Genomic DNA, 534,000 nt, shown 5'->3' with positions numbered 1-534,000 from the left:
CGTGACTTTACCGAAAGAACTAAGAATATGAATTACTGCAGTCACGAAAGCTTTAAATCAAAATGTCTATATTTATTTAAAGTTGCGCATTTTGATGTGACGTCACATTTCTCAACTCCCCCAACCTCCTTGCCCTCGTCACACATCGCCACAAATGTCTGAACCCCCCCCCCCCCCCCCCCAGGTGCGTGACGTCATTTATGGACGGCTCCTAATTCGATTTGTTTGTAAGTCCTACTTTTATCCCGTCAATTCCAGACATGTTGTACGGCGTGTACAACATATAGATGTAGATGCACTGGCCGAGCCAGTGGGGGTGGGGTGGCACGTGCCCCCCAATGAACCGATCGAAATCCCTAATTTTGATCGGATCACTGGGGTTTACTAGTAATACATCGGCATTTTGCGACCCTCACTGCCACTGTGTAGCATATTATGACGTGCCAGGGACTCTATGAGATGATAGGACAATAGTCTGAGTCCATAATTGGCAATAAGTAACGGCAAAGCAGTTAATAGTAACTCACAGAATTGTGCGCAGTTGCGTATACAGAGTACACGACTTCCCTGAAGGCATCGACACCTTCAGCGAGCGCGATGCCGATCACGCAACGCGGTTCGAATTCGACCCTCGATCGATGGCTGCGCCATCGCCGCACACGCGTAGAATAAAAAGCAAGGGACAAGTCCTTGCTTACTAATAACTCCTCTATCATTTTTCATTGCTGGAGGGGTTGCCCCCTCTACCCGAAAATCCTGGCTCCGCCATTGTGTAGATGCCACTGGCTCGTCACGTTCTGCATCTACATATATTCTTTACGTTCTGCAGATGTATATGCCACCACCGCCATCTATTGCGCGGTGGTTGAACTTACGACTCTCGGTCCGAACAGGCAACTGGACGTAGGGACAGGTTTGTTCGTATCTATGAAAGTTCGTAAGTCGAATGTTCGTAAGTAGAGGAGTCTCTGAAGAAGGCGAAGTTTCGGGAAATGGCCCTTCTTGAGAGCACATAACTAGAGAGATGGGGTGGATAATACGGTTTGGAGACTGCGGTTTACATCATGGAACCTGATGAGAATTCATTTTTAAATATTTTCCGTGAACCAGTGTTTAACGAGGAATATGAATAGTTACCTTTGAATAGCAGACAAACCGTTCGATAATTATCAAAAACATGTTGCTAAATATTTGTATAACGTAATTTCATAATAGGTTGCTTATACATTGCGTTATGAGTAGCATTTTGTAACTAATAACACTATGGCCTTAAAGGGAAAAATAACATTAGGCGGCGTTTCAGGCAATGGCCCTCACGCAGGAGTTTGTAACTGTCATCTGTGAATATTGCGTGTGGTCTGCTGGACAAATAGGCTAAAGCAAATAAACGCCATTGCACGGAGTGGCGAGGTGTTAACGCCATCGCCTAGTATACAGGAGGTCGTGGATTCAATCCCGACCCTGATGCCTGTACATTTGGAGTTGCATGTTCTCCCCGTGGTCGCGTGGATTTTCCTGCTGGTTCTTCGGGTTCTCCCTTCACATTTAAAATATGCGTTTGGAGTACTTGGCTGCTATACATTCCCACATGGTAAGCCACTTCATTAGACTATCATTTGTGTCCAGGTCGCTTCTGAAAAAATCAATATATAGCTCAGTGGGCCTTACCTGGTAAAGTGAAAAAAACTGTTTTAGTTAAGAATAGTGAATGCGTTTGGCCTGAACACATCATGAGCGAGACTGGTTATTGAATGGCAGCCAGAGGAGGGAAACGTATTCGAGAAGACGACCAGAGTTGAGTTGGAGAGCTGAAATCACTTCGCGTCCAGTGGCGAGATGGATTTTGCCAGCGCATGTTAACGAGGGATGGCGACCAGTATCGGGAAGCCATTATCAAGACAATGTTACGAAATAAACTTAATTTTTTCTTTTACTATGTAAGGCCCACTGAGCTTCATAGCTTTTTTCAGAAGCGACCTGGCCACAAATGATAGCTATATTAATTGATGATGATACCAGGTGCCTTAATTGCTTATGGATTATTGTAAAGTTGTAAAATATGAAAATGACACATCTATAGGACGATGTTTTGCTGGTATCAAGTTGATGAAAAATGATAGGTAAAGCTTATTTATTTCAGCACGATAATGACAATGATTTTGATGTCTAAGGTGGTGAAGAATGTGATTTTGAAAATTGTTCATTCATATTAACATGATATCATAGCCCACAATTACAGCAGACTGCAACACACACCATTAAGCATGTAATTGATAAGAGGGGACGCAACCCTGAGTTACCCATTCATTCACCAATTCGTTCGCCAATTCATTCATCCATCCATTACATTCCTAAATTCTTCGCACTTAAAGTACTCCACATCCTCCGCCCGCTCCACCCCCACGCCCCCTCCCCTCCCCTCCCTCTCCGCACCCCACAAGCCCAAACCGCCTCTCTCATTTCTCCCGGAGCCGCGCTTTACTGAGCGCTGCTATTACATTAGCCCAGATGCTGGGTCATCAATAATTCACGTTGATTAAGACACATTAATTTTGTTACACGTGCTGGCGCGCGACACTTGGAACCAATTACACGCCGCGAGAAAACGGGGGGGGGGGGTGGGAATGAGTAAAGGTGGTGGATAGTGGGAAGGAGGCAGCAGGGAGGGTGGGGGGGTTAATTTAAGTCCGGGTCGGCGACCCAGCACACCACATCAATAACAGTTATCGCTATTAGTCAGGTGCCACCTACTCCAGTCTACCAGGGCAAACCAGAACAATTTTAGTGAGAAATTAATAGACAAAATATTATAACATCGCGGGATTTAGGGGGGGGGAGTAATTATCGTGTGGGTATACTGGTCCCCGTCATAGGAATGTGGAACTTAACCGGAAGATTTAGTAGTTGGAGCATCGGTAATAAATCATTATCGTAATCACCATTGCGGAGTATCACTTTTAACAGAGATGATTTCGACTGACAAGAAAAGTAAGTGGGCTTGAGCAGGACACGTCGCTATCGAAGTGATGCTGGCCGTTGGTCGAGACGAGTCACGGAGTAGCAGCCAAGGGAGAGAACGCGGCGCGCCCCAAGAGAGCAGACGTGGAGATGGAGTGATGAAATCAGCTCGTGTGTGCAGGTTCCAGGTGGATCGTTATATCGGGGGACCAAGAGACGTGGCGAATTTTTGGGGAGGCATTCATCCAGCAGTGGACAGATAATGTGGCTTATGATAATGATGATGATGGTAAGCCAGCAAGGTCTAGCTATTGGGGACATGACTTTGTGACATATTTCTCAGCATCACCCGTTATTACATTATCACGCAAATTGAGTGAAATGTTAAAAAAATGTGCCACATTATATTTTCTAAATGTGCATTATTAAAACAGCATCTGCTGCTCAGTGTAGATGGATGGTTACAACTGCTTCATCGTTTACACGTCCGTGTGTGATGTTGATCGATTTCAAACACAACTTACAGCCCGTTGCATAACCTTCCTGAATAGATTTTCGTTTAGTCATTTTCTCTTTCCCTACTTTTTTCCTGCATTGCGCTGTCGGTGCCACGTCCTGCCCGTGAGATGAAGAGTCCATGCGAAACTCTCGCAGGGGAGTGCATTCGTTGTCTCGTGTTAACGAGAAGGGCCCGCGGAAAACAACATCAGAGAACTACATCTGAGATCCATCCACGTGAACTTATCTGCACTAGGGGGTACCGATGCATGTCCCACCCACCCTGCTTCATAGTCAATCCCATATATATTTTATTTTCAGAGCTGATATTTAGCAGGCACACTTTGCCATCCTTCAACAAAATGCACTGACCAGGGTGGTGAAGTATCGTCAAACGATATCCCTACGACCGCCACGGTGTGCGGAGGTATTCGTCTAGCAGTGGATTGACAAAGGGCTATAAGTTACTACGAATAAAAATACACATTTAATTAATCCTCCATCACACAAAACCTTTATCAAGTATCACCATTTCCTTTTAGATTAGGTAGCGACAGCAAGCTGGTATAGCGTGCAATCGCAAAATTCCACCCGGTCAAAACTGCCGCAGGGCAATAATTGGCACTCGCATTAGTATTACCATTATCAAGTGTGGATACGGCGGACGGGTGTGCGCCGTAGGAACGCATTTAGTTCGAGCGGTGCCCCGAGGCGAGGGTTCCACGCCGCTTACTCGGGGCACGCGTTCGGGGAGAGCGTGTCGCGCTATCAGACGGCTTGGCGCGGCGTGTCACGGCAGAACAAACAACTCATGTCGATCGCCCTAATTGTTTTGTGACTAATGGATGGCCGCGAGGCGAGCGGCGCTCTCCGAGTCGCTCTTTAATTGCGCTGCATTTTTAATGATGAGTGTGTGCGTGTGCGCGCGAGTGTATGCGCGCGCGCGCACGCTGACTCTCCCCGATGCCATCGCTCACTCACCACAGCCAGCCAGCCACTTACGAAGCCAGACAGCCGGGCCAGCCTCTGTCTCACTCGTAGTTTCATTCAGCGAGTGCGTAATCGCCGAGCCATGCGATAGCGGCCTCGATGGAAGGTTGTCTGCGCAGAGACCTTGCCCTGTCCGGAACCTGCTCAGCAAGGCCCCGCTAACGGCGTGGCAGTTTGAAGCCAGTTGGTGCTGGTGTTGCCCTCAATTCCTCCTGCCAGGCAGTCCTGGTACGGCTGTCTTGACCACTGTCGATGTCCTGATGGAAGACACTGACTGGCATGGGCCATCCTCTGTCTAAATTCTCTCACCGCCACCCTTTCTGTGGAGAGTGCACCACCTGCACACTCAACAGCTACGCCGATGCATCCATGTGGGAGGAAGAGTGAAGCTTGGTATGAGGTGGCATGAAGTCGTCTTGGCGTGTCTGCATACAGCGACCGTAGTACAAGAGGTTGTGAGCGGTGTCATTGTAAAGGTGTTCAGAATAAAAATCTGTATTTATACTGGAGGAATCCCATGAGCTATGAAGCTCTTTTTCACAGATGTTCACGCGGTGACAGGGTGGCTCAGAGGTCAGAGAGCTGAGCTGGCACCGCCAAGATCCAGGTATTGAATTCAGCTGTCAGTCGCCTGTGTTTAAAGTAGGATCTCAAGTGTAGCGAGTTGATGCTCTCATCCTAGGCACCAATGGCTAGACAGATATAAAACAAAATCCATCACGTAAAATGTGGTTTATCCGCTTAATCTGGACAAATTTCAGATCTCAGAATTCAAAACGTTGCTTTGACTTGTCACGGGACAAATAATGTTACTCTCTGCAGCAGCGTGGGTGGGGAAGTGCTGTCCACTACTGCGTGGACCAGAGGTCACTTGAAAGGAGAGAAGGTAGTTCCCTGATATCCACTTCCGTGGGTCGTTCTCCAACACGAAGGGTCGTACGGTTCTGCGAGAGTTCTGTTTACGCGTGAATATTCGGTGCAGGCACGAGAGGAGTCATCGCGGGAGATTCACCGCTCCCGCACTCACCACGTTCTTGGGGCACAAACGCGGAGCCACGAGACTCGATGGACGCTGCATTCACTGCGGCGCTGCCCCGCAGAGACAAGACGGCGTGTCACAGAGTGTCACTCCACTCGCGCGAGTGTCAGTGAACACGCGTGCGTGTTCACTGACACGCGTGGGTGCACACGTGCGTTGTCAAATACGAACATGCAGGCATGCACACACAGATAAATACAAAGATCCCCCGTATAGCCTTGGCAGGCGTTTGTGGTAAGTGCTGTTAGCGAGTAGCAGCACGGGACACTCGAGGGGGTGGGTTGCCAGAACCACGCTCGACCGCCTTTGTATCTCCAGTGTTAATGTGTACACACTGCAACAGCTACTCGTGTAAGCTTGAGCCGACCTAGGAGAGGCACATCACCGGTACAGATATTTGCTACTTATATTCGTCGTGAGCGGGTATTTGAACTTGGGGCGCCAAATTCGTAGTGCGCTAACCACTGCGCCATCGGCTTCTCATGATAAAAAAAAACCCTACACACACACAAAAAGACACCAACTCCGTTTCACTCTCTCTCACACATACGCACGTGCACGTAAACTGACTCAACATCGGCAGCATCCGCGCTCACTGGGGTGTGAGTCTTAAACACGCGGCTCTCATTAAATCTGCCGACAGAAAGATTTATCCTCGACTTGCAGGAGCAGGCGCGCGCGGTGGAACTCCGTGGATAACCGGAACGTTACAAGTCCACAATAACCCGGGGGGTGTTAACTAAAACAACTTGGGTTTAATTTAACGCACCGCTTGTGTCCTGCGGGCAAAATTACACAGCATCGCTGTGCACGCTGTAAATATGTTTTTGCGACAAAGACAAAGATTCCCCGTGAAGTCTTGACAGACTGTCAGGGCAAGTGCTCTGAGCGAGAAGCTCCTATGAAGGTCGGAACGGTACGCGAAGGGGGTGGGTGGCCAGTACCACCCCCGACCGCCTTTGTCCCCACCAGTGGCGATGTTTACACACCGCACCATATACTCATTTGGGACTGAGTCGACCTAGGGGAGAGAGGCACAGGACCGGTTCAGATCAATGCCTTGGGAGTATTTGGCTGCTCTAAATGTCCACGTGACAAGCCACTTCGTTGAGCTATCCATGTGTGACCCAGGTCGCGTCTGTAAAAGAGCTGTTTCGCTCAGCGGGCATTACCTGGTAAAATTACCCAAAAAAAGTATTTTTAGTTTTCATAATCATCACTGGTGTTGGTCGTGAACGGGAATCGAACTCGGGTGGCCGGGTTCGTAGCGCAGCTAAACGAGGTAGTCGCGTCTCTCGCCTCGATCTATTCCCCCCACCGATTCTAGGATCACCAGCTGTGAAATGTCGATGGCGTTGGTTGCGCTACCCACGAACTGCATTCCATTCCCGGCCACGACTGACATCGGTTGCGATTCATGATTCGGTCCCGGGCTTCCCCGATGTTGATTCATGCCTGGTACGAAGTGCAAACATCAGGACTTTGAAGACAAAGGCGGCCTGGCGTTGTGATTGCTACCCCCCCCCCCCCCACCTCCAGTGCTACTATGCGTCGCTGGTGCGCCGGGCCGACCTTTACAGATGCCTGCTGACACCACTCGTAATTACCAGCGAAACGTCGTATTAAAAAAAAAATTGTAAATGCTGTGGATTCACTCTTCAACACACCGGTGGGCGAAAGTAGTGAACTATTTGTCTTTTATATTCTTGGTTCTTTCGGTAAAGTTACGTAGAAGGGAAACAATAACATAATATAAATATAAAACAATAAAATTCTCACGACGTTTCGACTGCAACACAAGCAATCATCATCAGGTGTATAAACTACAGCAAGATTTTTTTTATTTTCTTGCTGTGGTTTTCACACCTGATAATGATTGCTTGTGTTGCAGTCGAAACGTCGTGATAATTTTATTGTTTTATATTTTTTATATTTTTATTATGTTGTTTCCCTTCTACGTGGTGACTTTACCGAAAGAACCAAGAATATGAAACCCTGCAGTCACGAAAGCTTTAAATCAAAATTTATTTGTCTTTTGTAAACGTGAGACATTTTTTACTGTTTGGCCGTGTCGGTGGTGGAGGGTTACCACACATTTATAAACAACGCGATCTAACCCAAAAACCTTTATTATGAATTAGTATGACCACTCGTCCCAATAGTCCGTGTGGGCTTATACATGGAGGGTCTTAGCAGTGCAACGTGGTATTGTGCCACCGCCGGACCGCGCATACACTCTCGTGCGTTTACATCGCTGCGTTTCAAGCGAGCCGAGCGCAGTAGCAACAAAATACATTGTTGTACTGTACTATGACCCAACGTCTACGTTACCTGCCTTCACCCCCCCACTGACGAGCATAGAGAAGCATCGTCAAACAACCCCATCGCACTGCGTGGGGGGCTCTTAATCGGCAGTGGATTGACAAAAAGGCTGTAACATCTGCATCGCTACCTTTGAGGGTCTCTGTTATTCAACATCAGTTTACGAGCGTAAGCCCGAGGGTACATGTCTTGTCGGAAAATTGTCTTGTGTTTTTCATAATAAATCTGTTTATATCGCTTTAATAAGCAAATTTGCTTCACGTTACGCAAATAACACCTTGCCAATGTGTAACTTATTACTGGCAAAGTTGAATCGACCAGAAACAAACTAGCTTAGCATAAAATACGTTTCCTTCATATCGCCGTCTCTCCACGTGAAGAAATAACAATGCAGTATTTCTTACCCAGTTCGTAAATTCAGCAGCATTGATTCAGCACAAGCTAAACTCTGCCCGGATCGGTAGTTAGAGTATGGGTCGTGGGTTCCATCCCGACTCTGACGCCTGCTGTATATTTGGAGCTTGCATGTTATCTCCGTGGTCACGTGGATTTTTTCTCTCCGGTTCATCCCGGTGTTTACCTCCACATTTAGAATCAACGTCACGCGTTTAGCGTATTCGGCTGCTATCAATTTCCACTTGATAAGCCACTTCGTTGAGCTATCATTTGTGGACAGGCCGCTTCCGAAAATGAGCTTTCATAACTCAGTGGGCCTTAACTGGTAAAATTTAACCTAGTTTAGATATAGTTGTATTTGGGAAATTCCCCACGGGGCAATCAAAGCCATCTCAGAAGTACTGTACTCTATAGGTTCTGTGATGTCCCTTGCTTAGAGGCCGGTTTGTGTGACACAGAGTGATGCACTGCTCCCTGTTTGACATTCCAATGTAAATTTCACGATCACGTGGTGTACATGTATACAACAACAAAAAAACCTCAACACACTCGTCAAGTGACGTTTCGGGCAGTGTGTCTTCTTCATGCAGCATCATCAAATAATGTAGAGCCCTCTGTCAGGACACTGCGAGTTGAAGGCCTCTCAACGCCGGGCGTCTCGTGGGGACTATTCGATCATACTTCACCACGCTGGTTAGTGCGGGTTGGTGAAGGCGGGGAGCACGGACGTGAGAGCAAAGAAGTGCAGAAAAACAATGGGCATTGTTCCACTGCTCTCTGCTACCCACCAGCTCTACGTCACAGGCACGTGTCGTGCATGGGAGGTCGCCCATCCAAGCGTTTTCCAGGCGCAACCCCCGGCTTAGCTTCCGATATCTGTTGTCCTGAGTTTGTTTTTCTCCCCGCACCTCCGATGAGCACGGTTGGCTACGTACGGTGCGAAAGAAGTTCGAAATGCATACATCTCACGAGATCTGACGCACGTATTCTGGGTGATTTGGGCAAAGGCAAATAAAATAAAAGATGCGAAACCCATAATCATCTAAATGAGCTCTTATTTGGAGCATAAACGCGGGAGCGTAGAGGTGCAGCACACAGATGCATGAGCACAACTTGAATATAATTGGGGGGCTATGGGCAAATAATTATACAAAAAATGCTATTCTCCAGAGAGGAGATAGTGGCTCTGTGTTTAATGATTGTATCCAAACACGTGCTGCTTAATATATTGCTTAATTAGATGAACATAAAGAGCAGAAGGTGCTGCTTTCGTGTGAAGAGAGACACACAAAATTTCAACCAATAAAGTCAAACTGGGCCCCCCTGGATTGTAAAGCCCGGTTATGAGAAAACGGGGAGCCATTGTACATTGATCCCAGCTTTCCTCCCCAAATCTTTTTACAGCCCTTCCTTAATCCACTGCTGCATGAAGTCCCAGGGTGTGTGTCTGATCTTGTGTGTGTGAACGTACGTCGCCGTGCTGGTCATCGCGCGTTGGTGAATGTCAGGTGGAGCCGGCGGCTTGGTTCAGCTATCACCCGCGTCACTTCACTTCACTGTGGCCGGGAATTGAACTCAGGGCCACCAACATAATCAAAAGCCACGATCAATCCCCTGCTGGATGAAGAACTCCGCATTTCGTGATCATTGGCCACGATTCTAACGATGCAACGATCCACCTGACACTTGCGAACGAGATTATTTAATCGATCCGTCTCTGCCGTTGACGTTCTTTCGGACGCGTCCCATTCCTTGGCTGCCAACTCCGTCGCTATTTTTGACCATCGGCAAACGATTCCCTCGAGCGAGGCGTTCTGCACGTGCTCCTCTTTCTGTCTCTCATTGCTACCGTATTCTCCGGATTATTAAAAAAAGGCACTATACATCCCTGGTGGAGTTTTTTTAAAGGAAAAAGTTGTGCGTATGTTTTATAATCTGGAACGTGTGTGTGTGATACCAGGTATTATTGTGTTATTTTATTTTATCAATTTATTATTTTATTATCATTCTACGTGACTTTACCGAAAGAACCAAAGAAGATCTATGAAGGCTATATGGGGGATATTTGTCTTTGATACCAGGTCACATTCTTGTCACCGGAAAATAAGTATGGGGCGCGTTCTACTTCCCGGAGCGTCTTACAATCCTGATAATGCGGTAAATCCAAGTAAATGCTGTCTTATACATAGACTCCCCTACCTCGCCATAGAAACGTGGAATTTCCACCACTGACTCAGGGCTGTTAGCAAGATGACCACAACGATGTTTGAGCAACGAATCACTGACTTTTTTGTATCCAACCGTTACTTGGCACAAGATATCTCTTGTTTGCCTTTCCAAATGCAGTAATATCACTGACCGTTCTATTTCAAGAGATAAACTCCAAGAGTTAATTTTATAATTTCACAGGTTGTGGCACATGCATGGGATGGGGGAGTCTCGTGTGTGCTGCGTCGAGTTTTCATTTTCGTTATTCTTTCTCTCCCTCTGTCTCTCTTCCGTGAGCTCTCCTGGCTGCAATAATATTTAATTAAGTAGTGTCCTGCCTCTATCGTTTTATTACTTGCTTAATTAGCTCGTGCCGTGGTTGGGAGCACGTGGGAACCCCCCCACCCCCCCGATCGTCGTATTAAGTGCGCGGCTCCATCACGTGCACGAGTGTCGTGCCTGCAGAATCATCCGTAATGTAGCTTGTGTTATAGCCCACTATGTCATCATCATCACCACCACCACCACCAGCTGTCTATTGTGTTTATTAAAATAGCCGTACACACGGTATTCCATTTTGAAGTACGCAGCCCTTTGTAGGCATGCTTTTAAATAATGTATTATTTGACGATTCAATTCGGCGCAGCACCAAGGCGGTAGCTGTCCGAACGGTTAAAGTTATTTTTATTTCTTTCAATTTCGATAGATTCTCTCATTAGTCTTGGCCAGTAGTAGCTCGTTTTGCACAGAACATCATTTTCAAAATCAATCAAGAAATAAAAAATAACTTTGACCGTTCGGATAGCTACCGCCTTTGTGCTGTGTGGAAGCGAATCATCAAATGATATTTACATGCATGCCTACAAAGGGCATGCATTTACATGCATGCCTACAAGCCCCTTTGTAGGCATGCATTTACATGCATGCCTACAAGGGCAGCATACTTAAATAGGGAATATCGTTGGTATGGCTATTTTAATATACACAATAGACAGGAAGGACAAGTTAAAAGGGCTCGCATGACGTATAATGTACGTTGCCTCAGTAAACCCCCCCCCCCCCCCCCCCCCACGTGGCGCAAGAGCGCAGAAGCGTGGTCACCACGTCTACGCCTCTATATAAGGAACGCAACAGCTGGACTTCTCCACAAATCTGGCTGTCGCCTGATGAAGCTAGTTGTAATTGCTGGCGAAACGTCGTACTCAGATTGTAAATGCTGTGGCTTGGCTCTCCAACACACCGGTTAGTGCTGTACTAGTGACGAATTGGCCACGTTCTGTTTACGTGACAACCCTTACTAGTTGGCTGTGTCGGGTGGTGGCGGGTTTTAACGACACATCTATATATTTACGCGATCTAATAAAAAAAACCCCTCTATTATGGATGACATTGGTCGTGAAAACCCCCTACTACGTGTTAAATCACCATCATAATTGTCGGCAGCAGCAGCCATTCCGTGATCACTCATCATCATCATCATCGTCGTGATCATCCTTTTCATCATCCGCAGGCCGAGGCGCGCATCTCCTTTGTGAATGGGAAAGGAAGACATGGCACGGTCGTGAGATCGCGGCCATGCAACCCACACTGTGGACCACGAAGTTCACCACTGTGGCCCGCGCAGCCACACACAAGGCGAGAAGAGAATCCATTCAATTCGTCATCATCATCATCAGCAGCAGCAGTAGGAGACATTATCGTCATCATCATCCATTGCATCATCATCAGCCATGGTTTGTCTGCTGCTGGATCAATGACTCCCCACGATGTCGCCATACATCAAGGTCCTGCAATCCCACGATCCATCGCACTAATGCACACGATCGCATCTCTTTGATGTTTCCATAACTTAATGTTTTCATTGTATTATAATAATACAAATTATCTTTCCGAGCCGACTTGAGCTGCAGGGAATTAATTATTTCATAATTTTACGTTGATTTTGTGTGCAACAGTTTCCACATCTCAAACGAGCGCACTTCATTTCATTCGTTTTCGTTTCGTCAATGGAGTGACGCAGGCCACCTTTGCAAACGAGACTGTCTATCCTGGTCCCTTTTGAGCTCTCAGCTGGTCACACAAAATTAACTCCAAACATGAATACTATGAGCAGGTTCTTTCATCGGCCATCATTATCATCATCGTTGCTTCTGGTCATGATGTGTCCTGCCCAAAACTCACTGACTTTTCTCAACAGCCAGGCTATGACCAACCCAGCAGTGGACTGACATAGGGATAGGGCTGTACCACTAATTATGTTCATGATAAGACCGATGGTCTATTCAATTTAATTAAATACTGTAGGTGTGATCAGACGCGGTTAACACTGACACCTGGCGGCTAAAGTGCAGAATAGCAAATTATGGAACCGTTGACATCTCACCTCTTACTTTAACACGCAGTCGGCTTTCGCGACCAATATCATCCATAATATCGGTATTTTTGGGTTAGATCGCGTAAATATATAACCTAACCTCTCATTGTACGTTGGACTTCTTTCGCACCGTACGTCGCCAACCGTGCTATTCGGAGGCGCTAAAGTGTTTCAGGAGCGATGCACGCCACGTAGAGGATGGGTGGGTGGGCCACGAAGAGATGGGAGCATACGCGAGACGCACAGCTCTGCAGAACAATGGGTTACAGTACCTGTGTGGTGCAGTACATCAAGTAGGTGTTAATGCAGAATTTGAGCTCTCACATATCGGGAGCAGGTCGAAGCCCTTTTCAAAAATGAACATAATAATTCAATATTCGTCAATAAAATGCTATAAAAAACTACAAATCATATATGTAATAGGTGACGTTTCGGGGGACGATCCTCTTTATCTCTCTGCTATGAAGGGCTGAAGGGCTTTGACCCAACGCGTCACCCATTTTATGTTTTGTTTGACTTGTAGGGTTATTGGCAACTGTGTTGTGATTGTGTTATTTCTGCTTGTGTGACTACTGTCAGTGCAGTATCTCAAATATGTTTCTACTGAATAATGAAAAAACAAATACCGATGCACGTAACGCAGAAGAATATCACGTACCATGACACGTGGATCATAAACAAGGACATTAAGAAAGAACATGGAGACAATAGCGAAGAATGTGCACATGCGATTGGAGAGGTGCTTGATTGCATATACAGGGTGCTTTAAAAAACATGATAACACTTCCGAGAATTTGCAACAATACCACAATAAATGTGCTGCCTCTAGGTTCTGGAGACCACCTGGAGAAGATTCCAGGCCACGTGTTGACAATGATGGCGAACAAGTGGAGACTCTTTGATTTTTTAAGCTATTAACCTACATTTGTTATGTTACAGTGAAGTATCCGTTCTTTATCAATTAAAATCGATAGTCCCATAGAAGTGTTAACATTTTTTGAAGCACCCTGTGCTACGAGAGACAGAGGCACTCAAGTTAAACACTCTACACATAATTTTGATTGCTTAGACAAGTGAATGAGATGGGCAGAATACAATGGCCGGTGGTAGAGGCTAACGACGGAGTCGAAGCCGAAGGCGAGAAACGCGCCCGAGAGGACGTCCAGGGCGGAGACGGAGCGGCTACAGGAGTCCACTTGCTACACCGCAGGACCACGAGAGCGATGGGTGACTACTTGAGCAAAGGCCTTCGTCCAGCAGTGGACCGATCATTGCTGATGGTGACTCTAAACAGTTAATGAAACTCTGCATCAGGGTGAAACAGAAATTGTGGACAGCGAAATATATTCTATCTGAGTGTAAACGGGACGTTAAACCCAGATTAGTGATTGCGCTCTTTAAAATACCGTAAGTTAAAATGATTAAACAACACCATTGTCAATCCACCGCCGTATTAAGGCCTTCTCATGCCGAGTGGGTCACCGAGGTGACTTGAGTAGACCACTCGGCTCGTCGGTGGCAGTCGGTGGGCAAGGGGGTGGGGAGGCGAGCCACACTTTCAAATTCCACTCGCCACTGACGTTAGCCGTAGCCAGGAACGTAACCAATGTTGCCAGGTTCACAGCGCAGTTGTGTGCTAAGCACCGAGCCACTGCTCACCCACGGTGTCAGGGGTAACCTCCAACCTGTAAACATTTATTTTGTGCCCAATCTAAAGGCTAATGTTTACCCAACGTCAATTAAACAGTAGCGAGCAATTCCGTTAGTTTATGATAATGTAACATGCGGCGAGATCCTTCTATCATCAGAATCAGCTATGATCTATCCACTGCTGTGTCGCCATCCCTCACGGTCGCGCGATGCTACGATCCATCCGGACCTGAACATGAAGGCCGGGACGGCACCCTTTCCTAGGGGTTGGCGTAGTCAGAACCACGCCCGGCCACCTTTGTCTCTCCAGTGCTGATGTTTACACTCGGCGTCAGGTGCTCATGTCAGGCTGAGTCGACCAAAAGACAAACATCCCCCGTGTAGCCTGAACAGACTGTAGGGGCAAGTGCTGTTAGCGAGCACCTATGAAGACCGGCATGGCACACGAGCGGGTGGGTGACCAGCACCACGCCCGGCCGCCTTTGTCTCTCTAGTGACAACGTTTTTAAACATCGCACCAGGTACTCATTTAAGGGTGAGTCGACCTAGGGGAGGCCCAGGACCGGTTTTAGATCATCGTCACTCATGTTGGCCGTGAGCTGGAATGGAACTCGACCACACACTCACACAACAACACGATCCACCAAGACATTGATTGGCCAAACATCTTGGAGCAATACCTTTCTCAAAATGGGTCTGGAGACTCCCAGATGTGATACTTGTCCGCACTGGATAAGTCGACCTCCGTTTGGCCTTGACACGTGAATAAAAACAAGTCCATCAGCTTACAGAATTGGCTTTCAAGACAAGTAATATAAAGCACCATTATGGCAAACAAACGCTGGACTGGTGTCAACATTCAAAGTCTCATCATTAAACAGCCTTGTTAGACACATGCCGTTGGGTGGCAATATGTTATTGGCAAGAGCACTCAATTGAAGCTTTGGGGCCCCCTTTCAACGCACAGAGCAGTAGGTCACGAACTTGCACCTGGGCGGTGGAGATGCACAAATGTTGACGCAACTCCTTTATCCGTGGGCGTCAACGTGGTGCCATGCCCTGGCTCAATAAGCTTCGACTAATCTCCATCTGTTCCATCTGGGTGCACGTGATGGTGGTGCCTTCCCCTCCCCCACCTCGCACGCGTGCGTTACCTCCAGGTGCTCCGATTTCCCCTCCCACGTTCAACGGAACACAATGCACGCACGTTTGTATGCATGTTCGGTGAACTTTGTTCGCACCGTACGTAGCCAAGTGCGATTTTTACGAGGTAGTAGATATGCGCCTCCGTGTGTCGCAGATTTGCGCAGTGATCGCGTGATGCGGCTGCATCCAGTTGTCGTATGAACACTAAACACGATGCCTGCATGATGCTCTCCCTTGTGTTAATCATTATAAGTCGCCTTCCCCCCCCCCCCTGAATAGGAGAGGCACACTAATCCCATCCTGCAACTTGCTGGCGTCTTGCATTCAGGAAAATCACGACTCAAACGTTTAGTCACCAATTCTCGAGTTGCCGGCAAATCGTTCGAGTTACTCATTGCCCGTTTATCGACTCGGCGTAATCATCCCCCCCCCCCCCCCGTTTGCTGCTGATATTGGACAGGTTTGTAAGACAGCGAAGATCGCCGATTAATGAGTGATCGAGTGACGCACGCGAATGAGAGGAGCGGGGCTCAAAGGGCGACGTCAACTCTACGATGGAGAGGAGAGGGGGGGGGGTACTGATGTCTCGCGGGGGGGGGGGGGAGTCGCAGATTCCTCTCCGCTCGGGATTTAGAGACAACAACGGAACCTGGAAGGAGACGGTGATGGCATCGACGGATCTGCAAGCGACGGATCTGCAAGCGAGCAGCAACGGGCTGCCAGACCCGGAGAGAGGGGAAGGAGGGTTGAAAGTAAGGAGCCTTCGCTGTATTTAATATTGCGTGTTTGTCATCGTTATCGTCATCATCATCATTGGCGTCGTCATCAGTGGCCACGGTATATCCACTGCTAGATGAAGGAATGTTTCCAAATCCGTCGCTATCTCTCACAGTCACGCGATGCAACGATCCGATCTCACATCTGCACGCGAGATTATTTCATCGCTCCATCTCTTGCATGAATGTGCGTGTGTTGAACTTCCTTCGCATCGTACGTAGCCAACCGTGATAATCGGATGTTCTAATTGTGTGGTGAACGTCCTTTCGGCGGGAGTTGGTCAAATTTCGACAAATCGGGACTTGAGTGAGAATCTCCTGAAATGTCAACTACCTCGCCTGGTATGTAGGAGGTCGTGGGTTCGATCCCGACCTTGACGCCTTCTGTAATTTGGATCTTGCGTGTCTCTCTCGCCGTGGTCGCGTGGATTTATCTCCGATTCCTCGGGGTTTTCCCTCCACATTTAGAATCAACGTCACGCGTTTAGATTATTTGGCTGCTAGCAATTTCCACGTGATAAGCCACTTCGTTGAGCTATCGTTTGTGGCCAGGTCGCTACTGAAAAAAAGCAGTTACATAGCTCAGTGGGTCTTACCTGGTCAGGTAAAAAAAAATAAACATAGTTTCGTTTTTAGTTTAGTTTGGTAACCACAAGAGAAATGCTGCTGCTGCTACTTGTTGTTTTAATTGCATCGCCAATGTCTGCATGGGTCGCAGCAACACTCGTACGTGAACGGAGGATGGCCAGTCGCGGGAGACTCGGGGAGTCCGCTGGAGTCGCCAGCCGAAGAGGACGTGAGTCATCATTGTCCCGCGGTGTTGTTCGTCGTTGTTATTCTCACCACGTGCCAGGGACGCCCATCAATGCTTTACTCGTCTGTCCAGGAGAGCCACGTCGAGTCTTATGACTCTTTTGTTTTTCCAGGCGGGTCCTGTCGCTACACTTGGGTGTTTATTTATTTATTTGTAAATTTACGATGAGTCGTGTTTGTTATGCGCGCGGGAGGTGGAAACCGGAGCACTCGGAGAAAATCCACGCATTGTGCGAGGGGGCCAACACTCTACCGCCGTACAGATTAAACCAGATGGCGATTAGTCCATTAGCCGTACCGCCTTCTCCTGGCGAGTCAGGGTGCGGTACCTCCTCAACGCCCACGGGAAGGGTGTTTCACCCCGTTTGTGCGCGGTGATTCACCAACCCCCGCTGCCTCCACGGTGCTGGAATACAGACAGCCACGTGCAGCGTCGTCACCACCACGAGATGGAATCGAACCGCCGAGCAACTTGATTGCAACTCCAGCGTGATTACCAAATACACCACGGCAGTATCCCTCGTATCAAATGCAAATTTACTATCAATAAATGGGATTTTGATTAATGTGATGGCGATGATGATGATGATGGAGGTGTGTCGCTCAGCGTCCCTGCAGGGTATGCGAGACCGTAGCACGCAGCCAACAGAGCAGCTTTGACATGATCTACAAGATTGAGGACGTCCCGCCGTGGTACCTTTGTCTCCTCCTGGGCTTCCAGGTGAGTGTGTGGCCGGTCTCAGTTCTTCTAGAACACATGGATTCAACAACGTACAGCATGCGGGTTGATTGACAATTCCAGCATTCACCCATTCACTCCAGTCACTCGCTCGCCAGCGGGGAGTGGATTTCTTGCTACTCTTCTATCGCTACTGCCATTGTTACTGTTCCCCTGAACCTCAGTTGTTGATTCCTCCACCCATGTTAAGGAGTCCGTCTACTACACCGCCTGCTTCGACTTATCCACACTCTGTTCAACCACCACACTGCAGGTCACAACACCACTCACCCATTCACTCACTCACCCACCCACTTACCACACTGCAGGTCACAACACCACTCACCCATGTACCCACTCATCCCTGACGGCAGTTGTCTCTGTGCTGCAATGTCGCTGTTGATTTCTTTTCTGATTTGGCAAATGGGCATGATGCAGGCACACATACAACTTGCAAGACAGCGGCATTGAATGCAATCACATGTCAGCGATAGTTGATTGGTTAAATTATGTCGTGCTGGAGTCACTTCTTCGGCTGGGGGTATCCAGGGCTATCAGTACCACCCGAATGTTTATCTAGACTGGGGGAATCCGATGAGCTATGAAGCTCTTTTTTCACAGATGTCCAGTAGGAAGGAAACAAAATAGTAAAGGTGCAGCCTTGCAATTGCTTAGCTCATCCCCTTGCTGGGAGAAGGTCCTCCGCTGTAACGAGTCCAAGAGACCCGATCTAGAGGGAAATCGTCCTGCTGTTCCAATGCTGGCCAGAAGTCTTGGAAGAGGTGAGGGTCATCCAGAATGACGACGATCACGACGATAAACGACGACGATAAACGACGACGATAAACGACGACGATGATGACGACGACGATCACATCTCTGCACGACAGCACTACCTCACCTGCTTCAGCGGAACCATCGCGGTTCCCTTCCTCCTGGCCGAAGCCATGTGCGTGGGCAAGGATCAGGTGGCCATCAGCCAGCTCATCGGCACCATCTTCACCGTGGTGGGCATCACCACGCTCCTGCAGACCACCTTCGGGTGCAGGTGGGCGCACAAGTGTTTTTTTTTCCAGCCAGCACCATGAGAAATCCTCCGTTCAGTTCCCGTCATATTATCGGTGGGGTTTAAATTCACGCGGATCTGTCCGGGTCCTTGACCCACAAAATATTCACGCACCCTGCACACCACATCTCGTGGCTGTCATTATATCCATCATTGTCGCCATCATCATCATCATCACTGTTACCATCAACATGGTCATCGCATCCGCATGCACCCGATAAATCATGCAATTATCACACATGTGCCCGTATACAGTATTCTAAGAGACAGCTAACCCATGTCTTCAAAAAGTAACCCCAACCCCAACCCTAACTCTAACCCCGACCCCGTGTTGCTCCAAGGCTGCCCTTGTTTCAGGCGAGCGCCTTTGCCTTCCTCGTGCCAGCCCGTGCCATCCTCGCCCTGGACAAGTGGAAGTGCCCGGACGCATGTGCGTTTCACTGGGTGCACCCACGCACCCACGCCGACTCATTCAGTGTTAAGGCAAAATCCCCTGTGGGTCAGGTGCAGCTCGCGGGTTCGCTCCATACAGCCTGCAGCCGCATGTCTGCATGGACGTTGAACTTCTGTCGCACCGCACGTAGCCAACCGTGCTAATCGTGGCCTACCATTTGGAAATGGCTCGCAAATGATATTTACTCATCGATGCAACCATCTAAGGTGCGGTGATGCGGCCCGGCGTTAGCGAGTTCGCCGCACGTCACAGAGCGTCACGGTTCAAATCCAGCGGCCACCCCGATTATAACCGCGGATGAATGAACCATGACGATGCTACCCCGCCGTCTGCTTCACAGTGGCCAATAAAGATCTCCCCCTGACGTCATTCAGCGGCGTCACGTTTCACATTTTCCAAATTCGAAAACGTAACCGCAAATGAACTCAATTGGGGTTACGCACACAGCAGCAGCAGAAATCATCGCCACCCTACCGGCAGACTGATGCCCCAGGTCGCTCTTGCAAATGACACTCCCTATCTCTCGTGCATTTTCGCTTGGTTAAACAAAATAAACTTGAACTCGGCAGAACTGATTGACCAACGAAGGGGAATTTTCTCAACCGGACAAGAGCGTGCTTTTCGTTGTCTGAGCGTGCTCCGTGACCCCTCTGCATTGGGGGTCCTGGTTGGCTCCCAGGTAGGGAGACGGTTCCCCAGCCCGGCGTTATCGAGCAGGAGGAATGACTCCGCTCGTTCCCAGCCAAAGTCCAGTCGTGCCATTTGAGTGAATTCACCGCATTGCAAAATAAACGTGCCGCTCATTTCCCCTTGGAACTCGTTCGCCGTGCCCTATAAGTGTTTATCTGAAAACATATGGAACACATGCACATTGTCATCCTTGTTTTCCTGTTCACCATTAGGGGTTTGGTTTTACCTTTTGGAAGGGGGGATTTGGTGGATGGACGGAAGCCACGGTGAGGGGTGGCGGTATCACCATCACCATTGGTCACGTGGACAGCGTCAGGTGCTGTTAGCGAGCTTGTGTTAGGGCGCCATGGTGGCTATGATATGTTAATCTACCTCGCTTGGTGTACAGGAGGTCGTGGGTTCGATCACAACCCTGACACCTGCTGCTGCTGTATATTTGGAGTCTCTCTCTCTCTCTGTGGTGGCCTGGATTTTTCTCCGGGTCCTCCGGTTTTTCCCTCCATAAATTTGCACGCGAGAAAGCCACTTCGCAGGGCGATCATTCGTGGCCAGGTCGCTTCTCAAAAAGAGCGACATAGCTCGTAGGGCCTTACCTGGTGAAATGAAACAATAAATAGACATAATTTCGTTTCAGTAGTTTAAGGCCGGTAAGCCCAACTTAGCCTTCACAATTCACCCGCGTCTCCTGATGGTAGGTGCGCCGTGCATTGCCGTGTGCCGTTTGCAGCGACGATCTACCCCAACGGGACGAACGGGATTCTGGATACGTCGGAGACGTGGCACCCACGCATCAGAGAGGTGACGAGAGGCGCACAGCAACAGCATCAACAACAACAACAACAGTCGCCGTTCGTCACTGACTGGCGGAAACGTTACCACGGCGCCTGTGCCAAGCTAGGTGCACCTAGAGACCACGTGACAGGAGGTCACGGAACAGACCTAGGTGTAATGGGTCGACTGAACGAGATGACTGGCAGATACACGACCTTTTGTCCACAGTGCGTCAACTTGCTGTGTTTCAGCCGCCCGGCGCTCCGCTCGTTGTGGTGAGCGTCGCTCCTCTACCCTGTTATTGGAGCGCGACTGCCCACACTGCCCAGCAACGTCCTTCACGAGAGACACATACACACGGGTACAGATATATATGTAACATGAGTTCTACCTCTTCTCACTCCTTCCCCCCCCCCTCATCCAACCAACCACCACAACCGCCACCGTCCACACAACCACCACAACCACCACCGTCACGGCAATCGTCGCCACTCAGATCCAGGGCTCCATCATCGTGTCGTGCCTCGTGGAGGTGTTCATCGGGTTCGCTGGGCTGCCCGGGGCCATGCTGAGCTACATCGGTCCGCTCACCGTCACGCCGACCGTCTCGCTCATCGGCCTCTCCGTCTTCCAAGCGGCGGGAGACCGCGCCGGGCGGCACTGGGGCATCTCGGCCATGTGGGCGCAGTGCACGGGACGATGGGGTGGTGGGGGGGGGATACACAGAGCAGGAGGGAGAGAGACTCGGCACGAATTCTCACCACACTCGCCAGTCAGACCGGATCCCTTGCCACCTAACTCGATCCAATACGAACCAAGCAGATGCTCGGCGTACGTCTAATCATACTCGACCGCCAGAAGCTAGCCCTAACCGTAAACACAATAGCCAAGCATATCCTAAACACAACTCTCACTTTACTAGTCAGCCAGACCATATCCTTTACCACACAAGCAAGCACGACTCGATAGGCAGACCCTTCCCGGTAACCATCACTACGCTAACCAACCAGTCCTGACCATATTCAGAGCCGTTACCTTGACCACGCTATCCAGTAACTCTCTCTCTCTATCCACGGCCCCCTTTTCATTGAATTGCCGCTGGTGAATATGCATGTTAAACTTCTTCTTTCGCGCCGTGCGTAGCCCAACCGCGCTAAACGGAGGTGCGCTCATCACGTTTCATGTTTCACCTTCGGCCACAGCTTGCAGCAGCAGCGGCGTGGCGCACTCGCCGGGGCTTAACTTGGGCTGTGCTACAAGTCACGTGCCACCTACTTGATAAGTCAACCAATATCTCTGAATGTACATATAGTCTGTGCTCTCCGATTGCCTTCGTGAGAAGTAGTGGGGCTATGACCTTGCCCAAGCCTGGCACAGGCTGAGACGCAATTGAGAAGCAGAATCTGTATTTATACTGGAGGAATCTGATGAGCTATAAAGCTCCTTTTCACAGATGTCCAGTACCAACACCAGTTTATACATCGATGTCTGAGATATCTGTCCCCACACCCCCCCCCCGCCACACCTGTGCCGAGCCGTCGTCTCACCTGCAGGGCCATCCTGCTCATCATCCTCTTCTCGCAGTACCTGCGCAACACCTCCGTACCCGTGCCCGTGTATCGCCGCGGTCAGGGATGCTCCTCCAAACGCTTCCAAATCTTCAAGATGTTTCCCGTGAGTTGTGGAGCTTCCCTCCTTCCGCTGTTGCAGCTGGATTACGGTGGATTAGTTGATCATACTTCACCGTGCTGGTCAGTGTAAGGGGGTGGAGGGGGTGAGATGCAGGAGCGATTTGGAAATCACTCACAAGTACTCGATTTCAGCTGGCACAGTCCGGAACGCAGCTGCGGGGAATATCCGGAGGTTATTTCGGAGGCCACATCCATCTCGCTATGTTGTCCCTTCATGACAGTGATTTTGTCCTCGTAAGACTATTATATACATGCGTACCTTGTACTCAAGTGGTAGTGCCTTACCCCAACAAATCCCACTTCAAGCCAGCCGCGCGGTGATGCTTGGTCGTGGCAGGGAATTGAACTCGCGTGGCTGGGCTCATTGCGCAGTGCACTAACCACTGCGCCCCACCAGTGCTCAACTGTTGGCACACGGTGGTTAACTGGCTGTAAATAAATGAAATCCATTCCCTCCAGAATCACCCTTCCCCCCACCCATGTGATTCATTGAATTGCCGCTAGCCAGGGTCATGACTCAAATAAAAAAAGTATATCATTGTATTAACAATCGTGGTGAATATATATGGGACTATTATCAAAGCATGTTTATATGCAAGTTTTACCAGAATCATGTGTGGTTATTGCAGGCTTGATGCATTTGCAATAGGTGTCTTATTTGGCGTTTGAACATCTTAACGCCTCCTGGATGATTGCCGGAAAGGGCAAAGCCCAATTCTGTTTGCATCGCCAACCGTGGTGAATGCAACCGGCCTCTTGCGGCTGCAGGGAATCGCCACCACGTGTAGCGATGTCCCCCCCCACACACCCCGCTCCCTCGCCCCGTGCGTAGATCATCATGGCCATCGTGCTGTCCTGGCTCATCTGCCACGTGCTCACGCTCAGCGGAGTCTTCCCGGAGCGGGAAGGGGAGTACGGATTCCACGCACGCACGGACGCGCGCGGAGACATCATGAGCAGGGCGCCCTGGTTCAGGATCGCCTACCCATGTGCGTCCCCACACACCCACACGTAACAAAGACAAAGACCCCGCATATAGCCTCTTAGCAGACTGCTGGGCCAAGTGCTGTGCATGGGAGGATGGTGTGGTAAGCGCGGCACAACCGGCCGCATTTTGTCTCCCATGTGCCGACGTTTACACACACAACACCAGGTACTCGTTTAAGGCTGAGTCGACCTAGGTGGGAGGACCAGGGGAGGGGGGGGTGTGATGTTAGCCGCGAAGGGGGATGGAATGTGGGTCAAAGTAGATTCGTAGCGCAGTGCAAAATCTACTGCGCTACCGCTCACAGATTAACCCCCACCTCCCCCAACACGCACACACACACGCGCGCACACACGCACACGCGCGCACACACGCACACACACACGCACACACGGGCACACACGCACGCGCACACACACACGCGCACACACACACGTGCACACACACACACGGGCACACACACACACGCGCACACACGCGCACACGCACACACGCGCGCACACACACGCGCACACACACACACGCGCACACACACGCACACACACACGCGCGCACACGCGCACACACACACGCCCACACACACATGCACGAACACACGCGCACGGATCTCCCGCGGTGCGCGCAGGCCAGTGGGGGTTGCCCGTGGTGACGGTGGCCGGCGTGGTGGGGATGTTCAGCGCGGTGCTGGCGGGCATCATCGAGTCCATCGGTGACTACTACGCGTGCGCGCGTCTCTGCGGGGCTCCGGCCCCACCGGTGCACGCGATCAACAGGTACGGCGAGCACGGGAACCCCGTGGGTGGTGGCTCTGCTGCGGAATACTGCAGGGTGCTTAAAAAAAAAGACATGTTGAACATTTCTGAGAAATTTTCAACAATGCCACGAAGAAATGTGCCTCCTCCCGGCTCTGTGGACCACTGGGAAAAGGTCCCAGGCACGCGTTGACAATGATGGCGAACAAGTGGAGAGACTCTTTGACTTTTTGACGCTATTAACATTACATTTGTTGTCAAGTTACAGTGTATTCGTTATTTTTTTCATTAAAAACGATAGTCGCATGTACAAAGTGTTAACATTTTTTTAAGCACGCTGAAAGAGACGGCTGTCGTGTTGTGGATGATGTTGACAGGATCATCCTCTCATCGGAGAACTAAAATTAATCTATTAAACATATATAAACTTTTTTTTTATTTCACCAGATAAGACCCACTTGAGTTATGTAGCTGTTTTTTTTTCCAGAAGCAACCTGGCCATCAAATGATAGCTCAACCAAGTGGTTTAACGTCACGGGGAAATTTAGAGCGGCAGCCAAATCCTCTAAACGCGTGGGGATGTTGTTTTGCACACCACACGGCACCTAGCCTGGCACAACGGCTTGTCGTGTCTTGCTGCTGTGAGTGGGCATTTGACACATCGACGTGTGTGTGTGTGTGCCTGCGGTCTGGGCAGAGGGATCTTCATGGAAGGATTGTCGTGCATCATCGCCGGATTATTCGGGACTGGGAACGGATCCACGTCTTCTAGTCCAAATATTGGCGTCCTGGGAATCACCAAGGTAGGACCAGGATCCACTATAGACCCTCAACCTGAACTCTAATCCAAAACGCTGAACTCAAGCCCAAAATACAACACCCCGACTCACACCCTAAACCCTAACCTTGAATCAATCCATAAACTCTAACCCTGAACCTTAACTCTGAACTCAATCTCTGAACTCTAAACCTGAACTCAATCTCTGAACTCTAACCCTGAACTCTAACCCTGAACAATAATCTTCAACCATAACCCTGAACTCGAAACACTCAGCTTAATTCCTAACTCTCAACCCTAATCCTAAACTCTACCTCTAACCCCTAAGCGTAGCCAAACCCAAGCTCTTACCCTAATCCCACTCAGCCTCACTTAATCCTAACCCAGGCCTCTACCTCGAGCCCTAACTCTCGACCCGAGCCTCCCTCCCAGCTTCGAACATCAACTCCGATCTTAACTCTGCCCGTCAGAGGGCGTGAGCGGCCCGTGCGCGAATTTACCACATTCAAGAGAGGTCTGGTCCATGCGACATCGCAAAACTAGGAGGTCATTTGAGGACGTTGGCCCGGACAAAAAAAAAACAACTTGATGATAGCCCACAGATCTCAACGTCTAGAAAGTGAAAAAAAAAAGTATTTGGTGGTGCTGCTGCTTCTGCGTTCGCCGTGGTGCACAAGCACAGTTAACAACGCAAATACACATTCGTCGATAACACTGTGGCCTCAACAGATATAACATATGGCGTTTCAGGCAATAGATCTTCATGCGCTATGAAGAAAGGCCATTGCCCCGAAACGTTGCCTATTCTATGCGTTTCCTTTGAAGGCAGCAGCGTTATTGGCGAACGTGTTGAGTTTTTATTTCCCGTCCATAATGTAGACGTTTGTTCAGAGTAGGCAGATTTAAGTGGAGGAAAAAAGAGTGAATGTTTCGTGAATGTTTTGTCTTCATTGTGCAGCTGTTCGTGGGGAGACGAAGGAAGGAAACAAAGACCATGTGCAATGAAACGTGGACTGCAAAGTGTTCAAGCGAAGTCCATCGTAGTCGGTCGTGGTCCATCCACTGCTGGATTAAGACTTTCCCCAAGCCACAACCACCTTTGATGACCTTACAATGGAATGATCCCATGGAGCTGGCATGGGTTATCATATATATAAATAAACAATTCTAAGTGAGTTATCAAGTATTCCGAGGTCACATCTCGTGCGTTGACGCAGTTCATTTAAACATCCGATCAATTGTCTTGACTGCTGGGCATCACTTCAAAAGTACACTCATTTGTCACATTCACTCAGTGGGAGGGGAGTACAAACGCGGGGTGGAACATGTCACCATCCATATTTTTTTGTAAAACCCAATTTATTTAAACGTTCTTAAAAGCCTGGCCTCGTGTGCACATCATCACAAACAGTCAAGCGACAATTCACGTGATGCTTGCTCTCCGCCCCCCTCCTCCTCTAAGGATCGGTCTTAGACAGCTGGACTCGAACATTCCAACGAGACGGGAATCTTCTGCTGGCATTTTTGAGACCTGGTTCGTGCGAAGGATGCTGAGAATGTAGCGGCAGAATCGGGTGAATGACCTGGAAGTTCAGAATATAACAAACAGGACAGTGGCCTTTTGTGCGGCCCCTGACAATACACAAATGGGATAAAAAGAAGCCCATCATCATCGTGCTGCTGTCAAACCCCCAATGGTTTCAAATGTGTGGCGGCCCTCTGATGACGTTTTATCGGGGAAAGTGCCCCCACCGTCCCCCTCGCCCTCCCCTCTGAAAATGAGTGAAGGACCACGGCCCCTACACCGTACTCCAACTGTGCCCGTGGCTACGAGAAAGCGAACGGAGCGGACACGTTGTCTCACTCCACATTGCTCCGCCGTGGCCCCGTCGTTGTCTGCAGGTGGGCAGCCGGCGCGTCGTTCAGTACGGGGCGGGCATCATGCTGCTGCTGGGCACCGTGGGCAAATTCACGGCGCTCTTCGCCTCGCTGCCCGACCCCATCCTCGGCGCCCTCTTCTGCACCCTCTTTGGTAAGGGACGAGCGGAGGGGGTTCATGATGGCAGCATCTGAGATGCTGAGTCGGTGTCGTTGAGAGTCCAAGGTTCGAATTCGCATTCCCGCATTCTCTGCAGCAGATATGTGCGTCACGTGGCAGCCACACGCTGACACTTGATCAAGCTCAAGAGCTGGAATTTGTTTGCCGTATTCAGCCAAACAGTGAATTCATTCTAACAGGTTAGTCTGGGTCCATTCATTGTTCACTGGGCTGACACCAACAACTCACGACACTTGAGAGCCCAGTTTATTCAATGGCAGAGGAAACCAAGATTTAAAACCCTCAGGGGGCGCCGCCTCAGATTCTCTGACCCCAGAGAACACTCGAGGCATCTCGAGTCGGCCCCTGAACCCTAAATGTTTATCAATGACGCAGACAAGAACACGGTACTGCTTTCTGTTCAGCGTAGACCAGACGCATCCATTCTCACGTGGCAATCACAACAGTGCCCCACCACGTTAACCCGGTGCACGGTCGGTTGCGCAGGGCCTGGGTTGATCTGGCTCCCGTCCTTAATTGACCTGGCCGTCTGGACACATTATCCGCACTCGGGGCATCGTCGCCTCGTTTGATCTCGCGTGCAACGGTCGAGAAGTGTGCAAAGAAGCATGGCGAGGTGTCCGCTGGTAATGGCACGAAAACCAAACTATGAACAACGATTTATTTCACCAGGTAAGCCCCACCGAGCTATATAGCTCTTATTCAGAAATGGCCTGGCCACAAATGATAGCTCAACGAAGTGGCTTGTCATGTCCAGCGGGTTAGCGAGTTACAACAACAAGCTCAGGTCACTAAACCAGTAGTGCATTAACCTAACCACTCGTCGACCTCCCACCTCAATTACACACACCTTGCACCAACACCAATTACACACACCTTACACTAACACCAATTACACACACCTTGCACCAACACCAATTACACACACCTTACACCAACACCAATTACACACACCTTGCACCAACACCAATTACACACACCTTACACTAACACCAATTACACACACCTTGCACCAACACACGGCCCACAGTCCATTATCATCATCGTCGTCCAGGCCCTCATCCTCAGTGACAATATTTTGCATACACCGATTTTAGCAGCGGGGCATCAGCGTTACTGGCGCGCACCTTCGGCTTTTGTTGAGAGCCGCACGCCTGCGTTTCCCTCCTGGATCCCTACGAGAAAAGGGGAGCCCCCCCCCCATCCCCTCTGCCCCCCCTCCTCTCCTCCTCTCCGTATACCTGCGCAGGTGTGGAGATTTACACACGCATATCAGGGGTCACCTGGTTGACCCCTTGCCATGGCATCCTCGCTGATGCACCGCGGCACAACGATTACACAATGCGTGTGTCAGTAGTGTGGGGGGAGGGTAGTGGTTAGCGCACCGCACTACGAATCAGGAGACCCAAGTTCGATTCCCGCCCGTGGCCATCGTCAGTGGCGAATATCTGAACAGTGCCTGGACCTCCCCTAGGTCGACCCAGCCTCAAATGAATACTTGGACAGTGCGTACAAATTCAGCACCGGCGAAATGACGGCGGCCGGGCGTAGAGCTCACCGCCTCGTGCGCCTCAAGCGGCCTTCGAAGGTGCTCACCAACAGCACGTGCCCCATCATAGGCGTCATAGCCTTATCACCATTCTCTCACCATCAAACATCAGCGCCGTTTTCATCACCACAATCATCATCGGTATTATGATCGCGCCAAGCGGACACATTCGGCCGATCACCAGTCTCGTAACTCCTACAGCGGGAGAAACACCCAGGACCGGCGGCCTGTGAGACTGCTTTGTGTCACAACAACAAACCCCCACCACCACCACCACTCATCACGTTAAGGCATACATTCAGCAACGACCGTTCAAAGGCAAAAACACGCGAAAACACGACTCGCTCGTGCGCTGCATAGGTCTGCGCTAACTCAGATTCGGTGATTTATTGGTTGTACTTGTGGCTTGGAGGGGGGTTTTGTCGGGGTTGTGATGCCACTTGGCTGGATTTGTTTGAGTGAGCACGGAAACTGTCCCTTGGGGCCCTTAAGAGGTGACTTAGTGACCCAAAGCAGCTCCAACGCTGGGCGTACAGGCCGTAGAGGAATGCGTGGAGGGCAACAGAGAGGGCATTGTGAAGTTGTGCCATGTGTAGATGTGCCTCAACACGTTGTGTGAACTCCGTCGTGTGTATATGTGTGTACGCAGCCGTGTGTGGGTGCAATGTGTGTTGTTGATGGGGAGCGGTGGTGTAGTGGTTAGCGCACTGCGCTACGAACCCGGTGACCCGATTCACATTCCCACTCACGGCCAACATCGGTGACGAATATCTGAACCGAACCTGGCCGACCATAGGTCGACTCAGCCTTAAATGAGTACCCGGTACGGTGTGTAAATATCAGCACTGGGGAGACAAAAGCGGTCGGGCGTCGTTCTGGCCAACTAACTCGTGTGCCGAGCCGGCATTCACAAGTGCTACTCGCTAACAGCACTTGCCCCAACACTCTGTTAAAACCATACGGGTCATCTTCATCTCTGTGTATATGTGGGGAGCAGTAGTGCAGTGGTGGTGGATTTAACGGTGGGGTGGTGGTGGACTTAGCCGTGGGGTTGGTGGTGGTGGACTTAGCCGTGGGGTTGGTGGTGGTGGACTTAGCCGTGGGGTTGGTGGTGGTGGACTTAGCCGTGGGGTTGGTGGTGGTGGACTTAGCCGTGGGGTTGGTGGTGGTGGACTTAGCCGTGGGGTTGGTGGTGGTGGACTTAGCCGTGGGGTTGGTGGTGGTGGACTTAGCCGTGGGGTTGGTGGTGGTGGACTTAGCCGTGGGGTTGGTGGTGGTGGACTTAGCCGTGGGGTTGGTGGTGGTGGATTTAACCGTGTGGTGGTGGACTTAGCCGTGGGGTGGTGGTGGTGGACTTAGCCGTGGGGTTGGTGGACTCAGCCGTGGGGTGGTGGTGGTGGACTTAGCCGTGGGGTTGGTGGACTTAGCCGTGGGGTGGTGGTGGTGGACTTACCCGTGGGGTTGGGTGGTGGACTTAGCCGGGGGTGGTGGTGGTGGACTTAGCCGTGGGGTTGGTGGTGGTGGACTTAGCCGTGGGCTTGGTGGTGGTGGACTTAGCCGTGGGGTGGTGGTGGACTCCGCCGTGGGGTTGGTGGTGGTGGTGGACTTAGCCGTGGGCTTATTGGTGGTGGACTTAGCCGTGGGGTGGTCGTGGTATCCGCCGTGGGGTGGTGGACTTACCCGTGGGGTTGGTGGTGGTGGATTTAACCGTGGGCTTGGTGGTGGTGGACTTAGCCGTGGGGTGGTGGTGGACTTACCCGTGGGGTTGGTGGTGGTGGATTTAACCGTGGGCTTGGTGGTGGTGGACTTAGCAGTGGGGTGGTGGTGGTGGTGGACATACCCGTGGAGTTGGTGGTGGTGGATTTAACCGTGGGCTTGGTGGTGGTGGACTTAGCCGTGGGGTGGTGGTGGACTTAGCCGTGGGGTGGTGGTGGACTTTCCCGTGGGGTTGGTGGTGGTGGATTTAACCGTGGGCTTGGTGGTGGTGGACTTAGTCGTGGGGTGGTGGTGGACTTAGCCGTGGGGTGGTGGACTTAACCGTGGGCTTGGTGGTGGTGGACTTAGCCGTGGGGGTGGTGGACTTAGCCGTGGGGTGGTGGACTTAGCCGTGGGGTGGTGGTGGTGGACTTAGCCGTGGGGTTGGTGGTGGTGGACTTAGCCGTGGGGTGGTGGTGAACTTAGCCGTGGGGTTGGTGGTGGTGGACTTAGCCGTGGGGTTGGTGGTGGTGGACTTAGCCGTGGGGTTGGTGGTGGTGGACTTAGCCGTGGGTTTGATGGTGGTTGATTTAACCATGTGGTGGTGGACTTAGCCGTGGCGTGGTGGTGGACTTAGCTGTGGGGTGGTGGTGGACTTAGCCGTGGGGTGGTGGACTTAGCCATGGGGTGGTGGTGGTGGACTTAGCTGTGGGGTGGTGGTGGACTTAGCCGTGGGGTGGTGGACTTAGCCGTGGGGTGGTGGTGGTGGTTGACTTAGCCGTGGGGTTGGTGGTGGTGGACTTAGCCGTGGGGTGGTGGTGGACTTAGCCGTGGGGTGGTGGTGGACTTACCCGTGCGGTTGGTGGTGGTGGATTTAACTGTGGGCTTGGTGGTGGTGGACTTAGCCGTGGGGTGGGGGTGGTGGACTTACCCGTGGGGTGGTGGTGGTGGACTTACCCGTGGGATTGGTGGTGGTGAATTTAACCGTGGGCTTTGTGGTGGTGGACTTAGCCGTGGGGTGGTGGTGGACTTAGCCGTGGGGTGGTGGACTTAGCCCTGGGGTGGTGGTGGACTTAGCCGTGGGGTGGTGGACTTAACCGTGGGCTTGGTGGTGGTGGACTTAGCCGTGGGGGTGGTGGACTTAGCCGTGGGGTGGTGGACTTAGCCGTGGGGTGGTGGTGGACTTAGCCGTGGGGTTGGTGGTGGTGGACTTAGCCGTGGGGTGGTGGTGGACTTAGCCGTGGGGTTGGTGGTGGTGGACTTAGCCGTGGGGTTGGTGGTGGTGGACTTAGCCGTGGGGTTGGTGGTGGTGGACTTAGCCGTGGGGTTGATGGTGGTTGATTTAACCATGTGGTGGTGGACTTAGCCGTGGGGTGGTGGTGGACTTAGCTGTGGGGTGGTGGTGGACTTAGCCGTGGGGTGGTGGACTTAGCCGTGGGGTGGTGGTGGTGGACTTACCCGTGGGGTTGGTGGTGGTGGACTTAGCCGTGGGGTGGTGGTGGACTTAGCCGTGGGGTGGTGGACTTAGCCGTGGGGTGGTGGTGGTGGTGGTTGACTTAGCCGTGGGGTTGGTGGTGGTGGTCTTAGCCGTGGGGTGGTGGTGGACTTAGCCGTGGGGTGGTGGTGGACTTACCCGTGGGGTTGGTGGTGGTGGATTTAACCGTGGGCTTGGTGGTGGTGGACTTAGCCGTGGGGTGGTGGTGGACTTACCCGTGGGGTGGTGGTGGTGGACTTACCCGTGGGGTTGGTGGTCGTGAATTTAACCGTGGGCTTGGTGGTGGTGGACTTAGCCGTGGGGTGGTGGTGGACTTAGCCGTGGGGTGGTGGACTTAGCCCTGGGGTGGTGGTGGACTTGCCCGTGGAGTTGGTGGTGGTGGAATTAACCGTGGGTTTTGTGGTGGTGGACTTAGCCGTGGGGTTGCTTTGTTGCGTGCGCACCGCGGCGCCCGGTGGAAGCGTCGAGCGAATTGCCCCCCCACCTCGCACTCGCACGGCGAGAGAGGCAGAGACCATCCATCATGCGAGTGACATTTCGCACGGCACGCAATACCCGGGACGTGTTTTGAGGATGGCCGTGAAACTTGACAGTTTTGTTTCCTTTAATTGCGTCCGCGCTCGTTTTGTTCTCCGTTCTTTCTTTTTTTTTCTTTCAAATATTTCAGCTGCTGGCACAACTGCAGGCGTTCCATTCATTGGAACAAAGACGCACGCGCACCCGTGCCGCAACTCCTGCGTTTGACACCCGCGCATTGATGTTTTGCTGATTTGACATCCAAACCTGGCCAAACACTCAGTCTCCTGAAATGCGCCCCCCTCTCCCCAGCCAACACCTTCACGTCGTCACCCCCAGATCCCTCTGAGACTCCAGGTTTCCAAGTCACCCTGTAGTTGTGGTTATTATTATTAGTTTTAAAGTGAGTGTAAATCGCTTTAATACAACGGAGCTGATAGGTCAAATAAAAATGAACACGTTCGTTAAAACAAAAACAAAACGTATCCCCGTGTGCAGCATATTAATTATATCCCTGCGCGTGGTAATATGTTTCAGGAGCTAAGTGGCAATGTCGCGGTGTGCTAGCCACGACGAGAGGGCTTCATGAGAGAGCTGTATGTATGTTGAACTTCTTTCGCACCGTACGTAGATAACCGTGCTCACCGGAGGTGCGGGGAGTTCATGCACATTTGCTCGTCCTCCTCCGTTAAAATGAGCGCAGACTACGGCACAGTGGTTTACTGCGAGGTCGATAGTTTTGGTTTTATGGCCACTAGCACACAACTGTGTGCTTGTCGTTCGGGGACACAAAAGTTTGCGCCCTTCAACTTTAGTCAAATGAACTAATTTAGGATATAACCCAGAGAATGGGCTTGATGACGGCATAAGGGATTGGTGCCAGAAAGATGTGGCCACTGCGTGAGAATATTGGCACATGACAGGAGAAAGTGGAAATAAATAACGAAATGTGCAGTGGACACCTCCGGATGATCTGCCCCATGGACTATCGTAATGACTTTGATGATAAAGTCACACACCTCACGTGACCCCGTGACCCTGTGAACCCCCCCCCCTCCCCACCAGGCATGATCACGGCCGTGGGGCTGTCCAACCTGCAGTTCGTGGACATGAACTCCTCCCGCAACCTCTTCGTGCTGGGCTTCTCCATGTTCTTCGGGCTCACGCTGCCCAGCTACGTGGAGCAGCACGCGGTGCAGAGCGGTGAGTCCACATCCCAGCCGTGACGCACGCTCGCCCACAAAGACAAATATTCCCCCTTTCCCCCACACCCCCACTCACCGCCCTCGTAGAGCCTTAACAGACTGTTGGGGCAAGTGCTGATAGCGGGTAGCACCTGTGAAGGTCGGCACGGCACACGAGGGGGGTGGGTGGCCAACACCAGTCCCGACCGCCTTTGTCTCCCCAGTGGCGATATATACACACCACACTAGGGGATGAGTCGACCTCGGGGAGGCCCAGGGCCGCTTCAGATAGTCGTCAATGGTATTGGCCGTGAGCGGGTGTGTGTGCTTGTCCCAACAGTCTGTTAAGGCTTTACAGAGGATATTTGTCTTTGTGTGCGCACGTGGCCAGATGTTGTTGGACATATGCGGCATCCGTTGGCATTTAACTATGAGACCGCACCTCACCGATGAGCCTCAGTGAAATTGAAACCAGGCCGAGGACCACCTTCCTTAAAACACGCCACGGTTACACTTAAGTCATGACCCATGCGTCCGAACCTGGTCACCCACCCACCTGCTCGAGACGGCGAGAACACGCGTGCAGCAAAGACGAATGCCGATGTTTACCTACGTGGGGCCCATCCCCTACCCCCTACCCCCGCCCCACCCGCACAGGTGTGGTGGAGCTGGACCAGGTGCTCACGGTGCTGCTCACCACGGAGATGTTCGTGGGAGGCTGCGTCGCATTCGTCCTGGACAACACGATCCCAGGTGCGCGGTCAGGTGTGTTGGACACACGCGCGCGTGCATTCTCCGTTGCGTGCGTCTATCCATGTGTGTATACAACGGCAAAGGTCAACGATCCCCCGTCTAGCATTCACTCATTTGTTGCGTGAATATACAAACGAATTAAATAATACATGAACAAAAGTAATCAATGAATGAACAACGTATGTATATTGAACTCCTTTCGCACCGTAAATAGCACACCGTGCTAATTGGAGGTGCGGGGAAGGACATCAAACGAAACATAAAACGCAGTTCTAGAGAAATGAGTTCTCAATCTAGATGATTTAACGGTGCATATCTCCAGTTGCTTCCTAATATCAGAAGGAAGAGCGTTCCAGACGGCCGTAGAAGTGCATCTGAAAGCGCGCGACGTGGTGACCGTCTTCGTTCAAAGGCCAGCCAAAACCCACCACTGCGGCTGCGAGGATGACCGGAGATCACGTGACGGTTTATGCTTCTCCTTGTGAACGAACAAGCGAGCGAGCGTGCGAGCCAGCGAACGAACACGATGAATGGGACGGCAAACTCGTAAATGAATGAATCTCTCCTGCCGCCCCTCCCAAGGCACGCAGGAGGAGCGTGGCCTGTTGCAGTGGAAGGCCGGGGCCCACGCGGCGAGTGGCTCCAGCTCCGAGATCGACGCCTACGACTTCCCCGTCGGCATGGCCGCGGTGCGCCGTGTGCGTGCACTGCGCTACCTCCCCGTGTGTCCCACCTTTGTGGGCTTCTCCGCGATGTGCGCATCGCGAGCCCGGCCCGGCGCCACGGTAGAAGCTACGGACCACGCTCAGCCTGAGATGCAGCAGCAGCAGCCTCAGCAACAGCAGCAGACAGCCAGATCCTCAGCACAGGGGTCTTTCGCATCGTCTCGCGCCGCTGTCAGATCTTCTCTCGCCAGCACGAAGGTGTAGCGAGGGCAGCGGGTAGCCTCATGCGATGAAGACATGGATGAGTAACTTAACGAATAAACGGACATACGAGGTTCCGGTGCATTACCAACAAAAAATATTAAAATTATAATGATGTGACACTTTCGAACCAGCAGTCCCAGATGCCCGTCGAGTGAATAATTTCCAGCAGCCGTTGAGGAGTGTTCGGTGAAAAATTGACAGCCCACTCAAGGCTCAGTGTCCGGTAAGCAGCAGACCGTTGATGAAAGTATGCCGGTTAAGTGATTGAAAAAGGAGAATGATTCAGTTCATTGTGCCGTCCTGCATGGGGAGATGATAGGTAAAAGGCTGTCTAAAGCAATGATACTAACATTGCTTGTCTTCAAATATATAATATATTTATACTATTTGGTGATGCTGCATTGGCAGTGGTGCAACAATTGGATTCACACCGGGATATTTGTGCTCATGGTGCGATTCTGCCTCTCATGCTCTCACAATCAACTGCCAATGTTAATTCTAGCAATAATACAATTTGTGTAATTTAGAAGCTGTTGCGAAATTATAAAGTTGCCGCGTGTTGAATGCCGAAGAACAGACTGTTTGCTTGGCAGGACCGGGGGATGTGTTAAATTCTGTGTGCCCATCGATATGGTAGTAGTATTATTATTGTTGTGTGTGTCTATAATATGTCACGAATAAACATTATACCTCAAGCCATTTGTAATGGCATTCATACGGCAAAGCTTACAGAATTCGAGTAGACAAGTTACTTATTTTTGTGTATGTAGACTTTCACGACCAATGTTAGGGGCCGTCCATAAATGACGTCACGCACCTAGAGGGGGGGGGGTCAGACATTTGTGACGATGTGTGACGAGGGGGGGGGGGTTGAGAAATGTGACGTCACATAAAAATGTGCAACTTTAAATAAATATAGACAACACGTTCTACTTAATTAGACAGACTTTTTAATAAATGTTTTCTCCTACAACATCAGAGTTCAGCGCCACATTAAATACGCACTACAATGACAATAGTTTAAAGCGATTTGAAGCATGTTTCATTTTTTATTGGGGGGGGGGGCAGAGCTTTGTGACGTCATATTTAAGGGGGAGTCTGACTTTTTGTGACGCCGTGTGACGAGGGGGGGGGTCAAAAATCGTCCAAAATCGCGTGACGTCATTTATGGACGGCCCCATATGCAATTCTCAGCCCTTTGCCAAATGGGGTCTGGAGGTTGTTTTGACCATACTTCACCACGCTGGTCATTGTGGGTTGATGAGAGGCGCAGGGGAGAGGTGGCTACGTACAGTGCGAAAGAAGTTCAACAAACATACATACGCACGACACCACCACTCACTCGCCTTCACAGATTAAGATGGCGTCACAAGGGGCGAGATGTGTGACGTCACGATGACGTCACATTGGAAGTCGAGCTCGTGCATGTGGTGTGACGTCATCGCCTCAGCGGAAAAGGCTTTCCTCTTTTCCAACACTTTTCCTTTTATCGCCGTCTTTCGGGCAACCTTTTGATCACGTTGGCTGATTTTCAATAGGGCGGAGTCCCTAAAACTGCGCACGTTATTTCTATCCGTTCATCTTCACGAGAATTACCGTGAACCCCATGTTCAGGACAGACAAAAAACAAAAAGACGCGGAGGGACAGAGGTAACGCGGCTCCTTGCCATTCAACCCGAGTTGAAACGCATTACAACAACAACACGGCGTGGCTTATCACCGGAGCCTGAAGACACAATTGTTAATCTCTTCAGCAAAGAGTTCCGCACAGGTTGTGGCGATGGCATGCGAGTGGCATTGTCCCTTTCGCATGAGACTCGGTGGACAAATTTGGCCCCGTCCGGTCCACGCGAGCGATAGAAGCGAGGATTGTGAGCCGTGACCCCCCCGGGTGTGCCAGGCAAACGCGGGGCCTGGTGCCATAACCCGGATGGCAGGAGCGGTGTTTATTCGCACGCAGAGGACATCAGCAGCTGCTTTTTTTTTATCAGGCATTGACTCCTAGTGAACCCGGCGAAGATGAGGTGGAGGAGGTGGGATGGTGGTGGTTGCTGGCTTTCAATAGGGGCCTTTGTGGAAACTGCCTTCCCTCTGCGTTGATGTCGAAACTGCAGGCGTGGTATTTCCAACTGTCTCTCAATGTGGCCTTTTGAGCGCCATTGAGTAGTATGCTTTTTAAATGTATGAAGAGTATACTGCTTTGTACGATAGCTGTTTCGTCGAAATGATGCAGACTTCAGAACAAGCCCCACGGTGTATCAAGTGCGGTCTCTAACGATTATTCAACCAGTCTCAGTCGGGCTTCTCTCCAAGCTGCAGAGAAAGGCAATTGGCCAAACTATCGACTAATTAGATACAGAATTTACATTGAGGGTGTGAGGGTTATTGACGAATGTGTTGACTTTTTTGTTAGTTTTTTTTTGCAAAATGATGAAAAAACCCCCTAAAATCCCGTCGACTTGGGAGCAGCGTGGGACGGAGGGGTCTGGGTACGGGCTGCGGTGGCTCCGTCGAATCGGTCCTGAGTTGTTGTTGATTTGTTGTTGAGAAATATTTCACCGACGCCAAACTGCCAACGAGGTGAATTTTTTTTTCAAATTTTGGCTCTTGCAAGAAGAGGCCTGAACCCAGTACAATGGCAGGGTAGGGATGCATTTCAGATGTCAACATTTATTGGAATTTATGAGGACAAAGTCAAGTATTTTTAGGATTTCTGGATCGTATCCAAATTAGTATGAAATTCACATCAATGTATTCACGCTGCTGCTGATGCCACGTGTCATCGCGAGACTTTCAGATTTTTCATTTCATTGGAAAATCGAGAGGACATTCCTCCTTGTCTATGCTGCCCGCCTTCGCCAACCTGTCCAGATCAGCGTGGTGAAGTATGGACAAATAACTTCCACAAGTGGATTGACAACAGGGCTGTGTGTATGCAAGCTATAATCATGCCACTTGAGCAGGAAGCTGGCTTGGTGGCGCTGTGAGCATTCGTAGCGAAACGCAAAGACCGTGCTGTATGATGTCTGTGTGTGTTTTGTGAGCGTGTGTGTTATTTTGCGTGGGGAGCGGTGGCGCAGTGGTTAGCATGCTGTGCTGCGAACCTGGCGACCCGAGTTCCGATTAACCGCTCACGGTCAACACCAGTCATAGCGATTATCTAAATCGGTCGTGTGGCCTCCCCTAAGTCGACTCAGTATCAAATGAGTACCTTGTGCGGTTGTGTAAACTTTGCCACTAGGAATAGAAATGAGTTCGGGCGTGGTATGTATGTCGAACTTCTTTCTAAACAAAATTGTTTCACATTCCTGTATTGTTTGCCTATGATTTATTACATTTTCATAAACCCAGCAAGTGCCAAAGTAAATAACCAGCCCTTCAAGACCTGGAAAAACCCAGGGTGTAGCGTAAGATGGATTACAATATTTAATAATGTGCAGCCATTTGCCAAATCCACTGCCACATGAAGGCCTTTCCATGTAGTTTGGTTATGGGGAGTTTTTGAACCATACTTCATCACGCTGGTCACTGTGCATTGGCCTAGAATTGGTTCACGTATCACTCACCACTGACATTAAACGTGGGTTAGAATTGTACTCCGGTCGCTGTATTCATAACGCCCGTCGCTAACCACCGCGCCACCGCTCTCCCAAAAAAGGCAATACAATTTCGAGCTGAAATACAGGATTGACTTTCCGTCACGAAACTAAACATGAGAAAAATTCGTCTGTTGTATGTATGTTGACCTTCTTTCGCGCCGTACGTAACCAACCGTGCTAATCGGAGGTGCGGTTGGAAAGGCCAACAAATTAAACACAAAAAGTAGTTCTAAAGAAATGAGTTTTCAATCTAGGTGATTTAAAAGTGCGTATCTCCAGTGGCTTCCGAATATATTGGAAGGAAGAGCATTCCAGACGGCCACAGAGGCTCATCTGAAAGCTCGCGATGCAGTGGCCGTCTTTGATGGTGAGCCAAAATCAGCTGCGAGGATGACCAAAGTTCTCCTGCTTCATGCTCCGTGACGAGCATATTTGACCACTCAGCCCAAAAGCTCACGAGCAGTAAATGTCTTGAATTGTGTAGTGGGCGGGAAGGCGATACTTTATTTTGTTTGTTATACACATCACCTTTCGTGTTGTCACTTAACTAACTGTCTAGACTCTAGACGAATGGGTTGTGTGTATTGCGCGCGTTGTTTGTGTAAGAATGTTTAAACTCGCTCCGGCTTGCGGCGGCTCTGGCGGCTAGACTCACCGCATGCGCAGCTCCTAGGGGGTGCAACCGACACGAACCCGAACCTACGACATCACACCTACGACTTGCGTGCTTTGCTACGTACGGTGCGAAATACGTTCAACATACAGTACATACATCATCCTAACCCTCACTGTTGACTCAACCCTGCCACTGATTAAAACTCTACATTAACCCTAACCCTCACACGAGCACTCAATATAATAACCTGAATGGAAATCTCACTTTGCCACTAATTACAACTCAAACCCTAACCTTTAACCTCACCTAATCCTAACTGTAATCTTCAACACCACACTACCACCAATAATAAGCCTAATACTAAACTTTATCCTTACAGAACCCTAATCACAACCTTTAATTTCACACAACCCTAGACCTAACTTTCAACCCCACCCAACCACTAATCACAAGCATAAGCTTCAACCTCACCCTCCCCCAACTCTAACACGGTGATATCCTTACCCCTAACAATACCTGTCACCCTACCCAGAACCCTAGGGCCAGTGGCGTAGCTATCAATTGTACAGGCCGTACAAACGCATAGAATACCACAGGTCTGAATTGGGCCCCAATTTATTCCTTGTACCAGGGTCCATTCCCTTCACACTACACCAGTGCCTGACCCCCAGTCCTACCCCAAGTCCCAGTCCTAACTCTAACCCAGACTCGCCGCTTTAATCCTCATCCTTGCCATGAAACGCAAACCTTGGGTTTGCCAAATTTTCCGCCGTAGACCAAACCCACGTATACGTCTCAGTAAACTGTGCAAAAAAACTGTGATAAAGTTCAGCAAAATGCCACCAGATCTCGGCACTTTTCAGTTACTTTCACCCGAACACAGGCGTCAATTTCCCAGGTTGTCTGGGCCAAACCCAGACAAGTGGTAACCCCGACATTAACGCCGACGAAATGCTAAATGTTGCAATGAATGCAGTTTAACGGGTAGGCTTTCGCGAGCAATATTATCCATACTAAAGTTTTTTTTTGTGTTAGAGCGGATAAATATAAATGTGTCGATAAACCTGCCTCTACCTGACACAGCCAATTAGTAAAGTTTGTCACGTAAACAACGTGCCAATTAATTAGTCCAACACCGGAGTGTTAGAGAGTAAACCCCCAGTACTCGAATTGTAAATGTTATAGTGGGTTTACTCTCCACCACACTGGTGTGCTGTACTAGTAACGACTTGCCATGTTTTGTTTACGTCAAAAACCTCACTGGTTGGCTGTGTCGGGTGGAGGTGGGTTTAATGACACGTTTATATTTACGCGATCTAACCAACAAAAATAACTCTAAGTATGAATGCTGTTCTTGTCTAACGATTGTGTATGGTCCAGTGCCGATACCGTCCAGTGAATATGGCTCGTGGAACTTCCATTTGCATTTTCATTCAACTTTACAGTGATATTGCAACAACAATGATGTCGACAAATAATAGAATTTCCGTTGTATTTATCCAGGAGAGTCTCAGTGAGTCTCTGCACTGTTATGCAGGAGGGTCCTGCGTTGTGACGATTGGCCAATTTCATTTTGTAGAGTGTCTTGCTTCTTGTGGTAGGCAATCAGAGGGCTTGGACAAACCCCACCACACACACGAGGAGATAACTCTCGAAGGGTAGGTGCACGGGCGCAATTTCTGTGCTGCCATCTTCATGAACACATCTCAGTGTGAGCCACCAACCCTTGTCTTCAACATGCTGGATCACACCTGTGGCCCACCGCACCCAGATTAATTAGCGACATCCAAAAATGACAGCACCCAGATAATACTGTGCACATTTTCACGGTTGCACTATGTAGCTCTCTGATGGGTTTTCGGGTTGTTACCGCATGTTGTTGTTTTTTGGAACGATGTCCGGTGTTTTGCTGCACGTGCTGGGAGCTTATTCAGGAACGGAACTAATGCAGTTCCTGAAGAAGCTCCCAGCACGTGGAACGAAACGTCGGACATCGCGCCGAACAACACGACACGGTAACAACCCTAAACCCATCGGAGCACCAAGGTGCTTTTCATCATCAAAGGTGACGTCTAACGCAAACATCAAAAATTACCTTTATTATTTTTCATACAGAAATGATACCGTGTTTACATGTATACCGCATTTCAAAGATAATGACCTTAATATAACTTACCAATACATTCATTCGGAATATGTTTATATGGCTCAGATAATACAAAAAACAGTGACGTGTTTAGAAGTATAACTGTGTCTACAATGGTGACTGTGATGTAGGCGGTAATCTACATCCGAATATGCACAGGGGATCTGCCAGAGGTTATTTTTTGTAACAGTGTAAAAACAGCTTCGGGCCATGAGCCCAGACCAGATGCTTCACTTTGTCGGTACCACCTGGGTGAGGTGGCATGACAGCAGTGGTTCCGATTCTTTTTTGCTGTGGCCAATCACAGTAAATTGCGCGATAACTATTTGAAATGAGTGCATGTGGTTATCGAGTAATTCATTCTGTATCGGCCGTAGTAATGAATCGGTGTGGCTAACGATGTGCTTGCTACCTTAGGAGGTACCGATTTCTGCTCTAGCCCATCGGCTACTTAGCTCCGAATTCAATGAAATAAAAGGCTTGCAACCGGACGTACATGCGGAACTTGTGAAAGTGTTTGCATCGCAAAATCAATGCTTTGTCAACATCGGATAAATTGCTGCGTTGCTTCCTCAGTGGCGACGAAAAATGTTTTTTTGTAATAAAAAAAATAACTGGCTCAGCCTTAAATTTTGATTTAAAGCTTTCGTGACTGCAGGGATTCATATTTTTGGTTCTTTCGTGACTTTACCGAAAGAACCAAGATTATGGCTCAGCCTTGCTCCTATTAACGTAGCTCAGTCAGGAGGCTAAAGGGACAGTTCCACCTGCGACTGTGGAGCAAACCAAACCGTGGCTCGCAAGGTCACCTTTCTGATCGCCCATCGAGGCCCTTGAGTGGTGGCACCAGATCAGTGTTCTTTACAAATTTTCAGACGGGGGTCACTTTGGCCAATAATACATCGACAGTGTGAACCCATTGGGGGGTTTTACAGCAGCACGATGATATTGGGGGGGGGGTGGTGGCGTTTTCACGTGTTGTGTATTTGTCGGGGGGCCGCACGTCAGGGGCCGCACGAAAGACCACCAGTGGCCTCAAGTGGCCCGCGGGGCCTTGTAATGAAGAACGCCGCTCCACCAGAGGGATTCACAGCCAATGCCGGTGAACGGCCGTGGATTGATACATTTTGTTGCCTTTCGAAAATTCAGTTGATGTATCTCTGCGGTACCCCACGACATGTGGAGGAGAAGGTTTGATGCCGATCTGCAATTGCCAACGCTCTCTTTAGCGGGACGTGAGACTGCCTTCAATCGCGGTCGATTTCCTCAGCAAAGATTCATTCCAAATTTGACACGTGTTGATTTTCATTACGGTTCAAGTGGCGCCTTTCTAAGCTAATTAATGAGTTTGTTTTTGCATAGCGACGCAATGGCAATGTGTCGTAGCATAGTACACCAGTATTGTAGACAACTACTTTGAGTATATATCGACACACACAAACACGAACTGACAGCGGTGATAGTCTTTGTATGGTCGTGCGGATTCAATTGCCACATTTCTCTAAACCGAGCTCGCAAACTTACAAGAACAATCGCAATGTGTAAATGTAATGATGTGTTCAAAATACTTTGGTTAACTGCACTTTATTTAGTCCGTACATTGTTGACAAAGTGTCAGCGAATCGTAGCTTAGTGTGTATCGTAGAGTATTTTAAATTTCATTTTAAAATATGAAATATATATTTTCCAATATGTATAGGTGACAAAAATATATATTTGAGGAACGTGTTAAAAGAGTGATTTGACATTATCCAGTAAACATTCCAACGTTGGGTCGACGTTGGCATGTGATTGTAACCATTCGGCCCAGCGTTTGCTCAGCGTTCCATGTTTACTCAATATCTGTTCCATTGCAAAGGCCAGGTATTTTTTTTATAATCACACCAGCAGCGGCAGCACCAGCAGAAGTTCAGTGGAATCATATTTACGAATGATGTTGTTCAGCTGCAAGTACATTCAACTATAGGGACGTTCACTCGGCATGGAGTAGATGACTGCGTCTGCGAGCAACAGTGGTGTCCGGATCGCCACACGTTGGGGCTTGCACATTTTGCCCGAAGGTCCGAAGGCAACAATGTCTTTAAATATATCTGACCATTTCTGCTGACATTTTATTTTCGCCGATGACTGCGTCGTGGCCGGTATGGGAACCGATAATGTTTTTGTCTTTCCTTCCGATATTCGGAAGCCACTGGAGCAAGGCACTTTTAAACCGTCTACATAAAAAATGTATTTCTTTAGAACTGCTTGTTGTGTTTAGTTTGTTTTCTCTCCGCCACACCACCGATTGGCACGGTTGGCTACATACGGTGCGAAAGAAGTTCAACTCGCATACGAATACACGTACGTGCCTATACAGAACATGTGAAGCGCTGGTGCAATGGTTAGCGTACTGCGATCTAAAACCGGCAAACAGAGTTCAACTCCCGGCCAAGGTTAACCTCAGTCGTGAGTGATGTCTGAACCGCTCCTTCACTAACCCGGACTGGCCAGAGTGATGATGTCTGGCCAAAAAATCTTCATAACCAACACAGCATGGTAGAGGGGGGGGGGGGGGGGGCTTAATTTATCAGTAGATTAACTGAGGTATTTACGTGATTTCATTTATTGGCAGTGGCGGAGAAGTTAGAAAAGTTTATTAAACACGAATGCTGCTTCAGCTTTGTTTGACCTCATGGAATACCCCCACCGTGATGTATGGCATATGCCTAATATGCAACCGAAAAAAAAATAACGACGTTATTGTGACTTTTACAATGACCGGAAAAGTGCATCAGCCTTCATTTTTATCGTTACTTAGACGTATCCTTCATAATCCATTTTCCCGTTGGGCTGCGCTGATATTGTAAGGGTCAAAGGTTGCAGCCCTGGAATCGCTCGCCACTGCTGGATGGGTATTTTGTGGCCTACTCCCCGAAAGCTGGTGAGACGTCTCGGCCGAGGTCGGGAGCACTCCACACTCTACCCCACCACACGTCATGGTGTGCCTATCATCGTGGACTAACGAGTATACAATTGGCACGTATATATCTCAAATGAAAGTACAGCGTTGTGGAATTCAATTAGCATAATATTATTCACCGTGATTTGGCCATTGATTGCTGCTGGGTGGACAGTAGCGGTAAGAAACTTTCCCCAACATTTCCACTGCCGCGCTGGGAGTTGGAATCGTTACGAGGGGAGCGCCGTGCAGCCTTGCTGGACGTGACGAACGCCAGCAGCTCCGCTTGGCCACCGCCGGCGTGCGCAGGTCGCGCCCCGCAGCCGTTGCAAACACAAACATCGTCGGCCTCCTCTTTTCGCCGCCTTCGTAAATCTTCATGTTTTTTTCCTTCTGACAAGAGGTCCAAGATCTGCATCCGCCCACCCCACCCAACACCCCTCTCTGGACCCCCCCACACGCCCCCCCCCCCAATGCCCTGCCCCCTGCCACACGCCAAGATGCATCTTTTACTTTCATCCCCAATGAAAACAACGAGGATGGATGGGGAAGTTGAGGCACTGCAGAGCGATCGCGGTGTCCATCTCTCAAAGCCAACCGACGGGAACCGAAGACAACGGAGCCACGTCCTGATCTCGATGAACCGCATGAACCGCCCGCGCGTTGTCCGACGCTTCGCTGCACGCGCTGGGAGACTTTTTCAGGACGCGGTGCTGACCGAACAGCACGCGGCACAGCGCGATTGGGCAGCCGCACGGCACAGTGGCGACAACCTTCGCACGCACGTCACGAGAACGTTCGGCAAGATGCGAACCTGGATGATGAAGCTGATCGGCCTCAAAATGTATTGCCCACGCTCACTACAATGCCGCTTCACTCCTCAGTGATACGCGGCTAAGCTCGCTGTAAGTGATGTTAATTTGCGCCTAACACCGCGCAGGAGAGCGACAATTATAAAGCGTAGAGGTGGTCACGTGTTGAACCCAGGTTCTCAGCAGCGCCGGCTCCGAGCGCGAAACGCTGAGTCGGCACTGTTGAGACCCTAGGTTCGAATACAGATTTCGGCTGCCCGTGTTTAAACCACGTTAGCAAGGATCATCGCGGTTACTAATAACCGCACAAACAAAAAAGCCCTATTATATTTTATCCGTGTGTTTTGTCCACTTACTTCAGCTAAATTCCACCTCTAACATTTCAAACAAATACGGGGTCTATCTGCCAAGAAACAAACATTCCACTGCAGTGGTGAGTGCGGCAAGGCGAATCACCCCGTGGGTGGAGAAGAAGCCACTGGAATGGATCGCAGGAGGAGTTCTGTGTTATCTCCTTGAACTGGACGTTCTCTTGACACGCACGGGGTGATATGCACTGCTCCCCGTGAGAGTCCCCAACAGATGCTCCCTGCCGCGGCACTGACAAGGGGAAGGAATTAGCCACTAAAACACATAAGCACACAAGACGTGAAGGCGTTGGGAGAAATGTGCGCGAGTGCGGCACGGAGTGTGCGACACAGGCGAGCGAAGCCACGGGGCAACACGCGAAGACGTTTGAGGCATCTGTCAGAATTTCATTTCAACGGCTCATGTCAGACACAGAGCTCACCTCTCGTGACAGAAATCACGCGGCAGCAACCACGCAGCGCCTTTAGGATCGGGGGATTGTGTGTAGGGGGGGGGGGTGATCGAACGAGGCAAACGCCATCAAAGGCCAGCAGTCCAGGCCGCCACGTGCTATGCGCAGCCTTTTAGCGGTGCGCAGAGGCGAGCCGAAGGACGGGAGGGACGTCGTTCAGGCAGCCTCTGCGCGCCTCCGATTTGTGCGGTTGGCTACGGACGTTTCGAAAGGCGTTCACCGTACACACGTGGGTGCTACGGGAGAAGCGATTGTGCGGTTGAGCTATTGTCGCAAAGAGCACAGCCTGAATGGCTATTGGGGGATCTTTGTCTTTGCTTGCCGTGCGGTGGAGAGGGAAAGAGTGCTCTTAGCATCGAGAGAGAGAGGGAGAAAATTGCAAATGATGATGATAATAACAATGCTATGTATTTACCTATCTACGAATGTATCACCAAGTTTCAATGCTCCGTTTTTAAGAGGGTCCTACACTGGGATGGTTGGCCATTTCCATGGACTGCTGTTTGGCTTTGTGTGGGAGGGAACTGAAGTTCTGCGAGAATAGCCCACCTTGCATATGAGAGGGATGACACTCAAAGCTCTGAAAAAGGTGGATTCACAAACCTGCTCGCTGTACTGCTACCGCCTGACCAAACTGACAGCCCAATGGGTTTGGGAGTTTCACGAATCTGTGTGATCCTCCAGCCCTTGCCTCTGACCCCGTCGGTTCACAGGCACGAGAGGGAGAATGTCTGGGAACACGGAAGAACGGGAGATGCAAGAGGACCCCGGTTTAGTGGCTGCAAGGGCAGTCGTGTAGCATGGTGGGCATCGGCCCCGGTCAAGGGGATGAAATGGGGGCCCCTTCTAAAGTATCCCGTTTCCCCCCCCTCCCCCACAGCCCCACTTTGTAACCCGGTGCCTGGGCCACACCCGGTGCAGTTGCACCACCGGCACACTCCGGAGCCACGCCACCGCGCGAGAGAGCACGCGGAAATGTTTTGGGGCAAGCCCGAGGGTAAGCGGACGCAAATGGTTGGGCAGAAGCAATCTGGGAGGTTTTGAAAGCTCAGAGAGGTGGGGGAGGAGGGGTGGGTGGGTTGGGGGGGTACTCCGATGGGTTCAGACTCAGGAGCGAGGTTCCACCTCCGCCTCTGCCCGCCCCTAGCGTCGCATCTGTTGAGTGACTTGCCGCAGCCAGCGCATCTTGGGGTTCACGCACACGCGCTCCCCCGTCTTCTTCAGCATGGCGCTGTAGGCGGTCCGTCGGTCGGTCGGTCGGGGGGAGGAGAGCAGGAGGGTGAAGTTGGTGGGGGGGGGGAACAAAACAAAGAGACAGCAGGGAGTGAGTGAACGCGACGTCGTCACACGTTGCGCACGTGCAGCGCACTGTCAATGCACTGCCGGATGAGGGTCGGCGGTGTAACTTTGCCGCACTTCACTGCCCTGGCGCCCTCGACGTACACTGCATGGGAGGCGCCGCCTGGACAACGGATGGTCGGTGCGCGTTGGTGAACGCGTGCAGCATGGACGGGGGGAGCATAGACGTAACGCACAACAGCACGTCGTTCTGTACAGGCCTACAACGTAGCCCCGCAACAGCCTATATGACACTTTGTATGCACGGTGGTCGAACATCCAAGCAATGGACATCTGTGCAAAAAGGAGCTGTATAGCTCATCGGATTCTTCCAGTATGAAGAAATGTTTAGATTCTGAATGTCCGGGGAGCTTTAGTTTTGTTTTTGTCATTTACACGTTAACAGCAGTAAATCTGCAATGAGTGACCGCTGTGTGATTGTGCTGGATTTCCACTGGCACTGGATGCCGTGGAAGCATCCAACCGGCCGACCGGGACAGAGAGAGGAGGCGGGAGGGGCTTGAGCTGCGGTGCCGTGCCACGAACTCACTGGCGGCTCGGCGTGACCCCCTGACCTATGACCTCGAGAGTAAGCGACCCGACCGTTCCTTTTGTGGCCAGGGTCAGCGTGAAACTCCACCGGGGGTTACACATTTGTTCGTGAGAGATATTTCTCCTGTCTGTCTGCTCTACAGCTTTAAGGAAGTGTGTATTTATTTAGGGGGAGAAGGGGGGGTGGAACACTTTCCTACTTAGGTTGAAAGTGAATAATAATTAAAAAAAATAACCGTTTCTGCCATGAATACAGGAGGTGTTAAGGTGTACAAACACCAAATAGACACCTATTACAAGGCATCGAGTCTGCATTAACTACACAGATTTGTGGTAAAACATGCCAACAAATATGCTTTGGTCGTGTAAGCATTGTCCTTGAAACTGATTGGCCTGCACCAGAGACAGCCTCTTTTGTGGCTTTGTCTCACCCTCACCAGTGCTAGATCAAAGGCTACCTGAAGGCAAACAGTACAGGGGCAATACAAACACCAAATAAGTAATAGCTCTGGTTAAATAGTTACATCTAATATCTTGATACTGGCAAAAGAGGCACGTGCATAAGGTTGCAAGTGTTTATGCATTAGCGGTGCCCGTCTGTCGGTCTGTAATGGAGTGGCACTATAGCTCATAAACAGAATACAATGTGAATGGAACCATGATGAACCTGCAATGCAGAAATTGGCTGAATTGATCAAAGGATCGTCGAAATATGTACAGACACGAACTAGAGAAAAAAAACACGATTACTTGCAAATATGTCAATGGTTTTGCTCTCATAGCTGCACATCAGCTGTTAAGGGAATACCTCCAAAGGCTCCTCACAGAATCCACGCACATACATGGCTTTTCCTGAATTTATTTAAATGTGAAAACACGTAGGACTATTGAGAATGTCAAGAGTTGAACACTGTTAACTCTACAAACGTGCACACATTGGATTTCCATTCGGAGTTGAGAGACAATACAATATACTCAAATTAAAGTTTTCCTGTAATGAACACGTAGGGTTTCGCGACCAATATTCATGGTACACGTATTGTTTTTTTTTGCATTAGATCGCGTAAATGTAAATGCGTGATACAACCTACCTCCACCCGACACAGCCAATCAGCAAGATTGCGTGACAATCAGTTACCACTTAAGCACGGCGATAGTGGGTTTGTCTCTCTCTCTCTCACGACATTACCCCGGAGAACCCAGAGTTGCCCATCAACTGCGACGTGTCGCCTCGTTTGCATCAAACCGGCCCAGTCGTCACTTCACGAGTGTACATGTGAAGGCACGAGGCACAGGCCCTGCGGCTCCGGCCATGCAACCCGAATGACGGACCACGCAGCACAACGACTGCGGCCTGCGCTCCTGCGATGGCGGAGGGACAGCAAAGACTACGCGAGATCTCTCGTGAGGCCCTCTTGTTCGTGACCAGCAGACCTCGACGCTGGCGTTTAACAACGTGTAGCTGCTGCTGCTGCCATCATGTGCACGCATAGAAGAGGATAGTCGTCGCTTACATGACTTGGATGGGGCAGTTGACCTGCTTGAAGATGTCAAGCTTCTTGATGGTGCTGGGCTGCACGTTGCGCGAGTGGCGACACGGGCAGCGTGACTGCATGGCGATGGTGATTCCTGCAGGAGAGAGAGAGAGTGGTGCATGCAGGGAGGAGAAACGGTCAGATAAACTAGACAGGATCGTGGTTAGAATCCCACGATTACTATTCCTACGAGATACAAACATTAGTCCCTGGGCTCATAATGATCGAGTGTCCTCATTCCAAGCTAAGAACGAGGGTACACGTGGACTACAGAACGTACGCAAGTCGGACACACATTGTGACCGTGAAGAAAAGTAAGCGGGCCTGGGCAGGACGCGTCGCTGGACGGGACGATGACCGAGTGACCGAGACGATCGGCCGAGTGACAGAGCGAGGCGAGAACACACGCAAGGGAATATTAAACTACAAACTTTTTGTTATTTTACTAGGTAAGGCACCACGGAGCTATATAACTCTTTTCAGAAGCGACCTGGCCACAAATGATGGCTCAACGAAGTGGCTTATCGTGTGGAAATTTAAAGGAGCCAAATGCTCTAGACACATCATTCTAGAAGCGGAGGACACGGAGAAAAATCCACGCAACCGCGGGCAGAGAGACACACACACTCCAACTATAAAGGTGTCAGGGTTGGGATCGAACCCACGACCTCCTGTATACCAGCAAAGTAGCTAACATCTCGCCCCCGTGGCGATTTTTTTACGTGTGTATATATGTTATTTTGCCCCTTATGTAGCCAACCGTGCTAATCGGAGGGAAATGTCTACCATGGACGAGATGAAGCGATTTAGTCCGCTCACGTGTAGGAGCTCGATTGATCGTAAAGTCACAGAACCTGACGGCAATAGGAGGCCTTCATCCAGCAGTGGATCAACCATGGCCGATTAAGCTTTTACATTGTTTCAAGTTGGTTCTGTATTGTTATCTATTTTTGTCCAGAAAGAAAGGAAAAAACGGTTCAGAGTAGATTAAGGGTCAGGGTTTTGTTTGTAAACGTAGCGATTGCGGACCACCGAAATCATCCAGATGCTACCACACATCCCTGTCTGAGAGCGCGATCTCTGGTATTTACCCATGGATCGTGATATTCTTTCGTACGGCTGATGATGTAGATGCAAAGCGACAACTACAATTTCACATTCAGGTGGTCGAGCCAAACGACCGCGTCAGGGGCAATAGCGGAGTGTACTATCGCTCTGATGATGTCTCCTTCGTATTTGTGTATCGGGGCATTGTGTCGTTATACGTTGTACCGTCTGTTCTGGACGACCACAGTCGCACACTGCTGGAGAGTTTTTAATTTTCCATTTATGCATCAGCTATCCGCATCTGCCACGGTTTGTGCAGTGGATGCGGCTTAGGGTGGACCATGAGCTTCGTGGATGGATCGTGATGCTGCACACAGACTGACCTGTCTGACCCCACAGCTAGAACCATGTCTCTAAACAGAACGAGAGTCTGCTGACTTGGACCGAGTACTCCCTCTTCAACGTAGCGTTCATCACCGTTGTCGTCGTCATTATCGACATCAACAATTCCTCCTCTTTATCATCAATATATTTATCCTGCTGCTCATTATATAAATCTCTAATCATTCCTCCTCCTCCAACACCACCACCATCACAGCCGTGACTCACCTCACATGCAGATGCACAGCTAACGGCACCACAGCAGCCTCCTGAGAAAGATCCAATTGTCTTAGAGGGCTCTCAAGTGATTTTAAACTTAACTCTTCCACTTAGAGACATATAGGTAGGATGTCTTCGCCGCTGTGAGCTGAGAATTTGCAATCTTGACCCCGACTTCGCACTCAGAGTCTCTTGTCTGAGCTCAAATTAAAACCGGGCTAAATGTTGATGGGTCGGTCAACTATCAACCTTAATCTATACTCGTGCGGGATCTCACTGATACCATTGTCTTTTGCGGTGGGGGGGGGGGGGGTAAGTACAGTACCAGGAGCTCCATCTATAGATACCCCACTGATTGCTAATGCCCCACTCACTTTATTTTCAAAGTGCGATTGAATCTTGTGAAAGCGATGGCCCCATATTTTAAAGAGGACCAGAAAATGAAGGTGGTGCCATGGGTGTAGATTCACTGTGACAAAAAATGAAGGTGGTACCATGGGTGTAGATTCACTGTGACAAAAGACAAAGATTCCCCGCACAGCCTCAACAGACTGTTGGGGCAAGTGCTGTTAACGAGCACCTATGAAAGCGTGCACGGCACACGAGAGAGTGGGTGGTCGGCACCACGTCAGACCGGCTTTATCTCCTCCGTGGCGATGTTTACACACTGCACCAAGTATTCATTTTAGGCTGAGTCAGCCTAGGGGAGGTCCAGGACCGGTTCAAATCATCGTCACTGGTGTTTCTGGCCGTGAGCGTGAATCGAAGTCGGGTCTCCGAGTTCATAGCGCAGCACGCTAACAGCTACGCTACCGCTCCCCACGCGCACACACACACACCGCGTCTATTCCAAGGACAATAGACATGAGCGTGCGCCACAACAACGGGAAGAAATAAACACGATTTACAAACGGTATCGCAAAAGCTGTGCCCCGGGTTCGATTGCAGATGCAATAACTGTGAGAACGGAGGCGAGTGTGGTTGTGACTACACGAGGCCCTGCTTAACAGTCGTCAATCGTAATCTAAGAGCGTAGAATCTGTCCTACTTATTCTGGTTTGGTGGTTGTAATCGGATCACCCTGCGTACCGATTAAATCCACACCACACCAAGGGCGGCAGTCGAACCTTCACCAACAACACCACAAAGCTAGGAATACACAAACCAGTGCCGATAGACTAAGCACATCATCACGAGCATTAGCGTCATCATTTGTTGTATTAGTTAACCAGTTGCGAACTCAATGAGACAGAGACTATTTCTCAAAGGGGACTCGGGTTACAGAGGCAGACACGCAGAGCAGTAGCGTCGATGTCGAGTGTGCAGGCGGTGCAACTGCGCGGGACACACGGACTGGAGGGACCAGGCATCTTACTAAGACGGTTGGACAGAGGGCCCCCATGTCATGTCTTGCACCAGGGCCCATGCCATACACCTGCGATTATCACGGTTAGCTACGTACGATGCGAAAGACGTTCAACATTCGTACATTCATACAAACAAAATATGGCAATGAAATATAGGCATTGTCAAAAACAATAAAGTGCACACATCAAATGTAGACATCACGAATGTTTTTTTTAAAGTATGACAAATAATCCATGTAATTATTTACAAAATACAAACATAGCAAAATCAGTGAGTCCTGGGAGGAACAGAGATAAATGATTGCATTCTAATTTTACAACAATCCGGTTTATAACAGGAAACTGTTTGGATTCGATTTTTAATTATTCAAATACTTTTATCAATTCACCTCTGGATGAATGCCTCCCTTATGCTATACATGTATCACGTGTGCCATGTAACACATGTCTCACATGTCACATGTATCAAATGTCACATGCTCCTTGATGCTGACCGTGGCCAGAAATCGAACTCGGGTAGCCAGGTTCACAGTGCAGTGCGCTAAACGTCTGCACCACCGCTCCGAACAGAAGACTTTGTAACATTATAACATGAATAAATTATGAAATGCTCGAGTCTGTATGGGTACCTTGGGAAAGGTCAAATGCTGCCAGGCAGCAGACAAGGAAGCCGATGAAAAGTAGCGCTCTCATCTTGCTTCCAAATCCTCGGGCAGCACGGACTTAGCTCAGGTGAAAAGCGGTGGTGGCGGTTGTGGTCTGCAGGAGAGGGCGCTTCGAATCACGGTCGCGCGGTGTCTCCTGTGTGAAGAACGCTGTCTCCTTGCTGGCTTTTATAACCAAACGGTTGTTTGCGGAAATGTCCACTTCACTGGCAGGAGAGACGGGAGGTAGTAAATTATTTGCCTGACGTTCAAACGCCTCGGCTGTTTCTAGTCCACCCCCCATCCATCCCCCCACCCCAGACCACCTCCCACTGCCCCCTCACCTCACCCCCACGCTGAGACAGATTTAACTTCCCACCCCCTGGGGTTCAGCAATCCCAGCGGGATGGCTGATACAGCCAAAGTAACTGGCACTGGGACTCGTACATCTAAGCCAACATAATAAAGCCCAGAAGTTTGGTTCCAACTTCAAACATGAGAACGGAGGAATAACACTCAGAATTTTTAATCAAATTAATCAATTTATTTATTGCGTGTGAATATTTTATCGTGCGCACTTATGTGCAATTGAAAACAGGTTCACAAACTAAGCACTGGCAAATTGCACATGGTTTGCGTGCGCCCGTGACCAAACCAGCCGGAACGAGCCTGATCTTGTCAGACCTCAAAGGCTAAGCAGGGGGCGAGCCTGGATATTGTTCGGATGGGCAACAACCGCGCGTGTCCGGTTGTCACAGGTGTAGCCACCTGTGCGTCACAGTGTGTGTCACAGGGTGTTTGTAGTGTGATAGTGGGGAGCGATAGTGTAGCGGTTAGCGCGCTGCTCTATGCACCTGGCGACTCGGGTTCGATTCCCGCTCACGGCCAACACCAGTGATGATTATCTGAACCGGTCCCGGGCCTCCCCTAGGTCGACTCAACTTCAAATGAGTACCTGGTGCGGTGTGTAAACATTGCCACTAGGGAGACAAAGACGGTCGGGCGTGGTGCTGGCCACCCACCCCCTCGCTAACAGCACTTGCCCCTACAGTCTGTTAAGGCTATACGGGGGATTTGTCTTTGTAGTGTGATAGGCTCGACCCTCCACGAGTCCGCTCGCCATCGAAACACCGCGCGTGTCGCGTGTGGAGCAACTTGCCACACTCGGACTCGTCAGCGGTACCAGGGTGTGCGTGAGGAACGGTCTCCAGCCCAGACACCGATAACCACTTGCCCGTTGCCGAACCCCCGCCGTTCGTCTTGCCGGCTTCGAGCTGCCCGCACCTCCAATTAGCGCGGTTCGCTACGTACGGCGTGAAAGAAGTTCCACATACGTACTGCCACGCCACCATTGTGAAAGACCCAACGCAGAAGATCCCTGGGTTTGACCTTCCACGAAGCGCATGGTCCACCCTCATCCGCATACCCACAAACCGTGGCAGATGCGGATACCTGATACACAAAGAGAAAACAAAAACTCTCCCGTGCGCGACTGTGGTCATCCGGAACAGACCGTGTAGCGTATAACGACGCAATATCCGATCCACAAATAATAAGAAGGGGACAACACGGCGATGCACAACTCCGCTGTTCCTGACGCGGTTATCACCTCCACGTGAGATTGTCGTTGTTGTTGCTCGGCGTCTACATCAGAACCGTGCGCCAGGGTCCGTGTGGGGCCAACGCCCCCTCTACACCTGGGACCAGGGTTGTGATCACAGCAGACCGTGTCATGGCCACCAATGATAGCTCAACCAAGTGGCTTAGCATGTGGACATTGATGGTAGGCCTCGGCAAGGTAAGGTAATTTACCCTTTTTACCGGGTAAAAGGGTAAAGGTAAAGGGTCAAGGTGCTGACATGCCAAGGGGTAAGGTAAAGGGTAGGGTAAAGGTAGCGCAAAGTATTACCCGGTAAATACGGTGCCTTGTTTACCGCTAAAAGCTCTGTGGCGCAGTCCGTGGCCTCCATTTAATAAGTAATATTTTAAAAAAAACTTTTTTAAAAGCACGCTGTTACGAAATGTACTAGTAATGGCAGAACTCCACGACTCCAAGAGGTGGCCCCGAAGTTTGCCACAACGTCAGGGGCCGTGGCCAATTACAGCCATCGTCAGTTAACAGTGGACAATTAGACCCAAGCCGAAACATAACATATACAAAAGAATGTTTAAAAATATTTTTTTAATGATAGAATATAGTTTTGTCATCAGTATGACATAAGTATACCAAGTGTGCAGTCGATACCACCTTGGGAAGTGGGTTAAAAATGAGTTACAAGATTGAGGATACAACAACGACAACAGAGTGAGTTTAAAGAAAGCGTGTAAAATTAGAATCATCGAGAGTATTCTACATGAATAAAGCGCTCTACCTAGCATTTACCTGTTATAAACCTTTTTCACGTGTAGTATCCTAGTAATTACCCTGTAATCGGGTAACCTTTTACCTTAACTGCTGAAGGGTAAAAGGCATGGTAGAGTGATTGTATTGTGGTAAGGTAAAAGGTAGGGTAAAGGTAGGCTCGTTGTTTTTACCTTTTACCTTACCTTGCCGAGGCCTAATTGATGGCAGTTAAATACTTTAAACGCGGGATGTTGATTCTAAATGTGGAGGGGAAAAAACGGATGGCCGGGAGAAAAATCCACGCGACCACGGGGAGAAAATGCAAACTCCAACTATAGAGAGCAGGCGTCAGGGTCGGGATCGAACCCACGACCTGCTGCATACCAGGCGAGGTAGTTGACATCTCGCCACCGGATGATGACCGCTTGTCGCCGTACGTTGTCCAAACAGTGGCGCCTGCCCGGGTACGACGGTGGGCCCTAGTCCCTCCCTCCGCGCTGCTGATGGAGCGGCTGTCGCCTGGCTCGGCAACACGAGCACACGGTACTCATGACGGTCACAATCACATGCGGCTTTAGGACTGTGCTACGTTATGGGCAGGTAGAGGGCAGTCCAACAAAGTCCATTATTGTACTGTGCTTCTATGCTCCTACGTTTATGCTTCTTGCCGTCACCAAACCGTATTGACCAACGTGGGGAAGTATGGTCAAATAAAGCAGCACGTGACCTGCACGGTGTGGGGAAGCCCTCATCCAGGAGTGGACGTACATACAGGCCTGTGCATGTTTGTAAGCACGTACGTATGAGGCATGTACTCCAGCAATTAGCACGAGGCAACATTGGCCCAGTTGGCCGTGTTGTTAATCGCGTCGTTTAACACATTGTACACGCGCCTTGCACACGCAACGACGAGAGCAACCCCGTTCGCCACTTGCAAGGAACATTCATGGAGCGTGACGCTCAGATATCGATGAGCATTTTTGTACACGGACGGGTGCACGGTGAATGGCGGATGGGATTGGTGAAATTTCACGTCGCCTCTTTCGGTTGATATCGAGAATTTACCCCCTGCTCTACCCCCCCCCACGCCCCTCTCACACCTTCCACGTCCCTGCACGCAGCACGTCTTGTATAGCTGGTGGTGATTTTTTGTTTATAGGTAACCGTGGCGATCAACCCTCTCGCGAGGTGCTCTTCCAAACGGCTGGATACGATCTTGAAAATCCGGTCCCTGGCACCCAACCAGTTCTCGAGTCCTCGGTTCGAGATGCAGCGTGGGATATAATATCGATCGCAGGCCCCAGTCACATCCCAGGGCGTCTCGATATTCTTTCCAAATGGACGTCATCCAAGTCTCCTGTTAGAAACCGGGGTGAGACATTTTTTTCTGAATCCTCACAGAACGGCGCTTGCCTGTTGCAGAACGGCCCGCAGAAGCAGACATGACAGAACAGCTTTCTGAGATATGTTTTGGTGGCCTTTCCCCCACACATTAGCAGGGGGGGGGGGGGTGGTTGGGAGGTAAGTTTTAACACACCGGACTACAGATAAATGCTCAATGCATAGCGGTCAATTTATTAATGGAGATAAATCGAATTAAAATTTACTTAACGTTACGTTTGTTTTTTGTGCAGTCATTCGTGTCCGGGCCGAGTCCATCAGCTCACCACAGCAGAGCATCCAGCGTTACCAGAGGCGGCTGAAACTCAAGGTCGTAACCAGAATTATGTTTCTGACTTCTGAGTCACTCCGCCACCGACTCTCGCAAACATTTGGACAAGTTGCCCATCTGTCGTTCATTTGAGCTGTGTTGAGATAATTTCCCAATAACCGTTCGACCTTCTTGGAATGCGTAAGATAAGCATAATTCAGTACAATACCAGCAATCTCTGCATAACTTAAGGATTTGTTCATATTTATTGATGGGAAACATTCTGAATGTAGCCATCCTCTCAAAGGAGCAATGATGAAGTGTAAAGACATATTTACATATCATTTTTATCTGGAGGGACTGATGTATAATGGCGATCTATCTTCTGCTGATTGATATTGCTACTTATATTATTCTCCGCAATGGGACAAATATTTAATGCGTGCGTAACTTCGGGGAGGTTCTCGCGATGCACAGGGGCCTCGGACTGACGATTGTTCTGTTGGAAGCAGCAGCAGCAGCACAGCAATAATAATAATAACTCTAGCAGCAGCAGCAGCAGCACAACAACAATAATAACTCTAGCGGGTCCCGCGCGCTCGCATGGCCCCAGTCCAACTTCACGGCATCAAAACAAGGCAGAGTCGCCGACTGCAGAGGGTCTGCCGTTACTCACTCCTTCCCGCGAATCTCAAAATCTGCACAGCCATACACATTTCTCTCGGTTTACGGGAAAGAGGGTTTCTTTATTTATTTCAGATATTTATTTAACAAAACACTTCCAACCCTCTCCAGACTTTGTGAGATTCATCCCTTTGCCAAAGTTCCCGGTGTCAACCGACGGGCACGAAAACCCACAACGCTCGCGATCGCGGAAACACAGCCCCGTGCTCGTGTCGGCTTGATTTTTAAACGTCGAACACGGTCGCAAGCCCCTTGTCAAACCACTGCTGGATTGAAGCCCCCGCCCACCTCCCCTCTCTCCCACAGTATGCCAGTCATGGGAGTTGTTTTTCTTGCTGTTTAACTCAAGATTTTAAACTCATTTCTTTAGCATTGCTTTTGGTGTGTAGTTTAGTTGTCCTGCTACCGCACCTCCGATTATTTATCACGGTTGGCAACGTACGGTGTGACAGAAGTTCAACGTACATACATCTTCTTCAGAAAAAAATATAGAAAGCAATGCAGAACCAAGTTTAAAACAATGCAAAAGCTTCATCGTCCATGGTTAATCCACTGCTGGATGAAGGCCTCCCAAACCTGTCAGGTTCTGTGACTTAACGCTCCATCGAGCGCCTGCACACGAACGGACTCAATCGCTCCATCACCGCCACGGTGAACATTCCCCTCCGATGAGCACGGTTGGCTGCGTAGGGTGCGAAAGAAGTTCGACATACATAATACGTGACATTTGTTTTTAAAGTGTGGGAGGGGGGGGGGGCATACAAAACTCACGGTGGGGGGGGGGGCATAGTGGATGGCAAACAGAATCCTCGACAATAACTCTTTACAAGGGGGGGCTGAGCACGAGGGTGAGGGTGGGGGGCGCTCAGCCCACCCCAGCCCCCACCCAAACCGCCCCGCTGAAGCTAAACGACTGTTGACCATACTTCACCACACTGGTCAATGCGGAGTGTGTTCGGATGTCATTGCCGTGGCAGCAGCGCACTGGCGACTGGGTGCGATGTGTGTGTGTGATGTGTGTGATGTGTGTGTGTGATGTGTGTGTGTGATGTGTGTGTGTGATGTGTGTGTGTGATGTGTGTGTGTGATGTGTGTGATGTGTGTGTGTGATGTGTGTGTGATGTGTGTGTGATGTGTGTGATGTGTGTGATGTGTGTGTGTGATGTGTGTGATGTGTGTGATGCGTGTGTGTGTGATGTGTGTGTGTGATGTGTGTGATGTGTGTGTGTGATGTGTGTGATGTGTGTGTGATGTGTGTGTGTGTGATGTGTGTGTGTGATGTGTGTGATGTGTGTGATGTGTGTGTGTGATGTATGTGTGATGTGTGTGTGTGATGTGTGTGTGATGTGTGTGTGTGTGATGTGTGTGTGTGATGTGTGTGTGTGATGTGTGTGTGTGATGTGTGTGTGATGTGTGTGTGATGTGTGTGTGTGTGTGATGTGTGTGATGTGTGTGTGTGTGATGTGTGTGATGTGTGTGTGTGATGTGTGTGTGATGTGTGTGTGATGTGTGTGTGTGATGTGTGTGTGATGTGTGTGTGTGTGATGTGTGTGTGTGATGTGTGTGCGATGTGTGTGTGTGATGTGTGTGTGTGATGTGTGTGTGTGATGTGTGTGTGATGTGTGTGTGATGTGTGTGATGTGTGTGTGATGTGTGTGATGTGTGTGTGTGTGATGTGTGTGTGTGATGTGTGTGTGTGTGATGTGTGTGTGTGTGATGTGTGTGCGATGTGTGTGTGTGTGTGATGTGTGTGTGATGTGTGTGATGTGTGTGTGTGATGTGTGTGTGTGATGTGTGTGTGTGTGTGATGTATGTGTGATGTGTGTGTGATGTGTGTGCGATGTGTGTGTGTGTGATGTGTGTGTGTGATGTGATGTGTGATGTGTGTGTGTGATGTGTGTGATGTGTGTGTGTGAGTGTGATGTGATATGTGTGTGTGTGATGTGTGTGTGTGTGCGATGTGTGTGATGTGTGTGTGATGTGCGTGTGTGTGATGTGTGTGTGATGTGTGTGTGATGTGTGTGCGATGTGTGTGTGATGTGTGCGTGTGTGTGATGTGTGTGTGCGATGTGTGTGATGTGTGTGATGTGTGTGTGTGATGTGTGTGATGTGTGTGTGTGATGTGTGCGTGTGTGTGATGTGTGTGTGTGATGTGTGTGCGATGTGTGTGATGTGTGTGTGATGTGTGTGTGTGTGATTTGTGTGTGTGATGTGTGTGATGTGTGTGTGTGCGATGTGTGATGTGTGTGTGTGCGATGTGTGATGTGTGTGTGTGATGTGTGTGTGCGATGTGCGTGTGTGTGATGTGTGTGTGTGTGCGATGTGTGATGGGTGTGCGATATGTGTGTGCGATGTGTGTGTGCGATGTGCGTGTGTGTACGATGTGTGTGTGATATGTGTGTGTGTGATGTGTGTGTGTGTGATGTGTGTGTGTGCGATGTGCGTGTGTGTGCGATGTGCGTGTGTGTGCGATGTGTGTGTGTGCGATGTGAGTGTGTGTGATGTGTGTGTGTGATGTGTGTGTGCGATGTGCGTGTGTGTGCGATGTGTGTGTGTGTGATGTGTGTGCGTGCGATGTGTGTGTGTACGATGTGTGTGTGATGTGTGTCTGTGTGTGTCATGTGTGTGTGTGCGATGTGTGTGTGTGTGATGTGTGTGTGCGATGTGTGTGCGATGTGCGTGTGTGTGATGTGTGTGTGTGTGTGCGATGTGTGATGGGTGTGCGATATGTGTGTGCGATGTGTGTGTGCGATGTGCGTGTGTGTACGATGTGTGTGTGATATGTGTGTGTGTGTGATGTGTGTGTGTGATGTGTGTGTGTGCGATGTGCGTGTGTGTGCGTGTGTGTGCGATGTGTGTGTGTGCGATGTGTGTGTGTGTGATGTGTGTGTGATGTGTGTGTGTGATGTGTGTGTGATGTGTGTGTGATGTGTGTGTGTGATGTGTGTGATGTGTGTGTGTGTGATGTGTGTGATGTGTGTGTGTGTGATGTGTGTGTGTGTGATGTGTGTGTGTGATGTGTGTGTGTGATGTGTGTGTGTGTGATGTGTGTGCGATGTGTGTGTGTGTGATGTGTGTGTGATGTGTGTGATGTGTGTGTGTGATGTGTGTGTGTGATGTGTGTGTGTGTGATGTATGTGTGATGTGTGTGTGTGATGTGTGTGTGTGTGCGATGTGTGTGTGTGATGTGTGTGTGTGATGTGATGTGTGATGTGTGTGTGTGTGATGTGTGTGATGTGTGTGTGTGAGTGTGATGCGTGATGAGATGTGTGTGTGATGTGTGTGTGTGTGATGTGTGTGTGTGTGCGATGTGTGTGATGTGTGTGTGATGTGCTTGTGTGTGATGTGTGTGTGATGTATGTGTGATGTGTGTGCGATGTGTGTGTGATGTGTGCGTGTGTGTGATGTGTGTGTGTGTGCGATGTGTGTGATGTGTGTGTGTGATGTGTGTGATGTGTGTGTGTGATGTGTGCGTGTGTGTGATGTGTGTGTGATGTGTGTGCGATGTGTGTGATGTGTGTGTGTGATTTGTGTGTGTGATGTGTGTGATGTGTGTGTGTGCGATGTGTGATGTGTGTGTGTGCGATGTGTGATGTGTGTGTGTGATGTGTGTGTGCGATGTGCGTGTGTGTGATGTGTGTGTGCGATGTGTGATGGGTGTGCGATATGTGTGTGCGATGTGTGTGTGCGATGTGCGTGTGTGTACGATGTGTGTGTGACATGTGTGTGTGTGTGTGATGTGTGTGTGTGATGTGTGTGTGTGCGATGTGCGTGTGTGTGCGATGTGCGTGTGTGTGCGATGTGTGTGTGTGTGTGCGATGTGTGTGTGTGTGCGATGTGCGTGTGCGTGCGATGTGTGTGTGTGTACGATGTGTGTGTGATGTGTGTGTGTGCGATGTGTGTGTGTGTGTGATGTGTGTGTGCGATGTGTGTGTGATGTGTGTGTGATGTGTATGTGCGATGTGTGTGTGTGCGATGTGTGTGTGTGATGTGTGTGCGTGCGATGTGTGTGTGTGCGATGTGTGTGTGTGATGTGTGTCTGTGTGTGATGTGTGTGTGCGATGTGTGTGTGTGTGATGTGTGTGTGTGGTGTGTGTGTGCGATGTGTGTGTGTGTGTGCGATGCGTGTGTGTGTGCGATGTGTGCGTGTGTGCGATGTGTGTGTGTGATGTGTGTCTGTGTGTGATGTGTGTGTGTGCGATATGTGTGTGTGATGTGTGTGTGTGTGATGTGTGTGTGCGATGTGTGTATGTGTGCGATGCGTGTGTGTGTGCGATGTGTGTGTGCGATGTGTGTGTGATGTGTGTGTGTGCGATGTGTGTGTGTGTGCGATGCGTGTGTGCGATGTGCGTGTGTGCGATGTGTGGTGTCATGTGTGTGTGTGTGCGCGTGTAAGTGAAAGATGGGAGGGGAGAAGTCGTGGAGCGGTGAGCGCTATGCTGCGCTATGAATCCAGCTCACGGGTAACACCAGTGACTATTATCTGAACCGGTCCTCGGCCTCCCCTAGGTCGACTCAGCCTCAAATGAGTACCTGGTGTGGTGTAAACATCGCCACTAGGGAGACAAAGGCGGCCTTCATAGGTGCTCGCTAACCGCCCTTGCCCCAACAGGCTATACGAGGGATATTTGTCTTGTGCGTGAAATAACTGTGGCTGTGAGTGCAAGGCATCGCCTCCCTCGTCCACACAAACCAGGGTGAGGGTGCGAGTCGCACTCTGGGATCAGAAGAACGCTGCCTGCGTAGTTCGGCATCGACAGCAATACATCATCGGCCGGAAATGGACGATAAACACCCAAAGACAAATATCTCCCGGAGAGCCTTTACAGACTGCTAGCGAGCGGCTGTGAAGGCCGGAACGACATCCGGGGAGGGTGGCCAGCCACACGCGCGGCCGCCTTTGTCTCCCCAGTGGCAATGTCTACACACCGCTACACCAGGTGCTTCTTTGCGACTGAATCGACTTAGGGGAAACCCGGGAACGATTCAGGTAATCGTCACTGGTGTTGGCCGCGATCGGAAACTGAACTCGGGTCGCCAGATTCATAGCGCAGCGCTAACCACTGCGCCACCGCTCCCCACGGACCGAACACACACTCACAAAACGCACACAGAACACACACACCTTGGCTCCCAAAGTCCAAAATGCTACACATTCCCACCACCACAGCGAAATGTAAAATGAAACCACACAGGGACGTAAATTGTTAACACGTGCGCCCACAGTAAGGAAGGCTGGGTGTGCACATTTCACGCTAACTTTTTTTGCTTTAATGACTTATTTAATCGTTAATTTTCACGACACAAACATATGGAAACGAGTTTGTTGTTACATAATGGGCACATTTGTTTCTGATACTTTCACCATTGAACGTCGCGTAGATATTCGCAGTCGCGGAAATACAAAAAAGAAACATGATTTTAAAATGTAATGTCATTACGAACAAGATCATACACTTTTGATTTAAAGCTTTCGTGACTGCAGTGATTCATATTCTTGGTTCTTTCGGTAAAGTCACGTTGACTTTGTTTTATATATATGTATTATTATTTTATTGTTTCCCTTCAACGTGACTTTACCGTGCGCATAGAAGCCCATAGACGCGCACGAGGCGATGAACGCCAGTTTGGGGGTCATGTGGCACCCACACACACCTCATCGTGCAATCCCAGTCCCGCCTGAATGTATTCCGATTTAAACAAAAAAAATCACGAATGTGTATGGATTCCGTGATGCTTTTGCAACACGCGTTTTTCATTTGCATGATTGTAAATCGTATATATTTGTATTGCTCTGTTTAAGCCACCCGAGCGTTGTCGCAACAGTTTGATCAATTTGATAATATAGCTTTAAGACCGTAGGTTCCTAATGGCAACACAAGTTCAAAAGAGTTTCGTTCATATTTGGAACATCTTCACATGAGTTATCGTGCCTCTTGTAATGGGTAGACCGTGGAACGCAAGGACACATCTAATACATAAACGCTCTCCACCTTAGCTGGAAGGCGTTAACAACACGATACGGACTAAAACGATGTCTATCTCAGCTCTGCAGACAGATGTTAATTACTACAGCAGACTAACACACACATACACCCGCACAAATTAGCAAATGATCACTAAACACAAAGGGCATGCACATGCATGATTAGCATCAGAATCAGACGCTTATCCGCGTCTTCGGAATTAACGTTGGTCTTAAAACATTTCGGGTTTCAGGATCTTTAAGGCCAATTTCAGATTGTATCTTTAAACAGTCAGACTTTTAGATGTTTCGATCATTCACATCGTGTGAGAACGCAACGTGTGGTCGTGCAAACAAAAGTGGCGTCGCGTGATAGCCACGCGACACCAGTGTTGGCATGAAATAAAACCACCCAAAAAAACAAAGACAAAGATCCCCCGTATACCCTCGGCAGACTATTGGGGCAAAATGCGTGAGCGAGCACCTATGAAGGCCGGCACGGGACACGAGAGGGTGGGTGGCAAACACTACGCCCGGCCGCCTTTGTCTCTCTATCGGCGATGTTTACACATCGCACCAGGTGCTCATTTGAGGCTGAGTCGACATAGGGGAGGCGCGGGGCCGGATCAAACGATCGTCACTGGGTGTTGGCCGTGAGTGGGAATCGAACCCGGGTCGCCTGGTTCGTAGCGCAGCGCGCTCTTCGCTACACCGCCGCTCCACACAAATCAAAACGACACGCACACACCAGAGGTGACCCAACGCAAGCGGCCATAAGTGCCGACGGCATCATACTTTAAAAAAATATATATTGTTTTTAATTCTGTCGTGCAATCACTTCGAGAAAGTGTTTGTGCTTAGTCCACATATCTGTTTCAATCACAGAGTTTGCGTCGTGCTTTGGATGACTTTGTGCGAAGCTCTGAGTGGTATTCCCCTCGTATTTTGCGGCTGGGGTTTCTCTGGGATCTTCGGTTTCCTCCCAGTATGAAGCCAAACTCTCATTCATGATGAAGCTGGTCAATACGATCCGAATGCTGGATCCTTCTGAAAAAAGAAATAGTCTTGAGCCTCAGTATGATTGTTCACCATCAGTCGCGATGAATCTACCGCTGACTGAAAGACTTTGCAGGATAAATATATGACATTCCTATTATTATTGACTCATTTACGATCGTTTTTGTGGTCGCGAGCATCGCGCGTGCTCGTCTTGCACAGCCAGGCGAGAGACGCTCCATCGGCAGCGTACAACCCGGCCAAGAGGGGCCCACACGTCCACAGCGCTCCATGACCACACGGCCTGCTGTGATCGCGACCCTGGCCCCCCAGTCTTGGAGGGGGGTTTGGCCCCCACGCGGAGGCCGGGCGCGCGCTGCGGAAGCTTGCCGGGCAGGCCCCCCCCCCCCCCCCCGGCGTGGCAGCTCGAAGCCGGGGAAGGCCAGCGGAGGTGGGACGGCGATCAGAGCAGGTGGCTCACGATGTCTTCATTTCATTCACTCGCTCGCGCGTTCATTCTCGACCCGTCGGTGCGGTCGGTGGCGTTCTCAACGACGACGTCTCGCACAACCGCAGAGCGAACGCAGATGCTGCCCGCCGGCTGTTATACTCGCAATGTGGAGATCATTGTAATGGAGACTTTATTCAGGCTGCGATCGCGAATATTAAACAGTGACCTCTCCGTGTTATTTGGGTCTTTCGGTAAAGTCACGTAGATAGAACAAGAAGGTACCGATTGCCCAGCCTCCTCGCGATGCGTTGTGCGTTCGCGAGTCACATATGGTTGTGATTTGACAACAACGATTGCAGGCTTTCAATAAGACATGCATCTCTTTGTAAACACAGACCATCTCTACGTAAACACACACTATGCGTACGTAAATAAGAATAATAATGTGCAGCCCTTTGTCAATCCAACGCTGAATGAAAGCCTCCGCACGCTGTTCTGGTCATGGGGGTTGTTCGACCATACTTCACCATTCCAGGGCGATACTGATGTCGGCTGTGGCTGCGAATCGATCTCGGGTCGCGGGGTCACAGTGCAGTGTGCACTTCTCCAACATTCTCATAGCACTCCAATCTGTCGTTCACGTGCAGTCAGTCGCTTCCTTATCACTCTTCTATCGCTACTGCCACCGTTACTGCTCCCACGGACGTTGGACGTTGATTCTTCCACACACTGCAAGTCGTCACCCTCAACGTCTCTGTCTGCGTCTTCCCTCGCACTCCGTCACTGCGGAATTCTCTACAAACGCTGCCTTTAACCCCCCACGCGCCTACAATAATAACCTTGCTCAATTCAATAAACGTGTTTAAATCCTGACTTAAAGTTTGCGTGACTGCAGGAATTCATATTATTTGGGGTCTTTCGGTAAAGTCACGTAGATTGGTTCAAAGCAAATAACAAAATAACCAAAAATTATGACGTTTCGATCGCAACACAAGCGGTCGTCATCAGGAAAAGGGGCTGTTGTTGTTGGCTATGCGTGGTGAATGAATGTATGACAACATTCATAGTGGTGCTGTTGTTGTTGACTATGCGTGGTGAATGAATGTATGACGTTTATGGTGGTGCTGTTGTTGTTGACTATGCGTGGTGAATGAATGAATGACGTTTATGGTGGTGCTGTTGTTGCTGACTATGCGTGGTGAATGAATGACTGACAACGTTTATGGTGGTGCTGTTGTTGTTGACTATGCGTGGTGAATGAATGACAACATTCATGGTGGTGCTGTTGTTGTTGACTATACGTGGTGAATGAATGACTGACATGGATCATAGTGGTGCTGTTGTTACTGACTAAACCTGGAGAATTGATGACTGACAACGTTTATGGTGATGCTGTTGTTGCTGACTATACCTGGTGAATGAATGACAAGATCATAGTGGTGCTGTTGTTGCTGACTATGTTGGTGAATGAATGACTGACAACGTTTATAGTGGTGCTGTTGTTGCTGACTATACCTGTTTGATTTAGTGTGCTCCCCCGCCTCTCTCTGTGTCCCCTGATGTGTCTGTGTTAATTCTGTACCTGATGATGATTGCTTGTGTTGCAATCGAAACGTCGTATGCTATTATATAATTTTATTTTTTTATTATTTCTACGTGACTTTACCGAAAAAAACAAAGAGTAATTCCTGCAGTTACGAAAGCACCTAATCAAGTTCGAATCAACTTTCCGGGGAGGTATGAAGTGTGTGTCTTTGTGTTGTCTCTGCTGGTGTATCTGCCTTTGTGTCTTGACTTGGGTCTGTATCACTTTGTTGTCTCTGCCTGTGTATGTGACCACGCGTGTGCACCCACACCTTCCTTTGATATGTGCTCTCCTCATGCTAATTTGTGTCCCATTGTCTCTGAGTCCCAGCTCCGCCGTTTCTGTCTATATAAGGCTTCGGCACATAGATGCACTGTCTGCGTGTCTCTCTGTGTGCGTGTCTCTCACCATATGTCTCTTTGCGATCTGTGTTCTATCACTTCTCTTAAATTTCACACTTAACTTACAATTTAGCAATCTTTGAAATAGCGTAATCAACCAGACCATGCGTTAATTGTGTTTTAACCGACCGTCTGTGTTGCTTTATATAGTTTAATAATTTTTGCTAAACTCTGTTTGATTTAGTGTGCTCCTCCGCCTCTCTCTGTGTCCCCTGATGTGTCTGTGTTAATTCCGTACCTGATGATGATTGCTTGTGTTGCAATCGAAACGTCGTATGCTATTATATAATTTTATTTTTAATTATTTCTACGTGACTTTACCGAAAAAACCAAAGAGTAACGTTCATAGTGGTGCTGATGTTGCTGACTATGCCTGGTGAATGAATGACTGACAACATTCATGGTGGTACTGTTGTTGAGTATGCGTGGTGAATGACTGACAACGTTTATGGTGATGCTGTTGTTGCTGACTATACCTGGTGAATGAATGACAAGATCATAGTGGTGCTGTTGTTGTTGACTATGTTGGTGAATGAATGACTGACATCGATCATAGTGGTGCTGTTGTTGTTGACTATGCGTGGTGAATGAATGACTGACAACGTTTATGGTGGTGCTGTTGTTGTTGACTATACAGTGAGGGAAAAAAGTATTTGATCCCCTGCTGATTTTGTACGTTTACCCACTGACAAATAAATGATCAGTCTATAATTTTAATGGTAAGTTTATTTGAACAGTGAGAGATGCATGCCAAAATTTGTATAAATTGATTTGCATTTTAATGAGGGAAATAAGTATTTGACCCCCTCTCAATCAGAAAGATTTCTGGCTCCCAGGTGTCTTTTATATAGGTAAGGTAACTAGCTGAGATTAGGAGCACACTCTTAAAGGGAGTGCTCCTAATCTCAGCTTGTTGCCTGTATAAAACACACCTGTCCACAGAAGCAATCAATCAATCAGATTCCAAACTCTCCACCATGGCCAAGACCAAAGAGCTCTCCAAGGATGTCAGGGACAAGATTGTAGACCTACACAAGGCTGGAATGGGCTACAAGACCATTGCCAAGCAGCTTGGTGAGAAGGTGACAACAGTTGGTGCGATTATTCGCAAATGAAAGAAAAACAAAAGAACTGTCAATCTCCCTCGGCCTGAAGCTCCATGCAAGATCTCACCTCGTGGAGTTGCAATGATCATGAGAACGGTGAGGAATCAGCCCGTAACTACACGGGAGGATCTTGTCAATGATCTCCAGGCAGCTGGGACCATAGTCACCAAGAAAACAATTGGTAACACACTACGCCGTGAAGGACTGAAATCCTGCAGCGCCGGCAAGGTCCTCCTGCTCAAGAAAGCACATATACATGCCCGTCTGAAGTTTGCCAATGAACATCTGAATGATTCAGAGGACAACTGGGTGAAAGTGTTGTGGTCAGATGAGACCAAAATAGAGCTCTTTGGCATCAACTCAACTCGCCGTGTTTGGAGGAGGAGGAATGCTGCCTATGACCCCAAGAACACCATCCCCACCGTCAAACATGGAGGTGGAAACATTATGCTTTAGGGGTGTTTTTCTGCTAAGGGGACAGGACAACTTCACCACATCAAAGGGACGATGGACGGGGCCATGTACCGTCATATCTTGGGTGAGAACTTCCTTCCCTTAGCCAGGGAATTGAAAATGGGTCGTGAATGGGTATTCCAGCATGACAATGACCCAAAACACATGGCCAAGGCAACAAAGGAGTGGCTCAAGAAGAAGCACATTAAGGTCCTGGAGTGGCCTAGCTAGTCTCCAGACCTTAATCCCATAGAAAATCTGTGGAGGGAGCTGAAGGTTCGAGTTGACAAACGTCAGCCTCGAAACCTTAATGACTTGGAGAAGATCTGCAAAGAGGAGTGGGACAAAATCACTCCTGAGATGTGTGCAAACCTGGTGGCCAACTACAAGAAACGTCTGACCTCTGTGATTGCCAACAAGGGTTTTTCCACCAAGTACTAAGTCATCTTTTGCAGAGGGGTCAAATACTTATTTCCCTCATTAAAATGCAAATCAATTTATAAGATTTTTGACATGCGTTTTTCTGGATTTTTTTGTTGTTATTCTGTCTCTCACTGTTCAAATAAACCTAACATTAAAATTATATAATTTCTTTGTCAGTGGGCAAACGTACAAAATCAGCAGGGGATCGAATACGTTTTTTCCCTCACTGTACGTGGTGAATGAATGACTGACAACGTTCATGGTGGTGCTGTTGTTGCTGGCCGCTTGGCGTGTTAGATCCTTGGGCCTGGGCTCAGCAAATGTAAACAAAAAAATGTCGATCACCAATGCGCTATGTTTATGCTTTTTGTTTCGGAACATTACTGTCTGGAGGATAATAAATGTACACATCACTTTAATCCAGATAATAACATGTTTTTATTGCAATGCTGGCAAGCGCACTGTGGTCACACAAAATACAATCTGAAATTGATTTTATACTTTTTTTACATTAAGGGAAAACGGGTGTTTTTTAAAATCTGTTTTTATTGGGTGGGAAAACAAAAGATGTACTTTGAGATTATTCTCAATTGCCGAGCATTTGATTTGTTAAGCGAGATTTTATTTATAAAACATTTTAAGTTAAAAAAACAAACAACTGTGATGGATGATGCGTCCTGTCGCAAGCGTTATCATTCCAAAACTTTTCATCTGAACCCTAACTTGGCAGACTGGTGGAAAAAAACCCCTCATCTGTGGATAGGGTAACAGCTAATTGCCCTGACTGGAACACTAACAAGTATACAAGAGTATGAATGGAACGCGTCTAAGGAGGCGTCTGCCAAGGATCGTGAGAAATCGTGACGGCTTGAGGGGACCTTCATCCAGCAGTAGACTGATCATAGCTGATGACGTGTATCACTAACCCCTCCTGGTTACTGATGAAGTGCAATCTATCATATATCAATAAACCAGCATTGCTCAGCGAAAACGCTGTAGGCAAGGGGTGGTGGATACAAAAAAAAAGCCTCTGTGTAATCTGAAAACTGCCGTGTTATCGAACGTGCGTCCTTCGCTTATCATGCAAGCCAGGCGGCCACAGCACCTCCACGTAGCAGACAACGATTGTTTTCAGCGTTCCCGCAGCTTCGGCCGAGTCTGGATTGCAAATCCAGTGTGCTGTCCGTCGCACCATGGAAGCGTCCATTACCTGGCGCGCCAGCTGAAACAACGGAGGGCAAGTTTGTGGAAACCTCCCACCCCTCACTGCCTCTTTCCACCCAGCAGTTTAAATTGGTACAACAGAGTAAGTGGATCAGCTGGTCCCGTGTGGTGAAGTGTGGGTACTAAACTAAAACTAAACTTTATTTTTAATTTCACCAGGTTAAACCCACTGAGCTACGTAGCTCTTTTTCAGAAGCCAGCTGGCCGCAAATGATAATTCAACAAAGTGGCTTATCATGTGGAAATGTACAGCAGCCAATTACTCTGAGCGCATGTTTCTCAATGTGAAGTAAAACCCAGGAGGACCCCGGAGAAAAATGCACGTGACCACGGGGAGAAATAGAGAGAAAGAGAACACGCGAACTCAAAAAATATACAGCAGCAGGCGTCAGGGGTCGGGTTCGCACCCAATGACCTCCTGTATACCAGGCGAGGGAGTTAACATCTCGCCTGCATAGCACGCGAGGTGGCCAGCATGGAAGGGCAGGCCGGTATCAACTCGAGCCACCGCAGGTCCGTCAGCCTGCGGTGGCTCTAGGAAGCAATCGCAGGGCCGCACCTCCATCTCCACGTCAGATCCCAGTCCAAAAGACATCAAAGTGAGCCCCCCCCTCACCCCCCCTCGACTCAAACAGTGGCGCCACCCATCGCTTAACCCGAGACCGTTTTTGACCTGTGCCGTGACCCGGAGCGGTGGTTTGGGAGTCCTCTATAAACACAAATGTTTCAGAATCTTTGTTAATCCCGGAGGATGAATCCGATTAGCTATGGAGCTCTATTTCACAGACGTCCAGTCGGGGCACGGGATCAGCGAGCAACAATAACAAACAACAATAAAAAACAACAACAATAACAAACAACAACAATAACAAACAACAATAACAAACAACAATAACAAACAACAACAATAACAAACAACAATAACAAACAACAATAACAAACAACAATAACAAACAACAATAACAAACAACAACAACAAACAACAATAACAAACAACAATAAAAAACAACAACAATAACAAACAACAACAATAACAAACAACAATAACAAACAACAATAACAAACAACAACAACAAACAACAATAACAAACAACAACAACAACAAACAACAATAACAAACAACCATAACAAACAAGACAAAGACACGAGAGGAGTTGCTAGATAAAGACGTAGGTATGCAAGCCACTAAAATATGTAAATATAGATACAGTGATTCAGCACAGATTGCGTAAGTAAATGCATTCCTCCCGACTTTTTGAACATTTAAATGCAAGCTTGGGCAAGGCAGCAAAACAACAACAACAGTCCAGCACCACAACAATACATAGACGGGTCAGGGTAACAGTCACAAGTCACATTTGCCAACACGGATTGTGACTTTCAGCCTTGTAAAGGCGCTCCCCCTGGGTATGGACAAACACGGAAGGGGGGTGACGGTGACGGACACGGCAGTTAGAAGTCATGTTTCCTGTTTTGCCAGGTTGCGTTCCAAAAGCGCAATAATCATTATCAGCGGTGTTTCACGATGTGAAGACATTTTGAATTGGTACTCTCACAGGGAGAAAGGCCCTGGCTTAACGATGTTTGAGTAATAATAATATAATCCTCCCGATCCATGCTATCAGCACACCTTTCACAGGCCATGCGAACAGTTTCGATTTAAAGCTTTTGTGACTGCAATGATTCAGCGCTGTCCTACCAGACAGTCTCGTCCCTTCACCTGATGAAGGCCGCTTGTGTTGTGGCAGAAACGTCGTGAGAATATTATTGTGTTATTTTATTTTATCAATTTATTATTTTATTCTCATTCTACGTGACTTTACCGAAATAACCAAAGAAGATGCGAACAGTGTTTGTCGCCTGTCAATCAAGCTCACATTTCTAACTATCAGATCTGGAACGCATCAACATGAGGGAAAACTCAAATGTAATATGATGGGGGGAGGTGGGGGGGGATATGGTGATCATGCCAATATCATCAACTCGAGGGTTTCAGAGTGGCACAGTGGTAACACGTGTGCCTTGCGGTAAGAAGTTTAGAGTTTGATTTCTGACTCGAGTGCCTATCTGTGTGTGGAGTTTGTACTTTCTCCCCCTGTTCTGCATGGGTTTCCTCTGCGTTCTCGGGTTTTCTCCCATCGCTACGTATGTCTGTCTGTTGAACTTCTTTCGCACAGGAGGTAGCCTCGCGTGCTCATCGGTGGTATAATTGGTATTGACCAAATAGCATCCCAATGGTGAAAAGTACTCTACCTATAAATCACTCAACCGGGATCGCAGCAGCAGGAGCAGCAATATCGCCCCCTCCTGCGAAAACGTGGCAGGACCCTCCTGAAAAGGTGTCCTGAGACTCAGTGAGGCTGTACTACGTAAACCATTGCAATGATAATAACTCACAACACTTGAGGACCCTGTTTAATCACGCGTGGATGAAACCTACACTCGAAGCCAGGATCGCACCCAATGACGGCTGGGCAACAGTGCCGAATGAAGCGAGTGCAGGGCCTGTAGCATATGTTATAAAGGGGCCCTAAATACACAAAAAAACCCCACAAATATTAAGACACCAATGTTTAACTTGCATCGTAATCATATATATATTTTTTATTTGCTATACAGCCAAATAATACTAACCTTAAACACTCAGTCGGTCATAAAAGTTGAAGGCAGTATAGTACTATAGTAATTGAGCAAGTGCAGAATCACTGAACCAGAATTGATAGGCCCTTGAAAGTGCGGGGCCCATAGTATTTGTAGCTACCCTTGCTATGAGGATAATCCGGCGCCGCCTGGCGATCTGGCATCTGAACCTGTGAGCCACCCGGCCACCTCTGATTTTATCTTTTTATTTCGCAAGCCAATGCGAAGATGGAAAACAAAACTCTCCGTCACTCGCCAACTCGTTCCGAGAGTCGAACCCCAAGCAGAGAGAGAGGCCGACAGCGCCGATGAATCTTCACGCACACAATCGAGGTGACCAAGGATATCCGCACTTTCTGTTTTTTTTTTACAAAATAGGAGACAGCCAAGTTTACAATTCAATTCCGTTTTCTCTCTCAAACACAAATACGGGAAAGACGTGGCGGGGCGGGCGCGGGGGGGTTGGCCGCTCACACCTGGACGGCTGGCTTTCCGATCTGGCTCCCTGACCAATTCCTTCGCCACTCGCGTCGCGCCCCTCCCCCTCCGCTCCCTGCGTGGGGGCGCCAAAGGAAATGGAGAGTGTGGGGGAGGAGGAGGAGGGAAGGAGCGAGCGAGAGATGTCGGGGTTTTTTGAGGTCCCCAGTTGACGGCTTGTGATGTTGTTGCCCTCCTAACATCGAACGTAATTTTTAAATTCCCCCCCCCCCTTGTTTACAACCCCGAGCACGCACGAGTCGGGGCCGAGTGAACACAGCAACTGGCTGCTGTAGATTAAGTCGGACACCGCGCACGTGACTCACAGATGCCGACACATGTGACAGCGCTCTCCATTTCGTCTTTACCGTGAATTATTTTTCATTTATGCTCTTGCAAACATGTTGTCGTTCAACGAAGAAAATCTTTCTCCCGGTTCGGTGATTTAAAATTTACTGCTCCTGGTATGTTCTGGACCTGCACGCGGTCAATTTTGTACGCTCAGAAATATAACAGAAATATAACTGAAATATCTCCTCGACTGTAATTTTCTATTGGCTTTTAATTTATTGAATGTATTTCACACGCACCATGATACGTTCCTTTTGCTATCCGTTGCGCACTGTTGCGATTGGCTCTGCTCGGTTGGTGTTCGTTGCTGAGAAGTCGTGACGGGCTTCTGTTTGACATTCCCTGTTTGCTCCGTGCCCCCTGTACCGATCCCTTTCCGTTGTAAATGTGCACCAGGCCAAGGCGATATTGCCACGTAAAATCAAGATCCATAATAAAGATCCACAAATCTGGCTGTCCGCCTGATGATGCTAGTTGTAATCACTGGCGAAACGTCGTGCTCAGATTGTAAATGTTGTGGGTTTGCTATCCAACACACGGGTGGTGCTGTACTAGTGACGCATTGGCACGTTCTGTTTACGTGACAAACCTTACTAATTGGCTGTGTCGGGTGGCGGCGGGTTTAACGACACATTTATATTTACGCGATCTAACCCAAAAACCCATATATTGTAAAGATCCATTGATTGATTCCAACCGCGCTGCTCTCCGTGGGACGTTCTAGACACCAGTTTCAACTTCATCACATTTTAGGGAACGGGCCCGGGGGGGGGGGGGGCTGATGTCACCCAGAACTACTTCTGAGGGCCCCTTTAGAAGCCTCATGCGGGCGTAAATTTGCTCACGCGGGCAAATGTTTACGTTCGCAGTCCACGCACACGCGACGCAGCTGTTGCACACTCGCAGTGGCTTTGTCCGGCCGGCGCTCTGCCCATCGTGGCAAGAGTCGCTCCATCTCCGCAGTCCGAGTAGTGTCTAAACTTAACCCCCCCGCCCCCCCAAACTCCCGTCACCCCTCACTGCCTCTTAACGCCCAGAAGTTTAAATGGGTACAGCACAATTATTGACTTAAAGATTTCGTGACTACAGGAATTCATGTTCATATTCTTTACGTAGTAGCTACGTGACTTTACCGAAAGACCCAAAGAATATGGGTGCAGCACGGTTATTTGATCAGCAGGCCCCGTGTGGTGAAGTGTGGCTACTAAACTAAAACTCAGCTTTTTATTTTATTTGACCAGCAAAGGCCCACTGAGCTACGGCGGAGATGGGAATTGCCGATTGTGTGAGACAATATCCATGCACGTGGCTGGCGGAAGCAAGCGCTCAGCATTGACACAAATGGCTTTCCAAATAAACGAGAGGACCGACTGAACTCTGATTCTGTTTGGAAAATGTCGCAATTGGACCATTAAATCTTCAACGTGCACTCTTTGGTCGGTGCTTATGGATGACACTGTTCAGATTTCACTTTTACGAATGATTCTTAGCTGTTGTTTCGCCCGCTTTCCGTAGAGTCACCTTGAGATGCTGCATAAATTATAATTGTATCATATTATAATTGTGTAGAGCTCTAGGGTGTAAACTTCTAGGATGTGTGGTGGGGTTTGTCTTAGTTTACAAAAAATAATTTAAGTGATTGGCGGCCAAACTCATACCAATGTCGCAGAACCCTCCGTAAATAAAAATTATATCGTGAGACTCAATGAAGCTTTCCTGCATATATGAAATGACATTGTTATTATTTGACATATGTGTTCTAGAATTTACATTATTATTATTTACCATTTCGTATGCCATTGCACGGGCTAGCAGTAGAATTATCAGCACGCATATGCAAACCATCAACTTGATTTTAACATTGTTACAAATCTCTATACAATATTTAGTGAAACAGATTGGGAATCCTTACCAGTGCATACACACAAGACAGCCTTGCTTACAAATGTGCCTGATTTAAGGGGGGAATCATCTTTTTGAACCTACCCATATCCTGGAGACACACAGAATATTATTCTATTAAACATATTTTTAGAGTTTTGTTCATCTTAGGTTTGTATAAACTATTATTGTGACCTCCCAGATAGCGAGAACATATGTTTACATACACATATTAGCAGACTTCGTGTATTTCACTGTTATTTTATAAATGTTGTCACGTATATGGAACGGGCGTACGAAATTGTGTAAATTAATGAACCGATATCAGATGGCCTATAAGTTAGTTTACTGCTATAGACAAACAATCTTACAATTTACGTTGTATTTGCATTAACAATGCATCATAATCGCATAGACATCAAATGTATCAACATGCACGAGTGAAAATGTCAACGGATATTTCTTTATTAATGAAATGGATGGAAATTTGGCGAATTTATGTGTGGAGATTTGTTGAAATGTGTTCTACCCAAAGGCAGAATAATCCATCATTTTTCGATAGCAAAATAAATCCCCTGGCTTTAGTCAATTCCCTCTCCATCTCTGTACGCATGTATGTTGAACGTTCTTTCGCACCGTACATAGCCACCCGTACAAATCGGAGGTGCTGTGGAAGGACAACGAACTAGCCACAAAGAGCATTTCTAGAATATATTTTAGCTGAACTGAAAGCAAAATAACAATAAAAAGTATCAACACTATGAAGAACACAATTGCCAATAGAACCCTCGAAATTGCTCGCTCCAAGGAAGGGCCATCCACAAGAGGGAGATCTCGAGTGAATTTCGCCTGTTTTTCCCACGCTGGAAAGACATCTTGGAAGAGGTGAGAATTACCACGCTTTACCCCACCACACAGACGTGCCAATCACCCAGAGCAGTGTTCATAACCAATTTTCAGAGGGGGGGGGGGGGCACTTTTGACCATGATGAGACATCATCAGTGTGAGGGCCTCCACGCACTTGAAACCATTGTTGGGTTTGACGGCAGCACGATGACGATGATGATGATGGGAGGGGGGGTGTTTTCGAAAGCGATGCTAGCGAGCCATGCTTACGTTGTGTATTAGTCTTCGTTGTGTATTAGTCTTCGCCGCCACGTGGCGCTGTTCTCATCCCGCCCCATCGACACTTCTCCTGCACGGTATCCATGCCCCGTCTTAACCTCCTCTTCAATGGTTTTTGAGGTTTCGTTCCACGCGTTTAGGATCGCTGCTTTATAAGCTCGCGCAGTAAGGGTTTCGCTGTGCATCTCTCCGATATGTCCTCGGGTTGTGTCGCGTGTTATTGGTCATGATGCCCGACGTTTCGCTCCGACACCACGTGGTTCAATCCGAAAACACGCCCGAGAGAGATCCTTTATCAGCTGTCCAAGCAGCATCACGTAGACAGCGCTGCGTACTCCTCGTGGGCAAGCTCACTGGGTATCTCTCTGTTATAAAGAAGGGCCATTGCCTGAAACGTCGTCTATCATGTTATTATGTTTTTTTAATGTTAGGGCAGTATTGCTAATGACTTTGTTTAGACTTTGTTCACGGAGTTGTACGGTTTCACTTTGTAAAAAGTTACTCCTCGACGCTGCACATCGCCTGCTTTGACACATGGTTCAGACAAATGGGCATTGACAAATAACACGGAAAACCGCAATATACAATACACGATGCAACATTCTTATTATTCTGGCCCAATTTATTTTAAAGATAAAGTTGAGGATTCATCTTGTATCTGATGCGTGTCTTTTCAGTGCTTAAACTTCAGCCAGAATGCCTTTCCGAGAATGATTACAACATCAATATTATTTTAAAATTATAATTTTGCTTCTAAGCATGTTTATACAATGATAGGGAAGTAGGAAAGTAGGTTACAATATTGTTGGATATGGATAAAAGTAACTTATTATTAACTTATTCTCATCTGCATAAATAACGCGAGTGGCATAATTCTGACGTTGGTGGTGGCTATGCACGTGACCTCGAATCCAGAAGTGGAGGGGGTGAGGGTTGGTGGCTCGCATACAGAAGAACTCCCTTCCCGTGGACATTCATGAGGAGCCATACCCTTGCTTGCCAAGGAGAAGCGGTACAGCAAAGTGCGGACTGTCATCTCTGCCCCTTCTATGTGGGATAGAGTGTTTCCCCCTCGTACGTGTGGGTTTTCGCTGGGTGTTCCGGTTTCTTCCCACATATATGAACGCTCAGTAATTGGCTTAAAATATCTTGATAGAGAAATGCAGAGCTTGGAAAATTGTTGGCGCCGGCTAACCGCCTGGTTGGCTTCTCGCTTGCAGCCGTGAGGTGCAATTTGCCTGAAACACTTAATCTTCATGAAAGTAATATATTAACCAATATTACACCGATACTCCATGCTCCAAGTCAGCCGAGCAGCGTTCCAGAAAATATCGACTTAGAAATGAATCCGTGGGTGAGTGACATATTTATAACTTAATTGATACTGAGCACAGATTTCTGGTGCGTCTTACTTTGCAGGGCATATTATGAACAAAATATTACGGTAACAGTGGAGGCTAAATATATGAACCCGTAAGTGTCAAGATCAAATCTTACAACCAGCAGCATGTGTGTAGAATTATGACACGTTTCCTGTTACGTTTCCTCTGGGTCTTCTTGTGCGTTCCAAGTTATTAAATATTTATCTAAAATAATATTATTGACATTCTTGGCCGGATAACGTTTTTTCAACAATGAGCAATTCAGCTTTCCCGTAATCGCCCACGCAACTAGACCCTCTATAGGCTACTACAGAAGTCGTGCTCATTATGCACAAAGCGCTTGCCACAAATGAACCACAATACCTTGCTGACCTCGTCATGGAGCAGAAACCATCACGCGACCTCCGGTCATTATCGCAGCAGCAGCAGCAGCGGCTTTTGGCTGGGCCATTGAACAAAGACGGTGGCCGCATCGCGTGGCGCTTTCAGATGCGCTTCTGCGGTCGTCTGGAACGCTCTCCCTTCCGATATTATGAAGCTACTGGGAGTTATGCACTTTTAAATCTAAATTCAAAACTACTTTCTTGAAAACTGATTTTTGTGTTTAGTTTGTTGTCCTTCCCTCGCATCTCCGATTAGCACGGTTGGCTACGCATGGTCCGAAAGAAGTTTAACCTTCACACAGAGGTGTGATGAGAAGTCTCTTGCATCCACTTGTATGCATGCGAATTAGCGCATTAAATGTTGTACGGTCAATGTACCTTGAATGGGGCGAGCGGTGGGCGCGGTGGTGTAGCGCCATGCATTAGGATCCCCGCCCATCAGACGTTCGATCCCTGGTCACAGCTCAGTGGATTGGCAAAGGCTTGAAAACCTTTTGCAGCCTCAATGAATACGCCCGATCTCGTCCGATCTCAGAAGCGAGCAGAGTGGAGCCTGGTTGGCAATGCACACGGATTGGGAGACTCGTTGCCTGGGAATACCAGGTGTTATAGGCTTTGGCTTCAAGGTGGCAGGCCACGAGTAGTATCGCCATGCATTCTCGAATCTGTGCGGAGGTGTGGGTGGGTTTTCTTTGGGCTTCTTCGGTTTCCGGCCCACATGAAGCAACTAATTCATGGGATTGGCCAAACATCGTCAAGCAACTGTACTCTCCTGAAAAATAGGCCTTGAGGCTCAGTAAAGCTTTCCTCGGTAAAGGATATACCTATTAATGTTGTGTGACGATGGTAGACCTGTTACCAGCACGCTATCTGGCATTGACCATACCCATCCAGAACCGCGTCCGAGAGCGCATCCGCTGTGGAGATGCGGCCATGGAATCGTCTCGCACGGGGGTGGCGTTGTCTGGATTGTTACATCGCGACGTGGTGAGAGATGGCGTTGGTAGCCGCTTGGGGAGACCTTCATCCAGCAGTGGATCGACCGAGCCTGAGGCTGATGATCTCATCTCCAGATAATAGATTCGTGAATCCAATAGCTAGAATTCAGCGAATCTCGTGGGGTTGTCACTCGTGGTGAGTGCTGAGAGTGGCCAACAAGATTATGGGCGGAACTCATGACGGAGAAAGTAGGAAAGGAGAATGTTTGAGAGAAGGAGGCTGAGCCGACGGGGAAGATAACTCCGCCTGTTTCCATCAAAGCCAGGAACGGATTCGTGGACCTTCCCAATAAGCACACACATCTGGTACGTGTGTTCGTCTCACACCTTACGTTCACAGTGATTGTAATTGTATTCGCCGCTCTTTATATACAAGAAAGATAGTGGTTGTGGTGTATGTGGTAGTGATGGTGGTGCCTGTCACAGCAGAGGTTTGACAGCAGAGGTCTCACTCCGAATCAGTCGGGCGGCATTATCTTTTCATCGGCTGCGAAATGCTGTGTGGAGCTACCCGGTCTGTCGCTCCACACGACGCTTTGGGTCTTCTCGGCCAAAGTCATGCTCTCCCTTCTCTATGCTTGTAAAATGTGGACCCCTCTAATGGAACATCTGCGCCGGTTATAAACATTCAGGCTGGCATGCCTACGATCCATCTTGGGTGTAACCAGGCTGGATTGTGTGAGGAGCTCACAAATCCTTGAAAGATCTGAACACATTCCCATCAGTGAGCTCCTCCGGCGGGCAATGCTGCGTTGGCTGGGTCATGTAGCCCGCATGCCCAGCCACCGCAGTGCCCAGCCACCACCGCAGTGCCCAGCCACCACCGCATGCCCAGCTACCACCGCATGCCCAGCCACCGCATGCCCAGCCACCACCGCATGCCCAGCAGCTTCTATTTGGCTGCATAGAGGGGGCTAAACGGGCACGACACGGGCTGAAGAAGAGATGGAGTGATGTGGTACAGGAGAATGTGGAGCTGATTGGACTTCAAGAAAGACTGGTACCAGCGGTGTCAAGATCGGCCTCTATGGAGGAGGCTGGTGAAGGACGCAGTCGCCCTCCAACAACAACGGAGGGCAAAGGAGCGACGTTCACAACAACGAGCAGAGCGCCGGGCGGATAAAATGCAGCAAGTTGGCACAGTAGCGGGTACATCTACCGGTCATCTCAGTCAGCCAACCCATGGCACCTGGGTTTGTCCCGAGACCTCCTCCTGTCAGCGAGCCTTCAACACTTCACGTGGCCTCAAAGTGCACGTGGCCTGGCACAGGCGCCGTGGTGACGTCACAGTCGCTTAGTGGCGAATGGCGGGTTGTTGGTATTGGTGCTAGCGAAGGAATATCGGTGAGTAGTTAGAGGTGGCGGGGATGGCGGTGGTGGTTGTGAACTGTAGAAAAACAAAGGCTGCATAACTGCTTTCAGATGTGAGCTGGGTTCACGTCGTTAAACACTTGAATGTGATTAATTGGACGCTTTGCGTCTGAGAACATTCCGTGTTAGCCAGCGTCAGTGCAATGCAGCTGGGGCCTCTTAGGCATAGAGTGAGTCGCCTGCGGGCTGCGTTATGTGACCACTAATCCTCAACTGTGTGCATAATTTTAGTCCGCTCACGCGTGTACCTTCCGTGAACTCGTGTGCTCCGTCACGATGTCTTACACATCGCATGTTTATACATTATGTCCCAACTCATGTGTGCACACACATAAACAAGCATAGGCGTCGAGCTCAGGGCTTTCCAAACCGCAGTCCTCGCGATGCACCACGATTCCGTTCTTTCTGCCTTTTCCAATTAACTCCTCCCATTAACTCGATCGCAAGCTGCACGCACCCGATGATTTTTAAACACGTCCCACGTGACGTGCCGAGCAATTGTCGGTGTCTGTGGCTCGTGCACACGCGTGCGCGCATACCGAGATCTCGAACTTAATTTGAGTCGGCTTTATTTACGCAGACAGCGTTAATTTCTTAGCGCATCGCGTGGGTCGTGTTTCATCATCATCGGGTGCGTGCAGCGTGGAACGAATGAAGTTTTATTTCAATGGGGAGGAGTAAATACAGAGAGACGGAGCGTGGTAGATCCTGATTTAAAAAAAAAAAACGCCGCGGTGGAATGACGTCGTGGATTCGATCCTCTGCTTATCTTCACTACATTCACGACCGCTTGAGATCCTTTTTCAAGCGGGGCCATTGCAAGATCAACCAAAGAGGGCAGTGGTGAAGTGAGAAAAGAAATGTCGCCGAGTGCCGACAACACCACGCGACACTGGCTCCCACGTGCGGGAGACGGTGACAGCTCGCGAGCAGTGCAGGTGACGGCGAGCGGCGTGGACCTCGTGCTCGGACGTGGATGGTCGAGCCGCAAGGGGTGCGATCGGCGAACTTTACCTGAAGCCAAATCCGCGATTTTTGGGGTGTGGTGGGGGAGGAAACCAGCGCTGGGCATGGGTTTTCTGGCGTATTCTTGGCGGTGGAGACAGAGACGGGCTGCGCAACGTTGGATTATGAAAGCTACATTCTTAATATGAGAATTGGAACAAATTTTCAGAAGAAGGAAAAAAAGCCAAACACATCAATGGTGTTGTATGTATTTTACTAATAAGTACGATGTAAGATTACTAAGGCAAAAACGATGTAATATTAAGCACTTAAATGCTGAGATGGCTGCTTGGAAGGGCTTCATCCAGCAGTGGATCGATCATGGCTGAAGAACATTCGATTGCATATTAAATCAACTCCAGATATTCTGAACTTCCAGAGTAGAACCCTGCCTTTCGACCTCAGCGCCTGGAGCGATGCCTGCTTCTGAAACTCCGGACGTACTGCACATACAATGTGATTGTGAAGCGTGGCACGTGATAAGCACACAAGCGATAGAGCAGCAGCAACAACAACTACAGCAAAAACTCGCGGAATAAACCCAAGATAGTACCGGGCATGAAGCTCTCCTACTCCCTTTCCAACTTCCACTTAATTGATCGTTCCAAATGCAGAGCGATGGGCTTCGGGGAGAGGAGGGGGGAGGGGAACATACAACTTGTAACCGGCTGATTGTAATTCATCTGTGGGACTTCTCCCACCCACACAAGCGCGAGGTGGTTGCCGTACAGACACCACCGTGCCAAGCACTCATTCTTAGGTGTGGCAAAAGAGAATTATTCAGGGCCCCAGTAAACGGAGGACAAAGGCGCCGTGGACATTCTAGGACACGGCGATTGCGGGTGAGGTGGTCACCAAGGGAGGCACCGCCTAACACTTGGTAGGGTGGCTGTGATGGTGATGGTAGCATGTGATAATCTGGTGGTATCTGGCGATGGCCCGTGGTGTTTATGGTGTGGTATTGTTGGTTGATGTGCTATGGTCATGGTGAATGGTCAATGGGAGTCGGTTATGGTATGTGTGTGTTGGTGGGGAGGCGGGGGGGGGGGGATGTGGCTTTGATGGCGAGTGGTTATTGGGTGTTGGTGTTGGTGAGAATTGTGGAGAACTGGCTGGCTGACGGGCCCAGTGTTCACTTCCCCACTGCCGCCAGAGGCCCCGAGAGGGGACACTTCACTTTATGGTTCTTCTTCTTCACCACCGTGTAGACGCATTTCTTCGTGTCTAGGATCGGCTCACAACTCGCAGGGAAGCCCATTACGGGCCGGAACGCACTGAGGGAAGAAACCCAGACAGGCGGTTAGGTGCGGCGTGATCAAGAAATGGGATTACAAAAATCGATTTCTTAATATTATCTGTGCGGAGATTTTGAGTGTTGCACCCTCGTAGAGGTAGTCGTGGCAATGGTCTGGGTGCTGCTCTCGCGGATTGCTGCTTGACTGGCTGTGACAGCCGCCCATGGGGAGAGTCGCGCATGGCAGGAAAGAGACGGCGAGAGGAGTGCGCAAGGCCGAGCGCGGCCCTCTCAAGAGGAGGGGGTGGGGGAGTGTTTGATGATGTCGGGACGTTGCAAAAAGCTTCCCGAGTTACATTTGGGAATTCGCCACTCGTCCCGGTACGCAGGACACGCACGGGGACGGTTTAGGGTTAACTGCCTGAAACCCAGAGTGTGTCCGTCACAAATGGTTACTCGGTACACACGCCGATGACACTGGGGATGCACTCCGACGCTCCTTCTTCTTCCACGCGTCTGTTCCACTCACGTGGGGGTGTCCGCTGTCCTTGCCAATCTTCTCCACGCTGCCCTGGGCCATCTCTCTTTCCGCTCCTCGGCCCACCGTGGTCCGATAGCACAACACCGCCCCCCACCCCCACTCCCCCCCCCCCCCACCTCTTCTTCTGCCTTCCTCTTCATTTCTGTACTTCCACTCGCATCACTTGCACCTTGTGACCCACATAATTGTCCCGTCGTCTCTCAACATGACCGAACCACACCGGCCTTTTTTCTCTCTCTCATCTTCTCTGTGATGTCTACCACCTTGATTCTTCCTTGAACTTCTTCATTTCTCACCCTGCCCTTCCTTGTTAAACCCAACATCCACGGCACGCCGATGCTATGGTCGCCAATATGCCCAACTGGGGATGAGGACCCTAGAAACTAAACAAATGTAGATTGCGCACAATTTTTGCCAGTACCTCCAGACAGTGCCGGATTAAGCTAGTGCGGGGCCTGTAGCATATGTTATAAAGGAACCCTAAATAAATAAAGCACATAAATATTAAAACGCACTTTTTTACTTGCACAGTAAAGTAATTGTATTTTTTCATTTGCTATACACCCAGATTATACGACAAATCGCTAACCTTAAACACCCAGTCGTTCATAAAAGTTGAAGGCAGTATAGTACTATAGTAATAGAGCAAATGCAGAATCACTGAACCGGAATTTATAGCTTGAAAGCATTTAGCGCAGGGCCCTTGAAAATGCGGGGCCCGTAGCATTTGCTACTTTTGCCACGATGATAATCCGGTACTGCCTCCAACGTGTTCTGTTCTGACATTGCCTGTTCCTTCCGTAGGCATCAATCACGTTGGCGTCGCTCTCCTCTGTTCTGTGCTAATGCACACTCCGCAAAATCGCCAGGTAGCTGGCTACACGGCGATTTGTCTGCGTACCAAATAGAGGTGAATCGATCGAGTAAATACAGGGCTGCCCCCTTCACCCCCTTACTCACACTTGGCAGCAGCGCACCATGCCGCTGGAGCAGGAACACGCCATGCAGTCGCTGGTTCGCCACCTCTCGCCGTCCTTGCGGAGTGCGTCAAACTCGTCCAAGCAGCCACTCGACACGAGTACCGGGACTGCCAATATCGGAAGGAAGAGCGTTCCAGACGGTCGCAGAAGCGCATCAGAAAGCGCGCGATGCGGTGACCATCTTTGTTCGATGGTTAGCAAAAAGCCGCTGCGAGGATGACCCGAGTTTGCGTGATGATGGTTTATTATCCTTGACGATATTAGCAAGGTATTGTGGTTCATTTGTGGCAAGCACTTTGTGTGTAATGAGTGCGACCTTGTAATGTATTCGTTCGGTAATCAGAAGTCAACGCAGCTTCCCAAAGGCCCACAAACTGAAAGCGACCCGAAATTGACCAGAGTATTACTGTTAGAGTCGAGAATAGTTGATACGTTCCTTGAGTTGAGAAGTGGTGAGAAAAACGATGATAATAATACTCATAATAATGGTCGTCATCAGTTTTGTGAAAAATGTACTATTTACTGGCAGTGGTGTTAATGGATTAAGTGGCAGTGATGATGACGACGATGAGCCTGGAATGATGACGATGAACTGGCAGTGGTGCTCAGCCAGTCCGTGGCTGTGCCGTGAACTCACCCAGGCCATGCGTATCGACGTAAGTCTCGGCACGTCGATGGAAGCAACCGCCACTGGACAGCGCCACGAGGACGCTCGCGACCAAGGCCTGAAGAGCGACTCTCTGCGCGTGCGGTGCGCGCGTGTGGGTGCGTGCGTGAGCGTATGTGGGGAGCGGTGGCACAGTGGTTAGCGCACCGCGCTGTACAGAATCAGAAGATGTATTTACGCTGGAGGAGTCCTATGAGCTATGAAGCTCTTTTTTCACATGTGCCCAGTAGGGACATCTGTGGAAAAAAAATAACCCAGCAATCCGAGTTCGATTCCCGCTCGCGACCAATAACAGTGGCGAATATCTGAACCCGTCCTGGGCCTTCCCTAGGTTGACTCAGCTTTAAATGCGCCGTAGAAACATTGCCACTCGGAAGACAGGCGGGCGGATGAGTGCTGGCCACCCACACCCCCTCGTGTGCCGTTCTGGCCTTGGTAGGTGCTCGATAACAGAACTTGCCTCGACAATCTTTGCATGTTTGTGTTGAGCGTGTGCCCATGTTTGTGTTTAATTGTGCTCGCGCGTATACATATGCGCATCGGTGTGCCTGTGTGCGCGCGCTCGTGTGTGCAGGTGCAGTACGTGTGCGCGTGTGTTCGGGTTTGTGCACGTGTGCGTCAGTGAGCCAGTGGTTCTGCATATGGGTGCGTGTGTGTGTGTGACGGAGCGTGCAAGCGCGCTACCCTACGAACCCGGCGACCCGAGTTCGATTCCCGCTCGCGGCCAACACCAGTGACGATTATGTAAACCGGTCATGGGCCTCTTCTATGTCGACTGAGCCTAAAATGAGTACCTGGTGCGGTGTATAAACATCGCCACGATGGAGACAAAGGCGGACGGGCGTGGTGTTGGCCACCCACCCCCTCGCGTGCCGTGCCGGCCCTCATAGGTGCTCGATAACAGCACTTGCTCCTACAGTCTGTTAAGACTGCACGGGGGATCTTTGTCTTTATCTTGCGTGTCCACACGTGCGCGTGCATACACGTGTTTGCGCGCACGTGTCCGCGGGTATGCGGGTACGCGTTCATTGGTCGTTTGTGTATCGTTTGTACGCGTGCCGGGTGCTTGGGTTGCGAGTGGTGAAAGTCGTTGTCATAGTGGTGGTTTGCGAACTACTTCAAGACGACGGACACCCAAGTTGGATTCCCGTCCGCGACGAACAAGCCCGTTATCCACTGCTAACTGCGCCTGGGTTGGGACTCCTCTAGATCGACTCGGCAATAAAGTAAACACGGGCACCGGAGAGACAAAAGCGGTCGGGCACGTGTTTACGTATTTATCCTGGAAAAATCCGATGAGCTATAAAGCTCTTCTCTCACGTGTCCTGTAGGGGCAGCTCAGAACGTTACATCTACCAACGGAGTGCGTGTTCTGTGTGTGCTCCCGTGCCCGGCCGCCTTTGTCTCCCTAGTCCTGATGTTTTACTCAGCGCACCATGTACTCTAGAGTCGTCAGCTGGTTAAACAAAACAATGAACTTGCACTGGGCTCCTCCACAGCGCGCCACGGCTCCCCCGTATATTGTGTACAGTGTGACTCGGTGGAGGAATGTGCCCCACGGACTAATGCACTCTTACCGTCACGGCCATGGCTTCGTGTCGTCTTGGCGAGACGCGTCTTCGTCAGAGCCGCGCGCGGAGTGTGGAGGCGTCGCGCGGACGGACAAGGCCCCTCGACCACCACGATAATCACCACCAACCCCCCCTACCATCACCAAAACCACCCCTCCCCACCTTCACCCTCCCCACCACCTTCCACCACCCCCACGAGTCCCCCTCTCCATCACCACTTCGCCCACCACCACCACCACCCCGGTCTCCTTTCCAACATCAACCCACATAACCAGCGTTGTGAATTATGGTCACAACAACTCAAATGGCCGACGCGGCGTGGGAGGGACTTGTTGAATACCGACAAGGACACGGCACTTATAAGAGAGGTCGCCGGCTCGATCTCCCTGTGCGGCAGCTGGAACAATGGCATATTTTAAAAAAAATATCTGCTGTTAACCCAGCAGCATTAATTAGGTTCAGTCTACCGGTATCTCGTTCGTGGTGGGGTAAAGTGTAAGTGCTTCCCACCTCTTCCGAGATCTCGTCTGGTCAGCGTGGAAGAGTAGGCCAAATAACAGTACCTATCGTATTATTTGGGTCTTTCGGTAAAGCCACGTAGATAGAAATATAATAAAAATAATAACGATATTGTTATTTTTATTCTATCAATGTGACTTTACCGAAAGACCCAAAGAACATGAATTCCTGCAGTCACGAAAGCTTTAAGTCAAGATTTAGTACCTATAGTAGTTAAAAATAATCTTCCGGCAGCAGTGGCATGAGCGTACATGTTCATGCTGCACTTTTATCCCTACCCATGACAATATAGCGCACGGACGACTCACACGCAATGTGTCATCATTGGTAGTGCGAGAATGTGTGGCCACCAGGCACAGGCAGGTTGCCATAAACAGGGCGGTCCATAGCGGGGTGCAGAGCCTGGGGCAAATCGACAGTACTTATATACATAACAAATAAAAAAAAACCTTGAAAACTAATTTCTTTAGAACCGATTTTTGTGATTAGTTTGTTGTCCTTCCCCCGCACCTCTGATTGGCACCGTTACCTAAGTACGGTGCGAAAGAAGTTCAACATATACAAACAAGCCCAAATGTGTGGGCTACCTAAAACGGGAAGTATTGCATCTGACACCGTGACGTCGAAGCGTGGGGCTTCCCCCAAAGCGCGGGGTCCGGGGCAGTCGCCCCGAATCGCCGTAGCCTGGGGGGGAGGGGGGGCTTCTGGCCATAGGACTGCGTGACTCGTGGTGAGAAGCAGAAGGCAGTGCGGCCAGATGAAGGTGATCCCCACGACCTGTACGGCGTGGGGTGACCCTTGTCCGGCAGTGAACGGATATAAACGACACACGAACCACTTTGCTGGTGATACTTTAATAGCCGAGGATAAACGCTTATATATCCTCTTAAAAACCCAACATTGGAAAGCATACGTTAACATGCATACATGTTGACTAAGAACGGATAAATGAATATCACGTGGTTAAATATCTTGAAGGCAGCAAAATTGTTGTGGAACCCAACTATTACAAGGATGAACAAACTCCACTCCTTACCTTTCCCCTTTTACCAGTCTTCTATGTTAAAAATACAAATGAAGTCATTACACACTGCACGTGCCTGATGATTGGTGAAACACGTCCCGTGCAAACGATAGCGATGATTAATCTAATGTGCGCTCTCTATCACTTGGGACATACAAGATATCGATATTTATTTAAATCATTGTTTAGCAATCTTCCGGAGAGTTCAGAATGTGATGACTTATATTGTATTTGAACGGAGACAATTGGTAAACTTGGAATTTACAAACCCTGAAAGGGCATATGACGGGAGTTTGGGAAGACCCTGCATTTTACTTGGCAAACACGGTTGTCCTAAAATGCATTAAACATAAATTGTGTCTTGACGAGATACTGCTTGCGAGGCCTTCATCCAGCAGTGGATCGATCATGGCTGTTGCTCCTAATGGCTGGAGAACATCCGATAGCATTTCAACTCAACTTCAGATATTCTGACCTTCAAGAGTAGAACCCTACCTTTCGACCACAGCACCTGGAGCGGTGCCTACTTCTGAAATTCCTAACGTACTGCACATGCAATGTGATTGTGATTCTTGGCAAACGATAAACACACAAGCGATAGAGTAGCAACAACAACAACAACAGAACTAGCGGAATAAACCTATGATATAATCTAGCATGAACCTCTCCTACTCCTCATCCTCCGTTTCCAACTTCCACTTAATGAATCATTCTGAATTCAGAGCGATGGGCTTCGGTAGGGTAGGGCTGCATACAGCTTGTAAACGGCTAATCATTTGTGAGACTGCTCCCAACCATACAAGCAGGAGGTGGTTGTCGTACAGACACCACCGTGCCAAGCAATTATCGTCAGATCTTGCTGTTTAAGGGCCCCAGTAAACGGAGGACAAAGGCGCCGTGGACATTCTAGGACACGGCGATTGCGGGTGAGGTGGTCACCAAGGGAGGCACCGCCTAACACTTGGTAGGGTGGCTGTGATGGTGATGGTAGCATGTGATAATCTGGTGGTATCTGGCGATGGTGCGTGGTGTTGATGGTGTGGTATTGTTGGTTGATGTGCTATGGTCATGGTGAATGGTCAATGGGAGTCGGTTATGGTATGTGTGTGTTGGTGGGGAGGGGGGGACAGGTGGGTGTGTGGTTTTGATGGCGAGTGGTTATTGGGTGTTGGTGTTGGTGAGGATTGTGGAGGGCTGGCTGGCTGACGGGCCCAGTGTTCACCCCACTGCCGCCTGAGGCCCCGAGAGGGGACACTTCACTTTATGGTTCTTCTTCTTCACCACCGTGTAGACGCATTTCTTCGTGTCTAGGATCGGCTCACAACTCGCAGGGAAGCCCATTACGGGCCGGAACGCACTGAGGGAAGAAACCCAGACAGGCGGTTAGGTGCGGCGTGATCAAGAAATGGGATTACAAAAATCGATTTCTTAATATTATCTGTGCGGAGATTTTGAGTGTTACACCCTCGTATGTGCAGTGGGTATTATCTTAGTATTCAAGTTTCTTTCCTCTCACCTGCCCTAAACTCATTAATAGAATATGATGAAAAGCATTATGAGTAATAAATAAGAGATTTCCTCGGACGTGAAATTCACACAATATCCATTATTTTGTATGCACTGAAAATGGCCCCATTGTTAAGTTGGTGTATTTCCATTTGCCAGCTGCACAGTATTATGTTGACAGGCATGATTCTGCGATGAGACTCATAGAGTTGAAACCAGTCAAGATTGCGTGCCTGGAAAACATTAGTCTGGAAGGACAATAGCCAGATGGATTTAAAAAATGAACATATACAAACGTGGACAAAAGAGTTGGAATAATTTGACAAATGTGTTTGATCACAGAGGCCTAGTGACACAACACAAGCTACGAAGACAATATCGACGCGAGGATTTCACTGGCTGCAAGAGCCTTTTGAAAGCTCTCAACATTACGGTCAGCTTGAGATATTTGCAATACGCTGGCGGGCCAGTGGTATGGCCTCGACGCGCACGGGCAGTTTGGCAACATTGTGTGCGGTGATTCACCAACCCTCGTAGCCACCACCGGCCGAGACTCACATGCTGCAGCAGGTCACAGTCTCGCTGGAGCAGGAACATCTCATGCAGTCGCTGGTCTGCCACTCGTCACCCTCCTTGCGGGGTTTGTCATGCTCGTCCAAACAGCCGCTGGAAACGAGCACCGGGACTGTGTGGTGCCACGTTGAGGGGCGGGGTATTCACGGGACCACCACCAAAAGAACAACAACAATCACGATTACGTTGCGCCCGTAAAGGTGACTGGACCTCTCGGAGGGCCTTTTTCTTATTAGCCTACAGGGGGCTGCCTGATGGCAGCTGGCCCTGTGTGGTGCAAGATGACCACAGCTACATCTGATTGCGAGTTTTGGATTCGTCTGCCAGTAGGAGGTGCGATGCTGCGGTTGGTTTTCTGGTTAAGATATTCAAGGAGTCGTTTTATTTTCGCATTAAAATTTGAACCATTACACCCGGCAACACATGACGTATACAAATACAGAAGCCTTTGGCGATTGCCAGAGCGGTGAATTTAAAAAGGTGGTAAAGGTCAAACTCGCAGCCTCCGCAAATTGCTTGCTCACACCACTTGTGGCCGAAGACCCACTGGATGGAAGCTCGACAGAGGCCTTCTTACTCTGCAGAGCTCCGTGGACACTTGTTTGTGTGCGAAACCATTCTGTCGGAACCCGCAGATACTCAAGGTAACAGAGACGTGGACGTCGTTGTTGTAACCCACGTTATCGAGAAGGCACATTCTAGAACAAGATGTTCCTTCAAATGGTAGTCATCACCCCCTTGGCATCTATCAATCATCTCGAGGAGTGATCTTTTGGTGGATGCAGGCAACCGGTTTGTTGAGCACCTGGGCGAGATGCAGAGGTCAAATCTAGTTGGCTTCGGTTAAAGGTCCCTTCTGATTGCCGAGCGCTCTAAAGTTCACAGTCGGTGTCATTTTCTGCGCTCGATCTCAAGTGAGCTCTGTCATCATAATAGTGCATTGTTCCTGTCACCGCGCCTCTCATGTGGTACATCTCGAGGCGTCAGAGCAAACATGAGTGTTTTAGATAATTGCTCAGTAAGGAACAGATGGTCAAGATAAAATAGAAGGTTTAAAAACGATTAAAAATAAACACATTTTTTTTTCCAGGTAAGGCCCACTGAGCGATATGGCTCCTACTGAGAAGCAACCTGACCACAAATGATAGCTCAACGAAGTGGCTTATCACGTGGAAATTTAGAGCAGCCCAATACTCTAAAAGCAAACTCCAAATATACAGGAGTCAGGGTTAGAATCGAATCCACGACCTCCTGTATACCAGGCGAGGTAGTTAACATCTCGCGACCGTGGCGAGAGTAAGCATAAACAAAAAGCCAACTGCGCTCCAGCATTCTGCCAATTTTTCCACTTCGTTCCGAGTTATTAATTTCCCGTTGGGAAATACTGTCTTTCGTTGGGGCTCTAATATATATCCGGATACGTTGTTCAACAACGTTGATGATCCAGGCATCGTGGGACACGCCTGTGATGCAGAGATGATGGAGGGATAGCAGTGATGATGATGATGAAGTGGCAATGATGATTGTAAGTGATGATGTGCCATTTCATTGAGGGACTTTTGCTGTGTGGTGTTATTTCGATGTGGTCTGGGGCTGTCTTGTTATTTTTGCCGCCTTGCTCAATATTGATGAATCGGACTTATATTAGTTACACACTATTTATCATATTTAGCTTACCATTTTCTATATTTTGCAACTTTTTTGTTGGATGTTGTAAACTTGCTCTCCCGACCATACTGGACATCTGTGAAAAAAAGCTTCATAGCTCATCAGGATTCCCCCTGCAGCCTAAATAAAGACTGACGATGATAATCATCTGGTAATGATGCTGGTGTGCGTTAGGGACGAGTCCTGCGAGCTCACCTCCGTCTTGAGTTTCAATGTGAGCAACGGGTTCTCGTGCTGTGCAAAAGCCGCTGCACAGCGCCACAAGGCTGCTCACGACCACGGCCACAATAGCCACTCTCTGGGTGTGTGTGTGAGCGCGTGTGCATCCACGTGTGTGTGTACACAAATGTTTGCGTGTGCACGCGCACGTGTGTGTACACAAATGTTTGCGTGTGTGCACACAAATGTTTGCGTGTGTGTGCACGCGCACGTGTGTATGTATACGTATGTGTACGAATGAATGCGTGCGTACGTGTGTGTCAGCCCAGTGTTTGCGTGTGTGCGTGTGTGCATGTGAGAGTGTGTGTGTTTACGTATGCGCGTGTGGTTGTGCCAGGGGAGAAGAGCAGATGGTTAAGGTCAGTCAGTGTCGCAATAGTTCATTAACTGTGCCAAGAACCAGGCAACATAGGTTGGATTCCCGATACGGCGTACAAAACCATTACCTACTGCTAATCGCGCATGGCGTGGGACTCCTCGAGATCGAATGAACACTGGCACTGGAGTGACAAAAGCGGGCAGGCTTTGCGTGGTCCTAGCTAAGACCACTTCACCGCGTGATGGTGACATTAATCAAATAGGTGCTCGCTAACTGGATTACCCAAAGCTATGTCAATATGGGTAAAACAATGGACGTGTGCGTGCGTGGAAAAACACACACACTTTGACTTTTAAAAATTGAAGCCACATACCGATGCCCCGAATAGCGTTGAACACGAGGGCGTGGTGTACCCAAGCCACCTTTGTCGCCCCAGTGCCGATGTTTACATTACACATCGGGTCACTTATTTACGACCGAATCAGACCACAGGGGTCATATTCCGACTGGTCACTCGCCGAGTGATGTTCGCATTGGCACGGAACGGCACTTTTGGGTCACTGGATTCAAGAGAGCGCAGCGCGCTCACCGCTACCCCGCCGCTGGCCTCGCGTATCAAACCGAGAGCCCCTTCGACAACAACAACACTCAACCAAGACGTTAGACCTTAGAAGACCCGTTAGCGGATAAGACTGCTTATAGTTCGCTGTGCTTTTTCAGGCTGCAACTGTGCCTCCCGTGTGTATTGTTCACGCCGTCGATGCGGTTATTTTAGTTTTTGCTTTTGAAGAACGTGACCGCCCGCGCTGCTCCACAACAATAACAATGAAAAGAAATTCGACAAACAAATCCTTACCATCGCGGCCATGGTGTCTTGTCGTCTCGAAGAAGGGAAGGAGAGTAAGTGGTTCGTGAGTGGCGCACTCACTCAAAGAGGTGCGCTTTTATAGGCGTGAGCGGGCGAGGCGCAAACGCCACCACTATCCAACCCTCCTCCCTCGTCGAGATCACCACACTCCACGTCCCACACATTCCGCACAGCCAGGTCTCCTTTTTTTTATTGATGGCGATGGTGGTGATGGTCGGCGGGGATAAAAGGGGGAGTGGTGGGGGAGGGCGTGTGGGTTGACGATCGAGGTGGCGGTGAGGATGGCGAGAAAAGCGTCAAGCGTGTGATGTGACATCAATTTGACCGATGATGATGATGGCGATGAACAATGTTTGGTGGTTGATGCTGCTGCTGCGTTGGCAGTGATGCACATGAACAATAACGCAACGCATTCTTCAACAACAGTGCCTTAACACATACATAATCGTTTCGGGTAATGGCCCTTCTTCGCAGCATAGTTTACATGTTTTGTTTGGCTTCTCACGAGTCCCCATGGTCTTAAGTGCTGCCTCCAACCCTTATAAACAACTCCATATCTCTGGCTTCTCTGTGGATGTGCTATGAAGGGCCATTGACCAAAAGTTGCCTATTATATAAGACGAGATGATGATTATTGATGATGCGATGGTGATACCAATTACACGGCTGATGATTAATTGATCAATTATTTTGATGATAAGCATGACTTGACAGTTGGATGTAAAGTAAGGATATTAATTTGCAGTGATGACAATGATTAAGTGATATACGTTTTCTAGCAATGACCTCATTTTAAAAAAACGCACAAATAACAGGAAATAAAACATACGTGCTTATATTGTAAATAGTGCATAAGGGGACGTCCATAAATGACGTCACGCGATTTTGGACGATTTTTGACCCCCCCCCTCGTCACACGGCGTCACAAATGTCTTACCCCCCCCCCCCTAGGTGCGTGACGTCATTTATGGACGGCCCCTAAGAACGCGCAGACCTTTGATAACCCACTGCTGGGTCAAGGTCTCCCCACGCCTCAACAGATGTAGGGCCCTTTGCCATTACCAACGGACAATGACCAGTGTGGTGAAGTATGGCCAGACAACCCACACGGACCAACACGGACCAACACGGACTGGGGAAGGGGCGGGTCGTCTTCGTTCAGAAGCGGCTTCACAAAAGTAGCTGTGCATTATTACGTAATTTTTACATTTCATATAGTGGACGGAACAAAACCAATAGTTTGAAAAAAAAACCCCACCAAAGATGCAACAACAACAAACCCCAAGACAATAGAAGCTTAAATTCACTTTAATTGAAGGATGATTTTGATTACAAATCATAACATCGTGACAAATCATCATCAGCAAAAAAAAACAAACGCAACGCATATCCTGCAGTCGCAAGTATTATCAAAGATGCCACGTGTACTCCGTATAACGTTTGTTACGCATGGCTCTGACACCATTCTGCCCGGTCAGACATCTCGCAGACGTCCGCCACGGAGTGGGACGTTTTAAACTTGCCGCTTGTGCGCATGCGCTGCGACCCGCTCCTTCCCTCCCTCCCTCTCGCCGTAAGGAATTTTCCGTCTGAACTTTCCACCAAGAAAAAAAAAATTGTCTGGCCGGATAACTTTTCTTCGTTTTTGTAAAAAAAAAAAGGGGGGTTGGTTTGAACAAAAACAAAAGCAATGTACAAACACAAAACAACAATAAACTATATTTTTTGCCGTTCCGGTCGTTGGAGCATGTTGATAGAACAGGTTTTTTGTTTTACACTTTTTAAAATGTAATTATGTAACGTTGTTCGAGTGTTTAATATTGATACCCACAATTCATGATGATTGGAAACACAGAGCCTTTGCTGTGTGCCATGATATAGTGGTGGACCTATGAATCTTGGGGCAAAACTGGCCAATGCCTTACCCAATGGGCCCTATTATTACATCCATCTCGTTGGGCGATGTTTATATATAACGTTTAAGTAAATCATGGAATCACACAACTTAGCATTGCAATTGAATGATGTAAAACAATCGTTCTCTCTAAACAAGACAAAACATCCAGAAATTACAGATTTCAACGTTGATACGATTGAAAATTCTCCACATCGGATGATACACTATATTCATCAACATTCGAATGGTTAATCCACAAAAATTCCACACAATCTCTCAGTCTTTTATTATTGCATTGCTACATCGGGGTGTTTGGCCAATTCATTTATTGAGCGTTTGGCTTCACGTGGGAGGGAAATCGGAGGACCCGGGAGAACATCCCTGCACGCCGAGGAGATAGGTGACACTCCACTTCCATGTCCTGATCACAAGTTCGCAGCACGGTACGCCTACAACACGTGGCAAGACCGCCACGAACTAAGTACCGAGCCAGGCTTAACCCATCCCTCCTCCCTCATCAGAGGCGTCAAAAGGGCGGCATGCAGACCAGGGCCAAACAACAACAACAAGAAACAACTTTCGCCATCTGGAGTCAACGTTATTAAATGAGCAGAGTACAATGAGAACATTTCTGAATAATACTAGAGCTCCCTCAAGTGGGAGGAAGGCCCCACTTTGCCAGCCAGCAATTGCAAGGCTGAACTTTACAACAAAATTAAAACCTGAATCCACATCAGAGCGCATACTTTCAAGCACAGCAGCAGCAGCTGAACTCGGTAGCATAACCTACCGCTACAACGGAACCTGTCCGAAGCTATGCGAAGCATCGTGCGGTAAAGAGAAGTGTGGGGGTTGATTGCAACCACCACCTACGCCTGGCAGAAGATGGGCAGTCATATCAATAGCATCTACATTCTACATGACACCCGCTTGACACAATTGAGCATTCGTGCCGTTGATCGGTCTTTTGTATCAACGTGGCTTTACGTCGGTAATTTGTGATTTGTGATGTCAATGTATTTTGCCCATCTCTGCCGAGTGGACTGGGTGGGGGGAGCGCAAGCGGCGGCGGCGGGGTGTCAATGATTAGCTGAGCATGTGTCACTGTGCCACGTTGTGGCTGGGGTCGTGAGCGAACCCGTGGTGGCACCAACTCTGGGGCTGACTACGAGAGAGACATGTGCTGGACGAAACACTTCTCGCTCGGGTTGTTCTTCTTCACCAGGTTGTATTTGCACTGGTCCACGTCCAAATCCAGCCTGCAGTCATCCGGGAACATCACCGGCTTGCTTATGCTGTTCGCACGTAGGGGATGGGGGGGGGTAAGGAAGCACGTTACGTTGACATCCACTGTCTGAACCAGCGGTCACTTTTAAGGCGTCTCAAATCTCAGACTTATCTCCGTGATATCCGCTTCCGTGGGCAGCTATATAACGCAAAAATGTTGCATTAAATCAAGGCCGTAGCCATGGAGTCAACATTGGGGGGTGGGGGACAAAATCTTCCAGGGTGTCTGGGGGTCCCAACCCAGAAAAATATCTAAATTTGAAAACTAATTTCCTGCCTAAAATATATTTAATAAAATTCACTAACACATGGGAAAGACTTTTTTTTTACAACAATGTCTAATAGAGTATTGTATTACATTGCTCTGTTCTTACTTTTTTACCATTTCTTGTTTCATTGTATGTAATGGCAGAGATTAGGGATTAATAAAGTACAACTATAACCACAATCATATAAACAGAAATCTATGCATTGATTTATATGAAGACAAGTCCAGATGTTGTGGCCAAGGTTTAGCAAATTGTTGCTTTTATTTACATCGCATAGCAATTTTTTTTATAGCAATATATTGGGGGGGGGGGAGACATTTTGAGCATATTTGACTATTGGGGGGGGATATGTCCCCCTCAATATATATTATTGTTACGGCCTTTCATTAAATGCGTAATTTCAGCCAGAAGAGTCCGGACATTTCCAGGAAATTGTTTTTGCACACCACTTCCATATCGCCTTAATTTGGTTTAAAACTGCTCGTACGATCATAGGAATATAGGGCACACTATAGGGCACACTAATATAGGATGATTATAGGTAGGCATATATATAGGTCGTTCTTTCGTGGAAGTATCCTACATCCTGGCAGCGTTCTGGAAAATATCGAGTGCGAAATTAAGCACTGGTTTAACCATTTCTGCAAGGGTTCCAATTGGTAATTTCGTCTCAAGACCAAACAATTAAAGAATATAAAAAACATTGCTCTATTGCGTTATCGTTCAAAATCAATTCAAAACATGCACCCCTTCGCTCATCCACGGCTGGGTGAAGGTCTGTCCGTACCGTGTCGGTCATGGGCGGTCGTTTGCCCATACTTCACCCCGATGGTCAGTGCAGGTTTGTGAGGGGGGGTAAATCAGGGCAGGTTCAGATAATAATCACTCGTCACTGATGTCAGCGGTGTACGGGAGTCGAACCGAGGTCGCCGTGTTCACGGTGCAACGCGGCTAAGCGCGGCGCCACCTCTCACCCCGTATAGCTTCGTTATAACGCTAACGTCATCGCTGCTTTGACAATGACCATACTTCACAACGCTGCTCAGTGCGATGTTGATGAAGGCAGGAAGAATCGACGCTGGAGCATAATGCACCGCTATACTACGTTGGGTTTTTTGTCTGCTGCACTGCCCTCTGCTGCCCGCAGCGCAGCCTCTGCAGAAGCAAGGTTGGTCGCTCATCTCGGCACCGGCCAGGAGCGCACAGCCGCGGGCGGGAGACGCGCGCAGGGAGCACGAATCTCAATTATAAACTTTCGTTTTATTTACAAAAAAAAATACCCGGTGTAAGGTCCAATGAGCTACATAGCTCTTTTTTTAACAGAAGCGACCTGGCTGTCATAAATGGGAGCTCAAGGAAGTGGCTCATCATCGCGTAAATGTAAAGCAAGCAGACAAATATTATAAACGCGCGGTGGGAGCACAGAGATCGTTCACACAGCGCGCCCATTGCAGCGGCTACAATCAAGGGGTGACATCGCATGGGATATTTGGCAGGGTCGCTCAACTCCCAATTCCCACCTGCCAACCACGCCTGATAGCCGGTGGGGGGGGGGGGGGGGGATGAGTGGGTGAGTAAGTCGGTGAATGAGTGAGTGGAAGAATAGGTGAGCCAGTGTGTGCCCGGGTGAGTGAGTGACAGAGTGGGTCGATAAGTGGGTGAGTGACTGAGTGGGTGAGTGACTGAGTTGGGTGGGTGAGTGACAGAGTGGGTCGATAAGTGGGTGGGTGAGTGACTGAGTGGGTGAGTGGGTGAGTGACTGAGTGGGTGGGTGAGTGACTGAGTGGGTGAGTGAGTGACTGAGTGGATGAGTGGGTGGGTGAGTGACTGAGTGGGTGAGTGGATGAGTGACTGAGTTGGGTGAGTGCGTGACTGAGTTGGGTGGGTGAGTGACAGAGTGGGTCGATAAGTGGGTGGGTGAGTGACTGAGTGGGTGAGTGGGTGAGTGACTGAGTGGGTGGGTGAGTGACTGAGTGGGTGAGTGAGTGACTGAGTGGATGAGTGGGTGGGTGAGTGACTGAGTGGGTGAGTGGATGAGTGACTGAGTTGGGTGGGTGAGTGACTGAGATGGGTGGGTGAGTGACTGAGTGGGTGGGTGAGCAATCCGTAAACCGTGGTAGTAGCGATACAACGGTGATAAGGGCGTGACATCTTGCGAGTGGAGTGAATCGGTGTGTGCTGGATCATCGATCGGCCTTACCAGAATGCTGAATGTAAAAACAAAACGATGCTAAAGGTGAAGGTGCAGCACTGCAATGGCTTTCTGGGGTCACTGCCGGTGGAAAAGCTTCCACGCGAGGGCGCTGTTGAGAGCCCTTCTACTCGAGATGGTCCTCGTGAGTACCCACACCGTACAACCCACACCGCACGCGACCTGGAGGCGCCTGGGCGAGTGTCTGGAGTCGTGATACGCGGAGTGCGCGGGGATCGTCAATCAGCCCGTCCGCTTTACTTTATCTGGCGCAGCGAGGGAAGAACTGGATTGCTACCCCCATCCCAGACAGGATCGCATCTGCTGTCCGCGTGTGGCGAGTGAGTGTGGTGCGTGCGTGAGTGAGTGAGTGGAGCCTCGTACGACAAGCAGCATTGGATGCCGTCGGACGTGCAGTCGCAACTTTCGCACTGGGAGCTCGACCATTTGAGCCCCAATTTGCGGAATCGGCCCTCGTGAAAGCAGCCAACGGTAGCCAGGCCTGGGGAAAGCGCGCACGTGGGCCAGAGTCAGTGACGCGCAGCCAACAGCGCATTAACCCACCACACCCTCCTTCTCCCAGAAACATACTTACATATGCTTGAGAATTGTTATTTGAGCTCAGTAATAGTAATAACGATTGACAGCCCTTTGCCAATCTACTGCTGAATAAAGGGCCCAATTTGACGCCGTGTCGGTCATAGATGGCGAATTGTTTGACCATACTTCACCACGCTAGCCATTAAGTTTGTTTAGGAAAAGATCGCAGGATTGATTCAAGGGCGGTGAGACAGTAATCCAGCAGTGGATTGACAAGGGAGCTGAAATGTACAATAATTAATAACTATATTACTTTAAATTTTCATTTAAAGCTTTCGTGACTGCAGGGATTCATATTCTTGGTTCTTTCGGTAAAGTCACGTAGAAGGGAAACAATCAAATATATATAAAACAATAACATTCTCACGACGTTTCGACTGCAACACAAGCAATCATCATCAGGTGTGAAACACACAGCAATAAAATTTGAAAAAGTGGCATTTTTTTAAACGTTAGCACCACGGAGAGCGATTTGGCAGTTATTCAGATGGACGAGTCCATCTATGTTCGGAAAAGAAGAGGGGGGAGACGAAAATAATGGATGCGGTCTGAAAGCCACCGTAAACGTGATCAATTAAGACCCGAAATGGCTTATCAAATCTTTCCAATGATTGCTAAGCCAGAATCCATCTTCTAGGTTGAAATTGTCTCTGTGTTTGTATATGTGGATAGCCTCATGAACGAATCTCTCATGGTAGCCAGATGGCTTGCAGATAACCTCTGTCTTGAAGAAGTCAATGTCATGTTAGCCTACTGAATTATAATAGGACCAACACCTCGGCCGTGGCAGATCACTGTTATGATTAATTAGGCTCACATGACATTGACTTCTCCAAGACAGAGGTTGTGCGTGCGTGCGTGTGTGCTCACTGACCCACCTGATATGGGTGACTTGATGGATATGGTTGGCCCGTAGTTATGGCAGTTGTCTTTGTCTATGCAGAGTACCACGGCTGCTCCCAGCAGGAGCAGCAGGAGTGTTGACAAAGTCCTCTGGGGGGACGCGGAGTGGGAGTTTGGAGAGACGCGGTCGCGGTCACATGCGGCGAGGTGGGAGGACAATCGTTTTGGAATGAAGTTTCACGTCTTAGCGATTTATCCACGCAGCTGATTCTTTTTAGAACATCCCGGCGGTTTAACCAGCAAATAAAAATGGCTCGTTTCACTCGCGCCTCGCAGCAAAAACAAAACAAAAACCCGCCTACGTTCGTTTCCCGACTCGGGCGCCTTTCCAAGTGGAGTCGGTCTGCTCGCTCCCCTGAACCGCATTGCCTTTCCTCCGAGTTCCCCGCTTTCCTCCCATAGCAACAAGAACAAAAGCACAAGACTGCAACCGGTATTGGCCCAACAACCCAATGCTGAAACATTCCCTGGGAACAACTCAGCAACATCGCCCCCTTAACTGCAAAAAAATGTAGCAGGACCGTCCTGAACAAGAGTCTTAAGGCCCCGTGAGACTTTCCTCGGTAAACGAGCGGAAACGAAACGGGACATTTCATTTGGGCCTAATTTGCGTTACATTTTTATTTTATTTTATACCTACGGTGACTTTACCGAAAGAACCAAAAAGTATGGATTACTGCAGTCACGAAAGCTTAAAATCAAGATTTACATTTTTAGATTTTTTTTTTTGCTACTGCCGCAGAGTGATATTTGTATTGTATGTGTCTGGCCGGGCCTCTTATATACATAACCTCTATATCTGTATCCCGATCACACTCGTCCACACATTACGGTATATACAAATTTAAGGTGCACATCAAACGCAAGCTCCAGCTGTGAAATAGGGAAATTCAAATCCGCTGGCAGGCGTTGCTTTGACGGAATCGTGATCGAGAAAAGGTGCGCGATACAAGTCTATGCACATCTGGATGAGATGCGTGTGCTCTTAAGAAGGCGCATGCCTCGAAACGTCGCCTATTGTCCATGTCTTCACCAATCCGCATTAACCCGCCTGGTGAAGTATGGTCCAATAATCAATAATCACCCCACTCCCCCGACACGCGGAGGCGCCTTCGTCCATCCTCATCCAGCAGTGGATCGACAAAAGGGCCGTACATATACAAAACCATATACTTATATATTATTTTAGTAAGCACCCACCTACCATTGTAAAGGATATTTTCACCAGCGTACGGATTTAAATTGTACACAATTACGTATATTCATTAACTCGGTATACGAAATGCGAAATTTGCATCCAACACACACATGTATCTATGATACCCATATGCAAAGACAAAGATCCGACTTAGCGAGTTGTACCTATCAAGACCGGCAAGGCACACGAGGGGCTGGGTGGCCAGCACCACTCCCGACCCCCTTTGTATCCCCAGTGGCCCAGACCCGGTTCAAATAATCGTCGCTGGTGTTCGCCGTGAGTGGTAATCGAACTGGGGTCGACGGGTTCGGAGCGCAGCGAAGCGCTAACCGCTGGACTACCGCTACCCGCATGCACGCCCATACAACACACACAGACACGGACTCACAGGACTAACCATGTTGCGAAAGGTTTCGTTGGATCTGCAGAAAGAAGTGACCGAGTGTGGATCCGGGATCCTATTTATATCCTACAGGTGAGGTCACGGATCAGTTTCACGAGTATTATTATTTATTTATTATTGTGTGTGTTTGTGTGTGCGTGCCCGTGTGTCAAGCGCTCATGGGATTAACGTTGCATCGCCACGTCTGCATATTGACGACGATCGCCAGCCGCTGACATCACAAAGGCGCCGTAAAAATTCCGTTACGTGTCGCACAACAAAGACAAAGCCCCCCCCCCGCTCCTCCCCCGTATAGCCTCAAACAGACTGTCGGGGGCAAGTGCTGTTCGCTATCAGCAGCGATGAAGGGCGGCACGGCGCACGAGGGGGTGGGTGGCCAGCACCACGCCCGTTGCACGACACGCCAAGGCACACACGCACACGGATGTTCGAGACGCCTGGTGACGTCGTCCACTGAATCCGGCTCGCGATGATAAAGTTGCGAGTTCCACTCCTGGCCGGTGTCGTCGACTCAGACCATCATCCCACCGGGGTCGTTTCAACGAGTACCACTTTGTGGGAATGTGACAGGGGCCTTTGACTTTGGTTGAATCTGACCAGATGGAACCTCGGTTAAGAGCCGCGTGGTTCACTCTCAATGGGAATGTTGCGAGTTCTACTCCTGGCCGGGGTGGTCGACTCAGTCCATAATTCCACCGGGGTCGTTAAAATACGTACCACTTTGTGGGAATATAACAGGGTCTCGACGACGGTTTAATCTGAGCAGACGGCACAGTGGTTCAGCGCGTTCGGCTCGCATTGGGAGTTCCAACCTCAACCCGGCAGACAAAAAAAAACTCACCACAGTATACCTCATGGGTCAATAAAATCGGGTAACAAGGTCTACAATTGGGATGACATTAATAGTATACACCTGGTGAAGGCGATTTGATCAGGAAAAGCGGCATGTTGATCACTACCGAAAACTCACAGTAGGGGGAGCACTTTCCAACAGTATCTAAGATCAGATTGCTGCGTGTCAGTCGACCAAATATGTTTAATTCTGAGAACGGGAAAGCTGCCAAATTTAGCACAAACCCAGTCAGTAAGAGCAGCAGTGGTGAAGTGGTTAGCGTGTTGTGCTACGAAACTGGTGGCCCGAGTTGTGATTCTTGCTCATGGCCACTGGCGGATTATCCGAACCTGATCGATCTTGGGCCTCCCCTAGGTCGACTCAGCCTACCTGGTGCGCTGTATAAACATCGCCACGAGGGAGACCGAGGCAGCCGGGCGTGGTGCTGGTCACCCACCCCCTAGAGTGCCGTTCCGGCCTTCATACGAGCGCCCTAACAGCCCTTGCCGCAACAGTCTGTTAAGTCTATACGGGGTATATTTGTCTTTGTTGTGCGTTCAGTGAGCGGGCGGAGACGATCAGCTCGCCACGGTTGGGGACGGGTGGCTGAAACCCGGATTCAAACCCAGGCTTTCATTGATGCCGGCTCAGGATCCGAGAGACACCTGGTCACCTCGACCGTCATAGCGCCTTGTTGCAGTTTATTTTGTTGAATCAGGCGAGAAATCAAAATAGAAGGTTACGATAACTTGCAGCAATGTAACTGCATTATAATTATTGTTAACCCTGGGCTAGTATCACGCAACTTTCGTGAACACGGATCCAATGACTTAATGCGGTGTTTCTGAAATGCGAAAATCAACATGTTTGTTGAATTTCATTCTTCACTGTGACTGTTGATTGATGACGGCCCAAGCAGGTCCGGGAGTCTGACGCAACGCCACCAGCCCGTCTCCTAACCCGCTCTGCCCCCCTCTCTGCTGCATGAAATGGTGGCGACCATCCGCTTAATCCCCCCTCCTGCATCGGCGTCGTGGAGTGAGGCTATAGGCTCGCCGTGTTTGCAGTGGAACTTCCCATTCGGTGCAGTGGGGAGGAATGTTCGAGGCTGTCTCGACGTCATGATATTAAACCGATTCATGGTGATTATAATTATAACAAAAATATATATAATACAAAATATATTATTGTCACGTGTTTATCTATGAACACCACAGTGGAGTACTCATTTTCAGGAGGGTTCCGCTAAGGTGGGTTTTTATTTTTAGATGTTATTAGCCAATTCATTAGCGTTAATATGAAACTAAAACCATTTAAAAAAATGTTTTACCAGGTAAGGCCGACTGAGCTATATAGCTCTTTTTCAGACTTCGTTAAGATGATAGCTTAACGAAGTGGCTTATCATGTGGAAATGTATGGCAGCCAAAGACTCTAAACGCGTGATGTTGATTCTAAATGTTGAGGGGAAAACAAAATGGTAGATTAATAACAAATGGTAGATTCTAACCCAGATCACGTACAATATTTACGCGATCTAACCCCAAAAAAAACAGTTTTCGATATTGATCGAGGAAGCCTGCGTGTTAAACTAAACGGACGATTACTCGACACTTTCTGTACTGCCCTCACCTGGCCGGCCAGATTATGGCACCTCTTGGACAACCAGGGGAGTTTCACAACAATTGGTGTGACCCACCGACGCCTCGCTGTCTCAATTACTAGCCACGCACGTGCATAGCCACCACCGCCACCGCCACCACCGCCGCCCATTCGCTTGAAGCCCCTTCTATGGCAAGTTCACGCTTGAGAAGAAAGGCGTTTGATCAAGTCCACGCGACTTCCAACTTGTTTCTCGGCTGTCCGGGGATATACCCACGGCCGACAGATTCAGCGACACGACGAGTCACTCAGACCGTGGGCTGACGTCTAACCGCACCTGGGCACGGAACATTCTCCCCGAGAGGTCAACAGGTGAGCATCCGCTCGCCCGCGCTACGTGCCAGACCGCACGATGCGACAGCCGGATGGTTGAGGCGCGCCACATGCGTATCGTTTACATGAACGGGAGAAAAAAAAACACGGGAACAAAAACATGAAAATGCGTAAAAAGGCAAAGAGAGGTGCGTGTAATCACACGTCACGAAAGACACCCAAAGGCAAAGATCTCCCGGACAGCGTTGAACAGACTATTAAGATAACAATTGCTGCGAGCGAGCACCTATTAAGACCTTCACAGCATAAGAGGGGGTGGGTGGCCACAGCGGCGCGATCGGCCGTGTTTGTCTATCCACTGTTGTTGATGTTGTTTACACTCCGCACCAAGTAGTCGTTTCGAGTCTGAATCGACCTCGGGTAGGTCCGGGACCCGTTCAAATGTTCGCCCACTGTTATCGGTCGCGAGCGGTAATCGAACCCGGTTCGCCTGTTTTCGTAGCGCAGCGCACTAACCCTGCACTGCAACCACGGGCACACTCAATCCGCACACAAAATCTCAAATAAATTAGGATGAGCTCTGTCTCGGTCACTGGCGACACAGGTACACACACGCACGCGCACAAAGGCATGGAAATAGATGGGATCACTGATAGATCACGGAGGCGTGCAGCAGATTATCATCACGGCGATGTTTTGGGTAACGTTAAGTACACACGCGCAGGCGTTGAATAAACAGGGCGAGTTCCTTTACGTCCTGAGCGCGATTCGCACGCAGCGGGTGATTTCAGTGCCGGGTCTGCTACGAACGTCACGCGCAGACACACTGGAGGGGAAACATCACGCGGTGCTGGACGCGTCCGTGGGTGGGTGCCAGAATACATTGTTATGCGATGGGGGGGGGGGCGACAGTTTTCCTAGCAAGGGTACTGAGTTAGATCTTCATTAATTGATGAATGGAAAAAAAACAAAGATCAAAAATGGTCGATCACATTCAGTTAAAGAAAAGTCTATGCATTCGTCAGCAACAACAGGGGGAAAATAAAAAACTTTGATCCACCACCTGCCACTGCTTGATTAATTTAAAATATATATATATGTAAACAGTTTATCTTATTTTACAAGGTTAGGCCCACTGAACTATATAGCTCTTTTTTCAGGAGCGACCGGGTCACAAATGTTAGCCACACAAATAGTGTGGCTAACATTTGTGTGGCAATCCATTCGTTCGGCGCTTTTGCGTGATAGAATAGAGTCCGTGAACCATAGGAAAGATTGCGCATGCCTCATGTAGCCAACGAGAAGCAATGCCACAATGAACAACCGATGGAAAGCGCATGGGGTCGAGCTGTTACAGGTTAGAGCGTGGGGTCGAGCATGGGATGGAGCTGTTACGGGTTAAAGCGTGGGTTAGAGCGTGGGATCTAAGAGCATGGGATGAATTCAAATCGCTCTATTATTTCCACGACTCCTTGTATGGGCAAGTACACGCCCAAGCTCAGCGTATTTGGGCACGACGCAGCTACTTTATAGAGCCTTATTTCGGCCTTCATATTTCACGCGCAGCGCCCTGCTCGTACCCCCCCCCCCCCCCTCGAACCTCGCGCCCAGCCCTTGCTACGGCACCGACTCGTGCTGATTCTCGCCGTTGTCACACACACAGCGAGGACAGATCGTCCCTCGCACGTGTGACGTGGCTGTCGAAGGTGCTCACCAGTCACATACTTTCCTTTAAAGCCTCGTGAGGCTGCAAGTGTGTGGGCCGTGTGGGAGGGGGACCTCTGTTTGACCTACTTAGGCTCATACAACAAGCCACGTGTGTTTTTGGAGGTGTCTCTCAACAGCAGCAATTGTATGCACGTATGTTGACTTTATCTTGTACCGTACCTAGCCAACCGCGCTCATCTGAGGTGCGGGCGGAGGACAACAAACTAAACACACAAAAATCAGTTCTGAAGAATTGAGGTTTCAATCGACGTTTTAAAGTGCGTAGCTCCAGTGGCTTCCTAATATCGAGGCTCGATATTAGGAAGCCATTGCGTTGGACCCTCCAATTCACACACAGTATTGTACACGTGTGCCACTTGTCAATCCACTGCTGGATGAGGTCATTCTCGTGGAGGATACAGATAATTATTCTACCACGCGTCATGTCACCTTTGGGTGGCTTTGTCAATTGAATTGTTTTCTTATAATTTCAAACTGTATATTTTTTTGGCCTCCGTTTGTAAGAGCTTGGATGACCGCATCGATTATTTCTGAGTCGAATGTTTTTTTCAGAGCCTACAAAGGCCAGTCACGATGGTAATTCAAATTAATTCGTCTTCTCCAGAATTTAACGAATGTCCCAACCCCGCTTGCTCCCGTGGTTGGTGAGCCTCGAATTGTTATTCATATTGCCACACATTTTCTCCGCCACCAATCCGTATGCGTGAGTTAAGTGGAGAATGAGGGTGCAATTATCCCGAGTGAGGTTTATTGCCCTCTTTAAATTGACGAATTATTGAGACGTCGTTCCACCGTTGCAGTGCGATATTTAATTTATGTCTAAATATTTATTATCGCCTCGCCCTCGTGGGCCGTATATATCGACGACGACATCATCATTATAATTGCTACCGTAGGTCTCTGGTTTCGTTCTGCTCACAATGAGTCATGACTTGACTCTACACGACGAACATTACGATATATGAAACACATATTTACGTATTTATTTAGTATATCGCGTCATTCGTGCAAATTTCATCTGAAGAAGAATAAAAAAACCGCTGTAGAATTCGTAACGCGAACAGATTTTCGTTTCAGAGGCGTGGGAAACCACAGCAAAAGCTGCCAGAACCGGCGCCACGAATTGCCCGAGCTCTGTGGTTCTACGGAGCGGCGATGTTTGACCACCTCCATTGATGAGCGGTAAGTACACGCGTTGCAAGAGACCCAAATACCCGGAGCACACCCCACGCGTTCATGGGGGGCGGCGGGGTGCTGAGCCCGGGGGTGGCGTTGGGTCGCGCTCAATCCCCATACACAACCAAGGTAATCTATTTGCTGACACTGCGATTAACTGGCTCAACAACCTCATTGTAGCATAATTAGAGCCGCCGTTCCTCGCTATCGACAACGGCCATACAAGGGGACGGCAACCTGCGGCTCTTTAAGGACCGCGTCGTGACGCCGTTATTCACGTGGGCATTGCGGCTCTTGAAATTATCGAGTTTTGTACGAAATTGCCGAGCCCTGGGGCCATGCGAACGAGACCCGCAAATGCCGTGGCGTGTCAGGAGATGGCGACGTTACACGGGCAAGGGGAGAGCGTCACGCAACTTTGTGTCACCCAGCAACCGTCGCTGAACTCCAGCCTGGGCCAGCCGCCACTCGAGCGAGCGGCTGTCACCGATGGCATGACTGACGGGCTAATGGACACGTGAAGTTTATTATACAAAAGGATTATCCGCCCACTCGCTCGTGTGCTCGAGGGCTTTAGGCCGAGCGTCGGTCCAATCGGCCGGGCCGCGAGACGCTTCCGTGATTGCACAGAGACCCGAAGACTGCACACACACAGACAGACGCGCGGAGCGATCTCAAGAGCAAACACCGGACCAAGTACCCTGGGGGCGCGGGTCAACCGGCGGGCGCAGGGTTCAAGCGCAAGACGAATGACCACGTCGCTCGCTTTAACACGGCTCGTGTCTCGGAATTGTAACGTGCATAACAATAACAGTCGTTATTATCTATTTAGCCAGAAGAGCCTCACTGAATCTCGAGTCTCCGCGCTTTTTTATTTTTTTATCACGGGGGCCATTCTACGTTTGGATTTTTTTGAGAATTCCATGATGATGACGACGACGACGAGATTTGCTTATTTGTGGAGGAAACTGAAGCAGCCAGAGACGAACCCAACCCACGTGCGGGGTCTTATCGCCGAAGTGTTCCGCGTCGCCGTGGTCACGAATCCACTTGGCTGTCTTACATACAGGCTGCTTAAATAAAATATTAACACTTCGGAGAATTTGCAACAATACCGCGAGAAATGTGCTGCTTCCTCCAGGCCCTGGAGACTACCTGGAGAAGATTCCAGGCCACGCGTTGACAACGATGGCGAACACGTGGGAGACTCTTCGACTTTTTGAAGCTACTAACACACATTTGTTATCACGTTACAGTGTAGTATTTTCCGTTCTTTTTCCATTAAAAACGATAGTCCCATATAAAAGTGTTTAAAAAATTGAAGCACTCTGTATATTGACTTAATACCGCGTGACACATAGATTGTGTTTAGTTTATTGTCATTCCCGCGCACCTCCGATGAGCACTGTTGGATACGTACGGCGCAAAAGGAGTTCAGCAAATATTTAAATGTAACACGTCGGAAGTGGCGACCAACATCATCCACAAGAGAGGCGTTGTTGTTGTTGGTTCGGCTGTACAATTATCGTTGTTGTCATCAACGTTCTATATCTCCTCCCACACCACCACCCACCCCTCCGCCAAACTCTTCATACGATACATATTTAAAAAAAAAGGTTTGCTGGCTGGCTGCGCATTTATCTATCGCTCTCCTATCGCCTGCAATTGTCATGTCCCATGGACGGTCACGAGGACGGACGGTGACGTGCAAAAGGTCGTGCAGGTTGGTTCCAGTTAACGAGCAAAGCGCAGTATCTGGTGGTGGTGGCGCTGCTGCTGCTGCTGCGTTGACAGTGGGGCAACATACTCAACACATTCGTCAACAACACTTAGTGGCCTTAAAAGGATAAAACAGCTAACAAAAACAGGCGACGCTTCGGCAAATGGCCCTTCTCCGTAGCGCATACGTGCCGAGGAATAGCTACGTATTTTGAACTTCTTTCGTACCGTACGTAGCCAACCGTGCTAATCGGGAGGTGCGAGGGCAGGACAACAAACCAAGTAAGTTGAACGACGCACACGAGCAGTGCAAGCACGTGTACATACAATGTTGTCTTTTACCTTCCCCCCAACATTTCGAGTTCATCCGTCAATTTCTCCGAGTGTCCCCTTTTGTCTGGCCCCCAACTCAAATCCACCTTTTGTGTGGGTGTGTGTGTTTGTGTGCGGTACGGATTGTCCGTGTCCGGATCGGAGCTTAATGCGTCGCCGTCTTGAAGACGGAAAGCGAAGTGCGTCTTCAAGACGCCGTTTGCTTGAGAAGTCACGGGTCGTTAAATTAGGCCCCTGGCGATCCGCATTCGTTTAGTTTTCAATTTTAAAATCCCGAGTTGTTATCATTTACGATTAACGTCAGTCCGAATACATCTGCCGCCTACCCAAACCCTTCATTAACAGAACAGGGTAAAGCCGTAGAGCTAGCGCCTGCCTTCGCGATGACAGCATTTGTGCTGTGAAGAATTGCCCGAAGACCTATAATGTGTTTTATTATTATTATTTTGCTCAAGGCCGAAAGCAGTCCAGAGATTGCTTGCTGACAACGAATACTGTTTGATAATACAGATCCCGAAAGGCAATAGACCGATGGACTACAATCATATATCATTATATCTATGTGCAACGAATGAAGTTCTGCTCATGATAATATTCGCTTCGATATTAGACGCATCAAGGTATGGATACAGATGAGATCGGCTCGCGTGCAAAGAGGTGGGTGCGACCGTGAGAGATTGCTACTTCATCCAGCAGGGGATTGATCATGGCTGATGATTCATGGTTATTTCAACACGAGACAATTGATGTTTCATACACGTCTCTGTGTGTTCTTTTGGTGATGACACTGCCTTGTTCGCGGTGCACAAACACTAATAAGAAAAAGAAAAACCTTGACACATTCGTGAATGGCATGAAAGTTAAATTAATATATAGATAGGAGGGGGCGATAATCTATCTGCTCTAAAATATGGCCATTTCGCAAAATATCGTCTATTATGTTTTACCGTTTTGAGCAGTGATATTAGTGAATGTGAATGAGATTTAGGTATTTCTGTCCGGAAAACTCGCTTCGACGTGGAGAGGCAAGCCAGGATTGGAAGTAATTGGGCAAGACCACGTTTTTAAATATTCCAGTCGAGTGCTTGTGAGCACACACACCAAGTGTACACACACACTACGTGTTCACACACACCACGAGGACAGAGACACCACGTGTACACATACACCACGTGTACATACACACCACGAGAACACAGATACTACGTGTACACACACACATAGCACGTGTGTACACACACACACTGAGATCTCCATATTAATTGAAATCGGCTGTGTTAACGCAGACAGCGCTAATTGGTTAACGCCAGCTATCTTAACCCACGTTCATCAAAGCTTCCACATTTAAATACAATACCATGTGGGTTGTTCCGCGCCGCACGCGCCTATTGATTGCTCAATGCATTCCACGTGGCGTAGAAAGCGCCGATTCCAATTGCTGAAATATGGGGCTGGTGTGCGTGTGTACATGTTTGTCCCACGTTAGCGACGCTCACAACAACGAGCAGAGCGCCCGGTGAATAAAATACGGGAAGTTGACACAGTGGGGAACAGGTGGTGCATCTGCCAGCCATCTCAGTCAGTTAATACATGGGACCTGGATCTGTCCCGGACCTCTTGCCAGCAGCTAGCCTTCGGTACTTCACGTGGCCGCTGGGTGCACCTAGCCTGGCACAAGCGACGCGGTGAAGTCACCGCCATTTAGTGGCGAGCGGCGGTTGATGTTGCTGTCCCACGTGATGTCGAGAGCGCCTATTCAAATATATAGTATCCGAAGAGTTTGATATGTAATCCTTGTTTGTTTATACAATAGTGTACTTCAGTACTAAATGTTCTAATTGTACTATGATCAGTCTAAAAATAGTCTTCCCCGAGCTAAGTGGCACTGCAGGAAATTGAATATTTTACCGTGATTTGACGTTGATATACTGTGTGCCATATCCTCAATTTCCCGAGAGCTTTTTTGTTTCTGTTTGCTTTATCGCTGTACTTTGCATTGATGTTACCATGTCGGTGACCCAGGTAGGTCCACCTTTTTACAAACGAGACTCCGATCCTGGAACATTGAGTTCTCACCTGGTTAAATTCGTTTACCAATCATCAGGCACGAACGGTGTCTCACGATTTAATTTGTGGGTTATTTATATGATAATCAACGTACATAATGCAACCGTATTATGAAAGTCCATTGTTCTTGTACCTCCTGTCGATTATGTTTACTAAAAAAAGCCGTACCAACATTAATCCCGATTGAAGTATATATAGGCAGCATTTAAACAGTATTATTTGATTAATCGCTTCCAAGCAGGACTAAGCCTGTAGCTATCCGAACGGTTACAATTATTTGTATTTCTCTCAATTACGATAGATTATCTAATTAGTATTGTGCAGTAGTAACTAGTATTGCACAAAACATCTACATTATCGAAAACAATTGAGTGTTCTTGTTGGCACGCGTGTTCTGCTGATCAGCACGAGACTAAACGAACATCAAATAAATGTTAAATATTCCCAAATACAACTGTCGGCAGTGGCAAACCACGCGTGCCAATAAGGACACTCTGTGGATTTTGATAATCGATTTGATGGCGTCATCAAATTTCTCCCTCTATTTAAGGAACGAAACAGGAGGATTTCTCCACAAATCTGGCTGTCGCCTGATGAAGCTGGTTGTAATTACTGGCGAAACGTCGTACTCAGATTGTAAATTTTGTGGCTTTGCTCTACAACACACCGGTGTGCTGTACTAGTGACGAATTGGCACGTTCTGTTTACGTGACAAACCTTACTAATTGGCTGTGTCGGGTGGTGGCGGTTTAACGACACATTTATATATTTACGCGATCTAACTAAAAAAAACCTGTTATGGATGATATTGTTTGCGAAAGCCTACCACGTATTAAACTAATCCCTAGCGAGCAACTCGAACGTTAACACAAGGAAAATACTCCACATCACCCGTGCAATAGAATTGCAGCTTTGCGTTTTTTATTGATGTTGATGATGCTTTTCTTAATTGTTCAAACAACAGTTCAGCCCCAAAAGAGAAGAAAACAACAATATTTGAGTGTGTGGTCAAGCAGCGTCTAAAAGAGAGGCATTAGCGGGAATATATCACGCAATAGTCCACGGGCTCTAGACCAGTTGTTTGACTTGTTGGTGACCTAATAGTTTCAATTTCCTTACGTGACGAATAACAGCGAATTACGTGATAACCATTTGCACTGAGTGGGGTAATCAACTAATTGATTATCATTCGCCAAGTGAATTAATCATCGATACTGTTAAGTTTTAGCAGCCTGAGGTGGTATCCCGTATCCGCTTCGGCCTGTGGACTATAACATGTCCCTATTGTTGTAACACAAACTTAATCCCCAAAATGTATCTATGTGTAGCTGTAAGCGCAAATGGGTGCCACGGCCAAAAAGAATAACAACGCGGTGAGCGTCGTTACTCTGGAGATGCTTTATCGAGCGTATTTCTTGAAGACATTTTTTTGGTCGTCCCGCGTGTTACTTCGATGTCGGGTAGGTCATGCCCCGGTAGGGACACGATATCGAGTGGTCGGCAATCTTCACCACCTTGTATACGCACAACTTCGTGTCCAGAAACAGCTCGCAGTCGCTGTCGTACATCACTGGAATCGAGAGTCTGTGGCAGGTGGGGGAGTGGGGTTGGGTAACATCAGAGGTGTCACTTTTTAAACTGGAACAGAATAACACCGGGTGATCGCAGCAGCATTTTTGTTAACAAGCCTGACACGCTCGCTAATGAGGTCCACGGTTTGCTCTGATTGAACAAATATTGCTGGATAACATTGGTATGGAAAGCCAATAAGCCGATGGGCTATAACAGATGTGTGCTCCTATACGTTATTTACCCACAATGCTCCACAACAAGTTATTAACCCGTAATGTAGTACAGGAATCGCCCATGTCCTGTATCGCTTCGTTATAGGGATGCGGGTTTACTCCAGCGCTGTCCTCTAGACAGTCTGGTCCCTTCACCAGATGAAGGCCACTTGTGTTGTGACCGAAACGTCGTGAATTTTTTGTTTTTGTTTTTTACGTGACTTTACCGAATAGAACCAAAGAGTATGCGGGTTTACGTTTACATGGCGCACGCTAAGATGCCTCCTCAAGTGAAAGCGCCTTGCATCACGTGTCGCCTCCACCATCCCAATGCCCTGCTGCAGTTCTAGCCGATGGGACCCCAGTGGCAGCTGTCTCTATGCGATGTCTGTCTGCTGAACTTCTTTCGCAGGTGCTGTGACGTGGTATTGATGCTGGTATCACCGTGACGTGATTTTGATTTCGCAATCGCAAGAAAATCAAACGGAGCAGAATTCCAGTCCGTCAGCCTATCCGATTTTCACCGAGAGAGAGAGAATGACATATGTTCGTATCATCGTGTACCCACAATGCTCCACGGATACCCACAAATCATGTTGCGAAATATGTTACTTGTTTGTTGATCGGGGATCCAGGTCGTATATGGAGCACTCCTGCCCAAAAAAAACATTGGCTAATAGAGAAGCATTTGTTTAATAAGCCTGACTGCAAACTAATTATTTTATGATACTCTATTGTTCGATTGATGCTCAATCAACAACAATAATTGAAAAGTAAAATTGTCTATATTTATATATAAAACAATATATAATTTAGAACAATAATGAAGAATGTATGTACTGTGAAGATGGGCCATTGCCTGAAACGTCGCCTATTATGTATACACATTTTACCGTTTTGTAAGGCCACACAATGTTATTGACCAATGTGTTGAGCATGGTGGTTGTTGTTTATTCAGTGCTTCTGGTGAATCCTGGGCGACTGGCTGAATGTGAAGACTCCTCTTGTTTTTCTTTATCCGGGCTCTCTGTGTTCAAACGCTTAAACTGACCCTGCTGATGAGACCCATAGGGGTCAAAACCGGTCCAGAGTTTTGCCACTTAAACAAATGCCGCTTGATAACATTGGTGTGGAAAGCCAATAGGCCGGTGGACTAACATGACATTTATATGTCTACGTGAATACACAGAACGCGAAACTCTGCACCCTCTATTTGCTTTGACCTATGGCAACACGTGAAGCGAGTTTGTGTAAAACAGCATTACATTGGTTGAAAAACAGACTTAACAACAACAACAACACGTAAAATGTGGTGGTAACTTCTCGGCTTACTTGAGAGTACAGGTCGGGATGTAGTTGGCTCCACAAATGCACGTTTCACATTTGGCGTTGCGCCAAGACGCTCCTATTGGCACGAGTCCCGTGGGCGAGCTGCATCCCCTCGAGATGATCTGTACTGCAGGCTCTGTGGGAGTCGCCGGTGGGTCGGGGTGAGCGTGGGGGGAGGGTCGGAAAGAGGGTTGGAAAGACGCAGGTCTCAACTCCACGAGTCGGTCTTCGAAACGATGAAGCAATTCTGCGATCTAAACGTTCAGCTCTTGAGGCGGTGGTGGTTGGTGGTGGTGGTGGTCTGGACAAGGCTGAGAAGCACTGTGCATGCAGTGTGGTGATCGCATGGCAGTTGTTTGTCATGCAAGGCAAAAAAACACGTTGGATCCAGAAACGCCACGGATTTCCCTTGTGAAATAGCCGGGCACCCGATTAAACAGGACCATGCATTTAACAAATTAAACTCAAACTCAACAAAATTCCTGATTTTTTGGAGTTAGATCGTGTCGGTATATAGTTATAACCATGTTCATAGTAAAACAAGTGAGATTTTAACCTTAAACACACCGGTGTGCTGTACTAAAAACGAATTGGCATGTTCTGTTTACGTGACAAACCTTACTAATTGCCTGTGTCGGGTGGTGGCGGGTTGAACGACACATTTAAATTTATGCGATCTAACACAAAAAAAACTGATTTATTAATGATACTTGTCGCGAAAGTCTACGTATTAATCTGTAATCCTCACCGTCTAACTCAAGATAAACTGAATCGTGAATTATAATACGTCGTGAAAGTCGACATTTTAAAAGACTGTTCATCCTTTCAAACATTTACAGGACCCTAACTCCAGCGAAGTTCCAGTTCAAGCGTGTCAATTTATGAAGCTCTAATCTGGCATCTGGTACTGTAGTTATCGCCATGGAGTGTGTAAAATGATGTAAATCTCTCGAATGGCCAGGCGTTGGCAACCTGCAGCTCCGGAGCGGCGTGTGGCTCGTTAAGGACCGCTTCGTGACGCTGGTTATTAGGGACCACCACCGTCACGTATTCACCGCTTGCATCACAGCTCTTGAAATATTTGCGGGGTTTTTTTTTTACCAAATTCGAAAAATGTGGACGTTTTTGTGATTTTGTTTTGCCGGCCCCTGGCACCGGGGGAAGACGTAAAAATGTTAATCTACGTTTTTTTGTTGAACTCTAAAATCATCCGTCACTATTAAATTCTTACGAATGGTAGCAATACGTTCAGGAGCTAAATGCCAACGTCGTTGTCTGCTGCTGGCCACGACGAGAGGGCTTCAGCAGAGAGAGAGAGAGTTCGTGTGGTGCTGCTGTTCCTCCTCCTCCTCCGTTGAAGGGGCGCAGACCACAGTGGGTTCGCTGTGCGCTCCGTGGTGTGGGTCGCATGGCCACAGTCGTATGGCCATTGCGGCTTTGCCTTTAAATTTCCCACGAACGAAGGAGTTGCGCGCGTCGGGCTGTTGGTGTGCTGACGCGTGTCTTTGAGGAGGAGGAGGGGGAGGAGGAATGCCAAATCCGCCACGGAACCACGAGTTGAAAGCAGCTGCCCATGAATTGATCTGGGCCCCGCATGTGTGATGCCATATTTTAGATAATGAAACAAATAGACAAATACACACATTACACTATTCATTTTGGGGAACGCCATGTGTAGCTGATGCTATGTGTAAAATATACTTTTTAATAGATATGGCAGGCGTATTGTCGGCTTATTCCTTGTGTAACTTATAATTTCCACAACGACGCTAATGAGTATGTTATAATCAATTTCTAGCAAGCTCGGTTAATTCGAAACCCGAATAAAGGTGCACGCGGATGATCAAAAGTTCACCGTCGGTGCCATGGTGATGTCACTCTGCGTATGTGCGTAAGTGGAGGAGGCTCGTGAAGGACGCTTCTGGGCAGTTGGAGGTAGTCGCCCGCCAACAACAACAGAGGGCGGAGGAGCGACGCTCACAACAACGAGCGGAGCGCCGGGCGGCTAAGATGCAGCAAGTTGCCACAGTAGGGGGCACAGGTGGTGCATCTACCGGTCATCTCAGTCAGCTATCCCATCGCACTTGGGTCTGTCTGGTGACCTCCTGTCAGCGAGCCTTCAATACTTCACGTGGCCTCAAAGTGCACATAGCTTGGCACAGGCGCCGTGATGACGTCGCCGTCACTTAGTGGCGAATGGCGGCTATCGTTATGTGTGTCTATGTATGCTGATCTTCTTTCGCACCGTACGTAACCAACCGTGATAATCGGAGCTGTGTGTGTGTGTGCGCGCGCAATGTCTCACGTAGAACGGCCGCGTGGTACATCGGCACCAATCCACAGACCAGCAGCGCGATCAGCAGAAGTTTCTGTGTAAAAAAAAAACAAACAGAGGCAAACAATGAGTTGTGGTTATTACACAATGAGTTGTGGTTATTACACAATGAGTTGTGGTTATTACACAATGAGTTGTGGTTATTACACAATGAGTTGTGGTTATTACACAATGAGTTGTGGTTATTACACAATGAGTTGTGGTTATTACACAATGATTTGTGGTTGTTACACAATGAGTTTTGGTTGTTACACAATGAGTTGTGGTTATTACACGTCTACATTCGAAACGGCGGACGTTGAGCCAGTGATAAATGTCTCGACCCCCTGTGTAGTTCACATAGACCGTTGGGGATCAGTGCTGTTTAAAACAAAAAGCGAACTATTAATGCCGGGAAAGGCGCGCACGGGGAAGGATGTGTACCCAGCACCACGCCCGGTCGCCCTTCTGTTTTTTTCCCGGTGCTGATGTTTATCGGCTGCGCCATGCACTATTTTAAGGCTGAGTCGACCTAGGGGAGGCCCAAAACCGGTTTAGTTATCACTCGCCACTGATGTTAGCCGTGGCTGGCAAGTGAACGTCGGTCAACGGCTCTTAAAAGTAAACGTGAAAAGACCCCGCACAAACCCATCGAAGCCAGCCAGACTCGTTGGCAACAGTCATTCGCTGTGAACGTGACCCTGTTCTTCGCGCTGCAAATAACGTTTTATTAATTGTAAGTCAAACGCGATTGATGATGTTTAAAACCTACTGACTGTTCGCTCAACCCAATAACTAAATCTGTACAAGGTACGGCAAAACCCAGACATCACGCGTGACTCGAGTTTCATCGCAGTCACCTTCCATCGCCACCTCTTAAAGTGTTGACGTATTGTCTGGCGATGCTGCTGCTTGCGTTGGCAGTGGTTCATAAGCACGATAATCAACAACAACACAGCTCAATATATTCGTCAATAACACTATGGACATCAAACACATTTTTACGGGCGACGTTTCGGGAAATTGTCCTTCATGGCACAAGTGTGTAAGTAAGGCTGGTAAAGTGGTGACTCATCAAATGAGCATTTAATATCTCAACAAAAAGCAATAATTCCGAATGTATGTATGTTATAAAAAACGACTGTTCGAAATTGAGGGGGCGCGAGGTTATATGCCGCTGTTACGTCTACTTCATTACGAGACAAACCCGCAATGCAGGCGAGTTAGATCCCGTAATGAACACGAGTTATATATCCTGTGATGACCATGAGTTAGATCCCGTAATGAACACGAGTTATATATCCTGTGATGACCATGAGTTAAATCCTGTAATGAACACGAGTTATATATCCTGTGATGACATGAGTTAGATCCTGTAATGAACACGAGTTATATATCCTGTGATGACCATGAGTTAGATCCCTTAATGAACACGAGTTATATATCCTGTGATGACCATGAGTTAGATCCCGTAATGAACACGAGTTATATATCTAGTGATGACCATGAGTTAGATCCTGTAATGAACACGAGTTATAAATCTTGTGATGACCATGAGTTAGATCCTGTAATGAACACGAGTTATATATCTTGTGATGACCATGAGTTAGATCCTGTAATGAACACAAGTTATAAATCCTGTGATGACCATGAGTTAGATCTGTAATGAACACGAGTTATATATCTTGTGATGACCATGAGTTAGATCTGTAATGAACACGAGTTATATATCTTGTGATGACTATGAGTTAGATCCTGTAATGAACACGAGTTATATATCTTGTGATGACCATGAGTTAGATCCCGTAATGAACACGAGTTATATATCCTGTGATGACCATGAGTTAGATCCTGTAATGAACACGAGTTATATATCTAGTGATGACCATGAGTTAGATCCTGTAATGAACACGAGTTATATATCTCTGTGATGACCATGAGTTAGATCCTGTAATGAACATGAGTTTTATATCTTGTGATGACCATGAATTAGATCCTGTAATGAACACGAGTTATATATCCTGTGATGACCATGAGTTATGTCTTGTGATGGCCACGAGTTATTCACGGTGGTCGCCCTTCTGAGCACCGCGCAGGCTCAAACCTGCTTAGCTTCCCACTGATTTGGTCATAGGCATTAAGAATAACGATTAACTGTATTACTATCAACATAAATAATAACACTATTAACAAGCGCACTGAGCGATGAACTCGGTTATCTTGCGTTCGATCCAATGGCAACTCATATCTTCTTAACCGGTCCTGGATACCCACATTCAGCAATCGTACCGACCAGCGTGGTGAAGTATGGTCAAACAGCCCCTATGACCGACAAGACGTCTGGAGATGGCTTTAGCTGCAATCGAATTTCGTAAGCGCCGTACACTCAATCTTGATTTGAAGCTTTCGTGATTGCAGGAATCCATACTCTTTGGTTCTTTCGGTAAAGTCACGTGGGTAGAAATCAAATGAAATCAATCACGACGTTTCGATCGCAACACAAGCGGTCATCATCATTGCAGCATTGCCTGATGACGACCGCTTGTGTTGCGATCGAAACGTCGTGATTTGTTTTATTTTATTTCTAACTACGTGACTTTACCGAAAGAAGCAAAGGGCACGCCGTACACTCACCACTGCGCCACGGCTCCCCACTCTAATAAATACATTTTCTTCCAAGACAAAACATCCCCCATATAGCCTGAACATACTTTTGGGGCAACTGCTGTTAGCGAGTAGCACCTATGAAGTCCTGCACGTTACACGAGCGGGCATAGGTGGCCAGCACAACGCGCGGCCGCCTTTGTCTCCCACAGTAGCTTTGTTTACACATCGCATCAGGTACTCATTTGAGGCTGAGTCGACCTAGGGGAGGCCGAGGGGTTCGCGGCCCACTCCCGTTCCCCGCCGTACACGCGTCATTCACCCGCTCTCACACAACACGCACACGGCAATGAAAACCGCAAAATAAAATCGCAGGCGTCCTGACCATGATGCGACGGTGGCTTGGTCAGGCTCTTGAACAAGGAGTCAGAATGACAACAAAGAGTAGTCGTGGACGAAGTCGGCTCAGCCCACCGTATTTATGCGCTCCTGAGACCTCATGCTGGAGGTCACGTCTCTGACCCGTGAACGCATTTCTTTTTGGCGAGATACTTTAGCTCAGCGCACGCTAATCGCCCCTCTCTTAAAAGCCCTACGCAAACAATTTAAGCAAACCCATTAATAAAGAGCGACCACGTGGCCTTTGCGTCGATGGTGACCCAGAGGGGAAAAAAAAATTGGCGAGTGAATGGGCGAATCGTTGCGTTCGTGGGCGGCTGGGTGGGTGAATTCGTGGGGGTGTGAGTCCTTCCGGGTGTGAGTCAGTCGGTGGGTAGGTGAGCGATTCGGTGCGTGGCCGGGTGAGTGGGTGAATGCCTGGAGGATAATGGGGGGGGGGGGGGGGGTGAGTGAATCGGTTGGTGCTTCACCAGGGGAGTGAGTCAGTTTGTCAAACCTGTCAACCCCTTATCAGTGCCCTACCTTAGTACAGACCAATTCAGACCATATTGGTCACCCCGTTCCATTATAAATCTTAACGTTCATCCTACAAAGTCTAATCACAATGGAAAACACAAATAAATAGACGAAAAAAATGCCCGTATTCCAACGGCTGTAGTCCGTATGGACCTGGAAACTAAATTTCCCTGTACAAGAATACGGGCTAAACCGTACGGGTCGACAGGTATTGTCTGTAGTTCGTCAGCGACTCAGGTTGTGAGAGTGTGAGTAGGTGAGCGAGTGAGTGAGTGAGGAAGTGAGCGAGTGAGTGAGTAGGTGAGCGAGTGAGTGAGTGATAAGGTGAGCGAGTGAGTGAGTAGGTGAGCGAGTGAGCGAGTGAGTAGGTGAGCGAGTGAGGAAGTGAGCGAGTGAGTAGGTGAGCGAGTCAGTGAGTAGGTGAGCGAGTGAGTGAGTGAGGAAGTGAGCGAGTGAGTAGGTGAGCGAGTGAGTGAGTAGGTCAGCGAGTGAGTGAGTAGGTGAGCGAGTGAGTAGGTGAGCGAGTGAGTGAGTGAGGAAGTGAGTGAGTGAGACAGCCGGTCAGTGAGTTGGTGAGTCAATGAGGCACTGGGGTGGTACGTCTAAGCGAGGTGGTGAGTTATTTCGGGGATCGGCGAGTAAGAAAGTGTGCAGGTAAGTTGGTGAGTGAGTGGATGTGTGGAAGAGCGAGCGAACACGTGCTGCTAGGTGTTTGTGGGTTAGTAAGTGAGCTAACCAATGAGTCAGTGAGCGGTTTGCGTGTAACTGAGTGGATGAGTGAGTGTTTGGGTTGGTGAGTCGTTGAGTGAGGCAGTGAATGTATGAGTGAGCGAGCTCGCAACTGGGTGAATGGGGTAAGTCGGTGAGTGGGTGAGTGCTTCAGTGATTTGGTAAGTCAATAAGTGAGTGTTCGGTGAGTGAACAAGCAAACGATCGAGCTTCCTAACAAGCTTTCCCGAGATGTTCCACAAAATCAAACAGACAAACATTGCCTATTCCCACATTAACCATTCCCATGTTTCATCACACAGTAGTCGTCTGTGTCATTTACACAAATGTATGGTGGTGCACGCCCGTGACCCTGCACTTTGGAGACAAGGGTTGGTTACTCGGGGTTTGCGACGATATCAGTTTTCACAACATAACGATTGTCTGCGAGATCTTGATGAATACGCGACTTTTTTAGGGGCGGAGGGGGGGTGAGATCGCTTGGGCGCAATGTCTAAATATGTGTCGTATAACCCTCCTCCACCCCACACAGCCAAAGAGAGATGTCAGGTGAATAAACACGCCAACGTGGGTCTTGAGCAATCCACGTGAAGCACTTACGTATTTGCCGTTTAACTTTTTTTCACACCGTACGTAGCCAACCGCGCTAATCTTAGGCACGTGAATCACCGTTTTTAATACGCACGGTCACAAGCGTTGGCAAGGACTGCTGCTTCGTGACGCGCTATCTATTAAAAAGCACCTGATATTCACTACGCAGTGCAATTACGGCTCTTGCAATGTTTCGAGGGGGGGGAGGGGGTTCTTTCCTAAACCGAATTGGAGAAAAATGCCTCCTTGTTGTTTTGGTTTCCGACTGCCTCTGACCGTGGAGGAGCCCCACCGCCGTGGAGACGGAGCCATGGAATCACTCGCGTGCCCCCCCCCGCCGAGATGGATCGCTGTTCTCCGCAAGTGCCGCGAGAGATCCATCCGAGTGTGTGGATGGATGTGCGACGACCGGTGGTGACGACGACGAGAGAGGGGGCTGCGTGTGGTGATGTTCAAGGCTTGAGCGCCGCTTGAACTCACCACTAACCTAATTTTCTAACATTTAAACTGCGGCTATCGCCCATTTACGGAAAACAATATCGCAGACGTTACGGGTTGTTGCCCTTGATCGGGATTACGTAGCGAGGTAGACAAGAGACGTTGGCTGCTCTTTGATAAACGAGATCACCGAGTGACGCACGTTCTCTCTAAATGAGCTCAAGGTTTTCCTCCATCAACTTTAGAAATATAGTTTTTGTTTGCTGTCCTTCCCCCGCACACTCGTGGCAGGAGTCACTCTCCTCCAGCAGTGGATTGAACACAGGAGCTGTGTGGGGAAACTCCACAGACCGGAGTCTGGAATCCATCGATGGGTTCCATGCCAACTGAATCCATCGATTGGTTTTGTGCCGACTGAATCCCTTGATGGGTTCTGTGCCAACTGAATCCATCGATGGGTTCCATGCCAACTGAATTCATCGATTGATTTTGTGCCGACTGAATCCATCGATGGGTTCCGTGCCAACTGAATCCATCGATTGATTTTGTGCCGACTGAATCCATCGATGGGTTCCGTGCCAACTGAATCCATCGATTGATTTTGTGCCGACTGAATCCCTTGATGGGTTCTGTGCCGACTGAATCCCTTGATGGGGTCCATGCCAACTGAATCCATCGATGGGTTCTATGCCGACTGAATCCATTGATGGGTTTGTGCCGAGTGAATCCATCGATGGGTTTTGTGCCAACTGAATCCATTGATTGGTTTTGTGTCGTCTTAATCTCATCGCAACGGTGGGGAATTTTCAGATGGATGAGGACTGCGACCTCCTTGGCGTGGTCGAAATTACTGCCTCGTTAAAAGATTACTATTCAGAATGTCAAACAAAGCAACACACTCGTCAATTGCACTGCCATGAAAGGAGATACGTATGCGCGTATAATGGGTGACGTTTCAGGCAATGACCCTTTATCTGTGCAATTTTATTGACGAATGCATTCAGTTGTTTTTGATATGTGTGCCTGCGGCCAAACCACCGCCAACGCTGCTGCGTTACCAAAGAGAATGTGTTTCATAACAACAACAACAATAATAATAATGACCATTTGTTCGTTCGGGAAAGCATGCGCATACGGGTTGCGGCGTGTTTCGTGATCTGAGTTCGGTTCCCAAGTGTGGCTCACAGCGGTGTCGAGTGATTTGTGAACCGGTCCCCTTAACCACCCAGCATTGACCAACCGCCCATGACCGACAAGGTCTGGGAAGGCCTTCACCCAGCAGTGGATTGACAGAACTCTGCAGAAAATTCCGTTTATTTAAATAAAGGTTATTTGGGAAATCTACAGCATTATACTCTTTGGTTCTTTCGGTAAAGTCACGTAGGTAGAACAATAATAGATCACGACGTTGCGATCGCAACACAAGCAATCGTCATCGGGTGGGACAACCACAGCATGAGATCTGCCGTGGCACGAGGTTATAGAGGCCTCGGCAGTAGGGGTGGGGGGCAGAAAGTGGACCCCGCAGCAGCACCCGTGTCACTGGAGTGAAGTGGACCACCCCCCAGCACTGTCGAGGCCGAGAAAACCTCGTGCCACGGCAGATCTCTCGACTATTTCAGCAGTTTTTTTTTCTTGCTGTGGTTGTTCAGGCTATATGGGGGATGTTTTGTCTTGGAAGAATATATTTATTAGAGTGGGGAGCCGTGGCGCAGTGGTGAGTGTACGGCGTGCCCTTTGCTTCTTTCGGTAAAGTCACGTAGTTAGAAATAAAATTAAACAAATCGCGACGTTTCGATCGCAACACAAGCGGTCGTCATCAGGCAATGATGAGGGTTGCTTGTGCTGCGATCGAAACGTCGTGATCTATTATTATTTTTCTACCTACGTGACCTTACCGAAAGAACCACAGAGTATGGATTCCTGCAGTCACGAAAGCTCCAAATCAAGATTCTACAGCATTATCTGTTGGCTGTCCATTGAAAACGGTAACGACGTTATTCAATGCAGGCAGTGAATAGCTGTGAAATCTAAATGAGCTACACGTGAAGGATTATATCTAATTGCGGTCACTAGTACTAATTGGCAACTATTCGTAATGTCAATCAAAAAACTGGTAGAGATCATAAAACATTTGAAACAATGTAATTCTCATCAGGCACCACAGTGTAACGTGGTGACTCGTGATCCTCTCTGTATCTGTAAGTGCTCTCAAGAAGGATCACGTCGCCCATTGGTTATGGACGCATTTCTTGCGGTGTTGTTTTTCCCTTCCAGTCACTGACAAGTCGGGTAAAGAGATCGAATTATTGTCACGCAAATAAACCGAGGTTCGTCGGAGACACTTCGCTCCCTTATTGTGCAACATTTGAAACCGTTCGCCTACCGAGGTCACTGCTAGTGTTACGTGACGTGATGATGTCCAAGCCGCGTCCTGCTTTTGTAACCGTCTGTAACGAGGTGGAATGCGTCATGCTTAGCGGACCCTTTGCTCACTGCAGCTCAAGCGCATTTATTCAACGGAATACCGAGTGCTTGACATCTCTAACCCGAAAAGTAATTTTTCAAGCGATATTTACTAGAATCAAAGCAATATTTGAGTTTGAAACACGGTCACAATATGGGGACCCGTGACTAAGTACTGGATGAGACATCCTTATGTCAATGTTACACTTGGAGTAACTTTTTTTTTCCGAAACGGAATTGTTTCGATCGCAATGATCATTATTGTCCGATGCGCACGTATCTCTCGCGAACGGTGCTTTAAAGACACGAGACACAGTCGCGCTCCTGTGACCATTCAACCCGGACCAGAGAGTTCAACCTGCTGCAGTCTGCGCTCCTTCGACGTTTAAAGGAACGGCAAAAACTACACGGACTCTCTCCGCAAGCCCTCTCCTTGCCAGCAGACCTCGACATTTAGTCACTAAACATATTGCAATACGCAAGAGTGTTTAGCTTGTTTCATTTATCACGCGAATGGTCCCGTCCAGGGAGTTGCCGGCTATTTTACGAGGGAGATCCGTGTTGTGGTGAGCAGAGCAGCAACTAAAAAGACAAAAGAGCGTCAACATCGTGGGGAACGAGTTACAGATTCCTGAAGGATTGGTGCGCAACGAACAAAGGAGGCATTTAACGGTCGTGAACGAAACGCGCGAATTGAATGGAAAAAAAAAGTGCAAACATCATCTGAGAGCAAGAGGCGCCAGGAAATGTCGGGTGCTTGTGCATGTAAGCTCCTTTTTTGTTTTAATAAGGACATGGAGAGCGGGAGTGAAGGGAGGGAACCAATCTGCCACGATTAATAGATTAACGTGCATTCCCGCTTACTGAGTTTATTTAGCTCACCACTCTCGTCACCGGCGGCCCAATCCATTCGGGATGAAAATCCGGTCCGTTGTTTCAGAAGCGGCACTGTGCCCGGAGTGGTCCCGTGTCGCCCTCTACTGTCCAGCGTAACCTCCACGCTCCACGTGTCGATCACCACTCAGAAATGTCAACGATTCTCATACAAAGGTGGCATTGCCGATTCGGCATCGTCACTCGGCGTGGTAGCGATGCCTCCGCTTGCTCGTAAACGCCAACTGTGGTCACGCTCGCAGACGCTTCCGAAACGCCGGCCAATGCATCGATCGGATGCTACGTAGAAGGTGGAGTGTGTCCCTGTGTGAGCTCACGAGAGCGTCCGTCACTGCGGAGCAAGGGATGTTTAGCTCCACGGGAAGAGAGGGAGCGGTGGTGCCAATAAGGCCTGACTGGGCTCGAGGTCCATAACCGTCACCGTTGTAAATTCTAAGGCATCCCTCCCTTTAATGGGGCATTTAGCGACCACCGACTTCCAGCTATATCTAAAAAACGACTCCGATAACTCCCACACAGCAAGCATGAATAAACAAACAACAACAACAACAACCATACAAACCAATGCTAGAGTTACGACCAATTAATGGCCACAATAGATGGGAGGGGTAGGTTGACGGTGGCGAATTGTGGTGAGGTACCGGCACGTGTGTGGCGGTGCTGAGGGCATCGATACGGAGTGTGGGGGGGGGGTGTGCTATGTGTGTTTCATTTATGAGAACATTTGACATTTAAAATGTGTAAATAAGCTACCACACGATGTCTTTGCGAAATCGTGTTTTTATATGGAGTGCTCATTGTGTAAATAAAGACCTTGCTAGGTTTAATCTCTCAGTCACATCAATCACAACCTGAGCAAAATAATAAAAAAATAGGTCCAGCAGCTATGTGATTACACTCCGGGTTTTTGTGTATATTTACAACAGCCACGTTTGCATTCTGGACTTTAGAAGCGACCCTAGCTTTTAACAATCGACAGTGCTTATGTGTCACTCAGAGCGGTCTTTAACGACGTTCCGGAAATTATTTTTGACACGCCACATGCATCTCGTCTGATATATTTGGTTGTAGCGCGTGTTGCAGGACGCTTCTTCGGCAACAGCAGAACACTCGGGGAGCCTTTGTTCAATTGTCAGGCAGTCGACATGGGATTGTCAGGGAGACCGCGTAGGATAGTCAGGCAGATCCGCGTGAGATCGTCAGGCAGACCACGTGGGGTCGTCAGACAGACCACGTGGGATCGTCAGACAGACCACGTGGGATCGTCAGGCAGACCACGTGGGATCGTCAGGCAGACCACGTGGGATCGTCAGACAGATCGCATGGCATCGACAGACAGACCAAGTGGGATCGACAGACAGTCCACGTGGGATTGTCAGGCAGTCACGTTGAATTGTCAGCTCATCTTAAACAATCAAACTCAAATGGATTTGATTGCTAACTGCTGAAATAACTGCTGCGCCACCGCTCACACCTCAAAGCACTTATTGCCACGTAAACAAAGACATGCCAATGCGTTACTAGTTGAGCACACAGTGTGACAACACTTCGCTGGTGATTACAACCAGCTTCATCAGGCGATGAGTGAAGTGACGTCGCTGATGCACGCTGCCCAAAGGCGACGTAGCAAGACGGGGAGGCTCGCGTGCGTGAATCGATAACGAAGCTCCTCTCCCCGAGAATCCTGCCAGCTGGTGTGACACGCGAGTCTCGACTCGCCCGTAGCCAGGAGGCCAACCGTGCCCCGCATGTCTAAGGGGGGTGGATGGTGGGGGGTCTGTCCGCAGTGAACACCGTTCAACTCTATTCGGGTACAACTGCACGTGCGTGACTTCGTCACCAGTTGTTGCTGTAGTTGCTGTTTGCCATCGTGGTCGACGGAGGGGACTGGTGGATCGAGGGAAGGCGGCGACTGCACTTAATGAAGGCGCACGTGCAGTCAACCCCCCTCCCCCACCCCCGATGGGGTTGAAATACAAAATGTAAGTTAAAGTGCTGAATTGACAAAATGTTCAAATGTTTCCGCTAAGTGTCGTTGAACTTGTCTTTCACTTTCCTGCTTCCTGCCCTTGCTCCATCGGCTTCCCCAGTGATCGGCGGCCCCGTCTCTTCTCCTTGTGCTGAAGACAAAGGTCCCCCGTGTAGCCTTAACAGACCGTTGCTGCAAGTGATGTTAGCGAGCTCCTATGAAGGTCGGAACGGCACACGAGGTGGTTGGGTGGCCAGCACCACGCCCGGCCGCCTTTGTCTCCCCACAGTGACGATGTTTACACACCGCGCACCAGGTACGCATTTGAGGCGGAGTCGACCTAGGGGAGGCCCAGGATCGGTTCAGGTAATGGTCACTGGTGGTTGTGGCCGTGAGCGGGAATCGAACTCGGGTCGCCGGTTTTGTAGCAAAGCGCGCCAGGCGCTACACGACCACTCCTCGCAGACACACACGGAGAGGTTTGATTAAATCATTTTTATTGTGTGTGATTCAATTACTTCTCGAGGTGCATATTTGTAAACTCGGTCCACAATATCGTGCGCAAAACTTTCAACCTCGCCAACATTGAGTGGTCACTGAAGCGAACAAAACTGCCGATATAAAATGTTACACCATCTTATATTTTGCTTTCAAATGCGGGTTACAGCATGGGCCATCGACTACATGTGATGATTGTATCCACATCTCCCATGAGCGATAAAATCACTCAAGACACTTCGAGGCGCAGGGAAAAGCGCGCTTGGAATTGTACATAACGAGGGACACGTGGATTCGATAAGTCAGAGACATCATCCTGATTTTAGAAACACTGACTCTACCTCTGTATGTGCTGCGACGAAGGACAGGCTGCCCGAAACGTCACCTGTTCCCCCGCACATCCGATTAGCACGGATGGCTTCTTCGCACGGTGCGAAAGACGTTCAACATACGTCCTATTATATAATTGGATTTATTTTTTGAAGGCAGCAGTGCTGTTGACGAATGCGTTGAGTGTTCGAGGAGTCTAAGCGAACTTGGTGGGCAGGAGACGTCGCGAGAAGAGATGACGCCAGGCGGTCGAGACTAGCGAGCACACCTGGGCGTACGTCGATAGCGCGATTATGATGACATCAACTCGCGTGCAGGTGCCACGTGTAGGTAGTGAGCACTCCAAATACGAGAAACCGTCACTTAACAATTACTCCAAAGACAAAGTGTTTATAGCAGGTTGTTGGAGCAAGCACCGTTAGCGAGCACCTATGAAGGCTGCGCGCACACACACACCCATCACCCCACCACCACTCAACCTTAACTCCTCCATCGCCATCGTCATCATCATCGCTCTCTCTCCCTTGATCTCGCGTGGCCTGGGTTCGCGCCGTGGCGGTCGGGACCCCCCCACACGTCGCGTTCCGCGCTATCCCACCATGTCGTGCGCGCACGTCTGGCTCGGGTCGTCCTTCTTCACCACCGAGTAGCGGCACGTGTCAACGTCCATCACCGCCTCGCAGTCGGCCGCAAAGTTCACCGCCCTGCCGCCGCTGCCGGTCGATGGGAGGAGATGTGGGCGCGGTGCGCGGATATCATTAGCATCGTCATCATCATCATTGTCATCCCCTGAGCACATTACCCCTATCATACAATCTCTGTATTGGCTTCCAATTAAATGTCGGGTTACAATTGAAAGTATTGCTGCGCCGGGTGCGGGCGATTGATCGGTCGGGGGCGGATATGCGACGTTGTTCGGAGCGACGTTGTGGGCGGCGTTACGTACATGCTGCAGCAGCTGATGTACGTCTCCCCGCACGTGCACAGCATGCAGCCACTTTCTCTCCACTGCTCGCCCGCGAGTCGCGACCCGCCGCTTTCGTCCTTGCACGGCCCCTCCTCCAGCACCGGGACTGCCGGGGGAACGATGACAAAAACAACAAAAAAAACAAGACGAACGAGCAACGGTCACCGGTAACATCGTCATCGTGGTCAACAGTAGAAGCAGCAGCTATGCTCTCTTCACTGCTGGATGAAGGCCCTCCCCACGCCGTCACTACCTTTTTTTTGCGTGTGCATGTTTGGTTCGTTGTCCTTCGCCCGCACCTCCGATTAGCACGCTTGGCTACGGACGGTGACAAAGAAGTTCAACATACATACGTATCTCGGCACGATGCCATCGACGATGCTACCTTCGCGCGAGCTGATTTCATTGCTCCATCTCCGCTTTCGGGCCGGGCGGCTGGGTGGCATCACCTTCTACGGCTGCCATCGCCGTTGTGCATACAAAGGACCCCGCCTGCCATTGTCTCTGATTCTTTCTTTGGCAATGCCGAGAAGCGGAGACACCTCCGACAATCTCATCGTTTGTCCGTTTAACGTGAAGTCAACGATCAGCGCCATACTTTTTCTTATATTTCACAATTGCCGCGACGACGCCACCGCCAGCCGCGTGTCGGCCCCACGGCTCTTCGATGCCTCCTCCCCCAATGTAGCGAAGTTTTGTAACTCGTTTGGGGCAGCCCGGTAGAGGGAGAGACGCAGCCTCGGGCAGCTCGTGCCGACGCGCAACATCTACGGGGTAAAACAACGCGTAGAGGGGGGGGGGGGGGCTGTGTGTCCGTGTGTTTTTTTTTTAATGTTGCTTCTTATATTCATGGGAGAGTGGCACTCGCCTCCATCCCGCATGACGATGTCCGAAAAGAGCTTCTGCTGGGTGCAGTAGCCGTGGGTGAGCGCTACCAGGGGGAGCAGCAGCAGCAGATGCGCCATGGCCTTCTGTGATACACAAAGACAAAGTTCCCCCGTGTAGCCCGCATAGACAAGTTGTGGCAAGTTACGTGAGCGAGCAGCACCTGTGAATGCTGGAACGGCGCACGACGAGACGGCGTGGCTGCCAAACCAGATCTTTCCGCCTTTGTCTCCCCGTGCGCTGATGTTTACACACAGCACCAGATAACGGAATAACGGCCCGATGCCTTCAGATATCGGAAGCTAAGTAGAGGTGAGTCTGTATAGTGTTTGCTTTGGAGGCCACACCTATCGCACAATATGCACGAGTGACTTGCGTGGATACGAGATGGGCAGACAAGGGGAGTGAAGCGACATTCATTGTTGTACTGCACTTCTTTGCTCACCGGTCTACGAACGCCACCTTCACCGACCCGCACTGACCAGCATTATAAACACGACACGCTGTGGTCTTCATCCAGCAATGGGTCCACAATGTGCTGTGAATGTAACTATTGAAATAAAACGCTTTGAACATTGAATGTGGCTTACATGGTCCATATCTTCGAGTGACAATTAACTGTAACTATTGCATGTTATACGGTCGAGGGTTGCTTAAGGTAGCATAAACTGATGATGTATTGTCCTTCCCCCGCACATCAGATTAGCACGGTTGGCTATGCACGGTGCGAAAGAAGTTCAACATACATGGACGATACATATTGTTTCAACGCAATCGTCATCTATCCATCATCGCTATCGTGAAGAAGTTTGTTAACCACGTGGTGAGAGGGAGCCCATCGAGGTGACAATCTATTGTGACGAGGGCATTGCGTGGCAGAGATAATCGAACGCGCGAGTAAATAAATCACGAGACATCTCGGCGGAGAATTAATGCAGAAACAACGCCGTTATGAAATACAATCTTGTCAGAGATTAAACACAAACGAGGTGCTTATTGGAAACACATTCATCACGCCTGTCACGCCGCCGCTCCACTGCTTTGCTGTACCTGCATGGTTCACGAATGGAACGCGCACCTCGACAAGCGCAGACTTGTGAATTAATAATACCACGTTTCATGCTGTCCAAAATTGGTTGTTTTCAACTCCTGGTGAAATAAAAGTGCGTTTACTTACTTTGCATTTCAGACCACCTCTAATTCATGAGTCAAACGCACATATGGCGCAGTTTGTTTTTGAACAACCGAACTGTATGAGCTCAATTGTTCGACGTTATCTCTTTAAGCTTTCGTTCTTTGAGTGACGCTGCAGATGCCACTCTTTCTCACCTCCAATTAGTGCGGTTGGCTACGCACGGCGTGAAAGAAGTTCAACGTACGTGCATGCTCTTGCAAAATTAGACGTAACCTGCTTTTCTCGAATTCTCACCTGGGTTAAACAAAATAAACGCGACTAACACCATCCCTCGACTCCTCTTTCCCCCCTCACCCCCATCACAACAGATGTAAGCCACGCAACCTTCCACCGTTGGCAATGTACGTGAGCAGGCCAGCAGACGATCTCACCATGGAGGCGACGTTTCGCACCTGGTCAAGGCGAGAGTCGATGTCCGTGTCGTCCAACCTCTCACTTTATACCGAAGGGCCTGCGGGCTGCCTGGCCACCTGCGACCCACTGCACACGTGTGTACACACCCGAACACCTGCACACGCTACCGTCATACAATTAAACCGCAGGTGTCAAATTATGAAATCAGCGTGCAGGTGAGCGCTATGATTAAGTATTCGGCTGACACGCTGTGACATTTATATTTGGCTGTTATTTCAAAATACATGTTAGATTTAGTGGTGGGGGGTGAGCGGTGGCGCAGTGTTTATGGCACTGCGCTACAAGCACTTTGGCGTGAGTTTGATTTCTGGCCACGGCTAGCACCAGTGGTGATTGTACAAGGGCACTGCAGCAGCCATGCTCCATCCACTGCTGTATGAAGGCTGCAACCCGAGCTGTCGCCGTCTCATACAGTCTTGTGCTGCAACAATCCACCCAGCGCCTGTGTACGAGCTGCTCTTTTTTAATCGCTCCATCTCCCACGGCTGTCGTTCCCTGCGCAGGCTCGGAAGGAAGAATCGAGCGTCACGCGCATCTCGCTACTCACTGCGTTCGCTTGTATCGCGAGCGACAAGAGATGGCATTCATCCACAACTCGACACACTTCTCAATGTCGTCGCCCGTATCTATTTACACGCCTTGACTTTAGTCAGCGAATGGCTTTTGGCATGTCACTTTTTTCGGCAAAGTCACGCAGAACGGAAACAACAAAATAATAAAAAAACATAAAACGACAAAATTCTCACGACGTTTCGACTGCAACACAAGCAATCATCATCAGGTGCGAAAACCACAGCAAGAAAATTCGAATTTTCTTGCTGTGCGAATTTTCTTGCTGTGGTTTTCGCACCTGATGATGATTGCTTGTGTTACAGTCGAAACGTCGTGAGAATTTTGTTGTTTTATGTTTTTATTATTTTGTTTCCCTTCTGCGTGACTTTACCAAAAGAACCAAGAATATGAATCCCTGCAGTCACGAAAGCTTTAAATCAAAATAAAAAATGTCACTTTTTATTACAATTATTTCGCACGGGGTTATTGTGAGGATTTTCTCTCGCTCACTTAATTTCATGAGATGTATTCACGCTGAGCGGATGCTTGATTGCTGCTGCTGTTGCTGTGCACTGCATCTCTGAGATCGTTGGCCAATAGAAATATAATTATTATTATTATGCAGGTACAGTATATGGCAGCCCCCGTGTCACACAGGTGGTGCATTGAGGTGCGTGGCCTGCACTGCGCGGCTGGCGGATTAACTGCGCGCGGGGGGGGGGGGGCTGTGTGGACCACGCTGGGCTGGGGGTGCGTGGGGGGGGGGCGAGTAAAGCCCCCGAGATGATCGCTAATAATGCCGAGCTGAGAACGCACTTTGTAGATCTCCGGCCGTTTGGGTGTCCACCGTGCATAGCCCCCAGGTGCTCCAGGCTCCTGCGGGGCGACGTTTTGTGGGACAGCAGAGGGTGGTGGCGGATGAAGTCCATCGCTGCACTCTCCCGCCGGACTCTTCACCCTCTCCACGTCAAAGCTGCCCGCATTCACCAGACGGCGCTGAGCAGCTCGGTGAAGTATGGTCAAGCAGACAACCCCCCTCATATCTGACACCACGTGGTGAGGCCTTCGTCCAGCGGTAGATTGATAGATGGGCTATACATGATCATTGTTGTTGTCGTAATTATGATGGACTATATGCATACATATATATATAAATATGAGTACATACAGCATGTATTGTAGTGGAGCGTTGTCACAGTGGTTCTCGCTGTGTGCCATAAAGCCGCCCACCTGAGTTCGATTCGCGACCATGGTTAACGTCAGTGGCGAGTGATATCCGAAGCGGTCCTGGGTGCCCCCTTACCAACCTGCATTGACCAACGTGGTGAAGTATGGTCATGCAACACCCAAAACTGACACGGTCTGGAGAGGTCGTCCACCATTGAATTGACAATGTGCGACACGTAATTAATATGAATGTAAAAACAATGTTATTAGCGTAATGCGTTGTGAACCTGGCGACCTGAATTCGATTGCAGGCCACGGCTAACATCAGTGGTGAGTAATATGTGAACAGGTTCTGGTTCCCACGCCCCCTCCGCCCTCAACCCGCAATTACCAGCGTGGTGAAGTATGGTCAAACAAAACAAAAATTGCAAAACCAAGGCAGGGCGTGGAGATGCTTCCATCAACAATTTGAATTACGATGCACTGTTAATAATCACTACTCGAAGGGGCTCTACATTATCATCATTGTTGAGTGTGATTTTAACAGCGGTGTAAGATTCATACGGGTTCATACAAACTGTCTTGTCGCGCCTAAGGGTGCTTGGGAGATGACAAACTCGGCACATTGGATGCGGTGGCATTGACGGGCGTGACGACGCGGTGGCATTGACGGGCGTGACAATGCGGTGGCATTGACAGGCATGACAATGCGGTGGCATTGACGGGCGTGACGATGCGGTGGCATTGACGGGCGTGACGACGCGGTGGCATTGACGGGCGTGACAATGCGGTGGCATTGACAGGCATGACAATGCGGTGGCATTGACGGGCGTGACGATGCGGTGGCATTGACGGGCGTGACAATGCGGTGGCATTGACGGGCGTGACAATGCGGTGGCATTGACAGGCGTGACAATGCGGTGGCATTGACGGGCGTGACGATGCGGTGGCATTGACGGGCGTGACAATGCGGTGGCATTGACGGGCGTGACAATGCGGTGGCATTGACGGGCGTGACAATGCGGTGGCATTGACGGGCGTGACGATGCGGTGGCATTAACGGGCGTGACGATGCGGTGGCATTGACGGGCGTGACAATGCGGTGGCATTGACGGGCGTGACAATGCGGTGGCATTGACGGGCGTGACGATCGGTGGCATTGATGGACGTGACGACGCGGTGGCATTGACGGGCGTGACGATCCGGTGGCATTGACGGGCGTGACGATGCGGTGGCATTGACGGGCAAGTCCGGGGATGCTGATAAGGGGGCGTCCATAAATGACGTCACGTGATTTTGGACGATTTTTGACCCTCCCTCCCTCTCGTCACACGGCGTCACAAAAAGTCAGCCCCCCCCCTCAAATATGACGTCACAAAGCTCTGCCCCCCCCCCAAATAAAACCTGCTTCAAATCGCTTTAAACTATTGTCATTGTATTGAGTATTTAATGTGGCGCTGCACTCTGATGTTGTAGGAGAAAACATGTATTAAAAAGTCTATTTAATTAAGTAGAACGTGTTGTCTATATTTATTTAAAGTTCGCGCGTTTTGATGTGACGTCACATTTCTCAACCCCCCCTCCCTCGTCACACATCGTCACACATGTCTGACCCCCCCCCCCAGGTGCGTGACGTCATTTATGGACGGCCCCTAACCGTGATGCCACCGCCAGCACCGTGGCAGCACCGGACGTGGCCAGCCGGGATAATCGGAAGTGCGGCCGGGGAAAGACAAGAAATTAAAAACAAAAAAACAATTATAAAGAAATGAGTTTTCCATCGGGATGATTTAAAAGCGCGTAGCTCCAATGGCTTCCTCATATTGGACGATAGAGCGTTCCAGACGGCCGCAGAAGCGCATAAGAAAGCGTGCGATGTGGTGACCACCACCTTTGTTTGATGGTTCGACAAAAGCCGCTGCTGCTGCGAAGATGACCGGCGATGCACTACAATTGCCCGTAACATCTGGAAATCCAGCGGCATTTGTTCAAACCAGCCCGACTCTGCTGGTGACGGGATGCTAGAGGATAGTCGAAATCCGCCCAGAGCTTTCGTGCTTGAACAAATTCAGTTTTTTTTTTTACAATATTGGCCTTAATTAGTGTGTGGAGACTCACCACCGAGTCGCGTCTCCACGTCCCTCGACTCCACGTTGGCGAGTTTGTGAGCATCGATGGCGATTCTAGATTTAAAGCTTTCGTGACTGCAAGGATCCATACTCTTTGGTTCTATTCGGTAAAGTCACGATATTGGCACGCAAAAAATAGAGATTGATTTAAAGATTGCCAGGGTCTCTGCTCCCACCACGCCCAGCGTGGTCCACAGGATGTCCCTGCCTGGGATGATGTTCATAAAACGCCTTCTTTGTCCTCCGTTACGTATCTTGCGCGCCAATATCACAATTTCCAACACCACCGCCACCACCGCTACTACCACCGCCGGCACCACCACAGCCACCGCCGCCACCACGTCCGCGACCACCACTACCACCATCGACAACAGCCGTCATGAGCCACTTAGTGGCGGTGACTTTACCACGGCGCTTGTGTGCACTTTAATGCCACGTGAAGTGTCGAATGCTCGCTTGGAGGAGGTCATGGTACGGACCCAGGTGCCATGACTAAGATGACTGGCAGATGCATAATCTGTGCCCCCTGCTGTGCCAACTTGCTGTGTTTTATCTGCCCGGCGCTCCGCTCGTTGTTGTGAGCCTCGCTCCTCTGCTACCATCACCACCACCAAAACCACCAAAACCACAACTGCCACCACCACCACCACGCACCCCGCAAGCTCTCTAAGCCGCGGGAAGAAGATTAGTCAGCAGAGCGGCTAAATCCACTCCCGTTAATTAGGCTTCGCCTCCCATAATCTGCGTCCCTGGACACTGTCCCGTGACAAATGAACGAGTCGCCGCTCCTGCGCTAAGGGCGCACCCTCACCCCCCCAAAACGCCTGCCTCGAAACGTCGCGTGTCGAGGCCGCCGGCGTTATTCGTGGGAGTAAATGCGTTGACGCGCGCGAAGGATGCGACTCGCGATTCCGCGAGTCCTCTGGGATCGTCAGCATGCCTCCGTCTCACGACTGCCTCCCGCTATTTTTCGCCATCTGCGCGCTGCTGTTCGCGCCTGCGAGTGAGTCTCACTATTGCCGCTCATCTTTCCGCGTCTTCTTTTTCTCCTTACTCCCTCCTCCGTCCTCCTCCTGCTTTGCAGCATCTTCATCCTCGCTTGCTGTGTGTGCCGTTGTTCGTCATACGTCTCCTCTCGTTAACTGTTTGACAGCCGAAGCCACGGGCTGCTTTTAAGTCATTGACCATTTGGTGGAGCATGCACTGACTCCTGGTGCGCTTATGAGACGTGTTAGAGCGTAGTGAAGTATGGTCAAACAACCCCTGTGACCCTCATCCGCTGGTATGTGAACAATAGTGAGGGGAGATGCGTCGGTTATTTATTTATTTCATTTAAAACAATCTACATATAATTATTTGAAATAGAAAATCGACAGTGGTTGTTCTTTGCACAAACTTTCACTCGCCACAGGAATGTGGACATTCCACCACTGGTTCAGGGCTGCTTGAGTGGGAACAAATTCGACTTTAAACTTGTGTGTTCTATGTTGAGCTTCTTTCACACCGTACGAAGCCAACCGTGCTAATCGGAGCGTCAATAGCCAGTTGTTCTCCAAAGCATGGCCGCGAGAGACGGCTACGGCTTTGGGAGGCGTTCATCCAGTAGTGGATCGATCATGGCTGACGATGAGTAGCCACCTGTGGGTTTCGTTCACTTTACATCGACTTGAGTCCCACAAACTTAAGCCTTCGAGTTACTGAAAACCTGACTTCGTATGTGGATGCCTTCATGAACTATTAATGAAATCTAGATTCAAACGTTTGCAGCCAGATATTTATCATTATTATTAAAAGTTCAACAATGTTGTCCCTAAATTTGAGGAGATATGAATTCGATGTTTTTGCATTGATTCTTGTTGTGCGCATAGACTCGGCCTATCGATAAGCCACCGTTATGACCCTTCGAGAACATCTGAAATTACACGAGGCCACGAACGTCTTTAATTTTTAGATTAAAAAAATAAATTCAGAATTTTTATTTCCACAGCTGTATCCTGATTTTGCTATCGGTTTCATGCCAGACGAGATGAATAATCGCAATGCAGCGCAGCTCTTCCTGTTCGAAAATTGTCCATGGAATTGGATATCACGAAACTACTTCTGAAATCCCTTTAAGTGATCTCTGACTAGAGGCAAGCAGCTTCCTACCACGGAGAGAAAATGTGCATAATCAAATGAAATGGCACGGTTGTTTTTGTGCAATCATGGGTGACAGGGCTGATACCATCAGCTCAACACACTTGAGAACCCGGTTTAATCATAAGGCAGCCCCTGGATTAGAACCGCGGATCTCAGCAGTGCCAGCTCAGCGCTCTGACATCTGACCTCTGAGCCACGTGGCCACCTCAACATAAGATTATTATATTGTTGTAGAAATGCTTCCATTCATCCGGAAACAGCCTGCATGGAACACTGTTCCAGGAATTATTTTAGCATAACGCTTCAATCATCTCAATCTGATGTTGATCACTTGATACTTATTTTGTACCTGCTACGATGATTGACAAATAGGGTACAATAATATAGGATTATTATCGAGAGGCCTACTTTGTATTCTAGCAGTGGCAGTGACCCGGAAGATATTGAGTAAGATGTGAATCCCTGATTGTGCCCCATTGGCATGGTTATGGTGGATGCCATTGTTGCGAGTTATTAATCTAATTAACTCAACGACTATTTTGTCCTCTACGCAGCGCAAGCGAACTTCGCTCCGTTCTTCCACGAGGGAGGGAACATGGCTTTCACGAGCATCTCGGAAGACACCGTCGTGGGTAAAAAGCGTCCCAGGGAGACCCCGGGAACAAGTGTCACTCGAGTGAAATGTCCATCCCGTACGAGATGATGGCTTGTCAGCAAACAACCGAAGGAGAAATGCAGTCTCGCGTTGTTCTCGAGGCAATGCCACGGACATCGTTACGTCAGTTGGTGAAGGGAGAGAGCAATCGGCGTGGGAGCAGAGTACCGTACAACTACCGATATTGGCTTCACCAATTTCACACTTGACTACAAGAATTTGATTTTTTAAAAAAAATTGAGAAAAAGGGGCTGAGCCATTAGCAAATTATTTCTCCTGACATAAAAAAAATATTGGTACAATATTGAACAAGATTTCAAAAAAACATATCTCTAGGGTATTCATTTTGTTCGGCATTTGACGCGTGTTTAAACTTTAACTGTGCCCCCAACAACGCAGTGCGCTAGCCACTCCATTGGCGCTCTCATAGAACGAGCCCTCGTATAGTTTGAACAGAATTTTGGGGCAAGCGCTGTTAGCGAGTGCCACCAATGAATGCCGGCAGGGCACACGAGGCGCTGGGTGGCCAGCACCACACCCGGCCCCGTTTGTCTCCCTCGTGGCGATGTTGACGAAACACACCGCACCAGGTACTTATTTGAGGCTGAGTCATGCCCACACACACACTTACACACACGCACAAAGATCCCCCGTATAGCCTTTACAGACTGTAGGGGCAAGTGCTGTTAGCGAGCAACTATGTAGGCCGGAACGGTACACGAAGGGGTGGGTGGCCAGCACCACGCCCGACCGCCTTTGTCTCCCTAGTGGCAATGTTTACAGACCGCACCAGGTACTCATTTGAGGCTGAGTCCACCTAGGGGAGGCCGAGGACCGGTTTTAGATAATCGTCACTGCTGTTGGCCGTGAGCGGGAATCGAACCCGGGTCGCCGGGTTCATAGCGCAGCGCGCTAACCGCTACACTACCGCACACACACGCGCGCACACGCACGTGCATCCAGGTACCCAGGTGTTCACGCTCAATGGCAGCGACCCAGAGGGAGCGCGGGTGACGTACGGCATGGAGGCGCCCCCGGGGCAGAAGGCGGTCTTCGCGGTGGAGCCGCGATCGGGCAACGTGACCTTGGTGGTACCGCTGGACCGTGAGGTGTGTGAGTGTGTGTCTGTGTGTGTCTGTGTGTGTGTTTGTGTGTGTCTGTGTGTCTGTGTGTGTGTGACTGTGAGTGTGTGTGTCTGTGTGTGAGTGTGTCTGTGTGTGAGTGTGTCTGTCTGTGTGTGTGTTTGTGAGTGTGTTTCTGTGTGTGTCTGTGTGTGTGTCTGTGTGTGTCTGTGTGTGTGTGAGTGTCTGTCTGTCTTTGTGTCTGTATGTGAGTGTGTCTGTCTGTGTGTGTCTGTGTGTCTGTGTGTGTCTGTCTGTGTGTCTGTCTGTGTGTGTCTGTGTGTATGTGTCTGTCTGAGTGTGTGTGTGTCTCTGTGTGTGTGTGTGTGAGTGTGTCTGTCTGTGTCTGTGTGTGTCTGTGACTCCGGCAAAACAACCCCCTACCTCCTCGCGGTGCCGGACGGGCAACTCTGTCGTGGACAGCGCTGTGGGGGGAGATCCAATTTTGATTGGCTCCTCCCCTCATGGCATATGTGTCCACCACAGGGGCTAAACGGGGGCTCTGGACGGGTGCGAGGGGCTGGTAACCCCTCCACCTTCAATTAATTACCACGAAACCACGAATTAAACTGAAATATGTAACAACTAAGCTTGTGCCGGAGGCCCCGGGGGGCCAGGCGTCTATGACGTCTCCTGGCCAAACCCCAATTGGCGGAGCCAGGAGATTGAATACCTACCCTCGGGGCTACTCCAGAAACAACGAAAAGCTACTACGGGTGGCCACGTGGAATGTTCGAACGCTCACTGCAGAGGAGAGGCTGCCACTCCTCTGTCGGGAGCTGGACCGGTACCGCCTGGATCTATGCGGCATTCAGGAGGTCCGGTGGACCGGCTCTGGCTCCTGCCACCATGAGGGGTGGACAGTCCTCTACTCGGGGCAGCAGACTGCCAAACAACAGGGTGTGGGTCTTCTTTTGAACAAAATAATGAAGGGGGCGTGGGAGCGTGGCGGTGAGGTGTGGGAAGCTGTAAGCCCCAGGCTACTTTGGGCTCGCCTTCCCATCAACCGGAGGCGAGGAATGGTGGTCGTGGTTAATTATGCCCCCACCGAAGATGAACATCCGTGGAGGGATGCAGGCAAAGCCGATGAGTCAGATGCCTTCTATGACCTCCTGTTACAGGTGCTGGCTAAAGTGGCCCCTCGGGATAGAGTCATCATGTTGGGTGACTTCAATGCCCGAGTTGGTCATGATACTGGCACCTGGTCTGGAGTGATTGGAGGACATGGGCCAGATCAGCTCAATAACAACGGTAGGAGGCTGCTAGATTTTTGTGCAGCCCATGGGCTTGTAATTACCAACACGCTGTTCCGGCATCGGCGCATCGACACAACATCATGGATGCATGCCGGGTCCAAGCAAGAGCATCTGCTGGACTACATAGTGACGGACCAGCGAATGCGAGCCCATGTCCTTGACACCAGGACCTACCGTGGAGCTGATCTGCCCTCTGACCATCGACTAGTCATCTGTAAGATGCGCCTGCCATTCTTCTACTCCGGTGGTGGGTGTACACCCAGGACCCCATTCCAACCTAAAGTGGCCTGGTCTCAGTTATCTGATGAAAGTTGCGAGAATTTCATCATCGCTTGCGGCTGGGATTGGCATCGTCCCCGACTCCTCCTGATGTCGAGGGTAAATGGGCGAGGTTTAGGACTGTGACTCATGCAGCTGCAATGGCTGCTTTGGGTACGCGGTCCAGACCTCCCCAGACACCCTGGATGACAGAGGAGTTGTTCAGGATGGTTGAGAAAAAGCGACAGGCCCACTATCATCGGCTACAGAATCCCACGTCAGAGAATGAGGAGGCTTACCGCAGCCTTCGCTCGGAGGTTCGGAGAGCCGTGAGGCGCTGCAAGGATGGGTGGTGGTCGCGGGTTGCTGAGGAGATAGAGTCTGCCTCAGTGGCCCGTGATCACAAATCTCTATTTAACTCCATCAAAAAAGTAACCTGCAGCGCCACACCTATTACCATCATTAGGGGAAAAAACGGTGATCCAATTTCCGACCCCCAGGAACAGGTTCGCAGATTTGCTGAGCATTTCTGTGAGGTCCTGGGGGAGGGAAAATCCCTCAGCCAGGAAAACACCGTGGCACAAAGTGAGGATGACCCTGCTGAGGCTGCGGTGCCTCAAATATTGGATGAAGTCACCCCCTGTGAGTGGCTGGCTGAGGTGCCATCTGCTGAGGAAGTATTGAAGGCGATCCGGAGTCTGAGACCAGGAAAGGCAGCGGGCAGAGATGATCTCCCAAGCGAAATGCTGAGGGAGGGTGGCGTTTGTGCACAGACTGCCCTATATGACATCATAACAACAGTCTGGACCACTGGACGGGTTCCGCAGGATTGGAAGGATGCCCTGGTGGTCCCCCTTTTTAAGAAGGGGGACCGCACAGACTGTAACAACTACAGGGGCATCTCACTCCTCAGTGTGCCAGGAAAGGTCCTGGCAAGGATTATTCAGCATCGCCTTGCCAGGCACGCTGAGGAGAGGCTTGCGGAGCCCCAATGCGGTTTCAGGAAAGGGCGGTCCTGCACAGATGCCATATTTTCTGTCCGTCTGCTACAGCAGAGGTGTAGGGAATTCCAACAAGACCTACATCTCTGCTTTATTGACCTGGTCAAGGCCTATGATACCATCAGTAGGCCTGGGCTCTGGGTCGTTCTTCGTGCTTTTGGAGTACCTGACCCTCTGCTCACGATCATTAAGGACCTTCATGATGGTGAGCGGGCCCGGGTAAAACTACGTGGCCGGGAGTCAGAGCCATTCCCTGTACACCTTGGGGTGCGACAGGGATGTCCTCTGGCTCCCACATTATTTAACATCTATTTTGACCACGTAGTTCGTGAAGCCTTCAATAGCTGTACCGGGGGAATCTCCATATGGTACAGATATAATGGGAGGCTAATCGATGCCCGGGTGCGGTCAAGGGATGGCTCCCTATTGCTCAACCACGTTATGTATGCTGATGACTTGGTAATAGCTGCTCAGTCAGAGGAGGAGTTGGAGACGCTGCTGCTGAGACTGGAGCGTGCCACTAAGGGGTGGGGCCTTACCATCAGCCCCACCAAAACTAAGCACCTGCCTGGGTATTTTGTACCATCGGACACTCCACCCCCACAACTCCCAATCGGTGATGGGGCAGTTGTGGAGAGAGTGGAGAGTTTCCCATACCTGGGCAGTGTGCTTATGACTGGCTCCAGTTTAACAGCAGAGGTCTCACTCCGAATCAGTCGAGCGGCAATATCTTTTCATCGGTTGCGTAACGCTGTGTGGAAGCTACCTGGTCTGTCGCTCCGCACTAAGCTTTAGGTCTTCTCGGCCACGGTCATTCCCTCCCTTCTCTACGCTTGCGAAACGTGGACCCCCCTAATGGAACATCTTCGCCGGTTAGAAACATTTAGGCTGGCCTGCCTACGATCCATCCTGGGTTTAACCAGACTGGATTGTGTGAGGAGCTCACAAATCCTTGAAAGATCTGGGCAGGGTCCCATCGGTGAGCTCCTCCGGCAGGCAAGGCTGCGATGGCTGGGTCATGTAGCCCGCATGCCCAGCCACCGCATACCGAAACAGCCTTTGTTTGGCCGGATTGAGGGGGCTAAGCGGGCGCGGCATGGGCTAGAGAAGAGATGGAGTGATGTGGTACAGGAGGACGTGGAGCTGAGTGGACTTTCCGATGACTGGTACCAGCGGTGTCAAGATTGGCCTCTGTGGAGGAGGCTCGTGAAGGATGCTACTGGGCAGTTGGAGGCAGTCGCCCTCCAACAACAACGGAGGGCGGAGGAGCGACGCTCACAACAGCGAGCGGAGCGCCGGGTGGCTAAAGCACAGCAGGTTGGCACAGTAGGGGGCACAGGTGGTGCATCAGCCAGTCATCTCAGTCAGTCGACCCGTGGCACCTGGGTCTGCCCCGTGACCACCTGCCAGCGGGCGTTCGACACTTCACGTGGCCTCAGGGTGCACATAGCCTGGCACAAGCGTCGTGGTGACGTCACCGCCACTTAGTGGCGAATGGCGGTTGTTGTGTGTGTGTGTGTGTCTGTCTTTGTGTCTCTGTGTGTGTCTTTGTGTCTGTCTGTCTTTGTGTCTGTGTGTCTTTGTGTGTTTGTCTTTGTGTCTGTGTGAGCGGTGGTGCAGCGGTTAGCGCGCTGCGCTATGCACCTGGCGATCCGGGTGCGATTCCCGCTCACGGCCAACACCCAGTGACGATTATTTGAATCGGTACTGGGCCTCCCCTAGGTCGACTCAGCCTCAAATGAGTACCTGGTGCGTTGTGTAAACATCGCCACTGGGGAGACAAAGGCGGTCGGGCATGGTGCTGGCCACCCACCCCCTCGTGTACCGTTCCGGCCTTCATAGGTGCTCGTTAACAGCACTTGCAACCTACAGTCTGTCACGGGAGGGATCGTTGTGTGCTCCTCTGTTCCCCTGCGCCCAGAGAGTGGACGAGCTGGACGTGATGGTGAGCATCTCTGACGGACTGAACACGGTAAGCCAGCGAGCGAGCGAGCGAAGTCCTCCTCCACGCGGATTCGTTCCCTTCCGTAGGCGCTCACCCGCGCCGCCTGGTACACTGGAGTGGTGATGCCTGTAGGGGGGTGGGAAGTTATACTGGCCTATGAGCGAATCGTATTTTAAGCGTCCCTACACGGGTGAGAGTGGTGCTGTTGACCGCGTGATATCACCCCCCATATTGTGTTCGCATTGGGTTTTCTGCGGCTGCTTCGGGCTACTGACAAACATCCCAAAGTCGGAGGCTCCTCAACAAGTAAAGCTGTTTTGAGACTCATTGAGGCACTTGTGGATAAACTGAACGACGACGATTACCATGGCATGCTCTGGCAGGTCGTGGAGAAGGCTCGCGTGTTCGTGACGGACGTCAATGATGAGCCACCTGTGTTTGATGGGATGCCCTACGTAGTCACTGTGCCTGAGGTGAGGTCCCCACCTGCTCGCCGAGATACGCTCCTAACCCACCTCTCTGCCGAACTGCCCATCCACCTACCCACCTGCCTATCTCACCACCTACCCACTGCCTACCTATCAACCTACCTACCCACCTGCCTACCTGCCCACCCGCCTACCCACCTGCCTATATGCCAACCTATCAACCCACCAAAGCAATTTGCTACCTACCCACATATCTTCATACCTACCCAAGTACCCACTTACCTGTCTGCCTGCCAAAATACTCCTCCCATCCATCTACTCACCCACCTACTTACACTACCCATCCATTCACAAACCACACACTTACACGCCCATATACCTGCCTACAATAAGCCACGTCTCTATTGCAAAACAACATTCGGCTCTTTGCCATGCTCTGGACAGCCAGTGCACAATTATAGCCGGAAAAGTCCAGAACGCTGCACCGGGAATGATTGCGTCATGACACATCTGTCTCGCCTTGCTCTGTCCTAATAGGATTAGAGCAATATAGGGTAAAACAATATCGGATTACCCGGATGCATTCTAGCTGCCGCTCCAAGGCCAGCCGAGCGGAGCTCCCTAAGACATGGAGCGAGCCGCCGGGCTCTGGGGCGCTGCGCGCACTCAACGGCAGGGGAAGAGGAGGGGGGAGCGACAGCTGAGCTTGAGAATCGTGAGAAATTGTCGGTGGGCTCGTGGACTCACGGGTTCCCTCTGCCGCCAGGACTGTCCGAGCGGGGCGAGCCTGCTGCGAGTCACGGCCACCGACAGAGACGCCGGCTCTGGGGGCAGCATCCTGTACCACCTGCAGGTGTGACTCCACCAACCCGTGCCTGGCACCGCCAGCCACCAGCCACATCCCCACTCACAGCCCCCCCCACTCCCTCCTGCCAATACTCCCCACCGCACAGCAGCAGTGCCAGCCGCATCCCAGCCACATCATTTACATGGGGAATAGAGTGTTCATTGAACGAGAGCGCCGTTGTTGTTATTCGCGTAAAACCAAATCACATCTCGGGCGTCACAATGGCGTGATGCTGACTACCTCGCCTGGTATACAGGAGGTCGTGGTAGATGTTGACTACCTCGCCTGGTATACAGGAGGTCGTAGTAGATGTTGACTACCTCGCCTGGTATACAGGAGGTCGTGGTAGATGTTGACTACCTCGCCTGGTATACAGGAGGTCGTGGTAGATGTTGACTACCTGGCCTGGTATACAGGAGGTCGTGGTAGATGTTAACTACCTCGCCTGGTATACAGGAGGTCGTGGTAGATGTTGACTACCTGGCCTGGTATACAGGAGGTCGTGGTAGATGTTGACTACCTCGGCTGGTATACAGGAGGTCGTGGTAGATGTTGACTACCTCGCCTGGTATACAGGAGGTCGTGGTAGATGTTGACTACCTGGCCTGGTATACAGGAGGTCGTGGTAGATGCTGACTACCTCGCCTGGTATACAGGATGTCGTGGTAGATGTTGACTATCTCGCCTGGTATACAGGAGGTCGTTGTAGATGTTAACTACCTCGCATGGTATACAGGAGGTCGTGGTAGATGTTGACTACCTGGCCTGGTATACAGGAGGTCGTGGTAGATGTTAACTACCTCGCCTGGTATACAGGAGGTCGTGGTAGATGTTGACTACCTGGCCTGGTATACAGGAGGTCGTGGTAGATGTTAACTACCTCGTCTGGTATACAGGAGGTCGTGGTAGATGTTAACTACCTCGCCTGGTATGCAGGAGGTCGTGGTAGAGGTTGACTACCTCGCCTGGTATACAGGAGGTCGTGGTAGATGTTGACTACCTCGCCTGGTATACAGGAGATCGTGGTAGATGTTAACTACCTCGTCTGGTATACAGGAGGTCGTGGTAGATGTTGACTACCTCGTCTGGTATACAGGAGGTCGTGGTAGATGTTGACTACCTCGCCTGGTATACAGTCGGTCGTGGTAGATGTTGACTACCTTGCCTGGTATACAGGAGGTCGTGGTAGATGTTAACTCCCTCGTCTGGCATACAGGAGGTCGTGGTAGATGTTGACTACCTCGCCTGGTATACAGGAGGTCGTGGTAGATGTTAACTACCTCGCCTGGTATACAGGAGGTCGTGGTAGATGTTGACTACCTGGCCTGGTATACAGAAGGTCGTGGTAGATGTTACTACGTTGTCTGGTATACAGGAGGTCGTGGTAGATGTTAACTACCTCGTCTGGTATACAGGAGGTCGTGGTAGATGTTAACTACCTCGTCTGGTATACAGGAGGTCGTGGTAGATGTTAACTACCTCGCCTGGTATGCAGGAGGTCGTGGTAGAGGTTGACTACCTCGCCTGGTATACAGGAGGTCGTGGTAGATGTTGACTACCTCGCCTGGTATACAGGAGATCGTGGTAGATGTTAACTACCTCGTCTGGTATACAGGAGGTCATGATAGATGTTGACTACCTCGTCTGGTATACAGGAGGTCGTGGTAGATGTTGACTACCTCGCCTGGTATACAGTCGGTCATGGTAGATGTTGACTACCTTGCCTGGTATACAGGAGGTCGTGGTAGATGTTAACTCCCTCGTCTGGCATACAGGAGGTCGTGGTAGATGTTGACTACCTCGCCTGGTATACAGGAGGTCGTGGTAGATGTTAACTACCTCGCCTGGTATACAGGAGGTCGTGGTAGATGTTGACTACCTGGCCTGGTATACAGGAGGTCGTGGTAGATGTTAACTACGTTGTCTGGTATACAGGAGGTCGTGGTAGATGTTAACTACCTCGTCTGGTATACAGGAGGTCGTGGTAGATGTTAACTACCTCGTCTGGTATACAGGAGGTCGTGGTAGATGTTAACTACCTCGCCTGGTATGCAGGAGGTCGTGGTAGAGGTTGACTACCTCGCCTGGTATACAGGAGGTCGTGGTAGATGTTGACTACCTCGCCTGGTATACAGGAGGTCGTGGTAGATGTTGACTACCTCGCCTGGTATACAGGAGGTCGTGGTAGATGTTAACTACCTCGCCTGGTATACAGGAGGTGGTGGAAGATGTTGACTACCTGGCCTGGTATACAGGAGGTCGTGGTAGATGTTAACTACCTCGTCTGGTATACAGGAGGTCGTGGTAGATGTTAACTACGTCGTCTGGTATACAGGAGGTTGTAGTAGATGTTAACTACCTCGTCTGGTATACAAGAGGTCGTGGTAGATGTTGACTACCTCGCCTGGTATACAGGAGGTCGTGGTAGATGTTGACTACCTCGCCTGGTATACAGGAGGTCGTGGTAGATGTTAAATACCTCGCCTGGTATACAGGTCGTGGTAGATGTTGACTACCTCGTCTGGTATACACGAGGTCGTGGTAGATGTTAACTACTTCATCTGGTATACAGGAGGTCGTAGTAGATGTTGACTACCTCGTCTGGTATATAGGAGGTCGTGGGAGATGTTAACCACCTCGTCTGGTATACAGGAGGTCGTGGTAGATGTTAACTACCTCGTCTGGTATACAGGAGGTCGTGGTAGATGTTGACTACCTCGTCTGGTATACAGGAGGTCGTGGTAGATGTTGACCACCTCGTATGGTATACAGGAGGTCGTGGTAGATGCTAGCTACCTCGTCTGGTATTCAGGAGGTCGTGGTAGATGTTAACTACCTCGTCTGGTATACAGGAGGTCGTGGTAGATGTTAACTACCTCGCCTGGTATACAGGAGGTCGTGGTAGATGTTGACTACCTGGCCTGGTATACAGGAGGTCGTGGTAGATGTTGACCACCTCGTATGGTATACAGGAGGTCGTGGTAGATGTTGACTACCTCGCTTGGTATACAGTCGGTCGTGGTAGATGTTGACTACCTGGCCTGGTATACAGGAGGTCGTGGTAGATGTTGACTACCTCGCCTGGTATACAGGAGGTCGTGGTAGATGTTGACTACCTCGCCTGGTATACAGGAGGTCGTGGTAGATGTTAACTACCTCGCCTGGTATACAGGAGGTGGTGGAAGATGTTGACTACCTGGCCTGGTATACAGGAGGTCGTGGTAGATGTTAACTACGTCGTCTGGTATACAGGAAGTTGTAGTAGATGTTAACTACCTCGTCTGGTATACAAGAGGTCGTGGTAGATGTTGACTACCTCGCCTGGTATACAGGAGGTCGTGGTAGATGTTGACTACCTCGCCTGGTATACAGGAGGTCGTGGTAGATGTTAAACACCTCGTCTGGTATACAGGAGGTCGTGGGAGATGTTAACCACCTCGTCTGGTATACAGGAGGTCGTGGTAGATGTTAACTACCTCGTCTGGTATACAGGAGGTCGTGGTAGATGTTGACTACCTCGTCTGGTATACAGGAGGTCGTGGTAGATGTTGACCACCTCGTATGGTATACAGGAGGTCGTGGTAGATGCTAGCTACCTCGTCTGGTATTCAGGAGGTCGTGGTAGATGTTAACTACCTCGTCTGGTATACAGGAGGTCGTGGGTTCGACCCAGACCCTGACGCCTGGATGTTGTATTTTGCGGTGTATCTCTCTCCCCGTGGTGGCGTGGATTTTTGTCCGGGTCCTCAGATTTTTGCCTCCACATTTTGAATCGACGTCACGCGTTTGGAGTGTCCTGCTGCTGTACAATTCCCAGTGATATAATTTGTGGCCAGGTCGAGCGGAATGTGGATCCTCGCCTCTGGGTAGGCTCTGGTTTCCTCCCATATGTAAACAAACAAAACACTCATTACTTGGACAACACATCCGGTTACAAAAGCAGGACGCGGCTTGGACATCATCACGTCACGTGACACCAGCAGTGACCTCCTCCGTAGGCGAACGGTTTCAACTGTTGCACAGTAAGGGAGCGAAGTGTCTCCGACGAACCTCGGTTTATTTGCGTGACAATAATTCGATCTCTTTACCCTACTTGTCAGTGACTGTGGAAGGGAAAAACAACACCGCAAGAAATGCGTCCATAACCAATAGGCGACGTGATCCTTCTTGAGAGCACTTACAGATACAGAGAGGATCGTGAGTCACCACGTTACACTGTGGTGCCTGATGAGAATTACATTGTTTCAAATGTTTTATGGTCCTACCAGTTTTTTTGATTGACATTACGAATAGTTACCAATTAGTACTAGTGACCGTAATTAGATATAATCCTTCACGTGTAGCTCATTTAGATTGCACAGCTATTCACTGCCTACATTGAATAACGTCGTTACCGTTTTCAATGGACAGCCAACAGATAATGCTGTAGAATCTTGATTTGGAGCTTTCGTGACTGCAGGAATCCATACTCTGTGGTTCTTTCGGTAAAGTCACGTGGGTAGAAAAATAATAATAGATCACGACGTTTCGATCGCAACACAAGCAACCGTCATCAGGTGAGACCAACACAGCAGGGGACATCCTGACGAAGGAGTGTTTCCCCCTTTCTCTGTGTAGGCAGCATTCCCCCCTGCTGTGTCGGTCTCACCTGATGACGGTTGCTTGTGTTGCGATCGAAACGTCGTGATCTATTATTATTTTTCTACCCACGTGACTTTACCGAAAGAACCACAGAGTATGAACACCTTCGTGATTTGTAGAGGACCGCGGGGGCTTTGGTGGCGAATTTGGCAGCGGCTCCTCTCCGTGCTGCCTTCGCCGCTCGTCTGTGGGGCTCCTGCTCCCGGCGCCTCCGAGAGCGGGCTCGACACGGCGTGTGTACGCACGCGACAACAACAACAACAACGACAACAACAACAACGACAACAACAACGACAACAAGTATCATCGTGATTATTAGACGACGACGACGACGCTGCGTCTCTCGCTGCCGTGACAGGGCGCGCGGGGGCTGTTCGCGGTGGACCGGCACAGCGGCGTCCTGCGCCTGAAGCCGAACGCGTCGCTCGACTACGAGAGGGAGCGCGCCCACGCCCTCACCATCGTGGCGCAGGTGAGGAAGGGGAAGCAGCGGTGGGGTGGGTGGGGTGGGGTGGGTGGGGTGGGTGGGGTGGGGTGGGGTGGTGTGGGTGGGTGGGTGGGGTGGTGTGGGTGGGGTGGGTGCGTTGGGTGGTGTGGGTGGGTGGGGTGGGGTGGGTGGGGTGGGTGGGTTTGGTGGGTGGGGTGGTGTGGGGTGGTGTGGGTGGGGTGGGTGGGTGGCTGGGTGGGGTGGTGTGGGGTGGTGTGGGTGGTGTGGATGGGTGGGTGGGGTGGTGTGGGTGGGTGGGGCTTGGGGTGGGGTGGGTGGTGTGGGTGGGGTCGGTGGTGTGGGTGGGGTCGGTGGTGTGGGTGGGGTCGGTGGTGTGGGTGGGTGGTGTGGGTGGTGTGGGTGGTGTGGGTGGGGCTTGGGGTGGGCGACCCGGACAATCGTTCAACTCGCGAGCTTCTTCACCTCCAAATCCGCCCGCGGTGGTCGGCGTTACGCGGGGCCCCAGCTTGGCCGTGATCGTCCTGGTTGACAGAAAGTTAGAAGTGTACCTCTGGTGGTTACCCCTTGCGTTGTCTTCTTTACTTCTCTCTCCCCCATGCGTGTGTCTCTCGCCACCTCTGCAGCCGCACACGCAAAAAAAGACAAAGATCCCCGTATAGCCTGTAACGGACTGTAGGGGCAAGTGCTGTTAGCGAGTAGCACCTATAAAGGCCGGCACGGCACACGAGGGAGTGGGTGGCCAACACCACGCCCGGCCGCCTTTGTCTCCCCAGTGGCGATGTTTACACATCGCACCAGGTACTAATTTGAGACTGAGTTGACCTAGGGGAGGCCCAGGACCGGTTCAGATAATCGTCACCGGTGTTGGCCGTGAGCGGGAATAGAACTCTGGTCGCCAGGTTCGTGACGCAGCGTAGCGCTCACCACAACACTTACCGCTCCCCAACGCATTGTGCCTCTCTCGCTCGCTCGCTCTCTCTCGCTCTCTCTCTCTCGCTCTCTCTCTCTCTCGCTCTCTCTCTCTCTCGCTCTCTCTCTCTCTCGCTCTCTCTCTCTCGCTCTCTCTCTCGCTCTCTCTCTCTCTCTCGCTCTCTCTCTCGCTCTCTCTCTCGCTCTCTCTCTCTCGCTCTCTCTCTCGCTCTCTCTCTCGCTCTCTCTCTCTCTCGCTCTCTCTCTCTCTCGCTCTCTCTCTCGCTCTCTCTCTCTCTCTCGCTCTCTCTCTCGCTCTCTCTCTCGCTCTCTCTCTCGCTCTCTCTCTCTCTCTCGCTCTCTCTCTCTCGCTCTCTCTCTCGCTCTCTCGCTCTCTCTCTCTCTCTCGCTCTCTCTCTCTCGCTCTCTCTCTCTCTCGCTCTCTCTCTCTCGCTCGCTCTCTCTCTCTCTCGCTCTCTCTCTCTCTCTGAGCCGCACGCACCCACGGGGAGCTCCCAACCACCAAGGATGCCACGAGCACAGTTGGCCACGTACGGTGTGAAAGAAGTTCGACATACACATGTGACATCAAGACACAAGAATGACCTGCACTGCAGTGTGCTTTTCATCAGCTCTGACCCTGCCATTACATTCGTGAACATCCGAGAACTCTGCTCCCGTGGTGGTGGACAGCAGAGTCCAGAGCAAGCTGTACCGTACCTCTATGCTCCCACATCTTTGCATCCCGCCTTCACCGACCGGCGCTGAGCAGCGTGGGTGAAGTACGGTCAATGGAACCCCTATCGACCCCGCACCTCGTGGCAGGAGGCACCCCCCCCCCCCGTCCAGCGGTGGATTACACACAGGGGTTGTGCGGGATAACTCCGCACCAACGGAGTCTGGAACGTCGCGGTGCTTGGGACGGCTGGGAAAACTTGAGCCGTACGCAGAACGTGAAACGCCGTTCCCGTCTCCTCCCCTCCCCTGCCCCCTCCGGTCAAAATCCCCGCAACGCGATTGTCTCCCGCGGCGATCACGACCCCCGACGCCAAAGCAAATCTCTCCCTCGCCCGTCTACCCGCCTCCGTCACCCCCATCCCGATCGCTTGCGCGGCGCAGGACGGCGGCGGGCAGCTGCGCGAGGCGTTCGCGGTGTTCTCGGCGTCGGCGCTCGTCACGGTGAGCGTGAGCGACGTGCAGGACACGCCGCCCGCCTTCGTCGGCGTGCCCTACCACGCCGTGGTGTACGAGGACACCCCCTCCGTGAGTAGCCGCGGTGTCACCACCACCGCCACCACCACCGCCTCCACCGCCACCACCACCGCCGCCACCACCACCACCGCCACCACCACCAAAACCACCACCACCGCCACCACCACCAAAACCACCACCACCGCCTCCACCGCCACCACCGCCGCCACCACCACCACCGCCACCACCGCCTCCACAGCCACGGCCGCCGCCACCACCACCACCACCGCCACCACCACCAAAACCACCACCAAAACCACCACCACCGCCTCCACCAACACAACCGTGCCATCATAACCAGCACCACAACCATCACCATCACAACCATCACCACCACAACCACTACCAAAAGACAAAGACAAAAATCCAACCCTTTATAGCCTTAACAGACTGTTGGGGCAAGTGCTGTTCGCCAGCACCTATTTTCTACTATTTTGTAAGGCCCACTGAGCTATTAGCCTCTTTGTCAGAAGCGACTGAGTCACAAATGATAGCTCAACGAAGCAGCCAAATACTCTAAACGCGTGACGTTGATACCAAATGTGGAGAGAAAAAACAGAGGACCCGGAGAAAAATCGACACCAACTCAGAGGAAAATCCACGCGACCATGGGGAGAACATGCATGTGGGTTCGAACATGTGGGTTCGATCCCGTCGGTGTGGAGATCGAACCCACGACCTCCTGTATACCAGGCGAGGTAGTTAACATCTACCACGACCTCCTGTATACCTAGCGAGGTAGTTAACATCTACCACGACCTCCTGTATACCAGACGAGGTAGTTAACATCTACCACGACCTCCTGTATACCAGACGAGGTAGTCAACATTTACCACGACCTCCTGTATACCAGGCGAGGTAGTTAACATCTACCACGACCTCCTGTATACCTAGCGAGGTAGTTAACATCTACCACGACCTCCTGTATACCAGACGAGGTAGTTAACATCTACCACGACCTCCTGTATACCAGACGAGGTAGTCAACATTTACCACGACCTCCTGTATACCAGGCGAGGTAGTTAACATCTACCAAGACCTCCTGTATACCAGGCGAGGTAGTTAACATCTACCACGACCTCCTGTATACCAGGCGAGGTAGTTAACATCTACCACGACCTCCTGTATACCAGACGAGGTAGTTAACATCTACCACGACCTCCTGTATACCAGGCCAGGTAGTTAACATCTACCACGACCTCCTGTATACCAGGCGAGGTAGTTAACATCTTCCACGACCTCCTGTATACCAGGCGAGGTAGTTAACATCTACCACGACCTCCTGTATACCAGACGAGGTAGTTAACATCTACCACGACCTCCTGTATACCAGACGAGGTAGTCAACATGTTCCACGACCTCCTGTATACCAAGCGAGGTAGTTAACATCTCGCCACCGCAGCAGCGGTCTCCGTAGCTCGGCCGTAGCTCGCGCACTCCGTCTCGGAGCCCTCGTGCCGTCCCGTCCGTCGCGCGCAGGGAGCGGACATCTTCACGGTGGTGGCGTACGACGGGGACCAGGCGATCCCCAACCCCATACGCTACTCCATCGTCAACGGTACCCAGGACAGCGGCACCGCTCTCTCAACAAAACAAAGCCAGGCTCGGGTCAAAAAATTAAATGAAGAGGCGCAGGCCTGCAACTTCTTGCTGGTGGCAGCGCCTTGACGAGAGGGAGCTCTCAAGATCCCTCGAGTCTAGAGAGGGTATTTGGCCTACTCTTTCATGCTGGTCAGATGACTTTGAAGAGGTGGGGGCTACCCACTGTTTACCCCACCACACGTGACCTGCATACACTCAAGCACATCAGACATCCAGACCATATTCAGTGGCAATTAAGCCCTGCATACACACAAACACACACACATCTGTGAATAATAATCACAATACTCCTCGCTGCAGGTAGCAATGGAATGTTCCTGATCAACGAAACTACCGGAGCCATCACCGTTCCTGACGTGACGAGATTAAACGAAGACTCGTATCAGCTCTTCGTTCAGGTATTTTATCCAGTACCGCCCCCTATCCCCTTGGCTCCAGTGCCTCTGCAGCGAGTGACTGCGCTGTGACGATGCTGCTTTGAACCCAAGTCATTGTGTACGCACACACACACATATATATAGATACGATGATGCTGTAACGCTATTGTGACGCTACCCGCTCGCCGCTCGGCCGTGCAGGCGGACGAGGTCGGGGCGTCGCCGCTGGGCCGCTCCAGCGCGCTAGCCGGCGTCGCGGTGACCGTGGTGGACGTGAACGACCACAGCCCCGTGTTCAGCGGCCCCGCGGGCCCGCAGCGCGCGTTCCGCACGAGCATCCGAGAGAACCCGCCGCTCGGAGAGGTCATCCGCGGACTCAACATCACCGTGTCCGACGGGGACAAGGTGGGCGCATGGCCTGGGGCAGGAAGCGAATCGATTTTTTGTTATCAGTCCGTCGATTAAATCGATTCCTTAATTCGATCCCCCCCGCCCCCCCATGCCCACGTGGCCTCGCCTCCTTACACGAACCACGGCGCCACCATTCCTCCACCATAATTACCGTATATTCCCGCATATAGCCCGCATACGCCTATAACCCGCAGACGCATATTCCCCGCGAAAATAGCGTTTTGTGTAAAGCAAATTTCAGAGCCCGCACCTCCATATACCCCGCATACATTTATATCTTTAACGTCGTTACCGCAGCTTAATTCCATCATATCAATATGAAGTTTACATTCCACTACCAAGTTAACATTAAAATCATCACGTGCACAAAGAAAACAAACTAACCGGAAACGAGTGAACTTAAAACAGTAAATAAGTAACAAAAGTAAATATCCAATAAATAAGTAACACGTAACTGGTAGATAAGTAAGTACAGTTTTAGCACTGGTAGATTGCACACTGTGCAGACAATAGTGGCACTACGGTAACGCCGTCGCCTCGCCCCCAACCCCCCACCTCTCTGTCCCCCCAGCTGTCCCGTCACCGGTAAACAAAGTGCGCCCACTTCAAACATTGTCGTTTAATTGTACAAACTATTCGAATAATTTGAAACGTGATAACATGTGCAATTTTAGTGTGAGTGGTTTATTCAACAGTGCTTTAGTCAAAAGTAAGTGTTGCATAGTGGATAGTCCTACCATGAATTTTTTTTACGAGTTATGACATGTCACACGTGTAAAATATTTTTGGGATAGCCCACACCTACATATACCCCGCAGGGTCTTGTTTTGTCTGTAAAAAGTGGTATACCCCGCGGGTTATATGCGGTAATCGCTCTTGCCATCCACTTAACCGTTTCCCATTTTGATGACGTACGTGAACGTCATCAGTTTTATATGAAATAAAATAATTGCATCAGTATCGAAGCTCCTGCAAGACCATATATGGGATAGCTTATAGCACAGTTTTGGCCAGCTATTGTAGAGTGTGGTCGTGTCACTACAGTTCTCTGCGGTGAGTACAATGTCTTCAAAACAATGGCGCTACTGAGCCACTTGCGCGCTCCGAGATTCGACGGTGAACGGCGCACCCACCCTGCTACACCTAGCAGTCGCCTAGGAACAAGACAGAATTAACCCGCCTTACTCTTCACAATGTAGCACGTTCTGGACAACGAGATCTCGCCGTGGGCTGTCGAGTTCTTTCCGGACGACCCCTCCACGATTGAGATCTTCCGCACTGGCACACGTGCTCACGCGCGCTTCCGTGTCGGCGTCGTCCGTGCGTGTGCCACCCCGCCGCGCATGCAGGGCGCCAACGCCAAGTTCCGTCTGCGCGTGCTGGGCGCCGGCGCCGCCCTCCGCGTCGTTCCGGGCACCGTCCTCAACGAGGCCCCTGTGGCGCTCGTGGTCACCAACTCAGCGGCATTCGACTACGAGCGGACGCGCAGCATCCGCTGCCAGGTACGGGTCCCGGGGTCAACGACAACAGTGGCAGGGTGGGGTTCAATGGGTCAGGGGTTCAATGGGTCGGGGGTCAAATTGGTCAGAGGTTCAATGGGTCAGGGGTTCCATGGGGGGGTTCAATGGGTCAGGGGTTCAATGGGTCAGGGGTTCAATGGGTCAGGGGTTCAATGTATCAGGGGTTGAATGGGTCAGGGGTTCAATGGATCAGGGGTTCAATGGGTCAGGGGTTAAATTCGTCAGAGGTTGAATCGGTCGGGGGTCAGAGACACCGAAACGGCGATAATGAAAATTCCTCCAAATATATGGAGACGAACAGCGCCAGATTTTAAAGTGCGTTGCGCTAATCGCTGCGCCACCACTCCCTCATCATCATTGTCATCACCAATCACCATTGTCTTCATCAAATATTAACATCTTATTATTTAACAACCCTTTGTCAATCCACTGCTGGCAACGAAGGCGAGCACCTAGGACCGGTTCAGGTATCACTCGCCGCTAATGCCAGCCATGGCCCGGGAGTCCTAAACCATTCAGGTCGCCGGGTTCGTAGCACGTTGCGCGAGGCTTTGCACCGCCGCTCCACCCGAGGACAAGCACGTGTCATTTCAATTTTAAAATCACCAACTGACCGGACAGATCGTGGCGGAGGAGATGGAGACGGTGGAGCGCCGCTCCTCGGCTGTGGAGATAAACATCGACCTTCTGGACATCAACGACAACGTCCCGAGCTTCTCGCAGGACCACTACGTGGCCAAGATCCGGGAGAACTCGCCCGGAGGGTCCATCGTCACCACAGTGCAGGCACGAGAGCTCGTAGCCCCCACTTCCCGACTTGCACACCTGTAGAACCTCTGAATGAAGGCCTTGTGCCAACATAAAGCCATCGTTATTTTCACAATGTTCGTCAAGCCATCGTGTATCCCCTGCCGAATGAATGTCTCCCCATGCTACCGCTGTAATTTATCAATATCATAATTATCATTGGTCAGTCTCTATCCATTGCTGGGTTAAGTCCTCCCATTGTCATCACCATAGGTCATAATCATCCATTGTCTATCACCGCCATAGCTCATCATCATAATAATTATTCTCAATAATTGTACCAACTACTGGATGAACGCATCCTCAGGTCATCACCATCGATCAGCATCATCATCATAAGCCATGGCCTATCCACTGCTGGATGAAAGCTTCCCCATCCTGTCAAGTACATTGCCAATGCAATCAAACTTCTGTTTGCAGTCCATCGACATTGGACAAGTGGGGTCGGTGGATTACACAGAAATGGAGCCATCACGTGAACGAGGTCACACCCTCAGGTCGATCATCTGTCTGCATAAGGCAGTATAGCAAGTAGGATTTCACCAGGCGTGTCCCGTGTAAGGTGGGATGGTTCAGTGTTTTCCCTTCCTGTCCGTGGGTTTTCTCCACACTGGGCACGATGGCGGTCGACTCACAACGCAATCTCTCTCTCACCTGTTCGCTCTCCCTGTGCTCCCCGGCCCTTCTACCCCACCGTGCAGGCTGTGGACCCAGACTCTGGCAAGTTCGGCAAGATACGATACACGCTGGTGGGCGAGGAGGCCGACATGTGAGTCGCGATGTATTCCGGCAACTTCCCTTGCCACGGAAAAAAAACGACGGCTCAGAATGCTTCTCTTGATTTGTTTTCATGGAGCGCTAAAGCTCATGGCACTTTACGTAGTTTAAAACCGGTAACACAAAGGGAGTGATTTAGATGGCAAGGGGCATGCAAGGGTCGAGGGATGAGTGACCTTAACAGAGGGCACGTGGGGGTCACGAAAAGTCGGGGGAGGGACGGGACAGAGTGGAGGGGTGAGGGGAGGGAAGCGGAAGGGAATGGACAATAAAGGGGACGCGTAGCTTCAGGGGATAGCTGCAAGTAAGCGCGACGTCTCGAGTGGCGTTACATTATTAGTATTATCATCACGATGCAACTCAATACATTTTGGACTTTTAATGCCCTGGGGGGAAATTTATAGGTTTCTTGGGAGCAGATTTGGCGAGCCATTGGACAAAGATGGTCACTGCATTGCTGATATTAAGATGTACTTCTGCGCCCGTCTGGAATGCTCTTCTTTCCGATATTATGAAGCCACTGGAGCTGTGTACTTTAAAATCATCTAAATTGGAAACTCATTTCCTGAGAACTGCTTTTTGTGTTTAGTTTGTTTTCCTACCCCCGCACGTCCAAGGAGGATGGTTGACTTTGTACGGTGCGAACTAAGTCCAACATACATACGCACACACATTCAAAGTCAAAACCAACCAGAAGCGAGGCGGCAAGCCAGGCTCTCTTGGTGAACGTTGCCCTGACCCCCCGCAAACCCCCGGGGGGGGGGGGGGGTTCGACGGTTCACCACGAGTTGCTGCTCCCATATATTCGGAGAAATGTTCATTAACGCCGTCTCAGTGTCTCTGACCCCTCACCCATTGAACCCCTGAACCATTGACCCCTGACCCATTGAACCCCTGACCCATCCATCTAAACCCTGAATCATTGAACCCCTGACCCATTGAACCCCTGACCCATTGAACCCCTGACCCTTTTAAACCCTGAACCATTGAACCCCTGACAAATTGAACCCCTGACCGATTTAACCCCTGACCCATTTAAACCCTGAACCATTGAACCCCTGACCCATTTAAACTCTGAACCATTGAACCCCTGACCCATTGAACCCCTGGCCCATTTAAACCCTGAACCATTGAACCCCTGACCCATTTAAACCCTGAACCATTGAACCCCTGACCCATTTAAACCCTGAACCATTGAACCCCTGACCCATAGAACCCCTGACAAAATGAACCCCTGACCAATTGAACCCCTGACCCATTGAACCCCTGACCCATTTAAACCCTGAACCATTGAACCCCTGACCCACTGAACCCCTCACCCCACCGAACCCCCGGGCAGGTTCCTGATCCACCCGAGCAAGGGCGTGCTCTACACGCAGCCGTGGGCCGAGTTGGACGCGGAGACGCGGACGCGCCACCACCTGGCGGTGCGCGCCGAGGACGGCGGCGGCCTGTTCGGCATCGCCGAGGTCCTCGTGGCGGTCACCGACGTCAACGAGCACCCGCCGGCGTTCAGCGACAGCGTGCTGCAGGAGGTGATGGTCATCGGCAAGGCGCTGCACATCCTGGTGAGCGACGCGGAGCGGTCGGGCGGCGCGGGTCGTCGCGACGAGAGAGTTGAGCTGTCGCAAAAACAAACATTGGCAGACTGACGCCCCACCAGGTCTCGCTGGTCCCTTGCGTATCTCACCCGCTTCAGCGACAAAAAAAAATATTTATTTTAACTCGAACCTCGAAACGAACGTCTCTTGGTGGCCGCGCGCAGGCGACGGACGGCGACGCGGAGGCGCCCAACAACGTGGTGCACTACTCGCTGGAGCGCGCCGAGCCGCTCGACGTCTTCGAGCTGGACACGGCGTCCGGCGAGCTGCGCCTGCGGCCGTCCATCCGCTCGCTGGCCGCGCTGCGCAACCTCACGCACCGGCGCGACTGCCGCTGGTCGCTGCTGGTGCAGGCGAAGGACGGCGGCACGCCGGCCTTCAGCAGCACCGCCGTGCTGCGCCTCGACATCACCGAGGAGGTGAGGGTTCGCGCGTGCGCGCGCGTGTGCGCGTGTGTGCGCGTGTGTGCGTGTGTGTGCGTGTGCAACGTTGAGCGCGTTGCCCTGGGGACCCGAGTTCGATTCCCGCTCACGGCCGACACCGGTGACGATTATCTGAATCGGTCCTGGGTCTCCCCTAGGTCGACTCAGCCTCAAATGAGCAATGTGTAAAGATCGCCACTGGGGAGACAAAGGCGGCCGGGCATGGTGCTAGTCACCCACCCCCTCGTGCTCGCAAACAGCACTTGCCCCAACAGCCTGTTAAGGCTACGCGTGAGATCTTCGTCCGTGCGTGTGCGATGGCACGGTACGCTGTCAGCTCGCTGTGCCACGGACGGACGCGGCGACCGTCCTTGATCGTGCTGCTCACTGTGGGTTGATGAAGGCAGGCAAAATAGCAGCGGTGCATAAGCACAGTTAACAACGCAAGCTCAAAACCATTCGTCAACAACAACACTGCCTTAAAATAAAAACAAATCTGCGATTTTTCAGGCAATGGCCATTCACCATAGCGCATTGCGTGCTTTGCGCGTGCAACACACACAAACGCACGTGTGTGTTGAACTTCTATCGCACCGTAAGTAACGAACCGTGCTAATCGGAGGTGCACACACACATACAAGATCGCGACCTTAATTTGCATCAGCACTCTCTACGTCAAGTGGGACGCTCAGCAATCATCGGGCGCGTGCAGCGTGCAAGGACCTCACGATGTGCTTTGAAGAAGATCTCATTGCCTGAAACTTCAATGATTTTATATCTTGATTTCATCTTTTAAAGCCACATTGTTGCTGACGAGTGTGTAAGGTCGCTTGAAGTTCGGTCAAATAACCCCGCATCCGTAACCAAACACAGCACAAGGCGGGGGAGGGGGGGGAAGGAGTGGGGGGGATGACGAGGGGAGGGGGATGAGGAGGCCCTCATCCAGCAGTGGAGTGACAAAACGCGTGCCGCTCACGTACAAAGTCCGGGACTCTGTAACCCGTGGCGCCGGGGACACCACGAACCCCTCGCAGATCAAGGAGCGGGTGCTCACGTACGTGCTGGGCCTAAAGCACCGGCCCTGGGCTCTCGTCGCCATCTGCATGGGCAGCGCCGCCTCGCTGGTGGCCCTGACGGCGCTCGTCTCCGGCGCCACGTACTGGCGCAGCGTCAAGCGCTCGCGCGTTCACCCGGCGGGGCGCAAGCGGGTGGTCGTCGTCAGGAGGAGGAGGATGAGCGGGCGGACGACCTCACGAGACAGCGCGCAGACACCGCCGCCGGGGCCACCCGCGCCGCCGCCGCTGTCGCCGCCGTAGGAGTCGCGACCGCCTCGCGTCCAACAGTTGGACGCGACCCTCCTCCGTACCTCCCTCCAGCCAGCAAACCTTTTTTTTCCTCTTCGTCTTCTTCTTCTTCTTCTAACACAGGATGAAATCTGCCCTGTTTGTCGCGACGCACTGCGTCTCGTCGAGGTTGTGCCGATTCGCTTCGGTTGGAGTGAAAATGTGGTCCTTGCACGCTGCACGCGCCTGATGATTGCTCGGCGTCCCACGTGACGCGGGAGAGTGCTGATGCGATTCGTGGTAGAGGATCTTGTGTGTGTGCGCGTGTTCCACGCGATGTACGGAGCTCGTATTCAAAGTGCGAGGCATTGTGTGTATTGATGTGTGTGTTCACGTCACAGAGCACTAACGCAAATTAACATAACAGGTGACGTTTCGGGCAATGGCCCTTCTTCACAGCGCACGGAGAGGCCAGAGAGACAGAGTAACTCTGCCTCTCTTTAAGGCCGTGTTATTGACGAATGTGTTGAGTTTTGCAGTCGTTAATTTTGTAGGTGCTTCTGTGGCAATGCAGAAGCATTACCACATGATTTGTTTCAAATTAAGATAGAGATCGTGGATGTGTGTGTGTGGGGAGCGGTCGTGTAGCGGTTAGCGCGCTGCGCTACGAACCCGGCGACTCGGGTTCGATTCCCGCTCACGGCCAACACCAGTGACGATTATATCTGAACCGGTCCTGGGCCTCCCCTAGGTCGACTCAGCCTCAAACGAGTTCCTTGTGTGGTGTAAAAACATCGCCACTGGGGATACAAAGGCTGCCGGGTGTGGTGCTTGCCACTCCCCCCACCCCCCCCTGATGTGCCGTGCCGGCCTCAATAGGTGCTCGCTAAAACACCACTTGCCCCAACAGTCTGTTCAAGGTTACACGTGGGATCTTTGTCAGGCAGAGAGATGGTGTGTGCATATGATCCTCATGGCGCTACCCCGAGGTACCCAAATAAGACAAAATGACCGAGGCAATTAAATATTTTATTTCTGGGACACTATTTTTTTCCAGGAGTGTACTTAACTCCTCGACTGGGGTACCAATCAATCCGAAGTCAGTGCCACACTCCGCGATGTCGAAACGCCAAACATCAGGATAAAAAAATCCGTTAGCGAAAAATTCAACTCTGAATCGTCCATCGTGTGCAGCTCGTCGAGATGAGTCGATTGCCAGCGTCGCCGACTATCAACAGACTAAAAGTGGTTACATCACGGACATTATGCGAGAGCCGGGGTCCTGTGGCACCCCGGGGTACCGCCATGAGGTTCACATCACGCGGTACGTGATTAGACATCACGCGGTACGTGATTAGACATCACGCGGTACGTGATTAGACATCACGCGGTACGTGATTAGACATCACGCGGTACGTGATTAGACATCACGCGGTACGTGATTAGACATCACGCGGTACGTGATTAGACATCACGCGGTACGTGATTAGACATCACGAGGTACGTGATTAGACATCACGCGGTACGTGATTAGACATCACGAGGTACGTGATTAGACATCACGAGGCGCGACTTAACATTTAGATTTGAACCGCGGTGAATTGGGAAACTCGGTGAGACGCGTGTACCGTGGTACACGGGACGTGGCAACCACGCACTTTATTAGTAGTATTCACGATGTTTGTCTTGCCTTCAATCACGAGACAATTAAACTCCAGGCAGCTTCCCCCAACGTCATACCCCCACAGATGGCGGCACAAATAACTGACACTGAGTTATACATCGTCAATTTCATTCGCCTACTCTACATCACTCTGAACAATGATTCTACCCCTTTGTAGCAATTGAATCCACCTACAACTTTCTGGGCAATATTTGTTCGTGGGTTATTACGTTTCCCCGGTGATATCCGTCCTCGTGCATGGGCTCGTAACGATCAATCGATCCACTGATATTGTTCGGTTGGTCGACTTTGATCAATTGCTCGTGTTTGATCAAACGATCGACTGATGTTGTTTTGTACGCGCGGGCGGCACGTGCGTAAGAATCTAGACGTTAGAACAGCGCGGCGTAGGTCAAACTAACATATAGAACGCCCTTCACAACAACAATGTCATTGAGCCCTTCGCGTGTAAACACAACGCTACGTCGATACAATTTGAACAATTTGAGACGCACAGCATCGCCGTGAGTATACGCAGCTCAACATACATGAAAGGGATAAGCGCATGATGATGAGCCCGAGCGATGACAATAGAAACTAAACGATACCGTATGGTGGTAGAGGCAAGACCAAGCCATACGGACAGAACACAAATGCCATAGTTGGGCTCAAGTGACTGCTATGTTATCGAGGGAAATCCCACGCGTTGTTGTTGTTGTGTAAATGCAGTTGTTTTTTAATCATGTAATTATTATGTAAATATGCACGTTTCACGTGTTGCTGAAACAAAGTTGTAGGGTGTTTTTTAATTAGAGTTATTATTGTTGTCATCATTTCTGGCGTTAATGAACGTGTTCACGTAATCTAGTTATAGTTTGTAAGATGGAACTTTAGAACCCATTTGATATTGTACTCGAACTGTACGGTACAAACAGTACACGATATACAGTAGGCACTGTATGCAATATACAGTGCATATATACTGTACGTAATCTACAGTATGTGCACTGTACATGATCTACAAGTGAGGGGTGTGCTGGAGAGATAAACACTTGATAATTCAAGCCGGGTCTATCCAGGTCGGCACACCACATCAAGAATACCCGTCATCTCACGCATAACTTGCGATACAGCGACTCTATATGCAAACATTCGACTTACGAACTTTCGCAGATACGAACAAATATGTCCGTATGGCCAGTTTCCTGTTCGGACCGAAAGTCGTAAGTTCAACCACCGTGCAATAGATGGTGGTGGTGGTGGCATCTACATCTGCAGAACGTGAAGAACCAGTGGCATCTATATTTGCAGAACATGAAGTTCAGTGGCATCTACATTTGCAGAACATGAAGAACCAGTGGCATCTACATCTACAGAACATGAAGAACTAGTGGCATCTACATCTTCAGAACATGAAGGATCCAGTCGAATCTACATCTGCAGAACGTCAAGAAGAAGTGGCATCTACATCTTCAGAACGTGAAGGATCCAGTCGAATCTACATCTGCAGAACCTGAAGAAGTGGCATCTACATCTTCAGAACGTGAAGGATCTAGTGGCATCTATATCTGCAGAACGTGAAGAAATGGTGGCATCGACATCTTCAGAACGTGAAGGATCTAGTGGCATCTACATATGCAGAACGTGAAGAACCAGTGGCATCTACATCTTCAGAACGTGAAGGATCCAGTGGCATCTACATCTGTGGAACGTGAAGAACTAGTGACATCTACAGGAGATTATACAACTTTTAAAGCCATCCCCTGTGTTTAGTGTACACGCCGTACAACATGTTTGGAATCTACGAGAGTGTAACCTAACTCGTTCGTAAGTAGAGGAGTCTCTGTATATAAAACTAACCCATGCTAACTAGCTTCATTGGAACACTTAACTCATCGTAGCTTCACTCAAACCACTTAATCCACGCGGGATTTGCGTTCTTGCAGCATCTCCCCACGAAGGACCGAATCTCACTCAGTCAACTTTGTTACCCACTCAATCCGCCAACTCTCAATTGAAGCCTATACTTTCTGCAAAACGCGATTTCTTGGCTATCAATTGGTGTTTTTCTTCTTCCGGGACACCCCTCAAATATATAAAAGACTAACGTATCGAGCAATGGCCCCTTTTGCAGAGCAGAGCTTTTTTCCCTGTAAGGAGGTTGTAAATGGTGGCAAGATTTTGATTTAAAGCTTTCGTGACTGCAGTAATTGATATTCTTAGCTCTTTCGGTAAAGTCACGTTGAAGGGAAACAATATTTTATTATTTTATATACATTTTATTGTTTCCCTTCAACGTGACTTTACCGAAAGAGCTAAGAATATGGTGGCAAGATGTTAACTACCTCACCTGGTATAGAGGGGTCGTGGGTTTGACCCCAATCCTGACAGCTGCTGTATATTTTGGAGTTTGCGTGTCCTCTCTCTCCGTGGTCGCGTGGATTTTTCTCCGGGTCCTCCGGTGTCTCCCTCCACATTTCGAATCGACATCGCGCGTTTGGAGAATCTGGCTGTTGCGCTAAATGTCCACGTGACGGTGACGAGCCACTTCCTCGAGCCATCATTTGTGATAGCCGGGTCGCTTCTGAAAAAGGGCCACGTAGCTCAGTGGGCCTTGGTAACATAACAAACAAAAAGAGAGTTTAGTTTTTAGTTTCGTGACGAATGTGGGAGTGTTTGCTTCTCAATTGGTGTTTTAACAAAGTCAGAAAACACTTTGATGGGGCTGCTCTGCCGGATGCAGCACGCTCTGCTGAACATTTTATGGAGCTGAAACCCCCCCCCCCCACACAAATTAATCTTCTGAACAAGGGCCATTACCCATAAACTGTTATCCTATATAAGCCCACGGCAGTGACCGCGTCCACGTTAATCGTTGTAATTGGTCCGCTTGTTTACTCGGGAACCCCCCACGGAGGTCTAAAGATGATTTATTATTTCAGGAGGATCCTTCAACGTTTTTTTTGTTTACGCAATAAGAGGCGTGCGGTGTTGCTGCTGCTGCTCCTCCTCCTGCTGTGTAGTCCACGTTGAGTCATTCGCAGGTACATCTTCAGCAATGGGGATGTTTGTCCAATCGCAGCGTCGCATTGTATGATATTTTCTTGAGCTTATCGCGTACGCAATCTTTAATAATCCACGGCTGGGTCGAAGGCCTCCCTTGCGTCGCGGTGTTGTCTTTTCAAGGTGGTTTAAGTTGTCGAGTCGACATCGACTCCCGGTTCATCCCAAACTATCGGCTTGAGTCGCACGGGAACTCACGCCGCTGCTGTCGGGGTCTACGGAAAAATAAATAAAAACAAATCAACATCGTGGCGTTTTGTACCTGAATGAAAACGAACTCCCATTTGTCCTCAATATAACGTTTCGCTGAGTGCAACATAGGGGCCGTCCATAAATTACGTCACGCACCTAGGGGGGGGGGGGGGGTCAGACATTTGTGACGATGTGTGACGAGGGGGGGGGGTTTGAGAAATGTGACGTCACATCAAAATGCGCAACTTTAAATAAATATAGACAACACGTTCTACTTAATTAAATAGACTTTTTAATAAATGTTTTCTCCTACATCAGAGTGCAGCGCCACATTAAATACGCACTATAATGACAACAGTTTAAAGCGATTTGAAGCATGTTTTATTTTCAAAATGGAAATATGGTTTTGGGGGGGGGCAAAGCTTTGTGACGTCATTTGAGGGGGGGGTCTGACTTTTTGTGACGCCGTGTGACGAGGGGGGGGGGGTCAAAAATCGTCCAAAATCGCGTGACGTCATTTATGGACGACCCCATAACAGCATGGCGCACACAGACCAGGGACATACAAAGAGCTATCGTGCAGCCGTAAAGATTGCCGCTGGGTGAGTGGTGTTAGCGAGCACCTATTAAGCAGTTCATGAATTCCGGCACGGCACGCGAAGAAAGTGGTGTGGCGCACACTACTCCCTGCCGCCTTTGTCTCCCCCATTGTGCTCATGTCCACTCACCATTGCCAGGTACGCGTGTAAGGGTGAATCAACCCAAAAGGAGACCCAGGATCGGCTCGGATATCACTCACCACCGATGTTAGCCGTGGCCGGGAATCGAACTTGGGTTGTGGCGTGAACCTACCTCTCCCACGCGCGCACCCACACACCCACACGCCAACATAAACACACAACGAAGACAAAGATCCCCCATATAGCCTTCACAGAGTGTAGAGACAAGCGCTTATGGACACACACGTGCCAATCTCACAGATGCCACGTTAAGCTATTCACCAGAGCGGCAGTGATTACTGTTTTAAATATATAATTGAAAAAAAAAACAGATTTTAAGCAGATGCAGGAGCCTGCGTCTTCCTGGAGCCACTTTGAAAAGAATGAACGATGATAAAATAGCGCAGAGGCGCAGTGGTTAGCGCACTGCACTGTGGACTCTTCAAACTGACTTTGTTCGGTTCTCGATCACGGCTAACATCAGTGGCGAGTGATATCTCAACCGGTCCTGGGATCCTTTCCCCACCGACGAGCATGGTGAAGTATGGTCAAACAACCCCCAAGACCGACACGGCGAGGGGAGGACTTCATTCAGCAGTAGATTGACAAAAAGAGCTGTGAATTAAATCATAATTTAAGAACAAAACATTGGACAAGTGTCATCACGATCGACACTTGGTCGTCTTTAATGTATCTTGATGTTTAGTTGATAATTTAACTATGTCGATAATATTTGTTGTGCAGTACTCTTACGCTATGAATATACATATATTACGACAATGTTACACCCCTCTTTGTCAATCCACTGCTGGATGAAGGCTTCTCAGCGCTGCGTCAGTCATCACGTGGTTGGACCATGCATCACCGCGCTTATCGGTGCGAATTGGTGATGGAGAGGGTCCGGCTCCGAATCGGATATCACTCACCAATGAGGTCTGCCGTGACCAGGAATCCAACTCGGGTCGCCGGCTTTCTATATACAGACCCAACAACCATAGCGTCACCCACCCGCCCCCTCGATTAACTCGTCAAAAACATACGGATTGGGCCAGGCATTCAAAACGGGAACCTTCTTAAAAATAAACTGAAAAAAAGTATTGTGACCTCAGTTGAGGCTTTCCTCCTGGGTAAACAAAACATAATCACAAAGAGGATTGGTGTTGCGTATAAGCCTCCTCATTCAGTATCCAGCAACTCCAATCACTAATGCAGCTGTTTGTTTTAAGAGCATTGCTCTGTATTCTGAAAGAGAGAACAGGCTGCGCTGGAGATTAGGGCTGGATCTGTGAGCGTTCGAGAATGTCTCCTGTAGAGAGCTGCCCCATGCAACGACGTGTTGTCCTACTATGCGCAGGATCAAAGTTGTGGGGGGGGGGGGGGTTACGTAAAAATACTTTTGTCGTCTTTTGTCTAAATGCATTTCACTCGAGCTCAACGGCGACTAGTCCTGAGATGAAAACATTCCCTTTGTGGACCTCTCGCAGAGGGCAGTCTCACATCACCCCGCGTTAAAATAACGATCCGCGGAAGGTGACATCACAGAACTACCACTGAATGTCCTATCGATTACTTATTAATCCTACTGGGTGGTGGTGGTGGATGTGTGGGTGGCCGGCACCCGGATTGGAACCCAGGCTCTGAGCGGTGTCGGCTAATTGCTGTGACCACCGAGCTAACTGAGTCTCACCATAATTTGGAATATTTGAATTGATAAACGGTGGTGACCACTTTTTCGCGTTCGTTTTTGCCACAGGAACGGAGCTGCCGAAATGTCGTCCGCGTCACGGCACTCCGTTCCGCATGCTGTGGACAAGTGTGAGAAAAAGTTACTGATATTAAATACCACGACGATTTGGGCAGATTTCAACCCGTGGCCCATGACACCGTGGCCCATGACAACATGGGCCACGCTGCTGCAGCGTACTCGACGTGTTACACAGAAGCTGTGTAAGCCTCACGGGCTTCGCATATAATCTTCACACCGGCGTCAAGATACGTTGGGTGGAGCGGTGGCGCATTGGTTAGCGCACTGGACCATGTGAGCTGAGTTCACTTCCCGGCCACGGCTAACATGCGTAGCGAGTGATATCTGAACCGATTCTGGGCCCCACCCACCTCCCATCCCACTTCACGAACCCGCGCTGACCAGAGTGGTGAAGTATGGCCAAACAACCCCCACGGCCTACACGGCGTTCTAGAGCCCTTCATCCAGCAGTTAATTGACAAAGGGCCGTTAACTAAACCCAAGTCGAGTACTGCCGGTGTGTTCACAAGCCAATTTTGAAGCACTTATATGGGACTATCCCTCGCTGTCTGCTGCCGTGCGAGTGCCGTGGCTCATCATGCGACAGGCTCGCACGTGTCAGCCTAGCAGATTTTATTGGCCAAGAGCCGCGACAAAGTTTGGCAATCGTGGCATTGTTCGCACCATTCACGACCGCAGCTCATCAGATTCTGTGTTTTTTTGCGACTGTTCAAACAGAATCCAACCCAAACAAAAAAACAAATCCACCGCCACTCGTTGCTCCATCATTTCCCACTGTCACTCGTACTCGGGGCTTAAGTTCAGCTGGAAGAGTCCAAAACACTGCTCCGGGAATGTCTGTTGCATCCTCAGCCACATCAATCTCCTCGTCTGATCTTGTCCTTAACCAACTCGCAGGATTAACATTCCTATGAACATATATATTCCTTGAAATATATTTTCCTATAAAAGTACAGGTTGCTTCAAAATTTGTTAACACTTATATGGGACTATCGTTTTTAATGGGAAAAGAACGGATCATACGCTGTAACATGAAAACACATGTATGTTAATGGCTTAAAAAAGTTAAAGAGTCTGCACTTGTTCGCCATCATTGTCAACAAATGCCCGGATTTTTCTCCAGGTGGTCTCCAGAGCCGGGAGGCACATTCCTCGTGCAAATTCTCGGAAGTGTGATCATTTTTTTGAAGCACCCCGTAGACTCTTATAAATACCGTGAGTTGGTTGAGGACAAAAGCAGGCGTGCCTTGCACTCCAGTGGTAGTGCCTCATGCCGGTGACCTCTCCTCCAAGCCAACTCGGCAACACAGCGTTCTGGGAAGCACCGAACGAGACACATTAAGCCTGTTGACCGCACTCGTTCCTCAGAGCTGGGCCGAATTCAGCGCCCTGCGCTCCATCGTTCACCGCGACAACCCCATGCGGGCACTCGGCGTGCTGGCGGGCCTCGCCGCCTTCCTCGTGGCTCTCACCGCCCTCATCTCCACCATCGCCTACTGCCGCAACAAGAAGTCCAACCGCGTCGCGCCGCAGCGACGACGCCTCGTCGTTGTCTCGGCTGCCGCGGGCGCAGCTGGCGGCCGCGTCCACGCGGGCGCGCGAGGCCGGCGCGGAGCGCGCCGCCGCCCCAATGGCGGCGGCGCGCTCGCCTGCCGGGCCGACTCGGGGCAACCGTCTCCCCCCCCCGTGCGTGACCCGTACCCGGACTCCAACGCAAATGCGGGAGCTGCGGGGACTCCCCGCGGAGGCGGCGTGGAGACCGTGTCTGCGCCGCCGAAGCCGCCGCTGCTGCCGGGAGTCTCCGCTCGCCCCTTAACGGTGACGGGGCGGTCGTTCCTGCCGGGGCATCCGTGCAGACACCGGGCCCTGGCCGGGTCCGCGGTCGTTGGGGGGCAGCCCCCTTCGTTTAGGTCGACGGGAGGGTCGCGTGGGGTCGGCTCCGAGGGGGCCAGAGTGAGCCCCCCACTCATGGCGGAGCTCAAACAACGTCTCGAGTTCAGGGCCCGGTACCATAAATGATTTGGCGAAGATTTGTTTGACGTGAACGTATAGAATAAATGCCATCCATTTTCAAGCTACCAATGGATGACGTCCTCCCCCCCCCCCCATGCCATGTCAGCATTAGGGTGTGTTTTATTGTGTGACCACGCTTCGTCAGCACTTAATGTCATACCGATGTAAGGTAACATCGTACACCAGCGGTAAATACACGAGTGGTGCATTCTACAGAAGAGTTTGTGCAGGGATTTGTAGACAGCAAAGGAATTGTGAAAAACAAAACAGCAGTGTCTGAAAGAATGCGTTGAGGTCCTCTTGTCTTCGGTCACCATAAACATTAATTTGAACAACTGTAACCGACTGACTGGCAGCCCGGGATAAAGACAACCGTGGACCGGTTTCATTCGTACTAAGACTCATCAGCACAGTATAGCCACCAATGCTCATTGCTGCAAAGTCTGCCTCTGAGAGCCATGTACCTGGCATGATCACTCCCACACGGTGAGGCAACATTAGCTTTGCTCATGCCAACAATAATCAATATCTGAAAATTACGAGAAATGCTCATCATCACAATAGTACAGGCTGGTGAACGATAATAGCACCCTAAAGAGCACATGGCCGTTGTGCACTCTTTAGAGGCTGTGAATTCATCGTCCTTAATAAGTGCCAAATCTGTCCGGTTAGTGTTGGTGGATAGTTGCTCAGCACAAGTCAGTCAGGCATACATGTCAGCAGTAGGAAATGATGCCCAGATGTACTGATGAGTGTCAACAGAGATGAAGCCGCGATCACAATCCACTTGTCCTGATGCTGTCTCACATACAAATGCCACAGAAGGCATGGCGTTCTGTGATGTTTATGTTTTGTTTTCTGCTGAAGATATAAATTCGATCATACATTACTGTCCTTGATTATCAAACATCCTGAAATGCACGTGATGAATTATGGTGATGAATAAAATTAACATTCCATGTCTGTTACAAATAAACTATCGTGAGTGGCGTGAGTACACGAGTGATGTAAATTCTAGTGATGTTCAACACAGCCGAGAAAGAGCTGACATTTGGCACATATATAGAGTGCTGCTGTTGAGTCTACATTAGTGACTTAAAGCTTTCGTGACTGCAGGAATTCATATTCTTTGGGGCTTTCAGTAAAGCCACATAGATAGAAAATTTGTATTTAAAAATAATAAAATAATAACAATATCACGACGTTTTGATCGCAACACAAGCAATCGTCATCAGATGAAAAAAAGGGGGAAAGCTGCTGAGGCACGCTGTTTATAAAGGTTTAGAGATGGGCAGGGCAACTAATGTTCATTGAGGAGAGGTCTCCGACACCGGCAGTAGGTCTACACCAATCAGAGAGCTGTTTATAAAGGTTTAAACAGCTCTCTGATTGGTGTAGACCTACTGCCGGTATCAGAGACCTCTCCTACATAAACATGAGCTGCCCCGCCCATCTCTAAACCTTTATAAACAGCTCTCTGATTGGTGTAGACCTACTGCCGGTGTCGGAGACCTCTCCTACATAAACACGAGCTGCCCCGCCCATCTCTAAACCTTTATAAACAGCTCTCTGATTGGTGTAGACCTACTGCCGGTATCAGAGATCTCTCCTACATTCACATGAGCTGCCCTGCCATCTCTAAACCTTTATAAACAACTTTGATTGGTGTAGACCTACTGCCGGTGTCGGAGACCTCTCCTACATAAACATGAGCTGCCCCGCCCATCTCTAAACCTTTATAAACAGCTCTCTGATTGGTGTAGACCTACTGCAGGTTACGGAGACCTCTCCTACATTAACATTAGTTGCCCCGCCCATCTCTAAACCTTTATAAACAGCTCTCTGATTGGTGTAGACCTACTGCCGGTGTCGGAGACCTCTCCTACATTAACATTAGCTGCCCCGCCCATCTCTAAACCTTTATAAACAGCCTGCCTCAGCAGCTTTCCCCCTTTTTTCACCTAATGACGATTGCTTGTGTTGCGATCAAAACGTCGTGATATTGTTATTATTTTTATTGTTTTAAAATAAATATTTTCTATCTACGTGGCTTTACCGAAAGACCCAAACAATATCTACATCAGTGGTTGTTCTGAACCTGGGGAGCATGCACCCCGTGGGGGTGCGAGATACCCTTTCTGGGGGTGCGAGACATGGCCAGATTTTTTTTAGAAGGCAAATCATCGATACGCAAATTAAGCACGGGTACGCAAGTACAACTTACTTTGTTTCATCAAACATGTGTCTTTATAAACATTACACATTTTTTAGCAATTGAGAACCAAAGGGGTGCAAGGCTGGAGTAAATGTCAAGAACCACTGATCTACACTACCAACTACAGTACAAACTATCCCTAGAACATAAACCGCATTCGGGTGAAGCAATGGTGGCGCAGTTGCTCAATAAACCCGGTGACCTGAGTTCGATACCCGCAGCCAAAGTTACCACCATCCGTGATATGTGAACCGATTCTTGGATTCCCCTCCCCCTCTCTCTATCCCCCGCTTCACCAACACTAAGTGCCCGGCAAATTAAAGTCTTGGTCAAACAACCCGTATTACCGACACAGCATGGGGAGTAAATATTCGCCCAGAGCTGGGGAGCACTGTGAAGTTAAACCCCGGCGCTGCAAAGGTTGTGCTGCTTGCATGGGTACCGTCTGGTGACAGCTGGCGGGCTTCCTGCAGCTTTTGGCTAATCAGGCATTAGCACGAATGTCATTACCTGCAGGAGAAGAGATATTATTAGGCCTAACGCACCAGTATGCAATGCGGCCTTAAGCCGATTAAGAGGTTACCGAATTGAGGGCGACTCAGCTGCGTCCTTGAGCGAGGGAGAGAGACGGAGGAGAAGGAGCGAGACACAGAGGCGCCGGAGGAAGACAGCGGGAGACACAGCGAGACCGAAGGAGACGTGACACGGAGGTGCACATTTTGAAACACTAAGACAAGGGCAACGAAGCAAAGTGTGAGACATGGAGGACGCCACGATGCCGCTGGTGCTGCTGATGCTGGGCGTCTTTGCTGGGCGCCTCGGGGGTTCTGCGGCGAACGACACCTGCTTGCTGGGATGCACCTGCACCAGCGAGGGCACCGACAGGTGTGGGGCGCACACGTTGCAGGCCATCACTCGCACCTGTAGGAGTCATTGACTTGCAGCGGGACCCAGAGACTCGCACGGACGCGGAGAGACGCGCGTCGACTTCAGCGGACACTTTTTCACTCGTATGGCCGGGGGAGGTTGACCGTCATTGTATGTACGCTTACTTGTACGTCGAACTTCTTTCGCACCGTACGTAGCCAACCACGCTAATCAGAGGTCGGTGGGAGACTTAGTGAACGGCTTTAAGACTAGCCTCACGGTGAATATCTGAAATGCTGCCCGCGAATGATCGGATGGTCGACTGTTTCATACGTAGACTGACATGGAGGTTCATAGACTCACATCGAGATAAATAGACTCACATCGGTATCAATGCACTCACACACACAACCATTGGCTGTAATAGATAACCACAGACTTACATTTATCCTTTTTTTGTGGGGAGTTAATCAGCAATGTTTATTGTGGAGCTCGGTGGGTGAGCAAGTGGATGGCTTCAGGAGTAGCCTCGTGGAAACAATCTGAAATAATGCTGGCGAATGATGTAAGCAGACAGTGGCGTTAAGGGCCATCAGGTTGGTGACTGCAGTCGAACTGTAGGCTGGAGATTCACAATTGTCCATCAGTATAGGAGATGGCTGCATCCTTCCATGCGATGTTCTAATGGAAGATGCGATCCAGACCGTTGCGGTGTAAGTTGAAACCAGGAGGTTGTTTTTATTACATTTGCTTCATGGCCTTCCGTTAAAATGTTTGGTATCTATTGGGTACAGCATTTTCATACATTCGACTTGTCATGCGTGAAGACATTTTATGTATATTCTTGGGTCTTTCGGTAAAATCACGAAGATAGGTTCAAAGAAAATAATAAAAAACATAACTGAAAACTACGACGTTTCGATCGCAATGCAAGCGGTCGTCTTCAGTGTGTTTCGCACTTTTATTAAAGTGCGAAACAGGAGACTTAAAGGCAAAGCCAAATCAAAGGGGCAGAGGTGAGTGGAGGATTTGAGTTAAAATTCGCATGCGAGTAGGACAACGAAGATAGCCACGGGTTAGGTAGCACCGCCTTACAACACGAACGTGAAGCGTAGAGGGCAGTCCACTGCCGTTCCAAGCACTGCCTCTTCCTCGGACCGTGCAGAGAGACGGAGAGAGAAAGAGAGAGATCAGTCCGAATATCGTGGATCATAGTCGAGGTCTCCATAACACACGGTTGGGGAAAGTGCTGTCAGCGAGTAGCGCGCCTACGAAGGCCGTCAGTGCGCACGAGAGGGTGGGTGACCAAGCACTATGCACCGCCACACACCGCACACCAGCACACTGGCATTGTCTTTCTCCCTGGGCAGGAGCATCCTCTGCATGGCGTTCAAGGACCGGCACATCCCAGCCTGGCTGCCAGCGGACGTAACCAAACTCCGCGTGGAGAACTCCCCTCTGGCCGAGATCCCGAATCAGGCCTTCTCCTCCGCCCCGGACCTGCACTCGCTGTGGCTCAACTTCAACAACATCACGCTCATCGAGGCCGGCGGCCTGGAGGGTCTGGGCCGGCTCAGCGAGCTACGGCTGCGCGGCAACCGCCTGCGCAGCCTGCCCTGGACCGCGTTCCGCCACACGCCGCGACTTCGTCTCCTGGACCTGCGTCTCAACCGCCTGGACGCGCTCCCAGAGCACGCGCTGAGCTTCCTCAGCGGCCTCGCGTATCTCGACCTCTCCTCCAACAAGCTGAGCGTGGCTTCCAGCGCCGTCTTTGCCGAGTGGCCCGTCAAAGCCGCGCTGGTGGCCGGGGTCGGTGGTAGCGCGGGCGTTGCCGGTGGCGGCGGCGGCGTCTCCGGCAGTGGTAGCGAGAGCGCCGTCAGCGGCAGCAGCGTCGTGCTGGCTCTGCACGACAACCCGTGGATGTGCGACTGTCGCCTGCGCGGGTTGGTGGAGTTCGTGCGTAAAGCGCAACCGCCCGTCATCCTCATGAACTCTTACATCACGTGCGCGGGCCCCGAGCTGCGCGCGGGACTTTTCTTCCACGACCTGCGCCTGAGTCCGTGCTCGAGGCCCTCGGTCTCCCTGGACAAGGGCAACGCGACCGTGGCCGTGGGCCGAGAGGTGTCGGTGCGATGCACGGCCACGGGCAGGCCACTGCCCACCGTGGCCTGGAGCTACCAGACGACAAACGCGCGCCGCCTGCAGGGTGGGTACACGTGTTGGGACGCCACGGTGGTCTGGAGATGTTACCTACCTTGCCTGGTATACAGGAGGTCGTGGGTTCGATCTCGATCCTGACGACGCCTACATATTTGGAGTTTTCGTGTCCCTCTCTTTCTCTCTCATCACCATCATCATCAGGGTGACGAAATCTTACCTACCTTGCCTGGTATACAGGAGATCGTGGGTTCGATCTCGATCATGACGACGCCTACATATTTGGAGTTTTCGTGTCCCTCTCTTTCTCTCTCATCACCATCATCAGGGTGACGAAATCTTACCTACCTTGCCTGGTATACAGGAGGTTGTGGGTTCGATACTGACCCTGACGACGCCTGTATATTTGTCGCCTGATGAAGCTAGTTGTACTTACTGGTGAAATGTCGTACTCAGATTGTAAATTGTGTGGCTTTGCTCTCCAACACACCGGTGTGCTGTACTAGTAACGAATTGGCATGTTCTGTTTACGTGACAAACCTTACTAATTGGCTGTGTCCGGTGGCGGCGGGTTTAACGACACATTTATATATTATATTTGGAGTTTGCATGTTCTCCCCGTGGTCACGTGGATTTTTCTCCGGGTCCTCCAGTTTTTTCCCTCCACATTTACGTTTAAAGTCAATGGTTATGCCACTTCGTTGAGCCATCATTTGTGGCCAGGTCGCTTCTGAAAAGAGCTATATAGCTCAGTGGGGCTTACCCGGTAAAACAAAAAATAGTTTAGTTTAATAGTTTGTGTGTATGTCACGTTGTGTACACACCTATATATGTGATATAAATAAGAGCCATTGCCCAAAACGTCGTTTATAATAGACTAGCCTTTTGCCCGTCCAAGGATAGGTGTATTGCAGTAAATCTGAAACTTGCAAGCGAAAAGCAGACCGCGACGTGATATTTATTGCATCAATGCGCGTGCAGTTTGTAAGGCCGCGGTGACACAGAATTATTTAATTTAAAGGTTATAATCCCTTGTTCATAATGACGTCCTTTTTACTTTGATGTCTCAATAGCGTGACGGAGATCACGTGTCGTGAGGGTTCTGCCTTTGTAGTGAGGGTTCTAAGTTGACGCCGAGGAGGGGGGAGGAGGCGCCTCGCCCCCCCAATGTGGAGTGACGTCAGCCGCTAATAATTATTAATGGCGGGGTGGGGGGGTGTCCATGTGGAGGACCCCACCTGTTCATGATTATTAATGAGGGGGGCTGTTCGATGTGGAGTGACGTCACCCGCTCATGATTATTAACGAGGGGCGGGTCCATGTGGAGGACGTAACCTGTTCATGATTATTAATGAGGGGGGCTGGTCGACGTGGAGTGACGTCACGCACGTTCCACACTGACATTCTTGAGTAAGGTAATAGGTTTCCCACTGTTTTTTTTTCTGGCAACAAAACAGCTGTGTTAAGATGTTAAAACACCAAACGTAAACCTTTTACAAGGAATCACGTCTGCATTAACCACAATGCTTGTGGTCACAATGCAAATGTAGTCGTACATATACATTTGCATTATTTAAGGACTGTGTTATTGGCCAATGTGATGAGTTTTTTGTTGTTTGTGGGTGTGCACCGCTGACGCTGCAGAATCACAGACATTGCGTTGAACGCGCAGCTATCTGTACGCGTGCAAAGCCCTTTTTGATCTGTCCACTGCTGGATGGATAAGGGCCTCCCCGGACTATGCCGGTTGGAGCAACAATATTAACTTACACTCACAGCACTCGCACGCACATTCTAAAGCACGTTGACAGCGAAGGTAATTCACGTTGTCCACGGACCAGGAATGTCGCATGGGCGGGCTTGATCGTAACTGGGAGCTAAACAATCCCGGGCCCCCTGGCAAACTGCGTGCGTGCGCCCGAGCGGTCACTCAATAGGGGCCCCCTATTGATCGCTGCTGCTGCTGATGATGATGAAACGGCGGTCGCCTGGCTCGGCAAGACGAGCACGCGCGACACTCACTCACCACCACCATCACAACAACACAAGGCCGTAATTATAATATATATTGGGGGGGGACACATCCCAATAGACAAACAAAAAGTCCATCCTATGTGTTGGTGAATTCTTTTTTTTATTTTAGGCATGAAATTCTTTTTCAAATTTAGATTTTTTTTTCTGGGGGGGACCCCCAGACTCCCTGGAAGATTTGGTCCCCCCCCCCAATGTTGACACCATGGCTACGGCCTTGCAACAACAATAACAATCATCGTCGTGTTGCTACCGCGATCACGGCGGGCAGTAGACTGCCACACACACATGGCGTGCACCAGACCCCCCCACACACCCTCGCCCGTGATATGCGCGGTGATTCCGCGCGGCCGATAGGGGGAGCTCGCGCGCGCTGTTTTGGTGACTTCGCTGGGGACGCTGAAACGTGGCGCGATCCCGTGGGCCCCTTCCCCACCACCACTACCTGTTGGCTGTTGCCCGGCTACGAAGGCGTTTGTCAGTTGCTGTTCTTAAAAAAAGATACCCACAACGCCCTCTCCTCCGCATCCATCCATCGTTCCCTGGCTCACTTCATCCGCCCGTCCTGTCCACGCGTCCGTCCGTGTCTTTTCCTCCATCGTCCACTCACCCACCCATCCGTCCTGTCCACGGGGCCCTTGTCCGCCCTCCACCATCCGTCAGTGTCTTTTTTATTATATCCGTTCATCTATCCCCGTTTTGCCCATCCGTCCATCCTCCGGTTTGCATGGTTGGCTACGTACGGCGCGAAAGAAGTTTGACATACAACATGCAGGGGTTTAAAGTCAAATTGGTTTCCACTCAAACAGCCCGGAACCAGTGGTGGAATTTCCACATTTCAGTGGCGAGTGAGAGTTTGTCCAAAGGACACCCACTGTTGATTTTCCATTTCACATAATAATAATTCGAAGGTTAACACCCGTCCTGTCTGTTCATCCGTCTCCCCTCCACCCGCGCATCTCTCCACGCATCTCCACATCCATTCCCGCCCGTCTCCCCGCAGCCTCCGTTGTGCAGGCGGACGAGGAGACGCTGCTGTCCACGCTGCGCGTCGCGCCCGTGCTCCCGTCGGACGCGGGTCTCTACGCGTGCTCCGCCTCCAGCTTCGCGGGCGACGCGCGGGCCGGCTTCTCCCTCGCCGTGGCCGTGGCCCCCCGCGAGGCCGGGCCGCCGGCCCCGCCGGCACCTCCGCCCGCGAGGAGGTCGCGTCCGGACCACCGCGGCCACCTCGGCCCCGCGGGCAGAACGCGCCTGGACCTGCGCGTGTCCAAGCAGGGCGCGCGCGCCGTCACCCTCGCCTGGACTTGCGTCAGAATCGGCGGCGGCGGCGGCTTCGACGACGGCGGCGACGAACGCGAGGACGTCTGGTTCTCTCTCCACTACGGCCCGGCGGACTCGACCACCAAGGAGCTGGTGTACATCGGGCCGGGCGTGAGCACGTACTCGTTGAGCGACCTGCGGCCCGTGACCAAGTACGAGGCGTGCGTGCTGGTGCGCGACGCGGCGCCGGCGTCGCGGCACGGCCAGTGCGTGACGTTCGTGACGGGCAGCGAGGAGTCGAGCGAGATGGAGCAGCGCGAGAAGCTCATCCACGTGGTGGTGGTCGTGAGCGCCATGCTGCTCATCGTGCCCGCGGGCATCTTCGCGTGCACGTGGGACGCGCGCGCTCCCGCCGCGTGCCGCTGCGCGCCACCCGGCTGCTCGTGCTGCGGCCGGAGGTCGCTCAGCACGGGGGTCAACCTCGCGCAGAGTCGCATGGGTGAGCGGAGGTCGGCAGAGGCGGGGGGGGCGGTGGGAAGGTGTCTGTGTTGCGAGATGTTGACTACCTCCCCTGGTATACAGGAGGTCGTGGGTTCGATCCCGACCCTGATGCTTCTATATTTGGAGTTTGCGTGCGTCTCTCCGGGTCCTCTGGTTTTTCCTTCCACATTTAGAATCAACGCGCATTTAGAGTAATTGACTGCTATACATTCCCACGTGATGATAAGCCACTTCGTTGAGCTATTTTTTGTGACCAGGTCGCTTCTGAAAAAAGAGCTGTATAGCTCAGTAACCAGGCGGTAACCCAGGCAGGTGGTAACCCAGGCAGGTGGTAACCCCACCCTTCTAGGTTTGACCGGAACAGTCCTGCAATTGGCATCTATGTTCACGTGGTCACGGTATTTGGTTTGTACCCAGATCTGGTGCGGGGTATTGCGTCGAATTGTACGACGTATGTATGTTAAACTTCTTTTGCACCGTATGTAGGCAAACGTGCTCATCGAAGGTGACGTGGGGTCCACGTGAATCACTCGGTGTTTGTGTGTGTGGTGCATCGGCCAGTCATCTCAGTCAGTCAACCCATGGCACCTGGGTCTGTGCTGTGACCTCCTGCCAGCCGGCGTTCGACACTTCACGTGGCCTTAACGTGCACACAGCCTGGCACAAGCGCCGTGGTGACGTCACTGCCACTTAGTGGCGAACGTCGGTTGCTGTTGTTGTCTCGTCCACGACAGGCGATGGTGGTGTGGGAAAGAGCGGCGGTCGCAAGATGAAGAAGGCACGCGGGGCCCGCTGGAGTCGGGACGAGGAGGAGGGTGTTGGAGGAAGAGGAGGTGGAGGAGTCGGAGGCACGGCGGTAGAAGCCAACCCGATCCCCTTCGACAGCCTGCAAGCGGCGAGCGACACGGAGCTCTGTCGCAAGGAACACGCCGAGCAGACGCTGGAAGGAGGCAGAACCAAGGTGAGCCGCAGGGCCAGTGCTGACCTCTACTGATAAGACTCATTCAAGGCTGAGTCGACCTAGGGGGAGGACATGTTCTCCGATACCACTTTCCACCGAATTAAAGTAGCCGTGGCCGGGAATCGAATTCGCATGGCACCAGGTTCGTAGCGCGGTGCGGCAGAGAGCGCCCCGCTTACACATCGTAGAGCAGAGGGCATTGCCAGGAATAATTACTCCGGCCTCGGCGGGGCGCCGTGCAGATGGAAAGGAGAGGGGCCATGGAGAACGAGAGAGACACAAGGGAAGATAACTCACCGTAGTTACAGTGAGGTAAAAAAGTATTTGATCCCCTGCTGATTTTGTACGTTTGCCCACTGACAAAGAAATGATCAGTCTATAATTTTAATGGTAGGTTTATTTGAACAGTGAGAGACAGAATAACAACAAAAAAATCCAGAAAAACGCATGTCAAAAATTTATTTGCATTTTAATGAGGGAAATAAGTATTTGACCCCCTCTCAATCAGAAAGATTTCTGGCTCCCAGGTGTCTTTTATACAGGTAACGAGCTGAGATTAGGAGCACACTCTTAAAGGGAGTGCTCCTAATCTCAGCTTGTTACCTGTATAAAAGACACCTGTCCACAGAAGCAATCAATCAGATTCCAAACTCTCCACCATGGCCAAGGCCAAAGAGCTCTCCAAGGATGTCAGGGACAAGATTGTAGACCTACACAAGGCTGGAATGGGCTACAAGACCATTGCCAAGCAGCTTGGTGAGAAGGTGACAACAGTTAGTGCGATTATTCGCAAATGGAAGAAACACAAAGAACTGTCAATCTCCCTCGGCCTGGGGCTCCATGCAAGATCTCACCTCGTGGAGTTGCAATTATCATGAGAACGTTGATGAATCAGCCCAGAACTACACGGGAAGATCTTGTCAATGATCTCAAGGCAGCTGGGACCATAGTCACCAAGAAAACAATTGGTAACACACTACGCCGTGAAGGACTGAAATCATGCAGCGCCCGCAAGGTCCCCCTGCTCAAGAAAGCACATATACATGCCCGTCTGAAGTTTCCAAATGAACATCTGAATGATTCAGAGGACAACTGGGTGAAAGTTTTGTGGTCAGATGAGACCAAAATGGAGCTCTTTGGCATCAACTCAACTCGCCGTGTTTGGAGGAGGAGGAATGCTGCCTATAACCCCAAGAACACCATCCCCACCGTCAAACATGGAGGTGGAAACATGCTTTGGGGGTGTTTTTCTGCTAAGGGGACAGGACAACTTCACCGCATCAAAAGGACGATGGACGGGGCCATGTACCGTCAAATCTTGGGTGAGAACCTCCTTCCCTCAGCCAGGGCATTGAAAATGGGTCGTGGATAGGTATTTCAGCATGACAATGACCCAAAACACACGGCCAAGGCAACAAAGGAGTGGCTCAAGAAGAAGCACATTAAGGTACTGGAGTGGCCTAGCCAGTCACCAGACCTTAATCCCATAGAAAATCTGTGGAGGGAGCTGAAGGTTCGAGTTGCCAAACGTCAGCCTCGAAACCTTAATGACTTGGAGAAGATCTGCAAAGAGGAGTGGGACAAAATCCCTCCTGAGATGTGTGCAAACCTGGTGGCCAACTACAAGAAACGTCTGACCTCTGTGATTGCCAACAAGGGTTTTACCACCAAGTACTAAGTCATGTTTTGCAGAGGGGGTCAAATACTTATTTCCCTCATTAAAATGCAAATCAATTTATAACATGTTTGACATGCATTTTTCTGGATTTTGTTGTTGTTATTCTGTCTCTCACTGTTCAAATAAACCTACCATTAAAATTATAGACTGATCATTTCTTTGTCAGTGGGCAAACGTACAAAATCAGCAGGGGATCAAATACTTTTTTTTCCCTCACTGTACATCCACCTCATAGCTACCACCTTGCAGCCCAGCGGCTTTGGGAGTTTCGCAAAACTTCCGTGATCCACCAAACCTTGGCCGCAAGCGCTGCGTCATGCCCAGTAAAGGAATGTTAAAACTCGACGATAATCTCTGCTGCGTCGGTTTTTCGCGGTTGCGCTGCACGGGTTTGTTACCGCGCGCCGTTCGGCATGATGCCCGACGTCTCGCTCCGCGTGATGGGAGCTTTGTCAGGAACTGAAGAAGCTCCCAGCACTAATCTTGATTTGAAGCTTTCGTGACTGCAGGAATACATACTCTCTGGTTCTTTCGGTAAAGTCACGTAGATAGAAGAACACGACGTTTCGGTCGCGACACAAGCGTCCGTCATCAGGTGACGTTTCGGTCGCGACACAAGCGTCCGTCACCACCTGATCACGGACGTGGTGTTCTTTTATAATATTTTCTATCTACGTGACTTTACCGAAAGAACCAGAGAGTAAGCTCCCAGCAGGTTGAGCGGAAACGTCGGGTGACAAGCCGAAAAGCACGTTGGTACAACCTGCTATGCTCATTGTGATTATCGTCACCTGTACCGCTACTTTTTCACTCCCATCTATAGCGAGGAGCCGTGGACCGTAATGCTGGTGTGTCAAGTATTCGCGACGCAATCCGTGTTTGAATTCGCCAACGCGAGATTTATTTTTACTCGGGACAGACGCCGCGCGGTGCCACGATTTTGCGAGGCCGCGCGTCCCGAACGTTTGGAGCGGTGGGACGAGAGAGGCGGCGGCGTCGGTGAGCGTCGGCGTCAATGTCTCTCTCTCCCCGCTCTGGGCGGGTGCTCACGATACCGTCTTGATGCTAGTGGCTTCTTGCAGAGTGAACTCTTGATAGTTCTGACAGCGGAGAAGCGACGCCATGGCTTTACGGAAGCTGCGGGCAAACAAACACGTAAACGCGCGCACGTGTAGATTCGCACAGCGTGTTGTCACATCATCATCATTATCGTCATCATTGATAGTCATGATTTGTCCACATTTGGATGGAGGCCATTGGCTGTAACTACATTATCAGCTCGGGGGGTACGTCGATCTTTCAGGTGGGGGCCCCAAAATTTGATTTGTCTCTCAAGGTGGTTGTCGAGGGAGCCTCAACTCGTAGCTTTGGCCACCAGCGGGAGGGCCAAGGCACCCCCTGCCTGCCCCACGCTCGTTACGCTGCTGGTGGAGGCCCGCCCAAGGCTTCATCTCACGGTCGTGGGACGTGACAATCCCACCCAGCTCCTACATCGCGAGAGCCAATTTCATCGCCCCGTCTCCGAGGAGCCATGCGTGGTCGCTCCGTTGGTGCGGACGTTCATCTTGGCCACCGCCATCCACCTCCGTGTGGCGTGTCCCGCCCAGGTCCACGTGCGCTCAACAGTCAACACGATGACTCTTAACGTGCGTATGAACCCCTGTTCCGTGTGACACTCTTGCCGCATGTAGACTGTTCTCCTATAACGCCTGCTTTCACAACGCGATGAATGTATTAAGGCAACACATTTTTCGAATAGATACAACGAATTTGATATCACGCGATCAAGTGAACGGAACTACGTCGCACGAGTAGGAATACGCGGTTTGTACGGCTGCCTTGGCGTCACGTGACACGAGGCGGGATGCTGCTGGATGCTTCGAGGCGCTACCCACGCGCCTCTTTGTTCAGCCTGCGTACGCATCTCACGCGTTATCGCGGGATGTACTTGATCCTATATAATATTTGTTATTTATTATAACGCGATTTTTCCATCACGCGGTGTTCTTCAGGAACACAGCAACTACCGCGTTATTGGAGAACAGGCCGTATGTGTGTATATTTGTACGTACTCCGTTTTGTCTCTTCACGAATACACAAGCGAATACTGCTGTCGGTACGCAAGTCAGTCGGTTAGCTTTTACCAAACCAGTGCTGGATGGACGCCTCTCCCCACCGTGCCGGCCGTGGGGGTTGTTTGACCATACTTCACTCGCGCTGGCCAAGGCGGGTTGGAGAGTTGAGGGGCCCAGCACTGGTTCGTATGTACGGATGTTGAACTTCTTTCCTACCGTACGCAGCCGACCGTGCTAGTGATATGACTCACCACGGATATTAAGCCGTGGCTGAGAATCATACTAAGGTCATCGGGTTCTTGGTGCAGTGCGCTAACCCTCCAACACATGCACACACCCACACCCATCAACACACATATACAAAGACAAAGATCTCCCGTACATAATTAACGACTGTTGGGTCAAGTGCTGTTTGCGAGCACCTATGAACGTCGGCACGGCACACGAGGGGGTGGGTGGCCAGCACCACGCCCGGCCGCCTTTGTCTCCCCAGTGGCGATGTTTACACACCACACCAAGTACTCATTTGAGGCTGAGTCGACCTAGGGGAGGCCCAGGACCAGTTCAGATGATCGTCACTGGTTTTGGCCGTAAGCGGGAATCGAAATCGGGTCACCGGGTACGCAGCGCAGCGCGCTACCCGCTGCACTACCACCCTCCACACACACACACCGACACACACACCGACACACACACACACGTGCACCCGCAAACTCTCATACATACGCAAGGTGTCGTAAGCCTACATCCATCAACAAGGTCATCCATGAATAGAACCGGAGAGCTGGGAGCTTCCGATTCTTCGGCTCAGGGGCGTTGCTTCTCAAATCCCATTGAAGAGGTGTCACGTTATCTCAATGGGCCGTCACCTCGTTAAAATAAAGTATTTGGTTGAGGTGAGAGATGCGTCGTTTATGCTGTGTGAAAGTGGTGGTAGCAGTAGTGTGTTTTTGCTGTACGTGTGTGAAATGTGTGTGTGTGCATGTGGGGAGCGGTGGTACAGCGGTTAGCGCGCTGCGCTACGAATTCAGCAAACCACCGAGTTTAATTCCCGCTCATGACCAACACCAGTGACGATTATCTGATCCAGTCCTGGGCCTTCCCTAGGTCTACTCAGCCTTAAATGAGTACCTAGGGCATTGTGTAGACATCGGCATTGGGGAGACAAAGGGGGTGCTGGCCACCCACCCCATTGTTGTGCTGTGTTAGCCTTCGTAGGTGCTACTCGCTAACAGCACTTTCGCCAAAAGTCTGTTCAGGCTATAAGGGGGATCTTTGTATCTGTATGACCCTTTTTGCCGGAATGAAGATGATTAAAATAAGAAAAGGCTTTAACCCTAGTCTGGCAATTAATACAGGAGGTGTTAAGATGTTCAAACACCAAATCGACACTGATGACAAGGCATCATCAAGTCAGCATTAACCACACACACACTCGTGGTGCAATGAGCAAACAAATATGCTTCTGCCAATCAGTTTCAAGGAGCCCATTTGTTTGCATGTTATACCACGAGTCATGCGTGGTTAATGCAGACTTGAAGATGCCTTGTCATCAGTGCCGGATGAAGGTGGTGCGGGGCCTGTAGCATATGTTGTTATAAAGGGGCCTTAAATATAAAAAAAAACATAAATATTAAAACATAAATGTTTAACTTGCATAGTAGAGTAATTGTATTTTTTTCATTTGCTATACGGCCAGATAATAGGACAAATCGCTAACCTTAAACACCCAGTCGTTCATAAAAGTTGAAGGTGGTATAGTACTATAGTAAGAGAGCAAGTGCAGAATCACTGAACCGGAATTGATAGCTTGAAAGCATTTAGCGCGGGGCATATGCTACTTTTGCTACTAGGGTAATCCGGCACTGCTTGCGATCAGTGTATAGTTGGCGTTCCAATGTCTTAACACGGGGCGCCGCGGTGGCGAGATGGTAACTTGCTCGCCACGTATGCAGGAAGTCGTGGGTTCGATGCACGACCCTGACGCCTCTTGTATATTTGGAGTTTGGATGTTCTCCCCGTGGTCGTGTGGATTTTCCCTCGACATTGAGAACCAACGTGCGTCGAGGGTATGTGGCTGCTCTAAATGTCCACGTGGTTAGCCACTTTGTCGACCTGTCATTTGTGGCCAGGTCGCTCCTGAAAAAGAGCTACGTATAGCTAAGTGGGCCTTACCTGGGTGAAATTAAAACAAAAATAGTTTAAAGTTTGAACACCTCGTGCGTTAATGCCATGAAGGGCATCGCGCCTGTCCGTTTTGTCCCGCGGACATCTCCGCGTTTGCGTGAGCGCGGGGCACGGGGGGGGGGTGGGTTGTGGGGGTAGCGACGAGCGGCCACACCACCGCACCCACCGCCTGTTGGTGGCCACGTAGATGAGCGGGTTGTAGAAGGTGGACGACTTTGCGAAGAGGGGCGCGATGATGGCTACGGCCGGCGGGATGTGACGAGGTTCCCCGAACGAGGCCCAGAGGCACACGACGGCGTAGGGCGACCACGCGGTGACGAAGGCGCCGATCATCGCCAGCGACATCTGCTCGCCACGCGCCGACGCCACCGCCGTCGATCAACGAACGAAACCCCGGGGACAACTTTTTGCATCGTGTTCCTGGATGGTGATTGGTGGTCCACTCGACCTCAAATGGGTAGCTGCTGGTGCAGCGTGTAAATATTCGCCACTGGGGAGACAAAGGCGGCCCGGGCGCGGTGCTGGCCACCCAACCCCCTCGTTTGCCTTGCCGGCCTTCACAGGCGCCCGCTAACAGCACTTGTCACAACAGTCTGTTACGGGCTACACGGGGGATCTTTGTCTTTGGTTTGGTGGTGGTGATGCATCTGTCATTCATCTCGGCGGTGGCGGTGCACCTGTCAGTCATCTAAGTTAACACGTGACACCCGGGTCTGCCTCGTGACCGCCTGCCAGCAGAAGCCTTTGACACGTCGCGTGGCCTCAATGTGCACCTAGTCTGGCACGAAGCGCTGCCGTGACGTCCCCGCCACTCGGTGGCCAATTGGCGGCTGTTGTTGTTGGTGGTTATGCTGGCGGTGGTGATGCTGGTGATAATTATGCTACTGCTGGTGATGATTGATGATGGTGGTGGTGATGATGGTGATGGTGCTGATAACGGTAGTGATAATGATGCTACTGCTGCTGATGATTGATGATGATGGTGGTGATGATAACGGTGGTCGTGGTGATTATGCTGTGACTGCTTTTATTGTTGAAGCTGCCGTTTCTGCTGCTACTGCTGCTGCTAATAATAACCACGATGACGGTGGTGTTGCTGCTATTACCACTGATGCAGCTTCTGTTATGCTGCTTGCTGCTGATGGTGGTGGTGACAATACCACAAATACCGATTGTCGATGCTGATGATTAACAAACCTTGGTGACAGCGCTCTGATCAGCCCAGTCCAGCGAGGAGGTCCTCTGTTCGTGCCGCAGGACGAGGATCACCTTGCGGTAGCACCACGACATCACCCCCAGCGGCAGCACAAAGTTCACCGCGATCACCGCCAACGTGTACGACACAAACGAGCTGGGCGCACGCGGAGAACACGGCCACCCTTAGCAGGAGCTCGCTCACAGCACTCGCCTAGGCATTCTGTAATAATCATCATCACGATCGTAACGTACATTTTTGTTTTTTTATTTTACCAGGAAAAGTCCCACTGAGCTACATAGTTCTTGTTTCAGAAGCGCCCTGGCCACAAATGATTGCTCAACGAAGTGGCTTATCATCACGTGGAAATGTATACCAGCCAAATCCTCTTAAATGCGTGTTTCTAAATGTGGAGCGTAAACGTGGAGGACCCGGAGAAAAATCCACGCGACCACGGGGAGAGAGACACGCCAACTCCAAATATACAGAAGCAGGCGTCAGGGTCGGTGTCGAACCTACGACCCCTGCATACCAGGCGAGGTAGTTAACATCTCGCCATCATCATCCCAATTGCACTGGTGTTGCGTCTTGTCGGAGGGTGACAGGGCATTTAAAGGATAGTGTAAGCAACTTGGAAGTGTGTAATCGAACGAAAGTGTCGTAGATGCAGAGTAGTTGGGAAGAGGAGGCTGCAATGGGTGGGGAGACGCGCGTGCCGGATGGAGTGAGGGTTACCACGAGTACAGGTTACCACGAGTACGGGTTACCACGAGGACAGGTTACCACGAGTACAGGTTACCACGAGTACAGGTTACCACGAGTACATGTTACCACGAGTACAGGTTACCACGAGGGCGGGTTACCACGAGGGCGGGTTACCACGAGGGCGGGTTACCACGAGGACAGGTTACCACGAGTACAGGTTACCACGAGTACAGGTTACCACGAGTACATGTTACCACGAGGGCGGGTTACCACGAGGGCGGGTTACCACGAGTACAGGTTACCACGAGTACAGGTTACCACGAGTACAGGTTACCACGAGTACAGGTTACCACGAGTACAGGTTACCACGAGGACAGGTTACCACGAGTACATGTTACCACGAGGGCGGGTTACCACGAGGGCGGGTTACCACGAGTACAGGTTACCACGAGGACAGGTTACCACGAGGACAGGTTACTGGCTGAGCACCGTGGGGTGCACCGCCGCCCAGTGTGTTGTGTGTATGGTGTGTGTGTGTTGTGTGTGTGTGGTGTGTTTGTTGTGTGCGTGGTGTGTTGTGTGTGTGTGGTGTGTTGTGTGTGTGGTGTGTGTGTGTGATGTGTGTGTTGTGTGTTTGTTGTGTGCGTGGTGTGTGTGTGGTGTGTTGTGTGTGGTGTGTGTATGGTGTGTTGTGTGTGTGGTGTGTTTGTTGTGTGCGTGGTGTGTTGTGTGGTGTGTGTGTTGTGTGTTTGTTGTGTGCGTGGTGTGTTGTGTGTGTGGTGTGCTGTGTGGTGTGTGTGTGGTGTGTTGTGTGTGTGGTGTGTGTTGTGTGTGTGGTGTGTTGTGTGTGTGTGGTGTGTTGTGTGTGTGGTGTGTGTGGTGTGTGTGTGTTGAGTGTGGTGTGTGTGTGTGTTGTGTGTGTGGTGTGTTGTGTGTGTGTGCTGTGTGTGTTGTGTGTTTGTTGTGTGCGTGGTGTGTTGTGTGTGTGTGGTGTGTTGTGTGTGTGGTGTGTGGTGTGTGTGTGGTGTGTTGTGTGTGTGGTGTGTGGTGTGTTGTTGTGTGTGTGGTGTGTGTGTGTGGTGTGTGTGTTGTGTGTGTTGTGTGTGTGGTGTGTTGTGTGGGTGGTGTGTGTGTGGTGTGTGTTGTGTGTGTGGTGTGTTGTGTGTGTGGTGTGTTGTGTGTGTGGTGTGTGTTGTGTGTGTGTTGTGTGTGTGTGTTGTGTGTGTGGTGTGTGTTGTGGTGTGTGTGGGGTGTGTGTGGTGTGTGTGTGGTGTGTGTGTGGTGTGTGTGTTGTGTGTGTGTGTGGTGTGTGTGTGTGTGGTGTGTGTGTGGTGTGTTGTGTGTGTGGTGTGTGTGTGGGGGTGTGTGTGTGGTGGGGGAGCGGTGTTGCCAGCTCTGACAAGCGTAAAGTTGGCAACGAATCTCAAAAAGTTGCGGAATCGACCTTTGAAAATTGCCAACCATGTCACCAGACAGTTTCGGCAGTGTAGCAACGTGAACTGAAAGAATCTCGAGTTTCTACCCCAAGTCTGCATTCCCGCACCTCGGATTAGCATGGTTGGTTTACGTAAGGTTCAACATATATACACCATACATAACTTTTTTTTGCCTCTGCAGTATAAGTCCACGATTCGTCTTGACGAACGAACGTTGGTCACTAGGGAAACCCAAAAAAGTGTCTGAATCCAGTGACACTGGCTGGGTAGGGGTGAGAGGCTTTCTCCCTTGGTCATCTGGGGCGCAGCCTACGACGGTGGAGGAATCTTTAATTTTTTTTTAAATCTGTAACCGACGAGAAAACACCCATCCCCAACCAAACGACGATGGCAGGCTGGAACATCGCAGGCGTCAAACATCACCTGGGAGCGCGCATCGTGGGGGGGGCGGGGGGGGGAGAGAAAAAAAACCCCCATCAGTTGCTGACGAATTGCATCGTGATCCCATTTTATTTACACCCCCCCCACCCCCGCCGGATCTCGTCGCCGAAGAGAAAAACGCGTCGCAGAGCCGACGACTCCAAGCGACCGGCGAGAGAGTCGCCGACGTCGTGAGTCCTCACGTATCGTTGCGCCTCCAGTTGACGGTGCACGTCGCTCCCGTGGGGTCGGGCGCGTACCCGGCCCAGCCGAGGAGCGGCGCCCCAGCCCAGAAGGCGGCGTTGGCCCACGCCAGCGCCACGAGGTTCGTGTAGCTGCGGCCCTCGACTACGGGACAGGGGGCCCACCCCGCGCGCGCAGACGAGAGAGGAACGGAATGAGCGCTCAGAACTCAACACATTCGTCGGTAACGCCGGATGGCCTTAAAGGGAAACAAATATATATAGATAACGTTTTGTGGCAATGGTCCTTCCTGATAGCGCATCTTTTTTTCAGCACCCGGGCACACCACATCCAGGAAACCTCTCACGTGGCTGCTGAAATCTACCAGCTACACGCGAAAAAAAAAATCAATGACAGATTAAAGCCCTGGTTCCACCACATGCTTTGCCAGTGCGTCGTCGATTTTATACACAGCTCCGCAAGATTATTAAATTGTCTTCATGCTCATCGCTGCAGTATGGCCAGGGGCTAAACGCTAACGTCGATGTCTGTTAGCCACAAATAGGGCTTCAGGAGAGAGTTCGTGTAGTTTTGCCGTTCCCCCTCCATAGAAGAAGCATGTCCTGCGCAATCACACGACCGTGGCTTGCCTTACATTCTCCATGTATGATACACAATCACAGTGCAACTTGGATTCATAAGGATCTCAGTGCTTACCCCATGTCAAGAAACGGGAGAGACACAGAGCTGTGGTCGGTGTACCTGGGTTCTTGCTGCAGACGACCAAGTATCGATCCACTGCCACGACTGTGAGAAGCCCAATACTTGCCATCCCGAAAAAGATGTTCAGAGCTGCATACACCTGCACATGGAGAGGGCCTCTATGAGGATGCTGTGTGCGCATGTGCGTGCATAGCCGATGTGTATGTGGGGAGCCGTAGTGCAGTGGCTAGCACGCTGCGCTGCGCTACGGATCGGAGCACCCGAGTAAAATTCCTGCTCACGGCCAACACCAGCGACGATTATCTGAACCGGTCCTGGGTCTCCCCTAGGTCAACTCAGCCTCAAATGATTACCTGGTGTGAGCCTTTAAAACATGCTCGCGAACAACACTTGTCCAAGAGTATTAAGGCTAGACTGGGGATTTAACACGTAGGCTTTTAACGACACACATTTACGCGACCTAACCCACCAAAAAACCCTATATTATGGTATACTGGGGATCTTTGTATGTCTTTATAGTCGATGCATATACATGTACAGCCGCTTTGTCGCCCCACTGCTGGATGAGGGGGCCACCCTATGCCATGAGTCGTGCGGGTTGACCATACTTCACCATGCTGGGCAATGTGAATTGACGTTGGCGGGGTGCATTAATATGGGTGCATAGAAGCAGATAATTTTTTTCCGCACTGCCCTTCACCGACCACAACGTAGCCTATGACAGCTGTTTCACGCACTGTGATCGCCCACCCAAGGACTACTCGGGCTCATCCCAGCTTGTGCATTCAGGGTTTTTGGAACACAGAGAGCTCTTCCTTATAATCCCCGACCCCGTTAACGCAAAGTCGCACCTGGCAGCCGGTCCAACCAAAGCGCCAGGATCCGTGGAGGTCCGACGCGGCGGACAGCGGGTACCCGACGGAGCTCACGCCGATGTCGGTGACCGCCAGGTTCATGATGATATAGTTCGTGTGCGTGCGGAGCACGCGGAACCGTGCGAACATGCCCATCACCACCACGTTGCTGACGATGCTGATGATGCCTTCATTCATTCGGCCATTCAGCCATTCAGCGAGCCATGCGTGCATATATTAAGTCAGTCAAGTCCAACCAAGCAACCAGCCATCCATCCAGCCAGTCATGCATCCAATACAGCAAGCCATTCATCCAGCCATTCACCCATTCAGTCATCCATCCATTCATCCACCCATTCAGCCAAACATATTTCAGCCATCCATTTATTTTATCCAACCATCCATTCATCCAGCCATTAAGCACAATATATTGGTACATGCACATCGACAAAAAGACATGTATTATAAAATGCACAATAAATAAAAATTACGAACTGGTGAGCACAAGCACTTCTTAAGGCCGGCCCAGCACACAATTACGATGGTGTGGGCAACACCTCGTGCGCGCACACGCACGCACGCACAGCATGGCACGCCTTTTGCGCTGGTGTTGATAGCACCGCACCAGATACGCCGTTAAGGCCGAGCTGATCTAAGGGAGCAGAACCGGAGCGTGGTCACATCATTGCTCCGGGCCCCGGGCGAACATTCTCCGCGCCGAGTTGACTTTTTCGCCTGCTCGCCGCCCCGATTCGACAGGCGTTCAAACAAAAGCACCTTTCTCCGTTCAGGCTACTGGATCACGTGGCCATCGCCTCCCCCGGCCAGACCCTTTTTGTGGTTGCCAATATACTCCATCGAATGTGAATGGCGTGGGAAAGAAACCAAAATGAGTATTCGTCACGCGCACGAGTCAACGTGCGAGCATGACAATGAACGCAAGAGGCATGCGGCAGTCCAGCCCACCCACCATGCAGCGAACTGTCAAGATTTAAGGTCGGGATACGATTCAAGAATATAAGTGTATATAGTGGCTGCAGAGGTCATATGCATCACCAAAGTATGTATGTTTAACTTCTATCGCACGGTACCGTGCCGACCGTGCTAAACGGAGGACAACAAACTAAACACAAAAAGCAGTTTTAAAGAAATGAGATTTCAATCTAGATTTAAAAAGTGCATAGCTCCAGTGTCTTCCTAATATCAGATGGAGGAACGTTCCAGACGCCCGCATGAGCGCATCTGAAAGTGCGGTGCAGCGACCGATGATGCGGTGACCGACGACGATCTAACAAAACGGGCGCGTGCGAGTGTCCCACCGGCGGTGACGAGGTATGCCGCCACGATGTTGTGCTCCCGCTGCGTGAACACAGACTCGACATCCAAGGCCCACGTCTCATTCCAAGTTGGCGGCGCCGGCATCCTCAACGTTTGTCGAGAGACAACTCCGTCGCACGAAGCGCACGGAGCGCGAGCGATGGGCGTCCGGCCTCAAAAGGTCCACAGGGCCGCGTGCGCTTTTTGTCGGCGGCCACGGTCGGTGGAGAAAAGTTAAGAGGGAGGGGAAAGGGGATTAAGTCAATCGGAGGAGCGGCGCAGCGTGGTACGTTACCAACGTCGCCACACGTATAGTTTAAACCGTTACGGGTAAGGATTGTTAGCCGGCCTGGATTAAAATACAAGCCTGCAACCCCCACCGCCCCAAGTCCAATCATTATGGGTCTCACACCACACCCCACGTGCATTTTCAAACTACGTCAACACAAACAGCATTAGGTTGGTCACCCCCACACGTGGCCACTAGCGAAATTGGGCTCTTCGTGGGAGTCTTGCCGAGCCACAGCTAAGCTTGTAGAGTAGCAAGGTAGGAAGCTGTGCCAGTGCATGCCACATGGAATGCTGGAACATAAGCCACTGTGTTGGTACCCGATGCCAAGTTATTCCAAGTCATCTAGGTCAAGTGAGGTGAAGGTTAAGCTTGCATCGATCACAACGAACGTTTTTCTGTTGGTCGCCGCTGCAGACGCATGCTGTAAATGCACACGTGATCCTGTATGCTGTTAACGTGTCTGATAGCGTTAACAGGGGCCTGTGAGAGGTATGGACATTGCAAGCCTGACCATGGAAAACGACGTTTTCCTGCATCAAAACTCCCAGCCATCCACCCACCACATTTCCAGACTCCCACCCAACCATCCATTCCGTCGGCTATGCATCCACCCACCAAGCTATTCACTTACCCACCCATCCATTGTCTAACAATGAGAACAATAAATCCACCAATCAATTCGTCACCGAAGGTGTGGGGGCAAGGAATCCAACAAAAATCAATGAACGGCCTCCAGGGTGGTCCAGATGTCTTGTGACCCCTATTTAATTCTCTAAAACTTAATATTTTTAAGCTAGATTTATTTAAAACATAAATTAATATGCCAAGTAAAAAAAAAGTCGGGGTCAATTGGTGGGGATGGTGGTGGGGGGGTCAAAAGACATCTGGACCACCCTGTGTATGGTAGCATGGAGTGCCAACCGTCGTGTCAACCCTTCTCACACGCAAACACGCGCACCGTACGCCCTGCGGCAATTACCTAACGTGCAAGTCGGACTTAATCCCGCTCCACACAAAGCCCACGCGCTTCAGTACACACACGGGGGTCACATGTTTAAAACATTTAAACATACATCCATGATGAGCAGCTTAAGACAAATGCATGAAATCGTGCGAGAATCGACGTTTGTCAATCCAAATTCTCACGTCGTGAGAATTTTATTTGATTTTATTGTTATATTTTTATTACTTTGTTTCCATTCTACATGACTTTACCAAAAGAACCAAGACCATTTTACGTAATGGGATCACGTCACCTGTGCAGCCACAGGAGGCAACTATCATTCACCAGAATGAAACAAAACGCATTCTTGAGTTAAATAATAATAATCCTGAGTTGTGACAATTCGTCAAACTACTTGGGAGGGTTGAATTCGTAGAAAAACAAAAGCATTCTCAAATAATCTTATTGATCAGAATGCGATTAACTCTAAAAACATTTTTCACAACCATTTTTTTTACAAACAGCAGCAATCTTAACAAAAGCAGAAAAAAAGCACTAAAGCCACGATGGTCCAAGATTGAAAAAAAACCTTTATTTGACACGTGATACAACATATTTTTGAAGCAATTTACCATGTGATGAAATTCCAGCTACTTGTACGAGATAAACGGCAAGAGAAGCGTGCCGATGGATGGATTCTCCACAAATGAATAAAACTAAAAAGAACGTCGACCAAAATTGCCCAGGGCGAACGAACATCCGACGGACTGCAGAGACACCCATTTGACGAGCCCGTCTGCACAGAACGATATATAAAATCCCGCAGGCGCGAACGCGACGTGAGAGCGTCGCAGGGTCCCCGCATGCGCCACCTTCCACTGAAAAACCGGCACCAGCTTGGCCCAACGTCGGTTTCTCTGCTCGGCTCACAGAACCTTGTAGCGTGACTTGTTGATCGGCTGGTACGAGTTTTGCTGCAAGGGAAGAGAAGACGAAGAAGTTTATCGTCACGCTGGCGCATTGACATTACCGCGAAGCTGCTTTTTTTCGTTTTGGTATGTTGTTCTTCGCCGCATCTCCGCTTAGCATGGTTGGCTACGTACGGTGCGAAAGACGTTCAACATACATACAAGCAAAGGCTCTTGTGACATCAGCTTCAGTCTCTTTTTACTTTACCAGGAAAAGTCCAGTGGCTTTGCATTTGGGAAATTGGCCAATTCCTTTCAACTATCTTTCCCACCAATCACATTCGCACTGTGCTACCGTCGTCTTGTCACAAGACATTCCCATTTGGAATTCTCACAGCAAGCAAGTGTACCACCCTGTGTTACAGATGACTCCAGAAGAAAGTAGTCATGGGAAAGTAACTATTTGGAATGTGCTTCAAAAGGATTATGAACACCTTTGGCATGCCCTGCAAGGAGTGTTCAACATTACACGCTAATCAAAGAAAAAAAATGAAAGCCGGAATATGCCAAATGAAGTGAAAAGTAATATTTCTAGTTTTTGTTATTTTGATAATTTATTGGGACCATCAAGTCACCACATATATAGCACGTAAGATTCCGGTTGTGTAATCATGGGTCACTGTCCAGATTTGAACTCAAAATCTCAGCAGTGCGGGCTCAGTGCTTTGAGCCAGCAATAGGCCACGTGAGTCACCTGGTCACCCCCTGCTCAAATCCTGAAGGAGTGCTTCCTATGGTGGAGAAATCCCACGCCTATGAAGGGGGTATCGCACAAAGGTCCCCACAGATGGGTTCACAAACCAATTCTCTGTGCGGCCACATTGCAGCTCAGCGAATTCGGGAGTTGTACTAATCTGTGTCATCCACCAACCCTTGACTCCAAAGTGTTGGATTACAGGTGTGCCACCCAACACCATCGCATCCGAATACAAAAGTCCAACCTTTATCTTCGTCAAATAATAATTTACAGTGAAGGCTAACGTGTGGCTACATCAGCTTGCTGCAAATCGGGTGTGACCCCTTGCATTTCGTACAAGGAATGGCGTGACCGCCACAGAGAGAATGGTGTGGTGTGCAGAGAGAACGGTGTGTCGTGTGGGCTGGGAATATTGGGTGGCCTGCACGGGGAGAACGGTGTGGCAAGTGTCCACTGTGCAATGCCGCTCTCTCACCAGCCTGATGAGCTCATCCTTGATGAGACGAGTGACCTCAGCCTTGGCTTTCTGCACAGACAACTCGCTGGTGCCTGTGGTGGACACACGCGGCTTGTTAACATCGTGCACGGCAGCAAAAACTCAAACATGGTATAGGTGCGGCTCTGCAATCGCTTGCTCGTGACACTATTGACAAAGGGTGGCATACAAAGCCAACCCCCCTCCCCACAAAAAAATGAATAAAGGAATGCTCAATTACAGGGTGACCATTCAAGCGAGCAGCGTGGCAAACTGCCACAAGCTCGGATTAATTGTGAAGTAGGAGATTAAAACAAAAATCCTCCCTTAATCCCCATCACAACTGTGCCGAGAAGGAACAATTTGTTCAAGTTTGGCATCTAATAAATAAATGATCACGGAATCTTTGAGGATTGTATATATTTGTATTACTATTTAAACCGAGGCCAGAACAAGAGCATTTGGATATCATCAACAATGAATACACAGCAATGAGGTCATGGATCGATTATTTACCACGTCCATGTTGTGGATCTCTTCTGAGCAAGCGTAAGCTTCTTTAGCATTCGCAGAGCTCAGAATTTCACAAGGGCTCTTACACACAAGCCAACATCCACTCTGGCCAAAGGGGATCCTCTTCAAGTGAAAATCAAAGCAGAAACGGTTTGCAGTTGCTGGTGGTAGGAGAGAATAGAATCGCGGTCGTTCCCATGCTCTTGTGAACCTGAGCTTGTGGTGAACACTCACACGTTCAAGTGTGCCTTGGAAGCAAATTGATGATGGAGAAAGTAAAAAAACACGTGTTTTAATATGCATCCCGATGTGTATTCACGGAGAAAATGGGATTACATTTTCAGTGGACGGCAGTGAAAATCTACTGCTGGACCGCGCCATGCATAAAAAAAACATAAAACTGGCTATTGCAATGGTCCTTTGAGGCTCAGTGCTTAAATAATAATGTTAAAGAGCCTCCTTGCTATCTCAGGCATTAGAAGGTGCTTATCTGTATGTGGAGAGCTCTTTCCCATAGCAGCAGGCAACACAGAAGTGTTTACGTATGTTGAACTTCTTTCGCACCGCACGTAGGTAACCGTGCTAATCGCAGGTGCGAGGGAAGGACAACAGACTAAACACAAAAAGCAGTTATAAAGAAATTATTTTTCAATCTGGAAGGCCAGAACCTGCTGACCCCTGCTGATTAGACTCAGAGAATATGAAACCGATCCATATACTTTGGTCCAAGTGGCAGTGTGAATTCCACTTTTTCCAATGCGGAAGGACCAGGCGAGGAGTGCCCTGTGGACAGACGAAGATGACCAGTGCCAGGTGGGCGTCTCACTCTCAATGGCCAGGTAGATCTTGCGTTCTCCGTCAGTCGGCTCTTTGCCCGGAGCGAAGTAGGAGCCACGGATTGTGATGGCGGCCTCCGAGTATTCGCTGATCTGTGCCAACGCCTCCTTTGAGGTCACCTTCCAGCGAGCCGTCTGCAAAACACAAATTGCAACCGCGCGCACAATCGGCCGACACACACGAGTGTTTATGCATAGAAATAGGCACTTAATGATTTATTGAATCATGAAATGTGTGTTATGAGTGTGCGTGTGTTTCGCAATTAACCGCATGTGTCCGAGTTTACACGCTGTAATACAAGTGTGTATTACAGCGTGTATGTTTTTAGCAAGTGTATGTCAGACCTGCGGTTAATTACAGCTGTCATTGTGTAATTCCTTATTAATCGAAATCACGATGCAATTTTAATTTCAGCTGACAAAGCTGCTTTAATTGCATTTATAATTGACCCCTGGTCTAGTATGTATGTGTACGAGTGTGTATGTATGTGTACGAGCGTGTATGTCTGCCACTGTGCGTGCACGTGTAAGAGAATATGCATATTAAACGTATTTTTGCAAATGTTTGTGTGTGTATAAAAACATGCATGTACGAGAATGTGAATAAGCATATGCGTGAATATGCGCATGAGTGTATATGTGTGTGCGACTATGTGTATATAAGTATATGTACAAAGGATGTGAATATTTGGGTGGGTGCGTGCGTACGAGCATGTAAATACGAGAATGTGTGCCTGTATAGTTGGAATTTGCACGTCCCCGTGGTGGAGTGGGGACTTGTCTCTGGGTCCTCCGGTTTTTCCCTCCACATTCAGAATCAACATGGCTGCTACAAGCCACTACGTTGAGCTATCATGTGTGGCCAGGTTGCTTCTGAAAAAAAGAGCTAAAAAAAAACCCAGCTCAGTGGGCCTTACCTGGCAAAAATAGAAATGTTTTTGTTTTTTTAGTTACCTGCGGGAAGTCGTTGATCTCGAGCTCCTCCTCGTAGCGCCGCACCTTGTCCGCCTGCTTCTCCTGCTCCACGCGCTCCTCCTCTAGCAGCTTCTCGGCGGGCACGTAGTTGAGCTTGGCGTTGATCTTCTCTGCCAGCTGCTCAGCGATCGACTTGGCCGACACCAAGGGCACGTTCATGGTGCCGCCTCGCATGATGCTGTTGGTCGCCTGCTGGATCACGTCCTGTAGGAGGGGGCGGGCGGGCGCGCGTGGCCAGAGCACGCGAGTGGACGTTCACCGCCGCACCGAGTTATTCGTCGCCGTCCAGATTTTCCAAATCACTGGCAAATTTAGTGAATTGGGGGAAAAAAAAGGCACACGGCAACACCGCCCTCTACTGGTACTCATGCCCATCTTGTGCCGCACAGGGACAGCTGCCCCCGGGGGGTCCCCCTCGGCTAGACTGGAGCAGGGCATTCGATTGTATGACATGAGATGTAACGTGAGGCGCTTGCTTTGAGGCTGCCGGGACATTTAAGCACCCTATAAATGCACGTCCCTTCAGGGATTATTTTCCCATTGAATATTTTCCCGATGGCTGGTAGGGAGTGAGGGAATATTTTCTTGATCGCCAACCCAGTCAGACATTGCTGATATTATGCCCTGGTCAAATTTCACGGTGTGATATTCGATTTAATAATCAAATGTTTTACATCTTGTATTCACCAAATGCTTTTAAGTATTTTCTTTTTTTTCGCCAGTCCTATTGCTTAGAAACCGCACGAGTAATCATGTTCTATAAAACATCCAAAGTGAAACACTCCCAAAGTTTATATCGATTGCGACAGGAATCTAAGATAATAGTTAAATACATTTTGCGCAACACATCCTGGCCCTTAACGAGGTGGTAGTCGCTGGGACCAGTTCTGATGTTGACTGCGATGGACACACAGCCATGTCCAGGAATTGGCCCGAGGTAGCCAGGATATGGTGCAGTGCTACCCACGTTCACTTACACGCACTCACAAGTACAGTAAACAACAACCGCCGTTTGCCACTTTACTGGTGGTGACGTCACCATAACGCTTGTGCCAGGCTAGGTGCACCTTGAGGCCACGTGAACTGTTGAAGGCTCGCTGGCAGGAGGTCACGGTATAGTACAAACACATACACACGAGTGCATGTACAGAGACGATGATTCCCCTATCAGACTGGGCATTGTTAAACCTTGCCGCTGGGTCAAACTGTGCAAGCGAGACAGCTGCCATTGAGAGGCGCTGCACATGGGGGCGTGGGTGAGTCGGGGGAGAGACGGCACCACGCCAGGCATCTCTCCGACCCCCGCCACCATCCCCCCCAGTGCTGACACGCCAGGTGCTCGTTTAAAAGGTGCAATATAAATCGCACAGTTCTCAATCCCGTAGATTTACAACTATGATGTGCATCCCAGGCTGCCAGGGATGAATTTGAAGCCGTCTAAATGAGATACCATCGAGGCGCGTACTATACGTAAGCAAGAAGAGGTATCGGTGTTTTTGTGTTGTATCTCCCTTGAAGTCAGAGGACGAATTATCGCATTGCTACATATTGGCCATGAAGCGCACGGCGAGCAATCGAAACCCAGAGTCGGCCCCGACTGCACTGCAGTGAACCAGCTGTTCCCGACAGAGCGCATGCTGACAAATGCTTGTGCATGGCACTGCGTTGAATGCAATAACCGCACAGAGTGAAGTAGGCTGTAAAATCACCGGGCTGCCAAACCCAGCCAAAGTGCAATGGGTGTAACACGTCAAAGGCTTTATTTAACGGGGGGCCTGTGCTGTAGCGCAGTGGTAGATGTCATCGTCTCGGGGGCCTAAGTGGCAATATTTATAGGCGCTAGCGAGTGGAAACACTTGCCAATGGCATTTTCCGCCCACGTGAACGCGCATGAGATGTGCACGGCACCGCCAATGATAGTGGAAACAAAGCAGAGCGATGCGGGAAGAAGGCGAGTGTGTGCGTGCCTGTGCTCTTGTTCATGTATACAAAGACAAAGATTCCTACCCCCCCACCCCCCGCATAGCGATACAGACTGTTAGAGACAAGTGTTGTTAGCGAGCGGCGATGGAGGCCGGCAGGGCACACCAAGGGGGTGGTGTGGCCTAACACCACGTGCGGCCGACTTTTTATTTTTCAGTGATGATGTTTAAGCACTCCACTAGGTACTCATTTGAGGCCGATATGACCCCAGGGGAGGCCCAGGGCAATTCCCGAAGTCTCTATCCACTGACGTTAACCGTGGCCGAGAATCGAACTCAGATTGCTGGGCTCGTGGCCTAAAGCTCGAGAACCACTAAGCCACTGCTACGCGCACATAACACACGACACCCGCCAGCCACGCACGTACCATGGCCTCTGTGCCTAGGTTGCGCTGAGAGTTGATCTTGGACGCGAGCCTCTTGGCGATCTCCAGCTTCTGAGCGTTGCTCCCGGATGGCATCATTATGCCGGTGGAGGAAGCTCCGTGCGCATTCACGTCCTTCACGATCTTCTTCGAGCGGAACATGTTCTCGATCTGCTGGTCGATCTGTAAACGCAACGAGCCAGCAAAAAAGAAAAGCAAAGCCAAGCCGGTGTCATTTCAAATTGACGAGGTTCGCTGAAAGAACCGATGCTCCGCCACCGACCCTCCTGACCTAAACAGCAGGACGAGAAGAGGAGTGCCCGGCACTTATTTTAATATTTGAACTTCTGTCGTACTGTACGTAAGCAACTGTGCTAATCGGAGGTGCGGGGGAAGGACAACTAAATACAACAATCAGTTATAGAGAGATGAGTTTTCAATCTACAGAGCGTTCTAGATGGCCACAGAAAGCGTGCGATGCAGTGATCGTCTTTGTTCGATGGTTTTGTGCACCACACCAGGCACTCGGGGAGGGAGGGGGGTTCAACGCGTCTGCGCTAGCTGTCTGGAACTCGCTCAGCTGGGGGGTGGGTTGCCGCCTTCAGGTGAACAGTCCACCGCAGCTCCCGACTAGGGTCACGAAAAACCAGCGAAGGGCCTTGTAACCAGTGAAGAGCCTTGGAATCTTCGGAATCACGTCGCTGTGTCAACGTGGATTGTCATTACAATACAATAATCATCACAATGACTCACGTCTCCGGACCCCTCCTCCTCGTCCGAGTCGTGCATCCCCAGCGCCACCTTCTGCAGCTTCTTGCGCTCGTTGACGAGCGAGTGCTCCGTCTCGTCAAACTTGAAGCCCTTGCCCGAGAAGCCGCTGCTCTTCCTCATCGTTTTGCCCTCCTGTAGAGTCGGGGGAGGTGAGGATGACGGTTTTTACGGTACTCGCAACAATGCAATGGGAAGTCCAATTTGGACTTAAACAAAATATAAATGTGACTGTATTTCCAAGTGCCTTAAGATGTACTGCATGGGAGGTATGGTATCAAATATAAATTATTAGACGGTGGGCCTAGTTATTTTTTAGAGGCAGTCAGTAATAGGACAAGAAGATGGAAGTTATTGAGCCTGGAGTTGAACACGGGGGTAAGTAGTCAACAGCACGGATGGCTGGGGGAAGGGAGTTCCAGACAATGGGGGTTTTGACAGAAACCCTTGGTTGTTGGAGCGAAGATTGGGTGGAGGGGGAGTGGTGAGAGATGAGAGGGAAGAGGTAACCAGAGGCGAGTCCACGGTGGATCTTGAAGAGTGCGTGCGATCTTGAAGTGGAATATGGGAAAAGCAGAAGTATAAAACACTGCAAATTATGAAGAACAATGTTCAATATGTAAGTCATGCAAGTGACATCAAACAACGTTCACAAAATTGTTTATATATGCGTATTCTTGGTTCTTTCGGTAAAGTCACGTAGAAGGTAAACAATAAAATAATAAAAATATAAAACAATAAAATTCTCACGACGTTTCGACTGCAACACAAGCAATCATCACCAGGTGTGAAAAGCACAACAAGAAAATTTGTGGTTTTCACACCTGATGAGGATTGCTTGTGTTGCAGTTGAAACGTCGTGAGAATTTTATTGTTTTATATTTTTATTATTTTATTGTTTCCCTTCTACGTGACTTTACCGAAAGAACCAAGAATATGAATTCCTGCAGTCACGAAAGCTTTAAATCAAAAAATATATGCGTAGTTAAATGTGTTTTATACATTCATGATTGGATTGAAACCGCTGCACGACCCAGTTCCATTATTTATTTTTAATTCTGACGTAACTGACGCTGCTGTGCATCCTATTCTTGGGTGTGCATTCCACTGTAGCATTGCCCAAGTGCTCTCTGGATTGAATAGGAGACGAATTGAGCCTTGCAAAGGCAGAGAAGATGTTGATGATCATGACATGTCCATGACATATGTGAAAAAACCAGCTTCAATAGCTCATCGGATTCCTCCAGTCTAAATAAAGAGTCTGACAACAACGATGAGTAATCCATCCCCATCACTGGTGCCGCACGCTCACGTTTTGACGAACGCAAGCAGAAACTTACGGCCTTCTGCTTCTCCCTGAATTCGGTCCAAAGCCTCTCGAGGTCGGGCGGGAGGGGCGTGCCGGACAGCTCCAGGGCTTTGATGATGTCCCCCGAGTATCGCTCCTGCTCACTCGTGATGAACGTGTACGAGTATCCCTGCGGAACGGTGGAAAGGTGGTGGGGGGAGAGGACTCATCAATCATATCAGCCCCTCATGACAGCAAAAAACCGCACGTTAACGTGCTAAGCAACTTTCACACATTGCGGAATTGCGGGCTGAGTGACGGTGTCGCAGCGTGGTAGGTGTGGGGCCCTGGTGGAAAGAATGCAATGCCCCCCCCCCCCCCCCCCCCGGTCCAATTTAAACCCTCCCCTCTTCGTAGCTCGGCACCTGGGCCCGATTGGGCCACAAAGCCCTGGTGATAGCTGCACGACAGCTGCAGAGTGAGATCTGTCACGGTTTGTAAGTGTTTAAATGGAAATCAAATAATATTACCGCACCGACCAGCGTGGTCAAGTATGGACAAACAGCCCCCATGACTGACAATGCTGTGAAGGGGTCTTCTAATAGCAGCTGGCTGACAAAGGTTTGGAAAGTATTCTTGCTTCAATTATTATTAAGCAGCTTCGTGGACAGTTGGGCTATAAACGTTGTCCCCTCGAATCTCTTGAGCCCAATTGACAACCGACTGTCCACTAGTGCGGGACGACATTGATACTGTGTGTATGTAGAACTTATTTCGTACCGTATGTAGCCAACCGTGATAATCGGAGGTGCAGGGGAAGGACAACAAACTGGAAGTAGGAGCTGTTATATAAATCTATATGAGATAGATAACAGTGGCACGAGCGACATAATATGAACTTATTTTTTTATTTTACCAGCTAAGGCCCACTGAGTTATATGGCTCTTTTTCAGAAGTGACCTGGTCACGAATGATAGCTCAACAAAGTGGCTTATCGCGTGGAAAATTAAGGCAGCCAAATACTCTAAAACGCATGTTTCTAAATGTGGAGGGAAAAACCGGAGGACCCGGAGAAGATTCCACACGACCACGGGGAGAGAGACGTGCAAACTACAAATATACAGCAGGCGTCAGGGTCGGAATGGAACCCAAGGCCACCTGTCTACCAGGCGAGGTAGTTAACATCTTGCCACCGTGCCGATGCAGATGAAGCGAATGCGATCTCGGCCGATCATTATCGGTGTCCACCTTGTTGCCAGCGCGGCCCGTGCGGCCCACGCGGTGCACGTAGTCCTCGTAGTGGTTGGGGCAGTCGTAGTTGACCACCATGATCAGATGCTTGACGTCAAGGCCCCGCGCCGCCACCGACGTGGCAACCATCAGGCGGCACACGCCCGACTTGAAGTCGTTGATGATGCTGTCGCGGTCGTACTGGTCGATGCCTGTGCGGAGAGGGGGGGCGGTTGGAGAGACACAGGGGAGAGAGACAGTCAGCGTCTATGACCAAATCACCCCAAGTGAATGGGTGGTCTGGTAGGCTTGGGCTGCATGTTGGCCAGGACATGGCAGTATGGCAGTTGTTGATTAATCATATTCAGTGATACCCCTTCATATGTCATTAAAAGTATACTTATTATTACAATAATTTCCTGCCCATTATATATGAATGCCGATATAATCAATGAAAATCTACCTTGGGGTTTGATTGGATCATACTTCAGCACGACGGTGAGTGCAGATTGGCAAAGGTTTGGGTCCGTGACCGGTGTTAGCTGTGGCAAGGAATTGATTTCAGGTGGTTTCGATTCATAGCGCAGTGCGCTAACCAGCGCCCCACCCTTACTTTTGATCAAATCAACACAGGAAGTCGCGACAACGAAGGACGCAATAGGACGAGCACACAGAAATGTAACACCACGTGTGCAGCACCGCTCACCTCCATGCAGTGACAAGCAAGGGTAGGACGCCTTCATGAGGTCCTTGAGCAATGTGTCGGCGTGCTCCTGCTTATCCACAAACACGATGACAGCCCCCTTCTCCTGGTACAGGCCCAGCAGCTCCAGCAGCTTGTAGAACTTGGTGTCCTCCTCGATCACGATCTGTGGTCGACGCGCACGCTCGATCGTGACGGGCTTCCGACATTCAAGCCCAGGCCCTCGGCAGTGCCAGCTCAGTGCTTTTACCACCATCGAGGCACCAACCAAGCAACCAAACTGTAATGACTGTTTTTAGTTACTTGAAAGCCGCTGACAAAAAGCTTTTGAATAATTGTGAACCAAATCACCATCGGTAACGCAGGTCCAAGGGTGGTGAGCGAATGACGTTAGACTAACGGCACCGAGAACTGTTTAGTCAGGAGAAAACGTGAGCTTAATCATGAAAGTGATGTATTGTCAGAGGCTTTAAGAGTGCAAGTACATTCATGTGTACTTTGTATGGGCATTCACAACAACAACAACAACCGCCATTCGCCACTAAGTGGCGGTGACGTCACCACGACGCTTGTGCCAGGCTATGTGCACCCTGAGGCCACGTGAAGTGTCGAACGCCCGCTGGCAGGAGGTCACGGGGCAGACCCAGGTGCCACGGGTCGACTGACTGAGATGACTGGCTGATGCACCACCTGTGCCCCCTACTGTGCCAACCTGCTGTGCTTTAGCCACCCGGCGCTCCGCTCGCTGTTGTGAGCGTCGCTCCTCCGCCCTCCGTTGTTGTTGGAGGGCGACTGCCTCCAACTGCCCAGTAGCATCCTTCACGAGCCTCCTCCACAGAGGCCGATCTTGACACCGCTGGTACCAGTCATCGGCAAGTCCACTCAGCTCCACGTCCTCCTGTACCACATCACTCCATCTCTTCTCTAGCCCGTGCCGCGCCCGCTTAGCCCCCTCAATCCGGCCAAACAAAAGCTGTTTCGGCATGCGGTGGCTGGGCATGCGGGCTACATGACCCAGCCATCGCAGCCTTGCCTGCCGGAGGAGCTCACCGATGGGACCCTGCCCAGATCTTTCAAGGATTTGTGAGCTCCTCACACAATCCAGTCTGGTTAAACCCAGGATGGATCGTAGGCAGGTCAGCCTAAATGTTTCTAACCGGCGAAGATGTTCCATTAGGGGGGTCCACGTTTCGCAAGCGTAGAGAAGGGAGGGAATGACCGTGGCCGAGAAGACCTGAAGCTTAGTGCGGAGCGATAGACCAGGTAGCTTCCACACAGCGTTACGCAACCGATGAAAAGATATTGCCGCTCGACTGATTCGGAGTGAGACCTCTGCTGTTAAACTGGAGCCAGTCATAAGCACACTGCCCAGGTATGGGAAACTCTCCACTCTCTCCACAACTGCCCCATCACCGATTGGGAGTTGTGGGGGTGGAGTGTCCGATGGTACAAAATACCCAGGCAGGTGCTTAGTTTTGGTGGGGCTGATGGTAAGGCCCCACCTCTTAGTGGCACGCTCCAGTCTCAGCAGCAGCGTCTCCAACTCCTCCTCTGACTGAGCAGCTATTACCAAGTCATCAGCATACATAACGTGGTTGAGCAATAGGGAGCCATCCCTTGACCGCACCCGGGCATCGATTAGCCTCCCATTATATCTGTACCATATGGAGATTCCCCCGGTACAGCTATTGAAGGCTTCACGAACTACGTGGTCAAAATAGATGTTAAATAATGTGGGAGCCAGAGGACATCCCTGTCGCACCCCAAGGTGTACAGGGAATGGCTCTGACTCCCGGCCACGTAGTTTTACCCGGGCCCGCTCACCATCATGAAGGTCCTTAATGATCGTGAGCAGAGGGTCAGGTACTCCAAAAGCACGAAGAACGACCCAGAGCCCAGGCCTACTGATGGTATCATAGGCCTTGACCAGGTCAATAAAGCAGAGATGTAGGTCTTGTTGGAATTCCCTACACCTCTGCTGTAGCAGACGGACAGAAAATATGGCATCTGTGCAGGACCGCCCTTTCCTGAAACCGCATTGGGGCTCCGCAAGCCTCTCCTCAGCGTGCCTGGCAAGGCGATGCTGAATAATCCTTGCCAGGACCTTTCCCGGCACACTGAGGAGTGAGATGCCCCTGTAGTTGTTACAGTCTGTGCGGTCCCCCTTCTTAAAAAGGGGGACCACCAGGGCATCCTTCCAATCCTGCGGAACCCGTCCAGTGGTCCAGACTGTTGTTATGATGTCATATAGGGCAGTCTGTGCACAAACGCCACCCTCCCTCAGCATTTCGCTTGGGAGATCATCTCTGCCCGCTGCCTTTCCTGGTCTCAGACTCCGGATCGCCTTCAATACTTCCTCAGCAGATGGCACCTCAGCCAGCCACTCACAGGGGGTGACTTCATCCAATATTTGAGGCACCGCAGCCTCAGCAGGGTCATCCTCACTTTGTGCCACGATGTTTTCCTGGCTGTGGGATTTTCCCTCCCCCAGGACCTCACAGAAATGCTCAGCAAATCTGCGAACCTGTTCCTGGGGGTCGGAAATTGGATCACCGTTTTTTCCCCTAATGATGGTAATAGGTGCGGCGCTGCAGGTTACTTTTTTGATGGAGTTAAATAGCGATTTGTGATCACGGGCCACTGAGGCAGACTCCATCTCCTCAGCAACCCGCGACCACCACCCATCCTTGCAGCGCCTCACGGCTCTCCGAACCTCCGAGCGAAGGCTGCGGTAAGCCTCCTCATTCTCTGACGTGGGATTCTGTAGCCGATGACAGTGGGCCTGTCGCTTTTTCTCAACCATCCTGAACAACTCCTCTGTCATCCAGGGTGTCTGGGGAGGTCTGGACCGCGTACCCAAAGCAGCCATTGCAGCTGCATGAGTCACAGTCCTAAACCTCGCCCATTTACCCTCGACATCAGGAGGAGTCGGGGACGATGCCAATCCCAGCCGCAAGCGATGATGAAATTCTCGCTTGCAACTTTCATCAGATAACTGAGACCAGGCCACTTTAGGTTGGAATGGGGTCCTGGGTGTACACCCACCACCGGAGTGGAAGAATGGCAGGCGCATCTTACAGATGACTAGTCGATGGTCAGAGGGCAGATCAGCTCCACGGTAGGTCCTGGTGTCAAGGACATGGGCTCGCATTCGCTGGTCCGTCACTATGTAGTCCAGCAGATGTTCTTGCTTGGACCCGGCATGCATCCATGATGTTGTGTGGATGCGCCGATGCCGGAACAGCGTGTTGGTAATTACAAGCCCATGGGCTGCACAAAAATCTAGCAGCCTCCTACCATTGTTATTGAGCTGATCTGGCCCATGCCCTCCAATCACTCCAGACCAGGTGCCAGTATCATGACCAACTCGGGCATTGAAGTCACCCAACATGATGACTCTATCCCGAGGGGCCACTTTAGCCAGCACCTGTGACAGGAGGTCATAGAAGGCATCTGACTCATCGGCTTTGCCTGCATCCCTCCACGGATGTTCATCTTCGGTGGGGGCATAAGTAACCACGACCACCATTCCTCGCCTCCGGTTGATGGGAAGGCGAGCCCAAAGTAGCCTGGGGCTTACAGCTTCCCACACCTCACCGCCACGCTCCCACGCCCCCTTCATTCTTTTGTTCAAAAGAAGACCCACACCCTGTTGTTTGGCAGTCTGCTGCCCCGAGTAGAGGACTGTCCACCCCTCATGGTGGCAGGAGCCAGAGCCGGTCCACCGGACCTCCTGAATGCCGCATAGATCCAGGCGGTACCGGTCCAGCTCCCGACAGAGGAGTGGCAGCCTCTCCTCTGCAGTGAGCGTTCGAACATTCCACGTGGCCACCCGTAGTGGCTTTTCGTTGTTTCTGGAGTAGCCCCGAGGGTAGGTATTCAATCTCCTGGCTCCGCCAATTGGGGTTTGGCCAGGAGACGTCATAGACGCCTGGCCCCCCGGGGCCTCCGGCACAAGCTTAGTTGTTACATATTTCACTTTAATTCGTGGTTTTGTGGTAATTAATTGAAGGTGGAGGGGTTACCAGCCCCTCGCACCCGTCCAGAGCCCCCGTTTAGCCCCTGTGGTGGACACATATGCCATGAGGGGAGGAGCCAATCAAAATTGGAACTCCCCCCACAGCACTGTCCACGACAGAGTTGCCCGTCCGGCACCGCGAGGAGGTAGGGGGTTGTTTTTGGGCATTCACACACGCATCCATACATACATGTCTACATGACTCCCATAGGCACTCAACCTTAAATTAGTATGTGGTGTGATGTTGGCCACACACCCCCCCACTCGTCGTGTGCCCTACCGGCCTTAATAGGCGTTCTATAACAGCATTTGTCCCAACAGCCTGTAGCAAGCACGTCTCCAGATACTCTTGGATGGTGGCGTGGGGGGGGGGGGGCAGGGCTGTTGTTGGAGGTCACCGTAACAGTGATACACCACGAAGGAGAAGATTGAACATGGGTGGGCTAAAGGGACATATGGTGGTGCAGAGCCAACCCCAGCACCCCACGAGTGGGTAACCGAGTCTGCAGGCATAAAGGGGTATATCTCAGTCTTTGTACGCGCGTGTGCGTACCTGCGTGTGTAAGTGCATGCACAGGCAGCCAGACGTGGTGCTGGCCATTCATCCCCTCATGTGCGGTGCCGGCCTTCATAGGTGCTCGCGAACAGCGCTTGCCCTAACAGTCTGTTAAAAAGCTACATGGGGGATCTTTGTCTTTGTAGGTGTATGCGCGTGTGCGATGCCGTCTCCGCCACCCGTGACCCTCACCACGTGCTGCTCGACGTCGGAGCAGACGACAGAGCGACCTCCGACCTGCACCTCGACGGGCTTGTTGAGGATGCGGCGAGCGAGCGCCTCCATGGCACGCGGAAACGTGGCCGAGAACATCACCGTCTGCCGGTCCGGCCTCGACGTCTCGATGATTCGCATTACCTAGACGAGCGTAAACACGCACGCGCGTTCGTGACAGGTGAGGGATGGATCGCTTGTCTAATTCACGCGCATGTACAGCCCGTTTGTCAACCCGCTGCTGGATTGCGAGTCTCCCCACGCCATCTAGACAGCGAGGGTAATTTGACCATACTTCAGTGCGGGTTGAAGGTGGAGGGAGTACAGAAAAACTATGGATTTTGATTAAGTGCCCCTACCGCCCAAGCCTGATGTATACCTGTTTTATGCATGGTGGTCGCTCATCCAAGCACAATCCAGGCTCAACTCTGCTTAGCTTAGCTTACAAGGTCTAATGAGATCAGATACCTTCTGAGTGATTTGGTCACAGGCCGCCTAATTCAATGCTGGAGTGTGCCTCTGGTGCGACCGGCCGTGGCGTCGGCCTATCGCACCACAGCCCTGCATACCATCATCAACAGCGGCAAGCGCGGGGCGGGAGCCGACCTCAGGGCGGACCGCGATTGACGTGGACGCGCGGCCGCTGTCGAGGCCGACGGAAAACATCACGAAAGGTGTTGGACTACGCTGAGCGCGGCCGGCGTGCTCAGGGGAGGGTCGCCTGGTGGCCTCTCGATGTGGACCGCTATGCTCACGAATGATGACGGCGTCTCATTCAAACGGAGATCTATGTGAAGTGTCACTTACATATTTAATTACAACCTTTGTGCTATCGGGATTATATCACGAGATGCAGTGTCCATTCAAAACTATTGCAGAGCGTGTTATATAACGGCCCGTGGTACGATATATCAATTGCACCCCTTGAGAAACACTTTTAAATGAAATTGATTTATCCACACAGTAGGGGGCGACCTTTCTCCACATACCCTGCTTCTGTAAAATATTCCTTGCATGGCAGCCAAACCGATATAAAAATTTCTCAGTGCTGTAATTTGCCAAATTTAGTTACGTGTTCAATATAATGCTAGAATATATTATATTCATCATTGGTAATCAGGTCAAGGCCAGTAACTCACTACAGTTGATAAACATATTTCAGTGATGGGTGGCTACCAAGATTCAAATCCTGGATCCCGATGGTGATAGAGCCACACAGCCACCTCCTGCAATTGAGATTAGAGTGAGTCAAGGTAGAATTACTCATGCCAGGGTTAAAATTATTGCCAAGAGTAAAGATTAATATTTTGCGTATTCACCCAAAGCCTCACCGAGTCTCAACTTTTGCAGGAGTCTCAACTCTTCCTGGAAAGTCTTCGCAGTATATTGCTATGTGTAATCCCAATGGAGTAATTTACAAGTATTTATTCTACGTGGCAATGTTTGGCCAATACCACTAACATTGTATGGGTTTTTTTATATTTTTTGCTATGGAACAAAACCCCAGAACCTGAAGGTAATCCATGCAGAACACAGGGAGAACATACAAACCCACATGGAAAGATACCAAAGTAGAAATCAAAACCAGGCCCTTCTTTCTGCGAGGTCACAAAGTGTTACTGCTGCGCCACCCTGCCGCTTATTATGCTCACTCGAGTAAACCTACGTGACATGTAGTTTCTTCCATCCACACAAGGGGCACACAATGTTTTATCGATTGAAACAGAGCTTATGTTCACGACACATGCGTTGAATCGTGAGAATAAATTATTTCCGATATACAAGTATTGTATGTGACTGGTTAATTAATTGCAATGTTGCAGCCACTATTAATTCTACATGTAAAATATAAAAAATTATAATGGGGGAAAATGTCATATTCATGTAAATTAAACAGGACTGATAATCATGAGCATTCAATGAATTGTGGACAGCCTTAAAACTTACATGACATGTAAGACGTCTCTCCGTTTTCAGGTTGTACCGCATGGCATTTGGCATGATGTCTGACATTGTACTCCAAGAGCTGGGAGCTTCTTCAGGAACTGAATGTATTCATATACTTTTAGTCATATAGACATTCAGTTCAGCACGACTTTCCGACATTTAGCTCAATGCAGTACAACCCGTAAACACTTTGGACAGCTCTACAACTCTACAGCAGAACCACAAACACCTACGCTGCAGATGACATCTTTCACAATCTCATCCAAAAATAATGTGCCTCTTACAATACAGCACCTTAATGGTCCATTAGCTGAACTCTGACCTAAACGAGGCCTGTCACGCACCACTATATTCCTAACAATGAAACCAGCATCACAACACGGCCACTTTTAGCTTAGACGGGGACGCTGTAAACACCGCGACGATCAGTACCGAACCCCCGAGATTCTCAGCTATGCCGGGGTAATTTCAATGGGGCGGTGCGGCCCAAATTTACGTGTTTAACGCTAGTACAGTATAAGAGCACCGAGTCATGGGCACATGGTTCAGCATCGTGTGTACCCATCGGCCAGGGCGAGAGGCGGTAGACAAGACCTGGCTCATCCAGAGGCGAGAAACCTGACCCCAACAAATAAAAAAGTGAAATAAATACGAGCGGCGGTGCTGGTGGTGGCGACGCATACGGACGACCTCAGTCAAAATCAAAAGCACGTGTCCTATCAGGTGTCTGTGTGCTTTAATGCCATCAATCTTTTAACGACTTGTTCATCTGTAAAACTTGCATGGCTATGAGGGAAGGGATAAAATGAAGCTGGCAATGCACACAAGGTGCAAGTCTGCTGGCAATAACATGGGATGTGGGGACTTTATTACTGACATGATAATTAAGAGACTTGGTTTTATTTTTGGGGAGACGGTGGGCAGGAGGTGAATTGCGTAAAGATCTCCAGCATGAATACTAAGCACGTGATAAATTCACTCCAGAGCAATTCCATGAATTGTCGCGATCCGAGTTCACAATTCGATTCAGGAACTGATGATTTTCCTATCTCTCATGTTTGACATCACAAAAGTATCCCGTACCTACCACGAGCCTAACGATCCATTTCAATCAACGAATTGCAAGTTAATTCTAGATTTGAAGCTTTCGTGACTGCAAGGATTCATACTTTTTGTTTTTTTTCGGTAAAGTTTCCAGATAAAGAGGAAATACCAGCAAATGGAAGAGAGTCTGGAGCGCATTATTACCTGTGGCTCGAAGCCCATGTCGAACATGCGGTCGGCCTCGTCAAGAACCATGTATGTGGCCCTCCTGAAGTTAGTCACCCGCCCTGCATGGAAAGGGGTGGCACCACATGACCAAGCGTTTCAGGGATTACTCGCCGTCAACTCGCACGCATGCAGCCTGTGCGCCGATTGACATCCTTCCAAGTGCCAAGCGATGAAGGATGTGTGGTTTGTATGCGTTTGGAAACTTTGCAGAATTTTGCCCCGTGGGCTGCAGAAGAGTTTGTGGTGGGACTGGAAAGGGGAAGTGGATGGGGGAGATGTGGAAATGTTAATGAGGAAAAAAAACTGAAATGTTTCAGTTGTGAAGCAATCTCTGGGGCAGAGCAGCCGCCTTCAAACGTAGTTTGCAAATTCGCCAATTAAATATATTTTAATCAGACGAGTAATATCAACAGGTTCATGGAGGCCAACATCAATGGCCACGCTTAATGTGTAATGCTGATGTGCATTAAAATTCATACTGGACATGCAACAAAAGAAACCCATGAATGCTGATAAAAGGAAATAATTGAAATCTTGGAACACTGACTAGAATGAAGGAATTAAATTCTCACAAACGACTTTGCAAACGTCACATTTTCACACCTTTACCAATGCAACAATTACACTATGTTAAGCCATGTGGACAGGGTTATTTGTGTGTCATTGTCATTCTGATAGTAAAGGAGCTGACGTGATTAATGGCATAAGGATCACAATAATGACTGCACTTCACGGTGTTATGACGGAGGTGGTAACTTGACCTCGTCCCGGTCACCGAACAGATTTTATTCTCAATTATGCTTTCAGGCTAAAAGTTAAGCAACCTTTTACTTTTGAATGACAATAATTTTTTACTGACCTTTAAAGGCATTAATTTTGCAGCATGTGGGTCACCTAATAAACAGTGAAACTTTAATGCCAAAATTCTCATGTCGATTACTATCAATTATAATAATTTCCAAAATATTCTTATATAATCAACTTTTAAAATGTTAAGGTCATATTATTTTAGTTTACATGTTAAAAGGTAGCGTTGACGACGATGGTGCAAAAGTATTTTCAGCCTTTGCCGAATTCTTATTCTTGTACGTGCAGTGTACGAACATATTTCTGAACAGCTGATGCTTCAATATTCGACACGCATGCCACCGCACTGTGTACCACCATCACAGAGCCATAATTACACACACCAGAGTTTAACACAACTCGCACCCCACTAGCAGCACTTCACAGCATGTTCTCAGCATTTCAATATCACGCAAACATTATTTTTTTCACGGCTCGAGCCATCACGGACCGGCGCAAAATCACAAGCGCCCGCCCGCCCGCCTGCCCGCCTGCCCGCCTGCCCGCCTGCCCGTTCGACCGAGCTATGCTCGGGCATCCCATGGGCGAGAGAGAAGCGGCCACCACGAGGAAGTGGGGAGAGGCGAGAGACGCGGCCACAGCCGAGACAACAACAACGCGCTGTGGCTCGGACCTGAGGGACACACAACACACATTACGCCGCATGTGCGGGAGGGTGATTCCGCGACCGCACACTAAAAACCGACGCACGTCATATCGGAGCGGCGGTGCTTTTTGTAGTTAGGTAGGGCATGTAGCGACTCGTCGATTAAAGTACGTAGATTATTTTAAATAGTTTTTTCGTCTACTTCCCAAGTTTTATTCTTATCATTATATGAATTATCCATCGGATCTTTCACACACCAGTACAACCCTTCCTGTTACCGAAACGGCCCACGGAAGTAGATATGACAGATCTCCCTCTGAAATACCTTTAAGTGACCTCTGCTCCACACAGTAGGTGGCACCACTTTTCATACAGCCCGGCACACAGGGCAATGTTCGTCGCTGCACGAGTCAAAACCAAATGTTTTAATTCTCAGAGCTATAGCCAATTTAAGCGCATGAACAAATTTATTGTGATGATAAAATTGATTATTATGCCGACAGCACATGGGTCAGCTTGTACGCTTGAATACATTGATTGCGTTTCATGCAAATTATATGCACATTCTCTGTATGCTGATGGCAGTACAAGCAGGCCCCCGAATCATGAGAATTTACTGAATCGTTACATGCCCAATGATGAGTAATCATCTGTAGGCAACCCAAAAAATAAACCTAAGACATATGCATCGATTGTGGTCCAGGGTTGAACAGCAAATTGGAATGTCAAAATACCCATTGTGCAGCAGGTCGTTGTTTAAATGTCTGCAGCAGAATCCTCATCATGCTGTGGTGCTTTAGTTTGACTCAGTGTTGGCCAATCCAGCTGTATATGTGCATGTACATTAACAGCCCTTTGTCAATTAAATGCTGGGTTGGAACATCCTCATGCCCTGTGGATCGTAAGGGTTATTTGACCATACTTCACCACACTGGTAAGTGTGCGTTGGCGAAGGCGGAGAGCACAGACGTGAGAGCAGAATGCAGCATAGCAACGTCACTGCCGTACATTTTCATCGACCTAAGTCATGACGTGTGATGCAACGGGGGGAGGGGGCAAGCACCACATCGATGGCACAGTGCATATTGGAAGCTCGTGGAAGTTGAGTGTATGTGCGCTGGAAAATGTCAACGCATAAATGCAGTGTGCAGCCCTGTAGGTGATTATAATGGGGTTGCAGAGGTGAAAGGTCAGCTTATATTCTGCAATACAATTTTAATCCACAGAGCAACTAAATGTAACGTCTCAAGACACTTTTCAGCAATTCAAATAGAGTTAAGATTTGTACTAATTGAAGAGAGAGGAGTCATTATGAGTGTAAAAATGAGACAGTGCACAACTGTACTTGTAGGTAATCGTAAGCAGAGGAGAAAAGAAAGATAAGGTGTTTAACGGGAGTATTAAATCAGCCATATTGATACAATAGGGAAGAGCATTCCAGACAGCAGAGGCACCAGGAGAAGCTCAAGTTCCCTCTACCCTATCGGATCCCAGTGCCCAATCTCCACCTCGCCACACCACACTCCAAACTAGGGCCCTTGGGCCAAGACGAGGGAAGGATTATTGGAGGTGCCAGCTTCCCTTTGCCTCCCTCAACAGTGTTCTCGAGGAGACACTATCATCAGATGCAGATTTACGGGGCCATATTTAAACTGCCTCACCGCCATGGATCGACGTTGTTTTGGCCACAAAAATAAAGGCACTGTTCTGCACGCGTTATTATTTGCACACTCGGCCGTTTGTGCGGGACTCCGCACACACATCTGGGTCCGATTCGCGCGGTTTACGCGCTCGCGCAAGCATTGACGACGGCGGCAGTGGCGGCAATGGGCCGACTCTTTTTACAGAGCGTTATCGAATTAGCAGATTCTGCGAGAGGCCCCAGTGAAGTCAACTATGCGCTGCGCGGTCGGTACACGCCACGGATATCGCTTCCGTACAAGCACGCGGGTCGGTCGTAAATCTCGCGGCCTGCCCCGGTAACACGAGCGCGAGGGCTTACCGCTGTTTGCAGCCAGCATGTCGATCATTCGGCCGGGCGTGCACACGATGATTTCTGCACCCCTCTTCAATTCAGCGATCTGTAACAAAACACAAGCGCATGAGAAAACGCAGAACTGAAACGGCCGAGCATCTTAGGGGGAAGGTCAGAGCGTCGAGCCAAAGCTGCCGAAATCCCAGAGCATGGAATCCAGGTTTCGGCCACCAGCTATAAAAACCAGTTTCTTAGAGTGTAGTGAGAGGTGATGGTCTTCGCTTGGTTACCGATGAGCACGTTGCATTAAATTAAATCTTTCACTGAAGGAGAAACTGTAGATTTGTAGTGGCCAGGGGCGGGAGGACGGTCTCAGGGGGTCAAGACTCCGAGCTAACACTGCTGGGTAGAATCCAGGTTTCAGATAGCCATGAATAAACTGGTCTTCTCATAAGTGCAGTCCGTGGTAACCTGAGCCTGGTTAGCAATTTATTACACAAAACGGTCACATTACATTTGGTTTGTCACTTAATTTGGCTACATTCCAGATCTGAGAAAATTACCGCTTTGACCGTCGAGTGAGAAACGTGTCTGTGAAGCATGGCAAGCAGGAAAGTGTTGCTGCTATTGTGTGGATTAAAAAAAAAAGAGGTCAATTAATAGAATATCCACAAGAAGTGGGTAAAATGTGTTTCCACAGGCCCTCCTCTCACACACGAGGTGATACCCTATTCTGTGAGAGTTATAACTAGACACTTAATCTCATAACATGATGCCAATAGCACAACGAAATAACAGATTTTGGTCTATATTTTTGGAAAATATCTTGACCTAAACCCTTAAAGTTAAAACAGGAAATTAAAAGTACACGTACATTGTACTTAAAATATTAAATGCCATAGACATGTTGTCAGACCACCTTGAACCTTTACTGGACTTGCTCAATATTAATCTACATCACTTGGGTTACACGGAGTGTTTGAAACCGAGTGCATGCTAATGATTATGGGGCAGGTGATAACGATTATATTTTGGTCAAGTGAGATAGTTGGCGAGTTGTGAGTCGGCAATTCAGTTTGCAAGCGAATGAAAGAGTGGGTGAGTTGAGTCACAGTAAGAATGAGTCAGAGTGTGTGAATAAGTGAGTAAATTAGTTCAACAGTTTGCAAGGCTTAAATTAAGGCTTTCATGACTGCAGGAATTCATATTCTTTGGGTCTTTCGGTAAAGTCACGTAGATAGAAAAAATAACAATAAAATTATAAAAATAAAATACAAATAAAGTTAATAAAAATAATTATTTTATTTTCATCATTTTATTGTTATTTTTTTCTATCTATGTGACTTTACCGAAAGACCCAAAGAATAGTTTGCAAGACTATTGGTACATGGTTAGCAAGTGCGTGAGTTGGGCAAGTGAGCGACTGTGATAGTACACGTACATTAAAGAGAGGAAACGAGTTGGAGCGTAATGGTGATTTGGCAGATTAGAATATGTGATTGAGTCGGTGAATGAATGGCAGAGAGTTGGTAGGGAAGCGAGCAGGTGAGACAGCGAAAGATTTGCCAAGTCAGCGAATGAGTGAGTCGGTGAATGAGTGAGCAAGACCATGCGCAAAGCAAGTTGCAGTGAGGAGGGCAAGCAGGGAGTGGGGGGGCAGGGCCGTGGGGGGTGGCGGCACCTGTTCACTGATGCCAGTGCCACCGTACACGCACACCACACGCAGCGCCAACTGCTTGGTGAACTTCCTGCACTCCTTGGCGATCTGCAGAGCCAGCTCGCGCGTTGGCGTCATGATCACGCCTGCGGCGGCAACACAAGCGCTGATGTCAATCTTTTCTCCCAGGTCTCCGTTTCAGCAAAGTGCAACAACATGTCTTGACAGGTGGTAATGGGGTTCTAAATCAATAAAATGACAGATGGGCAGCTCTGAAATGCAATTACGTACGTACTTTGGAATGGGCATCTATATTTTTGGATATACGTATGGAAGCGTGCACGCTACCAACGATTTGGTCTGCGCTGCCAAAGTTATTTCATTTTTATTTAATTGCATGGGTCATGGGTCATATGCAAATTGCTTCCATCTATCAGGTCAAGAAACGTACCCCTTTCACCTTACATACAAGTATGATTAATTTATTTTACAAAAAGAGAGTGTGCTTGAACAGACTCTCACGTGACTATAAATAATGAACTTCTGATCAATATCTTTTCTTATACATATATTTGTATATTTACAGCCCTTAGGCAATCCAGCGCTGGATGAAGGACTCCTTACAACGTGCCGGTCATAGCAGGGTTGTTTGACCATAATTGACCATGTGATCAATGCAGGTGAGGGGGCGGCCCATGAATGTTTAGGACATCATGCAGGCGAGTGTCGGCCTAGAATTTATCTCAGCGGCGGCTTGGCTCGTAGGGTGGTGCATGGACCACCGTACCATTGCATGTTAATTAAACAATCTTCACAAATGGAAATAACAAGGAAGTTTCACACGAATAGGTTGATATTGGCCTGTGCACATTCTGTCAAGGAAAGAATTAGATCAAGAAAATACTCTCCAGTTGAAAAGCTCATGTTAACCAGACGTGATTATCATTTTGATCCAACAGTTTACACAAGCCTGCAGTAATCACACTATTATGCTTTTCGTGCTGCATGTCTAATTACACTACACGCCTAAACAGTTGCAATTCAGTTAAAGGATGAGAATATAGGGATACATATCACCGTTCACTTTGCATTTGGTTTTGTGCACATTTATAGTACATTTTGAAACAATTAAAAAAACGTGTGTGTGTAAAACTTCATAACACTCCCAATATTTGTTGCAATAACATAACTGATCATTAAAACATGTATCCCAATATTATGAAAATATTTACAACAAGCTAAATAAATGTGCAATGAAACATTCCATGGCACTACTTTTGAGAATACGAATAAACAGTGGAGAATGCGCAGTAACACAAACACTCTTCACCAACTGCAATCATTCAATCACTTATGCAAACGCATAGCGAAACTCATATCGAATGCACAAACAAATAAACAACACACTTAATTCTCTGGCACACTGCACTGCAAAAACACAGCTTCATAAACAGCCTAGAGTACATAAAAAGTCGGGAATGGTTTAAATTTTTCTCTCGTCATCTGGCGTTCCCTCCCCGTCCATTAGAACCACCAACGACCAAACGATGCCGGCGCGACGACGTGAGACGTGTGAGCGGACACGCCGGGATGGCTGTACCGATGGGCCCCTCCCCTTCCTCCAGAGGCCGCTGGTCCATGACGTGCCGGAACATGGGCAGCAGGAAGCCGATGGTCTTTCCGCTGCCCGTCTTGGCAATGCCTATGAGGTCGCGGCCAGACATGATGGCCGGAATGGCTTGTGCCTGGATGGGTGTGGGCTTCTCGTAGTTTTGCCTGTGCATTTCCACGAGAGAAAGAGTTTCAAAGGAAAGCAAAGTAACTGCGGTTGTTCATTTCAGTGTCTCGGTGTCAACGATAATCGCATGCAAAATGTTTTATTGCAGGTTTGCCGCACAAATCGAAATGTATGATAAAATAAGTATAACCCCTTTTGTGTGTGTGTGTCTTCATGTCTGTTCAAACATTCCACGTGGTGACTGACGAACCCTGCTGCTGGGGGCTTCACGATGTCTGCCGTTGACCAATAACATTGAAACGAGCCGGCCATTTGAACGTTCGTGCATGTGTGCCAATCGGTTGGACCTTTACAAAAATTAGACTCGACTCAATTACCGATTTCATGTGTTTTGGAATCAATAATTTAATCAGAAAAATTATAAATATCGATAACTAATTTAGGATCCTGACAGCAATAATGCACAATTGCAGGATAGGCCCAACCAGACATCTAATGCTTTAGTCCAAAAGGAATTTGATGTATTTTCATGATTCTGTGCCATGTTTGAAATTGAGTTTCTTCCTTGTTGATACGGCGCGGAATAGAATGGATGGTTTGAAACATGTGGGTGCGGTGTGATTGAGTCTATTGGTGCGGATATAATGATGCATGGAAAATAAAAAAATATTCGAAAAACTAGATTATTTGTCTTGTTTTTATGGTCTAATTTGTATAGCTTTGGGAATATAATTGCATTGATAATAACTCAATTGCTCTTATTTGTATAGTTTTTTTACACATCATTTGGCAAAATGAAACATTAGCATATTATTTGAAAATAATTCGTCATTCCATAAATAATCTATTTTATAAGCACAATTCAATGAAAGGAACATGAGCATAAGAATCCATTTTAATAGATGAATTTGGTACATGCCTAGACCAGAGTTCTTGCCATGACTATCACTCTAACCTTAGCCTTAACCAGAACCCTAGAGTTGACTCTTTTTCCTCGCTCGAACGTAAATATAATATTTCTACATCTCAACACTAACCTTAAACTGCACGAAAAGATTTAAAATTTCGCATCAATGCTCACGTTATCCACATCACCTTGGTGCTCATTAGGGCACCAACGCCCACATAAATAAGGCATTGATCTGGCATTGATCTGTGAATTTTTTTTCCTATCCTGTGCCATTTTCTGCATCGCAGCACAAATCTGTCACCAGCCTCACTGCGAGTTCCTTCGCAGCACCCAGAAAACGTAGCTGTATATTTCATTACGAAAAGAGAGACACTGCTGTGCCAAGGTTGCTCGACATTTACTTGTCAGCTGGTCAGATGCAACCTTGAATGGAGTCACCAGTCAAACAAAAGGGGGCTTTCGTGAATTGTGTTCACTCACTTCTTGAGGGTGTTGAGAATCTTCATGGAGATGCCACACTGCACCCAGGTCTTTATTGGTTTGGGGCAACCCTTGCCCTTCACCATGACGCCTTCCATCTCCAGCCTGTAAGCGCTCACCTCTTGGGGGATGAACGCGAGATTGCGCGATGTGAGAGACCGACGGGGCGGGTTGGGGTCAGGTTAGAGAGATAACGGCGCAAATAAAAAAGGATGCAAGGTTGGCTTGCTACTTAGCATCGTGAAAGGACTGTGGAAATTTGCAGTGATGGCACAATTCCCTTTCTCACGAAAGGGTGTGCGTTGGTGGAGCAGTCATCGTTCTTTTGGAAAGCGTGAAGGCATGCGAGTGCCATAACGTCGCCTGCTTCTTATACAAAGAATAATATTGATAGAATGAAAAGTAAGCCCAAGATGCTTTACAATCTCAGCTGAAAATAAAATTTGAGAAACTGTCAAACCACAAAACAGGAAAAACGATGACATACATCGTTAACAACACCCCTGTTGGGATAAATGTTTACTTGTGCAAGGCACAAAATCAAATAATACGTTATCATTCATATTTCATGTAAATACTTGCAAATTATATTCAGATGTCACCTATTGGTTAATAGAACAAATGACATAGACTTGTGCAGAAAATACGAGACAGAAAATGTACACGGGAATACAAACGGGTCGAAAACTATACATTCGTAATTCAAATCGTCATCCCAGATTGTGACAATTCATGGAATCGTGGGAGCGGTGAATAATTGCACGCCTACTCGTGTATGTACGTTGAACTTCGGACAACGAACCAAATGCAAAAAGCAGCTCGAAAGAAACGAGCATTCAATCTACATTTAAAAGTGCAAGTCGAGACATTGGGTCGGGGCACCTTCTGCTGTCATCTTGGCCAGCTCGGGAACCTCGACGTAGAAGTTTCGGCGGAAGGGCTCGTAGGCAATCTTGGAGTGGTCCACCACCTCCACCATCTTGCGCTGCTTGTTCTGGTTGTATCCGGTAAGCGCCGTGGCCAGGTCCGAGTCCTCCTCTTCGGATGAGTACTGCGCATCCGAAACAGCACGCACACGTCTCATCGCACTGAGCAGACGCCCATGGGACGGACACGTGCGCCTATACAGCAGGTTATGTGTAACAAAGTATAAACACAATAATCCCCAAATATCTCACCACTATAGTCATTAACACTGATCCATAGCACATCTGTGTGTGTGTGTATATATAATGCTTATAGCGTACATGAGCTAGAAATAATTACATCATTTGCAATAATTGCTTTCATCAATAGCCAATAATTACTGCTTATATCACTACTAACGACAGTGACAAGTTAAATAACCCGATCAAATATCTTCTGCAGAAGCGAGCGCTTTTCGGGAAAGTGACTTTAGGTCCTGGGCAGTAGATGTGCAACAAGAAAAGGATGAACGTGTTCCAGGCCAACGAACTCACCTCCATGGCATCCTGGTCATTCTCCATCAGCTCCCCTTTGGGCTTCTCTACCTCCGACTGCTTTTTGGTGACCACCGTGACCACCTTCGTAACCGAGGAGCCCGCCTTCTGTTGGCACCAATAATGAGCGTTATTTAACCCCAAAGCTAAATGTCCAAATAGCTGGAGGATTGAAAAATGAAAAAAATGAACAAATATGTCACGACAAGTAGTGGTGGTAACTTGACCATACTTCACCGTGCTGGTCAGTGAGGGTTTGCGAAGGTGGGAAAATTGTTATGGGAGCATACAAGTACAAAATAACAGTAAATTTTGCTTTTTTGCCCCCCCTGTTGCTCATCAGATAGGACTTACGTTGTCATCAAATGTCACAGTGTAGCGTGGACAAGTCATTCAGTGCCACGTGCCCTTACAGTGAACATATTAGTGAATATTACATTGGCAAGGGAGCTGTAAGTGAAACTAACAAGAAAACTATTTATATGTGGCCTTGTAAATGTGAGTCAAATTTCAAATAAACTGTCAACTGAACAAAACCATATAAAGTTTTTTTTGCCAATCCTGCTACTGTTGTTTGTACAAGAGGAAAGGCATACTACATCACTGGAAATACCCTTACTGACAACACAGCAGTTTGTCATGGCAGGGAACAATTCAGAAATAGGATACCATAGGGATTTCCCCAGTGCCTCTCCAATGAGGGATTTTAAACACTCTTGAGTGCCTTATACCGCCCGAGATGGCCACAATTCTGGGCTCACAGCTTGATTTAAAACACCACGGCAATGCTGTAGTCAGATGCCCTGTGGGACAGCATGCACGTGTACTGACTTGGTTATTAATAAAACAACGACAGCATGGAAAAGTGTGACCTTGGTGCTTGCAAGGCTGTTTGGGATAGACTGCATGGTTGTTCCTCATGCCTACAATCACAAGCACTGCCACAATCAGCACCACCACCACCGTGAGCAAAGACAACGACGACCCTGTTAGCCTTATAAAATGTTGAAACAAGTGTTGTTAGCAATCATTTATTAAGACGAATATGGCCAGAAGCACACTTGTCTTATTGTCTCCCAAGTGATATTTACACAATGCACCAGTTACTCACTTATTATTAATTGAGGAAGGGGATGCCAAAGGTAGGCTTAAATACCACTTGCCATTGATGGTTTAGAATTGAATCAATGTAACCAAGATTTCAGTCAAATATTGAAGGAGCTTACTACTACTACAGGCTAGTGCTGCTACCTACTCCAAAAATGCCAACATCTGCTGCATTACCAAGTCCATCACATGCACAGCCAACAGTTCCCATCACCACCAGCTGCACAAGTAACTCCATCACCAGCAACACCAGCTCCATCACCAACCATTACTATCAACACCAGCAGCAGCAAAATCCACCAACTCCATCACCAACCCCCACTGCCAGCTCCTCTACCAGCCAGCAACACCATCAGCAGCAGGACCTACCTTCTCGCCCGTCTTTGCGTCGCCCATGTTGAACTTCTTCACCTCCTCCTTGATGCCCTCCATGAAAGCGTCCAGGGGGTCCACGCCATCGTCGTCATCATCGTCGACGACACCCTGAACAATGGCCATGTGCTGCTCGGGCTTGGCCGGCTCCGGCACCGGCACCACCACCTCTTGCACCATCTCCTCCTTCTCCTCCACCTTCAATTTTGGCTCTTCATCGTCACCCTCCTCCTTGTCGGCAGAATCCTCATCCTCATCCTCACCCTCGCCCTCATCATCGTCCTCGTCTGTGCCAGACCACAGAAACCAGAGCATGTGGATTTTACTGCGAGGTGGCCAGGAGTTGGTGGCATAGAAATTGATTCCTGAATGAATCCATGCAGAACTTAGGGTGTTAGCACTCAAATATGTCTTTTCAGTTTTCCCATGGTAGTTTCTGGTTTCTTTCCCCATACCAAACACCGATTATTGGAAACGCCCAAACATCCCAATGCGGGACCTTCCAAAAAAAGTCTTGTGACACATTTACTTACATGTAAAATCAATGAGACTCCTCGGCAAAAACCCTTGGAAAAAAACTAAGAAAGTTAGGCTGAATTGAGCCTTAGAGAAGACATGGACTATTGGCAGCTGCCGCTGCACTGCAGTAAACAGGGCTGAGTGAATTATTTTCCGGTTAAACACTGAAAACGTAAGAATCCATTGCATTGCCGAGAAACACACAACATTGTAAATTAAAAAAACGCGTCTCAAGGGTAATCCTGGAGACTTGACACATGCAATTATGGTTTCCTTGAAAAGAGGGCATTATTATAACAAATTATTGGTTAGAATTAGAACAATCAAATTATATTGTAAGAAGATCAAAATTAGTTTACCATCATCCTCCAGGCTCCACTTCTTCCGCTGTTTGGACATGAGCTCCACCTGCGTCTTGATGTCGCCAATGTTGATGTGCGCCTTCTTCTTCTGCTCTTCACGCCATTTTTCAATGCGTTCCTTCCTCTTCCTCATCTCCACTTCCAGCTTGCCCTGCTCAAAGCTCTGTCGCGACAAATAATCACTCTCGATGAACTTGTCGTGCCCTTTTGTCAATTTACTGCAGAATGACGGCCTCCCCATGCTGTGCACAGTTTGGAAGGATTATTTAACCACAAGGTACCGCACCGGTTGGTGCAGATTGGCAAAAAGCAGGGAACGTTGACTCTGAAGCATAGTAGTGTACAACAATGGATTTTCTGCACTGCCATCTCCTGACGTAATCCCACAACAGCCTATAACACCTGTTTCATGCATGGTGGTCACCCATCCAAAGACTCTTTCCGCTGAAACCTGCGTCGCTTGCGAGATATTACAAGATCGAGCACACTCCAGGCGATTTGCTAATAGGATGCTCTGTATATTTGGTAATAAAAAGAACTCATAGAATGTGCAAAAGTGTTCACAAATTACTCACGGCAGCATCCTTCTCTTCTTCTTTAGGCTTCTCCTTTTCTTCTGGTTCAGGTTTCTCCTTCTTTTCTTTGGACTTGGAACTTCACGTGAAAAAGAAATCAACAGTCCTTCCATTAAAAATTATTAATTTTATACTACATACAGTTTAAATTTTCTCACTAATCACGGTTGAGACAGCCCCCATGATGTAACTATTTCTGTGCCAATCTTGATTTGAAGCTTTCGTGACTGCAGGAATCCATACTCTTTGGTTATTTCGGTAAAGTCACGTAGGTGACTTTATAAAGTAAAAAAAATAAAGTCACGTAGGTGATTTTATTTTATACCTACGTGACTTTACCGAAAGAACCAAAGAGTATATTTCTGTGACGTCCTAAGGAAATACTGACAAATTAAGCGACTAAAACACATTTTTTCCTCGGTAAGGATCACTGAGCTATGTAGCTATTTTCCAGAAGTTACCTGACCACAAATGATAGCTCAACCAAGTGGCTTATAATGTGGAAATATATCGCAGCCAACTACTCTAAATGTTTCTAAATGTGGAGGGAAAAACCGGAGAACCCGTAGAAAAATCCACGCGACCACGAGGAGAACATGCAAACTCCAAGTATACAGACGTCCGGGTCGATGAATCGGTTCGCGATGCTATTCTCAGGTGTGGCGATGCGAAAAGTAAAACATTTTCAAGCAAAATAAAACTTTAACAACTTTAATAAGCTGTACCCGGTCCCACATGGCTCACCGCTTGCGTTCCTTGCTGCGGCTGCGTGTGCGGGAGCGTTTGCGCTCCCTCGAGCGGGAGCGACGGGAGCGGCGCTCTCGGCTGTGTGAGCGCCGTCGCTCCCTGCTTGAACGCCTGCGCAGCGACACAAGGAAGACAAATCATGCATATTTAAGAATTGTCTGGTTCTTTCTATCTCGTTTGTCCTCAGAAATATTTCAATTAGACACGTTCACTTTTAAGCAGCACAGCAAGATGGCGTCGCGTGACGTGTCATTTGTGGCAATGCAAGATGACATCACGGGTAGTAAAATCGTGTGGGGGGGTGCGCACATGGTGTGTGTGATGTAATCACATTGGCTGAAAAGGGAAATTCATTGAGTGTCGATTTTTTATTCACGTTGATTAATTTATCCAATTTTCTATGGAATAAATGCACTATGCAAAGGTGATTCTTAAAAAATATATATTCGTTACTACTGGAAAAGAATAAGGTGCATATGAATGTGTGGCCTGCCAAAGGAATTTGAAAGTCCTATTCAGCCCAGCAAGGAAAATGTTTAACCACCACTGCCATGGCATTAACGTACATTATTGCTGTGATCCTAAAACCAAAACTAGTGTGCTAAATTATCTCAAAAAGGTAAATAAAACATAAATATAGAAGCAATAACCAATGAAATAAAAAAGTTATGTTAATGAATCTTCAAATATTGGCAATGCATGGTATTTTTTTTTACAAACTAACAGCCCTTTAGACATGGCCATCTGTCCGTCCCTCCCAACAGCGAGCAACGTGTGCTGATCTTAAAGGTGCATTGAAAAATTTGATACTCCGACTGATGCTTCTGTTGTTGTGGAGTAACTCATGCAGCCAGCTATGGCTCTAGGATTTGGTGTTACATGTTATTTATGTAGTTTATTGTAAAAATTCGGTCACAGTCCCTATTATCACAATTACGTTGCAATTATGGCTTTATTTTTTGGTGATTTCGAAAACGTTTTTTGGTTTGGACATGTTTGTTTTGTTGTAGTATGGAGTTAGACTGATGGCCTTAATCTAAGTTTTCTTGTGGTTGTTGTTTGACTTGCATTCCACTGGGATTTTTTGCACACAGCGTTGGTGTACGGTGCTTTTTTCAGGAATATTTTGCTGGTTTTTTTTCATGGATTTTCTGTTTGCAAAGTCACATAGTCACTTTAAGATGTTTTCTTGTTCGTGTTTTTGTTTTTTTGTTTGTTGTGGTTGCACCCGATTCAAGAGCCGAATGGCTCACAGGGCTATACCAAAATAAAAAAAACTGAAAATAAACTGAAACTGAAAGATCAAAGCCCATAACGACATCTTCTTGATCTGGATGAATGAACATTTAAATATATGCGGTTTTATGCCGGGTCTTTATATATATATACTATCAATAAATTACAACAACAAAAAATCGTGGACACTTTGACGTGCAAAGGCAGCGAGTCGAGAACAGCGCGCAACCTCGTGCGCTGGGTCTCCGTGCGCCGGCGGTCACGTTCCCGCTCGCGTTTCTTGTCACGGCTCTCGGCGGCCTTGGAGCGCTTCTCGGCTGGCGATCTCCCGCGCGACGAAGACCGAGAACGTTTGCGGTGGTGTCTGGGCGATGCAAGAACAACAAAAAGCATTGCATTCAGTAGGGTGCGAAAGATGTTAGACAATACACGGGGTATACAAATGGATGTACTTTGTAAGCAGGTATTAGCGGATTTAGACCTGTATACCGGTCTCTTCCGTCAAGAGAGAACCGGGATGAAACAAATAATGGCATAAAAGGTCAATTATAACCACGTAAAGAAAACTTAAATACTCAAAAAACAACACTTGACAATAGTAACGGTTGGCTTTAAATCATGAATGATTTCATATCGTTTCCCATAATTTTCCTGACAAATACACACATTTATAGCGTACAACGCTTTCCATAACATTTCAGGGCGGAAACTGCAAGCAATACGGTTGAGCGGAATGAATAAGGAAAGAGAAATGCATGTTGGTTAAATGATACAATATCGAACGTTTTAACAGCACGATGCGTGATTAAAATACAAGATATCGGTTCAAAGAAAATAACAAAGCTACGTTTCGATCGCAACACAAGCGGTCGACCGCTTGTGTTGCTATTTGTATTTTCTTTGAACCTATCTACGTGACTTTACAAAAAAGACCCAAATAATATGAATTCCTGCAGTCACGAAAGCTTTAAGTAAAGATTTAAAATACAAGATTTAAAGCCACCGGGTACAACGCTGCTACTCAACGTATTAAAGCCAGGCGCGCATTAACGTCGAAACTGTTCTTATACCTGGAATCGCGCGCCATTCTCCGCTCCCGTCGTGTTATTCTTGTCCGTCACACTGCTCGATTGTTTTGTTGTTGTTTATTGTTGTTAACTTTTGTTTTCCTTTCGCTTTTAAATCAACGCCGTCGTTCTGTCAGGCCTCACCCATGACTCCTAGGCCTTCCGGAAGTCTCCGCGGTCCGCTGCTCGGGTAAAAATACAAACCGTGTGCCCGGAATAAATATTTGGTTCCGGAAAAAAAAATCGCAGTTATCACACAAGGGGCTTTCCTGGACCAGTGCTTTACTGAGCAAATGTTTCAGCTTGGGCGCATTTAAAGAGTGCCATCGAACATTTGAAAGAATATAAACAGACAACAGGCCAAGTTCAATTAATATGTAATTTACACATGCCGTCAACCACGTGATCCTTCTGTGAGTGCATCATTTCTGCAGTTCAGCATTGGTTAAACACAGCAAACTCTGGACGGGGTTCGTTATTCAGTGCCTCATCAGCAGTCAGATTTAATCTTCTTGTTCTGCGACTGGTATTCTCCACAACGCCGCTGATTGTTACGTACTGTGCGAAAGAAGTTCAACATACATGAAACTATTCAAGCAGAACATATTTTAAATGCCCGAGCCTTGTATGTGTGGTTGCTACACCTACATTTCGCACGGTTGGCTAGGTACGGTGCGAAAGAAGTTCAACATACGTGTGGATGTGTGCAGTGGACAGCTTGACATTCCTGTTGGGAACGAGCACATGGCCGTGAGGGATTTCGCCCAAGTAAACCACATGCTTCAGCTGCCAACCACGCCCGTTTAATTCTCCAATAAGGCGATAAATATATCGATTCGTGGATTAATGCGTATTTTAACTTCACGCGTTTTTACAATCGACGTTTTTCCATTCGTATGCGTACGTGATTAGTTCACGATACCCATCCAGCTTTCACCAACCCCTATGGTAAAACAACACGATTGAAATCGCGATCCTGACTTATAAAGAGGGCAGATCGTTACGTTCCGAGTACATAGTTTACCTTTTTGGTTTAATTTAAATTCGCGGAGTTGTTTGGGGGGATGTTATCCGTGGCTGGCAATCGAAACCAGTACATCGGGTTCAGAGCAGTGCGTTAATCACTGCGCCACCGCTCTATTTGCTGTACTTTTTGTTTGTTTAGCTTTTGTAATGCTCGTGACGAATGTTACTCTTGCATCAGCATTGCGGCTACCACCAACCGCTTTAGGGGCAGCTTCCATCCCCAGGCCATCCGGATGCTCAGCTGCTGAGCAGAGCCCCGCGCAATATTTGCCCAAGTCCCACCAATCCTGATTTTGCCCCCCACCCCCATTCACACCCCCTCTCCCCATCGACTGCACTAGACATTAACCAAACAAGAACAATTTAAAGCTTTGGTGACTGCAAGGATTCATCTTCTTTGGCCTCAAAAGAAAACACGACGTTTCGGTCGCAACACAAGCGGCCGTGTTTTCTCGTCGTGTTTTCTTTTATTATGTTTTCTATCTACGTGACTTTACCGAAAGAACCAGAGAGTATGGATTCCTGCAGTCACAAAAGCTTCAAATCAAGATTGATTTTATTAAGCTTTGAATTAATTGTTTATATAAAAAATGGTTGATGCTGTTTACATTGTTGTTGTTAATTTGCACAAGCTGAGAGAGTGAGAGCGACACGGGAACAAAGAATCTCACTGCCATGTACCTAATGTATGCATGGGTATGTGCTCAATAAAGCTGCCTGGATGACCGAAACCACCTCCACGCACCTCGTGTCACGTCACTCAGAACGTGGACCCCCGACCTCCAAGAGGCGGGCCCGCTCTTGAGCTTGGCCACGCCTTTTGGTATGACGTCACAAAATAACCCCGCCCCCTCATACGGTTGGTCACGTCCTACTTCCGACCGACGTCACGCCCTTCAGCCCCCCCCCCACCGAGTGACTCCGCGCGCGCAACCGGCCCCCGCCCAGAGCGCGCCTCGGTCACCGAGTGACGTCACACCCGGTGACCACGCCCTTCCGTGTGACGTCAGGAGCATCGACCCCGCCCCGGCACGCGCTCCCCCTCTTCACCCCCCCCCGCACGCAATCGGCGAGGGGTCGCGGCTCCTTGTCAAGCGACCGGCCGCTGTAGTTTATTATTATTATTTTTATCATCATCACTATTGTCCTTAGCCTTTAAAAAAATCGTATTTCTCGTTGTAATCGTAATGACTACTTAATTTATAATTGCTTTCCCAATTGATAGTGATGATTCATATTAATTACGCTTACTATTAATAATACATGCATTTGTAATTCTGAGGCGGCAGCGCTAACCACGTCGTAGACTAAAAATTTTTGGACGTTTTTTTTTAAACCAATAAAAACAAATATTTATAACATAAAAAACCTGATACGTTATTTGGCGAGACGTGCCTGGGAGGGAGGGGGATAGAGATTTACATTTTTAGAGCGTCGTGTGAGGGAGCAAGGCGGTGATATCAGAGAGGAGAGCGCGCGGAGCAGGAGTGAGAAATATAAAGGAGAGGGTGGAGGGAGAGCGGAGAGAGGAGGGAGAGCGGGGAGCGCTGAGAGAGAGCGGAGAGAGAGGAGAGAGCGCTGAGAGAGGAGGGGGAGAGTTAAAGGAGAGAGCGCTGAGAGAGAGGAGGGGGAGAGTTAAAGGAGAGCGTCAGAGCGATACCAGATATCGGTAGAGAGAGAGAGGGCGTGGGTGAGCGACAGCAAACGAGAGAGCAAAAGGGGAAGAGTTAAGAGATAGCCAGCGAGCGGAAGGGAGAGGAGGGAGACAGGAAAGAGAAGGGGAGAGCTAAGGGAGCGGAAGGGAGATCTAAAGGAGCGAGAGAGGAAAGCGCGACAGAGCCTCGCGCACACAGCAAACATGGCGACGACGATATGCACCCGTTTCACGGACGAGTATCAGCTGTACGAGGAGCTGGGCAAGTGAGTAAAAACCACGACCGCGTCGCCTCGTTGTGTGTTGCGAGCTTATCGTTAGCAAACGACAGCGCGGGCGGCGGGCGGCGGCGCTTCTCTTCGATTGCCGGTGCAATTGATGACAATTTTTTGCGCGGCTGCCGTACAGCGGCGGTGGTCGTGGTGCTCCAATGGGTTTGCAATGGTCGCTGCTGCGGTAGTCATCCGCGAATCTAATGTGTCGGTGATATCCATTACACGTATACATTGTACATGATTTTTTTTAGTACTGTATTACCGTTGTTACGCTGCGGTAACTTGTCGTCAAAGCTACGTCCGGTGCTGACGCATGACTACGCGCGCGTGTGTGTTGGCCTTAATAGGCGCTCGCTGACAGCAGTTGTCATGACACCCTTCTTGAGCTCTTCGGGGGGGTGATCTTTTGTGTGTGTGTGGGGCAATTTACGTCTTTGTGTCTTTGCTTTAATATACAAACACGCTGCTAATGTCATCGTTGGGGGATAGCTTTAGCCGCTGGGCGTGCCGGGGTTTTTCGCTTGCCTCGCCGCCATTTCTGCGATATAAATAAAATGAAATAACGAATATAATATACGGTGATGACAATGATAATATTACAAACGCGACACCGTCGTCATTCCACCACCATGACCACCACCCGCACGGTCGTCATTGTCATCGCCGCCACCTCTTCACCTCCGCCTGCGACACTCATCCTTCATACCTTCGTCTCTATTTGGTTTCTCGTTTACATCTCCAGCTCTTCCCTCTCTTGCCACGGCTTCGTCGCCTCTTCCACATATTCTCCTCTAACCATGACGCCATCTGCTCAGCATCGCCATCTCCTTTCCAGTGCGTTAACCGCCTCATCTCTCCATGCACCGCTCCATTTCCTTACTGTCATCTACTTCATATCTCCCTCCCTCCGGACGTGTGAGGCTCGTCTTAACATTCGTGACTTTTGGTCTGTTCTGATCTCCAGCTGTGGTTACCCCTCTTTTCGTTTACATCTCCACGTCCTGTCCGGCTCACCCTCTCGTCTTTATTTATGCTCTCATCTTTACACTCGATGTCATGTGTTTTCTCCTCGCTACTCTCATCGGTCTCGTCCTCATCTCCAGTTCTCGTTATGCCGATTCAATTCACGTCTTTCGCCCTCACTTTTCCTCCCCATCGCCTCCTTTCCTCCATACGAAATCTTCAGTCTTTTCATGCCTTCCCCTACCCTTAGTCTCCTCATATCCAGCTTTTGTTTCCTCTTTTCAATTTACATCTTCCTCTCCATCACCTCTCATCTCGCGTTTGCACTATCTTTAACTCATGTTCACTATCCTCAGCCTGCTTCTCATCCACCAGCTTAATTTTTCTCTCCACACGATCGCCTCCTGTCATTCTGTATTCCCTCTCATATCCCGTTGCTGGCTGCCTTTCCCTTCCTCAGTGCCTTGCGCTACCTTCCTGAGCGTCCTGTTTGTGCCAGTCTTCCTGCGTGTGATGTTTTGTCAGCCTGCTTGCCAATGTGCCCATCAGTTCTGCCATGTTAGAGTTGTCCGTCATCCAGCTAGACCTGTGTCCACCTGTCGTCATCCTGTCCGCCTGTCTCCTTGTTTTTTTTAAATCTTCGAGATTTGTCATCATGACCTGTCTGCTTCGTCTTCATGTTAATTTCATCCTAGCGTCAGTCCGTCTGCATTTGTCTACATGCCTCCGTCTCCCAAACCTGTTTTTAACCAAATAACTCTGAATGAACCCGATCTCAGAAGTTCATAATGATAGATCCTGGTTAGTACGTGGATAGGAGACTCGCTTGGTAAATGCCATGTGTTTTAGGCTTGGGCTGTCTAAGAGATGGCAGTACATCAGAATTTTTAATCTATCTGAATGACATGTGAGTGTTATTCCCTTGTATGCGTGTTGGTTTTTCTCTCCAGTTTCTTCACACATGCTTTTCAACCAGGATCTTAATTCTTAAACTCAGAATTAATAATGTAACGCGCTGCTGGTCAATATTGTAACAGCACAATATATGTAACTTTAGTATTTCATATGCCCAACATCCCCGAGTGGAATTGGCCCAACATCATCATGCAGGAGGACCTGAAAAGGAGTTCTGAGACTCAATGATACGTCCTTGTTAAGTAAATGACTGGCTGCATTGAGTTCTGTTTGCCTCACTTCTGTCTGCACCTATGCACTTTTGGTTCCTATAACAACCAGTCATGATGACATTAATAGTGGTTTTGGTGATGATGATGATGGGAGCTGGCCTGTCTTTGCTGCCCACAGGGGAGCCTTCTCGGTGGTCCGCAGGTGTGTGAAGGTGAGCACTGGGCAGGAGTTTGCAGCCAAGATTATCAACACCAAGAAGCTGTCTGCCCGAGGTATGACTATACAGATTCACACCTATTTAGTCCGTGCGTGTGCTGGCTCCGTGTGATTGTTTACGTGTGTGCAGGTAGTGCTTGCCCCCAGGGTCTATAAGACTATAGGCGTAGGATCTGTGCTTGTCTGCATCTGTGCGTGATCTGTATTTGTGGAGCGGTGACGCAGTGGTTGGTGTGCTCCGTAATAAACCCAGCCACCTGAGTTTTATTTCCATCCATGGCCAGCATTGATGTAAATTACATAAATTGTTACTGGTCCCCCTTAGAGCTACTCAGCCTTGTGCCTAGTGTGGTGTATAAACATCAGTACCTGGGAGACAAAGGCAGCCAGGTATGGTGGCCCAAACACCCCCCCCCTGGTCTTAATAGGTGCTTGCTATCTCATTTGTCCCAACAGCCTGTAAGGTTACTGGGGGGGTCTTTGTCTATGTGTCTCAATCTTTTATCTGTGTGTGTCTGTATCTGGTATGCTCATGTGTCTCTGCATGTTTGCAAGGTTTTGCAGTTCTGTCAGGTCCCCAGAAAGACTGCCTGTCTTCTTTAGTGGGTGACAGTGATTCAGGGCAGTCTTTCCTGGGGGACTTGACCCATGACATTTCATGGACATTTTCTGGTATATATACACAGTATATAACTGTTCACCTGTTCATAATGATACATGAATTAATGTGTATATAAACACATCTGTGTCTGAGAGAAACTTGCATTGCATTTAAAATCGAAAGTTGACACGTAGACCGTAATGCCTGGCTGGCTTGTACGAGCACTGCATGTCCATGTTCTCGAGCACGCATACGCTCATACATGCGTGTGTTCATGGGTATGTGTTGCTGCCGATAAGCCGAATGCTCGTGCCTTCGCGAATGCCAAAGTGAAACGTCACGTCACAAATAACGTCACTACAAGGCAAGGTGTCATGTTTCTGTGAACGCCTGTGTGTGGTTAATGAAAATTATAGGACCCTGTTCTCCCTTAGCTTTTAGAGGTCGATTGTAGATGTTTCTGTGTTGACTCCAGTGCTTGCAGCTGTCATGCCAGAGCACCTTCAATGAATGGCTTTTAAAGGAGTGTGCAAATTAGAATTTGTGTGCATTGCCCCCGTTAACCTCGAATTTATTATGGCAATGATTCAAATGTGTGCGCAAACAGCAATAACCACACATACGGGCACAGTGTTAAAGTTCCACAGTGACATGTTGCAGACCCTTGTCATGTGACATTTAGAGCCATAATATACAGTCGTGAATAGCGTCACTTGCTTTTTATTTTTTTTCTAAAGACCGTATAATAAAATACTGAATTACGTAAGGCCCGTTTTGTTGCACAGGCATTTAAAACGTTCCGTGAAGATGTAGAGGCTTTGTGGCGTTTTGAAACTTGCTCGAGCTGCCCAGAGAGGCGGTCATGGGGTTCGAGGGCTTTTGGTATTCTGTGTACGTCGCAGTCTGTATAACAACATCACGGAATAAGAATAAGCTATGCCCTCGTGTAATGCATGCGCTTCCCCCAAACGTAACCCCCTCCCCTCAAGCCCCTTCCCTGCTGGAGCAGTGCAGCTGTCGCAGTGACTTTACCGTTCACACTTTGCACCCGTTTTGTTCTCTACATGCACACTTAATGGTGCGGTTATTACCATTTAGAAAGATTTGGCAATGCAAAACATTGTTCTGCGGCCACTGCACATCTCGTAATAAATATGATAAAATACATTTGTTTTGGAGTTTTTTTTACTTTTTGATTTTCCATAAGATTTCTGGCCACATCCAAACATACGCTGCAGATAGTACTTGTCAAATTGTTACAGGGCGCAAATGTTTGTGCTATAAGTTTATATATGATAGTGATACAGCATAAATGAGCATTTTATTTTGATATTTCGTTGTATTTTTTTGTATGATCTAATTTAAAAAAACCCTGAATAGCACATTGTGTGTATACACCAAATATTCTGAGGCACAGCAGATTAAAAATCTTGATTTAAAGCTTTTGTGACTGCAGGGATTCATATTCTTGGTTATTTCGGTAAAGTCACGTAGAAGGGACACAATAAAATAATTTTTTTTTTATCTTTGTGAGAATTCTCTTTGTGAGAATTTTGTTGTTTTATATTTTTATTATTTTATTGTTTCCCTTCTACGTGACTTTACCGAAAGAACCAAGAATATAAAAAATATTGTTTATCACGTACTGCAGTAGGAAAGTTTGGACCTATTTAGAATTGTAATGATAGTTGAAATTGAATATCAAATAAATAATGTTCCAGAATAATGTTTTCTCATTCAACCAATGTAAAATAATGCGGTGTTCAGAACTATTCCGAATCCAACTGCATTGCAGAGCCAGAAAAAAAAACACGTGGAATGCACGGAGTTCATTTCTCAACCTGTTGTTACAAGTGGAGGCCGCAAAGGATGCCGTAGTGGCACATGTGTACTGTGTTCCAAAATAGATTGTGTGTAAATTTTAAGCGGTGAACTGTGCTTAAAAAGGAAATCGATATTCCAGAAAGTAAAAGCCAAAGACGGATTATAATGTGTTTGGAGCCGAACTGTTACGTTAAAGGTACAGTTTTTGTAAATTTATCCATTCGTATTTAAAATGTATTTTGTTATTCAGAAAGCAATTAGTTTACCACATTCTTTTTGAGGTGGTGTGGGTTTGCTTTACTCGCTTTGAAAGCATTAATCACTTTTATACTTGCTGCTTCAATGAATGTCTCCAAGGAACTGGTAACATAGAAGCACTTTAAGAAAAAATATCTGCCCTGAGGGTAGCTATTATTTGCATTATGGACGATTTGCCTGATATTGCTGTAGGTTTCTTTAGTGAAAAAAATATGTTTGCAGATTTCTTGTAATAAAATCATTGTTTGCTGAACATTAATGCAAGGTATTTTTCCTATTGGCAAACAAAAAATACGGGTATTTAATGCATTACACATGCCTTTTCCTCGCCATATCTGTTTTTTTGCGAAATATTGAAGCAGAATAGTCCCGCAGTGTTTTAAACAATGGAGTATTCAGCCAACATTTGATACATGTATAAGAATGCAAAATATACTTGGGTTGCCAATCCTGTAGCAGTTTCATTAATTCTTGGCTCTCAATGTCAGGATCCTTTGCATCAATGAAGTGGAAAAACAACACCACCCGTTATGTGATTACACCTTTCCTCTGCTTCTGTTTAATTTGAGCAGTCCTGGCTGATTATGGTAAATCCGTGCGTAAATCCCAACGTAAATCTCCTCGGTGGTGAGTGATGGGGAGCATCGATGGTGGCTGAATGCTAAGTAGGATTCTGCTCTGCAGCGCACATAATGAGAGAACCGAAGTAATGCATGCAGGGTCATAAGTGGGGGGTTCAAAGTTCACGTCCTAAGAGGTTACCTCTCGGATGCTTCACGCAGGCAGCTTAAATTACGCCTATACAAGGAATGTGCCACTGCTAATCTGTTCTTAGTCTAAATTGGAAGTTGGTCAACCAAACTACGGTTGTGAATTACACGGTGTGTTTTTTAACGTTTTCTTCATTATATCCGCATACCATACTGCCACCCAATTGGTTTCCATAATTGTGGTGTTTGAGAAAAATCTGTTTTTATTATATCGTGGGCAAACATACGCGTGAAACAACTTATTATGAAAGTGTTGCTCCAACGTCATGTTGCGCTTAATGAATCTCTTGCCGTTTGTTAGCCCTGGTCAGGAATTAAACTCGTCCTCTGATTCATAGTGCAGTGCGCACACCAGTGGAGCACAATTCTTGTCCCTGGAGTATTAGTGTACGATAAATATATTATTAATGCAGTAATTCTTGTCTATTATATCTCTGCTGTAGAAAATATAGTTAGAAAAATAGTGTTTCTGCAATAATTGTCTTTGTCCAGCCTCTACATATTTGTGTGATATATGTATAAATAGGTTATGAGAAATTAGTGATTGTTCTCAATAAAAGTAGTTTATACCAGCTACGAGTTAATGATTTGTTTCTGTAATATTTGCTGTGCAAGGCAAGGAGAGCCATATTTCTAGGTATACATCAAGAAAACAAACATAGTTTTGAAATGATAAACACCATGTATTTATTGTAGCACATTATTGGATCGTCTGCAACTGGCCGTAAAGCATGAAACATATTGATGTCACAAGCAAATGAATGAGGCACAGGAGTCAATAGCCAAGAAGATTAATGCAATTAATAACTTTTGGAAATGTCTGGCCAAGAAAATTGAGTAAGCAGCTACCTATAATTGGTAATATTAGAATTGTTTTCACAATGCCATTACTGAAGCTGAGTACATTTGTGTACTTGATCTATCCAACTATAATGTCTATAATAAAATTAAAATAAATCTGGTTGATTCAATTGATGGCCGTACAAGAGAAGAACACGCAATAATCATGTTCACTGTAGAACATTCATTTAAATCTATGCGCATGTAATCTGCCATTAGCAGCCAAATGCAAGCAGCTGAGCACAGCCTGACTTGCATTGTATGCAGTCTTGTTTGGACCATCAAATGCCTTCCTCATGAAAAATTATATAGTCTGTAATGGGCAGTAAATCTGGCTCATAAAGTGGTTTTCTTGAAATGCAGTTGGGTCCTTTGTGTGTCATTACTGTGTCTGAGAAACAGCTCTGGTTAATTATTTATGCGATAATCACGGGAGGGTATGGGTTAGGACTCCCAGTGTCTGCAAGTCACCCACGGTTTCATGGAGAGAGCCACTACACCCCAAAATGACAAATACAACGGCGGGAGTGCACTGACGCAGTGCGTTTGGATGTTTCCTTAAAAGCAGTTTGCGAGAAGTTTGTGCCCTCCGAGGGATGGATTTCTCTGCAGCGAGTGAGGATTGCTGCGACATAGGTTTTGAAGTGAAGGGCTGGATCTGTCATTCTTGGATTCACAATAACGAAAAAAGTGTATTCGCATTGTGTTAAGCAGTGAACTGTAAACAAATAATTTGGCTCCAGTTTTTTGGTGTTTTTTATATCACATTCATATAATTTACGATGTAGGTATGCATATCATGTATTTTCATACCAAAGCATAATACATTTCTACACAATCAAATCACGGCGCATATTGTGAACCATGCGTTGTGAAAGTAACAATTGATTAAACATTACATGTCTAGAAGCCACTGGGTCTAATCAACTTGAAACACATAGTATGATCAATTAGCATGACAGGACACTTTCTTCATGTAATGGTCTCCATTTGGAAGAATAATATTGTTTTGCAATTGTATGCGATTTTTTTTCAAAATGTAGCCTAGATGGGTTTCAAATGTGGTGCTAATTAATGCAGTGTGCTTGGCATTATTGTATTATGTGTCATGCTGTATGCAGTGCACCATGGCAAACGTATCACATTACATGGGGAACATGTGCACTGTGTCCATGGCCATTGTGAAGTTAAATATTTACTATCATTTTGGCATACCCACAAGGTATTTACTCTTCAACTGTAAATGTTCTGAAACGAGGTGTTTCACACGGGCTTAAAAGTTTATTTTCTTAGAATCCAATGTTCAACTCGCATCCATCGTTAAGTGGGATAGGTGGGTGAGTTTGTATTTATGATGGGGTATATAGGGACCTTTTTATTATTTGCTGACGTAAACAAATGTCAGAGTAAAACTCAGGATTGTTCACCGACCTGATGATAACCACGTCGGGCAAGCAGCTTCGTCGCATGATTAAATTTAACTGCAACTTGAGTGGAAACTGACAGTTTAGTCCAGTAGTTTCAGGGCAGGCATTTCAATCACGAGCTCACCTTAAGACTATATCAGCAGATTACTTTTACTCACATGGACCATAAGCATTGGGTACGTAATGATTTAATAATGCATAGGACCACCTGTGTTTCATGATTATCCCATTAATAGTTTGTGAAAATTATATGATAATTAATTATATATGCCAATGAAACTAATTATAGCCGACACAATACCGAACATACAAGACAATACAAACATGACAGTAAATGAGACAATTTTTATTTTGATTCAAATTGTGAGCCCGCATAATAAATTGAATTTAAGTTTGTGGAAAGGATGGGGGGGGGGTGATTAATGATTAATGATTCTGACAGGTCCTCTTTGAATAAGGGTGAGTCCACATACAATAAATTAAATCCATAAGAGGTTTTTTGGGTTGGATCACGTAAATTTATAAATGTGTCGTTATAACTGGCCACCACCCGACACAGTCAACTAGTTAGGGTTGTCACATAAACAGAACATGCCAATTCGTCACTAGTACAGCACACCGGTGTGTTGAAGAGCCAAACCACAACATTTACAATTTGAGGATGACGCTCCGCCAGTAATTACAACTAGCTTCATCAGCCAGATTTGTCGCCTGATGAAGCTAGTTGTAATTGCTGGCGAAACGTCGTACTCAGATTGTAAATGTTGTGGCTTGGCTCTCCAACACACCGGTGTGCTGTACTAGTTACGAATTGGCATGTTCTGTTTACGTGACAACCCTTACTAGTTGGCTGTGTCGGGTAGTGGCGGGTTTTAATGACACTAAAATATTTACTCGATCTAACCCAAAAAAAACATCTTATGGATGATATTGGTCGCGAAAGCCTACGTGTTAAATAAATTAAATTATAATTTGACATCAATAAGGACAGATAATGGTTTGCTAGTTTTGGTGCATATACCAGTTATGTAAATGGGTGTGGGGTTTGCTACTAGTAATTTGTTCTAACCATATGTTTTGCCTCAGCCAGACCTGGGATAAATAAAATGTAATGTAATGATATTTTATTCCAGACCTGGTAAAAAAAAATCTGCATATCAGCATAACTAGTTTTCCTCTGTTGAACAATATCTGCAACAAAAGCAAGTATTGTGAACGTGATGAAGGATGGCGTTAGCATAAGTAATGAGCTTTGTTTTATATATATTTACTGATGAAAGTCCTAAAACATAATTTATTCACACTGATAACAAACATCATATGTGAGTGCTCTCGCCAAGCCGTTTGTACCATTTATTTGATCATGTAATTTTCATTTTCATCATGTAAACTTTCTAGTCTGCAACAGCTTTGACCATACATTCTAAGGTGGGATTGACCAAAATTGAGTACATCAGTAATCCCATTGCCTAGTAGCATGTTTTAAATTAACGGTGTGTTTGATCAATACGTGTGCTTTTACATGTGTAGTGGTTCTATAGAGGCACACGCTAGAACTTGGAGGCAACACGTTTATTCCACAACCCAAACAGGGTGCTACATAAACGTAACAACGGGTTCGACATATAGGTGATAACTACACGGTTAACTAGACCTCAACGGGGTAACTACATAACTGGGTCAGTCAGTGACATACTGCCTGACCCACGAAGCCGAGCGTAAGACCAAAGACTGTGGACCGAGGATCGAAGAGACGTAGCAACAGACAGCCGCGATTGCTCTCGGGACTTCCCTTTTATGCCTCTGAACATGGGCTGGCTCTGCCCTCGGCCACGCCCCCTTATAGATCCTACTCGAAGGCTCTGGGCCATATATCACTTGTCCCTCTTGCCATACTTGGGCCCCCCTCGCTTCCCTCTCCTGGTGACGTGCCCTCTCGGGTTCACCTAGACTGTCACGTCCTCACATACCCTCTCTCTGACCCCACCAGAACCATGCTCCCTAGGGCCCGCTTCCATGCCATACCTACTCTGGTGCCAGAGAGAGGCTCAAGATGCACAGTTCCACTCTTGTGACAGTAGCTGGCACTAAACGCCATAGTGACTCCGTTTACGTCACTACACATGCATTAAGAACTCATGCCTTGCTGGAAAACTACATTTTGTTAGATTTATGGAGTAAAATTGCAGAGTAAGATCTGGTTAAAAATAATCTTCTGGTGTTGTGCTAGCATTCAATCATTTTTAAATAACAGACAGTATGTAAAGCTATACCCCAACTGACAAAACACTAAAGTGTATTTTATGAGTTGGGGGAGAGAAAAGACACCAGTAAAACATAGTTTACAGATGCATTGTGTAGTCCTCTATTGCACATACATGCACTTGTCTGGATTAAGGTTATTATGCATGGGGTTACTATGGGAACAGGTATTGTTGGATAAGTGATATAAATTACATCACAAAAATCTCATTTTGAAAATTCCCCATTTTTGAAGAATTCCTGGTATGGGAACTAATTGTGTTGAATTTCATAAAAAATATAACATTATTTTCATAATCACATGTGGTGCAAAGTTACTTGGTTGGATCCGAGCTTTGTGGTGGCAGTGGTTACTCTTGTTGTTTGCTATAAGATTGGCACCGGAGGGTTATCGGAAACTGCAGTCAAACACAAATGCCACGAGTGAGAATTTGTTCGGTTTCTGCGTGCAATAAACGGAATGCGGTGCCTTAAGAGAGCAAGGAATAATTATTGCATTTTCTTCCTCGACACAATTAACTATCTTGACTGAATACACGCAAAAAAACCTGGCAGGCTGTTTGATTAGTGATGCAAACAACATCTTATATACAAAGCTATATTATTTGGGTCTTTCGGTAAAGTCACCAAAGAAAATAACAAAAAACTACGACGTTTCGATCGCAACACAAGCAGACGTCATCAGGAAAAGGGTTGATCGAAACGACGTAGTTTTTTGTAATTTTCTTTGAGCCTATCTTCATGACTTTACCGAAAGATCCAAAGAATATGAATTTCTACAGTCACGAAAGCTTTAAGTCAAGAATTAGACCTTAATCTGCATATCTTAAAAACTTATGCTGCTTCCCAACAAGGTCGAAAGCTGAAATTTGGTACATAGGTAGCTTTTAAAGTACACACAACAGAAACCAATCCGATATTTTTCATTATAAAACCCCAACATCTCGATTTTAAGCGCCCCCATGAACATGTTTGTGCGTGTCATTCAGAAACCGTTGGAAACATAAAATTGCTTTTTTTTTCGTTTGATAGACCGTTAAACAGCAAATGCAATGAAAGTGAGAACCATTCTATCTTTTCTTGTTTTTGAGATATTTTGGATTCAAGTTGTTTCGAACGAAAACAAAACGCATTTAATGATCTTTAAATCTGAATAATTCGATAACGGTAAATGATAGGAACTTCCCCTCAAAGATTAAGTTAATTATTTTTTGTTGTTTCTAATAAAAAATAACGGAATCTTTCAATTGAGCGGTTTCCGATGGGTACGTCTATAAATTTAAGACGTTGAATTTAGTCGTTGAGTAGTTGTTCGTATCTGATCGTAGATAAAAATTGTAAAAAAAAATACATAAGGTTAATTATTATATTCATTGAAAACTTTTGCCGAGCGAAGACAGGCTTTATGAACTAGTATCAAATAAATTTGGCAAGATTAATTAAAATAGTTCGTAATGAATGCAAGCCTAGTTTATATATTTTTTTCTGGAAAAAAATGAAAGCAGGATGGGCCTCCTAAAACTCAAATGCCGATGTCACACTGCAAAATATTTTGGAGGATTTAGGCTTTATGTATTTTAAATTAGTTGCTTGTAATTGTAATGAGGTTTTGTGACGAGAAATAAGGTGCTAGAAAGTACTGATGTAATGTATTGCATATGAAATTACGAGATTATCTACAAAGCCACATATCGTCAAGGTGATCAAGTTTTCAACATCAAAACCAATGGGTTTTCCCCTTGCCCCTATTGATGTTTATTGATGATTGAAGAACGCTATTGTATTGGACCGCCTGCCTGGTTGTGTCAGAATAGTGAATGGTAATTGGAGTGATAGAAGTCACGTGATTGGAGCCCAGTCATTTGTTCTCTTGTATACACAATTTATTAAAGGAATCTCCCAACTGGCTTGCCATTGGACACAGCATGGTACGTTTGAAGCAAAAGCCAATGGATTTCTTTACGTCATCTGGTCTCATACAGGCATTTAAATCACAAGTGTTGCTCTGCTTTTGCTGCGACGAGTGTCAGGTGGTTTTGGAGGAACATGTTTTTTCCATCTAAGCAAGCATAAACAACTAAGCGTTAATGGGAGGGTCCTATGAAACATTTAATCCCATGCATACCCATAGTTGGATTCGTGAAAACAAAATTGCGGGGCTTTACAGCTCGTAGTTTTAGTTTTTAATATTGCCTTTAGTACGTGGGGTGGGTAGCAGTCGCACTGCTATAAACCTGGCTACCCGAGTTTGAATCGTGGCCACAGCTAATGTGTGTGTGACTTGGTATCCCCTTCATCAACCTGCATTGACCATTGTGGTGAAGTATGCTCTAAAGAATCCCCATGTAAAATATGAAGTGGAAAGAACTTAAGCTGTGCATTAATAAACGTCTGAAGGTTATTATTTTTGTTGCATAATCTATTGTTTCGAGTTTACAATACCCTCATGAATAAAGGGAGCAATTGTAGCTTTAAAAATCTTCCCTTTGTCAATTCCCTGCTGGCTGAAAATAGCTCGGTGCATGGCTTGTTGGCCAATGGGGTTTTTTGACCATACTTCACCATGCCGGTCAGTGCAGGTTAGTGAAGTTGGGGGGATGGGGGGCAGGATCAATTCGGATATCATTCGCCACCCACTGATGTAACCTGTGGTCGAGAATTTAACTCTGTAGCCAGGTTCAAAGCACAGTTTGACCACTACGCCACCACTCAAAGGGAACACAGTGTAATAGTGATGGTATTAAAATAGAAACCATTGTGCTCCTCTCGTTTTGTGCTCTTCACAGTCCTGTATGTTATTTATATTTAATTCTGATCGGGGATGTGATGTTTTTTATCTCTATAACCAACGGCCATTTTAAATATAATTTGTAGTTTGCGTTAATTCTTTAATTCTGTCATCAATTGTTTGTTCTCGGGCAGTCCATTTGAGTGTGGCTCTTGCAGTATAAGTGTTGGATCATACCAAATGCTGCCGAAACTACCTCCAATTGGTGCAGTGCAATTTTTAACCATACTGAAGTGTTAATGGTGCAGAGAGAACACAATGGCATTGTTAACCTATACTACACGTCTCGCTAATTGGTCAGATATACAAGCTGTCCAGCGGAAATGGCAAGAATCTCTACCTTTGAGCCCGAGTTCATATTGTGCCCACTTGAAGCACCATTTATTGCTGTCCCACTTCACTTGGTGTGTACATTGCCATATTCCTAGTCCTACCGTATTATTTAGATGCATCTTTTGCATATTCTAAAACTGTCATTCTGTCGTTATGTTTATTTATAGTTGGTACTGTTTTAGCAGATTCTGTTGTGCACTGTCGCATTTTTGCGACGTTATGCTTTGTATATGGGGTAAAGGGAAGTTATGCTACAGTGGTCCCTAATGATTTGAGTTTGATTCCCACCTTGTCTGACATCAGTGGTGAGTGATATCTGAACTGTTCTTGGGTTCTCCACTTACCAACCCACACTGACCAGCATGGTGGAATATGGTCAAACAATCCTCATGACCAACAGGAAGTGGGGAGGCTTAATCCAGCAATGCATGTATAACAACAAAGCTCTACTTTGTTGTTATATGTTCTGTATATTGCATCTATTAAAATATACTTATTGAAAGCACTGTTTAATGTTAATGTGGAAGAGTGGTTTCACAGTTGTTCGTGCTGTCTTATGACACTGCGATCTGAGTGCAGTTTCTTGCTATGGCTCACACAGTAGGGAGGGATATCTGAACCCGTTGTAGGCTTCCTCTTCACCAGTCTGCACAGACCATCATGGTGAAGTATGGTCAAACAACTCCCCTGATGGACAGGATTGAGGGAGACCTCTACCCGGAAGTGGTATCATTCGTATTTAACCTTGGGCAAATTTCATCATTTGTTCTTCTTTAAAGCACATGTTATAAAATGTTTGTACATACTGTGAAGTGGGGAAAATAGATATCGGCTGATTTTACAGCCATTAAATGGCACTTTGATTATTCAATCTGATATCAACTCAACAGCAAGTAAATTTCCTAAAGGTGAAAGAAATGTCTTCAAAGGCCTGATCGCCGATGCATTGATCGTTTGTCTATGTTGCATAAAGATTATCTCATTTGTTTCATTTTAAGCTTTTAGGTGTGTTTACTGGTGAAATGTTGGCTTGGTTTGGGCCCCTTCTTACAGTTTACTGATTGTCTTGCAATGCGGTTATCGCAGGCCACACGGTTTCCTCTCAGCCTGATTGGTCACCTCGGGTAATGTCGGAGCAGAAAACATTTAGTTCAAGTTCAAGTATTAGTAGACTCTATAACCACTGTGTGTACTTTTGCAGACACCGCGTTGTTGATGTGGCTTGTTCTATATTGCGAGATGCAAAAAAGGGTTTTTTTCCCTCATTTAATACAACATTTAGCCACCAAAAGGCAAATAATACATGTACAGTCCAATTTTGTGAATCCACGACTGCATGAGGATCTCTCCATGCCGTGCCTATCATGGAGGGTTATTTGACTATTTGACCATACTCTTATTTCACGCATACGCAGGTAATTTTACACAAATCAAATTTGTTAGCAAATGGGCAAAGGAAGGACACGTCGCAAGAAGGGATGATGACCGATGGTGAAGAATAGTGACAGCGGTGCCAAGGAATGTAACGCATCCGAGAGGATGTCCACTGAGGAGATGGAGCGATGAAATCAGATTTTGTGCGGCCAATTTTTACATAGTATTGAGATTAATGACAGCAGCTCGATGGTCTTTTCGGGTTAGTGAAGTTGGAGCATTTGTGTAGGAACATAGCACTACAACAATGGATTATGTAACACTTGCCTACGCTAACATGAGTCCCATTAACTACCTGTTTTTTTGCAATGACCGTTTTTAGTTTTTCTTTCGCAAAATGTATCTGTTTCGCATTCAGGATCTGACGATCAGGTGCCTTCCGGTTGGATTGGTCAAAAGCAGGAAAAGTATGTTTGCTTTTAGGTCATCGAGCCATGCTTGGACGCGAGTTTCTTCAACAAAATGGGTGTTGAGGCACTTGGCTACTGTATGCGGTGTTTTTGCTGTAGGCATGATGCCCAGCAGTTCATGGCTGACTCACTCTGCCATCCTATCTTCAGTTCAGGCTGCGAAAGAAGCCCCCTAACCTTTTCCCCCCAGGGTGCCAGCATCTTTCCGTTCCTATTTTGCTCGTACTCGCTTGCATTCTGGAATTATGCCTGTATTTACTGTATTTCAAAGGTTGTCTTTGATAAACAGTTTTATGTAACAGTTGTGCCAGGATTCATATTCTTGGTTCTTTCGGTATGGTCACGTATTGTTTTATATTTTTATTATTTTATTGTTTCCCTTCTACGTGACTTTACTGAAAGAACCAAGAATATAGTTGTGCCGGGCTTAGAAAAGGCTATTTTAAGGTGCAAAAACAAGCATGTCATGAATATTCAACAGTTATAAATGGCGTTTCATTGCATTTTGTTTTCTCTTTGCACTACAATAAATGTTGTCACTCGGTGATAAATCAATGCCTTTTTGGACCACTTTAATACAGAGTGATAATGAAATGGTGCTCTGTTTATCTTATTTAAAGACGCAGGTTCCTGTTGACATTCATTCCTGTATAATTTGCAGTGTGCAGAATTTATAGTCTGCTTAACCACGGTTACTGGTTATCTTTCAACAAACATTTCTGCCAGGAGCTCTTTTGCAAGTAATCTGCATCTAAAGGGGCTGTAATTTATTGCAAATCTTTGCATTGGGTTACCGGCATGAAATGCTAATAATTGGCAGAGGGGAGTGGGGGTTCTTTCCTCGTAAAGCTATTTTTATTATTTTATTGTTTCCCTTCTACGCGACTTTACCCAAAGAACCAAGAATATAACGCTATTGCTGTTTACTGTGGCTGCAACCGTTGAGGGCGTCGCATTAAAATGCAGCGCACAGCACCTTGAACACAGCATGCTGTAGCCAATGACGGCCATACACGTCTGCAGCGCGGCCTGAATTAGGTTGCATTGCATGCTTGTGGTGACATACAAAACTTGCCCCTGTGATTTACTGTAGCTGTAAAGCTATCGTAGGCCATCTTGTACAAATGGGGTACCTTTGCTGGCACTCGGGATCTTACCGTCTGCCAAACCAAAATTCCCAACCAAAATGTCAAGGTTAGGTAATGGGCCAGTTATATCAAAGTTTCCTTTTTATACTTTTAACTGTTCTTCTTACTTTTGAGTTTCTTTTTTAAAGTACCTATGAATAATGCAGACTGATTTGTTGTGATAATTAATTTATATTACAGCACTATGTGATTAAATGCGGCCAGGATATTGAGGCCTTGGTGGAGGGAATCTTTGAGAATGGTCGGGAGCAATCAAGGTTATATAATTGCTGGTTCAGCCCTTATTAGCATCTAGCTGGAGTTTTAGGTTAGATCTGCAATAAAGTAGCAATAGCATTATGGGCAGGAGCTTAATACATCTTTAATATTACTACTAGTAATATTCATATTACTTACATTGGTATTTTGGGAAGATTGAAGGGCACTGGATTGCATACTGTGCAATGAACCCAGCGACCTTGGTTCAATTCCTGGCCAAGGCTAACATCAGTGGCGAGTGATAGCTGAACGGTTCCCGCTTCATCAGCCTGGTGAACTATGGTCAAACAACTCGCAACCAACCGACCTGGCGTCGGGAGATCTACATCCAGCAGGAGTTTCAAAGAGCTATTCAAATGTGTTTTAAAATGTATTTATAACAGTGTGATTTAAAAAGGCAATCTACATGCACTGTATATAGAATTGTCTTTGTTACTGGTTGTACTTTAGACTTAAAATAAATTGTATGTTTTGATTTAAAGCTTTCGTGACTGCAGTAATTCATATTCTTAGTTCTTTCGGTAAAGTCACGTTGAAGGGAAACAACAAAATAATAAAATATATCTAAAACAATAAAAATTCTCACGACGTTTCGACCATAACACAAACGGTCGTATTCAGGTGTGTTGGTTTGCATACATTTATTTTTAAACGGTGCATTTATTTATTTATTTATAAAAATCGTTAGTGCCACGTGCAGCGATTTGGCAGTTTATTTAGGACTAGTCCATCTATATTCTGAAAAGAGGAGGGGGGAGACTAATTTTTTTTATTAATGTATGCTGTCTGAAAGCCACTGTAAGCGTGAACAATCAATTAAGACCTGAAATGGTTTATCAAATCTTTCCAATGATTGCTAAGATAGAATCCATCTTCTCGGTTGAAATTGTCTCTGTGCTTGTATATGTGGATAGCCTCATGAACGAATCTCTTATGGTAGCCAGATGGCTTACAAAGAACCTCTGTCTTGGAAAAGTCAATGGCATGTGAGCCTACTGAATTATAACAATGATCTGCCACGGCCGAGGTGTTGGTCCTACCGTGTTTAAGGTCTGCTTTGTGTTCACGAATGCGGTCCGAGACATGGCGTTTGGTTTCTCCAATGTAACTACTACCACAGAGGCAACTTAGTTTGTAGACACCAGGGTATTGTATGTCCGGAATCACATCTTTCACGGAACCTGATCACGGATTTTATGTAATGTGTTGAAACGGACCTGGATCTTGTGTTTATTCAAGATTTTGGAGATCTTTTTTGTGATCCCCGCAATGTAGGGTAAAGTGATAGTTTTGAAAGGCTCCTCAAGAGGGTCCTTCTTCATGGTTTGAGTGATAGCTTTGCGGATTGTATAGTCAGAGTAACCATTAGCCTTAAGAGCTTGGTGTACGTGCTTGAGTTCACTGCCTATGTGTTCCTGGTCGGATATGCATTGGGCTCTATGATACAGAGTATTGATGAGAGAATTCTTCTGTGATGGATGGTGGTGGGAATCCGGTTTCAGATAAGCATCCGTATGGGTAGCTTTCCTGTAGACAGAGTGGCTCATTGAACCTTTCACTCTTTCAAAACCATCACTTTACCCTACATTGAGGGGATCACAAAAAAGATCTCCAAAATCTTGAATAAACACAAGATCCAGGTCCGTTTTAACACATTACATAAAATCCGTGATCTGGTTCCGTCTGTAAAAGATGTGATTCCGGACATACAATACCCTGGTGTCTACAAACTAAGTTGCCTCTGTGGTAGTAGTTACATTGGAGAAACCAAACGCCATGTCTCGGACCGCATTCGTGAACACAAAGCAGACCTAAAACACGGTAGGACCAACACCTCGGCCGTGGCAGATCATTGTTATAATTCAGTAGGCTCACATGCCATTGACTTTTCCAAGACAGAGGTTCTTTGTAAGCCATCTGGCTACCATGAGAGATTCGTTCATGAGGCTATCCACATATACAAGCACAGAGACAATTTCAACCGAGAAGATGGATTCTATCTTAGCAATCATTGGAAAGATTTGATAAACCATTTCAGGTCTTAATTGATTGTTCACGCTTACATTGGCTTTCAGACAGCATACAAAAAAATTCGTCTCCCCCCTCCTCTTTTCAGAATATAGATGGACTAGTCCTAAATAAACTGCTAAATCGCTGCGCGTGGCGCTAACGTTTTTATAAATAAATAAATGCACCGTTTACAAATACATTTATGCAAACCAACACACCTGAAGACGACCGTTTGTGTTGTGGTCGAAACGTCGTGAGAATTTTTATTGTTTTATATATATTTTATTATTTTGTTGTTTCCCTTCAATGTGACTTTACCGAAAGAACTAAGAAATTGTATGTTGCCATTGTTATTTTCAAATACAGTAGACTCGATTATTTGCATTTATGACGGGGAGGATGGCCGCGGATAATTCAACATCGGGGATTATCCAAACTAAATAATTTTCCTCCAATCTCTATGCCAAAAACCACTAATAAATGTATAAATAATGTTTAAGTTTCTTTGCCATCGAACAGTTTCGTAAATTAAAACTCACAAAATAAATGATCGGATAAATCACTCAAGATGAAGCACAACTGACAATTTTGATTGTTACTCTTTCGATTTAGAACGAATACTAACGATCGACCGATTGATGCACGTGCTCAGTGATAACACTTTCCTGCTCCTGCGCAGAAGACTCCGTCCACTAAGTGTACATCAGAGCCACGCCAATAAAAATCACTCAAACTCCGCCCACTTGTAAATATATGCAACTACTGTACTGTAGAGGCGATCACGTGGATTTCAGATTAACTGGAGCACATATTTGTTCAGTTTAAGCACATCACTTGTAGTAAATAATTCCAAGAATAACACTGTTACTGTTTTTAGATTATTCATTTGGGCTTAAGGGAAATTCCATGAGTAATTAATTTTTTGTCAATCTCAGGTGTGCGGTTAATCCTCAAATCGGATAAACCGCATGCGGATCATCGAGAGTCTTCTGTAATTTCAGCGCCCACTGTGTAAAAAAAAGTGCAAATGATGCATGGTGTATACTCCTTACAAATGTTAAAATACTGCACTAAATAACTGTAGTTTATTTCTTGTTTTGGTTGTTTACTTTTTCTAATTACAGATCACCAAAAACTGGAGAGGGAAGCTCGGATTTGCCGTCTGCTCAAGCACTCCAACATCGGTGAGTCATTGCGCCCTGCATAATGTTTGAAGTACATTACAAGCTCACGTCTCGACACTTTGTACATGACATTTGGCACTGACCTGCAGGACACCTTGACCAAATGAACATGCACCCTATGAACGGGCAAGTAGACACATAATGAACAAACCAATAATTGTCTCCCAGGCATGGCGTGTATGTGCTGCATATCTTGCTGATTTTTTTAAACTAGAATTTCTGGTTACATATTTTGCACGTGTGCGAGATTTTTGTAACCGATAGCACTATGTAACACAATTTTTGTTCCTGGGTACGAAGTGTTATTTTTTTACATTGACTTAAAGCTTTTGTGACTGCAGGAATTCATATCCTTGGGTCTTTTGGTAAATTCACGTAGATAGGTTCATAGAAAATAACAAAAAATAACAAACTTTTCCTGAAGACGACTTCTTGTGTTGCGATCGAAACGTCGTAGTTTTTTGTTATTTTCTTTGAACCTATCTACGTGACTTTACCGAAAGACCCAAGGATATGTTATTTTTTAATTGCTTATGCCTAAAAAGTATTGAAAATTGCTATTATTCCCCACAAACTTTGCTTTTGAGACCAGGACTTTACGTGAACGAAATACACAAATGCACACGTTTTCTCATTGAAAATAGGTACATTTCAAAATATCATTGTCCTGGTCACAAAAGCAAAGTTTGTGGAGAATAATTGCCGTTTTCTGTACTTTTGAGACAGAAGCAATTAGGAAATAATACTTAGTACCCAGGACAATTTTTTTGTTACACAGTGTAGTCATGCCAGTAAAAGTGTAGTGAGTCCAACTGAGTTGCAGACGTTATTCTTCAGAGGCAACATGTATTGTAACACATATATATAAAGGGGTAACTGCTCCTTTACCAGATACAGTCTGGGGTGGTGACCACCCAGCTAACTCCACTATACGTAGGAGTTACAGCTACGAAGGGTCGGACCCTCACTCGGGTCCCCTGCCACGTGTTGATGCCTCGTAGAATGTAGAGCTTCCAGCTTGTAGACGTAGAGCTTCCAGCTTGTAGAACAAAGCGACCGCAGTCCCTCTCAGGGACCCACCTTATATCCTCCCGGGTCGGGGCCGGCTCTGCCCTCGGCCCCGCCCGCCTTCTCGAGCATTCTAGCTCCCCCTCGATCCCCCTCGAGAGCTCTCGCTGGACACGTGATCACCCCCTAGTCCCCCCACCTGGGGCCTTTTCTGTGGACACTCCAGATCACGCGTCTACGTGTTCAACCAGAGTGCCATGGCCCGGGGCAACCCTGTCCCTGGGCTGACACTCTCCCAGTCCCCCTTGTGGGAGCCCACACTACACGCCACGCGTGGTGCCCATGCTATCCTAGCGCTCACCAAGGCCCGTTAGGGCTGGTACTACACCCATCTACGGGGTGTACGTGATGACGGTGCATCGCACACCGTGCTATGCCAAAGCCGGCATCACACAGCAACCCACCCAGTGCTGTCCACAATGCAAGAACATCGCACGCCACGGCCCTCCCGGGCCGGCACCATACAGTGGCATCCCTGATGTCACTACAAAAGTTTGATCATAACAATATAATGAGCCAAGAATGTGTGTGTCCCGCGCGTGAGGCCCCCCCCCCCCCCCCCTCAATAATCATGAGCGGGTGACGTCATTCCACATGCCGCACCCCTCCCTGTGGTTGTCCCACCTGATGACGATTGCTTGTGTTGCCATCGAAACGTTGTGATCTATTATTTTTCTACCTACGTGACTTTACAGAAAGAACCAAAGAGTAACCATGAGGGGGTGACGTCACTCCACATGGGGCAACCCCCCCTCATTAATAATCATGAGCTGAACAATTTTTCTATTTAATATTTCAGATTTATTGCAATATACACCCGTCCTTGGACAGGCAAACTAGCTAGTGTTACAATAATATCACATGAACAGATCCAGATTAATCCCAAGTCAGATATTGCATACTTTTTTCTTATATAAATGTTATAATTTATTTTCATACGGATATACATGGACACAAGCAAATGTTTCCCATTTTTTAGTTTCATTTATTCTCGGTCATGTCAAAATGCCACATTAATATTATGTTGAAGACTTGGAATCTTTGATATGTCTGCAGGCCCTTTAACCATGCTTCATTAAAAGCATTTTCACCAAAAATGTCTTGACATGCAACTGAATCACGATGTTTCAAAATGGGCAGCTGAAAATATTTGTTTCCTATTAAATTACAATTCTACTGTACCGTTTTGATGTACATTGTTTAAATATCTATGTAAATGTTTGCCATGCATTTTCAACAATTTAAATGCACACATTAATTCCATTTAATCTCTTAATTAATTACATGGCATATTATGTTCCTTTTAAATCAATGCTACCATCCACAGGTCTTATTATTCTTTACATTTAATATATTCTTGAAGGGTGACGGAACGTCCACAGAGTATACTTTTAGAGGCGTGCATTGAGTGCCTGCTCCTGCCACCTGACGTGTACCCCACCCTCCATAAATCCTAACTTTTTTATCCCGTCTGCACTACCAGCAGGGCGCAGCATGGGCTAAACCACGTTAGAATAAAGGGTGGATAAATAATATTTTATGTTTTTTACAAGAGGACAGAGCAGAGGAGCGTATGCAGAGCTATGTTTTTCCTTTCTCTGCTGTTCTCTCTTTACTGCATCAAATTTGACCTTTCAAAAGAATTGCAGTTAATGCTAGATTTTGAATGTTTTTTTAAGGAATGTTAAGAAATATTTGATACTTTACAGTTTAACATCACTTTCCTGATCATATGCAGAGTATGCATTTATAATACCATTGTTAATTTTCCAATTATTCTGTGGAGAGACTGGACTAAGCCCCGAATCATAATATGTATTTATACTTGAGGAATCCGATGAGCTGTAAAGCTCTTTTTCACAGATTTTCAGTAAATGAGCACCACCCCCAACACTCGTTTCACCAGAAAGACATATTGAGCATTCGTTTTGCATGAAATTTTAAGCAAGAAATTTACAATGAAATTGACACTCGTGATAAGTGTCGTATAATTAAATTATTATATTTGTGTGCAGACTTCAGAAAAAAATTGTAAACGGTATTACCCAACGTTAAATTAACAAGTTTCTTGCATAATAAGGCAGGTAGTGCAAATGAGCACCTAATTAAGGTCTACCTAGTACACAAGGGCAATCGTCAACATGCCCCTCAGGATCTGTAACTCCTGTCAAAAAATATATTGAACAGATAATAATTTATTTAATGAAGTATAGAAAAATATGGTATTATTTGTACAATATAATAACAATCGGTTTGTACAAACGTGTTAAAAAATATATAACATTCCCAGTATCGTGTACAAATGATGGTGTCTTTTGCACACCACTTGATATAAGCAAGGGCATTGACAATTTTGATGGATAATTGGCATCAGGGTAGCATTTTTTTAGGACAAAGTCAACACTGTGCAACCCTAAATTGCACTTTAAAGTTAAAAATTTACAAAAAATTGACTGCCTGAGGTCAAGTTCTTAAAAAAATTCCATTCATTAGTCCTTACGCCAAATCGCAACATGTATATTAATTATGCTGTCTGGGAAGTGATTATTGGTGCGTAAAATTTCACATAGCCACGACTGTAAATGCAGCCCTCACTCATTCTTAGGGAAACAAGAAAACAAAGAAGCGTCAGATAACCTTTACCAAAATGCCCAGCGATTATATCCCACATTGTCAAGCAGGGTCTACTCCAGGCATGTGGCATTGCTTGTGGTGGTGATCCAAAATTTTGCATGTAAAATCAGGCATTTTGTGTAAACATGTTCACGTCAGCACTCGTAATTCCACTTCTATTTTTACAGCTTGTGCAGCTTCTGTTATTGTCCACAAAATGAAGATGTAAATTGGTTTCCAATTTGGTAGTCCTTGATAATTAAAACAACATTTATTTCACAATATTTTTTTCTGTAATACGATTGATCTTCTCTCCCCTGCAGCTTTTAACAAAAGAATTGCAGACCTTTGGCATGTATTTTATTTTTAAATATAATGTATGTCTGTGGCATTGCATTTCTGGCCTGTGCCCTGCCTGTGACACTGTCAAAGCTTTCTTGGAAGCATTGTCAGGATATTTTTACCTCGGCGCCATGTAGAAGGAATACACTGATGAGCTGTGTGTGTGTTCGTGTGTCCCATGCGCAACTTTGACATTTTAAATCGGATAGGGACCAAACTTGCTATTCATGTCGGCACAGTCATAAAGGGCACTGGCGCTATTTAATATGTTGAGCTCTTGACAGAAGCATTAGAAATCTGCAGAAGCAGTTTTATTGACTTTCTTCAACAAAAGTTTAAAATTCTCTTGCCTTGTCAGATTTTAATTCTTGGAGGTGTACAATGTGTTTTCTTTTGTCTGTTGTTTTATGTGTGCAGTTGGAATGCTTTATGCACAACAACTTTAAAGTATGAGAGATGAGACGTTTAAACAGAACATCTTATTTGCACGATGTTCTGAAGCAGATTCAGGTGCAAGGTTGAAATCATCTAGGGAAAAATAGTGTTGGCTCTATTGGCAAATTACTCAAGGAAGGACGAGTCCATCTATGTTCGGAAAAGAGGAGGGGGGAGACGAAAAATTAATGTATGCTGTCTGAAAGCCACCGTAAGCGTGAACGATCAATTAAGACCCGAAATGGATTATCAAATCCTTCCAATGATTGCTAAGCCAGAATCCATCTTCTCGGTTGAAATTGTCTCTGTGTTTGTATATGTGGATAGCCTCATGAACGAATCTCTCATGGTAGCCTGATGGCTTGCAAATAACCTCTGTCTTGGAGAAGTCAATGTCATGTGAGCCTACTGAATTATAACAGTGATCTGCCACGGCCGAGGTGTTGCTCCTACCGTGTTTAAGGTCTGCTTTGTGTTCACGAATGCGGTCCGAGACATGTCGTTTGGTTTCTCCAATGTAACTACTACCACAGAGGCAACTTAGTTTGTAGACACCAGGGTACTGTATGTCCTGAATCACATCTTTTACAGACGGAACCAGATCACGGATTTTATGTAATTTGTTGAAACGGACCTGGATCTTGTGTTTATTCAAGATTTTGAAGATCTTTTTTGTGATCCCCGCAATGTAGGGTAAAGTGATGGTTTTGAAAAGCTCCTCAAGAGGGTCCTTCTTCATGGTTTGAGTGATAGCTTTGCGGATTGTATAGTCGGAGTAACCATTAGCCTTAAGAGATTGGTGTTCGTGCTTGAGTTCACTGCCTATGTGTTCCTGGTCGGATATGCATTGGGCTCTATGGTGCAGAGTCTTGATGAGAGAATTCTTCCGTGATGGATGGTGGTGGCAATCCGGTTTCAGATAAGCATCCGTATGGGTAGCTTTCCTGTAGACAGAGTGGCTCATTGAACCATCAGGTCTCTTTTTTATTAGGACATTCAAAAAAGGTAGCTTGCCATCTTTTTCGACTTCCATGGTAAATCTGATGGCTGGGTGTATGGAATTGATGTGGTCGAAGAATTGGTCTAGAGCAGGCCGGCCATGTGGCCAGATGACAAAAGTGTCATCCACGTACCTCTTCCATAAGGTTGGGCGCAGAGTGGCAGTCTGGATGGCGTCACTCAAATTTCTCCATGGGTTAGAGTTTACCTGAGTCCTAAGTTCTTGCAGTCATACAACTTTACAGTGAACGTTAACATTCCCGTAACATCATTAGGAAGAGTCGGCCATTGTTCGCCAGCATCATGGTTCCAGTTTTCAAAATTTTAAAAGAGTATACTTGAGAATTACTCAATTGGCATTAACCATAGCAATCATTGCCCCCCCCCCCCCGCACTGTGAAAACTTGGCAGGACCTTTAAAATGGTCATGAGGCTTGGTGAGGTTTTTCTGGGTAAACAAGCATTATAATAATACACAAGTATCTAAGCGTGTTTCACATATTCTACAACAGTTCAAATTAGGATTGTTGATTATAAATGTTTGAATAATTTTATTCAGAATCGATTATTGAATCCAAAAGTGGAGGAGTCCGATAATCAAATTCTAATAAACTTTGGCACCAATTGGCAGATGGCACTGCGCAATCGAACGTGATTGGTCAACAGTAGATATGACATGGCACCGGCGGCAGGGCTCATTCGTCACGGTGTTGTACATTCCAACACAGGCGCAGCAGTGCAGGACTTAATTTTTTATTGTTTGAAATTCCAAAATGCGCAGGAAAACTTATTATTTTGAGGTTTTTTTTCACGCGATTGTTAATGCTAAACAAATAATATTTGCAACCCTTTTTTTCAATCCAGGCTCGCATTTGGAAATGTGAATATATTCCACTCATGCCTTGGACGAGCATCGCCTTACTGCTTTTGTCACAACTCTTTAGCAAGATTACGTTTGCCCTGAAGCTGTCGTGTTGATTGGGGTTATGGAAAATACACTCCGACCTCATTCTCATGAATTCGAATTGCCCATGACCTGTGTAAAACATGCAGTCCATCTCATTGTATCGCACAGAAGGTAAGAATATAAAACACATTTATTTTACAATGAACATCAATGTTTAGAAAGCAAATGCTAATAATAAGGCCTTAACGATGCGATACATCTTTTATTCAAACATTCTTAAGATTCATGCATGCAAGAATGTATTTTTTTAAATGTACGCAGAATTTGTTTTAATGGCAACAGAAAAAAATAAACAATCTACAGAATACACTGAGTGATACAGTGGGGGAAAAGGAAAATCGGTTTTTGAATTATACCATGACATCTGATTGTAAGAGTCACCCAGGGGAGATGAATCATTACTTGACTACAATTGCTTACAGGTCTGTTATCGTCCAATGCTGGATGAAGACCTCCCCACCAGGGCAGCCATAGGGGTTGTTTCGTCATCATTGACTGTTGGTCAGTGTGGGTTGGTGAAAGCGTGCCGAGCCAGCTAAGGTATGGCTCGTTGTTGATGTTTGCAGTGGCTGGGAATTGAACTGATCTCTGAGTTCATTTCCCAGTGTGGGTACCAACCAACGTAAACATTACTTTTGTCATAAAGACAGTAGTTTATACAAAATAAAGTTGAAAAACGTTATAAAAGGTCAAGTTATTATGATTGTCCATATATGCTTGCTTCATATTGTTTGCCAACTATTACAAAAAAAACCACAAGCTTTAGTTTTTGTTGCCAAATAGTAATTAAAACTCGGTTCACTGTCGCCACGCCTACATCTTTATGATACGTCACCTTGGTGAAACAGAAGCAAAGACGACATACTTATGGAAAAAAAAAACAGGGGCAGTATGAATTACCAGCGAAACGTCGTACTCAAACTGTAAATGTTGTGGATTCACTCTTCAACACACCGGTGGGCTAAAGTAGTGAACTATTTGTCTTTTGTCAACGTGACACTTTTTTGCTGATTGGCCGTGTCGGGTGGTGGAGGGTTACAACACATTTATAAATAACGCGATCTAACCCAAAAAACCTTTATTATGAATAATATTGGTCGCGAAAGCCTACGTGTTAAACTGAGGGGCAGTATATTTGTGTTGCCAAACACCCCTGCTCCCACCCATCCCGATTCACGCCCCAACCCAAATTGCATTGTTAAGTCCGTTTATGTTAGGAGAGCACGATGCCAGGAGGAGAAGCAGCAACAACAGTAACAGCAGCAGCCTGCGGTATTGGATTGTTAACCGGTTCACAGGATGTGGAAACGTTTGTGAAATTGTGCACCACACCCCATAACCTCTCCACTGGGATGTGGATAGGCATTGCCTACATTGTGTTTATGTTTTACATCTGTATCAAAAAATGTTCTCGCCATACCTATTTTTTTCTTTTAGCCATTGCCTCTTAGTTTGATTGTATGCATTTTTTTGTGATGAAAAAATAACCACTTGATTTCACAGTTAAAGTGCACCATAAAAGAAACAAGCGTTGAATGTTTTGCATTGTTAAAATGCGGAGCAAAGCAAATGTACGTGGAATTTTTTTTAACTTGCCTTGCCTGAGATCGTGCGATGCTTTGTATCTCGTGTGTGTCACACGTACAGATACTGCGATATAATTTCAGCACATTTTTAGGCAAATAAATAGTGTTTCGATTTAAAGCTTTTGTGACTGCAGGGATTCATATTCTTGGTTCTTTCGGTAAAGTCACGTAGAAGGGAAATAATAAAAATAAATTTATACATTTCTCACGACGTTTCGATTGCAACACAAGCAATCATCAACACAAGCAATCATCATCAGGTGTGATGATGATTGCTTGTGTTGCAATCGTAACGTCGTGAGAATTGTATTGTTTTATTTTTATTATTTTATTACTTCCCTTCTACGTGACTTCACCGAAAGAACAAAAAATATAGTGTTATTTAATTTAATTCTCATTACTTGCGCAGTTGCTGGCTTGAACATCAGTCCTATATGACTTATCAGTGCAGAGGGAAAAAAACATGAGTGGGTGTTCCCAATTAAAGTCTGTCATAAAAAAGTTTATATGTAAAATGTCATATGCCAGAAAATTTGCATGGCCATTACCACCTTTAATTGGCCTAAGCAAAGTTTGTCGCTTTGCTACGGAAGAGCATTTCTGTTGTTGGAGTTAATTGTCACTTCACATTGATCCACATTGCTTCCTATACATTAGGCTATGCTTTGCAGATTTTAATTTTGCACAAGTTAAAACTGTGGCAAGTCACTTTCTCCACACTGTTGTAGTCAAATGGATTTTAAAAATAGCATTTCAAAGAGCACTACCAATTCAGCCGTGTGGAGGCAATGTCCAAATGTTGGGTCCAGTTTAGAAAATGCAAAATGAAAATATGATCTGTAGAGTTCAAACCCATATTTTTAATGATAGAATCGTTCTACCCCCCACCCCTCAGCGATGTTTATCTCAATTTAGGATCACAATTAGATTAAAGAATCAATTATTTTGTCTTGGTCATGCCGTCTTGTTTGTATTGTCTGTCTCTGCTCTAGTTTGCAATTCAGTGTCTTGTTTGTTCTGTCTGACCCTTAATTTCATAGCCTAATTGTAAGAATGGCATATAATTAGCATAAACATTGTACGTGAACAGTTCGATATGCATTAAGAGGATAAGAATATTTTGTTTCCGTCATGTCCGTGCTATGTAACTTTCCTGCTCTGTTGCGTTGAACGAATATGCTGTCTGGTTTGTCCAACGCGTCTTTGTTTTGTGCCTGATCAAAATTCTTCCTAATTCCAAGAATGCCCTCGAAGCACGTGCACGTGGAAGCGCGCATGCGAATTGTGTTCAACCGAGATGGTGGTAGCTGGAGATGGGACACCACAGATGATCCTCCTCGGGTTTCTAAATTTATTAATATGATTAATATTCTCGTGGCAGTGCGCGCGATGCCGCATGTGGTCAGTAAAATCAAATGTTCGTAATTCCACAACTCCTTTCTCTGTGTGTACACACACACATACCATGATCTCCAGATTATAAGGCACACTTTTTTCCCTCAGTTTAAACCAGATAATACATTGTCTTGCAGAAGTCATGTTTTAAGCTAGTTCAAAATCATTTGTCTCATAATGGGTCTGTTTAGGAATATATTACCAGCCAGATGACAAGAACATAGGAGCCGTTAAGAATAATCTTCCAAAAGACGTCTCCCCTTTTTAAAGTAGCATATTCATAATCATCTTCTAGAAAATGTCTTTCCATAGTATCCATATTCTCCCGATCAAAAAAAACACCTTAAGAAAAGGTTTGTGGTGTGTCTTACTTTCCGGAGAATCGTATAAACCAGAGAATACTGTATATATGCAATTAAGCAAGGCATTAGTGCTTTTATCCAAAAGTGGCAGATGTGAGAAGTCAAGGAGTAAAATCCAACATCTGTGCATTAGGTCAGCTGGGCTTTATCGCATTGCGCAATTTGTCATAGATGGACGTTGAAATACCCAGTGATGTAACTATCGACAGTAAGTAATTGTGTGTGGGTGTCATGTGCAGAAAATTATTGAAGTCTGAAAAAAATATTCTCCATTGCTTGTTTTTTTCCTCCTGAAGAAACCTCTTGTTGGCACTTGGAAGGTTGCTCTAGCCTAAATGTTCACAAGATAATATTGTAATTGGCACAAACATGATCAGTGAATGAATTATATTATCAGGGCTAAACAATACCAGCATTTACCTGCCAATTCTTGACAAAATTATCTTCATTCCACAGTGATTTTTATATTCATCCCAGCAGTGTAGTATAACACCATGTTTTGTTAGCAATGCTGATTAAGTTTTCAATATTGGTGGTTGGGGAAGAAATAATGACTGGTTTATTAACATAAAATTTGTAAGTTTTACTTTCCTCGGTTTATATCACATCCAAGAGAGGACATACTCTCGTAATGGCTGTAAAACCTGCATAATGAATCCATCCACACAGGCACATCCACCTGCCTACAATGTAAGCTTTGTCCTATTCAATTTCTGCCTGCTCAATCCAAAGTTTATTTTCATTATTTATTTTGTTGCCAGAGTAAAACACACATCCTCTTGTCACAGAGGTTTGGCATGCTTCCTCTGAACTCAACCCTTCTGGCTACCACTGCAATGAGAGCATGCTCTCTTTTCCGGCCAGAGTATGGTCTTGCAGGCATCTCTGAATCTGATTTCACTTCTTTGTTACATCTACTTCCCTTTACTACCACGTTCCAACCTCATACCACCTTCAAATTTGGGTTTTCCCACCTTTCCTTCATTTTGGCCTCGACATAATTATTGTGGATTTCAATTTTCAACTTCCATCTTGATTATCTATCCAAACTCCCTTTCATTTTCTTTCCTCACTGCTACAAGTCCATTGACCTGCCAACTGATTTAATCTCCTGGCCCTTTGTCTTGTGATTTTTAACTCAAACGTCCATCTTTCTCACATTGGCAACACCTATTACTCTAAAAGTTTCTCCATATCTAGCCCCTTGCCACTTACGTTGAGCTCCTGCATCCAGTATTCTGATAATTGGTTACTCCTTATACATCAGCAAATTCCGACAGTATGTATATTTAATTTTATATTTTGACCGCTGTCTTTTGTTCCCCATGGATTTAACTTTGTCGTATTTTGGTAAAATAATTAGGTCCAGGAGAATCAATTTGCCCTTGGTACTGCGTATCTGGAATTTGGTAAAATAACAATACAGGCTCTGTTTACATTGGCTATGTTTACTATATTTGATTTCGTGAAGCTGTTTGATTTTCTTTCCGATAATTTTAAGGTAAGGTCACTTTATAAGAAATTCGCATTTGCAGCACCTAACATTGTTTGTACGCGTACACGACATTATGCTATTTTTCTTAAAGTTTAGAGGATGAGAACTTGCATGCTAGGCAACACTAATTTGTAAGGCAAGTGTGCGAGATTTTAACAATTCATTAAGGTCTTGGTATAAATATGCAGTGCTCGTATTTCATATTCTTTTCAATAAGCTTTCAAATCTAGATGTGCAGCCACATAATTTAGCTGACACCAATACCTACTCTGAAGGCGATTGAAAGTTGAAGGCTTTCTGTCTAGAAAGTGAAGATGATGGATTAAGTTGGATGGGGTGGAAGATGAAAGTGGAGATAAATATTATTTTTTCTAATTTAATATTTGCTCAATTCTGAAAGCCAGCCTTAAAGCAAATTTAATTTTCTTTTTTTTCTGAGAATTTAATAGTTTGCTGCTTTAACATTAATGAATCCAAGAATGAGGTAATGAAATATGTTTGTGCTGTACGGGTCCAAAAATGAATGCTTTTCCCAAACACTTGGGGTTTATTTTTTAAATATATTCAACACTTGGCATTTCAAGAGCAGTGATGGTAAGCAGACCTTGCACTTTATTTATTTTTGTTATCTCAAAACATGTGCCATAGTTAGTAATAGGCTTAAGAAGCACAGTGAGGGATGTGTGAAGCAGTAATTTGAGGCATCTATGAGAGGCCAAGCCAGTAAATAGGCTGAATACTTTCTGGGTCAGTCCTATTAATACCATCTGGTGTGCTGTACTGGTGTGCAGAGTGACAGAGGACTGTAACTTGGCATGGGGCCCACTTTATTTTTTGGCCACCCTTCATGCCCAAGGGATTTCAGGATTAGCAAGATCACTAACCTAACAGCATGCCATATTATATAATTGTATTTGTGTATGTAACTCATACAGTGCGTACGTATGTACAGAACATTTACTGTTAACCCTGCACGTATTTGAGATGTGTTTGTTCATAGACACCATTCTGGGGTCTAAATATAAGGCTGTTATGTTTTCATCATTAAAAATTACCACTGTTTTATCATGTGCTTTTGCATTGGCATCACCTCCAGAAAAAAATAGTTTTTGACCCACCTATCAACCGTTATGTGCTCGTGGATATTTAGAGTAGTTCGTAAAATGGCATACACCATTGTCTTCTGCTTTCTAATGCTTATCAACAAGCCAATATGGCTTGGATTGTAGTGAATTTTTTTGAACAGATTTCTACCTTACATTGGCAGCATGGCTCAGTTCAAACAGTGCTAAGTATATTTCTGCCAATTGTGTATGCCAAATGTTATTAATATTCCTCCACTAATGAGACCATAAAAAGGTTACGGATAACAAAAAACAACCTCGTTATCATTCCCTACATATGAGTAAGTTACTTAAAGTAGATTATTTTCCATTTATACAATTATTTCATTTTGGGACCGAGGGATTTTTTTGTGTGTGTCACTTGTGCCTATTTATTGTTTCCCTGCAGTTGGTCAGATTGCAGCTGTCCACGTTTAGGCTAAGCAGTCACTTGGTGCTACGTAGCAGACTAAGTTTGTAAAACTTAGCGCTGTCGGACGCTATGTTTAGGCCACAGGACGACTGTGTCCGCGTGGTTGCTATGGCCTTGTTTAGAGCCTGCCCAGGCTTGAACATAGACAGATGCCGCCTAAAAATACAACGGCTCCATTTCGCTGCGGAATCCCTGCCCGTGACCGCGATGGCATCGGGGGCTGGGGTCGCGTTGCCGCCAAAGGTTCTGACGCGAGGACCCAATTGCTGGCGATCGATCTCTGCAGAGAGAGATTTGATTGGATTGTAAATTGTGGGTGTAGATCCGAGGGATGGAATTGATTGGATTAGGCAAAGTAGTTTCCTTAATTCTGCATGTCCCTTTGATTGATCGCTGGAATATATTGCAGTGACAATTTAAATGCATTCATTGCAACTTGGCAATTTTAGTGCAGCAACGCGATTTGTGAGCCATGCAGCAGTGTTGCGTAAGAGGACATTTTATATCTCTACAGGGCTCTGCATCCATATCACAATCGGTATGCTTAAAGGTTAAAACATTACACAACTCCTCTAAACCACTATCTAACATTAACACGTAACGGTAACACATATGCGTGATTTGTTGTTTTTAATTATTACTTTGAATTGTTTATATGCTGTTTAAACAATAGTACATCCAATTTTATTTTCGCAGTAATTTCCCCATACTGCTCATGCTAATATGGTTAACAATGCTGCATAATGATTTAAATTTGTCATGTTCTCAACATAATGGTACTGCACCATGTTGCAGTGTGACCCTGAAATAGTTTGAACAAACTGAACTTTCCGATTGTTTTGTACCAGTTAATTTGTCGCATGTTTTAACACGACTCTCCAACTGGATGTAATAAAAGGTGACCCCTCATTGTTTCTTGTTCTCTTGAATTGTATATTATGCTGACATTATTTTTTGTACAGTGATGTTTTATTTTAGAAAACGTTTCCCTGCATAATTTAAATAAAGAGAGGGTATTTGCCAAAGATATTTGACAAAATGGAAATGTCCAGCTACCACAGGAACACATTCTCAATTGGGAATTGTGAAAGAATGTATAACGTGTCAAGGTTAGAGATTTGGCTGAAATGTAGTGGGAGTTTCGCTGATCTTGCTCTAACACCCTCATTAGACCACGCATCAGAGGAAAAATCTCTTTTTATGGCTTGATTCAGCTCAACAAGACCATATTTTCTCTCCGCTCTAACCCATTTGGGGCCATCCAACCAGCCACCACTGCTGCAATACAGGGCAATGAGGGGTATCAAGGCTGGTTGGTTTAGTTCCTAATAGGGCATGGGGGACAGTGCAGTGAGGCAGAGGCAGTAGGGAGTTATGGAATATATTAAGATTGGTTTGGACCAGAGTGTAACCATCTATTGACTCGTAAACACGAGGACATATATGTTAATCACACACAAGTATATATGTTAACCTGTTAGGTAAACCCATATATACAGTGAGGGAAAAATAATTTGATCCCCTGCTGATTTTGTACGTTTGCCCACTGACAAAGAAATGATCAGTCTATAATTTTAATGATAGGGTTATTTGAACAGTGAGGACAGAATAACAACAACAAAAATCCAGAAAAACGCATGTCAAAATGTTATAAATTGATTTGCATTTTAATGAGGGAAATAAGTATTTGACCCCTCTGCAAAACATGGCTTAGTACTTGGTGGCAAAACCCTTGTTGGCAATCACAGAGGTCAGATGTTTCTTGTAGTTGGCCACCAGGTTTGCACACATCTCAGGAGGGATTTTGTCCCACTCCTCTTTGCAGATATTTTCCAAGTCATTAAGGTTTCGAGGCTGACGTTTGGCAACTCGAACCTTCAGCTCCCTTCACAGATTTTCTATGGGATTAAGGTCTGGAGACCTCCATGTTTGACGGTGGGGATGGTGTTCTTGGGGTCATAGGCAGCATTCCTCCTCCTCCAAACACGGCGAGTTGAGTTGATGCCAAAGAGCTCCATTTTGGTCTCATCTGACCACAAAACTTTCACCCAGTTGTCCTCTGAATCATTCAGATGTTCATTGGCAAACTTCAGACGGGCATGTATATGTGCTTTTTTGAGCAGGGGGACCTTGCGAGCGCTGCAGGATTCCAGTCCTTCACGGCGTAGTGTGTTACCAATTGTTTTCTTGGTGACTATGGTCCCAGCTGCCTTGAGATCATTGACAAGATCCTCCTGTGTAGTTCTGGGCTGATTCCTCACCGTTCTCATGATCATTGCAACTCCACGAGGTGAGATCTTGCATGGAGCCCCAGGCCGAGGGAGATTGACAGTTATTTTGTGTTTCTTCCATTTGCGAATAATCGCACCAACTGTTGTCACCTTCTCACCAAGCTGCTTGGCAATGGTCTTGTAGCCCATTCCAGCCTTGTGTAGGTCTACAATCTTGTCCCTGACATCCTTGGAGAGCTCTTTGGTCTTGGCCATGGTGGAGAGTTTGGAATCTGATTGATTGATTGCTTCTATGGACAGGTGTCTTTTATACAGGTAACGAGCTGAGATTAGGAGCACACTCTTAAAGGGAGTGCTCCTAATCTCAGCTTGTTACCTGTATAAAAGACACCTGGGAGCCAGAAATCTTTCTGATTGAGAGGGGGTCAAATACTTATTTCCCTCATTAAAATGCAGATCAATTTATAACATTTTTGACATGCGTTTTTCCGGATTTTTTGTCATTCTCTCTCACTGTTCAAATAAACCTACCATTAAAATTGTATACTGATCATTTTTTCGTCAGTGGGCAAACGTACAAAATCAGCAGGGGATCAAATACTTTTTTCCCTCACGGTATACTGGTTAACACAAGTAGCGATTGCTTCACAATTATTTAAATAAGCTATCCATTCAAGTTTTTATTATCTTCCTAGATTAATTTAAATATTCTATTTCTGTCATTGGATACATTGTTGATTATACATTTATTCTGTAATCTGCATTGTAATGTACGTTGTACATTGTACATTACAGACAGAGGTTTTGGACGTTTGTCAAAACTGAGCTACACCTAATCGGGGAGAAAAATCACACTCGGTCATGTCTCCAGATTGATTGTGCACCTTTTAAATACTGACATTGGCCAAGAGTACGAAACCTCGGAGTTGTCATTTATGCCGAGCTGTGGTTCTTTTTCCACATCTACACTTTACAGAACCTCTTTACCTGTGCAACACTGTCTGGATCCCCCATTTCCTTACCTCAGCCGTGCCTTCATCACATCCCGACTAGACTATTGCTGTTCTTTCCTATGGCTTCCCCAAATCTCTTATTACATCATCAAACTGCAGATGATCTGAAACACCATGATCAGACTTTTTACCCTCAAATGTGACCACATGAGCCCAATACTCCATAAAAAAAAATTACTGGCCCACAATCCGATCTTTAATCAATTTAAAGATTGCACTCAGACTTTCATATCCTCTTTGGGTTCACCCCTTTTCCTACATCTCCCGTCTCTCACTGCTCCACTCCCTCGCATTCTCTACTTTAGCAGACTTTCTGTTGAGAACCCCAGTCAACCTTTGCTCAATGTGAGTTGACTCGTTCTGCTCTGCTGGCCCAATTGTCTGAAACTCTTCCCCCCAGTCTGTGCAACCGACTCCTCGCCCCCTTTTTGGTCGAACCTCAATAACTTTTCTCTTCTCGATTTATGACTGACTGCCTTCATAAAATAAATATGCACGCTATCTCTTCACGGTATCATGAGACGCGGTTGCATTTAGATGCTGCTTAAATCCAAATCGTATTGTGCAAAATGGTTCTGAGAAAATAGTAATAAGATTGGTTATAGCTATGCAGAGGCTTTTACACAAATTAACAGCAACTATTTTTGATGTAAAATCTTTACGTGTACAAATGTCCTTCCTGATTAAAGGCTGTATATAGGTTTTAAAGGTTTAATGTAACTCTATTTTCCTGATTTCTTTTGCCCATCTACAACCTTTAACCAATGTTGAAACACTGTTCGATTTTATTTATATGATTTTCATAATTTATTTACTCCACAAATGTCTCGAGCAGAAGGCTGTCATTTCCAATTGTATAAGCACCATTCAATGAGATTATACACTTCAGCTGTTGGGCGGCTGGCTTGATGAACGGTAGCATAACATAATAAACCAAACAAAAATGCCACTCCTGTGAGCAATTGTCACCAGTCTCGCTTGCAAACATCATTATGCTCAATACTTGTCCTCATGTCACTGTGTGACAGCCTAAATATTAACCTGACTGAGAGCAGGGTTAGTTATTAATTATGTTATTCAAAGGGAGTACATTGGAGGGCAAAATGCTTGTCATTTTAATTATTCCTGAAATTCTACCCACTCTTTGCTCTTTTATTCATTCGACTCACAAGAGTGCACATTCTACACTAAGATTATGGCATTACAAATGACTTGGCGTTCAGACTCTCGTATTACTGTTACGGCAGTTTGGCTGTACATGCAATCACTTGTAAATTGTCTATCTTGTGTGTATTTTAAGTTTTCTCAAAATATTGGGATGCATTTCTGCCACAGGCTTATACATATTTGTGAGCCGTGCACACAAAGGGTCCCGGGATTTTATCAGCATAACGATGCTTACTTGGCTCAAGGACTTTGCCTCGCGCTGGCACGCATATGTGACTCGATTAGCGTGCCTCGCTGCTCCGCGGAAAATGTATAAATGTATAAATGATGCATAGCCGCATGTCTTTTCACAAGTTTGGACATTCAAGTAACGAGTTAATAATGTGTAGAATATTCTGAAACATATCTAAACTCATTCGCTCAGCATTGGAGATGTTTCCAAATATCTCGGTTTTGCTTAATGGCGGAGGACAGCGAAGCGAATCCTGATTATGGCAATCCCAGCAGTGTGCGCAGGTGTGCCGACATATATTCCACATTCTGGCCAATGAACAGAAATCATCAGGAAATTTGACAGTTGCACATCTGAAATTTCGGATGGCTACATAGACTTACGGAGTGTTTCTCAACTCCAGTCGTCGCAGCCCCCCACAGTACAGTTTACCATGATTACCGACCATGCAGTGTGCAGTGTAATCATTTGTGCACGATTAGAAAAGACTGGTAATTGTGAAAAGGTGGACTAAATCGGGGTTGCAACGGCTGGACTTGAGAACAACTGGCCGAGAGGTTGGCGTTATTGCCACCGGGATGATTTGCATTTTAGTCTGTGCTTTGATCCCTGCAGCGCTTGAGTAATCTGTTTAGGGAAATGCCAAAGCTTGCTATCTGCTAGAATTGAACCGATACAAACCTTGCAGTGACATTGTCTCATGTACAAAAATTGGCCACTCATTTCCGGTGTTTCAACCCAAATTAAACGTTTGAAAACTCATTATCTAGCTATCAACTGCTGGATGAAGGCGTCTGCACCATCGCCATTCCCGCAAAGTCAAATGCCACTACCATTCGTCTCACTCCTGCACATGCACTGACCTCATCGCTCTGTCTTTGCAGTGGTCATCTGTTTGGATACGCTCTTCCCTTTGGCTGCCATTCTGTCGCCAACCTTGTTCATCGGCCATCATTTCCGGCTAGCTGTGTGTCCTTTCCAAGCACATTTACTTTTTTAAGGGTCAATAAGATGTTACCGATTTGTTTGTTCCTTGACTGTGTGTTCCTTTTCCTGTCTCGGTGTAAGTCCATTCGTGCATCTTTTCACTTTTTTTGCATACTTTTCAGCTTTTGTAAAATTTTATTTGTCATTATTAATTATTCAAATACATGTCACAGTTGCCAGTATGCACCGAGTGAACTTTCTTCTTGCAAAGGCACTATACCCTGCTCTCTTGTTCTCCTTAATTGTTATTTTGATCCCACCATTGGAACCTCCTTTGCCAGTAGCAAAATATGATAATTGTTTTTTTACCCTTTGATCTGGCAACAAAACTGACACCTTTTTTACAAGGAGTCATGTTTGCATTGACTACAATACCTGCCTTCGGAATGCAAACAAAGAACACAACTCTGATTATGTATGCACTGTCCTTGAAATTGATTGGTCCACACCCGAGACAGCTTTTCTTAGAGCCTAGTCTCACATGGTGTTGGACCAGATGACGCCAAAAGGCGCACAACTAATCCACTGTCAATTACTGCTCGGGATACACACGTTTTGCAAACTTGTAAATTACTTCAATTTTTGATAATTTATTAAGTCCAGCTTTGCAGCTGCCTTCGTGAAGTTCTTAAATAATTTATTTGGATTCATTTTAATCTGGTTTATCTTGGATGGCTGAAAGTTTCATTTCTCCAATCTAATTTTGACTCGGATATTTTCCGAAAGACGAACGAAGGTTTGAAACATGTCCGAGTCAAAAGTGTCACATTCCCTTCATAAGTATAATACACTTTGCCACATTTTACAAAACACTTAATATCAATAGTATCTTGTCTGGCTAAAATATATTACGTAAATATATATACCCATTTCCCTCCCAAGTGACCCATTGTCATTTGGGTTTTGCAATTTTAATAACGTTGGCCATTTATGTAGAACGTACTTTATTTGTGTTGTATATTCTTAACTGAGAACATTTCACGAGGCTTCTGGTACTTCCCTGTAGTGTTTCAAGTAATACAAAAATAATATGGTAGGGAATACATCATTGTGGATGAGAACCCTCCGGGGAATTGTGTGCTCACTTAATGATCTGGAATAGCGGATGTGTAATTTTTCAAGTGTTTTTCAGTATGTATTTTATTATTTATTTATGGTTTAAATAAACAAATAGCTTCTACATAGGCTTGCCAAAATTACGTTAGACAAGCCAGCCTAAAAATGTGTGTTTTTTTTATTTAAAGCTTTCGTGACTGCAGGGATTCATATTCTTGGTTCTTTCGGTAAAGTCACGTAGAAGGGAAACAATAAAATAATAAAAATATAAAACAATAAAATTCTCACGACGTTTCGACTGCAGCACAAGCAATCATCATCAGGTATGAAAACCACAACAAACATTTTTTTGTTGTTGTGATTTTCACACCTGATGATGATTGCTTGTGTTGCAGTCGAAACGTCGTGAGAATTTTATTGTTTTATATTTGTATTATTTTATTGTTTCCCTTCTACGTGACTTTACCAAAAGAACCAAGAATATAAATGTGTGTTTTATTACTATTTAATTCACATAGGTGTGGTAGGTAAAGAAGCAACTCGTTTCGCCATACATGCTAGCGTGCCGACGCATGTATAAATTGTATTATTTGGAGGAACGATTCTGAATGCATGCATAGTAGCTCAAGAGATGTAATTTTATCCGCTGCAGGCTGTCTGCCTGTGCGTTGTGCCTGTGCGTCCACGTCACACTGATTTAGTGAATTTCATTACCTCCATGTCATCTCATCTACAGTTATGCTCGTTGTATTGTCCAGGGTATCTCTTAAAGCCGCTCTGTGCCAGCGACAAATACATTAACGACTTTGTGGTCAATTTTGTCTGCCATAAGGCCGTTTTTACACTACCAGTGCTCTTTGGTTCTTTAAACATCCATCTTGCGGCTGTACATTGCTGAATAATGTATTGGTAACCTTTCAGTTGTTCATCGATTAAGCACTGATTTATAGTGCTCGTGGCATAGAAAGAAATGCATTAGTTACCATCTGCAAAATATTTGCCCTGAGAAAGTTTTCTAAACTGAGAGATCAGCCGTATTTAATTGGGAAGGCAATGACTTGCTGAAATGCAATCATTACATAATTGGAGGCTTGTGCTTCCCGATGTGCCAAGCACATTGCTTGTAACCATTCCTGAAGCATTGTCTTTAATTTAAATAAGCTGTTCTTGAGGGCTCTGAACATGCACGAGACCTTCCTGCAGTGCTCGCTGAAGTCGTGTTCAAAGAATGATGTGAGCGAAGGCGTCACCTCTGTTTCCATTATGCACGCTTTTGTCTCATTCAGGTGAATGCAGATGACAAGCAAGCCTATAGCCGGCCACGAGCTCATCATAAAGTGCCACAACCGATGTGGACACATTTTTGTTGTAGATTACTGCAAGGATATCCGTCTCGACGTGGTGGCAATTTTTTCGTTTTGTTTAACAATAAGTGGACATTAGCCTTTATGCATTGCAAAGGGCCTCTTGGGCCAGCCAGATTGATTTGAGTTGGAAATGCCATCAGACCATTTATCAGTATGACTGCCAAAGCGCTTTGCATGGATTTGCTCATTAAACTTTAAACTGCGACAGTGTGGCACACAAAATTACTTTTAGAGTGAACCCGTGCCACCTCGGGAAAGTGTAAGCAGTTTACGAATGTTGAAGTTTCCGAAGGCCGTGAATTAATTGCTCATACATTCATGCACGCGCTGTTAATACAATACATGTTAACTCATTGATGCAACACATAATTAAAAAAAAATGTAATGACTTGCCCAACTATGACTAAATAACCCACAAAGTATCTGATCTTGTAAGATCTAAGAAGCGGAGTAGAGTTGAGCCTGTATAGTGCATGAACAGGTGACTATCGTTCACAAGCAGGTTGTTGTACGGCTTGCAAGGGCTATTTAGAGGGCAGTATAGGGAAGTGCATCAAAATCCACCATTGTCCTGTGCTTCTATGCTCCCACTTTCACGAATTGTACTGATCAACATGGTGAAGTGTGTAAGCCTCACAGACGTGGGACGACCTTCATCCAGCAGCGGATTGACAAGAGCTGGCGTGTACAATGATTCACCCTCCCCCTTCCCTTCCTCGCCCCAGTGATTTGATGAATTTTCACGATTTATTGTTATTAAATTAAATAATCGTTTATTTTTTATTTAGTTTCTATGTCAGGATCTCATTTGTATTATTTCTCGTTATTTTTCTCATTTGTACTGTTTTGTGCCCACCATTATTAGCCTAAATGTAGCCACAACATATAATGTACGTGCACTGTAAGTAATATTTTAAACTAAAGATTCAATGTGTTTATCGTGAACATATGTACCACTTTTAATTGATTCGATGCATGGTTATTCGCCTAGTAATGTACCTAACCAATTTGTGGGAATACATAAACACACTCCCCTCAATGCACTGCTATTAAACTTTGTAAATAAATAAATACAGGTGGGAAGGCATGAAGGAAGTAAGGGAAAAGACAATGTCCCTATGGAGTACTCCATATTTTTATTTGCCATTACAACGTGACTGCACTTTTAAACAGACTTATGTAACTGCTAAAGGCAAATTGATGTAGTGATCAAAGCACATGCAAATTAAGGGGAAAAAAACTTAGCTTGAATCCTTAAAAATCCCTGTTGAAATACTCATCCACTTTATAAATATTACAAAACATTACTTATGCCTGCTTATATGCAAAACCATGAAGGGAATACAAAAAAATGTGGAAATATTTTTGACAAGATTTTTTAAAATACATGATCTTTTAACATATAAAATTTGATATATTTTTTTCAAAATGTATTGCCTTGACGTTTTCATTAATTTCATTTCCTTTATTCCATATTAGATCAACGATGACCATTGTGGGGGTACAGGCCCACACACCATCATAACAGTGCTCAAATCATCAGCTGTACATGTCCCCTCTAATATATGACACTGGAGCAGATGAGGCATCGTCTGCTCTTCACAGCAGATTGTCTGTGTTCTGGGGCTGTTCAACCTACATCGTTTGTAGTTAAGAATAATAATGATTTACAGGACTTTAGTCAATCTACTGCTGGATGTAGACCTCCCCCACAGCGCATCGGTCATGGGGTTTGTTTTCCTGAACTTCACCCTGGTCAGTGCAAGTTGAATCGACAGGCGTGCCCCGTACTGGTTCAGATTATCGCTGGGAATCAAATTGCTTGTTGCGTTGATTGCTCAATGTGCTAACCACTGTACCACCGCAGTTTTTCACTGCCAAAAATCAGTATGCTGAACACATGGCTCTTTAGAATTTTTGCATCTGATATCCTGAAGTCTTTTTTTTCTTTTAATCACAATATTCTTGTCTATAACGTTTGACTATAAGTGTTTTTATATCTTTCTTGCAGTACGTCTCCATGAAAGCATAGCAGAGGAAGGCTTCCATTACCTGGTCTTTGATCTGTAAGTATACTTTTGCAGATTTCTTATAAGCATTTGCTGAGCTGTAGCCACCTTCACACATAGATGGTGTAACCAAGTTAGAGTTCAGGTATTCAAACACTAGCTGAACACCCGCAGCACACAATACCCAACTGTGGTTGGCCCATCCAGAGTACAAGAGACATCAGATTTGTATGGCCTTGTTCTGCATTGAAACACAACTTGGGAATGTGGCAAAGCTTATCTCTGCTTGTGGGTGGTAGGGCCCACAGCTAGAAGATTTTAAACCCCTGGTGTGTAGACAACAGAGAGAGAATTGCTCTTAAACTCAATAACATCAACAAAAGCGACAACTGTGACTAATGTGCTTATGAACCAGCTATAAAAAGTTAGATATTTCAAGTCCTTTCATCAAAGATTTGTTTTTCAACTTGATGCCATATGTCCATTAAAAAAATACCCCTAACTTTGTATGTAGCCTCGTTGGTTAGCATTTACAAAAGTAGGAAGCCACGTTTAATTTGCATCAACAGAATGACCTTGACACACTTTTCTTGACACTGCGAAAACACCTGCTCTTTTATTTGAGTACACGGCACGTGTTTTTTGTCCGCGTGCACGTACGCGCGTGTGTTTGACGACCGATGCATTGTACCATTCGTGCGGTTGCCCACGGGTGCTTGCGGTAGAGACCCCGAACGAACGCGCACGCTAATGCGTCTAAGCGTTGTAATGGTTACTAATGGGCAGCAGCGGATCCGTCAAACAAAAATCTTCAAATCTCTGGCAGTTGCAGAATCTCCATCCCTCCCACCCACCCACTCTTTCAGCCCATGTGACCTAGCTTACAAAGCCACCTCCTGGTGTAATCTGTATTCACAGCAGTGTTCTCTGCTGCAGTCTCACATCGATTTTCGCAGTGACTTTTTTGCATGCTCCACGGCAATTTATCCCTCCATATACAAATCCTTTTTGGTCTTGTTTCCTTGTGATTTTAAATAATAATAATCTTCTTCCTCTTTCCAGTCTCTTGACATGACAAGTTGTAAATCTGGATTTTCCTTAAAAGGTATAACCAGCATGAAAATGTATGAATTGGAAGTGTTGGATCAGAAATCAGTCTGCCTTAGCGTGTCTGCCCAAAAAACAAACTGTATTGTATAAGCAACCAATATACCTAAATATATTGCAGGTAGTGATGCACTGCATACTTAATTGTGCAGGGTATTGAAAAACTACTCTCATTTTTTATTTTAATAAATAAACTTCATCATTGTACTTTGCAGATCCATGAATTAAAACACTTTGCAATGTTACTCTGTTACCACAAGCCAAAAAAAACAATCTTGGGCGATGAGCTCATATCGTTTAGTAATTTACATGACGCAGATGGGCAGAGGAAAATTTCAGGGGTGAATGTCCAGATCCACAGAAAGCGGCGTGTGCAATGTCTGCCTCACTGCTCTGCTGATTGTGTCTGGCATGAAACCCCGCAGACTCGACCTTCCATCTCATCCCTTCCGCTCGCCTACTCTAAGCAGTCACAATAACCTGTTCCGAAACTAAATATAGACGAGCCACATGGGGATCCAAAACCGTCCACCAAGTGATTCAATTGTCATAGGGTGAAAGCTAAATCTCATAATGTTGCCAATGTGAACACCTAGAGGGTAAAAAAACACAAGGAACTGTCATTGAACTAAATCCTTTTTGTAGTATCAATAGGTGTATAACCACAACCATTTTAGATTGAGCGCCTAACGCTTTAGCGGAGCTTTCTTCCAAAATGCGGGTTTGCTGATGTAACTGTATGTTTTGTCTTCGTGCGCAATGGCTCCACTTTGTTCCCTGCCTCGAAGCTATTTGTGAATAACACTGCTTTGCGGTGTAAGGATGCGTGTGATCAGTCACGGGCTCGCTTCAAAGTGAGATGCTGTTCGCCTTTGCTGGGTACATTCATGTAGCAGGCCAGAAGGCATAGTTGTGTTTCCTGCCCCTGCCCTCCCAGCCTTCATCACATTCCTTACTCAGTCTTTTACCCCCACCCTGTGGCCATCACCCTGCAAAGAGTGAGAGCCCCGGCTACGGAGAGCCAGCTGTAATGTGCGGTCAGTGACTCCTCTCGTTTCCGAATGCCACGTGACGCTAAATGTCGCACCTCTTTGTGGATGTTCACAGGGTAACAGGAGGAGAGCTGTTTGAAGACATTGTAGCCAGAGAGTATTACAGTGAGGCTGATGCCAGGTGAGGATATAATAAAAACAACAATAAACATCTTTATAACGTTGATCATATTTTTTTGGGGGGGGTTTTACACGATAGCTAATCCACACAATCCCGATGACCAAATCACCTGGAATGTGCCCAGTCTGGCCAGATCTCAGAATCTAAGCCAGGTCGAGCCTGGATAGCATGGATGGTCATCGTGCATAAAGCAGATGCTGTAGGCTACTGTGGCGCTGTTTCAGGCAGCAGAGGGTGGAGGTGTAAATGTACCTGTTATATATACTGCATATTGTCTTTAAAACAAGAAAAAACGAAAATACAGAGCAACATGCCACATTTGCAGGTGATATTAATTACAAATCTTTGTTCAAAGAATGCTTTCCTAAGCTCACAACCCTCTGCCTTTCCAGCCACTGCATCCAGCAGATTTTGGAAAGTGTTCACCATTGCCATCAGCATGGCATCGTGCATCGTGACCTCAAGGTATGAATGTTTTATTATTTTTAATGCGAGTGACACCTGTGATAGCCCTCTGAAGCTGCACATATGCCACCAAGTTTTGTAATTCACCGTCGGAGCTCTGGCTGTTCGTGTGTTTCCTGCTCCGCTGCGTTCACTTTTTTTTGTTAAAGCTTGCACACAACGGGAGGCACCATGTGCCCTAATGCCGAGCTTAACCCCGGTAATCCTGCAAAGTGTTGTTTTGTGTTCACGGAAGCCTGAGAACCTGTTGCTAGCAAGCAAGATGAAGGGAGCTGCTGTGAAGTTGGCGGATTTTGGACTCGCCATTGAGGTGCAGGGTGATCAGCAGGCTTGGTTTGGTAAGTGGAGTGATGCAGGAGGGAAGATAGAGACTAAGAGTATTTTTTTTTCCATGCTTTATTCATTGGTGTGCTCATGTGGATAGCAAAATTTAAGCTATACACTTATTTTTTTAGCTCAATCTTTTTTCATGGAAAATCTGATATGCATGTGCAAATAAGCTAGAATGTGTTCGATCTCATCAGATCTCAGAAGCTAAGTAGGCTTGATAGTGCTTGAATTGGCAACCACCATGCATGCCAGGTTATCATAGGCAGCTGCGGGTGCTGCGTGGTGGACAGCAGAGGGTAATGCAGCAGAATACATTATTGTACTTTGCTTTAGATTATCTCAAGTCTATGCTCCCTGTTATTTTTTGTTGTCGTTGCCAAGTGTTTCCACAGCTATGGGACACTGGCAACAACTCGCCGAAAACAGTTTTTAGCAAGGTGTAAAAAGCCTCCTTTTCACCAAAAGGCTCTGACGAGTGTGATCAAGTAGAGTCGAACAATCCCCCCCAACCTACACGGTTTGACGAGGCCATTTTCCCAGCAGTAGATTTATTTCAAAAGTGCCGTAAGCATACGTAATAGTTACAGGTATGTCATGACCATTCGCAGAATATGATCACTGTAATTTAAAGTGACCTCGCATTTAATAAAAATTCCCTTCACCTTTTTTGACAGGTTTTGCTGGCACTCCAGGGTATCTTTCCCCTGAGGTTCTCAGGAAGGATCCTTATGGCAAACCAGTGGACATGTGGGCTTGCGGTAAGGCTGATGAATCTAGCCACCATCCTTGCTTTTGTTGCGTTATTGCTTCCTTGCATATGCTTACCTGTTTGATTTATGAGACCTTGACTAACATGCACTGTCTATTTTTCTTGAATCCTCTGTCATTGTTAACTAATTTGTTTACTTTTTTGATGTTCACTGATAATTATTATTTCGCAACACTTTTCAGGTGTGATTCTTTATATCCTACTGGTGGGGTACCCACCTTTCTGGGATGAGGATCAGCACAAACTTTACCAGCAAATCAAAGCTGGAGCATATGATGTATGTAGCTGAGCACTCATACACTCGCAAAATATATTTATTCACGTATGCTTCCTGAAATTTTGTTAACCGGCAATGATTTATCTATTTAAAATGACAATCTTGCTTATTTAAGATGGCACAATTATTTAACCAAATCTCATTTGCCACCAGCGTTCTTAAATATATTTACATCTACTGTAGATGATGCCCACTCTAATCCACACTAATTCAGACCAGCCCACTCTGGGTATTATGTGGCTTTTTCTCTAAAAATGAAAAATCTGCATTAAGCAGATTGCATTGGGTACTTACGCCATTTCATGGTGAAATCTATATAAGCGTTATATGGGGAGTGATTGCAGCTCAAGAAAGACTGGAGAACACGTGGTTAACTTTACAGTAACATAGGAACCACTGTGTGTGTGTGATGTGAGGCCTTTTCCAATCAGTAAAGATAATTTTCATGAATCTGTAACTTATTTCAGTGTGAGTTTTGATGATTCCCCTATTTTGTAGCTCCCCTGTCAGTCCTCTGCTGAATGAAGGCTTCCCAATGTCAAAACAGTTATTTGGGTTTGTTTGACCATACTTCACCACACTGATAAGTAAGGGTTAGAGAAGTGGGAACCCCTAAACTGGTTTATGTATCGCCTTGTTACTGATGGTAGCCATGGCTGGGAACTCGGGTAGCCAGGTTCATCGTGTCATGCACTAACTGCTGTGCCACTGGGCCACCCGATATGATCCTGATTCTTACGTGTAACAATTCTATAGGGTGTCCTACTACATGGGACATGTATTACGTGATCAAAGATGCTGGTGCCATTTTATAAAAAGCGCATTCAAAAATAAGCAAATTGTTATATATTTTTAGTCCATCGAGGGTGTAAAGACAATGAAGTGGCAGCGTGATGACTGCATGAACTGTGGCATTGTTTACAAGTCTGTGTAACAGCTGCATTCAGAATGTGAGCATATTTCTTATGATGACGGCGTCGCCGGTTGAAGCTTCAACATCAGCCAGGGTTTTGCTTGTTGGGAGGTTGTTATCTCTGAAGTCTTATGATTTGTCAGAAATGCCTGTGGACTGTTGAGGAAGGGAGTGTTGCTTCCCAATATATCACACTCTGCCTTTGCAAAGATGGAATTGTTGGGAAAGCATGGATGGAATGATCCGGAGTATGATTGTATACGCAGCCCAGAACCTATTTCCATCTGAAATCCATATGCTGGGGCCTCTGACAGAGCCCGACATGCGAAGTTGTTTGACAGTGACACGGCTGTAAAAGCTGTTTGTGAAGTCATGGTTTAAGGGCCAAAAAAATGTACTTGAACGCTGTGCTGGTATTAGGAATGGTGTCAGCTGCTGGAACAAGGGCATTTTAGTAAAGAGTGGCTGCATAAATAGTATGGCGTAATGATTATAAGAAACATTCAACGTACAATGTTTGTCTACGTGCTTATTGAAACACCATAGTTTGTTAACATTTTTGTTGAAGTGAAGCAAAAGTCTGCTCTGGTAATTTTAAGATTTTGCTTAAAGTTGGTTTTCCCTTTTATTTGTAAATTTCCCTTTGCACAATTTAATAGTTTAAACTAAGTTGTTGATTGGTAGCAAAATGTAAGTGATTGTTGCATCATTTAAATGTATTTTCTAACAAACCTTATTTGCCTTTCAAGTTTCCATCACCGGAGTGGGATACCGTGACTGCAGAAGCAAAAAATCTCATTAACCAAATGCTGACCATCAACCCAGCCAAGCGTATCACTGCTGCAGAGGCACTCAAACATCCCTGGATCTGCGTAAGATCACTTGACTTTTGATTTAAAGCTTTCGTGACTGCACGAATCCATATTCTTGGTTCTTTCGGTAAAGTCACGTAGAAGGGAAACAATAATTTTATTGTTTTATATTTTTATTATTTTATTGTTTCCCTTCTACGTGGCTTTACCGAAATAACCAAGAATATCACTTGACTTGCTTATCAGTCCATCTGATGCCATGTCTAAATTAGTCATGTACCAAGAAAGGGATTAGAACAGAATGTAATTTCCATGTCAGCATTCTGTGTGTATATGCTATTTTTTTGTGAAGCAAAGTGCCCTTCTTCTGATGTTGCTTTGTAATGGAACATGCTATGGAATAGATTTTTGGCATGCAGGCCACAAGTTTACAATTGTTCAGGTATCAGCTTTTATTGCCCAAATCAGTGTAATTGGAGATGTTGAACACCTCTGATCCCTACACTTGATATTCATTTTTAAGTATGCAAATTTTTATTTGCTGTAGAAGGATTTTCTTTCAAAATCTTAGATCTCATAAAAAACCCACAGACATGGCATCTCGATTGGCCATCATGATAATGCAACGTGTGACCAAAATCTTTCCCTATACAATTATGACTTTGCAATAATTTTTTTTCTATTTCAGCAACGCTCCACCGTGGCATCTTGCATGCACAGGCAGGAGACTGTGGAGTGCTTGAGGAAGTTCAACGCCAGAAGAAAACTGAAGGTGCGTTTTGAGTATTGTCCTCCGAAGGTGCACACACAAGAGAGCTGGAGTATTACGCCACCAACGACAATAAACATTTATTCTTATGCCAATTTGATTAACAATCTATATGACTGTTTTCTTTCGCACAGGGTGCTATCCTTACGACAATGCTGGCCACAAGAAACTTTTCAGGTCGGTTTCCTCGGCGTAATCTCTGTCCCTTTGTGCCCCGTGACGAGCAAGCGTTTGGTACCAAATGTCCTTTTCATGCTGCTTGAATGTGCCTGTTTCGTCTCTGTTGATTTCAAAATAGTTTATGCTCAAGCTTGCTACACCTGTCAAGTTAAAATTCGTAACCTATATGCGCTATTAAACCTAAATGTGTTTGCTTATCTGCGCTACAATTTATATGGGCTACATGTAACTCCCATGTTATAGTGGATCTATTTGCACCTCACGTGGTTGAATAAATGAAGTGAGCATCTGTCTGCAAATTATTTAGATCCACTGAGAGATACGATACAGTGATGAGACTGGGCTACAGTGACTGCCTGATGTCAGTATAACGCCTTAATCTTTAAAGTTAATATCTTTTTACAATTCTGCTGACTTATCACACGATGGGGGGGGGGGGGAGAATACAAAACAATGAAAATAAATTATACTCGGAATCATATGTTTTTAAACTGCTGCATGTTTAAAAACATATACTTTCACATCAATGGCAATAGTACAATTCTAAGTAATTATTTTAGCTATTCATTGAATATAGTTTAATTCTACTCTTATTCTTGGAATGTATTCCCAATGTAAACAAATGATGATCTATAATTGCCTTCAGTTGCTGTTGATTGGCTTAGTATGTAAGGATCCAGATAGCAATTTAATGGCAAGTTTTTTTCTGAATTTGCACAATTGTGTTCGTGTTGGATTTGAAGGTTGAGCTCTTTTAAAGCACTGTTGACTCCCAGCAATATTCAAAGCTTGATTGCTCCGTGAAGTGTTAACCTCATTGCTTAGGGGTAGTATAGGGAAACACCTTCATTGAACACTTCATGAGAGCACACAGAAGGGTATTTCAAGATGAGACATTGATGTTTTCCTTTTGCATTGTGTGCTCAATCCTTTAAGGACTATATGCATTTCCATTCTAAAATAGTTTTGTAGGTGTTATGGCCTCTACGTTTAAAACACTAAATTAATATAATAACCATGGCCACTGAATAATGGAATATTGCATGCCACAAGGACATTAAAACAAGCGAAGTCGATTGCAATGCACGAAAAGGAAAGCAGTAATGAACAAAAAGTGACCTCAAATGTTAATTCTGTACACATGTTAGAATTAATTATTTTGTCGTTTTATTGCCTCCCCCCCCCCTCTTTTGGATATGGCCCTCCCGCTTTTTGTGTTTAATTTATTTTATTTGAGGGTGGGTGGGGCGTGCGGGGGCTGCAAATAAAAACTTGAGTAAATTTAAAACAATCACAATCATAAATCGGCCTTCCTGGTAAACGAATCGCACTGGCGCTCCCCCTCTTCCTTCCCCCGGGTAGTGGGGAAGCCGAGTAGTGCGGGGCTGGCGGCGGCAGCAGCCACAGCCGCAGCTGCTACCAGTGCCCCAGCCGCCCCTGCTTCTGTGTCTCTCGCTGGTCTATCCGACCAAGGTATGTGGGCGTTAAACAAAAGACGAGGAAATTTGTATGGGGCTCTTGGCGCATGCGCCCTTTTCCTGCATGCACCGATGTCCATCCTCCTGACTTCGCCTCCTTTCCTTCCACACCCTTTCACTTCATCCCTCCTTGTCCACCAACCACCAAGCCAGCCAATCAACCTGACCTCCCTTCCCCCTCGTTGCCCCCTGAGAGAAAAAGTGTGGAACCAATAACAAAGCAAAAGTGCTATTTCTCCTTTGAGGGCTTTTAGAAGGGCTGTGTATGGTGCAGTGCAGTTAGGTGTGCAACGTGCGAGGGAATAACAAGACACTGCCTAGAGGTTTGCAATATGATTCTCCTGAAATTGTGAAGATAAAACCTGCAAGGTTGATAACTGCCTTACCTACCCAAAAGTGCAACAATTAACAAAGTTGACTTAAATACTATATCAGTACATTTTCCACCGAATTGCCTGCCATCTGTGTCCAGCATGCTTTGTTCTATTCAAGTAGCCCAGATATTGGGCTATCTCAGTGGTGTTCTCAAGGTCCAGATCTCATTCCTCTCTGCAATTTAAATGCAAATGGAGTAATGGCACATCTCTTAAATTTGTTGACTGGTAATCGTTGAAACGTGAGGCCACGTGGAGGTCTGACGACTGGAGTTTCTGAAACCTCTCAGCTGGAATCGTGTTTCAGCCTTACCCGGAGCGATTCGCATGCATTCTCTGGCCGACGTTTAAGCAACAAGTCGACCTTGCGTGTGCTTCTTGTCGTTATCTTCCTACCACATGTTTACAACCGTTTTGATTTCCCCTTCATCTTCTCAGCTTGGTACAAAAAAATATATTTCTTCTATCTGAATGCAATTTCAGATGTTCTCGCTGCAGGCCCATGTGCATTCTTTTAAAAACCACTTCACTATTTTTTTTCACAGCGAGCTTAAAAATAATGTTATCCCGTTACTAAAATACAACAAATGAAATGCACAAAATGCCAATCAAAAACGTTTCGAAATTTTATGACCACTGTTGTCCATATAAATTATCTATTTAGCCCAATAATATTAAATACATTATACCAAAGAGTTTCATAAATCTTCACAAGCCCACCATTAGTTCTTGATGTGTTTTGCGATGACTGGACAAAAAAGCCAAGCTAATGAAAACCTTGTTTTTTTTTTTTAAACAGTTAATGATGATAACCCAATGTACATAACATTTCCATTTCAATCCCTTTGCATTTGTCTAGAAGATTGCAACTGGCTAATGCTGCATTATCCAAATATTAGAATGATCACAAATTAAATATATAATTTGCACATATTTTCCAATCTTGTAAAGTGTCATTCTTCAAAAACATCTCTTGGAACGTAATTGTTTTTTTTCCCCTGAGACAAAGCATAGCCCTGTTGCATTTTGCAAAATTAAAACAGGAATATATATGCATGTGCATGCCTAATGCGTATAAATCTAGTCCATAAACATTACTATTTATATTTTCAAAATATCACTCCCCTTGAAAGTGTGGCTTGTAAGGTTGATTGCGCATCTGCCAAGACTAATAATATATTCAGTTTAAAAAAAAATATCTTAAAAATGAATGCTTCGCGTTACAATTGTTCAAGAAAGCCTTAAGCGATGCAGTGTTGATACTTGGTATAATCCATTTAAATGCTCACCAGTTTAAAAAGGTTTTTTTTCCATGACCTAATTTTGCTGAAATGAACTGTTGTTTGCCGGCCGATTGTTGAATCTTAAAAAATGGAGATGCATTAACAACTCATTATTTATTCCTCCAGAATTATCGTAAATAATTGGCGTTCTAATTAACAGCATGTTAAATCAAGTGGTGTGGTTATTTTAAATTATATCATTGTCATTGTTGTCCATACTAATGTACGTTCCCTTTATTTAATTTTACATTATAAGCTCAAATACTTACAAGTATTTTGCTGGCTTAATGTCTATTTTACCATTGCAAGATGGCCACAAGCATTTGCAGTTCTACATATAGTTACATTTTTGTCATTAAGCCACTTAACCACAGCTCTGTGTCATTTGTTCTTCCAACCCAGGTGTAACCTTTTTTTAATTTCAATTGAGTATTGTATGGCAGAGCAAACTTGAATTTGAGTGTCGGCTAACAGTGGCTGCAATTGCTAACTGCTACATAATACCTCGTATCTGCAGAAGACATGGATATTATAATTATAGCCTGCGTGGCTGAAATAAACCATTAAAAAGAAATGTTAATACTAATATCAAAGCCCTGCCCTACATTAAGCAACTATTTAATGTCACCCAGACTTATACTGTGGTATTGACTCACTTAGCAGAAACATGAGATTTCCAAATGAAGACTGAAAAACTCTGCAACATATGTATGCGCACGTGCACAGAGTGTAGAATTTGATTGTTGAGCAGCAGACGATGGCTTTAGCTACGGGTGAAGGTTGTGGTTCTGTTTTTGCCCAGCTATAAATATTTCAATTTGTAACATATCCTGTTCGCAAAGACCATACTGTACTGAATTATGTTGCCTGACAAAGTGAACATGTGACTCATACCAGATATCCATTAAGAATGCCAAGTGATTCGTTTGTTAAATGACTGCATGAAACTGCATGGTTAAATGTGAATATGTTTTCCTTGCCACAGGTTTTATGTTCTGTTAGAGACTCGGTTGATAGGTTTTCTTTGCTCATACAGTTCTTGTGCACATGTTTTAACTTTGGCAGGGCATTTGAATGTTAAAACAATGGGATGGTGGTGGGGGGGGAAGAACATACTTTCAGTAATTTCAATTACCTATGGTGCAGATTACCAAGAAGACATTGCATGTCCACAATTGACTGTTGTGCAACCTTTAGTGGTGGATGTCTTTGCTTTGTGCTACGCATGATGGTTTTTCAATCACTCTTGGAGGGCATTTTAAAAGTGCTCACCAACTCTGCATGAGGAAACACAAAATTCATACAACTCTCTTACATTTGGACCACGGTGCACCTTCATTCAGTCGTGGCATTTTGCATTTGCCCAGGCCTTCTCTGCAGATTAAGCAGTCAACTAAACTATGTCTTTGTCTTTCTTCCTTTCCCATGTTTCCAACCAACTGTACTCTGTTATACCCTTCGCGGATGCACTTCCTGTCCAAGGTAAGGAACTTGGTGGGAGGTTGCTTATTTTGTTCTGCTGCTCCTGTTGTATTTGACTCCCTACCCCCTGTTGAAGTAAAATTTTCCCCCTGGTTGCCCCTTTTTAAACCAAGTATTCACGCAATTTTTGTACAGCATCTTGGGATACGGTCACATTTTAGGTGCCCCCTTATAGTTTTTATCGATGCACGTTTACGTCATGTTCATCAATGCAGTGTCTTTGTGACGTCAGCTAATAATCTCCGTGGAGATTGTGGGCCTCTCTTCATTGAGGATCATGCTGTTCTCCCAAGTCATCCATTCATATGATTCCTATTGTAAGGGATGATTTGTTGGTTGTGACCATTTCAAAATTAATGTATCTTTTAAAATTCGATTCCTTTTGAAATGTAGGCTTTTTTTTTGCAAACTGGATTAGCAATATTGCAATGAATAAATTATGTGTACAATCTTTTCGTTAATACATATTGAACAGATTGTCCGAATGGAATGAGAAAAATTGTGTAATATTACTGATATTGGGTTTTTCCTCCTGCTTTCAGTTTTTAGCATTTATTGCACGTTACTAATGGCGCGGTGTGCATTCCATTGCAGCAGCCAAGAGTCTTCTGAACAAGAAAACTCAGGATGGCGTTAAGGTGAGCCAGCAAAATTCACGCTGTGCTCAGTACTTAACTTTACATGCTCAGCGTTTCAGCAAAATACCAGATCTTATAATTCATCAATTATTAGTGAATGTCACCGTATTTTTGGTGTAACGTTTAAATCCTAATGGTTTTATCCTCTTTGTTAATATATTACGTAATGGCCTTGAGGTTGTCGTAAGGGCTTGTTTGTTTAGTGCTGCTTATGAAAAATATATTATGGGCTATTAATCCCCAATGACATGTGTAGGAAAGTTCTGAATGTGACAAATAACACGCTGGGTATTGTCGATAAACGTCACATTTTGCATGTCTTTGCTGTGATTGTTTAATGTCACTGTAAACCTAGTCTTTTGTTTATACTTTTATGTATTTAACAATGACTATCCATGTGTACCATATCAACTATATGTGCTACTTTAAAAAAAGAAATGTGCCTATGTTTAAATTCTCTCTTCAGTGCTTTATGAAAAGAATAAAACTCATGAGGCCACTGCCGCACACAGTACAGTTTTAACAAATCTAACGCATATTGCCAAGTAAATGAAAAGAGAAAAAAATGCTCTACATGGAGTAATTTAATATACCCCTTACTCTTTTCCCTTTCACAAAATAATACCGAAATTTATCTAGTTCACACTTGAATGCTGCTGTATTTAGACGATTCCATGGAGTGCATTGTGTATACTCTTCGAATAAACTTAAGCACTTAATACTGAGAGGGTTTAATTGCTATGTCAGCATGCAACAAGGTATGAAGGCATCGTCTACAAAAGAGCGCTCTTGCAGCCTTGCAGCTTAAGATAATCAAGCTGAGCCTACCGCAGTATTGTGTTTTGTTATATATCTCATGGATATTCTTACTTTTGTGAACCGCTTGTTCCAAATTGTAATCATCGCTGCCAAGGCTGCGCTTGCCGTCAGTCCAAAAGCCTTCTTGCCGTGCTGCCATGTGTGGTTTATATGTGACTAACGGCTACAATTTGCTCTTTGATATCGCTGCTTCCGCCCCCCCTTCGACATTCTGCCACTCGGGGGTTTGTGGGGGGTTTACATTCAGAAACGGAAGTCCAGTGCAAGTGTTCAGGTACTGTTGAGAACCATCTTGTTTTCAAAAACAATAGCAAATAGTAACAACTGTAAAGTAACAAAAACAAATATTTGTGAGTAAAAAAAATGAGAGAAAAAAACATTAAATTACGATTCATTAATTGTCCTTAAAACATATATTGCTAGATATTGTCCATTCCTGTCCCATCTTTTTTGATTGGAATTGCATTGTGGCTTTCACACCCTTTTCATCGCGTCCTCCCAGCCGTTGCCTTGCCGTGTCGTGACATCGCATGTGTCTCTCGCATGCGAAAACTTGGTGCGTCGCTTTTTTTATTTTGTTTAAAAAGTCCACCCCCAAACCCCCCCTCCTCCTCCTTCCCAACAACGACCCTGAGTTTTGGTGCCGTTTATTTCTGCACGTGCATGCAAACAGAATGCCGGTTGCACTCGGAGGGGTTTCTTCCTATACATAATTAGATTTTTTTTTTAATGAGTTGTAACAAGTAAAATCATACTATGATGTAGTCTGTAATAAACCATGAAGCCTGAAGTGAATGAAAAACACTCGGGCACAATGTGCGAACATTCATTTCACTTTGTGTTTGATTTTTACTTGGTGTATTTAGCTGTTTATGTTTCATTGTTTTTTTTCTTTACTCTTGTTTTCTCATTTACCAAATAACGTCAATATTTTTGTAGTTTTTATTATGTACGCGTTTTCATGAAAACCCATCCAAAGTAGTGTTTTCCACTTTTCCACTGTAAAATCATCCAATCTGTCTGCAATAATACTGTGGGGTCAAAATGTAACTTTTGAAAGTTATTCCTGTGCAGGTTCATGTATTTGAATTGCAGCTTGCCGTCAAGTTATGTCAGAACCACTTTGTCCGATTGTTATGCAGCGTTATATATATTGTAGTTAAACCCGGGGGGTGAAGGCAGGGGTGGAAATGCTATTGAATGTATTTTTTTGCTAAAAGATTTGAATTTGCGGGAAAACGATGCGTAAGCAGAAAATGTTAAGTCAATGTTGAGGACAACGGAACGCATTTTTCACGAGCGCAAGAGCCGAGTTAAAAAACTCTCACCGGCACATTGCTGCTGCAGGGGAGGGGGGGGGGAGCCATTTATCTCCCCAGGTGGGGCAAGGGGGGGGATGGCGTCGAGCAGTAAAAGTATTTTAATGCACCGTTTTCTGCCACGACAGCAGAACAACACAGCAGCCAGTGTAGCGAGCAGTGGGAAAGAGTGCTCCCCTTCTCCAGCACTGGTACTGCATGCTTGTGTTTCTGTTACGTTTTGATTTGGGTTCATTAATTCCCTTTATTTTATCTATGAAGTAGTGTAACATTGTCACGCAGTTCTAACATTTTGTTAGGGTTTATTGTCAACGCGAGGGCGATTTTGGTTTTGTTTTCCTCCCTCTGCCCTAGCTGCTTGGTTTGTTGTTTAACGATTTAAGTAATTTGGTTGAACCGTGTTTTATTTGCGATGAACATTGATTTATCCTCCAGTCCTCCTCCCTTCACGTTGTGATTTGTTTTACAGTGCACCGTGAGTTCACTTTAGAGTAGCAACATATATTGATAGTTTTGCATGGCTTTCGTGACTCTAGTTTTTTTATATTCTCTTAACATGAACGCTATATTTTATATACACACACACACGTTTGTGAGTGTATATTTATCTGAATCTTAAATCATTACTTTTTTGCTATGAAAATGCCATTTTTCATCTTTTGATTAGCCGCTGCATTTGTTCAGTGTTCTCTAATTGCCCAAATTTCGATCTCCACTGTTTATGATGGTGGCTGACAGTAGTGCTAATCCACTCATCAATCAATGATGATAATATATACACACCGATATTCATTTTGCTTTTGGTATATTCAACTCAACTTTGTAATTCCGCTAAGTGAGTTGAAATCGTTATAGAAGGCAATTTGTGTATGTTATTTATTACAAACTTTATTTATTTTGTTTGCCTTTTAGTTTTTATCCTAGTTTTAAAACTGACCTTGGCTCAATGGCATTTAATTTTATTTTAAACTTTGCATAAAAAAATACACCTTGCAAAAATGTTGTACTTGTAATAACAGTATTACACTTGCATGACTGCCCGCCATCCATTGAATGACCAGACTTCAGTGATCAGTCGTCTTTCAAGTGTAATTTACCTTTAATGTAAAGTGAGTAAGAATTCGGTAGTGTGTCAGTGTTCTTTCTGTATACTTTTGAGCACAAAGTAAGGTGATTTGAATAAACAGTATTGGTACAAATTCACAGAACTGCTCATTTTATTTCAATTACACGTCTTTCCTTTTTGGAGACATTCTGCATTGTATAAAATAGCCAAAACTTTTAAACGTTTCTTCAAATTACAGTCTGCCGAATAGTATTCCTCTAAAAATGAGTAAAGTTTGTAAAAAAAAAAATGAGCACTTCAAATTATCTAGCTGGGTTTAGTCATTGCTTAAGCTTTTTTGCACTTGATATGGTGAAGGGTAAAACAAACGACGGCTGGTAATGCATGCATTTGCGATGCACATCCCACTTAATTTGCACGCAAACAAACGAAACACCCTTTGTGTCCATATACATGACCCAGACGGTTTAAACACCACTAAATGTCTTTCCACTAGATGTTCATAAAAATCACAGCCCTGTTTTAGCACACGTGAAACCAATGTTAGGGGACTTTTAGTTGGCATTTGCCACGGAATGCATTTTTGGCACATTAGGAAGGATTAAATACAACCGGTATTCTACTTAACCCTCTTGTCTACTTCACTCATTCTTCAGGAGCCTCAAACCACTGTTATCCACAATCCGTCAAATGGAGCCAAGGTATTTTTTTTGTAAGCCATGGTGTTGTCCATGGTCTCATTCTATAAACTTTGACCACTGCACAGCAGGGGATCAAAGTCTGTCCTGCACAAGTCACCAATTATTATTTGAGTGCTTCCTTGTCCACATTAGCAGCATCGCTTTTGGGGGGTTGACTTCACATTTAGACACCAAAACTATGAATTTATCATTGTGTGTAATCACGCATTACTGCCATGCTTGTGTGTGTGTGTTGGCTGGCTTCTTGCGTTACGTTTTTTCTTTAACCGTCTTAAGGTTTTTATTTGCTCACATTTTAAATTGTTTGCAAAACATACTTGTTTTTCACATTTTTAAAGAATGCGGTAGGCTTCTGAGAAAATAATATTTGTTAAAAACACCACAATATAAATAATCCCCCCAAAGAAATCCACTGAATAATTATTGATTTGATCGCCCAATATTTTATTGCACCAAAAATACACATAAAAACAAATTATCGACACCGAATGATGTCATCTCTGTTTCATAATTATGCTTGCTAAAAAAACAGAAACTTTATGAGTGTGAATATGAAAAAAATAGATGACAATCTTGTCATAAGTGCAGTGTTGTACTTCGCTATTGAAGTGCCTTATTGCACCAGATTTAATTTTACTTTTGTGAATACTCAGCTGTCTCTGAAGTTAATCACACAATGAATTATTCTTGGCAGCCTTATATTGGATTGTTTGACCTATTTTTTCGACTCGTCAAAATAACACTCATATTTTCTTCGTCTTTAAAATTGCTCAAAAATATGCATTGCCATGTGACGTCTGGAGCAGTGATTTTCAAGTCGTGTTCGATAGGATAATATCTCAAGAGACACTTTCCATATGTGGCATGTGAAGGCATGGGTTTGTTTTTCTATTAACAATGCCACAAAAAGGATGCATTGTTTTGCATGAGGGGGAAATGTGCATCTTGTTGGAGTGGTCCATCGTCCTGGCGACATGAATGCATCTTGCTGGAACGTGATTGAACTTGTAATTGCTCTCTCATTACTCTGCAAAAAGGACGGAAAGCCTTTATTTTCCATTGTGGACATTTCTCAACAATAAACAATATAAACATGCAGTGACAGAAGGTCATTTAAAATATAATGGATGGTATAATTGTTGCTCCGATTGAACTTAAAAACAAAGGTTTTCCTAAATTCCTTGATTCATTATGTCTTGTGCATGTTTATTTTCTTCAAAGTTGTACTTACTTTAAAGAGACACTTGCCTTGTCAAAACAAGTATAAAGTTACTCCTGTGTGAATGCACACAACAGCTTACTTTCACCCATCACGTTTTCAAAGAAATATAAATCAGACCTCCGATTAAACACCGTAACCAGGTCTGTCTTTATTAATTTTCATGCGGTCGCATGATGTACTAAGCTGTGCACCAACAGTTCTCAATCACCGCTGCTTTTGCTCGCTCCGGCTTTATGTGCCTTCTGTACTTGCGAGTGAAGAGGATAAACTCGGTAACAAGTAAGATTCGCAGTTGGCAGCCAAGGAAAGGCTAAACTGAAGTGATGGTTGAGGATTGCTGATCACGAAGCACCGATTCAAAGCCAATCGCATGGAGTTGGTATAACCGAGGCATCTCTTTAAAGGCATGGCCACTAGCTAAACGTTGTGCAGCATGACTACCGTAACATTGCCACCTTGCAACTCGGATATTTCGGATTTCCCACTTAGCGATGTCCTGTACTTGGGCATGTCAGCTCTTCGTGTGCAGTTGAGACATATTTTGGTTTGACATGTAGTAAAAAAAAACTGGATACTCTTTGTTGAACTTTGATGTTTAATGCGACGATTTGTTGAACTGTATGCAAACCCACCATTTGGGTCTACAGCAATACAAAATAATAAAACAATTCTGGTGAGATTTTTAATTCTTCAAAGGAGAGAAAACCGAAAGATTGTCGCACACGAAGATATAGTGGTCTAATTTAATCATTTACGAATGTGTCCATGCAGTGGTGTATTTGTCTCTTATTGAATTTCATTAACTTTTATTGCCTTAAAAGGTCTCTTTTTTGTACGTCCTCATTACTTGTTTTGTTTTTACCGTTTGCCCTTCATGCTCTCTCTGTACCATTCCTTTAGTCCTTTGTGGAATGCTTACACATGTTTTTGTTTATGGTTATATCAACAGCAGTGTTTTTTTATAACGTCAATGTTTAATGTGTTTTTTTCCTGCCTCATTGTATTTGTCCTTTAGTCCATTTGTGTGTCATATAGTACATATATTGTTACATTGTCACTACCGTTTGTACACACACATACAGAGATAACGTCCATTGTGTACCCCATTTACTGATTGGTAGCCCCAATTAGTGAAGAGCAATGAGTTGGATAAAACATATTTTGTAAAAGCAAAGAAGTCGCTGTCCTGTGATTAAAACTGACACTTCTCGAGCATTTCTTTTCAAGGATTTGCTTCACGCGAGCAATTAACCTTTTTACCGTAACAATACCATGCAACACTCTTGTTATCTTTCATGACTGATTACACGACTTGAAAGTGATCTTAATATTTCACACCGATAAAAAATAATTTCCTTCTAAATGTTTGACAATTCATGTTGAGGCAAATATGACGTGCCAAGTTGTGTAAAAAAGGAGCATTATCTTAACAAAATGTACTTAATGGCCTGTACTTTGTTTGGCCTTCTACGCAGGAATCTTCAGAGAGCAGCAATACTACAATTGAGGATGAAGACGTGAAAGGTGAGTCGCAAATCCGAAATGGCTGTTAACTTGCAATTTTAGCGATTTCATAACGAGCACAAACATAACACGACAAGCTGAATTTTTTTCAAACAATAGTAGAGTAAATGTGCCCAGCAGCCTTCTGGCTGCCTAGCAGTGTATGAGGGAGATGCTGATTAAGTGAGGCGATCCAGTGATGTGACCTGAAAGGCCATGTGGGAATAAATGAAAACAAAACAAATTGAATTGATTTTCAAATTGTCTCTGCTCATAACTTCACATTGTGATTGCTGTCCCCCCGCGCCGCACTCTTGGTGTTTTTTGTTTTCCCCTGTACAGTGTGCTGCAAATATGATACGCCTTTGCTGGTGTCGAGACTTAATTATTAATGAGTGTGCGGTGCTGAAGAGCCACTTACAGTGAAATATTACAGCAGCGTTCGTGTTTACAGGACCACCGCTGTTTTGAAAGGATATATTGGGTTTAGTAATCATTGCATAACGATGGTCATTTGCCGGTTATTGCACCATGTTCCCACAGTTGAGTTATCCTGCATGTTTTGCACCTCATCATGTTTAGTTTGATTCCTTTTTTTTCGTCATTGCTCATTTTTGTGCGTGTGTTTCCTTTCCACCCCCCCCTCCGTACCCTTTTATTTTCCTCACCCTAAACAAAAACTCGCCTGGATTGGTGTGATGCCCACACTCCCCGCCACCCCCCCATCCCCTACCCACACTGCTCCCTCCTCCCTCCACTCCTTGCCCGATGCATGCAGCTGCGAAAAGTGCAGAGCAATCGAGCGCAGTTAAACGGACGGAGCCAGCGGCCCTGGCTAATGCTAGCGCTAATACGAGCCCGACGGTTAAGCCTACCCAAAGCCACTCGCTCCAGCTTTCTGAGTCCGATCGCTCCAACTCCGTGCAGTGTAAGTCATAGGGGAATGACTGAATGTGAGGAAAGCTTGCATGCACCTGCCAAGGTGTGGGAGGAGCACTCTATAGGGCGATTCTCCCAGATGTTGGCAATAATAATGTGTTTTGTAGGAGTTGAGAAGTTCATTTTGTGAACCGAGGCAGAGTTTTTTTTTATGAATACATATTTTATGGGAGGCAGAGGCGTTGGACATCCGTGACTAATAATCCAATTGAGTTCTTTTGAAAATAGGGGATCCTTGACAAGTTTGGAAACCGATACCTGGTGTTGCCTGGTGAAAATGTGCATTGTATTATGGTGTGACCCAACGCCGAGTATCATTGCCATTGTGAAAAGGGACACTCTTTAGGGGTAACCCGAGTCCCCCAGGCTGTTGCGTCACATAGTCACGCTGGCTTGTGGCAGTAGGGATACAGACATGGAGAGTCAGCTGAATGGTGAGTAGCCGCCTCCTCGGCACTCTGGAAATTTGCTAAATTCGACAACGCGTTCCGTAGCTTGGTGTCTCTTGACGAAGTTGCTGAAAGAGTTTTTTTTGAAATGTCAACAGGTATTTGTTTGTCTGTCCGTGAATGTATTTAAATGATCCATTAAGAAAATCGTGTCAAAGTCACCTTGCTGCTGGGCTCGGGGACGGGGAAGCGTTAGAGGGGAGAACAGAAATGCAGTGCGGAACCCACGGGCTTTGCATATCTGTGCTTGAGCCAAAGAAAGTCTGCCTTGGTTAGCTGGCTTCGCCGTGTAATAACATCAATGCCAGTGGAATAATTTGCTTTGAGCATGGATGGGAAGCTTAAAATAGAGTCTGGATTAGTAAGCAGGTAGATATTTGGCTGCTGTGTGTTTGCGCATTCAGTATACAGACTTGTAAATGTCTCGCCATAGTTTGCATGCTTCTCCCCTTCCTTTGGTGTTTGCGTTTGGTTTTATATATCGGTATGATTTGTTTATTTGAGACAGACATCACCACTGCTTTCATTTGAAGGTTGTGTTATTTATCCTTTTCATTTTGACACAAAGTATTGGCTCAGTGATGTGATGTAGCTGTCCTCGCCTCCATAAGCATTCCTACAGTTATTTTAGTGAAGGTTCGTGTTAAACAATGTGCAGCCAAGAATTTGCTTTGGTGTGTTCTGTCATCCAAGCCCAGGTGTCATCCAAGCCCAGATGTTTTGCATATATAAAACTAACAGATTAAAATAGCATTTTTAATTACATCTCTCAGCAATTACACATTCGGTTGTCTCAACACCTGGTGCCGGAGTATCGCATATACAATGCTTGAGAGTAAACAGGGTTGACAGAACACGTTTCAGTAGCTTTGTATGTCCAGAAAACCGCATATTTATTTGCGCGTATGGAATGTTGATGCAAACCATGGTGATTACTTATTAACAGTGTGCAATTGATGTGTTTTTCCGTGTTTGTGAACGCTTAATTGACCCGAGATATTTTCTCTTATTCCCCGCACACACGTTACATTTTAAACTGCTCTGCCTCGACATCCCTGCACTTGTTGAATTGCCACTCTCTGCGTTTCCTCTTATTCACTGACATCTCCTTAATTGCATTCATTTTGTTTGATCCCCTGTAATTGTTTGCCATAATACACCTCTGCTGCATGGAATATATTAATATAAAAACGGCTGTCGCGTAACCCCCTATTCCAATTGTTGCTTTACGCTCTTGTCCTTGCTACCCATTCCATTCCTGTCCGCCCCCCCCCCTCCACCGCCACAATCCTCGCTTCCCGCATTCATCTCTCACCCCCCTCCCCGCTCCTCGTTATGCTCCACGCCAATCGCTTGCATGGTTGCCTGGCGACCGCAGCACGCAAGCAGGAGATAATCAAGGTGACGGAGCAGCTCATCGACGCCATCAACAATGGCGACTTCGAGGCTTACTCGTAAGCGAGCGGCATCAACCTCCACACATCAGCGATTTCCACCCACCCACCCCCACCCACCCCCCCCCCCCCTTTTATTTAATCGGTCATTTTATTTCTCGTCCGTTGCGGGGTCCTCTATTTATGGCCAAATTAATGGCAGTCCTGTGCACGAAATATTAAGCAGGGTTTGCCCGCTATAACCCTGTCATTGAATTTTGCCTTTTCATTGCAGGATTTGATTTTTTTTACTGCAGTTTATTTATTAAAGAACCCTCCCTGAGTTGTCTGATTTCCAGGATTTATATTGCTAATATTGAGGATGATATTATCAACATTTAAGGTCAATTATTATATACGGGAATAGCAAAATGCTATAATGGCAAACAACATTTCTTAACATTTGAAGTTATCAAATGCTTGTCAATTTTCAGCAATTGTTTGTACCAATTGTATTTTGTTTTGCTTTTTGTTCAATTGCTGCGTATTGCGCCACATGCAGGAAGATCTGTGACCCCGGCTTGACCTCCTTCGAGCCCGAAGCTCTGGGTAACTTGGTGGAGGGGATGGACTTCCACAAATTCTACTTTGAAAACCGTATGTTGTGTGCATGACACTGTTAAACCATGCAGTAGCCCTTATTTAGAACCACTTTATTTGTGGATCTTATTCGAGGTGTAACGATGCATCGATTCACGAAATTCATATTATTTCTTAAAGCTCCTCACATTGGATCACGTGTTTAAACATTGATGATGTAATGGGTTCAGTGAGCCCAACAGCTACTAGGGGCACTGCCATTAACCACAGTGATAAAAAATATATTGATTATTTAATTGTGTTGCGACACTGAATCGTGATAGTTCTTCCAATTGTCTTCGTGATGAATCGTTAGACCTCTTGTAATTATGTAACAAAGATACCAAGAGGCCCATTTCAGTGCACGTTTTTATACCAATTAAGTTTTGTTTTAAGCATGACCCTGATTCTAAAGCATTTTATTGAAGAGAAAACAAAACTATTTTTTTGCCCCATTGTAAAATAATCAGGTCATGTAAAAAAAGGGGCGATGGGGAGAGGAAGCGCAGAATTCAAGTGCATGGAGAAAGGAAACCCGCTCGACCTTCCCAATGCAGTAACTTGACTTTTGGCTCACAAGAAGGTGGCAGTACGAGAGCCTTTGCTGTTTCTTTTCATCGATGCGGAAGTTCACAATTTTCATTTTCTCGCCACCACCAGTCCTGTCCAAGAACACGCGCCCGATCCACACAACGATCCTGAACCCGCACGTGCACCTGATCGGCGAGGAGGCGGGCTGCATTGCCTACGTGCGCCTAACGCAGTACCTGGACGGCTCGGGCCTGCCGCGCACCCAGCAGTCGGAGGAAACGCGTGTATGGCACCGTCGCGACGGGCGCTGGCGCAACGTGCACTTCCACCGCTCGGGAGCGCCGTCTGCCCTCCCCGTCAAATAAGGTGAGCGGCTACCCGTTACGTCAAAACCCCTTCGTTTGTTATATGATGTCTCGGCCCCTTCCTCTGTTATTCCTTCTGTACCCTTGGCACTTGAACAACAATAAAAATTGTTTACGGAAAGATAAAGAAGGTGAGCGGTGGTGCGACGTGCCTCCCTTCCCCCCTATTTGTGGAGCCACTGAGCAACGATGACTCAAAAGGTTTATGGGTTGTACCGCGTGCTGTTGAGCACGATGTCCGACGTTTTTCCTCCCGTGTTGAGGGCTTCTTCAGCAAGTTGTGCTGCTGCTGTACAGCCCTCTGATGTGGTTTTCGGTTGTACCGCATGTTATTCGGCACGATGTACAACGTTTCGCCACGTGCTGGGAGCTTCTGCAGAAGTGTTTTTCTTTGCGAATATTTTCGTTTTTCATTGTAAACATTTTCTATCTGGATGCTGGTTTCTTCTCCACATGTCAACTGTTGGCCCAAAAATCCATCGTAACTCTGAAGGCTTTTTTTGGGTGCGTAAATAACTAATTGCATGTCAATTATTATTTCTTCAATAGATTGTTGTAACATAAAGGTTACTCTAAAAATGTATAACAATAATACATATTTCCAAAAATGCAGTATTCTGAACATTCAATGAGCCCTTTCAGCCCAGCTTGTCACAAACTGCGAAGCCATCACCCCCCTGAGTGAGGTCTCCACTTTGAACAGAAACATGATTAGAATCTGGGTGCCTTGAAAGTGGTCCTGTGCACTGCACTAGTACAAACAAACACGCCTGCCTGGATCAAGATTACAATCTTGTGCTTCTCAATGCTAATCCCACCGCTGCTGGCACCACCACTGGCCAAAGCCATTTGTTGGACTCAGGAGATTGTGAAGGTTGGCAGAAGTTGCAATCATGTTGTCGTGGCTTTTGAGTATAGCCTTGTGCGTCACTGCTCTATCCCCAATACTGCTTGTGATAAGGTAATGCTCTTAGTAACCCCAAATGCTTAATTTGTCAAGGTGGTACGGTTGATTTTGTGGGTGAGATATGTGAATGATTGCATTGCCGAATTGTGTACCAAGGATAAACGATACTTTGACTGGGGTGTCGGCGTCACATCGCTGCAGTGTGGTGTGGGTAATTGCATGACAGCACTCTTAAAATAGTCGTGTTGAATGTAAGGCAATGTGGTCGGGTGAATTATTGCGTATATTATATATGATTTGGAAAGTTGTGAGGCTGTGCCGTGTAGTATGTTATATTCCTGCATTGCATGGTGTGGCTGATTTGTTTGGCTACATCAGTTGCGGATATTTGCGGCTGCATTTGTGTTGATTGTGCGGTGCGGGTCACTGTGTGGCTGCTTTGTGTGGATGGGTAATTGAGCGGCCGCACCATACGATGTTGAAGTGTGTCTGTATTGCGCAGAGCTGGAACTGTGCATTCGCGTGTGTATAATCGCATTGCCTTGCTACGTATAAAATGCCGAGGTTCGGTCATCGCTCATTGGCGATTTGCGTGGTGCGGGTCACCGCTCGACCGCTTGGCGCGGGTGCGTCATTGCATGGCCGCGCTATAACATGCACTGCACGCGGGAGGCAGCGCTGGCGGTTGCGTCACTGCACTTTGCTGTGCGCGCGGAACGTTTCACCGACATAACCCGGTGTGTGCTCGCGTGTATTTTGTGTTGCCGTGGCACGCAGGCCGAGCGGGTGGTCTCGGCGATGGTGTGCTCCCTTGTGAGGCAGCCTCGAGCGAGCCGCCAACAGCGTCGCCCGCCGGGTGTGCGCAGCAACGCATGTCGCGCCATCCCCGCCGCCCGGCTGCCTGCTCCGTAAAAAAAAAAGCACGTGACTCCATTGTCCTGTCGCGTCGCACTCTCTCTCTCTCTCTCTTTGGTGGATGTTTCAACTTGTTTCAGCGTACCGCACTGCGGCGCATAATACTTAAGCTAAAAAAACGGAAAAAAAAGTATATGTGTCATACATATAGCTGGCCAGGATGAAATTGTTGCATGAATTTTCTTAAGTACTGAAATTAAAATTGCAAAAAAAGGTAACGTTTCATTTTTTTTTGTTTAAAAATTATCACCATGGCATGAAATTGTCACGTTGGTGTGCTTACAATTAGGTGTCGTAAATGGTATTGGATATGTACGTGAGCATTTGAATTCATCAGAAGTGATTTCTCGTGGAGGTGATGCAAACAAAAGAAGCATCATGCAGCTGTTGTTTTTTTTATCATTATTATTACTATTATTAATGTTATTCTTACACGGAGGATAATCGTGTTGGGTGTAATTGTCATGTTGTAGGCTGGGGAGGTTTATAAAAGCTTCCACTGAGAAGAACATTCAGAGGAACAGTCATTAAAGGTATCAAGCTGTGATGAAGCTTCCACTAATCAGAAGGTGTATTAGTTTGATAGAGGTTTCCGAAAACAATGCTTATTTGAACGAACATTTTAATTTAAAAAATGTTTCCGTTTATTTTTGTTTGTTTTATTTCCCCGCCCCCCTACCCCCCACCACCTCATGTAAAGTTCCTTGAGAGGCTGAAGGTGAAACGTCCCTCGCTGTGTGTGGTGTAAGGTCTCCTACGCGTGGCTGAGAATGTCGAACTACAGAAAGGCCACGAATCTTTTTTTCCCGTTCCCGTGTGGAAACGGAGCTGTAGATTACGTTGGAGTTTGTCGCAGGGCGGGGGTGAAAAAGACGGCGGTGTTGTCGGATTCTCCCCGTCCTTTTGCTCCCCCACATGTTACGAGGGGGCAAAGAGGTGCAGCAGAGTTGGGGGGGGCTCACCACTCCTGAGAATGCAGGCAGTTGTGCGTATGGTGATGGCCGGTGCAGGGTATGTGGCTGGGTTTGAGTTATATTCGTTATTTTTTTGTTTAAAGTTATCGTGGCAGTGCTGCGTTGAGTATCGGCGTCTGTTGAGTTGCCCCCCCCCCCCCCCCCCAGAGTACTGGGGTGAGTGCAGAAGACCAGAACACCGATGTGAGTGGGATTGATGAACCCTTTTCTCGAAAGTGAACTCTCATATTTTTAGCATTGTAACATTTTCGGCAATGTTCTCTTTTTTGCGTTTATTGTATTTGTATATTCCAGGCTTTAATTAAAAAAGGCCTTGGAATTTTTTTTTTACAATTTAATATGTGTGCGTGCGTGTGTGAGAGAGAGCGTGGGAATTTTATTTCGGTTTTGCATATCGATCACTAATTGCTAGCAACTACTTTTTTCGCGGCTATTTTTTGGGGTTTATTTTGTGCAATAACTTATTTCCATGATTGATTTGAAATAACAACAGCACAGATGAAGCACTGCAGGCAGAAATAAGGGAAAGAAAAACAAGTTTTTAGGTTTATATGACATTTGAATTTGACAGTTATTAAATTGTAGTGTATTACATTTTTAATACAATTTAGGTATAGATCAGTAAAAATAAAGGAAGTGCTGTTTTTCAGTGTATCACTATCATGTCTGATATGCAACTTTTAAACACATTGCAAACAGATTAATGCCTGCCAAATAAAGATTTAAATGCATGTACTGCTTATTTATTTAAAACAAAAATAAGAAAAAAACTTAACGTGAACTGGTATGAAATATTAAACATTAAGTTGCAGAGCTTAATAAAAAAAAATTAACAACAAAAAAAGACAGTGTAATCAGTTAATCTTTCATTACAAATTTAATGTTATATTTGAACACGGTAAATGTAGCCTGCTCCGTTGGTTACCTTTTTAGAGTCTTGTATTTGAATTAGTTTTTTTCTTCCTGGAATGCTTTTGAGTTGTATCATTTCTAAGCATGTTGTTCCGTCGTGTTTTACTTAACTGAGCAACACAATGTGCAACTTTAGAGAGGGCGTCGACCAGTCCAATGCCTTCTTCATCCGAGCGTGTTTTTAGAGAGCAAAACGTGCACGGAAAAAAAATATATATCTAGGATAACAAACAAAAAATAACAAACGAAATCGTTGAACGTTAATCCACCTCGCGCGCGCGGTGCACGGCACTCCAGTTTGCAAGTCGTAACAAAATGTGCACGGGTGTTGTTTTTTTCGCTGAAGAGCTGATGTTGGTCAAAGAGAAAGGTCTGCGGGTTGGCAGGAATCGTATATTGACTTCCTGAGTGCTTACATTTAACAACAAAAAATAAGATAACAGTATTTTGTGAACTGTAGAACTTGGGCGTAGTTACATTTTCTATCTGAAGAAGTAGAAGAGAATTAAATAAAAAAAGGAACAATTTAGGAGTGGATGCAAAATTGAGGCCGTTTATTTGCAGGAATGTGAAAAGATAGCAAGGACGATACCCGCCCCCCACCCCTGCTGCCCCCTCTCCCCCCCCTTTTTGGTGAACATAGTCCGTTATTTTAACTCAAATAGTTTATAATCGCTTGCTGTATGCTGCATGATGACGTAGTGTAATGTTGTTGGCAGGAGTCGGGCTGCCTCTTGCGTTATGTAACCCGTATGCCCGATTTGCTCTGCCCGTAGCTCTTTCCTTCAGGATATGTTCTTTCACTCTTGATTTTTTGGGACGTGTTGTACTTCGATATTTTTCCCTGCAAGACGTGTCGCATCTTGTAGAAAACAATAAATTCGCTTATTGAGACTGTAAAGAGGCGTCGTGTCTGTGCATGTCTTTCTGCACGATTGAATTAATGCGTGAGTGAACGGTTTGTGTGCGATGTTAATCGGAATAGATCCTCGTCGTTCGGTTGTCATCGGTGGCGTAGTAACTACTTTATCAGCTCAGCGGGTGCAGCAATCGCTCAGGTGGGGTCCCACTTTGATTTGCCTCGCACGGTCGCACAAAGGCTATTATATATTGCGGCTCCTCTTGCCTAATCACATCATTACGCTCACGGTCTCAAACATTTTACATATCTCATGTTGGTTGTCAAAGGGGCCGCCAACTCGTAGCTTTGGCCACGAGGGAGGGCCAAGGCACCCCCTGCCCAACACGCGAGTAATGCTCCTGGTTGTCACATGGCGGCTGACAATGAGCCACAGCTACTTCCACGTCTTCCTTTCTCTGGTCGTGGCCGATCGCTTCCTGTAGGTCTACGTTTTGAGTTCTCCTTTGTGTCGTTCGAGGCTGTCCTCTTGTGTGGACAGCCTCTAACTTTAGTTTTAGATTTAAAGCTTTCGTTACTGCAAGGATCTATACTCTTTTGTTCTATTCGGTAAAGTCACGTAAAAAAACAACAAAAAATAAAAAATTCACGTTTCGGCCACAACACAAGTGGCCTTCATCACACATGCCCCCCCCTCTACATCGTTCATCATGCTAAGTCCACCAATTAAATGCTAATTTTTATGCTAATTTCTTTGTCAAGGCGCTCTGCTTCCTCTCACACAGCTTAAAGGTCGCGGTCTGAGCTTGGCTGTGTTCACTCCAGCGCTGTCCTCTAGACAGTCTGGTCCCTTCACCTGATGAAGGCCACTTGTGGCAGAAACGTGAATTTTTTGTAGTTTTTTTACGTGACTTTACCGAATAGAACCAAAGAGTATCTAACTTTAGTGTTCGTCCTTCACATAGCAGTGCCGGGATTTTGGTGGTCATTTGTTGGCCTCCATTGTTTTACATTTCCAAACCAAAGAAGTCTGCATCTTTATCATTTGCACCGAAGTCTCCCGCTGGCCTGGCGTTTTCCCTGTGTATTTGTCGTGACAATATTCCCGGGATCCTTCTCGGCCACTTCATCTTTGCAACCAAGAATCTCTCATCCTCCCACCTCTTAGGGTCCGGCATTTAGACCCATAGAGTAAAACGGATAACAAAATCCGTGGAATCGGATTTTTGTAAAGATTTGATTGTTCTATATCTGCAAATATGCATTTAGCATAATGGTAGATAAACACAACAGACAAAATCAACCAACTAATCAATAATTATTTATTCCAATCGACTTCATTGAATCGCGGCGGAAGGGTGAACTGTGACGTGCCTTTAAAGGAAACGAAGTGAAACGGGTTTTTTGGAACGCCAATGGCTTTTATTTTGAAACGTGGCTAGGTACGTGTGAGTTTGCTATTGACCACCCATATGTCAGACTGCAATGCGCAATATAGGCACGTGTGTTGCAGCACCGGCACCACGACGGGATACACAACGGTCGTGGTATTAAAAACAGTGCACGGGGTTATCGATTATCACGTCACATTACAGCCTTTTCAGTGAGTTACGAAACAAAGCGCATCCGCAATTATTAGGAGAGCGGCTTGCGTGCGTGTCCAAATGAATGTCGTGTATGCGACTCACTCGGTGAAAACAACAGTACGGTGATGTCTAATAATAATTGCAGACAAAGCAGGACAGCAACTGTGAAGGTAAACTTTAGGAACGGCATGGCGTTTCTAAAAATAAGTGCCGTCGCCGCGAACGTTGACACCCTCGTGATGTCACGTGTGATAGCTTCACGTGCTTTTATATGTTTGCTTATACATATAGGTATATGTTATGAAATACACGTAATGTCTCGCACGCGCTCCTACTCGCAAGGAACATTTGTATGAACGTATCTTGTATCTTCCGTTCCCTGGGTCGCGGTAAAGTCAAGCTATGACTTTAATTTCCGCAGCGAAATGGCCTGAGTCGAGGAGAGGTTGGGTGGGTTTGTGTACGTGCACCTAGTTTGGCACAAGTGGGTGAATAGGTATTTTTTTTGTTGGTGTGTATTTAACATCCTACTATGCCAAATGTTGATAGTGGGGAGCACAGGTGGTGCATCTGTCAGTCTTCTCGGTTAACCCCTGACACCTTTGGTTCCGTAACCTCCTGCCAGCGAGCCTTCAAACTTCACGTGGCATCAAAGTGCACCTCACCTGGCACAAGCGGCTGGTGGTGACTTCACCACTAAGTGGCGAATGGGTGTGTGTGTATGTTGTGTCTTAATAAACAGCACCTGCCGCAATAGTCCACGCTATAGCGGGGGGAGTATTTTGACGCGTGTGTTTGTGCACCTGTGAATGTCTAGCTCTTGCCAGACACATTTATCGACTTTCTACCGTCTTCGTGACGCAAGCAGCATTATAAGCAGACACGGTCTGGTCCGAAACGTGGCGTTTCTTGCTCAATTTATGGAGTAAGGTAAAACCTTGCATCTTATACATCGTATTCATATACAGTAGTAAGTTGAATGTATCCTAATCAGCTTAAAAATACAATTCCCCCCCCCCCCCCCCATGATCTTCCTTTTCATTATCGTAATCATTGACTTAAAGCTTTCGTGACTGCAGGAATTCATATTCTTTGGGTCTTTCGGTAAAGTCACGTAGATTGGTTCAAATGAAATAACAAGCGGTCGTCATCCTGATGACGACCGCTTGTGTTGCGATCGAAACGTCGTAGTTTTGTTATTTTCTTTGAACCTAACTACGTGACTTTACCGAAAGACCCTAAGAATATCGTAATCCTTTTCATCCTATTCACCATCATTTCCACAATCATCACCACCACCGTAAATCATCCTCATCATCGGACATTGTCCATTCACTGCTGGGTAAATGCGAGCCTGCCGTGCTGGTTATGAGACACGTGGGCTTGGGCAGGACGCCTCCCTAGAGGGATGATGACGGTGGCAGCCGAAGGCTTGGAACGTGCCCGGCAGGGCGACCACCGTGCTGACGGAGCGATTCGGATCATGTGCAAGAATGTTCAACGCCAAGCACGGCCTGGGCAGTCTTTGTCTCCCTTATGACAACCAACTAAGTCCAAACAGACCAGCGCGTGTGCCAAGTACAATCCTCGTGTTTGGTCGAGTCGACCGATAAGTGGCCAAGGCTTACCAAATAGCACTTAGTTGTTGTGCATGGCAGTTCATGGTAGGTGCTAAGGTCAAACACAAGTGCGGTTGCAATTGATAGCAGTGATACAATATAAATACACGGTTGGGCTGCGGTGTTGGCTATTCCTATGATTATGTAAGTGCCAAATTATCACGACCACGCTTCTTCGTCTTCGCCAGAGAGGTCTGTCGATACGACATTCACTGCTTAATGCCACGAGTCGCCACTAGGGTCCCATTGCGTGAGACCTGCTTAGGTTATATTATAACGTTTGCGGACCAGCCCTCTTGTCAATCCACTGCTGAGATGAGGGCCTAAGAACAAATTGGCCAGAATACACCCAATATCAGATTTTATGGGATCTAAGCAGGGCTGAGCCTTGGTAGTGCCTGGATGGGTGGCTCGCCATGTTATAGGGTGTTGCGTGATTACGTTGTCAGCAGAGGACTTGCCACATTAACTCGCTCGCATTGACCAGCGTGGTAAAGTTTGGTCGAATGCCTCCAACGACTAAGATTGCCACCTGTCCAGGATTAATCCGCTACGGGCGTCTTGTGTTCCAGTGGCAGGAACTCGTTTGTCCCGAGATCTTTTTTTCATTTTGTTGAGTTGTATTACGGTGCACTTGCACAGTCTTGATAGCGATAGGCTGACTGAGAAATATGTCCAGGTTTGGTCTTCTGCGGAAAAGGTGCCAACCCGAGCCACAACCCTGCCTTACACTGCACTCTAAATTATTACCATAAAATGTGAGCCTTCTGCCAAACACTCCAGCGCCGTGACCTTCTTTGGTTTCAGCATTTCTATAGCGATGTATTCTTTGGCATGTACACTATAGTGATATTGTTATCCGCACAATAACAACAACAAAAAACATGTTTATCCAGCAAGCCGTAGGATCAGCACTAATAACATTAAACCGCAAAGCGTCTCGGGATATGATTATGATGAAAGAAGAAAAGGGGGGGGGGGGGGACCGCACAGAACAATACGTGAGCCTTGCTTGGAGCTCGAGTGCAAATCCGGTACGAGTATTGAACCTCCCCCCCCCCCCCCCGATGCCTTGGCGGATAGCCCTGAAGCACAACACCAACGCTTTCTCCACGTGAAGAGCCTATTCGACGGCCGGATACAAAAAAAACCGCTCGCACGGACCGAAAACAAATGACTTCGCGCAAACAGAAATGTCCTCGACAGCAACGGAAAGTGAAACGCAACAGGCGGCGCCAGCATGGCTTTGCACGACCAGATGCCATCACCAATCTCGCGCGATATTCCGACAAGAGCCTTTTTCGGTCACCGGCTCACAACGTCCTCGCAATTCACCAGTGTCCACCCAATGTCGCCAACCCACTCCGATAACTTGGGACTAGGGCACAGAAAATGTTTCGACGTCGTGGGAATGTACAAAAAAAATCTCGAAAATCCCAGTAAATATGTGAGTTACGATATTGGGCGTTTGTATAATTACGAGGAATCTTAAGAACATTTTCTGTACTCGGGTCCCTGGTTATTGATTCTTCGCGTCATATTTACACACTACATACACGCACATATCTGCACAGTCCACATGCTTAAGATTGTTATTGCAATCAAACCTACACAGCACATACCACACGTACTCTATATTCCTTCTTGCAGCACGTGTCATACAAGTGAGGTGCCAAGTTAATATTTTTAAAGGTAATTATTCACTTAAAAGAAATAATAAAAGCTTTAATGGTCAATATTTCCAACTGGAAATTGCTCAAATGATCCAAAGCACTTATTAAGAATATAAAGTGACTTTTTTTACTTTCACGAGTAACATATCGCGGTGTTTTGGCCTGCTGGCCTACTTAGGAAATATCCTAAACAAACATTTTATTATGTCCAACGTATTCGATTTTCCCTGCATGCGTTCGCTGAAACAGAAACTGTATATAACTTTAACAACATTCCTTGGTCTTGGACGCATTAATATCCTGGAATGCTTTCTTATTCTGTAAACAAAATAAATCTGTAGCCTATATATTGTCACATCCCAAATTTCCAATCGAAACGCTCGCAGAGGACAGTGCATCACCGCGTGTTAGAGAGTGGCTGATGGAAGACGACTTCACAGAACTAATTCTGAGACCCTTTCAGTTGTCCCCTCGTCCACGCGAGGTGGTGCACGACGGTTAACCCAAGTATTATTTTTTTTTAATTCGCTGGGCTGTAAATGTTTCATTTGTACAAAAAAACATGTACTTAACGAGAGGGGTTTGTGTGTGTGCAGTCATTGATGACTTGGGCTGAGACCGTTAACACCCCATTCTTAAGAAACCAGATTATTCACATCTAGCTTTAACGCGCATTAAAACGCAGGATATCGGCAGTGCTCATGGTGCATTGTTCCAGAATCTAGATCAGTGGTTCTTAACCTTCACCTGCAGCCTTGCACCCCTTTGGTTCTGAATCGTAAAAAAAAAAATGTTAATAAATATATAAGTTTGATGAAACAAAAAAGTTGTACTTACGTGTCCAGTTCTTTAATTTGCGTTTCGATAATATACCTTCTGAAAATTTCTGGCCATGTCTCGCACCCCCAGAAAGAGCATCTCGCACCCCCAGGGGGTGCGTGTACCCCAGGTTAAGAAGAAGAACCACTGTTCGAAAGGCTATTATGAACCCTTCAGCCACCTACAACCACCTCTTTGGAGCCCATATTTCAAAGTTTGTTTCGAGCCTCGACTGTAACGAGTCGGCTTCTCGCCACACTTTCAACAGTTAAATCGAAATTTAAACTTTTAACAGTGTTTGTTGTTGCGGTTTCTATTGTATCACGATGAGCGGTGATTCAACCTTGAGAGACCGGGCGATACCTGCAGCGTTGTACAATTGCAAACACGGAAATATTGAAGTCGTCCTTTTCTGCCGAAACGGTGACGATACACACATTGAACAGTCCACGTAAATAAATGATTTTTTGTTCTTTGTTATTACTATTGTGCCGGAACAATATATTGTTTCTCTTGATCCTTTAAACCCTGACAGTTACGTAACGTGAAAGCTATACATGGCACGGGCTGGTGCGCGCGCGTTAACATTTATTATTCAGCGTTCCTGGCTGCATCGTGTGACGACCCTCTCTGTCTCTGCGCATGATTTTAAATGTTACAGCGCTCGCGTGCTCCGTCTGCATTGAACTGCGGCACTCATCGCAAGTCGACACCTTGGACACGTGAAAAAAACGCATGCATATTCTGTATGAAAGGGTTAATCTTCGTGTGTTGGTGTCTATACGAGGGGGTGTGTGCGCATACGTGGGGAGCGGTAGCGTCGCGGTTAGCGCGCCGCACTGCGGACCTGGCAGCCCGAGTTCGGTTCCCGCTCACGACCAACATCAGTGAAGATTGAATGAACCGGTCCTGGGCCTCCCCTAGGTCGACTCGGCCTCAAACGAGTACCTCGTTCGGTGTGGAAACATCACCACTCGGGAGATGAAGGCGGCCGGGCGTGGTGCTGGCCACCCACGTGTGACGTGCCGGCCTTCATAGGTGCTCGCCAACCGGCACTTGCCCCAACATTCTGTTAACGCTGCACGAAGGATCTTTGTCTTTGTACGCGGATGAGGCTCGCGAAGGATGCTCCTGGAAAGTTGTCCAGCAACAATGGGATTTGGAGGAGCGACACTCGGCGATGAGCAGAGTGCAAGGCTGTTGAGCAACAAATTGGCACGGTGGTGAACGAAGGTGGCGCATTTGTCAGTCATCAGGATCAGTCCCGTCACCTCATGCCAGCGAACCTACCGCACTTCAAGAGGCCTCAAAGCGCACCTAAGATGACACAACCTACCGCACTTCAAGAGGCCTCAAAGCGCACCTAAGATGACACAAGCACCTTCATCTGCCACTGAATGAAGATGATAGGTCGTTGTTTTTGTGCGTTATGGTCCATGCTGCCTTAATAGATGCTTGCGAACATCACTTGGTCAAAGAGTCTCCACAGTGATGTTGCATCTTTGTATGTGCCGTGATTGTTTGTGTGTGTGTGCATATGCGTGCGTGTGTGCACGGATGCACGGGTTTGCTGTCTCCTCTCGACGACAGAGACGTCGAGAAACACACAGAGAGACAAGAGACACAGACACAAAGAGACGAAGAAGGCACACGTATAAACAACAGGGAACAGAGGTGCAGTGACAGCTTGACACAGAGACACGGGGGTGAAACAGGGAGACAATTTTTGGCCGGAATCAAGGGGTAAGTGAGGGTGGAGCCTCTTGCGCACAAACGGCAGCGCGTACATCTGAGGGCAGCTCGCTCGAAACAAAAAAGCCGCGAGTGGCCACGGCGACCGTGAGGACCGATTCACCGGCTCAGGCCCTGCCAGCCCCTAGGCCTCGTGTTGTGATCCCGACTCCCGTCCACGGGGGACACGAGGCCCGGCGAGCCCCGGTGCAAATCGACCCTCGCCATGCCTCCGCGCTCTCCATCCGCGGCGGAGCTCAGAGACCTCCGCCTCGCCGCGCCTCCAGTTCCTAGACGGCCACCGCCACCGCAGCCGCCGGCTCCTCCGGGTCCTCCGGCCGGCGCTCCGATCCCTGCCCCCGCTCCCGTTCTCTGCTCGGGGCCGAACTGAAAGATCCGCGGCGCTCGCGAGCTGCCGAAGGAGCGCGGCAGGGTGCCCGCGGACCGGCGCGCCCCCGTCGAGGGCGACGCCGGCGGCGCGGGGTGGCCCGTGACGCGGTCGCGCCACTCCTCGGGCGGCCGCGGGAGGGTCTTGCGCCGGGCGGCCGCCAGCACGGCACGAGCCACCATCGCCGGGGCGGAGGTCGCTCGGAAGGCGGCGTCCACGGAGCCGAGCGGGGAGCGCGCCGCCGCCTCCCACGGGGAGAGCCCCGTGGGGGGCAGGCCGGAGGCGGCGGCGGAGGAGGAGGAGGAGAGGGCCCCGCGCGGGGACAGCGGCGACCACGGGTGGGGGTCCGAGTAGGCGGAGAAGGCGTCCTCGGCATGGGGCTTCCACGCGAAGTCCTGCAGCGTGCGCGCGGTGGGCAGGGCGGGCAGACAGACCGACTGTTGGATGGATATAATAATTGTGATGTAAATCGCGAGTAGTTTGAACTTGTAATGCGCACTGTGCTTGTTCTCGCTCTCAGAGAGAGGGACAATGAGGAACGATAGACAAGCGGGAAGGCAGCCGCCGCGCAGTGAGCCGCCACCAACAATTACCCAAGCTCAATGGTCCTTTACATATTAAGCTGCCAACGGCCAATTAAAGGAGTGTTTGCATTCGGGAGATAACCAGAGCACCTGGAGAAAACCCGCACATGCGAGGGGGAAACACTCTATCCCATACAGACAGAACGGGTGGAGAACACATTTTTGCTATATTCTCCTGGCCATGGAAATAGTTTCACAACATTAGTGCGATCCGCCAACCCAAGAGAAACAGGCAGAGACACGAACTGACAGAAAAAAAAACATGGAAAAGACAGAGCAGACTCAAAGAGAGAGAGATAGACTCATGGTCATGGACTGTGACACAGAAACACGGAGAAACAGAGAGATCGGGAGAGATGGAGACACTGAGATATACACACAGGGCGGCACAGAGAAAGATACAAATCAGAGGCAGGCACTGAGAACAAGGACAGACAGGGATAGAGAGAGAGAGACACACACAGAGACATTGAGGGAGACAAGCTCAAATAATATTGTGGCCATGAGCGGAGTTGGGTAGCAGGTGAGGTAGTAAATGTGAGTTTGACAAATTTCCTTCATGCTGCCCCTTGCAAGCGAATTGCACAGTAATACGCCCATGATTCACTTTTATCGGTTATATATATAAAAAAAAATTGCCACCATAAAACTTTTGTTTCCATTTTAGGTGAAACCTAAAAAGTGAAATGTCTGGTCCAGTACTTTTGATTGACTGCCCTGGGATATCAAAGCCGCGTAGCAATGCATTATTGAATCCATCCGTATGGAGCTTTGAGCGTTTTCCCCAGTCTACGCATTGGAGTTTTTTTTCCTTTTCTGGGTTCTCCGGTTTTCTCACAAATGCTACAAAGTCATGAATGTATTTGGTGACTATCGCATTTTAGTGCTATTTATTCAAGCAGGCAATAGCGTTTGCTTCTTTTCGCAAGTGAGATCTGGATGATCGTAGTTACGTGGAACCAACGATGATTAATTTAGTCTTGGCCCATTAACTAATTTCAGCACATGTGCAATGCATTTCGCATTAAAATGCATGAAAATCTACACTGCGTTTGTCGCTGAGAGTAGGATATGTTGTGGATAAAAAAAAATATTTATCTTGTTTATGCAACCGGTGATAGGTTTCATTGAAAGAAAACATGTATTTGAGTTTAAAGTGTAATGATCCAGTTATACGTATTCAGCCCACGTAGCAGTTTTATGCCAAATGTATTGCCCTTAAGCCTCCACCACCCGACAAGATTGTCACGTTATATTATTTATATGTATATAAGTTGTGCTATTTATACACGTGCCAATGAAATGAAATTGATCAGATGCTGACCAATAACGCATCCGACCGTGTCCGTCCGGTGCCCCTGAGCTGAATTGGCTTCCGATTCCCGAACGATTATATTAAAAGGTCGCACTCATTGCACACAAAGTGCTTACCACAAAGGAACCAAATCCTTTGCTGATCTCGTCAAGGAGCACAAACCATCACGCACACTCCGGTTGTCATCCTCACAGCAGCGGCTTTTGGCTGGCCATCGAACAAAGATGGTCGCCGCACTGAGCGCTTTCAGATGCGCTTCTGCGGCCGTCTGGAATGCTCTTCCTTCTAATATTAGGAAGCCACTGGATTCATGCACTTTTAAATCATCTAGACTGAAAACTCGTTTCTATAAAACTGCTTTTTTGTGTTTAGTTTGTTGTCCTTCCCCCACACCTACGATTAGCACGGTTGGCTACGTACAGTGTGAAAGAAGTCCAACGTATATACACAAGGCTCCTCGCTGAATTCAACATTTTAAAAGTTGGATTAAGAAATTTACATTTCGCCCATGTAGCTCGAGACCAAGATTTAATGTGGCAAGTTTACGGCAATAGTCACTGGATGTGGTAACCTGTCCAGGAAAACCAGTGCCAGATTAAGCCAGTGTGGGGCCTGTAGCATATGTTATAAAGGGGCCCTATAAATTCAAACAATTTTTAACTTGAATAGTAAAGTAATTGTACTTTTTAAATTTGCTGTACAGCCAGATAATACGACAAATCGCTAACCTTAAACACCCAGTCGTTCATAAAAGTCGAGGGCGTTATAGTACTATAGTAATAGAGCAAGTGCAGAATCACTGAAGCGAAATTAAAAGCTTGATAGCATTTGGCGCGGGGCACTTGAAAGTGCGGGGCCCGTAGCATTTGTAGCTACTTGTGCCACGAGGAAAATCCGGCACTGGTGGTAACGGTAGCGAGGGACAACTTTGAGTCGAGGCAAAGAAAATTGTTTTTGCTGAACAACGATTGGTCTACTCAGCACACAGCACACAACCTCCGGAAGTCATGTGATCTTCGTCGACGATTCTTATTGGAAGTTGCAATCCCATATGACCACCAGGGGGAGCAGCGATCACGTTTGCCAGAATCGGGGGCGACTAAATCTCTTTTAAAAATTGAGAATCGTGCTGTTGCCGGTGACAATCACCAGCAACATTCGCCCGCAATCTTCTTCAGTTTATCGTGGGCCTTTAGGTTTATTCTAGACATCGTTGAACGATGTAGCCATGTGAACTGAGCGTATCATCACTCGCCAGACAAACGGCTACAACATCCAGCAGCTGCTAGCCAACCGCGTGGCTCACTCAGCAAGTCGTGATAAGGATGGGACGGTTCTGAGTTCAAATCCGAGTCGGTAGTTGACTTAGCAGTTCAAGACATTGAGTCGTTACTAAAATGAGAACCACATCGTGGAAAATCAACAGCTGTGGATGTACTCAGTCACACCACGGGAATGTGGAACTTCCACCACTAAATCATGGTTATAAATGGAAATATAAGTGCCACCCAGGGCTCAATTGAGCACGGGCCCACTTTGGCTTTTTATAAATACATATGTAATGCGATAATGTTTAACTCTCTGTCAATCCACGGCTGAATGAAAGCCTTTCCACAATGTGTTGGTTATCGGGGCTGTTGACCATACTTCACCACGCTGGTCGGGTTGGAGAAGGGAGCGTATTGAGTCGCCCCAGGACCACTTAAAATGTCACTCCCCACTGACCTTAACTTTGGCCAGGAATCAAACTCAGGTCCGCTGGGTTCGTGGCGCAATGCACTAACCACTCCGCCCCCACACCCAGTGTCGGATTATAATGATCCTAGTAGCAAACGTACCAAATGCTACGGGTCCCGCACTTTGATGGGCCCCACGAGAAATGCTTTCAAGCTATCAATTCTGGTTCAGTGTTTCTGCACTTGCTCTATTACTATAGTACTCTACCGCCTTCGACTTTTATGAACGACTGGGTGTTTAAGGTTTAATCTGGCTCTATAGCAAATGAAAACAATACAATTTACTATGCAAGTAAACAATGTATGTGTTTTTTTTAGGGCCCCTTTATAACATATGCTACAGGCCCCGCACTCGCTTAATCCGGCATTGCCCACACCCCAATACGCAGGTCGTGTAGCCTAAAACAAAGAGTGATTGAGATTATCAGGCCAGTCGGGCTGCATTGTTCTCTGCGTCAAACAGACAAATGGCTATGGCTTCTTGCAAATGTGGCGCGGGACGGTCCATTGATTAAGATTTATTCTTAAGATTATGACGCACGCTTCCAAAACGCGGCGCGTAAGATCCGACGATTGTAAATGAGTGCCGTAATAAGTTCACGTGACCGCAGCAGCAGCATTCCACGAGAAGCGCTGCGAATCTCCGGCCCTAGGAGGGAGTGAATCAGCTCGGAGTCGTTACGTCACCCTGGGTCTATCCGAGCTGGCGACTCTGCGTTTGGCCTCATTACAGGGACGCGCCAGATGCACAGACGGATACACGATACTGTAGGAAGATGAATAAGGGAATGGGTGAGTTAGCCGCGCTGGGATCACCCGTACTAGGAGCTTGGGGATCTCATTCTGACCTCCATGGTTTCGGTACGCGAGGTCGCAATAATAATGTCAGTTCACGGGCGGTGCCACGTGGTTTTGTTCAGGAGCCCTGCGACACGAGGTCAGCTGCCTGCCAAGGCCAAATGCAACGGCTCAGTGAGATCGGAGCCGATCCTAGGCGCCCGCCTCATCTCCCTTCACTCATCCGGACGGACCAGTGTGGTGAAGTATGGTCAAACAACCCCCATGACCGACGCGGCATTGAGAGGCATTCATGCATCGGTAGAATGGCGAATGGGGCTGCAGTATATTTTACTGGGATATATTTGTGAGCCTCACATTACTACCGTTTTCAAGGTGTTACATTTTGACGATAGGTATGTCAATTTGATGGAATTTCACCAGCTAACAGAGAAATGAAAATAATGCTATGAATTAAAATGCGCTTTGTTTATTTATTTAGCAAAGCCTCACCGAGTCCCACACTCTTATAGGAGGTTAGTGTGTTTTAGATTGTGGGCCACTTCCGTTGCTGAGTGTTTGGCTTCACGTTGGAGGAAAACTGAGTACCCGGAAGACAACTCATGCAACGGAGGAGGGTAACGCCAAAAGCTCTGCACAGATAGATTCACAAAAACACTGCTCCACTGGCATCTCCTGATATCCCCCATGCACTAATCAGCCTCAGCTAGGCTTTGCCACCTGTCCCGGAGTTCACGGGACACCCACCCCCTTGTTAAGGCAGCTGTCCGGAGAAATGCGTAAGTCTTCCCAGAAGATTTAAAGTCCCGGCTCTTGGCAGTTGCGCAACAATTATGATAATACGCCACTCGAGACGATGCAAATTGGCATGCAGTTCTACCCTCTTCCGGTATTGTCAGACATTCTTCTCCCCGTTGATGTCCACGCAAGATGTTTTTTTTTCAATTAACCTCAGGAGGTGGCAAAACCTTGGCCTCAACCTCGCTTAGTTTCCGAGAGACCTCATGAAATCCCGTCCGCATTCGGGCCTGTTTTGTAACGGGTCACGATGGACACCCGATGCATCAATCGCCAGTCACAGGGGGACAAATCAAAACCCGCTCCCCGCGTGTATCGCAAAACCGCGAGTCCGTGCATGGGCGACGTTCGCGTGCATCCCACGTCGCGCAGGGTAAAGAATAAGAAGACAGTCGAGCAAGGGTTGAAATCAAGGAGAGCAGATTTAATGCGAAAGAGAGGAGAACAACAACAACAAATCCACCCAACATCATCGACGTCATCATCCAAGGGGGGGGGGGGGGTGGTAAAGAAGACGGTGAGAAGGTGCTGAACGGAGACAGCGGTGGGCGAGTGGCGCTCACAGAATAACTCGCGCGCGCAGACACACATACAGGGAGGCACAGGAAAGCAGCGACAGTATCCGGTGGACAGCAGCGAGACAGCAGACGCTGGGAAGGGTGTGAAGGGTGTTCGTGCCTTCCCCGTGTTGAGAGGCAGGGTCGCGACGCGTTCATTAGAAGGCGGCCGCGCAAGACGTTGCGTCGGGTTTTTTTTGTTTACGTTTGCCCAGCGTGTGTCAATTTCGCGTCGAGTTGCGGACTGCGGAATTCGCGTGGAATCAGAGTGCCCAGTCGTCCGTGCTGCTGTAGACTCCCTACCATATATAGCAGGCGTTACTAAAAAGATCTCCAAAATTCTAAACAAACACAAGATCCTGGTCCGGTTCAATACAGTACACAAAATCCGTGACCTGATCCCTTCCGTGAAGGATGTCATTCCTGACTTACAGTACCCCGGAGTTTACAAATTGATCTGCACCTGTGGTGACTGCTATATCGGGGAGACGAAACGACATGTCTCTGACCGAATTCGCGAGCACAAATCAGATTTAAAACACGACAGAACGAATTCTTCTGCCGTAGCTGATCACTGTTACAACACTGTGGGTGATCACGATATAGTTTTCTCCGATACCAAGGTTCTTTGCAAACCCACGGGTTTTTATCAGAGATTTGTTCACGAGGCAATTCAGATTTACAAACACAGACACAATTTCAACTGAGAGGATGGTTTCAAATTAAGCAACCATTGGAAAGATGTTCTGAATCAAACCAAACATTAAACTAATTTTCAATGGTACAGTATATTTTTTCAAGTAGTGGTATCCCAAACTTTCGCAGCTGCTTAAATTCCCTTTTCACACCATCAATATGTAAACTCCCCTCCCCCCCTCGCCGGTCTGCACATGTTCCCCCCCTGTACATCGTTCATCATGCTAAGTCCGCCAATTAAATGCTAATTTTTATGCTAATTCCTTTGTCAAGGCGCTCTGCTTCCTCTCACACAGCTTAAAGGTCGCGGTCTGAGCTTGGCTGTGTTCACTCCAGCTCTGTCGTCTAGACAGTCTGATCCCTTCACCTGATGAAGGCCACTTGTGTTGTGGCCGAAACGTCGTGAATTTTTTTTATTTGTTGTTGTTTTTTACGTGACTTTACCGAATAGAACCAAAGAGTATGGATCCCTTGTACCCGTTCAAATCCAGGCTCCAGATTTCCGTTTTTGTTCCCCTCCGCCTATGACCGACCGCCTCTTTCTCTCCGTTAAACGAACGATCCTACTGTGTGTGTACGGCGTCTTGACATTCACACAGCACCTTTTTTTCTTCGAAATTCCTGCTGTGTTTTTTTTGTTATATATAGAATAACAAACGCATTGCGCACGGGATGACAACGCGCCCCCTCCGCCGCCGTCGTGAACGGCCTCCGTTGCTTAATTTAAATAAAAAAATACCACTCGTAATAATCGGGTTGCAGCGAGGCATCGAGTTGTCGATTACTACCGAGCCTTGTGCGAGTAAGCAACCAGAGAGAAGGCAGACAAATTCACCGCAATGCAACCGAATAAACGCGTGGCTCAAATGGCCGTCCCGAATAGCGACGTTTCGTTGTCATCGCAATGAGGGCGAATCGTTACGCCACACACACACACACACGAATAAATATAATAATCTATCATCGTTGCTACTCGTGTTATTATTATGGCCCCTCTTCGGAGAAGAGAGACGTGTGAGCAGGTGAGAGAAAGTCGGAGATCGTAGCTGGAGAAAGCGGCTCTGGAACATCGTTACAACAACAACGCCTTGGGGTGGCTTCTTCCGTGCAATTATATAACGAGTTAGCAGGTGAATTCAAAGTGAAAATGTGGCCTTTTTTAACTGTCAATCGGGAGGGAAAGAATATGGATAATTCGTTTTTATTAATAAAAAAAAATATCCGTTGAAACTTTTTAACGAATTATTGCACCCAGCTGTGATTGTAATCAGAGTTGTCGCATTGGCCGACACTGGGCTGCAGTAGTAACTTGTAAATGCAAATAAATGCATTATCCTTGACCCTGTGTGCGCGTGCTCAAAATCTGTCATGTTCTGTTCGCAGACTGCTGAGATAAGGGAACAGGCAGCGCGAGGAACCAGCTCCCACCTACGACAGAGGACAACAACTGTAAATCACTTCCTTGGATTCAGTGCAGCAGTTTAAATGAATACAGATCATTACTATTATTTACAAAAGTAAATTAAAGGAATTCCACCAATTGTATCCCCCATTGCATTATTGGTGTTACGTCGTGGGACAAACGTTACAAGCCAGTGCCACCCTCCGTGCTGGGGAATGGTCCACGGAAGTGGACGTCGAAGAGCTACCTCCGAGATGGCTTTTGAGCGACCTCCGGCTCACACAGCAGAGGGCGGCACTCTCCCGTCCACTCTGCCGGCGAGGAGTAACGTTTATCGCACGTGGCGATGACACGGATATTTTTCAATACTCAGCCTGAGAATTAGTCAAATTTAACGTTGATGCCATGGTCTCCTTCGCGTAGTCATTGGCGACCGGGCCGAGGCCATCAACTTGCTATGTTTAAACTCAGAGGTGGCTGGAACCTGGATTGGAACCCAGGGTACCCAGCGGTTCCGGCTCAGTGCTGCGAGTACAATGACCTACAAGCAGGTCTTTGTACGTAAATTAATCGATTCTCGCTCACGCCAAGCGTGCGTAAAGTAGTTGCTTGCGCACGTTATATGCAAACGATATGCTGAGAATGCATTTGTGCTGATGGAACTCGATCAACTGGACAATGAACGAGAAACAATACAAACGAGACGGTCACCACAAGGTGAAAAAAACTAAAAACGATTTTTGAGTCAAATCGTGACCCTGATTCTAAAAAAATGATTAAATCTCAAGGGGTGTGTGGGTGGGTGTTGTGCTTCTATTAACGATCATGATTTACTCTTGTTTCGATAGCACGATCGGTGAGATGAGACGGTGTTACCTGTGTCATGTCGTAGAGACCCATATACTCACATGGGCTACCAATTGACTTAAATGGAGACCTGAATAATCAATATTCAAGTATTGATTTATACGAAATCTCAGACTGGGGACGACAGATTGAATAATAATAAATCGCGGGTTCCATTTTAAAAAGCAAGTGAGTTGTTTCGTTATTGAGGAGCAAATGTTACTGAACTACTTTGTATGATTACAGAGCCCAGTTATTCCTTCATAGAGTTACAAGGTAGCAATGCGTTTTTATGAGGCTGGAGCAGTGGCGCTATGAACCTGGTGACTTCGGGTCTGATCCCCGTTCATGGCTAACATCAGTGGTGAATTATTTGAGAACTGATCCTGAACCTTCCTCTTTGTGAATTCCACGCTGACCAGCGCCGTGCAGCCACGCCAAGAGCCCAACACGAGCGTCGAGGCTACGCTCATCACCTATTTACGGAATCACAATCACAATCTTAATTTAGACTGGATGAATCAACTCAGTCATGAGCCAGTGGTGGACATTATCCATTCCTTTGGCACGGGGGTGAGTCTCTGCCAAGCACAACCGAGCACTGTTGACATCTCCACACGACGTGGTTCTTATTTTAACGGCCCCCCGAAGGGAGTATGGGCGCAGTCAACCTCCCAACTAGGGCTTGAACTCGTGAACGTCCCATTGCGAGGCAGCAACTCCCCACGACCGAAGGCGTCTGTGGGTGGGGGGGGGGCCTTCGTCCGGCAGTGGACCGACAAGACGGCCGCACGTTATCGTCGAAGTGGTTTTTTTTTTAAGTCACACGGCCGATGCCAATAAAGCGTGGGAAGCACAGAACGGGATTATTGTGAAGCGCGCATGCAGACAGATCCAAGAAATCCGTTACACTTCTTCTCTCCTAAAAAAGGAAACATCACAACTTCCATCGAACCCAGCAAGCTCATCGCCCCTTGTGCCAGCTCCCGTGCCGGGTCTCTCTGCGTCTCAGCCTCTGCAGGCGAGCCGACTTTCATCTTCGCTTTGGGCACCAGCTTCCCTGTGCCTCAATTACCAAACATCTCACTTCCACTCTCTCCCGAGGGGCGGTTCAACGCTCCGGGTAGAGGGGGCAACAGAGTCCGTCTCGGGTTTTTCCAGTATGAGGTGGCAACGCGTGACAGGTGGCTCCGTTGAGCAACTGGAATGCGCTGGCGAGTGGCTTCTCGTAGAGGCCCATAGGACTCGCACAGAGATCTACCGGCTCACGTAGAGGCCCATAGGACTCGCACAGAGATCTACCGGCTCACGTAGAGGCCCATAGGACTCGCACAGAGATCTACCGGCTCACGTAGAGGCCCATAGGACTCGCACAGAGATCTACCGGCTCACGTAGAGGCCCATAGGACTCGCACAGAGATCTACCAACTCACGTAGAGGTCCATAGGACTCGCACAGAGATCTACCGGCTCGTGTAGAGGGCCATAGAGAACTGGTCCTGTGGGAGCCCAGAACTGGTTCAATATTTACTACTTAAACTATATTCTTGGTTCTTTTATTATGTTTTATGTTTAATTTGTATTATTTCATTATTTCCCTTCTACGTGACTTTACCGAAAGAACCAATAATATGAATCCCTGTGCTCACGAAAGCTTTAAATCGAAATTTAAACTATATTTTTTATTTTACCAGGTAAAGCCCACTGAGCTATATAGTTATTTTTCAGAAGCCATCTGGCCACAAATTATAGCTAAACGAAGCTGCTTATCATCGTGTGACAATTTATAGCAGCCAGAGGATATGGAGAAAAATCCACGCGACAACTGGGAGAACAATGCAAACTCCCAATATACAGCAGCAGGCGTCAGGGTCGGGATCAAACCCAAGCACTCCTGCAAACCAGGCGAGGTAGTTAAACATCTCACCACCGCGGCGCCTTCGTGTTCCAATTATCAATGAATCCACCAGCCGCCGCATGCGTCATCACCCGAAACCAGAAAACCCGAAGCGGACTTTGTTGCCTCTCAAACCCGGAGCCCCGAACAGACACTGCCCGCTGCACCCACAGAGTGCATTCCGTACAGAGTCCGATGTGGCCAAACTCTACACATCGGTCATTGCATTCACGTCCTGAATACATTATGTAAACGCTGCTTTATAATAAAAAAATACCAAATCTATACATGGTATTTCACTTCCCTGAAACTCCCAATTAGCCTACATTTAAAATTAGCCCAGGGCCCAATCCGCCTACATTAAATATTAGCGCCGACTGACACAACAGAGATGCCTCTCAATTTTAACACCGTAGCATCTCTAGGCCCGAAACGATAACGCGATGACAATAATTACAACAATATTGCCAATTCTTCACGCGGGAAAGCCTCACCGAGTTTGTTGGGATGCTTGGCTAATCCCTTCAACGAGGGGCGAAAACGGAGAACCCGGAGGAAAACCCCCACGCGTGCGAGGGTCATGACGCTCAGCACTGTCATGTTAAAACTAAACAATTTTTATTTTATTTTACCAGTTAAGGGTCCACGGAGCTACGTAGCTCTTTTTCAGAAGTGACCTGGCTATCACAAATGATAGCTCAATGTGGCCTATCACGTGGAAATGTACAGCAGCCAAATACTCTCAACGCCTGATGTTTATTCTAAATGTGGAGGGGAAAAAACTGAGGACCCGGAGAATATCAACGCGACCACGGGGAGAGAGACACGAAAACTCCAAATATACAGCAGGCGTCGGAGTAGGGCTCAAACCCACAACCTCCTGCATATCAGGCGAGGTAGTTAACATCTCGCCACCGTGGCAACATGATGGGAAGAATAATATCTCAAGACTGTAAAAGATACGAACTACTCTGCATGTAAATTAATTGTCTTGAGTGGCGTATTAGTATTACTATTCAAATTACAAAAACCTGGACTTTTAAAGTCCCGGAACGACTTAGAGGTTTCCCCTTGACAGCGATGCACAGGTGGCGACGTCTACAACACCTGGCAAGCCGTGGTGGTCACCCATCCATAACCAGGCTCAACCCTGAACTTGGACTACATTGGGCACATAGAGTGATTTGGTCTTGTGTATATGTTCCGTAAGACACAGGCTTATTCTAAGAGCAGTAGTGTTTGGCTTCGTGGCTATGAGTGGCCACAAAGACCATCGCACTGACAGCGGCAGCCTTGGGGACCGAATTAGTGAGTGGCGGAGACATCAGCTGATGAGCAGTGACCTCATTAAATTCAGCTGTGAGCTGTGAACGTCAAAACTGCAAAGTGAACAAAAAGTGAAAAGGGGAAAAGATCCGGAGGCGAGGTTAGGGGTCGTATTAGCCTCTGTGTGGGATGGCTCACTAGTAGTGACTGATTGGATGGCTGGTAAGAATTAAGGGTAGGGTTACCACTACTCGCTGGTTGGCTTGATGGCTAAGGTTTGAGTTAGCGTTAAGGCCAGCGGCAAAGATAACACTAGTGGCTGGTTGTCTTGAATGCATGGAATTTTGGATCAGAAAGAGGGCTAGTACTGGTTATGGGTCAGCGGTGGCGTTCACTGGCGACTGAGCTTGGGGTAAGCATCGGTGAGTGTGCCCCCAAAACCTGCCAACCCCTCCTCCCCATAACGTTTCGGTCACTTTTAGTTTCTGGTGTTCACAGTGGCAGCATTTTTACCCCCCCCCCCCCCCCACTGCTCCACTCACGCTCGTCGCGTTCCCGAACCCCTTGTGCACAAAGCGCGCCATCACCGCGCACCCAGCACGCGTTCGCAACGTGAACCTTTCAACCTTCGCTCAAACCTCCGCTCGCCCGGCGCACAAACTATTGCCTTCCTTCACAGCCTTCGACCCTCGTCCGTCCGACCTGTAACGGTTCATGGCCAGTGGTTCTCAACTATTTGTTGGCTACTGTGCTATACCGATTGTTGAATTTAGTTTCAACCGAGTTACCCCCCTTGCCTGACCCAACATGGTTCAGAGAAATTAATTAATGATGGACGTCAATATTTTAATAAATTGCCCATTTTGTGGAGTATCCTAACTGCGAATAAAACAAAAAATTAACGGATACTCTGCACGCAAAGCGATAAATTCGTTCGCGATCACTGGATACTCTTGGTAACCACATTATTTACGATCAGTCAGTTTAGAAATGTATTTTATATAGTTCTAGGTTACCATGTAAATTTTAACTTAAACGTAGTAATTTTATATTGGCAGATTCATACGTGATTATTCACCAATGACTCTCACGTACGATATAATTTCACGCATTTATAAATGACCTCACGTACCTCCTGGGACATTGCCACGTACCCCCAGGGGCCCACGCGCCCCCGGTTGAGAACCACTGGATAATGGGGATCGCGGGGAAAAGTTAGCGGACAACGCGGGGGAGGCATAGCGGGGCTGCGTTCCTGCCTAGCGCTGCTCTTTAGGAAGGGAAGCAGTTTGCAAGCGTGTTCTAAACGAGAAGCAAAATGCACGCTGGTGTCGTGCTCGCAGCTAACGGGGGGCTACGCAGCGGAAATATCTGGCAGTCTCTAGAGATAAGCCGTGCACAACTTGTTAAGAATATTTGCGAGCGGGTGGTTAATAGCGATTAAAAAAGCATAACGCCGTCACGTCATCATCTTCATGCCGTAATAAACGTTCAATGGCGTTCATCTCTGCAGTGTATGCTTGGCCAGAGAAAGACATTTCACATTCGTACGGCGGGACCTGGCATATGCATATTAAACATAACTACCACTGACTTTTAACCAAGCAATTCAGCCTCAAAAAGGTGGTTCCTCTTTTTACTGACCACAGCGAGGTGATCTCTCTCTCTCTAGCGTATGGCAAGTGAGCCATGCGCTCACTCGAGTAGCGCGGCTAATACTGCTCAGTCAGTGATCAGCGAGATAACGATGATGATGAGTCTCAAGACTTCTTCAGGAAGGTCCGGCATTGCGATGTTTTGGCCAGTTCCCATCGCTGAGAGTTTGCCTTCACGTGGGGAACTGAACAAACCGGGGAAAAGACCACCCAGCGTGCACAGCAGGGGGTTGACCCTCATCACTACCGCCTCCTGCCCACCTCACAATCCCGTGCCTACAACACCTGGCAAGCCCCCTCGTGGTGGCCGCCCTTGAGACCACTCAACGGGTTCAAGCCTCTGCTCCGCTTCTGAGATCGAATGTGTTCAGGCACATGCGTAGTTCCGACGAGATTTGAAAACAGCTGATTTATTCGCCATGGTGGTGTATATACTGTAAAAACTCACTTCATGAAAACGGCTACACGATTGAGAGGTCCCAATTTGTAAAATTGAGAAATGATTGTCGTTAAACACGGGGGGGGGGGGGGGGGGAACATCCACTACTGCTGACATAAAACAAGTGACAGGCTAGTTGGGATGTGAACGATTAAGGGGATAACGATGCTTCAACCCATCGATTAAGATCAATTCTCGAGCTCACTTGCATGCGATGCGGTTTGTAACAGGTGAATTCGATATCTTTAGCCATGGATAACGAAGGGGGGGGGGGAGCTTACCCATAACACACCTGATAATGATGGTAAGAATAACACTACTGTAATGATATCCCATGATCTATATTTTAAACTTAATTGACATCCCGATCAAAGGATAACACGCGCGCGGGTTTACCTGCGGAGACAATTGGTTACATTCCGGGAGCTGTATAAAATGTAGGTACAGTACTGTGTTGTTATTGTTGTTATCTATCTAAGGAACAAGTCCACAAACTTTACCCTCTCCACGTGGGCACACGCTTCTGGTGATAGAGGGGAACACACGAAGTTAAAGACGAAAATTCATGTAGAGCTCCAGCAACCAGCCAATAATTCAAACAATCAATTACTCAATCTATTACTGTTCTGACTGATATTATTTGAAAACTCGCATTAAAATGTGCACATCATTTGCATAAATACATTCCTTTAAATCCCTGCACTAAAATCACGTGGTTGGAGCTTTGTGTGCGGATATTTTTATTTACACATTATCATTATCCCCCATCATGATGTCACGATCTCCCCCATAATGACATCATTGTCACCGATGCCAATGATTATGTCATCTCTCTTTACCAATCGTCATCGCGGTGCCACACCAGGCGTGTTGGGCGTCACTCGCCCGGCTGGCAATGAATCGATTATAAAAATATATAATTTTTTGTTGTTGTTAAAGAATATACTTTTTTGCTTGTAAAGAACAGCTGTCAAGGGGAGGGCACATCCCATCGAATTTGTGCTTGGGCAAATAAAAAATAAACCCTCCTCGGCTTGAGCCACAAAATCTCAGCTGCTGCTGCCGCTGTGTGATTATATCACCGGTAGAACAGAAACGTTCACGAATCGAAAGGGCGCTGGTGTTGTCGGTCGCTCGTAAGGCGTGTAGCTCACGCTACGCGAGACACACAAGCGTAGGGACGAGATTCAACAATTCACGAAGAAATATTTCAACCGCTGAAAAAAAAAAGTTATCATGCCGTACGTAAATGGCGAGAAAGCAGAATTTTCCTCAAATCTGCAAACTCCAGTTGCGTTTTTTTAATAGCTGACACACAGTGGGTGGCCAATGTCTGCTTTCCAAAGGCACTAAAGAGGTCACAACTGATACGGTTCACCTACCCCTGCCAGCCACCGCCACCTCCAACACCAAATACAAACGCAACAGGGCCCTGGAGCGACCGAATCTCTCACGAGGTCAACCGTTACAACTTCTACGATGGCGACGTCGATGACGGCCGACGCGTCCGAGCAACCGGTGGTCGCGTTGCATGCCGACGCTTCGATTTCTCCGATATCACCGCGGCCGAGCGATCGTTCGTTTTCTGCTCGATTTCTACGCGGCCTCTTTGACGGCAGGCAGGAGGCGCGCGAAACGTTTCGGCAGCCCACGCTCTCATCAAGGAAGGGAGCACCAGGGGGGGACTCTCGTTTTCCGTGCGATTATTGGGGGGCGATCGGTGGATACGGGCGGGGGGGGGTGAAGCGACTTTCCCGGTCCGCCTCCCCCCCCCCCCACCACCACCACCTTATCTCTCGTACCTAAACCCAGACGCCGACGGACGGCTTCGTCTTTTTGCGTGGCCGCGATTGTGCAGCTGGGTACGTCGAAGGCAACTTTTAACAAAAGGCCGAGATGTGACGACGCTTTTGCGAGCGGTGTGTCGGTCGTCGATTGAAGGCGACGCCGAGGCGAGAGGCACTTCATTGCGTTTCAGCACTCCAGCAGGCCGGACTAATGACACAAATGTGTCTAATATCTTTTATCGGCGTGCACTCGCACCCCGGAAAACTAAGTGCAATGCGGAAGCCGCATTAATTAGGTAGTATTAAAAAAATAATAACAATCCCAAGTTTACAAACAAACTCATGCTGCTGGCACTATATCGTAGCTAAATTGTGGTGCAGCTTCACGTTTTCTCATTGAAATTCGCTACGGGTTAGCTAAGCAGGATGTAACAATGTTGGAGAAGCTACGCGGGATGTAACGATCGCGGGGAAGCTACGCGGGATGTAACTATTGTGGGGAAGCAACGCGGGATGTAACGATCGTGGGGAAGCTACGCGGGATGTAACGATCGCGGAGAATCGTTACATCCCTCCCACTACCACGCTGAGCGAGCCTCCCTCCCCTCTTCTCCAATGAGGGCATCTCCATGAGCGGTGCTCAATTGTAGTGCTGGGGTTCAGCCAGGGCCCCCCACACCTGTCGCTGGAGGCCCAGGTTACGCACGCTGAACGTCGGCCGCGGCTTTGCCAACCCGGGGGCCCTGACGTGCGACACCGCCGATGCCACCGCGGACTCCTCCTCGTGGCCCCACGAGGGCGGCGGAGTCGGTAGCGCCGACGCCATGAACGCGCCGAGCGACGACGGAGGAGCGGACGGAGGAGCGGAAGGAAGAGGATTCGGAGTGGGAGTCACGGACCGAGGATCGCCACGGGCGGAGACGGGCGCCGGCCCCCACGGCAGCGTCGCCGCTCGCCGCGTCACGGCGCTGATCGCCGAGGCGGCTGTGGCCGTCGCTGCGACGGGGGCCGCGGGGCGGGACCCGGGGGCCGCCGTTGGCAGGGAGGGCCGGGCTATCGCCTCCGGGTCGTACACGAACATGGCCGATTTGAGCTGGTAAGCCGGCCGGCGCATCACCTCCTTGGCCGACATGGGCTTGGTTGCTTTCTTGCCCTTGCCGCCCGTGCCGCCGCCGCCCAGCTTGTACTGCTGCTGCTGCTGCTTGCCCCAGGAGGGTGGCGGTGGCGTGCGCACCGTGGACGTGGGCAGCCAGGACGGGGGCAGCGAGGATGGCGACGAGGGCGTGGGAGCCCGCCGAGGGCTGTCCACCACGTAGTTCTCCATGCGGCTGCGGCGACGCGCAAACAGCTCCCCGCCTTTACCCTGTGGCACGGGTGAGGGGGGGGGGTGCACGCCGGTGGGGGGGGGGGGCACGGCATAGGGCACGCCAGTTATCGGTTGACCGTGTTTGCCGGGTTCGCTCGTGGGTTGATGGACGGGCGAATAGTTAATTGGCGTAGGGAGGTCGGGGGTGGGCGGATGGCTAGGTAAGTGGAAGGTTGGGGTGTGTTGAGTGGGTAGTTAGCTAATTGGGTTGATGGTTAGGTAGGCGGGCAGGTCGGTGGCTAGGCAGGTCATTGAGTGATTAGCTTGGTAATTATTAAACTGGGTAGATAGGTGGTAGGTAATTAATTTGGCAGGCAGGTGGCAGGATTTTTAAGCAGGTCGGTGGGTAGTTATGTTGATCGATCTTTTAATGTGTGAGTAGGTAAATATTTAATTGGGTCAGTTGATAGATTGGTAAGTTTGGTAAGTAGGTAATTAGGAAGGTTGTTTGGTACATAGTTTGGTGATTCATATATTTTTTCAGTATTTAACCAGTCCAAATTTCTAATTAAAGCTTTTCACACTCAGTCTCTAGAAACACTTGTTAAAGATGCCAGAGCATTTTCAATATTTGCCCGTACCATTATACTATACTAACATAACTACAACTATGACAAAAATATACTCCATGAGGTGGCCAAATCCATATCACAACTGGGACAATTGCCACTTGAAATCGAAATGTTAACTCAAAGAGCAATCCTGTCTGTTGGACCCTGCGTGAATTCACAGCGCAAGCTGTGGCACTGACACGTTTAGCGGCGTTGCGTGATTGGCGTTTTGGTGCCATGAATGAGGTGGGAGCCCCCTCCTGTCCAATTTCCATCCCCCACACCCTTTCCTCTCGGCAGCCCTGGCACTTGGAGCCCCTCCACCCCATCAAAACCCCGTGGCAGTTCCACCGCCTGCACGCTCGGTAGCTACGCCGTGGACGGCGCCGCACCCCATCCCCATCGGCGCGCCGCTGACTTTCCGGTGAATTCCCGGCGGCTTCCCGGTGAACAGGCTCGCACGACGAGTCGATTTAAGCGCGCGCGACGGCGGGGCGGGGAGCGTCGGCGTCGCGCATTGCCTGCAGGGTCGGGACGCCCGGCTCGCTGGCCGTGTGCAGGGGGCAGGGCGAGGGTGTGTGGCGGAGAAACAGGGTGCTCTCCTGGGGCTCCTCCACAGGGCTCGACGGCTTGCTGCCACCCGACGACGGCTTGGGAGCGATGGGCGGCGGCGGCGTCTTCCCTTTGGCGCCGCCGCCGCCGCCGCCGCCGCCGCCGACGGTGCCGGTGGTCGTGGCCATGGCGACGCCAGATCCGGACCGAAGGAAGTTGGACGCCTCGGCCCCGAGGCTCAGGAAGTCGTCCTCGGGCCCGGACTCGAACCCCGGCCGCCCGTCCAGACCCTGCACCAGGGAGAGCAGCTCCGGGTTTGGCCGCTGCTTCTCCTTGGGGGGCTCCGGGATGGAGAAGAGGCGCTGCTTAGGGCGTCTTTGTGCCTGCTGTGTGCGGAGACGGGTGGAGAGAGAGAGAGAGGGACACAGTCAGGTAAACAACTGGCCGCTCGTACTTGTCCTAACCACAACCCATAATCATAGCTAATTTTGTCAACCGGACACTCGTATTTGCCTTAACCAAAACCATCTCTAATCATAATTATCCAACCGCCCACGAATACTCTTCTTCTCACCGAACCAACTAGCCCACCGCACCTAACCCTGACCGCTAACTCTCACCTTAGCCCCTCTCTTGGCTTCTCACCTGGCCCCATTCTCACTTTTTGTTTAAACTTTTGGACATTTTCAGCTCCAGCCCTGGGGTAGGTGGCCACCTTGTCCACAGAGCCAACATGGACGGAAGTCTCAGTCAACCTAAGTCCTATCAACAAACACTGTGCAGAATAACTGTGACTAAGCGCAACACGACACCGGTACCAGATTGTGGCACAAATCAATTCCTTGCCGCCCAAACACAGAGATGCCAAAACTCGGACTGGTGGCAACCATATTCCCCTCCCACCCCCATGCACCCCATCAGCCACAACCACCGCGAGCTCCTCTACCTGGAGCACGCCGGTGCGCACCGCCGGCGTGGAGATCCTCTGCTCCCTCGAGGGGAGAACCTCGGCCCCGGCGCCTGCCGAGCTTTGCGGCGCCGCCGACGCCACCGGCTGGGCAAAGGTCCTCTGCGCTTCCTCCGCCATCGCCGGCATCGCCGCCACGGCCGCCGCTCCCTGAGCCCCGCGACCCGAGACCGTGAACGCCTGGGCGGTGCGGTTGACCGCCACGGCTCCCGGCGACGATAACAATGGCTGCAGCTGCTGATGGTGATGCTGCTGCTGATGGTGCTGCTGCTGCTGCTGCTGATGGTGCTGCTGCTGGGGCGGCTTGGGAGAGAAGCTCACGCGGTTGAACGGCGCCGAGGCCGGGCGCTGGCTGCCGGGCCCCTCCGCCACGGGGGTGAACGGCCGCGCGCTCCGATTTTGCACGCCCGACTGCTGCTGTTGGTACTGCTGCTGTTCGTACTGCTGTTGGTACTGCTGCTGCTGCTGCTCGTACTGCTGCTGCTGCTGCTGCTCACCCAGCTGCTGCTGCTGGGCGGGTTGCGCCGCGTGCCCCGGCTCCCCCCCGGGGCCGGAGTAGTTGAACGCGATGGTCACGGGCGCCGCCGCCGTGGTCACGCTGACCCCGTGACCCCGGGTCGGGGCCGGAGGGAGCTGCACGCTGGAGGAGAAGGTGCGAGACTGGGGGGGCTGCACTGGGCTGTACGAGGGGGGGGCGTGCGGGGGTGCACCCTGAAGCGCTGTGTGTACGTGCGTGTGCGTGCGTGTGTGCGTACATGTACGCGTGTGTGAGAATACATGTGTGTGTGTACGTTACGTGTAAGAGTGTGCGTGTACGCACATGTGTGTGCGTGTCCATTCATGCGTGTGTGCATGCGTGAATGTGTGTGCACGTGCGTGCGTGCATGTGTGTGTACGTGGGTGTGTGCGGGCGTATGTACATGCGCGTGGGAGAGACACATGGACAAGTTAATCAATTTCTGCGTGTGCACGCATTGATTCACTATGTGTATATTTAAAGGAAAAAAGGTATAAATATAAACAATCTATATTTTGTTACATTATATATCATTGCATTTTAAGTTTAACATTGACCTCATGCTAAACAGTGCACTTGAACTCTTGAGTAACTTTTTTTTCTATCCCTTTTTTCCGTCTTTTTCCCCCAAAAATCTGCTAAGCAAACGATGAAAAATACGCGATGCAGCATGGAGAGATGCAAGCTCTGAATCGCACTGAGATGTAGGAAGAGGAGCGAAGTGAGAAAGTGATCAGGAGCAACTCAATTCACACTCCGGTTGGGACAGCGCACATCAGTAGACGGGGCAAAGGTCGACAGATGAGAGTGGTAATGTAACGGCTGCTAAAGGAGGGAACGTGCCGGAGAGAATGGCCACCGTGGAAATGGAGTGAGAAGGCGAGTGCAGGAATGAAATGGATTGTGCCATGGCAGGACCGTGAGGGATGGTGGTGGTGACAGCAGTGGATAACCCACGGTTGATGGATGATGAGTGATGAAATGATCACAATGACGTTGAAAACAAAAACTAAAATTACCGTCCGCTTGATCGCCCGCCGCGTGGCCGAGATCATTTCCAGGATTCTGCACCTCGCCCGCTCCTCCCGCTCCTCCGGGTTTCTCTCGCCGGCTCTCCGCCGCTCGCTCCTCCCTGGACAGCTCCTCCACGCGCTGCCTCCTCCGCTCAAACAGCAGCGCGCCCTTCCCCTTGCCCAGCTCGGGGAGGCTGTCGCGACCGCCCCTGCCGTGGTGACCCTCAGCGCCGGCGCTCTCCCAGTCGGACGAGACGGCGTCCCACGCGTTGGGCCGTCCCTCCGTCCCCTCGGTCCGCGCCCACTCCTCGTCCTCCTCCTCTTCCTCCTCCTCGTCCTCGTCCTCGTCGTAGTCCTCACCCGACGCGCCGGGAGGCTCGCCGCCCTCGCCGTCCGACGCCATGCCGTAGCTGACGAGGGTGTAGCGCTTGACGCGCTGCCGGCGCCGGCGGAACATGAGGATGCCGCGCGAGTCCGGGCGGGGGCTGCCGGGGTCGGCGCTGGGAGCGCGCGGCACCGGCGAGGCGAGGGAGTGCGCGATGTTCTGGCACCGCCGGCGCACCTCCTTCTGCTGCTTCTCCACCAGGCTCTCGCCGCGGTTCAGTCCTGCGCGTGAGTGGGGAGCGGTGGTGCAGCGGTTAGAGCTACTACAGTCAGCGCTATTACGGTTAGCGCGTTGGCTTACGAAATCCGGCGACCCACGTTCGATTTCCGGCCACGGCCAACGTCGGTGACGATTGTCTGAACCGGTCCTGGCCTCCTGTAGGTCTGCTCAGCTTCAAATGAGTACCTGCTGCGGTGTGTAAACATGGCCACTCAGGAGACCAAGGCGCTGGTCACACACCTGCTCGTGTGCCGTTCCGACCTTCATAGGTGCTAGCTAACAGCACTTGCCCCACAATGCTAAGGCTATAGGGGAGATATTTGTCTTCATATGAGTGTTAGTGTAAGTAAGAGTGTGTGAATTGTAGTGTGCGTTCGCGTATGTGTGCTGGTGTGTGATGTGAGTGATTGCATTCGTGAATGAGTAATGAAGTGGGCGTTTAGTGCACATTCCCTCGCAGCAGTTTGACAGACACAGAGCAACGTGACACAAGCAGCATAGACAAGATGCAGCCCGTGACCAAATCACCTGGCATCATCCTGATCTCGGAAGATCCCAGAAGCTAAGCCGGTATGAGCCTGGATAGCGCTTGGAACGGGTGACCACCGTGCATGTCGGGCTGCCATTGGCGGTTGCGGAGCTGCGCTACTTTGTGATCAGCCGAGGCCAAGCCTGTCAAAGCAATTGACGTGACAGTAAAACTTCTATGACCCCGCGTCTACGCTACCAAGCAGGCTCCTCATGGCCCGCACGGCTTGGGGAGGCCCTAGGCCAGCAGTGCATCGCCCCAAGGGCTGTGACGTCGCACAATGACGCGCGTGCACGTCACGGGCAGCGTGTACGTCACATGCAGCGTGTACGTCACAGGCAGCGTGCACGTCACAGGCAGCGTGCACGTCACAGGCAGCGTGCACGTCACAAGCAGCGTGCACGTCACAGGCAGCGTGCACGTCACAGGCAGCGTGCACGTCACAGGCAACGTGCACGTCACAGGCAACGTGCACGTCACAGGCAGCGTGTACGTCACAGGCAGCGTGTACGTCACAGGCAGAGCGGGCGGACAGTGTGGCGGTCTCAGCGGGCGTTCAATTCACAACCGCCACGGTGGAGATACACTTCCCGCACAATGGTGCAAGACAAAGACAAAGATCCCCCATGAAGCCTCAACAGACGGTTGGGGCAAGTGCTGTTAGCGAGTGCCTATGAAGGCCGGCATGGCACACGAGGGGGTGGATGGCCAATACCACGCTCTCCCGCCTTCGTCTCCCTAGTAGCAATGTTTTTATACGCTGCACCAGGTACTCATTTGAGGCTGAGTCGACCTAGGGGAGGCCCGGGACCGGTTCAGATAATCGTCACTGGTGTTGGCCGTGCGCAGCGCGCTTACCGCTACACTGCCGCTTCCCGACACACGCAGACACACATACAGACACACAGACACACACACAGACACACATACAGACACACAGACACAAAGATCCCCCATATAGCCTTAACAGACTGTAGGGGTAAGTTCTGTTACGGGCACCTATGAAGGCCGGAACGGTACACGAGGGGGTGGGTGGCCAGCACCACGCCCGACCGCCTTTGTCTCCCCAGTGGCGATGTTACCACACCGCACCAGGTACTCATTTGAGGCTGAGTCGACCTAGGGGAGGCCCGGGACCGGTTCAGATACACAGACACGCACACAAACACGCACACAGACACACACACAGACACACATACAGACACGCACACAGACACGCACACAGAAACGCACACAGACATGCACGCAGACACGCACGCAGACACGCACACAGACACGCACACAGAAACGCACACAGACACGCATGCAGACACGCACACAGACACGCACGCAGACACGCACGCAGACACACATACAGACACGCACACAGACACACACACAGACACGCACACAGACACGCACGCAGACACACATACAGACACGCACACAGACACGCACACAGACACACACACACAGACAGGCACACAGACACACATACAGACACGCACACAGACACACACAGAGACACGCACACAGACACACACACAGACACGCACACAGACACACATACAGACACGCACACAGACACACACAGACACGCACACAGACACACATACAGACACGCACACAGACACACACACAGACACGCATGCAGACACGCACACAGACACGCACGCAGACACGCACGCAGACACACATACAGACACGCACACAGACACACACACAGACACGCACGCAGACACACATACAGACACGCACACAGACACACACAGAGACACGCACACAGACACACACACAGACACGCACACAGACACACATACAGACACGCACACAGACACACACAGACACGCACACAGACACACATACAGACACGCACACAGACACACACACAGACACGCACACAGACACACACACAGACACGCACACAGACACGCACACAGACACACACACAGACGAATCGCAGCGATAATTAACGGCGCTAACGCTCACCCCTGTCGCAATGGCGGCAGGGGATTGATATGAGAACGGGATAAGAATAGAGAGCCCTTACTCATGCCTGGATGTCATCCTGTGACATGCCCGCCAAGGCGTGTGTGCTGGCTGACATCCAGGTGTGACGCTTTGGGGCAAAGCGTGTTCAGATGGCGTAACAATGGCAATGTCACCTTGATCTGCAAAGCATGCTGGGGAGATCCGTTGTGTTTGTCTGTTAAAGGCACGTATTTGTGTATCTGTGTATTTGTGTAATTGTGTATTTGTGTAATTGTGTACTTGTGTATTTGTGTAATTGTGTATTTGTGTATGTACAATCCATGCTTAACACGTGGTAGGCTTTCGCGACCAATATCATCCATAATAGAGGGGGTTTTTTTGGGTTAGATCGCGTAAATATATAAATGCGTCGTTAAAACCCGCCACCACCCAACAAAGACAACTAGTAAGGGTTGTCACGTAAATGGAACATCTGTACTCAGATTGTAAATGTTGTGACTTGGCTCTCCAACACACCGGTGTACTGTACTAGTGACGAATTGGCCACGTTCTGTTTACGTGACAACCCTTACTAGTTAGTTGTGTCGGGTGGTGGCGGGTTTTAACGACAAGCGATCTTACCCAAATAAACCTCTATTATGGATAATCCATGCTCTTTGATAATTGCAAAACCAGCTATGGCTTGCTGGTGAGTACCAAGAGCACGAAGCTGATCCAAAGTTGACAATATTAATGTTTTTGGTATGCTTTAGAACACCAATTGGTATTCTAAGTTAAATGGCATCTTGGGAAAATAATAACGAAATAATAATAAAATATGCAGACAATCAAGACTAATGTAAATTCTAAATATGTTATAGGATGGTTAGGAATCTGAAATTTGGCATTTATATGAAATTTAATCTGCACACGTAATTATAAATATAAAAAATATAATGTATGAAATGTGGGATCCCAAAAATACGTACCTAATTGGTCCATGAATATGGACCACGCCACTGCACCCATCCAACCCCCCCTTCACATTATATATAAAACATTTTAACAGATAAGGCCCACTGAGCTGTACAGTAGCTCTTTTTTAGAAGCAACCTGGCCATCACAAATGATGAAACAACGAAGTGGCTCATCACATGGACATCTATAGCAGCAGCCAAAAACTCTGAACGAGTGGCTTCGATAATAAATGTGGAGGGAGAAAACCGGAGGACCCGGAGAAAAATCCACTCGAGCATGGGGAGAGCGTGCAAACTCCAAATATAGAGCAGGCGTCACGGTCGGGATCGAACCCACGGCCTCCTGTACACCAGGCGAGGTCGTTAACATCCCGGCAAGGTGGCGCCCCAATCAACTTTTGGTGGGGGGTAAATAATAACAATATTGACCATGTCAGTGAACATGGGCCCCGTCCACCTCCCTGTCCCCTCCCCCAGCCCCCTCTTCCCGCCCGCCCCCCCTCCCACACTCACGCGCTTGCTTCGCCTTCTCCTTGTACGTGGCGATGAGCTCCTCCTCGTCCACGATGGCCACGTTGCGCAGGGGGTCCACCTCCCTGGTGGCGGCGCCGCCTGGCCCTCGCACGGCCAAGTTGAGGGTGAAGGCCAGCGCCGCCTGCCCGTCCTGCGCCGCCGGGGCCCCTGCCGCGGCGGCGGCGTCGTCGTCGGCGGCGACGTCACCCCCCCCGTGTCCCCCCGAACCCTCGCCGTCCCCCGCCTCGCCCTCCTGGCCGCCGTTGAGGACGATGTGCAGGGAGCTCTGCTTCGGCGGGGCGGCGCTTCCGTTCGCGACGTGCCCACCGGACCCCGACGTTCCGTTCACCACCGCCCGCTTCAGGTGCTGCTGCTGCTGGTGCTGCTGGTGGTGGTGGTAGTGGACGAGCTCGGACGTCGAGTCGTACTCGCTGAGGTCCGACACTTCGACGCCGCCCTCGTGGTAGAGCCCCGTGTCGCCGGACGCGGGGCCGGACGAGGAGGCGAACGAGGTGAACGAGGGCTGCTGCTGCTGCTGCTGCTGGGTGGGGGAGGACCGGGGGCTGCGGCGGTGGCCCCACGGGCGGTGCGACGAGGCCCAGCCCGGGTCCGTGTTGGCGTCGCTGTCCGTTTCCCCGAAGTAAGCGTCGCTGTCCGAGGCCGAGGTGAGCTCCTGGTAGCTGGACGCACGCAGACGGTGGCCGTCCTCGGCCCCGGCGAGGTTCCTGCATCTGTGGGCGCGCATCGAGGGGCGTCGGGAGCCGCGCGTTAGGGTAGGGGGTTAGGTCGGCTGCGTGCGTGTATTGTGGGGAGCGGTGGCGCAGTCGTTGCCGCTTTCACTCTTTATTTTCTAGACTTTCACGAAGGTTTTGGGGTAGGTTGGGTTTAGGTTGGGGCGCTCGTCTTAAAAATGTATATCAGCGTTATGTTAATGATGAGCCCCCCCCCCCCCGCCGGGCCTCCCCTCCCCCCGCACCTGCCCACAAGGATGTCCAGGGAGCCACCGCCGGCATCCACCAGGTTCATGGCCTGGGTGTGCGTGAGGCCCGCGCACGGGTGGCCGTTGATGGCCACCACCTCGTCTCGCTCGCACATCCCGGCTCGCGACGCCGCGCTCCGCTTGCGCATCTTCAGCACGGACAAGTGGAGGGGTGGGGGGGTGAAGGGGGCACAAGGGAAAGAGCCTCAGGGAGTAAGTATGTATTTATGCATTAGGTTGTTTATCCACTTTCTTGCCATTGAATTGGATAGCATAGCCAAATCGCAGTAATCGTAACAGTTCATCGGATGACAAGGAGATCGCATAACGATCGAGGGTTGTCTTGGAAAACCTTGACTATAGAGTTTAAAAACAACCTCTGCTCGCGTCCACTGCACAGTGTACGCAATATGTTTTTTTTCATCCACTTAAATCCACGCACTCCCAACAGAAGCCTGCTCTCTGGACAATGAGAGTTTGTCGGTTTATCACGTCTTTTTTGCTCAGACACCGCCTCAATTCTCCCATCTTAATGAAGGGGGCAGCTTCAGAATCCAGTTCAGGTGCCACTCGCCACTGACGTTAGCCGTGGCCGGGAATGAAACTCGTGGCGCGGCGCCGCTAACTACTTCGCTACTGTGTCCCCAAAGAGGAAAAGAAAAGTAACATTACAATCCAAACCGTGAGCCACGACCCCTCTGGGTTTGTCTTCGTGCATTCGTGGGAACTGTGTTTGACGTTTTGGAGGCCAGGGAGCCATTCGGGCTCATTTTGAGGACACTGGACTTTGAGAGGGCGACATGTTCCTTGTTCCTCATGTCTCATGTTTGGGTGGCAAGGGTCGTGGTGGTGTGGCTGAGGGGAAGGTGGAGGTGGTTTAGCTGCCCTCTTTCACCCCTTTTATTGCCATGTCCATGACTCCCCATCGTCATTCGGAGGAGGTCAGGGCTCAGGCCTGTAGTAAATAAAGGAAAGCGTCGTGTCATTTGAGGATTTACGTTGTGGGTAACAGAGGCCAGAGCAGTAAAATATGTTATTATGCTGAACCTCGATACTACCACGTGTACGCTCCCCGCCTTCACCAATCCACACTCACTGGCGAGGTAAAGTATGTTTGAACTTTCTGACCCGCCCCTCCTGGACATCTGTGAAAAAGAGCTTCATAGCTCATTGGATTCCTCCTGCAGTCTAAATAAAGACACTGATTCTGTATCGTAAAACAGCCATGACTGGCACGGTGTGGGGAGGCCTTCATCCAGCAGTGCATCGACACTGGCAGTCTATTTAGCGATACTGCACTGCTCATTGTAATTGTTAGATATATCTTGAATTGAGCTAGCAATTAGGTCTACTCAGCCCAAATTGGGGTGTTCGGTGTTGGCCACGCCACCCGTTCGTGTGCTGTGTCGGCCTTGAGGGCACGCTTGTCCTCATGCGTGCCCAATAAACGTAGCCAAGTGGGAGAGAATTGCGCTTGACGATGCGTGATTAGTGTGTGTTGGCATCCTGCGTTCGTATTGGGCATTCAGCAGCCCAGGCAGGGTAGCGAGGATAATTTAGGAGCTGCCGCTGTTCACTTTACAAGTTTCATCCAGAAATGACCTTGAAATATCTCTCTAGCCCCCGTCCTCTCTGTACCCTCCCTTCCCCAGCCACTATTGACCCTCCCCAGTGGGAAATGTAATCTCAAACACCAAGGTTATTGACAGAAGGGCAACATTTAAAAAAAAACATGTATTAAAAGGCTATCCGGTGAAGGACTTTTCCCAAGGCTTGGGTGGAACCACGGTTTTAGATCGGCGTCTGATTTTACGATCACAGCCTCCGACCGCTCCTTTCCTGAGGAGGTGAGGGCTGGAGCAACCCGCCCATGAAAACTCTTGCGAGTGATTAGAGCCACGTGTAAAGGCTTGGCTGTGCAATAAGCAGCCGTGAGAGGGGTGGCTGGGTTGGTTCAGAGGTCAGCGAGAGCCGAGTTGGCATCACTGACATCGCGAGTATGAAACGAGGCTTTAGCTGCCTTGGTCGTCGCCAAACTGGGCTTGCAACTTGAGCGAGGTGATGGTCACCGGTGACTGTGCAAAAGCAGCATTATGTTAAACGTTTGTTTTTTTGTCTCGCTTACTTAAACTGGCAACAACAAAAATACAATTCTGGAAAAAAAAGTTACAAATATCACAATGACCGTTTGACTGCCGTATCGGGAACATTTATCTGTAAGGTGGCTCTGTGGGAGAGTGAGTCCGACCCTCACGTGTGGAGGGGCGGACTTAAAACGTCATCTCAGAAGTAGTTTTGTGACATCACCTTCCACAGGTCATTCTCGAACGCTCCTCGCGGGGTGATGGACCACACCGCGAGTGTCTGGAATGGTGGCGTCATCTCACGACGTCACGCGAATGTGCAGAAGCGGAATGCAAGTGCGGAACACAAATAAAATTGTCGCAAAAAAGTACATGGTGGCATTTTAATACGTGCACTTAGTCAATTGTTTTCTTCATTACCCACCATGTGAATGTGGAATTTCCAGCTGAGAAGAGTAAACGTGAGATGAAAACTCGTTTCTTTAGAACTGCTCTGTGTGTGCGCGGTTTGCTACGTACGGTGCGAAAGAAGTTCAACGCACACTCAAACCACTTCAAATCGTTTCGGCTTTTCAATCGTGACACGCCACCCCGCTGTATTCATGGAGTTCGCTGGGTTTTTTTCCCGATGTGTCTAATCTGATGCGACGCGCAGACGGAATGGAATGGAATGTCGACGCTTTCCGCGGCGCAGTTGAAGTTGACTCACGGTCGTGCGCCATGTGTGCTCTTGCGAATACAACAGAGAGAGAGAGAGAGCCACGGAGGGCTGGCGTGACACCTGCACGTGTCTGCCACACGTTAACGTACAACATAAGTGTGGCGGTGGGGGGTAGATTCGGGGGGAAGGTGGGGGGCACACCTGTGAAGCGGCCTTTTGGAGGCAAGGGTTGATCGATCAACAGACTCTCGAAGCCACACGTGACACATTGCGTTGTATTGTAGTTAAGCGCACGTGTTGCACTCCGTGCATGCACATCACTTTTGTCAATCCACGACAGGATGGATGGTGGCCTCCCCACGCCGCGCAGGTCATGGGGGTTACTTGACAATATACTTCGCCGTCGGCGTGGCTTTGGTGATGGCAGGGTACAACAACAACAACAGATTTCCCTGCTCTGCCCACAACAGGCATCCACAATCTACAACCTGTGCGGCGTGATCCAGAATCGGCTTTCCACGCCACCCGCGCTGCGTGCCAGGTGGAGTGACGGGGTGACTTGAGAGCCGCGAGGAAACCGCTGCTGTAGCTTGAACTGGAATGGCCCCGCTTGGCCGGGGCAAAGCTGCATAAAGGAAAGCGTTACCCACGCCTGCCCTGTCCTCAATTCTCCACGTTAGGAAAATGCTTCCCTGTGATTGGCACCCCGAGCGAAACAGCGGACGGTCGCTGGTGACCCCAGCAGCGTCTGCTTGACTGTAAGAGGCTGCGCCATGCTGATGAGACTGAGAAAGTTGAAGGCCGCCCAGGGGTTTGCTCTCGTCTAATGGCACTGGAAAATATTTGTCCGTATATATTTTTTTCATTTGAGTGGATGAATAATGTTCTCTGTGTATCGAAAAGAGCCCAATTGGGTCACATGACTCTTTCAGGAGGCTCCCTGCACTGGGATGTGTTGGTAAATTCGATGAATGAGTGTTTGGCTTGCTGGTGGAGAACAAAGTGCCGGGAGAAATCCCACGCACGAGAGGGGGTAACACCGCCTCTGCACAAACTAATTCAAGAACCCATTGCTGTTCTGTCATCTCCTGGCCGTCTCATTGCATAAAACAGAACATTCTGTGCATGTGCATAACACACACCGTGCTACCGCTACGTGCAAGAGAATAATATTGGGCACGGTATAATTCAATCCAATGCTGCACTGCCATGTCTTGCGAACCTCACCTATTATGAAATTGACGTCAAATTTCACGTGTTCCCAAAGTCCATTCGCAGATGTGGAACGTTATTGGAATACAATTAGATGTTGACCACTGCAGAGTTATTTGAGGTTGCGCTCTGTAGCTCTACGTTGTGTTTCGGGTTAGGCCACTTTTTGTCTGGTACCAACATCTGACAATTCGCTCCGGCTCCCGGGAGCTTTTTTTCACTACTCCAAAAAAAGGTTCCCGAAGAAGATCCCACTCACATGGAGTAAATCGTCGGACGTCGTGCCAAAAAACGCGCGGGCACAACCTGAAAACACATCGCAGCGCAACGCAATTCAAGTCACGATCGATCTGAATAGCACGAAACGATGGTGCAGATATCAATCTCACTCATGCTCCTCCCACCTCTGTGTAACGTGGCCACACAGAGCCCCCCTCTTTCTCCCACTACCCCCCACCCATCAACCAACCCCCGCCTCAAATTACCGGCCTCATTAGCGGCACCACGCCAACCCCAATGCTGGGGCCACGCGTCATTCCTAAAGCATGCGGGGCCGTCGAAAACCCACACCTGTCGGTCGCATGAATCCAGTCGACGGTAGCTGCGAGCGTCTCGGGGGCCAAAGAAATCCGTGGGTAATGCAGACACCGCGCTGTTGCCGCAAGCCTTCACGGGGCGACGCGGATTCGTTTTTTGTTTACTCTATCCCTGCCCGGTGCGTACGGCTCACCGATGAGCAATAACGGGGTGAAACCGAGTCGGTGTCTCGCACGCTGAGCGGACGGGTCGAGCGTCTGACAGATTTTGTGTTTATTTTGGAATTGCTCGCAGACAGCAGTGGATCACCTTGCATCAGAGAATGGCCCCTGGAAGACGGCTGCACGCAATTTGCTTCTTGGAGCCACTTAAAGAGACCTTCTCCGCCCACACTTAGGGGCACGTCCAGAGATCGTCGCATCTCAAACTCATATTTTGTTAATCTCAGAGTTGGAATAAGCCAAGTTTAGTGATCAGCCAGATTTAATATTTATTTTCGTGCAGTGATTGCTAACCGGGCTGATGCTATGAATGCGCTCCACTGCAGAATGTGGATTTATTCCACGTGGATGAAATCATGATTTGAATCCAGGATCTATGCAGTTCTAGGTCAGCGTCTCTGACCCCAGAGTCACCTGGCCAATTCATACTGTCCGACTGCAAGTTCTGTTTGGCCAAAAATGTCTAAAAATGGTTTACGTTAAAGAGATGCCAATGCAAAGTCAATATAATTTCACGTTTTTTTTTAGAAACGGTAATGTAGTGGGAATGTGGATTGATTTGCACACTGTGCCATGAACCCAGTGACCTGAGTTTAATTCCTAGCCACAGCGAACACCAGTGGCGAGTGATATCTGAACCAGTACTGGGCCCCCCGCCTTTACACTGATCATTTAATTCAGGACACCCCGCGGGAATGAGGCCATGTAGAGCGACGCAGCATGGGGGTGGGGGCGGGGGGGCTTAATCCAGCAGTGGATTGACACGTGGTTGTAAATGATAAATGTTTACATTGTATTCAGTTTTGCTGACATTAAATTAATTAGACTGTGGGGGTTCTCCAGACGCTAAGTTCTCCTTTCATTTGCAAAAAAAAAAACATCCAAAAATGTAGTGTCCAAAAACTGAAATTAGGACCCTCATGAAAGAAATATTAAAACAGAGTTTTTGTTGCGTAAAATGTAACTATGTATTATACAACTGTGACTCTCAAGCGTAAATAGCATTTGACAGCACCGCACGAAGGTGCGTTTCAGCGACGCTGGCTGCGTATAACTAACTTTATTGTTTTGGCTTCCTCCCTCCGTCTGTCTTTTGAGCGTTTAGCCTCTGCAATGTATGAGACGGGCGAGAGAATATGGGAAGCAGAGCACGTGTATTTTTTTGCACGTCACTTCACGTTGGGAGGATACTGAAGAGAGAGAGAGATGGGGCTATGGTAGGGTACTGTTGTGATGCTGAGCGGGTTGGAGGTGTAGGAATTCTCACAATGCGTGGAATGGCCCTTTAAAAAATCAAAGTGGGGCCTTTGTGGGTTTGGTGTAGCTTTCCCTAACCCTTTGGCTGAAATTAAACATTTGTGTGGCGACTGCACGCAAATATATAACGACAGGCGTGGCAGACCTTTGGATCCAGTCGAAGAAAGGGATAAATTTGGTGTTGAGTTTTGCCTGGTTTCGGGTGACACGGGCAGGTGGCTTAATTGGATAATTGGAATTCGTCAGTGCTGAGCTGTCGCCAGGCCTGTTCTCCTGGGAAGGTGAGTTAATCTGTACACACTCCCGTGCGGTGGAGGCAGCTCTAAATAAGTCAACTCCCAAGCTCAAATGAGCATCGAGAAGTGCTCCCCTCCATCAATGGTCCTCACCCAGTTGTGGAAATTCCACATTCCCATGGTGAATACCGTTAGCTGTCCGTAGCAGAGCCTCGAATGGCTTCCCATCAAGTGGCGTTCACCTGTTGGTACGTTTGGGTTGAGTTGGATCTGGCTGGGATTTTTTTAAATCTAGGTCTCATAATTAAGTGCCTTTCTCTCCACAATGGGTGGACTAGTGGCGCGATGGTTAGCGGTGCTGTGCTATGAAACGAGCTACCTGCGTTTGATTTATGGCCACGGCTAACATCAGTGGCCAGTAATAACTTACAAGGCCCTGGCTCCTCCAGGGTCCTCCAGGGCCTGTTAAGTTACATCAGTACATGATGATGATAATTATCATCACCATCATCCAAATCATAATGTGTAGACGTGACCAAAAACACAGCACTGCAATCAATGTGAGCACGGATGGGTTATTAATTTGGGTTCAGTACAAAAATCGTAATCGTAACACTAAAAAGCATAAGCGCTGACAGGAAAGGAAATTGAAAAAGAGGTGCTCGCTAACAGCACGTGGAGGTGTTGGATTGAAGGACCGTGAGGGCTAGCGATGGCTTGAGGCATTCATCCAGCAGTGGATTGCTCTTGGCTCGTGGTGATGATGACACGCACATGCATACATCCTATATATAATTAAAACAACCTGCATTGGTGGCATTTTGAAAGCGTACGTAGAAAATAATGTTACACCTTCGATCAATGAAAAAAAAAACACATTTGTTTAAGACTTTGCTGGCATACGAGTAGACCTAAAGCCAGAGATGCAGGACGGCTCTTGCGCCTAAGCCCCCTGCTGTGTTGCCCCACCTGCGGGACCCGTGCAGTGGCGACGTGCCGTGGCATCAACAACCCTGGCGGTGACGGGACTCTTGCCTCGGACATTATTCAATTATCCGTCTGTTGCTCGAGAAGCGATAACGTCCAAATGGTTACCTTTATTGATTTCCAACAGGTCAGAGACCCTGCTTGTTGAGACACCGAGCGTTTACATCGGTAAATGGTTTTGCCTGCTTGCTACAAAATAAACAATTATGGGGGGGGGGGGGGGAGGCATTGATCCAGAAGGCCCATTAGCCGGCTGATGGACCCAAATGTCATTACATTCGTAACGCGGTCAAACCTAGCCCTTGTCAGTCCGCGTATTTATTTATTTATCGTTGTATTTCCATACATATTTAAGTTAGAAAATGCGGCGATTGTTGGTGATAACGGTGGAAAGGTCTTCTCAGGCAGCTCTTCTCACGCGTGCTCTGGTTGTTGTGTTCTCCACTCCTGCTGCTATGAGGAATTTTGAAAATGCCACCGAGTGCCCCCCACACCCCCCACCCCGCTCCCCTGGTCATTACGGGGCAACAGGTAACTTGATGGGGAGATCAAAGGCGTTCCAGCATAGAGTTTGATCCTGGGGTCCACTCAAGGCATAGTTCCCCCGAGACAAAGAAGATCATTGTTTCCTGCGTGATTCATTAAATTATTACTATAATTGAGATGGCTACGGCGCTACTACGTTGTGTGCGGAAGAGGGTAGTACTATGCTCATCATCTTCACCAACCTACGCTGACCAGCGTGGTGAAGTATGGCTAAATAGCTCCCACGACATGCAAGACACGACGAGATCCACATTCAGCAGTGGATTGGCAAAAGGGCTCTACCTATATACACATATAATGTAGACACACACAGAGAAATACCAAAACGCCAAGCAAATTTATGTGGCAGTTTGACAATCATCTGGGTCACCCCTCTTGTGAAATGGTTCTTTCCAAATCTGACTGCACTATCATGGGCGAGATTCCAGGACTGATGCTGGACTTGCACCTGGTGTCGGGTGTCCAACACTTGGAATGTTCCAAGTGACGCGTGCGTTAAGGGGGTGGGGATTGGGGGTTGGTGCCTGTGATGGGTGAGAGCAAGTGTGCCTCTCACTCCGGGTCAAAGTACCCTCAGGTTGGATCCCAAACAACACTTTAGAGCCCTCCTCCCCTCCACCCTGTCGCGTTGCCACCTGCTTGGTGTTATTTTTCAGCAAGTATTTTTTTTACATCATCTGTCAGATGGAAATCATAATCGGCCCCGATGAACAGACACAAACCCAGACTTTTTATCTCATTCGCGCAGTCGACCAGACTTCAAACGTATGACGCTTTCGATTAAAACACGGTTGATAAGTGGTGGCGCAGTGGTTAGCATACTGTGATGTTAACCCGGTGACCTGAGTTTGATTCCCTTCCGCGCCTAACATCAGTGGCGAGTGATATGTGAGCCCGTTCTTCTGTCCCACACCCCTTCACCATCCCTCAGTGACCAGTGTGGTGAAGTATGACCAAGACCTACTCCCCATGACCAAAGCTAGGCTGTAGGGTGGCCTTCATCCAGCAGCGTAATGAACATATGGCTGTGCATTATTATTACATGTTATATATAATAATACAAAATATAGCAAATAGCAATACATAGTTCAAGATAAACTAATGAGCAGGAATACAATTTTAATTACTGTAGTCGAGTTACTTCTCTTGCGTCTTCACGGAAGGCCGGTGTGTATTCTCGCCTAACAAATAGCAGTGCCCAGAGATCCCCCCCCCCCACCCCGCATAAAAAGGAGGCAACAGTGGCACAAGGCCCCCCCCCCCCTAGCTTCAGCGAGTATTTATAATCCATGATGAGCTTGCAAGATCAGCTACTCTCTGGACCTTGGCTTGCGGGGGTCTCTGGTATGCGTCGTTTATATATGACGGTAGGGAGGGCGAACAGGGCAGAGGATGGGAGGTCGTGTGCGTGGTGGCGGGTTCACGTGTGAGCGTTGGGGTGTCGTTGGGTGGCTGGATGAGCAGCGTGCTCCTTTAGAGATGCTGTGACACAGGAACCGGGGCGCACGCACGCCATGACGGCAGCGGAGGACCTGCGACGGATGTCCGCGTGTGGGACGGAATCGCCCCGTGTGAAATATAGCGGCCGTGTACCGCGAACAATAATAATGGTGGTGGTGATGATTTGCAGACTTTCGGAAATCCACTGATTAACGGAAGCCCCCCCCCCACCCTCTCATGCTACGTTCAATGAGGTTGTTTGGCCACGCCCGTGTGTGTCGGTGAGCTGGCAGTGTCGCCTTAAGCCACGGCACATGACGATTTGGCCGTTGTGTTGCTCTGAATCGGGACCTTTATGCACCTAATGAGATCCCCACACGAATTGGGCGCGAAGTTACGCAAGCCCGCCTCATAATACGCGGGATCGCCAAAGTTAAGAGCCCCCTCGCATCGAGAGCCGAAGAGGCATTTAAAGTTACACCAACTCTTAATTGTGCCGGCTCTAGTACGTGGGAACATACCGGCGACGGCTTTTTCTCACGATGAGAACAATGCCCCCCGCTACGCCCGTGAGAATCACGACGAGGTCTGTGCATCGTCACTGACCTCCGTGACGAAACCCCAATGTCAGTCCGGTGTCAGGAAATATTTGTGCCCCAGGAATGGACGCAGATTTTGTTCCCCCGAGGGGAAGCAATATTCAGGAATAATCTTCCCTTCCTCTAGAATGCTGTACCCCCGTTATTTGTCGGAACAGACTAAATCCTTCTTTGCATATCCGTGGATTTCCACCGAAAACTTTACATCTAAGATCACTGTGCACGCTTGTTTGTGCAGAAGCACATTGCTCAGTTTTGCGTTCAGTGCCACGAAAGTTCATGCTGCCTCGTGCGCTGACAGTCGCGCACAACGGGAGCAGCATCCCAGGGGGCATGAATCAATAGAAGTGGAGGGAATCTGTGGATCCTGTGGCGGTATGAAACGCATACTATAAACACGTACGATTGCATATGGAGACGACTTCTAGAAGATGGGATCACGGCTGCATTTAGAAGCTCTCCACCAACTTCTAACGATGGCAACAACCTCCTGATCTCTCCTGAGAGCCACTTTCATCACATACCAAGTACCATTCACAAACAGATATGAAAATATTCATATTCTTAGCTCTTTCGGTAAAGTCACGTTGAAGGGAAACAATAAATATATATAAAACAATATATATTTTATTATTTGATTGTTTCCCTTCAACGTGACTTTACCGAAAGAGCTAAGAATATGAATTACTGCAGTCACGAAAGCTTTAAATCAAAAGATATGAAAATAATTTAATATATTCTTACATACATTCACATATGGATGCATGTGTCGTAAGTGGATGAATATATTTATTTAATATCCATCCAAGCACGATCCAGGTTCAACCCCGCTTAGATGATATGAATCAATATTTATAAATCAAAATCAATATATATAAATCAAAATCAATGCTTTCCTACTAATAAGTCTCAGAAGGCTAGAACTTGGATCCTGCTTGGATGGACGCCACACATAATGGGCCTTGTAGACTCTGGGGCCACGTTGTGGGCAAAACCCATTGTTGCACTGTACTTCTATGCCCCTGCGTCTATGTTCTCCACCTTAATCAACCAGTATTGACCAGCATGGCGAGGTATGGTCAAACAAGCCCTCATGGTCCTTGGGGATGCATTCATACAGTAGCGGATTTACAAAAGGGCTGTACTCGTTTTTGTTATGCCAGCCTACAATCTCTCTATCCCAATCTGACATATCTGATGACAATATGGAGTTAAACATACCAAGGGAATATATATTTATATATTATAACACTTGAGAACTTTTATTTTTTTCACAATAGCTGTTGATTGCAATTGTCAGGGAAACCTTGAAAGTTAAAGCAAAAGGATGTGGCACAAAGGGAAGGCATGAGTGTTGCGTGCGTGACGCTTCAGTGCGTCGCGATGACGCGGAGGCCGAGGCAGGGCGAATTGAATGAGGCGGTCGTGGGTGAATGAGATTCCGAGAATCTTTAGCTCTGAATTAAAAGCAATGGCCCCTGATACAATGCTGGTAGTGAGTCGGTCCATTGATAATTATAGAAGCAGAATACCATCTTCACTGACACCGAGTTATCTTGACGCAGTTTTTTTTTCTATTCGAGCCTCTATCTTGAACATGCAAAATACTCCTTATTAGGGAATTAAATCACATGAAATATGAAGCTTGCATGTGCCGTGGCAGAGAGGCGGTAGAGTGGTTAACGCGTGGCGCCATCTGAACCCGGCGTCCCGAGTTCGATTCCCGGCCACGGCTAACATCAGTGGAGAGCGTTAACGGAATCCATCCCTGCCCATCCGCCCATTCACCACCCTGCACTGACCATGCGAATGGGCAAGGATGGCCAAAGATTCCCCGGTGACCTACATGGCGACTTTCATGTACTGGTGGCTTGAGAATGGCTGCAGCTTAGCTTGTATTGTAAACATTCATGGTGGTGTCAAGCGGTGGATCCGTGGCTTTCGAGGGAAGGGTTGGTGGACAACGTGCAGATTTGTGACTCGCAAGCCAATTTGGGTTGTTAAGTGGCCAGGCGGTGGCAGTACAGCAAGTGGGTTTGTGAAACCATCGTTACGGAGCGTAGAGCTGTCATCCCCTCACACGCACGGGGGGGGGGGGGTGGGTTTCTCCAAGCTCTCTGGAGTCCTCTGACACGCAACATTCTCATTGTTAAGGAATTGACCGAACATTTTCATGCAGTACCTTCCTGAAAAGCAGCCCACAGACTCGGCGAGGCCTTCCTGCTTTTAACAATCCACGCGAACGCGCGCCAGCGAGCGCTCGAGCGTGTGCGTTGCACGGATTGGTGGATCCACCCGCAGGGGTCAGCAGCCCTCACGAAGGCGACACCCCCCTTACGTGCGCGCGATCTCCGTCCTGCCGGGCGTCGTCACCGCCGCTATAAATACAGCGCCGACCCTACACGACGACGCTCCCAGAACGGGGGGCAAAGAGGGACCTTCTAAAAATTGTCCGCTCGCTCCCGCGCGCACGCACGCACGCACGCGCCGGGTGCGCCTTGTAAATAGCGCAAGCGGGAGGCCACTCCTCTGGAGCGCCGGGCACGTGGAGTCCCACACCGCGCGCGTGTGCAAAGGGCGCCGAAAGCCTCGTGGGACCGAGTCGATCCCCCCTGTCGTCAATGCCTCCGCTGGACGAGGAAGGGCCTCCGCTGCCCACGAACGGCGGGCAGCAGCTCGGCGCTCCCGGCGAACGCGCGGTTGGTCAAGATGGAGAGCGTAGGCGCGGGGGCATAGAAGTACAGTACGACGATGGATTTTACTGCACTGCCTTCTGCTGCCCACCACATGTTCTGCGCAGCCTACAACACCTGTTATGCATGCTGGTCGCTCATCCCAACACTATCGAGGATCAAGCCTGCTCAGCCTTGGCGGTCCGATGAGATTGTCTGAATCCAGGGTGATTTGGTCATAGTTATAGTGCGGTGGGACACAATGATACCGGCTGACTTTGGCTCCAGCGCGTCCACATTCATCCTTTGCCCCATCCCATCTCAGCCCTATTCTTAGTTATTTTTATTTTCCCAGTTGCATTTCAATTGTGATGTCGGTGCCATCGAACGAGACAAGGTATCCGTTCGGAACTCTAAAGAGAGCAATTCAACTCCATCTGGTAGAGAATGCCAAGCAAAAATAAGCCATCATGGGAACTATTTCTGATAACTTTTCAAACGGGTTTCTTTATTCACACGGACGAGAGGGCGAACTTTTGTACATGGCATTCAAACCAAGATGTTTTGTTACTATCAAAGTGAAAGACAATACTTAATATTTGAGAAAATGCGATTTTAACTTGGCAATGGTGTACACATAATAAGAAACTCAACACATTCGTCAATAACTTTTAAATCTAAATTAAAAACGAATTAATTTATAACAGTTGATTATGCTTAGTTTATTGTCCTTTCCCCATACCTCTATTTGTCACGGTTGGCTAAGTACGGTGCAAAAGAAGTTCAACATACAGTACAATAACGCCATAGCCAAAAAATAAATGAGGTGATGTGTTTGGGCAATGCCGCTTTTTATTCATAGCAAATATAAATGACAAATGCGTTGAGTTTTTTTTCTTCCAGAAAACTATTTTTTAGTTGTTGTTCAGAAAATTGCCTTGCTGACTGCACCAAGACCATCAATTGACTCCACTCGACGATTTGATTACATCACGGACGGCTGCCCGGTTTCAAACCCAGAGGATGACAGCGGTGTTGGCTCAGTGGGCCTGCCACCTGAGCCTCCTCCAGCAATCTCTATATCTCAATATAACCTTGAATGATGGAATTATTCTAATATTAATTCTGCTATATATAAAGAATCACGACTGAGACACATTCCAGGAATTTGGAGTTCTTATAAAAGATGCAATAATCTCAACGCCAATGCGATACTTTTTGGTTTTTAATCAAGTATAATGCACCAGTGTCTTATCGTCATTATGATTGGTAGCATCAATGATATCATTATCATCAGTGTTAGCAGCACCAGCATCTAAGGATCAAGATCATTATGATCATACATTTTTTGCCAGGTGAAAATTCTGAGATTCAACGAAAGGAATGTACAAAAACCCCAATACAGAACCCTCATGAAAAAAAGTCTTGAGACTCTCTTGGTTATATGAAATCCGCAATAATTATTATTTTATTTATTATTATGGTTTGCATGTGAGCTACATTTAAACAAAAAAATGTGCATAACATAACAACAACATTCTCACGGCCACTTGTAACACCGAATCTCAGCCTTAATCTTACTCCTCCATGTAAGAGAGAACAGAGCAGCAGAGGCACGTGACTTCTGAGTCCAATCTGTGAATCTGATGGGGGGTAAGGACTGCCCTGGTTTTTTATCGGGGTGATTTTAAAACCTCCGATTAGCACGGTTGGTTAAGTACGGTGCGAAAGAAGTTCAATATACGAATTTAACAAAAAGCATAAACTCTTACCGATTGGATTCAGTGCATGTATCGTCACGGGTTAATTCCGTTTGGTTAGAGAATACACTTGAATGTAGGTAAGTGCCCTCCCTTAATAAAATATGTTGTGGCATGACACTATACCCCCCTCGCCCTCATTACTGCATTACTGTAAAAAGTAGCCCCTTTCCGTTGGGATAAACATACAATCATACATATCCTGAATAAACCCCTCTTGGCTACTTGACACAATATGAAACCACTCTGCCCCCACCAAATATTCACCACCAATCCATCGCTTCTGCTCCCTTACGCCGCGCCACCTCTTTAGAAGGCAACTCTCTCAATGCCGCCCACCGCCAACGCTGCTGCTGCTGCTGCGTGTTCACAGAGACGCGGGGCGAGACGGCAAGAGGTGGAGAGGCGAGAGAGAGAGAGAGACACACAGGAGACGCCGCGGCCAGCCACGAAAGTGAGAGGTGCGGAGATTGCTGCGGCATCCGCCGCTTGTGGCACCACTGCCACCGCCACCTCGCTCGCTCGCCAGAGCCACGCACGCACGCGGCGCGACTTTTCCCCCGGAATGAACTCTAAGCGGCGCAGGCGCCTTGGACCCAAGTTGGACACCCGACCCGGGTCCCGCTAACCGTAGTGCCGGTTCAGAGAGCGGTCTCGTCAACTCGATAGCTCCACGGCGCGAGGAGTCGGTGTAACTGGAGATCGCAAGAGGCGAGAGCTTTTTTTAAATCCACTCTGTGAACTTCTTCAGCCTCACCTTTTAAAGGGTCCTGACACACACTCTCTCGCTCAGACACACACACAGTTGCACGCACTTACCACTCGGGCACACAGCTCTTCACTAGGAGAGTGCATTGTTAGTTTTTTTGTCCTTCCCCAACACCTCCGATTAGTAAGGTTGGCTACGTACGGTGCAAAAGAAGTTCCACATACACACGTAACGGGTGTGGTGCATAGGAGCGGTGGCGCAGTGGCTCACGCAATGAGTCAGGAACCTGACAACCTCAGTTTGATTCCCATTAACAGCTACAGTCAGCAGCGAGTGATATCTGAACAGGACCTGGGCACCCACCTTCACAAACCCGTGCTGACCAGAGTGGTGAAGTATGGTCAAACAACTACCGTGATAGACTAGGCGTGAGAAGTCATTCGTCTAGCAATAGATTGTGAAAGGGTGGTAAAGTTTTACTATTTTATTGAACAGAGACAGGTATGCATTTGGTGCAGTGTATAATAAAATAATAACCACAATTAGTAGCAACGTTATTTCATTTTCCACGAAAGACTGACTCAATTTCAGGGACTGACTTTCAGGAGATCACCCTGGGATGTTTGACCATTGGTGAGAGTTTGGCTTTTGTGTGGGAGGAAAACCAGAGAGTGTGTACTGGTGAGTACAACTCCAAGGTCTAAACGAACAGTTGCACGAGCCCACTTGCTGCACTGTCATCCCCTGGCCACCATGCAGCCCAGGGGGGACTTTTGATGCACAAATCTACGTGACCCAATAAGCCTTTCTTTGAAATTGCTGACTCACAGTCATGCACCACCACTTCTGGCTGAGCTGCTCTCGTTCCGTATTGCTTCATACCTGTCGAACACTGCCGGTGGCATTCCCATTGTGCCATGGCTCAGTGTTACCAATTTCCCCAACCTGCGCCAAATCTCGATGAATATCGGAAGCTGAGCAGCTTTGACCTTGGTTGGTTAGTCAGCTGCGTGTGACCACCGGGGCCTCCCCGGTGATTGAAGAGTGTGAACTACCGGGAGTGGCCCAGAGATGGCAGTGCTGAGTGTCACCACCGACCCCGATGCGTGGTGGGGGTTTTCGCATCCGGGTTGTCCCGGTTTCCTCCCGCACAAAGTCACTTCATTCATGGAATTGGCCAAAGATGACGATGCGACCAACGCAGGAACCTCCTGAAATTGAGAGCAAGTGAGGCCCTAATGGGTGAAGAACTTTGCACGCCGCGCAGGTCGTGGCAGTGATTCCGCTATATTTCACCATGGTTCTCAGGGCCAGTTGAAGGTGGGGAGCATAGACATGAGAGCGACACTGCCCTATGATGCCTGTTGTGCATGGGATGGTTACCCGTCATAGCACTAACAAGATTCAACCCTGGTATGGGACCGGGTGCATTTCTGATTATTTGGTCAATGGCTGACTCTACTATGCTTGTATTTGTACCGCATATCCGCTCTGACCCGTCCAGAACGTGATTATAATTTACACAAGTATCTCTGTCACAAGTTTTGGCCGGAAGGAGTCCGGAATGCTGTTCCGGGAATTAATGTTGGTATGACACACCCATCTCGCCTTATTTTGTCCTCATTGCATCTTCTATTCCCATCAACCTGTCCATCGGATTATAGAAATATGGGGTAAAATAAATAAAATTATTATTATGGATAGGCGTACCTTGTACCGTTGTGGTAGGGAGTGCCATGCCAATAATCCCTACTCTAAGCCAGCCTAGCAGTGTTCTGGAAAACACACCGAGTGAGAAATTAAGCCCTGTCTATATGTATTGTGTACCGTATGTACGCACATTTAATAAGCAGAATAACAGAGTAGAATTTGTCTCACATTGGCAAGAATCGGTGTCTGGTGGGAGCGGTCCCATGGGCGAGGAGAGAAGGCAGACTTTGGAGCGGGAGCTGGAACATGCCAGCCACAAAAATAAACTCACAGGAACGCAAGCGGCTCACGCACACACACGTGGGGCACTGTGTGCGTGTGTGTCTACGGCCAAATCACTCAGCAGGAATGTGCCCGATCTCATCGGATCTCAGAAGCTGAAGGATTTTTCGAGGCTGGTTGGTTCTTGGGGTTGGGTGACCTCCGGCAAGCAGGGCTTGCCACGCGTTGTAGGCGACGAGGGCTGTGAGGTGGTGGGGGGGGCAGGTGAGTGTCACCCACCTCGTATGCGTGGTGGGGTGGGGGGCCAGGTGAGTGTCACCCACCTCGTATGCGTGGTGGGGGGGGGGGTCTTCTCCTGGTGTTCGGGTTTCCTCGCCCACTAAGTCAGGCATTGGCCAAAACATGGCAATGCAGAGCCCTCCGATAAAAAAAAAACGTCTTAGACTCAGGACTTTTGATGTAAAGCTTTCGTGACTGCAGTGATTCATATTCTTGGTTCCTCTTTCGTGACTTTACCGAAAGAACCAAGAATATATATACTCAGGAATTTCATAAGTAAACAATTACCATTATTTATTCGTGTCTAAATGAAACGTCGTCATGTCTGTATATATCAACATTCTGAGTGACTTCCTGCTCCAATAACCATTGCGTCAGTGCTCATTTCCTCTGGAAAATTCCACGTTCTTATGGCACGGGCGAGTCCATCCATAGGACAACCACTATTGCCTTCCCCACAAGGGGCACTTCTCCATTTTCCTCATTTACAGTTGCATTCCCCATGGTTTGCTGTCAGTTGCAAATCGCATTTGTGAACACGAAACTGTCGTGTACTGTGTACAGCCGTTTGCTAATCCACTGCTGGATGAGGGCCTATCCTGCGAGTCCTGTACGCGTTATTCGATCATACTTCGCCACTTCGCCACGCTGGTCAGGTCTAGTTGGCGAAGGTAGAGGGCATAGACGTGGCAGCAGAGTATAGTACAGTGGTTCTTAACCTTGACTGCAGCCTTGCAACCCTTTGGCTCTCAATCGTTAAAACGATTATAATGTTATAATAAATACATTAGGGTTTGAAGAAAAAAAAAGTAAGTTCTACTCACGTGCCCCCCGTGCTTAATCGGTGTTTCGAAGATTCACCTTCTAAAAAGAAATCTGGCCACGTCTCGCACCCCCAGAAAGGGCATCACGCACCCCCAGTGGGTGCGTGCACCCCAGGTCTTGAAGAACTACCGGTATAGTGCAACAACGGAATGTTTATGATCTGGCCTCTGATGCTCACAACGTATTCCCGCAGAAGACTATAACAGCCGTTTTATAATGATGTACGGTGGGCACCCATCAAAGCACCGTCGATGGTCAAAGCAGCTTCAGCTTCCTGGTGATTTGGTCACAGGCTCAGGTGCAATGATGCGAAACATTTACCGGGAGGCTCCTGCGTTGCGATATTTGAACGACACGTGAGTAAAACCCCGTCGCGGTTGACACTCAGCACTTCCTCGTGGTGGCCACCGATCCAAAGAGACGAACAGCCTCAACTCTGTGCAGCGTGAGATATGCGACAAGTTCGGACGCATTTGTCAGGGTAATTTGCTCGTGGGCAACAGACTTTGTGGGGAAAGTGCTGTGAGCGAGTAGCACCTATGAAGGCCGGCACGGCACACGAGGGAGTGGGGTGGTTAGCACCACGCCCCATGTTTAAACATAGCACCAGGAACTTATTTTAGACTGAGTCGACCTAGGAGAGGCCCGGGACCGGTTCAGATAATCGTCACTGATGTTGGCCGTGAGCGGGAATCGAAATCGGGTCACCGTGTTCGCATACCTGTCAACCCATACGGTTTATCCGTATTCTTGTACAGGGGAGTTGAGTTTTCAGGTCCATACGGCGTACAGCCGTTTCAATGCTGGAAATAACAAACATGTGTTTGTCTGTGTGTTTGTGTTTCTCCCTTATGATGGGACTTTGTAGGATGAACGTTGAGATTTATAAGGGCACGGGGTGACTAATAAGGTGTGAATTGGTCTGTAATCAAGTAGGACACTGATAACGAGTTTACAGCTTTGTTGTTCGTAGCGCGGCGCGCTAACCACTGCGCCTCCGCTCTCCCCGATACAGAGACAATACACGCGCACTCAAACACAACATCGCTTCATCGGCTCGTGTGAGTGGCAGTGTTCCATCAAACTTAATTCCTCAGTAAGACGAGCTCCATTGACATGACGCTTCACTGCTGCATTCATCTATTTTGTTTGAGCGTCTTAATAAACACCACAAATGTTCGCAGCTTTCAGTGCCAAAGACGTCTCAACGGACGCAGTGTGAATTGGAACCCCACGCGTGTCTCAATTCGCGTGACTTTGAAGTCTCAAAGACTTTGCCCTAAGTGGTTGAGGGTTAGGCAATGATGAATCCCCATCGTACAGTCGCTTCTTAAGGGTGCAGTGATATTTATTTTAAAGTGCCTATTCTAATCGAAGATAACATAGACAAATAAACCGCCCGTAGTGTTTTAAAATGCTATTTTTTCTTTGTGTGCGAGTGCTGTTTTTGCGAGAACCTCTTAAAGGTTGCTACGGGGCACGAAGGGTAGATGGTGACCAGAACCACGCCTTGCCGCTCATTGTCTTCTCCCGAGTGGGGATGTTCACACACACCACACCAGGTACTCATTTTAGGCTGAGTCGACCTAGGGGAGGCCCAGTACCGGTTCAGATAATCGTCACTGTGGTGTTGGCCGTGAGCGGGAATCGAACCCGGGTCGCCGGGTTCATAGCGCAGCGCGCTAACCGCTACACTACCGCCCCCCAAACACACACACGGAGACACACACACGTGCACTTACACATGCATCGCACAACTTTATAGACTGTTGGGTCCAAGTTCTGTTAGCGAACGCCTACCGATTGGGCCAACACACGCAATACGAGCTAATACACACACACACATACACACACACACACAAAGCTAAGATCCCACTCATAGACTGTTGGGGGAAAGTGCTTTAAGTGAGCAGCTATATAAGGCTAACACAACGAGAGAACCGACATCACGGCCTTATATAGACTTCAGGGGAGCGTGCTGTTAGGGAGCACCTATTAAGGCAAACAACACAAACTCACGCGGCACACTGTCTGCACATCGCAGAGCGGCCCCGAACCCGCGCCCCCTGTCCACCACAGTTCGCGTCCCACGCCGAGCCACCGGTCCGTACCTTGGACACCACGAGGGGACTCTGCACCTCACGGCCCCCGCTGAGTCTGAATCCCCAGGGTGGCCCCCCACTCAGCCGAAGCAGCAACCGCTCCTCCATTCCCGTGCCAGCGGCGATCATCTCTCACGCTCGCCCCGACCACCACCACCAGCCAGCAGCAGCAGCAGCAGCAAACAGCAGCACCGGCACCCCTTGAACGTGTCCGTAGCGAGAGAGGCACCGCGTTCACGCCGCCAGCTCCACCGCCCAAACCCTCACGCAGCACCACGCGGGCAAATTGGACTCGTACTGTCAATGGAACCAAGGGCTCCTTTATGATGCTGATGCTGCTGCTGCTGCTATGCCACCGCAACGAGTCGAGTCTCGATCATTCCCCTACACCTGCAGCAGCGCGAGTGAGTGAGTTCATGCGCCTATCCTTAGCCTCTCTGACCGCAGCGGGGGTCCGGAGGGGTAGGGTTAGGGTGTTGCTCGGGGAAGGGGTGTGTGTGTGTGTGTCTTTGGCGGGGGTGGTGACTTGGTGGTGGTGGTGGTAGTGGTGGTGCGGGGAAGGGATTTAAGTGGGTGTCGGCGCTTTGTGAGTTTTGGGAGTGACGCGCGCGGCGTGGGGAGAGAGAGGGCGGGACGGACGGAGCGCTGGGGACCCGGGTAGGATGAGGGTAGGGTTAGTGTAGGAGTTGTGTTAGGGTAGGGTTAGTGTAGGAGTTGTGTTAGGGTAGGGTTAGTGTCGTAGTTGGGTTGGGTTAGGGTAGGGTTAGTGTAGGAGTTGTGTTAGGGTAGGGTTAGTGTAGGAGTTGGGTTGGGGTAGGGTAGGGTTAGTGTAGGAGTTGGGTTGGGTTAGGGTAGGGTTAGTGTCGGAGTTGTGTTAGGGTAGGGTTAGTGTAGGAGTTGGGTTAGGGTAGGGTTAGTGTAGGAGTTGTGTTAGGGTAGGGTTAGTGTAGGAGTTGTGTTAGGGTAGGGTTAGTGTCGTAGTTGGGTTGGGTTAGGGTAGGGTTAGTGTAGGAGTTGTGTTAGGGTAGGGTTAGTGTCGGAGTTGTGTTAGGGTAGGGTTAGTGTAGGAGTTGTGTTAGGGTAGGGTTAGTGTAGGAGTTGTGTTAGGGTAGGGTTAGTGTAGGAGTTGTGTTAGGGTAGGGTTAGTGTAGGAGTTGGGTTGGGGTAGGGTTAGTGTAGGAGTTGTGTTAGGGTAGGGTTAGTGTAGGAGTTGTGTTAGGGTAGGGTTAGTGTCGTAGTTGGGTTGGGGTAGGGTTAGTGTCGGAGTTGGGTTGGGTTAGGGTAGGGTTAGTGTAGGAGTTGGGTTGTGTTAGGGTAGGGTTAGTGTAGGAGTTGGGTTGGGTTAGGGTAGGGTTAGTGTCGGAGTTGGGTTGGGGTAGGGTTAGTGTAGGAGTTGGGTTGTGTTAGGGTAGGGTTAGTGTCGGAGTTGTGTTAGGGTAGGGTTAGTGTAGGAGTTGGGTTGGGTTAGGGTTAGTGTAGGAGTTGTGTTAGGGTAGGGTTAGTGTCGGAGTTGGGTTAGGGTAGGGTTAGTGTAGGAGTTGTGTTAGGGTAGGGTTAGTGTAGGAGTTGTGTTAGGGTAGGGTTAGTGTCGGAGTTGTGTTAGGGTAGGGTTAGTGTAGGAGTTGTGTTAGGGTAGGGTTAGTGTAGGAGTTGGGTTAGGGTAGGGTTAGTGTAGGAGTTGTGTTAGGGTAGGGTTAGTGTAGGAGTTGGGTTAGGGTAGGGTTAGTGTAGGAGTTGTGTTAGGGTAGGGTTAGTGTCGGAGTTGGGTTGGGTTAGGGTAGGGTTAGTGTAGGAGTTGTGTTAGGGTAGGGTTAGTGTAGGAGTTGTGTTAGGGTAGGGTTAGTGTCGGAGTTGGGTTGGGTTAGGGTAGGGTTAGTGTCGGAGTTGGGTTGGGGTAGGGTTAGTGTAGGAGTTGTGTTAGGGTAGGGTTAGTGTAGGAGTTGGGTTAGGGTAGGGTTAGTGTAGGAGTTGTGTTAGGGTAGGGTTAGTGTAGGAGTTGTGTTAGGGTAGGGTTAGTGTCGGAGTTGGGTTGGGTTAGGGTAGGGTTAGTGTAGGAGTTGTGTTAGGGTAGGGTTAGTGTAGGAGTTGGGTTAGGGTAGGGTTAGTGTAGGAGTTGGGTTAGGGTAGGGTTAGTGTAGGAGTTGTGTTAGGGTAGGGTTAGTGTAGGAGTTGGGTTAGGGTAGGGTTAGTGTAGGAGTTGGGTTGGGTTAGGGTAGGGTTAGTGTAGGAGTTGGGTTGGGTTAGGGTAGGGTTAGTGTCGGAGTTGTGTTAGGGTAGGGTTAGTGTCGTAGTTGGGTTGGGTTAGGGTAGGGTTAGTGTAGGAGTTGGGTTGTGTTAGGGTAGGGTTAGTGTAGGAGTTGGGTTGGGTTAGGGTAGGGTTAGTGTCGGAGTTGGGTTGGGGTAGGGTTAGTGTAGGAGTTGGGTTGTGTTAGGGTAGGGTTAGTGTCGGAGTTGTGTTAGGGTAGGGTTAGTGTAGGAGTTGGGTTGGGTTAGGGTTAGTGTAGGAGTTGTGTTAGGGTAGGGTTAGTGTCGGAGTTGGGTTAGGGTAGGGTTAGTGTAGGAGTTGTGTTAGGGTAGGGTTAGTGTAGGAGTTGTGTTAGGGTAGGGTTAGTGTCGGAGTTGTGTTAGGGTAGGGTTAGTGTAGGAGTTGTGTTAGGGTAGGGTTAGTGTAGGAGTTGGGTTAGGGTAGGGTTAGTGTAGGAGTTGTGTTAGGGTAGGGTTAGTGTAGGAGTTGGGTTAGGGTAGGGTTAGTGTAGGAGTTGTGTTAGGGTAGGGTTAGTGTCGGAGTTGGGTTGGGTTAGGGTAGGGTTAGTGTAGGAGTTGTGTTAGGGTAGGGTTAGTGTAGGAGTTGTGTTAGGGTAGGGTTAGTGTCGGAGTTGGGTTGGGTTAGGGTAGGGTTAGTGTCGGAGTTGGGTTGGGGTAGGGTTAGTGTAGGAGTTGTGTTAGGGTAGGGTTAGTGTAGGAGTTGGGTTAGGGTAGGGTTAGTGTAGGAGTTGTGTTAGGGTAGGGTTAGTGTAGGAGTTGTGTTAGGGTAGGGTTAGTGTCGGAGTTGGGTTGGGTTAGGGTAGGGTTAGTGTAGGAGTTGTGTTAGGGTAGGGTTAGTGTAGGAGTTGGGTTAGGGTAGGGTTAGTGTAGGAGTTGGGTTAGGGTAGGGTTAGTGTAGGAGTTGTGTTAGGGTAGGGTTAGTGTAGGAGTTGGGTTAGGGTAGGGTTAGTGTAGGAGTTGGGTTAGGGTAGGGTTAGTGTAGGAGTTGTGTTAGGGTAGGGTTAGTGTAGGAGTTGGGTTAGGGTAGGGTTAGTGTAGGAGTTGTGTTAGGGTAGGGTTAGTGTAGGAGTTGGGTTAGGGTAGGGTTAGTGTAGGAGTTGTGTTAGGGTAGGGTTAGTGTCGGAGTTGTGTTAGGGTAGGGTTAGTGTCGGAGTTGTGTTGGGTTAGGGTTAGTGTAGGAGTTGGGTTGGGTTAGGGTAGGGTTAGTGTCGGAGTTGTGTTAGGGTAGGGTTAGTGTCGGAGTTGTGTTAGGGTAGGGTTAGTGTAGGAGTTGGGTTGGGTTAGGGTAGGGTTAGTGTCGGAGTTGTGTTAGGGTAGGGTTAGTGTCGGAGTTGGGTTGGGTTAGGGTAGGGTTAGTGTCGGAGTTGTGTTAGGGTAGGGTTAGTGTAGGAGTTGGGTTAGGGTAGGGTTAGTGTCGGAGTTGGGTTAGGGTAGGGTTAGTGTCGGAGTTGGGTTAGGGTAGGGTAGGGTTAGTGTAGGAGTTGTGTTAGGGTAGGGTAGGGTTAGTGTAGGAGTTGGGTTGGGTTAGGGTAGGGTTAGTGTAGGAGTTGTGTTAGGGTAGGGTTAGTGTAGGAGTTGTGTTAGGGTAGGGTTAGTGTCGTAGTTGGGTTGTGTTAGGGTAGGGTTAGTGTAGGAGTTGTGTTGGGTTAGGGTAGGGTTAGTGTAGGAGTTGTGTTAGGGTAGGGTTAGTGTAGGAGTTGTGTTAGGGTAGGGTTAGTGTCGTAGTTGGGTTGGGTTAGGGTAGGGTTAGTGTCGTAGTTGGGTTGGGTTAGGGTAGGGTTAGGTTAGTGTCAGAGTTGTGTTAGGGTAGGGTTAGTGTAGGAGTTGGGTTGGGTTAGGGTAGGGTTAGTGTCGGAGTTGGGTTGTGTTAGGGTAGGGTTAGTGTAGGAGTTGTGTTAGGGTAGGGTTAGTGTCGGAGTTGGGTTGGGTTAGGGTAGGGTTAGTGTCGGAGTTGGGTTGGGTTAGGGTAGGGTTAGTGTCGGAGTTGGGTTCGGTTAGGGCAGGGTTAGTGTCGGAGTTGTGTTAGGGTAGGGTTAGTGTAGGAGTTGGGTTGGGTTAGGGTTAGTGTCGGAGTTGGGTTGGGTTAGGGTAGGGTTAGTGTCGGAGTTGGGTTGGGTTAGGGTAGGGTTAGTGTCGGAGTTGTGTTAGGGTAGGGTTAGTGTAGGAGTTGGGTTGGGTTAGGGTTAGTGTCGGAGTTGGGTTGTGTTAGGGTAGGGTTAGTGTAGGAGTTGTGTTAGGGTAGGGTTAGTGTCGGAGTTGGGTTGGGTTAGGGTAGGGTTAGTGTCGGAGTTGGGTTGGGTTAGGGTAGGGTTAGTGTCGGAGTTGGGTTGGGTTAGTGTAGGGTTAGTGTCGTAGTTGGGTTGGGTTAGGGTAGGAGTTGGGTTGGGTTAGGGTAGGGTTAGTGTCGGAGTTGAGTTGGGTTAGGGTAGGAGTTGGGTTGGGTTAGGGTAGGGTTAGTGTCGGAGTTGTGTTAGGGTAGGGTTAGTGTAGGAGTTGGGTTAGGGTAGGGTAGGGTTAGTGTCGGAGTTGAGTTGGGTTAGGGTAGGGTTAGTGTAGGAGTTGTGTTAGGGTAGGGTTAGTGTCGGAGTTGGATTAGGTTAGGGTAGGGTTAGTGTAGGAGTTGTGTTAGGGTAGGATTAGTGTAGGAGTTGGGTTAGGGTAGGGTTAGTGTCGGAGTTGGGTTCGGTTAGGGTAGGGTTAGTGTCGGAGTTGGGTTGGGTTAGGGTAAGGTTAGTGTAGGAGTTGGATTAGGATAGGGTTAGGTTAGTGTAGGAGTTGGGGTAGGGTAGGGTTAGTGTAGGAGTTGGGTTGGGTTAGGGTAGGGTTAGTGTCGTAGTTGGGTTGGGTTAGGGTAGGGTTAGTGTCGTAGTTGGGTTAGGGTAGGGTTAGTGTAGGAGTTGGGTTAGAGTAGGGTTAGTTTAGGAGTTGGGTTGGGTTAGGGTTAGTGTAGGGGTTGGGTTAGAGTAGGGTTAGTGTTGTAGTTGGGTTAGGGTAGGGTTAGTGTAGGAGTTGGGTTAGAGTAGGGTTAGTTTAGGAGTTGGGTTGGGTTAGGGTTAGTGTAGGAGTTGGGTTAGAGTAGGGTTAGTGTTGTAGTTGGGTTAGGGTAGGGTTAGTGTAGGAGTTGGGTTAGGGTAGGGTTAGTGTAGGAGTTGGGTTAGAGTAGGGTTAGTGTTGTAGTTGGGTTAGGGTAGGGTTAGTGTAGGAGTTGGGTTGGGTTAGAGTAGGGTTAGTGTCGGAGTTGGGTTGGGTTAGGGTTAGTGTAGGAGTTGGGTTGGGTTAGGGTAGGGTTAGTGTAGGAGTTGGGTTGTGTTAGGGTAGGGTTAGTGTAGGAGTTGGGTTAGGGTAGGGTTAGTGTCGTAGTTGGGTTAGGGTAAGGTTAGTGTAGGAGTTGGATTAGGGTAGGGTTAGTGTAGGAGTTGGGTTGGGTTAGTGTAGGAGTTGGGTTGGGTTAGGCTAGGGTTAGTGTAGGAGTTGGGTTAGGGTAGGGTTAGTGTAGGAGTTGGGTTAGAGTAGGGTTAGTTTAGGAGTTGGGTTGGGTTAGGGTTAGTGTAGGGGTTGGGTTAGAGTAGGGTTAGTGTTGTAGTTGGGTTAGGGTAGGGTTAGTGTAGGAGTTGGGTTAGAGTAGGGTTAGTTTAGGAGTTGGGTTGGGTTAGGGTTAGTGTAGGAGTTGGGTTAGAGTAGGGTTAGTGTTGTAGTTGGGTTAGGGTAGGGTTAGTGTAGGAGTTGGGTTAGGGTAGGGTTAGTGTAGGAGTTGGGTTGGGTTAGGGTTAGTGTAGGAGTTGGGTTAGAGTAGGGTTAGTGTTGTAGTTGGGTTAGGGTAGGGTTAGTGTAGGAGTTGGGTTGGGTTAGGGTAGGGTTAGTGTCGGAGTTGGGTTGGGTTAGGGTTAGTGTAGGAGTTGGGTTGGGTTAGGGTAGGGTTAGTGTAGGAGTTGGGTTGTGTTAGGGTAGGGTTAGTGTAGGAGTTGGGTTAGGGTAGGGTTAGTGTCGTAGTTGGGTTAGGGTAAGGTTAGTGTAGGAGTTGGATTAGGGTAGGGTTAGTGTAGGAGTTGGGTTGGGTTAGTGTAGGAGTTGGGTTGGGTTAGGCTAGGGTTAGTGTAGGAGTTGGGTTAGGGTAGGGTTAGTGTAGGAGTTGGGTTAGGGTAGGGTTAGTGTAGGAGTTGGGTTAGGGTAGGGTTAGTGTAGGAGTTGGGTTAGGGTAGGGTTAGTGTAGGAGTTGGGTTAGGGTAGGGTTAGTGTAGGAGTTGGGTTAGGGTGGGGTTAGTGTAGGAGTTGGGTTAGGGTAGTGTTAGTGTAGGAGTTGGGTTGGGTTATTGTAGGAGTTGGGTTAGGGTAGGGTTAGTGTAGGAGTTGGGTTAGGGTAGGGTTAGTGTAGGAGTTGGGTTGGGGTGGGGTTAGTGTAGGAGTTGGGTTAGGGTAGTGTTCGTGTAGGAGTTGGGTTAGTGTAGGAGTTGGGTTAGTGTAGGAGTTGGGTTAGGCTAGGGTTAGTGTAGGAGTTGGGTTAGGGTAGAGTTAGTGTAGGAGTTGGCTTGGGTTAGGTTGGGTCACTGCAATTCAGCAATTCTGTGCTGTCAAGATTCTCAGCACAAACGCGCGGCCTCTCCCTTCCACTCCCTCCCTCCCCTCTACTGTCCCCTCTCTCACGAGCGTCTGTTTCTGCGTCTCTGGATTCTTTTTTATCGATCACAACCGATGGTCAAAATAATTAAAGAGTGGCAGCAAAGAATGGAACTCCGTCCGGTGTTGACAAACCCTGTGGAGACGGAGCGATTAAATCGGCTCGTGCGCGCGATGGTTGCTAGGATTCTTGTTGCATCCCAGAATCGTTAAACGACAGCTTAGGAGTGGGGGGGGGGGAGCGGGGCTTCATCCAGCAGTCGATTGATCATGGCTGACGATGACAAACAAAAAAGCGAAACATCGAGTGACGTTGGCTCGTGCGAATGTCACGTGAGAACCACGGCGAAACGCGTGGGGCCCGCTGGTATCTCCCCCGCAGGCCGACGCCCCCCCCCCCCCACTGATGCGATCGTAACTGGTGGCGAACCGTGCGGGCTAAAGTGAGCAGCGCCGCTGTGCCCGCTGAAGTCATCAGCCAAGAGCGCACGCCGCGCCAGCCCACGACACCGAAGGCGAATAAGGAGTGAAGTCGTAGGAGTGAAGTCGTAGAAGTGAAGTCTTAGAAGCAGGGCGGCTCGCTACGGGGCGGGGGGGGGGGCTGTCGTGTTCTTGCGGTAACGCTCCCGCGAATCGCCAGCGGTGGGGGCACCCACAGCTTGCCACTCCATCGACTATCCGGGCCACGGAGCCACACACCACCCGCCCCGCGACTTCACTTCATACGGCCCATGGCTATGTGTGTGTGGGGGGGGGCTTCAGCTTAGAATCGAATCGTTTTTTTATCATCTAAATTGGTTGGCTATATACGGTGCGATTTTAAGCACCCACTTCTCCATGTCCCTTTGCGCATGGTATCCATAGGCTCTCACCTTACTGCCCTCGAACTTTCCAGCCGTTTTAGTTGATGCATATAAGCTGTGGACCGGTTTCGATGTCTCTGGGTGTCATCGGCAGGGTGTTTGTTCTGTCCACCGTGACGTTGCGAATATGTAATTTGTAATATCTTGATGGGTTTGGTTTCGGGACGCCGAAACAAGAGCAGCAGAATTCACGGGGCTTTGAGCAGTTCAGAAGAATATCCCGGGAAAACTTGATAACCCGACGAAATGACGTTGTCCAGGAGAGCCGACTGTTGTTGGGAGCAGTCGGATAAAGTGGCCCACAAACGTGAATTGTCAACGTCACTGTTCGGGGAGATGATCATAACAAAACAACTTTCAAGAGTGGCTCGTAAAGTGTTCCAATGAAGCTAACATGGGTCATCATAAATCAAAACACACACTTGGCTTGTCAAAAATTTCAAGGACCCCCCCCCCCCCCGTTCCCCCACCCCCCACTCGTTAATTGCGCTCACCAGACCCATGAACACAGACTACGCAGCAGGGGTCTCCCTGCCCAGATTCGTCATCGCTGCCGACGATTTGGAGGTTCTGCACAATGGCCAAACAAGGAAGGGCTCGGACCAAGAATAATAATCCATTCCCGGAGATTCGCTTTTGTTGTTTTTTTTTTTATAAACAAAGTCAACATGGGTCTTCCAGTGAAACACGTGGGCCGCATTGGACGGTTTGTATTAAGGGGGAATTTAGTATTATGTTTGTGTGTGCATGGTGGAACATTGGCATAAGCGGCTAGCGGACTGTGCTACGAAACCCCGCGACCGTGGTTCGATTCCCAGCCACGAGTAACATACATCAGTAGTGAGTGATACATCCGAAACCGGTCCTGGAAGTCGTGGACCTCCCATAGATCGACTCGACCTTAAAAAAAAATGCCTGATTTGCTGTGTACGCATCAGAAATGGAGAGTCAAAGGCGGCCAGGAGTGGTGCTAAACATACCGCCGCTTCTTGCGCGGGTCTGCCCTGAACACGTGCTCGCTAACAGCACTTGCCCCAACAGTCTATAATGCTGTACGGGTTTTTTTTGTCTTGGTGTGTATGTAAGAAGTTATTTGAATCTGTCCAAAGTTTCCCTTACGTGAGTATCGGCTTTACAGTATATACCTGGTGCCACTCCGCCGACTCGTGCGCGTAAATAGGTGTTCGCTAACAACACGTGCTCAGTCTGTATATGAAATCATGCCTTTGATCTTCGTCCGCTGTTGAGTGAGGGTGAGTTCACAAAAAAGCAAGCTGTAGCTTACAGGCCAGTGTGGTGATTTCGCTGCTGCTCCACGACCTTAGCCCTTCGGGTACGATCCCTGACCCTCGGTGCACAAATCACCAGTCCCACGTTGTTGTTCGTGAAACCTAGCTGAACCTGGTCTTCTATGTCGACTCAAACCGTAAAAAAAAACAAATTGCTTCATCCGTCAACAACAACAATCAGGGTTCCTGCGATCAACATCAATCACGGCGAAGACAAAAGAGATACAAAAGCGGCCGATATCAACGTAACGCCATGGCTTTATCATCACCCGTGCTTTACTCGCTCACGGCATTGCCCTCTCTATGCGAGCCTTCCACTGATATCGCCCAGAGCTGAAAATAGCCACGAGCGCTTGGTAACAGCAGCCAGAGCTGGTCCTGTTGCAAAGGCAGCGATGTCCCTCTGTCTATTTTGGTGGCACAGTAGGCGGCGGCGAGCACTGGCCCGCACGAACCGCACCACCTGGGATCGATTGCGGTGCCCTGCTTAGGTCGGCGACGGGCGGTTATCGGCGACTCGTCCTCGGTTCTCCCCGAAGGACGACTCGGCCTTCAATCGGACAGCCGGGGAAGTGCCTAAACATCAGCAGCACTGGGAGGACAAAGGCGGCCGGGCGTGCGTGGCGCCGGGGCCCCTCGTGCGCCGGCGTCGGGGCTTAATAGGTGCTCGCGAACAGCACCTTTGGCGACAGTCTACATCGTTGCATAGGGATGTCTACTTTTTTCTGTTCAGGAGGTCATGGGGTCGGTCCTGCGCTCAGGGTCGTATTACCATGGGGGGGGGGGGGGGTGAGGGCACGGGGGGATGTGGGAGGGTCATCGGGGACACGGAGGTGCCTGTACGGGTGAGGGCTGTTCCGTGGCACTTTGTGTCTTAATTCAGAGTACTCCACGCGTGTGAGTGTGAGGGCTTGGGACGCGAGAGACAAATAGAAACAGATTGACCCCGATCAATGACCAATCGCTCACTTTGATATACGTGTATCACGGTACCCACCAATCACTGACACGCATGCGCATAGCGATTGTATTGCATTAAACATTTGTTTTTATGATACGAACATTGACCTTTGGGGTAGAGTCTCAGAGTGGGTGCAGGGCAAAGATTCAGTCACCTTTCAGGTGTACAGTGAGATCAACTATTTACAGCGCTTTATTCATTCGATGCCATACTTCACCACCCTGGTGAGCGCGGGTTGCTCTAGGGGGTACCCAATGCTCGGTTTTAGATTTCACCCGCCACTGATTTAGCCGCAGCTCGGGGCGACATCGAACTCGGCTCCGCGGGGTTCAGAGCGCGGTGCGTTGATCGTTGCCCCACCGTCACCGCTGCTCCATCCCAACTTTTACGGCAATTGGCGATTGATTGGGTAAAAACAAATTCCGCTTGCGTAAGCTTCGGTTGCAGTGCCACATGAACGCACGATGCGCACGCAGATTACTGAGTTTTATGTTGCGAGACGGCCATGGGATGGCAGTTCAGAAATTGATTCTCGAATCTATCTGTGTGGGACTTTGAGTGTATTACCCCCCCTGTATGCAAGTGGGGGTATTCACCAGGCACTTTTATTTCTTCTTTCCGCATGATGCCAAAAGCCTAGTTAACGGAAAGGGGCCAAACATCTAAGTGCAGCAACACCCTCCTGAAAAAATAGCCTTGAGACTCAGTGAGGCATCCTCGCAGCAGCGGCGGCTTTTGGCTGGCGCTCGAACAAAGACGGCCACTGCATCACTGCGCTTTCAGAAGCGCTTCTGCGGCCGTCTGGAACGCTCTTCTTTCCGATATTAGGAAGCCACTGGAGCTATGCACTTTTAGATCTACGTTGAAAACTAATTTATTTAAAACGGATTTTTGTGTTTCGTTTGTTGTCCTTCTGCCGCACCTCCGATTAGCACGGTTGGCTACGTACGGTGCGAAAGAAGTTCAATATACATACAAATAAAGCACATTCCCGTCATTATTATGGAGCAATGAGATCAGTTCACGTGTCGGAGCCAGATGGATGCCAACAGCATTCGACTGTGCGGGATTGCGATGGCGTGGGGAGACATTCATCCAGCAGTGGATAGAACAATGGCCGATGAAGATGACAATTATTATGTAATTAACGCGCTTACTCAGCGAAACACTAACGTGTGAGCGCGCGCGCGTGGCTAGGCGTGAGTTCCAAAATTGTCCAGTTCAACCTCTACCGCGTAGGCAAATATATAGAGAGTGTGTGTGTGTATGTATGTTCTGGGTGGGGAGAGGCCTGGAGAGATTGAGACGAGGCGAAGACAAACACGGGTGGCAGCACGGTTGGGGGGGGCGGGGTGTGCAGGAATAAGAAGCCGCATGTAGCCCGGATTTAGTTTCTAAACGGCGACCCCTTGACTCGCAAAAAGCGCCCGCCCTGCTGTTCCAGATGCCCCCATCATTGCTCATTGTCGCTCCGCGGTGACTCGTGCTGGCCTAAAGGGCAAAAGAGAGAGCGAGCGCGTTTAACTCCATCAGCTATGCGGCCATCCGCACTCACCATTCACCATCCATGCTTTCCTCTCCCCTGCACCCACACACCATCTGCCTCCTCCCTCACTCGCGCCCGCACACTCCATCAACGTTCCAAGGCCCCCCTCTCTCCCCTGCACCCCCATAGACCACGCACCCCAGAAACTCTCTCTATTTAAGGCCTCGACACAGAGGCATTGGGTCTCTGTGTGCTTATGTTGGGGGTCTCTCTCTGCTTGTGTGTCTGTCTGTGTGTCTCCGTGTCTGTGTTTTGTCTCTCTCTCAAATTTAGTTCTACCTGATGACGATTGCTTGCATTGCAATCGAAACGTCGTACTCTATCATTTTATTTATTTTATTTCTACGTGACTTTACCGAAAGAACCAAAGAGTCATTCCTGCACTCACGAAATCTTAAAATCAAGTTTGATTCTATCAGCAATTAAAGTGACAGCTTATCTCCGATGCATTTTCTCGCGCGACCATTCTGGAGTTCACATCGAGGGCGTGAGTGAAGGTCAATTCTGTCCCTGCTGCCACACCTCGTTATCACTTCCCGTAGGTCCCGCAGTTGGTGCGGAGTTGCCGGCCGACTTTCAATGACGGCTCTTGCAGTCCCTCAATCAGCACCATCCGCTTTCGGGTCGTCCCCTAGGCCGAACCTCATCAGGGTGCCACTCCAATGTCCGGCGTCAATAACCCGCCCTCCTGCACCCTGCATACGTGTCCCACTCGTCGCCCCTCCGATTAGCGCGGTTGGCAATGCACGGTGCGAAAGAAATTCGTCGTACGTACATCGCAAGCTGCAAATTACTGTCTGCATCCCACGACACTTTGTCCTCGTGTTCCACGCCGGACGTCCACGTCGCTTGCCCTATCCTTGCGCGACATTCCTGGCATCCTCTGCGTGCGTGCACCTGTGTTCAAAGGCTACAAGTTTCTCTTTGAACACCAAGTTGACATTTCTCCTCCACCGCCGTGGTTTATGTCGTCCATCAAAACATCGATCCTTCTCGAGTCATGGGTCTCCACGGGTTCCCTCCCACAGCCTCCCTCTACTAAAAAAAAAAGAAAAAGTTTTTGCAGTGACGGAGTGAAATTTAAATATTGAGGTTTTTGGGTTAGATCGCGTAAATAACCCCCCTAAAAATCCTCCATTGTGGATAATATTGGCAGTGAAAGCCGACGTGTTAAACTGCAGTGCCAATGCTCGCGGTCCCTCGCAATAGGCAGTGTCCGCCTCGTATACACCTTGAGCCGAGATTCACCAACGCCTCTCCAGGTATTTCGGACTTCTTTCCCACCGCACGTAGCCAACCGGAGGTGCGAGAACGCCAATCGAAGGTCTCAGCCAGCCGCTCTGCCGGCCGTGAGACCCACGGTGGAGGGGAGGGAGGGGGGGTGCGAGCGACGCATTTGTGAATTTCTGCGGCATCTGCCCACTCCCACGGGAGTGACTTTCAAGCCCACGTCAATCGCACCGCGACGCGCGCGGTCCACGTAAAGGACTCCCTTTTGTTGCACCTGGAGTTTGGAGGTTCAGTCGCCCTTCAGGTGCGGACAGATTTCGACCAACGTCGCTGTTGTTATCGCAGTCGTGGGTCGTGGGTGAGCGGTGGCCTCTGCGCGGATTGGTTGCGCGGAGGTGAAGGCCGCCGCTGCTGACGTGCCCTGGATATTGGAGCTTCGCGCTCAGGACAATTAACGACGCGCGGGTTCAGTGTGTGCGAGGGGACTCGTTCTTTAACTACTGCACCTCCACGCCTGTCTGCCCTTCCCCAACGCTGTGTCAATCATCGTGGAAATTCCCCTTGCATCACCTTTGCAACTCTTATTTCAGCCTGGGGGACTCTGCGTGGAGCCATGCGTGCGTGAAGTGCTCGCTAACGGCACACGTGCCCTTACAGACTGTGAGGTTGAATGAGGATTGTGCGTGGGCGTGTAGCTGCAGACCGCGTGGGTGGGAAGCGGTAGCGTAGCGGTGAGCGCAGCGCTGCGAACTTGGCTTCCCGAGTTCGATTCACGCTCACGGCCAACACCGGTGACGATTATCTGAATCGGTTCTGAGCCTCCTCTAGGTCGACTCAGACCTCAAATGAGCACCTGGTGCAGTGTGTAAACATCGCCACTGAGGAGACAAAGGCGCACGGGCATGGTGCTGGCCACCCACCCCCTCGTGTGCCGTGCCGGCCTTCATAGGTGCTCGCTAACAGCACTTGCCCCTACAGTCTGTTAGAGGCTATACGGTGGTGGGAGGGGGGGGGTCTTTGTTGCCCAAACACAATGCCTTGTGTGAATAGAGAAAAAAAATGACGCATTGCATTTACATATCCATCCTTGTCCAGAAAAATTGTGCCTCGATCGTCTCCCATCTGTCTTCGCCAAAATCGCATTTCCTGTTCCCCATCGCTCATCACCGGGTTTCCCGACTTTCCCCGCTGACGTTTCATTTCCACGAAAAGCAACTTACGTGACCTCAAAAATCCCCGACACGGCTGGTAACGTGTACGTACAAATATACAACTCGCTTGCGAGCAGTTGTAATTTCAGTCGTATGCAGATGACGATGCTCATTTATTTATGTGGAACATTTCACCACAATTGGCACCTGGAATGGAACATTTAGCAGACACTACACGTGGCAGTCATTAAAAGTACAACTATTAAAACAAAATTTATTTAACCAGGTAAGGCCCACTTGAGCTATGTAGCTCTTTTTCAGAAGCGACCTGGCCGCAAATGATAGCTCAACGAAAGTGGCTTATCACGTGGAAAATGTATAACAGCCTTATACTCTAAAGGCGTGCTTCTAAATGTGGAAGGAAAACAACCGGAGGACCCTGAGAAAAATCCACGCGACCACGGGGAGAGAGAGAGACACGCAAACTCCAAATATACAGCTGCAGGCGTCAGGGTCGGGATCGAACCCACAACCTCCTCCATACCAGGCGAGGTAGTTAACATCTCCTAGCCACCGTGGTGATGATGATGATGAGAGAGAAACGCAAACTCCAAATATAAGGCAGGCGTCAGGGTCGGGATCGAACCCACAACCTCCTGCATACCAGGCGAGGGAGTTAACATCTCGCCACTGTTTTTTTTCTTCCAAAAGCCAGCCATGGCAGAATGATAATACACTTTGAAGGGGAAATGTGTTGTGGGTATATCCCGTACGAAGACGCGAGATTGCTGAGTGACGGCGCGAGGCGGTGGAGGCGGGCGAGTGGAGTTGCAGGCTACGCCACTCGTCTACAGACTGCCCACGATTAATAACCACAAAGCTGCGAATTTACAAAACGATGAAATCACCACGTGTGTACGTACAGTGCATGTGTAATTACCCAGCGCTTTTTAGATGAGTGACCGGATTGGGTGTTGTGCGGGCAACTCTTTTACAATGGAAAGGGGGCTGCTGTTTCCAGTAATGCAGTGATGATGGGGTGCATGCCACAAAATATTTTATCACGGGAGGGCACTTACCTACGTTCAAGTGTATTCTCTAACCAAACGGCATTAACCCTTCACGATACATGTGTTGAGGTGCAACTAACTACGCAGACACGGTTCTTGAGTAGGGGCGGATGCCAAGGTTTTTTAACTTATTAAAGGCTTACACCTAACAGGTGACAACCCTAATATCTCCCCAGGGGAAGGGTACTGGGAGGTCCCTAGCTCCACCCAGGCTAGACGTGATCTTCCTCCAGCACCAACCGAGGGATCATCCAATTCGGTCGGCCGGGTGAAGTATCACTCTAGCCTGGCGCTGATTCTCCCTACCCTGGATCCCGACTCCCTAACTTTCTCCGTTCCTGGCCCTTCTCGACGACCCCCTCCACGTCACGGGTTCCCCCTTATATATCCCTCGTAACCTCTGACGTCATCCATTCTCACCCCCCTGAGTGACATGACGTCCTCCACTACTCGTCTACACATGCACTGAATCAAATCGGTAAAAAAAATGTTTTTTGTTTGTTAGATTCGTATGTTGAACGTCTTTCACACCGTACGTAGCCAACCGTGCTTGTCGGAGGTGCGTGGGGTGGCTGGCAGGTACTGAAGCGAGTTGGTTAACAGCCGCGGAGAGCGTCAGTTGGCGAGTAATTCCTGAACGGGTCCTGGGCAGTGCCGGATTAAGCTGGTGCGGGTCCTGTAGCAGATGTTGTTATAAAGGGGCCCTACATTTACAAAAAAAATACATAAATATTCAAACACACATTTATAATTTGCATCGTAAAGTAATTCTATTTTTTCATTTGCATTCCAGCCAGATAATACTACAAATCGTTAAACTTAAACAAGCAGTCGTTCATAAAAGTTGAAGGTGGTATAGTACTATAGTCATCGAACAAGTGCAGAATCACTGAACCGGAATTGATAGCTTGAAAGCATTTAGCGAGGGGCCCTTGAAAGTGCGGGGCCCTTGCATATGTAGCTACTTTTGCTACAAGGATGATACCGGCACTGGTCCTGGGTAGCCCCTTCGCCAAATCCGCAATTATAAATTTGGTGAAGTATGGTCAAACAACCCGCATGACCAAAATCGAGCAGTGGATTGACATAGGGCTGTACATGATCGTTATATATGTTGTATGTAATATGTTGAAGTGACCACTGCTCTGCCTAGAGGCCAGTACATTCGCCACTGTATAATGTATTTTAAAAGCACATTCTTGAGTATAATAGTGACCCTGAATCTGGCTCAGGGGTGATTTAATTGTTACACCCCTATTGAGGATGCGGGCCGCATGACGCGACGCTGCTTATAATGGCTGCCACAGCACCACATTGCACTCAATGGCGTAGCGGCTGGAGCGCGATTCTGAATGCCCTTCACACTCTCGGCTTCATTATCCACCAGACTCAGGCTGTGGAGAGAGAGAGAGAGAAACACAATCTCAACCACGAGAGGCATTGTCGAAGAGCAGTTTGACCGTTCGGATGATTCGGTGAAAAGGAAGGAAAGGTGAAAGAGCGATGGAGGCAATGGACTGCCGTGTTGACTACATTTGGCAAGTGGGGGAAATTAATGCCTTCCAAGTGGATGGCAGCTCCCCTTACAGACGAAACCAAATTGCGTGCATAAAAGTAAAAAAAAATGCACGAAACACAACACTGCACACAATAACAAATAAGAATTCACCACCACGTATCGCCATGTAGCGGGTTAGCAGGGCCCCTACAGAACCTTTCATGCGCAGCGAAGATTTCCTGGAGGAAACAACTCCCTGAAGGTGCAGCTCTGTAATCGCTCGCTTATGCCACTCATGGCCAAAGGGCCTCCGCTAGAGGGAGTTCTCGAGAGCCACGCTGGAGGGCATTTGGCCTACTCTTCCACAATGGCCAAATGTCTTTGAAAAAAGTGGGAGTACTCACACTTAACGCACCGCATGCGATCTGCTGATCTACTCACTGCGAGATGCGCACCTCCGATTAACACGGTTGGCCACGTACGGTGCGAAAGAAGTGCGACATACTGTACTGTTGTGTACCCATTGGTGAACAGGGGTGGATGGAGATTACCGCGCCCGGAGATCGAACCAGCGACCTCTGGATTGCAAACCATAGAGTCCAGTGTGCTAACCATTATACCACGGCATTATCCCTATCAATCAATACGTGACGTTATAATGGTGGGGGAGCCCAGCTTCCCCGTGGCCTTCTGTCAACTTAACCCGTGCCCCGCACCTTCCTGCAGAGCAGTGGCTCGGACAGACGAGGTCAGGGTTAATGCTACTGCTGAGCAGCCTCTCCCAACATGAGGACGCAGGGACGAATGGAAAAAAAAACAGAGGACGATCCGTAACACGGTGAAAGAAAACAAGTGGGCAGACGCTGAACGGAAGTTGTGTCATGAGTTGGCAATAAACCATGGCCTGAGGAGCACGAACGCCAAGCTGCGTTCGTGCAGTGACAGTGTTTACTGAGCTACGAGACAATACGTGATGGAGGCGTCGCTGTTGTCATGGAGCCAACATAATTATGGTAATACATCACTGGGCCAATTATACACAATGACAAAGATCCCTTCGTATAGCCTCTCAAGTACTGCTGCGGCAAGCGCTCTTAACGAGAACCTAGAACAGTTCTTCTTGTTCTTCTTCTTCTTCTTAACCTGGGGTGCACCCCCTGGGGGTGCGAGACGCCCTTTCTGGGGGCGCGAGACGTGGCCAGACTTTTTTTTAGAAGGTAAATAATCGAACCACAAATTAAGCGCGGGCACGTGAGTTACAACTTACTTTGTTCCGTCAAAACCCTAAGTATTTATTAACATTGTCCACTTTTTAGCGATTGAGAGCCGAAGGGGTGCAAGGTTAAGAACCCCTGACTTGGAAGATGCTGGCATGGCACGAGAGGGCGCGGTGTGGCGAGAACCACGCCCGGTTCCCTTTGTATCCGCAGTGTTGATGTTTAGACACCAGACCAGGTCCTTACTTTATCCTGCGTCGACATAGGGAAGGCTTTGGGACTGGTTCTTAAAAGCACTCGCCACTGACATTAGCTGTGATCAGGAATCAAATTCAGAGAATTTTAGTACGCTGCACTAACCACCACGTCACCACTCCTCCCTATAAAGACAAAGATCCCCCTATAGCCTCAACATACTTTTACGGCAAGTGCTGTTAGCGAGTACCTATACAGGCCGGCACGACACACGAGGGGGTGGGTGGCCAGGAATACGCCGACCGCCTTTGTCTCCGGAGTGGCGATGTTTATACATCGCATCAAGAACTTATTTGAGACAGAGCCGACCTCGAGGAGGCCCAGGATTGGTTCAGACAATGGTCACTCGTGTTGGCCGTGAGCGGGAATCTAACTCGGACCGCCGGGTTCGTAGCACAGCGTGCTAACCCCTACACTACCGCCACCTATATGAGCGTACATACACACAGACACGAAGACACACAGACAAACACATGCATGATTGTTTTCAAGGTAGTCATGGACGGCCTTATACACAAACCATAAAAGCAATAAACTTTGTGAGCAGACTGCCTGTTAGAGGACAAAATGCAGATGCACATTCCTCACGATAAAACTTATATAAAACAGTGATAGCAACAAGGATAACATTTTAGAGTTTTTTTCACGAAAACATTGCATCTAAATCCACAACCGACTCACTACAAATGCGCCTGAACATGTTACATCTCGGAAGCTAAGCAGGATTGATTCTGGTTGGAATGGGTGATGGACCACCACCAGGGCTTGCCAGGTGTTGTAGGGTAGACGTGGAGCTGTAAAGTTTGGCCCTGAGATGGCAGTGCTGAGTGTCGCCCCCTCCTCTGCGTGGTGGAGTTTTCTTCGTGTTCTCCGGTTTCCGGCACACGTGAAGCCAAACTCTTTCAATTTAAGTGATTTTTTCACACAGATGATTCCGTTTAGCCAGTTTCCTGGGGACTTTTGGTCAAATTTGGTATTGATCAAATATCCGATGCAGGACCCTCCTGCAAAAGTCCTAAGACTCAGGTTTTCCTGGGTAAACAATAATTATTAGAGAAAATCAGACTAAAACTACTGCAATATGGAATTTAGACTCGGGTCAGTGTTACGGTGTATTTAATGGTAGGGTAAATGAGAGCCAGTGGGATTAAGCCAGACTAAAAATTTAAGAAGTTAATTATGTAATTCATTTTTTTTGTTCTTTGTAGAGGTTAGAATGCCATAGGTATATCACTCTGGCTATTTATCCGAAATCTATTTTAGTTATAGCGATGACACGCTCCGTGTGCGTACAAGAATCAATGACAATTTCATTCTCCCATTATACCGCCTATGAGTCTATTTATAATTTATTGGACATGACACTTATTCTTTCTCAGCAGGAGAGGGCAGATCAGACAAAAAAAAAATCCCCATTTAGTCTCATAGACTGTTGGGACAAATGCTGTTAGCGAGCACCTAGGAATGTCAAACCACCATCACCGCGCCCCATACCGTCGTCGGATCTCGGAAGATAAGCAGAGGTAAGCGTGGTTAGTACATGGATGGGAGGCTGCCTGAGAATGTCAGGTGTTGGGGGCTTGGGCTGCGAGAGAGCCAGTAGATTGTAGACTAGCAAGGGTTTCTTGAATCTATCTGTGTGGTGCTTCAAGTGTTACTCCTTTATACGGAGCAGCGACACGCTCCAGAGGAAGCACGTTCGCCGCTCGTTTGCTGAGGTCCACGGATCGAATCTGGCCGGCCACCCCGGTTATTACTGTTAGTGCATTCATCGTAAAATACGTGGCGTCTGCTTCACAGTGGAACGTTAAAGATCCCTTAATGTAATTTGCGAGAGTAGGCCATTGTGTGCGAGTGTCATGGTCCCAATGTGCCAAATTCAACAAAAAATATCTGCACCTTACTCAATTGGGATTACGAATAATAATCATCATCAACCCCAGATGGCAGACGAATGCTGAATTGCAGGCCAGGTGCTGTTATAGTCACCTGGTGCCCACAGAGAGGGCTGCCACTGTGGGTGCCCTTTCATGAGGATGTTACGTAACAGCTCTCTGAGACGCCCTGGTGTCAATGGCACCGTAGCAATAAGAAACCATTATTATTGTTATTGTATAAGCATGGATGTTCTCCAGGTACTTAGCCTTCGTACCCACATGAGCTCGAATTCTCTTTTATGGAACTGATCAAAGAGCCCAATGCTGAACCTTGCTGTAGAAGAGTCTAGAGACTCAATGAGGATTGTCTGTGAATGTAATCGCTATATTCTCTTACTAAGTCTGGCACAAGACCGGTCCGAGTGGGCGGTGTCGTCAGTAGGATGGTAGCACAGGGCGCGTTAACCACTGCGCCGAGACGCCTTTTCATTCCGCCCCTCCCTTCAAAGCCCCCCACACGCTGCAGATGCGTCTGCTATAAATAAGAATGCGTGTATCGGTCCGCGGATGAGTTACGAGTGTTTAAATGTGCAATTACACATTGTATGTCTCCACGGTTTGACCCATCGTTAGAAGATGGCTTTGACCTCTCTCGTTCATTCATCGAGTCGATGTCCATTTAGAGAATAATGCGTGAAATGTCGTTTTTTTTGTCTCTCTCCCCACGTCTCACCTCCGGGTCACCCGCTGCCTTAATGACATCGCTTGAAAAGCAAATCGACCGGAGGCTTACGCGTGGCTTCCCCTATGAGCCGCTGCGGTTGTGCACAGTGGCCTCATTATATCTACAAGGAAAACTAAAAAAAAAACAGCGGTCCATTGATTCGCGCGTAGATCCACAACAGCTCGTTACCACCTAAATATACGAAAAAAATACGTCGGTCTAAGCTCGCGGGTGCATTAAGCTGGCGGTTAAACGTGATGAATTGAAAACAATTATTCCCCGATTGCATTTGCTTCAGCTAGATCGTTCGTACGGCTACGTTTGCGTTGTGTTCACACGCGGGGGCTGTGGAAGTGAACGTTGTCCTCTGGTCAGCTTTGCTCACCGTATGCTCAGCGTACGCGCGCCCCTATTGTGTTTTTTGTGTTTCCTTAACCTCGGCAGCTCTCATCAGTCAGTGGGTTTCGTGAGATGCAAGCCTCTGGTGCAGCCGTTAAGATTGTGCGACTCGCAAATCGCAACTCGGAAGGTCGCACGTTCAAATCTCGGTGCGGTGTCGACTCAGCCCTCATTCCGAAGGTAAACTACCCGAAATAATTTTGCCAGACGTTGACAGTGATTGTCCGACAACATGAAGACATTCGGTCTCTGCCACAGTAATGTGGAAGTTGCACCACTGTCTCAGGGCTGTGAGCAGCAGATGAGCGCTGGCCCAATGCTTGTTTGTGTGGTTCACACACTTCTTCTCGCACTGCGTGAAATCCCAACGCAATGAGACCCAACAAGTCATTCAAGGGGCTTGAGAGCAGCCCTTCGAAGTTGGGGAGGGGGTGCTGGTACACCGCGCTATGTATCCAGCCACCTGAATTCCACAGCCAGCATCAACGGTAAGCTATATCTCCACAAGTTCAAGGACACCCCCGACTCCGCTTCACCCCTATAACACCAAAGTGTTGTCAAACAACCCCCCCCTCCCTCCCCCCCCCCCGTGTCTGACACAACTTTGTGCGGTATGGGGAAGATCCTTCCTCCAGCAGTGGAGTTACAACGTCTAAAACTAACTCGTCTTCATTCAATTACGTATGTTTACCTACACCTCGATTTGACGAGTGTCGTCTCTAAACGGGCGGCGTTGTGTCCTCAAAGCGCTCCGAGTCATCAGCTTACGCTCGCGCCGTGTTTTTTTTTTCCTGCGATCTCTGCGGGTTCAGCCCGCTGTGATTGTCAGCCCTGGGTGGTCTCACGACTGAGCGAGGCAAGGCCGCTTCATTCCGCTCCGACCAGCAGGGCCCCTTTATGGAGCCGTCCGTCCTTGCGGCGTGGATGCGCTCGTATCCTTTTCGAGCGATGTTTTTTTTTTGGCTTTTTTGTTTTAGAAGTCTGTGGCCAAACGTTCAGTTTTACGATGACTATTTATCTCTTTTTTGCATTACCGTGATTGCACGTAAACTTTCAAGAGTGCATCGCTGAGCCAACACAGATGAGCATTCGCAAATGCTCCAGAGACGTGGGCCAAACAAAACTATTAATTTAATTTTGTCTCGTCACATCAGCCTCTGTACTCACGCCCATAACTTGCCAACCGTACCACAGAAACACGATGATGTGTGGCTCTGCCTATCTCTACGGATGTGAACTACAGTACCATTAGAAGGTTACTTCTACTGGTACTCGAATTCCAGGAAAAGTAAAAAAAAATTGTGTGGTGGTGGTGTCGGACTCCTTTTAGAAGTTGTTTCACTCGCACGCAGCTCAGAATAAGAAATCAGATGGTATTTTATTTTTTTACTGGAGGAATCCGATGAGCTGTAAAGCTCTTTTTCACAGATGTCCAGGAGCTCTGTCGGGTGACCCTGTTTAGATTGGTGGCGGGGCGAGGGTGCAGTAACAGGGTCATGGTTAACCAAACTTTACTCAACCGTTATACGCTTCAAACAAGATGCAAGCTGCTTGTCTGTCGTGCACTCTGCTCTTGATCTCCTCTCGCTGTGTGTATGAGCGAACGTTTGATTGTACTCACTCTGAAGAGCTACTCCTCTTTGTTTTACCAGTTAAGGCCCACTCAGCTGTATAGCTCGTTTTTTCTGAAGTGACCTGGTCACAAATGGAGGCTCAACAAAGTGGCTTATCGTGAGGAAATGTATAGCAGACACATACTCTAAACGCATGTTTCTAAAAATCTTAAAGGACGTGGAGCCAAACGTCCGACATCGTATGTAAGTTGAACTTCTTTCGCACCGTACATAGCCAACCGTGCTCATCGGAATGTACGAATTTCTGCATCGTCTCCAGCAGATGGCTTGTGTAGGTGCTCCTCGCCGACCTGACAAACTTTGAATAAAAACTGCCACTCGTGTTCAATATTGAACCAACAGTTTTAGAGTTGATGATACGAATCTAGCAGGGGGTGGTGGGGGGCTGTAGAGGGCTGACCCCTTACATACTGAAGACTCAGCCCCCCCCCCAGATCACACGGCCCCCCATCACGACGCCATTGCGTCTGCTCGCATCGCGACCTCGTGGTGATGGGTCCAGCAGCTGCGCTGTGTCAATGCTCCACTCTCCTGGCGATGGAGGGAACCGGGGGGGATTTACCGTGGCCTCTGCGTTTCCTGGCTTTTGGTTGAAGCCGGAATTTAACATCAATGCATTATTTAACACCAGGTGAGAGCCCTTAAATACTGAAATGGTCTTTTTCTTCAAGGGAGACGTGGCTTACGCAGAAGAGGCAATCCACATGCTATTAAAAGCCCCACAATCACAATCAGCGTCATACAGAGATGGCGTTTCTCGTAGGCGTGATGGTGAGTGGGTGGACTCGTGTCTGGTTGGATTGTTGTTCGCAGCACCCCCATTGAGCTGATTCCCCCGCACCTCCGATTAGCGCGGTTGGATACGTACGGTGCGGACAAAGTTCAACATACGATTCACACAAGAATACGGCAATTATTAGCCTTGGATGCCCTCACAGCCAGTCTGAGAATGTAAATTTGACTTCAAATCATTGTTCGTCGAGATACATGACATCAAGGTACGTAGTACTCATTCCCAGCCACACTCTATAAGTACGGGTATTGAGTACCAGCATTCATCTATCCTATCTGTCACAATGCCACCACCACAGCCACATTGATACCAATCTACCGTGGCTGTACGAGGAGGCACATAAACTAATGTCACAGGGTTGAGCTTCTCAAACTCCTGCAGTCTGAGCGACGCACCGCAGTGCAGATTTCCACGGCTGTATGTATGGATGTTGAACTTCTTTCGCACCGTACGTAGCCAACCGTGCTAATCGTCAAAGTGGCGATTGTGAAATCCTAAGGCGTGCACCGTGCTAGGTTCGATTCCTGCTCAGTTCGATTCCCGCTCGCGACGAATAACGGTGAGCAAGTCATTTAACCAGCCGCTGAGCTTCGCCTTGGTTCGAATCCGCCTCAAATGGCTACCTGGCGCAGTGTTAAACATCAGCACTGGAAAGATAACGTTCGCTGTGCGTGGTTATGGCCACACACCGCCTCCAGTGCCGGATGAAGCTAGTGCGGGGACTGTAGCATAGGTTTTAGAGGGGCCCTAAATAGAAAAAAAACCCCATAAATATTAAAACACGAATTTTTTACTTGCACGGTAAAGGAATTGTATTTTTTCATTTGCTGTACAGCCAGATAATACGACAAATCGCTAAACTTAAACACCCAGTCGTTCGTAAAAGTTGAAGGCAATATCGTACTATAGTAATAGAGCAAGTGCAGAATCACTGAGCCGGAATTGATAGCTTGAAAGCATTTAGCGCGGGGCGCTTGAAAGTGCGGGGCTCGTGAGAAAAAGTAGCTACTTTTGCTGCGAGGATAATCCTGCACTGACCGCCTCGTGTGCCTGGCTAGCCTTCATAGGTGCTCGCTAACAGCACTTGCCCCAACCGTCTGCTAGAGACAATACGGGGGGTATGTGTCTTTGACCACATGACGGAGCATTGATTACAATTAAAATAGATATCTTGTGCATACTTGTGTCTCCTGTAATGCCAATTCAAATGTATCAGAGCTCCGTAAATATCCCTAAATATCATTGCATGCATCAGCATCGTGGTGCACGCAGCTGCATCACATTGTTCTGTCCGAGTTGTGCATTTGCGGTTACGAGTTAGAGGCTATCGACGCCAGAAGCACAGAGAGGACGGAAGCCATAGAGGCTTCTTCAATTCTGTGCCCCGAGAAATGTAACGTCCGTCGCAAGGACACCTTACATGTTCTCACACAAAAACTGAAAAACTGAAAAACGTCATACATCGTGCCAAAAAACACGCGAGACAATCAGAGAACGCGTCAGAGGGCTCTGTAGGATTTTTTTTGTTGCCTTGAGCAGTTAACCCCATTCCACCTGCGGGGTCCATGTAGCGCGCGTGCACGTGTAAGCGCGCGTGTAAGCGCGCGCGTGCACGTGTAAGCGCGCGTGCACGTGTAAGCGCGTGTGCCCCTAATTGGCCTGTCTGTTTGTGCGTGCCTTTGCCTGTTATTGTGCGCACATTAATTTTTCCCTTTGAAACTTTTAACGTTGAATGAATACTCCGGCAATGCGTTGGTTTGTCAATGTGTCGTAATTTTAATGGTTATTGACGTTGCGGAACCGTTGGCTCCATGCAGCATCCTGCCTTCTTTATTTCGAGTTCACTATGACTTCTCTTACTGCTACCCTTATTACCGTTCCCACGAACTTTACTCATTGATTCCTCACCCATGTTGAGGATCCGGTCTGCAGGTGAACAACAGCTCACTCACTCACCCACTCACTCAGTCACTCACTCACCCACTCACCACACTGCAGGTCACTACAACGCTTTTCTTTCTGCTTCGGAATTTGCCCTCCCATCGTATTTCCTCAATTCAAGAAACCTAGCAACTCTTGATCTATTACACCTTAAACAATGTTGTTTCTTGCTGGCCACTTTGCGTTTTGTGCCTTTTGGTCGACGCACAATAACTGCGATTAAAAACATCGATAAAAAAACCCGTGGGGATCTCCCTAACGCAGGACTTTCTACATGGCTTAGTTTATATTGACACGGCAAGAACCCTTTGGTCTACGTGGCATCTTTGCCTTGTTTACTCGAGCCCTGTGTGGTTGTCACGTCTCTGCAGGGTTTGTTTTAACACGGCCAGCCTCTGGCAACAGCGGTGTTTGGGGCACCGTTATTGCCAGAGAGGTGTCCCGGTGGTAAACAACCCGGGGGTTTTTCCCCTTTGTGGGCATCTCCAGCGAGGGGAATGGCGTACGGCGATGCGCGTCCGGCACGCAACCACCCCATGCAACAGCGCCCATCCCATCTCTCAAGCGCGTTTCAACGCCTTATATAGAAGACGTTCAAAGGCCACGAGGTGGTGGGATGGCGGGTGGGGGCGCGGGAAGGAAGGCGGTGGAAAGGGGTGACACGAAAGGGGGAGAACGCGAGGAGAGAAGAAAAAATACGGGTGAACATTTTAAGAAAAATATTTCACCACCACCACCCCTCCTCTCCACGACAGAAAAACTCAGCCATGAATTACAATTGCGTTGGCGTTGCCCGGGCAGGACGATTGGAGCAGAAACACAGTCCCACGCATCTGCTGCGCGTCCGATCCTTAACCCGAGTATAGAAAAACACGGCATTCCGCTCTCATTATCACGGCACACGACTTGGGCGAGCCTTAAAAGGGAACTGGTTTTGCCGAGTTTGTTGTCCCACCGCCGTGCGACCCGGGTCCGACTGTCGGCTTTCACGTCTGGGCCATACGTCCCAAAGCGAAATGTATTCTCCCCCCACCTACCTCGCCAGCACCACTTTTTCCTACTCTTTTTTTTGTTACATGTCCGCAAACGCCATGTGTTAGCGATTATCAAGGCCCCCGTCTTTTAAAGAGGCACTGTGTATGGGCGAGGAAGAACCGAGTGAGGCTGGCTGGGCTGGATGGGCTGGCTGGGCTGGCTATGGTGGCTGGGCTAGGCTGGCTGGGCTGGGCTGGGCTGGCTGGGCTGGGCTGGCTGGGCTGGCTGGGCTGGGCTGGCTGGGCTGGGCTGGCTGGGCTGGCTGGGCTGGGCTGGCTGGGCTGGGCTGGCTGGGCTGGCTGGACTGGGCTGGCTGGGCTGGCTGGGCTGGGCTGGCTCGGCTGGCTGGGCTGGGCTGGCTGGGCTGGGCCGGCTGGGCTTGGCTGGGCTGGCTGGGCTGGGCTGGCTGGGCTGGCTGGGCTGGCCGGGCTGGCTGGGCTGGGCTGTCTGGGCTGGCAGGGCTGACCAGCGGACACCGTCGAATTCACGTGGGGTTTTTTTTCTTCTTCACCCCGTCCTTTTTTTTGTTGGTGCTTGCGGGGTTTTTGCAAAGCGGTGCTTTCATCTCTGAGTTCGCCGTCGCGCTGGAGTTGCTAAAGCCCCCCCCCCGCTCCACCACCAGCACCACCTCTTTCCGCAAGCACGCTAATCGCGGCTGCTCCGGCCAATTTCTAACGAGCCTGCCAGATAGCGGTCTTCATAAACCTATGAGCTCAACGGGCAGGCAAGGGAGGCACGCAGGCATGAGGACCCCTTTGTTATATTTTACATTGTTTGTCTTGAAAATTATTGTTAATTGTTGCAATAACAAAGCGGTTGCAGGCGATGTTGACTGCAGTGTGATACGACATGGATGAAGAATGCAACTTTGCTGCACATTTTTTTTTCACTTCAAAAGCCACATACTTTTTTGCGTGCGCGTGCCTGTGTTTCATTCTTCCTAATGACTTCATGTGACAGCCACGTTGCAGGCTTGAACAAGAAAGCCACCCTTTGACTGGTCGCTTTACTGCGCCCACTACATTTGAGTGGCACGCTCATAGGAACATAGCAACATCGCGAAACAATAAATAATAATCATTTACATTTAGTTGTAAGGCGCCTAGCACTAACGTCTCAATTAGGATGTATGCGGCGTCAAAATGCCACCGCGTCTCACTGACACGGCGAGCGCATTTCAGTCATAGGCCCAATGGAGGAGAGAAAGGATCTCGGAGTCTAAACTTGAACAGGGGTAGGGAGTCGTAAGCACGGGTGACTGGCGGAAGGAAGTGCCAGACATTGCGGGGCAGCAGAGGAGAATGAGCGACCTCCCACTGAGCAAGGGGGGGCTCGGGGCTTTGACAAAAAAAAACCTTGCTTGCTGGAGCAGAGGATGCGTGGAAGGGAGTAATGGGGAAAATCAAAGAACAGTTTGTGATGTCAACTGGGAATCCCCTGGTTTCTCAGTTGACATGAAGTGATGTTTAAGTGTCATCTAAAATGAATGTTTCTTCTGAGAGACCTGGCTCTCCCAGGTCTTCCGCTGATCGCTTGTGTAAGTTGTTTTAGTGCATTACTGGTGAATTACTACTTATACAAATAAACTGTGCATTTTTGCTTCTTGTTATTATTACTGTGCAGCTAAAAAAATATTATCCACTAATAAAAAGCAATGAGTTACAGCATCAATCCATTACTGGACGAAGGCCTCCTCACACTGGGGGGTTGTTTTATCACACTTCATCACGCCGGTCGCCGTGGGTTTGGTGAGGTTTGGTGGCAAAGTGTGCATTGCTTCAGATGTCACTTGCCGCTGATGTTACTTGCCGTGGCCAGTAATCAAAGTCAGTTTGCTGGGTTCACAGTTTAGTGCACGAACTACTGCGGCACCTCTCTACCCCACCTAAATATTTCACGCAATGTTCCTTTTAAATGTTACCAGGTAAGGCACACTGAGCTGTATTGCTCCTTTTCATAAGCGACCTGGCGACAAATGATAGCTCAACGATGTGGCTTATTGTGTGGACATTTAATGTAGCCAAATATTGGAAACCCATTTTGATTCTAAATGTGGAGGGAAAACCCGGAGGACCCGGAGAAAAATTCACGCGTTCACGTGGATAGAGACACGCAAACTCCAACTATACAGGCGTCAGGGTCGGTATCGAACCCACGGCCTCCTGTATACCAGGCGAGGTAATGAACATCTCACCACGGAGAGAGAGAGACACCGCAAACACCAAATATACAGCAGGCGTCAGGGTCGGGATCGAACCCACGACCTCCCGCAGACCAGGCGAGGTAGGTAACGTCCCGCTACCGTGGCGCCCTAATAAACTTTGGGTGGGGGTAAAAGATTTACTATGCCGACAAGTTCAACCTCTGCCTCCTACCCAGGTCTCCCTTGCAGCGGCGATCCTTTACCTAAAAGGGCATTCACCCGGCCGCAAATGAAGGAGGAAATCGCAGGAAACCGTTTGAAGTCGAAGCCGCTACGCCGAGTGAGACCAAAGTTGGAGGGCAACGCGCGAAAGGGGTCATCTACACAACGGTTCAGTTGTGTCGCCGGATTTCGATTGAACCAAATAAATTGAGAAAAGACAGCCCCCAAAACCTGCACAGCTCCCCCCCACTCCCCCCGAAATGAAAGGCGCTCTAAAAAATTCGAGTGGAAGCGGTGTGCGCGCGCGTAGCAAGGGCACACCCAGTGCTCCTATTCATTCCCGATCCTTTTATGAGCTCGGTTGTTTTTGCACATTTTACAGTCAGTGTTTGTGCAAGTGCGGGGATTACACCCTGGCTCAATAACACGGCCCTTTTATGGAAGAGCTCTGGGAAAAAGAGCGAGCGAGCGAGAGAGAGAGAGAGAGAGCCAGAGACGAGACAGAGAATAAAAGCGGTGAGGGATAGTGAGAGCTGAGAGGCAGACGCAGACACAGCGGTGCCGTGTTCCGTGCCGGGGGAGGGGGTTGGTTTTGACAGAAGTGGGGAATCTTGAGAGAGAGAGAATTCTAAACGGAGATGGAGTGGGCTTTTGGGAAAGATGAATTCAGGAAGCGAAAAAAAATGTAAAGCGAGGGAGAGGAAAATCGTGACAGGAAACAGATGCCCGATTGAGTGCGGAGAGCAGCGCCTCTGGACATCGCGCGTCGGTGCAAAGGCGAAGCCTCCACAACCCCGCAGGAGGCAGAGCAGGGCAGAGAGCGAGGGGAGGGGCTGGGGGCAGCGAGATGCAGCTGGTGCTAGGCATAGATGGCAAAAGAAGAGGCACCCATTGTGCGCGTAAGCTCCGGCAGACGGACCTGTCTCTTCCGTTTGCCCGCTGGCAAGAATGTGAGACACACACACTGGTGGTAGTAGTGGTGGTTATGTGGACATGGGGGGGGGGGGGGGCGCTGTGAGTGTGGCGAGGTTGGAGGGTGAGTGCTGGGAACCTGGGTCTGCTCGACTTCAAGAGAAAGGGAGACTGGGAGCATTCCGCGGAGCACGTGACCCACGCCACCAGCCAGGGGAAGATAGCAACAACAGGGAGAGTGGAAGCCAGGGAGGCACACAGACAGGCAGACAGATGGACAGATAGAAGGTCAGATGGACGGAAAGACAAGACTGACGTTCGGACATGGATAGACAGACCAGACAGACAGATGAGCAGGCTGACAGATGGGTAGACATAGAGACGAGAAATGCATGCAAACAGACCATATCGGTGTTCGTAAATCCCTGCAAGAACTCGAAGGGACATTTCCCTGAATATCGCCAGCAGAGCAGCATTTTAAAACACTTGTTGCAATTGGCGCACACACCCAGGGCTGCAAGATCGCCAAGCAGATTTCCTTCCCTTGCATCGATCGCTGTTGAAGTTATGAAAATAAGAGGCAAACCAACAGCAAACAGACAAATGGCCAAACACTCGCTGGAGTTTGGCAGGCTTTGCCGCATGGTTGTTGAACAATTTATCTGCTTCTCAAGCAGGCCATGGCAGCAGCCTCCAGATCTCCCTTGCCAAAGTGTGTGCACAGATGCTGGGATGCCAGGGAGTCTTTCTACTGACCAGGGAGGGCCCGGCGCAAGCGAGCTTTTTTTGTGCGCAATATTTAGGATGGACAGTAAAAGAGTCAATCTCATAATCAGTCCGCTAATAATGGCCCTTGAGGTGAGTGACTGGGCTTGGTGAGGAAGCGTTCGTTATAGCTGTCGGAGGTGACGGCCGATGGGTGACACCGTTGACGGAATGACGGACAAAGGAGAGAGGTGCATCCAAGGGATGGAGGGATGAAACTCGTTCTTGTGGAGGACTGAGATGGATTGTGGCTTCGGATCACTGTGAGGGAGAGCGGGGGGGTGTAGCAGTTTGGGGAGGCCTTAATCATCAGAGAATACACAACGGTTTGTTAAAATAATAGACAATAGTTCGTGAGTCTCAAGATTCTTTTGAATGAGGGCCCTGTATCAGGGGGTGTTTGGCCAACACCGTTCGCGAGTGATTGGCTTAATGTGTTAAGAAACCAGAGAACCCGGAGAAACCCCACCACGCTCTATACGAGGGGGTCACACTCGAACCTCTTGGCCATCTCGTAGCCCCATGCCTACATCACCTGGCAAGCCGCGGTGGTGGTCGCCCATCAAAGTGCTAACCAGGCTCAAATCCCGGCTGAGCTCCTGAGACACGTCCATAGTCGAATGCGCTTAGCCCTGCTGAGAGGTATCGTGGCTTAACTCAGCCCACCCGGTCGAATTCCCCAAGCAAGGCTGACCACGGTCCTAAGGAAGACATTCACAGTGAGCAGTTGGCACCACGTGTCTCATTTAGAGTGCGAATACCCGGGGGTCGTGTTGTGACATCCCGCATCTTGGGCCTGTGCACCAGCATTCACGCTCAGCGAAGTGTAAAGGCATCTGCCTTTATCCACATTTTTTCCCTTTGCTTGTGATGTTGTGCACGTGCGAAGCAGCGGCGCAGTGGTTTCGCCGTTATGAACTGCGGCGACCCGGAGTTCGGTTCCTGAATCGGTTCTGGGCCTTCACCCAACAAGCACTGGCTACTGTTGCTGTGCACCACTGCCAACACAGGATCTTCACACGGCCGTCTGGAACGCTCTTCGGATATTAGGAAGCCACTGGCGTTATACACTTTTAAATCTAGATTGAAACCTCGTCTTTTTTTAGAACTTATTTTTGCGTTTAGTTTGTTGTCCTTAACCCCGCACTTCCGATTAGCACGGTTCGCTATGTACGGTGCGAAAGAAATCAACATGCTTACATACAATTATTCATATTAATCAGTCGTGGGCCCCCCTTTTCAAGAACTCACGGTGACCAGTGCAATCAAATACTGTGTGGTCAAAAACGTCCCGCAATGGACGCGGTGTGGTGAGCCCTTCACCCTGCGGTAGATTGACGAAGGGCTGTACACGACGTTTGTAATGTTTTTTTGGAACACTTATTTATTTAACTTTGTATTTTATGAGAAGTTTACTCTGTCAGTTTCTTTTTTTCTTTCTTTCTTGACAAAGGGTCCATTGGCATGGCTTTCCGCGGCAGCTCCGTCAGACGATAAGATCAGAATTTGTTTTATGTGCGAATTCTCGACGTGGGCTTACCCAAAGGCTCCGGGAATGGGCAAGTGGAGCTCTTACTCCAAAGTGGCCCGAAAGCACAGAGACGTTGGCCCTGGCAGTGATTCATGAACCTGCCGTCAACGGGGGCAGCGAAATAAGCCGCCTGCCACAAGTTCTATAAGCACTCAATGTTCAAGTACGCCCTGCGTGGCGTGCGGGAGATGTTTGCAGGTTTGGTTCGGTGTCAAAACAGCAAGGCTCGCCGCACGCGTCTCTGAACAAACCTCATTCGCAGGCGTGCAGATTCCTCATCTTACACTTTTCAGGCGTAATTTATTTATTTACGTTAGGGTTGTATTTTTTTTACATTAAATGTGGAATGATTCATCCCACCTCCCTCCCCTCCATGGTGACTTGATGAATTGTCACGATACGTGGTGCCCCGTTTTAATTCCAAAATGTATTCCCTTCTGATTCGTTTGCATTGCCTGCAGGGGTATGTTCTATCTTGTTTCGTTATGTTAACTGATTGAAAACCTAACTTCTTTAGGCACATTCAAACACGTCTTTTCATTTTCAAGTAAATTTTTTCCTCTCCAAAGGTACATCGAGCTGCTCGTTTTATCATCATTTTGACGACATGTCATATCGCAAGGTGGATCGTGAAATGAGACGCATTATTCACAGCGACATTAGACGGTGTTTTACGAACATTGGATTGGAAAAATAAAGGCAATACATAAATAAAACTAAAATTATTACCCAATCTCAGATTTACTGATGACATAGTCATTACGTTGTTCAATGGAAATGACCTCCAGGACATGATGGAGTAACTGAATATTACAGGCTGCAGCTTTGCATTCGCCATAAACATAAGCAGAACAAAGGTCATGGACAACAGGTTCACTTAGCAAATGAAGCTATCTGTAAGAAGGACATATCTTGAAAGCCCACTGGTGTGTACATCCTCTGCGCATATAAATGCTAATATATTTGGTTTTATAAAAGCCCTATTTTTGTCTGACGCTTTTTGTGCGGGCGGAAGTCTGGAGTGCCTATTTATAAGCATGCGCACAACGAGTGAAGACTCCAACCTTGCAAAAGAAAATTCACGAACTAACCTACTTGCTATACTGTCATCTACAGGAGCCACAATACTCGGTTGATGCCTGTTTTAGACAATAGCTACATCATTCGCTGCTCTCATTTGCTGGATTGGATGGAGCGGTGGCACCGTGGTTAGTGCACTGCACGATGAACGTGGTGACCTCAGTTCAGTTGCTGACCATTAAATCAGCACAGTGAGTGACAGTCAACATTTTGACTACCCCTCCACTCCGCCCACCATCTTCACCAACCCACACATACGAGCATGATGAATCATGGACAAACAACTCCCATGACCAAAGGGGTGAGTGTTTTTTCGCCGTCATCCAGCAGTAGATTAACAAAATGGTGCACATTCAATCAATTAATGTCTTGGGTTGTATGCATGCAGCACCTGTCGTTGAGACCTAGAACACCCTCACACAAAAGGCGCAGGGAAACCAAGTGAAAACGAAGATATTTGTTCGGAAAGAATTGCAGATGTGGGTAATTGTCCGACAAGAGATTTACGTTGTCTGAAAATGGAAGCATTTGCGTTTGTGACAATTCGCTTTTGCGAAAATAACTCCGCCTTACCGTAAATGTGTGCAGGGGCTCGCGGCCGTCAAATGCGAGCCCAACAACGGTCTACAAAAACAGCCGCGGAAAGGAAACGGGACGATGACAGCACTCCGGCATTCCTTGTGTGTGCGCGTGTGTCCTTACTGGCACAAGCGTCGTGGTGACGGCACCGCCAATTAGTGGCGAATGGTGCAAGGCTGGCACGGCCCGGTTTTATTCATTCGGGGTTTAATCGGTTTTTATATAAAACCGGAGCACCTGGATCCTGCCCAAATCCGGTTTTATTCGGTTTTATTAAAGTTAAGTCGGGATTTCAGTCGCACGCACGCGCCCATTAGCGGCGTTCGGGCCGGGGCACGGGCTCAGCCGCCGTGCGCGTGAGTCACGCGCACGGCGGCACGGCCACGTCGACCGCCGCTGCCGCTGCGTCTGAGCGAAACTTCTCCGACGCTGGGATTTATCCATTCCAAGTTGAGGAACAGCCTGGCGCCCAACACAGTCGAGAAGCTCGTCTTCATTAAGTCGAGCCTCAACGCGTTCTACGACTACCCGACGCCCGACGCCAACACCGAGTCCAGCGGCGAGAGCGTCGTCAAGTGTGCACGAGACGCCGATAATAGAACCAGGTTTTAATCGGCAAAATCGGGTTTAATTCCATTAAAACCAAAAACCCGATTTGTCGGGCAAAAAAAATCGGGGTTTTCCCACTCTTGGAATGGTGGCGGTTGTTGTTGTCCTTACTTTGGCTATAGATTTGCCAGGGCGTCTGTGTAATGTTACAAAATATTAAATGAAAACTCCAAGGGCCGTACAAAATAATAATCGAAGATTTTTGCGAATAATTTAATTTGCACGGGCAACAATGGCTGCCGCCGTTACCCGTGTTTGGAATAACCACACCTGTCATCTCGGTTAACCCGTCTTCTTGTGCAGGGATATTGAGTAAAACTAAATAATTATGTGTTTCTCCCTTGTGCTGGGACTTTGTAGGATGAACGTTGAGATTTATAAGGGACACGGGGTGACCAAGAACGTGTGAGTTTGTCTGTAATAAGGTGATAAGGGGTTGACAGGTATGAATTACAATCGACATAAGCGAGCGAACCGCCGTGCAATCACCGGGGTACATGATGTTCACGCGCGCCACGCAGTTCACGCGCGCCACGCAGTTCACGCGCGCCACGCAGTTCACGCGCGCCACGAAGTTCACGCGCGCCACGAAGTTCACCTGCACCAACACCCACGCGTCGCGCTACATCACGCGACGCCCGACCACCGCCTTCTCCCTCCCTCCTTACAGCAGCAACAGATGAACGCGTTTTTTTAGTTGTAATTTCTCCGGCACATTTCCGCCGCCAAGGCGCGCGGAGCAGCGCGGCGCATTCAGGGCGAGCCGTCGACGCGAGGGGATCGTGTCGAGCAGATCGAGGGCACGACACGTGAAAAAAGCGACGTTCTCAGCAACAAAAACACGACGTTTTCCCGCTTTCGACTCGCGTGCGTGTGTGTGTGTGTTGGACACGTGTGTGTGTGTTTGACGCGTGTGTGTGTTTTTTTCGACTCGTGTGTGTGTTTTTTTTCGACTCGTGTGTTTTCAAAGGCCCCGGCGCACTCTACGCGGCGAGCGTTCGCAGAGACGTTCTTGGGGAGTCTCGCTCTCAAGCCGAGCGGATGGGGGTTCACAGCCGTCCCCGCCACTTATGCGGGGCGCAAATGTGTGGACGCCCGTCCGTGCGGTTAGCGACTGGGGTTGGCTAGATGGCCCAGGGGGGCCCATAAGGGCCGCGATGGAGCAATGCGAGCCACCGTTGTTGAGATCTTGGTTTACAATTCCAGCAGTCACTCGAGATGCGTGCGGGAATTGTACCTGAAGTGTAGCGATTTGATGGCTTCTAGCCCAGTTACAACTGCCTGCGAAGCAACGTGACTTGTACATTAAACGTTCGCTTTACTGTAGCCCCAAGGAAATGCACTTCCAAGACAATTCCCTTTAGGGACGTCACATTTTACTGTCGTTTTATAGTCCCTTGGCCGTTGGGTGCATGACAATTTCCTTCGGCGATATCACCTACCAGTGCTCTGTCGACTTCTCCCCGTCCGCCGCTTCGTCTTTCATTCGAGACGGCTTCCCTCCCGGCCACTGCTTGGTGTTTGATGTCCGCTCAGGTCGCGACCTTCCTCTTTCCATCGCAGCACTTTCCATTTATTCCTCCATCGCCATCCTTTGCAGTCAGTCACCATTTAATCTGGTCACATGTCAAAACATATTGCAGTTTCCTGTGCTGGATCTGGCTAATAGCGTGTGAATGTTTGTCTTTGTCTATCCGTTCCAGGAGTTTCTTGTTCATTGCACGCTCTGAATAAGAAATGTCAAGAATCTGCCAGAAGGCTGTTATTTAGAATGCAAATTTGTGCAGTCACCCGAGATGAAGCCATTGTACATAGAGTCACAAGTAACCGCGCGCACACACAAAAAATCCTTCCTTTTAAATGTAAGGCTTCACTTTAGTTTTTAGCCAATTAATTTATCCCCACCTTCACTAACCCGCACTGGCCAAGTGTGGTGAGGCATGGTCAAATAACCCCACCGACCTGCACAGCGTGGGGAAGGCCCTCATTCAGCTGTTGAAGGGACACACCGCTTCACTCACTGTGGAGTTCCTCAAAGAAAGTTTTTTTCTTGACTTTGACAGCACAACTTGTGTTACATTTTTCAAAATTCACACTATTATTGAATCATTTAAAGGTGGTTGTTTTTTTCCTCCTCATAACCGAATAACCAAAATCAATATGCATATGAATGATACACCAAAAATCCGCAGAAAGAATTCTCTTTTCACAAATGCCAGTTAGTTTTTTGAGAAGGCCTAACCCAGAGAGTGGAAAATGTGATTGGTTTTATGAGATTATTGGATGGCTGGACTGCAATATTATTCAAATATTCAGCACACCACCATTGTTGTTCCTATCATCGTGGTGCTGCTATGCATTAATTTGTTGGTTTGAAAGATATTTGCCAATCCATCGTACTGCCTTTAGCAATGAAAGCGAAGGCTGTGCACAAGTGTCGCCTTGCTCCCCACGTGGCTGTGGGGGCAACAATAATAATGAAACAGAATTATTCGCAGCACGCGTAACTAAAAAACATTTCATCAGCACACAAACGGAGGGATAAAAACAAAACCCATTGTCGCGGTGATTCTCTGCAAAAATGATATATTTTTTAAACGGTGGAATATTTGAGCGGCGAATAAAACAAACGCATAAGAAATCAACGCAACAAAAAACTCAGAAACGTTTGGCAGCGGCTGGAGATGGGATAAACATCAGCTGCCCAAGTTTCCATCAAACACTCCGCTCCTGTATCCCTCGCCAAAAACAACGGCATCGAAACTCCCCCCCCACCTCCCGGGTCACGTGGACCACGACTTTAGAATGAGGCGCCAACATTTGTAACCCTGGCGCTGAGGGCAAACTTGGCCTTGCCCCTGAAAACCTAAGCCTCGGCAAGGCCGTGCTGTTTCTATACCCTGGAACACCCCCCTCCCCCCCCCCCCTTTGCTGGCGGAATCAGCATTCAACAGCCGCAAGCTTACAAGGGAATGTTAATGATTAAGTGGATTAGTTGTAGGAATGATCTAAAACGCCTCTGGCCTTGTAACAATGGAGTTGTATCACCATACCTAGGGCTGCATGAATGCCGGGAATTTAGGAACCTTCGATTTTGAGAGCCTTCAAAATATATATACGGCTGTATAATGGTTGAAATGCAATACTGCATCCATGTGATAAACCCTGCAGGTAATGTGGTAATGAAAGGTGTGTATTACTACCAGCTATGTGCCAAAATTTTAATAGTTTTGTGTGCTTTAACTTTGATTTAACTGTACCATTTGTGTAACATAAAAAAGCGACGGTGAAATAACCAAGCAAAAAAAACACACGGAGTCTTTTGTTGGCGTCGGAGTAGATGAGTGAAAGGAAGGAGTTGAACATATAGAGGGGGGGGGGGGCGCTCCAACACTTTAACAGCCCAGGGGGGCCCTCAAACTTAATGTGGCCCTGACCACACCCATGGAATGAATGTGGGTCACAGACTTGTTTTTGTATCATTCTTCATATACATACACACACAGTAATAATCATAATTATGATTACTCACTGAATATCAAGATTTTTGTCGAAGGGCCCTGCATTGGGATGTTTTGACCAAAGCCATTGTCGATTGTATTTGGTGTTTTAGAGGAACCCCAAGAAAAACCCACCATGCATAGCAGGGGGTGACACTCAACTCTGTTGTCTCCTGAACGCCTCACAGCCCCTTCCGGACAACACCTTGTAATAATGATCACTTGGATAGTTATCCACCAAACGTCGAGGGACCATACCTGGACTCTCCAGGAGAAAGCAGTACAGCAAATATGGTCTAATATCAACTGTCCTATCGCTACAGGATCGAGCGTTACTCGCTCACACACATGGCTTTTTCTCCAGGTGCTCTGGTTACCTCCCCCATGTAAACACTCATTCATCGGCTGAAATTATCTCAATGTGCAGCATTGTGTGATGCAGTGTCATAAATGATGGACGGGTGGTCACCCATCCGACTAATAATACGGTTTTCTGTACAATAATTTACGGAACTGCATCGCATCAACAATTGCTGAGTGTTTACACGTGGGAGGAAATCAGAGCACCTGGAGACAAGCCACGTGGGCCCGGAGGCAACACTCGATCCTGTACAGACAGAACAGTTGATATTAGACCACATTTGCTGTACCGCTGTTTCCTGGTGGCGCGGGGCATGGCGCCGCCTCTGCGCTCACGGGAAGGGAGTTTCACTTCATGTGTGTGATCCACCACTAACACCTTGTGATCCACAACACCCTGTGATCCACAACTCCTTGTGATCCACCACACCTTGTGATCCACCAACACCTTATGATCCACCACCACCACCCTGTGATCCACCACTAACACCTTGTGATCCACAACACCCTGTGATCCACAACTCCTTGTGATCCACCACACCTTGTGATCCACCACCACCAACACCTTGTGATCCACAACACCAATACCTTCTGACCCACCACCAAAACGTTGTGATCCACCACCACCCTGTGATCCACCACCAACACCTTAGAGAGACATGCATAGCCATCACCGCCTGGTTAAGTCCTCACCAGTCGCAAACATCTGGTTCGCTTCTGAGAACCGATAAGATCGGGCACATTTAGGATAATTTGGTCACAGTTTAATGCTAACATTCGCAGGGCTATTATTGCTATTGTCGTATATCATCATTAAGCATGCTTAAAAAAAACAATGCCAAACAGCAGTTTGAGTAAGAATAATTTCCCATGAACGCTGATACCTGAGAGAAAAACGGACTGCAAAATTCCACAAAAGTCTGACAAAAATTCTGGGAAATGGTCCAAAAGGTCCAGGAACCACGGGTGCATTAATATTCCCTCTCGTACTCGCACTGCAATGAGATTTAGCAGGAAAACCGGCGTGGTTGGCAATTATTTTAATGACACGCATCTGCGCACTGTTTCAGCCTATTTTTTTTATTTGTATCTTTTTAATGTATAATAAGAGGCAATTTGGGTTGTTGCATAAATTACGAAACTGTAGGCCATGTAGAAAATTACTGGCTCTAAATTGTTCCATATTAATTATCGCATTGCTTAATTTATAGATATTTAACGTGTTTGCTTGATTATTTATTTATTTCATACCATCCTTCTATGTGATTTGCATTGCGTGCACAATGAATGCAGATTTCCCATTCTATATCTGTAGCAGCAGCAGCATAATCATCAATGCATTATAGTACAGGGTACTTAAAAAGGATTGACCCGAATTGAAATCGCTATATCTCTGCAACCACGAACTGCCCATGAATGAAACTCTTACCACTTGAAAGGGCGGGGCACAGAGTTTCAATTGATGACCGCTGGATGCCTCTCCCAGCGCACAAGCAGCCCCTAGCCTACGTCATTCGCAAGATGACAACCCCGCAACACAAGGGGCGTTTTGCCTTCTGTAGTTCAGCAAGACTGAATCCGTAATTGCGGTGCAGCGTGCGTTCAACGGCGTTTTGGCATTGATCCGCCAACGTCAAAGAGCATAATTTGAGGAAACAGGCTGCTGTTTATGTAAGGGGAAGAGCTCAGCGTGACCACGCACCTCAGAGGAAGAATTCAAGAGAGTTTTCTGCGTAGCCCGCGCAAGTCCACTCGTCATGCCAGCCGAGAACTTGCGATCCCTCATACGACTGTCTGGCGTGTGTTAAGGCGACGTTTAGTCATGAGGCCATACCGGTTGCAATTGGTACATGCTCTTCGTGCAAGTGACAAAAGAAAGCGTTAAGAATATTGTCATGCGATGTTACAGAACATGGAGGACGACAGCAACGTTTCATCTAAGCGGTAAAGTTAACCGTCACAATGTGCGCATATGGGGTTTAGAGAATCCACACGAAACTGTAGAGCGTGAGCGTAATTCCCCGAAAGTGAACGTGTTTTGTGCTGTTTCTCAAAGAAAGGTTTATGGCCCTTTCTTTTTCGAGGGAAACACAAGCGTATCTCTAAATGCCGCAGAAATGGCTCTTTCCACAACTTGATGAAGATTCCGATGACTTCATTTTTCAGCAAGACGGAGCACCGCCACATTGGCACCTACAGGTTCGACGTTTTCTAAATAGCGCACTGCCTCAACGCTGGATAGGTCGCACGGGACCAAAAGACTTGGCGCTACACTCTTGGCCCCCAAGATCCCTAGACATCACCACACCCTGCGACTTTTTCTTGTGGGGATACGTCAAAGACCCGTGGTGTTTTTGTGCCACCATTAGCGACTAATGTGGATGACCTCAAAAACAGAATCACGTCAGCAGTGATTTCAGTGGAAGAAGACACTTTGAGAGGCGTTTGGGACGAATTCAACTATCGTCTCGATGTTGTCCGTACAGCAGGTGGAGGCCACATAGAGCATATATAAAACGGTTAGTAAAACTGGATAACTCATTAAACCATTTGTAACTTTTTGTGTAATTGTAACATGTTGCCTTTGTAAAATATACTGCTTTGAAATTGGGTAAATTTTTTTAAAACACCCTGATTAACATCCGTTTACTATCTTGGTATGCACAATAACACCATTCTCTTTGGTTCTATTCGGTAAAGTCACGTAACAAACAACAAAAAAATTCACGACGTTTCGGCCACAACACAAGTGTCCTTCATCAGGTGAAGGAACCGTGCTGTCATGAGGACAGCGTTGGAGTGAAAACAGCCATGCCCAGGTCGCGTCCTTTAAGCTGTGTGGGAGGAAGCAAAGCGCTTGACAAAGGAATTAGTATAGAAATTAGCACGATATACGTAGGAGGTGTATGGGCCATGATAATACCATCCTCATCTACCCAAGTTCAAGTTTGAAGGATGGGTCTCAACCACAATTTTTTTTAACAGCTGCTGCCTCAAGGAGCCCAAGTACATTTAATGGGTGTGTTTGTGTGTATATACACTAAATATAATTTGATGACTCTTTCAATCTACCGATGAATGAAGGCCTCTCCCACGCCGTGCCAGTTGTCGGGATTGTTTGACCATATTTCACAGTGTTTGTCAGTGCACGCTGATGTAGGGTAGCCCAGAACCGTTGTCATATATTATTATTATTATTTTCATACAAAAGAATCTCCGTATAGCCCTAGCAGACTGCTTTAGTGCTGTTAGTGAACATCTACGAAGACCGACACTACACGCCACGCGGTGGTCTCGTAATGTTTACACAACTGCAGCAGAGGCCGAGGATCAGTAGAGACGCACTGGTGTTCGCCATGAGCAGGAATTGATCTCGGGTCGCCGGTTTCGTAGCGCAGTGCACTAACCACTAGACTACCGCTCCCCACTATGTTATGTATATATATACACACACCGCATATTTTAGGTATTAAATCAAATGATCTATGCTGGCGGTGGTGTACATTAGCAATGGGCGCTGAATTCGTGGAACACTTTCCAGGATGAATGTTCGTGCATCCTGGTCACCTCTGAAATGTAGCCCAGTGGGTTTTACTTAGTAATAAAAAATATAACAATGTTAATTGTTTAATTCAAATCCATATTTAAATGTCATGTACTACTCAAGGTCAGTGTAATATCGACATGCCATTCTCTCCGACCTCTATGTTCTGAAGAAGGGAGATTGCCCGAAAAGTCAGCTTACTGTACATTGCTCTGGTATGTGAGCACGTGGTACAGTAGAGCCCATGGTGTGTGGGTTGCCGGGGTTATTTGACCATACTTCACCATGCTGGGTCAGTGCGGGTTGGTGAAGACTGGGAGCATGGGTGCAGGAGCATAGAAGTGCAGTACAACAATATTTCTCTCTGTATTCCTCCCATCAATTAAATGTGCTTTGCTGGCCACTATGTGGACCCGCATCAGCCAAAAGAAGCCTGCCATGCACGGGGGTCACCCACGCAAACATTATCCAGTCTCAAAACCTGCTTAGCTTCCAAAATCTATTGCTGATGGGGGATGCATTCTGGGTGATCTGGTGAAGAGGTTTTGCTGTTGTAATAGAGCACTAGTGAGGAAAGTGATTTAAAAGAATTGAATCTCAGGTCTCTGCGGCACCGAGAAGGCAGCCCTTGTGGTACCACACGACAGGGTCTCAATGGAGTGCAGTTTTCGCATGCAGACAAACGGGCCACGCAGATGCAGCATGGAATATGTAAGGGAAGTGCATTCAAATGTTTTTTATTTCTCCAACAGTTAGCGCAATAAACACAAGGGCCGTATTATATTATATATATAGTTCAGTCGTTGCTGGGGCCCAAGTGTCGCAGTTGGTTCCGTGTTGCAGGTTTGTGCCTTTCCACAACGAGTGAGTACAAAGTTGCGGTGACTATTAAATGCCATATTATTATAATACGTGAAATGTTAAAGACCCTGTGCTGTTATTTACAAGAGTGGGGACATTGTGCATTAGTGTTGTCCTCACCCGAATCACAGATGTGGAAATTACCTGCAGCTATAGTTGCCACCTGTCCTGATGATTGCAGACTCATCCTATTTTTTATTGACTTCCCTGGGGAATCGATAAGTCGTCCCACAGACAGTAAGCAACCTCAGTTTCTGTCAGTTGCATAATAATAGTGTTACTGTACCACTCAAGACAATGCATTTGCATGTAGCTCCCTCATCTTCCAGTATCGTGCGGTGTTCTCTCCATTGTATGTCCCAGTGTTTTAGTAGCTCAGAGGTGGTAACCAGAACCCCCATTAACTTAATCATCGTTTTTACTCGGCTCGTTGGTGACGATGGCCCCACCGGGTTTCCAAGAGCCCTTACTGTGTTTAAATAGAGAGGCAATGATCAGCGCAATAAAACCAGACGTGAAATTCATCCCTCTTCGCCCGCCCTCCCAACACACACACGCACACATACACACAACAACAACCGCCATTCGCCACTAAGTGGCGGTGACGTCACCACAACGCTTGTGCCAGGCCACGTGCACCTTGAGGCCATGTGAAGTGTGGAACGGCCGCTGGCAGGAGGCCACGGGGCAGACCCAGGTGCCACGGGTCGACTGACTGAGATGACCGAGACAACTGGCTGATGCACCACCTGTGCCCCCTACTGTGCCAAATTGCTGTGCTTTAGCCACCCGGCGCTCCGCTCGTTGTTGTGAGCGTCGCTCCCCCGCCCTCTGTTGTTGTTGGAGGGCGACTGCCTCCAACTACCCCGTAGCGTCCTTCACGAGCCTCCTCCACAGAGGCCGATCTTGACATCGCTGGTACCAGTCATCGGCAAGTCCACTCAGCTCCACATCCTCCTGTACCACGTCACTCCATCTCTTCTCTAGCCCGTGCCGCGCCCGTTTAGCCTTGTTGGCCGAACAAAAGCTGTTTGGGCATGCGGTGATTGGGCATGCTGGCTACATGGCCCAGCCAACGCAGCCTTGCCTGCCGGAGGGGCTCACCGATGGGACTTTGTCCAGAGCTTTCTAGGATTTGTGAGCGCCTCACACAATCCAGCCTGGTTAAACCCAAGATTGATCGTAGGCAGGCCATCCTAAATGTTTCTAACCGGCAAAGATGTTCCATTAGGGGGGTCCACGTTTCACAAGCATAGAGAAGGGAGGGAATGATTGCGGCCGAGAAGACCCGAAGCATCGTGCGGAGCGACAGACCAGGTAGTTTCCACACAGTATTACGCAACCGATGAAAATATAATGCCGCTCGACTGATTCGCAGTGACACCTCTGCTGTTAAACCGGAGCCGGTCATGATCACACTGCCCAGGTATGGGAAACTCTCCATTCTCTTCACAACTTCCCCATCACCGATTGGGAGTTGTGGGGGTCGAGTGTCTGATGATACAAAATACCCAGGCAGATGCTTCGTTTTGGTGGGGCTGATGGTAAGGCCCCACCCCTTAGTGACACACTCCAGTTTCAGCAGCAGCGCCTCCAAATCCTCCTCTGAGTGAGCTGCAATTACCAGGTCGTCGGCATACATAACGTGATTTACCAATAAGGAGCCATCCCTTGACTGTACACGGGCATCGATCAGCCTCCCATTGTATCTGTACCAGATGGAAATTCCTCCGGTACAGCTACTGAAGGCTTTACGAACTACGTGGTCGAAATAGATGTTAAATAATGTTGGAGCCAGAGGACATCCCTGTCGCACCCCAAGGTGTACAGGGAATTTCTCTGACTCCCGGCCACGTAGTTTTACTCGGACCTGCTCACCATCCTTAATGAGCGTGAGCAGAGGGTCATGGACTCCGAAAGCACGAAGAACAACCCAGAGCCCAGGCCTACTGATGGTATCATAGGCCTCGACCAGGTCAATGGAGCAGAGATGTAGGTCTTGTTGGAATTCCCTACACCTCTGCTGTAGCAGACGGACAGAAAATATGGCATCTGTGCAGGACCGCCCTTTCCTGAAACCGCATTGGGGCTCCGCAAGCCTCTCCTCAGCGTGCCTAGCAAGGCGATGTTGAATAATCCTTGCCAGGACCTTCCCGGCACACTGAGGAGTGAGATGCCCCTGTAGTTGCTATAGTCTGTGAGGTCCCCCTTCTTAAAGAGGGGGACCACCAGGGCATCCTTCCAATCCTTCAGAACCCGTCCAGTGGCCCAGACTGTTGTAATGATGTCTTGTAGGGCAGTCTGCGCACAAACGCCACCCTCCCTCAGCATTTCGCTTGGGAGATAATCTCTGCCTTTCCTGGTCTCAGACTCTGGATCGCCTTCAGTACTTCCTCAACGGATGGCACCTCAGCCAGCCACTCACACGGGGTGACTTCCTCCTTCAATATTTGAGGCATCGCAGCCTCAGCAGGGTTATCCCCACTTTGTCCCATGATGTTTTCCAGGCTGAGGGATTCCCCCTCCCCCAGGACCTCACAGAAATGCAGCCATTGCAGCTGCATGAGCCACAGTCCTAAACCTCACACATACACACACGCACGCACGCGCACGCGCACGCACGCACGCGCACGCACGCACGTGCAAAGACAAAGACAAAGATCCCCCGTATAGCGTGAAGAGACTGTAGGGGCAGGTGCTGTTAGCAAGCACCTATGAAGGCCGAAACGGTACACGAGGGGGTGGGTGGCCAGCACCACGCCCGACCGCCTTTGTCTCCCCTGTGGCAATGTTTTTTCCACCGCACCAGGTACTCATTTGAGGCTGAGTCGACCTAGGGAAGGCCCAGGACCGGTTTAGATAATCGTCACTGATATTGCCCATGAGCGGGAATCGAACCCGGATCGCCAGGTTTGTAGCGCAGCGCGCTAACCACTGTAGCCTTAGCTTGATGGCTGCATCTCTTGAATGCTTTACAAACCCTGTCCACAAAGCGGTTGAATTTCCCATCGTACCTGACCAGACACTTCGCTTCAGGAAAGACCCTTAGCTTTTGTCGGAATCTGTCATTAGACACCCAGTTTCCACCCTGTGCCTCCACAATCTCCGAATGTTCCATTATAAACCATCCCGCTAAACAAGCTGAGTCTTGGGCCAGCCGTTAATCCTGTATGGTTCTGGCCTCGCAGCTCAGAGGACGGAGGGCTGAGCCATTGTTTGAATCTGGGTTTCAGCTGGTCTCAGCCAGGTCACCAATGACTGCAAACAAGAATAACCCAACTTTTAAATGTTGAATAAAAAAATATATATTTTTTAATATGCGACGAGCCCTCTTCGTAGGGTTTCGAAAATGTGTACCTATGGTGAATTCAAAGGCCAATTCAGTGATGTCATTTTCCCGGGCTGTTCTCTGACACAGAGTTTGAGAGTCCAAAATGGCAATTTGTTCATGCCATTACGCAGATTTCCCTCAGTAGCAAGGTAAAGCCATTGTAAAATGTATATGGCCAGAGAGTATGGTGCGGTATTTATTAAGCAGAAATGAGGAAACTGTTCGCAAGCCACGCTCAACCACAACACACCCAAAGACCCCCCCCCCCCCCCCCATAGCCTTCACAGGCTGTTGGGGCAAGTGCTGTTAGCGAGCACCTCTGAAGCAGCCAGCACGGCACACGGAGGGGGTGGGTAGCCAGCACCACGCCCGGCCGCCTTTCACACACAAGGGGACATGCACACGGGCACACGCACCGGTGTGGCGTGATTGATTGTGCGATGGTTGTTTTACCGGCGCCGTTTTGGAGTGTTCTGATAACAGCCGTGATGTTGTCCCGCTGTAAAAAAAAGAATATGACCTCGACTTAAAGCTTTCGTGACTGCAGGAATTCATATTCTTTGGGCCTTTCGGTAAAGCCACATAGACAGAAAAATAATAAAATTATCACCACGTTTCGATCGCAACACAAGCAATCGTCATCAGGTGAAAAATATAGCGAGATAGCTGCCGAGGCAGGAGAAAATACATTCTTTTTGTCGTGATAATTTTATTATTTTTCTATCTACGTGGCTTTTCCGAACGACCCAAAGAATATGACCTTGTTTAAAGAGTGCAAAAAAGTTGTGATGTATCAGAGATGGGTACAAGGGAATTTTACACCCAGCGTTTTCAATAATATTTTTTCCAATTATTTACCCAGGCAAGCCACCACTGAGTCTCAAGACTTTCTTTTCAGGAGGGTCCTGCTACATTGGGGATGTTTGGCCAATTCCATTCGTCAGTTGTTTGGCTTCGCGTGGAAGGAAACCGCAGAGCCCGGGGGGGACATCCAGCACTGCCACTTCCTGGCTACACCTCGTAGCCTCATGCCTACAGCACCTGGCAAGGCCTGGTGGTCACTCATTATCCAAGTACTCGCCACGCTCAGCCCTGCTGAATTTCTGAGATGTGACTGTGCTGGGCGCATAGATCGTGATCCGGTAATCTTGTTGCATGTTCACAATCTACCGCACCACGAACAACGCATTCGTCAGTAATACTGTTACTTAAAATGAGAAGTATACAATAGGTGACGTATCAGGCAATGGTCCGTCTCAATAGCACCGAGAAGCAGAGGCCATACAGCCTGTACCCCGCCACAGGCTGATTGAATACACTCAGGACTCTGTCCGTGAAATATGCGAATGTACACAGTTTTGCTGTGGCTTTTCTTCACCGTGGAATATATTTGTCGGCTGGTGTGCTTAATGAAAAACAACAAAACATCACAGCGCAAACTCCAGTGACACGTGAAACGGGTTCTTTGAAAAACGTTCGCTGAAAATTGCAGGTTGCAAAACATCATATATTCCCCGACAAACACAATACCGCGATATTAAAACCAACATCGTTTTTTCCTCTATTTTAAGTTTTTTTTTTATATTAGGGGGGGCAAGGCACATGCCACGCTCTTTTGTGATAACATTTGAGCTATGTTAAGACTGCAGGCTAGCCAGCGCACCTGGATGGCATTACCTGTGTTTTTTTTTATTTTAAACAAATAAACATTCCTCTCTTACCTATGTTGAGCAACTGCAACTCATGGCCAGATATAGTTTCTCGCTGGACCGCAGAGCACATATTAAAGATTGTAATCACATGTAACACAGTAACAGCAAATGGGAGATGGTCTCTTTAAAGGATATGTGTGAGTGAATGGATGTGGTAAATGTTGTGCGTGGCAAGCAGTAGTGGAGCCGTTAACGCGGTGCGACACGAACCCAGCGACTCGAGTTCGATTCCCGCTCATGGCAAATGTCAGTGTCTATTATCTAAACCGGTCTTGGGGCCTCCCTTAGGTCGACTCAGGCTAAAAAAATGAGTAAACATCGCCAATGGGGAGACAAAGGCGGTTGGGCGTGTTGTTGGCCACCCACTCCCTCGTGTGCCGTTCCGTCCGTAATAGGTGCTCGCTAAGAGCACCTATTATAAGGTTACACGGGGATCTTTGTCTTTGCCCTTGTGGCGAGAGGTCGTGTAGCCGTTGGTGTGCTACGCCACGAGCCTCTCGACTCGAGTTCGATTCCCGCTCACGATGGACGAGCAGTGTAAGAGTGATGAAACACATCCTTTCTGCAGGGCATGTTTCTTGCCCAACAGCGATTGAGCTATGTGGAACAGAACTGGCCACTGACCCACTCATAATTTCGTGCAGATTTTCTTGGAGATGGTAATTGAAAATAGCCGAGTCAAACCAGACCTTTTAGTAATCCCGGCTCATTAAGGCAACATTTCCTCGCTGTGAGGAAGTGCATTTTGTGGGCTGTATAATAAAGGGGAAATAAAAAAAATCTAACTGTAGGAAATACAATACAATACAAAAGGCTGAAGGATGTTGTAAAGCTCGCAACATCCATTACAATCATTCAAGTCGGACAGACCGACCGTAGCCGACTCACAAAGGCAGGACAGTGAGCGGAGCTTGTTGAGCAGTGCCGCAAACAAATGCTGGACTTTGGTTAGAGCACTGTGCAATTAAACCCAGAGATCTGAGTTCTAATCCTGGTCACGGCTAACAACACTAAGGGAGTAACAATGTGTCATGACGGTAGAGCCTACATGCGGTGTGAGTGGACTAGTGGCCACGGGAGGCAATGACAGGAGAGTCAGTTGTGAGTGCGAAGGGACTGGTGGCCACGGGAATGATCGAGAAGGGGGGCGTGGTCAGGTGACGGAAGAGGACGGTGGAGTCTGACGGTGGAGCGAGGGTCCAGAGTCAGCGAGAAGGTTCGGGAAGGGGGGGGGGAGGCGTGGCCTCGTGTTGGTATAAAAGGGAGATGCGTGGGAGACTCGGGGCTGTTGCAGTCGGGGTCTCCGCCTGATGTCAAGTGAACGTGTCTTCAATAAAACGGCATCTCAAGAGGAGTCGTCATTACACTTGTATGGGTACCCCGCTTCACCAATGCACACCGAGCAACCTCGTGGCACTGTTGTTTGGTGTTGTCACACTTTAAGATCCCACTGCTTCGCAAAGGCCACCCACAATCCTTCCTTTGCCCCGCTTGCTCCTGTCCAGCCGTGGCCTCCGAACTCTGTGGAGTCGTCTCGCCGCTGTCTTCTCTCTGTGAATGAACTCCAACACGGTGGAATTTATTCTGTGAATGAATGCCAACACGGTGGAGGTTATTCTGTGAATGAACGCCAACATGGAGGAGTTTATTCTGTGAATGAATGCCAACACGGTGGAGGTTATTCTGTGAATGAACGCCAACACGGTGGAGTTAATTCTGTGAATGAATTCCAACACGGTGGTGTTTATTTTGTGAATGAACTCCAACACGGTGGAGGTTATTCTGTGAATGAATGCCAACACGGTGGAGTTTATTCTGTGAATGAACTCCAACACGGTGGAGTTTATTCTGTGAATGAACGTCAACACGGTGGAGTTTATTCTGTGAATGAACTCCAACACGGTGGAGGTTATTCTGTGAATGCATGCTAACACGGTGGAGTTTATTCTGTGAATGAACTCCAACACGGTGGAGTTTATTCTGTGAATGAACTCCAACACGGTGGAGGTTATTCTGTGAATGAATGCCAACACGGTGGAGTTTATTCTGTGAATGAACTCCAACACGGTGGAGTTTATTCTGTGAATGAACGTCAACACGGTGGAGTTTATTCTGTGAATGAACTCCAACACGGTGGAGGTTATTCTGTGAATGAATGCTAACACGGTGGAGTTTATTCTGTGAATGAACTCCAACACGGTGGAGTTTATTCTGTGAATGAACGTCAACACGGAGGAGTTTATTCTGTGAATGAATGCCAACACGGTGGAGTTTATTATGTGAATGAACTCCAACACGGTGGAGTTTATTCTGTGAATGAATGCCAACACGGTGGAGTTTATTCTGCTTCTCATCCCTCTTCAGTTGCTCCCGTGCCAACCGTGCTAACCTCCGATCAGCAAGGTTGGCTACGTACGGTGCGAAAGAAGTTCAACATGCAACTATATACATACATGACAGCGTCCTTCCCAGTTCCCCTTGATATAGTATTAACTTCACTAGCAGCATCACTGACCCGTGTATTTTTAAATCCATATTTCTGAAGCCAAAACAAGCATGGTAAAGTATGGTCAAAGCTTCGCCATGACTGATGTGGCACGGGAAGACTTTCAGCAGTGGATTGACAACGGGCCTTACATTACACTCATTGTGCTGGTTTGAACCACCAGACAAGGCAGAGTCGAGTGATCGCGAATGCAAGTTGTCGTTGCGCGACCCGCAAATCGCAAGGGCTCGCCTCTCTTAACTATCGTCACAATCCTAGAGTCCAAGGTGCACTCGGCACCAAGCTGTCATTACGTGAAGCGGGGAGGTCAGGTTTAGGGCCTCCCAGGCGCACACAGGAACGGCCGCTTTGGGCCGGTGTTGACAGCTCGTGGGCCGTGTGTGTCAGTGTGTCGGCGTGCGTATGGGAACTGCCTTTCAACATCCGACTCTAAGTGTATTGAGGAGTCACTGTTGCCAATCTGGGCTTATGGATGTACTTCTTCAGCCAGTGGCGTCGTTGTCGCTGGCATGGGGTCCTGGTGCGATAAATAAAACGGGGCCTCGATTTGTATCCACGCCGGGATCCCTCTGGCCCGCGTGGTCTCAATCCAATTGCACCCCTTGCACGCTTCGTGGCCGTGCATTGTGATACGGTGCCAGCATTGTTGTCTGGTAGCACGCTGCTCTTAGGGTTTACAAGAGTAAATACTGTTGCAATAACAACAACACCAATAACAACATCAACGGCAGAATTACTCCGTCACTTTTCAGGATCATAACCCTCGCATAGCGCTTAACAATGCAACCGCCATCTACAGCCACTGCAGAAGGCAACCGTCAAGAGAGAACCAATCAGATAAGCCACACGTGACGAATCCCTACGGAGTTGAATGCGTTTTTTGAGTAGAATATATATATTTTTAGTTCATTTGACAATGAGAAGCAGCAATACCCTGGCGACTGAAGAGATTTAATGTGTCAATGATTGCAGATTCTCGGCTTTGACCATTGGTAACATAAACATCGCCACTGACAAGGGGTATTTAATGAAAGCTTTGAAGTGCTCAGATAAGCCTGGAAACATTGCCTGTGCAATCACTACTGAATCTCAAACATAAACGTTGCTATTCAACATATCACTGCGAGGCACGGTGTTCACAGTACATGTGTAGGCCTTTTACGTATCCACCCGCTGGATGAGGGTTTCCCCCAAAACGGTACGGATCGTGGAGGTGTTTTGACCATACTTCACCGCACACTGCTCAGCGTGGATTGGTTGAAGCGGGACATCACTTAGCACTGATGTTAGCCGTGGCCAGGAATCAAACTCAGGTCGTCAGGTACCTGATGATGATAATGACAATAACGACGATGAACAGAAGCTATATATAAGCTCACCCTTTGGGACCTCGTTCAGCTGTGCTTATATCCGAAGTAGTGCGCTTGTATCAGAAGCTGCCATTCGCCTTCCCTCCCACCAGAGTAACGTAAGAAAACACTTAAGGAATAACCGGCGACGTTTCGGGCAATTACCCTTCTTCATCGCGCATGATACGCCTGCCAACGCAATATCAGCACATAGTGAGTGTGATTTCAGGACGCGTCGCTGCTCATGCCAGAACTGTGCTTATATAAGCTGCGCTTATATCCAGCTTCGACCGAATGCGTATTTTTCTGACTGTGGATAGTGGCAGCTGTTAGCAGGTGTGCCCTGTTGCTTCGGAAGGACAAAGTCTGAAGGCAGGGATGGTCCCTCTCACACACACTCCTCAGACCCAGTGAGTCAGTAGCAGCAGCAGCCAGCCGTGACGGACTCCCTCATGGCGTGTGTAACTGTAGTGGATGTACACACACGTGAGTCGTTTTAGCTTCAGTCGCCCGGCGGTGACATCTCATGCAGTCGTCATAAAACAATGTGTGGGGCAGGTACATTTTTTTAAAAATGAGATCATTACCACGACTAGACAGACGTTCGAACGCAACGCGAACCTCAGGAGCCGACCCAACTGTGGCGCTCTGAAAATATTTCGAGAGGCAGAACAAATAGAGAGCAGATTTTGTGTTTTGTTGGCTAAGCACAAGCTATGCAACTCCTGCATGAAACATGAATTGCGCTCTGTGTCTGCCTGACTCTGGGATCTCAGCAAGCACGAAATAATGTATTGTACGGTTGGGAACCATCAATATACATCTGAAAAAATAACATAATTGGGCGCGGTGGGGGGGGGGGCAGTTAAAAATGAAACAATCGATTACTTTGCAGAAATATTACTCCAAGGAATAAGGGAACCCGTATCCCTCCTGGATAAAAAAAAATTCTGATTTAATGCAGCGCCACGTATTTTCTCTTTCGCTCGCTTTGTGCCGAGCGTTATGACAGAACGCATCTCCAGGCTTGCAGCCTGCACAGTAGTGTGTGTTGTGTTTTATTCTGCCGAAAGCCTGTGACTTGACCCTTAACTTCTCTCTCACGACAATGTGGGCTGAAGTCTGCTTCCCTTGCAGCTGCCTCGCCCCAACTCCCCAGCCAAGTCTTGCCGGCATCTCCCTTGTTTCACGGCAGCAGCAGTCATAAGATTTCATTTTCAACGTCATCATCAGCAGACATTATTTATCCACTGCTGGATGAAAGTCTTCTCAAGTCGTCGCCACCCCCACACATGAGTGGATGTAATCGCTCCGCCTCCTACAATGGATGTCCTACTGCAAGGCATGTTTTCCTCCTTCGGCTGCAATTTCGTGTTTCGCCTCGACCACCGGCAATCATTAAATCAGGACCTTTACTTATGAAATACGGTGAAATACGAAGCTCTCTTTTTGAGCAGATATCCAGTAGGGGTGGGCAAGACATTCACAACAGTGGGCTGTGTCTGGCTTGCGTATGATCTCTAATCCCTGCGTTCCTCTTGTTGTAATTCCAAGCTTGCATCTCTCCATGCGTCTTTGCGCCCTCTTCAGATGGTGTTCCTTTTTGATTGCGTTGGCGTTCACGTGTTATAGGTCTGTACCTCATTGCAGGTGATACGCACCGATTAAACACCTTCTGCTTCAAGCCGCCATTCATCCTACGGTGGCTGATGATGCAGGCGGACAAACTTCTTCCATTGGCAGGTTTATTTTCAGGAGAGTCAGTTTGTCTGTCTTTCCAAAAGCACTCCAGTTTCCGTTGCAACTTCACGTCTCTTTCCGCATGTTGACCTGGGTCAACGCACGACAGCCAGCAGAGTACAACACAGACGTAATGTACAGGACGAAGGCATTCAATTTACAAGCGGAGTCGAACGCAACTTTCAAAACATTGAAAAAAACCCCGCACGTCCAAAACAATTCAAAGCAAACCCTAACAAAGCACTCCTCCGTACAGCCCCCTTGCAAATCCACTGCTGGATGAACGAAGGCCTCCCCGCTCCGTGGGACTTATTTGACCATACTTCACCGTGCCGATCAATGCGGGTTGGTGAATGCAGAGGTTTGACGTGGGTAGCGCAGAAGTACAGTACAACACTGGCCGTTGTTGTTGCACTGCTTTCTCTACTGCCCCCAAACAGCGTAGTCGCGCAGCCTATCGCACCTGTTATTCGTGGATGTCACCCATCAAGTAACGTCGACTTGCCTTCCTGCATCTGACGGGATCGGGCGCATTCCACGGCGATTGTGTGCGAGGCAAGGGGCACGCTGAGAGATCTCTCCGTGACGGCCCGCAAGCACTAACCCCACCGCCGGTCGGGATCCCACGTCTGGGGCCCCCTTTCTCATCCCCCCCGCCCGCTGTGCTCCTAGCAGCTTTGGGGGCTCGTAGACACCGGGGTCTTTGAGCCGAGATGGAGCGATGAGCGTCTGATAAAATGAGCGCGTTGTTTATGATTAATGGCCCCCCTTATTTTCCTTCTCTGCGGAATGCATTAATGCCGGGGCACTGCGTTACATCGCGCATAGTTTTGGGTCATTTCCGATCAAAAATGCCAAGAAGTTTTACTCGATAATGTTTCACGACGATGCGTCTGAAACTTGTTTTTTTTTTGTTGCACATGCAGCCATACGTCTGCTCGCGGCTGATATTCGGAAGAGTGCCTCGATTGTTGTCACGGAAAAGGGAAGAGCAATGCCAATCATCCACACGCATGCATCCATCCATGCACACGTGCACGCTCATTCTTGTACGAGTGTCTGAACGCAGGGATGTACCTATGTTGATTCGGCCTCAGGTGAGTACTCGGCGATGAAGACGATCGGCGATGAAGACGTAAGAAGCGTGGCTGGCCGCACGCGATGCTCCGAGCACTTGTTTCCAACTCGTGTCATGATAGTCTTTAACGTGTGCTCGCAAACAGCACGTGGCTCCACGATTCCATCCAGTCTACAGTTGTGCTGTCTTGCACGCGTGCTGTGCTCGAGAGGGTAAACTAACCTCGGCACTGGGCGAGATGCCACGAGATGCGATCGCAAGGGCACTGAAACGTGAGCGAGTGCCAGGAGGTTGTGATGCCAATGTAAATGGAGTACAAAGCCAGACTTTAACAACAAGTTTCGAAAAATCTGCTCACGGCTGAAACAGCCATCGCATGGCGATGCCACTGCATGGCAATACTGTAACATCGACATGGCGTTTGTTCCTTGATGTGCATGACTCGGGATCGTGAGTTAATTCGATCATTGATTACCTTTGACTCATTTGTATTGTCATGTTCACATTGTTTGTCGTGTTTGTTTTGTGCCACTTGTACAGTTTTTTCCCTCCTCACCTTGTCTATGATATTGAAGATTCATACACGCGATTAGATGCACGCATCAGCTCTCCTCAAGCATGTTCGGTGGGTAACCTTACCGACACTTTTAAATGTCGATTTAAAGCTTTCGTGACTGCAGGGATTCATATTCTTGGTTCTTTCGGTAAAACAGTTATTGTTTTAGTTGTATTATTTTATTATTTCCCTTCTACGTGACTTTACCGAAAGAACCAAGAATTAACGACACTTGTATGCGCCCCGCAACGAGTAATTGTCACGTGTTTGTCAAACACAATTTCATTATCGTCGGCGCACGAAGGCAGAAGGAAATGAGACCGCACATTTTTTAATAACGTTCTGTGTGCGTGCAGTTATTGGTGACAGCACGAGGCTGAGGCGATCAACTCACGACACTTGGTAAACAGTTTCACTCGGAGTGCTTATCCAGAGTTGAACCCAGGTCCTCAGCACTCTGTCTTGCTATGCATTCCCTGAGCCATGCAGCCAGAACAGCCAAGATATGTTTTTGCGTGAGTCGTGTCAATGTCTCAACCCAATGTCTTGTTTAAGTGTATTCAACAGACGTGGTGGTGACTGGCCGGTGATATATTGCTGGGGTTGAACTGATCTCATTGCTCCATCTCCTCGAAAAAGACATCCAATCAGGAGCCTTACATTCTTTGGCTACAACTCTGTTATTAAACTTCTTCCGTATCGTACATTTGTTTTTGGTCAAAAGTGAAAATTAAGCAATGTTTTGTTGGGGCACCACCCCCAACGCCCCATAGAGGCCTGCCGCCATTGGGAGTCGGAAATACGCCCGGCAGCACAGAATAATAATAATTGTGACAATAGCGACCGTGGTAACAACACGTGTGCAGGCCCCCGAGCAAGCGGGAAGTGTATGGGTGCGATGTGCAGACAGCGATTCTTTGGCGTCGCGAGGCATCTCCATCGACCGTCGCTCATTTGCCTCTGCGGAGACAAAATCAATGTGGATCGATGAGGGGTGCGGTGGCAGAGCTTGGCGCTGCGGTCAGCCCCACGTCCCGTCAGACCCATAGCGTGTCGTCGTGTGGTGGTGCCGCCGCCTGACGTTACCGGCCTTTTGTTAAGAATTTGGGAGGAAAAAAAACAACCGCGGCTTGTTAACGAATCGAAAATGTTTCAAGTCGATTTCGTTGAACCCGGCGGAATCGCAAAGAGACCGGGACAGTCGCACGTGCAAGAGCGAACTGGGGGCATGACGGTGCCAATATGCGGTGATGGTTGCTCCTGTTATTATTCCAATCATGCAGGGTAAGTTTTCGCATTTGGAAAATGTGGACCCTGGCACCAGCACACCATGACCCGCGCTTGCGATGATGTCCGGGGATATTCAGCATCCGCTGTGAAGGAGACAGCGCGCGTATCATGACAGAGATCACGCTCGCAGTAATAATCAGGGCAGTCGCTGGATTTGAACCGCGAACCTCTGCAACGAGCGATGAACGTTTTATGGGCTGGACCACGTGACCGCCATTCATGTATTTGTAGGAGTTCGGCTACTTACTGGTTTCAATCGGCAGGTTGCGTTTAGAGGGGTAGAGTGTGTCCAACCATGGAAGAGTAGGCCAAATACTGCCTAAAGCGGCTCTTTAGAGCTCCCTCTAGTGGAGGCCTTTCCGCCAGCAGTAGCGTACGCAAGCAATTGCAGGGCTGCGCCTTTATCTGTGGAAGCCATCCAAGTCAAAAAGCTGTCCGCATGCCACCTTGTGGCCGGGCAGCTGACGCGCACTCCATTCAGCACAGCCAGCACGGAGCTTCTAAAAAAAGAGAGACAGACGCGCAGCCCTCACGCCTCCCCGTGGTCCCCGCTTGACATTTCCTCATTACATTTTTGCCTCCCCTCCCCCCACTCGCCAATTATATTCCAATTGCAATGCCATATTTAGCTTTAGCGAGGCTCGTCGCTAAGCAACCACGGGAGCAAGGGGAAGGGAAGTCAGGCGGCGAGGAGCCTCGTTGTCAATTATTGCCCAAGCTTTGCAGTCCTCGATATATGAAGATGTTTCCAGCTAATGAATGAGTGTTTAGGTGTGGGGGGAAACCGGAGCGCCCGCAGGAGACCCACGCGTACGAGGGGGGCAACACGCGACCCGTACGGCAGGGTCAGATGGAGTCCCACACTCTGCTGTACCGCTTTCTCCCCCAATCCCAGGGTATCGCATTTCAGGAAGGGAGTTTCCCAAACATGTGTGTGATCCACCAATCCTGACCTGCACAGTGCTGGATTACATGCCTGCACCTCCACCACACGACTCAAGTATGCTGCTCATGTAATTTCATGCGGCGAAGATATTTCCCCTGCAAATGTTGCTTCTCGCAACACATCACGCTGTAGCAGAGATCAGTACGAGAGGATGATGCTGCTGAACTCTGGTCTCACTTTTAATAGACCTCTCCAATGGAACGTGGAACGAAACAACGGACATCATGCCCGAGAACACGTGGTACGACCTGAAAACACTTGGGAGAACTCTTCAGCAGAAGCACACGAACATACACGGAACTTAAAGAGACCTCTTTATCCCACCCAGGACACAACGTTGAAATGCCCTGTAAAGATTGTTCATCAATCAAACCAACGTCAAGCGAAAATTGAATTCTGCAAATTGAGTGAAAATCCAAATTTAGATTAAATACTTTTTTGGTGCGGTTATTAAATGAGCTGGAGAGAATCTAATTGAGTTACGACAGTGAATGTGCATCAGACTCAATGTCATTCAACAACTCGCTACATGGGAGAATACAGTTTTAATCACGGGCGGCTGACATCCACACGTATGTACGTAGTATGTTGAACTTCGTTCTCACCGTGCGTAGCCAGCCGTGCTAACCGGAGGCGCAAACGCACCCAGGATCTCAGGGACTGCTGGCTCGGTGCTCTGACCTCTGAGCCACCGAGTCGCCTTGCAACAGTTGACATTGGCATACGCATGCATTAATTAATCAACACAACACGTGCAGCGACGGGGCTTGAAACGCTGAATGGATCCACCTGGCTGAGTGGCTCCCAGAGCTCGTAATGTCCTTGTCCCCGAGCGCTGAGACACAATTGCCTTGAGCCTGGGGTTCCAATCTGCGTAGCCAATCAGTATATAAACTCAATGGCGAAGCACGGTCAGTTTGTATGCCCGCAACTATTTGTCACTTGCATAGAGAGCTCAATTAGGTCATCTACGGTTCTGCGCAACGGCATTTGTACTCTTCTCATCAGATCATTGGGATGCCGTGAACGCACTCGTCTCGCGTTGGTCCAGAAATTAATATATGTTTAAAGCGGTGTTGTAAATGCCTCTGGCCCCTCCGTGATGTGACACCGGGAGCTCGAGTGACACACGAGCCCTCGAAGGGGCATTTTTTCATGTCATGTTTTCACAGCACAATTGAGATGTGACTGATGATTAAAAGCTATTTTTAAAACATAATTCCACTGGTTTTAAAATAGAGATTTGCTTGTAATTTTCTACATAACTTAGGGTGGCCATCATGTCCAGGTTTGATCCGGACAGTCGGAAATCATTGACGCAGTCCCGATTAGGAGTGAACATTCCTCGTATGCATATTGAACTTTTTTTGCACCCTACATACCCACACCTCATTCCCATGGCAGGAGAAAGTCTCTTTAATGGAAAACCACTGTTGACTTCTCCACTAAGTGGTACATCTTTTATCGACCTCTGAAGGATGATGAGTCAACCCCCACACACAAATGATGATGGGCTGAGTCAACCCCCACACACACATGATGATGGGCTGAGTCAACCCCCACACATGCACACGAATGGTCAGTAACAGACTGTTGGGGCAAGTGCAGAACGGCACACGAGGGAGTGGGTGGCCAGCACCACGCCCGGTCGCCTTTGTCTCCCCAGTGGCGATGTTCACACACCGCACCAAGTACTCATTTGAGGCTGAGTCGACCTAGGTGATGCTCAGGACCGGTTCAGATAATCGTCACTGATTTTGGCCGTTGAGCGAGAATCGAACTCGGGTCGCCAGGTTTGTACGCAGCGCGCTAACCGCTACACTACCGCTCCCCACTATACAGTACACACGTGCACGCACACACATGCATCGGTATGCATGCACGCACGAACACGCACAAGCGTACAGCGTTGCACATGGAGGTACACTTTCCAATGCCGTGCCAAGTATTGTATGGTCATCAGCCTTGATCTATCCTCTGCGAAAGAGCCTCCCCATGCCGGCGTTATCCCCCGTGGTCTTGCGATGTCATTGTTCAAACCTGCTTTTGAGCAATGAGCTGATGTTATTGCTCCACCTTCACGGTGGTCAACCCTCTGGGCGTGTTTCTCTCTCTCTCTCTCCTAGGCTACCATTCCATGACGAGTCTCATCCAGCAGCCATCATAACCATTTCTGCTCGCGATGTGTCCTGCGCGAACCAGCTTTTGCTAACAGTCAATATCCGCACCTCCGGTTAGCACGGTTGGCAACGTATGGTGCGGCAGAAGTTCAAGAAACATACGTACGTCTATACTCTTTGGTTCTTTCGGGTAAAGTCACGTATGTATAAAATAAATCACAACGTTTCGGGCGCAACACAAGCGTCCATCATCAGGTGGGAAAGCATGGTCCGCCGTTGAGGCAGACTGTTTTTTTTAAAACAGCGATTCCTGCAGTCACGAAAGCCTCGTGACTGCTTCGTGACGCGTCCTTTATTAAGGACCCAACAACCGGTCTTGTATTCACCACCACCACCACAGTGCTCGACAAATATTGAGGCCTGTTTTGTTGTTGGGGGCTGTCCATAAATGACTTCACGCGATTGTGGACTATTTCTGACCCCCACCCCCCCTCGTCACACGGCGTCACAAAAAGTCAGACCCCCCTCCTCAAATATGACGTCACAAAGCTTTGCCCCCCCCCCCCAAAAAAAAATGCTTCAAATCGCTTTAAACTATTGACATTGTAGTGCGTATTTAATGTGGCGCTGCACTCTGATGTTGTAGGAGAAAACATTTATTTAAAAGTCTATTTAATTAAGTAGAACGTGTTGTCTATATTTATTTAAAGTTGCACATTTTGATGTGACGTCACATTTCTCACCCCCCCCCCCCCTGGTCACACATCGTCACAAATGCCTGACCCCCCCCTCCCCCCCTAGGTGCGTGACGTCATTTATAAACGTCCTCTCGTTGTTTTTTTACCGAATTCGAAAAAAAAGTGTCTCTTGTTATTATTTTTGTTTGCCGACCCCGTGACCTCGGCTGACTGAGGATATGTTCGGGGCTGGGGATCTGTGCAAGGTGAAAAACAACAATCGCCTGGCGAGCGGCTATTGTTTCACGCCCTCGTTGTCGGTGTGCCACGTGCGGCAAGCAGGGCAAATGCGCGCTGATTGCTTCTCATGATCAAATTCCGGGTCGTTCCCAAAGCGCGCTCTCTCTCTCTCTCCTGCTCCCGGCTCGCCTCTGGAGAGGGCGATAGTGGCAATTGAGGGTGGAAAAGTGACGCCCGCAAGGTCACATAATCAGCTGGCAAGACACAAGTCAATGCAATGCCAATGGGTATTATTATTATTGCACATGCTAGCGACACGAGCCTATGTGCACCGGCTCTCATGTATATTTATTTATATAGGTGTGTATATATATAAAACTCGCAAACCGAAAATAGGCAGCTATTTTTTTCTTTTTTTAGACAAGTATATGTTTCCATGTAAAGTAATTCCACAAGCCGCAGATGAATATAAAAAGGCAGGTCATCAATGTACTGTACCGTACACCGTTCTGTACGAAATGAAAACTATCATTTACAGCCGTTTTTTTAATCCCCTGCTGGATGAAAGCCTCCCTATGTCGTGCAGGCCATTGGGGTTCCTTGACCATACTTCACCTCGCTAGCTCGTGTCTGCTGGTGTGGCTGGGCAAGACTGGTTCAGGTATCACTGCTCACTGATGTGCGCCACCTTCCCATCCACTCCTCGACTCCCTCCATCTCTATGGAGTCGGTATGTTATTTCCTGGTAAGTTAAAACCAAATATTTTATTCAGGGAGCATTATTTACGGAGCTCAGGGCTTCATGTTGAACACGGTGATTCCTAAAGTCTTATCAGATTGCACGGTCACTCATGTGCAGGTGGTTACCTGCCCTTTGAAAACGCAGATAATCAATTTACGTGTATCACGGTAAGAGCCATCTAGAAAGATAAAGAAACCCCCAACACATAACTCAATGTGACTGGAAGAGGAATAGAAGTCATGCACACTCTAAAAGGCAAAATACATTTAGCCCTGAATAATTGTTGGCACGTTGTCAAACAGTGGACGTGCCACTTACTTACAGTGAGGGAAAAAAAGTATTTGATCCCCTGCTGATTTTGTACGTTCGCCCATTGACAAAGAAATGATCAGTCTATAATTGTAATGGTAGGTTTATTTGAACAGTGAGAGACAGAATAACAACAAAAAAATCCAGAAAAACGCATGTCAAAAATGTTATAAATGTATTTGCATTTAAATGAGGGAAATAAGTATTTGACCCCCTCTCAATCAGAAAGATTTCTGGCTCCCAGGTGTCTTTTATACAGGTAACGAGCTGAGATTAGGAGCACACTCTTAAAGGGAGTGCTCCTAATCTCAGCTTGTTACCTGTATAAAATACACCTGTCCACAGAAGCAATCAATCAATCAGATTCCAAACTCTCCACCATGGCCAAGGCCAAAGAGCTCTCCAAGGATGTCAGGGACAAGATTGTAGACCTACACAAGGCTGGAATGGGCTACAAGACCATTGCCAAGCAGCTTGGTGAGAAGGTGACAACAGTTGGTGCGATTATTCGCAAATGGAAGAAACACAAAAGAACTGTCAATCTCCCTCGGCTTGGGGCTCCATGCAAGATCTCACCTCGTGGAGTTGCAATGATCATGAGAACGATGAGGAATCAGCCCAGAACTACACTAGAGGATCTTGTCAATGATCTCAAGGCAGCTGGGACCATAGTCACCAAGAAAACAATTGGTAACACACTACGCCGTGAAGGACTGAAATCCTGCAGCGCCCGCAAGGTCCCCCTACTCAAGAAATCACATATACATGCCCGTCTGAAGTTTGCCAATGAACATCTGAATGATTCAAAGGAAACCTGGGTGAAAGTGTTGTGGTCAGATGAGACCAAAATGGAGTTCTTTGGCATCAACTCAACTCGCCGTGTTTGGAGGAGGAGGAATGCTCCCTATGACCCCAAGAACACCATCCCCACCGTCAAACATGGAGGTGGAAACATTATGCTTTGGGGGTGCTTTTCTGCTAAGGGGACAGGACAACTTCACCGCATCAAAGGGACGATGGACGGGGCCATGTACCGTCAAATCTTGGGTGAGAACCCCCTTCCCTCAGCCAGGGCATTGAAAATGGGTCGTGGATGGGTATTCCAGCATGACAATGACCCAAAACACAAGGCCAAGGCAACAAAGGAGTGGCTCAAGAAGAAGCACATTAAGGTCCTGGAGTTGCCTAGCCAGTCTCCAGACATTAATCCTATAGAAAATCTGTGGAGGGAGCTGAAGGTTCGAGTTGCCAAACGTCAGCCTCGAAACCTTAATGACTTGGAGAAGATCTGCAAAGACGAGTGGGACAAAATCCCTCCTGAGATGTGTGCAAACCTGGTGGCCAACTAGAAGAAACGTCTGACCTCTGTGATTGCCAACAAGGGTTTTGCCACCAAGTACTAAGTCATGTTTTGCAGAGGGGTCAAATACTTATTTCCCTCATTAAAATGCAAATCAATTTATAACATTTTTGACATGCGTTTTTCTGGATTTTGTTGTTGTTATTCTGTCTCTCACTGATCAAACAAACCTACCTTTAAAATTATTGACTGATAATTTCTTTGTCAGTGGGCAAACGTACAAAATCAGCAGGCGATCAAATACTTTTTCCCTCACTGTACATGCAGGGCTTAATTTATTGGTGTAACCCGGCACACCGCGTCCAGTATGCGTCTGGCTATGGCTGTGGCGAGTAGTCACGTGCCTTCTCCGGTCTGCTAGTGACACGGACACTATTTTACTATCCGTCAAACCACGTCCAGTATTTATGTCGTTGTGGCTACTATTCACGTGCCTGCTGCGGTGTATTTTATATAGAGATAGATTGATGGAGTAGTACATTGGGATGGGACAATACGGGGCAAGCAGCACAATCGTCCCCCCCCCCTCGTTCCCCACACTGCTTTGGGCAGTGGTGGAGCAAGGGTTTTGATATTATCCCTCAAGCCATTGGATTGATAGCCGTCGTGTGCAAGCCATTGGATGTGGCATTGCATTTAGCGCGCTGCTCTCTGCACGAACGGACCTGGCCACCCGCGTTCGATTCCCGCTCACGACCATCAACGGGTACGAATATTTCAACACCGGCCTGGGCCTCCCCTGGGTCGACTCAGCCTCAAATGAGCACCTGGTGCAGTGTGCATACATCGCCACACGGGAGACAAAGGCGGCCGCCGGGCGAAGTGCTGACCAACCATAGGCGCTCGCTAACAGCACTTGCCCCAACGGTGTGTGCAGGCTATACGGGGGGTTCGTTGTTTCTACTTTAGTTTATGCACCGTGAGTGGGAAGCACTCTCTGCCCCGCAGTGGCCTGCATGTAGAAAGGGCAGCAGCAGCAGCAGTCGCGAGTAATGGTCGATATTTACTGAGACAAAAGCCGCGTGCCACGGCCATCCCCACGCATCTGGCACTGCGGGGACAGTTTTGGGAGCAGATGGCAGAGACTCGTCCAATCAGCTTAAAAATGCGAGCAGAATTGTGTGTTTAAGCCCCGCCGTACGGTGAGTGCACACGAGTAATCGCGGCACGAAGATGCTTTGCATTCATTATTTGCTTACGTCCCCTTTATTTATTCGAGCCGTGGCAGGGCAACATTTGAATAATTGGAGATTGTGCTTTGCGTGCAAACCTGCATTGACTTGTCGATTCAAATGGAGGCTCACGCTCACCGGACGTGTTTCAATGCCGACACAAAAACCTTTATTTTACGTTTAACATATCAAATACTATGCTAAGGGACCGAGCACAATTGTACAATTATGAGAGGGAGAATCACGAAACAATAAAAACAAGCTGGTAAAAGAGAGGATAATAATGAATGGAATATTTAATCGAACCTCAACTGCAAATCATTCCAGAAGAATTGTCACGTGCCTGGAATGTAATAAACTTGTGCGGAGTATGCAGACACACACTTGGTACTTGGGGCACTTTAATATATGACGACTTGTACCATCATCATCATCCACCGTGATCTATCCACTGCTTAATGAAAGCAACGATTCATTTCGCTCCTGCACAGAAACTTATTTTGTGCTTTCGTTACGTTGTCCCTACCTGAAGAAGGACGCTTGTGTTGCGCCCGAAACGTCGTGATTTAATTTAGTTTTCATTTATTTTATTTATTTTTTTACCTACGTGACTTTACCGAAAAAACCAAAGAGCATGAATCCTTGCAGTCACGAAAGCTTCAAATCTAGAACAAATTTTATCACCCGGTCTCCAAATGCAATGTCCACTCGGGCATGTATACACACATGGTACATGGCGTGCTTTTATAACAGAGCTTGAGTTTGACTGTGCCAACTCTTTTTTGTTTCGCCTAATGCAGCCCTTTCAGTGAGCGAACACGCGAAAAGGTTCAGTCGTGACAGCCGCGCTACATTGCACAAAGCAATGCGGGATAGGCCGTGACGTCTCCACGCAACACCGAATGCAGAGAAGTCACGGAGGGGACACCGTTCTCAAACCACGACCGACGCAGGCTGACGCGCAATCCATTCATGGGGGCTGCTTTAGCGTGGCAGCTTAAAAGGCCAGGGAGACGTGGTGCCAACCGACTGTCTGCTTTTAGACCCGACAGTCCAGTTTGGTATTTTTTTTTATCTCCCTCTCTCTCGGTGTGTGTTTTTTTTTTCGGAGCAGCTGTCGCGGCTGTAATTTTCACACGAACAAAGTCGGGCGTTCTATGCTGCGTGCTAAGATTTACGGTCTTGCCCGCTGTTGCGGGATTTTAGGAATCGGGTGGCGAGGTGAGGGCATGCGACACGCCGTGGCCATGGTCCAGGGTTTGCCCTTGTCTGCTTGTGAACGATGAAGAACTGTGGGCTCCAGGTCGACGGCCGATGACCTCTGCGCCTCTGCAGCCCGAAGGAAGACGCCTCACAGAGGTGTCCTGAAAAGCTCCGGGTTTTACCAAGGCGTGGGGCCAATGGACACGCTCGATGCGTGCCCTTGTGCAGTTGCGTCCAAGGTGCTCGACGAGCCGCGGTGAGCCAAAAATAACCCACGGGGATCTGGCAAGGTAAGCGCCCTTCCTTGTTAATCCCGTGCTCAATAGCGCCGTCCAGAAGGGAGCCTCGGTTGCACGCTTTTGAACGATTTTTAAATGTGCGTGAACATCCGAGCGCACCGAGACTTAGGCGATGAAGTGACGCACGGCTTGGCTTGAGGTGGGGAGTGACGTACGCGGTTCGTGACCTGCAAGCTGGAGGCCAAAAGCCAGCAAACGATGGATGTTTAACGCGCTCCGACTAAGGTTGACCGCGTTTGCGCATTAACACTGTCCAGCCATCCGTCCAAACGTGACGCACGGCACGATGACGCTCGTGAAGATGATGCAATATGAACGAACCTGCCGTGTCTACAACTGTGTTGCTGTTGGAGAATCAACCCCGCCCCCCGTGGCACGAGGGAGGCCTTCATCCAGCAGTGGATTAACAAAGGACTGCACTTTATAAACATTTGTATTTTCATATCGACATTGGTACTCCAGTTGGCCTGGCATTTCAACGCATTCCAGCTGTGGTTTGAAAGCGTTAATGCTCCGTCTGTATCATGGGGGTCACGATAACTCTCATAAAGATGAAACCAATGTGAATGAAGCTGCATTGTGCAATCGCTTTGCTAAAATGTATCAAAGGGGTTGGTGAACATTTTGAGACACAAACTACTAAAACAAAGGACAACAATTACAGCATTTTCAAAATGAGCGAACACGTGCAGCCTAGACCGCTACGAGCTTGCTTCTGCGCCGCTGATTAAATGCCTTTTAATACAAGCACATGTGGGGAAGCGTTACGTAACCCCATGCATATGCACGATTTTCCCTAACTTAGTTTGGTGATGAATTAAGACTTCTCAATTTCTCGGGAACATGTTGGGTATTTTTTTTCCCTCCCACACCAACTCGCTGCGACCGAGTCGAGTGCTGCATTACGGATTGTTTTGTGCTGGGCATGCCTTTAGTTTGTCTGAGCCAGACACACGTACGTCCAGTGAATGATAACATTCCTACCCCACGAGAATGTTAAAATCCTGACCCAGACTGGGTAACACAATCCATACAAAACAGAATGTCAAGCAAGGTTTGTATTACATTTTCGCAATTTTAATACATGAAAAAACACGTTTTTTATTACATTTATATCCAGAAGTACGTTTATCCAGTAAATAGTCTGTATATTTTTTATTTGAAAATTATGTGTGAAAGCCATTGTTTCTAGAAGCAGACAAGCTATAGCCAGACTGACGCAGTTGGAAGTTGGTTGAGTGGAGCTATCAGCACGTGCCAACCTGACCATGTCACCGTGGCAAGAAGTAAAATGAGGGTGGAATTCCTCTCATCCACGACCATATTATCTGCAATTCTTAATATCCGTGGGAGCTGTAGGGTCTGCGGAAACGCATAATGTACGCTTCCCTATTCCTTTTATTACCCGCAGTTTTCCCAGCGGACAAGTTGAGTAAATACGCAGATACTGCAGAGTGCAATAGAATCTGCGTTGTCCAATCCCCCCACACCACCACCACGGATAAGTACTACCTACGGGATGTTTCACGTTCACTGTGAAACAGACAGCACGTATATTATCTACGGTAATATATCTGCAGTAATAACCAGGGTGGCCGGTTAGAACCGAACCTTCAACCTCTCTGGCACAAGCGGTGAACGCGCTACTGCTGGGCCACGTCACAGCCCCGTAAATAATTTTTGCTATTTTTGTCTCGAAAGTTTGTGCATTTTACTGCAAATTAAAAAAAAAGTTAATAATTATTTACATTTCTAGTTTGAAAATAAGAACTTCTTTTGTTGCTGCCATTTTTGTACAAAAGCAACTTAATTTAGTTGCTTTTTTAACATTAGATTTTTTTTCCACGTATGTTATTTTTAGCGTGCCTTAATGATATGTAAATACAAATTTTTTAATCTAAATTTAATAACTAGTTTTGGCAACATTACCGTGCAGTCACGTGCTCGTTCTTTTGGCGTCAAAGCCCATCAGTCGGTGGCAGTTTCCACTTTCCAAGTCAAATTCACACCACGACTGGGCTTTTCCTTTTGGTTTTTATTGACTCAAATAATTTTTGTACAAGAAAAAATATATAAAGATCCAACCAACTCTCTCTCGCCAGCACTTGTGTCACAATGCGATGTAAACAAGACTTGAATCTTCTACGCAGCTGCCAAAATTAGTTGGAATGTCTGCCGCTTTTTGTCGAATTGTAACACTTTTTTCGCCTCCAGGATGTCGCAAGTTTTAAGCTGCACGTGACGGTACATCTCAGGACGTGTTGCTGGATACGACCTCGTTTCACCATTACAACTCGTGCACCCTTTGCAGTGTGATATTTAAGAAATTAATATTTGCTCGTTTTATATTAAATGTTCGAATTTTTAGTTTGTTGCATATAGCGTTTGTTTATATCGCAATCGCATTCAGAATCATTATATTTTTTTACAGTAATCGTTACACAAACATCACTGCAATATTCCTTGACACATTCCAAACTTAAAATATATTCCTACCCGTGGCTGTAAATTTTAGAATATTAAATAACTATGCATATGCAAATAGCACACCTTATTTACAATGAAAATTAATTTCCATTGCTATTTCCGTTTTGCTGTCAGTGAACATCGTGTGCTCATAGCTATCATTTTACTCATAAGAATTGAACTCATGATTTCCTGGGTTTATTGTCAAATAATACACTCTGCCTTTGAAATTGTAAATGCCTCAGTCAGCAGAAAACTCATGGTGCCAGTTTGATGTTCAATACTGTACAAACACTCTGTAATGAGTGGCTGAAATACAAGATAAATATGGGTCATACCGCACTGCATTCGTCTCGTTGCCAAATAGTTCACTGGCAACGTGAAACGTGTGCATTTGAAAGTAATTCCCGCCACGGTTTCCATTGCAAATGTAGAGGTCTGCTCGAGTTGGGCTGCAACGATGCACTGATGCATCGATTCTTCATCCTATGACAAATACATCGCATCACGTTTGTAAAAAAACTTCTTTTTTTCGATTTGTATCCGTTGAATAAAATGGGATCCCATGACCTCTGGGCGCTCCTTATATATTCAGCAAAATGTAAAAAAAAACAAAATAAAAAGTATTCCATTCTTGAATTGCAATGCGACCCTGAATCAAAACACATTTTTTTTTACGTGGGAAGCTTGCGGCGGGAGGGTGCGGATAGGGGGGCTGAATCGTTTATTTTAGGGACAGAAATCCCCGCGCTAGTCGAACATTGTTAACACGTAAGAGAAATAAAATGCTGCCCCAAGCGTGAGCGCCGGCCACGGCTAACGTCAGCGGCGGGTGACTTCTGAAGCGAACCGCTCACTCTCTTCGTAGGCCCGCGCTGACCAGAATGGTAAAATATGGTGAAAAAATCCCCACGACTGAAAGGTTTTGGGAGGCCTCCGTCCACTATTTGGCTGCAAAAAGGTCCGTACATATCACGACCAATGTTTTCTCTTTAAACATCACCACCGACTTTGCCCCAAAGAACAGACCTTGGCAGGTCACTGTCTGATCCATGCCGATGCATGAGCTATATATGTCTATGTACTGTTGTCAGATCCTTGGGGTGATTATATAATCCTGCCTGCGCTGCGACTGGATGGAGCAAGGTGTTAGAAGTGTTATGTGAGAAAGCGTGTTCTGCCCTTGTGAGTTCTGACAGAATGAAGTGTTACGGGACTTGAGAATTGAGCTGGCCTGGATGGAAAAAAAAAACGACAAAACAACTCCAGTTTTGGAAGGCTGAGTAATCTGTTGCTGATTATGTTTCCACTTAATCATGCACTCGGTGCTTCTCAAGAGAAATTGAAAATAGCCACTTGAACACGCCCCGAGATGACGTGTGGAGATGGACCAAGATTGCAGGATGGTGGGACTGAACGAAAGATCAAACAGTGTGGAGGGTAAGATCTTGCCTGCTGTTGCTGAGAAATACTGGCAATGCATTTGTATATCACGTGAAATGCATCGCATGGAGCTCCTGGAAGAATCATGGGGCCCTCCTCATTCACCCTCTGGCATAACTCCACATTCGCCCTTGCAGCTTTAGAAAACCCGAGATTGAAACTGAGGAACAGGGGAGGTCACCCAGATCTGCGGCCCGCTCGTGAATGTCACTCCAGAGACCCTGAGTTTACGTGACTGAACTTGAAATGAGACCGATCCCCTCCCTTTTCCCCCTTTCTTCCCCAAAGAAAAGGGATCTGACGCACCGTACCACATAATGCTACGTTATGCACCACTCACCTATCGCGGAAGTTGTACATCCCCCCTCCCCCCCGTGGTTGGATGAATAAAAATAAATGCATCGCACGTTTTGTTTTTTTCCTAAAACAGGTGGCAATGGTGTACAAGCAGAAATATGAATGAAACTCGCCACATTCATCGTTAACACTGCCTCAGAAACAAAAATTTGGGCAGTAGACCTGCAGGGCAGAGAATCACTGTACAGTTTATATCTATATATAATAGGGCAGTGTTAATAACAAATTTGAGTTGTTATAGGCATTATTTTTTCCGTTAACGTATTCTCCAGATTACAAGGAACTCCGGAATGTAAGTCCCACCCAAAACTTGTGCCCGCTGTCAATAAAGTTACATATATATCTGGTCTCTTTCACACACACACACACTCTCACACGTAGCGGATTATAAGACGCATCCCCAACTTTTTGCTATAAGATACAGGGCAAAAAGTGCATCTAATAATACAAAAATATGACACCTCTATCAGTTGCCTGGCATTCGAGTTTAGTAAAGTAAACAGAACATCATCTCGGTGCGATCTGTGAAAACTACGGTTGCTGTCGTTTTGTCAGGTGGCCCTTGGAGGATGCCACGTGGACGCCGCGTGGTCACCGCAGGGTCACCGCGTGGTCACCGTGTGGGGTCACCGCGCGGTCACCGCAGGGTCATCACGTGATCACCGCGTGGGGTCACCGCGTGGGGTCACCGCAGGGTCACCGTGCGGTCACCGTGTGGGGTCACCGCGTGGTCACCGCAGGGTCACCGTGTGGTCACCGCAGGGTCACCGCAGGGTCACCGCGTGGTCACCGCAAGGTCACCACGTGGTCACCGCGTGGTCACCGCAGGGTCACCGCGTGGTCACCGCAGGGTCACCGCGTGGTCACCGCGTGGGGTCACCGTGTGGTCACTGCAGGGTCACCGTACGGTCACTGCGTGGGGTCACCACGTGGTCACCGCAGGGCCACCGTTCGGTCACCGCGTGGGGTCACCGCGTGGTCACCGCAGGGTCACCGCGTGGTCACCGCAGGGTCACCGCAGGGTCACCGCGTGGTCACCGCAGGGTGACCGCAGGGTCACCGCGTGGTCACCGCAGGGTCACCGCAGGGTCACCGCAGGGTCACTGCGTGGTCACCACGTGGTCACCGCAGGGTCACCGCCTGGTCACCACGTGGGGTCACCGCGTGGTCACTGCAGGGTCACCATGCGGTCACCGCAGGGTCACCGCAGGGTCACCGCAGAGTCACCGCGTGGTCACCGCAGGGTCACCGCGTGGTCACCGCAGGGTCACCGCGTGGTCACCACGTGGGGTCACCGCGTGGTCACCGCAGAGTCACCGTGTGGTCACCGCGTGGGGTCACTGCGCGGTCACCGCAGGGTCACTGCGTGGTCACTGCAGGGTCACCGCAAGGTCACCGCGTGGTCACCGCGTGGGGTCACTGCGTGGTCACCGCGTGGGGTCACTGCGCGGTCACCGCAGGGTCACTGCGTGGTCACTGCAGGGTCACCGCAGGGTCACCGCGTGGTCACCGCAGGGTCACTGCGTGGTCACCGCAGGGTCACCACGTGGTCACCGCAGGGTCACCGCAGGGTCACCACGTGGTCACCGCGTGCTGTTGGTGTGTGTGGCTGTGCGGCTAAAGGGATTGCAAGGGGCAGCGCTGGTGCTGGCCGATTGGGGGAGAGGAGGGGGACCCTAAGCAGATTTATTTTTGGGCCCTTTCCACCCTTCACTCCCCTCACCACTTTCCACTTCTAACATCCCCGTGAGATAACAGAAGCGATTTCGACATGGGATGGAGACGTTGCAGGGCGACAGAAAATGTAGAGAATGTAGAGCGATGCAGACAAAAGATAGAAAGATGTAGTGGCATGAGAGAACTCGAGATGCAGATGAGATGGAGAAGCAGTGAAATGAAAAAGATGCAGACAAGGAGACAATAATGGTGTTAGATGAGAGAAGGGATGAGCACATTGATGAGCACTTTATCGCAGCCACTCCTAATCCAAGTGCGGTATTCCAGGTTAGGCCGCGTGTTAAGCATTCCCCCTCTCAAGCTTTCGTCACACGCTATTGTAGGCATCTCCAGGAGCTTGAGAGAATAAACGCTCAATACGTGGCCTGACACACAATACCCCACTTGGAAGACAGGGACGAGGCAGAAATCTTTGCTGTCGTACGTCAATTCGCTTGCTATGGTTTTTTGGATTTGAATTTGAGCTGCTCGCCCCTATTTCTGCCACGAATCCGGGAGGTGGGGGAGGTGGGCCACTCTTGAGCTGCTTGGGGCGCTGATCATTTCCTTGATTTGCTTCATGCCGAGCGCCGCCACTGGCTGGGGGAGGCCAAGGGGGGCCAAGGGTTGGGTGGGTGAGTGTGGGTGGGTTTGGTGGGTGGGTCGGTGGGTTTGGTGGGTGGGTTGGTGGGTTTGGTGGGTGGGTTGGTGGGTTTGGTGGGTGGGTTGGTGGGTTTGGTGGGTGGGTTGGTGGGTTTGGTGGGTGGATTGGTGGGTGGGTTGGTGGGTTTGGTGGGTTTGGTGGGTGGGTTTGGTGGGTTGGTTGGTGGGTTTGGTGGGTGGGTTGGTGGGTTTGGTGGGTGGGTTTGTGGGTGAGTGAGTGAGTGGGTTGGTGGGTGGGTTTGTGGGTGACTTGGTGAGTTTGTGGGTGAGTGAGTGGGTTAGTGGGTGAGTAGGTGGGTTTGGTGGGTGGGTTGGTGGGTGGGTAGGTGGGTTGGTGGGTGGGTGGGTGTGCGCCTCAAAACCACTCGGGTTCACTGTCCTCGGGTTGGTGCATGCGGCGGCACATGGCCGAGTTGTCCTGGTGGAGCGGGTACTCGGAGCCCGGGATGAGGATGGATCGTCCCTTGCGAGCGCTGTATTGGATCTTTAGCCCCGACACCTCCTCCGACTGTGTGAGCACCTCCCTGTTGGGCCCCAAGACATCATCATGACATTCGTGTTAGAGGACGGCCCACAATACCGGTATTAGAGCTACACCTCTGATGGCTCTTCAAATGACATCGGGTACACACAATTTGGGGACAGCACTTTTCCCACCCACCCTGCCACGACATGTGTGTCACATGACGGTCAAGAAGATAATTTAAAAGTCTTAAGAGCTCAAATTGTGCCAAGTAAGATGAAGAAACAAATTTAATGTGATGTTTATTTTCAACATTTTCACTTCCACGGTGATTGGTGACGACCGGGCTGAGGCCATCAACTCACCGCGCTTGAGAACGTGGTGTCATTGAAGGTAACCGCCGCATGTATTCAAAATTGGGGATCTCAACGGTGCCAGCTCACCGCGCCGACCTCCGAACCAACCGACCAACCGGCCACCGTTTGTCCACGAAGTCTTTAAAAATGATTGTTGTGTACGTTGACGGTCCTCCCGCACCTGAAGGGGAAGGTGTCTTTCTCCATCTGCATGCACACCAGGAACGGGTAGGAGTTGAACTTGACGGTGGTGGTGAAGTCCATGCCAGCCGCCGCCTCGGCGCTCAGCTCGCTGCTCACCTGCAGGTGGCCCAGCGCCACGGTGACCACCCCGGACAGCATCAAGGCACCCCTAGTGGGTGCGTGCGACAAACACAGGATAGTTTATTATTATATTACAAGCTGAGAGGCATCACCATAACACATTACTCGAGGAAAAGTGAGTTGATGCAAACACGTTACCGATCGACCGTGGCTTGTGGAATTTATATTCCAGCGTGGGCTTCCCGTTTATCGATTACTCTACCAGAAATCAGTTTGGTTGCTCGACTAATTGGATGACTCAAAAAAGTTGAAAAAAACGCCTCAGTCGCGACGAGGAATCAAACTTAGTTCATTATGTGAATGTTGCGGTGTGTGAACCACTGCGCCCCACTGCCCCCAAGCCCCCCACCGTCCCTTCTACCCTGCCCACTCTCCACACAGCATTACATGAATGTTGAATTTCCACCACAGGTGTAGCGGCATAGTGATTTGCGTACTACACTACAAGCTTGGCAACCTGAGTTCTTTATCCGGGCATGGCTAACAAGACTGTCCACTGATATCCGATGCAGTCCTAGTCGTCCACACTTCACCAAACCGCGCTGAACCAGGATGGCAAAGTATGGTCGAACAACCCCCATGACCCACGTGGCACGGGGACTCCTCCATCCAGCAGCATTGAATCAACAAAGCGCTGAACATGACAACGACGAATTAAAATGATTATTTCTCCTCCTCTAAGTGACGTACTTGTTGCGCACAATGGTTTTGGACTCGCGGTTCCACAGGCTGACGTCCATGCTGCCCGAGATGTCGATGGCCAGGCTTCCTTGAAACTCAACGTCTGCACGCAGCCCTGACTGCAGGCTCAAGTCCTGCAGGACAGACGATCGCGAGAGAGATTAACGAGACTTAAAAAAAAATGGTTGCCACGGTGGCGAGATGTCGACTATCTCGCCTGATATACAGGAGGTCGGCGATTCAATCCCGACCCTGACACCTGTATATTTGGGATTTGCATGTTCTCCTCGTGGTCGTGTTTAGAAACTATATGCTTTGAGAGTATTTGCCTGCTATAAATTTCAACGCATTAAGCCACTTCGTTGAGCTATCATTCGTTGCCAGGTCACTTCTGAAAAAGAAGCCACATTGCTCAGTGGGCCTTACCTGGTAAAATAAAAACAGTTTATAGTTTGAGTTTAATTTGCCTTTTATGCAAACCGGTATTTAGGTGTATCCATATTTTTTTCATGAATTGGGCCCCCCCCCCCTTGAGCTCCTAGGGGCTCCCGAATCTTTCTCTTCGCTTGCTCACGTCTCACACCGTTCACCTGCGAGTGATCGATCAGCAGGATGATGCCCTTGACGGCGGAGGTCGGCTCCCCCGTGGCCTCCCACATCTTGGCCATGAGGTCGCCGTAGCCGCGGAAGAAGGTGATTGGACGCAGCTGCACGTCGAAGAGGATGGGCGCCATCCCCGCCATCGAGTCCAGCTCCTCCTCTCCCTCGTCCGGCGTGGCCGCAATAAGCCCTTCCAGTCCCTGAGCCTCCAGCGACACCTGGTCAATAAATAAACGCATTCACATGCACGCACAGATGTACAGCCACTTTAGTTTTAAATCCTCTTGCTGCCAGGTGAGGGCCTTCCCCAAAGTCGCGAGATTGGTTTGGGCTGGTCAGTGTGGATTGGTTAGAAGTACTGTACAATAATGGATTTTGATGCACCTCCTTCTGCTGCCTGCCACGTAGCCCTGCAGCAGCCTGTAACCTGCAGAGCTATAACAACCCAGCCATCCACTCAGCCAAACACTGAGTCAAATACACTCAACCAACTATGTATGTAAGTATGTATGTTGCACTTCTTTCGCACCGTACGTAGGGGGTGCAGGGGAAGAACAACAAACTACCCACCCAGCCAACCACTAAACCACCTGCCCTGTTATCTACCCAACCAGCCACTCAGCCAACTTACCCACTCAGCCACCAATTCAGCTACCCACTCAGTCACCTTACCTAACCGCCCAACTAAGTAACCACCCAGCCATCGCTCAATCACTCACTCACCTGCACAGAGTGCAGCTGGGCCTCGTGTGAAAAGAGGAACATGTTCATGTTGCTCTTGCGGAGCATGCCGGAGTTGGAGTAGAGGATGTTGAGGCTGTACGTGCTGGTCATGTCCTTGGTTTCTGTACCGAATGACGGGACAGTCAATGTTTTTTTTAGGGACACCTCGACTATACATTGCCCAAGAGCATTTTGCGAGGCGATTCCACGTTTCCATTTCACGATGCCGCCCCTCCCGTTTCACTCAAAACGTTCGTCAGTCCAAAAACGGGTGCTTGGTTTCACACGGTGTGGGGAGGGGTTTAAAAGAGCTAAGATCGATCCGGTGATTTTTTTGTACTTGAGTGCATGAATTCAGTTCAATTTCCTGCAGTTAACTGGATGAAATCCAACTGAACTTAATCCTCTGTGCTTTTTTATGGGCACTTAGTTAATTGTTGCACTTTACAGAGGTTTAAAACAATAGTCAATAATTTAACATTTTTGAGATTTGGTTTATATGGGCACAGAATTGCTTACTCTTTTTTAAACCACATAATCTAATTTTATAGTATATATAATTAAAATGTACAGCCTTTTTCCATAGACTGCTGGATATGAAAATGATTTCGCAGATATTTTAAGAGCCGTTCGGCTCCAACTCCACACTGTACTCGGGCGTTGATTTCTCGATTTCGGGAATCGGGACCAATGGTGGATAAAAAGCGTCGTGTTGGCAGATCTCGAACCGGTCAATCTCCGACTTCTATTGAGCAAGGTAAGGGAGAGTGTCAATGAGAACCCCGAGGAGACGCTCCTCTCAATTGGGGATCGCTGCGGCGAATCTTGGTACAGGGCTTGCGTCTTTTTCCATGTAAGATTCAGCCGGTGCAAGAATTGCAAGCCAGAGACCATCAAAGCCTCCTAGAGTACTCGTGTACTTTCATTGAACTTGCAGACCAAGACGATGCTTCAATACAAATTTAATGTCAGATGAAGCTCATTTTCACCTGAGCGGCTTCGTCAACAAACAGATTTGCAGGTTTCATATGTAATTATATGGAGTCTCCATGAATCAACTAATTTTCTATTATTTAGAGTTTGTGTTTTCATTTTATTTTTCAAAAGTTACAGGCAAACCAAATTCGGTACTTACTTATGGCCCACACTGTATGTTGAATTTCTCACCTGGCCTGCAAACGTGCATTAGTCTGCCAGTAGGGGGGCGATGATTGCTATCCGTTATCCTAATTGAGTAATTATCGGGTCGTTTTGATTTTGTCAAGTTTTGATGGAGGCTTCCCTATTCCATATCAGTTACAGCGACTGGTCAGAGTGCGCTTAGGACGAGAATGCCTAGGGTTGGTTCAGTTATCACTTGGCACTGAAGTTAGCCATGGCTGGGAATTGAACTCAGGTCACCAGGTGTATAGCGCAGTGCCGCATGCCACTGTGCTACCATCTCCCCCTCCCCCCACATATACCATGTATAGCAATCAAACATTATTTTTCCAACCGACAATTGTATACATGGATTGTGATTTATACGAATCTTTCCATATACGAATCAATCATTACAGCAATAAACTAAGCTATGTTTATTTGGAAATCGCCCTCACACTCCTATTATGGAGAAAGGCCATTGCCCTAAATGTTCAAGGTGCAGCGTGAACACCACTACATCGCTGCTCTACGACTTTATATTATCACAGGACCATTAATAAGAGGTCACTTATAAAGTGACCAATAAAATCTAGGGGCTGCACAGAATTACCGGGACCGCGTAACAATTCTCTGTACAGGGTGTGGAGAGGGCGGGGGGGGGGGGGTGTGGGCCTGATGGGCGTTCGCTGTGCGTGCGCTCTCCCACTGACCGGACATGAAGCCAGAGTAGGCGGAGGAGGAGCCCGTCTTGGCGAAGCGGTCGTAGTTGTGCACGATGGGGTCTCGCAGCACCTGTCTGATCACCTGGCTGCTCGCCACATGGACACGCACGCGCTCATACGGGCAGCCCCGTCGAGATGCACTCCCCGAGGGCGCGACGCACATCGCCTCGGGGTCGCAGTTTGTCTCGGGAAGCAATTCCTTCGTCTCATTTGTATAATCTCATCTAGATTGGAAGATATTTTCACAATTCTGGCAACTGCCTGATGATGCTGGTTGTGACTTCCAGAAAAAATGTCTGGAACCAGTCACTAAATGTCTGTGCTGAAGCAGTCATAAATTGCCACGTTTGTTGACGTGACACATTTTATAATTGGCCGTGTCGCGTGGCAAAAGACATTTTTTCTCAAATGATCCGACACTAAATTCCGAATAATGATATTGGTCTCGTGAAAAGCTACGTGTTAAAAATATATGCGGACTGTATCTTGTTTATCCCGTGCTGTTATTTGCCGATGCTCCACCCTTCCGGTCTCAGCAACTTTCCGCACATCGGAGAAGTAACCCGGATGTGGCAGACCAATGCAACACCATCCACGCCCACGTTTATCTTTACAGATTAAATTAGCAAAATATACACTTTGGTTCTTTTGGTGAAGTCACGTAGATAGATAAATAACTAATAGATCACGACGTTTCGATCGCAACACAAGCAATCGTCTTCAGGTGAAGAAAATACAGCAGGCGGACTGCTGAGGCAGGAAGAAATGTAGCGTGAGAGCTACTGTAGCCAAAGGTTTTCTACATTTGAGGTGGGTACAACCCAAGGGTAAGTGGGCGGGACTAAAGATAGCAAAATATGTGAATGTGGTGAAATAGGATTTCCCCTGCAACTGAGCGAATTGGTTGATGGCACATTAGAAGGGAAAAATGAAGATTGGTAGGCAGGGTTTCATTTCAGCAGGGTCTGTCCGGCTCAGTGACCAGGTCAGTATTTTTCAGCTCGCGGCACGCCACGTCCAGCATACCTCTCGTTATGGCCGTCGATACGAGGAGTCACGTTTCCTCACTCCAGCCTACCAGTAACCAGTGAGAAAGCAAGCACTGGGAATAGGCGTGGGAGGGAGGGAGTGAAGCGGGGGGTCGGGGGGGATAAGTGTGGCAGGAGGGACGGCGGAGGGGGTTGGGAGATATCACGGGCACCTGGTCGGGTGGCGGAAGTGCAGGAGGTCGTTAATGCGCACCACCACGAACTTTGACATCTCGTTGGGCAGCTCGCCGACCGACAGCAGGATGTTGCGCACCTCCTCGAGGGACGGCTGCTTGGTGAGGATGAGCTCCATCGCGGCGACGCGCACCGTCTTCTCGTACACGCGCCGGTTCTGGTGGTAGATCCTGTTGAGCGCCGCCCGCACCTGCAGCGGCGGCAGCAGCAGCAGCAGAAGCAGCGGCGGCGGCGGCCGCGGCGTTCCGCGCAAGTCAGCGGCTTGCGGAGGAGCCCCGGCCGGCTCAGCGGTCGCAGACCCTGAGCCAGCGCTGCGGGGATCCCTGGTAATTGCGTCTGGGTTTCAGATGCCTCTCGTCAAAGCGGTTTCTCAAGTGCAATTGTAAAATAGTCCCGGCCAGGACGCTGAAGGCACCATGAAAAAAAAAAAACACGTAATAAAAATTGGCTCATCGTTTAGCACAATTACCACTCTGAGAATTAAATAAATATTTATTTGACACCCCTAACGACGAACATTACTCAGTGTAAGAGCACGTGGGGAAGCGAGTAAACAATGGGAAGACAAAGTCAGGCAGGCGTGATTCTGGACACAACACCTACGCCCTGCCGGCCTCAATAATGCACACGCAAGCACGTTTGCTTGCGTGTGCATGTGTGTGCATAACTTTACGTGCATGTGTAAATGTGAGTTTGTACCTGGGGAACGGTAGTGCAACAGTTCGCACGCTGTGCTACGAACCCGACGACCCAAATGTGATTCCCGTTCACGGCCACCACCAGTAACGATTATCTGAACCGGTCCTGGGCCTAGTTTGATTCAGCTTAAACTTGAGTATCCGATGCGATGTACAAACATCGCCACCGGGGAGACAAAGGCGGTCGGGCGTGGTGCTGGCCACTCACCCCCATCGTGTGTACCGCGCCGGCCTTCATAGATGCTCACTAACAGCACTTGCCCCAACAGCCTCTGGAGGTTACACGGTGGAAGGGGGGGGGGATATTTGTCTGTGTCGGCCGCACCTCCGGCGTGATGAGCTCATCGGGAAACCGCTGGAGGCCGGAGATGGCGATGACGCTGCTGGCGCCCGAGCCGACCTCGGCGTGCCGCGCGAACACGCCGACCGTGTCGGGCAGCAGCGTGTTCTTGAGCGCCAGCAGGAACGCCTGACCCTCCGTGTCCGAGGCGGCGCGTTCAAGCCCCGCAAACAGCAGCTCCCGCGCCTCCACCACCGGCTGCACGCGGACGGTGCGGGCGGGGGGACAAAGACGACGTGGGAAGTTGCTGCCGCCGCTGTTGGCGAGCGGACGGCGGCGCGTTTGCAATGTGCAGATGTGGACGGGGCGGAGGGCTCTTACCGCAGAATCGCACTGCCCCGCCTGACACAGCTTCCCGACGAGGGCCCCGATCACGATCACCAGCGTGTCGCTCGTCTCCGACTGAGCGATCGGCAACTTCAGCTTGTCCTGACGCGGAGACAAACAAATCCGTAAGAATATAACGCCTTGGAAAATTATACGGTTGTCTGAGCGTATGTACCCGTGGAGCGATGGTTAGCACGCTTGAACTTGTCATGCAGAGGTCGCCGATTCGATCTCCTGGGGGGGCGTCCATGCCATCAAGGAATGGCATGGACCCCCCCGCCCCTCGTTCCAATTTCTCCTCCCCATGTCATAGAGCGGGGCCTGGACCCCTCTGGCCTATGGGCCCTGGTGCAGTTGCATCACGTGCACACTGAATAACTATGCTACTTACTGAACCCCAGGACATTTAAAAAACAAAACTATTCAAATAAAAACTAAACAATTTCAAATACAAAAATATTTACTTTAACTGTTTTTATTTTACCAGGTAAAGCCCACTGAACTATACAGCTTGTTTTCAGAAGCGACTTGACCACAAATGATAGCTCAACGAAGTGGCTACCACGTGGAAATTTCTAGCAGCCAAATACTCTTAACACGTGATTTTCATTCTGAATGCGGACCACGGAGAGATAGATATGCAAACTCCAAATACACAGGCGTCAGTCGGCGTCAAACCCATGGCCTCCTGCATACCAGGCGAGGTAGTTAACATCTCGCCACCGTGGCGTCCCACTCTGGCTTTTCTAGACTTTTGCATTAACACCGCATGCAGTGGCATTGCGTGGATGGCGTGGACTCCCATGCAAGGCAATGCGATGGGGCATCCCCTCTCCAACGTCCTCTCTTTGTAATTACTGGGAGCATGGGACCCCCCCCCCCCCCACCCTGCGGCTCGTGGGACCACCTCGCGCAGCCGCACCGCCAACACGCTTGGCCAGCCACGCCACCGAACTGGCCGTGTCAGTTGGGGGGGGTGGGGGGGAGCGAGCCCCCGGGGGCTCACCAGCAGGCCGGAGAGCAGCTGCTGCGAGGGCTTGGTGGCGAAGGCGCAGGCGTAGAGGAAGCGCTCGTGAGCCTCCGCCATGCTCCCCTGGGACAGGTCGAGGAAGTGGAGCAGCGCCCGCAGCGACGCGTCGGTCTGCGTGGCGCTCATCGCGTCGATCAGCTGCAGCCTGGGCGGGCGGTGCGGGGAAAGCGCACGCGAGCGAGGCGTGCGCGCGGCAAATGCTTTAATGATGACGGCTATGGCAGTGGTGGATCGATAAAATGATGATTGGATGACAAGTCGATGGTTCTTATTCCTGGCTGACAATGAGGATGACTGAAATTAATTGTTGGATCATGTTAAAATTATCATATGATGATGATTCTATGATAATTTGATCATATAATATTTGACGATGATGGTGTTAGTGCTGATGGGTGGTTAATAATCATGATTATTTAATCAATTACTACTGTATTTAATAATATTAATGTTGATAATTCGATTGATAACAACGAAATATATTTGATGGCATTATCGGATGAGGATAATAATGAATTGATGGACGATGATGATCATCAATGGAACGATTGATGATAGTCATGATCACACACCAGACCAGATGCTTATTGAAGGCTGAGACGACCTAGTGGAGGCCCATGACCGACCTAGGGGAGACCCATGACCGGTCCAGATAATCGCCACTGGTGTTGGCCGTAAGCGGTTTGAATATCACCCGCCACTGACGTTACAGCATTTCATAGACTGTAGGGTAGGTGCTGTTAGCAAGCACTTATGAAGGTTTGGACGTTGCACGAGGGGGTGGGTGGCCAGCATTACGCCCGACCAGTTTTGTCTCCCCAGCAGCATTGTTTAGACACTGCACGAGGTTCTCAGTTGAGGCTGAGACGACCTAGGGGAGGCCCATGACCGGTCCAGATAATCGCCACTGGTGTTGGCCGTGAGCGGTAATCGAACTCGGGTCACCCGGTTCGTAGCGCAGCGCTCTAACCGCTACGCCATCGCTCTACACCGATACCAATATCCGCCATTCGCCACTAAGTGACGGTGACATCAGCACGGCGCCTGTGCCAGGCCAGGCGCACTTTGTGGCCATTTGAAGTGTCGAAGGCTCGCTGCTGGCAGGAGGTCACGGGGGACGGACCCAGCAGGTGCCATGGGTCGACTTTAGATGACTGGCCAGATGCGCCAGCTGTGAACCTCGCGACACCGCTCTCCGCACACACACGAGACAAACACACACACACAGACACAATACGAGCGCGTGGCCCCTGTGCGGTGCGCCGTGCCCGCCGCCTCCGCGAGCTCACAGCGTGTCCTTGGGTTCGTCCTCGAGCAGCCGCAGCAGCTCGCCGTACTCGGCGCCGCGGAACGCGCGCACCAGCATGAGGAAGCTGCGCGTGGTGACCGTCTGCGACAGCGTCTCCGGGTGCAGGTGCCTCCTCACGGCGCTCAGCTGCTTCTTTGCCTACAGAGAAGCCCCACCACCCAGCGGCTATCAATAGGGAGTCTTTAGGCAAGCGACTGTCTTTGGGGAAGCGACCGACAGACCGCTTAATTGATGGGCGCTATTTAGACAATAACATGCTCGACTTGTCTCTGATGGGGTTTATAAACAGTTGCTGACAGGCCTGTCACCAATGGTGTTTCTGGATACAAGACTGACAGATTGGTATCTAAAGTGGTCTTTCAGCAATATATTGATGGAACAGTCTGCGATTCGGGCTCTCGACAACTCACTTGACATACTGATTGCTGGTGGTGTTTCTAAACAAAAGACTGGTCACTGATGGGGTCTTTAGGTCACTCACTCTCAGACGTCCCTAACGTGATTCATCACTCACATCACCGATCATTGCCCCACAAACACTTTTATAGGAGGTTCAAATATAATCCATCTGGCAACCCCAGATGCCATTGAATGGCTTCCCAAACTCAACACGCAGTTTTAAACTTGTGCTGTACTTTTCAAATTACATACGAATATCTGTCAGACTAGTTACTGATTGGGCCTCTAGGCAACTGGTTTATAAATAAGTCTCTGATAAGGTATTTAAGCAATGCATTGACAGAGTAGTAAATAGATAGTACTGGCTAATTGGTATCTGATGGGATCTATGGATATTACAAATATGTAAACTTTAAGCAAGATATATATTTAGCCAATCGACTGAGAGAGCAGTGTCTAGTAGGTATTTGATGGGGTTTGTAACGAATGGATTGACAAACCTGTCTTTCACAGGGCTTATACGCACTAAATTGACAACTCATTCTCTGATCGTGTTTTTCGACGAAAGTCTGACAGTACTTCATGCGGACTGATCCCGTACAGCAGACCAACAAAGTGATTTATGGACGGGGTGTCTGGCAAACAGATCGCAAACTCGTTTCTGTTTGGGTCTCTAGGCTAGAGGCAAACAAGCCAGCCTCAGGAGCCTTGAGAATGCCGAGCCGCGTCCAAACCAACTGACCACGTACCTATTATAAAACCCCCTCCCCCCCCCCCAAAAGCGAAGGCCACTGGGCGATAGCTGCGGTGTGTGCAGAGCAGTGTTGCCAACTATGCGGGACGAGGACATCACACAGATTTAGGAGCAATTCCAAGTCCTGTGTCAGTTTACCTACGGATAATACAGTCATCCCTCGGTTAATAGTGGCATCGGTTAACAGTGGCATCGGTTAACAGTGGCATCGGTTAACAGTGGCATCGGTTAACAGTGGCATCGGTTAACAGTGGCATCGGTTAACAGTGGCATCGGTTAACAGATTTTCGGTTAACGTTTCGCCTCCCATAGGACCCCCTGGTTTCGACTGACATTAACATTTTGATTAACGGTCGTTTAGCAATTTCAGCCAATCCGAGCACTTGTAAGTCGGGGCTGAGGCATGCCCTCAGCGTTAAGACCTCGACCGGCTTTGTTTACATTATGTTTTCTGTTTTGGTCGTGGAAACAGCTTTCTTGCAGACTCAGCTATTTTAACTTACTTTTAAACTTATAAGTGAATTCGATTAATAGCGATTTTGGTTCACAGCAGTTTCCGTGGAACGGATTAAAACCATTAACCGTCAGACTACTGTACTTCATACATGTTCCAGTGACGTTAGCTTGCCGACTTTTTCCGCTTCGAGCATTTGGCGACACTCGGTCCAGCGGCAATCGGAAGCTGACAGTCAAGCGCTTACAGAGGGGCAGCTGGCGCACTCGTGGCGCGGCTTCCCGGACGGCAGTGGGCGGCTTGCGTGCTGCCCGCCAGCGCTCGCCAAAGCCTCCTCGGCCGTCTTGGCCTTCAGCTGCTTGGCGCCGCCCTCGGCCGAGAGCATCTCCAGCCGCTGCCTGCACGGCGCAGCGGGGCATGCGGAGGGGAAGCGCCACCAGTTATGGGCGCCGCCACGCGTTGGGGAAGGGGAAGCGAGGGAACGGCTGAACGCACGAGCAGGCTGGTGGCGAGAGAGCGGACACGAGTGAGCGCGGTCCCAATCAAAGTTCACATCTCAGAAGCGAAATTTGGGCTGAGCCCGGTTGATACTTGGATGGCTGACTGCCAGGGAGTGTCAGGTGCTATATATATACACATTATTTTTTTATTGACTTGCTTACCATTCATATACTTTGCACTCCTATCAGCTTTCGTACTGTTTGTCGCTGTAACTTTCTGACCCGCCCCTACTGGACATCTGTGAAAAAGAGCTTCAAAGCTCGTGGGATTCTTTAAGTATAAATAAAGATTCAGATTTCTGATATCGGCAAGAGCTGCAAGGTGGCCAGGTGATGGCACTACGGTGATGGAGCATTGAATGTAACTCTGCGGAGTCTTGTCTGCGTACTGTGGGCTTTTTACAGGTTTTCCAGTTTTCTTCCATAAGTTACTCGTTATTTGAATTGGCCAACCATCCAAATGGAGAACTCTCCCAGACAAAAGTCTTAAGACTTGGGGAGGCTTTCCTGAGTTCATTAAGGGCATTATTGGTTTTAAGTAGAAATAGTGTCCTTTATTTGTGTGGTACCAATAACAATGGATCTGGTATTTTTACATTGAAAATGTGTAGCCCTAACGACAATTGCAAGAAACATGGCAATGGGCAGAGACGATTTTTGGTTCATGGCACCATTTACCCCCAAGTCTCCGCACCCTCCAGTGCAGTCATAAATGAAAGGACTGTACGGGCCTCATTCTGCCCTTTTGACTCATTATCCCCGCGGTTGGATCTGGCGACAATAACCACGAGAGCGTTGTGTGACACTCTCTCTCTCCCTCGCCTGGTATGCAGGAGGTCGTGGGTTCAATCCCGACCCTGACGCTTGCTGTATATTTGGAGTTTGCGTGTTTTTTTCTCCCCGTGGTCGTGTGGATTTTTCTCCGGGTCCTCTTGTTTTTTCCCCTCCACATTTAGAAACGTGCGTTTAGATTATGCGGCTGCCGTACATTCCCACGTGATAAGCCACTTAGTTGAGCTATCATTCGTGGCCAGGTCGCTTCTGACAACACAGCTGCATAGCTCAGTGGTCCTTACCTGGCAAGATAAAAATTAGTTCAGTTTAGTTTTAGACCGAGGCCGAGTTTCCCCTTCGTACCTGCTCACCACCGTCTTCCCGACCTCAGTGCGCATGTTGAGGGTGATGCTGTGCGTCTCTTCCAGCGAAACAGACTTCAGCAAACCGCTCTCAAAAGTGTACGACGCCACACTCTTTGGGCTCCACTCTAACCCGAGCACCTAGGAGGGGGGCGGAGTATTCAGCTTCATCATCAGTCATGGTCTCTCCACTGCTGGTTAAACACATCCCGAACCAAGTTGTCGCTATCTCTCACAGGCATGCGACACAACAATCCATCCATCCGACACCTCCACACGAGCTGATTTAATCACTCCATCTTCACACTGGATATGTTCTCTCCTTTGGCCGCAAGTCCATTGTTAATTTTGACCACTGGCCACTGTCCCTTCGAGGGGCACGTCCTGCACAAACGCGCTTACTTTCAATGATTGTCAATATATCGTCTATTACTTCTATAGGAGGTCAGAATCAAAATACGTATTTACACAGACGTCCAGTAGGTGGACAGGAGGTGGATGTATATAGGTAGCAGCTCATTGTCAACGAGTATTAACCATAAACTATTATATCCTGTGCAGGTGAGCTCTGGACAAATGTGCCGATTTATAGATTAACTATTTGATTTCTAAATAAGAAGCTTGCAACGAAAGATAATCCCATTGGTTTAGACTACTGGCCCGTCAAACGTCTAACACGTTCATCCATAGTTCACTGTATATATGTATGATGCACATTATCCAATTTACATCGCCTGCACACGCTCTTCAAACACTGCAATTTGAATTGATTTAAATTTGGCATAAAGTTCACGACTTTTTGTCATAATGCGATTCCGAGCTCTCTTCCACGTGTTTCATTTCCCTGAATTGTGGCCAAGTGGGTGATTCATATGGCCAAAGATGTAGAAAAAAGACTGTGGATTATAAGCAAAGAACAAGCTTAGAATAATATATAATTTTTACGACTTTCATCTCTTGAACTCGGATCAAGGTTCAGTGGGGGGTAAGCATGCCTTATCAGCAAGCGATTGCCCTCAATCTCATGCAGCCCTGTGATTCTGTTACAGCAGCACTCAAGTCCTGCACTGCTCCACACAGGTGCTGCCACGTGGCATGTCGCGCGTGGGCTGTGAGAATTACGCCAAGTGGAAATCCTCAGGGAGTCGCGTGGCTTTTTACTCAGGAGGGTACTGTTACGTTTTCGAAGTAGGGTGTGTAAATATGTACGTATGTATATATGTGGGGAGCGGTAGTGTAGCGGTTAGCACGCTGTGCTATAAACCCGGCGACCCAGGTTCGATTCCCGCTCATGGCCAACACCAGTGACGATTATCTAAACCGGTCCCGGGCCTCCCCTAGATCGACTGAGCCTCAAATGAGTACCTGGTGTGGTGTGTCAACGTCGCCACTGGGGAGACAAAGGCGGTCGGGCGTGGCGCTGGCCACCCGCCCCCTCGTGCTCGCTAACAGCACTTGTCCCTACAGTCTGTAATAAGCTAAACGGGGGATCTTTTTGTTGTTGTGTATGTGCGTTGCACTTCTTTCACACCGTACACGGTCAACCGTGCTAATCGGAGGTGCGGGGGAAGGACAACAAACTAAACACAAAAAGCAGTTCGAAAGGTACTCAAATTAGTACCTTGCACTCGTATTCCAAATGATCAACTTGTGGGTAACATTTAAAACATGGCAAATGTGGACCATGATGCTGGAGCACACACAATGGCCTACTCCTGAGAACGACACTGTGGGATCTTCAACGCAGAGGGCATGCCATGTTTTAAGGATGATGACAAAACACATGGCAGTATTAACCAGGGCGGCTGCTGGACTTTAACCGCGAATCTCCACGACCGCCCTACCACTGGGCGCATTTTAAGTGTGTGAATGCAGCGACACTGGCACCTCCCGCGTTTTGTTCAACGATGCATCCATTCACTCAAATTACGACGATTCTGGCGCTCACGATACACACGTTGAATTGCGTGTGTGAAAATAAATGCTATGCACATTACGTGATAACTCTGTGTTTGGGACTCATGGTGCTCGGACAAAATAGTGCAAACGAGTCAGAAGATGGAAGCAATACAAAGAAGACGGTGAAAGAACTCAACACAAATTCGCGAGAGAAGAAAACTTAAAGTGCAGCCCAGAAGCTCTACTTTGACCTGAAGGCGCCTTTGGGTGTAACAGTGCATTGACTGATGTCAATGATTAAGCTCCGTTTACATTCATAGAAACGTGTGCGTAAGAATGAATGTGTTTTGATTCATATGTTCATTGGCGCTCTCGCCACTTCAGGCGCTATCATTCAGCACAGTGGTAAAAAAAAAAACACCCAAAATGTATTTTTGAATCGTGACCGTGTGAAGTGCAAAAATTCATTGAATGTCTGGGGAGGGTATGATTTGTTCCATATGAAATCTTAAGCCTCACAAAAACTTCGAACAAAGTAGAGAGCGATGATACGTCTCTGCGATGTGCATGTACAATTTGCTCGCCGCACCCAGGCAAAAAGAAATGCCTTCAAAATGTTTTATTGTTGACGCTAATGCAATAAAATCACATCCCTTCACTGCAACGGCACCTTGTTAGTTGCGGAAGGCGCGTTCTGATGGTTGCTGCAACTCTTCAGGTCCTTGACCTTGGTCACCTGACCCGAATTGACCTCGTAGGTGACCTTGCACTTTCCGGACACATCGATCTGAGACGATGACGCGAGAGAAAACAGAACGAGCACAAAAACTTGAGAGACATCGCTCTTAATTCCCACAGTGAGCGGTGCATCGTACATTGCGCGTGCGTGATGCATGTTAGCGTAGCGGGTAGCGAGCTGCGAACCAGGCGACCCGAGTTTGATTTGTGCTCTTGGCCAACACCAGTGACTATTATCTGGACTGGGCCTCCCATAGGTCGACTCAGCCTCAAATGAGTACCTGTTGTGGTGTGTAAACATCGCCACTGGGGAGACAAAGGTGGCCGGGCGTGGTGTTGGCCACCCACCCCTTCATGTGTCGTGCCGGCCTTCATAGGTGCTCGCTGACAGAACTTGCCCCAAAAGTCTGTTAAGGTTATAGGGGGGATCTTTGTATTTGTATTATGTTGAACTTCTTTTGCACCGTACGTAGCCAACCATGCTAATCGGAGATGATGCAGAACCGGTCCTGACCTTTTCATCACCATCCGTCCCCCTACCAGCCCGCTCTGACCTAAATAGTGCAGTATGGTCAAATAATCCTCATGACCTGCATAGACTTGGAAGGCCTTCATCCAACAGTACATAGCTAACCGTGCCAACTGGAAGGACAACTAAACTAAACACAAAAACAGTTCTAAAGAAATACATTTTCAATGTAGATTTAAAAGTGCATAGCTCCGGTGGCTTCATAATATCGGAAGGGAGAGCGTTCCAGACGGCCGCAGAAGCGCATCTAAAAGTGCACGATGCGGCGACCATCTTTGTTCGATGGCCAGTCAAAAGCCACTGCTGTGAGGATGACTAGGGATCGTGTGATGGTTTATGCGCCATGTTGAGATCAGCAAGGTATTCTGGTTCATTTGTGGCAAGCACTTTGTGTGTAATGAGCGCGACCTTATAATGTCTTCGTTCGCCAACCGGCAAGTGGTACGACATTGAGGCTGTGGGCATGGGGACCTGCCCCCCCCCTCCCATTACTCGTTAGTGCCCCCTTAGTGCTCCCACCCCCCGCCAGAATTGACACCGCTTCGTGGTACCCTCCTCCTCCCCCCCACTCCCCTACCCCTGCAGTGACCGTCAAGGGCACCGCGGGTCTCACCTCGGTGGCCTCTCCGCTCGACAGCTGGAACTGCAGCAGGCTCACAAGGCCCCGCTTCAAGTTCTCCACCACCACGGGCTCCCCCGGCTCCACGTACAGCCCCTCCACCTGCGCGTCGCCGCAGTCGCGCGGCAACGACCACAGAATTAGTACATTTATTTATACCGGAGGAATCCGATGACCTGTAAAGCTATTTTTTTTTACTGATGTCCAGTTGGGGCAGGTCAGAACTTTACAACAATACAAAAAGCACGATCAGAGTGCAAACATACAATGGTAAATGAGCACGGTTGGCTACGTACAGTTCTAAAGGAGTTCTTCATACATACGTACATACATCGGATGCGGTGACGATAGTTCACGCAATCTGGCGTGTCCACCACCATATGCTGGGGGACCGGGGGAGGGGGGGGGGCTATTGCTCCCCAACTTAGCAGAAAAGCACGACCCGCTGTGGTCAGAATGGAGTGCGCAGGCACACAGAGACCGAGGATTTGGAGTTGTGAGTTTGTGAGTGAGTGGGTGAGTGAATGCAAGGTTGAGCGAATGCTTTCGTGAGCTGGCAGGTGCGTGTACCTGCATATTGCACCACAGGGGAGTAGGGGGCTATTGCCAGCCCTCTCACTTGGCAGACTGGGAAGACGAACAATAATACATTTAGCCCATACCCACGAAAATTTGTATCCATCTGAACAGGGGTTGGGACAAATTGACTTCATTTTAATGGTAAAACGTACGTCGTCTTCGTATTTTATTTTTGTTAAAATTTAACTTGCATTACCTTAATCATATAATGTGCTATACATTCCTTAAGCGGATAGATGCTCTTATCTTAGGGATTGATTTAGAGAAAGTACCGTGTGATCTGAGTCTCAGATAAGAACCTGTAACCAAGATGTCTGGAGCTAAGCTACAGCTTCTCTACACAACAAGTGCAGATTTTGTTTTCCCTGTTGGGTATTGCCAAGACGCATGGTGTCACCTCAGACTCTCCATCCTTCTCATGCGCCTCCACCCCTCCAGCTCCATCACCCACGGGTACGCGTGCCGGTGAGCGGCGTTGGCTCACCTTGTTCTGGGTGATGAGAACGAGCGTGGGAACTTGAAGGGCCTTCATCCCGGCCGCTCCCAGAATTCCGTCTCCGCCCGCCGCCCTCACAGCGTCCTGATTGGCCGCTCGCTCCGACACGTTCCCGAAGTGCACGTCGCTCAGCTGAGAGCAAGGCACACGCTCGCGTCATTTGATGATTCCTTGAACAGGAATTAGGCTCATCAATCAACACGAAGTGCATAACAAGGGGTTCAAGTTTAGCAATATTATTCACTGTATTGTGCTGTTAAAATATGTGCGGAACATGAAACCTGGGTTGAGTGAAAATTGCAAAGTAACAAGCGTAAATATCACTACAAAACCAAAATAATGAGTCAATTTAATTGCAGTTTCTCTGGCTTATATACGTCGACTACAAAAACGTAACATTCAACTCCAATGGAAGATAAAATTAAAATCTAAATATTTTTTAGAAAAATTTCCGAAATATATGTGAAGGCACTTTTACCTCACAAAAATAATTAGTCTAAACCAAATTTAACTCTGATCAAATAACTAAGAGCATACAATTGAAGGGTTGTCCAAGGGATGTCCAAAAGTAATGCCTCTTGTTTTTGTATCTCAAAAACTTTTTATTGATCTGATACAAAATGTTAATCATTCATTGGAATGGCATGTACATTTGGCTAATTTTAAACATAGCCTACAACCTTTTCTATGCCCTTGCACCAATGAGGAATCAGGGCCAGCGTTTAATCGGCTTCAAATAAACGTTTGCGAAGGGAATACTGTACCACGGCATCGTTATAAATACATTGTCCACATAGGCCATCTCGCCAGAGGAGCCAAACAAATTAAACATGAGAGCGCCAGATCTGGGCTGCATGGTGGATGGGGGACAGCGTAATCCACCCAAACTGTGCACCGGCCTCTGATGTTCTCAACATAGTGTGCATTCCAGCATTGTTGTGATGGTGGAGGGACTGGCCGCATAAATGTCTGGATGCGTTTGCCGAATATGTCCAGCAAATTTCTTGAGCCAAATGTATGAGTGTAAACAGGCATGTAACGATGCATCAATTCCTTGGTTCAAAACAATTCCAACGCTTCCAATGCATGCACTGAATCAAGTGTGTGAAATTCAATTGTCCAATTTATGAAACATTTATCCATTTTATATACGTACTAACGTTACATTTAGGCTAGCGGAGAGAAGAAAACTAAACTGTGCAAACTTAAACGAAATGAACAATACAAACGAGACGGAAAAAGAGCAACAGAAAGAACAAATTCTTGAATTGAATCACAATCTCTAAATTATGACGATTCATCGAATTGCTGGCTGGTTGTCGGGGTAACGGGGTGGCGTGGCAGCTTATTGTCACGCGCCTTCGTATAACATTCATAAGCAATGAAAAACGTCAATGAAGCGCTCGAACGTGAGCCTGCTTTCTCCGTCGGGCTGACTCCCCGCGGCGCCGAGCGAGCGGCCCACTCACCGCGACGCTCAAAAGTTGCTGCTCCTTGCTGGACCACAGCACGGCGAGGTGCACGCGCCCGTCCAGGCTCACCCCGGCCACGTGCCGGCCCCCAGGGCCCGTCGCCTCGGGCCCAGTCGCCACGCCGGCGCTGTAGGCGTACGTGTAGCGACGTCCCCCGCGCCAGCGACCCGAGATCGGGCCATCTGGGTCGGCGGGGGGGGAGGGGCGCGTGACACGGGGTTGAGGATTAACACTGCGGGCGGGTGCATCAGAATCTGGTCGTGTGCGTGATTGACCATAATTGTGTAACTTAAAACAACCCAGTGCAGAATGTTTCTGAAAATAATCTTGGGACTCAATTACACTTGCCTAGATATTTAGATAACATTTTTAACAATTATCATATTCAAATTCTCTAACAATTGCCTCAGTGGCTCACTGCTGGCTTATTGTCTAGCTTCATCGACCTGCTGAACCATGATTCATCTTGTCTCTCCCGTATAACCATTTTAAATAATTTTGCTATAGGCTTTAATACATTCACATAACATTTCAATTTGCATGAAAATAACGTCCCTGTAAATGGATTTTGGAAACAAATATTTATATATGTATTCGTGTTTGAAGGAATTATTGTAGATTATTTTTTGAACATGTGATTGACATTTGTTACAAGTTTTTTTCTGCGTAACCTCTTTGTGTCATGAAGCTACATTTGATGAATGAAAAACACATTTCACACTCACTTCTAATTCTATGAAAAAAAATTACCAATCACGTTATTTTCTTCCAGTTGCCACTGTTTGAGATAAAGGTGAACAATAAATTAAATAACACCCATTGGCCACAGCTCAGTGATCATCTGGTACCGAATAAGTGAAGCCCTAATGCAACGAACTAACCAAGGAATAAGAAATAAGGGTAACTGTTAGACATTTAGACATACAATCCATCACTTATTGAGAAAACACTTTCTAAAAGAAAGCAAGTCCAGCTCATTAAATAAATAAAAACTGTTTAAAAAATGTTGCTTTATCAGATAAGAGAGTTAAACCCTGATTAGTGGGAGTACTATTTGGTTGAGGTCAGAAGTCAAGGTAGGTGGTGTAACGACTCCACCTCTGGCTCCTGGACCATGCGTGGCCGCTGGGGTAAAGGTAAAACGCCACGATAATCGCTAGTGCCGCCGTGTCTACTCCGTACTGCGGCAACCTTTCGCCCCCCCCGCCCCCCATATCCACTCTGTGGGTGTCGTAAACTAAAAACAGCATCAGCCAACGTGTGAATGCGCCCTGACTGAGTCAGGCATGTCAACCAGGTGATCCAGCGTGGAATGTAAAAGGGTGCTCAATTAAAATAACCACGATTTCAAGTTAACGATGGCCTGAGAGAAGGGCCCCAACTATGCGAGGATTTGAGGCTCAGCCGTCAACCACCCCCCCCCCCCTGTTCCCTTTGGAACGATGCCATCTCGATGCCGGGGACAGTGCTGACTGGTTACTCTCGGCAGCCCAACGTCGTGTGCACACGTGGCAGAGTGGATTGTCGAATGTCCATTCCCGTTGCACTGCAAGGGAACTCAGATGAGCATGCATGTCTCTGTGCGTTACTGCGTGCTGAACCTCTTTCGCACCGTACGTGGCCGTGTTAAATCGGAGGTGGGGGAAACATATCTGAACAGCTGTTTATTTATTCTAGATTTGAAGCTTTCGTGACTGCAAGGATCCATACCCTTTGGTTCTATTCGGTAAAGTCACGTAGGTAAAAAATAAAGCCTCCGATGGCTCGGCTGACACTGTAGGAATGTAGTGGAAAGGTGTTTCTGTCGGTGCTCCCTGGCACGGAAGAGTCTGCATTTCCAAGAACGTAGAGCAGTACAGCATGACGTGTACTTTATGGCATAACCACACTTTGCAATTAGTTTATTTTGAGTGTTTTGGCGTTTCATACGTCAACTTGTATTTGACGATTTCTATACTGTTCGTACTTATCGATTTGAATCCAACACGAGTAATTATCAGGGTGTGCCTTGTATGAAGACAGCTCGACGTTTTTTGTGCATGAAGTTTTCTTCATGTATTTTTTGTTAGCCCACGTTTCTTTTGGAAATCACTTTGGTGTCTTAAAAGAGCTCCCAGCAGTTTTTTAAAGATGACATTAATAATGACATTTATAACTGGCAAGATTTTGGCAGACAAGTCAACAATTCGAGAGGCGCTGGACGAATGACTACTCACGAATTAGGGCTGAACGATTAATCGATTTCAAATAGAAATCGCAATTTTAAACAATGCGATTAGCAAATCGCAAAGGCTGCGATTTTTTTTCGATTTGATAAGTCCTATTACTTTCTTATTGTAATTGTTTTATTTTGTATTATTATAACTTTATTTATTTAACTTAACAACTGTTCTATGTTTTATTGTTCTATTTCAATTAAAACATTTTAATAAATACATGTTGGAAGAAATTCATATATTTTTAAGTTCTCAACATTGCATTAGAATATATAGAGCAATTTATATTTAGATGGTATCATGTGGTAATGTTCCATCACATGTTTTAAATCTATTACACAGTGAATATCGAACTGAAGCTTGACTTTAAATAATCAAATCGCAAATCAAATCGCAATATCTGTCAGAAAAATCCCAATTAGATATTTCCCCCAAATCGTTCAGCACTATTACGAATGCCTTCACACATGAAACAAATATTTGAAAGGCACAAAAAAATCCGCGATCGAAAACGCAATGGGCAAACTGTTAGAGCATTCAAAAAGAACACGCATCATCAGCAGCGATACAGATTTCCACGAACGGCGCTCGAAAATGCCACGCCGCAGGCTGACAGCAGGGCCAAGAGGTGCGATTACAATCCAAATGGTAACTTACCTTTTTTCGCAGCCGCGCAGAGGACGGCACAGATGAGGATGGTCAGAGACAGGATCCTATTCATGATTGATTCAAATCTAATTTCTTTGTGTGTGTTGACTGTTTACGGCACCGAATGTTGTTTGAACCGGAGGCTGCGCTTTTTGTTTGTTAAAGAGAAAGGACACGACCAGTGTAGCCACGGAGCTTTAAAGGAGTGAGAGGAAGGGCAGCAGAGTGACGTTCACTCCAATCTCAGGACCCCAAAGTGTAAAGTCCAACAGGAGTGGGATGGCTATGGTTAATGATTCATGTGCCGACACAGATTCTCACAAACAGCGAGCCCCGAGTTGAGATTGCAAAAAGAAAACCACACACACACACCACTCATTTCTCAAGTTGTGAGAAAATAAACACTTGCGTGACGTGATGAGTCCGGAGAGGACAGAAATTGTCTCCAGCCAGGAGCGACAGTCACACTCGGGGTGTTGGGGGGGGGGGGCAACAACCACACTCGGGGTGTTGGGGGGGGCAACAGCCACACTCGGGGTGTTGGGGAGGGGGGCAACAGTCACACTCGGGGTGTTGGGGGGGGGCAACAGTCACACTCGGGGTGTTGGGGGGGGGCAACAGCCACACTCGGGGTGTTGGGGAGGGGGGCAACAGCCACACTCGGGGTGTTGGGGGGGGCAACAGTCACACTCGGGGTGTTGGGGTGGGCAACAGTCACACTCGGGGTGTTGGGGGGGGCAACAGCCACACTCGGGGTGTTGGGGGGGGCAACAGTCACACTCGGGGTGTTGGGGGGGGCAACAGCCACACTCGGGGTGTTGGGGGGGGCAACAGTCACACTCGGGGTGTTGGGGGGGGCAACAGTCACACTCGGGGTGTTGGGGGGGGCAACAGTCACACTCGGGGTGTTGGGGGGGCAACAGCCACACTCGGGGTGTTGGGGGGGGGCAACAGTCACACTCGGGGTGTTGGGGGGGGGCAACAGCCACACTCGGGGTGTTGGGGAGGGGGGCAACAGCCACACTCGGGGTGTTGGGGGGGGGCAACAGTCACACTCGGGGTGTTGGGGTGGGCAACAGTCACACTCGGGGTGTTGGGGGGGCAACAGCCACACTCGGGGTGTTGGGGGGGGGCAACAGTCACACTCGGGGTGTTGGGGGGGGCAACAGCCACACTCGGGGTGTTGGGGGGGGCAACAGTCACACTCGGGGTGTTGGGGGGGGCAACAGTCACACTCGGGGTGTTGGGGGGGGCAACAGTCACACTCGGGGTGTTGGGGGGGCAACAGCCACACTCGGGGTGTTGGGGGGGGCAACAGCCACACTCGGGGTGTTGGGGGGGGGGTGCCCTGCTATGGGCGATTGGTGCGATCGCCGTTCTGCTCGACCGGGGTCGGCCACCTGCCCACGACGTGGGAGGATCCGCACGCGGCTCGTCACATGTCCAGGGGTTGGGGTTCGTTTTTTTTACCGAATTCGAACCCCCCAAAAAAGGCACTTCTTAAATTTTGATTTAAAGCTTTCGTGACTGCAGTAATTCATATTCTTAGCTCTTTCGGTAAAGTCACGTTGAAGGGAAACAATAAAATAATAAAAAATATATAAAACAATAAAAATTCTCACGACGTTTCGACCACAACACAAACGGTCGTCATCAGGTGTGTCGGTTTGCATTAATTTATTTATTTTTAAACGGTGTATTTATTTATAAAAAACGTCAGCGCCACGGGCAGCGATTTGGCAGTTTAGTTAGAAGGACTAGTCCATCTATGTTCTGAAAAGAGGAGGGGGGAGACGAATTTTTTTATAATGTATGCTGTCTGAAAGCCACTGTAAGCGTGAACAATCAATTAAGACTTGAAATGGTTTATCAAATCTTTCCAATAATTGCTAAGATAGAATCCATCTTCTCGGTTGAAATTGTCTCTGTGCTTGTATATGTGGATAGCCTCATGAACGAATCTCTCATGGTAGCCAGATGGCTTACAAAGAACCTCTGTCTTGGAAAAGTCAATGTCATGTGAGCCTACTGAATTATAACAATGATCTGCCACTTCTTGTTATTTTTATTTACCGACCCTCTGTGATAGACAACGTTTTGCCCCTCCTCTTGCGACAACAACCGCCATTCGCCACGAAGTGGCCGTGACGCCACCACGGCGCTTGTGCCAGGCTAGGTGCACGTTAAGGCCACGTGAAGTGTCGAACGCTCCGCGGGCAAGGAGGAGGTCACTGGACAGACCCAGCAGGCGCCATGCAGTCGACTGACGTGAGATGAGTGGCCCACCCGTGGCCCCCTACTCTGCCAACTCCTACAACATATATATAATCATCAGGGCATGTGTGTTTGCATGTTAACCACAAGTCACGTGGGTGGTTAATGCGAACTCGAGTCCATGCAAAAAAAAAGTTTCTGTTTGGTGTTTGTGCATCTTAACATCTGTTTTATTGCCAGAAAGGGTGAAACCTATGAATTGTTCCTAGATCTGAGATGACAAGCGTGTTCCACCATAGCTCTGTTGTGAGCTGCAGAGGGCAGTACAGAAGCAAAGACCTGTCATTGCTGCACTGTACAACTATGCCCCCAACCATCATGACCAGTTTTATTGTCCTGGACTATCATGTTAAATATGGCTTCATGTGTCCCCGTGTATTTACAGGTTTCCGCTGCAGCAGCAAGTATTACCAGCGTTGGAAGGAGAGAACCGAGGAACTGACATACCATGGATTTTATCCAAAAGGTTGTGGATCCTTGGAAATATATTATGTATCTGAAATATATTCTTTAATACAGTACTGTATATTGTTTCTCCATATGCTTGAATGCTTTACATGAGTAACAAGCTTACAATTTGTGTTGCATTGGTGCATACGTAGGTATTGTGGCCGAGCTCTCGTACAAATTTGGACGATGGTAAATTAATTATGAACACTTTTTTTGTATTTACTCATTACCATTGTTGGTAAAATGTGTACAATTGTTTTGTGAGACTTGTACCACTTACAAGTCATTATTGGCCATGACCAAACCAAGTCTGAATGAAGGCCCCCATATAAAGCTTTCGTGACTGCAAGGATTCATCTTCTTTACCGAAAGAACCAAAGAAGAAGGCCCCCATAGTCTATCGATAATTCAGCATTTCAATATTGTGAAGGAAAATTGCCTTTAGTCCGTGCACACGAGCTGATTTCATTGCTTCATCTTCATGGTGGACGACATCTGGGGCACGTAACCTCCCTCGAGTCGCAAGAATTCATCAGTCGAGTCCTGTATTGGGATGTTTTGGCGAATTCCATAAACGCGTGTTTGGCATGCGCAGAGGAAACCCACACCTACACGAGGGTAGACTTGGGGGGGGGGGGGGGGTCACACTCACAAAGCTTAGCACAGATCGATTCAATAATCCATTGCTGTACTGCCATCTGCCCACCTCACAGACCTGATGGTACGTCAGTACAATACGTTAGTTATATTACGGAGGGACCACAGGAATGTAGATATTATATAATTGGCTCACAATCACAAATGGAGATACGCACCTATAAATGATCGTTTTGAGTTGTGAGGACATTGACTTTTGACTAGACACAATACATATTTCCAGAGATGATGGTCGCTCAGAAATCTATTTGCACGTAAACATATACCCTTGATGTGCTGATGAGTTTTGGGAGGTTATATGTTCAGAACTCAATTTACAATGAAATCAACCTTTGTCCGAAATTTGCACGGGTTTAACTTCATCAAACAATGGTAGTTAACAGTTGTACTTTATTATAATTTGATTTGTATATAATACACATACTACACTTTATAATCACGCTATATCGACAATCTTTAGGTGTGTGTGTGTAGAGAATTTTACAATTCAAGTATTCAAATAAGTGCAGATTAACTTACTGCATGTATGTTTAACGTCACACCGTGACAGGGACATTCCTATTACGGCAACAACAAACGACGAATTTACAAACGGGGTTTCATTAAGGGGCCATACATTTAGTGCGTACGCATGAAGGGGGGAGGGGGGGGGTTAACCCAAATGTGTTCGCTTGCGTATGGGGGGGTCTACTGACAATGTCCGTACGCATAGGAAACGGGGGGGGGCGGTGAAGCCGCGATAATAATTTGTCTACACTGGCCTCCAAATGAGTTAGATCGTCCGGCGGTGGACTGTTTGCTTAAACACGTTCATTATTAATCCTTGATCGTTTCTGCGTGGATTAAATATCGGCCGTTCCATAGGAAACGGAGGGTGGAGGGTGCGTCGGGCGTACGTACTCAGGTGGCGGGGGTGTAAAAAGTCTGCGTGCGTACAGGGAGGGGTGAAGTTTTGACAGATTTTTGCGTACCTACTAAATGGATGGCCCTATTCAGAAAACCCTAGATCTGCTTGTTCACTCTCGTCAAATGTCAAGCGTGAAATCTCATAATGCAAAGCAAGAACAGGAGTTGACGGTGATGTGAAAACAAGGATTGGGTGTACGTGATGCATACAATTCAATCATCATTAGCCATGGCCATTCTACAGTTGGGTGAATTTACAATGCAATACATATTCTTGGTTCTTTCGGTAAAGTCACGTTGAAGGGAAAGAACCAAGAATATGAATCACTGCAGTCACGAAAGCTTTAAATCCAAAAATGCAATACATGTATACAATTTGGATTCACATTGCGTATAAATGCGACCACATCTCGAGGCCCTGTACATAAACGGGGGAGATATTAAATCTACACAGAGAGGCAGTCACTTGCAGGCAGAGCGGGCCAAAAGGGAAGGTCTTGAACCTGGATTTGAACAGAGGGCAGGGAGCCAACAACACGGCTGGCTGCATAAAGAGAGTTCCGGACTACGGGGGCAGCAGACAATGTACACACTCCCACGTGTAGGGCTGCCACAGAAAGTGGGACATGTCTGGCAACGTTCACACAGTCCTGGTACCTGAGATGAAACGACAGGCAGCCACGTGCAGCAGTTTCGACCCCCACCCCCCCGCGTTTAATGTCAGACCATGCGAAACGAGAGCATTTGGGGATTTTGCGCCATTAATTTTCAGACATCTCCGATTTAGTGAGTGTGTTGAAGGGGTGTAACCATTCGTCGCCTCAACCTTTCTCCCCGAGTTATTTAGTGAATTGCCAAGATCCTAGACCACGATTGGATTCGGGAATTATTTTTTGATCTCGTTTTCGCCATCTCGTTTGTATAGTTTCCTTTTTTTTCCTGCGTCTTAAAAGTTGCGTTTGCTCCATTCGCCTAAATTAGCATCAAACTTGCATAGTGTTTACATACAAGCAAAACATCCATTCTTACGCACAATATTCAATGCATGTATCACGAGCCTTAATAATCAATACGAATCGTCGAATACGTTCTTCGTTACACCCCTATTGTGTTACTTTTGACAGGACACTCTGCAGTAGCCATATTAAATGATCTAATAGCGCAGGGGTGGGAAACCTTTCCATCCTCAGGACCAAATCGAACTTTCGAATGCTCTTGGCGGCCCACACATGAACACACAGAAACACAAATCAGCCATCGCTGATCACTCCAAGATTCCCTTGCAGTGACTTCACTAAAATTATAAAGTGTTGCCAGGTGAAAAATGTCCATCCCTCATACCCGATTAGTTTGGTTTAAAATGCTTACTGTGATGGATCAATATCTTGCTCGCTGGTACAGAGTCGTAGGCCTCGTGTGGCCACGGGACATGTGAAATGAAGTAGCGGGCTCGACATGGCCCACAGGCTTTAGGATCCCAACACCTGCGCATTACAGTGACAATGTGAAATATTCCTAAATACCTAACGCATCAGTAATGCTCACATTGTTGCCACGAGCAAAGGGCGAATAAAAACCAAAACAACCTTAAAATAACTGATTCGTAACATACCACAGTTTGCAAAAAGAACAACAGGGAGTGCATTCTCGCTGAGCACAGCGCATTGTGGGAAAGGTAAGTGCAATGCATCATGGGACAAGGCTAGCAGCTCAGCCCACGCACTCGCAAAGCAGCTTGGGAAATAAATAAACGGCTCAGTCGACCAAAAACAACTGCCACACCGTCACACAGATCGCGTCAATACACTTTGGTTCTGAAATCGAGACATTTTTCGTGAGCAACGAAGCAAATAAAAAAACATTTTCTTTGGGTCTTTCGGTAAAGTCACGTTCATTTTATTTCACTACGTGACTTTACCGAAAGACCCAAAGAATATGAATTCCTGCAGTCACGGAAGCTTTGAGTCAAGATAAAAATACATTGCTGTGACTTGTGTTGTTTTCAGTATCACCATCAGCCACGGTCAATCCACTGCTGGATGAAGGCCTCTGATAATTAATTTGTCGCCATCCCGCACGGTCCCCTGATGTCATTTTTTTTAAAATTCAGAATAAAAATGTGCCGCATGCAGTGCGTATGTAAAACAGGTGCCGAGTAATTCAAACTGCTGTTACGAAGAACGATAACTATGTGCGAAAGAAGTTTACTGTATTGATTTTTTTACGTGTGATATTGAGATATTTGAAATCCAAGTCTTATTAACAAGACAGGCGCTACTGTCAAGTTTGTAGGAATGTGGTGAGCCCAGGTTTTACGACATTGCTTTCCCACCTGATGACGGACGCTCGTGTTGCGCCCGAAACGTCGTGATTTATTTTATTTTATACCCACGTGACCGAAAGAACCAAAGAGTACAGCACCACTGTTTATAAGTTTGCCCATGATTTAATTTCGTTATTATTACAACTTAATTTTTTTACGTGACATATTTTGATCAGAGCATTACACTGCACGCACAGGCTTGTACGGTACACCGTAAGCCGCAGCAGTGTTAAAGGCTAAACAACAAACACATTTGAAAGAGACAAGTTCAGCAATGTAAATTAACAACAAAAACACTAGATTTTTGTTTGTTTACTTCCACTTCTTATTTCTTTACATACATTACAGCCGGTGAGATGGATAAACACGTACTACTATTTACAGTGCAGGACCAATAGTCACAAGACGTAAACCCTCCTCCCCACTTCTGTACAGCGTATCACCTCACTCGCTCGGGGGGGGGGGGGCACACGCCTCAACGAGTCGGCGCTTCGCAAGACGTATCACTTTTTTCCACTGGCACATCCAAGCTGCACCGGGGCCCGTGCCGTGCCGAGCCAGAAGCCACGGTGGCTCAGCTGACGTTTTTCCACCGCAGAACCCGAGCCGTGCCACAGACGCCCGCACGCACGCAACACGTGACGTCGAAACGCGTGCAAGGTGACGTGCCGACGTTGTGACCTCACAGTGCGCCCACGTCACGCGCATTGAACAAGGCATTAGCCGTGCCCTTGCGTGGCTTGATTGAGAATGTCTCGCGAGGCCATGGCTCGGTGTGGAAAATTTCCAGTGGAAAACAACCTGTGCTGGCACGGTTTGGATGTGTCAATAGAAAAAGGAGATCGATGCGGGGATTGTAGCAGGGGAAAATCACAGTTTGGTCAAAAGAAATGCGCTGTCGTCATACGAAATGTAGGACGATTGTAGAAAAGTTGCAGTGTGCAGATTCACCACAAGGATCACATAATCGTTACAGGGTTTGCATAATCATCACAGAAATTGCAGCATGGTTGCAGGGAAAAACATGGTTTAGGGATTACAAAAATGTTTCAGGGATCACATACTTGTTTCAGGGATCACAGAACAGTTGCAAGGATCATATCGAATGGCTGCGATGACTGCAGAACAATTGGACGGACAATATAATCGTTGTAGAGAACACAACCATTGCAGGGATCACACAACGGTGGAAGGGATGACACAGAACGGATACCAGGATCGCGCGATTATAGTCGAACAATCGGAGTCGCGCGGTCGCAGCAGCCAGGATCACAGCATGGTCTCTCCCCCGTGGTCGCGCTGGGACAGCGGTGACTTGTCCGGGTCCGTGTCGCAGTCCGAGTCCACCTGGATCTTGAACTGTGGCACCGAGTGGCCGCTCACCTGCGCCTTGGGGCTGGAGGTGGGGGACGGGCACGAGATCTTTAGGTGCAGGGTGATACTACGGGGTGATGGATAGGGATGAGCAGGTGGCATTGGGGGGGGGCGGGGGGGGGCATGGAGCATTGGGGGGGGCATTAGAAGGGCATCGAGGGCAAGTTGGACCAATGGGAGTCATGCGAGGCAGATATAATGAAATACAGGAAAGGAAGGGGGTGGGAGGAAAGTGAAGGAGGAGGTGAGGAATTGAATGATGGAGGGATATGCATGTGAAATTAAATCGTAATGAAAAAAACATTTAGAGGGAAGTACGAATTTGGTTGTGGGAGTTAATAAAACAAAATAAAGACGTTCATGAAGGGCTCAATATATGGTGAATCAAGGTAATGAGAGAAGCAATGCAGGATGGTATCACAAAGAGCAATGCAGGAAGCAACGGAATTGCAACGGGCAGAAGGAAGCAACGAATCACAGAAGCAAGGAAGGAAGCAGTGGAGGAGACAAAAGAGCAAAGAAAGTGATTAGTACTGTTGAGATGTGCTCAGAGAAACGTAAGCCTGTTAAACACAGAGAAAACCGTGGTCACAATCACAGAACAACGTTAAATTCACGACGATGAGGACATCGACAAGGCACCGCTAGCTGCGGCGGAGCCAGCTGCTGAGGCAATTACCGGCGATCCTTGAGATCCATCTGGCTGTTGGGAAGGAGCTCGGCGCGCAGCTGCTCCGCAGACGCGACAGGCCTCAGCTTCTCCTGGGAATAATAAAGCGAGAGACGGACACTCGGGGGTCGGCCGAAGATCTCCACGTAGGAATCTCGGAGGGAAACTGTTGACTGAGCAAATGCTGTGGGATCTAGCAGAAGGAAGGAGGCGATGGCGAGATGTGGAGGCATCGTCGACATTGGCTGGGATGACCTCTTTAACAGCATGGGGTAATGCATTGTGATGTTTGGCAAATCCCATGAATGTACGAATGGTAGTTTCTATTTATGTGATAGGTAACGGAAGAACATCACACAAACGGGGGGGGGGGGGGCTAACACTCGACATTGCCCTCTCGTGGCTACCTTGCAGAGCCACTTTTGTAACATCTAGGGCAAGGCCCTGCCGGCCTCTCCGTGCGGCCGCACCAACCCGGCCTCAAACGCCGCTCGGCTGGCGAGGGCTGCGGTTCATCGGTCACGGGCGCTCACGTCGTCGCTCTCGCTGTCGGTGCCGCCCTTGGATTTCTTCTTCTTCTTTTTATTCTTCTTCTTCTCGTCCTCCTTCTTCTTCTTGTCCTTCTCCGGCATGATGTCGTCCAGCCAGCTGAGGTCGTGCTGGGAAAAGACGCACTCCATCGACTTGCGCACCACCAGCAGCGCCAGCACCTGACGAGGCCCACAACGACAAAACAGAATATGTTAATAAGAAGGAGACAACAGGCTCGTGTGTCACCTTCGTATAAAGGTGACAACGCGAGAGGGTAGGGGGGTGGGTCACGCCGGAACTCAGGACGTGACCGTCAGTCGTCAAGCATAGTCACCGCTGCGCCAACCCAGCCTCAAATTGTCAGCTGTGCAACCACCGTGGAATCAAGCAGAAGGAAGGAAGTGACGGCCAGCTGCTGGTGGCATCAAGAGCATTGTGGGTGTGCCGGTTGACTTCAGACACAACAGTATACGCTGGATAAGCTACCAAACTTAACTCTAACACAGTTTTGATGTAAAGCTTTCGTGACTGCAAGGATTCATATTATTGGTTCTTTCGGTAAAGTCACGTAGAAGGGAAACAATAAAATAATAAAAATATAAAATAAAACAATTTATTTTTATTATATTATTGTTTCCTTTCTACGTGACTTTACCGAAAGAACCAAGAATATATATAACACAGTTGCGTTAAATGCTTACGTTAATATACCAATTATAATTAAGTTGTGGCGTTAGAATCATGAACTTCTTTATGTTCAGGTACGAGGATGTGCAGCTCAGGCTGATGTGTGGTACACCCCTATTGCGTGTCATGAATCTCGGTTACCCCTTGAGCCACTTGCGATCCCTACGCTTGATAATAGGTAATTCCCATTTTTTCTGGCAACAGAACAGGTGTTAAGATTTTGATTTAAAGCTTTCGTGACTGCAGTGATTCATATTCTTGGCTATTTCGGTAAAGTCATATAAGATGTTTTAAACACCAAACTGAAACCTTTTACAAGGAATCATGTCTGAATTAACCACAATGCTTGTGGCCAGAATGCAAACAAAAAACACTCTGATAATATATGCATTGTCCTTGAAACTGATTGGTCCACACCAGAGACAGCTTTCTTTTGAGCCTCGTCTCAAACGGTGTGAGACCAGAGGACGCCAAGAGGCGTACAGCACAAAGACAATGCACTATCAGAGTAATCATATTTTGCTGCTGGCAAAGGAGGTCCCATGATGTGGATGCTCATCCCTACGCTTATTCTTGAGATGCTTTTGCCTCGCACTGCCACTACCATAACGACCTTTTGATGTGCCAAGTGCCATGATGGGGGGCAGGAAGGGGGCGGGGACTCGCCATGACGGGGGGGGGGGCAAGAAGAGGGCGGGGACTCGCCATGACGGGGGGCAGGAAGAGGGCGGGGACTCGCCATGACGGGGGAGGGGGGGGTGCATGAAGGGGGCGGGGACTCGCCATGACGGGGAGGGGCAGGAAGAGGGCGGGGACTCGCCATGACGGGGGGGGGGCAGGAAGAGGGCGGGGACTCGCCATGACGGGGGGGGGGGGGCAGGAAGAGGGCGGGGACTCGCCATGACGGGGGGGGGGGGGGTAGGAAGAGGGCGGGGACTCGCCATGACGAGGGAGGGTGCACGAAGGGGGCGGGGACTCGCCATGACGGGGGGGGGGGGGGGGTAGGAAGAGGGCGGGGACTCGCCATGACGGGGGGGAGGGGTGCATGAAGGGGGCGGGGACTCGCCATGACGGGGAAGATGATCGCGGCCACGGTGGACTTGAGTACCCACAGCACGGCCAGGCAGACAATCTGGATGAAGGTGAAGAGGTGGATCCTCCTCAGGGGCACGTGGCGCAGGTAGATGAAGTCCGGCTGGTGCTTGGCTGGCATCATGAAGAGCGCTATGCGGTCCATGAACTGTAATGGACGGGGGGGGGGGGGGCAGTGTTTACTGTGCATGTCAGTAAAATGAAAGCCACCTTGAAAAGCTACCCGGGATATTTAATGGGAAGAAGGATGCATCACAATACCAGAAGGGGAGAGCACTGGAAGTAAATGCGTTGTCTTCAATTGTGTATTGTTATTATTATTACACAGGTAACAAAACTGGGACTTTTAATGTCTCTGAAAGAGAGGACGATGCTGGGAATACCCAGGACAGGGAGCAACTCCAGCGGGGAACCTATGTCCAGATCCAACCTGTGACCTCATTCCACAGAGTAACGTTCGTTAGGTGACAGTAACGTTCGTTAGGTGACAGTAACTTGTGTTAGGTGACAGTAACGTTCATTAGGTGACAGTAACTTGTGTTAGGTGACAGTAACGTTCGTTAGGTGACAGTAACGTTCGTTAGGTGACAGTAACTTGTGTTAGGTGACAGTAACGTTCGTTAGGTGACAGTAACTTGTGTTAGGTGACAGTAACGTTCGTTAGGTGACAGTAACTTGTGTTAGGTGACAGTAACGTTCGTTAGGTGACAGTAACGTTCGTTAGGTGACAGTAACTTGTGTTAGGTGACAGTAACGTTCGTTAGGTGACAGTAACGTTCGTTAGGTGACAGTAACGTTCGTTAGGTGACAGTAACTTGTGTTAGGTGAGAGTAACGTTCGTTAGGTGACAGTAACGTTCGTTAGGTGACAGTAACGTTCATTAGGTGACTAACGTTCGTTAGGTGACAGTAACGTTCATTAGGTGACTAACGTTCGTTAGGTGACAGTAACTTTTGTTAGGTGACAGTAACGTTCGTTAGGTGACAGTAACGTTCATTAGGTGACTAACGTTCGTTAGGTGACAGTAACTTTTGTTAGGTGACAGTAACGTTCGTTAGGTGACAGTAACGTTCATTAGGTGACAGTAACGTTCGTTAGGTGACATTAACATTAATTCTCAGTGCTGGAAGTTAGACACATTAATTTCACAACCAAATGGTGATACTGTTTGATAGTTTTTGTTATGCAATTGTTGGTGATCGGACTGAGACCACAAACTCATTACACCTTGGAACCCAGAATCCAATTTAACCGTGGGCAATTTCGCAGATTCGACCTCAGGATCTCAGCAGTGCCAGCTCAGCGCTCTGACCTCTGAGCCAAATGGCCATCTCGTTACTCGTTTAATCCTTCACCGTGGCCGTGATGGCGCGTTGGCATGTGGAACGGGCTCTCCGACACGGCAGACAGACCTGTACTCCATTGAGGGACGCAACTCCCATGTAGAGGAAGACTCCGTACAGCACTGGCATGGGGATGAACTGCAGCATGGCATTTGGGGGTTGGAGTGGGAGGGGGCAGGCAAGGAATACAAAAAAAAACGCCATCAATTCTCAGGCCACAGCCTGCACGATGTTACAGACTGCAGGAAGGTACCTGCCGTGCAGGGGTGGACTGTTAATATTGGCTTTAAAAAAATCCAGATTAATTTTGCAAACTCTCCGGCAAGCTGCACAGCCATGCCCACCACATGAATTATTAAGCAGGGCTCATCAATAATTAATAATATATGCACACTTCCTTAAAATATTATGTATATTTTTCACCATTAACACCTCCCCTGTGAGAATCCCTGTGCAATTTCTGAAGCATCCGACGGGGTAGAGAGACATCTATTGGTAACACTATACAACTACAGCTCACAGCAGAAACGTAACGTTCACGACGAGATTGAAATGCAAGTCATGCGTGAACACGCACAGCCCAGGTTTCTTAGTCTTGCCGCACCTCACGGTTCCCACGTTTGTAAGGGCACTTTATCAAGGGAGCTGGCGGCTCAATTTGTGCACCAAGGATCTGGGCATGGCCTGGATTCCCACAGCAGCATTACAGGGCCACGCTGCTGAATTAAAATTGATTCCCCCCAACGGAACCAGATATGTATTCCCACCCACTAATTTGTATCCCTGGGTCAGGTTGGCAAAGCGGGTGCCTGACATAACCTGCCGTTGTGAGGCACTCGCCGTCTTAACACACCGGTCAATAAGAGTGAACTCTTGCCTCGTAGTGCCATGGTAGAGCGCTCTGACCACTGAACGCAAACCCTTATATAAGCGGGAAAGATGGCCCCTTCAACTGGTCCATCCTCGGAAGCAGTCGTGATGCCACAGGGTCAGTGTGGTACCAGGATACGGCATAGATGCTGTATCTCGAGTAATTTTACTTTAGAGCTGCGTTTGTCCAAAACATAAAAAGAGAAATACAACAGAAAATGTAAAAAATTATATTGTTCATTTTAGGAAAGTGCAACATAAAACCTGCATTAAACCTTGGAAAGTATAGCAAATAATTATTTTCTCTTAATCTGGAGGGATAGGGAGATATGGCGGTGGAGGGAGGGCGTGGGATTTTTTTCTATTTACTATTTTCATGTTACCAGGTAAGCCCCACTGAGCTATACAGCTCTTTTTTAGAAGCGACCCAGCCACAAATGATAGCCCAACGAAGTAGCTTATCATGTGGAAATTTATAGCAGTCAAATACTGTAAACGCATGCTGATTCTAAATGTGGAGGGAAAAACCGGAGGACCCAGAGAAAAATCCAGGCGTCAGGGTTTGGATCGAACTTACGACCTCCTGTATACCAGGTGAGGTAGTTAACATCTCGCCACCAGAGACAGGAGCCATGGGGTGGGCAGGGGGAGCCCATCGAGCCATGTAGCCCTTGACGTGTCGAGAAAAGAGGCCACGCTGGGATATTCTTCAAATGTCCCAGCATGGCTCGATTAATATTTCTGTTCATCGTGGAATCGTAGCAAAGTACCTTGAGGATGGGAGCCAGGAACACGGACACTCCCGTGAGCACAAACACCAGGACGCCGGTAATCCTCTGCTCCCTGTGGAATGGAGGACACGAATGTCACACTGTGCCGTGGTGAGACACCCACGCTCGGGCAAAAGCTTTTGCTTAGAATCGGTAGAATTACAGAGGTGGACGGAGTGAGTTGCAGCGCGAGCAGGGGGGAGAGAGTGCGAGAGAGCGATAGCCACCTAAAATAAAAACATGTTTGCATATACGGCCATTGCCCGAAACGTCACCCGTTAGATATTTTCCCTTTTTTTTAAGACGGTGTTATTTACGAATGCGTTGAGTTTTTTGTTGTTGTTGCTGTTGGCAAAATGGTAGCCTCTGCCCAATTAGTTTGAGTCGCTGTTATATATTTTCTGCTGATCTGGTAATTTTCCATGAAAACTCAGCAGAAGCCGCTTATCCTGTCTGGCTGCAGTGGCACACCGCTGTGATCCATCGGTTCGGAGACGAGCGTCGGCAGATAACAACAAATGTATGAAACGTCCGATTCCTCTGTGCCGCGAGGTGGCCAGGATGTGGTCGGACAGTAAAAATATTCTTCGATTGATAATTGCAGACCTTTCTGGTGTTATCTCCTTGTGTGCGTGGCTTTTCTCTCCGTACTCCGGTGGTTTTATCCAACACAAGACCCACTGCTGTGTTATCAGTGGTGTTGCCATAGCTCCAGGTCAGATAGGCAGTGAACTCCACCTCAGGGTTTTTTCCAGTCAAGGAATCCATGCAACCTCTCAGAAGAACAGGTCTGGCAACAACCCAACACGCCACTCATGCCTGAGACATTGCCACTCCGTTCAATTTATTCGAATGCTGGCGGTCCGGAAGCCATATAGCTTGTGGGACTAACCAAGAGATGCAATAATGTGCAGATTAATGAGATGATGTTGAAGCCATAGACAAGAGATAAAGGCGACTGAGATGCAACCCAAGATAAACAAGAGAGAGATGATGCCGTACAATTATGACAATATGATATCGTGTCGTAATACATGATGTCCTTTGACCCGATGGCACAAGCCAATTTTATGATGTGGACTGCAAGAAAATATATCACGAGGACCCTGATCTAATTCATAAATCACTCGCTCACATCACCTGCAATTACAAAACCCGATTTGGGGAGCGGCGGTGTAGCGGTTAGCGCGCTGCTTGACGAACCCGGCGATTATCCCCTAGGTCGACTCAGCCTCAAATTAGTACCTGGTGCGGTGTGTAAAACATCACCACTGGGGAGACAAAGACGGCCGGGCGTGGTGTTGGCCACCCACCCCCTCGTGTACTTTTCAGGCCTTCATAGGTACTACTCGTTAACAGCACTTGCCCCAGCAGTCTCTCCAGGCTATACGGGGGGTGGGTGGGGGGGGTGTTTGTCTTTTGATCCGGAGCCACGGCACGTCGCCATGCGTTCCCAAGCTCTCCACCTGACTCCGAGAAACTTGGGCTGCTCTCCCGGGGCCGACGTCTCCGTCTCCATCTTGAGGCTGTCGATGTGGGCGATGGAGAGGACGGTGGCGGCCACGTACCAGGGCAGGCCCAGGAAGGAGCACGTGGCCATCAGCACGGCCACCCAGAACAGGTCCAGGTGGTACCCGGAGCCTTTCTGTGAGACCCCCACAACACACAGCCAGGAGAAGTTCGCGGTGACCCAGGGTCAACCACCACCAGCAGCAGTAGCAGCAATACTGCTATAACCATCAGCACCGCCATGTGTAGCAGTAGCAGCAGCAGCAGCAGCACCACCATCAGCACCGCCATTGCCATTACCACCACCACCACCTGCAGCAGCAGCAGTAGCAGCAGCATCATCTCTTGGCAAGCTGCACAGTGTAGTGTGGAACTCACAAGGGTAGGTTAACTGAATAGGGAAACCCCTTCCACTAACTTGTGCACTCTGCAAAAACAATGACATGATAAGAAAGAGAGGGACCACTACACAGTGACGTCTCAACCAAAACCCTTGTGAATTTGATTAAATATCAAGAATCCACAGTTATCGCAAAGTCAATGTCTGACTTGCAAGGAGGACTCTTACAGCCTCAGACCACCACTATTCTGGGTCTTCCTCTCAGTCGACAACATTCTGGGTGCCACATCACTGCCTGTTATAGTAACCAGCCCTCCCACATTCTGCAAACGAGTCCCACCCATTGTAACATTTTCCAGATCCTTTGGTGGCTCACATACTTTGGTGGAGCGGTGCTGGTGGCACAGCAGCTGGGCGCAAGGGTGGCACTTTGCCCTGGGCTAAAGGGACGCTTAGCTACGGCCCTGACTCCTTGCATTCTCCACATGCACCTGGATTAAAAGACCAGCAGCGTCTTTTTACTTGCCTTGAATATTAGAGGCATTGATCAAATTCAAAGAGGACACATGGGGATATATTACAAAATTAAGCCATATGCGGTCAGGAATTGTTTCATAAATTAGCGCGTGCTGTGGCCACAAATTACATTGTGGGTCATACAAACTTTATTATAAGGTGGCCAATGCTTTCTTGGGATATATATTGTAATTGGGGACTGGACTTTGAAATCAGAGGAATTTGGTTCACTCTCCAAGCACGGCAGTTGAAAGAAAGGGGAAAATTTCTTAAATTATCCCTCCCTTCCCCACTGACCGCCCCCCGCATCCCCTGTCCAACCAACAGCATAGATGCGTCAAGGATCACGATCAATTAGGTTATGTATTGTGGGGTAAAGCGTGGGCACTCTTAACTCTTCCAAGATGTCTGGCTGGTTTGTAAGAGTAGGAAAAACACCCCCTAGTGGACGCCCTTCTGTCAGCAGTGGTGTGAGCAAACCATCGTATTTTTACGCAGCCAGGGAACTGTCTCACCCATTACCATGCACTGTTGCCACAGCCGGCATTCTACGCAATACAACCAAAATTGTAAATGTGACCAAGGCTCTCCTAAACTTGCTGGAAGCCAAACAAACCTCAGTGGGTCTCCAGGAGCAAAGACATTCCAGAAAAGAAAAAAAAGCATCATGCTAAAAAAAAAATGTCCTTAACACATCGGGTGATAATAATACATATACAGTAAAACATTGGATTGCGAGCGTAATTCGTTCCGGAAACGTGTTTGTAATCCAAAGCACTCGTATATCAAAGCGAATTTCCCCATAAGAAAAATGATTAATAGAAAATACCTTTTTTATATTTTTATTATTTACATTTAATATAAAGTAATCAAATGTATTAATTAAATTTAATCGTGGCTGGTGTGAGGGAGACGAGAGAGAGGAGAGGAGGAGGAGGGTTATTGTGTAGGACGACTTTCACTGTCACTAACGGAATCACTGCCATCTGTTGGCTCACTGGAATCTGTTTCTTCTTGTGCGACTTTAACAGGTCCCTGCAGGGTGGGCTGGTAGGGACATTGGAATTTTGCGCAATTTTATTTTTACACCCCAACAGCACAAGATTTCACTTCGTTAAAGTATTGAAAGGGGACGGACGGACGGACACATTAATCTATTGCAGGCTGGTACACTCAGTTTACAACTTCGTTCCTACCAGTAACAGGGAACCTATCCAGGCTGGTACACTCAGTTTACAACTTCGTTCCTACCAGTAACAGGGAACCTATCCAATGACACTTGCTTTTGCCTCCTTTTGAGGATTTCATGGGGGGGGGCATTATTGCAGTACAGTTACTAAAGAACAGTCACTACACTTGGACACAAAATAAAAAAATGCTTTACGCACACACACGTGGTCACAACACTATAGTACTATAGTAAACAGTACACACGTGGTCACAACACTATAGAACTATAGTAAACAGTATACACGTGGTCACAACACTATACTGTAGTAAACAGTATACACGTGGTCACAACACTAGTACTATAGTAAACAGTATACACGTGGTCACAACACTATAGTACTATAGTAAACAGTATACACGTGGTCACAACACTATAGTACTGTAGTAAACAGTATACACGTGGTCACAACACTATAGTACTATAGTAAACAGTATACACGTGGTCACACCACTATAGTACTATAGTAAACAGTATACACGTGGTCACAACACTATAGTACTATAGTAAACAGTATACGCTCGCACGGATGTTGACTGTACGAGTGAGGCACGCCGACTGAGACCGAGCATGGGAGATGATTATCCACAATCCCGCAGCGAGAGAGAGAGAGAAGAACCATTGGCTCAGTTGTGATCACGTGATGCTCGGCAGACAAAGCATATACTGCACGTACTACTCATATTGCAAGACCTCGCTCGTTTATCAAGTAAAATGTATTTTTAAAAAATTGCTCGTCTTGTAAAAACACTCGCAGACCGAGTTACCCGCAATCCAAGGTTTTACTGTCTTTTTGTTTTGTTTTTAAACTGTGACCTTGAGCTTGTTCTCCTTGCGGTTGACGATGATGGCGGTGATCTGCTGGTCCATGAAGACGAGGATGGTGATGAGGATCGCGGGCACTGCGGACACGAGGTACACCCACCAGGGGTTCCCTCCGAACGGCGGCACGAACCAGCCGCGCTTGGCGCTCGTGGGCTGTGGGTCAAGGGGAGCCAACGGGGGTTCAAGCATTCGGGGGTTTTTGCCAAGATGCGGAGCGAGGAGTGGGAAGGGAGTGGAGCAGGTGGGGCAGGAGGTAAAGGGCAATGGTGGGAAGAATAATTCATTCACTCGTTCATTTATTCATTCATAAAGGGTTGTAAATGAGAAGTGGGTGTGGGAAGGGGAAAGAAAATATTAGACACGCAGGGTGCAAAATCACTCTGATGACATTTCACAGGTAATACAGTGAATTAAAAGTGTTTAACTACGTAGAACTTGGAAAACACATTTGAATATGTTCCCCATTAATTAATATAACATAGCAACTTTAAACAAAGAACATTTATACGTAAAATATTGAAAAAAAAACTTGAAAATTTATTATTTTCAGGAACTGCCAAGCAAGCAGAGCACACAGAAGTGATTGCAATGAATAAAAATGAGAAAAGATACAAATATTTAAAAAGGGCACTTTTAAAATATGGATTCCGAAGAGCTCTACCCAGGTTTAAAAAAAAAGGTACGAGACAGCTCCTGGTGTGGCTAAACAAAGCGCTGCTGTGCCTCCTGAATGTGATCGTGTATTTATATACGAGAGTGGAATTTGGCCATTAGGTGAAACATATATATGTGGAAATGCGATAACCACTGAGGCCACATGGCTCATTCATATATAGAAGCTCAATAATACAGGGGTCATCTTTTCAACCCTAAAGTTGACTGACGATCCAAACAGCTATCTCGGGGTACAGATGACAACTCCAACAGCTGCATGCTGTGAAGGATCTTTACCTGCTACTCAGACACCGCCTGGATTCAGGACGTTACCTTGAACTCGGTGGGGACCACGAGTTTGGGGGTCTCGAGACCGATCAATATGTCGAGGCCCACGAAGGTGAAGATGGACAGAATGATGGAGAAGTCGCTGATGAGCTTACGGATCTACGAGCAAGAAACAATTGACGAAGCAGCGCATGTGTGTTTGCAGGAGGGCCCGGGCACAGGAGATCAGGAGAGATGGGACAGTCGGGGAGGGACCCAGAGACGTGGTGAAGGGTCAAAGGGCAGGGAGATGCAGGCCGTGGAAGAGGGTAGGGGGTAGGTGGCGTGCGAGACACTGGGCACCCGAGAGGAGAGAGAGAACGCAATTGCGGATAGAGGAGAGCAGAGAGAGCACGGTCAGCACAGGGTTGTGCATCCGAAGGGAAAGATCAGCGAGAAGAGAGACATAGTACAGAGTGTTAGCTTCCGTGGTCATAATTCTCTATCCTAAAGGAAGACCTCTGAGCTTTGCTTGCGATGGATATGTCATTCACGTTCATCTCCAAGGTCACTAACCACTGGGCCACTGCTAAATAATTTTTACGCACTGTGTATATAGTGTTAACAAAAAAATTTCACTATTGTATATGATGAACCAGATGTGATGGGTTATTTGGACACCACATATACTGGTTGAAAATTACCGTGAATAAAATCACACCTGTTTTCATTTAATGATAGCATAACAAGTGTGCATGTGTTGAATACAAAATAACCGCAAGAGGGAAAACTCAGAGGTCTATCGTTTCGACATTTTACTTCTTGTTCCCCCGATTGCAGGAGCAGGAGTGAATCAAAGAGGGAGGGGGGGCTTAGATTTCCTCCAGAGATTATCTCAGCTCAGTTGCGAATCACACGCAGCAACAACTAAAAAACCAAGAGCAAAATCTCGACGGTGGAGCCTCATCCCGGAGGCAGACCTTGAACTCGCTGGGAACGAGCAGCTTGGGCGTCTCTAAGCCCACGAGCGCATCCAGCCCGCAGAACAGCAGGATGGAGAAAATGATTGAAAAGTCACTGATCAGCTTCCTGACCTAGTGGTGGGGAGGAGGACGCCACGGGAGGGGGGTGGAGGGGTTTGGGGGATTAATCCTTCGAGTCTCAGTGGATGGTGGGCCCTTTTGAGGTGAGAGGGACATTGGGAAGGCAGGTGTGGGTTGTTAGCTGCTCCTTAAAAATGCCTCATTAAAAACATGTATATGTTATTTTTATTACGATCATTTTGCTTTTATTTTTCACCAATAGTTTTTGTTCTAATCGTGATATAATGATAATAATAACTTCAACGTGTAAAGCGCAAGCACAGCGGTCGTTCACTCTCGTAGAGAGATAACGACTCAGAGGTGTGAAGAACCACAGACAAGTAGGAAGTCAGCCCCGCGATGAGCAGGCACCAACAATTGCCGAAGCTCTGTGGTCCTCTACATATTACGGTGTTATCACTCAATGCGGTTTTTTTTTTTTACATGTGGGAAGAAACTGGAGTGCCCAAAGGAAACCCACACATGCGAGGGGTAAACGCTATTCCATACAGATGGAACACGTGGGGTCCACGTTGCCTGCACTGCCGACGCCCACAGGAAGAGCATTTCGCAACATTTGTGCGGTGACCCACCAACGCTCGCCCTCCGCAGTGCTGGATTACAGGTTACGGTAAGTAGCCACCACCGCCCATTATGTCACCACGTGAAGAGCGCTGGCAGAGCACTGCATCGTCCTATTTTAGAGGACGGCCCATGGATGGAAGGAGACATCTCAGAACTGCTTCTGAAATCTCATAACAATGAACTAAGGGGCAATACTTGCCCACCGACCTTCCTACAGAGAAAAAAAAAAAGTTCGTCAAACTGACGACAGTCCTACTGATATCTTCATTAAAAGCAAAACCAAAGATAACATGATTTTTTTCTTTTCATACGTTATTTTTTTGGCCAGGCTGAGATCATCATCTCATAGCACCTTCTAACCCGGTTTATTCGCCTGGAATCAATCCGAGTATCTCAGTGGTGCTAGATAAGGGCGATTCATTTTGTTAACGGTGTAGCAAATGTCACAAATCAAGCGGCTGCAGGAGTCATGTGAACCAAATACTTCCAACGTATGTGAATTAAAATCATTCATTCTTTCACGCACAAATCCCTGCATGTATTATTAGTGTAAGAGTCAACATCAGTTGACGAACCAATAAATCATGACCACGCCTCCTGCTGGTGCTGTACTATTTGCCCCTCATTTTGCTCCACGTGCACGCATGCAGAGAGACAAACATTGAGACGAGTGCTGCTAGCGAGCACTTCCTAAGGTCCGATCGGTGCATGAAAGGGGTGTTGTGACCAGCAACACGCAGCGGCCGCTTTTACCTACCACACCACAACAGGTACTCACTATAAGGCCAAGTCGACCCCACAAAAATGCGTCAGAATAAGATCTGTCATCACTCACAACGAGCGTTAGCCACGACCGGGAATCTTTAGCCCGATCGGCGGGCTCGTAGCGTAGCGCGCCAACCACTACGCGACACCCGCTCGACAAGGCGCACGGCGCTCACCGTGGTGGGGAAGTAACGGCCGGTCTTGAACCTCTTGAGCGCCATGGTGGTGTAGTAGGTACCCATGAAGAGCAGCAGAGACACGAGGGCCACGTCCGGCACGAACTTGCACGCCTTGCCGCTCAAGCTGCCGCCGTACTTGGAGCACTCCTTCTTGCTGAGCGCCGACCAGTCGGGCCCTGTCGCATTGCCCAGGTCCGGCTTGGGGTGAAGGTGCACGCGCGCGAGAATGCGGGGAAGTCGGACACCGTCGAGGAGAGAATGTTTGGAAATGAATTGGATGCGAAATAATGAGCGTAGCGCGTTGCACGTCGCGGAAACGTAAGCGTGAGAGCCCGCTCAGTGAATGGATCAACCCCAAGAGACCGACCTGGTGCAGTGGTCTACACGTGAATGCAGAAAAAGGCTCAACTATCACCAATGACACTGCCTTGTGAACGCATTTGTACATCACTCGTAATGCTTGTGTTTTTGGAGCTGACTCCAGAGCTCTCTCTGCTATGAATCGTGGCCTAAAACTATCAATTTATATTTAAAACAAATCTGTTATAAGACAATGGTTTTGTTACTGCGATGTGTTTCTAAACGTGCTATGGACATGTCACGAGATGCCATATCCACTCGGATCTCACATGGAGCATCGCATCTCAAATGAGATGAGCTAATTCTGCGATCCCTTCAAATTGACCTCGGTTGCCCACACACTCTGGCACAGCAGCATCTTCCCACAGGCTTTACTTACGGAGAAATATTGGTCGGAATCCAGTTAAACTGATACTTTTTTTTATTTCTGTCCTGGAATTTATCCAATTCTGCTAAAAGGCAAATTTAATATGATGGTTTTTTTTGCACGGTTATATTTGTGCATAAGGGGTAGAGACTACCCATGAACAATACCTGAGAAACCAAGTTGATCACAGATGGATGCAACCCGAATGTGAATCCAGGATCTCAGCTGTGGTGGCTCAATGCTCTGACCCTCTGAGCCACCTTGTCACCTCGATTGTATAAGGCAGCGTTAATGACAGCAGTGTTGAGCTTTTTTCCCCATTCCATAATGAATGGATACATGTGCAAATGAGCAAATAAATATTCATAAAGGTTGGGTGAAATGACTAAATAAATAATTATGCACACGGAGATCCAGGGTCCCTGTTGGTGGAAACAAAGCGTTACTAATTGTGGTGTTAATTTAGGCCTCTTTTTTAATGTAACAACTGCAAAATTAGATGCATAATCATCATTGTACCATCTTTGTTTTACGCACGCATCGCACGAAAACTTACATCACTGTTCCTCGCACAGAGCATGTTAATGCTTAATTGCTTTCAAGAAGTACATTTAATCACATTTGTCTGCCATTAATAATATAGCTACTTGCTGATGATGCAAAGAAAGTACTGCGTGAAGTGAATGTCTGAAAATAACCAACATTGGAACAACGTTAATAATTGTACTATATTTATAACTGTTAAATTCTCCCTGCAGTATGAAGGACATAGTGAACTACGCTGCACCAGCGTTGCGAGCTTATTTACTTATTACTTACAATGCCGCACACAATTAACATGCAAAGGTAGAAGTGCAGCGCTGAAATTGCTTGCTCACGCCACTGCTGACAGAAGCGAGCTCTAGATTTATATCTGTTGAACGTCATTTGCATCGTACGTATTCAACCGCGCTAATCGGAGGAGCGGGGAAAGGACAGCGAACTAAACACAAACAGCTGTTTAAAAAGCAATGAGTTTTCAATCTAGATTAAAAGTGCATAGCTCCAGTGGCTTCCGCATATCGGAAGGGAGAGCGTTCCATGATATTTGGTCGACTCTTCCCCGCTGGCCACATGTGTTGGAAGAGGAGGAAGTAGCCACACTTTAACAAACCACCCAGCCGATTGACTGAGTGTGGTTCACCGAGTCTTCCTACTGGGTGGCATGCGTTGTTTCTTTACGCTTCCTCTTGGCTAGAAGATATGTCGCAGTTGGGTAGCCGACTTACACTGGAGCAGCACTGATGCATTATCAACAGAGTTGAAAATTTTAAACACGTGGCAAGTGTCAGGGAGGCAACGCCAGTGCCACGGCCAAATGGGCCGAGAGATGAGAGTGCTCGTTTTGGAAAATGTGGCCGTTTATTTAATCGGTGGGCCATAACGAACGTTTTTACTGCCGTTTCTGCTGTTGCCAGTGTTGGCAGCGTTGCGCCTTGCACTTAAAGCGCTGAAGCAAGAGCTGCACTCTCTGCAGCAGCAGCATCAGCAATTCAGGGCTGTGATCTCGCATTTTGCTGCAGTGCAGCATTCTCACACGGGGGGAAAAAATTACGCAAAGCCATTGGCTATCAGTGCCCTTTCGATTCAGCACAATTTTCACATCGAAGCCCTAATCTTAACGACCGCAATTTAGTGCCACAATTATCTCAAGCATTAACCCTGCATCTAGCCCTTTGCGTGCACCCGTAGGTTAACGCCAATGTTGAATCGCAATCCCACGCGTTTATATCTGTCCATTTTTTTGCTGTCTTTGCATGGCCGGGACAGTAAAATGCCATTTCTGGAGCTGGTTATGATTTTGTAAACTCTACAAACCTTAATCGTTACAAAACCTTACCGAAATAAATCCGCCACAGCTGTCGTGGCCCACATGCCACACCTGTTATCTAACGCCACCTAAATAGGACAATGAAAAGCTATTTTTTTTACAAAACTTAAACTATTAAACTATTTATATTTGACCAGATAAGACCCCACTGAGCTATATAACTCTTTTTCAGAAGCGACCTGACCACAAATTATAGCTCAACAAAGTGGCTTATCATGTAGAATTGTTTATCAGCCAAATACTCTAAACGCATGCTTATAAATGTGGAGGGAAAAACCGGAGAACCGAGAGAGAAATTCACGCGACGACGGGGAGAGAGAGACATGCAAACTCCAAAAGTACACGTGTCAAAGTCGGTATCGAACCCATGAACTCCTGTATACCGGGTGAGGTAGTTAACATCTCGCCACCGTGGCACCCAACAACAGAGCGGATCCAACACCCCCCGCCCCGAACCCCCTGCCCTGGGGTGCCAGCTGTACTCGTGACGGAACGCGTGCGAAGCCGAGATCGGCGAAGGAGGTGTGGTGTGGCGTGCGCAACGCGCGCACGACGGGCGTACCAGAGAGAAAATGGTGTCGTTAGGGCCCAGGGTGGTTGCCACTGTTAGCGTACCATTCACAAAATAGTTGACTGCGAAGGAGAGGAGGGGGGGGAGGTATGAGACACGATGCAACATAACGGCGGCAGACTTTTCTTAACAGTTTTAAACACACAAATTGTTCGTGGCCTAATGAGCACACCAGAACGTTACATAATAACGTAAGACATGTACAGCCCTTTTGTCAATCCACTGCTGGATTAGAGCTTCTCCACGCTCTGTGGGTCACGGCAGTCGTTTGACCCTCCTTCACCAAGGTGGTCTTGGCAAGTTGGTGAAGGCGGGGAGCATGGACAGGGAAAGGATACAAACGTGGTAAAACTTGGGATTTTGCTGCACTGCCCACTACTGCTCACCGCGTAGCTCTGCAGCTGCAGGCGACAACAACGTGCTTTATGAATGGTGATCACCCATCCAAGTGCTACCTAGGCCCATACCTGCTTAGCAGCGATTATAATATCATAGAACGCATAGCAATTTTATATAGGAGGAAGCATACCACTGCACACACGTGGTATGTTCAAACAAATTGAGTTGTAAATGGAAATACTCCAACTCAATACATGCAGCTCAGAATGTAAAGCATCCAACAGAGAATGCTCTAAGGACCAACATAAGCACTCGATGTACTAGGTCTCAGGATACAGGCTCAATGGTGGCTTCTGCATCTCAAGCACCGAATTAAACTTCGTGCACTTTACTCTCAGCTGCAGCAAGAAGTTTTGGAAATGTTAACTCAAGCAGATTGTTCTCCTCTAGGGACGGAATTAAAATAAAGTCTAAAGATTATTTTTAGGTATATTTGACAAAAAACTGAATTTCAAATTATTACAGTCTGTCCGAGATGCCTGTTCACATCGCCATGCTCGCAGGCAACCCTGGATGGCAACGGGAGAGAGGGGCATTGCGTGGCGGGTATGCTTGAGCTACTCTGCATGGGCTTCACGCGGACGAGAGACAAAGGCACGTACTCACTCGTGGTGCACAGCAGCGCATGTTCACGCAAGGTGGACGGGGCAAAGAGAAAGAGAGAGAAAGCATTGCGTGAGAGTTGAGAGCACGGATGAACTTCGGTGAGAGAACACGAACGCCAAAGCGGGAACGACGCACCGTCTACCCCGAGCCGTCGGCAAGCAATTTTTTTTCGAACTTGGTCAAACAAAAAGCTCAATATTTCAAGAGGCCGCAATGCACGTGAATATACGTGACGGTGGTTCTGATTAGATGACGCGCCACGAAGCAGCAGTCCTTAAAGAGTCGTGTGCGCTTCCGCCTCAACGGGCCGCCGGCAGCTTGCATACGCAAATGTGGCGGCTGCTTGGCACGTCTGCACGCCTTGCTCCTGCCGTCACGAAACCATGGCCGGCTTTGTATCTCTACAAGGACGCCCAACGGATGGGGGCAGAGTTACGCGAGTTTGGAAACAAATGAAGCTACGCGCAAAATAAGTACACTGGCCAGGATGGCGCAAGCGCTCTCGCGTAACACGTTGGCAATAAAGAATTGCAAGTTGAGATTGATGGTACAAGAGTGGAATGAATATTTGATCGTGTCAAATGTATGATTTGGAATGCAATAATTTGTTGAAGTTTTCAAAAGCACGCTCGAGTAAAAAAAGAGGAAGCAATGTGACACAAGCTGGATGCGGATTTTTGCAAGGTACAATCGGTCCGGATATAAATATAAACAGACAGGTTATCTCTAGGAATGCTTATTTTTATCATTAAAACTGAAATTTTATAACAGCCCTCATAGGCCCTCATAGGTAAAATGTCATATTTGAGATTTAAGTTTCTCTTCCTGAGTGAGAATGTATCCGTGTCTTGAATTGTTATAGCAAAGGTCAAATGTAGCAGATTTGCACTTGTATTCCAAACCAAAATTTTTATTTTAAATAAATAAAAACTATTAATAAAAGATAAGCCCCAAAATTAGAAAAAGTGCACAAACCTACACATCCACTCAGGCACATCTATAACATGAGATAATTTGTTTTTTTATATTTTTATCTAATGATTTACAAACAGTGAAACAAAAATAATCATCTGGGCAGATACTGTGGAGTGGAGAACGTCTCCCTGTGCAGAGTGAGCATCACCACCTCCCCACTTCGCCCTCCAGAGAGAGCCCCAACACAACGCCACTAATCTCCGGTCAATTCTCACTGAACATTTTTATATCTTCCAGGTCGCCGGTAGACCGGGAGGTGGCATGTGACTCGTAGCCAGATCCGTAGCGAGGGGATTACGACTGTGGATGCGGTGCCCCGGCAGATGCGGATAAAGTTTCTGCGGGGTGACTGACAGGTGAAGTTAAACAGCAAAGGTGCGGCCCTGCAATCTCTTGTTCACGCCACTGCTGGTGGAAGAGCTTGCACTCGAGCGATGTCTAGAGAGTTCTTCCAGAGAGTACTTTGGCCTAATCTTTCCACGCTGGCCAGATGTCTTGAAAGCGGTGCGAGGTGCTCACACTGTTTACTCCCAACACCCGCGACCTGCCGATGGACTAACCCTGGCGTCGCCGCCGTTCACACCGCTGGGTGGCCAGGAGGAAGTGTGGAGCGGATCTAACAAAAAAAATAACACATTGTCGATGCAATCGAATCGGATTGAATCGTATTGAGTCGGCGACCTCCGTATCTCTGCTGAAAGGTAAGCCCCTGCACGGTAGCGGGTCATCCCCGAGTCAGCAACTAGCAACGCGGGCACACGTGCGAGTGTCACGGCAGCGCCTACCTGGGTCCGGCGCCTGGCAGGTGCAGCTGTAGAGTGTGATGTAGTCGGGCTTGTAGTCCAGGTTGATGGGGTAGTAATTGAAGAGGCCGAGCATCTTCTTGATGGCGTCGTAGATGAAGATGAAGCTGATGAGGGCGGAGAAGCCCTCCTCGGTGAAGCGGGTGAAGTACTGCACCAGGTAGGAGGCGTCCGTCGCCACCAGAATGAGGCTCATGAAGGCCGACCACAGGCCTATCCAGAGCCGGAACTCCAGATAGTCAAAGTCGTTCTCCCTGGATGCACAGGGATGAAAGAACAAAACAATCCCCAAATAGGTGCCGATGAAATATTGTGCCCGTTAAAGTTATTTTTCTTGCACACGTCTGAAGAGAAACGTCGGCTGATTTGTCTGATTTTGAAATGGACATTTGTATGCTCTGGTCTGAAGATTGCCCTTTAAAGAGAGAGATATATGACCAATTCACCCAAGTTTAAAATAACTCATCACGTAGATACAAAAAGAGTGCAGGCTGGAAACAAAAAAAACTAATAAAACAAAAGACTACGTTTTCATGTACAGCCTGCATAGACTGTTGGGACAATTCAAACCAAGCACCTAATACAGCTGAAAAGGTACATGAGGGAGTGATCTGGCCAGCTCCATGTCTGGCCACCTTTGTCTCACCAGTGCTGATGTTTACGCACAACACACCATCTACTAACCATTCAAGGCTTAGTCGACCTAAGGGAGACCCAGAGCTACCCGCTACCGATGCCAGCTGTGGCCGGGAGACGTGCGCGCTCACGTGCATGCAACAACCGCTCACTTGCTGAAGTTAAAGAGGAGTCTCTCAAACACCAGCACGGGTCCCGTGCTGCTCAGGATGATGAGCGGCTGCCCGGCGAACAAACAGAACACAGCGCCAGACAGGGCCGTGCCCAAGAAGCTCTCCAGCACGCCCTGGGAAAATAAGACACGAGCACAACAAATAAAACCCAATGCAATGTCATTTGATTTCATGTTCGTGCAGAGCAAACCCCCCCTCCCGCTCACTTGATGTTAAGCACACACACGATCTCGTGAAAGCCCTCGCCTCATTAATCCAGCCCCCAAGATATGCTAACTCGAACAAATATGCGTTTTAAGTTCGATCTAAAAGATTTGATCATGCCAGCATTCCTGATGCGACTTGGAACAGAGTCCCAGAAACAGGGAGCATCCCAACGGAAGGCCCCTTGACCCCTCCCGAGTTGGGACGACTTTCTCGGAACCACCAAGAAGAGTTCAGCATTTTGAACTCGGTGGTTGAAATGTTGGGAGCATAATTAATTCTATGCATGACGTTTTCCAAATCGCGAAAAGCTTGAGCGATATTCAACAGCGCGAAACACAGATTCGTTGGAAATGATCACTGCCGAGATGCTGGTGAATGCCTGGGGCTTTCAAATCTTCATATCATCTGTGTCGACAACGCCATGAGAGGCACGTGGAGTTTTAGAAGGACGAGCCTCATGCAATATTAGAAAGCCACTGGAGCTATGCAATTTTAAATATCAATTGAAAACTAATTTCCTGAGAAGTAATTTTGTGTTCAGTTTGTTGTCCTACCCCTGTACCACCGATTAGCATGGTTGGCTACTCAAGTTCAACATACATACATACAATAACAACTTCATTGTAGCAAATGTGTGTGTGTGCTTGTTTAGTTTTATTTAACTAACTCAAACTGGCAATTGTAATGATTTAATATTAGATTATACCGTTGTATACAGCTTATATATTGAAAGCTTATATGTTCTAATGCTGCACAGCATCATGGGAAACAACCACAATGCATTGCAGGCAAAGCCAAAGTACATTGATAGCAATGTACTTCTGACCTACAGCTCAATCACAATTTTAAATAAATAGTTTTACAACCACATTCGGGTTTGGAGCTGTGCAGCAAAACAGTTCCAGACAAAGATATAAACTGTGTGCCCTCCATAAAGAGGGGAATGGAAGAGTATAAAGCCTTGACAAACAGCAGCATCCCAGGCAATTGGAATTTCTATCAGCTTCAAAAAGAAGTGCAAAGAGCCATCCCAGTTATATTTTTACTAAACTGCAACAGCCTAGACGTAAAAACTTTGCAGAGACTCACTGTAAGGTACACATCTGCAACGCAAACTACTTTCGTCAGCATTTAAGTTTTCCTTCAACTGAACGAGCAGCGTTCTTGCAAACACTTATTCCCAGCTCTCACGCGCAATAAACGCGCTACATTCTTGTCACCCTCGCAGCCGTTACAATTTGGGGAAATTAATCTTATTAACGCACGAACTGTCAAGTTCCACCTTCGTCGGTGAGCGTCTTTGCATGGCAGGGTGAATTTGCAATGTAGATTTGAAGTTTTTTGTGATTGCAATGATCCATACTCTTTGGTTCTTTCGGTAAAGTCACGTAGGTAAAATAAAAAAATAAAGTTAATCAAATCACGATGTTTTGGAAGCAACACAAGCCTCCATCATCAGGTGGGATAGTCAGAAAAATATGAATGTGCATTCTCAGAGACAGCCAAACACAAGCTCCCCCCCCCCCCCCCCCGTGTATGTACAGTCACACAAGTGCTGTGGCAAGAGCGGATATTGTGCCGTCAATGGACCAGGTGATCATTCCTGACCCCGGTATGTTCACTCTTCTCCCTGCAGGTGAACAGCGGTGGTAGCATAAGGCGCAAGCAAACGAAGCAAAAGGCCTGCTTCGTGTTCATGAAACAAGTAAGGTTTAACCCAATATCATCGCAACAAAAAAAACTCAGATTCGTAGACAAATGAAAAAAAACCTCAACATTAATAAAGTTGCTGAATATATCTTTCTTTAAATTCATCGAGGAACTTTAGTTTTCACGTAACTGCGATGCAATTAAGTTACACAGCTTATCCGGGAAATAACGTTTGCAGTAATGTGGTGTACACAAAATAATTGTCTGGTTTGGGTTCCCAATGAGCTGCCACCACCACAGGTGAAGAGGGGAGGTGGATGGGTGGTGAGCTAAAAAAAGGTAAAGGTGCAGGCATGCAATTGCTCTCGTCACTGCTGGCAGAAAGAGCCATTTGGGTCCAATGTCCCATGTTAGTCAGGCTTGTTGGAAGAGGGTGGGCGTACCCACACTTTACCCCACCATATGCGACCTACCGATTGACCACCTTTAGTTTGAACTATTTATACTCCATGGTGGGACAGAGGTGTGGTGGTGGGGGCGTGATGGAAATTTTATAAATGTACACCGTTGCTTCAACTGCTGCCCAAGGAGATGGCCATTAAACTGGGCAACCGCGAGAATGTGCTCACCATGGCACCACAGCATCTCCCGGAGTAGTGAGTAGTATTACTGTAGCAGCCTCTATTTAAACTGGGGGTGAGAGAGCCCGTATCCCTTCAGAGAGGGGCGCCTGCAATCACTGCCGTAATTATTGTCGACTCACGGTGGGGGGGAGCGGGGTGTGGGGGGGGACGCGGTGTTCCATGGGGGTCAGTTTCAAGGGAGTGAGCCGGATTGTCACATTACCCTGGGGCACGGCGGTTATTGCTGTAATTAATATAACCGCTCTCTTGCCGCTGTTGACTCTTTGGGTGTACGCTTGATCAATATTGAACGTGCTTCTTAGAGTTACAGGCCAGCACAGGACAAGCAAATATTGGGAGGTGGTCAATTGCTGTTTTGAGAAAGTGCTTTTGAAAACGTATTTGCCATCGCACGGGCTGTTGTGGATTTGCTGTCCATCTCAAAGCTTGCTGATAATTGAGATTAATGTAACACGCAGTAAGGACACACTCGGATGTCATTTGTCGAGTCGACACAGAATTGGCAAACACAGTAATTGACGAAAAAAGTTAAATGCTGATCCGTAGATAAGCACTGAATGAGCTGAACAGTGAAACGCTACGGTAGTGTAATTCAAACCGGTTCATAACGAACTCTACATTTGGGGGGGAATGAAAAAAAAACCCTCAGGTCACCAGATTCTTAGTGCAGTGTGCCAACCACTGCACTCAGAACCTGGTAACCTGAGTTTGATTCCCGGCCATGGCTCACATGAGCGACGAGTGATAACTGAACCAGTCCTGGTGTCCGTGACTGCACCGTCCCACACTGACCAGCGAGGTGATCAAACAACCCCCATGACGGCAAGGCACGCCTGCAACCAGCAGCGGACAAAGGGCTGTCATTTATTCTTATTATAATATAAAATACTGTTACGGGACACACTCTGACTTAATTAAAGGGAATTTTATTTCCAACATTATCCAAAGCGATTCATTAAGTAGGATATATTTATTATTGGAGGTCAGAGATAGGTCAGCCACTATTTAATTACATGAGCGTGAATCAGATTGTTTAATATTGAAAGTGTAGGTCAGTGTGCAAAGCATTAAGCAGGCATTCTCTTCCTGTTATCATATCAAAGCAAAGATAATGTGCAAATGTTAAGACCCTTTCATCTAATGGGTAACACGGAGACAGTCAGGCTTGTTCAAAAGAATGGATCCAGAAATAAACTTGTATCTGCGGCCAACACACAAAACATCGCGTGGATATTCACGGTTGTGCTGTACGGCTCTCCGATGTGTTATCAGATCGTAGCCCGTGTTGTTCAGCACGGTGTCCGACGTTTCGCTCCATGTGCTGGTACTGTTGGAACTGAACGGAGTCATTCAGTTTCTGTGGAACTACTACTCCTATTTATGTTTATTTGACCAGCTAAGGCCCACTGAGCTATGTAGCTCTTTTTCAGAAGTGACCTGGACGTAAATGATAGCTCAACGAAGTGGCTTATCATGTGGGAATTTAGAGCAGCCAAATGCTCTAAGCGCATGTTTCTAAAAGCTTCCAGGACGTCGAGCGAAACGTCCGACATCGTGCCAGACAATACTTGGTACAACCCGAGCAAACACACATCAACGGGTGATGGTATAATGTATTTATGTTGAACTTCTTTCGCACCGTACGTAGCCAACTTTGTTAATAGCATCAACTTTGTCTAACTGTTCGAGCCATTCGCTCCATCCTCCTGTCTCCTGCCACAAAAGCACCGTGACATTGGCTGTATTGTCATGCCGCCTTTCGAATTGCGCAATGCTGGTGGCTGTTGTTGCTTTTGCGCAGCGCATGCCCAGAGTGGGAGTGGCGAGCAAAAATCGAATTATCCAACACATTACGCAGCCTCTGACCTTTGGGAAATGCGTTTGCCTCAATAATTCGCATTTACTACGTGCATTCCTGGTCGGTACAGAACAAACGTTTACATTTTATTATTTTCAGCAAAATCTCACAAAGTCTTAGATCACGTACGCTTGGGTTAGGTTGCGCTAGACAAACATAAATCCAAAAAGCGTAGCTCTGAGGTTGACTTAAGTGAAAGTTCACTTTGAGTGTACATCCATCTTATATGTTGACTCCCTCATCGTCATGACTGTTATCCGAGGGCGGCCCTCTCCAAAGAGTGTAGCTCCCCGAGGACAATGAACCACGTGGCCCGCTTTACAGCAAGCCACGTGGCCCGGCTGGCTTGGTCCGCAAAGGATGCTATGGAGAATCTGGGCAGGTGCCCTTGGTCCGGATTACGGACCGAGCCAACTCACTTCCCGTGGGTCATGGGAACGGGGCCACTAGAGAAGGGTTTGGCTGGTGTTGCGTTAGCAGGAGCTCTTGCCTGCATGTTGTCCGTGGCATCCCCCAGCAACCCGCCAAACGTGATGGCGTTGGTGATGGTGGCCAAGTAGATGAAGAGGGTGGCCGAGAGCGACTGGATGCTCAGCGCGTCGTAGATATCGCTGCAGAAGAATGGCAGCTTCCTCTTGATGTCCTTGAACAGGCCACCGAACAGCCTGTAGAGGGCACATGGGCAAGACGTGTTAACGGATGTTTGTACAGCGGTTTGTTTAATAGGCAAATGTGTGTATATGTGAAAACGTGTGATGCATATACACGACTAAACGACACAACTCAGGAAACAAATGCGTTCGGGTGTTGTTCTGGTCACCGACACCCCCTCGTGTACCGTGCTGGCCTTCTTCGTAGGTGCTCGCTAACAGCACTTGCCCCAAAAAGTCTGTTTTAGCTAAAGTGGGGGACCTTTGTCTTTCTTTGCATGAGCATGTTGGTGTGCGTGCGGCTGCTCAAAAGATGGAGCTCGATTTGCGTCTCTGAAATGGTTTTGAATGCCCCTGCCCCTCGGATGTAAGCTTGCTAAACAACAAAACGACTCTTGGTCAAAGTTACAGTTTTTTTGTTATGCTGGCAGATGCATTATGCATATTGGCGATGCTCTCAAACAGCAGTAAACATGATATAATATGTAAGTACAAGCGGTAGTGACGACGATGAGTATAATTAGTGGCTGAAGAAGATTCCTATATAACAATGAAGGTGATGATATGTTTGATGATGTCACAGATAATAGAGTGGCAATGGTGCTGACAATTATAATTGTACTTATGCAGTGATAATGATGGTGATGTAATAATGCTATGACGATGACCAAGACAATGATGATGCTGATGATGATGTTAATTGTGATGATCTTTGCGTCATGGTATCAATGGTGACGATGGAGTGGTGTTACCGTCCCGTGCGCTGCAGCTCCTCCCCGGTGCCGTGGCCACCGCCACCTCCATCGCCGCCACCCCCATCGCCGCCCTCCTGCGGAGCGTCCCCATTGGCTCCCGGCTCCATGGCCGAGAAGTGCGACTTCCTGCGTGGAAACCAACGCGGTCGCTTACTCGTTACATTTTTTAAAGAGGAGCAGATGTAAACCTTGCGCATGCATTCTCTCCGGCGTTGCCGACGACTTTCCCCCCGTTGGCGGTCTCTCCACCGTTAGTCTCCACCACGGGCCATCATCCCTCCTATCGATCTATTCTCCCCAAGCCTACTTGCTCCTTCTGAACCCTTTTCCATTCTGACGACGTACGTGTATGTCATCTGTTCTTCCGATTCCAATCCGATGATGTATGTTGTATGTCATCGGAACGTAATCGAGAAGAGAAACTAAAATCAATTAACTTCATCAGTACGTCTTCAGGTCTGAAGATGTACCGAGGCCCCCACAAGGCCATGCGGGAGGGCGTGTGGCACATTTTGGCGCCAGCTTACGTACAGTGCGGTCGTTTCGCTACAATTCTCTGCGGCAAGTCTTTAAGAAAACGGCGCTATGCCTCTCTAAATAAAATTAATGTGAACCGCTGGCGCGTTCCTAGATTCAGCGGTGACCGGGACACACCCTGCAACTTGCAGACATCTTGAAAGAGAAAGGGTTAACAGTCGATGCGATGTCTGTACCTTGTAAATGGTCTCTGACCCAAGTGTTCCTCTTTCCATCTACGGTATCAGTGTAAATCCAAGCGTACACCTCTTCAATTTCATTATCACACTTTTAGATTGTTTTCCATTTCCTCTGTCAGTGTCCATGTCTGAACCATGCGTAATACAGGCAATGTGCACTTTTAGATTGCTTCTCGTGTTCTCTCATCAAGTTCAGTTTTCCCAAAGCACTACAACCTGCTGTTGGTCACCTCTTTATTTTCCTCACTTGGAACCTGGTTCACCTTCAACAGCTGCTTTAGGTAGGTACATACTCTCACGTGGGTTCTTTTTGCTTTTCAATTACTGTGCTTCCGATAGATACCTCCAATTGTTTAATGAACTTGAACAGTCATTTTAAGACCCAAAAATAAAATAACTGCAGGAAATTATGCGAGAGCTTGATAGAAAAAAATATAAGAAGGCTTGAAAAGTGGGTGATTGAAGGTAAATGAAAAAAAACCCCACATCCAACAGACCGTAAACACTGAAAAAAAATTGACATTGAATTCCAGAGGTCGCCCCGACTGCGTTCATAACTCGGGGCTGCGATCAGCGAGAGAAATAAGCCACCATGTGACGTCTAAGCCAGATGGAAAAATAAAACAATCGGCGAAAAGCGCCGCGTAATGTGCAAACGCTCGTGCATTGTCTTTGATCCGAGCGGTTAATAGCCAGCTTCCGAAAATTACGATATGCAAAAAAACACCTTTGCTATTGGCACGCAGCCCATGTTGGCTTCGGGGAGACGATGGTGAAAATCGTTGTCGAAAACTCGGAACCTCGTAGAGTCCCAATATGGCTGTTGTCTACTTTTAATGATATAGTTAACAAAAAAATGATACCATGCAAGCAACGCGCACGTCGGAGCGCCAGTTGGCATCGGACACGGGTGGCGGTGGTGTTACAACGGTCAAGCGAAGTAATCGAACGCAGAAAGAGGGGGCCGAGCGCCACCCCCCCCCCAAACAAAAAATAACTACAGCACCCCTAAGTGGCGGGACGCCATCATCCAACCTCCTCCGTGAGGCGCCCACCGTTTTTCGGGTGAGGGCAGCGTCTTTGGGGGCTCGATGCGAATGTTGGGGTCCCACTCTCCGGGCGGGAGCACGATCACCTCGTCCAGGAACTCGTCGATGCCGGCGATGAGGTCCTCCCGGTCGCGTGCCTTGTACGCCACGTCGTGGAACACCTGGCGGGAGGCAACGGCGGCGTGAGACGGCGCCGGCGATCGGCACGCAATGATCCCTGCCCCCCCTCCTCCCCCACCGTACAACCCACCTGGCACCGCCGATTGAGATCGATTTTATATATTTCAGCAGGAAGGGCCCGATGATCCAAATCAAATATATTTCCTCGATTAGGATCCTCTGGCTTAGCAATCATCAGGCATGCGCAGTGAGGTACAAACGAGATTCGCGATCGTATGTAGGTGCACTGTGGTGGGTCACGAAGACTGGACTTTGGCGAACGCTGGCCTGGAGGAACTCGCTGCATTCATGGCCGTGTCAAAACGCCGTTCTCTGTTCCATCACCGGGGGCCAGGCTCACCTCGTCGGACATCAGCGTCGCGATAGCTCTCCCGATCTCGTGGTACGACTTAGCCTTGCCCTTTGGCCCGAGCAAGATGAACAGAAACCTGGCAGGGGAAGAAATGGAAAGAAGGACGACGAAATATGCCTGGCTCACTCTCTAATCCGCACCGCTTACACCGGAGAAAAGCCATTAGCCGACCGTGGTTGGCATCGGCGGTCACGAAAGAAAGCGAAGGTGCTGTCCTGCAAATTGGTTGCTCATGCCAGAGCTGGTGGAAGGGCCTCCACTCGAGGGAGCTCTATAAGATAATTTAGCCTACTTTTCCATGCTGACATCTCGGAAGAGTCTCAGGACAGCAAGTGAAACCGTGTGCAATCGGTTGCCTGAGAAGCATGGATGGGGAGAGGGAAGAGAGGGTTAGGAAACTGTAGCCTGGGCAAGCTGGAGGGGGTGGATGTATGTTGAGCTTCTTTCGCACCGTACGAAGCCAACCGCGCTAATCAGAGGTGCGGGGGAAGGACAACAAACTAAATACAAAAAGCAGTTCTAAAGAAATGAGTTTTCAATCTAGATAATTTAAAAGTGCATCGCTCCAGTGGCTTCTTAATATCGGAAGGAAGAGCGTTCCAGGCGGCCGCAGAAGCGCATCCGAAAGCGCAGCGATGCGGTGGCCGTCTTTGTTCGGCGGTCAGCCAAAAGCCGCCGCTGCGAAGATGACCGAAATTTGCGTGATGATGGTTTATTTTCCTTGACGACATCAGCAAGGTATTGTGGTTCGTTTGTGGAAAGCGCTTTGTACGTAGTTAAGTTGAGATGTGGTGAAGTTGAGTTGGTGAAACCCAACAAAAGCCCCTTACAGGGGGACCGTGCATCGGAGAGGAGCTCCAGCGGCACGAGGTCAAAGTATTCTGCAAGTCACGGCACTCGAATGCATTCAAAGGATTTCCTCCAGGGCAATGTGTTTTTTTTACGCGTATGTTTTGTTTTTAAGGAGAAGCATGACTAAACAATGGTTGTGTGTAAATAATGCACTCTGGGTCTTCAAAAATATAAATTACGTAAAAAGTTTAAAGTGCGGATGGATTGACAGTGTCCACTGCTGGGTGATGGCTTCCCCATGCCATGTGGGTCATGCGGGCGGGGGTTATTTGTGACCATACTTCACAACTCCGGTCAGTGCTGGTTGGGTTGATGGTGGGGAGCATGTACTCGAGAGCATACACAGTGCAGTCACACGCTCATAAATAAATAATTAAATAGACATCATTTAAACTAGATTCGAAGCTTTCGTGACTGCAGGAATTACTCTTTGGTTATTTCGGTAAAGTCACGTAGAAAATAAAATCAAATAATAATAGAATACGACGTTTCGGTTGCAACACAAGCAACCATCATCAGGTAAAACTGAATTATAAAACGCAGACACAGAAACAGGCAGACACACATGCAGAGAAAGAGACACACACCAAGGAAACACAGACACGGAAACAGGCAGACACACATGCAGAGAGAGAGACACACACCAAGGAAACGCAGACACGGAAACAGGCAGACACACATGCAGAGAGAGACACACACAAAGACACACATGCAGAGAGAGAGACACACACCAAGGAAACACAGACACTGAAACAGGCAGACACACATGCAGAGAGAGACACACACAAAGACACACATGCAGAGAGAGTGACACACACCAAGGAAACACAGACACGGAAACAACAGGCAGACACACATGCAGAGAGAGACACACACAAAGACACACATGCAGAGAGAGCGACACACACCAAGGAAACACAGACACGGAAACAACAGGCAGACACATGCAGAGAGAGCGACACACACCAAGGAAACACAGACACGGAAACAACAGGCAGACACACATGCAGAGAGAGAGACACACAGCAAGGAAACACAGACACGGAAACAACAGGCAGACACACATGCATGTTGTCATGTTGATGATGGTTGCTTGTGTTGCAACCGAAACGTCGTATTCTATTATTATTTGATTTTATTTTCTACGTGACTTTGCCGAAAGAACCAAAGCGATATCATTCACCAGTGGGCTTAATTTCCTGCTTAATATTTCCTGGGACGCCGGTGCACTGGAGCAGGCGCCTGATTCAGCGGCCAGAGCCACAGTGAGAGGCGGCGTACTGGATGTGGCGTGCCGGGCATTGAAAATATTTTCCACGTCGACCAACTCGGGACAGACCCAGCTGCAATGAATCCGCGATCGTTACAAAAACGCGTTACATACCACGCTACGCATCGCGTTGCATACGTATCGCATTGCGCGTTTGTAAGACGGATGTGGGCGAGGCGGAGGGTCGAGTCGTGATCTTCCCTCTCTCGGGGGGGAGGGGGGACAAGAGTGGCGACCCAGAAAGCGCAGCGCGGTGCTCTCACTGCGCTCGCCCATCTCGTAGCACCGGTGGAGCTTTACAAACACATCCCTGTCACCCCGCCCACGGATTAAGTTTGTTCTTGGCTCTCCTCCGGAGACGAAAGGGTCGCGTGTTGTACACCAGCAGCACGCGCAAAAGCCTCCGAGTGGCATCCCAACTGCGGCCTCAATGTGTTACATGACCGCCCGATTGTAAAAAAAAAAAGTATTTCGGCCCGAATGAAATGCTGTTATTGGAACTGGTGGCGGTGGCAAATAATGTTGAGTAATAACATATTTTTTATGTGCATGAGACTCCAACCTTGCGTATTACCATTTTAAACAAGATAATGCAATGCCAAGAACATTATATTGTGGAATACTCTGCAATAGCCATGTAGCACTAAACTATTTAAATATTCGTTATTTTATCAGGTAAAGCCCACTGAGCTATATAGCTCGTTTTCAGAAGCGACCTGGCCACAAATGCAACATTTTAGCCAAGCAATTCAGAAAGTAAAAGCAGGACATATTGCTCGATGGGCTGATAGCCAATGGACAAGACTGGTGACAGAATGGCAGCATTAGGAGAGAATGCATCCGAGATGGCGATCACTGGCCAGACGTAGCGATGGCATCGGCTTATGTGCGGGAGAGTGAGATGGATGGTAGCAGCACTCCACTGAGGGATGGCGATGGCGTGTGGAGCCCATCTTCCATCAGTGGATAGACAACGGTTGATGATGACGATGATGATCCATTTAATTCCGGATGCATTACTCAGTCTTCTCCCCATTCTGTGCATTGGCAGAACTCGCAGGATCAAGTGCCGGGTGCAATTGGCAGCAGCTCGGAATATCCCACACGTATCAAAGCTCTCGTTCTCGCATGCCACGTTCTTTGTGCCTTTTAAATTCATTTATTTGGTCGACAGTACAAATCACAATGGCCTTTTTGTTGTTGTGAAAGCTGGCACTGCCCAGCATGTGACCACGTAACTCCAACCTTGGCTGGCTTCAACGCATGTCTTTCCCTAAATCCTCTTTAATTTGAACGTAATTCAGACACGAGGATAATGTAGCGTAAATAATAATGCACACCGCGGAGAGCCAGAGAGCACGATCGAATTCCGCGTCGCAGCGCAACGCTCGCTGCCACGCAAATAAACAGACATGTTCTATCACAATATCAAAATGCACGCGCAGCATGGTGTTACATTGCAGGCGAGGGGAACAAAATGTCAAAGGGGGGTAAATACAAACACCAGTGCAGGATGAATAATTGCTTCGTTATGCTCTCCGTGTTGAAGCTTTAATGTGTCCGCCAGCGTAACAGTGGCGTTTATGAATGGGCGCTTGCTTGCGTTTCATTTGGTGAATCTAAAACAGCTGCACTGCAAGCTGTAACAGGGCTCACTTTGTGCCGTGGTGGTGGACGATTGTGGCTCGCGAACAATGTGCATGTTTGTACAATGTACATGTTGTGTACATGTACGTTATACATGTGTGTGCACGTTCAGCCCCTTTGACATGCCACTGCTGGATGAGGACCCTCCTCCACACCCTGCAGGTTATCTGGCTGCATTTCATAGGCATGCTGGTCAGTGCAGCTTAGCAATAGTGAGGATCATAGGTGTGGCAGCATAGAAGTACAGTACCAGAATGGAATATGCTGCACGATCCCTCTGATTGTCCACCACACAGTCTTGCAGTCTCCACCACAGGGTTATGTGTGGTGTTCGCCCATGTGACCACTGCCCAGGATCAACAACTTTGCTTAGCTTCCGTGATCTGACGAGTTTGGGCGCATGGCATTCTTGATGATTTGGTCACAGGCAATGAAAAATGTTTAGGGTTAGGTTGGGAGTTCATCTCTCAGCATAAACAAATGTGTCCATTAGCCTACAGATCTACTGGACAAATGCTTTCCAACAGGAATTGTTTGGACAGGCAAACTCTGCACCGGATTTGACTCCCTGGGGCTCATGAGCAGAGTCAGGCACATTAAACCATCGCTGCACTATAAGTGGCTGTGTGGCTAAGCAAACAAACCGAGCCAGCACTGCTGAAATTGGGAATTAAAATCCCATGTTCCCACCTGAGATTAAACAGAGATCAAACAAATCAGGAGCGAACCATTAATTCTGGAAAATAACAAAAGACAACATTGCATTTAGGTAGCTTCTGTTTAACACGTAGGCTTTCGTGACCAATACCATCATAGGTAGCTTCTATCAGCACAAATGTCCCACAGGCCATAATGTAGACGACATAGAGAGATGGACCAATGGAATTATATTATTGTGTAACTGTTCCCATGTTGCATCACACTGTGTTTACAGCGCCTGTGTTAAACATCACCATGCATTGAGTGTTCCCATTACACTTCTCAGTGGTCCAAGTGTTCCTGTTGAAGAATTATGAAGTAGCCTCGACTGATGCACCAGTATATATGATGCCCACTGAATCATGCCAATCCCTTTGTTCGTTTCACTTCTCAGCTGTGGAGTGAAACATTTTACTCTCTGCTTTTTAAGAATGCAGCCTGGTGGCTCAGGAGGTAGCACAGTGGGATGACACTGCTGAGATCCGGGGTTTGAATCTGGGTTTTAGTCCACCCGTGATTCAACTGGGTTCACTACTCACCGTGTGAGCTCAAAAATGGTAAATTTACCACCGTGATGCCAATAGAGCAATCTGAAATAAAACCCTCAACAAAAAAATACAAATCTTACTTGTTAAATTAGATTTTGTATCACTGTGATTCAACTTGCGGATTATTACGTCGCAGGATCATTTAGAGATGGACTGGGCAAGGCCTTCATGCATAATAATGGCTGGCAGTGAATAGCAACAACTATCAGTAATAAAAACTATCATAATCACTACTGTTATTAATAATAATAACAACACTTGTGGCCGCGCGAGCCACAAGTGTATTGCATCATCGGCGCTGCTCAACGTCAGTGCCGGATGAAGCTGGCGCGGGGCCTGTAGCATATGTTGTTATAAAGGGGCCCTAAATAAATAAAACACTTAAATATTAAAACACAAATTTTTACCTGCGCAGTAAAGTAATTGTATTTTTTTCATTTGCTCTACAGCCAGATAATACGACAAATCGCTAACCTTATACACCCAGTCGTTCATAAAAGTTGAAGGCAGTATAGTACTATAGTAATAGAGCGAGTGCAGAATCACTGAACCGGAGCTTTAAAGCATTTAGCGCGGGGCCCTTGAAAGTGCGGGGCCCGCAGCATTTGGAGCTACTTGTGCCACGAGGATAATCCGCCGCTGCTCACCTTGTGGGCACGGGCACCTCTGTGAGGCTGCCCAGCATCACCGCTTGCTGCAGCCTCACAAAGGCCACCAGGGGCCGCTCCAGCAGTTCGAGCTCCCCCACCAGCACGTTGCTGGCCTCCGCGTCGCGCGGGATCTTCTTCATGAACTTGTTGGTCATCTGCGGAGGAGCAGGCAGTGGTAGAAGGGGGGGGGGGGCGTCGCTTAAGCACTCGCCACATCCTTGCCGGATTGTCACGCGTGGCGTGCAAGGCTCGGGAATTAAAACTGAACGTTGCGGCGTGCTAACCCGCTGCACCTACCCCCTTGGCAGCGTACGTGCGCACGCACACAAAGATCTTACGCATAGCCCGAGCAGACTGTTGGGGCAAGTGCCGTTAGCGAGCACTTACGAAGGCCGGCACGGCACACGAGGGGGTGGGTGGCCAACACCACGCCCGGCCGCCTTTATCTCCCCGGTGGTGATGTTTACACACCGCACCAGGTACTCATTCGAGGCTGAGTCGGCCTAGGGGAAGCGCTGGACCGGGTCAGATAACCGTCACTGGCGGTGTTGGCCGTGAGCGGGAATCGAACTCGGGTAGCCGGGTTCGAAGCGCAGCGTAGCGCTACCCACTACACCACCACTCACCTCCCCTCCCCCCCCCCGCAGACGCACGCACGCACAGATGCACACCCATGCTTTTGTTGGCACTGATAATTTAATTAAAAAATTTGCCGTTTTAATTAATTGCAAAACGATATTTGTTCAGTCAAATGGTTTCCAGTGACATTAATTGCCGGCATCACAAATCAATAGCCGGGCAATGCGCAGTGCGATGTGTGGGAGCCAAGCACCGCGGTGTCATCATCGTACCAACCCGGCATCACCGGTGGAAACTGTCGGGCAGCGCGAACCGCGTCCGACAACAACGTGGCCTCCAAAGCGAAATGATCCGTGCCTCGGCGTCTTTTTTTGCTCGGGAGAATTTTTTTTCTCTCTCTCTCTCTCTCAATACGTCATGTAATTAATAAGCGGCGAAATTAGTAGAAGTTTTCTTTTCAGCGAATTGAGCGGGCGCCACTGTGCGCGTGTGCGCGCGCGAGCACGTGTTTTAGCGACGCGTGCCAATAATTCAAGGGTACGCAGGGTCACAAAGGGCCCTTGCTAGACTGGCGAGCATAATTTTCATACTCCTATAGAATAATTATTGACTCGTTTGCGGGCTAAGGGCAAGGAACGCCCATTAGCGCGCTTGCTCGCAAAACAAATATATCAAAGGTTGGTCACTTGTTTCCAAAGTTGAAAGACTGAAAAAAAGAGAGTAAAGTAAAACAGACGTCAAGTGCTGACCCTGGCTATAGATTCAGGTTTGGGCAATATATTTGCATTCGAGTGTGTGCCTAATCTTATTTTCTTACCGAATGTCACCCAAAGGTTTTCAATAGCAAACTAAAAGCAACAGTTATGGCATTTGCTCCACGAGTCACCAATGAAGATTTCAATATTTGGATGAATGTTCTTTGTTTAGGTTCATGCAATTATATTCCAATATGGCTATGAGTTTGTTGTCATGAGCTGAAGAAAGATCCATTCACAGTAATCGGTGTTAGGATCACCCCGTGTTGGCAGACGACATGATAGGTGGACTACTTATGGTTTCCGTTCAGTTGCCTCTCATCCACACGAAGAGGCGCTTAACTTTATCACTAACCCTGCTATAGAGGTGCTCTTCGCATGGCAATGAAAGCTAACCTATTGCAACACCGCAATCAGCACTGCAATTTGCCAAACCAAGTGAACACTACTACATTTATATCTGTTCTCTTTTGTGTGCAGTCACTGGTGACCCGGCTGAGAACGATCAACTCTCAACATTCGATAACTCATTTTAAATCACAAGTGGCCGAAGGCTAGATCTGAACCCAAGATATGAGCAGTGCTGGCTCAGTGTTCTGATGCAGTCTTAGCCCCATCGCTGCACTACAGGGCCACCGCGCACTGGTATATATTTCACACCATGTTGTGGGTGACCGTCACAGCATTGACCTTTGAGGTACAAAGAAATAGGACATCGTGGGAAGATAGGGGGGAAGAAAAAAACAACAAGTGCATTTTCTTGAGTGATGTATCATCACTCAACTGACAAAAAACACCCGAGAAGATTTCGAGGACCTCAAAACGAAGGTGATTCTAGGAATCCAGGACAGGTGACAACCCGAGTTGCCGTGCCACTTCGCAACTACCACGGACACCGTCAATCCAGCGAGCTCGTGGGGCATAAGAGAGGAGCTTTTACCTGCTCCTTTCCCGGCATGTCCGAGATGTCATTGAGACTTCCGATCCCAATACCCAGGCTCCTCCGGGAGAGACCCGGGCTGTCTGCGGGAGAGAAGCGCGACAGTGCAAGGCGTACGGGGCTTTGTGGTCACCACCCAGCGCTCTCGCGGCACACGCACCAACACGGCTCACAAGCTCTGGCACGGTTTAGGGCATCGGTTCGCACGCCGTTTGAACAGGAGCAGCCCAGGAAACGGAAGAGGAACGCGAGCGAGGGAGAATGAGAAAGCGGGCGAGCGTGGGGGCGCTGCATCGAGCCCGGGAGGGAAGTGGACGGGGTCGGGGCGCGGCGGCGGTGCCCGTGCACGGGGCAGCTCGTGCGTGCCTGGGGAGAGGCTGGCGAGTGTAGGCACAAGGTGGTGGGGGCAGAGGTGGTTGGGGGGTGGCTCGTGCAGGAAGTGGTGGGAAGAAGGTGAGGGGGTTACGCGGAGGTGAGCAGGGCAGCAAGAGGCAGCGGTGGAGTTTGTACACTTACTCAAGCGCCCAAGACTTTGGCTGTGTCGCAGCCTGACATCTTCAGTGGAGCGATGGAAATTAGTCCCAGGCATGGGACCTTGGCCTCGGCCTAACATGGCAATGTATGCACATGTGAGTGTTGCCGGATGTGTGTGTGCGTGCGTGCGTGTGCATTGTGGTAATTGTGTGCGTGTGCATTTGGTAAGAATGCAAAAGTGCGAGTGCATATTTAGGCCAGTGAGCGAATGATGAAAGTCAAGTTGAGTTTGAGAGCGCAAGCGGCGCGTGCGATGGGACGGCGTGGTTTGCGCGGTTTGCGCGGTGCGGCATTGCGCGTGATGTGAATGAGTCGTGATGCGATGTGGACAGGTATAGAATGCGGCACGTGAGAGTTGGGAATTGAAAGTAAACAGAGAGAAGGTAAAAGTTTTAGAAAATCACACGTGCTTGCCTCTCACGAACGAATAAAGGACGTCGTGAATATATCGATTAAAAGGCGATGAAAATGGGATGTACAATACATCCAGTGTCACACGACATGCATCTGCTTTTTGAAACTTCCTACTGTACGAAATTTCCACAAATGTTTGAATGGCGTGCTGTGAGTGTCAAAATACAAATTCATTATGAATACTGCTGAAAGAATGGGTATTTCCGAAGACATCAGCCTGTTATATATATATTTTTCTGCTATAAGTATTAATGACAAATATGGTAATCTTTTCTGCTTTACACTCCTGGCAAATTGCAGCCTTGCATTTTTGTTTAATTATACGTATTATTTATTGTTGTTATTATACCTCCAGGAGCAGCAGTCACATGATGGTGTATACATCACAGTTTATATGGAGTGCTCATACAAATAACAACTTGTAATCCAGCAGCATTCGTTTAATGCGCCTGATTGCCAACGAGACCCACAGGGTGGAAGCAGGTCCAGAGTTCGCTTTGCTTAAACAAATGCCGCACTTTCATATTATTTTTCAAGGGCCAAGCGGCCTTTATTTCTACTAGGAGATGCATGACGAGAGTTCTGCTTGTATTTATATTTCATAAACGCTAAGTGAAAGGCTCAAAAATGTTTGCCCATGAACAAATCCACTGTACCCTCTTTCTCGGTTACCACAGCGAAGGGCAGATATGCATGCACCGGGCCGACAAATGTTTATGCCGCCAAAATAAACGAGCTCAGCCCGCATGGTCTCCAACGTTACGGCAGCAAAACCCCTTTGCCCGCTCATGCAAACATAAGCAGGTTTATGAATGGGGCCCGGGGCACCATTGCTCCACGTGGCTTCTGGGTTCTGGTAGCAAAAAAAACCCCGAATAATTCGCAAGGGTACAAATCACCCCAGCATCGACCCGCACGCTCCCAAATACAAATCAATTGGTCACATGAGCTCAGCGTTGGCTGTGCGGTGAGCCGGACGCGTGCGCAATGGAAGGGAAAGTTTAAATTTGGACTGGAAAAAAAGGCTCCATCGGTGAGGGAGGGGTTCGTGCCCGCGCATTGAATAGGAAACGATTTACCGAAACCATTATGAAGGCTGCCATCTATTTTCACGTGGCCTTGCAGGAAAACTTTTCCACGATAAATTGCTATTTTTTAATTTCTTCAGTTGTTTAGCTTTTTACAAAGGTCTGCCAACCCTGCTGCCGTGCCCAGGCTAACTTTTGATACGAACAAAGGAAAATACCACGGGGACTTCCTAAAGTTTGTGTGAAAGTCTCTCGTAGAATTTCACGCCTATGACCTCATCACCCCAAAGAGTGCTGATCTCATTCCATTCCCAAGCTCGCCCAACTGCTTTGAGATTGACTACCGCATGATCTGGCCTAGCAGTGGTGGTTCTTAAAGCCAAGACAAACTGTGACCACATCATACTCTTTGGTTCTATTCGGTAAAGTCACGTAGGTAAAAAATAAAACAACAAAAAATCACGACGTTTCGGCCACAACACAAGCGGCCTTCATCAGGTGAAGGGATCAGGCTGTCTCGAGGACAGATATCGACAACGAGGATGTGGGAGCAACATCTCTTCAGTGCTAGGAAGCTAAGCAGTGCTAAGCCTGGTTAGTGCGGGAATAGGAAATTGCCTGCAAAACCGAATGCCGTAGGATCGGGCTACAAGATGGTCAAAAGATGAAAATACGGCAAGAAACTCTTAAATATATGTATGCGGAGCTTGGAGTGTTTGCAACCTCATATGCCAAGCATCGCAAAGCAGGATCTTCCCGGAGCTCAGTCTTGACACTGATTGAGGATTCCCTGGATAAGGGGCATTGTTTTTATGATTATCAGTCGAGGAACCTGACAGCTGTAATTTGTATGCTCTTCTCACAATCTTGTACTCGAAGCACTGCAAGTAATCGGCATTGCTTGCGAAATAAAATGCAAAAGACAATATGCATTGTGAGGTTTCTTCTTTATTCTCTAGAATTTAAAGAAAATCCGGCCAATAGAATTACATTAATGGGAGCATAAATTTAAAAGTTATAGCAATTTGAACTTAACTATTTAGTCTTCTGTATTTGTTGCTCCCACATCATCGTTGTCGATATCTATTCTATGTCTCCCGAACTTCTTCTGCCGTTTCAATTCAGATCAATTAAATGTTTATTCATCATGGAGAAAATCTCGTTCAGCCAGTTACCCAACCCGCACCTCCGATTGGCAATTCCCCCGAGTGCACGACAGAAGCGAGCGCCTGCCAGCCCACCGCCCCGCCGCCCCCCCGCCCCCTGCCCCAGTGGTGCATCTCTCTTACTTGATCCCGACACGGACTTGCCGATGTCGGCCAGTGAGCGGAGGTTCGACTTCTTGGTCTGGTGGCGGTGGCGGCGCAGCAAGGTGAAGGTGACCTGATCACGCTGATCAGGCCGCAGCAGGCCGTCCACAATCTGCCGCTCAGTGATGCACTCTGCAACGCCGCCACAGCAGAGGCATTCGGACACGGACGATCGTTAACGAGGTCCGAGGTTAAAAGGTGAGGATGGTGAGAGAGGTGCGGCCCGAGAACCTCTTGCTCGTGCCACTGCCGGCAGAAGGTCCTCCACAGCAAAGGGTGCTTTAATGCGCTTCTATTATCTTGACGGTATCTTAGGCTACTCTTCCACGATGGCCAGACATTTTTGGAAAATGTAGGAGTAGCCACACTTTACCTTCCACACCCACACACACTTGACCTGCCGATTGATCCTACCGTGGTGTGAACATTTATACTGCTGAGTGGACACAGGCAGGTAAAATTTAAGAAACTTGGAAATTGTTGCAAATTGTTGCGATAATTGTACCGGCGACCTCTGTACTGCAAGTCCGGTGTGCGAATCATTACACCACGACGGCATTACTCTTGCTTTGCACATTTGATTTAATAACCCAGCACACCACAATGGGTTCTTACACCTGCGTACGGGGTAAATATATATTGACCTACTATGCTGCAAGTGCAAGTCAGAGAAATCCCTGGGTAACGAATGGCGAGGTAATTAACGGGGTGGACGGACCGATGATTTGCGGGAGGCTGTAGGCCTCCAGGTCGAGCAGCACCGTGCCGGACTGCAGGCATGTGCGCAGCTCAAAGAGGCTGTGCAGCGACAAGGTGGCCACGTGGGGCTTGCTCCAGCGCTCGCCGCCTTCCTCCACCTTCTCCTCGAACTTCAGCCACCTGCGGGGGCAAGCGGCGACAACGGCGAGACCGTGCGTGAGCCGAGATCGTGGACTTCTCGTTGCGAGCGTGTGCGTTGAACTTCTTTTGCACGGGACGTAGCCAACCGCGCTCAGCGGAGGTGCGGGGGAAGGGCAACAGACTAAACACAAACAGCAGTTCGAAAGGAATGAGGTTTCAATCAAGCAGATTTAAAAGTGCATAGCTCCAGTGGCTTCCTAATATCGGAAGAGCGTTCCAGACGGACGCAGAAGCGCATCTGAAAGCGCTGCGTGATGCCGTGACCAGCATCTTTATTCGATGGTCAACCAAAAGGCGCTGCTGCTGCTGCTGAGAGGGGGGCTCGTGGGTCAGTGGCCACGCAAACGGTGCCCGGCACTGGATAAACACGCCACTGTGGCAGCAGGACGCAAGAAGAAGAGCTAGAAAACAATTAATGTCTGTTTTTGCAAATGTCAAAAACAGGAAAGGTATATTTTTGTGGAGGTTGTTTTTGTTTAGTGTTTTTTGTAAGTTTTCACAGGTTCAACCCAATTGTGACCTCGGGGTCATGTCATGATTTTCAGGATCAACCCATTCGCCTAGTCGGCAACCAATGAGCGACGACGTTGATCCCGCACCCTGTTGTGTGGAGAAGTGAGAGGAGTGCCACGTGTTGCTGTCGTTGTTGTCGTTGTTCTGTGTGTGTGTGAGGGGCGGTGAGGACCTGGCGGTCTCCTTCCACTCCATCTCGTCTCCGTCCATGGCCAGCTCGTCGAGCTCGGTGAAGAGCTGCGGGGTGCGGACGTCCTCCTCGTCCCCCAGGATGTAGCGGACGCGCTCGGCCGCTGGAGAGACGGCCAGCGAGGTCGTGCCTGCCGGGCGAGGGGGGCAACAGACGCCCCGGTGGGACTGCGGCTTACCTCCGCTTGTCACGTGGCCACTGCCAATTTCAGTCGGCGTTTTTTTCTTTAACATCGTTTTTTTTTTAATCCGCGTGAGGCTAGTTGACGACAATCATCGTGGAATTGTGCGGTCAAGTCTTGGGATCGCGTCGAGTCACTCTGTCGAGTCTAATCTATTCCACTTCCTTGGTTATTAAGTATCGTGTGAGGGGAGTGACAATTCCCCCCAACGCCCAATGCCCAATGTGAAGACGTACAATCAGTGAGCTCAATAATAATAATGTATTTTTTATAACACTTACACCATCTTCAGTCACACGAGATAATGTTGTCATGTGTGTTGGTGTCATCGTCATCCACTCGTATTAATCGCTCACTGCAAGTGGAGGAAATTTGATGTTAAATTAACACTGCAAGGGACTGAGTCAGCAAACTCACGATGTCTACATGCTCACAAATACACCGCACCAAATTGGCATAGCTATAATGTCGCAGGGTTCCTGAGATGGAGGACCCCAGGCGCTGGGCTATGATGAGAGAGGAATTGGCCAGGGAATTTCAATTAATTCCTTGCACCAAGATCCAGGCCGACCGCAGATTTAGCCTCTCGCTATTCAATCTCTGAATGCCTCTGACCGGTAGGGCTCCATTTAAACGATAAAGCAAAACTATTTAACCAGTTAAGGCCCACTGAGCTATGTAGCTTTTTTCAGAAGCGACCTGGGCACAAGTGACAGCCCAACGAATTTCCTTATCACGTCGACATTTATAGCAGCCAAATACTCTAAACGCACGTTGATTCTAAGTGCGGAGAGAAACAACCGGAGGACCCGGAGAAAAAAAACCACACTACCACGGCGAGAGAGAGAGAGAGGCGGAGAACATGCAAATACGCAACAGGCACCGTCACCGACGGGGATCGAACCCACGACCTCCCGTACACCCGGCGAGGCAGTTGACAACTCGCCGAGCGCGAGCGGCTCCTTCCGCCCGGATCTACTCACTGGCCCGCAGCAAGTCCTCGGAGGAGTTGAAGTTCTTCACGCACTCCCCGTTGCCGACGCCGCCGCTGCCGGCACCGCCCCCGCTCGACGCGGGCTCCGCGTCCGAGGGGTCGGACGCGGAGCCCGCGCGCGGCCGCCCGTCCCGGGAGCGGCCCGACGAGGCCCCGCGCCGCCGGTGCCTCCGCTTGCGCCGGTGTCCGCGGGGGACGTGCACGCCGATGTAGATGGCATGGTGGCCTGCGGGCGCCAGCGTGCGGGCGAATGGGGGGGAGGCGGGGGGAGGGGGGGAGAAGCGACACCGTCGTTATTGTTGTTATTATAATTATTTGCATATGATCATGATGAACATCATCGCTGCCTTTGATGCCACCACTGGCTTGATAGCACCATTGTCAGTGTTGTCAACATCATACTCCGACCGCGCCTGCGATTAGCGCAGTTGGCTATGTATGGTGCGAAAAAAGTTCTACATACATACATACAACATCATCGTTGTTAACACCACCATCACGATCATCTTTAATATAATTAACATTATTTCACTTTTAGCAGGTATATATGTAGTCGACCTCTGCATCCAAATCATCATCGTGACCATCACTGCCTTAAGCACCATCATCATCAATTTTCACATCATCCATCTCATTGTCCATACCATCATCATTATTGAATGTATGCCCCTGGCTGGCATATCCATGGTTTACGTTACACTGGCATCTTCAGTATCATCATCATCAGCGGCATCCTGACCGCTACCATAAATCACCATTTCCTCCAATCTGATACTGTTTGTTTTATAATAATCCATTAATTAGTTTCTAACAATTGGCATTGCACAATTAAAACAGAATGCGTATACTGTATGACCACGGCATGATAATTCACTACTACTTTAGTCTTGGATTTGTGCTTGCATTTTGTATTCTAAGTGTGGGGTAAAGCATGGTCGAGGAATTCGTAATGCTGTCAGGTCCTGTTATTTTGCACCAAGTAACATAGATAAATTAACACGTATCGTCTCTTTTGACATCGCTCACTTGAAGATCTGACGAAGCTTGATGTGCGATGACTACATTTTTTTTTTTAACAGAAATCCTGAACAAAAATGAATTGAAAAATTAAAAGCCTGCTAACAACATCTTACGACGTCAAATGGTGCTGTGGCCGAGTTCCCAGCAGAGACGTTGATTCATGCATTCGCCGTCTCTCCGGTCGACTATTGTAATGCCCTCCTGTCACGCCTGCCAGCAAGGGTCCTTAACCGATCACAGTGTGCTCACAATGCAGCAGCCCCGAGTTCTATCGAGAACAGCTCCTGCTGAACACGTATTCCCAGTCCTGACCTCCTTGCACTGGCTCCCGGTAAGGCACGGAATCAACGTCAACATTCTAGTGTGAACCTTTGAAGCTTTAAGAGGGATCGCACCAACCTACACCCGTGACCTATTGAACCCTCGGCCAAACATCACGCAACCGACGCTCCTCAGATCACGGCATTCTCTGCATCCCGAGGGCACGTCTTCGATCTAACGGTGACTGTGCATTCTGGGGCCTGGCTCTTATGGAATGCACTCCCTATCCCTATCCATGACTCAGCCTCTGTTGTTGATATTTTCAAAGCGTGCCTCAACGCTCATATTTTGTCTGTTGTTTGTCATGGCTCCCACACGTCTCGCTCCTATCTGTACGCTCCCGGACTACATCTCGTTTGGCCGTAATACTGCTGCGTAATTGTTCAGTGCTTTGTGATTTTTTTTTTAGATTTGTTTATTTATTAGCTCACAATGAAGTCTAGGGTCCACGAAGACGTATCATCTGCGTGGGGTTAATAAAAAAAATAACAGAGTACCACCTTGTGAGAAGTCAACCTTGGTTATCATATGGATAGAATGGTCCCCACAAAGATATAGGGGATCAGGGTAGAATGGATCAGGGTAGAACATGGAGATGCGTGCCACTCAATGTTTCTGAATGTTCCAATGTTTCTTTGCGAATGTGTGCACTCATTTATTAAGGGAGCAAAATAACTACGTACTTTTTGCCATTCCCAGGAAATATTCTATCTGCAGATGCATCTCTCTATCCATTGGACTAAGAACCATTCACATGCTGGAGGGAAAACTACAAAAAAATCCTTAATTCAATTGCTACGAACCTAAACACGTAGTTCGCCGATACCAACACGGCTTACCAACCAATGGGCACTCGGAGACTCGCTTAATAGGCTGGCTTGCCAGCTTGCACAAACATGACTAGGCTTGCTTGGCTAAAGGGAGTAGAGGTGTGGGAGAATCGATTGGACAGCGCTCTCATTATACACCTCGGTCTGCTCCCCTCCCCCAAGTGGCCCAAGCCTACCTTCCACCTCCTCATCGTCACACTTGTGCTTCTGGTAGACGTATCCACGGTCGACCACTGCCTCGTCCTCCATTCTGTGAGGAGGGATGAGAATGATTTAAGGCGCCGATAGCCGGGGGTGGGGAGCTGGGGGGGGGGGGGGTTGATGACCGGTGGGAATGCGGTTAACCACACCGCCCGACAGCCATAGAGACCAGAGATGGCATGTACAATGGCACAATTCCACCTTTTAGAAATGAAAAATCACCACACAGCATCTCCGGTGTAAGTTCAACATACATAGACCGGTACCAATACGATCATTGATATGTTTTAATAGTTCATATTTTAGAATGTGTAACGTGCACAGTCTTCGTTTGCTGTCAAGGAGAGAACATGATTTATCGTTGCAGGAAACCACAGCCAAGCGATAAGCGGAGAGGTGAACAACTATTGTCCAAGCTCTGTGGCCCTATATTTGGATGTTTAGTAAACTCCATGAATGGGTGTTTATATGTGGTAGGAAACTAGAGCACCTGGAGAAACCCCACGCATGCGAGAGAGGGAAATACTCAAGTCCCGTGCACAGGGGACACAGATGGGAATGTATCCCCTTGCTGTACTGCTATCATACTCTGGCAAGCCGGGGGATGGCTGCCTTGATGCTCACAAGTAGGAAGCTTTGTGAATTTGTCTGATCCACCAATCCTCACCTCCAAAGTGCTCGATTGCAGGGCATGCGCCTCACTTAACTCTGCATGTACGGAATCTTGATACGTGGTCGCGTTGAGACATGTTATAGATCCACATTGGATTTTATCCTCATTCGAGGCTTATTTTGTGTGCCCAAGTTACCCGATACAGTTTTTTTTTTATTGAACGAGAAGCAACAACGCTTTCAGGATTTTTTAGTGTTCACCAAATCGACAAAACAGCTCACAGCTTACAGCCACCGGAGCGCACGACATTTCTGGCACTTGGGTAAATATAAATGCATTAAGCCTATCGGAGTAAATGTCAGATCGCTATCTTAATTTGCTTCGTAGAGGTTTGTTATTGGAGTCAATCTGGTATATAATGTGTTAATGCTCGGCAGTTTATAAACTGTAGTAGATACCATATTGATAAGTAAACGTACACTAAATGCACTTTACAAATACTGTATGTAGAGTATCATCACAAATGGTGACGATCATATATCTGTTGTTATTACGGCACACATGGACACACAGCGCACAAAGCACGCACACACATATAAAAGTATATGCAAGCATTAAATAATATACATTATTATCGTATTTAAATTGCTAGATATTCATAAGGTCGTATTATATTTGAATTATACATGCGGCGTGATTTGCAAATATATGAAAAAACTGCCACTTTATTAAAATATTATGCAATAATTAACAAAAACATTATTACAATTAACAAAAGAGTAACACTATAAATCAGACATTAACTATGTATTTACTGTGTGTTTACATACATTTTACTGTATGATTTACTTTCCAAAAATAACTATCTGGCATGGACAAAACCCCACAGGCAAAAATAAATTTCACGGCACCAAAATCAAACAACAATGGAACACATATTCAAAAAAATATATATACGAACAATTACGCCGTTTCAGCACGTTGAGAATGTCACAAATGCGCAAAGATAAATAAATAGCAACGCTCAAACACAACCCTCGCCTGCCCGCCGGCTCCCGTCCGCGAAAACCGCTGGACAGCGAGACGCGGGCGACGCGACACGGACCTACGGTACCTAAACTGGTCGAGCCACGATGCCGTTTGACGTCGAGGGTTGTCATGCAGCGACCGGGTGAGCTCCATGCACGGGCTACGGCACGGCAGGTCGTGCCAGCTCGTAACTCGCCGTGGCTGCGTCAATCATGACCCTCGGCTCCAACGGGGTTGGCTCGCCGAGTTCACTTAGCCGCGCACACTTTTCCCCGTGCGTGGGAATAGATTTTTTTTCTCTCTCTCTCTCTCCCGGACTTTATGGCCCGGCTATGGAGCCGCGTCTGGTTGGGTACGACACGGAGATAATATTTGCGCTCGATGTTGCTGCGCCGTGGCTGTGGCTGTCCGTAGCGCAGGGACAATGACTTATTTAACTTGTATGAGCTGACGTGTCCGCTAATCGATGCAGCACCCCATGCGTGCATCAGCTCAGTGCCGTGGATACACGGCGCTAAGTTCGCAATGGGTTGGCGTGTGTGCGTTGGGAGCTGCGCACCCCACATAAATGATACGGCAGGCCTCCTGAATGGGCTCGGCACTAGTTCGCAGACGTGCAATGAATGTATCCATCAGAACTTATTTGTGCACACACATCGGACATTGACTTCAATTGTACAGGACACAAATGCACTCTAATTCTTTTACATTATAAGACCTCCTTTGCCAGTAACAAGATATAGGAATAGGTTTTACCCTTTTAACTGGCACAAAAACTGACACCTTTATTCAAGGCATCATATTTGCAATAACCACAACACAAGCAGTCAAAATGCAAACAAAAAAGACAACTCTGATAATATGTAAATGCTCACCCCGAGCCCTCAATACTCTGATAGTGCGCTGTTTTTGAGTTGTACGCCTTTTGGCGTCCTCTGGTCCAACACCAGTGAAGACTAGGCTCTAAGAAAAGCCGTCTCGGGTGTGGACCAATCAAATTCAAGGACAGTGCATATTATTATGAGAGTTGTCTCTTTTGTTTGCATTTTGACTGCTTGTGTTGTGGTTATTGCAAACATGATGCCTTGAATAAAGGTGTCAGTTTTTGTGCCAGTTAAAAGGGTAAAACCTATTCCTATATCCCACTCTAATTCTGTTGTTCATTTACTCCAAAACTCAAACGAATTGTTATTATTACATTTTTACACCATCAGACTAGCCTTTTCATAGTGGTTTCTGATATGAAATTAGCACCATCATCACGATCCGTGGGCAGATAGCCCATTGGTGTTGTGCCAAAATGTTCCAATTGGAACTGGCAACCAGAGTTGTATTCTCAGACATGGCTAACATCTCCCGTTATCAATATAGTATAGGGAGCCCTTCATCCAGCAATAGCTTGACAAAGGGGCTGTACATGTACGCCTTTTTTAGTGGAAATAATGTGTTCATATTGCATCGGTGAAGAAAGTAATAAGGTTAATGCAGATTTTAATTGGTCGACTGTCAAAAAGTCAGCGATTAGGTTCATTAATAAAACCAACAATTAGTGGCAGTGGCATTGTTATTACTACAGTATATTAAGGATAAATTATGGTAATGACGAGTGCGCACAGAAGTGCGATGTTACCAGTCTGCCCACCACACTTGATAGCCCCAAGAGACCCTAAAAGAGCACCCCCCACCACACTTGATACCCTTGAGAGCGACGAGGGCACTTGGGGTCTCAACAAGTGTGGCTCGACCGAGCGATAGCAATGGGCTCGAGTTGATTGCATTTACGGGGCCCCTCCACGACTTAAATGAAACACCCCACCCTGCGCCCACCACTACGGCTCCAGCAGCAAACCAGGCCACCGGCACGGGCCCACAAAGCCACCACGATGCCCTCCCGTGTCGCTACGGCAATCAATTAATCACGATCAAATGTGGCGGCATTTGCATGGAAAGTTATTAACGAGATCCACGGCGGACGTAACAATAACCCTGGGAGCATTCGCGTCTCGTTCCACTTTTTTTTAAATTGCTCGCTCACGCGGACACGCGTGGTGGACGGCTATTGAACAAGCTCGGTTGCCCACTGCCCTTCACGCTGCGACGAGCAGGCGAGATGGGGCGGTGGAGATGGCACGCCACGCAACCAGCATAGCCTCCCCCCACCCACCAGCCCACGCGTATTGGGACCACGTGCTGCCGCCTGCCCACGTCTGGCTCCCCGCATGCCCTCTGTGATTTTCCCCTTGGTCTCGTGGAAGAAATGGGGGGGGGGGGGGGAATGGGGAAAGCGACCAATCGCCGGTCAATAATAACAGTGGCCGTGCCTCAAGCGTCACAAAACGCCAGCGCGCCCCAAATGATGATCCTCGTGGTAAAAGCGGGCAGCGAGCGCCGTGCGTTGCCCAGTTAGCGTTAAGTTCTCCGCTGGGTGTTTGTAATATCGCACTTGACGTGGAATTAAGTTTTCACATCGATTTGATTAACATCGTTATCGGAGGGGGTGTGGAGCGGTGGCGCAGCAGTTCGCGCTCTGAACCCAGGGGCGCGAGCTTAATCCTGGTCTGTGGCTCAAAACCAGTGGCGTGTGATATCCAAACTGGTCCTGAGCACTGACTAGAATGACGAAGAATGGTCAAGAAACTCCTATTTACCAACACAGCGCAGGGGAGGGCTTCATCCAGCAGTGGATTGACAAAGCGCCATACACAAATTAATATATCGAAAGTCACTCGTATTTTCATTTGGAACAATTTTATCCCGACGGTCCTGCTGCCCAAATGTCACTTGCATTAAGAAATATCCATTCCGGTCTCTTGCAGAGCAATGCATCACCGCGCATTCGAGAACTGCCTTGGAATGTGATGTCACAAGAACTGTTTCTGAGGCTCTCTTCACAAACGATCCAATCCACACAAGGGGAACGACCCTTGTCGCACAGCAGTCACCAAAAATGTACTTGTTCATTCTCAGATCGCCAAATGAAATGACGAACTAATTTGAAGACTATAGTTGTTGCGCAGTCATTGGTAACCAGGCTGAGAGAGTTATCTCAATACGCCTGGAAACCCAACTTGGTTACGGGTGGCTGAAGCGCAGGATTTGCGAACCGAAAATCTGAGCGAATAAGCACAATCCTCGCTTTAAATGGCAAGTTTGTGAAATAAACAAAAAATGCAGGAGTGACAACCACAGGTGAAAAAAATAAATATTACATTTCCTTGCTGTGGTTGTCACTCCTGCATTTTTTGTTTATTTCACAAACTTGCCATTTAAAGCGAGGATTGTGCTTATTCGCTCAGATTTTCGGTTCGCAAATCCTGCGCTTCAGCCACCCGTAACCAAGTTGGGTTTCCAGGCGTATTGAGATAACTCTCTCAGCCTGGTTACCAATGACTGCGCAACAACTATAGTCTTCAAATTAGTTCGTCATTTCATTTGGCGATCTGAGAATGAACAAGTACATTTTTGGTGACTGCTGTGCGACAAGGGTCGTTCCCCTTGTGTGGATTTTACCGAAAGAACCAAAGAGCATGGCCTGACTCTCAAGAGGCATTACTGGGCAGGACGACACATCCATAATCGGGATGATGGTTGAGAGACAAGATTCGTATAGGAATCCTAGCCAAAGGAGAGGACACCTTACCTGTCAACCCCCTTATCAGTGCCTACCATATTACAGACCAATGCAGACCTTATTGGTCACGCCCTTATAAATCTCAACGTTCATCCTACAAAGTCCCATCAGAAGGGAGAAATACAGACAGACAACATATTATCCCCGTACTGAAACGGCTGTATGCCATATGGTCCTGAAGACTCAATTTTCCCTGTACAAAAATATGGGTGACCCGTATAGGTTGGCAGCTATGGGAGAGAGAGAAAGGGTTGCCCAACATGGAGATGGCATTTACATTGCAGGAGTGCGATGGATTTTCGCATCGCAAAACTGTGGCAACGGCATGGGTAGGCCTTCATCCAGCAGTGTATAGACAATTGCTGATGATTCGTGATCATGAATATGAGCCTATCTCTTCACATGTCAACTAAGAGAGCGTCCCATGCAGCCATGCCCAGCGTTGTAGAATTCACAGGTGAATGGCGACAGACAGATTGTCGGGGAAAGACAAACGCAGCGTGGTTCATGATGCCAGTAGAGATTTTTCCACCTTTGCCTCGCGATAACACGAACTTTGGCAGAAGGGGTGACTTGTACATGTGGGCGTAAACCGAAGCACTGGGATAACTGGTTTCAAAACTAGTTTTACGTGAACTGTTGGAATTTCGATGTAAAGCTTTCGTGACTGCAGGGATTCATATTCTTGGTTCTTTCGGTAAAGTCACGTAGAAGGGAAACAATAAAATAATAAAAATATAAAACAGTAAAATTATCACGACGTTTCGACTGCAACACAATCAATCATCATCAGGTGTGAAAACCACAGCAACTTTTTTCAAATTTTCTTGCTGTGGTTTTCGCACCTGATGATGATTGCTTGTGTTGCAGTCGAAACGTCGTGAGAATTGTATTGTTTTATTTTTTTATTATTTTATTGTTTCCCTTCTACGTGACTTTACCGAAAGAACCAATAATATGTTGGAATTCCGTTCTCATGTATTTTGAGTATTCGCTCGCTATACATTTCCACGTGGTGATAAGCCACTGTGCTCGGTAGCACTTATCGGCTGGCCGCTTCTGAAAAAACAAGCTATGTAGCTCAGTGGGCCTTACCTGGTAAAATGAAAAAAGAGTTCAAATAGTTTTTGTTTCAATGTCAGCAGTTTCTATTCGCCCTCAAGGGAATAACTTAAATAATTGTTAAAAATGTTCAAAACGTAACTATGAGGTTAAACACACAGCTATTTACACAGTACATGCAATTGCAACAAAAATATATTTCCTCTTTTTTTACTCCAATGCAGGATGAAGGTCTCCCCATGCAACGTCAGTCATGGAGATTGTTTGACCATACTTCACCATGCTGGTCAGTACAGATTTCTGAAGGAGGACATAGTTAGCATTGCTAGATGTTAGCCATTGCCCAGATTGAACTCAGGTCATCAGGTTCATAGCGCAGTGCACTAAGCATTGCACCACCACGCCATCCTAAAAATGAATCCAAATATCTTTGTACGGTAATTGTGTACGCTTAGCTTCGAACTGCAGTCGGTGTGCATGCATCTACTAATTGTATATATCGAAAATCATACAACTTTAGCGATATTCATATTCTTGGTTCTTTCGGTAAAGTCACGTAGAAGGGAAACAATAAAATAATATCATTCTACGTGACTTTACCGAAAGAACCAAGAACATGAATCCCTGCAGTCACGAAAGCTTGAAATCAAAATTTAACTTTAGCGATAGCATGCAGTATATCAGAGTACTGATCATCGCCACTTTCAAGAGTCATGATCAAGCCGCTGCTGGATGAAGATCTGCCAATGCCATCACCATCCCTGGCAGTCTTACAATGCCATAATTGACTTTCGTTTGCTGCTGTTGCCGCTGCTGTGCGTGAGTTCATCTCGCTGCTCCATCTCCACGATCTTCCTCTGAAGTTTGCTCCCTGCGTTGGCTGCCATTCCATCACCGGTCTTGATCATCGGCCATCATTCTTTCTCGTGACGCATCCTGTGCAAGTCCGCTTACTTTTATTACTAACAGTCTACAGATTAACACGGTCGGTTTCGTACGGTGCGAAAGAAGTTCAACATACATATGATGTCTCTGATTTGTGTGTGTGTTTCCAATCATCTTTCCGTCTTCTCAGTGTAATTCCCAGCATGCATCTCTCCATACTTTCTGCGCTGCTAAGTGTTTTCTCCATCGCCTTTGTTATTTTCCATGTTTCCAATCCATATATCATGGCAGGCGGTAAGCGCTGATTTAAACTGTCCTCTTGAGGCACAATTGGTATGTTGTTTTTCATTATGAAATTCACATTTTCAAAGTCCATTAACCAGCTCTGGTTCATTTCTCTGTCTCACCCTCAGTGTTTTTTTTTCTAGCGTTGTGCCTCCAACAGTTATTTCCCTTTGTGTAACAAATTTTTGTCCTTAACATTTGTTTTGCTCAACCTAACCTTCAAAACTTTTTTGTAAAGTTCTTCAATAATTTCCGAAATGGATTTTCCACCAGTTGCTATAACGCATCTGTCATCAGAAAATACGAGATGGTCAATACTTTTCTCCATTATATGTACTATTATGTATCCATTTGAATGCATACGAATACTCGTGTACATATATGCTCAAATGATAATAAGGTGTACAAATATCCAGGTAGCTCCCGCTCAAAGCCGGTGTGCATCATACCACGTCAAACGATTCTGTACACAAGTCTATTGAGAATGAATGCCCAGGTGATAATGCATTACATAACATTAACTCTTGTCACAGAGTCAGCTTCACTCCAAATAGCCAAACTAAGGCATAGCCCTCCTTATGCTCATATGAATTTATGATGGAACTTGCAAAGCTCCAGAGCTTCATTCAAACACACATTTACCACATACTTTATATGCAAGCACACGCGCGCGTGTATAAACAGTGGCGATTACGATATCACGCCTTTCCTTTTCGGTTACTGTAACAACAAACGTCTTCGATAAACATTTACCTAAAATACCGGTGTTAAATCGTGTTTGGCAACTTTGCATGCACACAAAACACCGTTAGATCGCAGGATCAAGCCAACAAAAATCTAACTAAAACCACAGCAGGAATACAGCGAAACATTTTCACAGTCTCATGCTGCCCAAATCCAAACACTTTTGCTCCCTCCCCACCCGCCCTAAAAAAACATAGAATAACTTTACGACCGCGGTAAATTTGACAAAAACGCTCCCACGCTGTCGCCACACTCGACGGCGAAACGCGGGCGAAAGATTGGAAAATCAGCGGCGGCGGCGGCGACGACTCACACTCACCGTGCTGACCTGTCGAGCAAAACTAAAAACAATAACCCGGACCGCGGCTGCGCCAGCGGCGTCTTCTCCTTGCCCCTCCACGGGGGTCGATCGAGCAATGAGGCAGGGCCCGCCGCGACTCACGGCTTTGAAACTCTGCAAGCCACCCACCCACCCACCAAGCCACCCACCCACCAACCCTCCTTCCCTCCTCCGCAACCCTGCGCGCCCCCCCCCCATGCCCAGCTGACGTCGACGAACATTTGAATGTTGACGTCGGTTCAGAATGGACGCACGCGGGGCTCGGAAACACTGCGTAACGCGACGCCCTTTTTATTATTTTTGTTGTTGTTGTGCAACTTTGCACGCTGGATGTGAGTCGCGACCCACGCCCCCCACCACTTTTGCTGGCAAATATCATGAACGTGCCCTCTTTTTTTAGTTTATCCGCAAAGAGTTAACATTATTTTCGGCTCCCCCTGTCAGTCTGCTGCTGGATGAAGGCCTGGACGGGCTTGGTCGGTTTTGTAGAGGGTGCTGGGGGTGTTATCTGACCCATACTTCACCACGCCGGTCAGTGTGCGTTGGCAAAGCGGAGGCACCCATACACGGCCTCGGATATCGCTCGACCGCCGACTGGTTTTACCCATTGGCCGGGAATCAAACTCAGGTAGGTTGGGTTCAGGGGCGCAGTTCACGAATCGTTGTGCGCCACCGCCAATTTGCCCAGCCTCAAACGGAGCTACCTGTTGCTTGCCAGCGCTGCTCGGAAACGAATTCCCTTTGGACGTCGCAACACGGAACCAGCGCGTTCCACTAAAACCATTGCCTAAGGTCGTCTAAGAAATTACACGTGTTTTTTTATTTCGCCCCCCCCCCCTGCTGCACTCGATTACGCAACAAATACACGAGCGTACAAAGTTACGTAGGTATTGGTATTCACGCCAACACTCGAGAACTAATTTCTTTAGAACTGACTTTAGTGTTTTAGTTGGTTGTCCTTCGAGTATGGATGGAAACAATCACCCTCACGCAGGGCGACTATCTACCAGCAGAAGGCAGTTGCAGTAAGGAGCATTGCGATAGATCATCTACACTCGTGTCTGTAATGTGATTTATACACCGCTAGGTTACCGTAAGTTTGTGTGTGGTCTATCTATGCTTATTTTTCTAAGTTCTAAGTTTAGTGACCATGTTCGTGATACTCCTGTGTTCTGTACAGAACGTAGAGAATGGTTGTCGTCAATGATGGTGACACTCACAAACCAAATACCGTTATTGGGCCGATGGTGTGACATTGTTTTTTAGTCAGCGACCCATAATTTTAGTTTTAGCATATCGCAGTTGTACTTGATATGATTTTCTTATGTAAACGAGTTTTTTTCCTTACGTTCACGAGAAAAATTATCAAATGTCCAGCTATCAGTGTTCACTTGTAAACGTTCTTGCAATATCCCAGTTTTGTCTAGGCCCCGAAATATCCAGCTACAAGACAATCAATCTCACTGCCCCCTCTCTCTCTTCGCTCTGAAGAAGGGCCAGTGCCTAAAACGTCAGCTAATTTTAGATATGTTTCTGATGCAAGCGATAACAATGAATGTGATGAGTATTTTAATGCGCGTGCACAACTGCCACTGCGGTCCATAAACTTTTTTTGTTCAGTCATATTATGTTACTTGTTATTCACAAAGCATGGGCCAAAAGTTAGTTTACCGGAAGAGAATCACATTTGTTACGTGATTGCACCATTGCCACGTTGATATTAATTACATGACCACATCAACATGCATGAGCCATCAACATACATTGGTCAAAACGTCAAGGCACATTTAAGTAAAGTTGATTAAAAGGGGGCTAAAGTAAGCTTTTAATTCGCTTTTCTGTGTTAGCTGGTTGGACACATTTGACAACAAGCAGCCACACAATGAGATTGCTCTGGTATTTTGTTACGTACCTTTCCACATTGACCTTAAACAAATTACAAGAATTAAAACACATTATCAGACCTATGGAGCCGTCCATAAATGACGTCACGCACCTAGGGGGGGGCTCAGACATTTGTGACGATGTGTGACGAGGGGGAGGGGGTTGGGAAATGTGACGTCACGTAAAAATGCGCAACTTTAAATAAATATAGACAACACGTTCTACTTAATTAAATAGACTTAAAAAAAAACTTTTCTCCTACATCAGAGTGCAGCGCCACATAAAATGCGCACTACAATGACAATAGTTTAAAGCGATTTGAAGCATTTTTTTGGGGGGGGCAGAGCTTTGTGACGTCATATTTGAGGGGGGGTCTGACTTTTTGTGACGCCGTGACGAAGGGGGGGGGTCAAAAATCGTCAAAAATCGTGTGACGTCATTTATGTACGGCCGCTATGAACAAAAAACAATTGTTAAAAGTGCAGATTATAAGCTCCACTTTATCTCAATAAACTGTTCCACACTGTACTGTCTTCAATCATAATACTCAAAATGTGATTAAAGGGACGTACTAAAGAATGGCTTCATTGTTATTATTGCCTGGATCAACAAAATGACTGAATTATTATGACGTCCAATTGTTACTGCTATTTGTCTTACAAGACATCCATTCATCGATTCAAATACATTCTTACACTCAAAAAACACGCATCCAATTGTGCATCAGAAAATCGATAAATTTTCATTTGTCACAATTAGTGAACCAGGCTGTCACGAGAGGCGCTACAATAAACGAAGAAGAGAAAAAAATAGCACTGCCTCAAAAGGAGATGTCTGTAATAGGCAATTGCCTGAAACACGACCGATAATGTTTTCCTTGAAAAAAAAATGTTCAGGTTTTTGTTATTTGTGATTGTGTTTCACTGCCCACGCAGAACGGTCACAAAATTGTTGTATATTTTTTTAATGTAGATAATTTTAATTGACTGTTGAATCGAATGACAACTCCCAAGCGAATAAAAGCCCCGAATCAAACTGCAAACCCTCCACTGTGACAATTCCTCACATCGCAATAAGGGAGGGAAAATCGATCCAGACCTCGTTACCGCTGATGTTGAGACACACACACACACACACCCCGCAGTCATGTTTCAGCAATAACCTTCTCGGCTGCAGTGTGAAGCTGCATGTCACCGGACCGTGACACGGTCATAAGTTATTGTCAAGGAATAGATCGGCGCACTTATGTAATTTACGCATGGACGGATGGATGGGTATGAGAGTGTGGCACCGTGAACTGGGACTGACCTCCTCACCCCTGTACATGCCTCGGAGTCGTCATTCACGTTTTGCTGCCCTGGAGCGAATGTGTATTTGAGTTCAGTAAATCATGCAAAGTGCGCCATCCGTCAGATTGTCCAAGTTACTGAGTGTTGTGAGCGGTTGCATTGAGCGTGACTGCATTAAGGGGGGATAAATCAACCGGCTGGAATGGCTTTTACACTTTATCATCGCGATTTTCACTCGCAGAAGTAGTCATTGTCGAGCCACTAGCTGGACGAAGCAAGGGCTGAACACGGTCAAGTTTTTTTTTTTTAATCAAAGTTTCTGATCAAAATAATTAGCAAATAAAGAAATAAGCTACATTTGGATTGCACGAATGGAGAAGATGGCAAATATGAATGTCAAACTAATATCAAAACATCCTCTTGGAGACATATGAAGTTCCCTGGTCAAATTAATTCCTCTACATAGGAAACGAAGTATGGTCACGATGTTGAGCGCATCACGAAGGCCGTCTTCAAAATTCCCTTCTGAAATATTTTTTCATTGTGGGGGGGGGGGGGAAAGGCAGTGCATTGGGAAAAGTCATGCATCCAAAGGAATGCCACTCAACCTACTTGCTGTACCACATCCTAGAGGAAGGTTACCACCACGCACGTGGTTATCGCATGCAACTGAACTCTGAAAGACTCACCATGAGCCTAGAATCACAGGGTAAATGTATGTGGAGAGGTGCGTGCATGGAAATTACACTCAGGGACACGAAGGGGGAATACACAGATTAGAGAACATCACACAAATTAGCATTGTGATGTGTGCTCGCTTAGCACGGTTGGCTGCGTAAGGTGTGAAACAAGTTCAAAATTTGATATATTTTTTTAGCTTTTGGGAGAAAATCAGAGAACCTGGAGGAATATAGGAATAGGTTTTACCCTTTTAACTGGCACAAAAACTGACATCTTTATTCAAGGCATCATGTTTGCAATAATCACAACACAAGCAGTCAAAATGCAAACAAAAAAGACAACTCTGATACTAATATTGGCACTGTCCTTGAATTTGATTGGTCCACACCCGAGATGGCTTTTCTTAGAGGACAGTGCATATTATTATCAGAGTTGTCTTTTTTGTTTGCATTTTGACTGCTTGTGTTGTGGTTATTGCAAACATGATGCCTTGAATAAAGGTGTCAGTTTTTGTGCCAGTTAAAAGGGTAAAACCTATTCCTATATCTTGTTACTGGCAAAGGAGGTCTCATAATGTAAGAAACCTGGAGGAAACCCACGCAAGACCGAAGGAGACTATACAAACTCCACACAGAAAGGTGCGCCAGGTCGGGTATCGAACCCAGGGAGGGATTCTTGCTGTGTGATACAAGCGTTATCACTGCGGCACCCTGCAGCCCAGCACAGCGAGCACGAGTTAGTATTGTTACACGAGTGGTTTGTTGGTTAGAGTCAGTGGGAGAGCTAGCACTAGTGACTGGTTGTTGGTACTCTGGTTCTTTCGGTAAAGTCGCGTGACTTTACCGAAAGAACCAAAGAGTATGGATCCCTGCAGTCACGAAAACCTCAAATCTCGACTGGTTGTTAGCTCGCGGAAGAGTGGTGCCTAGTTGGTTAGTTGATAGGTGCAGTGGATAGGGCGTGTAAGGGTGACTGGTTTGGCAAGTTGGCTCGGGCTCGTACCACGGTAAATTCTATTTGGCGCATGTGCCCGTATCCTAGATTACCCCCCCCCATCACGCCCATGTCCAGGTTGTATTGTGGTTCGAGTTTTTTGCTCCGCATTCCTCTCAGTCCCAGAGCTCCGCCGTGGCGCCCTCCAGTGGCCACGCCGCGCCTCTGCAGCCCGGATTTTGCCGGGCCCGTCATTCCTTTGCGCGCACAGCTGTGGGTGGACTCGTTTGGGGCCGTCCATAAATGACGTCACGATATTTTGGACGATTTTTAACCCCCGCCCCCCCGTCACACGGCGTCACAAAAAGTCAGACCCCCCTCAAATATGACGTCATAAAGCTCTGCCCCCCCCCAAAAAAAAACATTTCCATTCTGAAAATAAAACATGCTTCAGATCGCTTTAAACTATTGCCATTGTAGTGCGTATTTAATGTGGCGCTGCACCCTGATGTTGTAGGGGAAAACATGTATTAAAAAGTATATTTAATTAAGTAGAACGTGTTGTCTATATTTATTTAAAGTTGCGCATTTTGATGTGACGTCACATTTCTCAACCCCCCCCCCCCTCGTCACTCATCGTCACAAATGTCTGACCCCCCTCCCCTTAGGTGCGTGACGTCATTTATGGACGGCCCCTTTGCCAAACGAAGGCATCCTCCCGTTGTTATGAATATCGTCATCGTCGCCATCGGTGGTGGTCTATCCCCTGCTGGACGAAGGCCTCTCCACGCACTCGCCATCACTCACGGTCATGAGATGGCACAAATCCATTTGGCTCCTGATCAGGAGCTGATCCCATTGCTCGATCTGCGCAAGTCGCCGCCCTCTCGGACTCGTTCAGCCTTCTTTACTTTGGTTGCCATTCAGTTATCAGTCTCGTTCATTGGCCATCATCACTACCATCGTCCCCCATCTAGTGATGTGTCCTCGCTAGTTGCTGACTGCTGTGCTTCATGCCACACACTTTGCAATAACAACCGTTTTGAATTCATGCAATACCAGCAGCGTTTGTCACGCTAAAAATATATCTATCGTAAGTAAACACTGCAAATAAATCTTAGGAGTCAAATAAAACACACACACGAGCATTCTTATAAATCTATTTATCCCAGAGCCCTCTCGCTTCTTCAGAGCAGAGCGGCAGTCTGCCCGGTCCAGTTAACTTTTATTTCGCAACACAAATCACGAGGGCAGCACCAAATGTCTCGGTTGCCGAATTCCAGCAGAGCTACTGCGTCCTGCCGGGTACAACTCAGCTCTCCCGCACAGGGAGTACCGCTCTGACTCACTGGACTAACACGAAATCGATCTCCGTGGTCGCGTGGATTATTTCTTTTTTCTCCGAGTCCTCCGGTTTTTCCTTACACGTTTAGAAACATGCATTGAGACTATTCAGATTTGTTTTGGCGCTGTAAATGTCCAAATGATGGACCACTTTGTTGAGCTTATCATTTGTGGCCAGGTTGCTTCTGAAAAATAATTTAATACCTCAGTGGGCTTTGCCTGATAGGATGGGGATGGTTTAGTTTTTATTGCATTTGTTTGAGTGATTTGTTTTTACCTTTCTTGTACTTTGCACTGCTATCGTGTTTGTGTATTGTTTGTTGTTGTGACATTCTAAACCGCCCCTACTGGACATCTGTGAAAAAAGAGCTTTATAGCTCGTCGGATTCCTCCAGTATAAATAAATACTCTGATTCTGAAATTAACACGCCAGCTGTAGGAGAACACGGGAACATCTGCAAAGCCTCCAACCATGCTTCAGACGCCACGCTTAGAAGGTGTCCGGATAAATTAATAAATGCGTTGCGGCACACCTAGTTTAGTACAGAATTTTGTCAATCCGCTGATGGACGGAGGGCATCTCCACATCATGTCGGTCGTGGAGGGGCCTATTTGACCACGCTGCAACAAATTGGTCAGTGTGAACACACTGGGGACATAGACATCCGTGAAAATAATGGGACATCTGTGAAGAAGAGCTTCATAGCTCATCGGATTTCTCTAGGATGGTTTAAGATTCTGATTCCCAAGTGTGGATGAGAGGCAACGGAAGAGTCCCCGGAAGTACTTCTGCAATTTCATCTTCCAGAGACCGTTCTCTCAAATGGGGTGATGCAAGAGCTGAATGGAAGCAATTGTTTTGGCCATTGACATGACACAGACCGCACAGTTGTAATATAATTGGAAAAAAAGATGAAAAATTATCCACACTTACACATATTGATTATCATTACTGAGCAACTTTTGCAAATTCTAATTTTGCTAAGCGAGGCAAAAAGTTGGCACAATTGCAATTGACTTTCTGCTTAGAATTATAACGACCTGAAAACCCACCATTTTTAATTTGGGCCGCTCAAAATATAGGCCGGAGCGTGTTTGGTTTTATGCATAGCGTGGGGGCAACCTAAAGTACCAACCTCCTCCAAGTCCCATGCTAAACACCTCAAGACACAGCAAACTATCCCCATCATCGGTTGAAACCATTCAATTGCCTCCAGCGGTGTGTGACGCTCAAGCTCAGAGACGGCAAGGCAACGCCTGCTAACGGTTACGAGTAGATGATAGTTCTTGTAAATGCATAAATGTGCCCTTTTTCTGACGTCGAAAAAAATCCACGCAAATATATGACGTTTCATAATTGAGTTGCGTCCTGCTTTCTTCGAGTTTGGCTTTTTCTTGAGAGTAGGAAAATTGTCAAAATATGGTGACTTGCTGAGTTAATTGTGCCACCATCCGGGGGGAGATAATATCATAAAAGAATCAAAACTGGCTTGTAAATCTCCATTTTTTTTGGCTTGTAAAGTGAATGTGTTGGCCATATTATATGTACCGCATGTCGGTTATAATGTTTTATTTAGGATCCACCTAATTTGGCCCATCACTATGCATGGGTGACAATTCATGCAATGCCAAAATCAAAATCAAAAAATGTTTAAGGGCCTCTTCTATGCAAACTGATCATTGTTTAAATTGCAGACACCCCACAAAACATTTGAGGCTTTCAAAAATTAACTCTAAAAGTGAAACGAGTGAGGAAAAAGCCCAGCATGTGAACTGAACTAAATTCAGAATGTGCCAAGGTGGTGGCACATTGCAGGTGTTTGTACATTCACCCAGGCGCGGTGGTGGCGGCGGGGGCGGCGGTGGTGGTGGCGGGCCGCTGGACCTCCTCATCCACCAGTGGGAATCTGACGGACGGGTACGAGTCTCCGCACTCCCCATCCGCTCCTCCAACAAGTCGTGGCGGCGGTGGCGTCTCCAAGAAATCCAGCGAGCTCCCGTGCGCCTCATCCGCATCCTCGGCTCCCTGCACCTCCACCTCCGAGACCACCACCATCTCGACCTCCACCTGCTGACCCTCGCGGACGCCGTCGACCCCTCCGAGGGCCCCCTCGGTCACGCGCGGGACCCCTAGGGACTCCTCGGAGACGCTGCAGTAGCCGGAGGAGTGTCCCGCGGGCTCACCCGCGCCGGTGTCCGTGGGAAGGAAGCACTCGCACGAGCGGAGGCGCGACGGCTTTTCCTCGTCCAGAGAGCCGCCGCCACCGCCGCCGCCGATCGTGGACACCTCATGCTGGGAAGACATCGGTGGCGTGGGGCAACGGGAACGATTTTTGTTGTTGTTGAATCGCGCGACGATGGTTGTAATTGCGTTCGGCACGCGTGCGCGGCAAGCAAAACAAAACCAACTCTCCCGGGATAGAGTAACTAAATGAGCGGTTGGCAGTCACGCACACGTGCGGGGTTGGTGGTCGCACACGTGCACAGTTTACTGGACCGGAGGGGCGAAAGATGCCAAGCGGTGACGAAACCCGGGTTGTTATTTTTTTAACGGGCTAGTGCTCGTTTGCGCAAAGTGCGCTCTGCGCTCATGTCCGCTCACGGCTCAGTGGGCAGTTTTTTATTTCACTTCGATAGTAATTTTGTGATCACAAAGCCACCTCAAAAATGCTCGGCTCGCCCGGCATGCTTTCAATGGAGCGAGCGCACAAGGTGCGATTGTTGCGAACGGATTCAACAATGCGGCCGATTCAAACGCAGAAATTTTGCAGCGCGCGCCAGGGCTCTCCAAAGTCCCAAGCAAGTAATCCGATTTAGTTGTGTTCCCTCCATCCTAATTGCTAAGGGAGCCTCGCTTTTTACTTGTTTCTAATTAGCGAGCTGCTAATGCGCAAGTTACAGGAGGATCAGCACCTCTTAGCGGGGCTATTGTTACTCGAGGATTTTGGCATTCAGAGGCAGGACGCTCATTAATTTGTAAAAAAAAAACAGGCCTGGCATGTTTGTTGCCCGCTTGGCCATGTGTCACTGAGTTCACTCAAAGAATACCCCCAAAGAACAATGAACTTGTGTGCTGCGATGCCGTAATTCGCACAAACATTGTCACTTTGCGAGACGCACTGGGGGCCACTGAGGCCGTGTTATTAAAATTGTAATTACTGCGATGGGCGGTCATAAAATAAAAATGTCCCTTTGAAGTATGTGCACTGCTTACGATGGGAATGCATGCGCCTAATCTTAATTCAAAAACAGGTCAATTGAAATGCGTTGGCACCGGCTTGTTGCCTATCACCACAGCTGACGCCAACAGGGGCGGTGCTCGGGAGCAAGGTGGTTCATGCACCCATATGCGCGGATCTTGCAGTGTACGTGCGAATTTTTTGTTTGTTTTGCCTGGGCTCTCATGTATCCTCCCACACGCGATGCATCTCCTATTGGAATTGGCTACTGCCTGGATTGCACAATCCACAGCACGACGAATGCCTCAAGTCGCCGTTGAGCCGTGGTCTTTGTTTCATTATACTTCACCACGCCGGTGAGTGCGAATGTAACGAAGGGGGCGATGGCATGACCGGTTAGGATACCACTCACCGATGATATAAGCTATAGCCTGTTTTTTTTCAATCAGGTGCATGGGTTTAAATTGCAACGCGATAACCACTGCACCACTCCTCCATCATACCACTCATGTGAAAGGAAAATTATTGTAAGGGAAGGGAGTTTAAAAAAAATTGGCTGTATTGTACCCAGCGGAATATCCTCTCAGGGCAGGTTAAATTGTAGAGCTGTCTCAATTCGCAACACGTGATTTGATGAATTGTTAAATATTCAGTTGTGATTTAATTAAAATTATAATGTTTACACTGAATGCTTGCAGTGAGTGATAGTGTCCTCCGGCCCATCACATGCAAAGTATACAACAACGTACTGACAGCCGAATACGTCGTTTACACCACAGTTCGTCATTCGCCAGGCCACCTGTGGTGGAGTAAATTGCGGGCACTTCCACCTCTTCCACGGTGCCCGACCCATGTGGAATAGTAAGCCAAAACATCATGCCGAGGAGTTCTCTGTTCTCTAAGTCCTCCGCTCTGCCAGCAATAAGTTTCAGGGCTGCACCATCACCAAATTTACCTTCCATACACATCGATAACATCGACTCCCACGCGTACGATTCGATACACGTATCGATATTAATTGATGAATCCACCCCACGCTCGATGGACCCTTTCTCGGCGAGTGCCACTCGTCCGGGGGCGTCGAGGGAGGCCGTGCCGCGCATCGTTTGCACAAAATTCATCATGAGGCGGGAGAGTCCATTGGGGCGAAGGTCGCTGTCGCGAGGGAGACCTGGGACCCACCACAACGAGTGCACATGGTTTTATCTCGGTGCAGGAAAGAACAACAACAACAACAACAACAAAACACGTAGCAACATAATCATTCAAATCAGTCGGGATGAGCAAGTAATAAAGCTTGCGTTATTAAATGCACATGAATAATACATGTGAAATTTTAAAACAAACATGGTTTGTTCCCGTCACGCGAATATGAATTGTATGAATAAAATAATGCTATTTTGAATCCCTAATATCAATTCATTGCTGGATGAAGGCCAAACCCACACGTCGTCACCTCGGGGGGCTTGTTTTACTGTACTGACCACGCTGCTTCGTCGGGATCAGTGAAAGGGAGAGACCAGGACCGGTTGAGATTTAACTTGCAACGGATGTTAGTTGTTGTCAGGAATCAAACAACCAGGTTGATAGAGAAGTGTACTCGCCATTGCAAAACCATTTAACAAAATGCATTTAAACAATTTTATTTTTATTTCACAAAGTAAGGACCACTAAGCTATATAACTTGTTTTCAGAAGCGACGTGGTCACAAATTACAGCTCAATGAAGTGGCTTATCACGTGGAAATGTATCGCAGCCAAATACTCTCAACGCATGTTGATTCAAAAAAAATAAGCAGAGGACCCGTAGAAAAATCCCCGTGACCACAGGGAGAGAGACGTGAAAATTCCAAATATACAGCAGCAGGCGTCAGGGTCGGGATCGAACCCACGACCTCCTCCATACCAGGCGAGGTAGTTAACATCTCGTCATCGCTCGCCAAATATATTGCGAGATGTAAAACTGATCCTTACCATATGAATGTCAAATTTCCACGACTGACTCGTAAACAGCAGTGGAGATGAGTGCCACCCAACGCCTATTATAATACGGGTACACCAAGCATCATATCAGTACATCAGCAACAGAGCATGCTGAAGCCTCTGCTCTCACAAAATTCTGTCGGAACTCCTTCAGCCGATGCACAGAGCGTTACGGCACACACCGAACGGGCAGAGTGCTCGGCGAGAAGAAGACTCGATGATTGATGGGGCTATTCGGTCCGAGATGGGGCGGGTGGCGGGTGGCCGGTGGCATTGGCGGTCGTGCGATTCATCCCAGCGGAGGTTACAGGGCGCCAATTCCGCTCGTCACTGTGTGTGTGCGTGTAGGGGGCATGCGAAGCGATGTGTACAGCTCCGCGTGTCAATAGCTTTGACGGAATTAATATTGAACAGAGTGAAATAGAAGGGCGTGAAGCGATGTGGATTTTTTTGCCCGCTGTTTGCTCAATGACACGGCACGGAGTTCCAGGCATTAAATGTGTTACCGCTACCGATAACAGACGTGACGAAATGTTGGAAAAGTGTAATTGCTCATGAAGCATTGGCTCAGAAATCCCATTCACTGCTGTAACTGTAGTACTGCTGGGGGAAGCTTGAAGTGTAATTAGTCCGTCTCTCCGTATTGATGTGTAGATGTCTAATCGGATTCCGCAGTCCAGGACTTGTTAACATATGATCACACTCATTTACATGAGTCAAGTCAAAGAGATCACCGCGGCCAATATCAATGATGCCACCACAACATTCACATTGCCAACCGCTTCTTCCAATTGCTTTATTGTCGCCACGATTAAATTTGGGTGGAGCAGTAGCATAGCGGTCAGCGCACCGCATTAACCCGGCGACCTGAATTCGATTCTCATCCGTGGCTAATATCCCAGCCACCCCTCACCCCACGGCCCGAAAGGAACCTTCACCAATCCGCACTGACCAGCATGGTGAAGTATGGAAAAACAACCTCCGTGATCGATGCGTTGTAGAGAATCCATCCTCCAACAAGAAACACAGACCATTATATTCAAGTTATCATTCAATTACAATCACTCTCAAATAAGAATACAACCGAATTGAGTGCATTTGGGGCCTAAGCGATGTGGTAATGGAAGTAAAGCAACAAATATGGTTGGGGTCAGGGTTAAGGTGAACTCATTGTTGACTGGCTACTCATTATATTTCAGGGAGCCAGCATTTTGCATTATATCGTCACGCCACGTGTTTACCTTGGCACTTTCGCTCATAACACGCACGCTAAGCGTATTGCGGACAGGCGATACTTCTTGTGTCCACCAGTAGGCACCAGACTGCTATGGAAGGACCTTTCTGGCCAGTGAGGCACAACGTGCAAGCCTGAAAAATAGTCTTCAGGCTCGGTGTAACTTTCCTGCAATGTGTTATTATTATTTTTTAAAATCAAATTTTGCCATGCGCAAAACTCCTATCTATGCAATAACATGTTAATTTATCCCTGGATTAGCCAGGGCTACTTAGTTTTTAAAGTTTCACTTTTAAAGTTTCGGAAGACCCTTCCACCTCTTTCCCCACCCGCCACAATAATTGAAGGATTTAAGAAAGTCTGATGGATGATACAGTAAATTAAATATTATTTTCCATCAATAAAACATTATTGAGTCTCCAGTCGTGTTTTTAGGGGAAAAAAACTTCCTTCGCATGCTTGGTCTTGTGGTGGTTGTTGTTGTTTGACTTGCATCCCACTGGGATTTTTTTGCACACGGTGCTTTTTTCAGGAAAATTTTGCTGTTTTTTTCATGGACTTTCTGTTTGCAGTCACATAGTCACTTTAAGATGCTTTTCTTGTTCGTGTTTTTGTTTGTTGTGGTTGCACCCGATTCAAGAGCCGAATGGCTCACAGGGCTATACCAAAATAAAGATACTGAAAAAACTGGTCAACTATTGTTTTAAGTTGTAAAAATTACCAGCCAAGACCATCCTGTTCTTCTCTGCACATAACTCTCTCTCTGTATAAAATTCTGTCATTCACATCTTCACCATACTGCTTTCTTCAGTACACTTGCCCAGTCGCCTTAGACTCCAAGGGCTTGGATGCCTTATAATTATGTATTGTATAACATCCACCGTTGCTAAGTTCACCAATCCCCATGTTAATCGTGTTGATTCCTGCATCCACACGTCGGTAAACATTAATCTGACGTCACCATTGATGGAGTTTTACATTGGAATCTCTTGCCGCACCGACATTAATGTACCATGATGAAGTGAAGGCCATTTCCCGTAATGTTACCTGTTACATGCATTTTTCGTTTAGGGCCACAGTGTTATTAACGCACGTTGTTGAGTTTTTGTTCTTTGTTCTCATGCTCCACTGCCAATGCAGTATCCCAAGAAAATCAATCGATTAAACCCTCCATAAAAGTAACATTTTCACTACAACAATAATTTTACAATGGTGCCAGACAAAGTTATCCGGGTTTCGCTTTTCTCTCCCACTGAGTGCGTAGCTATAAAGTTACTGACGCGTTCCGCGCGGCAAAAGTGCGCTAGTTGCATGACCACACAAACACGCGAGAGTGACGGCGTGAATATCAAAGTCGTGTGCCACGCTCTAGGTACCTATCGGTGGTTTGAGAGAGACTTATAATTGGGACAGATGTGTTCTTCTTTGTGTGTGTGTGTCAATTCTCAAGATATCTCTCGCAGAGTGCCTGGGTGCACCGTTTCAAAGCGGCGAGGGCTCAGAGACGCATCTGGGATTACAGAAGCCGCCGTGTCTCGGGCCTCTGATTTCCCGCGGATAGAAGCAAGGAAGAACCGAGGCGGCTGCCTCTATAAATTCCCACTATTTGTCATTAGCGAAATAATTGTACATTATTATTTCGGTAAACGAGATCATTAGGATCGCCACGAAGCACTCCCGCATCAGTCAGCAACAAACCTAAAGCTGGAGGGGGGGGGGGGGCGGGGTTGGCACCTCCTGTCGGAGGCGGAGGGAGGCTCTGCCAAATGGTTCATAATGAAAACGGGCAGTTTGTCCATACGCCATTTAGACCGTGACTTTAAAATATTTATGAATTGTCGTGATTTTGCGACTTGATCGTTCAAATTAGACATTCAAATATGGCAGGGCAGGTAGATCAATTAATAATGCTACCGAGTTTTTACGGGTGTTTGTCAACGCAAGTGCTGGAAGCAAACCTCCCCATGGCAGTTGTTTGACCATACTTCACCCATCCTGGAGAATGTGGCTTGCGGAAGGTGAGGGTTGGCACCGAGTCCTTTAAACATATGTTAGCCATAGCAGGGAGTAAAACTCAAGTGGCCAAGGTTCATAGGGCGTCGCGCTCATCACGGCACCACTGCGCAGCCACCTGAGAGGTCGCTCATCTTTATTTAAAGCAGGTGAGAATCCACTGAGAATGACATTATCTTTTTTCAAAGGGAGACCTGGGTCAAGAAAGCAATAATGGTACACACGTGGATAAAAAAAAACCGGGCACATATTTAGAGTTGGGATAGCAAGACAAAGTAAAAATCTTTAAATGTACACACATTTTGGCTTCATTTATTTAATGACAAGTCAGAACTTGCTGGCGACCCTCTCACGGTCACCTTACAACGGAGCGTGTCTCTGGCTGAAGCCTCTCCGCTTGTGGGAGTGTGGGTCGCAGGTACGGACACTGTCTTCTTTGGTCATATTGTGCCATGACTCCCTCGGATGTCCTCGAGTCCTTGTTCCACTGATTAGAAAATATCTGTATCTATTCAAACTGTGTGTGCAAAGTGAAATAATGATCTCCTTTGGATGATGTTGATGACATCCCTTTGCTGTCCCACTTCCTTTCAGCGTCCCTTCGTTTATCTCTCCGGGTTAATTCCAATGTCTTTCTCGGCGCAGCCCTGTGGAATATTCGTATCTTCCGCTTTGTCTTTTTTTTCCTAGCAGCGTGCAGGCTTTGTACAATGGGAAGGGTTGAATCGAGCTATAATTCAGCCTGCCTTTAGTCTCCCAATTTCTTTAGTGTTGCAGATTCTACTAAAATTATCTTACCTGCACCAGAATACTCATTCTACCTGCCGTATCGTCTACGTGCACAATGATGCTGAATATAGTTACTCTCATCATTTACAGAAAGTGTTACACTTGACTTAACGTCACCAACACGAGGTTAAGCTGCCAAGTCGTGTATACTGTTGTTTAAATTTAAAAAAATGTCGGTATATTTTGTCAATGTGATTCTTTTTCAACACGTAGGCTTTCGCGACCAGTATTATTCATAATAAAGGTTTTTTGGTTAGATTGCGTTATTATAAATGTGTCGCAATTCTCCACCGGTGGGCTGAATAAGTAACTAATTGGCATTTTGTTTACTTGACACATTTTTTACTGATTGGCCGTGTCAGGTGGTGGAGGGATGCGACACATTTATAATAACGCAATCTAATCCACAAACATTTATTGTGATTGTTTTTGTTATAATTAGCAATAGACGTTTTGGAAAAAAAATACATTTGGGATTTTTAAAATTTTATTTCAGTTAACATTTTGTGTGAATTGGCAACCGAGCGGGGGGCTATGAAAAAGATTCATTCTCCGAAATAGTAATGCATCCTGCTCAAAGAGCATCCCCTGGTTACAGCCCTGGAGTGGAAATTCCACTGCCCTATGACAGGGGCGAGTATATCCATAGGACAAACCAAAATGTCGACTTCCTCACCTCCACAGGACAACCACTTGACTTTGAGCCAAGAGAGATGATGGGCTGAGTCAACTTCCAACCAACATTTTAACTCTCAAGCATCCAATTGTGAGCTGCTCGCATTATCACTGAACCACCTGGACGGTTTATGGATCGCAAAAGCAGACACCGTGTATTTCCACAGCACGCAATACATTTGGCACACATCTCACGTGTTTAAATGAATTCAAATGCAAAATGCGTGAGTTTTGAAATTCAGCTCAACATTGCCACGTGTAATGATTCATTCTTGACACACTCTAACAGATGCTATTATTGCACTGCCGGATGAAGGCGTCCCTTTCTCTCGCTGTGTCGACTGTGGGGGTAACGCGACCACACTTCTCCACGCTGGTCAGTGCCAGTTGGTGGAGGGTGGGTGGGTGGGTGCGGACCAATGAACAGTTCAGATATCACTCACCACCAATGCCAGTCGTGGCTGGCAATCGAACTCAGGTTGCCAGGGTTCATAGAGCGCAGCGAGCTAACCCACTGCGCCACCGCTCCACGCTGTTATCAACGCCCCATATGAAACCACGTGCAACAATGCATTCCTGCTGCCTACTGTCCAGTGTGATTGACGCACGTTGACTGACCCACAATAAACAGCTTTCAGTTCCAGTTGGGGGGAGGGGGGGGGAGAAAATCCAATAATGCAGGGACGGCCGTCCGTGACGCGATACGAGGCTGGGGGGGGGGGGGGGCGCTCTTCAAACATCGAAAATAGCCAACAAAAGGAAGCTAAGTGGTCCCCGCAGCACCCAATTAACCACACGCTCTGCGTCTGTTTAGTCGCACGAAAGTGCTAATGTGTAGAAACTGTGGGTGACTGTTTGAATCTTTGGAAGACTTTTTTTTTTAAATCATACATATGTATGCACCTCCGTATATTCGTGCACACCAATACCAATGTCCGCCATTCGCCACTAAGTGACTGTGACGTCACCACGGCGCCTGTGCCAGGCCAGGTGCACTTTGAGGTCACGTGAAGTGTCGAAGGCTCGCTAACAAGAGGAGGTCCCGGGACAGACCCAGCAAGTGCTATGGGTTGGCTGACAGAGATGACCGGTAGATGCACCAGCTGTACCCCCTACTGTGGCAACTTGCCGCATTTTATCTATCCGGCGCTCCGCTCGTTGTTGTGAGCGTCGCTCCTCTGCTCTCCGTTGTTGCTGGAGGGCGACTGCCTCCAACTGCCCAGTAGCGTCCTCCGTGCACACACACACACACGGACACATACACACTCCGATACAGACACAGCTACTCCTTCATGTGGACTGTTTGTACCAATCGCCGTGAGTGAGCAGCTAGCTACTAAGGGCCGAGTGGCCTACACGGTGGTGGTGTGGCGAGGACGTCACCTGCCTGCCTTTGTCTCCACAGTGTCGATGGATAAGCACCGGGCCCATGACCTAGGGAAATTCCAGAATTGATTCAGAGATGGCTCGCGAATGATGAATAGCCTAGGCTGGGGAATCAAACTCGGGACACTGCATCGATGCACCCCACAGACGTGCAAAGTTACGAAGATAAAAAAAAAAAGATCCCCCGTATAGCCTCATCGGATTGTTGGGGCAAGTGCTGTTAGCGAGCACCAATGAAGTCCGGGACGGGGTGGGTGGCCAGCACAACGCCCGGCTGCCTTTGTCTCCCCAGTGGTGGCGATGTTTACACATCGCACCAGGTACTAATTTGAGGCTGAGTCGACCTAGGGGAGGCCTAGGACCGAATCAGATAATCGTCACCGGTGTTGGCTGTGAGCGGGAATCGAACTTGGTACGCCAGGTTCGTAGCGCAGCATAGCGCTAACCGCAACACCACCACTCCCCATAATGTTTTATTGAAATGTTTTATTGATTTGAAAGTTTGCACAAAGCCAATTAGATTATAGTTATATTCACATTACGATCAGCTACTACTATTAATACAATATACCATGTAACGACATTGGCAAATTCCTAAAATACTCATTATTATTATTATTAGGATTGTGTCTTCTCGTGTGGAAATTTCAAATCCTTATATGTGTCTGAGATGTTAACTACCTCGCCTGGTATGCAAGAGGTCGTGAATTCAATCCCGACCCTGACGCCTGCTGTATATTTGGAGTTTGCATGCGTTTAGAGTATTTAGCGACTATAAATGTCCACGTAATGATGAGCCACTTCATTGGGCTATCATTAGTGGCCAGGTCGCTTCTGAAAAAGAGCTACATAGCTCAGTGGGCCTTACCTGCTAAGATAAAACGTTTGCGTTATTTTTGTTTATTAAAAAAAATATTATTCACTGATGCCTTCCTTATGGCGAGAAACATCTATTTTCGTAACAAAAAAGTTTTGAGAATTGAATATTAAAGTATTCACTTGTTGCTTCACATTGCATTAACTGTTAATATGAATTCACGTATTCTATTACACGTTATATCCAAAGCGTATAAAGACGGAGGCTTTAACAAAAGCTCAAGGTACGGTCATTGTGACATCTTTTAATTCTTCTATTCTCAAAACTGTTCTGCCACCCTTGCAAAGGCTGATTGAATGAAGTGGAAAGTGGGATTAAAAAAAGAACGGACAGTATGGTCCCGATTAGTGATCCTGAATGAGTTACTCTCCTAAATTGAAGCCATTAACAAGTTGCCCGCATGCCCCACTGCACACCGTTGTCCATCGCATTAATTTACCTGCGCCGCATGGCAAAAAGAGGAGTTGGCACTGAAGTGGTAAATGTTTTAGACGGTGCCATAGAGCGATTACGATTCACCCCCTACACCATTACTGCACCCCAAGTGCATCCTGAGAGTAGCCCAACATGAAACTTTTGAACTCGCTACACCCACCTCTCGATATTCCATAACAGGTAAAGGTGCATCCCTGCCATTATTTTCACCATGCTACTGCTGGTGGAAGGATCTCCAACGAGAAGAAGCATTTGAGTTCCCTTTGCGTGGGTAATCAGACCGAGTCTTCCACATTAGCCGGACGTCTTGGAAGACGTGGGAGTAATCCACTCACCACACGTTGCATGCCAATCGACTAAATGTGGTTGAACCCATTTATTTAAACAACTATTTGGATTTTACCAGGTAAGGCCCGCTCAGCTATATAGCTTATTTTCCGAGTCGATCTGGGCAAACATGATAGCTCAACGAAGTGGCTTATAATGTGGAAATGTATAACAGCCAAATACTCTAAACGCATGTTTCTAAATGTGAAGGGAAAAACCGGAGAACCCGGAGAAAAATCATTTATAGTCGCTAAATTCTCTAAACGCATGCAAACTCCAAATATACAGCAGGCGTCAGGGTCGAACGCACGACCTCCTGTACACCAGGCGAGGTAGTTAACATCCCTTCTGGGTGGACAGAGTTGGGAACGAGGAGTCCCATTTCTTCAGCCGTCACGCCACGGCTACGCACTGGCGACCGCCGGATTGCAAATACAGTTTCACTAAACCATAAACACCATGGCAGTATCCTCAATATCTCACAAGGTGGAGAAATTAATCATGGAAGGATATTTAAGTAAATGTTTTTTTCTAAATCAACGTTGTAATTAAAACACTGGTTCAGTTTGCCACGTATGATACGCCTGCATTAGCTGGCCAGCACATATTGTATTCTCATTAAATATTGACAAAAATTAAATGACATTAATGAATGATACATTCATGCCACGTGTTTTTTTTTGTTTTGATTGGGAAACAGTGGCGCGGTGATGCAAATCGGTCAGCAGACCCAGTAAACCTGCATTATAATCCTGGCCACAGCTACCCTCAGTGGAGACTGATATCAAAACCCACCACATTCACATGTGCGCACTGAAAATTTTGGGGAAGTATGACTCAAACAACGACCACAACTGACACGGGATGTTTAATCTTTAATCCAGCCAGCGGTGCATTCAAATTAGGCTGATCGTTATTATGATTATTTTTTGTAAAAATGGTCTAAGTTATCAGTGGTGTAAAGTCTTTGGGATTTCATAACCACAACTGGCATTCACTGAGGTGCTCCAAAAGCATCGCCGCGTTTGTTTCGTGTCCAGAATGGCACTGGCCATGAGTAATGATACAAGCTCGCAATCAAATTAGCTTTGACTAATTGCCCCACAACAGACATGAAGCAAGTACCTATGAAATAATAACTTTAATTACTGCAGACTAATTGTCCGTCTAGTCAGCATAAGTTATCTTACAAGAGATAAATGATGTATTGGCTTATATTTAACAAAAAAATATATGAGAATCGTAATTAATATTTATTCATATTGACACATGCAAATATCCCTCTATTAATCAGAAACAAAAGGTAATCGATGTTCATAACATGCGATGCGTATGTTCTCTGCCTGACTCACGATTCGTCTGTAATATTGCACAGATACATATACAGATCAACATTGCATGAATGCACTTTTGAATACCACGTGCACCCTACATATCATATTTTCACATTACATACTCTTACTTGCACGGCTAGCACAGACAGATGTCTGTCTTTTGTTGTGGACTATAGTGGTAATTGGTGATAATTTTGCTGGAGCACTCCTAAATCAGCACATGCACATTTGCAAATGGACTTAATAAAAATGTAATTTATCAACATTACTACAAGGAAACAGATTATATTTGATACCCACGTAATAAAAGCG

At 48.0% G+C, this 534,000-nt stretch overlaps 13 protein-coding genes across 78 annotated transcripts; 4 read left to right on the top strand and 9 right to left on the bottom strand.

Annotated features, from left to right (window-relative positions):
* Window positions 1-16,182: 16,182 nt before the first annotated feature.
* Window positions 16,183-35,948, top strand: LOC116940349 (solute carrier family 23 member 1-like). Of its 3 annotated transcripts, none has more exons than XM_032950094.2 (15): window positions 16,183-16,333; window positions 17,076-17,153; window positions 17,778-17,891; window positions 18,779-18,936; window positions 19,296-19,384; window positions 20,826-20,896; window positions 21,366-21,547; window positions 22,423-22,543; window positions 23,393-23,549; window positions 24,171-24,318; window positions 24,995-25,100; window positions 26,978-27,107; window positions 33,455-33,592; window positions 34,231-34,326; window positions 34,909-35,948. In XM_032950094.2, exons 1-15 carry the CDS (start codon window positions 16,247-16,249, stop codon window positions 35,253-35,255), a joined length of 2,022 nt encoding a protein of 673 aa, XP_032805985.2. In that variant the 5' UTR covers window positions 16,183-16,246; the 3' UTR covers window positions 35,256-35,948. The 3 variants fall into 3 exon arrangements, with proteins under 3 accessions (XP_032805985.2, XP_032805984.2, XP_075921855.1); XM_032950093.2 differs by having other exon boundaries at window positions 34,231-34,338; XM_076065740.1 differs by having other exon boundaries at window positions 34,917-35,247.
* A 9,066-nt stretch (window positions 35,949-45,014) lies between these two features.
* On the bottom strand, window positions 45,015-53,495 carry LOC116940348 (stromal cell-derived factor 1-like). Its single transcript, XM_032950092.2, has 3 exons — window positions 53,258-53,495; window positions 49,594-49,708; window positions 45,015-47,420 (listed from the first exon to the last, which is right to left on the bottom strand). The coding sequence occupies exons 1-3, from the start codon at window positions 53,319-53,321 to the stop codon at window positions 47,333-47,335; spliced, it is 267 nt and encodes an 88-aa protein (XP_032805983.1). The 5' UTR covers window positions 53,322-53,495; the 3' UTR covers window positions 45,015-47,332.
* Window positions 53,496-88,519: 35,024 nt separating this feature from the next.
* LOC116940346 (beta-microseminoprotein-like) lies at window positions 88,520-94,003 on the bottom strand. Its single transcript, XM_032950090.2, has 4 exons — window positions 93,847-94,003; window positions 92,648-92,750; window positions 90,770-90,896; window positions 88,520-90,062 (listed from the first exon to the last, which is right to left on the bottom strand). The coding sequence occupies exons 1-4, from the start codon at window positions 93,856-93,858 to the stop codon at window positions 89,924-89,926; spliced, it is 381 nt and encodes a 126-aa protein (XP_032805981.1). The 5' UTR covers window positions 93,859-94,003; the 3' UTR covers window positions 88,520-89,923.
* Window positions 94,004-95,150: 1,147 nt separating this feature from the next.
* LOC116940345 (beta-microseminoprotein-like) lies at window positions 95,151-102,700 on the bottom strand. Of its 2 annotated transcripts, none has more exons than XM_032950089.2 (4): window positions 102,601-102,700; window positions 100,981-101,095; window positions 99,887-100,004; window positions 95,151-97,050 (listed from the first exon to the last, which is right to left on the bottom strand). In XM_032950089.2, the coding sequence occupies exons 1-4, from the start codon at window positions 102,601-102,603 to the stop codon at window positions 96,921-96,923; spliced, it is 366 nt and encodes a 121-aa protein (XP_032805980.1). In that variant the 5' UTR covers window positions 102,604-102,700; the 3' UTR covers window positions 95,151-96,920. The 2 variants fall into 2 exon arrangements, with proteins under 2 accessions (XP_032805980.1, XP_032805979.1); XM_032950088.2 differs by having other exon boundaries at window positions 102,592-102,656.
* A 10,593-nt stretch (window positions 102,701-113,293) lies between these two features.
* LOC116940344 (uncharacterized) lies at window positions 113,294-152,541 on the bottom strand. Of its 4 annotated transcripts, none has more exons than XM_032950081.2 (9): window positions 152,240-152,541; window positions 151,766-151,920; window positions 132,674-132,819; window positions 131,091-131,193; window positions 130,202-130,328; window positions 129,854-129,968; window positions 117,813-117,876; window positions 115,511-115,643; window positions 113,294-113,978 (listed from the first exon to the last, which is right to left on the bottom strand). In XM_032950081.2, exons 3-9 carry the CDS (start codon window positions 132,674-132,676, stop codon window positions 113,840-113,842), a joined length of 684 nt encoding a protein of 227 aa, XP_032805972.2. In that variant the 5' UTR covers window positions 132,677-132,819; window positions 151,766-151,920; window positions 152,240-152,541; the 3' UTR covers window positions 113,294-113,839. The 4 variants fall into 4 exon arrangements, with proteins under 4 accessions (XP_032805972.2, XP_032805973.2, XP_032805974.2 ...); XM_032950082.2 differs by having other exon boundaries at window positions 132,674-132,782; XM_032950083.2 differs by having other exon boundaries at window positions 132,695-132,819; window positions 152,240-152,477.
* LOC116940343 (cadherin-related family member 1-like) lies at window positions 136,793-172,672 on the top strand. 2 transcript variants are annotated; one of them, XM_076065739.1, is made up of 17 exons: window positions 136,793-137,567; window positions 139,258-139,335; window positions 140,322-140,467; window positions 144,916-144,966; window positions 145,323-145,412; window positions 146,134-146,220; window positions 151,214-151,327; window positions 153,332-153,475; window positions 154,943-155,021; window positions 155,366-155,463; window positions 155,644-155,847; window positions 157,203-157,355; window positions 157,995-158,159; window positions 158,882-158,949; window positions 160,297-160,525; window positions 160,723-160,977; window positions 171,034-172,672. In XM_076065739.1, exons 1-17 carry the CDS (start codon window positions 137,501-137,503, stop codon window positions 171,682-171,684), a joined length of 2,679 nt encoding a protein of 892 aa, XP_075921854.1. In that variant the 5' UTR covers window positions 136,793-137,500; the 3' UTR covers window positions 171,685-172,672. The 2 variants fall into 2 exon arrangements, with proteins under 2 accessions (XP_075921854.1, XP_032805971.2); XM_032950080.2 differs by lacking the exon at window positions 171,034-172,672 and adding an exon at window positions 162,015-167,238.
* A 1,186-nt stretch (window positions 172,673-173,858) lies between these two features.
* LOC116940341 (leucine-rich repeat, immunoglobulin-like domain and transmembrane domain-containing protein 2) lies at window positions 173,859-187,757 on the top strand. The gene is made up of 5 exons (XM_032950078.2): window positions 173,859-174,778; window positions 176,131-176,966; window positions 179,952-180,707; window positions 181,444-181,670; window positions 184,685-187,757. The coding sequence occupies exons 1-5, from the start codon at window positions 174,654-174,656 to the stop codon at window positions 184,817-184,819; spliced, it is 2,079 nt and encodes a 692-aa protein (XP_032805969.2). The 5' UTR covers window positions 173,859-174,653; the 3' UTR covers window positions 184,820-187,757.
* LOC116940342 (visual pigment-like receptor peropsin) lies at window positions 184,225-195,540 on the bottom strand. The gene is made up of 7 exons (XM_032950079.2): window positions 194,446-195,540; window positions 193,124-193,314; window positions 192,312-192,411; window positions 191,570-191,714; window positions 188,808-188,961; window positions 187,777-187,955; window positions 184,225-184,485 (listed from the first exon to the last, which is right to left on the bottom strand). Exons 1-7 carry the CDS (start codon window positions 194,546-194,548, stop codon window positions 184,395-184,397), a joined length of 963 nt encoding a protein of 320 aa, XP_032805970.1. The 5' UTR covers window positions 194,549-195,540; the 3' UTR covers window positions 184,225-184,394.
* A 710-nt stretch (window positions 195,541-196,250) lies between these two features.
* DDX46 (DEAD-box helicase 46) lies at window positions 196,251-230,324 on the bottom strand. Of its 2 annotated transcripts, none has more exons than XM_032950034.1 (23): window positions 230,146-230,324; window positions 229,305-229,439; window positions 227,837-227,950; window positions 227,093-227,171; window positions 226,515-226,680; window positions 225,634-225,923; window positions 224,158-224,319; window positions 223,580-223,748; window positions 222,698-222,818; window positions 221,170-221,345; window positions 219,594-219,715; window positions 217,940-218,018; window positions 214,461-214,543; window positions 211,245-211,409; window positions 206,482-206,644; window positions 205,794-205,987; window positions 204,598-204,735; window positions 203,243-203,392; window positions 202,493-202,672; window positions 200,122-200,346; window positions 199,158-199,302; window positions 197,819-197,892; window positions 196,251-196,652 (listed from the first exon to the last, which is right to left on the bottom strand). In XM_032950034.1, the coding sequence occupies exons 1-23, from the start codon at window positions 230,160-230,162 to the stop codon at window positions 196,605-196,607; spliced, it is 3,195 nt and encodes a 1,064-aa protein (XP_032805925.1). In that variant the 5' UTR covers window positions 230,163-230,324; the 3' UTR covers window positions 196,251-196,604. The 2 variants fall into 2 exon arrangements, with proteins under 2 accessions (XP_032805925.1, XP_032805926.1); XM_032950035.2 differs by having other exon boundaries at window positions 224,158-224,265.
* A 1,887-nt stretch (window positions 230,325-232,211) lies between these two features.
* On the top strand, window positions 232,212-303,396 carry LOC116940339 (calcium/calmodulin-dependent protein kinase type II delta chain). Of its 50 annotated transcripts, none has more exons than XM_076065728.1 (23): window positions 232,212-233,088; window positions 235,366-235,460; window positions 252,892-252,951; window positions 275,814-275,868; window positions 278,026-278,091; window positions 278,484-278,556; window positions 278,792-278,894; window positions 279,561-279,644; window positions 279,838-279,932; window positions 281,595-281,717; window positions 282,346-282,429; window positions 282,561-282,603; window positions 283,969-284,079; window positions 287,818-287,861; window positions 288,928-288,954; window positions 290,128-290,190; window positions 291,722-291,766; window positions 294,464-294,512; window positions 295,270-295,419; window positions 297,258-297,333; window positions 297,815-297,861; window positions 298,552-298,788; window positions 300,472-303,396. In XM_076065728.1, the coding sequence occupies exons 1-22, from the start codon at window positions 233,027-233,029 to the stop codon at window positions 298,785-298,787; spliced, it is 1,791 nt and encodes a 596-aa protein (XP_075921843.1). In that variant the 5' UTR covers window positions 232,212-233,026; the 3' UTR covers window position 298,788; window positions 300,472-303,396. The 50 variants fall into 50 exon arrangements, with proteins under 50 accessions (XP_075921843.1, XP_032805931.1, XP_032805928.1 ...); XM_032950040.2 differs by having other exon boundaries at window positions 232,213-233,088; window positions 287,821-287,861; window positions 290,131-290,190; window positions 297,815-297,909; XM_032950037.2 differs by having other exon boundaries at window positions 232,213-233,088; window positions 287,821-287,861; window positions 297,815-297,909.
* Window positions 303,397-304,656: 1,260 nt separating this feature from the next.
* LOC116940337 (synaptopodin 2-like protein) lies at window positions 304,657-358,123 on the bottom strand. 2 transcript variants are annotated; one of them, XR_004402533.2, is made up of 9 exons: window positions 357,532-358,123; window positions 337,461-337,612; window positions 336,485-337,215; window positions 331,918-332,517; window positions 330,361-331,100; window positions 329,384-329,800; window positions 328,063-328,308; window positions 310,415-311,565; window positions 304,657-310,368 (listed from the first exon to the last, which is right to left on the bottom strand). XR_004402533.2 is itself a non-coding variant. In XM_032950033.2 (8 exons), the coding sequence occupies exons 1-8, from the start codon at window positions 357,649-357,651 to the stop codon at window positions 310,903-310,905; spliced, it is 3,669 nt and encodes a 1,222-aa protein (XP_032805924.2). In that variant the 5' UTR covers window positions 357,652-358,123; the 3' UTR covers window positions 304,657-310,902. The 2 variants fall into 2 exon arrangements, 1 of the variants encoding a protein (XP_032805924.2); XM_032950033.2 differs by having other exon boundaries at window positions 304,657-311,565.
* Window positions 358,124-424,640: 66,517 nt separating this feature from the next.
* LOC116940336 (microsomal triglyceride transfer protein large subunit-like) lies at window positions 424,641-452,100 on the bottom strand. The gene is made up of 18 exons (XM_032950032.2): window positions 451,653-452,100; window positions 448,777-448,961; window positions 447,296-447,439; window positions 446,227-446,334; window positions 445,017-445,133; window positions 442,449-442,588; window positions 441,059-441,209; window positions 439,185-439,342; window positions 437,872-438,040; window positions 436,860-436,967; window positions 436,524-436,736; window positions 435,479-435,690; window positions 434,266-434,363; window positions 432,413-432,534; window positions 431,680-431,907; window positions 431,099-431,223; window positions 430,266-430,436; window positions 424,641-429,789 (listed from the first exon to the last, which is right to left on the bottom strand). The coding sequence occupies exons 1-18, from the start codon at window positions 451,714-451,716 to the stop codon at window positions 429,621-429,623; spliced, it is 2,682 nt and encodes an 893-aa protein (XP_032805923.1). The 5' UTR covers window positions 451,717-452,100; the 3' UTR covers window positions 424,641-429,620.
* A 3,296-nt stretch (window positions 452,101-455,396) lies between these two features.
* Window positions 455,397-513,453, bottom strand: LOC116940335 (electrogenic sodium bicarbonate cotransporter 1-like). 8 transcript variants are annotated; one of them, XM_076065718.1, is made up of 27 exons: window positions 513,306-513,453; window positions 504,713-504,786; window positions 502,355-502,591; window positions 501,173-501,320; window positions 500,306-500,466; window positions 499,567-499,719; window positions 496,818-496,907; window positions 496,302-496,384; window positions 494,025-494,182; window positions 488,350-488,437; window positions 487,836-487,990; window positions 486,062-486,190; window positions 485,150-485,324; window positions 480,280-480,413; window positions 479,474-479,745; window positions 476,700-476,770; window positions 473,538-473,738; window positions 471,910-472,023; window positions 470,996-471,109; window positions 470,000-470,161; window positions 467,057-467,235; window positions 465,591-465,663; window positions 464,020-464,088; window positions 462,582-462,755; window positions 460,831-461,007; window positions 460,307-460,389; window positions 455,397-459,694 (listed from the first exon to the last, which is right to left on the bottom strand). In XM_076065718.1, exons 2-27 carry the CDS (start codon window positions 504,783-504,785, stop codon window positions 459,523-459,525), a joined length of 3,645 nt encoding a protein of 1,214 aa, XP_075921833.1. In that variant the 5' UTR covers window position 504,786; window positions 513,306-513,453; the 3' UTR covers window positions 455,397-459,522. The 8 variants fall into 8 exon arrangements, with proteins under 8 accessions (XP_075921833.1, XP_075921837.1, XP_075921835.1 ...); XM_076065722.1 differs by having other exon boundaries at window positions 455,397-459,649; XM_076065720.1 differs by having other exon boundaries at window positions 476,700-476,740.
* Window positions 513,454-534,000: the final 20,547 nt, after the last annotated feature.

Source organism: Petromyzon marinus, chromosome 8 (assembly GCF_048934315.1).
Source record: "Petromyzon marinus isolate PM22_M1 ecotype Great Lakes invasive population chromosome 8, UKy_Petmar_22M1.pri1.0, whole genome shotgun sequence".
Lineage (NCBI taxonomy): Eukaryota > Metazoa > Chordata > Hyperoartia > Petromyzontiformes > Petromyzontidae > Petromyzon > Petromyzon marinus.
The sequence above is the reverse complement of the archived record's forward strand: the minus strand, read 5'-3'. Positions and strand labels throughout refer to the sequence as shown.

Bases quoted from the DNA above. Each gene is read 5' to 3' on its own strand.
- LOC116940348 (XM_032950092.2), bottom strand. From the start codon at position 53,321: ATGAGAGCGCTACTTTTCATCGGCTTCCTTGTCTGCTGCCTGGCAGCA. The intron at 49,709-53,257 runs GTACCCATACAG...TCTCTCCTGCAG, and splicing joins AGCATTTGACCTTTCCCAAG to GAATCACCATCGCCATGCAG. The intron at 47,421-49,593 runs GTAAGCGACGAC...GACCGCCTACAG, and splicing joins AACTGCCCCATCCAAGTCAT to CGCCATGCTGAAGAAGACGG.
- LOC116940342 (XM_032950079.2), bottom strand. From the start codon at position 194,548: ATGCCGGCGCCGCCAACTTGGAATGAGACGTGGGCCTTGGATGTCGAG. The intron at 193,315-194,445 runs GTGGGACACTCG...GAATGAATGAAG, and splicing joins GGCATACCTCGTCACCGCCG to GCATCATCAGCATCGTCAGC. The intron at 192,412-193,123 runs GTGCGACTTTGC...CTCCATGTGCAG, and splicing joins TTGGTTGGACCGGCTGCCAG to GTGTATGCAGCTCTGAACAT.
- LOC116940343 (XM_076065739.1), top strand. From the start codon at position 137,501: ATGCCTCCGTCTCACGACTGCCTCCCGCTATTTTTCGCCATCTGCGCG. The intron at 144,967-145,322 runs GTAAGCCAGCGA...ATGCTCTGGCAG, and splicing joins TCTCTGACGGACTGAACACG to GTCGTGGAGAAGGCTCGCGT. The intron at 153,476-154,942 runs GTGAGTAGCCGC...CGTCGCGCGCAG, and splicing joins TGTACGAGGACACCCCCTCC to GGAGCGGACATCTTCACGGT.
- LOC116940349 (XM_032950093.2), top strand. From the start codon at position 16,247: ATGGCATCGACGGATCTGCAAGCGACGGATCTGCAAGCGAGCAGCAAC. The intron at 23,550-24,170 runs GTGCGTCCCCAC...CGGTGCGCGCAG, and splicing joins GTTCAGGATCGCCTACCCAT to GCCAGTGGGGGTTGCCCGTG. The intron at 27,108-33,454 runs GTAAGGGACGAG...CCTCCCCACCAG, and splicing joins CCTCTTCTGCACCCTCTTTG to GCATGATCACGGCCGTGGGG.
- LOC116940336 (XM_032950032.2), bottom strand. From the start codon at position 451,716: ATGAATAGGATCCTGTCTCTGACCATCCTCATCTGTGCCGTCCTCTGC. The intron at 447,440-448,776 runs GTGAGTGGGCCG...CCTTGCTCTCAG, and splicing joins AGCAACTTTTGAGCGTCGCG to CTGAGCGACGTGCACTTCGG. The intron at 430,437-431,098 runs GTACGTCACTTA...CGCACCCACTAG, and splicing joins AAAACCATTGTGCGCAACAA to GGGTGCCTTGATGCTGTCCG.
- LOC116940339 (XM_032950036.2), top strand. From the start codon at position 233,027: ATGGCGACGACGATATGCACCCGTTTCACGGACGAGTATCAGCTGTAC. The intron at 275,869-278,025 runs GTAAGTATACTT...GGATGTTCACAG, and splicing joins CATTACCTGGTCTTTGATCT to GGTAACAGGAGGAGAGCTGT. The intron at 291,767-294,463 runs GTATTTTTTTTG...CCTTCTACGCAG, and splicing joins ATCCGTCAAATGGAGCCAAG to GAATCTTCAGAGAGCAGCAA.
- LOC116940337 (XM_032950033.2), bottom strand. From the start codon at position 357,651: ATGATCGCCGCTGGCACGGGAATGGAGGAGCGGTTGCTGCTTCGGCTG. The intron at 331,101-331,917 runs GTAATTTTAGTT...ACGTACACACAG, and splicing joins GGCGGGCGATCAAGCGGACG to CGCTTCAGGGTGCACCCCCG. The intron at 328,309-329,383 runs GCAATGCGCGAC...CCCGTGCCACAG, and splicing joins CGGGCGTCCCGACCCTGCAG to GGTAAAGGCGGGGAGCTGTT.
- DDX46 (XM_032950034.1), bottom strand. The intron at 221,346-222,697 runs GTGAGTGAACAC...GGAAATGCACAG, and splicing joins ATTCTCAACACCCTCAAGAA to GCAAAACTACGAGAAGCCCA. The intron at 211,410-214,460 runs GTAATAATGCGC...ACGCTCGTCTAG, and splicing joins ACATGGGCTTCGAGCCACAG to GTAATGCGAATCATCGAGAC.
- LOC116940341 (XM_032950078.2), top strand. From the start codon at position 174,654: ATGGAGGACGCCACGATGCCGCTGGTGCTGCTGATGCTGGGCGTCTTT. The intron at 174,779-176,130 runs GTGTGGGGCGCA...CTCCCTGGGCAG, and splicing joins ACCAGCGAGGGCACCGACAG to GAGCATCCTCTGCATGGCGT. The intron at 176,967-179,951 runs GTGGGTACACGT...GTCTCCCCGCAG, and splicing joins AAACGCGCGCCGCCTGCAGG to CCTCCGTTGTGCAGGCGGAC.
- LOC116940344 (XM_032950081.2), bottom strand. The intron at 130,329-131,090 runs GCGAGTGCCACT...TTCCCCCGGCAG, and splicing joins CATCGTCATGCGGGATGGAG to TCCCGGTGCTGGAGGAGGGG. The intron at 115,644-117,812 runs GTGAGACATTGC...CGACTCCCACAG, and splicing joins GTACCACGCGGCCGTTCTAC to AGCCTGCAGTACAGATCATC.
- LOC116940346 (XM_032950090.2), bottom strand. The intron at 90,897-92,647 runs GTGAGCTCGCAG...GGCACCACACAG, and splicing joins CATTGAAACTCAAGACGGAG to TCCCGGTGCTCGTTTCCAGC. The intron at 90,063-90,769 runs GTGAGTCTCGGC...TTCTTCCCTCAG, and splicing joins ACTGTGACCTGCTGCAGCAT to TGCGTTCCGGCCCGTAATGG.
- LOC116940345 (XM_032950088.2), bottom strand. The intron at 100,005-100,980 runs GTGGGTCAGTGA...CGCTTTCCCCAG, and splicing joins CATCAAGTCACCCATATCAG to GCCTGGCTACCGTTGGCTGC. The intron at 97,051-99,886 runs GTACGAGGCTCC...ACGTGCGAACAG, and splicing joins GGCATCCAATGCTGCTTGTC to CATAAGCAAGCCGGTGATGT.
- LOC116940335 (XM_076065718.1), bottom strand. From the start codon at position 504,785: ATGGAGGACGAGGCAGTGGTCGACCGTGGATACGTCTACCAGAAGCAC. The intron at 502,592-504,712 runs GTAGGCTTGGGC...TGGCGCCCGCAG, and splicing joins TGACGATGAGGAGGTGGAAG to GCCACCATGCCATCTACATC. The intron at 496,908-499,566 runs GTAAGAGAGATG...TTGCCATGTTAG, and splicing joins CAAGTCCGTGTCGGGATCAA to GCCGAGGCCAAGGTCCCATG.